The following is a 483,651-nucleotide window of genomic DNA, read 5'->3' on the forward strand; positions in this document are numbered from 1 at the left end:
CTTCCCCCCTTCCCCTTCCCCCCCTTCCCCTTCCCCTCCCCCTTCCCCCTCCCCCCTTCCCCTTCCCCCTCCCCCCTTCCCCTTCCCCTTCTCCCCTTCCCCCCCTTCCCCTTCCCCCCTTCCCCCCCTTCCCCCCCTTCCCCTTTCCCCCCCTTCCCCTTCCCCCCCTTCCCCTTCCCCCCTTCCCCTCCCCCCCCTCCCCCCTTCCCCCCTTCCCCTTCCCCCCTTCCCCCCTTCCCCTTCCCCCCCTTCCCCCCTTACCCTTCCCCCCCTTCCCCCCTTACCCTTCTCCCCCTTCCCCCCTTACCCTTCCCCCCCTTCCCCTTCCCCTTCCTCCTTCCCCCCTTCCCCTTCCCCTTCCCCTTCCCCCCTTCCCCTTCCCCTTCCCCCCCTTCCCCTTCCCCTTCCCCTTCCCCCCCTTCCCCTTCCCCCCTTCCCCTTCCCCCCTTCCCGTTCCCCTCCCCCCCTCCCCCCCTTCCCCTTCCCCCCCTTCCCCCTTCCCCCCTTCCCCTTCCCCCCCTTCCCCCTTCCCCTTCCCCCCCTTCCCCTTCCCCCCCTTCCCCTTCCCCCTTCCCCCCCCTTCCCCCCCCTTCCCCCTTCCCCCCTTCCCCTTCCCCCCTTCCCCCCCTTCCCCTTCCCCCTTCCCCTTCCCCCCTTCCCCTTCCCCTTCCCCCCCTTCCCCTTCCCCTTCCTCCTTCCCCTTCCCCCCTTCCCCTTCCCCCTTCCCCTTCCCCTTCCCCTTCCCCTTCCCCCCCTTCCCCTTCCCCCTTCCCCTTCCCCCTTCCCCCCCCTTCCCCCCCTTCCCCCTTCCCCCCTTCCCCTTCCCCCCCTTCCCCTTCCCCTTCCCCCTTCCCCTTCCCCCCTTCCCCTTCCCCTTCCCCTTCCCCTTCCTCCTTCCCCTTCCCCCCTTCCCCTTCCCCCCTTCCCCTTCCCCTTCCCCTTCCCCTTCCCCCCTTCCCCTTCCCCCCTTCCCCTTCCCCTCCCCCCCTTCCCGTTCCCCTCCCCCCCTCCCCCCTTCCCCTTCCCCCTTCCCCCTCCCCCCTTCCCCTTCCCCCTTCCCCCCCTTCCCCCTTCCCCCCCTTCCCCCTTCCCCCCTTCCCCCCCTTCCCCCCTTCCCCCTTCCCCCCCTTCCCCTTCCCCCTTCCCCTTCCCCCTTCCCCCCTTCCCCCTTCCCCTTCCCCCCTTCCCCTTCCCCCCTTCCCCCTTCCCCCCTTCCCCTTCCCCCTTCCCCCCCTTCCCCTTCCGCGCCCTCTTCCCCTTCCCCCCCCTTCCCCCCCCTTCCCCCCCTTCCCCTCCCCCCCTTCCCCTCCCCCCCTTCCCCTTCCCCCCCTTCCCCTCCCCCCCTTCCCCTTCCCCCCCTTCCCCTCCCCCCCCTCCCCCCTTCCCCTTCCCCCCTTCCCCCCTTCCCCTTCCCCCCCTTCCCCCCTTACCCTTCCCCCCCTTCCCCCCTTACCCTTCTCCCCCTTCCCCCCTTACCCTTCCCCCCCTTCCCCTTCCCCTTCCTCCTTCCCCCCTTCCCCTTCCCCTTCCCCTTCCCCCCTTCCCCTTCCCCTTCCCCCCCTTCCCCTTCCCCTTCCCCTTCCCCCCCTTCCCCTTCCCCCCTTCCCCTTCCCCCCTTCCCGTTCCCCTCCCCCCCTCCCCCCCTTCCCCTTCCCCCCCTTCCCCCTTCCCCCCTTCCCCTTCCCCCCCTTCCCCCTTCCCCTTCCCCCCCTTCCCCTTCCCCCCCTTCCCCTTCCCCCTTCCCCTTCCCCCTTCCCCCCCCCTTCCCCCTTCCCCCCTTCCCCTTCCCCCCCTTCCCCCCCTTCCCCCCCTTCCCCTTCCCCCTTCCCCTTCCCCCCTTCCCCTTCCCCTTCCCCCCCTTCCCCTTCCCCTTCCCCTTCCTCCTTCCCCTTCCCCCCTTCCCCTTCCCCTTCCCCTTCCCCCCCTTCCCCTTCCCCCTTCCCCTTCCCCCTTCCCCCCCCTTCCCCCCCCTTCCCCCTTCCCCCCTTCCCCTTCCCCCCCTTCCCCCCCTTCCCCCCCTTCCCCTTCCCCCTTCCCCTTCCCCCTTCCCCTTCCCCTTCCCCTTCCCCTTCCCCCCTTCCCCTTCCCCCCTTCCCCTTCCCCTTCCCCTTCCCCTTCCCCCCTTCCCCTTCCCCCCTTCCCCTTCCCCTCCCCCCCTTCCCGTTCCCCTCCCCCCCTCCCCCCTTCCCCTTCCCCCTTCCCCCCTCCCCCCTTCCCCTTCCCCCCTTCCCCCCCTTCCCCCTTCCCCCCTCCCCCCTTCCCCTTCCCCCTTCCCCCCCTTCCCCCTTCCCCCCTCCCCCCTTCCCCCCCTTCCCCCCTTCCCCCTTCCCCCCCTTCCCCTTCCCCCCCTTCCCCTTCCCCCTTCCCCTTCCCCCTTCCCCCCTTCCCCCTTCCCCTTCCCCCCTTCCCCTTCCCCCCTTCCCCCTTCCCCCCTTCCCCTTCCCCCTTCCCCCCCTTCCCCTTCCCCCCCCTCTTCCCCTTCCCCCCCCTTCCCCCCCCTTCCCCCCCCTTCCCCCCCCCCCCTTCCCCTCCCCTCCCCCCCTTCCCCTCCCCCCCTTCCCCTCCCCTCCCCCCCCCCTTCCCCTCCCCCCTTCCCCTTCCCCCCCTTCCCCTCCCCCCCTTCCCCTTCCCCCCCTTCCCCTCCCCCCCTTCCCCTCCCCCCCTTCCCCTTCCCCTCCCCCCCTTCCCCTTCCCCCCCTTCCCCTTCCCCCCCTTCCCCTTCCCCCCTTCCCCTTCCCCTCCCCCCCCCTCTTCCCCTTCCCCCCCTCTTCCCCTTCCCCTTCTTCCCCTTCACCCCCCTTCCCCTTCCCCCCCCTTCCCCTTCCCCCCCCTTCCCCTTCCCCCCCCTTCCCCTTCCCCCCCTTCCCCTTCCCCTTCCCCCCCTTCCCCTTTCCCCCCCTTCCCCTTCCCCTTCCCCCCCCTTCCCCTTCCCCTTCCCCTTCCCCCCCTTCCCCTCCCCCCCTTCCCCTTCCCCCCCCTTCCCCTTCCCCCCTTCCCCTTCCCCCCTTCCCCCCCTTCCCCTTCCCCCCCTTCCCCTTCCCCCCTTCCCCTTCCCCCCCTTCCCCCCCTTCCCCTTCCCCTTCCCCCCCCTTCCCCCCCCTTCCCCTTCCCCCCCCTTCCCCCCCCTTCCCCTTCCCCCCCCTTCCCCTTCCCCCCCTTCCCCTTCCCCCTCCCCCCCTTCCCCTTCCCCCTCCCCCCCTTCCCCTTCCCCCTCCCCCCCTTCCCCTTCCCCCTCCCCCCCTTCCCCTTCCCCCTCCCCCCCCGACCTGACAGGCTCCCATCCATCCTGCTGACCAATCCCCACCACTTCCTACCTGAACTCACCTATCACCATCCCCCCACCTGCCCCAGAGACCCCCCCTTTATTTATTTCCCAGCTTCCTTTCCCGCCACCCCTATTTCTGAAGAAGGGTCCTGATCCGAAATAACAACTTTCCTGCTCCTCTGATGCTGGTGACTGCATTGTAGGTGCTGAGAGGGGGGGGAGTCTTTCATTGAGCCAGGGCCCATTTCGACCTTGAGCAAGTCCCATTCGAACGCCGCGCCCCCTCCCTCCAACCGCGTCTCCGGTCTCTGCAAAATGGACAGCGGCCACCAGCTGCTCTGACACTCTTGTTATTTGCCGATGCCAGTTCTGTTCGCACATTAATCCAGTGACAATTAGGTGCCAGCAAACGATGGAGTTCGCCTTGGGCTGTACGCTTGAAGCCCTAATCAGGAGTGTAAACTCTGCTATATTTCAATTTGCAGAAGCGCTCTTCCGCTTAGAGGCCCGCGGCACTGCGATAAATAAATCGCCTATTTACTTCATCGCTACACTTAAACATCCGATGCACTTACCAACATCCCCCTAATCATAGGCAACAGTTAAACCCGGGCATAAATCACCCCTTTCTGTGGAATGATTAGTGAAGCCATTTTCCTAACACTTGACCAGAAAAAGGACTTTGTTAATCCTGTTTTTTCCACATCTACATGAACATCACACACACGGAAACAAAACGCCGCAATATCAATGAAATCAGAAAGTTTAAAAACCTCATGCCTGTCCTCTCCGCCCACACACAGCTAGGGCAACATACAACAAGCTAACATTGGCAATCCAGACAAAATTTAGAGAAGGGGGCAATTTTTAAACAAAAAGAAAATGGACTGGAAGAGAAAGTTAACAGATTATGGAGCAGGTGGAAATAAAAATAGCGAAATAGTTTTAAAAAATCCACGTCACATTTTTATAGGAATATTTTGGGGATTAAATAATTCATGCAAAAGGCACTTGCCAAACCTCGCTGAAGCAAGGAAAGTCAATTTGCGGTCGACAAGTCGTTTATAATCTGTGAATCAATAGAAAACCCTGTGGATGATAACAATGAACGTAAATGACTCCATAAACATCCATTAGGCAGCCCAGTGATAAACAGGCAGAAGTAGTGGAAAGTACACTCTTCTTTGGAGGTGGCTGATATAAAACTGCTCAGGGCAGTCTATGGTGAACATAAATTGCGCAGCCAAGAAAATAGCGGGTTTATGTATTGAAGATGCTATGTTGTTGAACATATATAGTATTTTGAAATCTGTGCGCAAATCTGACTAGTACCCATCTATCAACTCACACATGGTCTTTTTGGAATCCGGATTACATCAGGATCTGCAGGAAACAGATTGACATGAGTGAGGTGACATGTTGGGGAAACTGAGCACTTTGCAATAAAGCCCGTACTATAGCTCAGTAAGTGCCTCAATAATCAAGAGACTAAAATGTGATTTTATTGCTTCAATTTACGGCCATCATAATCTGTAATGCAAGTGCCTCACAAGAGGCTGAGGCTCATTAATGTAAAAGGCTGCATTTTGAAAAATTACAACTCGAAGAAAATAAATGCACGGAACAGTGTTCATGCATTCACGTCCCATGACGGGAAAACAAACATAAAGTTTGAAAACAGCAGCATTATGGTTATAAAGCAGGGGGTTAGTGCGAGGTAATGTTTGATATGTTAATCACCATTCTCCGCTCTCCTGACTGCCAGCGTTGCTTTGGGTAAAAAGCGGTTACTAAACACTCCGATGATGTACGGCATCATTTATTGAAACACAAAATGTGTCCTCATGTTACAAACAGCAGTAAAATCTACACCCATCTATTTTGTCTGAAAGGCGCATTTTAATGACTTTCTTCCAGTGCATCAATAAATTACAATTGGCAGTATCACTCGAGTCTAATATACACGTTATATAATGAATAAAATAGTCAAAGTGGCACGTGGAAGTATAAACAGAAGGATTGTTGTACAATTTCCCCGTTTTTATTCATTCTTTTAGATCGTGTAGACAAGTCAATCATCCAACCCTTGGGTTTCTTGACCTGTCTTCAGTAGTTCTAATCTAAAACGGGGTGGATTTAAGTGAAGTACTGCACATAATCTCTATTGAAACATTTCCTTATGACAACTACTTACAGACCCTGCCAATTAAAGGCGAGTCGGTTTCTATTGCCGGTGTACAAGCAGAACTCACTGGGGACAGCGTGTAAACAAAGAAATGGTTTAACGCGTTTCATTTTCAATGGTGCCAATCGTCCACGATTTCCTTTTAATTCTTAGACAGATCTCAGGTGGAATTACATGGATTAAAGGAGGGAGCAAATGAGGCGAATGTATAAAATGACAGAGAGAGAAGAAAAACCCCTGCATGTTTCGTGCTCTGAAAATGAGATGCACATTTAAATCTCATCCATCCACCGCCTGTGGCCACAACCATGTACCTGCCTGCTTAGCCCAAGGGTTAATTAATTGAGGCTTCAGAGGACTATTGGAAGAGCATTATTGCATTTGATACTCTACATCTGTGATTTAAAGCTCTTTCAGCCCCTGTCCACAAGGGAGAATTCTTAACAAGGAAATTAGCATTCAGCTTAGAGTATGGCACTGAAGCAGTGAAAGGATAGAAATATTAATGATGCTAGTGTACCACCCAGCCTTATAAATCCTGACCCCTTCTCAGCACAGCTACACTAACCAGACAGCCCAGGGGAAATATACACATGGGGCACTTTTTAAATAAATATTCTGATTTAAAAAGGAAACTGAACTTGTGGATAAGCAGGTATATATTTATACATGTTATAGAAGATGCAGAAGGATGCACACCCTGTACAATTTATCCCAAAGGAGACAATGGGAGCATTGGTGTGACACATCAATATTTGCAGCCCTTAAGGAGTGAATTCAATGAGGGTGTCAAATGTCTGCCCAAGAGTTCCCATCAGAAATATCTTTTACACAACCAAACTATTCCAGATGAGAATTGTATGTTTAAATCTCACAACCAAAACACACAAGCACAAAAGTTATGAGCAGGAGTAGGCCACTATGTCTCTTGAATTTGTTTTATCTTTCAAGAAGATCATAGCTGATCTGATTACCCTAAATTCCTACCTACCCCAGAAAGCCTTTCTTCCCTAACAAAAGCAAAATCAAAGAAAAGCAGATGCTGGAAATCAGAAACAAAAACAGAATTTGCTGGGAAAACTCAGCAGGCTGAGCAGCATCTTTGGAAAGAAAGCAGACTTAATGTTTTGGGTCCAGTGGCCCTTCTTCAGAACTATTTGAAAATATTCAAAGACTCTGCTTCCACCAGCTTTTGAGCACGAGTTCCAAAGACACATAATTACTGTGAGAACAAAATCTCTTCATTGCTATATTAAACAATGATTCCCAGTTCTAGATTCTCCCATAAATGGAAACATCCTTTCTACTTCCAGACTGCCAAGATCCCTCAGGATCTTATATGTCTCAATCAAGTCTCCACTTATTGTTTTAAAGTTCAGTAAATGCAAGCCTAGTCTGTTCAACCCTTCCTAGGAACACAACCCAACTGTTCCAGGTTCAAGTCTAATAAATTTTCCCTGAACTAACTCCAATATATTTACATCTTTCCTTAAGTAAGGACCAAGATTGTACACAATACTCTAGAGACAGCAATGTCTGCAAATCTGAACCAAAACCTCCTTATTTTTGTTTTCAATTCACCTTGCATTGAATAGCAACATTCTATTAGCTTTTCTAATTACTTGTTGTACCTGCATATTAACCTTTTATGATTCATATAGTAGGACATCCAGATCCCTCTGTGTCTCAGAGCTATGCAATCTCTTACCATTTAAATAATATGTCTCTTTCTACTCTCCTTGCCAAAATAGATAAGTGCACATTTTCCCATATCATGCTCTATTTTCCAGAACTTTGTCCACTCACTTAACTATTCAATATGCCTTTACTTCAAAGAATCTAGCAAATTAGTTAAACATGACTTTTCTTTCACAAAGCCATGCTGATTCTGCCTTTTTTGACTTTTCTGATTGTCCTGCTATAACTTCTTTAATAAAAACTTTTAACACCTTTCTTATGATAGATGTTAAACTAACTGCCCTGTAGTTTCCTGCTTCCTTTTTCAATTAATGAAATTATCACAGCTATTTCTACATCCAATGGAGCCTTCCCTGAATCTAGAGAATTTTGGAAAATTACTACTAACACAACAGTTATTTCACTAGCCATTTCATTTAAGAACCTGCGACGAAATCCATTAGGACCTAGGCACTTGTCAGTCCGAAAATGCAAGAATTTTCTCAGTCCATAAATAAGGTGAACAGCCAAGTTCTTTTCCCCAGGGTGGGAGAGTCCAAAATTAAATGGCATAGTTTTAAGGTGAGAGGGGAAAGATTTTAAAAGGGACCTGAGACACAACTTTTTTATACCAAGTGGTGCATATATGGAATGAGCTGCCTCAGGAAGTGATAGAGGCAAGTACAATTTCAAAATTTAAAAGAGTTAAAGAGTTTAAAAATTAAGGGTTTAAAATGGGCTAAGTGGTCTGTTTCCATGCTGTACGATTGTGAGTCTGTGGTCGCCTCTCCAACGAGTATTATTTTCTTGAGCTCCCCCACTCTTCCATTTCCTTTTTACAGCTATTTCTGAGTAGTTACCTGTATCTTCTATAGTGAAGACCAGTATACCTGTTTAGTTCATCAGCCATTACCATATTTTCCATTATTATTTTGCCAGAGTCATTTTCTATGAGACCAATGCCCATTTTGTTAATTTTTTTTTAAAAAGCCTGTAAAATTCTTATAATATGGATTTATATTTCTAGCTAGCTTTTTCTTACACTCCAATTTTTCTTGCATTAAGTTTTTTGTGTATTATACAATTTTCTGACTTGCATCTTTGTAGAAATAAAATGTTTTTCTTTAATTTGAAGCTATCTTTAATTTTTAAGTTTAATTTTGGATAATTAGTCTTCTCATTAGAAATACCTTTCTTGGTGGAAAGTATCAACTCTGTGCATTCTGAAGTATCCCCTTACATGTCTGCCATGACATTGCTATAGACTTATCCTTAATCTAATTTGTTAGTTCGCTTTAGTTTTCATGCCCGTATAATTTCACTTTTTCAAGTTAAAAATACTAGTCTCAGACACACTTTTCTCTCCCTTAAACTGAATGTAAAATTCAAAAACATTACAGTCACTGTTACCTATGATGCCTTCAATTCAGGTCATTAAATAATCCTATCTCTTTGCACAATATCAGGTCTAGTACAGCCTGGCCATCTCTAAAACACTAAAGTCTTAAGACACTTTCCCAGAAACATTCTGTGAACTTCTCATCTAAGTTTTCTTTGCCCACCTAATCTTTCCAGTCCACATGTAGATTAAAATTACCCATGACACACCTTCAAATAAGCTTACATTTCTTCTTCTTTTATACTGTATCCCATCAGCTGGTAAGTATTATACAGCCTGTATATCTCCGCCCAAAATGACTTTTTGTCTTTATTATTTCTCAACTGTATTTCAACTAGTTTTATGTTCTGGTTTCCTGAATTTAGACCATTCATCTCTACTATTCTATCAACATAATTAATTAACAGAGCCAGACCTCCACATTTTCCTAGCTTCCTGACTTTAAATGTTATGTACTCCTCAGTATTTAGCTCCTATTCCATGTCTTTCTTCTCTCACCTCAAAAATATACTGCCTATTTTTGAACTCACACACACTAGCAAAAAAGACCCTTGTCGATCACCTTATCTATGCCTCTCATGATTTTACAAACCCCAATAATGTCACCCCTCAACTTCCTGCAATTCAATGAAAGAAAGTCCCAGCCTTTCCAGTCTATTTTTATATCTCAAACTGTCAGTTCCCAGCAACATCCTGGTAAATCCATTCAGAACCCTCTCCAGTTTAATAATATCCTTCCTGTAACAAGGTGACCAAAACTGCACACAGTACTCCAGAAGAGGCCTCACCAATGTCCTGTACAACCTCAACATGTCATCCCAACCCCTATACTCAAAGGTCTGAGCAATGATGTGATCATGCTAAAAGCCTTCTTAGCCAACTTGTCTATCTGTGACACAAATTTCAAAGAATTATGTACCTGAACTCCTAGGTCTCTCTGTTTTACAATACCACCCAGGACTTTACTATTAATTGTATAAGTCTGGGCCTTGTTTGTTTTACTAAAATGCAATACCTCACATTTATCCAAATTAAATTCCATCTGCCATTCCTCACTGCATAGATCCAATTGATCAAGATTTCTTTGTTATCTTATATAACCTTCTCCACTGTCCACTATACCAGCAGTATTGGTGTCATCTGCAAACTTACTAACCAGGCCTCTTATTTTCTCATCCAACTCATTAATATAAATGACAAACTGAAGTGGACCCAGTACAGATCCCTATGGGACACTACTGGTCATAGGCCTCTAGTCAGATAAACAACCCTCCACCACTAACTCCTACCATAAGGCCAATTTTACACGCAATTGGCAAGCTCACTCTGAATCCCATGCAATCTAACTTTACTAATTAATCTACAATGCAGATCACTGTCAGAAGTCACACAACATCAGGTTGGGCTATAACCAACAGGTTTATTTGAAATCACAACCTTTCAGAGTGCTCCTCCTCTGTCAGGTGATGTGAAGACCTTTGTCAGAGGCTTTACTAATGTCTAAGTAAACCATGTCTTCACATTTCTCTAATATTATTTTCCCTTTATCAATTTGCCTAGCTCTTCATATTGGAGCCGAAACCTTGTCATGTCTATCCCACTGGTACCTACGTAAACATCATGACTGGATCCTCTCTCTCCCACTCTGTAAGTTCTTCTCCAGCCCTGAACAATGACCCCAAATCCTAGCACCAGGCCAGCAACACAGCTTAATTAAAACCGAAAGAGCTGCGAATGTTGTAAATCAGGAACAAAAACAAAGTTGCTGGAAAAGCTCAGCAGGTCTGGCAGCATTTGTGAAGGAGAAAACAGAGTTAACATCTCGGGTCTGGTGACCCTTCCTCAGAACTGATGGTGGCTGGGAAAATGCCAGTTTATATGCAGAAAACAGGGAGGTGGATGGGGTAGGGAGTAAATGATAGGATAGAGCCCAAAGAGAGAGAAAAACAGTTGCACAGATAATGGGATAGTAGGAACTGCTGATGTTGGAGAATCTGAGATAACACGGTGTGAAGCTGGATGAACACAGCAGGCCAGGCAGCATCAGAGGAGCAGGAAAGCTTGATGTTTCGGGTCAGGACCCTTCTTCAGAAAAAGGAAGCAGTTTCCTGACCCAAAACATTAAACTTTTCTGCTCCTCTGATGCTGTTTGGCCTGCTATGTTCATCCAGCTTTGCACAGATAAAGGAGTTGCTTACAATCAGGCTGGGAGGGTGAATAGTTGTCAATGGGGACTATTAGTGATTAACAACAGGGGGTGTGTAATGGCAGGCTATGTGGTAACAAGGCCTGGTGTGTGGGGTGGGGGGCAAGGACATGGAAGAGTTTAGTCCCTAAAATTATTGAACTCAATATTGAGACAGGAGGGCTGTCGAGTCCCCAAGCAAAAAATGATATGTTGTTCGTCCAGCTTGTGTTGGGCTTCATTGGAACACTGTAGCAAGCCAGAGACAGAGATGTTGGCCAGGGAGCAGGGTGGTGCTTTGAAGTGGCAGGCAACAGGTAGTTCAGGGTCTTTTTTGCAGGCAGAATGTAGACACGGTCACCAATTCTACACTTCGTTTCCCCAATGTAGAGCAGACCACATTGTGAGCAGTGAATGCAGTAGACTAGATTCTGGGAAGTGCAGGTGAAGTGTTGCAAAACTTCACCTGGAAGGTATATTTGGGCCCTTGGATACTGGGGAGGGAGGAGGTAAATGGACAGGTGTTGCACTTTCACCTGTTACAGGGGAAGGTGCCATAGGGCTGTGGGGAGGTGTTGGGGGTGAAAGAAGTGTGGGCCAGAGTGTCCTGGAGGGAACGGTCCCTGTGGAAGGTGGACAAGGGAGGGGAGGGGAATATGTGTCTGGTGGTGGCATCTTGCTGGAGGTGGCAGAAATGACGTCCGATAATCTTCTGGATGTGGATGCTGGTGGGATGGTAGGTGAGGATAAAGAGAACCCTATCGCTGTTGCTGGAGGGAAGAGAAGGGGTGAGGAAGAGAAGGGGTGAGGCAACACAGCTTTCCGGATTCACAGTGTTTATTGCAGAGAACAGTGTCGATGCCCCTCACTAAACTGTCCCCTATTACCATGACATTCTTTTTCCTTCCCCCACATGTATGGGTACCTGTACTATAGGGCCATAGTCAGTTTGTTCGTGCACTTTGCAGCTTTCACTCTCATCCAAACAAGCTGAAAGGAACTCAAATTTAAGGAACAATTCCAAAGGCGGAGGCTCCTACACTTCTGCTCTCTGAATCCTCTTACCTGAGTTACTTTCAGTCACCACTCCTTTCCCTGACCAGGTTTCTTTTCTAATATTTTAAGTAACCTTTTTTTCCCAAATACTTATCCTTTTATTGCCAAATGGTCATGAAATATGGATGGGTACAAATTGTATGAGGCCTGAAATCATGGAAGGTGTGCAGTATTAGAATTTTTATATTTCTTACTTCTTTATAAATAATTCTGGCGAAAACTATCCTCCGTCCAATTTCTTGCTACATGGTTCAAATTAGTTTTCGTCAACTTCTTCAAATGTGTTGTGATGCACCTTTACAATAGGTAGGATTTGAACCTGGGTCTTCTCACTGCCACACTATCAAAATGCTTTCTCTTTCCACTGCTCAGATAGTTATAATCTGAATACATTTATACTGGTTTTTATTCATTCATGAGAGGTGAGTAATGATAGCTGGGCCAGCATTTATTGCGCATCTCTAGTTACTGTTGAGAAGATAGTAATGAGTAGCCTTCTTGAACCATAGCAGTCCTTGAATTGTAGGTAGGGAATGCTGTTAGGGAATTCAGAATTTTGATCCTGATTTTACTTACAACGTTGTTTGTGACTTATTATTGTCATTTGTGTTAAAAAGAGAGCTACATCTGACTTTTCATTCTCTAATTTATAATTAATTTTACTTATGCCATTGACACATTGAAGTCTGCCTGGATTAATCTTGTTAATCTTCTACAATTTGAACTGAAAGTAAGTCACTTAGGAGTCCTTTTCCATGGAGAAAAGCCCCAGCCCCTTTAGTGGATTATTGTTGACAATTATTTTGCAGCAACATTGCGGTCTGCGTTTCCTTTGGCTTTTCTGTTTTATAAACTCAGTGTGGTTGTTACTATCATTTGCCAAATCCTCTTTCCTATCAAATTTGTTTTATATTATAGAAGTTATGTCTGTTTATTCCTGGCACTTCTTTCATCTCCATTTTTGACCTCATTGTCCCTGATGAGCTTGAATTGGCTTTCAGTCCATGAGTCCTGTTTTCATAGGAGAAAATTCAAATGAAAGTGCAAAAACTCCAAATTAGCCAAAGTAGCAGAAACAAAAATGAGCATTAGTTGGAATTATAGTGAATCTTGCTTTTGTGTTACTGCATTTTCTAAAATGACAACATTCCAGCTGTATCTATGTCATGATTAAATTTTGAAGGACATAAACTTTTTATCATTGACATAAAAGTGGTAACATGTGTCTCCACAATCATACATTTAAAGAAGGGATGCATTATTGTCCATAAATGCCATGTGGAAATATTTTAACTTGCAGCTTCAAGTGTTTCTGAGCTTCTGACTCAATTTTATTGAGGAATGAAGTTGAACAAAATGAAAAAAAATCCTGGAATGACATACAACTGAAATCAGGATTAAGACACAAATCCTAATTAATAAGTTATGATTCTCAGTGCACTGAAGATAACTTCTGTGTATGCAAAGTAGCACAATATAGAATTGTTTTGGATATAGTCCCAGATGGATTAGAGTCAAAATTTTCAGATATGAAATAGGAGCCACAGATAACTATTTTAAAAATACAGAAAAGCTGCAAAGTCTTATTGATAAGATGAAGGTTGGACCAAAAAGTGATAGATAATATACAGTATTAAGAAATATGAATTGATGCATTTTGCTCAAGGTAGGTCATCGCTGAAAAATTATACACTGAATTAAAGTAGGCTTGGTATTGTTGAAGAATAGAGGAATTTACAGGAATAGATTCTTAGGACATGATAGGCAATGGTTTAGCTTAGATTAGAATCCCTGCAATGTGGAAACAGGCCATTTGGCCCATAGAATTGCACTGACCTCCAAAGAGCATCCCACCACAATCCCTAACCCTGCATTTCCTATGGTCAATCCACCTAAACTGCACATCTTTGGACTCTGGGAGGAAACCAGACTACCCAGAGGAAACCCACACATACACAGGGAGAATGTGCAAACTCCACACAGACAGTCTCCCGAGGGTGGGATCGAAGCTGGGTTCCTGGCGCTGTGAGGCAGCAGTGCTAACCATTGAGCCACTGTGCTGCCCCTCAGTTTGCTGAGGTTGTGCAAAAAAATCAATGGAATTCTTGGTATCACTAAAGGAATATAAAATAAACAAAGATGTAATGATAAATTTATGCACAAACTTAAAATGAGGCATTGTCAAAAATCGGAGCCAGGCCTTTCAGGAATAAAATTTGGAAGTGGTTCTTTGCATAAATTACGTAAAAATGTAAGATCTCACCGCTGCAGATCAATTGTTAATTTCCAACTACGATTGATAGATTTTTCACAATAGAAGCAATTAAGGGTTTTGTGGCAAACGTGACTCTATGGAATTAGATCACCAATTAGCCATTGCGTAGCTGAACAGGGTGAAGGGGCCAAATTACCTACTCCTGTCCTTTTGTCTGCAGCTTTGGGTTCCATGCAATGGGATGGATATTGAGACTTCAAAGAACTTACAATGTAAATTCATCAAGATGCTGCCTAGTTTGAATAAAAAAATGAAAGACTTGAAGATCTGGGTCTTTTTAAACAAAATAACGTGGGTTATTGTGCAGTACTGATAGAAAAATACTGTTTCCAGTAGGTGAGTGGGGTGGTGGGCAAGAATGAGGAATCATGGTTACAAAAATATGAGAAATTTAGATCAGAACTGAAACTTATTTACAGAGAGTTGTGAGGCTGCGGAATTCACTTCCAAGATTAATGATTCAGGCTGTGACTTTGTCAACATTCAAGATTAGATTGGATAGTAGATGATGGAAAGCAGTTGCAGGCACTTTGGAATAGGGTTGGTTAACTATGATTAGAAACATTTGCTCACAGAAAGAAAACAAAAAAGCAGTCTGGTTAAGTGATAGTGTAATAACTTATATACATTTTTCTGTATGAAAAATTCTATCATGTGAATTTGACTGGTAACATGAAACTTACACATTTTTGATGAGATAGCAGGAACTGCAGATGCTGGAGCATCTGAGATAACACGGTGTGGAGCTGGATGAACACAGCAGGCCAAGCAGCATCAGAGGAGCAGGAAAGCTGATGTTTTGGGCCTAGACCCTTGACCTGAAATGTCAGCCTTCCTGCTCCTCTGATGCCGCTAGGCCTGCTGTGTTCATCCAGCTCTACACATTTTTGACAATGTTTGTTTCTTTAAACTGACATCCCAAAGAGACCATTATTCCTCCGCATGACATTTTCAATTGTTGTGTTTAGTTGACATCAAAAATTGGAGGCCCTGTGACAAAACATGATGGTTTAAAAATGTTGAAACCTTTTTTCAGTTGTTCTATTTTTTCTACTGAATCTAGTTTGTATTGGATAGATGCAAGTGCAAAGAACCATAATACAGGGCTGAGTTTAACATTCTCCCCAGTTATGATTTAGTGGCAGGAGGGATATGTAATGTGGTGGACGGGGTGTTCCTTCATTCCACGTCCACCATGTGTCCAGGGAGGAAGGTAGTCTCTAAGCAACCTGTTCAGAGATCTTATTACACGCCTCTAGGAATGGCAGTTTTTGAACCCAGGCATCCTTGCTCAGAGGTAGGGACTACCGCTGTGCCACAAGAATCCCTCTGTGGACGGGTTTTTCTGCCCTGCTGTCAACTGAAGCCTTAATAGGGCGATGAATGCCAACTTCAGGGCCCCATCCTGCTGCCGCTGGTGTGACTCCAGCAGCAGACAGGGGCCCACACATAAACAAACCTGAGTGGTTTGCTTGGAGGCTCCCTACTGGGGTAGGCGTGGGCCCCTCTGTCAAAGGCACTCAATGTCTGGTCAATGGACCTAGCATTTAGGAAGTGGACTCCACGGAGAGTCTCACCTACTTCCTCCCTTTCTCTTTCCTTTGCCCCTTGCCTTTTCCCTCCTCCTCCTCCTCAAACTCTCCTCCCACTAATAGTCAGCTGTGGCCTAGCATCCAATGATAATATGGGGCCTTGAGTTGCTCTCAGGTTGGTGGTGCTGCCATTGATAGATTTGTCAGCCTTTGATTGCCTGCCAGCTCTCAGTGAGGTGAGGGAAGGATCTTCCGATAATGTCCCTCTTTCCATTCCGGTTAATTGCCTTTGGCAAATAGTACACTGGATCCTCCTTAGGTAGTGTCACAGGTTCTTTCTGGCTCTGGCCTGTGAGTAAAACTCCTATCGCCTCCATTAAATTTTACATTTAGGGTGATACTCATGATATTTGGTAATGAGCTTCAGTGTGATCAACAGTTGCGCGAAGACTTGACTTAAAAATTCTCTTCCTTTAGGAACTTGTGCTTTCCATCTCTGTAACTCCTCCAACACCACACCCCTTGCTAATTTCTGATAAGGAGGTGGCACGGTGCTCAGTGGTTACCACAGCTGCCTCATAAAGCCGGGGACCCAGGTTGGATTCCAGCCTTGGGCGACTATCTGTGGGGAGTTTGCACAATGTCCCCATGTCTGTGTGGCTTTCCCTGGGTGGTCCAGTTTCCTCCCACAATCCACAAGATATGTAGGTTCAGTGGATTGGCCAGGCGAAATTGCCCTTGGTGTCAGGATGTGCAGGCTGGGTGGATTAGCCATGGGAAATGCATGGCTACAGGGATAGTTTGGAGAGGTAGGTCTGGATAGAATGCTCTTTGGAAGATCAGTGTGGACCTGGTAGGCCGAATTGCCTGCTTCCATGCTGTAGGGATTATATGATTCTAGGATTTATCATTCCTGTATCCTCAGATAAGATACGATCCGTAAAGTACGCAAGACCTGGTCAACATCCAGGCTTCGACTGGGATGTGACAAATAATACTTGTGCCACATGAATACCAGACAATGACTATCTCCAACAACAGAGAATCTAAGAAATTTCCCTTGGCATTCGGTGATATTACCATCCTTGAGCTATCAACATCCTGACAGTTACCAGCCACATTATTACTGTCACTCCAAGAGAAGATGAGAGGCTGGGAAACCTACAGTGAGTAATTCACCTAAAGTTTAACACTATCAGCAAGTCAGGAGTGTGATGGAATATTCTCACTTGCTTAGATGATTGCAGATCCAACAACTTTGAAGAAATTTGCCATGGTCTAGGACAACGCACCAGATTTATTTACGTCCTAGCTACCACTTTAATTATTCATTACAGCCAGCACTGGCAAATAGCTGTAGTGTGTACAATCTGCAAGAAGTACTGCAGAAATTCGCCAAGGTTGCTGAAGCATCACTCTCCAAATCTGAAACTTCTACCAACTAGAAGCACAAAGGCAATACCCACACATGGGAACAATACTAATTCCAAGTTCCCCTCCAATTGTCAGACTGTCCTGACTTAGAAAACATCCTTATTTTTTACTTGGTATTTGGTAAAAATTTGTTTCACACTTCTAAATAGCACCCTGGACGAACGTATATCAGATGAGTTGTAACTTGGTTCAAGAAGTTGACTCATCAACATCAAAGGCAATTAGGAATGGGCAACAAATATTGACTTTGCCAATGACATCCAATCCAATGGGCCACAGGCATCGCTGGCTGGGCTAGCATTTAATTGCGCCTCCCTAGAAGCCTTTGAGAAAGTGGTGGTGAGCTGCCTTTTTGAACCACTGCAGTCCATGTGCTGTATATAGACCTACAGGCTGGGAGTTCTAGGATATTGACTCAATGACTCTGAAGGAACAGTAATATATTTCCAAGTAAGGATGGTAAATGGCTTGGAAGGAAACTTGCAGGTAGTGGTGTTACCACGTATCTGCTATCCTTATCCTTCTAGATGGTAATGATTGTAGGTTTGGAATACACTGACTAAGGATCCTTTGTTATTTTCTGTGGTGTATCTTGTAGATGGTGCACACTGAGCATCGGAGTTAGAGAGAGTTAGCATTTGTGGATTTGGTGCCATTCCAGCAGGCTGCTTTGTCCTGGATGTCTTTGTCCATCACAGTCCTGACTTGTGCCTTTAAGATGGCGGACAGGCTTTGGGAGTCAAGTGAGTTACTCATCACTGTGCTTCTAGCCTCTGACCTGCTCTTATAGTCAGTGCTTATGTGGTGAGTCTACCACAGTTTCCAGTCAGTGGTAGTCTTCAGGATGTTGATAGTGGGGGATTCAGTGATGGTAATGCCATTGAATATCAAGGACCAGTGGTTAGACTAGTATCAGAGATAATGGGAACTGCAGATGCTGGAGATTCCAAGATAATAAAATGTGAGGCTGGATGAACACAGCAGGCCAAGCAGCATCTCAGGAGCACAAAAGCTTCTGGAGATTCCAAGATAATAAAATGTGAGGCTGGATGAACACAGCAGGCCAAGCAGCATCTCAGGAGCACAAAAGCTCTGGAGATTCCAAGATAATAAAATGTGAGGCTGGATGAACACTGTGCTCCTGAGATGCTGCTTGGCCTGCTGTGTTCATCCAGCCTCACATTTTATTACCAGTGGTTAGACTGTTTATTTTGGAGATGAAGTGTAATGAATGGTACTGAACATTGTGCAATTGTTAGTGAACACCTTCACTTCTGCATTTTATTAAAAAATTCATTCATGGGATAAGGGCATCGCTAGCTAGGCCAGCATTTATTACCCATCCCTCTTGGTCTGGAGCCACTTGCAGGCCAGACCAGGTAAGGATGACAGTTTATTTCCTTAAAGGGCATTAGTAAACCACATGGATTTTTCTGACAATCAAATCATGGTCATCATTAAACTCTTAATTCCAGATTTCTATTGAGTCCGAATACCACCATCAGTCATGGTGGGTCTCTGGGTTAACATCACCTCCATGTTAAGTGAATACATAAAAAGCTCAGAGTCAAATTAGATTTGAAAATGGTCTTGGGAAGTGAGGCCTGGGAATGATTTACCATATCGTAGGCATTATAATAAATGTAAATTGTTGTTGTCATCTAAGACATTGGTAGTAACATCAGGTGATTCTAAAATCCTATTAAGTTTATTACATTACCCAATGTATTAATGGGAATATATCTGATAGATGGAAATCGATATTTTCATTTTGCCTTTAAAACTTTCCTCTCATTTCAGTCTCCCTTGGGCTGCTACACAAAGACAGTTCCTTCTGATTATCATTACCCTATGCTGAAGTACCTGCCTCTATGTGGTACATCTATATATAAATGGAATCAAGATCAATATATAAACTGATACCAAAACACTGCATATTGAAGCTCTAATACATAGTGCCACCTTCCGGTCAACAATCTAAAACAACCTGGACAGGCTTGGATTTATCCAATAGGTAGAAAGTTAAGAGTATTTGAACAATTAATTGAGCTATTTAAACAGCTTCCCTGAGCTAGGCCGTAATTCTTGGACACCACTTTCAGAAATGTAGTGACAACTGCAAAAATATAACTGAACTGGTAGGGTTATCATGTCAGTTGCACAGTTGATAATTAATCTAGCCTTCTTATCAAACACAAAACTGTATCCAGTTCAGAATCTGCGAAGTAAATTTCTGTACTGAATATGAACACACTTTATATGGAATATTGGGATCACTCTGAACAGGAGTTTAAAAGTAAGGTTTATTTTGTTAAACAGGGGGAGGCAATGACTTGATAGCAAGAACTACAGATGCTGGAGTCAGAAACAACACATCTGTTCCTCTGATGCTGCCTGGCCTGCTGTGTTCCTCCAGTTCCACTCTGTGTTGTCTAATGTTCTGGGGACCCAGGTATGAATCCTGCTGTGGCAGATGGTGGAATTTGAATTCAATTTTTAAAAAATCTGGAATTAAGAATCCACTGAAGACCCATGAAACCATTGCTGGCTGTTGGGAAAAATCGGTCTAGTTGTTCATGTCCTTCAGGAAAGGAAATCTTCCACCTTCAACTAGTGTGGCTCACCTGTGACTCCAGAGCCACAGCAATATGGTTGATTCTCAACTGTGCTCTAAAATGGCCTAGCAAGCCAATCGGAGCAAAGGCAAGCAGGGACGGGCAATAAATGCTGGCCAGCAGGCAATGCCCACATCCCACAAGTGAATAAAAAATAAAAAAATTGTACCAGTCCATTCAATCCACCATGGAGTGATGGGTCCTTTTCAACCTTTGGGCTGTAGTTGGTGAGCACCTCAGGTAGATCAAAGTGGCAAAAAAGAATATATTAAAATAACAATCCACTGTAGTCAACAAAAGAGCCCAGCTTGGCATGAGTACTGACAACAACTTGAATTTATATAGCTGCTCGACATAGAACATAGTTCCATAGTTACAAAATAATGCATAAACCGATGCTGGACAGATGGAGGAGATACTATGATAGCCAGCCAAGAGCTTGATCGAAGAAGTAGGTCTAAAGGAGGGTAAAAAGGTGGGAGTTTGAGGGAAGTGATTTTGCTGTACATGGCCACATCAGTTGTAAACAAGTCCATCAATAAAAGTGCAAAGTAAGTTGGCATTTACAAGAATACTAAGGGATGCAGAGCTTTTATATGGTTGCAGATCTGAGAAGAACACACAGATAGGGTGAGGCTTTGAAGGTATTTAAAAAATTGTGAGAATTTTAAATCTGTGTTGGGGTCTATAAGATCACTAAAGAAGAGAGAATCAGGAGGCAGTATTTGGTACAGGATAGGATACAGGCAATTTATTTCTTCATGACTCTTCATGAGTTGATTAATGAAGGTTGGAGATAGGAAGTCACTCTGGAGAACCCTGGAATAGCCTGGTCTGGTAGTGATAAATACATGATTGAGAGTTTCAGTAATGTCAGGAGCAGATGGACAGTATTATGGTTGGACATGCATAAAATCTTCACTTTGACTAGGATATTGGTTTGTAGGGACTTAGCCAAAACTGAGATTGCGAAGAATCTGATTCAGAATAGAACAGTGCCCAGAGAGGGAGACAGAATCTGTGGCGAGACAGCAAGATGATGTCCTCAAAATTCCCAATGTTATGTTGGGGGAACTGACAGCTCATTCAGGATTAGATGTCAGACAATCATGGTGGCAGTGGAAGGTGATGGAACCAGTTACCGTCAATCCTAATGCAGAAGCTGATGCCGTGTCTTTAGATGATGCGGCTCATGCCAGCATACACATAAGGAAGAGAAATTTATTAAGAATAAATGCTTGAAGATACCAGAGCTAAGAAGAGGAAGTGTAGTAAGGGTAGAACCAAAGGGCGAAGATGCTCTTGTGACGCTCAAGGAAAGGTTCTCACACTGACCTGCAGATGGGGAAGGAGCATTTGAGTGGAATAGTATGGTCAACCAGGTTAAAGATTGTACAGCGTTGATATGAATGAAGACGGAACAACAACATTATTGCAGTAACAAAAAATATCATTTATTGTGGTTGTTTCATGCTATTTAAGTATTGGGTTAGAGATGGATGTCTGATTGGATTCAAAAGGGTACAAGTTCAAAAACTTTAGACAGGAAAGGAAGATTGGAAATAGATGATAATTTCCACAGACAAAAAGTCAAGGGTGTGTTGTCTGAGCAGTGCAGTTTTGAAAGAGAGGGAGGATAACCACTGAGCAGATGTGTGATTACTAAAGTTTGTGTAATATTTCATAATCAGTTTTACTGTAAATAATTTCATTGTGAAATCTATTAGTACATAATACAGTGCAAAGTTATTTCACAGCTGGGTACCATAATACACAGACATCAAATCACATGGCTAAGGTCTTTGGTTCATTCTGCATAAATAAATGTCCTATCAATGTCAAGGGTTGTACATGGCCAGATGCAGATGGGAATGCTGATCTGAAGGTGCTGGAGGCCATCTATACTATTATAAGAGTATAAAGCCAGTGAAGAACAATTGACAGTTCAATGCAACAATGTCATCCTGATGCCTATGTATATTTTGTTGATTAATGACATCTAATTTTAAGAAGTTGTTTTATTGTAACATTCTATGCATTGTATTTATTTGATGTCTCCTTGCCACCTGAACTGTTTGAACAATGCCTGCCTCTTGAAGCTTTCATTTTTATGCTGTCGTGCTGAAGTTGCTGCAGATGCAACAAAACTGAATGCAAAGGTTTCAAAGATACTAGCTACAGCCTACCAAGTTTTAGAAATAAGAAGGGAAATTTGAACCTAGGAGTGGTGGCGGGGGCCGGGGGGGGGATCATTTTGGCATTGTGGTAATTTTATTGGGCTAATAGTCTAGAGACCCAGGCTAAAGCAGTAGGGACACGGATTCATATTGCAACTTGGCAGCCGGTAGAATTTAAATTAAATTTACAAATCTGGAATATAAAGCTAACCTCAGTAATGGTCACAATGAAATTTATCACCAGTTGTGTTAAAAACCCATCTGATTCGCTAGTGTCCTTAAGGGAAAAAATCTGTCATCCTTACCTTGTCTGGCTGATATATGATTCCAGAGCAATGTGACTGAGTCATAATTTCCCTCTGAAATGGAAGCCACTCAGTTCAAGAAAATTAGGGATGGGCAGCAAATATTGACCTTACTAATAATGCCCAGTCCCCATGAAACACATAAAGAAAATGATTTAAAAAAAACTGTCATCCAGGGATGCAGCCCAGTTTTCTGCCATTAGATCAGCTGACAGGTTAAGCACTGCATATCGTCGTCACTTTTCTCAGTTTAATCCTCAATAGGACAATATGACAAATTGTGCCACTGCTTGTGGTAGGCTACTTCGGAATGCAGTTAAAATAAGGAGCATAGGATGTGCACACCAACAAACACTTCAATATGAACTACAGTCTGCAACAATCACTTTCTTACCAAACATATACTTCAAGTTAGCTATTTGTCTTGTTCTTTTTTTTTCAGAATAGTAACTACCTGAAAGATTTATCTAAAAGAAACCAAAAATGTAAGTGCTGGCAAGAACATGCAAGTTATTTATCTGTTATGCTATATTGCTTTGTGATAAGAGTAAACATTCTGCATTTATTTGGAAATCTTGCTTTCTGGTCACTCTATTTCCCATTTTTATTTTTGGATTAACTAAGAATACAGAAGTCCAGTCATGTTCTTTTTATTTCTAAATTGCAGATTTTTACAATGTAAGGTGGCAGCAGGGGAGGAGAATGTGCAGGATGCTAAAAGTGAAGAAATGTGGTCAAATAGAGTGCGTAGTTAGGTCTGAATAAAACTAACATGCATTTTCAGTTCTTTTAATCATCAAGTGTCATTCATTTTGCTGCTGGAAGTAATTAATTGGGAATTTGAGAGCAGACCAGTACGATAAAATGATCATAGAGTGTTGACAGCATCACATTAGCAACCACCTGTGTGCACTTACCTGCATGTGACATTAAAAAGATGTGTCACTATGGGCAACAGCCTGAGCTGTTCTAGGCTGTTCAAACAGTGACACAAATTTCCAAGATGGGCTGCAGAATGATAAAGTGCTTTTATTACACATTATAAATTATCATGAAGCAATTGTCCAATGAAATTGCTTCATTTACAGTTATGAAGCACCTTATAATTCTGCACACAGTAGCGTGACACAGACTGCTCTAATGTGGAATGCCATTTAGAGAGAAGCCAAGTACATAGAACATTCTTAATATCCTATTTAAAATAGGTTGGCTCTCATTTGCATTGGGGTGCGAATTGGGTTACAGCAAATCTTAAACTGAAATAAAAATTCCCAATTTAATTTATAAAGAACAATTAATTTAAATCTTGACAGTCAATCTTCGTATTTTTTCAGTAATTCAGAATACAGTACATTTATGCAAAGTGTACCTATCATCTCTCTGTACCCGTGAGACAGAGCTTAGAACCACAAAAGCACTTTCTTTCACAAATAAGGAGATAATGGGGTGCATCCTATCAAACCTAGGAACATTACAAATTAGCTTCTGGCTGAACAAGAATCTCTTTTTAAATACAGGCAGAAATTGTAGTTTTTACTTATATGAATATGCATGTTATCAGGTTATTACAACATCATAGCTGAGAAACGGAACGCAAGAATTGGGTTTTTAAAATGCCAGAGAAACAGCATGAAGGATATGTGTGTGTAATTCACCTGTCTAGCCAGTGTGTGAATTTGAAAGAGACAACCATAGGCCAGATATTGCGGGGATGGGACATCTTGCTGCTGGCAATATTAGGTTTTCTCTGAATTCTTCAGCTCAAAGATGGTTTCTCTGCAATTTGTTGGAGGTCCAAACTCATAATGACACAATTCAGTCTGGGCCTATAGTGAGTGGTGGGACCAGGAAGCTATTTCTATAACCAATGAAATTTAAAAAATTGAGGAGGAGAAAGAGAAATGAAGGAAGGTGAATCGTTGTAAAAGCAGGAAGAAAGGAAAAAACATTGGGAGATGAAAGAGGTAAGTAAGAAAAATGTATCAAATTTGACATTTTTAAAAACCTGTAATGATTGATAACTTACTGGAATGGAACTGAAGAATTTGTTACCCTTCTGAGCCAAAGAAATGGATTGTCATTTCATTAACAATTATCATGCTGTTAAAAAGGTACATACGCAACTAAATACCCGCCTTAACTCGCTGCACAGAATTTAATGGGAAATTAATGCATAAATCGAACAAATTCTTAAAAAAATGGACATTTGCAACTCACTCAACTATTTCTTAATCCTCTGGACTTCCTGATGATTTGCACATCAATAACGCCATGAATCGTTAATCAAATGTTAATTTTCCAACAAAATTCAGCTCATTGTTTCCTTCTCAGAAGATCTTTACACCAGTGCTTTATTGCAGATAAAAGTCAACCAACTGGCCATATTTTAAGAAAATATTAATGTGCTTTGATAATTTTCTTTCAGTCCCTTGAAATCTGAGTGTTGTTGAAAAGAGTGACATTTTATAAAAACATTTCACCTTGTACTCATCAGGACAATTGCAAGAATACCAAACTTCAAACAGTCATAATAATTTATACTACAGGAAAAATAAATGTCGTTTTTGAAGGCAAACTGAGTCTCATTGGCTGAGGCATTGCTATAGAGGAAGCAATTGGGCAGTATATAGTCCAAAAACTCCCAGGTAATTCAAAAAAGATGCAAGGCTTGAACACATTCCTTTTGTTTGTAGAGAGCAGTTCCCTGCGTATGGATGCATATTGCTTCTAGCAAGCATAGACTTTACCTTTGCTAAGATAATAAAATGTGAGGCTGGATGAACACAGCAGGCCAAGCAGCATCTCAGGAGCACATGAGCTGACATTTTGGGCCTAGACCCTTCATCAGAGAGGGGGATGGGTTGAGGGTTCTGGAATAAATAGGGAGAGAGGGGGAGGCGGACCGAAGATGGACAGAAAAGGAGATAGGTGGAGAGGAGAGTATAGGTGGGGAGGTAGGGAGGGGATAGGTCAGTCCAGGGAAGACGGACAGGTCAAGGAGGTGGGATGAGGTTAGTAGGTAGGAGATGGAGGTGCGGCTTGGGGTGGGAGGAAGGGATGGGTGAGAGGAAGAACAGGTTAGGGAGGCAGAGACAGGTTGGACTGGTTTTGGGATGCAGTGGGTGGAGGGGAAGAGCTGGGCTGGTTGTGTGGTGCAGTGGGGGGAGGGGATGAACTGGGCTGGTTTAGGGATGCAGTGGGGGAAGGGGAGATTTTGAAACTGGTGAAGTCCACATTGATACCATTAGGCTGCAGGGTTCCCAGGCGGAATATGAGTTGTTGTTCCTGCAAGCTTCGGGTGGCATCATTGTGGCACTGCAGGAGGCCCATGATGGACATATCATCTAAAGAATGGGAGGGGGAGTGGAAATGGTTTGCGACTGGGAGGTGCAGTTGTTTATTGTGAACCGAGCGGAGGTGTTCTGCAAAGCGGTCCCCAAGCCTCCGCTTGGTTACCCCAATGTAGAGGAAGCTACACTGGGTACAGTGGATGCATTAAACGTCAGCTTTTGTGCTCCTGAGATGCTGCTGGGCCTGCTGTGTTCATCCAGCCTCACATTTTATTATCTTGGATTCTCCAGCATCTGCAGTTCCCATTATCACTTTACCTTTGCTGATGGCCACCTGAAGTACTGTGGTTTGCCTGTGGGTGCTTTAGGGTCCAATGCATGATTGATTTGATCGTATTACATTTTTGGAGCTCTTTATCTTCCAAGATGCCTTATTTCTTTAAAACATTTGTTCAAATAATCCCAGTGAGGAAATAATTGATGTAAGAAGATAAAGGTAATCATGATTACTTGCAAATACATGAGGTTAATCATAATATTCCTAAGGACCAAGTAGTCTAGAACCAGGGATCACAATTTCCATGATACAGGGTAGGCCATTTAGGACTGAAATGAGGAGAAATTTCTTCACCCAGAGAGTGGTGAGACTGTGGAATTCTCTGCCTCAGAAAATGTTGAAGTCAAAACTGTGAATGTTTTAAAAATGGATTGAGATGTAGTTCTTAGGGCTAAAGGGATCAAAGGGAGAAAGTGGGAACAGGGTTAATGCTCAGTCATTATCAGCTGGGAATAAATGCGACAGCCAAGAAAGCACAACATTGCCTCTTCTTCCTCAGGCAGCTCAGGAAGTTTGGCATCTCCATGAGGTCCCTCACCAACTTCTACAGATGGACTATTGAACGCTTACGTCTGGGTGCATAACAGCCTGTTATGGCAACTGCTCTGCCCAGGACTGTAAGAAACTACAGAGGGTGGTGTGCACAGCCCAGACCGTCACAGAAGCCAAACTTCCACCCATGGACTATAGTTACATGGCTTGCTGTCGTGAAAAGGTGGTCAACATCATCAAAGACCCATCATACACTGGTAATGACATCCTACAACCCCTTTCATCAGGCAGAAGATACAGAAGCCCGAACACACACACGAGTAGGTTCAGGAACAGCTTCTTTCCGGCTGTTGTCGGACTGATGAATGGACTCTAATCTCAGACAAGGTACCTGCAATGTAACCTGAATGCCTCTAAGTCTTTTTGATATGCCCTTACCTTTCATAAACAAAGCTTTTCAATGTATTTTGGTATATGTGACAATAAAATCAATCAATCAATCTATCTATCACATTGAATGGTGAGGCAGATTTGAAGGGCCAAATGGCTTACTCCTGCTTCTATTTACACTGTTTCTAAATTTCTATAACAGCTTACTGGTTTTACCTCAGTAGAACCAATTCACAAAGTGATTATATTTTCCAAAATTGTTTTGCACCTATGTCAAAATGTGACACATTTAAAATTTCTGACAAATTGATATACTGTAAAGGATACAGATAATAAAAACAGAATAGTGTCACAAAGGTGTAATATGTGGACCATTAATCTTTAGCTGATGTAACACTTAGGACTTTCGTTTGAAAGAAAACACCTTCACATCAACTAAGACACTATGTTGGAAAATGGCCTCAGAGGTCACCTGAGTGATAAGAAAGGCCAAGTTTCTGAAAACACCCTTGACATGGATTAACGGGAAACAAATCCACACAGCCTCTGGCAGAATTTCACGCTTGCCATTGTTAAAAATACGTGGAAAACAGCTTAAGGACCAAAAACAACAGTCCTCACATTTGCAAAAACTTCCAGAGACAGTGAAAATCTATCAAAACCTCTTGTGCAAAAGAATGCAGGAGGCACCTCTATCTTTTCCAAAGGCATTTGACAATGAGAGACCAAAACTCCTCCAAAATATATGGCTAGTTGTCATTGTGTGAAAAAAAGCAGTTTGTCATACAACACCCCACCTCATGGAAAAAGATAACTATAAGTTTTTCTGCTGGGAGTCACAGAGAGTTACTGAGTTTTTACAGCATGGTAAAAGACCCTTCAGCCCAGGATGTCAATTCCAGTTATCAAACATCCATTTACCCCAATCTCATCTTCTAGCATTTGGCCTGTGGCCTTGTCTGCTATGGTATTTCAAATGTTCACCTAAATAATTCTTAAAAGCCATGAGAGTTCCTGCATCTGCCACCCTTTTAGAACAATACAGTGCAGAACAGGCCCTTTGGCCCTCGATGTTTAGACAGTGATACCTTGTGATACTGACCATTGACTTCAGGAAGTGCTGTGGAGGGCACACCCCTGTCTGTATCAGTGGTGCTGAGGTGAAAATGGTCGACAGGCATTAAGTTTCTGGGAGCGATGATCATCAGCAATCTGTCTTGGTCCACCCATGTCAACTCAATGGTCAAGAAAGCACAACAAAACCGCTACTTCCTCAGGAGGCTAAGGAAATTCGCATGTCCACAAAGACACCTAACAATTTTTATAGATGCGCCATAGAAAACATCCTATCTGGATGCATCACACTGTGGTACGGCAACTGCCTTCCCAAGACTACAAAAAACTATAGAGAGTTGTGAATACAGCTCAGTCCATCACACCAACCAGTCTCCCATTCATTGACTCCATCTATACTTCCTACTGCCTCAGGAAAGCAGCCGACATAATCAAAGGCCCCTTCTGCCCCAGTTATAATTCTTCCAGCATCGTCATTGGGCAGAAGATATAAAAGTTTGAATACACATACAAACAGATTCAAGAACAACTTCTTCTTCTCTGTTACTAGATTTTTGAATGGATCCTTCCAAAGTTAATTCTGATTTCTCTTTCTGTGCCTTCTCTGTGGCTGTGACATTGCATTCTGCACTCTGTTCTGCTACCCGGATACAATTTACATGGAACAATCTGCCTGCATTGCACGCAAAACAACACTTTGCACTTTATTTCAGTACATGCAACAACAATAAATTAAACTCAAACTCAAACTTAAACCCAAACCTTTTGGGGGAGATGATGGCCTAGTGGTATTTTTACTGGACTGTTAATCCAGCGACCTAGGTAATGTTCTGGGCACCTGGGTTTGAATCCCACCATGGCAGACGGTAGAATTTGAATCAAACAACAATCTGGAATTGAGTCAAAAGGTGACACCCAAATCCATTGTCATTTGCCAGAAAAATCCATCTGGTTCACTAATATCCTTAAGGGAAGGAAATTGCCATCCTTACCTGGTCTGGTCAATGTGTTTGAATCTTAACTGCCCTCTGGACAATTTAGGATAGGCAATAAATGGCCTAACCAGTGATGCCCGTACCTCATGAATGAATCAAAAAATGGTACTTAGAATCCCATAACCCTCCAGGTGAAAAATGTCCTTAAGCCTACTCTGAATCTCCTGCTCCTTACCATAAAACTGTGCCCCTGGTTATTGACCCCTCTACTAACAGGAAAAGTTTCCCCCATCTACTCTCTCTATGCCTTCCAAAACTTTGTAGACCTCAATCAGATTCATGTCAGCCTTCTCTCTGCTAAGGAAAATAACTCCAGCCTTTCTAGTTTCTCTTCATAGCTGAATCACGCCAGCTCAGGCGACATTTTGGTGATATCATCTCTCTGGTATGATCACATTCTTCCTATAGTGTGGTGGCCAGAACTGCACACAGTTCTCCAGCTGCGGCCTAATTAACATTATATGCAGCTCCATCATAATCTGTTTGTTCTCGTATTCAATGCCCTAACTAATAAAGTTAAGTTTCACATTTGCCTCCTTAGGCACCATATCTACCTGCCCTGCTGCCTTTAAGGATCTACAGGCATGCACACCAACATTCCTCTGATGCTCTGTACTTCTTAGTATCTTAGTAGGTTAGCTCAGTTGGCTACATGGCCAGTCTGTGATGCTAATAGCATGGGTTCATTTCTCATACCAGCTGAGGTTACCATGAAGGATTCTCCGAATCAACCTTTCCCCTCACCTGACACATGGTGACCCTTAAGTTAAGTCAACACTCTCATCTCTCTCTAACAAGAGAGCAGCCTATGGTCTGGTTAAACCGCAGTGACTTTACCTCTTAGGGTCCTACCATTCAATGTATACTCTCTTTCCTGGTTAGTCTTCCATCACGCCAGACATTTAATGCATAACCTTGCTCTTTTTACAGAGGAGAGCCACGCTTGCTGCAGATGAACGTAACATCAAGAAAGCCTGCAGGATATAATAGTGACAGCTCTCTTTAGGGTTTGTTTTCTGTCTCAGATCCTATCTTCGTTTCAAGTTGGAATACATCACAAAGACAGAGAATTTTAAATTAAAAGGAACCTTAAATGCTAAAACATCCATGAGGGAACAACACAAAGTGACAGTTAAAACAGTCTGTCTACAGAAGAATAACCAGCTTGCTTTGGTTACAATCCCACCAGAACTTCAAGACCACCAAAGGAATCTTAGAACTCCTTTGACTTATGGTCGTTAACTTCTTTTCTTATGTTTATTAATTTCTTTGACCTCCCTCACTTTATAACTTGTTTTGCAGTCCAGTGTTGTGTGTATGTTACAGGACTTGGGATAGTTTTAACTTTGTAGTATGATTGATACTTGACTGAGTTTACAATAAAACTAATTCCTTAATTCTGAGAGATAGTAAGAACTGCCAATGCTGGAATCAGAGACAACACAGTGTGGAGCTAGAGGAACACAGCAGGCCAGGCAACATCGGAGGAGCAGAAAAGCTAATGTTTTGCGTCGGGGGATCCATCTTCAGAAATTATTTCTGAAGAAGGATCCCAACCTGAAACGTCAGCTTTACTGTTCCTCTGATGCTGCCTGGCCTGCTGTGTTCCTCCAGCTCCACACTGTATTATCCTTAATTCTGAGAAGGGGCCACCAGGCCCAAAACATTAAATCTGATTTCTCTTCACAAAAGCTGCCAAACCTGTTGAACTTTCCGAGCAACTTCAGTTTTTGTCCTTAACTCTATTATCTGAAGAGATCTGTTTGGCTTATTTCTACACCTACATTCACACACAGTCAAATACATGTTGAATTGAAGAGGCATATCTTGAAAAAAAGAACCTTTGTTACAACTGACCTCAGGACCAAGAAAAGAGAGCTTTATCCAACTTTCATCCAAACCTCTGGACATGATCATTGCAATACAATACAGGAGTCAGAAATGGAAAGGAACACAGGAGAATTGCAGAAGAAATGGTTACTTGGGTAATAAGAAGCCATTATATTGAAAAAAGGCAAATGTTTGTTGTAAGGTTGTGGTGGTTTCTTTAATAAAGAATATAGAGTCTTTTCAGTGCTATGTCCTAAGTGGACTCTCACCTTTCAGATGCTGGAGTATGAGATATAATAAAACAACTGGAAAAACAATCTGGAAAGGGAATGTAAGCAATTTGAAATTGCAGCTCAGATTGTAACAGGAGCCTTAGAGAAGGTTAGGGTGGAGGTACCTGTAATGCAAAGGGAGTTTTGATTTATTAACTTTTTAATTAAAAAGTAGGATCTCAAGGGCAATAATCTCAGGAATATGCCAGGCATGAAGCATTACAACAACTTATTGAGAAACAGATTACTCGAATCAATGTGGAAGCTTAGCAGATGGTGCAAAACAGAAGTGTTCAAATTTTTAGGGCATTGGTCGTCAACATAAAGGAGAAATAGTAATTCAGTATTACATTTTAGTTCTCTAAGTTATAGTATATACCCACAGCCTTTTCCATAATAATAAAGACTGCAAAAACAATAAAAGGATAATACTTAAATGCCTATAGTGTTTGAGAAAAAGGCAAATGAATTAGTTGTACAATTTTAAATAAATATGATCTAGGGGGGCATTGCTGATATGTGGCTGCAGATTGGCCTAAATTGGGACTGAATATTGCAGCTGATACAACATGTAGGAAGATGCAGTATGACTCTATGACAAGAAGCTAAGAAAGGCTGGAGGAGTAACTGCTAATTAAAGGTGATATCAATGCAATAGAGAGAGATGACCTAAATTCAGGAAATCCAGGATAGAGAAGCAGTCTGGGTAGAGATGAGGAAATGGAAAGGCAGGAGGTCACTTGTGGGAATTGTATGCAGGCCTTCTAACAGTAACCAAATGGTAAGCCAGGGAATCAAGGAAGAGATCATGGGAATGTGTCAAGAGGGTACAACAATTATCACAAGGGATTTTAACCTGCATAAAGAATAGTAATTTTGATGAGGAACTGATTGTTTTCAAGACAATTTTGAGTGAAAGCGAGCTGGCCAATAGATTAAGGGGTAGGTCATTTATAGGGATATTGTAGGAAGTGCAAGAGCAGATACATTTTAGCACAAAGAAACATTCTAAAGGATAGATCTGCCAACCATGGTTAACTAAAAATAGTCAAATATGATATCAAACTCAAAGAAAAGACATATAACTCTGCAAACTTATGTGGCAGGTCAGAAGATTGGATAGAATATGAAAGATAGCAAAGCATGACTAAAAGATTAATGAGGAGAGAAAAATTAAAGTACGAGGGAAAATTAGCCAAAAATACAGAAACAGATAAAAAAAAGACTTCTTTAGATATTTAAAAAGGAAGGAGTTAACAACGTAAGTATTGGCCCTATAGAAAACGAGTCTGGGGTAATTAGTAATGGAGGATAAAACAATGGTAGACAAATGAAGAAATATCTTGCACTGGTCTTCATAGAGATGATACAAGTAGCATCCCAGGAATAGCTGTAAATCATGAATTGAAACAGAAGAAGAAACTCAAATAAACTACAATTACCAGGGAAGAAATACTGAGTAAATTGTTGGAACTGCAATTTGGCAAATTCCCAGGTACTGATGGATTTCATCCTAGGGTCTTAAAAGATGTAGCTAGTGAGATAGTTGATACACTGGTTTCAATTTACCAAGAATTATTAAATTCAGGAAAGGTTATTTTTTGGCTGGAAAATAGTTAATGTAATTCCTTTATTCAAAAATTAGGGAGGCAGAAAGCAGGAAACTACAGACCAGTTATCTTAACATCTGTTAAATGTTAAAACCTATTAATAAAAATGTTATAACAGGGCACGTACATAAGATCAAGGAAATCAGGCAGACCCAACATGGTTTTATCAAAGAGAAATCATGTTTCACTAATTTATGCATTTTTTTTGAAGTAGTAACTTGTCCTGTTGATAAAGGGGAATCAGTGGATGCACTATACTTGGGATTTCCAGAAGGCACTTGCTAAGCTGTCACATCAAAAAGTTACAGTGGAAGATAAATGTTCATGGCATTGGGAGGAACGTGTTGTCCTGGATAGAAGATTGGCTGGCAAACAGGAAGTATAGATTGGAATAAATGGGTCTTTTTCAGACTGGCAGGATGTCCACAAGTGGTGTGACACAACGATTGGTTTTGGGATCACAACTCTTTATAAGTTATATTAAAGTTTTGGATGAATGGACTGAGGGTACGGTAGCTAACTTTGCTGACGACACAAAGGTAAATAGCAAACTTTGCTGTGAAGAGGATATAAGGAACCTACTGTTGCAATACAATGGCTTTAAGAGGTGTACTTGTCCTGTTTTTAATGAAGAGAGGTTGAGACAGAGATGCAAACCAATCTGTTTCAAGCCAAAAAAGCAAACAGCTTGTAAGGCCTTGGGCTTTTTTTAAAAGTTGGAACAATAGAAGCAGCCTGAATGGGCATGGTAAAATTCCCACAGAATCAAGATTTTAGTTTAATGTTCAGTAGTTGCTGGGGACTTGAAGCTGAATGTAGAAGCTGTTAATTTTCTTTTTTGCTGCAGCTAAAAGCTGGATTTATCACCCTGCTACTAGAATGGCATGTAAGACAATCTATTTTACTGAATTCAGCTTTTCCAAGTGTGTGTTTATGGGATCTTACTATATTTGGACACTTGCTGTTTAGTAGTTAAATAATTTATTATTCAGTTAAGTTATTAAAAGGAATTAAATTATTACAATTCTTCTTTCTTTTGGTCATATTTTAATTATAGTGTAAGAGCAAAGTGTGTGTTTGCTTTATGCCTGGTAGTTTGACTAACTGAATTGCTTCACCCTACACTCACCTTTAAAAATAAGAAAAAATTGGGGTTTAGGCTATCTTCTTAATATAGTTGATGGGGTTTGGTCTGGTTGATATTACCACAAAGGGAAATTAACAGACTAAGAGAGTGGGCAAAAACTTTGCAAATGGAGTAAAATGTGGGAAAATGTGTAATTGTCTATTTTGGCAGAAAGAATTAACAAGAACAATATTAACTGAGAGTCTGCAAATCTCTGAGATGCAGAGAGTTGTCGATGTCCTGGTACATGAATTGCAGAAGGTTAATCTAGCTATAGCAAGTAATCAGAAAAGTGAATAGGTGTTATAGTTTGTGGCAAGAGGAATTTATTGCAAGTGAAGAGAGGTTATTGTTTAGTTATACAAGGCATTGGTGAGAGAGCACATCTGGAGTGCTGTGTACAGAGTTTGACAGTGCACTTACTGAAGGGTCTTAATACATTAGAAGCAGTTCAGGGAAGGTTTACTAGGCTAATACCTGAAATGAGTGGATTGCCTTATGGGGAGAGACTAGATATGCTCAACCTGTATCCTCTGGGTTTGAGAGGAGTTAAACTTGACTTATTTGAAACATAGAACAACCTGAGGGAACTTGGTTGGGTGGATATAAAAAGGATGCTTCCTCTTCTGGAAAAATCTAGAACTAGAGGTCATAATTTAAAAAATGAGGGTGTTGACTTTCAGGGATTCACAATCACATTTATCGAAAAAACGTCATCAATGATTTATGAGTTTTCTGATGGTTTATTGAGTTTGTTAAGAAGCAGCAGTTCACATATAGAATAGAATCCCTACAGTGTGAAAGCAGTTCATTTGAGTCCACACCAACCCTCCAAAGAGCATCCCACCTTGACCTACACCCCTACCCTATAGCTGTGCATTCCCATGGCTAATCCACCTAACCTACACATCCCGGGATACTAAGGGCAATTTCCCATGGTCAGTCCAACTAACCTGCATATTTTTAGACTGTGGGAGGAAACTGAAGCACCTGGAGGAAACCCATGCAGGCACAGGGAGAATATGCAAACTCCACACAGACAGTCACCCTAGCCTGGTATTGAAGCCAGGTCCCTAAAGCTTCAAGGCAGCTGTGCTAATCACTGAGCCATCATGCTGCCCACAGTTAATCTTCATTAATTAGAGAAAAGAGTGTACAAATGTGACAATTTTGGATGATTCACTGATACCACAAGACAAACAGGCTGTTAGTGCGAAACGTTTTGGTTTTGTTCAAGTGGTGGGGCAGCAACTTGCTGTCTACCCAAGGCATTAGGAAACTTTTCTCTCAGTCTTCCTCCTCAGCTTTTGGTCCTTTTTCCACATGTCTGGCGAAGACTACTTGATAAGGACTGCTCTTTGGGGACTGCCTGATGAGAACCAAGTCTGCTTTTACAGAATTCCCCAAAAACAATCCCCCTCTGCCCCGAGCACTTATTGAAGTATCATATTTTTAGGAATAGGTATCGTATGCTGTGTGTGCGAGATCCTTTTTGAACAATAGCCATGGGACAACTAATCACGATGTCGATGATTATTGGCCCTATGCTTACTTCAACTTAAAGGTTAGTTTACGTTCTTTCTACGAACAAAACCTTCTGATATTGGGTACATTTAGCACCAGATAAATATTGACGCTAGGGTTATGGGGATAAGGCAGGAACAGGATACTGATTTTGGATGATCAGCCATGATCATAATGAATGGTGGTGCTGGCTCAAAGGGCTGAATGGCCTACTCCAGAGCCTATTGTCTATTGTCTACATCGTGATATCTATGTTTCTCATAATTCTTTACTTTGTTTCCCCAAAGTGCGATTTTGGAAAGTTAAATACTGCTGTAATAGTTGTTAATGAAATCTTGTGCTGCACAGTAAATACTGGGGAAATTCATTTTTTAAGGGACCCTAATATCCAATAAAGCAGTCACCCATTTAAGGCAGGGATGAGTAAGTATTTTTTTCTCTGAGGGCTGATAATCTTTTGAAATCCCTTCCTTAAAAGGTAGTGGATGCAGATTCCTTAAATAATTTTACTGCAGGGATAGATAGATATTTGATCATTAAGCAGCTGAAAGATCTTGGGGGTAAGCAAGAGTGTAGAATTGAGGTTAAAGTCAGATCATCCATGATCTTATTGAATGGAGGAGTGAGCTTGGACGGCTGAGTGGCCTGCTTTTTCCTCTCCCTATTTATTTCAGAACAGCCTCCTCCTCCCCCATTTCTGAAGAGTCTAGGCCCAAAATGTCAGCCTTCCTGCTCCTCTGATGCTGCTTGGCCTGCGGTGTTCATCCAGCTCCACACCTTATTATCTCAGATTCTCCAGCATCTGCAGTTCCAACCATCTCTGCTTTTACTCTTTGTTCATTTTTCTGTAACTGAGTTTTAAAAGATCATTTTAGGCTGTCAGGGACAGCTCTGCTTCCTTCAGGTCACGTTGTTTCCAGTGCCATGTCTTAAATGCACTTCTGTGTTCCAAATCCTTATTGACTTTCTTTCAAATTCAATCCCAAGAACAGTCCCCTTCACTGGGCTAACATGTGAGAAATTAAGCCCCCACTATTCATCGAATCAGCGCAAAAGTTAACAATTTTATCAAGATAAGCAACTGTTCCTGAGTTTACCTTTTTGTCTAGGCCCAGGCAAACAGAGAACAGCACTGCAGGCAACAGGCATGCCTACAGTCTAACTTGTGCAAGGATTGTAGCACTTAGATTAGGTTCCCTACAGCATGGAAACAGGCCCTTCAGCCCAACAAGTCCACACCGCCCTTTGGAGCATCCCACCCAGACCCATCCCCCTATAACCCACACACCCCTGAACACTATGGGCAATTTAGCATGGCTGATCCACCTAGCCTGCACATCTTTGGACTGTGGGAGGAAACTGGAGCACCCGGAGGAAACCCATGAAGACACAGGGAGAATGTGTAAACTCCACACAGACAGTTGCCCGAGGTGGGAATCGAACCCGGGTCCCTGGTGCTGTGAGGCTGCTGTGCTAACCACTGAGCCACCATGCCGCCCCTAAAAGGTAGAAGGTAGCTCATCACCAACTTCACCAGCTAGTTAATAATAGGCTGTAAATGCTGATACTGCCAGCGATGCTCACGTTCAAAGAATTGAAATTTTTTAAATGCTGACTGTTTCCAATTCCCTCAAGTTTTTCTAAATGCCCATTTATTTACCTCTCTAATGATTGATTATAACACCTTCTCTACAGCAGACATCAAGCTGAATGGCCTATGGTTTTTTTTTGTTTTCTGCCTCCATATAGTTTTGAATAAGCAAGTTACTTTCTGATGGAAGGTTTTCAGAATCTAGCAAACTTTGGAAAATTAACACTAACTTATCTAGTACCTTCTTCTTATTTATTTCTGGGATGTGGGCTTTGCTGTCTAAGCTAGCAGTTCTTGCCCATGCCTAATTCCCCAGGGGGCAATTAAGAGTCAAACACATTACTGTGGGTCTAGTGTCAATATAGGCCAGAGTTGGTAAAGTTCATTCATGAGCCAGGTGCATTTTTAAAACAACCGAGAGTGGTTAGTTGGTGACCATTTGGCTAGCTTTTTATTCTAAATTTTTATTGAATTCAAGTTTCACCATGGAAAATGGTGAATTCAAACCCATGTCTCTGGAACGTTGGCGTGAGATTTTTGATTACTAGTCCAGTGACATTACTACTATGCCACCAATTCCCCATTTGCCACCTCTTTGGCAACCATAGGATGAGGTCTATTTGGATGTAGGAGGTTCTCATCTCACAGGTCTATCTGTTTGCTCAATACTTTTACACTAGTGATTGTAATTTCAGTAAGTTTCTTACCCTGATTTACAGCTAGTACAGAAAACTTTTATTGTATCTACAGCGAAGACAGAAGCAAAATATTTGTTTATTGCATCTACTATTTGCTTATTTCCTATTATTAAGTTCCCATTCTCACTATTTAAAGGACCAATAGTCATTATATTCACTCTTTTCCTTTTTAAATAACTATAGGAACTCTTATTGTTTTTATATTACTAGTTAGCTTCCTGTCATACTGTAATTTATTTCTCCTGATTAATCTTTTAATTCTCTACTATTTTTACATTCCGTCCAATCATCTAACCCAACATGGAAATTTTCTTTGTAGTAGAATAGGTATATTCTGACTATTTCAAAATGTCTCCTTGAATATCTACCACTGTTTCTCTACTGACCTATCCACTAGCCTTGTATACAAGTCCATGTCAGCTAACACAGATTTCATGCCCTTTTTGAATTTTAACTACTAGTCTTAGACCTAAACTAATTTTGCACAGATTGTGACAATTAAAGCATCAATCCAGGTAAGTGGACTAATCAGGATGATTAATAGACTTAAGTGCAAGTTCCTCTCCAACAGACCGCACACTCTTCTAGATTGGAGCTATACCTCAATTACTTTATGGTCTCTGGTCAAAATGCAAGAATTGCCTTCAGAACAGCACTGTTATGTCTATCTGCACCAAATGGACCACAAGGGTTGAGAAGCTGGCTCACCACTGCTATGTTGTCAATGTTCACATCCCAAGAAAGAACAAACACAGATTAGAAAAGAGCCATTGTGAAGTTAGTAGACACTAAAATATTACTGCAACAGCATTATTTTCTTGATTAGTTTGTCTTTGATTCTGGTATTTTATCAGCCCCTGCAAAATGAGAATGGTACTTTTTTCTGGATTTCTTTCATTGATATAGAAAAATGTGTTAAATTTTGTTTACGGTATTAACTTGCATTTATACAACATTTTAATGTGGCTCAGCACAAAGTTAAAGAGAATAAGTTTTCTCCCACATGGACTTCAGCAGTTCAAGGCAGCTTATTTCCACCTTCTCAACTAGGGCAACTAGAGATCGACAATAAATGATGACCCAACCAGCAACACCCATCTCCCATGAGTGAAGTAAAAAAAAATCCCGTGGTCTTTCACTGACCCAGAGTTACTCAACGGCACAACTTAAGTTGGGCTTTCTCATTAATAATTGAGGCTGGGATTCTTTACACTCTGCAGCCTGGCCATGACACCATTAGTAGCACTCCAACACCTAAACCTGCAAGCTTCCTGGTTAATTTTGCACCATGTGGTGAATTTGCCCACTGAGTCATTGGAAAAGCTCTTGGAGACTACCACTAACATTCAGGTTACCTATCCTTGTTATAAAATGTTATGACGTGCTTTGTCGATTGTATTATGACAACAGTTCTGCAGATAACTGATATAGCAGTTAAAGCTTTTTTCTGTATTTTAGTTCTAGGGAGCTTCAAAGGTCTACCAAGTTCAAGCAGTAAAATATTTGGAAATAAATCATGAATGAGACGGAGGGGGAAAGCTTGTAGATCGTAAACTGAAAATTCTCCTACTAAATTACTACAATGATTGGTATTCCATTCATTTCATTTCACATTGCATTGTTTAGGAACAAGTAGACCACTTATCAAAGCATAGGTGCTGGCTTTGTAGTTGAATCCCTTTTAAGATTCATTTAAGGGATGCACTTAGTGTCCTATTTGAGTTGCTGGTCTTTTCTCCTGCAGTCTAGATGCTGCCACATTGTCCAAGCATTCCTGAGTAATTGATATGAAATTTTAGTGATTAACACTGTTGCCTCAAAGTGCCAAGGACCCAGGTTGAATTCTAGCCTCTAATGGTTCATTATTGTTTACCTGTTGGTAGAATCTCAAAATTGGGGAATTCTGTGTACTTTTAAAATATCTATATCTGTAGTGATGATGTGGAGATCCGGTGTTGGGCTGAGGTGGACAAGGTCAAAAATCACATGACACCAGATTATCGTCCAACGGGTTTATTTGAAAACGCAAGCTTTTGAAAGTGTTGCTCTTTCTTCAGGCTGAGTTCTGAAAGCTTGCATTTTCAAATAAACCTGTTGGACTATAACCTGGTATCATGTGATTTTTTTAAACCTTATCCTTAGTCAGGTTAGGCCATTATTGGAATATTGCGTGCAATTCTGGTCTCCCTGCTATAGGAAGGTTGTTGTGAAACTTGAAAGGGATCAGAAAAGATTTACAAGGATGTTGCCAGGGTTGGAGGGTTTGAGCTATGGGAGAGCTGAATAGGCTAGGGCTATTTTCCCTAGAAATTGGAGGCTGAGGGTGTGTTCTTATAGAGGATCATAAAATCATGATGGGCATGGATAGGATAAATAGACAAGGTATTTTTACCAGGGCAGGGGAGTCTAAATCTAGAGGGCATAGGTTTAAGGTGAAGGGGAAAGATTTAAAGGGGACCTAAGCAGCAAAATTTTCACATAGATGGTGGTGCATGTATGGAAAGAGCTGCCAGAGGAAGTGATGGAGACTGGTACAATTACAACATTTAAAAGGCATCTGGATGGGTACATGAATAGGAAGCGTAGAGATGGATATGGGCCAAATGCTGGCAGATGAGACTAGATTTATTGGAGATATCTGGTCAATATGGACAAGTTGGACCAAATAACCTGTTTCTGTAGTGTATATCTCTATGACTCCTGCATTGTGGAGCTTTATTTCCAAGTGAGGCATAACACCTTCAACAAGCTTGATACAATCCAGGACAAAGAAACTATTCGATTGGCACCCTTATCCACTACCTTCATCATTCACTGTGTTCACTACCAATACCCAGTTGCGACATTGTGTACTGCCTACAAGATGCACTAATGCTCCTTCAGTGGTATTTTGCAAATGCATGACCTCGCACATCTAGAAGGACAAGGGAAGCAAATGCACGGGAACAACTGAATCTGGGCATCTTTGATTTTAATCAATATTATTTTTCTTGAAAGAAGAAAAGAGAAAGCTCAATTTATCAGATCTTTATTGGAACATTTCTACTTTATTAATTGAGCCAGTGATTACAAACGAAAATCAATGATTAGCAACTCCGATAAAGAAATAAAGCAATTAAATGAAGGCACCATACTTCAGACATTCAACTAACCTTTTTTTACCAAGTGCTTTAAGGAACGAGCATTCTACTGAATGGGTTCAATGGGCTGAATGGTCTTCCACTGTGCTCCACTGACTCTTCTGATTCTGTGATTACACAATGGTTCCAAATGCAATAAAACTTGTTCTGTTTTGTAATCTATGCTTGAGAACTGCAGGTTCTCAAAGATTAAAATCAAACATCAAACAACCAACATTTGTATGATTTCTTCTTTAATAGAAAAGAGTTTCTGTTTTTCTGGTACCAACTATATTAGATCACCAGGCCATGGAAAGCGATTAGTAACATTGAAGTAGACCATTACAAATACTATAGAACTTCAGAACTAATATTATTCGAGGGAACCGAAGGATATCTCTACGATACTATGAATTATCCGTAATTCTGAAGTAACAGTATATGCAAAAAAAATAGTAACAACAAATATTTGATATGTGTTTTCTTGTGGATTATGTTCACAACCCTAAATGAACAAAATATACAAATTGTGGTGAGCACTAACATAAAATACAATCATTTACAAAACGGTAGAAGTGAAGGTGGCACTCAGTAAAGTGTACACTATTGCTGTGCTGTGTTAATTATTACAATTGCACAGTTCTTCCTGAGGCCCTCACCCCGATTGCATAATTCTCTGTAACTACAACGTGGAAATAAGAAACTTTTTAATTAAGAGTTTCCATCTTACTGAAGAGACATTAGGCCAAACAACATCCAACAAATTGCTCTGAAAACTCTGCTCACAGTTTGCTATTCATGACAAATTCCATCGCAGCAGCTGAGACAACCCACAATCTTCTAAAATAACCAATAATATTCTTAAGTAACAACTGACACATTCTTTTAAAAAGTTCTATCTTCTGATTTTAATGGAGTTTAAAAACAATTCAGAATTTTGATCAGGATCAGAATTTTCACTAAACATAATCTTTTTGCCCTTGGGCCCTGGGCTTTTGACATTGTTGCTCTGACACAAAATATCTGATAAATTCAAATGTCCAGTACTCTGAAGGTCTTAACGCTAAGGCTCTGTAGTACTGGTAGAAATAAAAAAATGTTTAAAAAGTGGACTGCATATAGCAGCAGGGACATTAAGAAACATTAGTTATGTTATAAGTAGATGATGTGTTAAACTCCAAACAGGCTCTGGAGGGAGACATTGGGAAGCGACATAAAAATATCTGGGATTACAAAATTGGTAAGGCTCTTTATGTAAACCTTCACAGATGAAGACCTTACTCAAGTCTATTTCAGTCATTTTGCTTCAGAATTTCACAACAAAAGTTGTGAAGCATTTCAAGGAATTACATGTCTGTAAGGAGATAACAGAAAAAAATGAGTAAGGTTGTGTTTAATAACTACAGAAACTCCATAACTACATGAACTGCATCTGAGTACACTGATGGATTGGCAATATTATTTTGACATTCAAACAGACTATGACATGAAGCTAACAATTACAGATCACCGTGAGCCCAAGATCTGTAGTAGGGAAACTTCTTGACAACATTATATGGGACCTAGCAATGTATATCCAAAAAGCATACATGCATTATGAGAAGAAAGCATGTATTTATTCCTTAAGAAATATGTCCAACTGATTTCCTCGAATTCTTTGAGGCAGTAACGAAACCAATTAAATGAGAAGTTCTCCTGTAAAAAGAGAAATTAATATCTAATCAGCTGATTGAAAACTACCAAATCAATAGAAATCATAATAAGATGATAGTAGGTGGAAAAGTTTGGTCAGAAGGACAGTAACTGATAAAATTCTGCAGGCACTATGCTGGACACCCTGCTGTTCAACATATTCATACGTTATTTTCAAATTATTTCTTGCAATATATACAATTTCTTGATTATATCTGCTATGTGATCAAAGGACAGATTGCCTATTACAAGCTCAAAGAGATTTGAACAAATAAATAAAGTAGGCTAAGGAACTGCAGATAGATTTCAATGGTTTAAAATTCTCAGGACGAAGATAAGAGAGATCTAGGTATTTTCTGTGGACCCCAGAGGCAGAAATATCCAGGTACGCCTGGAGCTTTCAGAACAGTGGGTACAAGAACTTAAGTGGAAGAGAGGCAAAATTCAGGTTGCCAACAACGAGTTAACATTGTACTGTTCGGTTCTCAGAAACTTTTGACTTTTGTAGTTAGGAACTAGTTTTAAATTCATCAGCATGCAATGAATACTCATTAACACCCCAGCACACTAGAATTTTGTTCACAATGCAATCTTGTCAGCCAAAAAGGGTAATGTGTGTGTTCATAAACCTGACTGTTTGCTTATTCGGATATTTGTGTGTGTCTCTGTGTATGGTGTCTTCTTGGCAATATACTTTGCTTTCTTCAAGGTCTGGTGAATACCATCTTCTTCCATTACTTGGCACTTTCATAAACAAGCTGTTTCTTTGTGTAAACACTTATAGCATAGGCAGTAAAGCCTGACCAGTTTACCCAACTCACAAGAAGTCTCAGCCATTTGCAGTCTTACTTCTAGTCATGAAATGCTTACAGTGTAAGAAGTGAAGGCAGACTGGACCAATTAACTTGCCAAAGGGAGGCAGTCACACTGGCTGATGCCAGCGCATTTGATCAGGGGAGGCAAGCTGTGCTCGACTGAGGAGGGGTCTGAACTGAGGAGGGAGCGAAACCAAATTGAATCGAATTAGGGTCTCAACAGAAAAGTGGGTTCAACAGAAAATATTCACAGAAAGCTGGGCTGGAGGAAAACAGATAAAACAAGACAGAACTTAAAAGGAGTGATGGTTGGAGGCACTATGGGATCCTTGGGAATGAAAGGATCCTGAGACACAAGTGGCAGTATTTGGGGTAAAGGAGACAAGGATGGGTGACAGCTGCAAGTTAAGGTTAGAGAACATGACAGGATAATTAGATGAGTGGGGAGGCAGAATGAATTGAATAAAGGATGCTGTAAAGGCAAGACTGAGCGCGAAGATCTGGATGGATGTGGAATTGTGGGAAAATGGCTATAGATTGAAGGAGAGCAGGGGAGGACAGAAGAGGGCCATCTATAGTTATGGAATAAAGTGTCTTCTGAAGAGGAAAGGGAGGGGCTATGCAACCAAAAGGTGTATAACTACCATCTTTCTTTGAAGTGGTTTTCAAAATAAGACCTTTGGCCAATGTGCAGTCCATGGTCTGTTTGCATGTGTGGCTGCACTGTGCAAAATACCCAATTGATGAAATCCAAACAGAAGCTGAAAAATACTACTCTGTGAACACTCAGTGAAGGGCTTCACACTGAAGGGACGTACTCACTGAAGAATAAAGGTCAATAAGCTCATACAGTTTCATATACCAACATTCCAACCACGTCCCTTCATTCACAAATCTTTGACATAAAAGGCACCTAAGAATCACTTACAGTGGTAATAGTGTTAGGGAGATTACTCCACATTTAGATTTGTGGGGCCACTTACAGGCTCACATATATCAAAAAGTTAAGGATATGAGTGTGAAACTTCATGCAGCTTGTAAAATCCAAAGGTGCAGGATTTTATTGCAGGGGATATTGAAAGTCACCTTGAATCGGATTGTTATAATTGCTTCAGGCATGGAAAACAATGTAAAGATCAAAGCTACAAAGGTCTTGTACATGACAGCATCAGGGAGAGGAAAGCCCATCATGGGTCACAGATGTGATGCACCTCACCAGGTCGTGGTGGCTGTAGGACAGACTTTCACCCGGGACATGAGCAGGCTGATAAGGAAAAGAATAGTCTGTCAATGTCAAGATCTCAAATGGAAAAGATACACCTCATTCCTGCTTCTTTTTTCACAGATTATGTACATCCATACAAAATGTTTGACCAACTTTACCCAGCAGTTGCGATAGAGGGAGTAAGAAGAAGAGAAGAAGGGAGAAATGGTGGAGGAGAAGGAGGAGGAACGGGTGTGGGGGTGGTGATTTTGGTGTAGAAGGAGGTAACACCAGCAGAACCAGTGATATGAGGATCAAGGTCTGCAGGTGTTGGGCTTAGGGGAATCAGGATCATCAGCGACATCAAGAAATTTACCATGAGGGTGTACCAAAAGTGTTGCAGCTACCTGCAGATGAAGGCAGGGCATTGTCAGTGCTGTCTTCACTCGACTAGAGGAGACAACATCTTACAGCTGCCACTTCCTGTAGCAGATCTGCAGCTGTGCAGGTTGGGAGGAAATACTTTTCCTGAGGTGCTGATACTCACATTAGTTAAACTACTGAGGCACCAGCTGTTTGCAAATCTCAACTGGGGACATGTATGGCAGCTTGCAATTGGTGACGTGCATTCAGGAGTTCACAGATGTCCTCAACAGAAATTCAATACAGCACGTCCATTCACCATGGATCTAGAGAACCTGACCTGTTGGGTTTGGAGCCATCGCTGTGTTCCCTCAGGTACAAGGGGCGGTTGCCTGCACACATGTACTCAGAGCTCAATGTCTAGCCAGAGGGCATAGACGGCATAGGCTTAAGGTGAGAGGGGAAAGATTTAAAAAGGACTCGATGGGCAACTTCTTCATGCAGAGAGTGGTGCGTATATGGAATGGACTGCCAGAGAAAGTGGTTCAGGCAGGTACAATAGCAACATTTAGAAAACAGATGGATACATGGAATGGCAAGGGTTTAGAGGGATATGGACAAAACGCAAGCAATTGAAACTAGCCGAGTAGGCACTATGGTCAGCATGGACCAGTTTGGGCCGAAGGGCCTGGTTTTATGCTGTATTACTCTATGACTCAATGACTTATTTGGTATAAATTGTAAATTACAGCCACAAGGTCTCAATATTAAATTGCAAACTTCAGAAATTATGGCTGTTCTCCATTTTTTTCACATTGCCTTCCCACAGCCTAGTCTATTCTGTATTTTGTTTACATTGCACTTTGCATCCCTTCACACTACAATTTACAGCCAGTTTACCTCTCTTTCTCTTTCCTCATCATTAACAATCACATTGTCTTTTGCACTGGGCTGCTGTCTCTGTGATAAGTATTAAAGAAACCGTTTTCCAACACCTTCCCATTCTGAAGATTCATATTGGACTCAAAATGTTAATTCTGTTCCTCTCTCTGTAGAAGCCACCAAACCTGCTGAGTTCCTCCAACATTATCTGCATTTGTTTCAGTTATCCAGCAGCTGTAGTATTTTGCCTTGGTACCTCTGTGGTGTTCGCTCCAATGCCATATTTTGTGGTGATGTCCTTGGCCCATACAAGTTTCAGTGAGAAGTTATTATATGTCTATGTTTCTCCTGATTGCAGTTAAGGTCAGCGAACTGATTGTGAGTGAGCTGCTAAGTGCTGTAGCTCCTTTTAAGGTGTAAATGTGAACCCTGATCGATGTGTAAAAGACTGCAGTGCCAGTAGTGCTAAATTAGCAGCTGCATTGAAATGACATGAAGCATCTGACAGAAGTGTGAATAGCACAAAATGAGGTGGGCAGGCAAATGGTGAGGGTGATACAAAGAGTATGCAGAGAGTTAGAGATAGACTAAGCAAGTGGACAAAAATGTGGCAGATGGAATATAACGTAGGAAAATGTAGATGCAGGAAGGAGAGGACCTGGCTATTGTTTAAATAGAGAAAGACTAAGAGAGCTGCAGCACAGAGAGAAAGGAGGCCCGTGTACGTGAATTGCAAAAGGTAAACAAGGTCAGCATATAAAAGGGAAAGTAATTGGAATATTGTTCTTTATTTCAAAGGGGAATGGGGTTTAAAAAAGGGAAGCTTTGCTGTAACTGTACAAAGCATTAACTGAGTAAAGTTCACCAGACATGAAAGATTAAATCTGATTTCTCTTCACAGATTCTGCCAGACCCGCTAAGCCTTTCTAGCAATTTCAACGCTTGTTATGATTTACAGCATCCTCAGTTCTTTCAGTTTTCAATTAGAATGCTGCAAATAGTTATGGACCCCATATTTAAAGAAAGACAAATTAGCATTGGAGGCAATCGAGAGAAGGTTCACTAGGTTAATCTTGGATATGGAGGGATTTTTTTTATTAGAGGTGATTGAGTAGGTTGGGCCTCTACTCACTGAAGTTTAGAAGAATGACGGGTACCCCTGAAACTTACAATATTCTTAGGGGTTTGATAGGGTGGATGTAGATATCGTAGAGTCCAGGACCAGAGAGCATAATCTCAGAGTATGGGGTCCCTTGCTAAGGTAGAGGTGAGGAGGAATTTTTCGTCAGAGGGAAGCGAATCTCTGGAATTCTTTTACTGCAGAGACCGAGTCGTTAAGTATGTTCAAGGCTGAGATAGAGAGATTTTTAATAAGCAAGGGAATCAAGATTTGTGGGGTAGAGGCAGGAAAGTGGAATCAAGGATTTTCAGATCAGCAGTGATCTCATTGTATGTTAAAGGAGATTCAATGGGCCAAAGAGCCTACTTCTACTCCCACATCTTATGCCTGGCACTTATTCTTGTGTGTATGATAGCCCCGTGCTGTGTCAATCCTACAGTTCTATCAGTTCTTACAGCATAAAGCATTGAGCAGATAGTGGCGCATACCTAGTGTGGCGCTACAGATCAATCATCCTTTTACAACATCAGATTCAGATTCTCTTGAACTACTCATGGGCTGTTTGGTCTGCCTTCCGCAGTTAGAATGATCTTTTGTTACTATCCTTTTGGACAGGATGTTCTTTCCTGGACAGCCATTAGCAACTCTTCTGACGTGCTGCTTTTTGCTAGGTCTCTGACATCGTTGGGTGGGTGAGGGTGATCACCAAAGGCTAAGTGATGCTCCTGGATTGCAGAGGTGTTGTCTCAGTGCCTTTTAAATGCGGCGCTCTAAGGCTGGAGCCTCTAAAGTCCCAGTGAAAGAAGGGGCGGACCATATTGTTCATCTGCCCATAAAATAGTTTGCGACCTGTATTTGAATGTGCAATGAGCTGGGAAGAGTGTAATCACACAAGAAATCCCACATTAGCTCCAAATGGAAGTTCTTCCTACTTTTATACCTGACTCCACACTTTTTTTAAAAAAATTAATCAACCTGTTCAGAGATGTTATTACCCACCTCTGGAACAGGTCAGACTTCAAACCAGGCTTCTGTGGTCCAGGGCAGGACACTACCACTGTGCCACAAGAGGGCCCTTAAACATTGAGATCACTTTGACATCTCTTACTCCTTTAGGTGTTTTCTCACCAAATTGTTCAGGTGTGCTGTGACACATCTCTGGAGCAGATTGGACTTGAACTCAGCACTTTCCACCTAGAGGTATGGACACTACAACTGCACCATGAGGACCCTCCAACTTCATGCCTAGTCTGTACCAAAAACAAGATTCCACTTGTGGTTACACAGTTCCAATTATTTCGAAGTAGCAATCAGTAACACCAAAATTATTGCCAAATTGTATAACTTAGATGAGAGAAGGCACTAATCAAATTACATTAGTTTACTTTCACAGAACAAGGGGCAGTGTATATGAAACAGGCACTAACAGATATGAATAGACAGAGTCAAAGCAGATTAATTACAAGTAGGTTATGTTGACAAATCTGTTAAAATTAGCAGGCCAAGTATGATAAAACCAGTGGATGTAGTGAATTTGGATTTTCAAAGGCTTTTGGTAATGTATATCACAATGAATTTTAATAAATAACTAAGGATTATAGAAGTGGAGGGGTGATACATTAGCATTGATTCAGGATTCATTAATGGACCAACATCAATGAGGAATCAAGCAATTGAAGTAAACCTAAAATTAAGTTAGTGCGTTAAACCAAGTGACAGCAGGGATAAATGGAACAACATTTGGGTTTTTAAGCTGTAACTTGTAGGTTATGGTCAGGATAAGTCCTTAGGCCTCAGCCATTTGTGATCTTTAGGAGTGTTTTAATTGAGGACAGTGAGTGTTCTGTATCCACGTTTGCTGATGATACAAGGTTAGGCTTAAAAGAAAGCCATGAGGAAGACAAAGTTGCTGCAAAGGCATATAGTTAGAGTGAGGGAGTGGGCAAAGGAATATCAGATGGGATGTACTATGGGACAGTTTAACATCTTTACTTTGGAAAGAAAAATAGGAAAACAGAATTATTTTTAGAATGAAAATGTTGGCAATCAGGTCCTGTGTCTTTGAATATGAATCATAGACTCTTAACACTTAGGTAAACAAGCAATTAAGAAAGCAAATTGTATGTTAGCCGTATTCTGAAGGTATTAGAATGAAATGATGAAGATGTTTTGTGCAACTGTAAACAGCCAGTTTGAGACCACAGCTAGATTAATGTATAGTTTTGACCTATTTATTTAAGAAAGGGTATGGAGGATGTGCAACATTTGTTCACTAGACTGACTCCTGGGGTGAACGAATTGACCTATGAACAGATACTGAGTAGAATAGTGCTATATTTCTTGAGAATTTAGAAGAATGAAAAGTAATCCCATTGAAACATATCAATTTTTTTTAAAAGGGCTTGATAGGTATATGCTAGAAAGATATTTCTACCAAGCCTGGGGCATCAAGAAATAGAGCTTACAATTTCAGAGTAAGGGGCCGAACTCTAGAAATTGAGAATGAGGAGGAATTGTTATACGGAAAAAGAGCATGGATCTTTTGAATTCTCAACCCAAGAGAACTGCGGGTATTTGTTTGTTCAACATATCTGACTGTGAAATCGGTAGCTTTTTGGGCCCGTAAGAAATATAGGAAATTGTGACTAATGGGGTAAAGGTAGTATTGAGGTTGAAGATCAGGATGAGCTTAAACAATGGCAGGACACTCTCAAAGAACAGAAAGATTTCGTGCTAGTATTTCCAATGTTCTTGCATTTGTAAATATCAAGTTGATCAAATCCTTAAAATGAAAGTATCTGGTGAGCAGTGAAATTGAAACAAACAAAATTCCCAGTTTGTTAGTGCTGGGAATTGTCTATGAAAGGTAACTGTTCTTGATTGGTTAATGGATCATATATCAGGACATGTGAATATTGTCAAGTTTAATTTCTTAGCCTTCAGGATTCAGGGCTTACGCAGAACAGAAACTAAAGTGGTGAGGCAGAGTCCACATTACATGGTCGTCAAGGTGCAGAATAGCCATTTTCATCCTTCAGGTCTTAATCCTTGCTTTTAGCTTATGATACTCCATTACCTTGATCATATTAAGCAATAAAAAGATATTCATTAAAACACATATTACAAAGAAAGTGGAGAACACAGAACTAGCATTTGGGCTTAAAGCACTAATTGAATCTCAAGTCTACTTGAATTGCTTGATTGAACTGCTGTATTGCTTTATAACATATTGTTAAGCCAACCATTGTTCTGTTTTTTGTTGTATATGGTTAGAAACTTTACTGCTTTGGTGTATAAAAGCTTAGAGAGGATTAGAATGTTACTCTAGGTGACATAAAACACTTCAGCTGAAGCACTTGACTTGTTTTGTGCATGTGCAGCTAAAGCCTTGTCAGTTTCCTTCACTATTTCGGTCATCTCACATGCAACATAGAAATAAAACTCGGACTGTACTGAACCAGAATAGCTGGGCTTTTTGCATCAACAATGCAGGCTTCAAAGAGATCAGATCTGAAGGAGGTCGTTTACCCAAGCGGGGCAATTCCTCATTAAATAATTTACATTGCTAGTCTACCCCAAAATATGGTTCAAATTAAATTTCAGAGTCTGTGAAACTTCAGAACAAAACTGAGTGCAGTCTCTGAAATGCTTGTATTTCAAATCATAGCTCTGATTCCTTCTCATGTATAATGCAACTGCCTAGATTACATTTATTTTATATTTTGTACAAAATATCATTCAAATATGTTGCCGCTTGAGCAAACCAAACACAATTTGCTTTATTTTCCAAATGCTTTATTTGTAAAAGAAACACATTATTTAGACTGGTACTATATTGAATGATTTTTGTAGCCTCTTAAAAGGATTTCCTCAAAGAGTATTCTTTAATAGAATGACAGGCTTATTGTGTTTACCTTAAATAAACTACAGAATAAGCTTAAAGACAGAAAGGAAATAAATGAAAAGATACTTGGCATTGAATTTTCTTTATATCATTCTTTATCTGCTGCACAGAATTCAGCTTCTTTTAAAACCTGCAGTTAATTAATGCAGCATAAGAGTTAGTTAGAAAAGCCAAGTAATGTAGGGCAGGTACTTGAGGGGTTGGTCGCAGCTGGTTGAATGCTCTTAGTCCTGTCTATCATGTGGTGCAAGCTTCAGAAAAGCACGTGTGCTGCATAAAGCAGCTAGAGGAGTGCATTTTACTTCTACTATATGAGCGCTCTCATTGCCAACAGCACATCATATAGTTTATAATATTAATGCTGGTTCTGTAGGCTGTCTTATTAGCAGACAACCTTTTTGAAGAGGTTTTGAAAACTGGTCCCCACTGAAGAAAATTACAAACTATTAAAATATTAACAAAGATACTGTGAGTAAAATTTTACAAACTTTTAAAATCACTGTTACAAAAACTGTCAGCTACTTCTTTGAGTCTTCAAACAGACAAACAATTAATCAGCAGTTCACATTAATCTCAGGATCAGTATCACGTTGCTTAATTCTAGAAATCATGCAATTCTGAATTATCAGCACATTTATATGTCAGTAATGAAATCATGCCGTTGCTAGAACAATTGTATTTGTGTCAAGGAGCAATGCTAGGAAATGAAAGGATTTGAAGAGATAGGACAAAAAAATAAAATTGATGAGACACAGTAAGGGGGGGGGAGATGGGCAGGAAGAATATATAAGGAGGAAGAGGAAAAGACATATTTTTCAGGGGAAAACAGATACTAGTTTGAGAAAGGACCTTGTTTCTGAAAGACAGGAAATGATTTCACTTGGACTTCTAACTGAGACACGGGGCAAGATGTTGGCATTTTGATGATGACATTGGACTAGTCATCCAGAAGCTCAGGCTAATGCTCTGGCGATATGGCTTCAAATCCCACTGTAGCAACTGATGGAATTTAAATTCATTTAATAAATCTGGCATTGAAAGCTAGCCTCAGTGATGGTGATTTTCTGGCTCACTAATGTCTGCTAAAGAAGGAGATCTGCTGTAATTAACTGGTCCAGTCTACACGTGACTCCAAACTCACAGCAATGCAGTATCAGAGATAATGGCAACTGCAGATGCTGGAGAATTCCAAGATAATAAAATGTGAGGCTGGATATGAATTCTCCAGCATCTGCAGTTCCCATTATCTCCTCCTGAGATGCTGCTTGGCCTGCTGTGTTCATCCAGCCTCACATTTTATTATCACAGCAATGCAGTTGACTCTGAGCTGTCCTGTGAAATGGCCTAGCAAGGTAGTTAGGGATGGGCAATAAATGCTGATCTTGTGAGCAACACCCATATCCCACAAAATAAAACAAACTGCAGACACAGAATAGGACAGGACAAAGTTGTTAAATGACTAGAGGGAGAATGGAAATACTGAAGAGTTTTGTAGGTAAATATATATAATATTGTCTAAGTAGGAAGAGCTAATCTAGATTTAACCGGCATAAACCATCTATCCCCTTCTCCCTTGAATATTTATTTCACTTACCCTTAAATTTGTCCCTGATATTGTCTCAACCATTCCCTGCAATAGCAAATGAGACATTCTTAAAACTATTTTGGTGAAGAGGTTTCTTATGACTTTCCTATTGCTGATAATATCAATGGCTTTTCATTATGTTCTTGCCAAGAGGAAACATTCTGTCCGTAGACGCTTCAAGAAAACTTTTCAGGACCTTAAATAACTGTATAAAAACCAAAAGAGCTGCTGATGCTGTAAATCAGGAACAAAAATAAAGTAGCTGGAAAAGCTCAGCAGGTCTAGCAGCATCTGTGAGGGAGAAAACAAAGTTAACATTTCAGGTCCGGTGACCCTTCCTCAGAACCCTCTTTAAATAACTGTATTAGGTCACCTGACATCTATTGTTTTTCCAAATTATAAAATGAGCCAACCTGTTCATCCTTTCCTCACGAAATCCTCCGTGTAAAATGTGTAATCTAACCAAGGTTCAACACAGGTTTGTCATAATTTCCCTACTTTTCAATTCCATCCCTCTAGAAATAAAACATAGTGCATTTAAGTAAGTAAATGTCTTACTGGGTGATGAGTAGTGGTGCAACATTTAGTGGTTGACACATTTGTTTTCAGAGATTCCTTTGTTCCTCTACTGCACTTAGGTTCCTATTACTTGGGAATGTGAGAGTCTGTGTGTTGCTCTTCATCCAGAAACTATCTGTGGAAGCTTAACATCTTCCTCCAGGAGGACATAGAGATCTGCCTCAACTGGCACAACTATCTGAGCAGCAATGCTGTTGACATGTTTCTGAAGCTGATCCTTAGCTAGTAGTCAATGCTGCAGGACATGTCTTCTTTCACCAGTATCTCTGTATTCTTGTGCACCAAACTATCTTTGTCACTAGGGTCACTGCTTTCATCCAATGCTCTAGCCAACCTTGACTAGGTAGACCCCCATGTCCAGGTACAGTCTCAGTCACTACAACATCAGCTGCCAAATTTCTCTTGCACACTGCAGTTGAACAGCGTGGCTCTAAAATAATGAGGATAGATAGGAGGGAGAATTGGAAGGTAAACACATGAGGGAGCAAAAAAAAGATGAGATTGGTCATTACAGAATATGGAAAGTGGAGATAAAGAATAAAACAGGCAAGAATAAGTGAAAGATAAACAGCGGTGGTAACCATTACAGGACACCAGATTCACAGATTTTCCAGGGAGATGTTGAGACAATATAGACATCACTGTGTCAATTTTATTCTATAATGCAAGAATCTCCAAGGGACGTAGAATTACCTGGGATCAAACAAGTCTGTCCTTATTGATTGATCCTGACACACTTTCTTATCAAATTCCATAGGTCCTATTTTACTTCAGCAAGGCACTTAGTTGATTCCTGTAGTTAGTTAGACTACTCAGTTCAGTCCAATGGTATCCCGTGGAAATTCTTTCCACAAGTCTATTACCCTTGCACAAAAATAAAACCTCAACTTATTCTGAGTGCTACAATTTTTAAAAGTCGTGTCCCATGGTATTTGAGCTTGTCACTACAGTGACAATTTGTTTGGATCAACTCTGTCAGTCCATTTTATAATCTTGAAAATTCCATTACAAATCTCTTTCCTAAAGGGAACAGACCCAACATTCTTAACCTTTACTCCAAATTTAAATTCCTGATACTTTGAAACAGACTGGTTGTTCATTCCTTACCCCTTCAAGGGTAATAATCTGTTTTATTCAAAAAGTTGCGGTCTAAGCTTCATTGCTCATAATAGACAAACATTGAAGCGATTATGGGATGTGACAAATCAGTCAGTAGTGATTTAGCAGGTGTCAAGTTTATGTTTTAAATGTAAGCCCAGTATGGGAGAATGGGAAAGCAAAGAAATATTTTTTAAAAAATCAGTTTGAAGTGGTAATAAGTTCCACTCTCTAACCACTCTGAGGAAAGATATTTCACTTGTATTCTGTTTTGGCTGGAAAAGAAAATTGCTGTTGGAGGAGGAAGATTCAGTCATCGTCATCCATGTAGGTACCAATGAGGTAGGCAGGACAAAGCAGAAGGTTCTGTTGAAGATACTGATGGGAGTAGTCTATAGGCCCCTAACTTTGATGGGAGTGACTATGACCCTTGTGAATTGGTCTCTCATGACAGCTCCATGTGGCTGTTTACCTTTGTGACGATTTTTAAGCGTTTTGTCTACCACATTGCAGCTCATGCCTGCCCCCACTGGCCTTGCCAGAAACGGTAGCATTTATTGATGCTGGCTAAATGACATTGAGAAAAGAAACAAAAGAACCATGGGATCCACATGGTGTGAGAGAGTGGCAGAGCTAGGTGTCACCTAAGACAGGGTTGCGAATGGAGGGTTTTAATAACCCACTTCAGTTTGGATGGAATATGCCCTGGAGAAAATAAGCTACCTGCTGGTATGCATGTGGCACTGACCTGGGAAAAGAGTCTTGTCACATAGACCATCAACACTGGTAAGAAATCCATCTCTACTCAGACATGAGACTTGGAAGAGAGACAATGGGATACTTCAATTTATTTCCTATGAGGACCCAGCTGTGTGTATTACCAACATAGAAATGCTGACCTTCTACAACAACAGTGGTTAGAAAGATTCAGGTAGAACTAATTTGACTGAATTGGATAAAGTAATGTCAGAGATGAAATAGCTGATATGGCAGTGCTGATCAAGTCTGTCATAACTGAGCTGACCTACTGTAAGTGAGGTTGTGATAAATTATCCCACTGAAGGGTTATTTTGCACACTCAACAATTCATTCCTTCCAAAAATGGTCACCTTCCACCTATTTTGATAAAGAAACATCAAATTAAGAAAATATCTGATGCAGAAGACCAGCTAAACAACTGCAGTCCTTTGTTTATTTCACATGTGAGTTAATGTCTACAACAAAGACTGGTCTCAGCTGACATGAGCACCATAGACATGCCACGCTGATCAACCAGTTTGGAAATTTTAAAGACAGAGGCAAGACCAGGAAAGAGAGTGTATAAATGGATGCAGGAAAACACACAACTTCTCCAATAATTTGAGGAACATTAGTAAAAATATCTCCAGCATCCTAACTGCAAAGACACCAAGCAAATCTGAGATAAACGTAGAGTGTTGCAGGATACCCACAGTTGCCTACGTGCCGCTGCCTGATGAGATTGGTGAAGATACCTTGGGGGAATGGTCCACAGGATGAAACTGATGCACTGTCACCCAGAAGCAAAAATGACCATTCATCCTCCAGTAAATAAGCCTAAACACCAGGAAATGGAGGACCAGTTATCTCAGGCTGCAGAGCTTTTAAGCAAGAGAGATGATCCGAAGTTCAGAACATTGGGGCTGGGGCTGGTGGAAAGTGTCATGACTTCTTAATAACCAGAGGTGAATCGAGCAAAATTGATCTCAGGCTAATATATCGAAATTTAAGGAAGTCTGAAAGGCATGATAGAAGCGATGGGCCATAAGATAGAAAGGTTCAGAAACTCTCAAATGCTTTGTGAAAGGGATAAACATCAATCAGCCCAGCAGATTATGGGGCACCAGCCACATCTTTATGTCCTCTTTCTAAAGAGGAGGAACTTCAACTTAATTTCACATTTAAACTCCTAGTGCTGAATAATAAGGTGAACATTAGGAAATTTACAAAGAACTTCGGTCAGAGGACAATGGACCATTAATGTGTCCCACAGAGATGGTAGAGGTTAACCTAGCTATGATGGAGACAAACCCAAATGCTGAGGTAGGTCCAGATGGGATGAGAGTAGACCACATTCAAGACATCCCCCCATAATGAGGTTGTCACACATATGCCTTGACTCTACTCTATGGGCTGAGATTGTGCTCCATTACAGACTCCCTCAAGGAGAGGAGTTGAATTTTTGTCTTGATTACTATAACTGAAGACCAGGAACATCCGAGAAATGTAGAGAACTGGAGGCCCATCTCAATGCATGAAGGCTTTTGGTCCCATAGGACATAAACTGTTAATTAAGGCTCTCCAGTGAGTCTATGCACCCAAAGCTTTTGAATTTTATATACATTATTGAAGAGAACCAAAGACTAATTCAATAAAAATTGAAAGGGAATAATTGAGGGGGACTTACTATCTCTAATACTTTTAAATATTGCCCAGAGGTCAAGTCAGGAGTATCAATGATATTAAATGATAGAAGAGTAAACTGCTTTGCCTTGATTTTTGTAGATGACATTGCACTGATAGCTGACTCTGACTCAAGAATGTTGAAAAATGTTAAGATAGTCCACACTTCGTGCTCGAACACCTGCCTTACCATTAACACTTCTAAAACCAAATGCTCCATTTTACTTATATACAATTTTGAAAGTGATGGGCATCTATTGCTTAGGGAGTTAGGTCTTTTAGTCCTCCTGGTATGTCTTTTTACCCCATTCTCTATTACATGAGCAGTTTTTCACTAGAAATATCCACACTTTGACAAGCAACCTGTACAAGATACTCCTTGGAGTGTCCACCAAGATCATTGTAAAATAGACAGTAATACAGAAGACAGTGAGAGCCTGTAAAAAATGAATTATAGGTGACTTAAATCTTCATATAGATTGGGAAAGTTAAATTGACAGAGAATTCTCTGAGTATATACGGAAAAGTATCCTAAACTGAATTGCTGTGGATTGAACCAGGGATCCAAGCTATTTTGGATGATAATGTCCCATGAGGCAGTTCAGAGAAGGTTTACCAGACTAATACCTGTGAGGACGGAGGAAGGAGGCTGTTGTTTTACAAGAAAGGTTAGAGCAACTCGACTTCTATCCACTAGAGTTGAGACCAGCCAGAGAGGTTCCTTGATTGAAATGTACAAGATCCTGTGGATTCCCAACAGCGTCAATGTGGAGACAATATTTTCTCTTGTGGGAGATTCAACAACTAGGTGTTGCTGTTTAAAAATCTGGGCTGTCCATTTTAACAGATATTAGGTATTATTTTCTCTTACAGAGGGTTGTAACAGTTTGAAACTCATGGAAAGATGGTGGAAGCACTGTCTTTGAATATGTTTAAGGCAGTGTTGGACAAATTCTTGTGAAGCGAGGGAATTAAAGGTTATCAGGGATAGACAGAAATGTGGATGAGAGTTTACAATCAGATCAACTGAGATCTTATTGGATGGTGGAGCAGGCTAGAGGAACAGAATAGTCTCCTCCTAAATTGTATACATGTATATGCATTTATTCAGGACCATCATACATTGGCCCCAAGGTTTTGCTCTTCCCACAAAGTGGAATCATCTTTTAATCTTATCAAATCCATTCATACTCTTAAATATCAATACTAGATCATGCCCCTGCCATACGTTGCATTTTTCTCCACAAATTATTGGCAATTTAGAATGGCGCGGATAGCAAGGTTGTTAGCCAGCCCAAATAATAGAGGGAGAGCAGACGGCCAGAGATATAAAGATGGCCCAGTGGAAAGGAAAGGAAAGCGACCTCAAGTTGGTGAAATTGACCTCAGGACAAACAATATTTAAAATTAAACTGATATTAAAAAGTTTAATAGACAACAGATGTAAATCAAAATAACATAGCTAAAACTTTGAAGAACGTGGACAGGAAATTTTGAAAAGTCATTATTTATAATAAAATAACTGATGCACTAACTAGAAGAATTCACCTAGGACATGAAAGTTGAAGGAACAAGTATGGCTCAGATGAAAGTATCAGTGCCCAGCTATTTTCTTTTGCCAAGTTTTCCATCAAGTAGTGACAAGTTGATGTTGTAAATAGACAGTTCATAAAAGCATACAATTTCTTCCAATATTTGATGTGCTCTGCTGAAGTGAGAATTTCATTCACTCAACATGCCCTTTGCAATTTTGGTTGTATTCAAGCAAGTCTTGACTTTAAAGTTCTCTTCTATCTTGATATCCTTTTTTGGCAGGAACCAACACTTTCTCTGTAATCTTCTCCATGCCCACATTCCTCGAGACATTTTGGTTTCTCCAGTTGTGGCCTGTTGTACAATCTAAAATGATAATTGTTCCACCACTGCCAGTCAAGCCTTCAATTGCCCAGGTCCTAATATCTGAAATTCCCTCTTTCTGCTTCACTTTCCGCTTCTCTTTCCTTCTTGGAGGCACTTCTTAAAATCATCTCTTTGACCAACCTTCTGGTCATCTGACTAAATTGGCTTCATAACACACTTTGTTTTATAATGATCCAGAGAAGCACTTTGGGACGTTGCATTCTATTAAAAGCTATATAAATGCTGCAAAGTTGTTGTTCCTAACTGCAGGGTTATTTTATAATTTGGAGATGTGTTGAATTTATTGGCCTCTGCAGGGTATTGCATCAGATGAAAGGGAATTGAGCTTGCCACAACTGGTAAACCGTAACTAAAGAGTTAGCTGGTCACTTTTTAAAAAAGAAATCTTAAGAATGACACAAAATGATTGAGGACTGTACACTGCTATACTTGAAACATTGCTGCTGAGTGTGCAGTGATTTGCTAGTTCGACAAAATAATAAAAGTAGTGTAGTAGTGTTAAGACTGTCATTGTTTGGCCTGCTTCCAGGCTATAACTTGCATCTAAAGGTTTTGAGAAGATTTGTAGCTCAGGTTGCAGATGAGGTTCTAGACTTACTTACTGTATTTGAGGACAGTTGTTTCATCACCCTGCTAGGTAACGTCATCAGTGCACCTCCGGTGAGGTGTTGATATCTGCCCCACTTGTTATTTATATGCTTCAGTTTGCTGTGTTGGTTGGCACCCACCTCCAGTTTGGCTTCTCATTGGTTTGTATATCAGGTCCAGCTCGATGTGTTTGTTGATGGAGTTCTAGTTGGAACGTCAGGCCACCAGAAATTACCTGACATGTCTGTTTGGCTTGTGCTATTATGACTGTGTTGTCCCAGTCAAATTCGTGTCCTTCTTTGTCCGTGTAGTGAGACCAGTGAGAATTGGTTGTCTCTCTTGGTGGTGAGTTGGTGTTCAGGTATCCTTATGGTTAGTTTTCTTCCAGTGTAGCCTATGTAATGTTTTTCACAGTTCTTGCATGGCATTTTGTTCACTATGGTAGTTTTATTGGTTGTGGGTATGGGATACTTTATGTTCGCCTGTAACTGTTGCAAGGTCATTGTTGGTTTGTGGTTGCATCTTGCGTCTATTTCAACACCTACTCTTGTACTCAATTTGCTCTCATTACATTTAGCCAAGAACTTGGTGGTGATGGAGCTCAGTGAAGAATTAATCTCTAATTTCTAGCCCTCATGGCAAGCTTGCTCATTTCTATTTGTCTTCTGCCAAATTTTCCATCTCTCAAGGTGCTAGCCAACACCTTTTTTGATTGCTTCAAAAATTTGACTGTGATTTGAAAACATTCTCAAAAGACGATGGGGTAAGAATCTCCCTGCCCCCAATCCCATTTAGCAGATCAGCATTAATTAGAATAGAATGAAACATTTAAGATCTGCCCTCCCAGAGCTTGTTAAGTACTTTAGAAAAACAGAAAAAGCTACAAACAGAAGAGAAATATGATACTGAATTTTAAAACTGTGCTGACTAAACATGTGTAACTAATCTGATTCTGCATTAGATTGACATAGGGAGTGAGGATGCATTAAAGATTTAAAAATTGACAAACGCACTGGTCAATGCCAGGCTGCTGTGAGAGTCAAGGGAGGAAGTTTCAGAGGCTACGACCTAAATTTTTAATTCCTCTGTTTATACAGGAGGTGCCAGCTGACTTGAAAGACATCTTTCCAGAAATGATGACAGAGCAGTGATTCTCTTAGGGAGGTAGAGAAATTATTGGAGAAAATTTTGAAGCAGAGAATGAATCCCCACTTGGAGAGGCCAGGCTTGATCAGGAACAGGCAGTGTGGCTTTGTCAGAAGGAAGTCATGCCTAACAAAGTTGATATTTTTCAGGGAGGTTAGCAGCTGTTTAGATGACAGTAGTACAGCTGATGCTGTTTATATGGATTGCAGCAAAGCCTTTGACAAGGTCCTAAATAGACTCTGATAAAGAAGGTAAAGATAGTAGGGTAATTTGGCAAAATTGATTCAGAATTAGCTTAGTAGCACAGACAGGGAAGGCTGTTTGTGTAACCAGAGGCATATGACAGGAATCAGTGCCTGGATATTTTATATGTGGCATATATAATGAGTGACAGAACACTAGGAAGCTCAGAGAAAGAGACAAATCTTGTAGCAGTTGCTCACAAATCCTCAAAAGTGGCAGGACAGATTAATAGGGTAGTTATGGTACCATAGAGGCAACTTGCCTTTAATCAGTCATACCATTGATAACAGGAGGGGTGTGATGTGGGAACTTGAGAGAACTTCAGTTAGGCCACAGCTGGAGTAGCATGTGCAGCTCTAGGCAGATTCAATAGGAAGGGTTAGGGTGCCTTTGTACAGGATGCAGATGAGATTCACCAGGATGGTGCCTGGGATGGAGCAGTTTAGCTGTGAGGAGAGGCTGGATAGGCAGGAGGTCTTTTCTTTAGAGGAAAGAAGGCTGAGGGACAAACCTGACGTGGGTGTATAAGGTGACAAGGGGCATGAACAAGGCAGATAGGAAGCAGCTATTCCTTTTAGTTGAAGAATCAATAATAAGGGGCCATAATTTTAAGGTAAAGGACAGGAATGTTTAGGGGGATTTGAGGAAAACTACTTCCACCCAGAGTGTAGTGGGAATCTGGAATACACTGCATGGGACATAGTAGAGGCAGGAAACCTCAATCCATAAACAGTACATGAGCAGCATTGTTTTATGTTGTAACATTCAAAGCTATGAGCCAAAATTTGGAAAGTGGGATTAATGTAGATGGTTCAGCACAGACTCAATGGGCTGAAGGGCCTCTTCTGTGCTGTATACTCTTATTACAGACTCTCAGCCTTGGTAAGGTATAGAGTCAAAGTGAACCTGCAACTAAAAACCTTTACCGGAAGAATTTAAAGCTGAAAAATAATTTTGAAAATGTAACTGGCTTATTTTGGCTTGAAACAATAGTGGAAAAAATAAGTTGTATGCATTTTCTTTCCCTCCACCAAAAAGGATTGAGACAGCAAAAATGTGACACCTATCAGAGGGATAGGTAATTACACCAGGTCTAAAATATATATTTACACGTGAAAATCCTTAGAACACTCAGGTCATCCAGTATCTGTAAACAGAAAGATGAGGTGCAGTGTTGAGCTTGTAACTGATGATGCAGCTGCACTCAAACCTTGTGATTTCAAATAAACCGGTTAAACTATAGCTTGGTGTGTGAGACTTCTCCAATCTGGTCCAACACTGGCACCTCCACATCTGTTTCAACTCAACAAAAATAGGTGACAGTCACTTGCTAGTTCATTTCTCAGGACAATGGCTTGACCAGAATCAACCTACTCAAAACTGTAAACAAAGTCCAGTAGTTAAATGTCAGCCATCATGAACTGCATTCTCATTGGCCTCAGAGCCCATTTGACAATAAATCAGCACTTTCCTCTCATGCAGTGTGACTTGGGTTTTACCCTGAAATTAGTATTTTTGTGAATTTTCCTGATGAGTGCAAGATGAAAAGCTTTGATGAAACAACTTCTTTCGACAAAAGGAGTGCACTTCTGAAATAAAAGAAAGTCAATGCTTGTTCTTAAAATTCTATTTTGAGTGCCACCTAGTGGCAGCACAGATGTTAGCTATAGAGACAATTTTGGAATTTTAACATTTGTGGTTGGCGATATTTGCCTACTACTTTACAAAGTAAAAGTGTAAAACTAGCATTCAGGTTATAAAGGGCAAGTGTTCACAATGTTCATAAGTATTTAATAAAATAATGCATCAGTGTATGATGAGCAAGCATGTTGAGCAGTTGTGGGTAAGAGAGAGAAAGAGAAATAGATTAGAGCTAGTGTGTATTTATGGTCAATACACTAACTTAAAAAGTCCTGCAGAAATGCTGCTTAAATATATTTGTGCACTCAGGTGGGTGTGGTTGACAACAGCTGTATATAATACAGATGCAGAGTATGACCTAAAGGTATGATATGTTTAAAACAAAACCACAATAAGCACTGTGCAAGATTGCTGAAAAGGTTGACAACAGTATAATACAGGTCTGTTTAGAAATCTGATCCAAAGCGTTTAACTGTCATTTTATATATGTCCTGAAGCCTTGACAAATGTCTTATGCGCATAAAAATATCAGTCTGGGTGATATTGTCGGGTACAACAGCCACAATTCTAAGTTTGGGGGGGGGGAGGGAGAGAAGACATCAAAATGACCAAAGATAGCCAGCAGAATGAAAGAGGAAAGCTATTTGAATACTGATGTGTCCCACAACAACTTCCATTTCCATTAATGACATGCTCATCAAGGGCAAACAATGGGACCTGCTGCCGCTGATTTCCCTGTGCTTGTCAGTGTATGTGCTGGTAACGCCATTCTGTCAGTCCCCGGCTGCAGTTAGAGACCTGCACACTAATGAGAAGTGCTCTCTGCCATCAGCGCAGACAGGTGCTTCCGTAGCTGGGACATGCTCCAGTCCCTCTCCCTAAACCGCTCTTTCTCCTTCTGAACACCCTGACAGACACCATGAAATGCAGAAATTAACAGCCCCATCATGTTGTGGTGCTGCTTGCAGAGAAAGCAGAAAATCAAGTTGTCACACCGTGTGCGGTGATAAACCTACAGATCCATTCTCTACTGCTGCCCTATAATAGCAAGAGCCAGACAACTCGATGGATCATGGGCTCCAATATTAGCTTCAGCTGCACTTTACCGTATCATTAACAGAGCATTTTCAGCTTCTTTCAGTGTGGGAATCAGCACTAACTTATAAGCCTCATGTAAACAAGTCAAATAATTGGTATCTCTCATACTGAGCAATCCATGGAGAAGGAATCTTTAAAGCATCAAATTAATTGAAGTACTAATTGCACCAAACAATGCGATTGTATATGAAATCCTGAAGTGATAAATCTATACAAATTAATGCATGAGATTTAAGACAATAATCGCTAAAAATGATAAATTCAGCATAACAGCAGCAGTAGAACACTACGGCATTTATTTCAAGGTTACAAAAGCTGTAGTGATCCATTTATGACAGAGAATTAAGGTATTTCCCTTAAGTAATGTACCATTGGTCATCACTAACATTTTATTCAGTTGCATTTAATGTTTATATTGTACAGACTTTTGCACTTCTATAAGTTATTTTCTCAATCTTCACAGAGCAATCTTTCCCCTTGTCTTGTACAAAGGAGAGAAATTACATTAGCCTGAACACTGCTCCATATCCAACCATCGGGAGATGCACAAATGTAATCCAAGTTGAATTGCACAGTAGATTTGCCATTCCTTCTGTGACAAACTATTCACCCAAGTTCAAAATCTCCCCCAGAGACTGAGTGCAGATCAGGAAGGCTGCACGTAGAGAAATTTAGAAAGTTGCATCATTGCATGGAAGTACGACAGAACATTTAAATTTTTGAAGGTTTCAGAACGAGATTCAGAACTACATACAAACATAATAGGAGCAGAGGTAGACCATTCAGCCCCTCAGTCCTGTTCTCTCACTCAGTACAATCTGTTTGCTTTGAATTGGGCACTCTCATCTAACCTGATAATCTTTGACTCCATGCCTAAAACAAATCTACCTAACTCTACCTGAAAAATACTGAATGATCCCACCTCCAACACTTGCGAAGGCAGTGAGTTTCAAAGTCACACAAACCTCGAGAAAAAGTTCTCATCTCTGTCTTAAAAAGTGACCCTAATTTTAATATGGTGTTCACTTGTTCTCAATTGAACCACAAGAAACATCCTTTCCATGTCCACCTTGTCAACTGTTCATGATGTTATACACTTCAATTGTTATTCCACAATATTAAATTCTAGTGAAAACAAGCCCAGCCTGTCCAACCTATTTTCATTATTCATTCCACATGTTATCACTCCAGTAAATCTATGAACCACCTCTATTTATACCCTCCCTTACATGTTGGGACAAAACTGCACAAAGTCCTCCGATGTGGTCTCACCAATGCCTGGTGTAAAAGAATGTTATGCTTCAGTTCTGTTCAATTTTTCTTGTAATAAATTACTCAAGACCTAAGGAATTTATATTTCGATTGCCCATATTCAAACATAGCGGCAGGATAATAGATAGTTTTGTATGTGTGACATTAGAGCTTTCTTTTCATTAATATTACATTCTACTTTTGTTCCAGATCAATGTCCATTAATTTACCTTAACTGAATTATGCACAGTGAAAGATTTCAGCATGCAATGTCAACAGGAATGTGCACTTTGATGCAGTCATCACTGGACAGCCAAAGAGGAGCTTGATTTGTCCCGTTTCCAGCCAAGAACAATAAGCCCCAAGCACCACAACGTTGGTTTGAGATCAGTGAACTTCAAACAGGCATTTAATCTGGGATCTTCTGATTTCAGGGCTCAGGACCATATCAGGCAGTGTACTTATTCCTTAGTGTGCTACAGCAGAGGCTGAACTTTAAAACTTAGGAGACTAATACCTGGGTTGCCTTAAGAGGAGAGGTTAGACAGGTTAGGCTTGTATTTACTGAAGTTCAAGGGACAGCTTGATTGAAACAAGATCTGAGGGGTCTTCACAAGCTAAACCTAGACAGGATCCTTCCTTTTAAGGGAGAATCCAGAACTAGGGGTCATTGTTTACAATCAGAGTTGCCCATTTAAAATAAAGAAGCAGCAAACTGCTCTCTTCTAGAGGGTTGTCTCTCTTTGGAACCATATTAATGAAAAGGTGGCAGAAGTAGAATCTTTGAATATTTTTCAAGGGAGAGGTATCTAGATTTTTGTAGAGCAAAGGGGTGAAAGCCATCAGGAGTGGGCTGGAACATCAATTTCAATTTACAGCTGGATTATTAAATGATGGAGCTGGCTTAAAGGGGCTGTATTCCTACTCCCAGTTTGTATGTAAAATTCAAACTGAACTTCCATCATATTCATCTAGGAATTGACATAAAGAAAAATGTTCTGATTGCAGAACCATCATAATATAGGCCAGAAAATGCAACCATTTTATATTAGTACATTAAAAGTAGGCTTAGTATCAATTTACAACTGCACTGACAACTCTATAATCACCTTTTCCTTTAGTTAAGGATCAAACACAATTGTTCCAAAGTTAGAAATGGTATTTTTATTCAGAACCAGAGATTTCAGAAAAAAGAAATACGACACAAGGAATATTGTCACACTTTATGGAGGTTCATCAGGCAGCGTATGAATTAGTCATCAGAATAAGGGAAGCACAAGATGGCTGCTGACAAATCTGTGCTGCTACCCAAAGCAAATGCTGAATTCAAATTCAAACACAGCCAGAGAAAATTTAACCAGGCTTTGCAAGAATTAATTTTCAATTGGCTGACAAATCATCCTCTGGCAAGATTGACAAAAGTAGAAAAATAATTTCAATTCAAGATGCACTTAACACAGTTAGTACTTTGATGCAGCTTAATTTTCTGAACTACCTTAAATTTGTAATTAACAAGCCCAGGTATTTATTTTGTACTTTTTTGCTGCACAACACTAAAACCGAAGTAAATATTTAGGAATGACCCTGTCTGACACGTGCCCACCTTCAAATGAGTTCTTTAACCTTTTCCAATTACTGAAGCTACAGCCTGGTTTTAAAAACTGCACACTGTCTTACTTGGGGAAGTGCATATGAATTTCATACTTTAAACCACCAGCTTTTCAAGGGAGATCAAGTAAATATATTTGGTGAGCAATGTGAAAATGGCAGTCAGTCACCATCTAAAAAGATATCCTCAGAAACCTGGTTGACAGGAATGAAAATCAGCCATCTCAACAAACAGCATACACAGGACAATCTGCATCTCTGACATTACAAAACAACCATCTGCTTGCAAAGGCAGTGACGAGATATTCACTTTTTTCACAAATAAATATTTATACTGCATGTGATCAGTAGACTTCATAACTAATCCAATTGATTCAGCCTGGCAGTCAGTTACAAGTTGTCAACATGTTTCACCCAGTAATCCTGTGCTTGTAACATCTTATGCCTTCCTAAAGTAAATATTCTACAGTTCAGTGTCTATGTTACTGATATATATGCATATTGTATTCCTACAGCAGTTATATAAGCAGCTGTCTGCAGTGAAGTGGAGAATATGTTCTCTAGAAATGCAATATTACTACAATTGTGGAATTGCTAGATGAATTGTGTGTGAATCACCAGTGAAATATAGCACATTCACATTGCACCCAGTAAATACTGCTGAATCTGTTCCCATAAATGTTGCTGCCAAATTGGGTATGACAAAGCATTAAACAAATGAGGGAGAAAAAAGGAACAAAGATGGAGAAGCTATTAAAATTGGAGAATATGTAGGAAGATATCACTTTAGAAGTGTTAGAACAAATGACAAGCAGTTAAGAATCACAACTAGGAAATGAAGAGGAGGATGAACAAAAAATGTATATTAAAGATACACAAAAATAACTATAAGCAAAGGTCTGTGCATTATTTTTGAATGAGGCAAGCTTATCTTTTGGTTAAAGTAAGAGATGAATTCCTCTGGAAATGGTGCAGATCACAGACTGGGTATTAGAATATATACACAGGAAAATGTTAAATGTCTAAGATGAGCAGATCATAAAATTAAAAGGTAAAACACAGAGCAGTCTTCACAGTTGAAAAAGGTAAAAATACTAATTAAAAACGGTTTGTTCAACTTGTTTTCTTTTGCAAGTCATTTCAGCAGATATAACAACTTGACTGAATATCAGACAACCACCCTTGGCATTTCTGAATAAATGTGACTTGTTAATGAAGCAGGCTTTGTTAGCAGATTTTCCTTGGTAAACAAAGATGGTTCAATTATCATGTCAGAAATGTTCTTGGAGCTGGATGTTTTTGTGCAGCAGCCTTAATAATCCTCCAGATTTTTAAATCCAATAAAATCAAATGAGTGCGAAAAGCCATCATCCCATTAAAGTCAAAAGACATGCCATCTCATCTACAGAGAAACAGACCATTTCCATGTCTAGGCTGAAGAGCTGTCTGCACTGGGGATAGTACTATTCTATTTGATTTATGATATAATAGTGTGACAAATGATGACAAAAATAAACTTTTACTGCAGTGAACTGCTCCTTTATTTATGAAATTTTGCCAAGTACTGAAATCTTTTATCTGCAAGTTGTACACGAAGTGGAAACGAGTGATTATGGTGCAGTAATAGTAATACAGTGATGGAGGCAGAGTCCGCTGTAAATGGATTGAGGTAAAATAGCTACCGCACCATGATAAATGTGAACTGCGCTTTGCTGACAGATGATCTAACAGGTGTTCATAACAACTATATAAGAGGATTTATTTATGACTGGCCACAGCCACAGTACTGTAAATCAACTGAAGCAGCTGTACACCAGCAAACACAAATCCCCAATGTAACAACTACACAAGAACAAGGGGAAAAATACTGTTTGGAATCCTAATCATTAAATAATTACTGCACAGAGATAGACATCAAATCCAGTTGCAGCACTCAGTGCCCCAGAATTAAGTTCTGAGATGGAATCTGTTTACCCATTTGGAAATTTAATAAGCTCACTTTTGTATTTTACTTCTAAAGCAAGTGAAGTAGGAAGAAAATAAACAGCATTACAAGCATCTCCAAGTACTATAAGCAACTATTCTCTGCAGACTAACAATAGTAATTGGAAAATTGGCACATAATCAAGATAAAGATACAAGCAGGCTGTTCCATAAGCAGCCGTTTCCCCCTTTTACTCTGAACCGGAAAAAGGTCAACAGGATTTTACATTATTTCCCCAATTTACACTAAAATAAGATTATAATGCATTAACAAACTGTAGTTTCCCCAATATTCTTAAGTAATTCTGCTTTGGTCTCCAAGAAATTATAATTTGCAATCATCCAGAAAGATGTAAACAGCATGTCTATTAAACTTGAAGTTCTAAACAATTGGGAAAGTATTTGTAAAATGTCATTTTTTGCAGTGCTTTGCAACTTGTTACCGTGTGGAAGCACAGATTCTGTTCTACTCAAAGCCATCACTAATTTTCAGTCCTTAGGAAAGCCATGATTCACAACCATTACAAAAATGGGTGAGAAAGGAAATTATTTTATCTGTTTCTTTTAGCCCTGCATCACTTCGTGGTTGTGACTCCTTTCTGAGCTAGTGCAAAGTTGCTCGTAAGCCTGCCACTAGGAGGTGTACTAGAATAATGCGAAGCAAGTTCCCTAATGGAGGTGGTTGAATCAGAGGTAAAATGTGCTCCCCCTCCAAATGCTGAAGTGCAGATGTGTAAACAGATCACAAGAATGAGAAAATCCTTAAAATGCACAGGCTGCCAGTTAATGTTTGAATATGGCAGAATGGTGGGGTCATGTTTGAATATGGCAGAATGGTGGGGTCATGTTTGAATATGGCAGAATGGTGGGGTCATGTTTGAATGAATCTTGATAATTAGTCACACCCAAATAATTAATTTATCATCTCTTTTCATTTACTGATCAATTTTGCTAGATTTCAAAGAACTGCTTTAATTTCAGATATCCAATGTTCAGTTTTCTTTATACAATCCCAGAACTGAATGCATCATATTTGATTAAGCTTATGTAAATAGGCTTAACAAAATACTGAGATCAGGGTTCTAAAACATTAATAAGCTAAAATGGCACTGACATATCATAAGAGAAAGCAGCAAACAGGTGAAACTTTTTTTGGCAAAAGATATATTTCTTTGGGTGAATTTTATTCTTAATTTTGGACCACTGCAAGAGACTCCATTTAGGGGAGGGAATAGCACAAGAAAATATTATGCACTATTGTCTTCATCATTTAATAGAGAAGTCTTTTCAAGAGTTCTACAATAAACTCACCACTGGACTATATGGCCTGACATTGATTATTTTGCAACCATGGATCCTTACTTCTCAAATTAATTTCTTGGAAACTATACAAAAAGCTATAGCGGCTAAAAATGCTAAGGTTAGTGGTTCCACACATTCCTGAGGAAAGCTGATGAAAGTGTAAATGCTATAAATGTTAACTTATGTTTAATGTTTGCTCATTCAAAGGAAAAAAAAACCCTCAACACCATACCAAAACAAGATTTGCTGATCTTTTAATCCAGCCACACAATGTTTAATTTGTTACTTGGGGCTGTGCTGCTTTAGTAGCAAGAGAAAGAAAAGGATTGTGCTAAATTATATAATGAATTTCAAAGCAGATTTTAACAAGATTGTAACTGTGTGGTTTACACACTGCTGCCAGATGGAGGGGAATCTATTATAAATGAAAGGCAACAGCAGTGGCTGACTAGCACAATGTTTGCCAGACACTTGCTTGCAGATATATCCTGGTCAGTCTTGAGACAGCACAGACTTCAGCTCCCGCAGCAGCACTGAGCCAATCACAGACTTTTCAGTGTTTATCCTCAGCTGCATTGTTGATCCTTCCTTCACTTCTATTGTGATGAGTACCAAAGATCCACTGTTCACAGTTTTGGCTGCAAACCTGAAAAAACACAAAAAAAAAATCAAGATTTTGTAAATATAAGGCATGCTCATTAAATTAAACCCCCCAACCCCAACAATACATAATGGCAAATACTGAACAGATTTTGCAAGGTGGATTACATTGCACACTGCCAGAGAACAGTGAAATATTCTCTATTCACGTATGGACTAGACAACCCAAGTTTATCAAAGAAGAATCTTAACTGAGGTAAATTCTATTTCAACTATTTGAGGAATCCGTATGTTCAGCACATAGTTAAAATGTCATGATATTACAGATCAGCAGTGCCACAAATGATCATTTATGTTTCTGAGCAATAAAGTTTCAAAACTTGTATCATTGAACTATTTATTGCACAAATTGCCTGGCTCGTCCCCATACCAAAATAGTACACTTCAAAAGTCCTTCATTCACTGTAGAACACTATGAAATGCCAGGTGGTTGTGAAAGATGCAAGTATTTCTTCATAATTTGTTTTAACTCCATACCAAATTAGAGTTGATGGTTGGGCCATTGTAAAAACACAGAATCTTAGATTGCTACACTGCAGGAGGTGACAATTCCACCCAATGTGATCAAACTGGCTCTCTGAGCATTTGATTTTAGTGCCAATCTCCTGCCTTTTCCTTGCAACTGTGTTTCTGTTTAAACAATTAGCAATCATCCAATGCCCTCCACGATTGCCTCAATTGAACCTGCCACTACTCTGTTTCCAGGCAGTACATTCCTGGAAACTACAGCATAAATTCATGGCTTCAACACTCTCCCCATTATCATTAGCTTGTAGATTTTATATTTTAAAACAATCTTCAATCGGCCACACATTGGCCATGCAAATGTTTCAAAATGATATTGCACCTCCTCAGTTATACGCTACTATTCTGTTTAAAAATGCACATTGTATAGTGGGGAGTGTAAGTACACCTTGCAGGCGGCTTTTCACGTTGAATGCTTCTTTCTACTGTAACTTGAGATTTCTTCTGGACTGTATATTTAATGATTCAAAGCCACCTCTGTATTGTTAACCATTCCAGTTTTTAATAATACATTGCAATCTACTACATCAATTTAATACATTGTTGAAGATAATATTACTAGTTATCGTCTTCTGGGTAGTGAGCACGGCTGCTTTTTCATATCTTACACTTAACTGTAGACCTTTTACAGGAAAGACATTGTTAAACTTGAAAGGGTTCAGAAAAGATGTACAAGGACGTTGCCAGGACAGTACGGTTTGAGTTATAGGGAGAGGACGAACAGGCTGGGACTCTTCTCCCTGGAGCATTGGAGGCTGCAGATGACTTTACAGAGGTTTCTAAAATCATCAGGGACATGGATAGGGTGAATAGTCAAGGTGTTTTCCGAGGGTAGGGAGTCCAAAACTAGACGGCATAGGTTTAAGGTGAGACAGGAAAGACTTCTTTGAACAAAAATGGACCTGAGGGGTAACATTTTCACACAGGTGGTGTGTGTATAGAACGACTGCTAGATGAAGTTGTGAACTCGGGTGCAATTACAACATTTAATAGACATCTGGATGGGTAAAAAAGATAACAAGGTGTAGAGCTGGATGAGCACAGCAGGCCAAGCAGTATCTTTGGAGCAGGAAAAGTGACGTTTTGGGCCTAGACCCTTCATTTCTAATGAAGGGTCTAGGCCCGAAACGTCAGCTTTTGTGCTCCTAAGATGCTGCTTGGCCTGCTGTGCTCATCCAGCTCTACACCTTGTTATCTCGGATTCTCCAGCATCTGCAGTTCGTGTTATCTCTGGATGGGCAAAAGACTAGGAAGGGTTTAGAAGGATATGGGCCAAATGCTGGGAAATGGGACTAAATCAGATTTGGATGTCTGGCTGTGGCTGACAAAAGGTCTGTTTCCATGTTGTAAAACTCTATAACGCGATGACTTTTTTTCCCTTTCTGGTGAGGAGAGTGTTGGGATTCAGGTAGGTAATGCAGTGTCTTTAAAGATCAAAAGCCCTAAAGTAAGACAGTTTTCTGCATTCTTTATTTAAGCATTCTCTAACACTGTATGAGAATAAACAAACAAATTAGGAGGAGATGCACCATTCAGCCCCTTGAGCCTACACCACAATTCAATTAGATCATAGCTGATCTTATTGTAATCTCAAATTTTCTTTCATTGGAGGCAGAACAAAGAACATAGAACAGTGCAGCACAGTACAGTACAGGCCCTTCAGCCCACGACGTTGTGCTGAACTTTTACCCTAATCCTGAGGTCTATCTAACCTCCATCCCTACCTTATACTAGCATCCATATGCCTATCTAATAACCGCTTAAAGGCCCATAACGAGGCCAACTCCATTACCCTCTCCAGCAATGCATTCCATCCCTTACCACTCTCGGAGTAAAGAACCTACCTCCAATGGCTCCCCAATATCTACCTCCACTCACTTTAAAACTATGTCCCTTTGTAATTGCTACCTCCACCCTAGGAAAAAGTCTCTGGCTGTCTACTCTATCTATACCTCTGATCATTTTGGACACCTCTATCAAGTCACCTCTCATCATTCAGAAGAAAAAACCCTAGGTTTCTCAACCTTTTCTCGTAAGACCTTCCCTCTATTCTAGGCAACTTCCTGGTAAATCTCCTCTGAAACATTTCCAATGTTTCCACATCTTTTTTGTAATTACGTGACCAGAACTGGATACAATACTCCAGATGCGGCCGAACCAGGCTTTTGTATAGCTGGAACATAACTTCCTGGCTCTTGAACTCAATCCCTCTATTAATGAAAGCTAACACACCATACGCCTTCTTAACAACTCTACCCACGTGGGTGGCAGCTTTCAGGGAACTGTGGACATGAACCCAGAGATACCTCTGCTTCTCCACACTGCCAAGAATCTTTCCATTAACCCTGTATTCCACTTTCAAGTTTGTCCTACCAATGTTTGATTTTCAGTTCAGAGAAGGTTCACTAAGATGATCCCTGATATGGAGCAATTGTCTTACGAGCAAAGGCCAAACAGTACGGGACTCTATTCACTGGAATTCAGAAGAATGAGGGGTGATCTATTTAAAGACACTGGAGTCTTCAGGAGCTTGACAATGTAAACTCTGACAGGATGTTACCTCTCATGTTGGAGGGGAGGGGAGGACCAGGGGCACCATCTCAGAATAAAGTGGCACTAATTTAAGATTGAGATGAGGAAAAATTTAATCTGAGATTGAGAGCCTTTGCAAGTCCTTGCCGCAGAGAGCTGTTGGGACAAAGTCGTTGTATATATTTAAGGCCGAGATAGACAGTTTCTTGATCAGTAGAGGAATCAAAGGCTATAGGGAAAAGGCAGAAGAATGCAATTTAGAATTATCAGATCAACTATGATCACATTGAATAGCAGAGCAGACCCAATGGGCTAAACAGACTATTTATGCTCCTAGGTATTACAGGAGGAGGAGTAATATTGAACGAGGAAGATTAACTATGTTTCACCCTCCACAGATGCTGCCAGACCAGAGTTGTTTCTTTTATTTCAGATCTCCAACATCTGTGTTGTGCTTTTATTTCAGCTGTCAGATAATACGTTGAAAATGCAATTGTGACCTTTCTTTTTGTTTAAGACATGGTTTTAAAAAAAAGACCAATTGTAAATAATACATAACAAAGTGTGGGGCTGGATGAACACAGCAGACCAAGCAGCTTCTTAGGAGCACAAAAGCTGACGTTTCGGGCCTAGACCTAGCAGACAAGGGAGGCGCAGTTGTAGTATGGCACACTGACCTTTACATTGCTGAGGCCAGACGCCAACTTTCCGACACCTTCTCCTACCGCCCCCTTGATCATGACCCCACCCCCGAGCACCAAACCATCATCTCCCAAACCATCCATGGCCTCATCACCTCAGGTGTTCTCCCACCCACTGCCTCCAACCTCACTGTTCCCGCACCGCCCGCTTCTATCTCCTTTGCAAAATCCACAAACCCACCTGCCCTGGTCAACCTATTGTCTCCGCCTGCTCCTGCCCCTCTGATCCCAATTGTAAATAATCATTTCTAATGCAAGAAACATTGTTGAGGTCTACAAAGTATAGGATTTAAATGATGAAACTTACATATTCAATGAATAGAAATGTGTATTGGTTTGTAACTTCAATATAATTTTTAATATCTTGTTCAACTTCCCAGTTACCAACTGAATTTGCCCATTTGTGTTACAACATGACTGAACACATTTTAACCAGAATAAGTCTTTAAATTTTGCAATGTAAGCTTTACTATGATTCCAGCTTCAAGATGTGTTTCATGAATACTGTTAGTACTAATAAAAAAAATTTTAAATTCCACAAAGAAGCATTTCTCCAAGAAACGTGCCATTAATGTTATGTTTACAACTGTTGGGTTGCTCTTCAGATTTCCATTTATTTATTTATTGCAACACAAGTGCAAGAATGTTGCATATATCTGAAGCTTGTTTTGTATATCTAAAACATGTTTGTATGTGGCACATACCAAGACTGATACAAAGCTGTTAAGAAGCTGTGATATCAACTTTTCAGAGCTAGTCGGTTCTTTTGTGAGCTGTTGGATCAGTGTTTACCGGCTTTTTGTTGCTTTAATAGGATCTCCTCTAGGCATTGGAAATGACAACAGCAAAATTGATGGTTAAATTCCAATTTGGTGCCTCATCCTTTGTTTGCTTTGTGTGCTTCCTTGCATGACTGCTGAGGGAATATCTGGCTGGTCAATGAGCATTGCCATATACCCTGTGTAGAACCCTGCTTGCGGTTGTTCCTAAAATTTGTTAGCATAGTTCATTTTATTGAATTTTCTTAGCTTCACCAATATACAGATCCAAATTCAGCCAGAATTAGAGCCTTAGTGTTTGTTCTAGGATGTTTTATTAAAACTACAAATTCTGAGACACAGATTAAAACAGGCAAATTTGCAAACTAGTCTGTTCACTTGCAAACTCTAAACAGAATGATGATCTAAAATCTGCCGACTGCTGAGATGGAAGCTTGGTTTTAATTTCAGCATGGAGAAATGCAATGAGTACAGAACACCTTTATAGTTTGGAAAAAATACAATGATACAAGACCTCGGGTTTAACAGGAGATGGAGCAATACATCTAAAACGTGATGAGTTTTTCATGTGCATAGTAAGCACATGGTTTTCCTACAACCAATCACACTAGCTTTACGCTTTGGTATATGGAGGACGTCCAAAATGAAGAAATTAGGTTCCGGCACAGCATCCCATTTTTCATTCAATACTTTGAACGTAATGGAAAGATGCATTTCATTCTAATATAAACAATTTAGTATGAAGGCCATTTCAATATTGAATGTGATGTCACATGCAAGGCCGAGACGGGGCCTTGTCATCAACACAGGCTAAAGAATTCTTACAAAGCCAATAGTTGTATTACAATAAAACCTAACTATTAGGAACATCTGTTTTTGTTGGGGATGGGGAAGATATCCACTTCCCCCTTTACATCTGTCTTTTGCTATTTCTCAAGTTATATAAATACTTATGAGTACAGTATTTTTAGAAAAACAACTTAAGCCCTTCAATTATCTCTATCATCCTTAAGGATAATTGCTAAATGCCAGACTTTCCAATAAACTTGAGAAAAACATCATAACTTGTAAAAATCACTATTGTGCTGAATTAGACAATCTCAACTGCAATATAAAAGTGTTGGAAATACTTGTCAGGTACGGCATAATATGCAACTGTAACATAAGTGCAAACGTAACGTACCTTTGATTAATCCAAGAGGGGAACAGAAATTTAGATGGGGCTCTGGAAACCTAGCTGCTAACTTGTAATTTTCTACTGAAAGTAACTGCTATGCATGTAAAAATCAAGAACTGGGGATTCTGTAAATGAGGGACAAAAACAGATGCTGCCAGATCTGCTGAGCTTTTCCAGCAACTTCTGTTTTTGTTCCTGATTTACAGCACCCACAGTTCTTTTGGTTTTTTTTTAAGTATTTTACTCACTGCACCACATCTCTTCGAGGCATGCTCACCTTGAAGAAGTTCTGCTCCTCTCTCCGAGGGGATTTCCATTCCAATCTTTCTTCTTGTCCATCAACATTAATTTCACTGTTATGCCTGGCGTTTGACCAGATATTTGCTAAAACTCATTTCCACATTACATGTCACATTCCTCAGTGACAGCCTCTGGGTCAAACTCACCCCACCTGGATTCCAACTGAAATTTCATCCCGGTGCATTGAATCCACCCAGGATCAGCGGTATCTCCGTGATGTTCAACATTCCACAGATAGCTGCTCTCGCTGCATCCTGAGATCCACACTCAGTGCCATACAGTGTCACATGTACATTCTCGACCTCTCTCTCCAACAGCATCGCATCACACTGGCAGAGGGCTGTAACACTCCACAATTCCACTTCATTCTCTAGCTCATTCGCCAGGCTAATCAGAAACTTTTTCCCTTTTCCTTTCAGGTATCAAGGCCCTCAAGATGCAACAACTCAGATACCCACAGCCCCCTGGAAGCTTCTTTCCCTCCCCTTTTCCCCGACTCCATCACCTCCCCCAACCCTGCTACCTGTCAGTATTTGCTAACCCACCAAACCTGCCGCTCTCCACCGCTGAACCTATGCTGGCAAACCCGCTGAGCTTTTCCAGCAACTTCTGTTTTTGTTATGCATGCGTGATGGGACTAGGATCAAGATTAGGATCTAGTGCCATTCATTGTTCAGGCTTACACACGAGGCATGACTGTCTAGGCAAGAAACTGTCTACACCTATCTAGCACAAATCAGAGAGCGCAGAGCTGGACGGAGAGCAGAAAGAAATTCACGACATAATCATTGTGAATGCTGAATAACGATTAAAATACGTTCAGTGTACGGCAGAAAAAATGTCAATGTTGACAAATGAATTTCCATTAATTCTACATTATAGGCAAAGGTACACTAAGTCTTCGAATCCACATGCAAGCTAGGGTAAAGGATTCCAAACATCAACTGCAATATTTAAAAAGTGCAGTTAACTTCTTTTATGTAGAAGTACTATCCTTGTGCAATGTTTAGACTTCTGGCTTAAAGCAGCTCTACAGCCTAGAACTCGAACTACAGCTCTGCTAACTAATATTGCAAGGACAGTAGGGATCCTATTCTAAATTCCAACCAACAATAAGTGTGAAACAACAGTAGGATGGCTACAACAAACAACACATAAAACAAACTAGAAAACATAGCAACTTTCAATGAATGTAACCTATTGCTGAGGGACTTTAAAAGGGAAGCTCAGTTCCTATGCAAACTGTTCTGCCAGAACCAATTGATTGGAAAAGTGAAGCGGAAATCATCAATATCTTTTGAATAGGAAGTAGTGGGTGTGGCCAGGACCCTGAGGTGGGCAGTCAGCATCACCGAAGGGAGTGGCCATACTGAGAACTGCAAGATCAAAGTTTTTTTTTGAAACAAATAACATTTTTGCAATAAAATTCAGCATCACGAAGAGGAGTAGGCTTGATGACAGGCAATCAGAGAGGAACACTGTGGGTTTGGTGAAAGAACAGCTAAGCGTTTTTAAATTTTAAGGATTAATTTTGTATAAAATCTAAGATTGCTTACCTGAAATTTAGCACTTTAAAGTTACTGTTTTAAGTCATTTAACTTCTAGGGGAAAAAGTCAGAATATCAGGGAGCCCTATTCTGAGCTGCTTGGCTGAGTTAGGAAGAATTGAGAGTGGCATCACAGGGAAGTTTTCAGTTGGTTGTTCAACAGCTGCTGTTAGGGTCTGGGTTTCAAATCCAATAACTTTAAAAAAACTTAAATGTTTTAACTAGAAGAGGGAAATAAAGAATTTATAGGCATGGGAACAGAGCTGACTTTATCAATAAGAGTGAAGAATCTCTACTTTCATTATAGGAACACTGGAACATGAATAGTTCATTCAACTCCCTTGAGTTTACATTGATAGTTTAGACTTACAAGAAACTTCAACAATTTTTCTAATTGGCTTAAATGCATAAAACAACATTTTAACAGCCCCCTGTGCTGCACAGCTTGCAATATGTGGGAAGTCTATGACAATCCCAGCAGTGTGGAAGACTACATGTGCAAGAAGTGCCACCAATCTGACCAGCTGAGGTGGGGCTGAGTGTTATGTAGATAGCATGTTTTTAGAGGTGATTACATTAGGGAGGTACAGTCAGGGAAGGCATGGGTGATTGCCAGTCAGAAGAAGGGAGGCAGGTGGTCAGGAAAGCCTTAGAGTGCAGCTCTCACAAGAACTGCTTTCTATAATCGGTAAAGGGTGACAGAAATGGTTCCTCTAGGGAACGTAGATACAACCCAGCTGTACAAGTAGGCAGGAGAAAAAGGGAGCACAATATTGGTTAGGAGGCTCAATAGTGAGCGGTACAGGCCAACCTTTCTTCAGGATGGTGTGCTGCCTCTCCGAGGCCAGGGTCAAGGATGTTACAGAACAGCTGCACAGCATTCTGAAGGATCAGAGGTCACAACTCACACTGATACAAACAAACTGGGTAGCAGGAGGGATGAGAATAAATGAATAGAGTAGATGGATGCATGGCTGAAGAGTTGGTGCAGGAGGTTTAGATTCCTGGATCACTGGGCTCATTTTTGGCCGAAGTGGGATCTATCAGGTCCAATGGGTTGCACCTAAGCTAGACGAGGTTCAACATCCTCGTGGGGATTTTAGTAAAGCTGTTGGAGGCAATTCAAACCAATTTGGCAAGAGGATGCGATACAGAACCAAGGTATGTTAGGGGGTGATGCACAGAGGGAGGAGCAGCATTGGTAAATCAATATTCCAGAGTCAGGAGCAGAACATACCTGACACGCTTGAGTTTTTTTTAAAAAGGTAGTGACTAGGTGCATAAATGAGGATAAAGCAGTTGATGTAGACTCCAGGGACTTCAATAAGGCTTTTAACAGGGTGTCGTATAACAGACAGATCAAGAAAGTAAAAGCCCTTAGGGCAATTTGGCAAATTGGATCCAAAACGAGCTTACTGCAGGAAGCAGAGGGTGACAGGCAAAGCTTGTTTGTGATTAGAAGCCACGTCCAGTGGCACATTGTAGGGTTCAGTGCTGATTCTTTTGTATACAGATACACAATACAAATAACAAATACAAATTTTATCAGTAAGTTTGCAGATAATGTGAGAATAGATGGAATGGTAAATAGCGAGGACAAAAGCTTTAGACTACAAGATGATATAAATGGGCTGGTCAGATGGACAGATCTGCGGCAATTACTATTTAATCCAGAAAAGTGAATAGATGCATTTTTAGGAGGACTAACATGACAAGGGAGTATACGATGAATGGTAGGACCTTAGGAAGTATAGATGTTCAGGAGGACCTTGATGTGCATCTCCATAGATCTTTGAAAGCAATAGAGTAGGTGGAGAGAGTGGGTAAGGTAGCATAGTTGCCTTTATTAGTCAAGGCTTTGAACACAAGAGCAAGGAAGGTAGGATGTTAGATAACGAAAAGTGTGAAGCTGGATGAACACAGCAGGCCAAGCAGCATCTCAGGAGCACAAAGCATTAGCCAGTCACAGTTGGAGTACTGTGCACTGTTCTGTTCACTGCACTATAGGAAGAATGTAATTGTATTGGAGAAGAGATTCACCAGGATGTTGCCAGGACTGGAGCGTTTTAACTATGGAAAGAAACCAGATAGACTGGGATAACACAGCAGGCCAAACAGCATCAGAGGAGCAGGAAAGTTGATGTTTCGGGTCGGGACCCCACGATGATGTTGCCTGGCCTGCTGCGTTCCTCCAGCTCCACACTGTTATCTCTGACTTGAGCATCGGCAGTTCTTACAACTACTAGCTCAGCTGGGGTTCTTTTCCTTGATGCAGAGAAGGCTAAGGCATGGCATAATTGAAGTTTACAAAATTATATGGTAACAGGTAGAAAAAAGCTTTTCAATAACCAGGGGACATAAAGTAATGGGCAAGAGGTCAAGAGGGGATTTAAGGAAAATACTTTTCATCCATAGGGTGGTGAGTATCTGAAAATTCCTGCCACAAAGGGTGATACAGGTAAGAATCATCACAACACTTAGAACTATGAAGCTTGGCCTGCTGTGTTTCTCCAGCTTCACACTGTGTTATCCCAGTCTATCTGGTTTCTTTCCATACCAAAAAGACTCCAGTCCTGGCAACATCCTGGTGAATCTCTTCTCTAATACAATTTCACCCCAGAGTCTGGAACGCCAAAGTACACAAAGCAGCTGGCCAAATTTTGGGCAATAGGAATAGATTAGCCGGGTGCTTGATTGCCAGTGTGGTTACAATAGGCTGAAGGGCCTCTTTCTGTGACATGAAGCTTAAACTAAAGCTGCATATGTCTGCCTGTTTGCCCAGACACCCTCCTGACCCCTCCTTTTCAAACTTATTGCCCGTTTTGTGTGGACACGTTACATGTCATATTTTCTCATCTTCCCTGGTTTGACTGGTACTAAAACTTGCTTTCACTCAAGAAAACCTTGGAATTGGTTCTCCTTTACTTTGACCTGGTTAATGATGGTCAAAGTATGATAGCTACGTGTTAACAAAGAAAAAATACTTGTTGTAACTGGCTGAGTCGGGGTTAAAGAGAAAAGAAAAGCTTATCACCCCTTCCTCACCTGGTCATAACAGCAACAGTGGACAGGAGTTGACCTTCAGAGGTAAGGTGTGACCAGTGATTCTGCTCTTGACATCAAGGCAGCATTTGACAGTGTGCCATTAGTAAGCATTCTGAAAACTGGAAGGAATGAGAAGTGGGGCAAAATTTTCCAATAGTTCAAGTCATAATGCACGAGGGGTGACAATTAAGATTGTTGGAGCCCAATCTGCTCGCTCCCGAACATTGATTAAAAAAGTCCCCTGAGGAACGCCTGCAGCAATCTGTAGGGATATTATTACACACCTCTGGAGCAGGTGGCACTTGAACCCAGGCTTCCTGGCTCAGAGGTAAGGACATTACCACTTAACATAACAGCCCTAGTTCCTCAGGGGATGTTCTTGGCTCAACCATTTTCAGCTGCTTCATCCATGACCATCTCCCCATCACAAAAGTCTGGGATCCCGTTAAGCAGAAACTGAAGTGGACTAGTCAGATAAATACTATGAACAAGTGATCATACATTAAACAAAGCAGCAATGACTCATTAAAACCTGTTGACCATCTATAAGGCATAAGCTAAGGTTAAAATTGCTGTAGTCCTACCGGACCCTAGGGTTGATCACTGATTAGTCAAAGTTGACTGGTGGTGGCTTAACCCAAGGGTGAGCACGCCTTAGGCAAGGGGTAAGGTGAGTTGAGGAGGACAGGCCCTTCATGGTAACCTCAACCAGTGTGGGAACTGAACTCATGCTGTTGGCATCACAAATCCAGTGTCCAGCCAACTAAGTTAACTGACACTCAAGACAGAAGCAGGTCCAGTTCCAGCCCATCCAACCTTTCCTCATATCTGCATTTTTCCAGTTCTAGCATCATCCTTGTAAATCTCCACTTCTAGCTGAAGTGAATGCAAATGAGTTTCAGCCTAGTCTTATAATGCTGGGCTCTTCCATCATTGAGAATGGGGATACTTGTGCAGTTGTCTCCTTTTGTTGGTTATTTGATTATCCATCAGTCATGGCTGGGTGTGGCAGGATAGTAGGGCTCAAACTGATCATTGGTTGTCGTATCACTTAGTCCAGTCTACTGTCTGGGACATGTCGTCCTGTGTTGTACCATATCAGGTTGGCACCTCATTCTTAGGAATGCCTGGTCTTGCTCCTGGCCCATCCTCCTGCACACTTCATCAAACCAGAATTAAGCCCCTACTCGATGGCACACAAGTTTACAGCTCAGAAAAATGGCACTTTGGCCCAGAGTTCGCACCGGTCAAAACCAAACACCAAATTAATCTATTTCCATTTTGGTCCATTGTATTGAATTCACTTGTGATGCGAAGACATACCAGATTCCCAACACCCTCTGGGTGTAAAGATTTTCCCTGGCATTCACCTCCTGCATATCATCTTGAATTTAGGCCTCCAGTCACTGATCCCTGCAGAAAGGGAAGAAGTTTCAGAGGATTTTTATTTGTAATGCTGACTGACAACAATTGCTGAACTAAATGGCATAAAGACTACACAAGGCCATTTCAGCCAGCTGAAAATGTGGAAGTTCTTTTAAGAAGTGCTTTGGTATCACATTATTCCTCATCTGGAGCAGGAACAGGTAAAGCTGTAGTTACCATAAAGAAAAACTTTATTTTGGGTCTAATCCTGCACAATGGAATTCCAAGACACTAGAAATCAACTAATTACATAGAATTAAAAGCTGAACTGTCATCTTCAGCATTGCAATTGACTGAAAAGCTATTTTAGCCACAATAAACTTCTGTCAATCCTGCTAATTCTTCCTACAAAGCAAGTCACCAGGGAGAGAAATGAAAGGCCAGCATAGTACCAACAGCCGCCTATCCTCCATGTCCAGAGAATCTCCTTTTGTTGTTAGTGCAAAACAAAAAGTTGTCGCACATGGCTCTTTTGAAAACACTAACAAATGTAGAGCAGTCCCTGACCTGAAGTGACCCCACTCTGCAGGCCGATCTCATTTTCCTCTTTCTGAATGACACGTGTCTGAATCAGAGCCATCTGCCTCAATTTGCACAACATCTTTAGCCACAATAGGTCCCAGTTAGCCCTGACAACAGCTCACAATGCTCCAACATAAAACACTACTGAGCTGACAGCACGCCATCGGCTATTCAACAGCAAACCAACTGGTCAGTGTCTCACGTCTGACAATTAATGCAGGCCTTCAGCAGAGCTTGTGGGAGTCCACTGGGAGCTGCTTAATTATCATCACCACAAGAGAGGGAGTTTATCAGCAGATAATCAAAAACTTTCTCTTCAGACATAATTAGAATATTAGCCACTTAAGCAGGAAACATTCTTTTAAAATGAACCGCTATTTTCTTTTGGATTTTTTCCTAGCAATTTGGTGTCCTATCAAACCGGGCACTTTTAAAAACTAAACCTTATTATGCAAAAGAAATATTTACCAAAATAATCAAGTGTTCTGAAGGTGTCTTTATAGCTTGATTACATTCTAAAAAGAGGAAATTTCCATAGCTGTTGCTATTTGTTAGATCCTTTAATTGGATTTTAAAAGGTGAGTCACTTGTTATGAATTACATTAAACACCAATAAACCAGATCTAAACCCACTCAATATCCTGCACAAGATCCCATTACCATGCTCAACAACCACTACAATTTTATTTTACCTACTGAAGAAGCAACTAAAACCATGCAATGAACTTGTAATGGCTCAGAAGATGACATTCAATGCTGATCTTTTTTATTCAATTAAAAAGTTATTTTTATTGCAGCCTAAAGCTATATTTTCTTTCGAGAACAACATGATTTGACACATCCATTAGGAATAACAGATCAACAGTCTAATGCCTGCTCTATGGCCATGAAGTTTGTTACAAACACAACGTGTAGCCAAGTATGATGTGAACATTTCATAGTTGTTCACGTTTCACCAACTCATTTGGTCCCCACTCCTTTTAAATTGTTTTCATTACTAACATATAAGAGACAGAGGGAATGACGATGATTTTAGAAATATGATTGACTAGAGTACAATGCAAAGCTCAATAATAATACCAGACAATGCAATCACTGCACAACTTCTGGACTGAACTAACTCTGAATCATTGTTCCACTGATGCTCTCCTGGTCTGCCTTTCTTGAAGCTCTTACCTTACCTTAACAATCTTAATGCACGTTGACCACACAATTCTATTGCACCCTCACCCAATGTAAATAAACAGTTATTATTTTGTTCATTCATAGGCTGTGGGCTTCACTGGCTAAGCCTAATCCCTTGGCCCTTTGCTAATAGGATACTATGACAGTTGACAGTAGGTACATGGTCACCAGTAGACCATGTTTTTATTAGATTATTCATCTGCCATGGTGGCATTTGAACCCTTGTACCCAGAAGCGGGGATCTGGATTGTTCATCCAGTGGCATTACCACTGTGCTACAGCCTCCCTCCAGCTTAAGCGCTGTTAACCAAATTGAAACTGAACACAATGTGTGGATGGCTCAGATGTCCACTCCATTGGCAAACGTTGCATTCGTCCTATTCTGCCCAAACGTTTGGATGACTACCAATTTCTACTGAATTAGGGACAGTTGTCTATAGTAGACCTGTGATAAGAAGCAACTGGATTGAGACTCAGCAAACTAATTTTACAGGAGGCCCCTTACATCCAAATCTAAAGTTTTGCCTCATCAGTCTAGGTTTGGTTTAAAGGAGAGCCACCATGCAATTTTTGGATTTGTTTTTTCAAATACAATTGGAACAATATAATTTGCAAGAAACCATAATAATTACTGGCCTATATTTTGAATTGAAACATCCTGTACAATGTACACTATCAACCAGTCATGCCTAGTAAATACAAAATAGAGCATTTTTCAACCTGATTTATTTGCAGAGGTCCTTTCCAATAAGCCTTTTTTCTTGGTGATGGCATGCTAATTATAGGATTTGGCTCAGGGCAATTGCTTTCCAAACCTTTATTTAGACTTGTTTAAACAACTCAATCCAAGTACTACTTGTCCCAAAGCACTGTAATATTTCTATTGCGCCGCTGCGAGGATCACGAGAAGTGGACAAAGTGTTACAGCACCGAGCATAAAAAACATACATATTAAACATTATAACATTCAAAATTTGAGGTTAACACCACCAAAAAGGCAACACTTTTTCATCTGTCTCATCCAGTCCCATTCAGCTCTCTCACTGTTGCCCTCAGATCCTCCAATTTGGCAAGGTGGTCAAAACTCAGTGGCAGTTACGATCAGCTCAGAGCGTGCTGTACAGCATGCCATTTGACAGACTAATTCAGTACTAAAACACACTAGATAAGACAAAGTCCAAACCTTTTGTTCCTTACCCAAGTGAAAAAAGACCAAGAACTATTTAAATTGAAGGTTTTTAAAAACAAGATGTCCTTCTTACCCAAAAAGTTAAAGATTTATATTAGCTTGCTGAGCAAGACATAAAGGATCCATCAAATGAATCTGACAATCACAAACACAGCATTTATAAAAACTCAATATATCACAAGGTTGACCATTCACCATGAAGTGCTTGATCTCATATTCAACCTCAGTAAAGTTATGCCTGATGATAATAGCAAAACATATATTCCCTATTTATTTTACAATAGTAATGTTAATAAATTTTATTAGCCTCTTCTTTAAAATGAATTCATGTCTATTGAAACATACAGGAACTAATCATTTTTAAAAATAAGTTAATTAATAGTTCACAAAACAAAATAGCTTTTTAGCAATTACATTAAGCAGTGACAAGATTTTTGCCTGAATCCGCATGGTTTCTGCTTTTCCTCTGCTTCTCCTCTCTCCCAATCTATTCTTTGTTGAATATACTCAGTTTTATATTTGTTGGTTACCAGCAGCTGTGACAATGGCCCTCACAGGGTAACATGTTTTTTGACACAAATCCTTCAATTACTGATTGCTGAAGCAGACACAATCCTATTAGCAAGAAAGATGATCGCAGGATGCGTTGCCCTGCCCTAGTTGTACAAAAATAATTAGTCCAAAGTTGACAAATGTTGAATGAAATCATACAAAAGCTACAAACAGGCCAAGACCAATTTGATGAGAAAGGAGGGAGCCTGCGGAAATTTAGGATCAGGCTGTCAGTCATAGCTTTAATTAATCTTAGCTCTAATCAATGCTAAGATGACTTCAGTGAAAACTGAAGACTTAAAATTACAGTATAAATATGTTTTTAAAAAAGGTTATGTAGAGAGGTCTGCAATGTCAAAAGCCGCATAATTTACTCATCTAATGCTATTCAAACAAATATATAAATTTTGTGAACCAAAGTGAATTAAGCCAAAATTTCTAAAACTGAAGTTTTCAAATATGGAAGTTTAAGTTGGAGGAAGAATAGTTTTAACTCTAAATAGTTCCTTATTTTGCTGCAAGAAATATGGACTTGGCAAAGTATGATTTGTTGATTTTAGCAAATATGCAAACATGACGGCACAGCATCAAAAATAATTTTAATAAACTGCCAGCAGAACATTGCTGTATCTGGAAACTCTCATTCTTCCAGTTCCAATATGTAGCCAAATTCTGCACTGGATTCTAAAGCTAACCTGATCCCATCCAGTGCATTCAACACAAATAGAAGCAGTGTTGCCCCCTAATGGTTTAGGTTTGTACATCATTCCATGTTTCAGTAATGTGATGGAATTTCAGTGTTGTTCCGAGCTCAAGACTAACACCTATTAGCAGGCAGGCAGTCAGTCATGGTATTATCAATCACAATTTTAAAAGTGCACAACATGACTACACACGGGGCAATTAATCTAAGCTCACCCATAACTTTCAACCACTTTACCTTTTTATTACATTTCCACATTTTATATAGAAGCAATTATCCCATTTTGGAATTAGAAGCTGCTACTTTGAAGCTACTGAATAAAAATCAGCCAACTAAACTATTAATGCTTTAAAAGGTGATAGGCGAACAGTTTCCTGTCTCAATTGTTTCATTATTGATAGGAAGTAAATTTGATAACTGGTACAGTTTGATCTTACTTTTACAGAGCAGTAGAAATAATAACACTGCACCAAATTTGATTGTTTGGGTTCACATCAGCCATATTAATTGAAGTACAAAGATTCAGACTAAACAGTCTTCTAAATAGGTGATTTACGGCACTTTATATATAATCAGCCTGTCCTTTATATACAGGTGCTACCTTTCAGGTGACAGGAAGCTGTAATAATATTAAGAATAAAGTAGTTTAGACACAAGAAATCCAGGAGGGATTCTAAAACAAGCTCTGACTGGAATTCCTTAATTGTTGCAGTGCTGAACTCATTAGCTACGCTGCAATAGGCTTACACTTTATCAAGTCGTAATAAAATTAGATGGGAGTTTAAGGAGAAGCACTCATCAAACTTAACCTGCACAATTTGTTTTGTCGTAGTTTAACCTTTTCATTCTTCAGATTTGCAGCAGTTTCCACATGAATTGACAGGCAGTTTTAAAGGTTTCCCAGATTCTGTCCTAACTACTTCTAGAGAGTTGTACTGCACCCAGTAGCAATTTAATGAGACCAGGCAAGATCCCAAAGCTGACAACTGGCAAACTTAGACATTTTACTGCTTTGGTAACTTGATGGAATTAGAGTGATTAAATTTAAATGAAACCCCAAATCTCTTCAACACAAGTCTGCATATCTATTTCTAATTTCTCACAGATGTGAAACTGGTCAATCAGGAGTATAGTCTTAATTTTTTTTTAAAACTTTGCTTTCATTGACCACCTTTGCTGAATGAAGCATTTCCTCGAGATTAATATTTCAGCACCCAGGACAAAGCAATTAAATCAACTACTTTTAGATAAAATTCCATGCTTATGAAAATTAAATATACATGGTCTACAAACCAAACACATTTTGTCACTGGTGAAGTAGGCAGAGAACATATAATCTCAAAAGACAGTTGTTAAAAGAACATTGGAGCCAATTCTGAGTTTTAAGTTTATTTACAGAGCGAAACACTAGTATTTACCTCCTAAATCAACCTGAGATAATTTCAGTAATTGTTTCTATGTTCCTGCTTGAGAGAGAATATGTTGTCTCCACCTGCCCCTCAACTCCAAGGTGGTCAGTTGACCTCATATCTATGCTCAACATTGTGCCCTGCCACAATGGCAAAAGATCTGTACAAACAGGGGCTTGATGCTGTCAGCAGAAACTCACAATCAGAACATCTGTTAATACTGGGGACTCCAACACAGGAGTAGCTGCAAGTGATGAGGCATAACCCTGCTGCCTCAGACATGGCCGCCGGGGAAAGATGAATGGACAAAGACTAAAGTTTTGTTCCTACCACAATCTGTGCGTAATGGACATTATCTTTTAGAAGAAACTATATATCAGGTGTCCTAAGACATCAAGGTTCCAGGCAGCAGCACCATCTGGATATGAACATTTACTCTCCAAACAGCATTCTCAACACACGTGGCTACTACATTGCAGTCTGTGATTATAGATCAGTCTCTGGTGAGCTGAGCACTTGGATTTGAATGCGAGCCTAGAGGTCATTTAATTCAAAGCAGAAAGGCCATCCCTGTATCACTGCCAGCCATACTGCATGCCTAGATCGAAGTCAATGTTTCCATGGCTTGATTGAACAAGCACCCCAACCCAGAGTGCAGAAGCATAATGGAATAATTTGAAATATCGAAACAAAATGTATCGCCATTCCTTCCATGTCAGCTCAAAATGTTGGAACATCCTTTCCTCTGGTGTCCTGGGTGTAATGGGCTGCAGTGGTTCGAAATAACTGCTCACTATCATCTTCTCAAAGGCAGCTGGGGATGGGCAATAAATGATGGTCCAGCTACTGGCACCCACATCGCATGAGTGAAAAAGAATTAACGTACCTCGAGACGCCATATACAGTACTGGACTTTCCAGGAACTGAACACATACTTCGGTTCTGGCTTTTCAAAAAAGGACAAAATCAGATACCAGAATTGTTGGATGATGCAAGAATTAGAGAGGGGGAAGAACTGCGAGATCAATATCAGTAAAGAAATAGTGCTGGAAAAACATTGGGGTTGAAGGCAGATAAATCCCCTGGGCTTGAAATCTACATCCCCGAGCACTTAATGGAGTAGCTCTAGAAATAGTGGATGCATTGGTGGTCATCTTCCAGGATTCTATATACTCTGGAACAGTCCCTGCAGATTGGAGGGTAGCTAATGTCACTCTAATATTCAAAAAAGGAGGTAGAGAGAAAACAGGGAATTATGGACCGGTGAGCCTAATATCGGTAACAGGGAAAGTTCTCAAATCCATAGTCAAGAAGTTTTATAGCAAATCATTTAGAAAGCAGTGGCAGGATCAGACGGAGTCAGCATGGATTTATGAAGGGGAAAATCATACTTGACAAATCTGGAGGAATTCGATGAAGATATAACTAGCAAAGTTGACAAGGGAGAGCCAATTAACGTAGTATGTTTAGACTTTCAGAAAACATTTGACAATGTCCCACTTACGAGATTAATGTGCAAGATTAATGCACATGGGAATGGGGGAAGTGTATTGGAGATGGATAGGAAACTGGTTGGCAAAGAAGAAACAAAGAGTAGGGATTAATGGATCCTTTTCAAATTGGCAGGCAGTAATTAGTGGGGTGCTACAGGGATCAGTGCTGGGACCCCAGCTATTCACAACAATGATTTGGATGAGGGAACAAAACGTAACATCTCTAAGTTTGCAGATGCTACTAAGTTGGGCAGGAGGGTGAACTGTGACGAAGATATAGAGATCTTTCAGCATGATATAAACAGGTTGGGTGAGTGGGCAAATCAATGGCAGATGCAGTATAACTTGGATAAATGTAAGGTTATTCACTTTGGAAGGAAAAACAAGGCGGCAGATTACGACCTGAATGACTAAATTGCGAGAGGGCAGTGTGCAGTAGGACCTGGGTGTCCTAGTGCACCAGTCGCTGCAGGTGCAGCAGGCGGTAAAAAAGGCCAATGATATGTTGGCCTTCATTGCGAGAGGTTGAGTACAGGAGCAGGGGTGTGTTGTTACAGTGATACATGGCCTTGGTGAGGCCACACCTAGAATAGGTTGCACAGTTCTGGTCTCCTTTTCTGAGGAAGGATGCTCTTGCTTGAAAGGGAGAAGGTTTACCAGGCTGATTTTGTGGATGGTAGGTCTGACATATGGAGGAAAAGTTGGTTAGGTTGGGATACTTTGCACTAGAGTTCAGACAAATGAGGGCAGAATCTGGATGTGAGAGTTTGCTCGCTGAGCTGGAAGGTTAGTTTTCAGACGTTTCGTCACCATTCTAGGTAACATCATCAGTGAGCCTCCGACGAAGCGCTGGTATTATGTCCCGCTTTCTATTTATCTGGTTAGGTTTCCTTGGGTTGGTGATTTCCTGTTCTTTTTCTCAAGGGATGGTAGATTGGCTCCAAGTCAATGTGTTTGTTGATGGAGTTCCAGTTGGAATGCCATGCTTCTAGGAATTCTCGTGCGTGTCTCTGTTTGGCTTGTCCTAGGATGGATGTGTTGTCCCAATCAAAGCGGTGTCCTTCCTCATCTGTGTGTAAGGATACGAGTGAGAGTGGGTCATGTCGTTTTGTGGCTAGTTGATGTTCGTGTATTCTGGTGGCTAGCCAGTTTGTCCAATGTAGTGTTTGTCACAGTTCTTCATCACCTATACAGCGTATTCAAAAAGAATGGGTACCCTATGAACACAGTCCGCCGATTTCTCAACAAACCCAAACAAACAGACAAAACGGGCTCAGAAACCATAACCACTCTCCCCTACATCAAAGACATTTCCGAAATGACTGCCAGACTACTCGGACCCCTTGGCATCAGGGTAGCCCACAAACCCACCAACACACTAAAACAACAGCTAATGAACTTAAAAGACCCTCTACAGACAACAAATAAAACAAACGTCATCTACAAAATACCTTGCAAGAACTGTGACAAACACTACATTGGACAAACTGGTAGGAAGCTAGCCACCAGGATACATGAACATCAACTAGCCACAAAACGACATGACCCACTATCACTCGTATCCTTATATACAGATAAGGAAGGACACCACTTTGATTGGGACAACACATCCATCCTAGGACAAGCCAAACAGAGACACGCACGAGAATTCCTAGAAGCATGGCATTCCAACTGGAACTCCATCAACAAACACATTGACTTGGAGCCTATCTACCATCCCCTGAGAAAAAAAAACAGGAAATGACATCACTAATGCAGGAAATGACATCACCAACCCAGGGAAACCTAACCAGATAAATAGAAAGCGGGACATAACACCAGCGCTTCGTCGGAGGCTCACTGATGATGTTACCTGAATGGTGACGAAATGTCTGAAAACTAACCTTCCAGCTCAGCGAGCAAACTCACATCCAGAACCTCAACCTGAGCTACAAATATTCTCAAAACTCGCTAGCATCCTGTTGTCGGTGTCTGCCATTTTCATATTTAGATTGTAGGTCCGCTTATTAGAAGTGATATGGATACAAAGGAGGTTGTGACCCATACCCAGTTCACCATACAGAAGATCACCGAGTGTACAGCTGATATCCATGCAGTTAACATAGCATGAGTGAACAGAGGCCATTAGCTTAGTAATGGGTAAATGCTGATGAATTAGAACAGTCCTGGATTTCTGAGTTGCTGAACTTGTCCAGTCTGAGATGTTGAGAGTATTGTTTGAGACTTCACAGTTCAACATTCTCAACCACGTAACTGCTGTTCCAACTTCCTGTTTAGCTTGGACTGAAAACGTCAGCTTTTGGGAGGCATGTTTTGATTTCAGCATGTAGTGAAAGATTGGCAATCGTGAAGCCTACATATGTGATGCCTTCATCAAGTGCCTGCCTCCACATTATTAATGCTGATCGGTGGCTGTATGGAAACATCCTGGACCACGGCTCTAGTCTTCCTAATGCAATAACCAAATCACACTCTATACAAGTGTAAGAAAATCTGTCCTTGCGCCACTGCAGGTATTCTTTGATGTGGAATGTTAATCTAACTCTGCCAGCCAGGTCCTTGCACACCTTTTTGGTTTTGATATCAGCTGAGCAAGGCTGAACAGCTTTCCATCAGGCCTGGTGTGTAAATAGACATTCTCCGTTGACCTGAAGTAATGTGACAACAGTTTTCTTAAAAGAAAAGGATATTCCAAAGAGCATCAGTGCTATAAATTCAACCCTGGTTGACCTCACTACTGATCTCAAAGGGTTCCGATGTTGCCTGTCATAGCTGATTTTACCCATCATGTTCCAACGGAAAGAAATGATCACATTGAGCGGCTTCACCTAGCAGCTTTTTTTCCAGCAGCTCAAATATACTGCCTTGATTCTCACTGATTTGCTTTGGTGAGGTTGATGGAGACAATGTATGGTAGTCTTCCTTGTTCATAGCATTTCTTGTTCAGGTGCAGGACTGAAGATCATGTCATTTGTCGATCTTCCTTTTCTGAAATCACACTGAAATGCTACGCCTGTGTGTCTGGTCAGGATCTGCAGTCCGACAAGGGTTAAATGGGCAAATATGTCTCCCACATTGTTCAGCAGGGAGATGTTTTGGCCGTTGTTGCAATGGTGACTGCTGCCGTTGTTCTTGTACAGAATTAAAATCTTTGCATCATTCCTATTGTGGGGCACTGACCCTCTCTCCAACTGAGAGCAACGTTTGTACAAATGCTGTAGGAGGGCTGATTTCTTCTAGTTGATGAGTTCAAATGAAATGGCACCAAAATTTGCAACTTTGTGCATGGAAAGCAAGTCATCATGGCTGTAACAACTCACTCTGCCTTATTGTCATCGTATTTTATGTCATCTGGAGCTTCTTTGGTGATAGTATTCTCCCTAGAGTACAATTTGTAATGCTCCATGCATTTTAATGGAACACTTTCTTTGATGGACCCATTGCCCTTTTTGATGCCTTCGTGTTTGCCCCGATGGTCCTTGTGGCAAGGGGCATCTGGACATTCTGGTAAATTGTGACCAGTAGTGCACCACCTGTTGCATTTTACTTCGAGCAGCTCTTAGTGGAATGGAATTTCCTTGCTCATATCTCTTCAAATTAATGAAGGCAGATTGTTTGGCTTTGATAATTTCCACACCGTTACGTTAGCATTGAACCAGTCAGCACTTTTAAAATCTTGCTTGCCAGACCATGTGAAGAGTGCATCATTTATTGCAGAAACATAAAAATATAAAAGATAGGAGCAGGAGGTCGTCATTTGGCCCTTCGAGTCTACTCCGCCATTCTTCATGATCATGACTGATTGTCCAACTCAATAGCCTACTCCTGCTTTCTTCCCATAATCTTTGATCCTATTTGTCCCCAAGTGCTATATATGGTCGCCTCTTGAATATATTTAATGTTTTGGCATCAATTACTTCCTGTGCTAATAAATTCCCACAGGCTCACCACTCTTTGGGTGAAGAAATGTCTCATTTACCCCAAATCATCATACTGTGTGACCCCTGGTGCTGAACGAAACCACCATCGGGAACATCCTCCCTGTATCTACCTTGTCTCGTCCTGTTAGAATTTTGTAAGTCTGAGATTCTGCCCTCAGCGAGTTTTGAGAAGATTTGTAGCTCAGGTTGAGGCACTGGATGTGAGTTTGCTCGCTAAGCTGGAAGGTTAGTTTTCAGACGTTTCGTCACCATTCTAGGTAACATCATCAGTGAGCCTCCGACGAAGCGCTGGTGTTATGTCCCGCTTCCTATTTATCTGGTTAGGTTTCCTTGGGTTGGTGATGTCATTTCCTGTTTTTTCTCAGGGGATGGTAGATTGGCTCCAAGTCAATGTGTTTGTTGATGGAATTCCGGTTGGAATGCCATGCTTCTAGGAATTCTCGTGCATGTCTCTGTTTGGCTTGTCCTAGGATGGATGTGTTGTCCCAATCAAAGTGGTGTCCTTCCTTATCTGTATGTAAGGATACGAGTGAGAGTGGGTCATGTCGTTTTGTGGCTAGTTGATGTTCATGTATCCTGGTGGCTAGCTTTCTGCCAGTTTGTCCAATGTAGTGTTTGTCACAGTTCTTCATCACCTATACAGCGTATTCAAAAAGAATGGTTACTCTATGAACACAGTCCGCCGATTTCTCAGCAACAAACCCAAACAAACAGACAAAACGGGCTCAGAAACCATAACCACTCTCCCCTACATCAAAGACATTTCCGAAATGACTGCCAGACTACTCGGACCCCTTGGCATCAGGGTAGCCCACAAACCCACCAACACACTAAAACAACAGCTAATGAACTTAAAAGACCCTATACAGACAACAAATAAAACAAACGTCATCTACAAAATACCTTGCAAGAACTGTGACAAACACTACATTGGACAAACTGGCAGAAAGCTAGCCACCAGGATACATGAACATCAACTAGCCACAAAACGACATGACCCACTATCACTTGTATCCTTACACACAGATGAGGAAGGACACCACTTTGATTGGGACAACACATCCATCCTAGGACAAGCCAAACAGAGACATGCACGAGAATTCCTAGAAGCATGGCATTCCAACTGGAACTCCATCAACAAACACATTGACTTGGAGCCAATCTACCATCCCCTGAGAAAAAACAGGAAATGACATCACCAACCCAAGGAAACCTAACCAGATAAATAGAAAGCGGGACATAACACTAGCGCTTCGTCGGAGGCTCACTGATGATGTTACCTAGAATGGTGACGAAACGTCTGAAAACTAACCTTCCAGCTCAGCGAGGAAACTCACATCCATTGACAACAGCAGACGGTCACTGAGGCCGTGACATCTTAAGGCTTTTTCTGATGAAGGGTCTAGGCCCAAAGCGTCAGCTTTTGTGCTCCTAAGATGCTGCTCGGCCTGCTGTGTTTATTCAGCTCCACACTGTTATCTCGGATTCTCCAGCATCTGCAGTTCCCATTACCTCTGATATCTTAAGGCTGGCTGTTTTGGAAGGGCATTGGTAGGTGGTGAGCAGCGATGAAAAGTTCAGCTCGTTGAGAATTGGACCTAGAGTAAATAGGCTGAATCGTGCACCTTCTCAGATGATGGTTTTCTTCTGCAGTACATGTGGAGACTGCAAAATACCAAATTCCTGAGCCACACCAGGTGATGCTTAACAGAGTTGACCATTATGGTACAAACTGACATATTAGGAGATTGAATGCGGTCATAAAAAATGTGTTTAATAAAACACCAATTAACACCTCCATCTGCAAGTAGTTAAATACAACTGACAAACAAGAAAGAGAAATATTATTTTTATTTAATCTGTTCAGACATGTCAGATTCTCAGGGCAGGTAGTACTTGAACCTAGATAGGCACACTATCACAGGAGAACATTTATATACATCCACCATTTCCATAGTAATTAATATTTGCATTGTTGATATACACCATGTAGCTGGTGTATCTCTCATCAATGTTCTAAGTTCATTAAGTGATAATCAGTGCCCAGAAAAAAAAAGTGGATAACACGCAGGATTTTTTGTTTTTAAAAAAGGCAGGCAGAAGGACAACGTTCCGATGGCAAATAAAACTGCAGAAGTACATTACTTTATGGATGATTTCCATACATGTTCAAAGTCTTTGAAATTCATGCCATCACTATACAGTTGTCAAGTTGATGGGAAATAATTTTCCCATCCTCCACTAAATGGAAAGCTCCCATTATAATGCATTCCCCCATCCTGAAGTGGTATCTGGCAGCACACACAAATGGGCATTTTTATGTGACACAAAAGACAAGCACCAACAGTTTATCTAGTTCCAAAAACCATTATTATATTTCACATTGTCTACATTCAATATCCACACCAGCATAAAGAACAATTCTCAACTCCAGCCAGGTCAACTCCTCAAAAATTTGAGGATGAAGGTGAAAGGTTCAACAAAGGCTGCCTTTGTGCACGCCAACTTACCATATTGCTCCTCTGTAGTTCCAACAATTGTAGGCACAGGCATTAATGAGAAAAAAATAATGCAGAGTTTGACTGGAGGAGTAGTTAGTGTGGCTGACACCAAATCAGTGTGAAGCTACTATTTCCAATCACAGGTTTTGTCTTTCCTATACTAACAGGATCCCAGCCTCCTGCTGTTGCTGCTTTTCTGAAGACAGAATCTATGACGGGAAGAGTGGCATGAGGAGGAGGGAACATCCAGAGGTGATGTCAAGGAAAATACCCCAAGGATCTTAATATTGAGGTTAGTAGCAGAACAAACGTGAAGGGTCGAGGCCCGAAACGTCAGCTTTCGTGCTAAGATGCTGCTTGGCCTGCTGTGGTCATCCAGCTCCACACTTTGTTATCTAAAGTGAGTGTCGGGATCAAGCAATGCTGCAGTAAAATGCTCATGAAATGCCCTGAGAAAAGCAGAGGAGGACCGGTGATTCTGGAAGGAAGGAGAATGTAGGCTTGAACTCAATCAAAAAATAAATATTTGAGGGTGCTAGATTTAAAATTAGAACTGAACATGCTGCCTTTTGCCAGAATCCTGCATTAAATATTGTTAATTGACTAAATCCACGTAAATGAGAATGTCTCTTATTCACATCCATTGAAGATGGATGAAAATTGGATTTTAGGATCCATGGGGAAATTAAAACCCATGAAGTTATAAACACAGAATTCCTACTGTGTGGAAAAATGCCAGCCATTCAAGTCTGCACTGATCCTCTAAACTGCATTCCACTCAGCCCTGGATACTCACGTTATCTCTGTGATTCCACATTTACCATGGCTAATCCACCTAGTCTACACATCCCTGGACACTATGGTACAATTTGGCATTGTCAATCCACCTAACCTGCATATCTTTGGACCGTGGAAGAAAACTCGAGTTGGTTTACCAAAGTTCAGGGCGATGGAAGCCATCAAAAATGTGATGGGTAAACATGGAAATTAATCAAATTATTAATGCAGCATTTTTCTATTTAATATTGCTCTTGTGAATAGAATGATTTCAGTAATATTCCACAAATGCTGGAATAAAATATAATTTGTTTATTGAATGTGTGATACATTCGAAACTGTCTCAGTTGAGCTTAGTATCTTAGTTTTTTTTAAAAAAACGATTCATTACTCATTACACTGCACATATTCCTACATTTGTCACGTCTTGCACATGTCAATTCTTGGAATTCTGCATTACAATGATATACAAATTAAAATTCAGCTTCACAGATTTAATTTGCTCATCCTCTACTCTACATGGACAGGCTTCCTTTAAAACAAACTGTTTTTTTAACTAGTACTAAAACCCGAGTTTGTCGTCTCATTGATGGTTTCCCTGGATCTGGAAACTAAGTCTACCAACTGAAATCTTGAATTACCCATTTCTGTGGTGTTGAACTGTTAATTGTATTTTTGTTTCTCTACTTTTTAGTAAGAATGATTGTACCTTTTAAAAAGTTGTTTTCTTCATTTTTCTGCTTTGTACCAAAATGCCTTTGCACAAAAGGACTGTGGTTGCACTCATTTTTATTTTAGTTGCTTAAGAAACATACCACTTCAATTTAGCAATCTGTTTTGTCAAATTTGAGTTGCAGTTGTAATTGATTTTAATGTAACTGTATATTGCGTCACACCCAGCACATGATTAAATACTTTAGCAACAAGGGATTAGTATCTATGCTGTGATCATCCATCCAGGCTAGTTAAGCTGTCAGATCTCATTGATGATGAGTTAAGAAAAAAAATACAAAAATCTCAAAGATAGGAGTTGGAATCAAATTGAATTTAGGTGTTCACGTGTATAAAATACTTGCAATATACTGCCATAGTTTTCCTCATCAGAATCTTTCAAATGATGCAAGCTGATCTTTATTTACCGTGATGGAAAAAAACTTTTTCTGAAGAGAAAATTCCTCCATATATGCACAGAATGATTAGACCAGGGTTCCCAGAAATCATATTAAAGAGGAAACTGAAACATCTAAGTTACCTGTGAATATTATCTTGGCCAGAAGGCACAACCCCAACATTAGCCATGTTTACCACCTTATGCACAATCGTCTGGCTAGAGGAATTTTGTGGAGAACCTGTGATTGCTGTAGAATTTTCATTCATTCCTGTCAGCTTTCCTGTAAATATACAATTTGTGTGGTTAGATAAATTCTCAGTTCAAACATTGTCAGTGTATTTACATCAATACTACATATAATTATTTTCTAGGAACAAATTTACCAACCACAATGAATTGCACTGAATTTCTAGATCAAATTAAAAATAACAAGATTTCTTCCGTTAATTATTATCATCATTTAGATTTAAACATTGAAAAATACTTAATGAGCCACAAACAGCATAAAACAGCTAGTTCGGAAAAGTTAATGATTATTTATTTATTTATTTACAATCAATACAGGAGTTGTACAGTTCCTGATGCAGAACTTATTTTACATACAAGAGGTCACCAGTAATCAGGGAGACTGACTGGTCATTATACAAGATACAACCAGCACTGTACCACACTGGAACATTATACTTATAACTGCAATCTACATTTGAACAGCTAAAACCAGATACATTATTCCATTGCAAATACATCCTAATTTAACAGAGAAGATTTGAAAACTTACTCAATATGCAAAAATTATTATTTAATATGAATTAATACACTGTATGGGTCTCATTCATTTACCTAGTGCAAAGATATGCCCATCAAATCAACACAGTAAAAAAATTGTGTGCACACCAATGTAGACCTATCACCTTTAGACATCACATATCAAATGGATGTAATAAGTATCAAATGAAGATGGTCGTGTTTTTAGTACTGCTTTCTCATTTGTCCCCACCTCACATTTTTGGGCCAATCAGCAATCTCATTTTATTCTGGCTCCTGTTCCTGATTGTGTGTTTCAGGAGTCACGAATTTTAGACACTAACCACGTTCAGAATGGCATTCTTCAACAGCTTGAAAATAAGCAAGCAGTTGGTGAATAGAAAAGACACTTATAAAATTAAACATGGGAGAAAGAATTCTTATTTAACTGATGCACAAATGTTCACAAAATGCTTCCCATCAAAAGGGATTTAAAATTCCATATTTTATTTTCATGTACACAGCCTTGTGTAATAAAGAGGGTGTCTGAAGTATGTGAACCAATCAGACACCACGGATCATAAATACAGAATACACGATGACTGGCAGTGAAATAGGATTTTTATTTCCATGAGAGAGTTATGGTGCTTCTCATGAGTGGAGATAAAAATCCACATTTCATTGCTCTCCATATATTCCATTTTAAATACTTGTATGATCTTATAACAAATTTTAATGTACGTTAAGTAAGTTTTAATGAGGACCATTACAAGCATGGATGTAAGCTTTGATTTTTCCTATTAGGATATGATGCGACTGGACACCTTGGGCCACCTGCCACCATAATGCTCCTTTGTGTGAATTGTTACAAGTTTATAAAATTATCTTGGCCCAGATACTACACATTCTATCAAGAATTCATGAAGTGAAGTGGAAATAGATAATTTGAACGGATTCTAAAGCATGACACTTAAATTTCTGGATGAATATGAACAACTAAAGGTAAGTATTATGAATCTACTGAGCTCATAGACAGAAAAATATTCACCACAAATAACTGATATGCTTTTAACTATTGTTCTATTGCACGAGTAAGTTATTAAAAAGTAGAGCTCTACACAAGTTGAAGAAGAAATTACTGGATTTAAATTCCACCAGACATTCTCATGGCGTCTCTTACACAAACAAACCTAACAGTTAAGTTAACTTAAGATATTATAGCTGACAGGTTGAGGACAAAATGCCACTGACAACATTTCCAGAGGATTAAAATTTGTATGAAATGGTAGTAAGCTTAATTTAAATCTAAATCCACTGCTACTTACTAAGCATTTTAGAATGCCCATTCAGATACTGCCCACTGAAATTAATGTAACTATTCAGTCTTTTCTGTTAAATGGAGTTCCTATTCTTTCTAGACTGCACATGGGGTCATGTGTTTGTATTAACAGACATAATTGATGGGTTATGGCTCACGAATTAACAAAATTGCAAGGATTTAAAACTAAGTATGATAATAGAAAAGTAAACAATTAAGAATCTCAAGTGCAGTTCATAATATTTTGCTTTGATGGAAACACTCCCCTTTATGTTTGTATCTACCACACCTAGAGGGTCTGATGTTTATGGGTTACTCTCAACATAGCCAACCCATTTTCAACCATTGTTGGCAATTATTGTTAGCACCCTACCCAGCATTTCTTTCTCTCTCAGCTTATCATCATCATTGATGATGATGATGTGTAGAGCTGGATGAACACAGCAGGCCAGGCAGCATCATAGGAGCAGGAAAGCTTGATGTTTCGGGCTTAGACCCTTCTTCAGAAGGGTTGGGTCTAGGCCCGAAACATCAAGCTTTCCTGTTCCTATGATGCTGCTTGGCCTGCTGTATTCGTCCAGTTCCACACCTTGTTATCTCAGATTCTTCAGCATCTGCAGTTCCTACTGTCTCTTATCATCATTAACCTGTTTGCCTACCTCCCCTCTATGTACACTATTCACTTCTTTTCCTCACAACTTCCCCCTGTTATCAGCATAAATGACACCCTTTCCCAGCTATTTTCACTTCTGACAAGGGCCACAGGACTTGAAAGCTTCTCCTTACAGATGCTTCCAGATCTGCTGAGTTTCTACAGCACTTTGTTTTTGTTAGAGATTTCCATTACCCAAAGTTTTTTGGTTTATTATTGCTTTGAATTGTTGAGTAAATACCATTTTTGGAGCATGTTTGGAAACAAGCACTCCATTTACTTTAAAATTATAAGAGTTCAAAATCCTGCGACAATGATTAAAATACTTTGGTTTAACTACATTATGATATTGAGGGAATAGTTACACCTACCCAAAAGTCAACAGGATTTAAGAAAAGGCAGATTATACACCTGCTCAATTCTTAACTGCAGAAAGCGATCACTGAAAACAAAGCTTAAAGTTCAGCTTACATTATAATAAAGCTACATGCTCATGTGACTCATCAGTTTAAAAAAGACGGTTCCTAAGCTGCTTTCAACCATACAAAGCAAACTTCACTAGTTGCAAGCAAGCTAGGCATAAGGTTGTTGCAAAGCTCTGCACTCATTCATGATTTAAACTACCTCCATCAAGCTCTATTCAACAGCAAATGCTGAATAAATTAATGTAACTATGTTTATGTTAAAAGCCTGCTCCCTCAGCATGTAATTAAAGGAAATGTTGCACAAAGCCTGTACTTTTGTCAACCTCCTGTAAATGGAAAGATGGATAGCACTCAGACAAGTGAATGCAATGCTTCATATTTAACCTTAACACTCTTGTCATTAATGGTTTGCCTAACTTGTTCTTTAAAAGACAAGGTACTGCTCCATTGAAGTAAAATTAAAAATCAACTATACCATGCTTTTCAGAACAGAAGATTCATTATCTTCAGCTAATGTATTGGCATAAAACACAGTAACATCCTATCAAGTGAGGCGCACATTCAATCTGCCTTTTACTCGTGCTGTTTTATTGTTATAGGCAATTTGTACCACTCAGCATGACAGTGTAAACTGAATCAAGATTAATTTACATGCAAAAGAACACTTAAGAGGAGCAGCATGGTAAGCAAATGTATTGTCTTGATTGCTGAGGTGGAAAAGAACTTGGGAAAAAAAGTGCACTATAATTAAGGAGCATCAAATGTGACTGCTTGAGAGTAGTTTGGTGCTGTAAAAGGTAACTGTGTGTTGGCTTATTTAGGAGCATAAGAAACAGGAGCAGGAGGCCATTTGGCCATTAGAAGGTGCTCATCTGTTCAGCAAGATGATGGCAAATGCTCTACCTCAATCCCCACATCTCTGCCTTGTCTCCATATTTCTTGAATTTTCATCTAATTCAATAGATTTTTGGACATTATTTTGAACAAATTCTCTGGCTAGAATTTTCTACATCTAAGGGCTGTGGGTGCTCAAAGATGCAAAAAATTTGGATGAAGCAGCTCATGACTCCTAGTTTTAGGCTGTCCAGCCAGGGCAAACATCCTCACTAATACAAAAGCAAAATACTGCAGATACTGGAAGCCCGAAATTAAAAAAAAAAGGAGAAAATGCTCAAAAATCTTCACAGGTTAGACAGCATCCAGGGACAGGGCAACTGAGCAAATAAATAACAAAGTAATCTACCTAAAGACATGACAAAATTTTGCGCAGCCTTAAATTTCAGACTATACCAAAACTGTTTCAAGCAACCGGCTGAACTTAATAGTAGAATAGTTGATGGCCAAATGGCCTCCTACTCCTGTTTCTTATCTTCCTAAATAAGCCAACACATAGTTACCTTTTACAGCACCAAACTACTCTAAATCTACCATACAAGATAATCTTGGCCAAACGCTTTACAGAAGTGATAGTTCTGATACTGTTCTAACTTTTTACTGTCTTTCAAATTCGTGCTAAGTTACTTGAACTTATTTCTCCTCGACTGATGTCACAAACTCGAATTAAAAGCAGACAGTTAAATAGAAACTGGAGGCAAAAAGCAGAAAAGGAAAACTGTAATTAATCAGTCGGGCAGCATCTGGGAGAGAATAACAGAGTTCATGTTTTGGATCATTCACCAGTTGTCAGAACCTGCAAATGTTACAGATGTAACACGGTTTGAGCTGGAAAAAGTAGTGTGGGGTAGTTAGGAGGGAGAAACAACTAAAAGGAAGAGAGGTAAAAATGACAGGAGAAATTAAGTGGCAGGACAAAAGACGTCAGAAAGGAACAAGTAAACAGAGGATGGATCTGTAAATGGAAACAATAGGTACAGATCAAAGTAAACAGAAATGGTTGTGATTTGAAATTTCTAAACTCAATGCTGAATTGTAAAGGCTCAAAATTTGATGATGAGGATGCAGTTCCTTGATCTTCATTCAGAGTGTAGGAAGGAGAAATAAGGTCGTGAGTAAATGAGAATTAAAATAGCAAGTGATTGGATACACAGGGTTATATTTGCAGGCAGAAACAGAGATAATCAGCAAAGTAGTCAACTAATGGATATTTGGTCACCCAAGTGTAGAGAAGGTGGTGCTGCGGACAGTGTTACTTACTGTACTTGACACAGTACAAGTCGCTGTATCACTTTAAGCAGTGTTTGGGGCCCTGGATGGTGGGAATGGAGGTACTGAAGGGTCAAAGATCGTATTTCCTGCAAATGCATTGTGTGGGGGCATTGGGAAAGCAAGTTAGACGCAAGGTCTAGCCACTAGCATGGCTGGGGTGGAGGAGGGGGTGCGGTGGTTATGCATTAGATTAAATCAGGTTTTAAAAACCTAAAGGTTTAATGATTGTATATAATTCAAAATAATACAGACAACATCAGTCTTGAAGAATTGTCATATTCAAATTGAAATATTAATTCTATTCGCATGTCTCTCCCCGCAGGACAATGTGTTCGGTGCGCCAAAAACATCCACATCCCATGAACAAATAAAAGACGTGCTAAGACTTCTGTGTATTGACAGCATGCAAACAAAGTGCTGGAGGAATTCAATGGCTCTGGTAGGATCTGTGATGAAAGAGTTAAGTTTCAAATTCAATATAATTCTTGTTTGAAACTGTATTACCAGCACTTTGTTTTCTTATTATCCTTGGTTTCGTAGTGCTTCAGATTGACCAATTTCTTGTAGCAATATTTCCATTTGAAACAAAATTTTCAAAACAATATTAAACTGGAAACTGTTTAAGGCACTTATTGTGATGCATACAAAATTATAATCTTGTAAATGAATGCAACTTAGAACACATAGTGAATGCCTATTACTGATAACACCTGGCAACACATTTTTAATAGGGCTGCTATGTTATTATGTACAGCACCCAATAGTTGCTACTGCTTTACCTGAAAAGGACAAAATACAGGCAAAGCATTAATCCTTCATCTCCATTCGTTAGCAATTACTGCTCGACTGTTATGGTGTCAACAGAAAGATTAAATGCGTTTAGTATTGTTGACTGCCTGACAGTGCAGCTAACCAATAATTCCTGGACAAGTAGATGACTTTGAGCGTACCAAAGGTCTTACTTTATTCCAAATTTTGCACTCAATATAGGAATTGCATCACCCCTAGCAATTTCAAATATAGACATTCCTAAAGTGCTGTTCACCAAAGCACTCAAACTAATTTTCCAAACCACAGATAAGTTGAGATCTAAATAGTGTGAAGGAGCAGAATTATTTTAGATGACCTGGAATTAAAGGTAGCTGGTATCAATCTCTCAAATAATTCATTTTTCAATATCAAACATATGCACAAATTACAACCGTAAATGATCATCATCCTATCCATAAATGCAATATTCTCCAGTTACCAGTATATTATGAAGAGTAGTATTCAATAGAAAAGTATGCAGTATGAAAACATGTGCCAAAGAATAGCTGTGATTTCCATTTCCTGGATTTAAAAAGTCCACATAATTTAGAAAATTAGCTTTTGGCTTCTGTGTTATGACTTTCCTTATTTACCTGAAACAAATGAAGGAAGTTCACTGGAGCCGTAAGCGTAATGTAGCTGAATCTTGATGAACAAAACTAATTTGCCAATAAATGTTATGGTTGGTTCACAATGTCCAGATGTGTAATGAAAGAGAATGAGAATGGTAAACTTGAATATCCTGTTTCAATCTAGCTTGCATTTATTCAGGGTAACCCTTTATTGTGTGGCATTATTTTAGTACATTTTCTGCTGTGGTGCCAACATTGTATAATTAGACAGGGCACAAATAGAATCAGGGCACAGAAGTGCTAATAGAACAAGTGAAACAATTGCTGAAGGCAATCTTCCAAAAGCAAAAAAGATCAATTTATCAACATGCTTTCATGTCTGAAATCCCGGCGTGCTGCTTTACTGAAAGATTGACTTCTACTCAGTGGAACCTAATGCATTAGGAATATTGCATAAAAACATAACTTTTGAAAAACCCTTATTCAGAGTAACCTTTCTGGTCGATTAAACATAGCGCATAGCTGCCACATTTGCTCACAAAAAGAATCAACAACTATAGAAGGAAAATATCGAAAGAAAAAGGAATTTTGGCAACAACTCCATCGAGGTTCACTCTGATTCCCAGTGAGTGCTTCCCCTACCAACTGATGGATCTGTTTGACTAATCAGCAAAGTGGCTCACTTACAACAAAAGTAAACAAAATGTAACCAAAACCTCAGTGCACACGAAAAGTACACAAACAGGCAAAGCAATCTGCAGCTGTAACATATTCCTGCATTTGTAAAGCGGATGGAAAAAAGCAAACAGATAGTGGTTCAGAATGAACTCTAGCCAGGCATGCACTCACCTGTCATTGCAGAAGGAGTGGAAGACACAGATAGATGCTTTTGTCAGCAGAAGAGGAGCAAGAAACGCAATATTAGTAAGACAGTTTGTTAGGTATCCTCTTCCTAATGTAATTTCATTTCTAGACTTTTACATATTACGTTTTGAACACTTGAAAAAGAATGCACGTGACAGTCCAACCGTCAGAATTTAATGTAAATGGAAACTGTAAATGGTAGAAAATATGCATAATTTGCAGTCAAACCAACATTCTTTGAAAAAATAAACAATTTTTGAACACATTTCAGAATGTAGCTCTTTGACACGTGCTGGAAGAATTAGACTATACTTCTAAAATTTACATATGATTTGTTTTGAATGAGAATTGCAGTGGGATTTCTGGATGAAAATGAATCAAACCAACACACTTACAGCTTTTACGTAAAATCATTTGAAAGGTTGCAGAATAGCCTGAAGCTACATTTATATATTCGGTTACCAAACCAAAGCAGCAAAATAAATCCAGTTTTTCCTCTCCATTTCATTCTGTATTATCCTTCTGAATTCATACCATCTTGCATTCAGGACAGTCTAGTTTGCAGACATCTTTGTGATAGTATCTAATGCTGCTCCTTCATTGTAACAGGCCAACCTAGCCCCCAAGGGAAAAATGTACAAAACACTCAGACGAACTGAATCTATTGCTTTTAGGAGAGAAATCTTGTAGAATTTCAGCTATCAAGCCAACTTACCCACGTGACCTTAGCTGTTCCAAATTGATATGCACCCTTCCTCTCACCGCACCAACTGGATCACAGTGAACCACAATATGAGCTCATTCACAAGGCAAATTAATGCATGAAACCTGGCTCTCATACATCCATATCTGTACATTATTAGCAAGTTTCCAATTCACAATGATTAGTGTACCAAGTGATCTACCATCACACATAAAATAATTTAAAAGGTTATATAGTAACATTTTTCAGTAAAGTCTAAACATTTGTTTACGTGAAATTTCTATATTCTATTTACCACATTTTCTTGAAAACTTGGACAATCAGAAACGCAGTAGGAATCTCAAATATCGGGAAGTTTATGCTTTAACCAGCAAAAGACCGACCATTAGGCTCTCACATTCTTGTCTGACCTCTTAGCTGCACTTGTCCATTATGTCTTATAGTTCCTAGAAGCTTGAGGTAACCCACAGTGTTATGCTTTATTGGGTGTATTCTTACATCTCTCCACATGGATGGTTGATGGCTGACAGATTGATATATTTCAGCACCTGACAGCAGTGCAATTGTAATACAGCACCCTGGATGTGCATCCACATGACATTATTCATGAATAATATAATAAAAGATCATGCCGATATCCTCCTTTCCTCCCTCAGCAAATGAAAGAGACAAACAGCTTATTTGTAAATTCAGTCAAAAAAATAAAAGCCTCACTGGCAACGTCAGACTCCAGGGCACTTTCTCAAAAAGCTAACTTCACCGGACCTCATGTCACATGCCAGATCCTTTTTTATTAACACTCTTCTATGTTTTTTCCGTGGGTTGATCGTTCACTGAAAAAAAAAACACCAACCTGCACATCCAGCCTCACTTTTTACTTCCTCATGTGGGCCTAAATTCTATCACCTCAAACTTCCTTCTTAGTGATCATCATCACACCATATAATGTTACATAATTTTATTTATTAATTCACTCTGTAGTACTGGGGGAGAAATTGAGGGAGATGGTAGTATACTGGTAAAGTCACTGGACTCAGAGCCCAGAGACTCAAGCTAAGAATATGGTTGAAATCCTACCATGGAATTATTTTAGAGAAGGCAATGGCCTAGTGGCATTATCGTTCAACTGTTAATCCAGATAAAGTTCTGGGGACTTGGGTTCGAATTCTGCCACAGCAGATAGCGGAATTTGAATTCAATAAAATATTTGGAATTAAGAATCTAATGATGACCATTAATCCAGTGTCAATTGTTGGAAAAACACATCTGGTTCGCTATTGTCTTTTAGGGAAGGAAACTGTCATCCTTACCTGTTCTGGCCTACATGTGACTCCAGACCCACAGCAATGTGGTTTACTTTGAACTGCCCTGTGGGCAATTAGGGATGGACAATAAATGTTGTCTGGTCAGTGATCACCACATTCTATTAATGATTAAAGGATATGGGTTCCCATTTCACTGAATCCGAGCTCTTATGTAAATGCAAAATTAATTGCTTAATTAAGAGTAGTCTAGTTCTTGTGCTTGTTGGTTTTTTGAATTCTGAAGAAAATACTAAGTCCTTTGAGTTGGGGAAACCAAAACAGGAATTCAATACTACATCAGGAGACAAAATGCAGTGCTGAAATATTTAAAGCTGGTGATCTGAGGAACACTGCCTACCTTCTGGCTCTGATCAATTTATTCCAGAAGCCATGTGTCCTAATCATCAATAAAAAGAAATAAGTACAGTACTATACTCAAGTCATGAACATTCACTGCACCTGCTATGCTATCGTTTGCAAACTTGGTTTCTAAAGTGAATAGCAGGATAAGTTTATTACATACTCAATAAGTATTCAGCTTCAAATTCTATGTTGTGTGGTTAAGGAGGGAAGGAATTAATTATATTTCTTAGTTCTGAGAACATGCACTCAAATGATGCTTTTATACATATCCTTCAGGTGACCAGTTCAGTGTTTTAGAAAGCAGAGTAGAGAATTGAGAAAAAAAGTTAAAACTGTTGTCTGGCAGTATGTATAATATGGCTTATATACCAGCAAGAATACAAAAGCAATCCTTTACAAAGGAAGGAGCATTCAGAAGGTGAGAGAGCGCATGTTCAGATTTCTTCCAGAAAGGAAGAAATAAGGCATTCAGGGAGAAAAAAAACATGTGCAATTTAGCAGCTTCTGGTCAGGGCAGGAGGAATGTAGTTCAGGCTGTTGAAGGAATTACGTAAGAAGTTGAAGGAATCTGTGTTAAAAGAAATAAGTGAACACTTAGCAGTTTAAGGGTTTCAGGAAGGATGATTAGCTAGCACAGAGAATTTAGAAGTTTGTTAGAAAGAAACAAAATACTGCTGCGCCAATTGAAAAACATTAAAGTGGAAACAGATGACTCTCACTGTGGTCTCAGCATTTGTATGGTTGAGAGTAAAAGGGTTCAAACTTGATTTCTGATATTCATAATGAAACTATCCAAAGCCAGTTCTTACACAGGGCAAAAATCGTTTGTGGATAATAAACGTGAATGTTATATTTGAGGCACTTTGGAGCCTTGTCGATATGTTCAGTGATTGGACACCACTGAAGTTATAATCACGAACGTAAAATCTATGGTCCATCAAGCCAGGTTTCACTCTGGGATCTGACTTTTCCAGTAATACTGGAGATGGGATCATAAAACAAGGTACAGGAATTTTCGCTGCCTGACTGCACCCAGTGCTTGAAAATGGCCAACAAGATATGAATGCAGAATTTTGTACTCTACTGCTATATCTGTTGCATATCCAAAAGGTTGATGTGATATGGCTAGTGTCAGTAAAGACAGTTAGAGTATACTTATTGCCTCACATGCTAGTTTGATTCTCATTTTCAACTTGCAGTGCTGAGCATGATAAGGCTAGTAAATCAATTCCACTTGATCACTTTCTCCACAGTCCTTGCAACTAAATTGTTCTTTAAATATTACTGAGTCTGTTGCCACCACTTTTAAGCTAATTTACCCCAGATCACAACCACCTGTGTAAAAAAATGCTTACAGCGTCTCTGGTACATCAGCTAATCATCTTACATTTAAGGTCTTTGGTGATCTCTTCTTTCATATCTATCACTTTTGCCTGTTGTCATGCGATTGAACAGTTGCAGTTCCTCTGCTTTAAATGAAGGCACTTCATCCTTAGCAGCATTCCTATGATTCTTGTTGCCATATTATACAAAACAATTTAAGGCATTGAAAATTGCAAGGATTATACTAACAGGCACCTTTGAAAAGTGGACAGAAAGAATAGTTGCTCTTGTGGGTAACAGGTCATCAATAATTCTTTCAAGTTCTTTCACAGGATATGCGTGTTGCCGAGATAGTAGGAACTGCCGATGCTGGAGAATCTGAGATAACATGGTGTGAAGCTAGATGAACTCAGTGGGCCAAGCAGCATTAGAAGAGCAGGAAAAGCTTGATGTTTCAGGACGGGGAACTTCAGAAAATGTGTGCTGCTGGCTAGGTCACATTTGTTGCCCATCCCTCACCAATTGAGTTGATGGTGGTGAACTGCCTTCCTGAACCAATGTAATGCAAGTACATCGACAATGCCGTTAGGAAGGAGTCCCAGGGGTCTGAGCAAGTGTCAGTAATGGAATGGTGATGTAGTTTTCAATCTAGAAAAGATTGTGGCTTGCAGTGAAACTTACAGGCTTTAGTGTATTCATGTATTTGCAGCCATTGTTCTTCCAGGTGGTAATGGTTGGAAATCTAAGAGTGTAGTCTCAAAAGTTTTAATGAGTTGCTGTAGTGCATCTTATAGATGGTAGACACTGTCACTCTGTACTGGTGAAGGGAATGAATATTTTCACTGCTAATCAAGAGGGATTTAGTGCCATGGATAGTACTGAGCTCAAATATTGTTGGATTTGTACTGTTTGGCAAACGGAAAATATTCCCTCAGACCCATGACTCGTTCCTTGTAATTGGTAGATAATACGGTGTCAGCTTGTTACCCCAGCAGAACTCCCAGCCTCTGATCTGGACTTGCAATTGCAGCATTTATTTGGCTGGTTCAGTTCAATTTCTAGTCAATGGTAATCCTTAGGATGTTGATAGTGGGAGCGTCAGCAAAGGTAATACTATTAAATGTCAAGGAGTGATAGATTCTCTCTTGTTGGAGATGGTTATCGTCCAGCACTTGCATAGCATGAATATTACTTGCCAGCTACCAGCCAAGGCCTCAATGTTTTCCAGGCCTTGCCAAGCATGGTAACAAACCACCTCTGTCTCAGGGCAGTCATGAATAACATTGAAATTGTGTAATCATTAGCAAACTGCCCTACTCTGGCCTTGTGAAGGAGGGAAGATCAATGGTAAAGCAGCTGAAGGTAGCTGGGCGAAGTACACTACTTTGAAAAACTCCTGCAAAGATGTCCAGGATCTGAGATAACTGACCACCAACAACTACAACTTCCACTGTTCTCTGAATAACTCCAACCAATGGAGAGTACTGCCCCCAATTCTCTTCTCGATTCCACACTATGAAATGTTGCCTTGATGCCATTTTCAACTCATCTCCAAATCTGAGCTGTTCTGTCCATGTTTGGACGAGGGTTTTAATGAGATCTGCAGCTAAGTTGCTCTGGTAGAAGTTCAAATGGAGCATAAACACCGAAATGGACAGTTAAGCCAAATGGCCTGTTTCTGGGCCTTATAGCCCATGTGTAAATCCAGGTCAATATTATTTATCAAAAACAGCATAAACCTAACAATGATCCCAGCAAGACACCATTGTACACTTGCCACTGGTACAAAAAGCAACTATTCACTACTGTTTTTTTCTTCCACCCCTAAACCAATTTTGTATCCCATCCTACTACAGTGTTATTAATCCCACAGCCTTCTATTTTGTTAACATATCTATTGTTTCATATTTTATTGAATGATTTTAGAAAGTTCATGTATCAGAGTCCACCATCAACTGCACTAACCTCAAGCATTTGTTATTTCAAAAGAACTGAATTTGGAAATTGAACACAATTTATCTTAAGCAAATTCATTCTGACTTTATTATTAGCCTACAATATTCTAAATGTCAATTTATTTTGTCTCTGGATGCCTCTCGGGGTTCTCTCCAATGGTGATGTTGGACTAGCAGGCTGTTGTTGCCAAGTTTATCCCTCCATCCTTCCTTTAAAAAAAAGGTTCCAATATTTGTTAGTTCCTCTGACACCATTCCTATATCCAAGTTAGATTGAAAGATCATGGCCAGACCCTCCATTATTTGTATCTTCATTTTCTTGAGCAATTTATCCCATTAGACCCAATGAGTTCTCTTTTTGGAGGCCAGCTAACAATATCCTTTATTTTCAACTTACTCAATATTGCTACCACCTCGTCCATTATTACTTCACTTGCAGCATCCTCTTCTCTAATAAAGACGGATGCAAAATACCTCAGCCATATCCTTTGCTTCCACCAGGTTAATGTCTTCAGTACCAACCTGTCCTACTCTTCCTTCAACTATCCTTTTACCACACGCTTATGAAAAGCTTTATGTTCTCTTGTAGGCTTCTCATTAAACTATTCACATATTCTGCTGTATCTCTTTTTCCCCAACTGAAATCTCTGCACTTCCCATATTTAGCTTTGCTAGTGTTTCAGGCAGTACCTCATTATCAGAGCAATGTCAAAAATATTAGTTCAATGGCTTTCCTCAGGGATCTGCCTGATTTGCTCAATGTTTCCACCAATGAACAATTCCAGACATTGTCTCTCACTTCACACCCGCGCCCCAAAATATTTCAGCAATTTACTGCGGCATGATTTCAATGTAGGGAACCAGTTTGGAGAGATATACCAAATTAATACGTGGGCTCTCTGACTGAATCAGAGTAGAACTGCATTTCAAAGTTTCATTTTATCTTCGAAGAGGATGCAGATCTAAAATAATGCAAAACCTAGATTCTTTGAAGATCATAAAATGAAATTGCTCATTCCTCACCTTGCTCTTTCTGGAAATCCTTTTCAGATGTGGTGACTGGCAGAAGCAGCTCTCCCACTGGAGGTTGGATAGTGACACTGAAATGATCGTTGCATGTGCTGCAAAACATTTACGCAATTGAAGACTTATGAATCAAAGTTAAGGTATCAGCATGTTAACAAAGCACATATTAAGTTGGGAATGGCTCAAATTTGTCATAATTTTCATGTTGACTGGAAAAACACACTTGGCTGTGTATTTTTTGGCATTTACATTGAAATATCCAAAACTTTATTTTATATTAATCATATTTTCCATGATATATATTTTTATTTTTCTCTTGGCAATTTTATGCTCCTCCCATGTGAAATGGGTCTATTGCTCAAACACCTTTCCCAAGAAACTACTGACTCTGTCTGATTTTATCACATGCTAGGAATTTGGGAATGGGAGACGATGAAAAGGAAATTTGAATAAAATCACACCTTCAACCAACACTTTTAGTGAGAGTCAATATGAAGCAAGCAACATGGGCACCAGGCAGATTCTTCCTTCTCTGATCAACTGACTCAAGGCATACCAAAAATTGAAGTAGACATATTCCTTAGCTTTATGCATCAGTTACTCATTGGATGAACTCAGTGATCCATTGGTGAGCCTCACCAATGTCAGTCCTGTCGTAACCTCCACTGAATTCTGACAGCATTTATAGATCAATGTTTCATGTGCAATTCTGATTGTAATAAATAACCAATTGTTCCACATTCAGTTAACATTTTCATACCTGTAATATACACAAAATATGCTATAACATTCTGGAGCAACCATAATTTTTTTCCTATCTCTCAACTGTACCACAAAGCTGGAGATCTGCTGCAGTCAGGCAAATTGATTGTCATGCAAAGCCACACACAATGATTGACACCACCGGCCAATTGATCTCACTATAACCTCCATCTCCCTTGCCCCTGCTAGTATTGCTCTAAAACTATTGATCGGAACACACAACCGATCAGTTTCCATTTTCTGATTTCTGGCAGGCCAATTAAGGATGTGAGTAATTGTGATTACACTGCTAAAAGATCAATCGAATTTGCTGAAAGATTCAATACTTCTTTGGAGGGACCAGAAGGCAAACATGATGAGCAGTGGTATTCAGAGATGAGCAACTACTTTAAAATAAAATTAACTTTTATTTCAGCAGTCCTACCCATGTAAGTGGTCTCTCAGTTGCAAATCAATAGCAAAACAAAACTGTTCTCGATAGTTCAGTGTTCTTTTTTTTAAAAATATAAGCCATTATGTTGTGTACGCATTTACATATAGAATAGAGGATGCGTTGAGACACTTAGGTCAAAAATATTTTTTAAAAATGCACATGTTGACACTTTTAACAACTTTTCTTTTGAAATGGCAGCCTTCCCTCATTGCCAACTGAACCACGTTTCAGCCATAGCTCTGCTTGATCATTCAGCTCACAGTTTAAACCATTATAATAAAGACCTCTTTTTGATGTCTGTGCAAAGCCATTTATGAGCACCTTAATCATAGACCAGCATTCTCTATCATTGATCTGGATTTTATCTTACAGAAAAGTAATAAACAATTACTAGGCAACACTTCAGAAACTCATAAATTTTTATTCATTCTGAATACCACAGAACACACTTGTCATAAAACATTGATTTGCATGAAACTCTCAGTAGGTGATGCCAGTTGACCATATCAAAGATACAAGATGACTCAATTCCCCATCCATATCCACCACCCAGGAAAACAACAAAGACTGTACTGTAATATCTAGCAACACATTTGGTAATCCTATCCTAGACATCCCTAATAATACAACTCCGGTATTAATCTGAATACAAATGAGTCAATGAAACCATTAAATTTAAAAATCTGTTTGTCATATTCAGATAAACTAGAATACAGAGACAGTCTACAAAAAAAGATTATCAACTACAACTTTACTTTTCAAATGACGATCATCACAGGACTAGAATCTCAATGACTGGAGTTATACAAATGAAAAATTAATATTCCCAATATAGAAGAACTGAAACACAATATTGCATCATATTGTGTACTTGTAAATTTTGGGAGTTCAGGCTGTTAACATAACTCATCCAAACATGGTTGCTACAGCAGATGAAAAATGTATGCATGCCTCATAATGCAGAGTAAATTTACCGCTTCATGGGTTAGTATATATACTACAAAATATTTGTTCTAATTAGTTCTCTGAAGCATGCTGGAGTGTTATTGCACTCCCACTAAATGAGGAGATGAGCACTTGATTTTAATGCGAAAGCCATAATTTTGAAAGTGCAGTGCAATGATTTTTATTACTGCACCAGAGATACAATGCATTTCTTTCTTGCTCAAGTACCGTCTCATTCACAGCGTCAAAAGTGTATACTTTAACAGGAGGGCAACGCTAATTTGAATTCTTACCATACACAACTGTTTCTTCTAATGAAGAAACTTTGGATGACTGCCAGCTTAGAGAAGATTTAGTTAAGTAACAATTTCATTTTGAAGTTTCATAGTCATTAAATTTGTCGATGGTCTCATCCCTCCCTATCCCTGTACCTTCTCTAGTCCCAGAAACTTCCAAAACATCTGTGTTCATCCAATTCTGGTCCCTTGTGCAATTTTAATACACCAACATAGGTGGCCATTATGGCAACCTGGCGAGGGCAGCTTGGAGTTCAGTCAGCTCCTTTTTTTCTATCCCCATGCTAGCCACAAAGATTTTTATTTTTCTCCTAGCGTGCAGCTATCTCACACTTCAGTTAAAACTTAGCAATCAGATTAGAATTGAAAGGGGCCAACTGCAAGACTTTCTTGAGTGAAGGAAAGAGGTATATTAATTCCTACAATACGGAGAATGATATAAAATGTAACATCCAGCACACACAAACACAAGTGTACAGCTCAAGAAGGGGAGAGTGGCAAATACAAAAAGAAAGATCACAAAGTGGCAGTTTAAATAGTTTTCTTAGAATCCTTGAGTTGTTATAGTTGAACCTGAGTTTGCTGAGTTAATGTAGAATCTGTACAATCCTTGGGCTCTCGAATAGATTTTCCTCCAATCTGTTTCATTACTGGCATTAGCTTTTGAGGTGTTCAGAAGGAAATAGGGAGTGAGAAAGAGAGCCTGCCAGTCCTTACAATGACCAATCATTTCCTTTCTTTCTCTTCCAGGTAATTACTGGAATATAGCTCATTTATACATTCCCAAGTTTGCTCCATTAACTTTCCAAGCTGGATAGTTGCAAACAACTCTTTCAGGAGAAGTGCAGAGTGCCCCCTTGAAAGTGAGGCTGTGTTCCTCAAAATCACAACTTTAAAGTGAAAAGATCTTTGCTTTCCTTATCACAACATTGTACATGTACCCTCCACATTGAAATTAGCATTACCTGTAATGTAAATGACTGAATTCCTACATCGGTAGATGACACTGTTAAAAATGAAACAAGTGTAAAAAAGTAAAATGCAATTTTCTACTTACAGCAGTTCCTTTAGTGGATCCTCCCAGATTGGAGCAGGGTGTTGGGGACCTTAGCTCAGTGAACTTTCAGCCATGTGCCGAGACTGTTGCTTGATGCAAGCTGCACCATGCCCACTTCCTGTTGTCTTTTTTTGGGTATTCATGATGCTGCTTTTTGGTGGCCGTGCCACCACTGAGGGCTGCTCAGGGCATTACTCACTGGGACTGCTCCTCTTGGCTAGCTACTGACCTTAGACTTCCTTCCCTTCCACCCTCCTTTCCACAATCAGCACTGTTTCATTTGTGGCTGGGCTCACTGGTATTTCCTTCCTTCCTCAACTGTCCTCTCTGTGATAATGGCAGGTGCTCCTGGGGTAACTGTAACAGACTGCGGCAGCACAGAGCCTATGCTGGGGTCACAGCCACTCTGGTTTGAAAGATGTCCAGTGGCTCTCTTGTGCTTTTCCAATGGGCGTGGCAGCCACCCTCTTCTAACTCACTTTGCAAGGTGGAAGGGACACACCGCAGTCTGATGACAAGTACTGTAATGTCCTTACCGAGTGGCAACTACTGAGCTGGATCACAGTCTGCATCTCAAATGCTCGGCTGGGGTGTGTAGGGGTAGACACCTGGGAACCTTCCAGCTTCTCCTAGTCTGGTAAGGGTGGTAGGGGGTGGTGGTGAGGATCGGGTGGAAGGTGAGTGTATTTGGACATTCTGTTAGACCAAGGGTGAGCGGTGACAAGTGTGGGGGCTGGTAGGTGGGGTCTGCCATGTCATACCTTGGGCAGTGGTTTGGCACAGGAATAATCCACAAGTGGGAAGGTTGGGAGAGACCCCTAAGTGTGAGGGGTTGGGGGGGGGGGGGGGGGGGGGGTGGGGGGAGAAAGAGGTCATGCCAACACACAGAAAACGGTGGAAAAACTCAGGACAGACAGCAACTGTGGAGCCAGAAACAGGAGTTAACATGTCAGATCTGATATGACTACTTCAGAGCCATTAACTCTTTGTCTCCACAATGCTGACAGATTTGCGGACTTTCTCCACCACTCAGTTTTTGTTTCAGATTTCCAGCATCTGCAGTATTTTGCTTTACTTTTACTTGCATCAAAGTGGTGTCAAATTGGCTCAGGCAATGTACTGCAGTCAATTTGAATTTTGCAACTCACAATGAGATTTTCCATCCTCACAACTCAATGACAGTAAAGCAAAACAATGCTGAAAGGGGAATCATTAACCATCAATTCCCCCAAGTTAAAACTAAAGCAGGAAATAAAACTTCTTGCTGCCCAAGCCAGTTGACTGGTTTCAATTTGCAATAAAATGATAATTTCAGTGAAGACAATTCAGTTTATATTGCACACTCCTTCAACCTATGGTCATGTAACCACTGTAGCCATTTTAGGCCCATGTTGATTCCTTTTTAAAAATCATTTTAGTCAATGAAGCTCTCTGACATTAAATTCAGAAGGTGGAAATTGAAAACTAATAGCCCATATTCTAACATTATTGTGATGTCACATCTTCAGCTGGCTAGGCCTAGAGATTTGGAATTTTCTTCCTATGCCCATCTCGTACGAGCAGACTCCCGATCGGGAGGGAGGCAAGACTCAGGCAAGTGGTAGATTTTATTCAAGCAACGAGGTAATGCAGGGAGAGGGCTAAAGGCCTTCCCTGAATCTCACCATGATGTGGCACCCAGTTGCTCTAATCTATGGTTCAGATTGGAAGAAGATCAACGCTGCACACTGATTTTTAAGGTGAAATACAGCATTTTCATACGTTATGTTACAATAATCACATATCGTGTGGTCCACTGTGTTCTTCCCCTTCTGCCATACACACAGTCCTGCGAAACATCTAATCAATGATGGGTATTCCTATGGACAGCCCCCATTCCCCTTAATCTCATGGTGTTTAACAGACATTGGAATATCCAAGCCTTGGGATCTTTCTGAACAACCTATTAATTCACATTCTAGAGTTACTGGTTATACTCCTTCTGGTCTGTTCCAAACTTGCTCATTTCTAAGGACTGCTTGAATTCTGTTACTCTTTGTATTCTGTGCGCTACTTGTATCAAATGCAGTTAATGGGGAGGCAATTGTGTACTAGTATTATCACTGGACTCTCAACCCAGAGACCCAGTTCTGGGTACCTGGTTTCGAATCCTGCCATGGTGGCATTTGAATGATGATCGAATCTGTTGCCGATTGATGGGAAGAACCCATCTGGTTCACCAATGTCCTCTAGGGAAGGAAACTTCTATCCTTACCTGTTCTGGCCTACATATGACTCCAAGCCCAGAGCAGTGCGGTTGACTCAAGTGTCCTCTAGGCAATTAGGGATGGGCAAAAATGGTGGCTTAGCCAGCGACACCCTTATCCTATGAATGAATAAAGGATTCCTCATATTTTCTACTGTCCTAATTTATGTGCTAACAGTAGACATAGCTGTACTTGACGCTTTATAGCTAACTTTATAACAGAAATGATTAAGAATCTGACAGCTATTAGTTAAAACCAACTGTCTTTTGTTTACATTTATTGGGGTGTGTGATATATATATAAAAAAAACATATCACACACAAAAACAAAAGACAGTTGGTTTTAACTAATAGTTGTAAGATTCTTAATCATTTCTGTTATAAAGTTAGCTATAAAGCGTCAAGTACAGCTATGTCTACTGTTAGCACATTATGTAACAAGTTGTAAACACAATTTATTTCATTCAGGGCAAACCAGGAGATAAGGAAACTGTTTTCTGAGAGTAATTAATTTTCACACCTAGGTATAAATGTTTTCCCCAATGCTGCTATTATATTTAGGTTATATGTATTCCTATACTTATGTTGAAATCTCTGATTATCTGAAGAATTTTAAACTAGAACCTATTTCGTAATGTTGTGAGTGACTTCAAAAAAGCAACTAATTACAACAAAATAATTTTAGCTCTTGTTTTCACAGCTGATTAATGAGTTAGGTTGGCTGGTTCATGGGCTGAGATTTAAACCCCTTCTTTTGACTGGTGCTGTTCACTTAATGGGACAACATCCTTTCATTCATGAGGCTGGAATCAATCACTTGTCTATCCTTAGACAACCTCTTCTCAAACTGTCTTGGATGGTTGCTTGCAGGGTCTCCCTTTCAACCTTGGAGTAGCCCTGTTCACTATGTTTCACTTAAACACTAGAGCAGGCTTTTTTATTCTGTTTCTCTCCTGTCAGCCATTTTGAGTCTTTCAAACATGGACTGCCCTGACACATCTCTACCTCTTTCTTTCTTTAAGCGGCCTTAAACCTAGCTCTTTGACCAAACTTTTGCTCATCTGACCTAATATCATCTTACATGCTCTGCGCTACACTTTTGTTAATATAATGCTTCATTACATTAAAGGTGTTGCAAAATATACAAGCAGTTGTTGTTGTTGCATACTATTAACACAACATGCCGATGAAAACTAACAAGAAACAACACTGCAATCACCTTACATCACATGTATTGTGGCATCGGCTTCAGTTAATTTGTAGCAAGATTGAAAATATTTCAAATATTCTGAACTTCTGAGAATTGGTTCCAGAAAACTTATACTTTAACTTACATTCCAGGATCATCATAATCAACCTAGAAAATTCCTGGACCTTTAAGTCCTCTCATCAATTGTAACAAATATGCAAGTTGGAAAGTTTCCTTTAAAAAAGATTCTCATGAGCTGGCCAAAACTAAGAACCAGTGCAGAGAATTAGATCATCCTTTATTAACCAAGGAAGACAAGAGCAATTGTTAACTTTTCTTTTCAATATCTTTAAAATCAATGCAGTTATGAGGAAGTGATCTTTCTCTGCACCTTCTTTGCAGTTATAACACTATATCATACATTCTGTCCTATTACCCTGATGTAGTAAGATATGATGTGTCAGGTTAGCACGCAAAACAATGTATCTCGGTACATGTGACAATAACAAATCAAACCAAAAAGCTAGGGACTAGAAATCTACAAAATAGCCCCAATGGATTAATATCTACAGCAGAATTCCACAAATGTTCTTTGTCCAGAAAATGTTCGAGTGTTAAGCCTGCTTGTTCAAAATGGAATGCACCTTCTTTGAGTGGATGGCCCACTTAGATCACTAAACACTCCTGTTAATTTTACTTGCTACTTGATTGTGAACTGGCAGGTATATAACCTTATTCAGCAATGTTGTAACAGAAGGCCAGTAATTACATACCGTCCATAAGAGGGATGGTGGCCTACACTTTTAAAAAACTTTGTTGTATGATCAATCATGAAAACAGATCAGTACCAACACCGGTAAGCATTTCAAAAGGTCGACTCTGCTGTGTGCCAAGTCACGTATGGGAACATCTACGATCATGTTCTTTCTAACTGAGCTCCCAAACGTGGAAACAGCACTGTCCACAAATCCGGGTAATGGTCGTGAAATGCTGTATAAAATCAGCACAGGTCAGTTACTCGCAACGATTTATTACCACAGCAGAAAATAAATTAACAAGTCAATGCGTAAAAAAGGCTTAACTTTACACTTAGAGAGTGTGACTGCCCTTAACATCTGAGCTATATTTGGTCAAGTGTGGAATCATTTGAATTCCAGAGTTCCAGCAAAATTGGAGTCAATTCGAATCAGGAGGAAATCTCTCCGCTAGTTGGGAGTCATATCTGGTACAAAGATAGTTATGGATGCAAGTCAGTATTCTTAGCTCTGGGAGATCTCTCCAGTAACTCGGGGAAAGTGTCCCAGAGCCCACCTTCAGCTGCTTCATTAACGACCTTCCCTCTACCATAAAGTCAGGAGGAGATGTTTGCTGATGACTGCGTAGATTTCAGAACCATTCATGACTCCTCAGATACTGAAGCAGTCCTCATCCAAATGCTAAATAAAAACTGAAAGAACTGCTGATGCTGTAAATCAGGAACAAAAAGAAAGTTGCTGGAAAAGCTCAGCAGGTCTGGCAGCATTGGTGAAGAAAAAGAAAACAAATGGGAGGAGGAGTGGTGGGGGAGTGGGGAGAGAGGGAAGATTTGGGAGGAGACGAGACACAGGCTCACATTTCAGAACAACTATTTAGATGATTATACCCAGGCTGGTACAGAAAGCGGCCAACTGTATAAAAGCATGTAAAAACAGGAAATAGGGCCAAAAGGAGAAAATAATGATTAAAAATCACTGCAAAATTAACGCTCTTCACTTAGACAGTATTTGGAGCAATATAAATTAATGAATGATCCAAATATAGGTTAAAGGTTGCGATTTTCAGCCATTTTGGAGGCATGGTTACAAGAAGATCGAAGCTGGGAACTAAATATTCAAGTTATGAGACTTTTGGGAAGGACTTGTAGGAAGGAAAGAGTAGTGGGGCAGCTTAAGTACAAGACAGTATGAGAACAACAAAAACAAATGATCTTGGATTAGATAACACAGATGTAACACATTTGGGGAAGTCAATAAGAAAAGAAAATACACAATAACCAGCAGGATATTGAGAAGTGTCCTGAAACAGCACAACATTGGAACACATATCCAGATCCTTAAAAGGTAGCTGGACAGATAATCAAAGCGGTCAAGGTGACTTACTAAATGTTTGCTTTCATGAGCTGAGGTACAGAACCAGAGAAGTACGCGAGAACGGCACAAAACAGTACTGTATGTAATCTGGTCGTCGTACTTGAGGAAAGGTGTGATTGCATTAGAGAGATTAGTAAGATTTACAAGAATGTTACCTATAGAATACTGGTTTTGGTAAAGGATTGGATAGGCGAGGGCTCCTTTCCTCAGGGCAGTGGACGCGGATTGATGGTTTATGTGAAATGCATTAAATTAAAATGCGGCAAGATAGAATAGATAAGAAGGACCTATTTCCATCGATTGAGAGGCCCACAATCAGGGGTGCAGACACAGGGTAAAAGGTAGGATTTTTTGGTGGATTAAAGCAGGCATTCTTCGCACCCAGAGGGGGTAGAGATTCATAACTGTCAGAAATTGTTAGCAAACCATCATAACATTTAATTACTATTTGGAAGCGCCTCTAAAGTGTTGTAACCTACAAGGCAGTGTGGACTATCTACAAGAAACTGCAAAAATTCAAAGATCCTTAGATGACACCTTTCAAATCCACAAACATTTCCATTTAGATGGACAACAGCAGCACATACATGAGAATGCCACTACTTGCAAGCTCCCCACTATCCTGACTAGGAAATATATTGCCATTCTTTCACTGTTGCTGGGTCAAAACCCTGGAATTCTAACCTTGAGGGTCAACCTTCAGCATATAGATTGCAGCAGCTCAAGAAGGCAGCTCACCACCGTCTCCTCAAGGGTAACTAGGGACCAGCAATAAATGATGGCCAGCCAGCAATATCCACAAGTGCAGCAAAGACAGGCTACGGACCAACAGCTGAACAGGGGGATTAGGCTGGATGCCTTCTTAATGGTTGACATGGACACAATAGGCTGAATTGCTTCCCCAAACCTTAGAGGTAAAGATGTAAAACAGAAGGTACGTTTCATTCTTCAAATAGTTGTGGAACAATGAAAGATGAGACATAAATAGGTCTCAAGAGTAAGCCACTAGGAAAGATCCATGACACTTGAAGGTGATTTAAAAATTACAACTTGGCTGGCAGCAGAGGGTGGATCAATTAAGCACAGACGAACTAGAAATCAGTCTCCAAAGTGACCTTAAGTGAGAAGCTTTATCATTGTAAGAAAGGAATAAAGGAAAACTCAAGATATTTGAAAAGAAACAAAGAAAATTCTCTGCATACATTAAACATAGGGATTAACTTGAACACAGGGGGTGCAACTAAAATGGCAGAGTTTTTATCCTGGGTGTACGTTTGACTGCTGGTGGGAGAAATAGAATAAGGGAACTCTAGAGAACCCAAATAAAGTTCAGTTGTCAATTGATACTTGAAACAAACTATTTGAAGAAAACACAGGACTTGAAAGTACATCTCTCTTATAGGATGCTGGCAAATTCTTTTCTCTCATGTCTTCACAGACACATCCTTTCATTACTCAAAAAAAGGCAATGGCTTCCTAAGAATTCCAGTTTTTAAAAAAACGGATGTATCACATATTGTCTGTGGACAAGTAGCATAACATAAAACTGTCTAAGCTCGCTGTAAAACACACAAGGATAATTCATGCTGGACAATGTTTCTTTCTTCTTTATCGATTTTATCAGTACGCTGCTGCAGAGTGCAGCATGAAAATTCTAACACGTTCTCACATATAGTAGGATAATCATCATAAATTCCATTATAATTTATACAGCCTTGTTGATGTTGCTAGGCTGATGCAATTTTTAAGCTTCACTACAAACAAATTCTGGGTATCTCAGTAAAACATTTAAATCAACTCCACAATAATCAAGAACATACAAAGCTAGTCATCAAACTTCAGCTCCTTTCAGAATTCGATATTTTTCCTAAACTTAATGTGATCAGGAATCTTAAATTTACAAACCAATATATCCTTTGGCTCAACTTGAGAAATCCACTCATCTTTATAAGCACCTGCAGATTTCTGTGAATTCACTTTAGTTACTGCTGTTCTGTTGTGTTCATGAACCTTATTTAAGTGATTTTCCGACAGCAACATTTAATATCAGATCACAGATTGGCCCACTTTACTTTTGTTTGCCTCTTCCAGGTCATTGTGTCGTCATCATGGGGCAGTAGGAAACGTAGTCTATCACATTTCAGCTCTTCAGGCTTCACTTGCAACCAGTGCCATTTAATAACTCACTGCCTTGGGTGAATCAAATGTTGATGCTGTTCTCGAACCCTGCGTATGACCTACATCCCTTTAATTCTGAGCCATTGAAATACCTCCTTTTAAACTTACAAAATTAATTTGGGAACTTCACAACCTATTTGCTGATCACCAACAGACCTTGGAAACTTCTTTGAGCTGGTATGTAAAATATGTTGTGACATTCAATGACATTAAACTTCAATTGAGTTTATCTGAATAGTCGTGTAAATTGAAAAACAGTATTAAAATGGCTTCACAAGAAATTATGTGGAAGTTTGAACATAAACTAATATTAAGTATTCTCGTTCCCAATTTTTGTTTTGCGAACAGTCAATTAAAAAGTGCTTTTTAAAAATCAAAAAAAATCCTAAAAGCAATGAAACTACCCTAATAACCGCATGATGATCTGATGACCCATTTTGCTCTAAGCCCTTTTGGTAATTTATGCAAATGTTTTACCTAGAGTATGGAATTATTTTACTATGGAGTAACATGTGAAAATCACAGGCAAGTACAGGTCAGTTTGTCAATCAAACTTGCCCCATAATCTCAATGTTCACAGGATCATGACATTATACTTCCTATGCCCCCAGTACATAATATAGAGACATGCTGAAGGTGGTTTACTGGGAATAAGAGAAAGAGGCAATTTATAACAAGAATCTGGGACCCAAAAGGGCTTGATTAACTGAATATAATTTGCGTTGTAATTTCTGAGTTGCCGTAACCTTTGGTTGTAGGCACTTTTTTTGAGATGGGTGCACACTCAAGTATATAATTGCAAAATTTAAAATCAATGGCATTCATGGGTAAATCTCTCACCGGTTCGAGTTTCTAACTAACCAAAAGAAAATTTGGTGTCATTATTGGAAGCCAATCATCTTTGGCCTTGGCATTACTGCAGGAGATCTTCAGGATCCTCCTATACCCAGCTATCTTAAGCTGATTTATTAAAGATGTTGCATCGCAATGTTCAATACCACTTGTGGCAGAATCTGGTCAACACTTGGGCTTGGTCCTATCATGAAGTAACAAGCAACATTCACGCTACACAAGTGTGAACAAATGGCCATTTCGAGTAAGAGAAAAACCTCTCTACACTGATATTTTGGAGTTGAGAGTTCATACAGCCATTAAACATCACTAAATGATATTACTCTATGATTCCATGATATTTAATCACAGTACTAACCATTAACAACATATGTTTGGCAACAGGGGCATCCTTGACCAGAAACTTAATTATAATAGCCAGATGAATAAGTTTTCTTGAAGAAAAGTCAGAGTTAGGGCTTTTTGAAAAATACATTTGATCATGAGATTTGAGCATCACCCATCCCAAACTGCCCAGGAGAGGACAACTTGCCTTCTTGAACCACCATACGTAGGCCAGACCAGGTAAAAATACTAGATTTCCTCTCAACACTGGTGAATCAGATGGGTCACTATTAGACCAACTGTTAATTCCAGAAATATTTAAAATTCAAATTTCATCATGTGCCATGGTGGGATTTGAACTCATATTCCTAGAAAATTAACCTAAGTTTCGGGATTATAAATCCAGTGCCATTAGCACTTCCACTGTTTCTGAAGAAGAATTCACATTCCATCTCCATAAAACTTGTTCACTGTCTCCAAGACAGGGATATTTTCATTTTCTTTCACGAGATGGAAGTGCTGCTGACTCAACAAGCACACTGCGAAACTTGAAAGTGTTTTGAAAAGACTTACAATGACATTGCCTGGGTTAGAGGGTTTGAGGTCTCGGGAGAGGATGGGGCTATTACCCCGGAGTATCAGAGGCTGAGGGCTGACCTTGGAGGTTTATAAAATCTTGAGGGGCATGGATAGGGTGAATGGCCAAAGTCTTTTTCCCAAGGTAGGGGAGTCCAAAACTAGAGGGGATAGGTTTAAGGTGAGAGGGGAAAGATTTAAAAGCAACCTAAGGGGCAATCTTTTCACGCAGAGGGTGGTGCATGTACGGGACGAGCTGCTGCAGGAAGCGGAGGAGGCTGGCACAATTACAACATTTAAAAGGCACCTGGCTGGGGACATGAACTTAGAGGGCTAAGGTCCAATAGCTGGCGAATGGGATCAGATTAGTTTAGGATATCTTGTCGTCATGGGCGAGTTGAGCCTAAGGGTCAGATTCTGTGCTATACATCTCTATGACTACGATTATCTTGCCCATCTCCTGATGCCCTGGACATGGTGGTAGTGAGTCATGTACTCAAACTGCTGCAACCCGTTCACAGTAGGTACATCCACAGTGCTATGAGGAAGTGAATTACAGAATTTTGATCCCAAAACAGTTAAAGAATGAAGGAATTATTTGAGGTCAGGATGACAAGCAACTTGAAGGGAAACTTGCAGTGGTGGTTTTCCCATGCATCCACAGCCCTACTCCTCCTGGACTGTAGAGGTCACAGATTTAGAAGGTGTTACTGAAGCAATGATGCTCACATCCCACGAACAACTGGAGAAATCAATTGTACATTAAGTAAGCTATGAATACGTGGTATCAATGTTTCATGAGCCTCACTCATATCAAGGAATAGACAGAAACTTAAATAATTCTTGAAATAGGTGGAGGAGTGAGGAATTCTTCTAAAAAATACGGCTGGCCTGTTTGACTGCACCTGTGCAATCTTCACCTACTTGTTGAAATTTCATTCAACGTCCATAAATGACAAGTTATGTATCTGAAATATTTTAGCAAAACAAAAAATTAATTAATGACAAAGGGTTTACTTACCATAGTAGAAAGTTGGCAGCTTGTGTAGAATCACAGAAGTCAATACCCATTGAAGCAGTGTTTGATGTTCCAGGATGAAGGCACTCTGAAATAAGAAAAAATATTTATGTATTCTGCAAATATGGTAACAGAAGACCATTTCTAATGACTATTCCAATGGCATAGAAATTACAAGTTGAATGGCCTCCCTTTGAGCAGTAATATTCTAAGATTCCAACACAACAATGGCAAAGGCTCAATCTTTTTAGAAAATTAAAGAGTGTACTTTTTTTTTCCGTATGTCAGAGCTTTTTCTGCGTTTCCTGTTCCAATAGAAGTTGATGCGACAGTAGGTCCATCAAGTCTACTCCACTATTCAGAATCATGACTGATCTGATTTTGGCTTCAACTTCACTTTCCTGCCTGGCCCTCAAATCCTTAACACCTAATCAAACAAAAATCTCAACTTTGACTAAATTCAACGACCCATTGGATTTCTGTCGACTATAATTCCAAAAGCAAAAAAAAATTCTCAGAGAAGAAACTCCCCAACTGTCTTAGTTGGGAGATCTATTAATTTTAAATTGTGCTCCTTGTTCAAGATCTCCCACGAGTAGAAACATCCTTTCAACACCTACTGGTGCAGTCCCGTATGTTTCAATAAGAGACAGACTCATTCCTCCAGGCCCAACCTATTCTTCCATTATCGTAAGACAAACCCTTCATTCCAGGAATCAGCATACAAAACCTTCTCTGAATTGTTATCAATGCAAGCAATCCTGTCTTTAACTGAGAATTCCAGAACTGTCCACACGAACTCCAGGTGTGGTCTTATCAATACCCTCTACAGTTGTAGCAAACCCTTCCTATTTCTATAATCCATCTTGCTTGTAATAATTTCAATTCCCTTCTCAATTACTCGCTGCACTTGCATGGTATCTTTCTGATTCACGTACAAGGACGCCTAGATCCCTCTGCACTGCAACATCCTGCAAACTTGCCCCATTTACATAACCTGTATTTTTATTCTTCCTAAAATGGACAAATTCAAACTTTTCCACATTACACACCGGCTGCCCAATTTTCACATCTTCACTTAGAAGTTACCTACATCTCTTCACACTTCTCTGCAATCGTGCTTTCCTCCTTTAGCTTTGCATCATCAGTATTATCCAAGTGATCATTCACATGGCCACAAAGATGCTGAGGTCATTTCAAACATGCCTTCCACTGTCCCCTCTCTCCTCCTTCTCTGCTACGTCCCTATCGACCCAACAACCACAGGACTAGGGTGGCACGGTGGCTCAGTGGTTAGCACTGCAGCCTGTGCCAGGGACCCGGATTCAATTCTGGCCTCGGGCAACTGTCTGTGTTGAGTTTGCACATTCTCCCCGTGTCTGCGTGGGTTTCTTCCAGGTGCTCTGGTTTCCTCCCACAGTCCAAAGATGTGCGGGCTAGGTGGCTTGGCCATGCTAAATTGCCTGTTCAGGGATGTGTGGGTTATAGGGGGATGGGTCTGGGTGGTGTGGACTTGTTGGGCTGAAGGGCCTGTTTCCACACTGTAGGGAATCTAGCCTATATTAGCGCAGGGCAGAAATTGGTGAGCTTTTGGTCTGTTACGTCCCAAGACCGTGTCATCTTAATCAAAGCCCCGAGGGAAATTGTAAATGAAATCTCTTCTTTGCAATTTTTGTTTTTAAATCAAAATGCTGGACTTCTATAACATTACTCACACTTGCTACGCTACAGGATTACGATTAATGCCATTTCTAAAATGTTAACAAAAGAGCTGACTACAGAGCAATTATTTGAACTCTTAAGAAAAACCATGAAGTAGATGACAGATACGACCTTATCAGCAAAGACACGAAATGAGTATTTTGCATAAGTATTTACTGTGGAGAAAGATATAGAAGTTATAGGACATTAGGAAATAAATAGGGAACATTGAAATATGTTCATAATACAGAGGTGGTGGTGCTGGACGTCTTAAAACACAAAAGTAGATAAATGCCCAGGACTTCATCAGGTGTACCCTGGAAATCTGTGGGAAGCTAGGGAAGTGATTGCCAGGCCCCTCGCTGAGGTTTTTTTAAAAAATCATCAATAGCTACAGGTAAAGTGCCAGAAGACTGGGGAGGTTGGCTAATGTGGTGTCACTATTCAAAAACAGTGACAAGGAAAAGCCAGGGAGCTACAGACCGGTGAACCATCAGTGGTGGGCAAGCTGTTGGGGCGAATTCTGAGGGATAGGATTTACATGTATTTGGAAAGACAAGGACTGATTAGGGATAGTCAACATAGCTTTATGCATGTCGCCTTAACTTAATTGAGTTTTTTGAAGCAGTAACTAAGAGGAATGATGAGGGCAGAGTGGTGGATGAGATCAATATGGACTGCAGCAAGGCATTTGACAAGTTTCCTCATGGTAGACTGATTAGCTTGGAATACAAGGAGAACTAGCCATTTGGATACCAAACTGTCTCAAAAGTAGAAGTTAAGCAGTGGTGGTGAAAAACTGTTTTTCAGACTGGACACCTGTGTCACAAGGATCGGTATTGGGTCCACTGCTGCTCATCATTTATATTAATGATTCAGATGTGAACATGGGAGGTACAGCAAGTATGTTTGCAGATAACACCAAAATTGGAGGTGTAGTGGACAGCGAAAGTTACCTCAGAGCACAACAGGGCCTTGATCAGATGGGCCAATGGGCCGAGGAGTGTCAGATGAAGTTTAATTTAAAATAATGTGAGGTGCTGCATATTGGAAAGATAAATCAGTGTAGGATTTATACACTTGACGGTGAGGTCCTGGACAATGCTGCTGAACAAAGAGACCTTGGAGAGCAGATTCATAGTTCCTCGAAAGTGGAGTCATAGTTAGACAGGATAGTTAAGGTGGCGTTTGGTATGCTTGCTTTTAATGATCAGCGCACTGAGTATTGGAATTGGGTGGACATGGCGAGGCTGTACCGGACATTGGTTGGGCCAATTTTGGAACACAGTGCAATTCTGATCCTCCTGCTATAGGAAGGATGTTGTGAAACTAGAAAGGATTCAGAGAAGATTTACAAGGATGTTGCCAGGGTTGGAGGGTTTGAGCTATAGGGAGAGACTGAATGGGCTGGGACTATTTTTCCTGGACCTTTGGAGGCTGAGGGGTGACCTTATAGAGGTTTATAAAATCATGAGGAGCATAAATAGGATAAATAGACAAGGTCTTTTCCTTTGGGTGGGGAGTCCAAAATTAGAGGGCATAGGTTTAAGGTGAGAGGGGGAGGATTTAAAAAGAGACCCAAGGGGCAACTTTTTCACAGAGGGTGGTGCATGCATGGAATCAGCTGCCAGAGGAAATGGTGGAGGCTGCGACAAAGACAACATTTAGAAGGCATCTGGTTTTGAGGGGGATTCAGGCCAAATAATGGTAAATGGGACTAGATTTATTTAGAATATCTGGTTGACATGGGCACGTTGGACTAAAGGACTTGTTTCTGTGCTGTACATCTGACTCGAAAACACAGTAATAAAATGAAGGCACAGAACAAAACTATAGATTTATCACATCACCAATAGTAATCTCAGTTCATTAGAAAAGGCTGCAAGCACAGGTTTAAAGGTTTTACAGTCGTTACAAAAAGTGGACCCCACAACTAGCATCAAGAAAAGATGCAACGTAACCAAATTTAAAGCAGGAATTTGCAATACCAATGTTGTACTTCATTACCTATTTCATAGAAATCATGCATGCGCATGCCTGATGCGAGCTTCTGTTCTCCTATTCGAATGTTCCTGATTTCTTTATCTGAGTTATTGGTTAATATAATCTGAACAGAAACCATTTTTGAATTGTAAATACATGGCTGACGTGGAAAGTGATACTCTGCTCCGAGGCCTTTTCCAGACATCCGATGAAGTAGCGTATATGATTTTGGAGGAACAAACACTGGAGTGGCCACCTAAACAGCAAAAAAGCAGTCATTGAAATAGTTCAAACAATAATGCACAACACCGAAAATTGCATTATTTTGCTTACAATCATTCGGAATTAGAACGGGGTCCAATTTATTGCATTTTCCAAACAGTTAAATTGAAAAGAAAATCTGTTTTCCTGATTGCTCCCATCCCAAACTTAAACTCTGTATCAAGTGTTGAAGAAGTGTGCATGACCTTCCACAAAGTGTTTCATAAAGAGCCACATTACAGATTAGCTGGAAATTCAACTCCAAGGAATTAATGGGAGAGCAGCAGCACCAATACAAAATTGGTTAAGTGGTAGAAAGAAGGTAGTAGTTGGTAGTGAATAATTGTTTTTCAGGTTGCTTGCAAGTATAAATTATGTCTTAAGAGCAGTATTAGGACAACTGTCCTTGTGTATATGTATAAATTGTGTGAATTGGGTCTAGAGACAGCAGTTATAAATCTGCAGATGACACAAGGCTTGGAAAAAAAAAGTAAACCATGAGGGGTATATTAGCAGACCTCAGGAGGACACGTTGGTGAAATGGATAGACAGTGGATAAAATTCAATGCAAGAGGTGTAAAGCAAACTGTGATGCACTGTAAAAGAAATTCAATATAGATAGATGGTATAACTTTAAATGAATTGTAGAAAGAGACATCAAGGGTTTCAAAATGTTCAAAGCTTTGAAGGTGATAGGAGTTGAAAAAATTTGGAAAAATATTTGATTCGTGGCTGTATTAATTGAGGCAGAGTGTTCAAAAAGAAATAAGTTACACCAAACCTTTATCTGAAGCTTAAGCAGTGTTGTGTCCAATTTACAGCACTACAGCTTAAGAAGAAAGTCGAAGACTTAAAGCAGAGTTACCAGAAATATTAAAAATTAATGATTTCAGTTGTGTGGAAAGAATCTGACAACATTTTCCTTAAGGCAAAGATAGCCAAGAGAAAGATTTAAGAGGTATTCAAGGGTTTTGATAGAGAGGATAAGGAACAATGGTTGCCATCAGCCAAAGTCACAGATTTAAGATCATTTGCAAAAAATATTGGCATGCAGCAGGGAAGAAGTCCATGTATTCTTGCTACGCAGTGAGTTATATAGTGGATCAAATTGGACAAGTACTTGTAAAAGAGAAATTGACTAAGTTATGCATAAAGGATTCAAGAGTGGGGTGGCTTGGATGGTTCTTCCAATAATCTATGATTTTCCAAATCCACGATTTGGCAACATGTTTAAATAGCTGTAAACAAACATAGAGACAAAGTGTCATTTTGTTGCAGTTTTAAAAAAAATTTTTGTCATTTCCCAGATGTGGACAGTTTACCCGGTCACCAGACTCTCAAAGCCATTCAGTAGCAAAAGAAACAACTTGAAACAAATTCTGACTGTCCCCTTGTAACAAAAATTCCCCCCTAAAAAAAACACAGCTTACAATCAAAATCCTAGAGATTCTACTGCAGTTTCATCTGAGCAACAGCTCAGTGTGCAGTCATTATTTTTGTGATTGATTACTTCTGCTGTAATACAATACATGCAAATTTGAGGTGTTTTAAAATGACAATGCCTAGTTTACTTTCAAAGAGCAAACTATAATCTTTGTAAAGTATTTTGCAATTCTGTCACGCAAAATCTAACCGCCGAAAGGATAATGCAAGTGCTCTTACTATTCAACTGCTGACCATATCATCATTCCTGGAATGTTTTGCGCAGAATGTTCTATGGAGAAAATCACAGGCTCAAAAGGCTTGATGCACTGAAAGGCCACTACAGACCATTCACATATTTCATCTGTTTATTGCGATAAGCAAATAGCCCGTGGAATGACAGCGCACATAACTGTCAAATGAGTAACACTTAGGTTTAGTGAAACATTTATATGGGCCTTTACCTCTCTTAGAAACAGACAGCATCTCTCAATGTCATCCAAAAGAAAAGTCTTACATTTTTAACACTTCACTAAAAAATAACTGAAGAGTGTAAAATGACAAATACCTTGTGCAGTTAGCTGGTAATGGACCATACTCTCAACTCATTTAGATTTATGCAATATAAACTTGTCACTAATAATTAATTTATGAGACAGCTGTTCCTAGAATCTTCCAAGTCTATCGTTACAAAAGCTCTTAAGCTATACCTTCAAAAACAGGAGGTGGTTTCAAACCTTTTTTTAAAAGAAGTAAATAGACACATTTCTAATAATCTGAAAGCAAAGTAAAATCTTAAAAACAACAGGTAGCTCAATGAACTAAATTAGGTTAACTGGAAATAATAGTACTGAATGCACATCTAAGCATCTCTGCAAATTGAAGGTTTCTTACTGCCTCCACACATGTTTTTAGGTAATGGTAACTTACAGTGCCTCTGTTTGTAAAGCACTTAGTGTCACATGTAGTTACTCCAAGCAATAGTTCAAACAATTTGACTATTTTGTAAGAAATAAAAATCTATTTGCAAGTTGCTGAGTTTTATGAGGTGATGCCATTGCTTCATTAATAATCAACAGTTCATTGTTCCAGTCATTTTTCACAGGGATTATGCCTACAGCCGTCAAATGCAAGTGTTTAAAAGATAGCTCCAAGACAGCTCAAGACATTACCTTGCAAACTTTCCTCACTGATACAAAGATGCCGATTCGCAAAATAACTTGAAATTAAAAGGGAGCAAAAGGGATTCAATACCTAATTTTATGACAGACAATTTTCTCATGCTTTCAAAGCAAATGTCATTGCCCAAATACGCAAAAGACTTACATACATCCCCTAATTAACTCTCAATCTATTTATTTTCTAATTACCAGAAAGTTGCATAAATGCAATTTCTTCTGAAAGCATAAAAATAATACACAGGTGAGCAGATAATAATGCAAGCAAATGGATTTTTAACATTTGTCATTGAAGGAAAGAGTCTAGAAGTAGGAAAATGTTTTAGCAACTTTTATAGGTAGTGAGTACACATCTGGTGTTTTGCATACAATTTTGGCCCCCTTACTGAAAAGGGGTATAGTTACAATGCAGGGAGTTCAGGGGGGAATCACTAGATTGATTCCAGTGATGAGGGGAATGTCCTCTGAAAATAGACTGAGCAGTTTAGGCCCAGGAGTTTAGGAGATTGAGGAGTGATCTAATTGAGGTATGTAAGGTGTTAAGGGGTATTGACAAAGTAGACGTTGACAGGATGTTTCCTCCAATGGAGTACTCTAGAATGAGAAGTCATAGATTTTTGTGAAACTGCTCTCACTTATCCTAAGAGATGAGCAGAAATTACTTTTCTCAGGGTCATCAATCTGTAGAATTCAATAAGCCAGAATGGTGGATGCTGGGACATGGAATAAATTTGTCAGATGGATTTTTAATCAATTTTGGCTTAAGGGGTTATGGATAATGGGCAGGAAAGTACAGTTGAGGTGAGAAGAGATCAGTCACGGGAAGGTTTGAGGAACTAAACTGTCTACCTTTGCTTTTATTTCATATAGTCTTACAGGTGTGTTGTAAACATGTACAGGAAATATGAAAATACCATATTGTATGACTTTAGAATGGGTTCTGAATACAGTTTGTATGTCTTGATTTAAATTTTACCTCACCCTCTAACCTCACTTTCCAAAGATTAACCTTGAAAGGTTAACCACAGAATCAAAACATCAAGTAACAAAACAAAATGACTTCCAGAATGTTGGCCTAAATAGTTTTCATATATGTATATCATGGGGGGAAAAAAACAGGTCAAAGGTCCCCACCGGAGGTCTCATTCTGCTGAAGAGACGTCTAATTGGAACAACATTTCCGACTGTTTCTGTTCAAGAGAGTTCGAAATACACTTAGTAATTGGATCAAAGTTTGTGTTAACAGTCCATATTGTTGGTGTATGCCAGTGACTAAAAATTTGTTCTTTTATTTCCCACTGTAAACCATTGCCATATTTTGTGGCAATAGAAAATGGAAGACTGCTATAAGTGATGGCGTTTAATGGTTGCCACAAAGTGCACAAAAAAGGTATTTAAAGCTAGCAGAAGACTACACAAACCAGCTGAGATACTTAAAAGTAACAACTCAATTTATTCAACTATTCCCTTTGCGCAAAAAGAACAAAAAAAAACTTACATGTAACCAAAAATGATGGTACAAGTTATGTAGGTGTCCAAATGTATGAGCAGAAAGAAAAGGTCATTTATTAATGAACTATGTCAACTCTATTCAGTTCCACTTTTGTCACTCTGCATATGCATGATTTAAACACACTGATGTAAAATATCTTAAAAGGTGCATGTATGTTGTTATTGGCCATTCCTCTGGTGTCTGCTTGTTCCTGCAGTAATATTCTCTCTCCATGGAGTGCCATTCTTATGCTTTTGTGAAAGCAGTGTTGCCATGTAAACTGTCGTTGCTGATGTTGTTGAGCAACAGTGAACTTCTGGGACTGATGTGCACTCTGTGCAGGTGGTGAGCTCACTTCTTCGTGCTGGCTGCCAGCAGTAAAGGCATTGCTTCTCTTGCTGTATTTCGACGTTTGTATGTAGCTGTGGTGGTGCATCTGGTCATTCACATTTAGAATGTATCACTGAGGGGACAACAACTCCACACAGGTACCCAGTTACCATATGGGCTGATCGTTAGAGAATGTTGAACCTTTACATCCTTAACTGGCTTTCCAATGCTCAACTCTGAAAATGACTTAGCAGTTCTATCAAAATCAAATTTAGAAGTTGTTTCACCTTTGCTTTGTTACTCAGACGGCCTTCAGTAGTTCTCTTTGGGCTTCCCTCTCCCCTACCCCCACAACAAAGTTTGGGAGAATAGTTTGAATGCAGCAAAACAAAATTAGGATGGGACCACACAAAGGCCAGAATTGCTGGAGAAACTCAAGGTCTGGCAGCATATGTGGAGAGAAGAGAGTTGATGTTTCAAGCCCAGTGACCCACCTTTTCAGGTCTTCAGGTGGTCCCACTCAAGGACTGCCATGTACAAGTCTGTGCTGTTCTTCATGATCCCTTTGGCAATTTTCACTGCTGCCTCAGCCTTTTCATTTGATAAGCGATAGTGTGAAAATGATTTATTGTGCTGAATTTTCCAAACTTGGAAGAAACAGCCGAATTGTTCACCCAAGAATCAGAGCATTCCACAATCTCAATGGCAGTCACTTAAGTTATCTGGTCAAACACCGAGTCGAAATAACTATTGATGGTGACACGGTAAATAGTTCCTGCGAGGTAATATGTCTGCAGAGGAGCATTTCAGAACTCTTGCTTTAAAAGACAAAATAGAAGAGAGAGCGCGCGCACATGCTGGAAAAATGTGGAATAATCAATAAAGTGACAGCTCCTACTGACTAGATTAGCAGAATTGTAACAATGAAAACAACTGGAATGCAGTGTATGCATGGATCGAAAGGATCTCAGTAGGAGGTTTGAAGAGTTCTACTATCTGATGCTAAGCATTGAAGAAATGTTGCCACAATTTGCCAAGGCAAATCTTCCCTACTTTTTGATGCAATTTCAAGAAAGTGAAGTTGGCTAACGTCATTGTTTCCCCAATTATATTCTGGTCACCATGGAGATAGAGATGGTTGCACATCCTGTTAGACATTTCCACTGCTCCAGGAGCGCATCAATGCGGACAGCATGAGGTGGTCAGTCGCCTCCACAATGTTCAAAAGCCAAAGGCCATTATCAGAATCTCATGTGACTCTTCTCTGGGACACATTTTGTTTTTTGCCAAGTCTGAAAGTCAACAAACTTAGCTGAAATAGCTTTTAACATCTCCATATATGTCCAAATATAAACAATTCATCAAATAAGAACTTAAAGGCAAGTTAAAGATAGTAGATTACAAAGATTACCATGCCGCTGACACTTGCAGACCCAAGTTATTTAGGAAAAGCAGAAGGGTCTCTTCATACATCTTGTAAACAAGTGACTGCCACTGAGTTTAAGCTAGGAGTGGGCAAGGTGGCAAAGATCACTCTGATGTCATCAGTAGTTGGGCTAACAGGATTCAAATGGGTGACCGAGATAGCTAACTGTGGGATATATAAATAAGTGCTTACAGTCAGGGGAATGCCTCGGGTGGCAGCGCTGACCAGACAGCCCCTTCCATAGATGAAATATCGTCCAGACAAGAAGGAACAAGACAACAAGGAACAAGACCCAGGCAAGAGTTCTCTAACATTTTCCTCAAGGTCAACCCTTGTACTTTAATGAGATCAGCACAATATGGAGGCCGAATTGACAGTTGACACAATCAGTAAACCAACTTAAACAGTGCTGGTAGTACGTTTCTTGTCTAATTGACCATCATAGCTGAACTGCTGCCTTAGCAAACTTAGCAAAAATTCTAGAATTTCCTTATAATTGGTCAAATGTCTACATTGGGTAAACATGTTTCCGAATCTCAAAATCTTATCCACAAAAATCTCACCAGACCAAGAAAAGATGCAACGGAAGATGCTTGATGGTAAGACAAAGGTCACATAGTAACAACCAAATGACTATCTGGATACTGGCACAACGAGAGTGTTGGCGATGAAATGACAGATGTGTGAAGGCAGTGTAATGCACTGTTTAATTTGTTAACTAGTTAACAATGTGTTTGGCTAATTTGTCAGAACATGAACCTCTAGGCAAACTCACTGTCAAGAAAACAGTGATACTGTTGTACAGAACGAGACAGTTTTACTAGAATCAAACTAATGGTGACAACACCACCAGTGTTATAGTGGTGTCAATGATGAAGATGCCTTGTCATGTGATGCTGATGAGATAAGACTCAGAGCAACCTTTATGCACACAGGAAAACTAGTTGTCTTTATATTCAAGGCATTAAATGCAAACCGAACAATGCTATTCTGCAACTGAGCAACATTTTTGGTTCCAGTCCTTGCTTGCAAGTATTTTAATCAACAACTGTTTAGCAGAATCAAAGCAACAGTGGACTTTCCACAAACCACTTCAAGCATTTTCCTCCAATCACTTGTATCAACTCCAAAGGATTTGCAAAGAACATTATTTGGTTTGATGAGATATCTTCTGGATGCATTATATAGGGGAAACAGAGATAAACTGCTAACGGTCTGTCACAGGAACACTCCCTATAGAGAAAGCTAAGCTTAAAATGAAACAATACAGATTTCATGAGATGCAAGAGCTTGACATGCACTGGAAAGCATCAATCCAGCAGAGATATTAAATCTCAAAGACAACTGTCTTCCTGAAATCAAGCTAACACAAAAAGATACAACTCTCCATGTACAACAGGAAGTCGTGATGAAAGGAGGACCTGAAACCATCAAGAACACACTTGTTGCTTTCAGTGCTTTTGACATACATAGATGAAATGATAGCCCAAGACAGCAGCTTGTACAAAGGAAATAGCCATTATCCCAAAGGGGATAAATAAAAAGATGCTGAAGTGCATCCAGGCAAACCATTAAGGAATTGCTCAGTATGACAAAGGCAAGAGAAGCACTCTACAGGCCAAGTATGAGCAGAGACATTTAGGGCTACTTCAGCTAACGTAGTTCTATGATTCCAAAGCTTAGCTATGATGCATGCTAATAGACATCCCTATTTTAAAAAAGAAGAGTAATCACTGGGCCAATTAGCCTAACATCTATGTCAGAAAACATTGAAATCAATTAAGGAAGTATTGGCAGGACATTTTGAAAATTATAAGTTGATGAAGAGAAGTCAGCATGGCTAATTTGTTAAGAATTTGAGGAAATCTCACCCAGTGGATAGAGTGGAACAAATGTTGGAACATGTTGTATTTGGAGTTCCAGAAGACATTCAACAAGGCATTCACTAAAGGTCAAGTCATAAGATAAAAGAGCCTATGGTATTCAAAGTAGTACATCAATATGAAGAGAGAATTAGCTAAAGGGCAGGAAACAGTGAGTGGGGATTGGGAATTCTTTTTCAGATTGGTAACTCATGACCGGTGGTATTCCACAGAGATTAATACTGGGACCACAACTATGTACAATATATATTAGTGACTTGGAGTAAGGAAGCGGTTGTAAGGTAGGCAAATTTGTGGACAACGTATAAATAGGTGGTATGACAAGAGGTATTGTGAGAGAGACACAAACAGTTCAGAGACAGATAGTGCTAGATTAAGTAAGTGGACAATAAAGCTGGCAAATTAATTATAATGTGGGGAAATATGAGGTTGTTCATTTTGTAACGAGAACAAAACGATATGCCTTACATGGAGACAGACTGCAGAAAGATGCAACACAAAAGGGCTTGGGGATACTTGTGCACAAAACACAAAGCTAGCAGAGGTGCTGTAGCATTCTCCTCTCAAAGTACTGCCACCGAAAGCTTTTGGAGCATAGTCTTGGTGAATAGATATGTGATAGATAAAAAGAAAGAGATTTGATTGGAAGGAATTGAGGATTATACAGAAAAGTGGTCGGGGAATGTCAGATGAGCCACGATATTGAATAGTGCAGCAGGCTTGAGGGGCCAAATGGCCGATTCCCGCTCTTATTCCTTCTTGTCTTATGACATCCCTGACAGACTATGGTCAAAGCATTTCATGTGCACAAGACCTGGTTATCTTGTCACTGTTGACTTCTAAACTGACTGCTGACTTAGACCAGCAGATGAAAAAAGCTGATGAGTTAAAAACTTGTGCCTTGCTACTTCATTCAGTAGCTGGTTTTCTTAAAACTCTGAAAATCCACACATTTTCAGGTGTGTCTCTAGCAGCTGTCAAAATCTACAGATTTTCTTCTCTGATTCTGTTTTTAACTGCCTTCAGTTCCAAAGAATTCATATTGCAGTGCTTTTCAGCTCTGAAAAAGTGCCATCAGCTTTGAAATGTTGGCTCAGTTTCTCTCTCCAAATGCTGCCTGATCGGTTAGTTTCTCCCAGTGCTGTTTTTATGACAACAAAAAATATCAAATTTGATCCTTCAACTTTTTGTTTTGGTGTCAAAGACTTTGGCGAACATAAGGCGTAACAATACGAATGACACATATTCCTAAACACACACGAACAGCCAAAAACCAATGATCATCTTTAATTAGGGCAGACCATTTAAAGACAGCTCCAGAAACAAAAAAAAAAATCTTGCTTTTTAGTAAACCTTTTCTAGATTCCAAGTTGGACAGTTCAGAATTAGAGGTTTAATAGCTCACAATGGCCATGTTCCATTGAACAACTTTGAGGACTTTTTACTGGGTTTTGGGAGTCAAATTCAGCATTCCTTTATGCATCATTTCTTTAACAGCAATAAATAGTCAGATGACCACTTTCACTTTGGTAAAAATGCTTTAGTCTTTGACTGGAGAATTTAAGTATTTGATGGAGGACAAAAATGACAATAGTTCATACATTGTAGATCAGTTTGCAGACAGAACCTAGCAAAGAGTAGTCATAGCCACCTAATGAGCCAGACAGAGAGGACAGAAAATCAAACAAAGACTAAAATAGTCCTAGAAATTAAAGCACTAAAAGCATTGAGAACAATAAACAGATTGGTTCCACCAAAGGGTGCAGAGTGGTAATGGTGGCATAGGAGGCGTTGATTGATTGGAGATGAGGATCAATGGTGATGACTATTAAAGTGCACCTAGATTCCTGAAATAAGACTGTAAACCAACAAAAATATGAAAATAGAAACTTATAGGGCACATATTCATTGAAAGTAAATCTCATTTTACCTCAATTCTGTCAAGTTACGATGCTCCAAACTGCACCGCCTGAATGGGTGTAGAAGCAGGTTCCTGTCATTTTTAGATATTTATGGGGACTGAACAGCTCTTTCAAGAAGCTGGTATTGGCATGTTGGGCAGAACGGTCTGCTCTGTGCTTTATGATTTGAAATTGTCGAACACGAGGAGGAACAACGTTCAATATCAAAATCAGAAAATGTAGCCTCCACGGCTTCAAACCTAAACAGCACAACTTCAACTAATCATCCCAAAATAAATCTCAAACCTCAAACTGTAAAACAGTCCTGATATTTTAATCAATAGATCTACTATTTCAGGAGCTGTGCCACCTATAAGCAAGGACCGCACAGCTACTTGAAAATGTCGTGTGATAAAGATGAAATACTGAAGGAATGAAAGATGTAAAAGCAGCTGTAATTTAAAGTTGTGTTTATATGTGGTCAACTTATATTTCCTTAAAGATAATGCTATTTACTCTGACCTTGCAGGTTTGAGCTGGGCATTCATCACTGCAGTTTGCCTAACTCAGTTTGTCTGTCAATAAGTGATGTCTTAATCTTTGCTTTATCTTGTCCAGAATCACAGCTCAACAATGCTGTCATTTTTCAAGGTCTGAATTTAGCTTCAACTGCATATCATCACCAGTTGACAAAATGGACATCGAGCAAGACCTTATATTTTATAAACGCTTCCCTTAGTGTAAATGTAACTATAATTCAGAACAAATTACCTAACCTTGACTTAGCAGTCGATCTTTTGATTTTTCAGCCCCCCCCTATTTTTTTAAACGAACAAGTGATAAAGCATTTGGAAATGTTGATTGAGGGGGTCTATTATGCTTCAACTTAAAGCTAAGGTGATTGATGCAAGAAGTAGTCACCTTTGAGTATGTACAAGGCAGATATCCTTTTTGTCAAATGACCTGAAAATCCTGCTGACGTTCTAAAAGTACCCTCAAGGATACCAGGTAGTTTACAGAAGTCCATTAAGACACACACTTTTATGGGATATGTAAAATGTTCTGAGGCATTCTCTAATAATCTTTCCACAATATTCATTTTGAGTCACACAAAAACAAATCAAGCAATCACTCAGGGCTAAACACCGTCTTTGAACAAATTTCACCCACTTCAGGGGAGTTCATTTTGGACAGAAACGAATAGTCGCTTAACAAACAAAAAACTTTTCCACCACAACCTCAGTTTTAGTTGTGTTAAATCACTCTGTTCCAAGGAAACAAAAAGAACAAAAAGAGAAGTACAGCACAGGAACGGGCCCTTCAAGCCTGTGCAAATCATCACACCTTGCCTAAACTAAAAACAAACTTTCTGCCCTTATTTGGCCCATGTCCCTCTATTCCCTCCCTATTCATCTAACCATCCAGATGCCTCTTAAATGTCGCCAACATGCCTGCTTCCACCACCTTCCCTGTCAATGCATTCCACACTTCTGACACACCTCTGCATGACAACCTTTTGTCGCACATCTCCCTTAAACTTTTGCTCTCTCACCTTGAACTTATGACCCCCGGGCCTTGTAACTCAAATTCAACCCTGGAAAAAAGCCTCTGACTATTCACCCTATCTATACATCAATTTTGCAGACCTCTATCAGGTCTCCTCTCGGCCCCAATCTTTCCGGTGAAAACAATCCTAGCCTTTTTAACTTTTCCGGATAGCCAATGCTCTCAAGACTGGGCAACATCTTGGGTAACTTTTCTGCACTCTCTCCAAAGCTTCCACGTCCTTCTGATAATGTGGTGACCAAAACTGCACACAATACTCTAAACATGGCCGAACAAGGGTTTTATATAGCTGCAACATGTTTTGCCAACTCTTTTACTCCACGCCCCGGCCAATGAAGGCAAGCATGCCATGTCTTTGGGCACCCATATTGCCACTTATAGGGAATCATGGATCTGCATGTCCAGATCCATCTGTATGTTAATATTCCAAAAGGTTCTGCCATTAACATTAATTCACACCTAAATTTGACCAGGTGTGAAGCATTAATCTAATTACTGCAAAATAATGGCACATCCAAGGGTTTGCAGCAAAACACTGAAATTTCACTGATACTCAAAAGCATGAAGATAACATTTTGAAAAATATTTGTTTATGGAATGTAGACATCATTGGCTCAGACAGTATTTATTACCTACCACCAGTCCCCTAGAGAAGTATTTCTGAATCACTGTAGCCCATGAAGAGTAGGTGCATCCAAAACTTTACCAAAAAATCTCAGCCACAGAAAACATGTTCAAAAAATGGTTGATGGTAGAGAACTTCCAGCAGCATCCCTATGACTTTGCCCGAGACAGGCAAACACTAAACCCAATTGCTTTACATCAAAATTAGTCCGATCAGAAATTTACTACATAGCAAGTGGCTATTTCGCCCATTGTGTCCATGTCATTCAGCTAAGACCTGACTAAACAAATCCTATTTTCCAGCTTCTGGCTCATAGCCATCAAGGCTATGGCGATGCAGGTGAGTGTCTAAACACTGCTTAAACGTTTCAAGCATTTCTGCCTCAACTGCCCTTTCAAGCAACAAGCTCCAGATGTCCAACAGGGTGACAAAATGGGAATCCTTTTAGCTTTCTACCTCTCAAATCTACACAACCTGCTCGAGTCCTCTACTGCTTTGCTTATCCACCCAACCTAAGGCTGTCAATCTTTCAGGCCACTCTCAACCTTCATTGCTCCAAAGGAAACAACTCCAGTCTACCCAATCTTTCCTCACAGTACAGATGGTCCAGCACAGGCAGCATCCTGGTAAATCTCCTTTGCAACCTCTCCAGTTCAATCGCATCCTTCCTGTAGCATCGTGGTGACCAGTATTGCACGCAGCACTTGAGTTGCAGCCTGTCCAACGTTCTATATTGTCTCCTTTCAGTGATCTATAGATCTGCACACCAAAGTTGTTCAGATCGTCAATACTTGGGAAGACAACAGCCTAGCGGTTTTATTGCTGGACTGTTAATCCAGAGACCCACGTAATGTTCTGGGAATCTGGGTTCAAATCCTACCTCAGCAGATAGAGGACTGACTTGAATTCATAAAAAAAGGGTACTGGATTAAGGAGTCTAACCATGACCATGTATCCATTACTGAGTGTCAGAAAAACCCATCTGGTTCACCATTGGCTTTTAGGGAAGGAAACTGCCAAACTCAGATGGCCTGGCCTACAAGACTCCAGACACACAGCAATAAGGTCAATTTTTTTAACTGCCCTCTGGGTAATTAGGGATGGGCAATAAATGCTACTTAGCCAGTAACATCATATCTCATGAACGACCAAAAAGGGGGGGAAAACTTACTAGGGCCCTACCACCCAAAGTGTAACCTCTTGCTCTGATAGTCCTCTAGAACATTCTCATTTTTCCAGGTTGAATTCCGTTTGCAACTGCTCTGCCCAGCTGACCAGTCCATTAACATCTTCCTGCGGTTTATATTATACGCAATATTTATCACACTATCAATTTTGATGTCATTCTTAAAACTCCTTGACAATGCTCCTACAGTTAAGCCCAAATCAATGATGCACACCAGAAACAATAAAAGCCCCAGCACCAAGACTTGCAGAACACCAAAGAAACATGCTTCTACCATTATTCTCTCTCAGGTGAGGACCTTGAGACTGAGTATCAACAACCCAAGTGGGAAGAAGGATTAAGTTTGAAAGCAAATTTCAGGGAATTAGGAAGGAAATTCAAGTGTAGTGTCTCAACTTTTAAAAATTCTTTCATGGGATGTGAGTGTCAGTGACATTTATTACTCATCTCTAATTGCCCAGACGGCAGTTAAGCATCAACCATACTGTTGTGGGTCTAGAGGCACATGTAGTCCAGACAAGGTAAGAACATCTGTTTCCCTCCCAGAAGGATTTTTTCCAACAACTAATGATGACTTCATAGTCATTAACAGACTCCAAATTCCAGATATTTATTGAATTCAAGTTCCACCACCTGCCATAGCAGGATTTGAACCCAGGTCCCCCCAGAACTGTACCAGTGTTTCTGGATTAATAGTCTAGCAATACCACCACTAGGCCATTACCTGCCTCAAAGCAGTAATCTCAGGATTATTCCCACTCTTAACTACTAAGCACAAGAACAGGAGAACTCGATGATTTATCACGTGACTGGAAAACTGAGGTAGGAGAGGGGGCATCAGATTTCTGAGGATTGATACCCTCTCAGGAAGATTTGCTTGCGCCGTTAGGGTTGGTTTAAACCAATTTGACAGAGGGACGGGACACGTCGGGTAACCCAAATTGGAAAATAGCATTTATAAGCCAAATAATAATATTAGGGCATGGCGTAAATTAGGAGAGGGACTCTTGTGGCACAGGGATAATGCCTTGATCCCTTGGCTGAGGTTCAAGTTCCACCATTTTGATACATCCACAAACTTAATCACCATGTTTCCCAAGTTTTAATATTAATAATTTAATGAGAATTTAAGTTAGGAAAGATACTATTGCCGCAGAGGGAGCGCACAAAGGGTCACCAGACATTCTAAAGATAGCAGGATTACTCCATGGAAGAGACTGGGCAAGTGGATTGGTATTTTCTAGAGTTTCGAAGAATGAGAAGTGATTTCATTGAAATAAAATCCTGAAGAAAAAATATTAAAAGGAATAAACAGGTTTGAAATTTCCTTTGGCTGGGAAGTCCAGAACCAGAGGCACAATTTAAAAATGAAATGGATGCCATTTTGGGACCGAGATGAGTAAAAATTTCTTTCCAAAGTATTGTGAATCTTCAGAATTCTCTACCATAGAGGACTGTGAAGGCTCAGTCTTTGACTATGTTTAAAGTACAGGTTGAAAGATTTCTGATTATCAATGGCAAAGGGCTTATGGGGATAGTGTGGGTAAAAAATATTGAAGTGTTTAATCAGTCAGGATTGTGTTAAATGCTGGAGCGGGTCACAGGCCAAATGCCTATTCCTGTTCCCAAGTCTGATACAGATGTGAAACATTATGGGACTACGTCGTAAACATACAAGGTGTCACATAAATCTAAACTTTGCTAATCACAGCCTCGTAGATCTTTTTAAAAAAAAAGCAATGGTGACAGGATCTTCAGATTTCTAAGTCCTCTGACCTTCACCAATGGCCAGGTTTTCTATTCTGGAGAGTGAAACTTCAGTTGTAAAAATTGGAATACAATCCATGCGAAGTAGACATGGTGGGGAGAAGAGTATAAACATTTTCATATTCCTTTATATTATTGCCTGAAGTCAAGTTGTTTCAAAGGTGTCAATTACAACCTCAGCCATAGATGCTGTATAGTTGTAGACGTATTTTTTTCTTCTTTTACACAACATGCCATTCTCCATGAACCATGTGTTCTTCACACCAGCATCCTGTGGTTTATGTTCAAGATTTTCAATTTGCGTCACATTACAGGCTGTGCTGTGTTGAAAACAAATTGGAACGTTCTGATAATTCTTCTAGGTGTCCTGATGCACTCAATCCAAACATGCCTCTGAACTAATTTACACTAATGAACAGACAAAGGCTCTCAATAGCAGAATCTGAATGCCTGGCCGTCAATCAAAAGTGAACCTGAAAAATCTGATAGCTAGGAGCCTAACTTTTCTTCACAGTTAAATCGGTTGATTCCAATGTCTCTCTCATACTTATTTAATTGATCCACTCCTTCTCCCCCAAAAGCAAAGTGAGATGGTTGATCCAAAGGCTGTAAAGTACAAGTGAACTGCTCCCCTTCAGATGCAATAAACTTGTCCGAATCGAGTTAAGTACAACCATCACGTTTCCTAACGTCATGACATAGGGATAACAATATTGAACAAAATAGCCTTGCAGATCTATCTCTCTGCATTCAATGCATTAGTTTTGTTCTGGAGCACAGAGATGAACAAATGTCTAAGTCAATGCATCAGACAAGGTATGGAATTTGACCAAAAAACACAGATCTTAGAAGAGATTATTGAAGATTACTAAATTCCATTTACTGCACTAATGAAGGTGACTTGCATAAACAAACAATTTTAACTGACCTTTTCTTGTGATCTTAATGAACTGCTTTATCTTCATGACAGAAAAGCAAATGCAGGAACTCAAAACAAGTCTTTATGCAGCAGTTTCAGGGAGTTCACAACTTGACAGTTATTTGGAACTGTGCCGGACACAACACTAGACCAAAGTCTAAACTCTGATCTAGATTCCGACTGAGTGCAGATCCGTGCCGCATATCTCAAATGTTCTCAGGTCCTTTGTACCGGAGGGGTGGAATGCATGGGCAACTGTAGTTGTGCAATGGACATCTATCAGAATCATCTACTCATAAGCTCATAATTGAGGGGTATTTAGGTGCTTTTCTTTTGGAGTAGTATGTAGCATTCAATAAAAGCATTATGACTTGCCCTCCACTGCGAAAATTTGAAGTCAAATCTGTGGAGACGGCAGGCTTATGCAGCAAACTATAATTTAATAAACTAGTTGAACAGCAACATTTAAAAAAGTAATTTTAAATACTTTAAGCTGCAGCAAGCTTTTCAGTCAGACTGAACAAATTTTTCTAACATATTACTGTTGACATTTTGCAAGAAAGCAACAAATATTATTTTATATCATTTATCGTTTGGGCACAAACCTGTTTTTATTTGCCCATGATTTTTTCCTCCTGAGTGATTTTACTCAATAGCATTAAGTAAAAGCTAGGCAAAAATTTAATTTTAAATGTTTATTATAGAAATGTTAAAATGTATTTTGCACAATAATGAAATAATGGTTGTGTGGGGAAAATAATACAAACAACGAGAATCCAATTACTGAGTTTGTGATTAAGTATGGGAACGTTTCCAATGATCTGACAAACAATATTAATGGAAACAGTGCACCATGCCCTTTGGTACAGCTAACAATTCAAAACAATGAAACATAATTGGTATGGTGGAGCCCATTAAAGATCAGTTTTGTTGAGAACAGACCTCTTTGAAATAAGCTTCCACTTTTATGACATGGTATTAAAATATTGCTCATCTGGCCCAGTATCATCTTACATAGCTTGCTAACATATTTTAGTTAATGTAGCTACAGTGAAGTGCATTGAACTGTCCAAGAGGTTAACGATGCTATATGAATACAATATATTAATTTCCTGTTTTTGAAGCAGTGGAAGAGATTAAAGATTTAATTTACATAGCCCAAGTGCAAGTATCAGAAACTCGAAAGATTATTTTCCCCATCATCACTATATACAGGTAACTATTATACCATTATCCAAAAATAGTGCAATGGAAAAGCCAACTAAGAGAGGCTGCTAAATCTGAACTTGGTGGTGAGCATATTAACTGTAATCAATATTAACAGATCGGATTAACTGTTACTTGGACAGGCATGGATTAATCAGTGATAGCACAGTATTGTTAAGGGAAGAGACCGTGGCAACTGGAATTCAATCTAGAGAAATTTATGATTATGCATTTAAGGAGGGCAAACAACATGAAAAGACAATAAACGGGAGCTTATTGAGAGGTGTTGAGGAAGTGTAACACCTTGGAGTGCTTATCAACAGGTCCACCAGGTCCCTGAGGGTGGCAGGACAGGAAGCTAAACTAATAAAGGTGGTATATGGGCTGCTTCCCTTCACTAAGCAAGGGAATTAATACAAAAGGAAGGTGGTTATCCAAGACTCTGGTTTGGCCACAGCTGGACTTCTGTACAGAGTTTTGGTTACCACATTACAAGAAGAACAAAACTTCTTTAAAAGAGCACAGTAAAGATTAATGATAATGTTTGAGCTTTGAAATTTGCAGTTAAGAGGAAAGATTAGATAGACTATGCATGCTTTCCTTAGAACAGAAGAGTTTGAGAGGCAACTTGACGTGTACAAAATAATGGGGGAAGAGACAAGGAAAATCTTTAGCAAATGAGTTCAACTTCTTGGGGCATAGATTTGAAGATAAATGATTAACCTGCAAATTTGTGTACCAGATTGTGGAAAGTGGGATTAGATTGGACAGCTAGTTTATTCAACCCGCGCAGACACTATGGGTTGAATAGCCTGTTTCTGAGCCATAGCCTGTGGTTCTACTCTTAGTTACTGGATTTTGTACGCTATATGTTACATTAGGTAGACTCACAAACTTTGAAAGGAATCTAACTGAATGTGTCATATGATACCAGTTATTGATTTTCCACATTTTAATGATGATTGTTGCAGTTCTTTTAAACCTAGTTATTTCAACTGTTGTAAACTTATCAGGCGATCTGTAAACATTGAAGATCTACTTTCAAAGTAACGTCTCCAATTTTCAGTTTGCTATTCTCCCTGGCATCCATTTAAAACATTCATTTAGGCTCTTTTCCCCCACCCAAGCATGCATATTTTGTTACTTTTGGAGTTTGAAGCTTGTGTTCTTGCCAGTGGTACTGAATTTATGATCAAGTGAGCGCAAAGTGTGCAAATGGGTTGAAATGTCAGACTTCAATATTCATTGTAAATCCTGCAATACTGGCCACAAGATAAAGCAAGTTGGTTGAATGCTGAGCCATTAAAAATAATAAATGAGCTTTCTGACATCCAGCTACGTAGTAAAAGTGAAATATCAAAATATCCGTCCTTGGACATTCATTGAATATGGACTCATACTCATAAGATTATAGAGAATAATATGTACAACATTTTAATCAAAAATACTGCAATTCAGTATTTGAAGCTTTTGTAGTCGAAGTTGTTGGTTTACAGGCTCTTTTTCAAAGAACATTGAAGGGATGCTGCAGTGCACCTTTGTAAATGTACACATCGCAGCTGTTGCATTCTGGTGGAGGGACAAGTACTTAAAACGGTAGATGCCATGTCAACTAAGGGTGTTGTTTTGTCCTAAATTTTATCAAGCTTCCAGTGTGGTTGAAGTTGCACTCATCCAGGCGAGTGGAGAGAATTCCAATATTTTCTCAGTTGTGCCACGTAAATGATAGACAGACTTTTTACTCAAGTTTGATGCATTACTCAAAAAATTTCCAACCTCTGACCTGCCCTCATAGCCAGAGCATTTATATGGCTGATCCAGTTAACATCTAGTTAACAATAATTGCCAGGGTATTGAAAGTGAGGGATCCAGCACAGGTACTGATAGACATCAAGGCAGCTGAGGAAACGGCAGAGGGACTGTTTCCTTATTTTATAGCCACAAATTGCCTGTTCCGACTGCAGTCTAACATTCCTTCAACATAATTATCGTCAGAGATAATGGGAACTGCAGATGCTGGAGAATCCAAGATAACAGCATGAAGCTGGATGAACACAGCAGGCCAAGCAGCATCTCGGGAGCACAAAAGCTGACGTTTCGGGCCTAGACCCTTCACCAAGACCTTGAAGGGGGGGTCTAGGCCCGAAACGTCAGCTTTTGTGCTCCCGAGATGCTGCTTGGCCTGCTGTGTTTATCCAGCTTCACACTTTGTTATCTTAGATAATTATCATGCTTTGTGCCACCAACTAATACATGTGTCCAGGGTTACTTCCATTATGTTGGAGGAAACTAAGTATTTTCAGACGTCAAAGTGACAGAATGGGTTGATGCAATTCGGCGTTTTCATATTCTTAATGCTTCACGTGTTTAGAAACAACAGGAGTGGTGTCACATAACATAGAAAATAGGAATAAGCCATTTGACCCTTTGAGCCTGCTCTGCCATTCATTGTGATCATGGCTGAACATCTAACAATTGTCTGTTGCTGCTTCTTCCCTCATCTCCTTGGATCTCTTTAGCCCCAAAACTATATCAACTCCATTAAATCAGTGTTTTGGCTTCAACTGCTTGCAATGGTAGTGAATTCCGTAGGTTCACAACTAAGTGAAAAAAAATTTGCTCATATCAGTACAATGTGGGCACCAAAATAGCCTTCGAAACTGAATTGCTAACTTAATACTTGTTGTCTATCATTTAACTGACAAGTTTCCAATGGAATCAAGTTTGGGTTTCAAAAATTAAGGTAAATTAGGGTTCAATAATGTAGTTACAAGTTTTAGTAGCATTTTGCCATCAGCCTCAGCTCCTGCCCTCCAAGTAGGGCAAAGGAACAGGGGGGGGGGAAATTGCTGCGTTACTTACAGGGATATCAAGCTACAGGTGGAGAAAACATTTAAAAAAGCAGACTCATTTTTAAAGCAGTCACTTATTTTAAACATTCAAAAGTTTCTTCTAATCTTCAGACTTGCTGTTGGTGTTAGAGAGATCCTTGTCATGCAAATAATTTATTTTCACTTCTGTTGAGTAGGTGCTGCTGTAGGATCACAACAATGAGCCATGTTGCTGACATTTCTCATCCCAGATGAGGTCATCTTCAAGGTCATCTGACCCTCAGGTTAAACCACCACCAGTTGTCTCTCTAACCCTCTGCTCCTCTGGCACTATACTGAGTAGGTAAATGGCTCAGTCCCTACAATCACTCTGTTAGGAGAATGGAACCCATTGCCTGCCCATTTAACTACAACAACAAAGATCAACTGGCATCCACATTGAGTTTCTGATGAAGTGTTATAGAATTGAGAATATATTCACATTCAAGGGACTGGAAGGGCTTCGCGAAGATCTGTGACTCACAAAGGAATCAGCCTATCCAGATTATCTGCCATCTGAAGCAAACTTGCAGCAGGTTAATGCAATGGTAAAGCCATTATCAATTCTTGTAAAACCAGATCTTTTTGTAATATGAAGAGATAGACTGAATTGGGCCATTACTCACTGAAATTTAGAGGAGCAAGTGTGGGTCTCATTGAAACATATAATTCCAACAGGGTTGGACACAAAATGTAGGGACAATAATGCCCTGTGTGGGGGGTATCTAGAACCAAGGGCCACAGTCTTGGATTATGGGGTAGGCTGAAGAGAGAAATTTCTTCACATCGAGGGTGGTGAACTTGTGGAACTCTTTACCACAAAGCAACAAAGCCCAAGGCACTGAGTATATTAAAGGAAGAACTTTTTAAGCTATTAACCAATATGTACCAAGAGCAAGCAGGAATCTGGTATTGAGACAGAAGATCAGCCATAATCATAATGAATGGCAGAGCAGCCTTAACAGGGCCTGCTCCTAGTTTCACTAGATTTCTAATAGCTAAAGGCGTCAGGGATATGGGAAAGAGTGGGAGAATTGTGTTGATGTAAACAAATCAGCCATGGTCAAGTTGAATATTGATGGCTGAAACAGTCAATTCCTCCTCCTGTTTTCTATGTTTTCAGGAAGGGAATCAGCCATCCTATCCTGGTCTGAACTACATGTGACTCCAGAGTCATAAGTGAGGTTAACTCTCAAATATCTTGTGAAATGGCCTAGCAAGCTGCTCAGTTCAACAGTAATTAATGATAGACATAAATGCCGGCTTTGCCCACGATGCATGTGTCATGAAAGATAAAATAAGAATAAAATTACTAAAACTTCACCTCTAATTGTGCAAATTCAATCAAATTCAAAAACCGGCAGCACGGAAAGAGAAAAAGTGTCAAGAGTTGAGGGCAGTGTTGAGAAAATGCTCTTGTTTGGGTAATATGAACTAAAATTAACCAGGGAGCAGTCAAGAATGAAATACTGTACAAGATTTGGGATTTAATGAAGCAGCATCGTTGCTGAGGTATAGGTGCCATAGTTTTATACGTAAATTATAATATGCACACCTACACATTATGCGTAACGTTGAGAGTAGGTTCGCAGTTAAAATAAATGAAGGCTTTTCTTTTAAAAGACCTGCCACCATCAGCATAAAATTAAAGGATTGAGAAAACAGACACACTGTGTGTGCAACATACAGCACTCTGTTTCCTCTGGGCATTTATTACCTGTTAAAAACCAATCTTTTGGTGAGTGGCAGTTCAGGGTTTTCGAGAGCAGGCTGCAATATTTCTTCGGGTCTGCTGAGTCATAATTAAAGCTGAACCAAGCGGAATTGGAGAGGGAAGGTCAGCAAGGTGGCGTATGAGAGATGAGGCTGGGCTGATGGGCACCAAATGAACAAATTATGATGGGCCCCACTCAATGTGATGAGGTCAAATGCTTGTTTCTACCCACTGACAGTTCAATTTCCCTGAAATGTCTCTTGATTCACTATGACCTAATTATGAATGAAAAGTTATCAACTGCCCACACCAAGAGGGGCTTAAATACTATTTTCCTGGAGCTTCTAATGTCAAAATGTTATTAGAAACTGCATGCTGGCCAGGAGTTTTTCAAACGCAATAAGTGGGTTAATCTAAAACACCAGTGATCGCCATGTAATAATTTTCTAAAACAGTGAGCTGTATACCCAACATCATTCCTAACCTTACCTTTTATGAACAAAAACATTCAATTGCAGAACATTTCAGCTCTCTCAAATAAAAATATTTGCAAAGATTCATCTCAAAATCTGTAGCTGCAAAATAGCAGTTTTTACTGAACAGCTTACTGAAGGTTAAATATCTAAATTTTTTTGCTTAATCTAAAAGATTCCCTAATGTGCCACACAGTTTAAATCCAATTTTATTCCAGCTGTGACCCACCCCTTGAGGGTAATTTTTATTTAATAATAAAATTGAGTTAATCTTAAAAGACCTTCCTAGCATTTATCAGCTGCCATCACATGACGAATCACAATTGTAAAAAAATTAAACCGTTCTCATTCTCACAAAAAGAAAAATCTAACGTTAAAAAATCAAGCATTGTTTTCAGAGCAAAATCCACTTGCTTTACTCCAAATTTTGCATGGGCTCATTATTTAACTGTAGGTCCTTAACAAATAACACATTCAATTATTTTCTGCATACGAAAGAGCACATTATAATTAATCACCCAGAAAGTTAAATTAATCATCCAGAACCATGTGACAAAAGTATCCAAGAGATCTATAACCTATTTTTTCAATCTCCTTATTTAACCAACTCACTTTACATATCTAAGCATTTCTTTTCCTCCTCTTAATGCAAAAATCTAAAGGCAAGTAATAAATTACAAAGTTGAAACAGGAAAACTGGCTAACGTGCAACAACTGGTTACAAACAAATGTTTAAATCTAAACATTTCAGAAAAGTTTCCTTCTCATTTTTGTGAATACAAGACAGGCATAAATTCTCAATTCGTCATTTACTGGACAGACCACTGGTAGTTTGACTGGGTGTCTAGTGCACATTTTAGGTCCAAGGTGAAAATTAATGATAGTGTGCATTCTCATTGAAATTAGCTTCTTTATCCTCTTCAAGGGCATTGTGGGATGAGACACTAAAACACATACGGAGAATGAGGAAAGAAGAAGTTCAAGCTTCCCAATTATAGATCTAAACCACAGAACACATGCTATGACTGGCATATGTGCCATAGATGGCTAACCATTTTTATGTAGGGAAGAAGGTGGCTATGATATTTCCTTGCTGATAGTAATGAGTGTTTTGCAAGTCTGTGCATCTCAGGCAACTCACGCCTGCATGCCTGGAGAATGGGTCAGGTGGTGCAGTAAAACCACACATGGTGATAATGCCACCTGGGTGGCTTCCCAAAATGCTCTGATCAGAGACAAGACAAAAGAAAAGTTGAATCTAGCTAATCCTTTCTGGCATTCCTTTGACAGGAAAGCATTGAATCATTGTTGTTTAATGGAAAGTGACACACTTCATGTCTGAATTTCAGTGGCAGTTGAGAGCTTGCGTACCCAGACACACCACCATTCTTTCTCAGTGACTGGTATCAGTATTTCTTCTGACTTCTTGTGCATTGTCAATGTGGAAATGAGTACAATATACAGGGCAGGCCGATTTGTGGATATCTTTGTGACTGAGGAGGAGTACATCCATAAGGTTCAGAACGCTGTTTCTAAGTTATCATCAGACTCCTGTTTTCTTGAGGAATATTCTACTAGTACAGCATAGCCTAGTCTTGGGGTGATCCATCAAAAAGAACCTTGCTGTGTATTGTCAAAGTCATGACTATTGCAGGGAATATCACAATGGTTTGTAAGTAGAACAGGCACGTGAAACAGCTCATCGCCTTAATTTAAGACTGGCCAATTTTAGTAATGGTATTGCCATAAGCTACTTTGTGCTTGATCTCATTGGCTTGCATTCATTGGAATACTGATTTTATTCCTTAAGAAAATTCACAAAGCGGGATCATCATTTGTTAGGCAAGCTTTTACTGCTGATCCCTAACTTGCTTTAAACAAAGTGGTTTTCTATGCCATTTCAGAGTACGATTAAGGATCAACTACACTACAGCAGGTCTGCCATCCTGAAAAGGGGGAAGATTTTCTTCCCTGAATGATAATAAACTTGCTGGGTTTTTATGACAATCTAGTAATTAGATTGTTGCCATTACCAGGGTTTGCATTTTTAGTTCCAGATGTACATATTAATTGAATTTAAACATCACAGCTGCTGTGGTGATTTGAACTCATGTCTCTGGATCATTAACTCAGAACTCTGGAAAACCAAACATTTCTGACAAAGGGTCACTGGACTAGAAATGTTAACTACTTTCTCTCTACAGATGCTGCCAGACCTGCTGTGTTTCTCTAGGAGTCTTTCACATTTCCAGCAACTGGTGTTGTGAATGGTTACTTTCAACGACCAGTACCAGTGAACTACCATTGCCATGATCAATGCTTATGAAAGTTACCAAAAGTTTTATGACTAAATAATTAAGACCAAACAAGTTCACCTAGGAGGTACAATTCAGGGGAAAACACACACTAAGAGCTTATTTTAACATATTGCAAGTAGCATCTGAACCTGTTTGTGTTTGAAAGATTGACATTTAGCATGTAAAGATTCAGAAATCAGATTTCATTCTTCAATTTATTTCGACTTCCATTGAATATTCTAATTCCTCATGAAAGTGGGCACAAAACAGGATGTCCCCTCTTGTCCTCTGCCTGTGTGAGGTTTTTGCAGCCTGTACTACGAAGTAGATTGGTTACATTTACATAGGATGGCGATTTATACAGTATGTAGAGCTACTTTTACCTATATAGTATCAAAAACCCTCATGGACATAGAAAACAAAATTTAAATTGAAGTGCTAAATCATGCTCTGAATCATCAGATCTTATTTTTTATTGCATTATTTAGCAGTCCTCAACATTCTCAGTGCAATTCGATGGCAGTTTCTGGCAGATACATGGCTTGTTTCAATTCCAACAGTTGTAATTAAAGGTTAATTCACTGTCTCAGGATTAACTTAAAAAAGAACTATTGATAGACAAGTTATTGCCTTTTATATAATGGGATTAAAACTATAAAATTACAACAGATATTATAGTTATCAACCTCCAGAAAGGTCCTGGAACTGATTAAATAAATTCTACAGATTGCAAATGGAAAGGAATAATGAACCTTCCAAAATAGCTGAGTGCAATGCCTGCCAAAATATATCAATGTACAGTAGCTGCCCTACATATTACACCGATGTTTATTGATCTCATGACCAATGCTTATTTAACGCTACAATTTGATCTATTTTCAAGAAATAATGAGGAACCTCCAAACAAAATTATCTGGAATCCAACACAAACTAACCCATTATATGTACCAATTCTGCACTAGTTTTCATCTGAAACAATACTAAAATCTGCTAACACAAACACCAGAAAAGCAGATCATAAAATGTGAAAATATTCCACCCTTATGACTGAACATTCAAGAGATAAAATGTTTTTGTTTTTAAAAATTATCCCAACCCAATTAATAAATTCTTACTCTAACAATACTGTATGTATTGTAACTAAGGTGCCATTGCAAAAGCATCAATGGAAAGCAACTAACTATATTTTTCCAAGTTATATTTGAGCACTGAAATCATAAGGGTGAAAAACACAAATATGAAACAGGAAATCAATTTTGCTACAAACCGGCAAATTCTTAGAGTGAACACAGGGCTTGAAATAGGTATAACAGACAGACTTTTTCTGAATTGGTAGCAGCCTTATCGAAGTCTGCATTTTAACCAAGTACATCGATGAGCAATTAATTTTAAATAACCAAGCACATAACATTGGACTGGTCAAAGCAGATTCAGGAAAGAGCCAATGAGCACAGGTGCACTTTTTTAAAAAATGTATGCTGCCTGGAAGTGAAACAGTTAAAGTGTGTGTTACGTATGGCGGCTGTACCCTAGGTGGTGTCTTTAAAACAATTTAGTAAAAATGTTTTGCTGAGATAATCAACACATGGCTGTTCAGCTTCCTCTTCCTCCGGTTGAAACTCATTGAGGTGACAATGACCATTCAATCTTCCTTGACCTTGTTGTTTTGGAAAAGCATCATCACATTTTGAGACACCGACTGCAAGGTTATACTGCAAGACTGACAACGAGTTTGATTGCAAGGGGTCAGAGGTACGGCAAACATTTGCTTCAAAACAAAGGCTGCTTTCTTCCACCTTATTAGCACCACCCAACCTCTGTTCCGTCAAGCTAGTCTTTCTTATGCAGTGGACAGGTTATTTGTAAAATCATGCACAATTAAGAACAAACAGCTCCCATTCCTGGACTTCATGGTGGAATGCAGGACCAATGGGGAATTCTTAACAAAAAGTACATAGGAAAGGCTCACACACTGACCAATTATTGAATTTCAACAGCAACCGGCCTAAAACACACAAAGTTGCCCGAGAACATTATTTAAACAGGTAACAACACACTGCAGCAGCTCAGAGCTGCACCAACAAGAACAGTCTCTCTTTCAGGCATCCAACGACAACAGATACCCGAAATTCTGGGTCAGAAGACGTCTATTACGTAAACAACACCAGGAAGATACTCCATGGCCTGACACACACATCACGCTACCTTACATGAAGAACACATCTGAACTGACCACGTGACTCCTAAAGGTACTGGGCATCAGAGGAGCACATAAACTCACGTCAACTGCTCACCCGGACCAAAGACGCACTACGGACAGGACCAATGTCATATACTAGATTCCCTGCAAAGACTGTGACAAACACTACATTGGACAAACGGAAGGAAATTGATCACAAGAATACACATCAACTGGCAACAAAAAGACATGACCAATACTCACTCATCTCCATTGCATGGATACAGAAAACCACCAACTTGACTGGGACAACACCAGGATCCTGGGACAGGCAAAGCAGAGACAAGCACGGCAATTCCTAGAGGCCTGGTTCTCCACTAAGAAAGCCATTAATAAACACATAGTTCTAGACCCAATATACACTCTATTGCAAAGGAAAACCAGAAGTGAGATAATCCAGCTTGACAGAGTTTAAATGACAGGCAGGAAAATACAACAGTGCTTCATTGGAGGCTGCACTGATGTTACCCAACAAGGTAAGGAAATATCTGCAGAACAACAAACCAGCTCGGCGAGCCAACCAACCACAACATGCCCTCCCTCTAAGATCTCAGTACTTGGGCAAAAGATGAGAAGTGGAATAAATTGTTCTTTTTTAATTAGACTGGCGTGTGCAATGGGTTGAAGGAACTTATTGAGAAGGTGCAATAAATGGCCTCAGCTGAACTGTGTTACTACAGTGAGTGTATTTCAATTGGCACCAGTGTTCCAGGACAAGACGGCAAAAATAATAAAACAAGGGCATCCATAGTATCCATCCATTGTTCCAAGAAATTAAGTTTCCACGGGCTTCAAGGCAGCAAAAGATATAACAGATTGTGCAATGGCCACATTTTATTTTATTCATTCATGGGACATGGGTGTTGTTGGCTCAGCCAGCAATGTATTGCAACTAACAGTCAATGCAATTGCTATGGGTTTGGGGTCACATGTGGATGAGACCAGTTATGAATGGCAGATTTGCTTCTCTAAAACAGATTATCAATTTACTCGGGATTTTACACTAGTGGTTACATTGTTTCCATTAGGCTAGCTTTTCATTCCAGATTCTTCAATTGAATTCAAATTTCACTATCTGCCACATCGGATTCAAATCCTTATTCCCAGACTAATCTGGGGTTTTGGATTATCAGTTTACCGACATTAGAACTTCATCACCAACCTCCCTATTCCAGGAAATCTGCACAGCATACAAGGCATAAAATAGTTGCCACTTCTTTTAGACAAAATATTTGAGAATTCAAATCCATCTTCAATTCAGGTTTGTTGCATTATTCAGTTAACTGTAACTTGCAGCTGAAAATAAAAACACTCAGCCCATCTCAAAACCGTGTTGACAGTTACTGAACGAACCCAGCATTTCTCCAATATCTACCAGGCCACGCCCATCTACCACAACATAAATTCTAGAGTCCATTTGATACTCAATTACAACGAAACAGTGAGGATTTAAAACTGCAACCCCCAAAAGCTGCAGTGCCATATTTTCATGCCGCAAAGTTCCTGGCCCACTGGAACGGAGGCTTGCTTGCAATTCAGATGAAAGTGGAAAAAACATATGAACAGTACCATCCCAATCCATTTTTTACATACACCTCCTGATTGACAAGTAACAAGTCAAGGCATAATTCATCTCATTAAAATGATCTGCTGTTAAATAATCTCCCCCTATTTAGATAAAAGTCCATTTTGAACAAGGTACTTGCAAAACATATTGCAAGATTTTACATTTAACTTATCCTGATATCTCAGCTACATTATGTTGTTAAATGATGAAATTTACAGAAAGAAAGGTTGCACATTATACGTGATCACACACGAGTAATTCCACAAGTATTTGGGACTGAGTAGGGAGGAAAAATCTATCAGATTTCCTGTCTCAATCATTATGAAGTAATGCATGCTGACAATGTGTTGGTAATGATGCTGGGTGAGTACAAGACAACAAGCAGCTACAAACTCATGAAAAAATAGCTTGGTCATAGGCAATGTCAAGATAAAGAACTTTAATAAAGGTCACTCAGCCGAGGTACTGTAGAGTGACTGGTTCCCAAATAATTGTGGCCCAGCAAGGGTTGAATATTTTCAGGAACAGAAATATAGAAACAGAACAGAAGAGAAGTGGATCAATACACAGACAGTTTGACCTTATAAGCCTGCTCCACCGTTCAGTATAGTTGTCAAGCTCAATATCCAAATTCCACCACCCACCATATTACTTCAGCCACAAAAGCTATAAACCACCTTCTTGAAAACACAATATTTTGACCTCAACAACTTTCAGTGGTAGTGGATTCCACAGGATCACCAACCTCTTGAAGAAATTTCTCCTCATCTTAGTCCTCAAAGATTTACCCCTTATCATTAAACTGTGACCCTTGGTTTTGGATTCCCCACAACATCAGGAAAATGCTTTCTACATCTTACCTGTCTAGTCTTATTTGAACTTTTTTTTAAATAGGTTTCTATGAGATACCCCCTCATTCTTTTCAACTCTACTGAACACAATCCTAACTGGCTCAATCTCACCTCATATGTCGTTCCTGCCAATATAGCAAGAGCATCCTCCCTCAGATAAGGCAGCCAAAACCTGTATAATAATTGCAGCAAGACATTGCTGTTGCTGTACTCAAATCCTCTCACTATGAAGGCCAACATACAGTTTTCTTCTTTACTGCTTGCTGCAAGGCTCATTGGCAATTCATACATTATTTTTGATGGAAAGTGTACCAAGTGAACTAAAATACTCTTGCAGAAATCATTTGAGAAACAAGACTATATTTACAAGATATTTTGTTAAAGCTAATAGAAGAATGACAAATTAACAATCTTGTGTGCTAAAACTTATGTATTAGTGCATGCTTTGGTGCTCTTTAATAACTGCCAATTCCATATCTGAGCTGAGTGCTTCTTCTCAGATGGTTTTACTATATTAATCCAAGAGCTTATTTTCATCAATTCATCCAGGAAACAAGCAGCCCCGCTCATGACCTTCAAACATCCCAAAGCAGTTTATAGTCAATAAAATATCTTTTGAAAAAAAGTCACTATTGTAAGGTAGCAAGAACAAATTTGTGCATAGCGAAGTTCTACAAAGAATAACACCACAATGAGCATATCTGCTTTAGTGGTTCCGTTTGCAAAGTTGGTCACAACACTACACAGTGTCATGTTTAGCTCGACAGGGAAATGGGCCTTTGGTTTAACATCTCATCTGAAAGACAGCATTTCCAACAACAAAACAATGGATTGGAACTCAGACACAACTCAGACGAGAATGCTACAATTGTGTACAACATATCTACAACAATAAATTAGAAAATTAGAAGTTAGAAAAGATTAGCACACTTGGCAAAACAAATTACCAAATCAATACCATTTTAATATTATAAATCAACAAAGTCATAACATTTAAATACACTTCAGTCTTATATATTTACTGATTCTGAGCATCATGCTTTCATAATCACAAATTTCTAAAATTTTTGTACTCTTACTTGTTCTGAAAATTTCAAAATGTCTCGGAACATTATTTTTGATAATTAATCCTTGGATGGATTTACAGAAATTTTTTTACTGTGGCCTATTTTAAACTTTAAATTTAAGTTATATTGCCCAGAGATCATCAACGGATTGGAAATCATTGTCAATCCAACCTGCATCTCTTCATTTCCTTGTGATTATTCAAACATATTACTGAAGTCAGAGGTTTCGTTTTTTATTGTAGTGATCACAAATCATTCCCATTGCCTTATAAATTTGAGACTGCAGAAACTCTACACAATAAGAAAACAAACTTTAAAAAAAATACAAGTTAAGCTCTCTATGCTAAAAGAGATAAGATTTAAGAAAGTGTTGGAAGAACTCAGATCCAGCAGCATTCATGGTGAGAGAAACATACTCAGTGACTTCTCTTCAGAGCTGAGGATACAGCTGGAAAAGTAATTGGTTTCATGCTGTACAAAAAAGGTGAGTGGGACAAATGAAACTGAAAGGAAAGTTGTGAAAGGTAGAACAAGGGGATCTCAGTGAGGAGGGAGAAAGTTAAGATCAAATGTTAGACTTCCTATGATTACATAGACAAATGCCATGGGAGAAAGTGAGTTGTGTGGGTTGATCGAGAAGTCGACTAGGGCATTATAGAGGCAATAGTGCCTTCAGTGTGCACCAAAGCACACGGCAAACAGCACGCATGCTAAGGGACCATCCAGACACAAATCTTCGGTTGTGGAAAAAAAGGAAAATATGTTGGAAGCACCATTGTGGAAGGTAACATGGAATAGGTAGAAGAAAGAAAGAGTGTCTCTAGTGGAAGGAGGACATAAGGAAGTGCAATTGAGGTAGCCTAGGGAGTGGGTGAGTTGTAAATGAATATTCCTGGCAGGATTATTAATGGAGACAGGAAAGTCATAGAATTGAAATGTCAGAAATGGACCAGGTTAAAGTAAGAGGTGGTAAAAATTGGAATTTAATTTTTCCACTGGAAAAACCCCCAAACATAACTTCACACCCCAGCAGCATTCTCAAGTGTGCCCACTCCATGACATCCTGGTTCACCCTATCACTTCATAATCTCCTAAGGCAACTTCTCATGCAATCACAGGAAATGCATGTTTACCTTTTACCTCTTCCCTCCTCAACATCCAAGGCCCCAAACATTCCTTCCAAACAAAGCAGCAACTCATTTGGATGTCTTTCAACCTAGTTTATTCCATGCACTGCTCACAATGCTGTCTCCTATACACTGAGGTCAAACACAGACTCGGTGATCATTTCATGTAACGATTCTGCTCTGTCCAGGAGCATGACCTTGACCTTCTAGTCACTTGCCTTTCTAACATACCATCTTGCTCTCAAGATCATATTTCTGTCCTATGTCTGTTGCAGTGTTCCAATCAAGCTCAATGAAAGTTGAAGGTGCAGCATCTCATTTTCAGTTCAGGCACATTACAGTTGCTGCATTCAACATTAGAGTTCAATAATTTCAGACAATGAACTGTGTCCTCTTTTTGAATGTTTCCCCGCTGTCACCACACACATGCATACATAATGTCTGGCTTTGCTTTCAGCACAGGTGACCCACTCATTCTAAATTCATTCAGGGAATGACTGAGTCAATGGCTGGGGAGTATTGACTGCTCAAACCTAACTGTAGTGAGATGGTGAGGAGTTGCCTTTTGAACCACTGCAGTCCACTTAGTGTAGGGAGGGAGATGCCAGATTGCCCAGTGACAATGAAGGAACAACGATATATTCTTAAAACATTTTAGTCAGACCCATTTGGAGTGCTTTGTGCAGTTCTGTTTGCCACACTGTAGGAGTGATGTGGAGGCTTTGGAGAGGGTGCAGAAGAGGTTAGCAGAATGTGGCCTGGATTGGAGTGTATTAGCTACAAGGAGAAGTTGCATGAACTTTGATTGCTTCGATAGAGCAGGGGGTGGATGGCAGGGAGTGGGGCTGAGGAGTGACCAGATTGAAGTGTTGCAAAGTTGGGTACAGTATTTGTGGATTGGGAGGTAGGGTGTGAAAATTTGGTGTTTGCAAATATTGATGTTTGTAAAATGCTGGGAGGATGGCATTGCATGATCTCTTTAAAAGGTTTATTTTTTCTGTGCTTGGAGATGTCCTTTAGCAGCTTGAAAGTGTGCAAGTATGGTGAGCACCCAAATTAAAATGTATGTATCAAAATGCCTGTTAGCAGCCAAAGCAGCATTTTTACGACAAGAACAGGTTTTTGAATTTGGTCAATCAATTTCAACCAGGCACTTAAGATACCAAAAATTTGAATCTGATGGTTTTGATAATCTAGGAACAACCTGATTGTAAGAAACTGATGTGTCATTAGGGTGATAAAAGAGGGGGGCAGGTGGACAAAATTTGGAGAACTGCCATCTGCCAGAATTAACAGCTGTCAACTCGAGAGAATCACTGGTTCTCAGACTCCTGTAAATCTTAGGGAAAGCACCATCTAAATATCAAAGGTACCAATGGCACAACTAGTTAATATTCCTGATAGAAGAATTGATGGAGGAGGCACAGAGCATCCCCATGTAAGACAGAGCAAGACATGTAACCTGGCTGTAATTTTGAGACACTAAATTCTATTTTTTTTAAATTTTAGTTTTATAAGCGTAACTTGTATTTATTGGAACAGCATACTATTAGAATCCTGTTGTATTCCGGAATAGTCAGTCGTTAGGAAGAGTTTATTTGGTTTGTGAATAGTTTAGTTAATTTGATCACTGTTAGAATTACTTGTTGATTGTCAGAGTGTCTGAGATTATTTTATTTCACCACTAGAAGTTGCTGAAAAGCAGGGTTACACCCCTTTCCATAATCCTTTTATGGAATATAGGGTGAGGTGCTCCTCTAAGTGTTTCAGTTTTAGGGAGGTTGGGGGGGGGGGGGGGGGGTCAATCTACACTTTTTTCACCGATATATATCAAATTATAAAAGGCATGGACAAAGTGGAAACTTGGAGCCTTTTTCCCAGGATGAAAATATCAAATACCAAGGAGGAGAACGCATAAGTTTAAGATGAGAGGGCACAAGTTTAAAAAAAGGTGTGCAGGGCAAGGTTTTTATGCAGAGGGTATAGGAGTTTGGAACCGACTATAAGAGGAGGAATTGGTAAAAACAGACACGATCGCAATACTTGAGAGACATTTAGACAGACACACCAACAGGCAGGAAATAGATGAATATAAACCACATGCAGGTCGGTAGGATTAGATTAGAACTGCATCATTGCCAAAGGGGCCATTCATACTATCATGACTTGGAAGCAGAACACACGACTAAGTGGCTTGGAACTTGTAGGTGGTAGCATTCCCATGTATCTCCTTTGTTGGAGGAGATGGTAGCGATTGTGCATTTTGAAGGGGCTGTCTAAGGAGCCTTGATGAATTTTTGTCGAGCATCATGTAGGTGATGCACATTGCTGCTGCTGCACATCAGTGGCGGGAGAGAATGCTTGCGGATGATCGTTCAATTTAGCAGGCTTTGTCCTGGATGACATCAAGCTTTCAGTGTTGTTGGAGTTGCACTCATGCATGCAAATAGGGTGCATTCCAACATACTCTTGACTTGTATCTTGTAGATGGTAGAATGGCTTTCAGGAGTTAAGGAGAAAGTTATGTACACACACGGAATGTAAACACTTGTCTCTCCAGTTCCAAAGAAAGGCAATGTTACATGCAAAATATTACATCTGTTTCTCTCTATTCACAGTTGCCACCAGACTGGCTGAGTTTCTGATTTTATTTGAAGTTTTCTGCACATAATGCACTAGAAAACAATGATTATTTTGTGTCTCGGAACGTATCTCCATTTTGTAAAGCAATATTTGAGAACTAATTTTGCAACCCTATCAATTTTTGGTTGACACTTTGGGATACAAAATATGTAATCAGAATATATGGCATGCTAAGTAAAGCAAACTTGGGAGGGTCGGGTAACTTTGGACTGACAGTTCCTAAAACTCTCCAACAAGGGGCTATTCTTACTGCCTGAATTCACTGAAGATTTACATTGATAGATTATGAGGCACAATTTTATTGTATAACGAATGCCTCAAAAACTAGAAGACCCTAGCTTTTCTTGCCGAGCAATTTCAATATTTCTTGGAGCAAGGACATTGCCTGAAAGCCATTAAATCCATTCAACATTCAGAAAATAGCCACTGGCATATACTCACATCAATGACAGCAGCAGTACTGGAAAGTGATAATCCTTCCAAATCAGCTGCTAATCTTGAAGCCATTACTGGTTTAGGGAGGGCAACTGGTGTTGACACATCAGAAACTGTAAGACAGCAAGATAAAGTCTCAATTAGAAATGCAGAAAGGCATATCATTATTTCCTGACCAAGAAAAAGACAGTTAAACAACATTCATATTAAATGCTGCAGACGGCCTAAAGTTCATATTTCATTTTTGCTCTACCTTTTGTCAATAGGTTAAATTAAATGTCAAAACACAAAATGAAAATTTCAAATCTTACTGAAGTCACCGCTATTGAACCACAAAATTACAAAATGGAATAAACATTTCTATAACTGCCCACCCCAGTCTCCATTCCATCGATTCTACCTGGTTAAGTCAGAGTGATCCAAAAACCTCAATTTCTATGGTAATCAACTGTTTAATAAAATGCCCAGTTTTAACACTTCTTTGCATGTTTTAGTATCCACACTTACGGTCAACCAAATCGAGTAATGAAACTTCCTGTTTGGCAGGAGCCTTAACCACCGATACTTCTTTATTCTTTTCTTTCTGTTGAACAGATAAATTTTCTTATCAACCCAAAATATTACTTAATTTGAGAAAACAATGCAAAATAAAGCAAATGTAAAATAAACAAATCTAAACAGTGTCAAAAGATACTTAGGAATACATTACTCAAAAAATTAATTTCAAAAGCATTTCTGTCATCCAAAACAAAGACTAAAATTGCAGTATCAACATTACCTCAACACTCAACTTTTTTTTAGTGTATCCATAACATTAATAAATGTGCAGTATAATATCAGATCAAGATTGAGCAGATCAGACAGCATTTGTTTTTCTGTAATTCTTAAAAATTAAGACTGCAATTCAGTGTTGGATTAAAAAGTGAACAATTGACTACACTAAGAAGAATCTACCATTTTAAAGAAAGTAATGCAGCAATTTAATAAGGAAAATCAAAACATGTTCTTGGTTACTGCTACATATGTTAGAGGAATTGTTGGCAGACTCTGTTAGAAACATGCACTTCAATCTCTGGAGTTTCAGCTTGAAGCAATTCCAGGCTGATGACATGACAGTCACTTTTTACTGATGCCATAAGAGATCCCAAGAAAAATTAGTTTGGACAGTCTCAATATAGTTTTAAGAGGAGCAAGGTCTGCAGCAAAAAGGAAACAGTCCATCATTTAGCAATCTCAGGTTAGCTTTGTGAGAAATTGAAATGTCACACTAGCGCTTCAGGAAAATTCTTCTGAAGTTGAGTTTAAGGCACAACACTGGGGCAAGTGACAAAAATCTTGTTCTGCATACAACATAAGATGCACCTGACCCGAAAGTACTTGATGCAAGCTCTTCAGCACTGACTTATTTCATTTTTAGCATCAAAGTTCACTGCTTTATGATTGAGTAGCTTACTTTTAAAGGTCAAATGAAAGCTTACATTAGATAGGGAAACCGAAGATTCCTCAGTACTTTAAACCATTTATATATTAAAATGGACATCCACAACAAAGCTCAGATCACACTAATATTGCAAGGAACGTTGACTGTTTCCTGGCCACAATTCCTCTTCTGAAACAACTCAATGAGGTTATGGTATCAGAAAAAGGTTGACTATTATTCTCATTGTACACTTTATCCTCTTCTCTCCTACAACTATTGGAGTCCTTATAAAGGATGGGTTCAAAGCTCAAAAGCATCTTTGATACTTTACACCTCCACTGATGTCTAACCCCATTCTGCATGCATGCACAAAGGTATTGATAGTAGTGACAAGCTGCTGAATTCTGGATGGCTTGACAGCCGAATCAAGTCCTGCTTTCATTCAACATGTGTTTACTTTCAGTCAATCACTGGTTGGCTATCAAGAAAACCATGAATGGAACTTCCAGCTCTTAATCCAAAGATGCCAAATTCAAATTGCTGCATTTCCATTGCTACTGTGCAAGGTGGCTTGATTTATATGATTTAGCTACTCTCTGGGTTAAACATTTAACACAATGGAAAGACCCATTGTGACTCTGAAAATTCATGTGGTCATACTCTACTTGTAAACTCACCCAGTTAAGAGCTAGGTTATTGACAACAACCAAAAAAAACAGCAGCAAATTCTGTCATTGGGTGGAATACAACTTAAATAAAAGTCCTGGCCATATTGGAAGAATATTACAACTTACTAAATTGCTCAGTTTTATGGGCCTTGTACAATTTAGGAAAATGCCCTCAGGAATGACATTGTCAAAAATAGGGGAATAATTTATTTGGCATTCTTCCTATCTTGGTTGGATTCCCAGAAACTGCTACAAGAGTGAAGGATGGAAAGAACTGGAGTGGTGACAAATAAATACAATGATTGATTGTAAATATGCAAGTGCAACATTGGCACTGACGTTAGATGGATTCCAATTTCACACAGAAAAATATCCTTCAGAGGACTGTATCAAACACCATCTGAAGCAGTCACTAATGGTGATATCAGGGCAGATAAAGAGGTAAATTTTAAATAGCATCTTGAAGAGGACAGAAAACTAGAAACAGAGAGACTAAGGAGGCAATACCAGAGTCTTGTTCCTTGGCAGCAGAAGGCTCAGCTGGCAATTGTACAGCAATTTGAATGAGTGATACTTAAGTGGCCAGTAGTGGTGGGCAGAGATAAACTGGGATTACAGACAGAGTGTCACAAGGCCATGAAGGCTGCTGGAAACAAGAATAAGAATCTTATGATGGACTGTGTGAATGGGAGTCAGTGTAAAATAGGATGTGAGCAGCAGGTTTGGGTGAGGGCAAGGTTTTGTAATTTGGAAAATGCAAGGGTGACCAGGAGAGCAGTTGAATAGTCAAAACCAGGAGGTAACAAAAGCATTAAACAGTGTTTCAGCAGATGAGCTGAGACAGATGTAAGATTGTTAATGTTCAATAATTTTGACTTGATCAAGTGGTGAATTAAATTGTACTTGGTTTGACTGGAGTTAGTTCCTGCAAAGAAAATTAGCAATGTGACTCCAGTCAAAAGTAAGGTTTATTGATTTGTGCTCAACTACGCTAAGCATAAACACATGGAGGGAATTAAACACAAGGGTGAGAATTTTTAATCTAACAACAGGGGAAATGTGCAAGTGGGACTTGGTGCAGAATATGATACTGAATGTGAAGTTGTTGATAAGCTTTGGTTACAGAAGGTGGAGAACGGGAAATTTACCAGAGGGCAATTGAATTGCTGAGTCTCAGTAATGGCAAAAGCATGGAAACTGCTTTCAGTAACAAATGCACACAATACTGTGCCATTGGAAGTTAGGGGTGTTCTGGAGAGGACATGGGGTCAGGTGCAATACAATTATTAAACTAATAGAAGGTATCCTGACCATATTTATGGAATCTCACCTCATTTAAGCTCATCATGTTGCCGTAAGCAAGTTATTGATGTGGAAATGAAGGGATCCAAGACTAAAACCACAGGTGTGCTCCAGAAGGTAACTGTGTTCAAATGGGAAGAGAAGTTGGAACTGGAGCTGTCCAGATGACAAATGGATCATAATTTTATTCCAGGATTAAGGAGTGCCACTGAGATGGATAACAGTGAAAGAAGAATAGGATCTTTGACAGCTTTAAAGACTGTAGAGAGACTGAGGGGTGACAACCAATTATGGTCACAGTTATGGAATATTGGCCAATATTCTTCTGGCATCGTAACAGTTTCATAGTACACACTGTTATTAATGTGAATTGTGAAGTAATTTGCAGCAAGCAAGAAATTGCCTGTCAACTTCCTTTGAGATTTGCACTATTCAGGGAAAGCTCACAGAAATGGTGGCTCCTCAGTCACTGAGTTTCCTGATTTGGTGCAACTGCTAATTGAGTCCACAGCTAGAGGTTCAAGTTGCAACTCAACAATGCAAACTACTTAACCTTTCTATTCAGGAAAGGAAAATGTTAAAGTCTACAGTCTTAAATTTTTAATGGCTTCTTTGATTTTCTTCACTTTTCCTTACTCCTTTAGTCAGATCTCTCCCTTGCCCAGTCTCTATCCTTTTCTTAAAATGCTAAACTTGTGTCAAATCACCCTGTCCTCTGTTTCCATCTCAATCTTTGTACCATATTTGTCAAAGGGGTAGACTAGGGAATCTGTCAGTCACTTCCAGCTGTTTGGGCAAAGAAAGACAGAATATTTGATGGTTGAAAGCAAAGTATATAAAGGTAACATTCCACAAGACAGCTCTCTTCAGTAAAACCGGAGCTACACTATTTATGCCTTTAATCTATTAAAATTCAAGGCACATAATCCTTCACTAGGGCAAACATTTCGTTACAAATATGGCATGGAACTTTTAAGAGAAATATATGAAAAGAGAACAAAGTATTCTTCAATTTTTTGAGAATTGCAATTACATTGAGTTCACTTTTGACACAATTATGGATTTTAATAGACCACTCTGAAAATGATGGAACCTTAATAAGCTACCCAATATTCTTGAAAGTTTTAAGTTAGGTGGAAGATTATGAGAGATGTCAATGCATTCAGATATCTGATAATCACTTAAATGCAATCTTACTGCTAAATAAATGAAATTGACAGAGGCAAAATTTTGAAGGTTAAAAGAAGCAAAAACCGCAAAGTCTTGAATACAGACTCTAAAACTGACACACTTTCAGTCAAGTACTCAAGCAACTTGAAACATGAAAATGAAACAAAAGCCATGAATTAATTTCCGATTAACATATGAATTACATGTTTCTCATATAAACACTCAAAACAAAATTCACAGGTCAATCCAGGAAAAGTTTAAAATATGACAAAACAATTTTGAAAATAATCTGCTTTATTCACTCCTAGGAATAAATCATACCATACGTTGAGTCTTAATCCATATACATTTTTTCTGAAGGAGGGTCTAGGCCCGAAACATCAGCCTTCCTGCTCGGCTTGCGGTGTTCATCCAGCTCTACACCTTGTTATCTCAGATGATTCTCCAGCATCTATAGTTCCTACTATCTCAGAAACAGTTCGGTACGACCTCCACTTCTCTCAGACTGGAGGCCACTCCCAGTGTCCAGTTTTGTTATTTGCAGCTGCTGGTCAAGGATTGCATCAGGGAGCCAACACGCACCAGATCCTAGCCTACCCACTGCAGCCACCACCCGACATGAAAAACTCACTCCTCCTGGTCTGCAGGACCTCTCCTGTCTGCTGACCAACAGGATACTGGCCATCACCTAGCTCTGCAAGCTCTTCCCAGGCTGGCAAGGAGATGGCTTGGAAGCCCATTGTGTTCACTTCAATGTAGCAGCCTTAAATGAGGAGAGCACCCAGCAGAACAATGCAGGGTAGCTGCAAAGGGTAAAGCAAGAGAGGTTCCTTAGGAAGGTAACTTTTTTTGTTTTACATTCTTAAATTTATTTTACTTCAACAGCTACTTACAGTGCTGGCTAATACGAAAATACACTTACAGAGTAGGAATTTAACCGTTCAAAGTAATGTTTTTCAGCTTGGAGACTATTTCAATTTTCTTTTTCTGCTAAGGAAGGTCACAGAGAACCTAACCAATGCTTCATTTAAAATTTGAAGACTGCAACCTAAAAGGTATGCAACCAGAATTTTAATTAAATTCTCTGTAGTTTACAGGGTTATGTGGATAGGGTGGGGGTGGGGTGGGTGCCTGGTTGTGGGTGTGATGCTCTTCAGAGTGTCGGTGTACAGTCGATGGACTGAACGGCCTGTTTCTGCACTGTGGGGATTTTACGATTAATTTTGGAAGGGGACACGCTAGGATGAAGTTAGGGTTCCAAGAGCTGAATGTGCTCAAACTTGGCTTGTATTCCCAGAGGTCTGCAGTTCAGATGTGATTTAATCAAGATGCATTTCAATGATACAGCAATGCTTTACAGTTGCTATACAGAAGCTTTATCTTCTGGTTAAAGAATTCAAAACGAAGGGAAACACTCGAAGTTAGATTTAAAATTAAAATGAGGAATGAGTAACTTCTTCAATAAAGTGCTGTGGACATTTGGAATTCCTCCCTTCCCCAAAAGTAAGAGGCAAAGGATGCTGGCTAATATGAAAATTTGATGAAGGAGGTCAGATTATTTTATGAATTGAAACAACCTTCAATAAAATCGATAGAAATATTCGTACTTGTACTGCAATATTCACGACTTGATGTCATAAAGTACTTCACAGCCTATTAAATATTTTCTGAATTATAGTGTCTGTTGGAGTGTCAGAAATGCAGCCATTTTTCACATAGGATCCCACAAATAGCAATGCAATTACCACTTTTGCAATCTGATTTATTGGCGTTAGATATCAAGAGGGACCTCACCATCTGATTGCCATGGCAGGACCTTCTATGAGATTTAAAATGGGATCTTCTATGCCCAGCTTGAAGGGCAGGCAAGGCTTCCAGTACCAGTTCTTCTGACCAGGGTGCTTTTCTAAAACAAAATCATAAGGAGCAGACACTTCAGCCCACCACGTCTATGTTCACCAACAAACACCAAACTACAATAGTGCCATTTCACTGAACTTGGTCCATAGTCTACTCTACCTGGCATTTTGAGCACTAATCCAGATGCTAAATGTTGCAACAGCACCTGTGTCTCCATCACCCTCTCAGGCAGCATCCTCTGGTGAAAAAAATTTCAGATCTCCTTTAAGCCAATTACTCCTCACCTTAAACATATCAAAGACCAGATGGCACATCTGCAATACGGAGAAGATTCTCACGATCCCTCAATTTTCTACACCTCAAATCAGATCCTCCTTCAGCCTTCTCTGCTCCAGACAAAAAAACAAACACAGCCTCTCCAATCTCTCATGACAGATTTTTCATCCCAGGCAGCAGTGCCTCCACACCCTTTCAAGTGAAATCATATCCTTCTGATACTGAGGCCACCAAACCTGCAATGAGTATTCCATCTGTGGCCTAATCAATGTCTTACAAAGTCGCAACTAGAATTCCTTGTGTGACGATACAATGCCTTTAAGAGGCGTATTTTGCCTTTTTTTAAGAAAAACGAAGGAAGGTGGAGAGAGACGTGTTGAGCTTAAACCCAATGAAGTAAACAGCCTCGGATGCGTCAGGTTTTCATTTAGAATAATAGAAGCAGCATGAAGGGATGGGGTCAAGCTTCAAAGAACCAGGATTTTAAGTTTTAGCTTTCAGTATTTGCTGGGGTCTAATAGCTGGATATGAAAGATCTGATTTCTTTCTCTGGTCCAGCTAAAAGCTGGGGTTCTCTACCTGCTGCTAGAATTGCACGTGTGACAATCTGTTTCACTGAATTTGCCTTTGCCAAAGGGGTGTTTATTGGATGGTGCTACATTGGAACAGTTAATTATTAATATATATTATTATGTTAAGCAATTTTTTAGAGTTACAGTTAAGCCTATACTTTTGTTTCCATTTTGTCTGTATTTTAACTGCAGTGTAAAATGTTTCCATTTTGCTTCAAGTCGAGTAGTTTGACCAACTGGTTGCATCTGGAACACATACTGTATACTTAACTTTAAAATAAGGAAAAGGATCTAGGCTATCTTAAATATAACGTAAGGAGGTTCAGTTTGGTCTCTAACTCTTGCGCCTATATTGCATGCGCCACCTAACGAAGGCAAGCATCCCACATGCTTCTTTGCCACCTTGTCTACTTGTGCTGATAACTCTGGGATCTATGGACTTGTACACCAAGGTTCCTTCATTCTTCAGTACTCCGTAGGGACCTACAATTTATGTTGTTGCTATTTCCCTTATTTAACCTCCCAAAATATATCACCACACACTTATCAGGAGTAAATACCATCTGCCATTGCTCTGCCCAATTTACCAGCTGATCAATATCAGACTCTAGCCTGAAACCCTCCTCCTCACTATCAACACCACCAACAATTTTTGGTGTCACCTGCAAACTTGCTAATTGTATATTCTACATTCAGATCCAAATCATTAGTGTACATTAACAGCAAGGCTTCCTGCACTGATCCCTATGGTACACTGCTGGTCACAGGCTTCCAATTATAAAGACAACCTTCCATCCTCACACTGTATTTTTAAGCCAATTTTGGATCCAGTTTGTCATGGATCCCATGGGCACTTACATTTTGAACCAGCTTTCCATGTGGAACCTTGTCAAAGGCCTCAGTGAAGTCCATGTAAACCACATCAAATTCATTACCCTTATCAATATATTTCAGTACATGTTCAAAAGCCTTAATTGAATTAGTCAGACAGGATCTTCATCTAACAAATGTTGACTATCCATGGTCAATTCCTGCCTAAGTATTGATTAGTCCTGCCCTTCAGTTTTTCCCCCAATAATTTCTGTACCACTGACAGACTAACTGGCCTAATTATGTGGCCGATCCCTGTTGCCCTTTTTAACAAAGGAACCTCATTAGCTATCCTACACACACCTGACAGTTCACCTCAAGCCAGCGAAGTAATAAATATTCCGCCAGGGCCCCAGCAATCTCCTCCCTTGCCTTCTGTAGCAACATCTCATCAGGCCCTGGGAAATTATGCACCTTTATGTCCACTAAAACATCTAATACCTATTCCATGTTAAGATAAGCATGTCTAGAAACTCACCATCCCAACTGAAATCCCTGGCTATGATGTCTGCCTCCAGTGGGAATATGGAGGAGAAATATTCATTAAGATTTCACCCACATCCTCTGGGTTGATGCACAGTTTGCCCCTTTGGTCTATAAAAGGCGCAGGCTTTTTCTGGTAATCCTCTTACTCTTAAAAGTACTTTGAGATTTTCCTTAAATCTGTTTGAGGGCTACCTCTGGATCAAACACTATATTTTTGGTTTGCATGTGTTCCTTTTTCATGGGTTCTCACTAAGTATTCTATTAAAGTGATTCAGTCACAATACCTTTGTTTTTATGTTGACGTACAGGATCTACCTTGGACTCTGAAATGCAGAATTAGACGAATTCATCAATATCCTCAATTATCAACATTCAATTAGACTCCAAGCCCCAGGTGTCAACATCACATGATTTCATTTTTCTGATTTATAAAAACTAGGGCTGAAATTAAATAGAATAGTCTTAAACCAGGGATTTACAAGAATGGCTGCATGTTTTGACAGCAAGGAATTTGATATCGAAGCTGAACTGGAGCCTTGGCAGGTGTTCACAAGTGAGGTGGATTGGTTTGTGGACGAGGGTCCAAATATCAATGACAATTTCCACCAAGGGCCAAGAAATTGATTGCCAGTTAGCTGAACAGCTTTGACAGTGAACAAGGTAGAGAGAAATAAGTCAGGCCAGAAGAGAAACCAGATCTGGAGGAGCCAAGCACAGAGTTCTTTGCAGCAAGCCACTTTGAGCCAAAAGAAAACCAACATATTCCTTCAGCAGATGCTGCAAGTTACAACTTTGAAATTGATTAATCAGAGACTTGCGTAAGTGAAAAATACACACTGTGCCTCATACAAATGAGTGGAAGCGTTCAGAAGAAAGGCTGAGGATAAACGTTTCAATCAGCCACAACCAACCCTACAGGTCTTGTGAACAAAGGCTTTGAAACCACGTTCCCTCTGCCCGTGAGTTTTATTCCCTTGTTTGTCTGAACGTGCATAAGGACAAGCTTATAAAGGGTTTAGAGTTATCTAATTTAGTTTAGCTGTGACATCTTCTTCAGTGCAGAAATCGGGTCTGTGTTCATCATCAACCTCGGTCTGAAAATTAGGTAGTTTGGGGCTTTTGCATGTCTGTTTGAACAAAATTCCAATTTCTGCAACAAATCCAGGAATAACAGGGCTTCATTTCCGGTGTGGCTCCACAATACACATGGAAAATATTCACAGAAACCACAGTATTTTAAATTATCATAAGACAGCAAGCTTAAGTTAGGAAGAAAAATTATGTTGGGGGCGGGGGGAGGGGGGGTTAATAACGTGTACATTTCTGCACAAAGAAAAAGCTGCAATCCAAAAACAGCCTTCCGTAAATTGATGCGGTCACAGTGAACACGTTTCTATTGCATGCATAAAAAATTGGAAACCTTAATCAGACAGTTACTGTTCTTTCTGCCTGATCCTCACTCCCCTTGCAGCACTCTTCTTCTCCAACACCCTACCCCACTCCTGAAGCGCTTTTCTTCACTCCCGCTCCCCTGTGAAGCGCCTTTCTTTGCTCTCCAACCCTGCTTCCCTTAGCAATGGTCATCTTCCCCCTCCATTCCCCTCACAGCATCTTTCCTCTCCAAACCCCCAGTTCCCTTCTTCTCCCTCTTGGACTCTACAAACAGTTTCCCTCTGGGTTAGGGCACAAATTCACAACTTCAGATGCGAGTGGTGTTTCTACGGGCCATAGCTGAATTAGAATGAAGTTGAGGTACCAATTCTGTCACAATTAAATGGCATGATTAAACAGGCACAAAGAGATGAATGGCTTACTTCTGGTCCTATGATGCATTCATTTTCTCATTCTCAGCAGCAAGGATTGTCATTGTGCAAGTTACATTTCACAGATGATTTTATAACAATTCTCTTCATTTAATGGATCATTAATCCACATTACGTGAAAAGGAGTAGAATTTGTAAATTTAACAAAAACTAATTCTGAGTTTAAAAAATTCTCAGACATATAGGCATACTCTACCTGTGAGACATAAATACCTCATGTTTGTATGTTTCCAATGCATTTGTCTAAAATGTCAGATATAACAATTTCCATGAATTTGGATAATAAAAGTTCCATTATAAAAGAAAAATGCATGACAATCCAGTCACCAACTACCCAGATCCTCCTGTGACAGACAGACAAATTAACCGTCACAGAAAAGGCTTAATAACAGAAACAAATAACGAAGTTAAAACCATATCCGATCAAATATTCCTGAATCTGAGATTCATCCTAGTAATAGAGATGGAACCCAGATAAATGCATTTTTGTGGCACAAAGCAGGAGATTGAGAATTTCTTAGCTTAATGCATAATTCATAGCCTCAGCCTGCAAACTGTGTAAAATGAAAATTTCACACCACAGCACGAGCAATGGAGCTGCTGAGAAGGTAAATGAAATCGTATTTTACTGTGCAAATTTTATTTCTTACTCTGCCCACATTTATACACAATCATTGACAAACCAAATGCATTGACAGATCTCCCACTGATACCATTTTGTTCACACTTAAAAACAAATCGGGCAGAAAAATATAGACAATTTGTTTCTTTATATTTAAGAAGTGGATCAGTTATTTTTTCAACTCAGTGTCTACATTAGATTTATCCAAGAATCCAACTTGTTCTATTTTTTTCTCACCATCAGACAATCTTCATCACTATCATGGTTTGTTAAATTATGCATTTGATTTTACGTCCTAACAATTTCCTCTTTTTTTCATTTGACACACAGTACACCGTAGCAACATGTCTGAATTTTAAAATCCCAAAACAGTTTTATATTATTTGAGTAATGGCACGACAATGTTCACAACACCTACTGTTATATTCAATACAAACATCATCATTTACAAAATCAAAAAACTGTCATAATCAAACTTCACTCATTAATTTTTGGGGTTTCTGGATATTCCCTTGTTATTTCCAAGTATTATACATCCTACTGATAAATTTTTATCTAATTCCCGGAGTGAATTGACAAAATGTCACCTACAAAATCAGCATAATCCAAAAATTATTGCTATCCCTTACTTTTCCTTGCAATCTATAACGTTATCAGCAGCACAAAACTGAAAGTCCCTTGTACTAACATTTAGCCTGCAAATGTAAATTCGACGTGAAGACCCAAACTGAATCTGAAGCTTCCAGCCGGAGAGGCTGCTTCAAAGTTGATGTGTCAGATTGGGCACCAAATGCACATTTAGTCCATATTTAGAATGGAATTGCATTGTCAACATGAAGCAAAATTAGTCTTCATTTGGATGCTACAGTGATGAAATTCAGCCATAGCTACATGCGTATGATTGACAAACTGAGAATCATATTAGGTCTACATTGATAATATTGCAAAATGTTTACTTTAATCTCATGCTAATTTGGAATATTTCAGGACCAAGCTGCATTTCACGCTATTTGTAAAATATGATGCAACTGTTACATAATTTAGATACCAAAAGAAACTTGAAACAGGCAAACTAGATAAAGCACAGGGCAAGAGTAGGAATAGGTCCCTCAAGCCTGCTTCATCATTTAATAAGATTGATTAACTGGTGATATATGAGCCGAAACAGACTGTTTGGTCCTCCCCAAGCCTGGCCTGCTCTGCCATTCAAAAGAAGGTCATTGCTGATCTATTTGTATTTTGAATTCCATTCTCCCACCCACTCCCAAATTGCTTGGATTCTCATGCCGAACAAAACTCTCTCATTTTGGCCTTAAAAGTATTTGCCTTCTGAGGCGGCATCCAAACATTACACAGCCCTTGGAAAAGAAATTCTTACTACGCTATCCTGAAAGGGCTTTTCCCAACTTTAAAACAGTGCTTTCTGGTTCTGGAGTGAAAGGGAAATGTTCTTTGCACATCCACTTTGTCAAGGTCATTCAGGATCTTAGACACTTTAATCGAGTCACCCCTCACTCTTTCAAACTCCAGTGATAACAAGTCTCTCCCCTATCACAAGGCAAGATGCTTATTCCAGATGTCAACACAAAAACATTTTCTGAACGCATTTATATTCTTCCTTAAATGAGACCAAAACTGCACAACATTTTAGGTGTAATCTCGATGCATGGTATAACTGAAAGACAACATTCTTATTTTTATGCAGTATTCCTTTAAAAATGAAGGATAACATTCCATTAGCTTTCTTGATTATACTCTGCACGTGCATGCAAACTTTTTCCCATTCATGCACTAGAATACATAAATATTGCTGCACCTCAGAAGTATGCATTTGTCCTCCATTTACCTAAGACTCTGCTTTTTGATTCTTCCTTCCAAAGTGACTGAATTCTCATTTCGCCACATTATAGTCTTTGTGCCAGATCTTTGCTCACTCATTCAACGCATCAATATCCATCTGCAGCTGTCCTATATCTACTTCACAACATACTTTCTCACCAATCTCAGTGTTGTCTGTAAATTTAGATACAAGATCTTTGCTCCCCTCATGTTAAGTTATTGGCAGAAATTATAAAAACACTGAGCCCCCGCATAAATCCCTGTAGGACTATACTCAGCATTTTGCGTTTTATGCACAGCGTTTTCTAACAACCAATCTTCTACACTAGTATGGGAGGTGCCACACCGTAGGCTATTATTTTCGATAATACACTTTGTTGTGGCATCAGATATGTAGTACCTGTATAGATCTCTTTATCCACGCCAAAGAACTCTAATTAAATCGGTTAACCACAGCTTCCCTTTGGCCAAACCATGCTGACTCTTCTGGGTTACGTAAACTTATTTTTCCTTTAAGTGCAGAGCTATCATTTCTTCAGGTGATGGATTCTTGCACCTTCCCCACTACAGCAGTCACACTAACTGGCCTATCTTTTCCCATTTTCTGTGTCTCACCCTTTCCAAACAGATGACTTATACTTGCTCCTTTCTAGACCAACGGAACATTTCCTGAATCTTGGAAACTTTGGATGATTAACACCCACTATCTCATTAGCCATATCTATTAAGACCATAGGATGAAGTTCATCTGGATCAGGAGACTCTTGAGCTGACAATTCCATCAGTTTTCTGAGAACCATTTTTGTTATGTTGGCACTTAATTCTTCCCTCCTTCCCATCCCCAGATTTACAGCTATCACTTGAATATTCTTTGCACTCTCTACAGTGAAGAAGCAAAATAACTTCCTTTCAATTTTTAACTCTCTATTCGCGCTCTCTTGAGGTCCAACAATCACTATACTTGGTCTGGGAGCATCTGTGCAGAGAGAGAGCTCTGAAGGAAAGTTATACTGGACCTGCAAATTTGACTGTTGCTCTCTCCACAGATGCTGCCTGATTTGCTGAGTTTCACAAGCATTCTGTGTTTGTTTCTGATTTTGAACATCTGCAGTTTTTTTTCCGCTTTTATCCACTTTTCTTATTTTCCTTTATAAATTTCTGCGCTGTTCTTTATATTTAGGCTAATCATCTGCCTTGTTTTTGACCCTCATGCAGTTAAATGCATTTCCCAATTTACTTAGTTATCTGTAGACAGTGGGATCTGCCTTTAGAATGTTTCTGGCTGATAAAGTGCAGCCTTAATGGTCTGCCTCCATGACCTTAGGTCCCCTGTTGATCCAAGAACTTAATCTTTAATACATTCAGTGATCCTGCCTCCACTGCGTTAAGAGGGCCATTAACCTTCACAATTCTCTACCTCGAGGATAAATTCTTCTCTACCTCGAGAATAAATTCATCTCTACCTCGAGAATAAATTCATCTCTACCTCGAGAATAAATTCATCTCTACCTCGAGAATAAATTCATCTCTACCTCGAGAATAAATTCATCTCTACCTCGAGAATAAATTCATCTCTACCTCGAGAATAAATTCATCTCTACCTCGAGAATAAATTCATCTCTACCTCGAGAATAAATTCATCTCTACCTCGAGAATAAATTCATCTCTGTCTTAATCGGGTAACTTATCGTATGGAAACCACATTCTCTTGTGTTAGATCGCTCCGTAAGACGACGTCCTTTCAGCATCCACTCAAACCTCCATAGAATCTTTTATGTTTCAGTAACATCACTTGTCATTTGTTCAAATTGGCCCCAACGTATTGATCTTTCCCTCGTAAGGGACCTTCATCCGAGGAATCAAGGGAGCAAACACCATCTGAACTGCCTCTAATGCAATTGTATATCTTCCCGGGGACCAAAATTTTACACAGATTCTAACTGTGATCTCATCAATATGTTGCTCATTGTGGAAAGACTTTGCTACTTTTATGCTCCATCCCCTTCCCTTAATCCTAATTGCTTGCTGCAATTCTATGCTAACTTTTCCAGATTGATGTATGAAGACACCTAGATTTGCTGAACTAAAACATCCTGCATTCTAACTCAGATAAATAATATACTAGTCTTCCCAAAATAATGGACCTCATGTTCTTACATTGTACACCATCTGCCAGACTCCTGCTCTCAAACTATTTTGTCCTATTGCACTTTTTGAGTCATCCTCTTATTTTTGTGTAATCACTTCACTGATTATCATGCAGTTATCATCTTTATCCAAGTCATTAATATGGATTGTAAATAGTAAGGCCTCAATGTTCCTGTGGCACTTGTTAGAAATCAGGATCTCTTTAACACTTTTTCTTTTGAGTATTCTCTCTGCAGCACGAGGTCTTATTTAAATGCAGTTGCAACAGGTTATCCTGGAAGGAAACCTCTAGAGTTTGAGCAACACATGAGAAACTAGTTGAAACAAAAGCAGAAATTGCTGGAGAAAATTAGCAGGTCTGGCAACATCAGTGAGAAGCAAGCGGATATTAATTCCACATTCTTCCCGCAGATGCTGCCAGACCTGCTAAGTTTTTCCAAGAATGTGCCTTTATTTCAGATCTCCAGCATCTACAGTTCTTTGATTTGAGATTAAGTTAGCTGTTTTACCCTGCTACTATGAAGTAGCAATAGTGGTGTTTGCCAGTAACAGGGTGTTACCATTAAGCAAAAAAATGTTCTGTTTGTCACAATGTAGCACTTGCTTTGAAAGCTACAGATATTCATGTACAGGTACACAGCAGCCTAGTGGTATTATTGTTGGATTATTAATCCAGAGACTCAAGTAATGACCTAGGGACTTGGGTTTGAATCCTGCCATAGCAGACAGTGGAATTTGAATTCAATGAAAAATGTGGAACTCAAGAGTCCATGACAACCATGAATCCATTGCCGATTGTCATAGAAACATATCTGGTTCACTAATGTCCCTTAGGGAAGGAAACTGCCATCTGACCTGGTCTGGCCTACACCTGACTCCAAATCCACAGCAATGTGGTTGACACTGAACTACCACCTGGGATGGGCAATAAATGCTAGCCTACCCAGTGATACCCTCATCCTGTGAATGCATTAGAAAAAACATGGGGCCCTGTTCTTTATCGACACACACTGCCCCAGTTTCAACTTAAAAATGGCAAAAGCCATTCACGGGTACAGTTATCAAGGCGGCTCCATGACAACCTGTCTGGTTTATAGTTTCTGGGGTTAATACTCAATGGTAATATCTCTACTAATTAGACTTCACTTGCCAAACAATCAGCACTTCTTGTAATTCCTGGTTTTCTCTCTCCTTCCACCTTTAAATAGGCAGGTTCATTTGTCACTTTGTAATCTGCGAAAACTGTTAGAGAAAAGAATTTGGAAGATTGTAACCAATGCATCCACCACTTCCATGGCCACCTTCTTTTCTACCTTGGGATATAAATGATCAGATCCTAGGAATTTATCACCTACAATTCCACTAATTTTCCTTGGCACCATCTGTGGACTAATACTAGCTTCCTTCAATTCCTCAGAGATAGTAGGAACTGCCGATGCTGGAGTCTGAGATAAAGTGTAGAGCTGGATGAACACAGCAGGCCAAACAGCATCGGAGCAGCAGGAAAGCTGATGTTTAGGGTTTGGACCCTGCCGTGTTCATCCAGCGCTACGCCTTGTTATCTGTTCCTTTTATTCCTCCTTGTTTCCCTACCACTTCAGGACAATTCTGTCGTCCTCTTCTGTATGGTTGTTTTCAACTGATCAGCCATTTCTTTGCTCTCCATCATCAATTCCCTGTTTCTCCGATTCCTGATGTTGCTAACACATGACATTGCAGTTAAGGCTGAGATTACAGTCTTTAAGGACCTTCTTGAATTTTATTCCTAATTCTAATATTCTGCTTGCAGGACCCTACTGAATGTTTTACCCACTTGCTAGTACTGACATGGACCATGACCTCTGGTTGTTCTTTCTGTCCAGTCAGCATGTCCTGTAGCCAGTGACTTCCTTGGTCTCGACACTATGGAGACAGCATACCATCCTCGGCTCACACCTGCAACTGCAGAAACATCCGTCCATCCCTGTTATGATAGGCTCCCCTAATACAATCCCACCACACTTAGAATCCCCAAAACCGCCACACCACCCCAACCCCAAAGCTAAGCCACTTTCCCTCAAGAAACCAAACTATAAAGACAGGGGACTCGCCAGAATTTTGTACATTCGTTTTCCTCATACTTTTCTCCAGTGGTAGTATTCCGTTCCAATTTCACATTTACTCCTGATTTTATCCTTGGAATTCTATGTCATTTGAAAAAAGTTCAAAGCCTCTATCCTTTCCTTGTTTCTTCAGTCTGATGTGAATTTTAGCTACTCTCCTCCATTCTGCATAATTTTAGAAGTTTGTACGTCCGTTTTTCATACTTCATGCTAGTTCATGCTTGCATCCTATTTTCTTTTTCAAACTATTGCCTTTTTAGGGTCTAAAACTTCCTTAATTGTGCAGCCTACAACTAATCTTGACAGCAATCCTGTCCTTGCTTTTAATTTGATGCCAAACTTAATTTTCTTAGGGAGCCAGGGATGTGGCATCCTTCTCTCAGTTTCTCTTACCCCCCCACAGGCATAACTGTTAAGTTTTAAAATACTACCTAAAAAAGGTCTGTCATCGTGAAGGAGACACAGAAACCTGTTGTGCTGCCCATTACAGGCAAGTCTGCTTTCACATCTTTGTAATGGTCTTTCTACATTTATTTTAAAGGCACTAGTTTCAGACCCAGATTTATTGCCGTAAAACTGGACATGAAATTCCACCATTGTAGATATTTTCTAAAATCAGCCTGTTTAGACATGACATACCTCTGAAGTAGGCAGGACTTGAGCTAAACCCTTCTTACTCAGAGGTGGTGATATTACAACTGTGCCAGACAGCTCTTCAATTCCACTGTTGTATAATCTCTGCTGCCTAGGGAATCCTTTATTATGAGAACATGAATCTAAGTACAAATACCAGGTTTAAAATGGTGCATTGTCTGGTTCTATGAAAGCATCACAAAAACATTGCATGAACTCATCCTTGAGGTTGACATTTCAATTTGACTTATTCAGTCACTCAACAAGATCAAAATTGTCCACAATTATTGCAAAAACTTTCTTTCAAGCTGCCATAATTTGATAGTTTATACAGCAAAGACGGGAAAAAAGAAAATGGAAATTGAGATAACAGAGTGCAGAGTGCAGAGCTGGATGAGCACAGCAGGCCAAGCAGCAGCACGGCTGACGTTTTGGGTCTGGACCCTTTTTCAGACTCTTTCTGAAGAAGGGTCCAGGCCCGAAATGTCAGCCTTCCTGTTCCTCTGATGCTGCTTGTGTCCTGCTGTCTTTCCAGATCCACACCCTGTTATCTCAAATTCTCCAGCATTGGCAGTTCCTACTGTCTCCAAAATAGAAATTGGTTGTGGCAAGGCAGTTGATAGACTTAATTTGATTGAATTTAATTGAGTAAATTTAAATCTTGAGGTCCGCCTTTGTGATCGAAAAGGATTTATTTTTGCTCTGATTTGATCTATTTGAGATGGTGAACCAGTGGAATGCAGTCAGAAGACTATAGCACAAATGATGTGGGTGGAGCTTGAAGGTACGGGTAATGGGACATAGGACCTAAATTTAGTCGGTTCACTCCGAAAACCACAAATTATTTAATGTCTCAGCTGAGTCATTCAGAGTCAACACTTTCCGTGGAAATCGAGGCTTGGGCAATTACTCTCCTGAATTCGTCCAAATCAAAGCGCATGCACATTTAACAATTTGTATCATGTATTCTGGAAAGGTGGTAAATATTCCTTGTAGTAACTAAAAGGAAACATTGTTAACTCAGCATAATGCCTGGTCAAATCCTATAGCTCCCTTCCTAACAGTATTGTGGGTACCCCTACACCTCAAGGACTTCAGGAAAGCAGCTCACTATCACCTTCTCAATGGCTATTAGCAATGGGCAATAAATGCTTCTTTTCTTAAATTTTTGTAGATATCAATCATTTTTGTCCAAAAATAAAGCAACAAACATAGATGTCACTTTGTGATTATTAGTCACATTTTGCCACATAGGAACCAATCACTTGTATCACATCTTATAAAGAAAATCATGTTCACTTGAGCAACAAAGCGGAGCTTTTAACAACTTACTTTTTGTGCCGGTGTGTTTTTTGGTTCTGAGTCACTCTCAGAATCAGATTCTGAACTGTCTTCAGATGAACTATCCTCTGACTCAGAGGAAGTTTCAGAATTCAGTTTTTTCGCTGTAGTTTTGGTATGAGTATTTTCTGAGTCACTGTTTTCACTGAAGATGAAAAATATTGCAAAGTTGAAAACAACCTGACACAATCTGTCTTTTTTCAATGATCACTAAACAGATGCTTTTATTCTTTAAAGATTTCGATTCACTTTAAATGATTAGCTTCTGTGTCAACATTCTTGAAATATTTGATTATGTGTTACAACTTTATTTGAAATGCATACATGATACAAATACAAATACATAATGTGAAACAGACTTCATGCTTTTCAATAGTTACTTTTAGTTATTTCAACACTTAGACAACAGGCACAGGTTCAGTCATAAGGGTCTAAAAGATTAATCAGAGAACTGAAAATTTTTAAGATTATGATGGGTTCCAATAGAATGAAGGGTAATAGATTCCATTAGTCTACACAGTCAGTGACTCCAGTGCCAATGTTTCAGGTAATCATCAGTGCAATTAAAGACTAGAAGATATATTTTATGGAATAATGATAATTTAGAAAGGCCTATAACACTTCCACTGTTGAAGGGGAATTAAATCATTCTTTAAAACACAGGAATTTTAAAAGGCTGGAAAGACAGCATCCAGCAGAATCAAATTAAACCAGCATTATAAGAATCAATACCACACAAATATGAATTACCTGCTCACTCTAGAGTTGCTACATGAGTGACTCAACGTTACTAGTTTGCTTTTGTTATTAGAATTCTGGTGCAGATATATGGAGTTCTTCAATTTCTGTTTAGCATTAAACCAATTGATTCACTGTGCACAAAATTAAATCCACAGATTTGATTGGTTGAACATAACATTCTATTTTCAAGCAATTTGTAACTTTTTTCCAAATAGAAGAATTAATAAATGCTTTAGAGTTAACTACCAGATTGCCTTTCTATGCCAATGTGTGAACTGAATATTGGATAAATTTCATTGCAAATATTATAATGATTCTTCCTGCAATGTTTCCTTGTTTCTCTTCCCACTGACCCATACCTAGCTCTGTCAACCAGCCTAAAGAAGCCTCTGACCAACATTCCTCTGTAGCAATTCAACACACACGTAGGAACATTTATGCAGACATGGATCACTCACGAAAAGCCAAAGGGTACAACTAAGTGCATTCAGTTTAGTCAGTTTTAGCCATCTTGTCAATCCACCTTAATTACCATTATGGCAATGTCATAAATGCGAGTGTAGATAAAGCACTCAGTGCCTATTTGTGATGAGGTTGTATGGGTACGCAGACAATAGGGGCTTTGCCAATCCTTGGTGTATTCAGAAGGGGACGACAACACATTGAAGTGTGGTGAAATATCAGTCAGAAACACTCTCTGGTAAATGCTGAGAGCCAACACAACGCACACAGTAAATTCTATCACATTCATTTGGACAGATGTGCAAACACTATTAGCTGTTGAACACCAGAAGAAAATACATAATTTTCAAACTTTGGATTCACTAAGGTGGAAAATTGCTACACTTCCTCTGCCCTTTTGAGGATTAATGGATGTTTACCTTCCTACAGATAATTTCCAATGCTAATCTAATGAGCAAAATTTATTGGAACCAGTTTTTTTTTAAACTTTTGCAGAAATTAAAAGCCAGTATTAATTTAAACCAGAGATTTCATTTGTTCTAAACAGGAAAAACAATATAAATCACTTTTAAAAATCATTAAATCCTGACTTAAATTAATAAAGTTATAATTAGGGCATTATGCTGTGTTTGTTATGAAGTGGCAGGGTGAGCTGCCTTAATTACTGTCTATAATAAAAAGAGCAGAGTGCGTGCTATACCACAATCAGTGCTGTCAGCTACAGAAAAGCCAAGCTGCACACTCATCAACGGCATCAGCAGCAAACTACGCATGAAAGGGCAACCATCTCTGCAATCACCGACAGGCAAGAGTGTAACCTGCCAAATAAGATTCTGGATTTTCAAATTAGTAATGTGTACTTTTTATCATGTGCAACAATGACATAATAAATGCGATCAGTATAATCAAAGAAACAGCAAATTCATGCTAATAGAACAAAGATTACATTGTAACAAATTTCAATTCTAATAGCAGCAAAACTGTACAGCACTTAAGGTGCTGCCTTCTATTAAGATGAAACCCGAATCACGGTTCAAGCACCCAGCCTTATTGTATTAGTCAGTCCATACATTACTTTTGTAACTGGTGTTACAACTCAGGCTGGCAACTGTTAAATTTGACAGAGCTTCTTCTGTAACAACAAACTAATCAGGTAGAATAAGGTGACACGGTGTGAAGGTGGATGAACACAGCAGGCCAAGCAGCAGAGGAGCAGGAAAGTTTGACGTGAAATGGGGTAGGGCAAGGGGATTCGGAAATAAACAGGTGGGAGGAGACAGACAGGTCAAGGAGACAGGGTTAGAGCCAGTGAATGTGAATGTAGTTGGGGAATTAGGGAGGGGATAGGTCGGTTGAGGGAGGACAGACAGGTCAAGGAGGCGGGATGAGGTTGGTGGGTACAAGATGGGGGTGGGGCTTGAGGTGGGAGGAATGGTTAGGGAGGCAGAGACTAGATGGGCTGGTGTTGGGATGTGGTCGGGGGAGGGGAGATTTTGAAGCTTGAAGTCCACGTTGATACCCTTGGGCTGCAGGGCTCCCAAGTGAAATATGAGATGTTGTTCCTGCATCTTTCAGGTGGCATATCGTGGTAATGCAGGAGGCTCAGGATGGACATGTTGGCTGAGGAGTTTGGTGGGGGGGGCGGGTGGGTGGTGGGGGGGGCGGGGGGGTGGTGGTGGTGGGGAAGAAGAGTTGAAATGGTTTGTGACTGGGAGGTGGAGTTGATTGTTGCGAACTGAGCGGAGGGGTTCCGCAAAACGGTCCCCAAGCCTCCGCCTGGTTTCCCCGATGTAGAGGAGGCCACGACGGGAACAGCGGATACGGTATATCACATTAGCAGATGTGCAGGTGAACATCTGTTTGGTGTGGAAAGGCTTCTTGGGGCCTGGGATTGGGATGAGGGAGGTGTGGGGGCAGGTGTAGCAGTTGCTCCGGTTGCAGGGCAAAGTGCCGGGGTGTGGTGGGGCTGGAGTGGAGTGTGGAGCGGACAAGGGAGTCACGGACAGACTAGTCCCTCTGGAAAGCATGTAAGGATGGGGACGGAAAAACTCCCCAATCTCCAACACCTCATTTTTACAATGGACGTCCAGTACCTCTACACCTGCATTACCCACGCAGATTGCCTAAAGGCACTCCACCTCTTCCTGTCCCGCAGGCCCGACCAGTCCCCCTCCACTGACACCCTCATTTGCTTATCCGAACTCGTCCTCACCCTCAACAACTTGTCCTTTTATTCCTCCCACTGCCTACTAATAAAAAGGGGTCGCCATGGGTACCCACATGAGCCCAAGCTATGACTGTCTCTTGGTAGGGTACGTGGAACAATCCCTCTTCGAAAGCTACACGGGCCCTATCCCCTATCTCTTCCTCCATTAGTCATTAATGACTGTTTTGGCGCCACCTCATGTGCCCACGAGGAGCTCGAACAGTTCAGCCACTTCAGTAACACCTTCCACCCCAACCTTGAGTTCACCTGGACCATCTCTGACACCTCTCTCCTCTTGTTGGGCCTCTGAAATTAACTTGGAAACTGATATCCGTTTTAAGCCTACCAACTCCCACAACTACCTAGAATATTCCTCTTCTCATGCACCTTCCTCTAAAAAGGCCATCCCCTATTCCCAATTTCGTCACCTTTGCCGCACCTGTTCCTGAGATGAGGCATTCCACTCCCGAACATCCCAGACATCCTCTTTTTTCAAGAACCGCAACTTTCCCTCCAGTGATCAAAAATGCCCTCGACCGAATCTCCTGCATTTCCCGTAACTGTTCCCTCACACCCCCATCTGCAATAACCACCACCAAAACAGAATCCTTTCTGCAGTGGAGAGCGGTGCGAGCCGGGTGGACGTGAGGTCTGGGCAGAGGGGCAGTTGGGAAGCTAAGTGAGTGCTATTTAACTACTTACCTCAAAGCCAGCGGGTCCTTTCTGCAGCGGAGTGCTATTTAAGTAAGTGTGTTCTTAGCCCCAGGTCCTACACGGTAGTTCCTCCCTCCCACCCTCCTCCTCTAACCTAATTAAGAGTCCACAGACTCACAGCAAACACACAAGGGCTGAGGGAAGTGCCTGGTGAGTAAAGTGCGAGTTTTCGGTGAAGACGCTCAGTGAGGAGATTACGCCACTGTTGAAGAGGGTGAAGATATGACTGCCAAGCTGATTCAGTGTGCTGCATGCATGATGTGGGAGGTCAGGGACACTGATGTTGTTTCTGGCTCCTAAAGCTGTGCTAAGTGTGTACACATTCAGCTTCTGAAGGAGGTTGTTGCAGCTCTGAAGAAAGAACTAGAAGACCTCAGGCTCATCCAAGAGAGTGAGAATTTTCTGGACAGGACCTTCAGCAAGGTCACTACACCGAGGATACCTGAAGAGAGAAGGGGGATGTCGATGACAAAGGAAGACATGAATGAAGTACAAGTGACCCCAGGGGAAGCACCTATTGTAAACAGGCTGACTGTCTTGGAAACTGCCGAGACAGACGGCACTGCCAGTCTGAGAGGTGGACAGGTCTGCAAGTCAAAAATTGCTGTAGAGGCAGAGCCGAGAAGTTAGACATCACGGAGAGCTGTGGTAATAGGGGACTCTATTGTGAGAGGGACTGACAGGGGTTTCTGTGGCAACAGGCAAGATTGAGGATGGTGTGTTGCCTTCCTGGAGCTAGGATCCAGGATGCAGGACGTCACTGATAGAGTGCAGACAATCCACGAGGGTGAAGGTGAAGACCCAGAGGTGGTGGCGCATGTCGGCACTAATGATGTCGGGAAGAAAAGGAGGAGCATTCTACAGGGGGACTTCAGAGAACTCGGAAGAAGGCTGAAAAGCAGGACTTCCAGGGTGGTTATCTCTGGTTTGCTTCCAGTTCCTCGGGCTGGAGAGGGCAGGAACAGAGATAATGGACCTGAATGTGTGGCTGAGGGACTGGTGTCGGAAACAAGGATTTAAATTCTTGGATCACTGGACTATGTTTTGGGGTGAGAATAAATTGTACAGGAGGGACGGTTTGCATCTTAATAATCGGGGGACCAGCTTTCTGGCAAGCAGGTTTGCCACTGCAACACAGGTGTGTTTAAACTAAGTAATGGTGGGGGGGTGGGGGGGGGGGGGTGGGGAGGGGAAGAGAGGGGGCCAAACTGGAAATTTAAGAATGAAGTTAAAGGGAAAGTGAGATTAAGAGAGGTTAAGAAGGACAACAGAATCAACAGAGCAGAAAACTCAACAAGGGATCGTACAGTATGACCAAGTGAAATAGGGATTGATAAGAAGGGTGAAGTGGGAAACAAATTAAAAATATTATATATGAATGCACGAAGCATAAGAAATAAGGTGGGTGAGCTGGAGGCTCAGTTGGAAGTTGGCAAGTATGATGTTGTGGGGATAACTGAGACGTGGCTTCAACTGGACAGGGCCTGGGAAATGAATATTCAAGGCTAATACGTGCTATCAAAAGGACAGACTGGTGGGCAGAGTGGGTGGGGTAGTCCTGTTGGTGAGGAATGATATTCGGCCCCTTGCGAGGCGGGACAGAGTCAGGAGATGTAGAGTCAGTATGGATAGAGCTGAGAAATTCTAAGGGTAGAAAGACCCTAATGGGAATTATCTACAGGCCCCCAAACAGTAGTCAGGAGATAGGGTGCAGGTTCAATCAAGAGTTGAAATTGGCCTGTCACAAAGGTATCACTACAGTTGTTATGGGAGATTTCAAAATGCAGAAGACTGGGAGAATCAGGACGGTACTGGGCCCCAAGAAAGGGAGTTTGTAGAGTGCCTCCGAGATGGATTCTTAGAACAGCTTTATTGGAGCCTACCAGGGAGGAGGCAATTCTGGATCTGGTGTTGTGCAATGAACCGGATTTGATCAGGGACCTCAAAGTAAAGGAGTCATTAGGAGGTAGTGACCATAATATGATAAGTTTTAATCTGCAGTTTGAGAGGGAGAAGGGACAATCAGAAGTGTCAGTATTGCAGTTGAATAAAGGGAACTATGGAGCTATGAGGGAGGAGCTGGCCAAAGTTCAGTGGTTCAATACCCTCGCAGGGATGGCAGTGGAACAACAATGGCAGGTATTTCTGGATATAATGCAGAAGGTGCAGGATCAGTTCATTCCAAAGAGGAAGAAAGATCCTCAGGGGAGGGAGGGGCGGCTGTGGCTGACAAGGGAAGTTAAGGACTGCATAAAAATAAAAGAGAAGTATAACATAGCAAAGGTGAGTGGGAAGCCGGAGGACTGGGAAGCTTTTAAGGAGCAACAGCGGATAACTAAAAAGGCAATACACAGAAAAAATGAGGTATGAAGGAAAACTGGCCAAAAATATAAAGGAGGATAGTAAGAGCTTTTTTAGGTATGTGAAAAGAAAAAAATGGTTATGACTAAAATTGGGCCCTTGAAGTCAGAAACAGGTGAATTTATTATGGGGAACAAGGAAATGGCAGATGAGTTGAATAGGAACTTTGGATCTGTCTTCATTAGGGAAGACACAAGCAATCTCCCAGATGCAGTAGTGGCTGAAGGACCGAGGGTAATGGACAAACTGAAGGGTATTTAGGCAGGAAATGGTGTTGGATAGACTGTTAGGTCTGAAGGCTGATAAGTCTCCGGGACCTGATGGTCTGCATCCCAGGGTACTTAAGGAGGTGGCTCTAGAAATTGTGGACACGTTGGTAATTATTTTCCAAGGTTCTATAGATTCAGGATCAGTTCCTACGGCTTGGAGGGTGGCAAATGTTGTCCCACTTTTCAAGAAAGGAGGGAGAGAGAAAACAGGAAATTACAGACCGGTTAGCCTGACGTCAGTGGTGAGAAAGATGCTGGAGTCAATTATAAAAGATGAAATTACGACTCATTTGGATAGCAGTAACAGAATAGGTCAGAGTCAGCATGGATTTACCAAGGGAAAATTGTGCTTGACTAATCTTCTGAAATTTTTTGAGGATGTATCTATGAAGATGGATAAGGGAGAGCCAGTACATGTAGTGTACCTGGACTTTCAGAAAGCCTTTGATAAAGTCCCACATAGGAGATTGGTGAACAAAATTAGGGCACATGGTATTGGGGGCAAAATACTGAGTTGGATTGAAAATTGGCTGGCTGACAGGAAGCAAAGAGTAGTGATAAATGGGTCCCTTTTGGAATGGCAGGCAGTGACCAGTGGAGTACCACAAGGTTCGGTGCTGGGACCGCAGCTGTTTACGATATATATTAACGATATAGATGAAGGCATTTGAAGTAATATTAGCAAATTTGCTGATGACACAAAGTTGGGTGGCAGTGTGAAATGTGAGGAGGATGTTATTAGAATACAGGGTGACTTGGACAGGCTAGGTGAGTGGACAGATGTATGGCAGATGCAGTTGAATGTGGATAAATGTGTGGTTATACACTTTGGTGGCAAGAACAGGAAGGCAGATTACTATCTCAATGGAGTCAAGTTAGGTAAAGGGGAAGCACAACGAAATCTAGGTGTTCTTGTAAAGAAGAAGAAAAAAAACTGGCTTGAAGGGCCAAATGGACTACTCCAGCACCTACTGTCTATTGTCTAATACCCCTCGTCCTCACGTACCACCCCACCAACCTCCAAATCCAAGGCATCACCCTCTGACATTTCCGCCATCTACAATCTGACACCACTACCAAAGACATTTTTCCCTCCCCACCCTTATCTACTTTCTGGAGGGACCACTCTCTCCATGACTCCCTCGTACACTCCACACTCCCCTCCAGCCCCACCACACCCGGCACTTTTCCCTGTAACCGAAGCAACTGCTACACCTGCCCCCACACCTCCTCTCACATCCCAATCCCAGGCCCCAAGAAGCCTTTCCACATCAAACAGATGTTCACCTGCACATCTGCTAATGTGATACACTGTGTCCGTTGATCCCGTCATGGCCTCCTCTACATCAGGGAAACCAAGCGGAGGCTTGGGGACCGCTTTGCGGAACACCTCTGCTCAGTTCGCAACAATCAACTACACCTCCCAGTCACAAACCCTTTCAACTCTTCTTCCCCACCAGCACCCCCCCGCCCACCCCACAAACTCCTCAGCCAACATGTCCATCCTGAGCCTCCTGCATTGTCATGATATGCCGCCCGAAGATTGCAGGAACAGCATCTCATATTTCGCTTGGGAGCCCTGCAGCCCAAGGGTATCAATGTGGACTTCACAAGATTCAAAATCTCCCCTCCCCCAACCACCTCCCAACACCAGCCCAGCTAGTCCCTGCCTCCTTAACCATTCTTCTCACCTCAAGCCCCATCTCCATCTCCTACCCACTAACCTCATCCCACCTCCTTGACCTGTCCATCCTCCCTTGACTGACCTATCCCCTCCCTGACTCCCCACCAACATTCACCTTCACTGGCTCTAACCTGTCTTTTTGACCTGTCTGTCTGGTCTCACCCTATCTTCTCCTTTATCCATCTTCTATCTGCCTTCCTATCCCCCATCTCCTTACTTATTTCAGAATCCCCTTCCCCACCCACATTTCTGAGGAAGAGTCTCGAGCCGAAACGTCAAACTTTCCTGCTCCTCTGATGCTGCTTGGCAGGCTGTGTTCATCCAGCTTCAGACCGTGTTATCCCAGATTCTTCAGCATTGGCAGTTCCTACTACCTCTCTAACAGGTAGAATGAGGTAGACAGGTTTTGATCTCTTCGACCCCAACACCCCCTCCTCACACATTTAATACTTAGAATTTCCATGTTTTTAACAATTAAAGAGTCAAAAGTATCCCTGTAATTTGACTTTCCATTTGCCTCTCATTCATTAACATTAAATGCTATTTTCAGGGGTTTAATCAGCAATTCTATTTTGGCCAGCACTGTCCCTTACCTAAAACATGACACCAAGCAGGCATGACAAAACTACCTCAGGTATGAAAACTTGTATGTTGAAGACATGTTTCCAGAAACTGATATTATGATAGCCATAGGTTCATCCAGTTTATTAGAATAACATTTAGACACTGGACGTAGTCGTTACATCTTCCAAAGTGTCTATTTGACAGACTTATCACGATTATCAAATTATTCATCCAAATTACAGTTGTGTAGAAATTGCTTGTCACAGGACTGAATAAAAATGGAGTCACTAACTAATCATGTCAAACACATTCACAACAGGCTTAAATAGGACAAAAAATTCTGACGTACAAGGTGAGAAACAAGTCTCTACACAAGTAGAAATCCCTTATTTCCACAAAGCATGCTATATAATTCCACCTACATATCATGTCTCAAATTACCCTCACACTACAGCCAACATATCTTTTTGAAATTGTCTTTGATGAAACAAACATCTGCTTTCCCTATTTCTTTTAGGGATTTACTAGTTCACTGAAATATATTTCTGTAGCTTTGTTTTGTATTTACCTTGTTTTAAGCACAGGCCCACCATCTGACTCTGGAACAATTTTAGGGTGTTATATTTACCTTTCTTCATTCCGTTTCTCTTTATCCGATTCACTATCGCTTGACTCTTCACTTGAACTTGAACTGCTGTCTTCATTCTTGCTGTCACTTTCACTCTCACTACTAGATTTACTGCCTGAGATTGAATGGCAAGAGGTTTAAAGTCATTTTATTCCTGTCATTTCAAATTTTAGACTAAGTTCACACTGGTTCCAAGCAATTTAATTGACACAAGCTAAATTAAGGTTTGTTTTAAAAAGAAGTTCACTACAGTAATAAATCCCATTATTCGGAAGCAACCCAAATACAAATACAAATGAAAGTCAAAGGATAGAGGTCAATTTCAGATATTTCATAGAATGGTTATCATTGCACAACTATGAAAATATTTTAAGTAGCTTTTGGAGGAGGGTTTAGGTCTGAAACGTCAGCCTTCCTGCTCCTCTGATGCTGCTTGGCCTGCTGTGTTCATCCAGCTCTACACCTTGTTATCTTAGATTTACCATAGTTTGAAAAAAAGAATAATTTGCTGACTAAAATGGGACTTAAAGCTCACTATAATACTCAGTTCATGTTGTCGTCATAACTAGGTTATAGTTGGACACCAGACTGTTCAGGGCCAAAGATCCAGGAACAACTCAACATCACAGGTACTTAGTCAATGTAATAGAGTCTTTTATTTTTGTTCTCAAGTTTGTTACGAGATTGAATAAAATGTGAAAATAATCTGCTCTTCACATCACTGAAAAAGAAGAAATGGCAAAAGTTGTTATGATCACATATGGGCACTGCTTGACTGTGACAAATATGGACATCCGTTCTCAATTTTGGACTAAAGGTTCCTTGAAAAGCAGCTTCAAAGCATGACCTCGTGGATACAACAGAATCCACATGCCATGAATAAGGCAAGAGACCTGCAACACACGTGAGAAGAGATTTGTTTACATCATAATTCTATTTCTCCAGTTTCTCCCAGTATACTTACCTTGACTGGAGTCTTCCTGCTCCTCAGAATCAGAGTAAAATTTGCCACCCAAATTATCTTTCTTTCCTTTCAATTTGCCTAGTGGCGTCACCACCTCCTTAATCTGTCAGCAAACACAAACAGCTCAGACCAAAAACAGTTTTAAACAAAAAGATATCTGAAATATTACAGCAAAAGTAATTAAAATGACCAAGAGTCAGGCAGAGGGGAAACAGAATGGTAGGAACATTAGTGTGGAAGGAGGCCATTTGGATGGAGTCCACATCTTTCCTCCAAAGAGCAAGCCACCCAGATTCAGCGCCCCTCTATCCCATAATCCCATATCTACCATGGCTATTCCATCTAGCTGACACATCCCTGAAACCTACAGACAATTTCAACATGGCCAATCCACTTAAAATGTACATGTTTGGACTATGGAGAAAACCAGAGCACCTGGAGGAAACCCATGCAGACAGAAGGAAAATGTGCAAACTCCACATCGTTGCTTGAGGCTGGAATCGAATCCAGGTCCCGAACGCAAAGTTAACCACTGCGCCACCTTGTTGCCCTTAATTTTTAAAAAATGGAAAGATAACAGGTGTGAAGGCAAGGAAGGTGAAAGGGTGGCAGATAGACAGGAGGAGAGAAAGGTGATTAAAAAGAGACACTGGCCAATGCAGTCTGTGTCCCTGAAACTTCAAGAAATAAATAAATAAATCTGGGCATTTGATGAGGAGAGGTTCAATTTCTTGATTTCAATAGGCTAACACACACAAAAAAAACAAGCCTTGTAATAATAGTCACTTCAGTAAAGGCTGATGATTGGAACCTCAACAAGGGTTAATGTCATAAAGAAATAAAGAGGAGAAAATGGATTACAAAAAGTGGTTTCAGAACTGGCCATGAGCCAATTCGTCTAAACTGAGGCTGCACATGTCACAAAATTCAGCAGAACTCCACATAATGTGCAAGGTGTTATGCCATTGCAAGTCCCCTTGGTCAAAAAAACACAAATAGATGAGAGAGAGTGAGAACTTTACTAAGCAGTAATAAGCACATAGAATAAAAAATGCTGGTGTTGAGAAATGTTGGACAAGCACTTCTTGTAATATAATAAATGAAAACCTACAGAAATTACGTTTTTTGAGCATATTGGCGTGCAATAAAAACATGAGGCAGAAGATCATACTGAATAGTGGAAAAGAATAAAGAGGCCTACTCTGCTTTTACTACTGCTATTACATGCCTAATCCAGGTGAATCCAATTAATGTGGTACTCTTCGGTCATTACTGTGGACACTACCACTGAACTAGCGCTGGCCCCACAACGGTTTTATTTGATAATCAAACCAAATGTAACTCAAAGAAAGAATGCTCAACAAAAATCATCTTTAGATACATATCAGAAGTTGCACATACAGTATACTGTAACTTAATCTACAGGAAATTGGATCTACAGAAAGGTTGGATTGGATTCATTAAATTATCCAAGATTATTTTGTTGCACCTTTCCAACTTTAATTTCTCTGCTGGTTGGAGCTTGGTGAGACTATGCAAGGAGAGGGATGAAAAGGAAGAGTGGCCAATTTTGGAAAACACTATACGACTTGAAATGTATGGGGTGCTTGATTTTCCTGTTAGATATTGAAAGGCTCATGTAACAATTACTAAGTTGCTTCAGTATTTACGTTAGTGGTATCATATGGCAGCATTTATAGATAGACAGTAGAGAAATAATTGTGCTCACAGCAATCGCTGCCTTAAAATAATTCAAGAATTTTACATAGTAATATGCAAAGTATTACCACAAGAACTGCAGATTGCTAAATAATAAAAAGAATGACATGGTGGCTCAGTGGTTAGCACTGCTGCCTCACAGCGCCAGGGACCTGGGTTCAATTCCATCCTCGGGCGATTGTCTGTGTGGAGTTTGCACATTCTCCCTGCATGCGCTTCGGTTTTCTCTGGGTGCTCCAGTTTCCTCCCACAGTCCAAAGATGAGCAGGCTAAGTGGATTGGCCATGCTAAATTTCCCATAGTGTTCAGGGTTGTGTAAGTTAGGGGATTACAGGGGGTTGGGCATGGGTGGGATGCTCCAAGGGTCAGTGTGGACTGTAGAGATTCTATGATCTTAAAAAAAAGACAAAAACTTTAACTCATTCAAATTGCAGTCCATAAATTGAAAGTCTCAATGCTGACAGACACATTAAATATCAAATCATTACGTTTGGAAAAATAAACTTCAATTCTACACAGTAAAGCATCTGACCAATTTGTAAATTTCTTCACAGTTCACGTCTTTACATAAAGCAGCCTCTCAGGCTAATAATTAAGCGATGGTTCCAAAAGTATGGTAACATAATAAAGAATGTTATCTACTCTAATCCATTTCTTTCCCTCCTTCCCACTTACGAAAAACTGGCCAAAAACAACTGATTAAAATAAAATTTCATACTGGCTGAATGACTTCCACATTTCGGACTGAAGGGTCAGGGGCAGTCTCCGGCCACTCTGGAAGCTCGAGATATCCATTTGCTTTAGTATTAAGTGTATGTGATAACGTGCTTAGTTGAAAGCGATCCCTATCTGTTGAATAAGAAAACAGAAAAAAAAGTAGACTTCATATCACAGAGTCTTAATCAGCACCAACGATAATTGGGAGTGAATTATCCCAAATGTCACAGTATAAATAAAAACGGGAGATGGCTCCTCATAGGTCAGAAAACTGATTTCAGACCATAGATTACAATAATCTCACCTATAATGGTCAATAAAAAAGCTAATCATTCAGTGTATTTGGAGGTGTTGCAGTGAAATGCAGCTCCTGTAAAAATTACTTTAGTGTGAATATTAAGAATGACAGCACAGTTAAACAATCCGTATACATGTCTTGCTACAAAACTCATTCAGAATTTTAATACTGTTTTGCTACCAACTGAACTGTTTCCTTCTACACGTAACAGCAATATAAATGGAAATGCATTGATGCCAAAATGCTACTTTCCAATAGTTTTAAGTTTTTAAATATAGGTACAAAATAAATTTCAAGAACTAAAGGCAAACATGCAATACAAATACAGAATCCTTTTAATTTCACTTTGATAACAGCGCTATGATAAGACTCCAGGAAGATGGCCTAAATCCAGAAGATGCTCATATTTTCACACAAGACAACAATAAGAAAACACAATTAAAGATCAGAAATAGTAGATTTCCTAAGACATCATATAAAATAAATTGGAGCATATGCCATCAGATAGCACATAGCGTACAATCTATGATTAGGTTCATTGATTTACTGTGATTCAAAGTCAAATTGCATTATTACCAAGTACTGTAGGAATGAGAGATATTTGCACTTTAATTTCATAATTATGTGCGTAATTGGGCGGAAATTGTAAATCCGTGGTGTTAATTACAATTAAATATTAACTCAACTATGTTGCCTAGGACAGAGAAGAGGAAGACAGCAAACATATTTCATTAAGATAGGCTACAGGAACTGCAAGTAATTGTACTTGCGAGTGGGATTGGTGTGATGGGAAGCTGCTCCTTGAGCAAGTTGTTCTAGTCAATTCAAGAAGCCGTTGCCTGCTTGTGAAGGCATTGTCCAAGTCCATTTCCCCTAATACCTAGGAGTGCAGCAGACCAAAGGCAACACCACAAATTATACCCACACATCTTTCCAATTTTCAACAGTCGCTATCAGCGATGTTCATGGAAGACTTATCAACATCCTACGAAAGTGTCCAAGTACAGAAATTGTCAGCACTGGCCATCATTTCAACACAGACAGCAACACATGGGCAGTAAAATTTCCAAGATCAGAAGTAGGTAACTCTTTTTCACTTGAGGTATGTTGAAGTTACTGTAGTTGGAAATCAATTAGAAATCTGTGATTTTACTCTCTGTATTAAGTTTGCTGTTAAAACCCTTGCGGAAATTGCACCCTCTTGAATAAGGCTCAACAGGGTTTTGTTTTAAAAAGCTACATTCAAATCATAATGAATTGAAAACAGCCTCTCTGATTTTGAAAAAAAGTGTATCTGCAGAATCTCAAAAACAATCTTTCCCTTAAACATGATTTTTAGCTTCTATCTTTATCCTATGGTGTGCCCCAATTACTACCCTGCTTTCTGTCAAAGTACAGAAGTTGCATTCTTCCTAGATTGTTCAGTGAGCAGTCTTCATCATGAGTGATTACTGACTGATAACCTCAGTGTGACAGAGTCAGGGATACCCTACAGCTGGGGCCAAGATCAAAGTGCCATCAGAAAAGGTTAAATCCGTTAACAGGGAATCACTAGAATTTTGAGATAGCGGTACGTACCATTTCTTTGCCACTGTGGGGAGAATCTAGGTCCGGAGGATATAGTCTCAGGCTAAGGGATTGTTCATTTGAGACATTACTTTCTTTTTGGAAGTGAATCTGTTAAATTCTTTACTGCAGGGGACTGTAGATTCTAGGTCATTAAATATATTCAAGGCCAATAGTGACAGATATTTAAGCAATAAGACAATCAATGGTTATTGGGATAAAGCAGGAAAGTGGAGTGAGGATTATCAGATAGGCCATGATCTCATTTAATAGTGTAGTGACTTGATGGGCCACACAGCCTACTTCTGGCCCCTATATTTTATGGTCTTACAACAACAACAAAATGAGGACCATTAAGCTGCATAAAATTTAGGAAATTATTACACATGACACTTACATCAGGCACTCTGCACCATAATTTCCTCAGATACCTGAGATGTTCCTCACTGTAAATATTCAACTGCTAATAATTTGTGATGTTAATGCAAGCTTAACTAAGATTTCAACAGTTATTGTGGTTGCCAGTCACTTAGCTCTACTGGACTGTTAGGCAGTCACGACAATTGCAGTTTACTATTCAAATCAAGAAAAAGGTTGCTCCCTTTAGATCCATTCCTTTTTATTTAGTGGCACAATTCTGACAGTGTTTAAATTCAGTGGTGCAACATAAAAATCAAAGGTAGACTTTTGGTGTCTTGCTTTCAATTTCCATTCTAACTTCAACACATTTTTTAAAATTTGTTGTGCCTGGACGTTAATAACCATGATATACACATTTACACTTGACTAAAGTTCGAAGATAAATCAGAAGTAACACTGGTAGTATTGACAGCTTAAACAACTGAAAACGGCAAGTCTGCTTGCAGTGTTGTTTACAGAACCTCAAGAGGACAGTGGGTGTACTGCTGTTCCATTTAAATAATTAACAAGACAGATATAAAAACAGCTTAAATGTTTCAGCTATTTACAATCTGAAATTGCATTTTGCTCTGTCCATTAATTTAAGCATCCACTTTAAATACCTCCTAACCAGCATAATACCTCAACACAATAGATTTTTACTCTGTTCACTGGTGCAAAAATTGGGGTTGGGTGCACCATTGGAGACAGCTGCAGCCAATGTCAGATTGCAGGAAACTTCAGGTTGACATCTCAAGTTTCATGATTCAAATACAACCTGAATAATGAAGGAAAATGGTAAGGAAATTGGATACAATATCTTATTCACCGATTTCAAATCTTAAAAAAATTACACTAAAGTTGCATAGAGCTCTGAGTCAGGAGGTCTGGGTTCAAGTTCCACCTACTCCATAGCAACCCTGAACAGGTTGATTAAAAAGGATCTAAAGTTGTGTAGTGGTTTAACCATGTTGCATCGCAGCTCAAGATGATTTAAAAGGAATTTTTCAGAATCTAGAAGACTAGTGCCAAATAAAAGAACAATGACTTGTTAAACTATTCACTAGCGTCATAGGTATGTAATAGTTAATGAGATATAAATAAATCCAAAACAATAGCTCCCAGACAGAGAAGATAATGAACATCCAAAATTGCGAAAGGAAAAAAAATGAAGACAACAGTACTCCTTTAAAGAGAGAATATATATAAGCCGTAGTTAGTTTTGAGGTAGATTGGTTTAAGAAACATCTCAACATTTGCAAAGTGGGTAGAATTGGTGCTCTGGAAAATGTTACATGGGCTGTAGTGGCTTGGTTAATGAAACCACTTTTTTCTTTGTTCTTGCAGGAGATGAGATCACCAGCAAGGCCAGCAATTGTGCGTCTATCCCCGATTGCCCTTGAAAGGGGTAGAAAAGGCAGATAATAGTCAGTCACATTGTAGCACGTCTGAAGTCACACGCAGGCCAGACCAGGTAAGGACAGAAGATTTCCTCCCCTTAAGGAAGCACTTTAGTGAACTAATGGGCTTTTACAACAACAGGTGGCAGAATAATGGTCACTATTACCAAGATTGGCTTTCGATTTCAGATTTTCATCTGATAATTTTACTCACTGAATTTACCTTCCTCCAAATGATATGGTGGAATGTGAGCCCATATTCCCACAGCATCAACATTAGTCTCTGAATCACTAGCCTAATGACATTCCATCACTATCGCACTACAGCAATAATCTTCAGCTTTCATACCCAACGTGAAAGTATACTCAACATTTGCTTTTGTTTTAGAAACAAAAGAGCTCCTGCATCTCTGGCATCTGAATCCACCATGTAAGTTAGCTTTAAGCATCTTAAGGGATACGCTCCTGTTCTCACTGTGGTGAGTCTGGCATTACAACTGTTCTTAAGTGTGCAAGTAAATGGCAATTTGAATAAAGTCGCTAATATGAGAATCTGCACAAAAATACGAAATTGATTAATTATGCTGTCTACCATAGTCAAATAGCTACCAGCTATTTACTCAAGTGAAAAACAGAAATATTTTGGATTTCATTGCATTCTGGAGTAGATTACACAGAATTGGATGCACTCTCCCCACTATGTTGGGAGTAACAACCCTCTTTACAAAACCTTAGCTTGAAATAAAATGATTTACCACAAAAGTACCTTTAAATGGAGATTCGAGGACTGGTGCTGGCTTTTGAACAAGGAATATTTTCTTGGCATACTTGCTTAAAGCTCCACTCTTCTCATTTGGAACTATCAGCTGCTTGATAAATCTTGTACGATCTCTAATGTCATAGTTCTGATCATACTTCGCTACATTTAATATGTACTGCATAAGCAATTTTGTCTGTTGGAAAAACAAAACAAGAAAATAATACATGTTATTTATGATTATTGATAACTCTGAATAAACATATTCAGAGCTGTAATAAAAATGAATGGTCATGACCAACGAATGTGGCTCCTTTGGGAATACGCATTCCAAAGGCAGCAAATGAAATTTTAGCTAAGACACATGTCCTCATCTGTGCTGAGTAGGTGAATGCTGAATCCTGAGAAGAAGCCAGGCGCTAGATTATTAAACTGCTGAAGTGGAAAGAAAGGCATCATTAAAAAATAATCATAAATGGCAAAGCTGGTGAAGAGTCTACGTGAGGATAATGAATGTAGAAATACAACTAAAAACATACCACTCAAAACTTAATCTGAAAAATATGCAAGACATCAACATATCAGATGATATTAGGCTAGGCGCATTTCTACCAAAAGAGGTTAGCTTTATGATGCAACACTGCCCCAAAGCATGTGCAGTGCCCAGAGCTCGAATGCACTTAGCTGCTGCTCACTGAATTATGAACCATTAACTAAGCCATATGAATCAGTGAACTGTATTATTGCAAATTATTTGCAATGTATTTAGCCATTTCTATCCCAGGATAGCTAGCTGATGCCCTCTACAACCAAGATAAGTGACTTCAGTGTCACAGTTTCAGTCAATGATTACCAGCATATCAGATGGAAAATGGCCCTGCTATCATTCCATTCAGATTTCATCCTCCGACTCTACTGTTTGTAACCACAAACAGATTTACCAACAAACCTATTGTACATCTTCTTGATTTAATGTTAAAATTTGGCTGTAATAATCTATGGTGAGTCTTTTTCCAAAGAATCTTTTGTCACTCATTTCTGATGAAAGCAAAGGGTTAACATGAATAAACAAGGTACAGAAAGGTCTAGACTTTGCCAAGATTTTCCAAGTGGACACATTTAGATTTACACTAATGATAGCAACTTTGATTAGAGTGGGTAAAGTTCCAAATAAGCACTGCCAGATATGATTTCATAAAACAAGATCCCCGTCATCCTCAATTTAAAATTAATGTACACGATTTGCTATCAATGACTCAAAAACAGGGTATTAGCATTAAGGAAAAAAAAAAGTTCTTCTGATAGGCTCAAATTAAGCAGCTTCAGATAAAGTACAACTTACATACTGAAGCCTCCTTCCCTCAATTCTCAGACTCCAGCAGGCTTAAAAAATCTATACAACACAGACTATTACTGATCAACTCTACTTAAATCTTGAAAGCAAGTGACAATTGACATCAATTCTGCACTATTTTGTTAAGGGACCTTACACCTACACAGCATTGTTTGATTTTTAGTACTTCAAACTCAAAGATTACCATTTAGATAATCACAATAAGTAGGATTAGATCAATGTTCAAATTTACAGCAAGATTCCAGGAGACAGTAGTGTTCTTTTAATGTCATTTGATGACTAATCTAGGGGTTGAAGCTAATTGGGGGGGGGGGGGGGGGGGGGGAGGAACCGAGAGCAAGACAGAGCCTCAAATACCACCAAGGCAGCTGATGGAAATTAAATTCAAGTATTAAGATCCTAAATTCGATCGAATTTAAAAGAATTAGAAGAGATTTCATTGAAATTTGTGGAATACTGAGAAACTTGGATAGAAAAGGTCCTGGAAAAGATGTTTCCATGAATAGGAGAGGCTAGGACCTGATAGCACTGCTTCAGAATGAAGGAAACCCTAGAACCGAGATAAAGAGGAATTTCTTTAGCCAGAAAGTGATGACTTTGTGGAACTCATTTCCACAGAATGCTGTGGAGGCCAACTCCTTGATTGTCTTTACAACAGAAATAGTTAGGTTCTTGATTAGTAAGGCTGCTGGGAGTAGACAGGAAAATGTAGCCGAGAACGTATCAGCCATGACGAAATAGCGAAGCAGGCTCAATGGGCCAAATGGTCTAATTCTGCTCCTACATCATATGGTCTTTTGAAAGGTAGTCTCATTAACTGTGATAATGAACTAGCAGCAATTGTTGTAAAAACCTATTTGTTTCAGTCTAGGGAAGGAATCTTCCATCCTTACTTGGTCTGGCCTACAAGTGACTCCAGACCCACAGCAGAGGTGCTTGCCACTTAACTGCCCATTGAAATAGCCTAGTAAATCACTTAGTTTAAGAGCAATCAATGTTAGCTTTGCCAGCAATGCCCATATGCTAAGAAAGAATAAATAAAAAGTATCATTTAAACGTACTTAAATGAAGGAAAATATTTCAACAAGAAAAATACTTGGCATAAATTAAAAACTGGTTGAATCTCTTCAGTTGTACATATTTCTTAGTGTTTGGTCAAAGAATCCAATCTAAGTAGATAACTGTGACTTGAAAGAATTGGTACATCTGTGACAATTACCTATGTGTACTCAGGAAACTGGTATCTTCCACCAGACTGCTTTAAAATTACAAACTCTACAATTCACAAAATATCCAAAAACAGCATATTGCTTGTAAAGTGATCTAAGGCATACTTGCATTGCTTTATACAAGTCATTCATTAGTGAAACCTTATCCTTTTGCTCTGTAGCTTGAGATTAGTTTTGTATCACATCACCATAAATGCCATCAACTGAAAGAATGGATACAGAAAACAACACTGCAGCAATCAAGGCCATTCTCCTCACAGATCATATACAGCAACAGACTCTCAGCAACATGTCAAGTACTTGCACATGCCCATTCAAATTCAGAGAGTCAAATAATTGTGCAATTTGACATACAAAGTGGAAAACAACTGGTTGGAGGAAACCCGCCTCGGTCAGAAGTCTAATAATGCAATGCCAACCAGTGGCAAAAGAGATCAACTTAAACTTAAAAATTAGCACTTAACACATGCTACACTTTTGTTCCTTTTAACTATGAATAACTTGTAATCAGATGCCAAATTAATAAAGAAAAGCACATTCAAAATTTTTTAAAATTCTACAGATGCAAAGCTAAGACTTAAACTTTGAATATCTCTGAAGAAAAAATACTATCCTTCGTTGGGGTCTCACCTGTTTAGGATTTGTTAAACAGAGTTTAGCTCCCAGGTTAAGAATTTGTAGTTTCACGATCTCCTCTTCAGTTGTAAAGCTCTTTGCCACTTTCCTCAGAACATCTGGTGCAATCTTTGGGACATGCTCACAGTATTCACCTATCAACCAAAGGATACTTGCTCGAGCCATAGGTACCTTGAGAAAGTGTAGAGGCAAATTAAGTTTGCAACATGATTAAATAGTTCCAAAAAACATTTTTCAATTTGGACAGCATTAAAATTAAATAGGATACACTAGTACTGAACTTTTCAAAAAATGTTCAACATGCAATAATTAACTTGGAAAATATTGAGGAGTTCCTCAAATACATTGAGGAGTCATAAAAATTGTACAACTTTCCAAAGGAATGAGAGACAGCCAGTACAAAAATGTAACTAGAGGAACATTTTCCCCAAAAGAAATTTCAAGTATGAAAGGGTAAACCGCAAATCTTAAAATAAAAACTACAAGAAAAAGTCTAAAATGCACCCATAGTATTAACTAATTTTCACAATAATCCAGATGCCAGACGTAAAGGACCAAGATTTAAACAAAAATGAATGAATTATCTAGGCAGACAATATCATCCACATGTACCAGATGTGATGAGATGGTACAAAGGAGAGCTACCAAAAATCTTATGGGTACCTGGCTATTGCCGAAGTGTTGTTAAGCACTGTTGAATTTCTACCAGACTGAAAGCCAACATATCATTTGTGAAATAAATATGGATTCTGATGTCTAGCACGTGTGATATTCCACAGAATTTTTAGGTTTTAGTATTATGCATACATGCACACTAACAAAACTTGTAAAAAAGAAAGTGCCACACATCCACATTTTCAGTTAGGAGGCACCAAGCTGTACGAGTGAAAGCAGGAAGTTCCAAAGGGGCAGATTAAATGAGGGTTCAAAACTGTTGAAATAAATTTCAAATGTGGGGAAGTGGAAAATCTGAAAAAGGCAAATCAACATATTTTATGAATGTTAAGAGGCTATGACAACCAAATTCCTGGACACAACGTACACAAATGACTATCAAACTCATTCATTGCAAACAGCATTTAGAACAGCAATAGTTCATTTTGTATTTGAAATCAAGGCTATAAAGAAAGATTAGAGAAATTCAAGTCTGCAAGGAATGCAATGTGAAATATAAAATGTTAAGTGATGCAACAGAGTCAAACTTATGACTTAATTTAGCCAGAAAATTAGAAACACAAGGCATAAAATATTCTCTATGCAGGTAAATTTTTAGGTTAAGTTTTGTTTTCATTTTTCTTCACATTTTATCGCTTATTTGAAGATGTGAAATATCTGTTAAGTGGAAGAACACAGACAAAACTAAGAACAGCATTATGAAATGGGATTGGATGTTATAATTGTAAAGTTATAGTCCAACTTGTTATGTGTAGATGATCCAAATAACCGACTGATGTTTTAAATGGAATACATCAAACAGGTTACACCATTCACATGGGGCTGACATAAAGGGAGTAGGTTTAGTGGATGGTTTAATGAAGTTAAAATGTCTTTTGTTTTGTCTGTTGACATATGTAAAACTTAGCCCAAATCTTAGGGCCAATACATTTGCTTCTGTTTCTTGACAAGTATAATGTCTTGTCAGGTTTCCCATTTATAATACTCTTAACTGATTACGAAAGAATACAAGCAAAAAAAAGCCAAATTGTCAATTTTGCATTTGTTCATAATATTTTCAATCTACATTTGCTTCAAACACTATTAAAAAGTTGGATGAAATGGATTGTGAATGAGAAGATCCTCTTACCCTGCTACTCCATGAATCATATGCATTAAGCCAAAAATTCAAAAATCAAAAAAACCACGAATAAAAATCAGAAGCCCTGACAACACCAGGATACACCATACATCTGAAGTAACAGCATATGTTACAGCACATTGAAATTTGTTGAGTTTGAGATCAGGAAAGCATTTCAGATATGTCACCAAATATCAAAGATGCACAAGTAGGGCAATGTATTTGAATAATAGGCCTGTGCTAAAACATCAATATTCATGCGAACACGTGTAAAACAGACTTGATTTCCTTCCACACTTATGTTTTAACAATACTTACTGTAATATTGTCCAAAAGCTTGGCCATATGTTTGATGATTTCACTGTGCTGGGATGGTTGTGTCTGGAGTAGTTTCTTAATGACAACTACACTTTCTGCGACAACATTTTCTGAAAAACATGGAGTAATCTCTGACATAAAACCAGGCTTTAATAAAATTAACAACCAAGTTACTACTTCAGGTCCTCCACAGCTCAAGACGTTTCACATTTTGCTCAAAGAGGTAAAATGCAATGGAAACACCAATAAAACTACAATTTTATAATTCAAAATAATAACATTCATTGTCATGATTTATTTCCAAACTATCTGCTTGTAAATCTTAAATGTGCATATTTAAAATTTAAACAAAGAAAAGAATGAAAGAAAATCAAAAGTCAAATAATCCAAAGATTGAAAGCTACTTTGCTCAAGGGATGAGCAAGGTTGCTCTTTTCATGTTTGATTTTTGGTGTGTCAGTGTAGGAGAACATTGGTATCAGAATGCTTATTCAATTCTTGAACCACAGCAAGTGCATAGTGCAGATTAATAATTCCAATTAAAACAAAGGATTTGCAAATCTGCATTTTCTGCAAACTCTTAAAATGTTGGATGAAAGACATTGTGAATGAGAAGATCCTCTTACCCTGCTACTTCATTAATCATATGCACGAAGCGAAAAATACAAAAATTAAACAAAAACCATGAATAAAATCCACCTCGTTCTTAGCACTATTATGCTGCACGTCAGGTGTAGTCTATGCTAATGCATCCAACCAATCACTTATCCATGGACAAATAAGAGCTTTCATTCACTGGGGTTGTGGGGGTTACTGCCAGGCTAGCATTTATTGCCTATCCCGAGAAGATGAGTGGTAGTGAGTTGCCTTCTTGAACCACTGCGGTCTATTTGCTGTAGGAAGATTTGCAATGCCATGGGAGAGGGCGGTCCAGTGACAAAGGAACAGGTTACATTTCCAAGTCAGGAAGATGAGTTTCTTGGAGGGGAACTTGCAGATGGTGGTGTTCCCATGTATCTACTGCCCTTCTCCTTCTAGGTGTTGGTGTTTGTGCGTTTGGAAGACGACGCCGTTGAAGGAGTGTTGGTGAACTTCTGAATTGCATCTTGTGTACACTGCTGCTATTGAGCACCAGTGATAAGGAATGTGAATAGTTTTGGATATGGTGCCAATCATGTGGCTTCTTTGTCCTTGATACTGTCAAGTTAGACTGGTATTGGAAGTGCAATCATTCAGGCAAGTCAGAGATACACTGGCTTGAGCTTGGCCAATGATTTTCTGGAGTCAGATGATAAATCACACACTGCTTGATTCCTAATCTTGTTCTTGGGACCACAGTATGAAGAGCACATGGCACAGGAGTAATGCAGGCCATTCGATCCATTGGCCATGGGCCTGCTATTCAATGACATCATGGCTAATCTGAATTTTCAATTCCACTTCCCTGTCTTTTACCATAACTCTTCATTAGAAATCTGTCTATGTCAGCCTCATTTGTACTTAATGGCCCAGGCTCAAAAGCACTCTGTAGTAAAGAATTCCACAAACTGAATGGTGAGAGAGAGAAAACTGCAATTTTGACAAGGTCTCTGCTCATTCTTAACTCCAATGAGTACAAGCCCAAACAACTCACTTCTAATCATACCTGGAATCAATCTAGTGAACCGTCTCTGGACTGCCTCCAATGCCAGTATATCATTTCTTAGGTCACGCATAATCTTACATTTCCCCACATTATTTGCTACCTGTCAAGCTTTTGCTCATCACTTCATTTACCTGTCTACCAATGCTGCCATCCTTACAACTTGCCTTCCCAATTATTTTTGTCATCAGCAAACTCATCAATAGTACATTCACTTTCCTCATCCAAGTCATAGAATTACATTGTAAACAACTGCAGTCCCAGCACTGATCCCTTTGACGCTCCACTAGTTCAAGATTGCCATCCTGAAAATTCCCCTGCTTCTCAACTCCCTACTCCCTGTCAGTTAGCCATTATTCTATACATACTAAAATACAATCATTAGCAGCTAAATCTTAACCATCCATATCTATAGCATCTTACCGAATGCTTTTTTGGAAATCCAAATATATTACTACTACAGGTTAACCTTTATCTATTTTGCTCATTACCTCCTCAAACTATAATTTGTCAGACATTACTTCCTCTTCATGAAACCATGCTGACTCTGCTTAATTTTAAGATGCATTTCTAAATACTTTGCTACTGCTCATTTTGTATCAGGTTCTAACATTTCCAAATACAGATGATAGGCCAACTGGTGAACAGTTGCCTATTTTTAAAATCTCCCTTCTTTTTGAGGAAGGACAGATACTATCAGTACATACATGTGAATTAAGTCAAAGTCACCACATCAGGTCATAGCCCAACAGGTTTATTTGAAATAAAGCTTTTGCAGCGCTGCTTCTTCCTCAGCTAACATAACAAAGAAAGCTAATGACTTCAAATAAACCTGTTAGACTATAACCTAGTTAATAAAATGTGAGGCTGGATGAACACAGCAGGCCAAGCAGCATCTCAGGAGCACAAAAGCTGACGTTTCGGGCCTGGACCCTTCATCAGAGAGGGGGATGGGGAGAGGGAACTGGAATAAATAGGGAGAGAGGGGGAGGCGGACCGAAGATGGAGAGTAAAGAAGATAGGTGGAGAGAGTATAGGTGGGGAGGTGGGGAGGTAGGGAGGGGATAGGTCAGTCCAGGGAAGACGGACAGGTCAAGGAGGTGGGATGAGGTTAGTAGGTAGCTGGGGGTGCGGCTTGGGGTGGGAGGAAAGGATGGGTGAGAGGAAGAACCGGTTAGGGAGGCAGAGACAGGTTGGACTGGTTTTGGGATGCAGTGGGTTGGGGGGGAGGGGGAGAAAGAGCTGGGCTGGTTGTGTGGTGCACTATCTATAACCTATAACCTAGTGTTGCGTGACCTCTGCTTTTGTCCATCCCAGTCCAACAACCCATCTCCACATCATGGCTACATTTGAATTAATACAGCATTTGAGGAAGATTAGGATACCAAGTTGAGGAGAATCTATTGCCAAAGTTTTCGCCAAGAGTGATTGGTATATGACCAGTGAGGGTTATGCCACCCAATTAGCATTTCAAGCGATGAAAAATAATGTGCATACAGTATCACACGATCCAGGGAGACACAGACAATTCAAGTGAACATTCTTCAAAAGTGAAATTTCTGATTTTCGTGAAGACCATTTCAATGCTCCTAACAGGGAGTCATGGGAAAAGAAGACAGGGTTTGGAGACATTTTCAGCAATTTTCTTAAAGAAATATCTGCTCAAACATGAAAACAATAAATTTAAAACAATCAATTTATCATGAATCATTAAATGATACAACTGAATGGAATACTGCCCTTAAAGAACAGGAAATGACATCACCAACGCAGGAAATGGCATCACCAACCCAAGGAAACCCAAACAGATAAATAGAACCATTCTAGGTAACATCATCAGTGAGCCTCCGACAAAATGCTGGTGTTATGTCCCACTTTTTATTTATCTGTTTAGGTTTCCTTTGGTTGGTGATGTCATTTCCTGCTGAGGACAGATGAGGAAGGACACCACTTTGATTGGGACAACACATCCATCCTAGGACAAGCCAAACAGAGACACGCACGAGAATTCCTAGAAGCATGGCATATGGCATTCCAACCGGGACTCCATCAACAAACACATTGGCTCCAAATCAATCTACCATCCCCTGAGAAAAAGAACAGGAAATGACATCACCAATGCAGGAAATGACATCACCAATGCAGGAAATGACATCACCAACCCAAGGAAACCTAAACAGATAAATAGAAAGCAGGACGTAACACCAGCGTTTTGTCGGAGGCTCACTGATGATGTTACCTAGAATGGTGACGAAACATCTGAAAACTAACCTTCCAGCTCAGCGAGCAATCTCACATCCAGACTGCCCTTATTTCAAGGGATTTGGAGTATAAGAGTAGGGAAGACTTACTGCAACTGTACAAGATGTTCATGAGACCACATCCGGAGTACTGAGAGAAATTTTGGTCTCTTTGCTAAAGACAAGACATTATTCCATTGGATGCAGTCCAGTGAAGGTACAGTAGGTTGATCCCAGGTATGGAAGGGTTGTCTTTTGGCCAAAGACTAAATAGGTTGGAACACTATACATTGGAATTTAGAAGCATGGAAGTGATCTAGCTGAAAATGTATAAGAATATGGGACTTGACAGACCAACTGCTGAGAGGATGTTTCCCCTCATGAAAGTTTAGAATTGGATGGTTTATTCTTAGAATAAAAGGGTTGCCAATTTAAGATTGAAAGGGGGAGGAATTTCTTCTGAGGTCGAAGTGTCTTTAGAATTCCTTGCCACCGAAAGCTGTGGGGACGGAGTCCTTGTATACACTTAATGTTGAGAAAGATAGATTCTTTCTCAGTCAGGGAATCGAGGGTTATGGGGCAAGATCAGGAAAATGGACGAAAGGAAAGCAAGATCAGCCACGACCCAACTGATTGTGCAGGCTCGAGGGGCCGAATAGCCTACTCTGGTTCCTATTGCATATGGTCTTACTTGGTCTATTAAGTCAGCAGTAGCTTCTTTGCAGAATATTATGAGATTCTCATTTTACCCTCTTGGAGTACATTGTGCTCTCTGCTTATCTGTCAATTTTCCCTACTTAATGGTGAATCTGTATCCACCGTAGAAAACTTCCCAAATTAAAAAAAAGAATAAAAGCATGCTGTGAGCCTTCTCAAGAGCGCTGACACGGATTTGAAGATCTGTCCAAAAATTTAAGCAAAGAGACAGTATTGAAAACCAAAAGTGTGTTTTCTAAGCTTTTTTACTCCTGTGTCATGTATTTCTTTTTATTCATTCATGGGGTGGGGGCATTGCTGGGTAGCCAGTACATATTGTCTATCCCTAATTACCTAGAGTTAAGAGTTAACCACATTGCTATGGGACTGGAGTTGCACAGAGGCCAGACCAGGTAAAGATGGCAGTTTCCTTCCCTAAAAAGGCATTAGTGAACCAGATGGGCTTTTCCGACAATCAACAACGGATTCACGGTCATCATTAGACTCTTAATTCAAGATATTTATTGAATTCAAATTCCACTATCTGCCACGGTGGGATTCGAACCTGGGTCCCCAGATTCAGTGATAATACCACAAGGCCATCGTCTCCCTCATGTTTGATGGTAACAAAGAAAGCCAAAACAACTGATATTTATATAGTGCCTCTAACATAATGAAATGTTACAGGCCCTTCACAAAAAGCTTTCCAAACTAAAATATGACACTGGTCCACATATGGAACAATCAGATGGTCAAAAAAATTAGTGAAACTTGTAGATTTTAAAAGGAGTGTCTTAAGCTAAGAGGAGACAGACTGGTGTAGGGAGGCCATGCCAGCTCTGAGGGGCTAGACACATGAAGGTGCAACTTCATGGTCACAATCTCAGAATTATTACACTGCAGTAAGTCATCATTTCGCCCATCACGTATGCACTGTCACTGAACATCTTAACATTATTTTACTGTTTTCTCCCTGCAACATTGTTTCCATTTAAATTTTCATCCAATGCCCCTTGACGCCTCGATTCAAACCGCCTCCAACATGCATTATTGCATTTACCACAATCGATTCCAGACCTTAACTACTTGCGGTGTGAAATACATTTTTCCCCACCTCACATTTGCCTCTTTCTTAAAACTATAACCTGATTCTTGATTACCAGGAGGCACAGTTTCACTGCATACACTCCATTTACAACATTCACAATTTTCAAAATTTCTAACAAATGATGAACAGGTGAATAGGAAGGGAACAGAAGGATACAGATTTTCGAAACGAAGACAGTTTTAGTATGAAGGGCAAAATGGGTTGGCGCAGGCTTGGCAGGACAAAGCACTGGTTCCTGTGCCGTATTGTTCATTTTTCTTAAATTTCCTCTTAACTTTCCCTTCAAGAATAAACTGTTCCAACTGTAGCAATTTTTCCACGTAACTTAAACATCATCTACTTGGTACAATTCTCATTAAACACTTCGCAGTTTCAGTGCATTGAGTATAGGAGTTGGGAGGTCATATTGCAGCTGCAATGGGAACTGCAGATGCTGGAGAATTCAAGATAATAAAATGTGAGGCTAGATGAACACAGCAGGCCCAGCAGCATCTCAGGAGCACAAAAGCTGATGTATCGGGCCTAGACCCTTCATCAGAGTGGGGGATGGGGTGAGGGTTCTGGAATAAATAGGGAGAGAGGGGGAGGCGGACCGAAGATGGACAGAAAAGAAGATAGGTGGAGAGGAGAATATAGGTGGGGAGGTCGGGTGGGGACAGGTCAGTCCAGGGAAGACGGACAGGTCAAGGAGGTGGGATGAGGTTAGGTAGAAACGAGATGGAGGTGCGGCTTGGGGTGGGAGGAAGGGATGGGTGAGGGGAAGAACAGGTTAGGGAGGCAGAGACAGGTTGGACTGGTTTTGGGATGCAGTGGGTGGAGGGGAAGAGCTGGGCTGGTCGTGTGGTGCAGTGGGGGGAGGGGACGAACTGGGCTGGTTTAGGGAAGCGGTGGGGGAAGGGTTGATTTTGAAGCTGGTGAAGTCCACATTGATACCATTGGGCTGCAGGGTTCCCAAGCGGAATATGAGTTGCTGTTCCTGCAACCTTCAGGTGGCATCATTGTGGCACTGCAGGAGGCCCATGATGGACATGTCATCTAAAGAATGGGAGGGGGAGTGGAAATGGTTCGCAATTGGGAGGTGCAGTTGTTTATTGCGAACCGAGCGGAGGTGTTCTGCAAAGCGGTCCCCAAGCCAAATGTAGAGGATGCCACACCGGGTACAGCGGATGCAGTATACCACATTGGCAGATGTGCAGGTGAACCTCTGCTTAATGTGGAATGTCATCTTGGGGCCTGGGATAGGGGTGAGGGAGGAGGTGTGGGGGCAAGTGTAGCATTTCCTGCGGTTGCAGGGGAAGGTGCCGGGCGTGGTGGGGTTGGAGGGCAGTGTGGAGCGAACAAGGGAGTCACGGAGAGAGTGGTCTCTCTGGAAAACAGACAGGGGTGGGGATGGAAAAATGTCTTGGGTGGTGGGGTCGGATTATAGATGGCTGAAGTGTCGGAGGATGATGCGTTGTATCCGGAGGTTGGTGGGGTGCTGCGTGAGAACGAGGGCGATCCTCTTTGGGCGGTTGTGGCGGGGGCGGAGTGAGAGGCATGTGTTGCGGAAAATGTGGGAGACATTGGTTCAGCCACTTTCAGAGTACTGCATGCAATTCTGGTGTCCCTTCTGTAGTAAGGATGTCATGGAACTAGAAGGGGTTCAGAAAAGATTAACAAGGATGCTGCCAGGATTGGAGAGCTTGAGCTATAGGCAGAGGCTGAACAGGCTGAGGCTATTTTCCCTGGAGCGTCAGCTGCTGAGGGATGATCTTGTAGAGGCTTATAAAATCAAAGGGGGCAAAGATAGAGTAAATAGGCAAGGTCTTTTTCCCAGGGTGGGGGAGTCCAAAACTAGAGGGCATAGGTTTAAGGTGAGAGGGGAAAGATTTAAAAGGGACCTAAGGGGCAACTTTTTCATGCAGAGGGTGGTGCGTATATGGAGTGGGCTGCCACAGAAAGTGGAGGAGGCTGGTACAATGACAACATTTAAAAGACATCTGTATGTATATATGAATCGGAAGGGTTTAAGAGGGATATAGGCCAAATGCTGGCAAATGGGACTAGATTTATAGAAGATATCTGGTCAGCATGGATGAGTCGGAACAAAGGATCCGTTTCCATGCTGTATATTTCTATGAATCTGATTCCAATGTATTCACATCCTTCCTGTAGTTTGACACAGAACAATATTCCAACTAATGTCTAATATCAGTGTCTCACAAGGCAGCACAACGTCACTACTCTCATCCTCTCTGCTCTAGTAAGAAAGCTTGAAATACTATTTTAACAGTATTATGAACAGCCCTTTCTAGCTGTCCTCGCACTTGCATTATATACTCAGGTCTTTCTGCTCCTTTATTCCCTTTGGAATAGTATACAGTTTCACAGTGTCTCTTTATTTTGTTCAAACAAAAGGCATCACCGTACAATTCTCCGCGTTGAGATTCATTTGCCATCTATCCACAAAATCGTCCATGCCCCTTGTAAGTTATACACCATGTTCCTCAGAACTTATAATTCTCCCAAGTTTTGTATCATCTGCAAACTTTGAAAGTATCTTCTGTATACCAAGATCCAGATCATTTATACATTAGAGGAAAAACAAGGGTCCCATCATTAACCCGCCAAGAAACTCCACAAGAAGCCTTCTTCCAGGCTGAAACATATTGAACAACAGTTACTCTGTGTCATATCCTTCACCCATTTGTATCCACGCAGCTGCTGTCCCTTTTAGTCCATGACCTATAACTTCCCTCAACTCGTGTAGCACAGTATGAATTGCCTTTTCTAAGTCCATGTACACACTATCAACACCTTCCCCATATCAATTGTTATCTCTTCATAAAACCCAGCGAGAGAGTTTGGTATGATATTCCCTTAAGTCTAATTGGCCTTTCTAAATCAATCCATCTTTTTACACTAAATTGAAAAAGTCCTTCTGAACTCCCAGAAATGTGCCTTCAAGATCTCATTTGCCTTCTTGCCCATCTATTAGATGCCAGCATGGACTTCAACAATCGTCTGGTTCTTCACCTCCCAACAACATCCTGTAAGCTCCGATGTCCTTGACCCTGGAAAAGCAATGCATCTTTCCAAAATCTGTTCCGGTAATTTAAAGAACTTCCCTCAGTACCACACGACCACTCTTTTCTCCCCCCACCCCTACTCCTGTAAAGATGAGTTACATCCAGTGCAACTGACTTAGCTCTGACTGCATTCTTCTGAGGAACCATCACCCATACCACTATGCAAAGTAGAAAACTGTTTCATGGACAAGACAATCTGCATGAAGATCTCTGCCACTACCCTCATTTGGCATCATACTTCAGCAACCAGACTTAACTGTTTAACCTAATTAACCAAACAACTACTCTCCAAGTAGAGTCTGTTTCTCCTATCTTACCTGATCTTACATTACGTGAACTCTTACAACTGTAAATACCAGTTAAAAGCTAGCTAGTCTCTCTTTTGGAAATATACTGACAATAATTTATCGCTCACCAAACTCAACTTGAAATTTGCATACGCTTCTCAGTTAAGACATGAATAGCGATCTGGATGATACCATACTTATGAAGGTTACGAGGGAGACCAGCCAGAAGTGTATGGATTAGTGAAGACCAGAGGCAAGGAACAAATGCATGAAGTTTTCAGCAGCAAATGACCCAAGAAAGGGACAAGGCCAAACAATGTGATGCAGATAAAAATAGAAAGGTTTTGATGATGATTTTGGAAATAGTGTTGGTCAAGAACAATTTTTAAACAAACAGAAAGGTACTATACATTTGATGTTGCTGAACAGATTTTCAATATTAGTTTCAGTTTGCTCCTGAGGTCTCCAGCATCACAGAAGTCGGTCCTCAGCCAATTTGACTCACTCCAAGACATCCAGTGCCTCCAACAATTTCTTAATAATCTAAAAGCCTTGGGATGTGACAGCACTCCAGCGATACATCTGTAGACTTGTGCTCCACAACATGCTGCACACTGAGCCATGCTGTTCCAGTACTGCTACAACACTGACAATGTGTAAAACTGCCCAGTGTGTCCTATACAAAGAGTGGACACATCCAATACAGCTATATACCACGCAGTCTACTGGATCATCAGTCAAGTGGTGCAACATATCATCAGTGCTATCAGCAAAAATCATGCTCATTGGTACCCAGTGTGTGCTCCACCAGAGCCCCTCAGCTCCTGACCAAATTGCAGCCTTGGTTCAAACATGGTCAAAACAGCTGAATTCCAGGAGGTAATGATGCAAGGTGAGAACGATAGCCATTGACATCAAGCCTGCTTTTGACCAGGGGCAGCAAAAGCCCAGCAGAGCTGAAGTCAATGGAAATCATGGGGGGAAAGCAGTCCACTGGAGGAGTCATACCTGGTACAGGTGGCTGTAACTGTGGAAAGTCAGTCATCTCATCTCCAGGGCATCTCTGTAGGAGGTCAAGGTAGTGTCCTAGATCCAACTGGTTTTAGCTGCTTCATCAGTGACCTTCCCTCTGTCATAAGGTTAGAAGTGGGGATATTTGCCCATGATTGCACAACTTTCTGCAACATTTGAGACTTCAGATACTGAAGCTGTCCACGCCAGGCAAGACCTATGCAATATCCAGGTTTAGGCTTAAAAATTAGCAGTTAACATTCATGCCACAGAAATGCCAGGCATTGACCTTCACTAACAAATAAACAATCTAATCATTTCTCCTTCACAAGCAATTCCAAGTTTCCAACAACCAACATCCCAGAGGTTGCCACTTCGTCCACTATCAATGCACAGTAGCAATAGCATATTCAATCCATAGGATGTACTGCAGCAAATCAAAGATCTACAGACACACTTTCCAGAACCACAACCACTTCCATCTAGAAGGACGAGAGCAGCAGATACATGGGAACACTACCACCTACAAATTGCTCTCCAAGCCACATCCTGTCTTGGAAATACATCACTGTTCCTTCACCGTTGCTGGGTCAAAATCCTGGAATTCCCTCTAAGAGCACTGTGGGTCAACCCACACTAGGTTGGCTGCAGTGGCTCAAGGTAGTTCACCACCTTCTTCTCAAGAGCAACCAGGGACGGACCATAAATGCTGGCCTAGTCAGCAACACCCACCTCCCATGAAAGAATAAGAAAACACACACTACTTAGGAGTATCATCAAATTCTCAGTTGTCTAGGTATGTACAGTTACATCCAGAGGCTCACGTCAACAGAGCAGCGTGTTTCACAGGTACTTTTGCCACAGGACAGATTCACAACAACGTAACAGTTGGAAGGAGGCAGCGGTACAGAATGCAATAGTGAGGAAGGCTATTAGCTCTGAATGGAATCTGTATGTGTAGAGATTAGAATTCACCATAGCAGGTTTCTCACCTGCATTTCCTAAACCTAAGGGGAGGTGTAGCCCAGTGGCATTATTGTTGGACTATTAATCCAGAACCCAAATAATATTCTGGGACCCAGGTTCAAATCCTGATATGGCAAATAAGGGAATTTGTATTCAATAACAAATCTCAAATTAAGAATTTAATGTTGACTATGGCATTGTTTTTGATCGTCTGAACAACACGTCCGATTCAGTAATGCCATTTCAGGAAGGAAACACTGTCCTTAACTGGTCTGATCTATATATGACACCATACCCACAGCAAAGTGGTAAAACTCTGAACTGTTCTGGGAATTTAGGAATGGGCATTAAATGCTGCCCTGGCCAGTGATGCCCACATCCCATGAATAAACTAAAATTAAAAAAAGACATGAGCAGCAGCAGCATGGAGTGAAAAACTGAGTTGGCATTTAGAATCAATGCGACTACTTCAGAACTACTTTATTCTCCACTTTCTCCAAAATTGCTGTGAAAGTGAATTTCTCCACTTTTCTTTGTATTTCAGATTTCTGGCACCCTAGTATTTTGTTTTTGTTGTTTGAACAGAATGTCAGTAATACCTTTACAAAATCCACTCCCCCAAGTCACACAACATTCTGCCTTTTGCTTCTAGTTATCTGCTGCAAATCTGTACTTAATATCATTATGGTGGCATCACAAAGACTACAGCAGTTTTAAAATTGAAAATTTATACCATCCCACAAAAATAGTGACAATAACCAAATAATCTGTCTCTGCGATAATAACTGAGGGTTAAATATTTGCAAATCACATGTTATGGTATAAATAAGGATAATGTCATTTTTGGGGTCAGATGTTTTACAAGCTGTGCATATATATTTGTTCCCTACTTTTTGAGATGGCTATTCTTCCATGTGATCTTTCACACGCACAGAAGAAAGCTGAGGATCTGAAAACTGGCCGCGCCAACAGAACAGTACTCCTTTAGGACTGCACTGAAGTGTCAGCTTTTAAGCCTGTGCTCAGGTTCTGGAGTGGGACTTGAATCCAGAATCTGACTTAGCTGAGCAGGTCTGAGGTGACATGGAGAAAGGGGAGTTATTAAGTAAGCAATGGATAAAAAGGGATTTGACATTTACGCCTATTGCACAAAGGATGTTAAAAATGTTTAAGTACTTGTTAGGTCACTTGCTTTGTGGGTTCAGTGGCACAGCGATACTAGATTAATGATCCAGAAACCTGGAGTAGTGACTGCAGGCTGGTTCAAATTCCACAAGAGAATTTGAATTCAATTTAATAAATCTGTAGTAAAAAGCTAGTAATGAAGAACACGAAATGACCAGGGTGTTACAAAAAACAACTCGTGGTTTACGAATGTCCTTTTGGGAAGATTGCTGTCCTTACCCTACTAGGCTTGACACATTCCAGATCACACCAATGTTGTTGAGTCTTAACTGCCCTCTGAAATTGCCTATCAAGCCACTCAAATGCATCTTAGATGACAGCTCATGACCAACTTCTCATAGATAATTAAGAACAGGCAGTAGTTCCTGTCCTTAGGATCTCGTCTTCCATGAGTGAAAAGGCTTCTTGTCAAAGTCTCAGTTTTTATTCATCAACAACTTTCTGCTGTTAAACCTTGAATGAGAATTTCAGTTTGACTGTTCTGTACCGACTCAACCTATTTTCAGGCTACAGCAGATTTCTTTGCTGGTAAATGATAATGTGAAATATGGTAAATGTCTCACCGATACTCAGCTGAATCAAGGAACATTTAATGATACAAATCATATGGGAAGTTCCTAATTTATTGCAAAAGCAACACTCAAATGCTGACAATATGTTTAAATTCCTACAGTACACCACCCCTATCATTTCAATTAGGACACAGATTGAAAAGTAGCAGTGTTTAGCTGTAGCCTTCATAAAATAGTAGGATGTCATTAAAAAGCACTAATATCACTTTCCAGTGGTGGAATATTGTCTATTCAACCTAGCAGATTTTCTTAGTGACCTTCATAAACTGTAAAAAAAATCACTACCACTAGGGATTGGTACGAAGCTTAGAAAAGACTGAAGTATTAGGGAATATCTAACGGTTTAATTAAGCTTTAGATTAATCCCCAAGACTTGCCTTTGTGATGCAGTCCAAGGAGCAAATGACAAAACTACCCTAGTTTAGTTATCTTGCAGCAGGACTGAATGGTCTCTAATTTTCTGCTCCATCAGACCTGCATTTAAAACAATACATATGGTATAAATAAGGATAATGTCATTTTTGGGGTCAGATGTTTTACAAGCTGTGCATATATATTTGTTTGAATAATTTTATGCTATCCTTCACTGTGCTTTTATATTTTCCTGTAATGTGCATCATTTCTCAATTAAAAAGAAAATGAAAGCTACCTACTTTCACAGCTTAGGTTGTTTGATCTCCACTGCAAGGGCAAAGACATTCGTGCAATAGACTAGTCTTTCAATCCATCCTTCTCAGAAAATTCCTTAAAACCCTGTTCTATAAAGACACCACAAAGGAAACAACATTGTCAGGGGATATACCCCATTGCTCCTTTTACACATTCCACAAAGCTGCTAGATTGGCAGATTACATATTGGAACAGAGACATGTGGAAAACAATAAATTAAGGTTGAATGAGGACAAGGTGTGGCTGCAAATCATTTCCAGGTAGCTTTCTAAGCACTACTACTATACCCAACTCTTTTATATGAACTAGTAAAAACACTGGTTATTCCATATGTTCTTTACCTAAGCGTCTCCAAAATCCAATTCCAGTTTACTCCTGAGAAAAATAGCCTCTATATCGTGAAGATAAATTTCTCACCATCACAATGTAGATTATGTAGGAGAGATATTTTTGTTAAATCATTTGGTTGTGAAAGAATTTGAAAAGGTTCAAATAAAAATAATAACCATCTTAAAACTCCTTCATCACAGATGAGTCTTAAATTATTGCTGAATAAAACCATTGGTAGTCTCAGAGATGATGTTAAAATAAGGAAGGATCAAGATAGTGCTCCTATAGATAGGTCATCTCAATTTAAGTTGTGTAAGGGAGAAGCCATCATCTCATCCCAGAGAATGAATAAGAAACCCTTTTAAAGGGATGGATCAGTTTCTTGATGGGATAGAAATAATGCCATACAAAATGGAAGGTGAATAATAAATCTAAATTGTGAAGAACATAAATCTCAAGATTTACTTTGATAAGTCAATTGAATCAGAAAGCCATTTTCTTGATTTTGTTCAGCTTGAATTGGCTTTACTTTGATTTGCCCCTCCGATGTTATAGTTGAGGTGTGGGTTTTCTGGATCATGACTGCAAGATGACAACTCACTGGATCATTACTATTGCTTCAACATCTGTAAATTCTGATTTTGTTTTAAAGTTCCAAACCTGAATTCAATCAATTCATCTAAAATACAGACTTCTTCTGGCTGTTTTTAAACATTGAAAAATAGTGCAGCAGTCTGGATAAGTGAGCCGGGCACTTTTAAAAGGGCTGTTTAATTAGCAGCCTTCTAATAACTTGGGAAAGTTAAGTTGTTTTAGGCAGCTCCAGTACTCAGTCACATTCTGCATTTCCTCAAACAGTAATAAAGGTTGTCTGGTCACTATGTACTCCAAAGAGGGAGGCAGTTTAATTGTCAGGTCTGTTAGCAAACAGGCAGATCAGAGTGTCAGTGGAAAAACAAACTATCAAAATTTCAGGCCATAGACAACCGATCATCAATTGCAACAAGAATTGCCAAGGTCAAAAGAATTTGGGGTCTGTTGTCCAGGAGGAGGAGGAGGAAGCTAGGGACAATAGCAAACTACAGACAATTAATTCTTCAAGAAACCAAAGAAAGTTGCAAAGCTGTATTGCTTATGATTGGATGGTAGATGAACGTGTTATGATGTGAGCTGGTGCACTATTATAGAAATGTGTTAATTTTTATCTGAATGAATTTGTCAAGTGGATGAGTAGAGATATCTGATATTGCACTTTCTCAAGCCATTCAAAACAAATCAACATGATTATTGTGTTATGAAAGCTAATTTATATACTTTATTTAAAAATCTTAGAATATCTAAGCGAGTAGTAATGACATGTCTGCATAAAGCTTCAGGGAAAATATGAAGGTTTTAATCAGGGTACAACACCACCTAGGAGGAAATGTAATCGAAGGAAGACTTGTTTATTAAATCAAAGCACAATAAGTGTGATATCAGGGACATTTAGAATTCTGAATGAATGGGGCAAGCAGCAAATTATTTTCAAGTATTGGGGGAACAGGGATTGAGAACAAGGGAATGAGGCGGATTTGGAACAGTAAACAGCAAACAGATTTTTACGGAATTGGGAAGCTTTAGAACTCACATCCAAGGTTCAAAGTTATGACGGAAACACTCTCCATATTCAAGATCAAAATGGCACAGATTAGAGGAGGAAAATACAAAAGGAGGACAGCAATCATAACTGGTATTATTAAATGGATTTTTTTTTTATATGAACCCTGCGCCAGCTAAGGATGTCCAAAAGGTTGACAGCCAGTTGAGCACTTTTTCCAAGTTTTACAAACACTATTTAGAGTTAAGAAACAAAGCAGAGCATTTTCACATATAGCTCCACCAACAGCAATGAAATAAATGCCAAGATAATCTCCTTCAGCTACGTTGGTCAATGCAGATACATTCACAAACCACTGGCAAAACAACACTATTGCTCTTCTTCGAATAGTGTAATTGGATTGTTGATGTCCAAGAAATCTGATAGCGCCTTGGTTTAATCTCTCATCTGAACTTTAGCACCTCTGGCAGTACAGTGCTCCCTTAATACTGTACCGAGATGCTTGTTTAGATGTTGACATAATTCAGAGTATGGGACTTAAACTCAACAACGCCCAAGATGAAAATATGACCACCTAGACAAGACAATAACATCTGCGCACAAAGTGAGTATCAAACCACAGATCAACTGGACCAAAAGACCTAATTCAGGTTTGTAACATATTTTAAGGAAAACTCAGTCTGATGCAGAGAAAAGGCTGACCAAAATAGAGTATAATGTAGCCCACCAAACAGCAAAATATTGGGATGATTTACTTCCATTAAATGGTGGCAAGAGCATCTGAGTGAATGTGAAATTTTACTAATGCAGGTGAAACAGCGATTTACCTGCACTCAGTCTAGTCTAGTGCATTCTCACAGTCAGAGGCCTACAGCAAGGAGGCAGGCCCTTTGTCCCAAACTGGTCCATTCTTACCAAAATGTCCATCTAAGCTAACCCCATTTCCCTGCACTTGGATCATATGCTTCTAAAGCTTTCCTAGCCATGTGTTCATCAAAATGCCTTTTAAATGGTGTTAACGTACCTGCCTCAACCACTTCTGCTGGCAGCTCATTCCATATGCGTACCACCCTCTGTTTTAAAAAAAGTTGCCCCTCAGGTTCCAAGTATTCTTTCCCCTCTTAGTTTAATCTGACGCCCTCTAATCCTTGATTCCTCAACCCAGAGAAAAAGACTGAGTGCATTCGCCCTATTCATACCTCTCATTATCTTACACACTTCTCTAAGATTCCCTCCTCAGTCTCCTATGCTCTAAAGAACAAAGTTCCAGCTTGTCCAATCTTTTCATATAACTTAGTCCGTTGAGTCCTGGCAACATCCTTGCAAATTTCTTCTGCACTCTATCCAATTTAATAACATCTTTCCTAAAGCAAGGTGACCAAAAATGAACACAATACTCCAAGTGCAGCCTCCCCAATATCCACAAGACCATATGACATAGGAGTGGAAGGCCATTTGGCCCAATGAGTCCACTGTACAAATGATCCCAACTGATGAAGGCCAGCGTGTCAAAAGCCTTTTTCACTGCCTTGTCTACCTGTGACTCCACTTTCAGAGAAACGTGCACCTGAACGCCAAGGTCCCTCTGTTCCACTACACTCATTAGGGCCCCACCATTCACCATGAAACTACTACGTTGATTTGACCTTCCAAAATGTAATGTCTCACACATTTATCTGTATTAAACTCCATTTGCTATTTATCTGCCCAATTCCCCAGCTGATCAAGAACCTGCTGCAATTTCTGACAACCTTCCTCACTGTCTACCTATTTTATAGTGTCATCCGCAAGCTTATTAATTACGCCTTGTATATTCTCATTTAAATCATTAAAATCATTAACAGCCCCAGCACTGACCCAAGGCACACCATCGATCACAGGCTTCCAGTCCAACAAACATCCTGCCACTATTACTCTCTGCTTCTTACCATCAAAGCCAATTGTGTATCCAATCTGCCAGCTCCTCCTGACTTCCATGCAGTCTAATGTTCCACAGCAGTCTACCATGTGGGACTTTATCAAAAGCCTTACTGAAATCCATATAGTCTACATCTACCAGCCTGCCCTCATCAACTTTCTGGTCACTTCATCCAGAACTCTAACAAACTTATGAGGCATGATCTCCCGAGCAAAGCCAAGCTGACTGTTCCTAATCAAACCCTGTCTCTCCAAATTAATCATCTCAAGTAAGTTACCCATCACAGATGTTAAGCTTACTGGTCTATAATTTCCAAGTATTTCTTTGCAGGCCTTCTTGAATAAGGGCACAACATTTGCTACCCTCCAGCCTTCCGGGATCTCTTCCAGAGCTAACCATGATGCAAATATATCTGCCAGGGCACCCACAATTTCTTCTCCAGAGTCCTTCAGGTTTCTTGGATATACCTGGTCAGGACAAGGAGATTTATCCATCTTCATGCCTTCTAATACTTCCAACACATCCTCTACCATGTTATGGACTGCCCCAAGATGCTACCACTAACCTCCCAAAGTTCGCAAATCTTCATTAAAAACCAAAAGAACTACCGATGCTGTAAATCAGGAACAAAAACATAAGTTGCTGGGAAAGCTCAGTAGGTCTGACAGCACCTATGAAAAATAAAATCAGTTAGCATTTCAGGTCCAGTGACCCCTCCTCTGCTCAGAGGAGAAGAATTCATTGAGGACCACGCCTACCTTTTATCATTCCACACATACATTGGTCCACTTTGGTCTTTGAGGGGTCTTCTTCTCTCTAGTTATTCTTTTTCCTTTAACATATTTAAAGAATCTCTTTGGATTCACCCTAATCTTCTCAGACAAAGCTATCTCATGCCCCCTTTTTACCCTCCTGATTTTCTTCTTCAGTAAACTTTTGTGTCTTCAACATACCTCCGGGAATACCCTTGATCCCAGCTGCCTCTCCTGAGTAACGTTTCTTTTTTCTGGTCACAGCCTCAACATCTATTGTCATCCCGGGTTCCCTGCTCCTGTCAACCTCGCCCTTCACCCTCACAGGAACATAAAGATCTTGAACTCTAGCTGTCACACTTAAAAGCCTCTCACTTCACCAGAGGTCCCTTCGCCTGCAAACAAACTATTCCAATCAACCCTTGTGAGCTCCTGTCTAATTTAGGACATGAAACCGTGGACTACTATTGCCCTTCTTTTAACTATTTTAAAAATCAATAAAACTATGATCATTCGTCCCAAAGTGCTCCCCCACTTTCACCAGTCCTGCCGTATTACCTAAGAATATGTCAGGTTGTGCCCCTTCCTATCACAGGACCCTATATATACTGCTTAAGGAAACTTTCCAGAACACTTAAATTCCACATCTAAACTCTTAACGCTATGGAAGTCCCAGTCCATGTTAGGAAAATTAAAACAACCATATTTCTCCTACATGTATCCACAATCTCCCTGCATATTTGTTCCTCTAATTCCCATTGACTATTTGGGGGCTTACAGTTCAACACCAATGACATCACCATCCCCTTTTTCTTGGCTCCAATCACAAAGCCTCACTTGATGATTCCTCAGTTATTTCAACTCTAACTACGGCTGTGATATCAAAAATGAAAGTCCCCTTCCCCTCTTTGCTCCACCTCTGTTCCGCCTAAAGCGCCTGTAACCCTGGCACATTAAGCTGCCAGTCCTGTCCCTTCCTCAGCCAGTTTCTGTAATGGCTATAATATCCTAGCCCAACAGACCTATCCATGCCCTGGGTTATCAGCCTTGCCTGTCAGCCCTCTTGCATTGAAATAGATGCAACTTATTCTAACAGGCATTCCTCGTTCCCTGTTCTCTTCCAACCTGACTTATCTCTTCAGCTTGCTTTTTCTGATTACTGTACCTTCTTCCAGCCTTACACTTCCCTCCCTGTTCTTGAGGATCCCACTCCGCTGTTAGTCTTGTTTAAACCCTACCTTGCAGCACTAGTAAATCTACCAATGAATACTGGTCCCCAGCTCAGGTGCAACCTGTCTCTCTTGAACAGGTCAGCTCTGCCCCAGAAAAGATCCCAAGTGATCCAGGAATCTGAATCCCTGCCACCTTGCAACAATTCTTTAGCCACGCATTCATCTGTCATTTCCTCCTGTTTTTAACCTCACTGGCACAAGACACTAAGTAATCTGGAGATTACCATCTTCGAGGTCCTGGTTTTTAAACTTTGCTCCTAGCTCTCTATATTCACTCCGCAGGATCTCATCCTTAGTTCTATCTATGCCACTTGTGCCAATGTGCACAACGGCTTCAGGCTGCTCACTCTCCCCTGGAGAATGTTCTGCAGCCGCTTCGAGACATCCTGGACCCTGACATCTGGGAAACAGCACACCATCCTGGATTGCCGTCTGCGGCCACAGAATCTCCTGTCTGTACCACTAACTGTTGAATCTCCTATCACTAAGGTTCTGTTTACCTTTACCCTTTCCCGCAGTATCCCAGAGCCAGCTGTCATGCCACCAACCTGGCTGTTGGTGCTTTCCCCTAATCAGTCAACCACAACTGTATCCAAAGTGGTATATTTGTTTACAAGGGAAATGGCCAGAGGGGATTCCTGTGCTCTACCTACACCCTTTGCTTTTCCTGGTGGTCACCCAACTACTCTCTGCTTGCACCGTAGGTGTGACCACCTCACTAAAGCTCCTATCCATGATGCACTCAGCATCCAAGATGCTCCTGAGTGCATACAGCTCCAACTCCATGACATGGTCTCCCAGGTGCTGCAGCTAAGTGCATTTGCCATAGGTATAGTCATCAGGGATGATGGAAGTCTACCCGAGATCCCACAGCCTGCCATAGGAGCATGCCACTACCCTAACTACCATCTCATATGCTCCAAGACTGAAGACTTTAAGACCCGAGTTTACCTGAATTTTTTGTTGAGCCACTGCTCACCAAAGTCTCTCAAGCCTTACTTTTTGCTCTGGTACCAACCAATTTTCACTAGCATGTGTCGCACCCCTTTTTCTGGCTCGAGGACAAGGGAGAGAAACACCTCAGCGATGTAATGTTTGGGCTCAAGTACACCTTGATACCAGGCCCATGATAATGTGTCCTTCAAAGCAGGTGACTGTTTTCAGGCTGTAACGTATGTGCCCAAGTGATGCTTCTCCCTCTCAGTCACCCGCTGTGGATCACTGCTCACAATGTGGTCTTCTCTCTCGGTGAGATGAAGCACAGGCTGGGCAACCATTCTGCAGAACACAGACATAGTGTGTGCAAAAATAACCCAGAGCTTCTAGTTGCCTACCCTTTCAACATACACACATGGTCCCTAGCCAACATGTAGCAGGTCCGAGACATGCTTTAGTGAAGCTCAGTGCGAGCTGGAAGAACAGCACCTCATTTTCCGCTTGGGAATCCTGCAATCTTCTTGGCTCAATATCAAATGCAATAAATTGTAGGTTTTGAGGACTTCTACAATGTCCTTACCCCAACTCTCTCTCACTCTGCCTTGCCATCACATGGGCTGCTGCTGCACACAGCCCACTGTCAGGTCCTCATGGTCCCAATTAGCAACTATTCCTTCTCCCAGGCTGACCTTTAGCTTTGTCCACTCAAATGTTTCTCTCTCTCTTTTGGCTCCATCTCCACTTATCGTTTATTCCTTTCCCTACCACCCCCCGCCCTTTCACTAACATATTTACCAATCTTTTCCAAGCTACAATCAGTTCTGAAGGATCACCAGATCCAAAATGGTAACTCTGCTTTTTCTCCACAGATGTGGCTACAGCTGATTTTTCCCGCAATTTCTGATGTTGTCAATAACTCATACATCTCACTCAAAAGGTTTATTAGGATGCTTTTCTGTTTTTGGCAATTCTGTCATGGAGGTCTCTGATTTAAACCCAAGAATAATACTAACTTGCATCTAAATGCTGGATCGTAAACTCCTAATCACATGCCATGTATTTCAGCATATGGGAGTCACCAGTTGCTCTAATTGGAGAGAAGAACTAGCTAGCGTTATCTTCTGATGAAAAATCAGTCCGAGTACCATGTCACAGCATGGTTTTGCTTGGACAATGAATTCTTCCAAGGAAATGATACCATTCATTAATTTCAATTAAAAAGCCACTTTTTCTAAAAGCAATTAGAGTTCCTTCAAATTAATGAGCTTTTTTAAAAAATCAACTGCAAACATGCAATAAACAATGTTTTACCATCTCTGTTAGACAGCAGATACACCAATCCATTAAGACACGTATCTGTAACTTCAGAAATATTGGTGGCACATCTTCCAATTGCCTGAATTGTGGCTGCAGCAAATTGCTTGTCCTGACTTTTCACATAGGTCTAAGCATGGAGATATACAGGAAAAGAAAAGTCCAATTATTTGGATTGATGTGTACCTTTATACAACCTATTGCTCAAACAAAAGCAATATTACAAAGAAAGTGTACTGATTTTATTAAGAAAAAGTCATTTTTGATTATTAACTTCACACACTAATTCCAATGCTGTAACTTAGCAATGTGCTAAATGAATGTGAAATACATTCTTAATCAGTTACCCAACTTTAAAGTATGTTTAAAACTGAGATGCATTGACACATTGCCACCAAGTGGCACCATGGAGTGTCACAGCTGTGATTTTCTGTTCTCAGGTAATCTGACTGCAGTAAGCAGTGGTACGTTTAACCCTACCTACCTCATCGAGAGTTACGGGTCTATAAACTTTTGCAAATCATTTCTTGGTGTTTCGACAGCAGTAACAGTAGAATCCTGAGAACAGATCACTTTTTGTCATCCAGTGGGGAATGAATGGGAGATATTAAAGGCAGAAAATACACGTTTATAATGAACTTCTTTACCTGAAACTTTCAGAAGACTACGCTGTTAATTTAAACATTAGGAATTCAAGCAAGTCATACACAAGGCAAGCATCTCACATGTGTTCAAGATCCATATCCTGAACACAACATTTAAAAATTAGGTGAGCAGGATCACATGCAGTCAGTCAAATCAGGCAATAACTGTGACTGTACCCACCTGAAATTCTCGTAGCACTATAGAGATGTTCGTTTCACTGGTCAGGTTTGTTAGAATTTCGAGCTACATAGAACAATAAAATATCTTAATCTCAAGGAATAACAAAGAGAGCTGTGGCCATGCATTAATAAGTACAGGAGAGTAAAATTGATGAATACTCTGCTAGCTGCAAACAAAAGAAAAGAAATTACTGAACATTTACTGCATTTTCTGTAAAGTGGTTACTCTCGTCCTCAGCAGACTAACTGTCAGGAGAGGGAGATGGAAAAATGGTGTTTTTACCAGAGTCCTGAACAGGATTGCACTGATTCACCGCTGTTTAGAATGTAGGTGAGCACTTAAGCACAGACTGACTTTTAGTACAAAACACGCTCATTCTGCTAAACTGAAGGCAGATGGTAAACAGGAAGGAGACAACCAATGTAAAAAAAATTGTCCCAATTAAACAGATTGGCTCAGGTTTTGCAAGTTTTTTTTGTTAGCTAGTTTAGTTCACATTTCAATGGGAGAGGGGAAGAAGTGTCTATATTCTATAGGATTCACAATTAACAAAGAAAAATAATTTGGATAACATTGATTAGAAAATGAGCAATGTAAACCTTTACCAATAAAACTCAATAATTTTCAATGGTAAATGATTTTGAGTTGAAATATTTTACGGAAGCCTTTGCCAGAAGTTACAATAAGAATTTCAAAAGCCATATTAGGCCTACTTTCAAAAATATTGTTGTACTGTCATGAAAATGAAATTGCATGAATATTGTGAGATACGTTGCCTAAGTAGATTTCAGAGCTTTTCCAAAAATCTCCTCAGAAGACAAGGCAGGCTTGTATCCATGATAACAATCGCAAACTTGCTGCTCAAAAACTTTCCCTTTTTTTGTGTTCTTGAATAAATTTAAAGCAAATGAGATTATGTTCAGTAAAACCACTGGACTTTTAATCCAGAACCTTGCATTTACTCAGGGGAAATAGTTTTGAATAGCAATATGGCAGATTATGAAATGTGAATTCAAAAATCTGGAAATAAAAACTAAACTAATGGGGATCATGTGCCTAATGTCGTAAAAACCGATCTGGTTCACCAATGCTGGTCCGGCTAATGGATGACTCCAAACCCAGAACAACCTTGTTGATTCCTAACTGCCTCTTAGCAATTAGGAGTGGGCAACAAATGGTGGCTTAGCCAGTGACACCCACATCCCAAGAATGAATTTTTAAAAACCAGCACTTGGTGTATAAGTCAGTTGCAACAGTTTTCTAAAAACTCTATTTGCAAATGTAAGTACTCTCGTGAACAAAAAGGACCATTAAACTACTTAGTCCCAGCCAGAAAGGAATTTTAAATTGGCACCTTGTCAAATGTGTTACACAAAAACCACAAGAAATGGGACGGAATAGCCGTTTGGCCCCTCAAGCTTGCTCTGCCATTTAAAAATCATTTTGAAGATGTTTGGTGAACGTATTCTTGATATGAAACCTGCACTGCACCCAAAAATATAAATCAACTTAGAAGTTGATTTATATTTTTGGGTGCAGTGCAGGTTTCATATCAAGAATACGTTCACCAAACATCTTCAAAATGATTTTTAAATGGCAGAGCAAGCTTGAGGGGCCAAACGGCCATTCCTGTCCCATTTCTTTTGGTTTTTGTGTAACACATTTGACAAGGTGCCAATCAACTCAATGATAATAAAGTTTTTGTTTTTAGATCAAGTTAAGCAAATCCATCTGTTTAGTGTTCACTTGACTTGAGGTACTACAAAAGCACACAGCAGACTGCTTGATTTATACTTAATATTACATTACTCGTGTCAAATAGTTGTATCTAACCAGCAAGACTTATTTGCAAATCCAAGCAGAAAACTGTTAGAACATTGCTTTCCAGTTGATTAAATTGGCCAGGTGCACCGTGACTCTATTGCAAATATTAACTCTATTCTAATTGTACGTTTTAAGCAAGGTGAAGTAATAGCAGACGTCAAATGACAGGCCGTACCTTCAAAATTTTTATCTGTGTCGGATCAGTGGATCGAACATAAAAACTTTTCAGATATGGCTCGAACATCCCCTGTGGAAAGAGATTATTTGTCCAGTTTCAAAAATCTTTAGAAACAAAAAATCTAAAACTGTTGATCATTTACAACTTGGTATATATCAAAACCAGTTTAAACATACCTTGTTTTGTATAGTCATTGTTGCAATATTCTGCATTACAATGTATTGCACTTCCCTACATATTAAACAGAAACAAGGTCAGCATCAGCAAACAACAAAATTTTCAGGGAATGGCGAGTATAGGCACTTTGGGTAAGCCCAGAGAGGGAGGAAAGCTATTTCTTGCTCAGTGCTCCAATCACTTTCTTCAAATTACAGAGGCAGGTTCACGACCTTCACTTTTTATTGTCACACATCATAGATGCTGATTTGTCCACTCCAATAGCTCCACTCATTTTAAGTGGTAAAACCTACTCAACTCTAAAGTGATCAGTATTGGCTAAGGTTCCCTCTAACTATATCATGGGACATGAGCATGCAGACAAGGCCAGCTTTTATGGTTCATCCCAAACTACTTTCACACAGGTGGTACGGAGTCATCATCTTGATCCCTCCAGTATTTGCGCGCACACAGCAGTGTTAGCAAAGGAGCTCCAGGTGTATGACATGGTAACAGTGGTATAGTATAAAGTCAGGATGGCATGTGATTTGACAGGAAACTTACAGATGGTTGTGTTCTCATGCATGTGCTGCTCTCATTCTTCTAGATGGTACAGGTCACAAGCTATGAGTGGCAGCTCGCTACAGTCAATCTTATACATGGTGTACATAACTACGATTGTTTGTTCAAGTGTAGAAGGAATGAAAAAAAGTTAAGTTTGTCAACAAATGTTGACCAAACAAGCTACTTTTTCGTAGACAGTTTCAAGCTTCTGCGTATTAGTGGAGTGAGCTCATCCAAATAAACGGACAACTTTCCATCCCTCCTAACTTTGCCTTGCAAAAAGTCGAGGGGTGAGTTCCTTGCTACAGAGTTTCCAACCCATGACTGGCCTCTTGCGGTCCTTGTATATAGGGCTAGCACAGTTAAGTTTCAAATCAATGATAATCCTCGGAATGTGAGATGTGCATTAACAGAAGTGGATTTTAAGGATCTGGGTAGTCCCAGCTGACATCCAAGGGTCAGCTCCTTTCAAAGGATTGCTCAAGGGCTCAAGTAAGTGTGCTCATTTATACCAATCTCCAACCCCAATGCTACTCAACTAATACTGGAGAATTTATAATCTAATATGATCTTGTTCTAATCTCCTTGTCCCAATTTCTCCAAATGGGCATTTCTAAATCAAGTCCCTGAACAGCAGAGAAACTTCATCAGATCTATCAAAAAATCCTACCGTCTTAAGAAACTACAGTCAATTCCAGTTCTCTTTCTGCAGCACTGAGCTGAGAAACTTCCCAATGTGTGAAACCTCACCTGTGCAATTGTAAATAGACGACACGAGTCACTTGACCAGGGCTACAGTCAACACTTGAACCAAAATTACAAATCTTGAAAGCTGTGTTTAGTTAAGCATTAAAATCAATCTCCTTTTACAATGAATTGGGTCATCAACTTTGGTCTTTTAGTTTCAAATGAAACTTTTGAAACTGAAGTACAGTACTTCTGAAAACAGACTTAAAAAACTGACCTGTGGCTTCGAAGCAACCGAACCAATGACTTTGCAACAATGTTAGCCTCGGACTTTGGTGCAAGGTGCCAATAAAGCTGAGCAACACCCATTACCACCTGAAAAAAATGAAGAACTTGATAACCCAATTATTAAACATCAAGAACTTTAAAATGCACACCGCCTTATTTGTTGAGGAAGGTATTTGCCTGTTGTGGCATGGCATTAATTATTTTTAGTTGAAATGTGGGTGTCACTAGCTAGTCCAAAATTTATTGCCTATTCCTAATTGGCCAGAGGGCAGTTACAAGTCGACCACATTATTGTGGGTCTGCATATATATGCAGGCCAGACCACGCAAAGATGCTAGATTTCTTTCCCCATAGGGCAATCGTGAACCAAATGGGTTTTTAACACAATCAGCAGTGGTTACACAGTCACTATCAAGCTAATTAAACTACAGTTGTTTCAAAAAAAAAGTTAAATTCCAATTTCAACAACTGTTCAGAATATTAGCCTGGGATTCTAGTCCAGTAACATTACCTCTACGTTCTTGAAATGACTTATGATAAAGCATGAAAACCAGCTATGGTGATCACCTACAATGAAGATGATCCGATCATTTGTAACAGAGGTCAAGGATTTTGAATCAAAGCAATGTTGAAGTTGTCTGAAGGCAAGAGGTGTGGGAATGTGGTGGTGGTGGCAGTGAAAGAGACCAATTTGGCTTGGAGGACATTGCTCCCATGGCGGGGTGGGATTTATGTTTTGTATAGGATGGAGGCCCCTAGTTTGGCCATTAGTGTGATCATATCACGTAACAAGGGAAATTAGAGATAGTAACAAATCCAAGGGTGGGCATATAAATTGGCCAATGAAGAAAGTAGTTGAGAGAATTGGGAGGAGTTTAGATTTGTACAAAGGAGAGTAAGGAATTGATTATGACAGGGGAAACAGTATGAGAGCAAGTTTGTGGGGAGCACATAAACTGATTATAAAAGGTCTATAGGGGTACATTAAGAAATAAAAAATTAATGAAGACAAGTGTAGGACTCAGTCAAAAACAACTTCATAACGAGAATCAAAGATGGCAGACCAGTTAAATACACGCTTTGGCTGTATTCCCAGAATATGACAAATAATGAGCTAAAGATGTTGGGAATTACACAGGCAAGCATAAGGGAGGAACTAAAAATTAGTATTAGTGGGAAATGGTGTTGGGGAAACTGATGGGATTTAAGGCCAATGATTATGCTGGAACTGTATAATAAATGCTGGTTAGGGCATCGCAAAAATATTGTGCGCAGTTCTGGAATCCGTTTTGTTGGAGGGATGCAATTGCACTGAAGATGGCTCAGAGGAGGTTTGAGGATGTGGCCTGGGCTGGAGAGTTCCAGTTATGAGGAAGACTGCTCAGATTGGAGTTGTTTTCCTTGGAGCAGAAGAGACTGGATTATGGATGGGCATAGATAGGATAGACCAGAAGGATTTTTTCCAACTTGGTAGAGGGACCAATAACCACAGGGATACAGATTTAAGTTAAAGGTTGGGAGATTTATTGGAGATGCCGAGTAGTAGTTGTTCATCTGGAAGGTGATGGGAATATCAAACTCACTGTCTCTAACCGTTATATAAGCAAATACCCTAACATTTAAAAAGTGTTCGATGTGCACTTGCATTGCCAATGCACACAAGGTTATGGGCCACGTGATAGAAAACAGAATTACAAAATAGAATAGGTCGATAAATTCTTTTGAAATTTCTACACCCAGCGAGCAGTGAGCCTGTGAAATTCACTGCCACAGAGAAGCCAAACCATTGCGTTTTTAAAGAGAGGTTGATATAACTCTTAGATCTCAAGGGATCAGGAATTTTTTTTGTGGCCAGGGGTGTGGGCGAGGGCATGGGTGGTAGGATTAAAAAAGGTACTGAGCTCAATGATCAAGCACGATCAAACCTTAATGCTGCAGCAGGCTCAATGACCTACTTCTGCTCCTATCTTCTGTGTTTCTATGGAAGGTAGCTAATGTAACAAATGTTTAAAAGAAAAGGAGGTAGACCAAAACGGAGAATTACAGAATAGTGAGCCTGACATCAGTACAGGGGAAAATGTTGGTGTTCATAACAAAAAGATTTAGTAACACAAGATTTGAAAAACAACAGCATGATGAGGCAGACAGTCAGCAAGAAAAAATGAAAGGGAAACCACGCTGGTCAAATTCACAGAAATTTGGGGATGTAACCAGAAGCACTGATAAAGGAGAAGCTAGTGGATGCAATTCATGGGCTTGCAGAAGGCTTTTGATAAGATCCCATGTAATAATTCGAGTGCATGAAGCTGGGGGTACGGTACTGACATGGATAGATAACTGGTTGGCAGATAGGAAGCAGAGGTGGAATAAACAGTTCTTTTTCTGAATGACAGGCAGTAGCTAGCTACAGTACCTTGCTATCAGTGCCCTGACACCAACTGTTCAAAACATAAATGTAAATGTAATATTTCCAAGTTTGCAGATGACACAAAGCTGGGTGGGAGGGTGACCTGTGAGGAAGCTGCAAGATGTTCAAGTATGATTTCAAAAAATTGAGTGGGCAAATGCCTGGCTGATGAAATTTAACGCGGATAAAAGCGAGCATATTCACTTTGGTAGCAAAAACAGGAAAACAGATTATTGTCTGAATGTAGATATATTTGAAAAGGGGTAGCTGCAATGAGACCTGGCTGTCCTTGTACACCAGTCGCTGAAAGTAAGCGTGCAGGCAGTGATGGGTGCAGTCGAATATGGGGTCAGTCATATAGGACTAAGGTGAGGAGAAATTTCTTCAGCCAGAGAGAGTGGTAAGCCTATAGAATCTCCGTCACAGACAGCCATGAAACCCAAAATATTAAAAGATGGCATTATAAAAAATTCCTCAGGCTGGAGGGAACAAAGGGTACTGGGGGAAAGCTGGGATAGGATAGAGTTGGACAACCAGCCACAATAATATTGAATGGCAAGGCAGGTTTGAAGGGCCAAATGGCCTATTCCTGCACCTATTTCCTGTGTTTATGTTTTTGAGAAGTCCAGAGTTCATATAGGACGATGACAAAAGTGCAGGTGAGACTCTCAGTAGCAGCAAAATCAAGGTGAAAGGAAATGTTGCATAAGTGGACAAAACGAAGCACAGCTTAGAATGATTATGTACACAAAGACTCTGCAGCATTGGGTTCAACCTGGAAAGCAACAGACAACAGAATTATGGATAAGAGTATTGGGCTTTTTGCAGGGACCCAGAAGGCTGACTCCCTTCTAGCCAAAACTAAACTGAAGAAAACTACCTTGCCAACTACTGGGATGTCAGACAACCAGACAAGTGGTGGTCATGGAATGGAAGGTAATCACACCAAAGATGCAGCACTCAAAGCAACCAGTCTACTTATACAGATTGAGCCAAATGTACAAGTTACTGAGAAGAATAACATGGGGGGAAAAAAAAGATATGCGTTAAAGAGCAGCTTTAGAATGACATTTCAGGTAGCTGTATAGGCAGACAATGAGTTTTTGTAATTAGTGAGAAAGAACAGTTTATTGCTTTTGTCCTAATTTGTACCTCAGTTGAAACCTTATCCAAGCTTTTGTCACATTTCGTATCTTAAGAAATCTTTCTTGCTCACCCTTCTTTGGTCCATTCTACATGAATTTCTGCTTATGCAAAACCTTACTGCTGCAGCCCTTTGCACTGTCTGGCTGAACCATCACCTCTCTTACTTATTAAAACACAGGCTCATACAGCCCAACATTTTAACTCATTGTATTAACATTTCCACATCATCTTAAAACCCAAATAGACTAACATCTTCCAGATCTATGAATCGCTACGACTCTCTTCAACTTTAGTTTCCATCGACTCCCTCAGTTTAAATTCCCCCACCCCACACCCTCCAACTTCCTATCTAAACTCCTCTAACCCTCTCATCCTTGACAATCACTTAAACGATAATTGACTTGTTGACTATTTTCTCTCCTTCAGTCAAATATCAATTTTTTTTATCTCTGCTTCTCCGTGAAACACTTTGCTACATTAAAATTGTCAAGCATAAATTGTACAAATTAACCTGATTTTGATGGCATTGCTAAAGTATTACAGGATAGTGAAAAGACTAGTTCCTCTTAAAAATGCCACCATTTTAATGAGCATTTGGATTATAAACTAAAGTTAGTGCAATTAACCATGCCCAAGTTTAATCCTTAGAAGCAAAAACAAAATTCAATGAACAGAATGCAGATTTATCTTTCATCCATTTACAAAGTCTTAAAACTGGCACAGCAATAGCCACAAATTGAATCAAAGACAAAATAACATGTTTTTGAATGTCATTTTTAGAAATGTGGAAAGATGGTTTCTGGTCACATGTGCAACCATCCAAGGATGCAGTGTTATGCAGCTTAGTCTTACCTAATAAATTTTAATAGTAAACATTTCACCAACGGTGTTTTGAACAAAGCACGGCAATGTGTGCGGAAGAAACAAGATTAATTGTCTTTGAAATAGCAAGAACTGCGGACGTTGGAGTCAGAGACAACAGTGTGGAGCTGGAGGAACACAGCAGGCCGGACAGCCGAGGTGCAGGAAAGTCGACGTTTCGGATTGGGACCCTTTCCAGAAATGGGGAGGGGGAAGGGAGTCTTGTAAGTTAGTCATCCATCTTCTCTTCTAAATGACCAAAGCAGTTCAGCCATTGTTTTCCAATAGCTTTTCTTTCAATACAAAGCCACACTTCATTAAGTATCATGCTCTTTCAGCAGGCCAAAAGCAAACATCTAAAATTCACAAAACAACTCATGTTCACATCACATCAGGACAGTGTTCGAAATCTGGCAATTTCTGCAGTTTAACAGCATCATTCTGAAAATAATATTGTTTCTGAGAAACCTTTTGGACAAGACGTGATGCATGTACTGCAACCAATTATTTAAACAAAAAAAATCAGGTCTCATGACAGACTCATTTTAATTATTATTTAGAACTGACTATATGCCAACCTGCTTAGTCAAATCAGAGGAGGTGCAAGCTGTTAATAAGAACAGCAAATAGTGTCCATGGTTCTGTCTAGATCCACATGCAATAGCAATACTAACGTAATCACGCTTTCTCCACTGGTTTATCAAATGAAGCAGTGATATGAAGCCACTGGATATCATCTAGAGGCAATCTGGCTGGAAAGAACATATCATTGCCTGTGCTATTTTCCCTTCTATCAGGAATTACATGGAATTACTGATTATAACAATTAAGATAATCAAGACATTGTGATGCATACAGCAGCATTCCTACTCTGTAGTAATGGCCTGGTGTTCCGGAGCAGCAGTCGATGATCTGGGTCCATTATGTATGGTTTTTTAGCAGCAACACCATTTTTATTCTGGTCTTCATCAGAATTGTAGAATGCTTCATTCTTCTCATCGAGCATTGCCTCCTGAAAACAGAAATTGTGCACTGTAAATGAAACAAATCTTAAGATTATTATAAGTTTTATAGGCCCTTCAATATCTCCAACCTGATTGGAAATTGCAGCAATCAAAACCAAGAAAAAATATAATTTGCTGCTTGTATTAGAGCACTGTCGTTGCTTTGTAATGCATATTGAACTAGTGTTATAGCAACTGTAAAAGTGGAAAGGCTCTATTTTTCTGGACCTGTATGCAGAATGGATTGTCTCTGCCAGACAAACTCATGTTTTACCCAAAGTTGGCACACAATGGCTGGAGAGTTTGTGTTGAAAACTTCTGTGGTCTAATTCTAATGACCAGTGTACACACCCCTATCTAAAATAGATACCAGGAAAGAAATTACTTGTGCATAACTGGATAGCATTTTCATTCCCATGTTTCAACATTTGGATTTTCTTTCAATAAAACAGATTATAGTCCACACCAAAAACTGTCTCACCTGTACAATTAAATGCTTTAGGTTATACTCATAATTCACTTCATAGTTAAAATACTTCAGAATTTCTTGACTATATCTTCAACATTTGTAATGAGTGGGAACTTTTCCCCATTGTATGAAAGCAAGCATGAAATCCAGAGCATCCAATAATTTTGGCTTTCTTTATGGACATCAAATGCGTTTTAAAAATGCTTCTAACAGTATGTTTTTTTCCTGTTTTGTCAATAGTCAGGCAAGTTTCAACTCAATTACTCCTTCAGAAATACAGTGGACAATGCACAGTTTGAGGTACAGGTGAATACTAAAACACACTCATCTGAAGCATTTTTTTCAAAAAAGCACTCAAGTCACTGAACCAATTGCCTTTTTGTCAACAGCACAATAAATAAATTGACTCCCACTAAGTGAAAAAAAGCAGGCCTAAATCAGTCCCATCAAGAGCTCCATATAGCCCAGAACCTAAAATTACCCTATTTTCACAACAACAGGCTGTGACAGTGCTGTTAAGTGCATTAGCTGCCCACAGATGACAACATGCCATCAACTCCACCGAGCAAAGCCACTCAACAAGAAGCTGCACTTTATGGCTGCATACAGAAGTAAATAACGTTCAATTAGTGGCAAGATGTGAATTGTGGAAACATTAACTTACTGATGAAATTCTTGAGCTTAGCTATTAGTATTTTCTTTGTAAAAAAGATCTTCAGCGAGAGAAATATACAAACCATGAACAATTCTTCCATATCACAATTTAACATTCAGCATAACATTCGTACATCTTAATTTTCCAGCTCTACAATCCTTTCACTGGTGAGAAGCAGCTGTGTGAAGATGGTTTAACATTGCACCAAAGCAAAATGGACACCAAAATCAGGGATCTGAAATTAGCAGTCCATCTAGAGTAGAGGATTATATTTTCACAGGAAAATTTTAACCTTTTCACAATTGAGGTCACATCCTTAAATTGACCAAATTGCTGCACTAAATGCTATTTATAAAAACGCTGCAGCGAATATGGCCACAGAATTAGCACTACACCAACTTTTGAAACAGTTTAATTACTTGCATCTTAGGATTTTACTTTTCACGATTTTTCTTATGTGAAGAGCAAACAGGAAAAAACTAACTTGTTTGGAAAAAGATGTTCATGGCACACTGGTGTTACTGACAAGACTAGTATTTACTGCTCATATCTAATTGCCCTTGAGGAAGAAATGGTAGGGGGACAGAGGGGGCATTCTCGGATTGCAGCAATCCATGTGAAGAAATCATTTCTAAATACCATGACATAGGAGGTTCCATGGGTTCAACCTAGGGATGCAGAAGGAAAGATGGAGTCAGGATCATAAGGCACCGGGAGGGGAGCCTGCAGGTAGTTGTGCTTCCATGCCATTCCTGGTGCTAGAGTTTGCAGGTTTGGAAGACTTTGGAAGCTTACGTGAAACAGCTTTGGAGAAATGGTGTTATGCATCTTTTAAGATGGAGAGAATGAAAACTTAACATTGAAAATAAAGGTGTCACCAAGTAGGTTGCTCTGCCCTGGACGATTATTGAATTTCAAGCGTTCCTAGATTAATCCAGGCAAGTGGGAAGTATTCCATCTGATTCCCGATTTATGCCTGTTCAGCATCCACAAGGTGATTACTCACTAAAGAAGCCATTGCCCTGACTGGTTCTCAAAGAGAGCATTCCCATCACAGATCATTTTGCCCATCATGTTCCTGCTGGTTGAAAAACATCCAGCCAAAACCTACTTCCAACACGGTATCCGTGGACCAGTCTTGAAGTCTATGGTTTGAACAAGAAGTCCAACTTCTTGATTCATCTGCAAGTTGTGCCTTAAAGCTTCTACCTGTTTCAGTAAAACCGTGCAGCCAAGATTAAATCTTTGGTAAACCTCCTCTGCATTTTCTCCAGCGCTATTACAACTACTGCATCAACTACACACAATGCTCTATTCTGACTGAACCAATATTTTTTTGCAGTTCCATACCCTCCCTGCTCTTAAACTCTGTTCTGGCTAATAAAGGCAGGTATACCACATTGGTGTACAAGAAGCAAGGTCCCTCTGATCTTTAGTATTTCCAAGGGTCTTACCATTCATCATACATTGCCTCACTTTATTTTTCCTGCTGAAGTGCACCACCTCACAGTTATCCAGATTGAATTACATTTGCTACTGATCAGCCTGTCTATACCCTTCTGTGATCTAAGGGTATTTTCCACATTACCCCATGAATTTTTGAAACATCTGTGAATATACTCATCAATCTTCCTACATTCAAGTCTAAATTATTTATATGTACTACAAACAGCAACGATCCCAATACAGATTCCTGCATAATCCCACTGCGCACAGGCTCCCAGTCACAAAAATCACCCCTTGACCATCATACTCAGATTCCTGCCACTCAGCCAAACTTCCTTAGATTCCACAGATAAGGGCCAATCAGTCTCTCACAGAAGACGTTCTCACAAGCCTTGCTCAAATCCAAATCGACCACAGCAAATACACAGCCTTCATTTAAACGCCTCACCACTTCTTCAAAAAATCCAAATTGGTCAGACATGACCATCCTTTAACAAAACCACGCCAACTACTCCAGATTAATTCCTGCCTTTCTACATGCAGATTAATTTTGTCCCTCAGAATCACTTCCAAAAGCTTACCCAGCACCGAGGTGAGACTAACTAGCCCACGGTTTCCTGGTTTATCCTTTACTCCCTTGTTAATAATAACAATAACACTGGCTTTTCTTCAGTGCTCTGGCACCTCTCTTGTGACCACAGAAGAACTGAAAATTATTGCTAACGCCCCTATTATTTCCTCCCTTGCATTTCATCCTGCCTTGGAGATTTATCTACTTTTAAGCCTGCCAGAACACTCAAATTGCTCCCTATGAATTTCTTGAACTGTTTCACAGACTTTATCTCCAATTTCTAAACCCACCTCACCAGTGAACATTTAAAAAAGTTACCTATAACCCTCATCCGACCTAAATCTTCCAAGTCTACAGACAAATTACCACTGTAGTCCTTAATGTGCCACTACCCTTTCCTAGTTAGTTTTGTATACTTAATGAACTTGTAACGTAACTTTGGATTTTCCTTGATTTTACCTATTATTCTTTTACACCCCCTTTCTGTTCCCCTAATTACCTTAAGTCTCCACTTGCACATTCTGTATCCTAAGGTTTCTGCTTTTAAGACCCCTTGGCATCTAGCCTAACCCTTTGTTCTCTTTATCCAATCCCTGTAAGCCTTGATAAGGTTTGCTGGATTTGTTGGTCAAACCCTTCATCTTCATTCATTCAAAGATGTTGGCTCTGTACTCTCCCTACTCCCTTCCTAAATGCAACCCACTGCTCCAACAGAATTACCCAAAAGTATCTGTTCCCAATTCACTGTGGCCAAGACAAATCTGATCTTATTAAAATCTGCCTTTGCAAATTTGGCAATATCGTGAAAGATGGAAGATCCAATGATTGCAGCATTTCAATATCATAGAAAGATGTTGAGCTGCAGCTCGAGTGGCCAGTGTGGTTGGAGTTGCAGATGGACTTTCTATGGAGCACACATGATGTTAATGACATTGTGGGCAATACGTCTATCAAGCTGATCACACTACAAGGGTTACGTACACAGAAAAGTATTGGGCAATCTCAAGGCTAGGCATGGGCAGGCGGTATGGGTGTGGGTTCTTTGGGGAAACCACTAAGCTTGTGCCATCATAGTCAGCTCTGCTGCATAATAGGCATAATATATTACCATTGCACAAGCCATTGTGAGGCTGCACACTGTATTGTGTAAAGTTTTGGACAAAACACAGGCAGATGGAATTTAATCCTGATAAGTGTGAAGTGATGCACTTTGGGAGGTCTCATCAGGTATAGATTTACAATGAATACTAACTAGGGAGTACTGAGGACAAAGGGACCTTTGTGTACAAGTCCATAGGTCCTTGAAGGTGTCAGCACAGGTAAATAGGGTTATAAGACGACATATATACTGGGGTGTAGAAATTCGGAGCAGGGAGATCTTATTGCAACTTTAATAAAGTATTGGTTGGCCACAGATGGAATATTTGTGCAGTTCTGGTCACCATCCTATCAGAGAGACGGGATTGCCCTGGAGAGGGTTTCGAGGAGATTCACCAGGATGTTGCCCAAGATGAAGAATCTCAGTTATGAGAGGAGATTGGACTGGCTGTGTTTGTCTTCATTGGAATGGGTTGAGGAGGATCTGCTTAAGGTATGAGAGGCAGAGATAGAGTAGATTGAGAGAATCTTTCCACATGGAAAATGTGTCAAAGATGAGACAACAAGCTTAAAGTGGAGTAAGTGGTTTAGAGGGTATTGGCAGAAACACATTTTTTCCACCTAGAGAGAGTGGCAGAAATATCGAACACACTGCCTGAGAATGTGGCTGAGCCAAGTATTCTCACAACATTTAACCAGCTTCTGGATGAGCACTTCATAAAAAAAAAACACATGCAATAAGACAAGGAACATGACAAAGCAATATAATAAAATGTGAGGCTGGATGAACACAGCAGGCCAAGCAGCATCTCAGGAGCACAAAAGCTGATGTTTCGGGCCTAGACCCTTCATCAGAGAGGGGGATGGGGTGAGGGTTCTGGAATAAATAGGGAGAGAGGGGGAGGCGGACCGAAGATGGAGAGAAAAGAAGATAGGTGGAGAGAGTATAGGTGGGGAGGTAGGGAGGGGATAGGTCAGTCCAGGGAAGACGAACAGGTCAAGGAGGTGGGATGAGGTTAGTAGGTAGATGGGGGTGCGGCTAGGGGTGGGAGGAAGGGATGGGCGAGAGGACGAACAGGTTTGGGAGGCAGACACAGATTGGACTGGTTTTGGGATGCAGTGGGTGGAGGGGAAGAGCTGGGCTGGTTGTGTGGTGCAGTGGGGGGAGGGGACGAATTGGGCTGGTTTACGGATGCGGTGGGGGGAGGGGAGATTTTGAAACTGGTGAAGTCCACAACACTGCATCAATGTGGACTTCACCAGTTTCAAAGTCTCCCCATCCCCCACCGCATCCCTAAACCAGCCCAGTTCGTCCCCTCCCCCCACTGCACCACACAACCAGCCCAGCTCTTCCCCTCCACCCACTGCATCCCAAAACCAGTCCAACCTGTCTCTGCCTCCCTAACCTGTTCTTCCTCTCACCCATCCCTTCCTCCCACCCCAAGCCACACCCCCATCTACCTACTAACCTCATTCCACCTCCTTGACCTGTCCGTCTTCCCTGGACTGACCTATCCCCTCCCTAACTCCCCACCTATACTCTCTCCACCTATCTTCTTTTCTCTCCATCTTCGGTCCGCCTCTCCCTCTCTCCCTATTTATTCCAGAACCCTCACCCTATCCCCCTCTCTGATGAAGGGTCTAGGCCCGAAACGTCAGCTTTTGTGCTCCTGAGATACTGCTTGGCCTGCTGGGGTCATCCAGCCTCACATTTTATTATTTTGGATTCTCCAGCATCTGCAGTTCCCACTATCTCTGATACATGACAAAGCAGTTTGTTTTTGCAAGTCACTGGATTTACATTTTACTCCATCAAGCCAATGTTGCATTCCTTTAACAAAATCTAGCATCTCTAAACAATGCTGTAGTATTGGAAAAAGGTCAAAAATGAGGGAAAAAAGAAAATTCTCTTAAATTTACATCAAGAATGAGTAAACTTACATTAAAATCCTATAAAAAGCTCCAGGATAATTGATGAGTATAATTAATCCTCATTATCTACAGGCGAATTGGGGCAGGATCTTCCACGATTAACTCAAAGCAGCAGACAGCACTAGAATGGCCTATCTATCGTGATGGAGCTGGAAATACTTCATTGTCCAGTGAGTCGTTAAGATCTGGAATGCATTGCCTGAGTGTACAATGGAGGCAGGTTCAAGTGAAGCATTTGAGATGGAACTCGACTGACATATGAAAAACACTACATGTAGGATTACAGGGAGATGACCACAGAATGGCACTTAGTGCATTGCTTATTAGGAGGGCCAGTGCAGACACGATAAGCCAAGGGGCGTTCCCTTTCATGGTCAAAATTGTGAAATTCTGTTATTTACAAGATATGTTATACACTAATAATTAGGCAATATATAGACTGTCCTCAAAGTTCCCCAACTGACACTTGAACTACTTCATTCTTCAGAATTAATGATTAAAATGAATCTATATTCAATTAATATACAACAGATGCAGTCGAGACAAGTAGAACTTCAGTTGTTCAAAGTGTTAGGCACCATTAATTCAAATCAGCCAATCCTACCAAGCATGCTAAATTTACAATATGTCATAGCACAAATTATGCACTGCAGTATCCAAAAAGATACAGAAGTGTCAGCAATGACAATGTTCAACCAATACCCTAAAGGCCTAGACAAAAAAGATCCCATGATAGTCCTAAAGAAGAGCAGCAGAGCTGGCCCCCATATCTGACCAATATTTATTCTTTAATTAGCATCATATAAACCAGATTATCTGACAGTAGCACTCTTGCCAATAGCACAACTATTTAAGTCCAGGCAACTTTAATTTAAATCGTTAGGGCAGGTTATCAAATTTGGTAACATCTGGTAAATCAAAGTCGAGCTAAAACTCAACATAAAGGTAGTGTGAGAAACAAGAAACAGGTCATATCAAGTAGTTAGAGAACACAAATCTAACAGTCAACCAGCAGATAACACGCGAATTTACAAATAGTAAAATTTTAGTCAAAGAGCAGAGGCTCTATCAAAAAGGATATAGCATGCAAAATAAAAAACAAAACTCAAAGGAAAATGACTACAGACAACTTTGTAGTCATTACAGAGAAATGGCTGAAAGATGACAATAAATTAGAACCTGAATTTAAGACAACAGAGCATTTTGGAATGAATAAAAAACCACAAAAAGATGGGAGCTGTAGCTCTAAGTTAACAATGGTATCAATGCTTTAGAAAGGGATAACCTAAGGTCAGAAAACTAAGATGCAGAAACAGTTTGGTTGGGAATGAAAAATGCTAAATAGTAAAGTGGGAGTGGTGCACAAGCCTCTCAAAGCATCCACACAATACAGCACAAAGAAACAAATAAGACCTTGCCAGAAATACACAGTAATACTAATTTGAGGGATTAATGTACATATAGATGGCAATGGTCAGATAGGCAAAGGCAGCCTAGATGAGGTGGTCACAGATTTTTGAGATAGCTGCTTAGATGATGTTCAGAGCTAAGCAGACATGCTTTATTGGACCTGTTTTGGTCGATGTTTTGGACCTGAGATTCTACACTGTGATAGGATTAATGATCTCATAATCAAGGCAACCCAAGGTAGAAGCGACCAGAAGATGACAATTTTCATTCAGTTCGTGAAAAACAGTAGGCTTGAAACTAGTTTTAAAATTTAAATCAGGACAATTATGATGGTATGAAAGCAAAGCTGCCTAAAGTGAATTTTAAAGTTAAATTAGAAAGGATAGGTTAACAGAGGTATAGACATTTAAGGTAATATATACATTTGAAGAGATAAATACATTTCAACGAGTAAGAAAAAAAACACCAAATGATTGACCCATCATTCTTGGTTAACTAGAAATGTATCCAACTTAATAGAACAAAAAGCATGTCATTGTGCAAAGGCAGATGGCAGGTCAGAAAATGGGATGACTATGAAAACAGCAAAAATGACCAACACCATAGTGAGAGTAAAACAACAGTATGAGAGAAAGCTCGCCAGAAATATAAAAACAGATATCCAGAGTTTCAAAACTATTTCAAGAAGTCAACCGAGTGAGTGCTGGTCTTACTGAAAGTGAGTTTTCAGAATTAATAATGGAAAACTATGTAATGGCTGAAGAATTAGTCAGATATTTTATAAACAGGAACACGAGTAGCCTATTTTGCTCATCGAGTCTGGCCAGTCCAACATTTCAATACCTTTTACTCATTCCTTCCCAATGACCCTATACACAGCTGATGTTTTCATTTTCAAAGATGAGGCTTTCATAGTGCAAGTTAAGACATTCCAAAAGGATCTCAACAATTTAAGTTTAAAAAATCCTCATCTCAGGCCCAAGGATGCCCCCCTTATTTTAGAAGGTGGCTGTGATTCTATACTCCCCAACCAGGAGAAATAGTTTACCCTGTCAAATTAATCCCCAAAAGCTTTTTCTAAATTTCAATGAGAACACCTCTCATTCTGCAATATAATAGAAAATACAGGCCCAATTTGCAGTCTCTTTATTAGAAGCCCCAACATCCTGCAACCAAATCTAGTGAACTTTTGCTACACTCCTTTCATTGCATCATTTCTGATCTATAATACTATTCCCGCGATAAGGGGATAATAACTCATACAATACTCCAGGCTCTGTCTCACTAAGCTGCAAAACAATGAAGGAAAGACTCCTGTTGCAAATCCTCATGATTAATCTTCTGTTAGCCTTCAGTGACTTAACGACAACAACTTCCAAATCCCTTTGTACACCTATATTTTCTTCGCACTGTTTCTCCTACCAGAGAGGGTTAACCTTGCATTGCCTCATACGTAATGTCATATGCCATATTCTTGCCAATTAACTAAACATATCCAAATCCTCCTGAAACAGTTTTACATCCTCTCAACACACATTCCCACTTAGCAATGTATCATTTTCAGGTCTGGAAATATTTCATTTGATCTCCACCTCCAGATCATTGATCCATTCTGTGAATAGCTGAAGCCCAAGCACTCCCTGCAATAGCCCAGTCACAGCCTGCCAACATTAGTATGCACAATTTATCTACTGTTTTCTGTTAGTCAATCCTGTAACCATATGAAAAAAATAAAAGTTTCTGGAGAAACTCAGCAGGTCTGGCAGCTTCTGAAGAGATAGGAGAATCATTTTAAATCCAGTTTTGAAGGATCACTGAACCTAAAACATCAGCTCTGCTTTCTTTCCACTGATGCTGTCAGACCTGCTCAGCTTCTCCAGCACTTTGATTTTGTTTCAGATTTCCAGCATCCACAGTTATTTGTCTGTTGTTTACTGTACCCATGCCAGTACATTTGTGATTTAATCTTTCCAGCCAGCCTTGTGGGAGACTTTATCAAAAACCTTCTTAAAATATAAATGTACCATGTCTATTGGCTCTCCTTTATTATTGCTGTTCGCAACTTCTTAAACAAAAACTCCAAGTTCATCACACATGATTTCCTATTCAAAAATTCACACTGACTGGCATTTTACAAACGTCTTCATTGTAAGGATACAAGTATCATCCCAGAGACAGCTATGAGCCATAAAATAGAAGGAAAAAACAGGAACTCAGTAAAATCAATCACCAGGGAAGAGGAATGAATAATTATTGGAGCTCACTGTGTTTTGGTCTCCCAAAGGCATTTGAGAAGGCTTCATATCAAAGCTTATTTGTGAAAATAAATCTCATGGTTGGGGGGGGGGGGGGGGGGGTGGAAAATAGCAGCATGCTGATATACACAGAAGACTGGTTGACAGCAACCAGCGAGTTGGTATGAATGCAATTTTTTCCCAGAAGGGCAAGATAAAAAAAGTGATGTGCCACAGGGAATTAAAACAGATTAGGAAATTTTCTGTTCAAGTGGGCCAAGAGTCCATGGAACTGTATTCCTGAAAAGGTGGTAGGAGCCAAAATGTTTGAACATTTTTAAGGCTGAGGTAGCTAGATTGTGTGTTAAACAAGAGGGCAAGAGGTCATCAAGGGTAGGTCAGAATGTGGATTTGAGGTTACAATTTAAAGACGCAACAGCTCGAGAAGCTGAATGGTTTATCCTTTTCCCTCATTCATCTGCTCATTATTGCAAAGAGACCACTGAAGAAGGGTCTAGGCCCGAAACGTCAGCTTTTGTGCTCCTGAGATGCTGCTGGGCCTGCTGTGTTCATCCAGCCTCACATTTTATTATCTTGGATTCTCCAGCATCTGCAGTTCCCATTATCACTTCATAGTCTGTTGTCTTCAGTTAAAAATGCCCAGTCACCTGTTATTCAATGTCAAGCGGGTTGCACTTTAAATTCTACTTTTACGTTTTGAAAAAAAGCAATATTGTAGAATATGTCTAAGTACATGTACAATTTGGACAACAGGATCATCTGATACGAACAACAATTCATTGCTTGCAACATGGCTGCAGTTATATCCGTAAACTATAAACTCACGGTACTTCATGTGAAAACAATATAAAATCCCCTTTACAGCATTTGCCATGCATGATTGGAGACAATTTGGATCAATGACGATGTAATCTCTTAGGGATTTTACAGAGGGTTTCCCTGGAGTACTTTCATGCAATAGGATGTATTGAACTACCCATCTAAGAAATTATACTGATCACCAGCACCAATTGGTTAAGTTCCATCAGGGTATTAGTGCTACCTTGCAGCAAAATTAAATTCACAGCCAGAATCTGCTCAAAAAGGAAGATACATCTTACTTCAAATGCTGACATTTGATGCTTTGTAGTACATTAGTATGATGCTTTGCCCTAAACTTTTAAATTTCAATTAATAAGTTTTCTATATAGCAGGTTCAAAATCAATGTAGATGCTTAATTTTAAATGACCTTTCCAATAAAAATCACATAGCACATTTAACTGAGATTCTGACCATCTGATCTCAATCTGGATAAAATTACCCTTTGTTATCATGGAATCCTATGCATGTATGTTGCAAAGTGTGAAGCTGGATGAACACAGCAGGCCAAGCAGCACAAAAGCCGACGTTTCGGGCCTAGACCCTTCATCAGATGGAGGGGGGTCTGGGCCCGAAACGTCGGCTTTTGTGCTCCTGAGATGCTGCTTGGCCTGCTGTGTTCATCCAGCTTCACACTTTATTATCTTGGATTCTCCAGCATCTGCAGTTCCCATTATCTCTGCCTAGGATTCCACTGTCTTTCAAACGTTAACAAATAGCTTTCTATCAATCACATTAACGAGCAAATTTTTTCCAAGTCGCAATTGCTGATTGCATGTCATCAGTCCTGGCTTTTATCTTTCATTATTATGAACCCAAAATGCAGCCAAGTTACAACTTAATTAGTAACTCTCCCAGACTTCCATGCAAATGACTGTCTTCAAGACTGTAGAGCACAAGTTTAATTATCTTCAATTGTAATTAAATATTTACACACTAGGAATCATTCTCACATCTCTTCTTGGAAGCCTTTTCAGGGTTTCAATATTACTTTTTCTCCTCAGTAACTGAAACCAAACTGCACACAAAAGAGCAATTTGACCAAAGCAATGCCTAGTTTCAGCATTACACTTTAGCTTATATTCTACTACTCCACTTGTACAATTCATCATTCTGTTTCCCTAATTGGTTGCTGCTACACAAGTGAACAAATTAAGTGCCAAGTCTATTACCATCTCCAAATCTTTCTTAAGCTTCACCCATGGCTAGTTCAGCAAACACACATGTATTTTCTTCCACTATGCAATACCATATTGTACACTGTGAATTAAACAAGTTATGGTCACCAACTGTGTACACTTTAGGTCTGACTTCACTGACCGCCAGTTTCTTAATCAGTCTCTTACATAGGAGAAAAAAGTCTCAGAGCACTACACAAAAGCATGATCACCAAACAGAAGTTAACTAAACAAGAACGGATGCTGAAGCAAAACCACCATCAGGAGATGCAACCTTCAGCTTGTTGGGCTCTTAAAAGTGAGAATTGTGACTTGTACAGGTAAAACAGCAAACTACTATTCATTGTCATACTGAAGGAAGGTGAAGACACAGAATGGCTAGATGGTATAAAGCATGTTAACAAAATACAGGGCAAATTTTGAGTACTCCATACATTAACATTCAAATTAGGAAAATGAGCATGTCACTCTGCCTCCTAGGCAAGGTCCCAAATTGAGAAAGGGTCACCAGACCTGAAAAGTGAGCTCTGGTTTCTCTTCATGGATGCTGCCAGACCTGCTGACCTTTTCCAGCAATTTCTATTTTGATTCCAAAATTCCATGCAATTCATTTGAAAGTCAGCTTGCCTTGATACTAAATGAATGTGCTTCACTCTCAACATGCCAAGATATTTAAAGGATAGCGAAAATCATTTCTTAAAAACTCAGAAGTATATTTATTGAAATTATATAATGGAGGTAAATCAACTGAAGGCAGTCTTAAAATTGGAATGTCTCAGCCATCTTTTTGGCACATTGCTATTTCATTCAGTCGTCTGCCAATGCCAATGTCAGTAACTCAGAACAGTTAGTTGATCTGGTTTTTAAATAATATTAAGACAATTCCATATTAAAAACAAATTTCTCTTTCTCTTCGTTTTTCTGAAGGACAAAATGAAGGATCTCAGAGTCAGAACACAGGAACAGTATTGAGGCCCATGTACATATTATACTGATTATGTTATTGTAGTACATGATCAGAAAAGAAAATACATTCTACTCAACCAACCATATTCAACGTAGAATTGTCATTCAAAATATTGTTAATTTATTCTTGCAGGTTTATTTGGCACATTCTGGAGGCAGATAACTATGCTACCCATTGAATGTATGCAACTCATGAAATTTCCTTCAAACTTACACTATAAACACTCAGCAAATCAATTTTACATGCTTCTAACCTGCATTACTGATTCCTCTACTTTCTTCACAATCTTAGCTGCTTAGAAGTACCTATTGCAATTGTTTCCAACTGCCCTAATGATCTTTACAATTGGATCGAACCTAATTTTAAGACTTTTCAATTCTAATTCTTAGCCAAAATTGAACAATTTTTGAAACCCAAGATTAAAAATTCACTCTTTGGTCTGAACATTTCCTGGAAAAAGGAAAGCTGCACTGCTGGGATCATGGCAACTGCAAACTCCAGAAGCAACATCATCACACATTTGATGATTAGAATACCCTTGAGTGTCAAAGCGGGTACTGAAAGCTAACATTCCTGAAATGGATCCACTTTCAAATAAATTTTCTTGAATAATTGATTAATAATAGACGGACAAAAACACTTTGTTGCAAGCCTTGAGAGCAAAGCTCAATGAGCTCGTCATCTCAACTGCAGAGTGAGTTAATGGTTTATATTTTAACATTACGCTAGACAAAATCTGGCAACATCATTGTTTAAAAATAAATCAAAAACTGTTTATTTATCACGCAATCCTTATAACCACTTTAAGAAAAAATGTAAATTTCATGTTACGATTTTACTGCATATGGTGTGCAAAAATTCACTTTACCTAGTTTCAAAAATAACACATTGCAAACCTTAAAATTAAGTTAAAAACTCTTTTTACAATTATAAGAGAACTTTAGTTGTTATTTTCACAATGCTCGTATTGTGTTTGCAAAAGTAATGCTACATTCTACCAAAAGCTTAAATATTTTTCACAAACTTAGTCTTAATCCTTCATTGTTAGCACTCAATGTATTTTTAAAGACAAATAGTTATTCAATATTGTAGATTTATGTACCTTTCAACTTGAGGACTTTCTTTAACAGCAGTATTTTTGTAACATTTACGAAATTTGAAAACATTATATTTATTAATCTCCCAAATTTATTAATGTAAAAAGGCTCAATTTCCATTTTCCTGCATCAGCTCCATTTATAAATGTCAGAACTTATAAACATGCCTTTATTTTCTTTTAGTAAAGCACCCCGTTAACAAATCTTCTCATTAATATGTAAATATAAAGTCAATCGGTCTTTGTTTTGACAGCACTATGAATTCAATGTACTGCACTGTGTAATCGCCTTTACTTAGGCTCGAATATTCATCATAAAGGTTGTCATTTAAGAAAAATTACAAAAAATACCATAATTGATATGACTGCTGTCTAGTTAATAGACTTTTAATTGTCACCTAGAACATGGTAGTAGATTTACAGCTTGATGCTGGGAAGTCAAATCTGTAAAGCAATGTTTATGCAAAAACATCAGTTAATTTTTTTTTAAGGTTTGCATAATTTTAATGCAACTTTTTGCCTTGCACATAATCACTTGTTTCAGTGGCTTTTACTGGATACTTTCAATAAAGTTAAGAAACACTTACAATGAAGGTACCAAAATTGAAAAACTACAGCCATTAGGAAAAATTGAGCACGTTGGGAGATTTTGTTTAGAAACATAAATGGAAACTAGACAGAGATTAATATGTACAACAAAAGAAAAATGCAAGTTTGGAGCAAAGTTTGCCATTCTACACAGCAAACCTACTCCAAAAAGAAAAAAACAAAGAACTGCAGATGCTAGAAATCAGAAACAAAGACTGAAATTGCCAGTATAACTCAACAAATCTTGCAGCATTGTGAACAGAAAGGTGAGTTAATGTTTCAGTGACCATTCTTCAGAAGACTAGTCAAATATTCAGTGGTGATCATGGCTGCTTTGATCCACTTTCCTATCTGCTCCCATTAAGCCTCAATTCCCTTCTAAATCAAAAAATCCAATGTGGGATTATAACGTTTTTACTTAAGAAATTACCCAAAAATACAAGACAGTTACTACTAAATTCTGTTTAAAAAAAGCAATTTCTTGAATCAAATTAGCTAAAACGTGCATTTGAATCCATTTCTACCTAGCCCATCATAGTCACTGCAACTAAAGCAATGGCTTCACTTCAAGTTGCACTGTTACTTTCAATGTTCCTAAAGGATCCAGTTGGCCTCATTACTGAAGTTATTTCCTGCCCCTCGCCAAGACCATCCTTAGACATGCAGTCAACTTTCCAACATTGTTTACAAAGTTAAGCAGAGTTGTCCTAATTGCTTAGATACAAAGAATTGCAGATGTTGAAATAAAACCAGAAGAAATTTCTGGAGAAAATCAGCAGGTCTGGCAGCATTTGTGGGAACAGCAGAGTTAACATTTTGAGTCCAGCGCACAACAAAACTCCTGCCTTCTTGTCACAGATGCTGCCAGAACCATTGAGTTTCGCCAACTACTTAATTGATACAAAAACCAAAATACAGAGTTCTATACTTTAAAAAATTTTTAAGGAATAAAAACATTAACTTTGTTTCTCACTACACACTTGCTGCAAGATCTGCCAAGTTTCTCCAGGATTCTGTGTTTGCATTGTTTTGGTTAAATACATGTTGCACAATAGTCCACAATCATGTTTTTTTAAGCGACGTTCATAATCTGGTATCTTAAAAGAAGCAAAATACAGGGAACAGTGAGACAAGTATCAAATCTTTGAACGAAAATCTGAGAATATTTTCATAAGCTGAGGATATGCGTGTTATATACAGATTTAACAGATCAGAAAACAATGCATGAAGGAAAGGTGAAAGATGACTGTAGGGTTCACTAAGCTGGAGGAGGATGTGGAAGGGGAACATTTAACCATCCACTTGGAATTTTCTTCCATGACTCATTTCTGTAGAATACTTGAACGGCTAATTCAGCCTTTAACCAAGAGATATATTTGGTACTTAACACGTTACTAGCCATGAGTTGGATATTTTCATTTCTTCTGAGAATTTCCAAAATATTGGAGGCTGTTCAGCTTACAGGGACAGTTCATTTTTTGTCAATGTAATACAAGGTAGCATTATGTAGAAAATAGTATTTAATAACAGCCAAGTAATTTTCTGATAGCTATAAATTATTAGAACCTAATAGCTACCTATTTGGTGATGGAAGCTCAATAAAACCCTTTTATTAATATTCATAGCCAATTCAAAATATAATCAAGCTTTTTTCTTTTCAATATGCAGACAGTGAGGCTTGCTTCATTTTTAGAAGCCTCTCAAAGCATTGAGAAAATTAATCAACATATAAGCTTGTGAAGCAGTGAGAAGAGAATTCATTCCCCAGCACAAATACTCACCTCTTTCCATGGACTTACAAACTGTGTTCGTGCATAGCGAGTCAGCATGTTGATTATAACAACTTGTCCCCACTCCTCCACATCTACCAACAGGTTACACAGCTTGCGGTAATTCTTGTGAATCAGGTCAATTCTTTCTGGGCAAACCTCTTCAAATGACATTACAACACTTCCGGCTACTAACTGTAACAAAGTAAAACAACATGAGAGAAGTGAAACTCAAATCAGATTACAGAAGTTGATCATTTTCTGAAGCAACATCATTATCATTGGTGTGAACATGTCCTAAGAGGTTTTCTCCAGAGTCTTTTGTTTAATCCACAAACAGAACAACTTAGTACACAAAGTTAAAAAGAGAAATTCATAAATTACTTCGCAAAATAAGCCTCATTATTTTTAACTACAAGAACTGCAAATGCCTTAAATCTGGGACAATAAAGTGGATACTTCTGGGAAAGCTCAGCAGGTCTGGTAGCATCTGTAAAGAAAAAAAAAATCAGAGTTAATGTTGCAGTTCAGGTCCCATCCAGGTTCTGAGGACACTAAGATTGGTGGAGTAGCAGATAGTGAAGGGGACTGTCGGAGAATGCAGCAGAACATAGACAGATTGGAGAGTTGGACAGAAAAATGGCAGATGGAGTTCAATTCAGGCAAACGCGAGGTGTTGCATTTTGGAAGATCCAATTCAAGAGTGAACTAAACGGTAAATGGAAAAGCCCTGGGGAAAATTGATGCACAGAGAGATCTGGTGTTCAGGTCCATTGTACCCTGAAGGTGGCAACGTAGGTCGATACAGTGGTCAAGGCGGCATACGGCATGCTTTCATTCATCAGATGGGGTATTGAGTACGAGAGTTGGCAGGTCATGTCACAGTTGTATAGGACTTTGGTTCAACCACATTTGGAATACTGCATACAGTTCTTGTCGCCACATTACCAGAAGGATGTGGATGCTTTGGAGAGGGTGCAGAGGAGGTTCACCAGGATGTTGCCTGGTATGGAGGGTGCTAGCTATGAAGAGAGGTTGAGTAGATTAGGATTATTTTCATTAGAAAGATGGAGATTGAGGGGGGACCTGATTGAGGTCTACAAAATCATGAGGGGTATAGACAGGATGGATAGCAAGAAGCTTTATTCCCCCCCCCCAAAGTGGGGGAACTCAATTACCAGGGGTCATTATTTCAAGGAGACAGGGGAAAAGTTTACGGGAAATATGCGTGGAAAGTTCTTTCTGCAGAGGGTGGTGGGTGCCTGGAACGCGTTGCCAGTGAAGGTGGTAGAGGTGGGCACGATGGCAACATTTAAGATGTATCTAGACAGATACATGAATGGGGAGGGAGTAGAGGGATATAGATCCTTGGAAAATAGGCAACAGGTTTAGATAGAGGATCTGGATCAGTGCAGGCTTGTAGGGCCAAAGGGCCTGTTCCTGTGCTGTAATTTTCTTTGTTCTTTGAGATGTCACTGGACCTGAAACACGAACACTGATTTCTCTTCACAGATGCTGCCAGACTTGCTGAGCTTTCCAGCAACTTCTGTTTTTGTTCCTCATTATCTCTAAGTTTTCTTTAAACGTATCTATCAAATTTAAACACCAATTGTATTAAGCAATCCAATGCAATGAGGTGATTATAAATAACCAGCATAGATGTTTAAAAGGCACATCACAGTGAACTAAATTAAATGCATGTTTTCATCAAGTAACAAAGTTGATAAAGGGAATACAATGGATGTTGCCTTTGTGAATTTTAAGAAAGCATTTGAAAAAATTTCATGAAAAGCTGTTAAGCAAAACAGGTTGAAGGAACTGAAGTGCAACATCATCTGTGAACTAAGAAAACCAGCTGAGGACACAATACAGAGCATTTTTCAGTTGTGTTCACCGTGGAGCTTTAAATTTCCTTTATAAATAACTTAGAATTACTGAGTATTGTTGCAAACAGCTTAGAATATCAAGTAAATTTTCAAAATTTACTCAGGATACCAAACATTGATGTATGGCAGATAGTGAGCATGATACAAACTGCTTGCCACAGGACAGACAGGCTAGCAGAAAGAGTTCAGCAGGTGTGGTAGCATGTGTGAAGAAAAAAATCCATTAACTTTTCAAAACTATTTTTTCTTCACAGATGCTGCCAGATCTGCTAAGCTTTTCCAACAACTTTTTATTCGTAATTACAGCATCCGCAGTTATTTTGCTTTTTATTAGGCTAGCAGAATAGGTAGACAAGTGGCAGATGGAATTTCATAGGCCATTTGTTTTGGTATGAAAGAGATCGCATTTCTGTGGAAGGACTACTGAAAGGCAACGCAGATTTGAAGGCACGGTCTTAAACAAATGGAGGAATAAAGGAAGCTTGGGGAGTTTTGTGGAGGAGTGCAGGATGGATTTGGGTGAGGTCACATGTATTGAGATTTTGAATTCATCCTCAGAGCCCAATAATCTCTATCCCAAAGGTCTTAATGAAATGGTTCTTGAAAGTGAAAGAAAGACTGGCCATCTTTCAAGATTCTATATTGCTGGGGCAGTTCCTGTGGATTGGGGGGTAGCTAAATGTAACCCCTTCATTTAAACACGTAGGGAGAGAGAAAATTATAGACTGGTTAGCCTGGCATCAGTAAGGACGAAAAAGACAGAGCCCGTAATAAGATATTTACCAGCAGAGAACTGAGAAAACAGTGACAGACTTGGATAGAGTCAGCATTGATTTATGCAAGGGAAATCATGCTTGATAAATCAAATGACACTGAGTGGATGTGTTAGTGGGATTGATAAGGGGAATCCAGCAAAAATTAATTTAATTGGACCTTCAGAAGGCTTTCATTACAGTCCCACACAACAGCTTAGCAAAATTGAAGCACATGGGGTTGGGGGTAGTGTACTGATAGAAATTGAGAATCAGGCAACAGACTGGAAACACAGTAAAAATACACAGACCTTCTTCCATAAAGCAGTCGGTTACTAGAGGGGTCCCATGGGGATGGACCCCAGCTATTCACAGTATGTGTTAATAATTTAGATGAAGGACCTAAAATGTAATATCTCCAAATCTGTAGACAACACAAAGCTGGGTGGAAAGGTGAACTGTGAAGAGGATACAGAGATGCTCTGGCTTGATTTGGACAAGTTAAATAAGTAAATGTAGGGCAGATAAAGTGTTACATGGATAAATGTGTGGTTGTTCACTTGGGTAGCAAAAACAGGAGGATGAATTATCCAAACGGTGATTGGTTGGGAAAGGGGCAGATTCAACAAGACCTGTGTGTCCTTATACACTGGTCACTGAAAGTAAACATATAGGTGCAGCGGACAGACAAGGCAGCAAGTGGTGCGTTCCTGTGCGGAATGGCAGGATTCGAGTACATAAGCAGGGGCGTCTTGCTGCAATTGCATAGCACCTTAAGGCCACACCTGGAATACCAGGTGCAGTTTTGGTCTGCTTAACCAAGGTTGAATGTTCAACAATGGACAAAGTGCAACAAAGGTTTCCCAGGATAATCCCGAGAATGGCAGGACTGACACGAGACATTGGACCAATTAGAACTATATTGCCTGGAACACCAAACAACGAAGGGAATGGAAAATTTGAAAGATTTGCATATTAATCAATTGAAGCCTGCACCTCCATTCTAACTGATTTAAGATTTAACAGCCATCTTAGGTTTGTTCAATGCATTTGCATCAGTTCTATGACCCTTTGATCTTTTGCTAATAAATTTTCTGGTGCTACCTAATACCTCAAGGAGGAGCGAGACTCTGAAAGCTTGTGTTTCAAATAAACCTGTTGGGCTCTAACTTGATGTCATGAGATTTCTGACCTCAAAAGGTGAGCACTTTTTTTTTTGACTGCTTTCTCCACCTGTCCTGCCACATTCAATGATCTGAGCACATTTTGATTCCTGTCTCTATGCTACAGCACCCCATGTAAACTTGTAGTACTTATATTTTTCAGTGTTCTTTCTACTACAGTGCATCACATCACACTTCTCTGCATTGAACCTCATTTGCCACCTAACTGTTCATTCCACTAACTTGTCAATGTTATTTCCACGCTGTTCTCCTCACATAACATGCAATTCTCCAAGATAGTGTCCTCTGCCAACTTTGAAACTATCCTTGCAATTGCTCAAGATCCAGATCATGCATATGTATCAGGAAAAACAGTGCCCTGTGTTAATATATGCAGTTTCCAGTAAATGCAAGTGCCACCCTGCGAACCTAACCAAAAGTACTAAATTGGCTGCTGACTTAATTCTTTGCGTACTCAAGTTTATCCAGTCAATGTTGTCCGATTTCAGAAGCATGCCTAATGATGTATACAGACTTTTGCCTACCTGATCTGTTGGGTGTGGCTAGAGATAATGGGAACTGCAGATGCTGGAGAATCCAAGATAAAGTGTGGGGCTGGATGAACACAGCAGGCCAAGCAGCATCTTAGGAGCACAGAAGCTTCCAGAGGGAGGAGGGTAGCTTCTTCAGGTTATGCATCATACTGCTTGGCCTGCTGTGTTCAACCAGCCCCATGCTTTGTTATCTTGGGTGTGGCTGGTACCTTGTTTGTTGTGAATCATTGTTGTGATTCATACAATCCATCAGACTTCAGGGCATATGGTTCGATATCTAGCATCACACCAACACTCCAATTGTCTCTTACTTTTCTGCAATACCCAACTGCAATCTCCCCATATAACTAAAAATAAATATTTTATTCATTCCTATTCAGTTTCATACAGCGTTTTCCATCTACTTTCTTTGGCAAATTCACCTTTACATCAGTACTTATGAATTACACCCAGCTCACATTCACTTTCAAAATGTTCATTTTCTAACATTTATGTATTTCATTAGATGTTGTGTTCTTTCGTCACAGAATTGTTGAGTAATTTGCAACAAGAAAGGAAGCCAGTCAGCCCATTAAGTCTACGCATGCTCTCTTGTCGAGCAGTCCAATCAATCCTATTCCTCAAATAGGAACAGATTGCTCTCATTTACACATCAAAGTAACTAGGAGCGTCAATACGTGATAACCCATTGAGCCTGCTCCATTTACTAAGCGTGATCACAGCAGATCTCATCTTGGCGTGAATTCCACTTGCCCGCCTATTGTCCGTAACCTTTTAACCCACTGCTAATTAAAAACCTGTCCAATTCAAACACAGTGTCTCGGCATCCAACACACTACAGGCGAATGAATTCCACTGACTGAAGACTTGAGGTCTTATCCTCATTTGTTTTAAATCTACTGCCCCTTAGCGGCAAGCTATGACATTTTGTTTAAGATTGTCCCATAAGGAAGCACACTTGCTTACCTTATCTAAACCTGTCCTAATCTTGTATCTTTTTCTCCCTATCTTCAAACTCTTCTGCTCAAACTTCCAATTTCGATCTGCACCATAAACTTGAAACTAAGAGAAGTCTTCCACTCCTAAAACTCTTCCAGTAAATCTCATCTGCACCCTCAAGGACCATTATCCTTCCTCAGGTGTAGTGACCAGAAGGGTCAACCAGCAAGGTTTAAGAAAAACGTTCAGCCTAAGCCTTGCTCTTGTACTCAATGCATCTGTTTATGAAGACCTAGATCCTACACTAAATAAATTACTCTCCAAAAGGTCAGCCACCTTAGAAACATAGAAAAGGGGCAGGCAGGTGGAGCCAGCCTCCTAAGCACAATATCTAACAGTCCACAGTGAAAACATTGAATGTTTTGGACTCAACTGCTTTCTACAGTCAGAATTTTCTGAGGTTCACCAGGCTCTGGGTAAAGGCATTTCTCCTCCCCTCAGTCTTAAATAGCCTAGCTCTGGATCCCTGGTTCTGGACTCCTCAGTCATCAGGAACATCCTTTCTACATTTACCCTGCCCAGTCCTATTAGAATTTTATAGGTTTCCACGAGTTTCCCCTCAGTGAACATAGTTCTAACTGATCTGGTATCTCATCGTGCATCAGTTCTGCCATCCCAGGAATTATTCTGGTAAACAGTTGCTGTTCTATCTACATAGACAAATTTCCTTTCCCAGTAAAGCACAGAACTCTATCCAATATTCCCGATTTAGTCTCACCAAGCCTTGGGTCAATTTTATGAAGACATGTCTGCTCTTGTACTTGAATCCTCTCACAATTAAGGCGAGTATACAACTTACCTTCTTCACTGCCTGCTGCACCTACATTTTTACTTTTGTGACTGGTGCACAAGGACACGCCGGTCTCGTTGAAAATCGTGGATTAAAAAAAGTGCCATTTTTCAACAATACTTAGCTGTGATTTGAGCAGACCTTTGATATTGCACACTGACAATGGAAAAGTGCAGTGGAAAAACTGACAGAACAGCGCAATGGAACCTTTTAATTATTGAGGCAGAATCTCAATGTGCGCTCATTTAGCAAGATACAATAGAAGGAAGGGGAATAGGAATCTGGGGGACGGACAGACAGACAAGTAGCCAGTCAGAATAATCAATGAAAAACTCATAAGAATTTAAACTAATATAACACTTTCTTGTATATGTTTGTAAAGGCTAAGGTTGAAGGGCTGTGCCATTGACCTAGTCCCACTACTTCACAAGTCACAACAGAAAATGCAAGCATATGCTCCATTTACCACGATGACCAACATAATACTTTATCTCAGCAAGGCTTTAAACGACGAGATCTATCAACCAGGTTTTGTTATAAACCCAATTAAAACGGAATTGATTTATTAAAATCAGCAATATGCAAAAATAAATGCTCACCCTTATAAACATAATCAAAACATGCAAATACAAACACACTTCAAGTAAAGAAAGAAAAAATAACTTCTGCAGAGATGGCATTTAAAAAAACTGATCATTGAGCTATTTTTAAGTCAAAAGATTTAAAAGGTTAACTTGCAGGTAGAGTCCGTAATTAAGAAAGCGAATGTAATGTTGTCATTTATCTCAAGAGGGTTGGAATATAAAAGCAGCGGTGCTTCTAAGGCTTTATAAAGCTCTAGTTAGGCCCCATTTAGAATACTGTGTCCAATTTTGGGCCCCACACCTCAGGAAGGACATACTAGCCCTGAAGCGTGTCCAGCGGAGATTTACATGGATGATCCCTGGAATGGTAGGTTTAATGTATGATGAATGGCTAAGGATCCTGGGATTGTACTCATTAGAGTTTAGAAGGTTGAGGGGAGATCTAATAGAAACTTACAAGATAATGTATGGTTTAGAAGGGGTGGATGCTAGCAAGTTGTTTCCGTTAGGCGGGGAGACTAGGACCCATGAACACAGCCTTAAAATTAGAGGGGGTAAATTTAAAACAGAAATGAGACAACATTTCTTCAGCCACAGAGTGGTGGGCTTGTGGAATTCATTGCCACTGAGTGCAGTAGAGGCCGGGACGTTGGATGCCTTCAAGGCAGAGATCGACAAATTCTTGATCTCACAAGGAATCAAGGGCTACAGGGAGAGTGCAGGGAAGTGGAGTTAAAATGCCCAGCTATGATTTAAATGATGGAGTGGACTTGATGGGCCAAATGGCCTTACTTCCACTCCTATGTCTTACGGTCTTATGGATTTAAGCACAGGATATCTGGGACTCTTATTCTGATGTTCTGAGATATGGTCAAATCACTGGTCATACACAGTTGTATCTGAAGCCCTGCACAGCTTACTCAGGAAATACAGTGTTGAGATGTTTTCAAAAAAAGTTTTGAAAGAATTACTAAGTTTCAACCTGAACTGAAGAAGTTTTGCTTTTAGGGGGTGGGAGTGATCAGAATCAACTTTTGGGGACTCACTAGTGAGAGGGACTGATAGAAGGTTTGCCAGGAACGAAAGAGACTCACGGTTGGTGTGTTGCCTCCCAGGTGCCAGGGTCCGTGATGTCTCGGATCATGTCTTTGGGGTCCTGAAGGGAGACGGTGACCAGCGCGAAGTCATGCTCCCCGCAGGCACCAACGACATACGTAGAAAGAGGGATAAGGATGTCAGGCAGGATTTCAGGGAGCTAGGGTGGAAGCTGACAGCTAGAACAAACAGAGTGGTTATCTCTGGTTTGTTTCCCGTACCACGTGATAGCACAAGAACAAGGAGAGATTTCAGCTGAACACGTGGCTGCAGGGATGGTGCAGGAGGGAGGGCTTCAGGTACATCGACAATTGGGGCTCATTCTGGGGAAGGTGGGACCTCTACAAACAGGACGGTCTCCACTTGAACCAGAGGGGCACTAATATCCTGGGTGGGAAATTTGTTAGCGTTATTTGGGTGGATTTAAACTAGCTCAGAAGGGGGATGGGAAACTGAGCTGTAGTCCTAGTGCACAGGAGGATGTGCGTAGGGAGGACATGGACAGGACCTCACTGTCACAGGAGTGTGCTGGCAAACAGCAAGCTGGGTTGAAACGTGTCTACTTTAACGCCAGGAGTATCCGGAATACGGTAGTTGAGCTCGCAGCTTGGATAGGTACCTGGGACTTCGATGTTGTGGCCATTTCGGAGACGTGGATAGAGCAGGGTCAGGAATGGACGTTGCAGATTCCAGGGTTTAAACCTTTCATTAAGGTCAGGGAAGGTGGTAAAAGAGGGGGAAGTGTAGCTTTGCTAGTCAAGGGCAGTATAACGGTGGCCGAAAGAACTTTTGATGAGGACTCGTCTACTGAAGTGGTATGGGCTGAGGTCAGAAACAGGACAGGAGAGGTAACACTGCTGGGAGTTTTTTTCTTAAATAGGCCCCCGCAAAGTTCCAGGGATGTGGAGGAGAGGATCAGCAAAACTATTCTGGGCAGGAGTGAAAAGAACAGGGTGGTCATTATGGGAGACTTTAACTTCCCTAACACTGACTGGAAATGCTATAACTCTAGTACGTTGGATGGATCAGTTTTTGTCCAATGTATGCAGGAGGGTTTCCTGACTCAGTATGTCGAAGGGCCAACAAGAGGGGAGGCCACACCAGATCTGGTACTTGGTAATGAACCAGGCCAGGTGTTTGATTTAGTGGTAGGTAAGCACTTTGGACTGAGTGACCATAATTCGGTTATGTTTACTTTAGCAATGGAGAGGGATAGGAACATGCCACAGGGCAAGAGTTATAGATGGGGGAAGGGCAATTAGACAAGACTTAGGAGGCATAGAATGGGTTAGCAAAATGCAAGGAATGGGGACAATCGAAATGTGGAGCTGGTTTAGGGAGCAGATATTGCATGTCCTTGATAGGTATGTCCCCATCAGGCAGGGAGGAAGTGATAAAGTAAGGAAACCGTGGTTTACGAAAGAAATTGTATCTCTTGTTAAGTGGAAGAGGGAGGCTATTGTGAAGATGAGACAAGATGGTTCAGATGAGGCAATGGAGAGTTACAGATTAGCCAGGAAGGATTTAAAGAGAGAGTTAAGAAGAGCAAGGAGGAGACATGAGCAGACATTGGCAGGTAGAATAAAGGAGAACCCTAAAGCTTTCTATAGGTATGCGAGGAACAAGAGGATAACTAGGGTAGGAACGGGGCCAGTCAAAGACAGGAGCAGGAAGTTGTGTGTGGACCTTGTGGAGATTGGAGAGGTGCTAAATGATTATTTATCACCTGTTTTCACTGAGGAACAGGAGAATATTGTAGAGGAGATGACTGAGTTACGGGCTACTAGAATTGAAAGAATTAAGGTTAGTCAGGATTGGGGTGTTATCAATTCTAGGTGGTGTGATGGTAGGTAAATCCACTGGGCCAGATGGGATTTTTCCGAGGATTATCTGGGAAGCTAGGGAGGTGGTGGCGGAGCCTTTGGCTTTGATCTTTGAGTCCTCATTGTCTACAGGTTTAGTACCAGAGGACTGGAGGATTGCAAATGGTGTGCCCTTGTTCAAGAAGGGCAGTAGGGATGACCCAGGAAATTATAGACCTATGAGCCTTACGTCTGTTGTAGGAAAAATTTTGGAAAGGATTATAAGAGATAGGATTTATAATCATTTAGCAAGCAACAATTTGATTGGAGATCGTCAGCATGGATTCGTCAAGGGCAGGTCGTGTCTCACAAACCTCTGAATTTTTTCAGAAGGTGGCCAAGCATGTGGATGAGGGTAGGGCAGTTGACGTGGTGTACATGGACTTCAGTAAAGCCTTTGATAAGGTTTCACATGGTAGGCTATTGGAGAAAATACAGAGGCACGGGATTGAGGGAGATTTAGCAGTTTGGATTAGAAACTGGCTTTCTAAGAAGGCAACGAGTGGTGGTTGATGGAAAACATTCAGCCTGGAGTCAGGTCACTAGTGGTGTGCCTCAAGGGTCTGTTTTGGGACCACTGCTATTTGTCATTTTTATAAATGACTTGGACGCAGGCATCGGTGGATGGGTTAGTAAGTTTACAGATGACACTAAAGTCGGTGGAGTGGTGGACCGTGTGGAAGAATGTTGCAGGTTGCATGGAGACTTGGATAAACTGTAGAATTGGGCCGAAAGGTGGCAAATGGAGTTTAATACGGATAAATGTGAGGTGATTCACTTTGGGAGGAATAATAGGAAGGCAGAATACTGGGTCAATGGAAAGATTCTTGGTAGTGTAGATGTGCAGAGGGATCTTGGTGTTCATGTACATAGATCCCTGAAAGTTGCCACCCAGATTGATAGTACTGTTAAGGTGGCTTACAGTGCGTTAGGTTTTATTTGTAGAGGGATTGAGTTCCGGAGCCATGATGTCATGCTGCAATTGTACAAAATGCTAGTGCAGCCTCTTTTAGAATATTACGTGCAGTTCTGATCACCCCATTACAGGAAGGATGTGGGAGCATTGGAAAAGGTGCAAAGGAGATTTACCAGAATGTTGCTTGGTCTGGAGCACAGGCCCTATGAAGAAAGGCTGAGGGACTTGGGTCTGTTCTCATTGGAGAGAAGGAGGCTAAGAGGGGATTTAATAGAGACATACAAGATGATCAGAGGATTAGATAGGGTGGACAGTGAGTCTTTTTTCAAGGAAGATGACTTCAGCTTGTACAAGAGGACATAGCTACAAATTGAAGGGAGATAGGTTTAAGACAGATGTCAGAGGCAAGTTCTTTACTCAGAGTGGTAAGGGCGTGGAACGCCTTGCCTGCCAATGTAGTTAACTCAGCCACATTAGGGGCATTTAAACAGTCCTTGGATAAGCATATGGATAATGATGGGATAGTGTAGGGGGAGGGGCTTAGATTATTTCACAGGTCGGCATGACATCGAGGGCCAAAGGGCCTGTTCTGTGCTGTATTGTTCTATGTTCTATTGTTATCAGCAGGTACCTCACCAACTGAGTGTGAGATAATACGAGAATGCCAGTCACTGTTCAAAACAGTCTCAGCAGGAGTCTACAGCAAAGCAAGCAATTATTAGTTATGCTATTTCTAGGAAGTCTTGTTGAAAGAAAACTCCAGCATCTACAATGAGCTTGCAATTTCCAAAGAGATTACTTCTGGTATGGCCACAAACTTGAAATAAATTTCTTTTCCAACATTCCTTCAAAATGCAAATCCTCCAAGCAATATTAAAAGCAAAGCATCAAGATAATAAGTTCAATTATTTCATTCTAGAAAGAATACTGTGGCCATGTGATTCCCTAGGATGATATCAGAGATGAGAATAGTTATGAGACAATAGGGTAACTTGAACCTAATTCAGGACAATAGAGAAAATAGAAGCATTGGGGTAATCCATTTAGTCTGCTCCTGTATGCTTTAAGAGCCTTAACTATTTATTTCTGTGCTTTTCAAAAGTTGCTGACCAAAATAAGAAAGAAAGCCCCAGACTCCCCTCCAAACCCACCACATTCCCCTGGAACCGCAGGAAGTGCTATACCTGCCCCCACACCTCCTCCCTCACCCCCATCCCAGGCCCCAAGATGACTTTCCAGAAAAAGCAGATGTTCACCTGCACATCTGCCAATGTGGTATACTGCATCCACTGTACCTGTTGTGGCTTCCTCTCTACATTGGGGAAACTGAGCGGAGGCTTGTGAACCACTTTGCAGAACACCTCCACTCAATTCGTAACAAACAACTGCACTTCCCAGTCGCGAACCATTTTAACGCCCCTCCTACTCCTTCGACGACCTGTCCATCATGGGCCTCCTACAGTGCCATAATGATGCCACCCGTAGGTTGCAGGAACAGCAATTCATATTCCGCTTGGGAACCCTGCAGCTCAATGGTATCAATGGGGATTTCACGAGCTTCAAAGTCTCCCCTCCCCCCACTGCAGCCCAAAATCAGCCCAGCTTGTCCCCGCTTGCGTAACCTGTTCTTCCTCTCACCTACCCCTTGCTCCCACCTCAAGCCACACCTCCATTTCCTACCTACTAACCTCATCCCACCCCTTTGGCCTGTCCATGCTCCCCGGACTGACCTATCCGCTCCCTACCTCCCCACCCTTACTCTCCTCTCCACCTATCTTCTCCTCTATCCATCTTCGGTCTGCCTCCCCCTCTCTCCCCATTTATTTCAGAATCCTCTCCCCATCCCCCTTTGCTGAAGAATTGTTTAGGCCCGAAACATCAGCTTTTGTGCTCCTAAGATGCTGCTTGGCCTGCTGTGTTTATCCAAATCCACACTTTGTTATTTAAGAAATATCTTAAAACTGGTTTTGAGAAGATGGCTGCAAGGTTTGAAAACAAATAACCTGTCACCCAGATCAAACATGTGTTTGCATAGCTGTTTGAACAAGCAGTAACTGAAGTGGCTGCAGAAAAACTGGAGCCAAGGGGTTGCGTACAAGTGCAGCAAGGTGGCGAGAAGTTGGATTGTTCTATGAGCTGATGACCAGTTATTGATGACAAAAGCCTTTTGCCTGCTGACAACATATGATTGGCTCTCATGTACCCAAACAGCTTGGGGCTGGGAACAAATTACAGAGAAGGTGTTTAGAACTCTGCCAGTACAGGAACCGTTATTTGTAGTCAAAACCCATCTTAAACCTGAAAAAAACCAGTTCATTTACCCTTGAGCAGGTGCCCCATGATACAACCTAATTGATAAATCAGAGATATTTTACAAGCAAACCAGCCATCCTGTTCTTCTTACAACCCCCTGGAAGCTTTCAAGGAAGAAAAGCCAAGAGGAAACAAACATTCAGATCAGCGGGATCAAACTTAACAGAACGTATACACAAAGACTGCTGTTTCAGGCTTTTCTCCTCTGCCCGTAACACATTTTTCCCCAATGTGATTGTCTGTCTGCCAGCTTGCATGCACCCATGTACATAAAAAGGTGAAGGTTAAAGGGATTAAAATTTTAATCTGCAGTGTCGTACACTTACATTTTTAACCCTTTACCTGTTATTAGAGTTTCATTACTTGTAATAAATAATAGTTCCTGTTAGGTATAAATACCTGGCCCATGCTTTCTATTTAACTTAGGTCTCAAAATTCAGGTAAATTGGGAACTTCATTCATGTTAAAAATCTTTAACTTTTGTGACTACTCTGGGAAAAGCAGTGCTCAGTTTCTAGCATGCTTCCTCAATGACTCATGATGATTCATTATTATCATGGCTTATCATCCACTTCAATGCCTTCTTCCTGTACTATCCCCAGGTCACCAATGTCATTTGTAATCAGAAATTTGACAATGACTACTTTAAATTGACACAATGACTGGGTAAAGAATTCCAGATTCACTACGTTCTGAAAAATGACATCACTTCATCTCAGTCCTCAGTGGCTTCACCCATATTTTAAGATTTTGTCCCCAGATTCTAGCCAAGGATGTGTGTGTCCCCTTAAATATTTTGTAGGCTTCATTGAGATCACATCTTATTCTTTGAAACTCCAAAAAACACAGACTTTACTACTCTTCTAGTCAAATCACCTTGTGAAGAGAAGCATACTATTATGTTCTTAATTGCTTGGAGAGCCAGCATATTAGTCTTCAGTGGCATATTGACAAAGATACAGAGGTACATTTGCATAAACATACTTTTGAATCTCGTATCATTTAAGGAGGAAGCTCACAATCTCAAAATTGTTGTGGCACAAGGTGGGCCCCTCATGTTTGCACCAGTATTTCAAATGACCAAATACCTGATGCCAGCCTTCTGCCTTTGCACATTCTTTTCATCCATATAATCAATGCCTGAAATGAATCTTACCATATTACCAGCCAGCACATTCTATACACTAACTCTTCACTTTGAAAACGTTTCTTCTTCCCTTGCTTTGTTTGCACTTCACTTCAAAATCTACACCCTCCCAATTTTGTTCCTTGTACATATAGGAACAGATCCTCCCTATCTACACTATCCAGCCAACTCATGATTTTGAAAACCTGTAAAGCTCTCCTCTCAGCCTCCTTCATTCCAAGGAGAACAGTTATAGCCTTGCCTCCATATGTAAATCTCCTTTTTGTTCTCTACTTGGTCCTATTTCACCTTTAACCATGCTTTTGTTTTTATATGCCCATGGGAAGCCATTGGAAGTACCCTTATGTTTGTTGCTAATCTTTTCCATAACTCCTCTATTGCCCCTCTCACTTGCTTTTTCACATCTATGGTATTCGTCTTCTCAATTGCATTTTCTGGATTACATCCATCTTCAACACAGTTTCATTCTCAAGTCAATTTTAAGCTCCTTTTTTCTACCAGGGAGCTCTATTTGTCTGCCCTAGCTTTCCCAATTGATGGAAAGTAACTGTGCTTTGAAGGCTCAGTTACTGTTCTTCTTGTCAACCTCTTGGTCCAGTCAATCCTACCTCATTCTATCCTTTTTTTGAAGGCAACTCTCCAGCAATTGATTCTCCTTACTCTGAATTGCTTTAAGTCACTCTCCACCACCATCTCAAGCCATATGATACAACAATCACTACCGCAGACATATTCACCCAATGACACTTGAAAATGAAGTGGGCCAGGTGGATCAAGGTCCAGGTCCAATGTTATATCCTTTGTTCTTTGACTGGACAAGTACTGCTGTAGTAAACTCTCCTGAACACATCTCGAAATACTTGCCCGTCACTGCCCTTTACACTACCTATAACTAAGTCCGTATTTGAAGTTCCCATTATATAATGCTGGTTCCCATTCTGAGGCTGGTATTTTTCCTGAATTTCTCTGTAGATTCGTCCCTCTTCATCCTTTCTACTGGATGGTCGCCTCTGGACTGCACTGGGCCATGCAGCTGTACCCTCCTTCTTCCTTAGCTCTATTTAAACAGAAATCTTCAAAACTTAATTTTTCTCATGGTAAATGAGACACTGAATTTTTTGAAAAAAGTCCTGTCTTTAGGGCAGTTATGAGAGACATAAATCAAAGTGATTTGAGATTCGCCCACCTACCGCATAAAGAATTAAAAAAGAGTGGAGAATGCAGCACAGCAGTTTATTCAAATCAACTGCAACATTTCAGAGGAGTAGGCGATTTTAAAAAAGCTTGAAATATCTGGAGGGGTAACAAAGGCATAGTGTTGTTGCCAAGTGAGTACCTGTGCAGGTAGTGTCGATTGAATGGCCTCCCTCTACATTCAAAAGTACTGTGCTTTATTTCTAGATGGGAATGAATAAAATCATATTTATACAGCTTGAGCTGGTGCACAAAAACTGTCAAGATTCAGTTCATCAAGTATTGAGAAAGCTGGTCAATGTGCTGAAATATTTATCTTTCCCACAGATGTAGATGAAGATAATTCAAATCTGCAAATCATAGAGCAAAGCTTCACATGTGATGTTTCTTTGATTTACTCACTGAAAAATATGTGAAAGGATCCAAATTATTCCCACTTAACCATCCATTTTATAACTGGTTTAAAAGATGTGAATCAATGATTTAAAAAAGCCTCCCTCAGTACAAGCACTAAAAAGTAACATCAGTAATAAATTTTAGCGATTATTAATGGTTTGTGAAATTGCATTTCACATAAACCCAACTTCTGTGATAATGCTGGTAACGGCAATATCAACAGAAGCAGCAGTAACGTGTAGAGTAAAAGGCTAGCTGGCCCAATTTTTAGCTCAGAAAGCTAGACCTGGATGAAGAAACAGCAAAGCAAGTAAGTCAACAAACGATCTCAGCTTTCAATACTGAAGCTCTTCCTGCATTAAGTTACCGACTAACAAGATGGTGTTGGGAAAAGGCCAGGGCAGACATGTTCGGCTTGAATTCAGCTTTCTGTATTAATTACTGTTTGTTTACAATTACAAAAAAATCCTAATTTTGTTGTCCTACTGCTATATCAGTATTCATGCCAGCAAGTCTTCTCCTTGGCTCTTTCACATAGACAGCAGACCGAGCTGACATACAGTTAGCACTGTCTCTTAAGGTCAATTGGCAACATATATTCAGTTAGTTGAACTTTAAATTAGAAATAGAGCAAAACAGCATTACAAATTTCACTGTCTACTAGCTAGCTCAACAGAACCCTAGAGAACAAAGTATTATCAACTTTCCAAATTGGATAAAAATAGGAGGTACAGTTTATCTACAAGCCTCTCTGAGCAAGATTTTGATAATCTTCACTAATACTGCTAATGTAGTTGTAAACCATGTTATTTTTAAGTAAGGCCTGTAAATGTTCTATGATAAAGATGTCATACAGGTATAAGTTTTATTCAAGCAAGTTGTTCAAAAGGCATCGCTCGGATTCAATATCAGGAAGCACGAGGAGGAAATGTGCTTTGGTTTAAAAAAGCGCAGTCAGTACTGTGGAACAGCACAAGAACTGGAGAGGTGGATGTGCACAGAAATAAACATGCACCTCTGATTGACAAGGTAACGATAATAGGTTATCAAATTCTATGTATCAGAGGTATGTAATATAAAAACCTAACAGACAATGATGAACTTCTATATGCCACAAAATCTTTACAGCACTGAAAATCATTCGGCATTTATCTACATCAGCTCTTTGAATGAACAATTCATCAGATCGTCATGTCGACTGGGAAGGGAAACACCTTTGGGTGCCATCATGGCAACAGTCTCCACTACAGTCTCAGGAAAAGGTATCCAGAGCCCAATAAAAGATAGTCACCACAGTCGTAGAAGGTAGCCACAGGGCTGCCTTCTCATTACAGACGGGACTGGTGGTGGGTTAACTATGAGCAAATTGTCCAGCCATCTGAGCTGACCAATCCCCTGTTCCAAATTACTTAATGCATGAAAAAGCTTTCCTCATGTCTCCAATGTTTATTTCACTTATTACCTTAAACTGTGCCATCTCAAACTCAATTTCATCAGAAAGCATAGTAATTTTCTTTCCATCTACATTGTCCAGACTCAAGATTTTCAATATTTCTGTCAAATCTCCTCCTAGCCTTCTAGATTGCAAAAAACTTAGCAACAATATATTTTGATTGGCGAAGGTGTCAAACTTTCACGCTCTCGGAACTATTTCGTGAATCTTTTCTACACTTGCCAAATTTTTAAAAATTCATTAATGAGATGAGGGGATCGCTGGCTATGCAGCATCTATTGCCCATTCTCTAATTGCCCAAAGGGCTGTTCAGAGTCAACCACATTGTTGTGGGTCTGGAGTCATATGTCAGCCAGACCAGGTAAGGTTGGCGGTTTCTCTCCCTAAAAGGACATTAATGAGCCAGATGGGTTTTTCCAACAATCGACAATGCATTTATGGTCATCATTAGATTCTTAATTCCAGTTATTTTACTGAATTCAAACTACATCATCTGCCATGGCAGGATTCGAACCCAAATCCTCAGAACATTATCTGAGTCTCTGGATTAACAATCCAGCAATAATCCCATGAGGTCATTGTCTTCACGCTTCGTAAGCAGCACAAAATTCCAGCTGAGACCAAACTAGCATCCATACATGTTCAACATAACCTCAGTTGTTTTGCACACTATGCCCTTATTGTAAAGCCCAAGTTATCCACGTTTCAGCAACTGCTTTCTCAACTTGTGCTGTCATTTTCAAAGGCTCATGCACAAACAAACCCATGGTTCTGGGCTTCTGAATTCCCTTAAGAATTGTATTATTTGCTTTCTATTGACTCTCCATGTTCTTCTTACCAAAAATTAATCACTTCACACTTCTATGCAATGAATGGAATAGCTTCAAAATCTCCCCCTCCCCCACTGCATCACAAAACCAGACCAGCTCATCCCCTCCTCCCACTGCATCACAAAACCAGTCCAGCTCGTCCCTGCCTCCCTAACTTGTTCTTCCTCTCACCTCAAGCCGCACCTCCATTTCCCAGCTACCAACCTCATCCTGCCTCCTTGACCCGTCCGTCCTCCCTGGACTGACCTATCCCCTCCCCACCTATCATCTTTTCTCTCCATCTTCGATCCGCCTCCCCCTCTCTCCCTATTTATTCCAGAACCCTCTCCCCATCCCCCTCTCTGATGAAGGGTCTAGGCCCGAAACGTCAGCTTTTGTGCTCCTGAGATGCTGCTTAGCCTGCTGTGTTCATCCAGCTTCACACTTTGTTAACTTTGTATTCATGCTGCTACTGTCTCTACTATTCCACGAGCTTAAAAAAGGTCACAACTCTGTTGCATGCTGTATCAAATGCTTTTTGAAAGCCTGCGTACAGCGCATTTATGGCTTTACCCTCGTTAATCTGTGTTGCCTCTTCAAAGATACTCCAGCATGCCGTTAGTGCGGTGTACACAGACTTTCAAAAAGCATTTGATACAGCATGCATGAATTATTAACAAAATTTTATGGATCATATAATACAATAATATATTATTGATTGGGATGGCTATAGGCATTGTTGACCACTTTGCATATTTTGACAGATACAATGCTCAAAATGTCAAAGAGATTCCAGCACAATTAGCAATGCTAATGCAACCTTCCAAAAATGGCTCAACTGGGCTTGAACAAGAGAAGTCTCCATAAGGAGAGCTTGTTGTTGCTACCATCCTCTCCTGTATCAAGGCAGTTTGGATCATCTACCGGAGGAACCTCATAGCACTGGAGAATTTCTACCAGTGGCTCTGCAAGATGTGGAAAAGAAGGCTGAGAAACAGCAGTATCTATCTTATTCCTTCAATATCGCAGCTACAATCAGCAAAATCAATATCACTACTCTGGACGGTACAACTATATGGCAGGTACTTGGCTTTGGATGTAGATTCTCAATCTCAAGGAGGACAAAGAAAATGTTTTACGGATATTTTGAAAGCCTGTCGTGATAACAGCAAAATGACATAGAAGTGTGCAGCTGTCCCTGAACCACACAGTTGCTAAGGTATCACCACACAAGCTGCAATGTAATAAGAAACTGTATAAACTCTGCAGAGAAACAATGAGAGCAGAAGGCTGTAATAGTAGTATTCAGGCTCCTGAACTCCCTTCGTACGGCAACAATTGTTCTCTGTACACAAAGCTCAGTGACTCTCAGACTGATTGTTCAGTCACAGGGCAAATACAAAAATTGAACCTTGCCCTAAGTAATTCTCAGAGGCATTGATGGCAAAGCAGTATAGTTGACATTCTTGGAATTAAAAGCAGACAAAAAAAACTTAAGAACCTGTTTTACATAGTTTCTACTTTATTTCTGTGTCTAAATCAATACTTATGCACTCTCAAGGTTTTGGGATAGTGAAAGACCAGCTGGAGGACTGAGGCACGTGGACTCTCTTGTTCCCTTACTAACCAGCTTGTCTCAACTTAAAGACATTTCAGAATTCACTATTCATTCCTGCATGGCCAGATTTGATCACTAACTTTCCCTTAACTTTTGTACCAACCGAATTAAAAAGCTAAAAATATGTTCAGATGCAATTTAGACACAAGTTACAAATCCAAAGGACTTAATATCACCATAATGGTTCAAATGATATTATGGCACATATCTGTGTGCATGAATTGTTTACAACTTTTCACTGTATAACAACAGTTACACACTACAGGCTAATATTAACTGAAGCTCACTGAGGTCCCCTGAGGTTATTGTATAATGCAAGTTCTTATTCCTACCATAAATAGGTGTCAACTGTAAAATTAAGTTATGACTTCATACTATAGCAATGGTCTGAGAGCTATAGTTCATTTGTGGATTTTCAACCCCACTGTACTCACTTAATAAATGTTCCCACAGCTTTTAAAATTAACATTTTAGTTCCCAATAGCATTAGGGTTTGGTATCAAACCAAGTGATCCCTATAATGAAATTTGTAATAAAACAAGAGAATTTGCAAACCTTCAGATGAGGAAAAGATACATTATCAAAGATTTACAACATCCGCAGTTCTTTTGGTTCTTATGATCAAAAATGATTTTCACTAAAAACTGCAGCTGTCCATTCCATCCTTTGTGTTCAGTATTTTTCCAGAACTGAAAAGATTATGTTTCACCTCAAAACAAAATACACATGTTGAAAATTCCGGTTCAAATGGTGCCTAAATGGGCAACTGTAGTAGAAAATGTGCATTAAAAGGAAGATATTCCTTAATTCAAACAAAAAGAATGAAATATCCTGCAAAATGACAAAGTTTCCCACTAAACTTACACATTCAGTTGAAAATAGCCGATTATCCTGGCTGCGCAATTCAGGTTTCACTGAAGATAGATGGTGTAACAATGGAAAAAGTTTGGAATTATCAGTTTAAAAGCTGCATGCAATTACTCCTTATAACTCAATGCATATCATAACCTGTAACATTTTATTTCATGCTTTCCTTAAGCTTTTTGCATCCACCTAAACCACAAATCCAATTGCTGTAGCTCAAGAGCGCACAGGACTTGTGCACATTCAACATCTGCACTTTGTACTTTGATAACTGGTTTTTCTGAAAGTCAGATCACACTGTGGTATACTTGCATGGCCTGACAGCACATGAGCTCAGAAACTGATCAAATCTGTTCAATTTGTCTATGCTAGTGCTTCTGCTCCATATAAGACTCCATTTCTCAGCAACATTGATAACACTGTTTCATATTTTGATTCAGTACCCCAAAATATTAAGTATTCAGATTGTGAAGATTGCATAAGAGCACAGCAACAATGCTAGCACCAAGTTTGTACAGTTAATTACATCTATTACGTACTTCAGTTTCCAGCTATGCATTACCCATGAAATTGAAATATGAATAATGCCTTGAGCAGACAAACACTTTGCTGACATTTCAGTGGCTTTAACAGGTCTAATCGCATTAATAATTTTAAATGTTTCCAATTTTGAATCTGTACTTAAAAGGTCATTAGTTTTAATGTCATACACAATGCCGGACATTATCAAGAGAAAGCATCCTTGAATACAGTTTTAGTCATTATTCAAAATATTGTTTTGATCATTGAAGGATTTTATGCATTGCCTGTTGAGAATAATCGTGGAGCTGCATTTATTGACTGCAGCTCTCTCAACCTCTCAAACTTCCGGTTTAAATTGTTGTTAAAGTGATTTTCTTGAAAATTCAGAAAGCAAGAAACTTTATTATTATTATTCAGTCCAATTGTTTGTAAGCCAAGTTACAAGTTGCGTACAACATATATTACATCCCTGCATTCCATACAATCCATTATAATCTGATACAATGTAAAATAGTTAACCTATAAACTGACCTCCCATTTTAGAAGGCAATTCGTCACTTAGCAGTTTAAGCACAGACACTCATGGGGTTAGGCTGTTACTGAAGTTGGAATGAAACAACACTGACATGGGCTCCTGCTGCAGATTAGTAGGTAATGCAAATGCTTTAAGTGTTCTAACTTAAATTGAAAAATTAAAGTTCAATTTTTGCTTGTATTTCAGGAAAGATGTTGGACATAGATTCCACGATCGTACATCCTCCCAACAGGATAAAGGATCAAGTTTAGCTTACAACGTAGAGAACATAGAACATTACTGCAAAGGCCCTCAGCCCTCAATGTTGCGCCAACCTATGAAACCAATCTGAAGCCCATCTAACCTACACTATTCCATTATCATCCATATGCTTATCCAATGACCATTTAAATAAAGGATGACATTTCAAATCCAAATACGCTTCTTCAGAACTGAAGAAACATCAGTGAACTCAAAATAAAAACCTGTTTCTCTCCACAGATGCTGCCAGACCTAGAGTTTCTCAAGTCATTTGTTTTTACTGTTGGAATGTACATCACAAATATTTTGCTCATATTAGCTTATTCTATAACTGCAATTCGAATTCAGCTCTTCAGTGGAGACAAGGCAGTTTGGAGCTTGGTTCTGCAATAATCATAGATTATACATACAATTCTGAAGTTGAAAACCTGCTACAGTCTCGCATCTTGCAGCCCTTCATAACACTGACCTCTCACTTCTGTATCTGTTACGAAACAGAGGTCGATGAAACACGGAGGCTCACTTTGCCTCAATCTGTTGAAGGAAGTGTAAAAAGTGATATAACCTGCCTCTCAACCCCACAATCTGTTATAAAGGGGAAATTAAATGAAATGAACTCCTGATAGTCACACTATAATCAACAAGTAACTGCTTATTTATTTAATCCTAACACAGTGAACAAATTAATAGAATTACTAACAAACCGAACAATTCCCCATTAACTACTAACTGTTCCCAACTGTGCCACTGTACCTTTGGTCAGATAATGGTTCTCTTAAGAGGTCAGAGAATTCTGAGAGAGCCAGTGGTTCTCTTTAGGGCTGCTGGTTGTTAACTCTCACTCAAATTTTCATACATCCCCTTCCTTTATGCCCTTGATGACCTGTGAATTTCTTCTAACAAGATGGGTCCTAGGTTGTCAAAACCATCAGATTTAAATTCAATTGTTTTTTTTAATCTCCGAGTGCCTGGTTTAAATTAATTGTCTCAGTTAAACTGTTTGCCTTAATTGCAAAACAAGACTACTGCCTGGGTTTCTAACAGTCAGTCCTTTGATACAAATGTTTCAATTTCAGGAACGCTGTGCCTTCCACTGGCTGCAGACTTTTTAAAAAAACTCCAAGCCTACAAAAAGCATACAGTATAAAAGGGACCATACCCTCTTCACCCGACGTCCCTTCCCACTTATTTTATAAACATCAAATTTTAATATCCTGCCTTCTAATCCACAAGCACTCTCTGACTTTGCAACAACTACCCTAAGTATTACAAAGAAACTAGCTTGTGTTTAAGAATATACTTTGACATACATGCATACATATATATACAGCTCCACATTTGAGTTTTTGATAGCTTCTAACAGTCCCTTATTCAGCAGGCCACATTGCCAGATATGACAGGCTGTAGTAGACAGCAGGCAGCATTTTCACTCAACTTCAACATCAAAATGGCCACACTATTTTAAGACAGTAGAATGGGGGCTAATTCATAAACATGACACCAAATCTACACAGAAGAGTACAGCATAGGAACAGGCCCTCCTGCACCAATCATGATGCCATTGTAAACTCATCCTAGATAACAAATCTGCTTGCACACAGTCCATATCCATGAATTATTTGCCTGTTCATGTGTCTTAATGCTACTTACGCATTGCTATTGCATCTGCTTTAACCACCTTGCCTGGCATGTTCCAGGCACCTACCACTCTCAATGCATAAAACTTGCCTCGCACATCTTTCAACTTTCCCCTTCTCACCTTAAATCCATGCCCCCAGGATGACATTTTCACCGTGGTTAAAACATAGGGTATCGACTATGCCTCTCAATTTACATCTTTCCATCAAGTCACTCCCCAGCCTCCGATGCTCAAGCAAAAGCCATCCAAATTTGTCCAACCTTTTCCCATCACTAGGGCATTCCAATCCCCACATCATTAACCTCTTTCGAACCCTCTCCAAAGCCTCCACATCCTTCCTAAATTGCGGTGACCAGAACTGCACACAATACTTCAAATGTGGCTTGACTTAGAAGTTTTATACAGCTGCAATATAACTTGCCAATTTTTATACTGTGTCCTTACTGATCAACGCATGCATGCCACATGCCTTCCTTATCACCTTATCCAACTCTGTTGCCACATTCAGGGAGCTAAAGACTTTTACTCGAACAGACCTCTGCATATCAATGCTCCCAAGATCCAGCGATTTACTGTACACTTACTGTTTGCATCTGACCTCCCAAAATGCATCAATTCACTTATATGGATTAAGCTCTATTCACCATTTCTCTGCCCAAATTTCCAAATGTTCTATATCATGCTGTAACCTTTGACAAACTTCCCACTGTCTGCAACTCAACCAATTTTCATGTCATTTGAAAAAACCTTACTAATCAGGCCACCTAAATTTTCATCCAGAGGTAATACGAACTGCAGATGCTGGGGAATCCGAGATAACAAGGTGTGGAGCTGGATGAACACAGCAGGCCAAGCAGGATCATAGGAGCAGGAAAGCTTTTGTGCTCCTAAGATGCTGTTTGGCTGCTGTGTTCATCCAGACCCACACCCTGTTATCTTAAATATTCATCCAAATCATTTATATATAATCATAAACAACACAAGTCCCATGGCTGATTCTGTGGAATACCACTGGCCATTGACCTCTGGTCAGAAGAACACCCCTCCACAACTACCCTCTGTCTTCTTTGAAGAAGTTAATTTTATAGCCATCTTACTCACCCACCATAGATCCCATGGGAATTAATCTTCCAGAGCAGCCTATTAGGTTGGATCTTGTCAAATATTTTAATGAATTCCACGTCGATCACATCTACTACCCTAACCTCAATCATCTTCACTTCTCCAAAAACACAAATTTCAGTCAGAACTTCCTCTATATTTTTGAATTTCCCTTAAAGTTTAATGATATTTTCTGTACTTTACAAATCTATTACTACTAGTAATTTCCTTGCTGCTCCCCTGGCTGGAATAGCTTCCAGTTTGACAGTCCCTCACCTCTGAAATTTAGCTCTTTCCTCAATGTTTCAACTAAGGCTGCAATGAGATCTGAAACCAAATGGACCTGGTGGGAATCAGAGCATCAATGTAGTATATTGGCAATCACTGACCTAACAGTCAAATAGTAATGCATTCTTCTCATTATCTAGTGACATCAGTGCTGTGACTTCATTAAAATGGACTTATATTTTCCAAAAAAAGCTAGAGCATGCTTAAATATTTAGCAGTCTACAAACTTAGGAATCATGCACAATAACCAGCTGCAATTCACAGATGGATTGACATATAGAAATAACTGTTTTCAAAATAAATCTATGTACAATGATATAATGTGAAGGATTAATTAACTGGTAGGGTTCCAAACTCTCAGATTTTATCATTAACACAATTAGAACTCAGTGAGCTGGTGCTGGTGCCAAAAGGAAACAAATAAGCCCTCTTTCTACACACTGAGAAAGCACAGCTTTCAATAATCTGATTTATGGTATGACCTCATTCTCCCATGTTCTTAATTAAGAGGTTGAGTTATTCAAAGTTAATCCCATGACTGGAGTACAATGGAACAGTGACTTGCTTCCAATGCTCACTTTTGCAAACTGAATGAGAAATAAAAACTTAACTCCCAAAAGAAGGGAAAACTTGCACAGGATTCCCACACTTCTTCACTCTTGGGAACTTCATTTAAAGTGATCGAACAGCCTTCCTGGGTATTAATAGCCTGCAGCCAAATTCACAACAGAACCAGCAATTCAGAGTGCTAGAGGGGCGAGATAATGCCATGGAAAAGCCTCAGTAAGGAGGAGCCAACACAAAAAGAGAGACATAAAAGAAAAGTTTTGTTTATACTCTCCCATTCATCAGTAACAGAACACCAAACTAAGCTGACTCATTTCAATCCGACCCAACCACCCAAGACATTTTTCCATCCATACCCTTGTCTGCCTTCCGGAGAGACCACTCTCTCCGTGACTCCCTTGTCCGCTCCACACTCCCCACCAACCCCACCACACCGGGCACCTTCCCCTGCAACCACAGAAGTGCTACACTTACCCCCACACCTCATCCCTCACCCCCATCCCAGGCCCCAAGATGACCTTCCATATCAAGCAGATGTTCACCTGCACATCTGCCAATGTGGTATACTGTATCCAGTGTGGCTTCCTCTACATTGGGGAAACCAAGCAGAGGCTTGGGGACCGCTTTGCAGAACACCTCCGCTCGGTTCACAATAAACAACTGCACCTCCCAGTCGCGAACCATTTTAACTCCCCCTCCCATTCCTCAGATGACATGTCCATCATGGACCTCCTGCAGTGCCACAATGATGCCACCTGAAGGTTGCAGGAACAGGAACTCATATTCCGCTTGGGAACCCTGCAGCCTAATGGTATTAACGTGGACTTCACTAGCTTCAAGACTCCCCTTCCCCCACTGCAACACAAAACCAGACCAGCTCATTCCCTCCCTCCACTGCATCCCAAAACCAGTCCAGCCCGACCCGCCTCCCTAACCTGTTCTTCCTCTCACCCATCCCTTCCTCCCACCTCAAGCCACACCTCCATTTCCTACCTACTAACCTCATCCCACCTCCTTGATCTGTCCGTCTTCTCTGGACTGACCTATCCCCTCTCTACCTCCCCACCTATCTTCTTTTCTCTCCATCTTCGGTCCACATCACCCTCTCTCCCTATTTATTCCAGAACCCTCTCCCCATCCCCCTCTCTGATGTAGGGTCTAGGCCTGAAATGTCAGCTTTTGAGCTCCTGAGATGCTGCTTGGCCTGCTGTGTTCATCCAGCTTCACACTTTGTTACCCTGACTCATTACTCATTTTTTATAGCTTGTAGCCCACGTCATCAATTAAAGCACAAAACCCAATTTGTTTTTCAAAAATCAAGATCAAGCAGGGGTTCATCACAGCTAAATGAATGCCCCTAATTTTGGAAAACTAATTAGTCCAGTAGGACAGGTCACAGAGATAATAAGAAACAAAAAATGTCAACAATTCTGAAGATGATGCTCTAAACAAAAGACTTGTGTCAGGTATACCATCAGACAATGCTAGATGACTGAAATGGGGAAAGAACAAAAACTTCACTTCTCAACTCAGAACCTTCACCTTAGCTAGTGCAAGAATTACTCCAAAATAAAAGATAATAGCCAAGGATCAGTAAGCACTGGATAATAAACAAACTTGTTAACTGAGCTAAGAGGGAAATTAGTGCAGAAGGTAACAAACGCCTACAGGGAGAAACCTTTGACTTTGATTTTCAACAAATTCAACAGACAGCCTCAAACTACTTCACAAGACAACATTGGATAAATATAAACTATTTCAAATTGCTTAGTATCCACAAATCGATGACTGGAGGATCATAATAGAAATACCCTCTGTCTGACAAGCACAAAAGGACAGAATGACAACCTTCTCTGGAGTCAAACCACAATATATTAATCAAGCTGAAACAAAAGATGATGACAGTAATTCCTGGCTAGAAACAGCACACTTGAAGGCATTAAAAACACAATCTACTGAACGCTGCAAAATAAATGCACAACCCCAACTAAATCCAACACAATGCACACTTATTCTCATCACATTCATTTTTAATTTATTGTCCATGTTACATTTTCATATTCAAATCTATTTAAACACTAATTGTTCTTGTGCATTACTTGCTCAATTTGAAAAAGAAATAGTAGCTAGGAGACAGGCAAGTTCAACCCCTATGACACCGATTTTCAAACTTAGTTTTGCTGTGCCTAGGGCATGTTCTTGCACTCTAACAGATGAGAAAATTAAAAAATAAATGACTACACTAGATTTCTCTCAATAGCTGTCTGTTCATTTTTTAAACAGAGAAATGCATAATTAACACCCAATTTTTGAATATCTGACAAGTTAAGGATCATATCTCTGCAGGGTGTAAACTGGAGGAAGTTGAATGCGAGAAAAAAGGACCTCAGCACTTTTATTCATGGTTGCTAAGACAGACTGAAAATCAATGGAAAATAGGAGAAAAATTACATATGTGGCTTCAAAATTAGCTGCACAAATAACTCAATTAGCAGTAAGAAAGCAGCCACTATATTTGGCAACAAAAACAGAAGTTTCTGGAAAAGCCCAGCAAGTCTGGCAGCATCTGAAGAGAAATCACAGTTAACATTTTGGGTCCAGTGACCCTTCCTCAGAATAGCATACATGCAATTTGAATGATGCACATGGAACATGACTGTGGAGTTTGTACCTTCTCCCAGTGTCTGCGTGGGTTTCCTATGGGTGCTCCGGTTTCCTCCCACAGTCCAATGGTGTGCAGGTTAGGTGGCCATGCTAAATTGACTGTAGTGTTCAGTGATGCGTAGACTAGATGGGTTATGAGGAATGGGTCTGGGTGGGATGCTCTGAGGGTCAGTGTGGACTTGCTGGGCCAAAGGGCTTGTTTCCACACTGTAGGGATTCTATGATTCTATGATAACTCAATAAAGCTCTTTAGATTACATTTCAACTCATTCAAGTACTGAGAATTATTTTGCAATGTTCATTTTTAAATTGAGCAAGGCACTGTTGGTATTTTAAACAAGTATTTTATTAAGCGCCATTATCATCAGTTAACACACCAATAATTCACAGACTTTTAAGGAGATTTTTTGATAACAAAAATGCATTATTGGATGCAAATTTACATATCCCTAAATGAATTCTTACTGAAGAATACAGAATTTAAATTATAGGAAGCCAAGTCATATCACACATCATCCCCTTATTTTTCCAAAATTAAACTTGGACAACGTTAGTGTGGCTATAGTGAGGTGGTGCCAAGTATTGAAACCTTGTTTTACAAATGAATTGGGACAAGTAGGCCATTAGGCTCCCCAAGCTGTATCACCATTTAGTAATCTAATCTGTTTGCGTTTTGAATTCCACATTGCTGAGCTTCGTATAACTAAATTATGTTTCCTCAGTAAGAATTCATCTAGGGATAACTTTTGATTCCTCTGCCTTAAAACATTCAATGATCCAGCTTCCACCACCTTCTGAAGCAAAGAGTACTAAAGGTGCACAATTGTTAGAAACAGAATTTCTCAACTGTCTAATAAGGCAAACCATTATTTTTAAAACAGTGACTCCTAGTTTAAGATACAATAGAAAACACAATTTCCACATCCATCCTACCAAGCCTTTTCAGAATCTTTGAAGCTTCAATCAAGTCACATCTCACTCTTGTAAACCTCTTGACACAAACTCTGTGTCCAAACTTTAAGACAACCTACTCATTCCAGGCACCAATCCAGTAAACCACCTTTAAACCATCTTGAATATATTCCCATCCTTTCTGAAGGAAGGAAACCAATGCCATATTATTCAATGTGGTCTCACCAATGCCCTGCATAACTGAAGCATAACATCCTTACGTTTGTATGTCAAGGTTATTCTTCCATCTCAAATTTACACAAATTCAATACACAATATTCTGAAACTGCTGAAATTTCAAAACATACACACACAATACTGAACATTTAGTGCTATTTCATCAACATTGCAATGTAAAGAACTGTTAATTGGCTGAGATTGACATTTAACAACAACCTTGCCTAAAGGGGCAACTGTTTCTTTGAAAAGATTCCAATATGGTTCAATTTTAATCTGTCATCTTTTCCTCAGGCAGCAATCATTCACACTAGCAAAACCACAAGCACCACATGGATGCACAGATAAAAAGAATTTTAATTTCAATCTCACTGAGAACACTACTGCTTTTGGAAGGAAGAAAATTCGCTCTCAACAAAATCAGTAGTATGCTTATTAAATTTAAATTGCAATTTTTCATTTATATCTTTTTTACATTAACCCAATAAACACAGTTCATTTTTCTCTCACTGGAGACTGGTGATTTTCTGTGCTGTTGCTAAGAACTTCAGCCATTAGCTGGGTTCCTAGGTAAACTACATGCACCATCAACAAAAGTGACACCCAATCTATGGAGTTCATATTTTCTCCAGATTATCTATGCTGGTTGACAAGCTGGTAATGGAAAAATCACACGAAGCAAATGGTTCCTCTAATAACAATAAATTTCCTATAAAATTATGAAGGGTACAAAACGTTTCCTTGCATCTATTTTGTCATGAATTCTAATTAGCGTTTCGCAAACCTGAGTGTGCTAGGTCATCACGAGAAGAGTGGCAAGATGTGATTGATAATAGAGTACAAGTCAGCCCTTGCTGCCAGCGTTCTTTTCTCTTAAATTAATGGCCATCCCACCTGCCCTAATCATACAGCCCAAATGATATTCCCTTCTTATTTCAATTTTCTGCAGGCATGGAAAACTGGAAAGATCAGTCATTTATCTTGTAATAGCTGGATAATAGATCTATCACAATGAAACATCTGCACAAATTCGTTGGGTTTTTTTTCAAAACAGTGAACAGTTACTATCAAATAATGCTCATGAACTATGACTTAGCATATCTGACTGAATAAGCAGATGTTAACGAACATATTATGCACAAAGACAGACATGCATGTGCACACTCATTAGAGCTAGTACTTCAGTATGCCTTTCGAACTTTACATGTGTTTGCAATTGCCACTTTCAGTTTATTCCACACGACATCACTATACTGTGAGGTACATTATTGATTTTAAAACGATATTAGTGCAAGATTAATTCTCAATTGAAACAATACATAAATCAATTCATTTTAGCCGTTTATTCTAAATAGACTGAATAAAATGGTTAAGATGTGCTCCTGAGATAGGTTATGAACAGAGGTACATGTGCTTGTAATCTAGATTAAATTAACCAGGATTGGAAAGGTAGATATTACAACTGCTAAGTGTCAATTTATTTGCAAATATTATCTCTTCACCTTCACACACAGATCATTTAAGTAGATGGAAGGCAGTGTGTTTTTTTTAAATAAGTTGCACTAATTGGCGTGGTCATGTTCAACCATTAAAAAACTGATATTGGCTAATCTGATGGAAACAAGGATATTTTCTAATCAAACCGTTGAGAGAAATTATAGACATCAAGCAGCTAGGACTTGAACCCAGGCATTCTGCCTCATAGATAGGGACACTGAAATTGCATGGAAATGAAATGTATTTTCAGCAGGCCTTTACTCTTTACATACTGTTTCAACTGGTCATTTTGACGATGTCGTCCAGACGGAAGCAAATAGTTAATCCAAAACACCACTGGTGGAAAATCCACATGCACAAACATGACAAGTGGAGGGAAGAGTTCAGTCAAGTTGCATTCAATGCTGAACAGTCTCTAAATAGCCATAGCCAAGATTTATATGTGGGAAACAACCAGTTAACACAGGAATTAGAAGCCCGTCAGTACCTACAAAATATGCCTCACAAAAAGTTTCAGATAAAAGCTGAAGCCAGAATATTCTCAAGTGTGCTCACTTGTAGAAAATCAAACAAACTCAGTTACAGTGGCACAATGGTAATATCACTGAAGTGGCAAGGCTAACATTCTTAGAACATGGATTCAAATCTGGCCATAGCAAATGGTGAAAGCTGAATTCAGTAAAAATTTAAGAGGGGGAGGGGAAGCTATCCCCTAATGGCAACCATGCAACTACGCAACCACTGTGGATTACTATAGAAGTCCATCTGGCTCACGAACGTCCCTGACGGAAGAAACGTTACAATCCTTCTCTAGTCTAGCATACATGTGACACTAAAACTACTGGGTGACTCTTAACTGTCCTCTGGGCAATTGGAAACAGGCAATAAATTCTAGCCTAGCCAGAAGACCCTCATCCCACCATACACAAGTTGTCAAATCTCTTTACTATTGAGAAACTGTTACTTAAAAGGATAGCTGAAAGATATTTCGTAATTCAACACAAACTTGAACCATAAAGTTAAAGGGATTTTATTTCAATTAACTTGTGGAATTCAGATTTACTGACTTTTTTAAAATTTAAATGGATTTGAAATAAAATTACAACTTCATTACCAATTTAAAGTTAGGTACATTTTAGAACATTTTATTGCAAATTAGGATTTCATTAACATGTGGAACACACTTTGATTTCCCTTACATTAATTAAATAAATAATGAAACAATAAGCCAATACTTCGTACTCCAAGGTTCTAGAAGTGCACAGATCCAACCCTGATTATTCTGCTCAACCAATGCATCTTTAAATTAGTAACGGCAGTCAGTTATTATTTCATTTCAAATTAATTTAAATTTTAAACTGTCAATAAATCTGGTACAGTAATATCGTTACAGAACTTAAAAAAATAAGCAGATCTGTGCATTTGTTTTTAGTTTAATTTTACAAGTACATTTCAAGAAGTAGCAAACTAGATAAATGCAAGTACTGGAAATAGGGTCTGAAAGTAAGGGGTCAGTAAAGGAAATTGGGGGTAATATGCTTACATGGATTGAGAAATAGTTAGTGGATAAAAACTGAAAATAGGAGTTAAAGTCAGAGTTGTACAGCATGGAAACAGACCCTTTGATCCAACCTGCCCATACCAAGCAAGTTATGATCTACCTTGCATCCTTAGTAGTAGTGACACTTAACAAGGAAACCCACCTCCCCACTCCCCAGAGCCTGCTCACTGCATACGAGGCACAAGTCAGGAGCGTGATGGAATATTTCACACTATCCTGGATGAGTGCAACTGCACATCATCCAGGACAAAGCAGCCTGCTTGACTGGAACCTTGGAGACATTCATCCTCTTCACCACCAACAAGGCAGTAGTGTGCACCACTTACAAGATGGGCTGTAACAACTGACTGAGGGTCCCCTGACAGCACTTTTCAAATCTGCGAATGTTACCATCTCGAAGCACAAAGGCATGGAACATGCAAATACCAACGTCTGCAAATTCCCCTCCAAGCCACACACAACCCTAAGTTGGAAACATAAGACACATTCAGTCACTGTTGCTGGGCCAAATTCCTATCCCTAACAGAACTGTGGGCACAGTTTCACCATAATGGAATGCAGCAGTTCAAGATGACCAGGGGCATGCATTGGTGGTGGTGGGGGTGGGGAGGTAGGAAGAGGTCGTGACAGACTGTGGAGGGAAAGCTGAAAGATAAACAGCGACAAGTCTCTTTCTTGAGATAAGGTCATGAATGCCTTTAAAAAAATACTGACCACAACTAAATCTCAAGCACTGAAGATGAAATGAATAACAAACAAAATCTGTTTGCTAGAGGACTGTTGTTACCAGACGCTCCTCTTTATATGTCTGTTGAAGCCAGGCTGATGGAGGCTATGTCAGACAGTGCCACACAGCTACCTTTAACACTGAGCTTCTTACAGATCCCCGATAGTTGGGCCACTCAGTGCCATCAATACCTTTAGAATATGCAATCTCTGGCTCAGCATTTTCTTGCACCAATTTTTTCAACTGTCATTTCCCTGCCACTCCTTTCAGTCTCTTGTTTCTCATCTTGCCAGACTATTCTACGGTTACCCATGAGACAGTGCGCTTGGGCCACAGTTACTCTCAATCTGTAACCAAGGATGTGGACATGGGGACCAATTATATTACCAAGCTTGACGATGACACAAAACTAAATGGGAATGAGATTTCCAAGGAGGATTGAAACAGGTTTCCAGAGATTCAGACAGATTAAGTGAATGGGCAAAACAAAGAGTAAATGTCCTACGTTGAGAAAATGTGAAGGTATTCACTTTGGTAGAAATGAATCACATTGCTCAAGTGGTGAAAGATTAGAAATATTGATGCCCAAAGTGACCTGGGTGTCCTTGCTCAGCAGTCAATAAAGGCCAACATGCAAGCGCAGCATGCAACTATTGCAAGAAGATTTCATTACAGCCTTGGTGAAACAGAGTGTAGAGTACCATATTATTCATTCATATTAGGGATGACGCTTGCTGGGCCAGTATTTATTGTCCATTTCTAGTTACCCTTGAAAAATTTGTACCGAGCAGCCTTCAACTACAGCTGTCAGATTGGTGTAGGAATACTCATGATGCCATTAGGGAGGGAGTTCAAGGATTTTGACCCAGTGACACAGTCATGGTGATATATTTCCAAGACAACACAGTGAACTGCTTTAAAGAAAACTTGCAAGTGATGTTGTTGCCATTAATTTATTGGCCTCATTCTTCAAGATGGTAGAGGTTGGGAGACAGTGCAGTCTAAACAGCCTTGATGAATTTCTGCTATATACTTTGTGTGGCATCCACAATGCTGCTGTACATCAATTATGGAGGGATTGAATGTTTGTGGGTGTGATGCCAATAGAGCAGGTTGTTTTGTCCTGGATGGTGTCAAGCTTCTGGAGCATTATTGGAGCTGCATTCATCCAGACAATTGCTGAGTATTCCTTCAAACTCTTGACTCGTGCTTTATAGATGGTGGGATTCCTGGTCTCTGGACAGTTCATGTCGCCATAAAATTTATATAGCTAATCTAGTATTGTTTCTGGTCAAAAGTCACCCAAGATGATGATAGTGGGGAATTAATGATCGTAATGCCATTGAATATTAAGGGACAACAGTTAGATTCTTCCTTGGTGGAGATGGTTATTGCCTGTGTCTGCATCTTGCAAACGTTACTTGACACTTGTCAGCCCAAACCTGGATATTGTCCAAATCTTGTGTATTTGGACATAGACTTCGTCCGTGCTTGTGGAGACAAATGGTGCTGAATCATATGCAAGCAGCCCCACTTCAGACCTTATGATGTCGGGAAGATCATTGAAGAAGCTGAAGACAGTTGGACTGAAGAAAATACCCTGATGTGGTCATGCGTTTCCTAAGGAACAAAACACTTGACACTAAAGGGAGCTCAAATGAAGGTTCACCAAACTGATTGCTGGGATAGCAGAATTGTCCTATGCAGAGAGATTGAGGAGACTGGGCCTATATTCTCTGGCGTTTCAAAGAATGACAGGTGATCTCATTGAAGAGCACAGAAAGCCTGTTTCTCTTGGCTTTTCTTTGAGTGTGCAAGATCTAGATCCATTGATAGACTTTCAGAACTTGGGGAAGGCAACTTATGACTTACATTTTAAAAATCTGCACCTCGAAGATGCTAAAACTTTGGATTTATTGAGCCCAAGGGGGGTTTGGAAGCTCAGATGATTTTAGATTTCCAAATATTAATGATATCAGAAAACACTGCAATTTTTTTGCACAATTCCCATGGGGTCACAGATCAAACAAACTAGTAGAATAGTGCAGCAAGCTTGACAAGCTGAAGAGCCCATACCTACAATCATGTAACAAGTACTAGACTTAGAAAAAGCTAAGTGAAGCCCAATAATCAAGAGCTTAATACTTTTTTGTCAACACATTACAAATCTGCTATTCGGTAACAGTGTTACTTCTATTATAAAAACAGTGCCAACAATAAAATTTGTGTTTCGCAAGTCTGTAGGACAAAAATGATTGTGAATTTATAGGCCTGTATCCAATGACAGATGACTCAGAGCATGTGTTTTTATTTAGGGAATATATCGCATTGAGGTAAAGGAGGATAGGAAACACAAAGAAACAAATGCAACAATCACTATATCCTCCCTTCTGCATTTGGTTCATTTTGTACACAATAATTGCAGTGACTGATCTCATTCCTCCACCTAAAAATGCTGGTACACTTCAACAACGTCAGTGATCTGCATAGTATCTGATACTTCAACACTGTGCCGGTTAACATAACAGTTTACAAAGACAGACGAAAATTACACTGTCACACAGTTCAAACTAAAGAAAATAGGCTACATTAAACTACTTTCAAATGTCAGGTTAGTTTGGGCTTCCACTGTCAAATCCCGTTAATACAAAAATAACACTAACACTGCTAAATGGCTTTGTCTGGTTTGTCAGGGTTCAAGGAAAAAAAATTTGATTCTCATAATTAAGGACTTGAGTTTATTTCACTGGTTTAGCTTCAGAACTTCAACCAACAGATTATCATCAGCAACCAAATAGCACAGAAGGTGCAGGGATAATCCGTAGCAATTTTAAATGTTTGTCAAACACTTCTCAACTTAATGCCTCCTACTAAAACAGACTCATACTCCAAAAATACTGATACCAAAAGGAACTTAATTTCAAAGTTACTTTGAAAAAGAAAGATTATATATAGTACTGGGATAGCACGGTCACAGCACAGCCAAGCAGCAGAGGAGCAGGAAAGCAACATTTTGGGTCTGGGCACAGTACTGGCAACTGGACTGAAGAGTGTCTCCCCTATTTCTTCTTCTACATCACTGCTCCTCCCCATGATCATCCACCATCAGGTTGGTGTTTGCTAAGAATTCAACTACCAGTGCTAGCATATACAGCAAGAAAATATAATTTTACTAAGTTACCACACACAGTTTAAAATTAAGAGAACTGACGACAACCATTCAAACAATTATCCCCATCACATCAGCAAGGCTTATTCAGCAATATGGTCACGACCTGGAGATACTATCTATTTGAATACCAGAAAACATCTCTGCAAGTGACATCAACTTAAAGTCAAAAGGTGATAAGCAGATGACAAGCAAAACAAAGATGCTGCCATCATCAGGATAAAGCAGCCCCCCTTGATTGTCATTACACCCACAACATTCGCTCCCTCGACCACTGACACTCAATAACAGCAGTGTGCATTGCAGAAACTCAAAAGATCCTCAGATAGCACCTTCCAAATACACAACCACTTCTTTCTAGAAGGAAAAGGGCAGCAGACAAATAGGAACACCACCACCTCCTCGCTCCCTTCCAAGTCACTCACCATTCTGACTTGGAAATATATCACCAGTCACTTGCTGTCGCTGGGTCAAAATCCTGGAATTTCCTTCCCAATGGCAACATAGGCCAACCTATAGCAGGAGAACTGCAGCAGTTCAAGAAGGCAGCCCACCACAATCTTCATGGGCAACTAGGGATAAGCAACAAATGCTGACCAACCAGCGATGCCCAAATCCCACAAATGAATACAAAAAAAGTGTTTTGAGATATGAATAGTATTGAAATTTACACTTTATAGAGAAGAGTTTAAGAATGATCTCACTGTCTTACGTATTATATAATGTGGCATTGGTCACACTTGTAAATTTACACCATAACTATAATATAAATCAGACAACGACAGGAGTACAATGTCAATAGTTAACAATTGAACAGAAGCTGAACTTTGGGGGGAAAAAAGGGTAACATGGTGATATTTCAAGTGATTCACCAAGCAAGGTCATGACAAAGGAATTTCACAATGCAACTGAATGCTAGACTGAGTATATTAAAATACTAGAGGGACAAATCCAACAGACCAAACAACTTTTCTCATCCTTCATTTTCTCCCACATTCATGCTGATAGTATCCAACTGCTATTTTTAACTTTACTTTGCACTCACCAGTGATCATAAACAGGGATCAGTACAGTGGTCGAGGGAGCGAATGTTGTGGGTGTAATGCCAATCAAGGGGGGTTGCTTTATCCTGGATGGTGTCACAGAACATGAATGAGTGCACAATGATATCTTCCTTTAAAAGGAACCTGACAAGTGAAATGAACAAAGCAATATCCATGGAAAATAATGGAAATCAAATTTTCCTCAGTGCATGTGCAGAATCAAAAGAGAAGAAATCACCAGAGAGTTTAAACACAATGAAGAATTCGCACAGCAGATTGGAGAACATGTGGATTAGTTTTATGCCATAGCTGGAAAAACATCTGAGCAGCTTTTCAGTGGCCACCGGAAAATCACGGGTGCAAGGAAAAACAAAACTGTTTTCTGGCAAAGTAATGGTTGTAACAGCTGGTAGAATAAATCACAAAAACTCTTAAGTATTATGTGTTTTTTAAAAAGAAAATGGACATTGTGGATTTCTTAAAATAACTGGTGCAGATCACCTAACTTTCCCAGCATTAGGTTTGTCAACTTCCCTAAGTGTCTGCAAGTGAATTGCAAGGGACATGCCGATACACAGCACCCATATGTAAATTCACGTCTGCCATTGTCAGGACTCACTGCAAAAACAAGATGAAATTTCTTGTCTTCATCTAGTCTCAATAACATGATAGACCTAGAAAAACTCTATGTCCAAAGATATACTTAAAACAACTATAGCTTTCATTGGTTTGATGATGGAACTAGAGACTACATTGTTAACACAACCAGACCAGTGTGCAAAGGAATGCAATCACTGATCATCACATGATCAAAACTCTGAATTTTCAAAGTGTTTCATTAAAAGCCTTGTTTGCTTTTGGGCAGTTTGCATGAATTAAGACCAGTAATGGTGAAATTAGGGTTACGATGTCTAGCCTTTCACTAAATCATAAGAGTTTAAGTTTTTAAAGCCTCCTCAAAACCAATTGCCAAAAGATTCTGAATTCACTTGGAAAAGCAAACTGGTGACTGATTACATGCATCAGTAAGACTGCCTTTGCAATTGACTATTTGTTAGAATTTTGTGAAATTTCTGTCTTCGCTACCTGAACTTTAGCTTATGTGTGAAAGAACACCTCCCGTTGGACTTAAAAAAAAATGATGTTAAATATGTTGTTTGGTTTCAACGTTCAGAGAAGTGAAACTTCTTTCTCTTACTGTATTGGTCTTTTATGTAAGGTGTTTATGTGGTAGTGACAAGCTTTCCCAGTTGAGATGTGAACAAATAATCCCATTGGTTTAAAACAAAATCAGAAAAGCTGCTGTTGATTACTTTGTCATTTAAAAAAAATTAACAGATGAGGTTTGGAGAAACTTCAATCTCATCAGAATTAAGCCACTCTGATTAAAGAAAGGAGAATGAACGTGAGCGTTCAGTTTGTTTCTCTCACACCCATAACAAAGACAAACCTTAAAACAGCAGAATAAAGATGTGGCAGGGTTGCTCCAAATTTGGATGGTTTGGACAGTCATGAGAAACATTTGCAAGTATCTACAGAGCAACTGAGAACATAGCAACATTGAAACAAAATGCTGGAGAAACTCAGGAGGTCTGGCAGCATGAGGAGAAAGCAGAGTTAACGTTTCAAGTTCATTTCAATGTTCTAGCATTAGCTGTATTCCTCAATATTTTCAGTTTCACAGACAAGATATTTGAGACTTAGGTGAAAACAACACTTTTCTGTTAACTGCTATTTATTCTAATGTACAAGATAAAGTCCTTGCATTTTAAAAAAAATCAATCTAATAATCTAGAAACTAATCCTCAAATGGTATAATAGTTAAAAAAGTGACGTTCATAATTGATTTGAAATTCAGTTGCCATCCAGCAATACTGAAACAAATTGGGGGGGCGGGGGGCGGCGGAGAGAGAGAGAGAAAAAGCAAACAAATTCGGAAAAAAGAAGTTAACAAATTGTTCACTAAAAACTTCAAATCAGAATACAGTTTTGGGGACAATTTGGATTTGACATGAGTAAATTTCTAAATCCATATGAACATCCACCTGGGATTGCAATGAGGCAGACAGTTTTAGTTGATTTCATAAGCAATAATCATTTTAAGATTTCATTTCTGATTCTTTTTATTCAAATTAAAGGAAATTATGCAAACTGCACGAACATACTCAGACACTCAGGGAGCAGATAAACACAGTCTCGGTGAAAACGCAATATGGGTGAACCAGCATTAACCCTGAAGCCTTATTTGGAAATGAAATGTCAAACTGATCCCAAACCATGCTAAGACAGACAAAAGAATGGGGCTTAGACAAGGTGGGAAAGCACAGGCTTCGGACAGGAGCTAGGTTGGCATCTGGGAAGCTGTGAAGTGGTGAGATCAGAGACAATAGGCATCTTTTAGAGTATGTCTAAAACAAACCATTTCAGAACTCAAATGATATACTGTCTACATGACTCGCTTTCTATAAATGTGTGATAAATCCTCATTGAGTTAGAATGCAGCCTCAGAATCCTTTCCTGGGGTGGACTCTGCAAACGTTAGCTCAATAAGTGATGGTGGACTGTTTCAAGGCTCCCGAGATTCTTTTGTAATCTTCCACATAACAGCTATGTACTGAAACACTGACACAGCTTAATATTGAAAAGAGTACTTATGCAAGTTAATTGTATCCAATAGATGAAATCTAAAAATATCTACATGTATTATGATATGCTTCAAAGTAGCTAGGTTCATTGACTACACATGGAATAATCTGGGTTTGTGAATAGTTTAAATGATATTAACAAATTCTACATACAGCAAGTAGCAGTTATAAATTAAACATTTAACTCAGAAAATTCATACTTTTTGATATTCAGATATTTGAAATGTTTACTGATTCCTTGAAAGACAAGGCCGCAGACAGAAGGTACCAAGACCAAAGTTCAACAATACAGCTAACTCCAATCGGAAGTACTAAAGTTAACCTTGACATCTCCAGGAAGTAATTGGGTTGGGTTGGGCTGTGGGGGGCAGGGCGCGGGGGAAAGACGGGCTGACTGCAAAATAGAAGACAATGAACAGAATCAGTTTGATGAGATGTCAAAAAACTACAAGTATCCAATTAAGTCAATCAATAAGATAATGAAATGTGAGGCTGGATGAACACAGCACAGCATCTTAGGAGCACAAAAGCTGACGTTTCGGGCCTAGACACTTCATCAGAGAGGGGGATGGGGTGAGGGTTCTGGAATAAATAGGGAGAGACGGGGAGGTGGACCGAAGATGGAGAGAAAAGATGATAGGTGGAGAGGAGAGTACAGGTGGGGAGGTAGGGAGGGGATAGGTCAGTCCAGGGAAGACGGACAGGTCAAGGAGGTGGGATGAGGTTAGTAGGTAGGAGATGGAGGTGCGGCTTGGGGTGGGAGGAAGGGATGGGTGAGAGGAAGATCAGGTTAGCGAGGCAGAGACAGGTTGGACTGGTTTTGAGATGCAGCGGGTGGAGGGAAAGAGCCAGGCTGGTTGTGTGGTGCAGTGGGGGGAGGGGACGAACTGGGTTGGTTTTGGGATGCGGTGGGGGAAGGGGAGATTTTGAAGCTGGTGAAGTCCACATTGACACCATTGGGCTGCAGGGTTCCCAAGCGGAATACGAGTTGCTGTTCCTGCAACCTTCAGGTCGCATCATTGTAGCACTGCAGGAGGCCCATGATGGACAGGTCATCTAAAGAATGGGAGGGGGAGTGGGAATGGTTTGCGACTGGGAGGTGCAGTTGTTTATTGCGAACTGAGCGGAGGTGTTCTGCAAAGCGGTCCCCAAGCCTCCGCTTGGTTTCCCCAATGTAGAGGAAGCCACAACAGGTACAGTGGATGCAGTATACCACATTAAGCAGAGGTTCACCTGCACATCTGCCAATGTGGAAAGTCATCTTGGGGCCTGGGATAGGGGTGAGGGAGGTGGTGTGGGGGCAAGTGTAGCATTTCCTGCGGTTGCAGGGGAAGGTGCTGGGTGTGGTGGGGTTGGAGGGCAGTGTGGAGCGAACAAGGGAGTCACGGAGAGAGTGGTCTCTCCGGAAAGCAGGCAGGGGTGGGGATGGAAAAATGTCTTGGGTGGCGGGGTCGGATTGTAGATGGCGGAAGTGTCGGAGGATGATGCGTTGTATCCGGGGGTTGGTGGGGTGGTGTGTGAGAACGAGGGGGATCCTCTTTGGGGGGTTGTGGTGGGGGCAGGGTGTGAGGGATGTGTTGCGGGAAATGCAGGAGGGATCCCCCTCGTTCTCACACACCACCCCACCAACCTCCGGATACAACGCATCATCCTCCGACACTTCCGCCATCTACAGTCCGACCCCACCACCCAAGACAATTTTCCATCCCCACCCCTGTCTGCTTTCCGGAGAGACCACTCTCTCCGTGACTCCCTTGTTCGCTCCACACTGCCCACCAACCCCACCACACCACACCCGACACCTTCCCCTGCAACTGCAGGAAATGCTACACTTGCCCCCACACCACCTCCCTCACCCCTATCCCAGGCCCCAAGATGACTTTCCACATTAAGCAGAGGTTCACCTGCACATCTGCCAATGTGGTATACTGCATCCACTGTACCCGGTGTGGCTTCCTCTACATTGGGGAAACCAAGCGGAGGCTTGGGGACCGCTTTGCAGAACACCTCCGCTCAGTTCGCAATAAACAACTGCACCTCCCAGTCGCAAACCATTCCTACTCCCCCTCCCATTCTTTAGATGACATGTCAATCATGGGCCTCCTGCAGTGCTACAATGATGCGACCTGAAGGTTGCAGGAACAGCAACTCGTATTCCGCTTGGGAACCCTGCAGCCCAATGGTGTCAATGTGGACTTCACCAGCTTCAAAATCTCCCCTTCCCCCACCGCATCCCAAAACCAACCCAGTTCGTCCCCTCCCCCCACTGCACCACACAACCAGCCTGGCTCCTCTCCTCCACCCACTGCATCTCAAAACCAGACCAACCTGTCTCTGCCTCGCTAACCTGTTCTTCCTCTCACCCATCCCTTCCTCCCACACCAAGCCGCACCTCCATCTCCTACCTACTAACCTCATCCCACCTCCTTGACCTGTCCATCTTCCCTGGACTGACCTATCCCCTCCCCACCTATACTCTCCTCTCCACCTATCTTCTTTTCTCTCCATCTTCGGTCCACCTCCCCATTTATTCCAGAGCCCTCACCCCATCCCCCCTCTCTGATGAAGGGTCTCGGCCTGAAACGTCAGCTTTTGTGCTCCTGAGATGCTGCTTGGCCTGCTGTGTTCATCCAGCCTCACATTTCATTATCTTGGATTCTCCAGCATCTGCAGTTCCCATTATCACCAAGTCAATCAATTACTGCTTTAGAATAAAAGAAAACAATGATATAGAACATAGAACATAGAACAGTACAATGATATGTTCCTATAAATCACAATTTCCATATTTTGAAGTTTTCTAAATCATTTATTTGAAGTGTACACCACTCAAGGCCAATATTTACTGCTCACCATTAATAAGCCTTGGAAACATGTGGCGTACCCCTCCTTTGAATGACGGAAGTCTTCAGAGATGTTGAGAGGGCAATTCTCCAGGACATTAAGCCAGTGATAAAGAAGAAATTGGGATATACGTCTTAGTCGAGACAAACTCAGATGTTTACAGCACAAAAAGTGGTCTTGGCACATAGCCCTGGAAGCCATGCCAACACAAATGATTATTTAAATACTACTTAAATATAATGTGAGTTTCTAACCCAACCACTAATTCAAGCAATGATTCGAGTCTACCCTCATCCTCAGTGAAAATATCTCTCAATTAGAACATAGAACAATACAGCACAGAACGGGCCCTTCAGCCCTCGATGTTGTGCCGACCTGTGAACTAATCTAAGCCCCTCCCCCTACACTATCCCATCATTAACCATATGCTTATCCAAGGAATTCTCCTCAATCGTCTCCCTCTTAAAGCTACATCTCTTGATTATTGACCTAATAATGGACAAAGTACCTTCCCATTCGCTGTCTATGGCCAGCATAATTTTATACATCTTGATCAAATCACCTCTCAAACATCACTAATCCAAAGGAATCAACCCCAGCCTAAATCGATTTTCCCTCATAACTTAGATCTTCCAAGCTGGGCAGCATCCTGATAAATCTCAACTGCAACCTTGAGTCCAATCTCATCTCACCTGATGACCAGAACCACATACAATATTCCAGTTGTGGCACTACCCAATGTTAGCATGGTTTCAGCTGGAGGAAAATTTGTAGGTGTTCAAAGCTTGTTGCCATTTTTTCTGACAGGTCATTATTATCCAAGAAGCTTTCAAGAGTTGTTGCAGTGCTTAGATTTGAGTTCAAGTGTGTGGATATTTGAGAGGTGGGTGGGGTGTTGGTCAACTAGCCTGGGTTCTCTTGGAAGGTCAAATTTCTCAAATGGTCTCATTGAAGCTGCACACCCAGGAAAATAAAAAGTATTAAGGCATAGTTCAGGGTAGTAATTTAAGAGATGGCAGAGGCGCTTTGGGGAATCAGGTAGTCATTCATTCAGTCACTGACCTGCTGTAATAGCTGGATCTAGCATTGATAATACTGTTCTGTGTCAAGAGAAGAGAGATTCTCTTGTCGCAGACCATTGTCATCTAGCATTAGTGGCATAAACATTACTTTGGGTTTGTGATGCAGTTCTGCAAATTACAACTGAAGTATATAACAATTAGTTCTATCCTTTACTGTCTGGCTTTCTGCAATACAGCACAGAAGGGAACATTGATGAAGCAATCAAAGATGGTTGGGCCTGAGATATTACTCTCAGGAATGTCTGCTATGATGTCCTAGGGCTGAGGTGATTGGCTTCCATCAACCACAACTATTTTCCTTTATTTTTGGTACAACTCCAGGTTCTCATTGACTTAACTTTCCTGGGGTTCCTTACTGCCACACTCAACCATAGGCTGCCTTAATATCAAGGAAAACTATTCACTTTACCTTTGTTGCCTTGGTTTGGAGCAGGATCATAGGGAGTTTTTGACCCAAGTATTCCTGTAGGATGCAACTTGTGCATTGGTGAGCTGACTACTGATAATATACATACAGGTGGTATGTAGTTAAAACCACAGGCAGTGGCCAGACTGGATTAGTTTTGCAGACAGTTCATACCTTGAGAATTTTCTACTTTGTCAGGATAATGATAACTGAACTGGCAAGAGAAACAGCTAGTTCTGGAGCACAAACCTTCAGCATCACAACCCAAATAATTCTGGTGCAGATAGCCTCTTCTGGAATGGTGTGCTAGCTGTTTCTTAAAAATCAAATTAAGTATCTCCATTTGGCTTCCAATATAGTGAGCCCCCAGGAATGTGGCAGATTTGAATTTCTACACTGCTGTTTAGAATTTACTTCTATCATTTTAGCATTGTCTTACAGAATTGTGCCATCAAGGATGGGAGTTTTCATGGGGTCTCTTACACCAATTAAATTGTTTAATGCCTCATTACCTTGCACAGCCGGTTGTGGAAGAATTAGACTTTTAATTTCATCCATTGGTTATGGGATAATTTACTGGTTTCACTGTTTGGCATGTATACAATCCAGTGTTGTAGTTTAACCAGCTGTCACCTCATTTTTAGGTGTGCCTGATGCTACTTCTGTTCTATACTTGTCGTTAAACCAAGGTTGGTATTTTGCGCTGATAATAATGCTATACTTAGCAATGAGCTGGGCTGTGATGTTGACTATTGAGATGAAATACTCTGTTGCTGCAAATGGCTTTAAGCTCCTCATGAATAATCAGTTTTTAGCTGCTGGATACCTTCTGAATCCCATTTAACATGGTTTCGGTGCTATAAATCAGGAGAGAGGGTGGCTTAAACAAAGTGGGACTGTACTGATCAGTCCTACCTATCTAATAATAGACAGACGCATCATGACAGATATTGGGGAATTATTTTCTTCCCCCATTTCACCACCTGCTACAAAAGCATTCTGATAGACAGTATTCTGGACTTGACCAGCAATTGGAAGTGGTGGCACTCAGTCAAGCTTGGCGATGGATATTGAAGTTCCCTACTGAAGATGACATTTTCTACTCAATCTGGTAGAAGGAATTGAAGGTAATATCAGGAGAAGAGTATGAACTTCTCAGATGAGGGAAGGCAGAAGGCCACGATTTCCTGTTTCACCTAATGCAATGGACTTCATGAGATCTAAAGTCAATATTATTTGCATCCAAGACCATTCTTTCTTGGTGTATACCCCTGTTATCACTTCTCGTGGTAAAACAGGGAATGCAATGAATTATGATTGTCAAATCTCACACAAGATTAAAATATTGGGTTGTCACTCAACTAAGTGATAGGGCAGCCTGCCAAATCTCCAAAATATCAGTGAACAGGACTTTACTGGATTTATTCAGTTTGTGAACCTCTCCCATACATTTGAAAGATACTGTCAGATGGGATAACTGGTTAAATACAGTGAGCTTGGTTCAATTGAGTGGCTTACTGAATCATTTTAGGGACAGTTTGAAGAAATGCGGAGATAGCAAGAATTGTAGATGCTGGAGTCAGACAACAGCATTTTTGGGAAGGAGGTAGAAACAGGCAGTGTGGAGTTGGGAATGATGAAGTTGGAGGCTGAAGGTGGGAAGTCACCAAATTTTTTTGGCAAGAGAAATCTACAAACCTGGCTGCCCTGGCCAAACCATTGTCTCTGCCTGCTCCTACCTCACAGAACTCATCTCCACTCACACAGAACATAGAACAGTACAGGTCCTTCAGTCCATGATGTTGTGCCAACCCATCATCCTACACTAAGATCAAAATACCCTGCAGACCCCACATTTAACTATTATCCATGCGCTAATCCAAGAGTCGCTAGAGTGTCCCTAATGTATCAGACTCCACTACCAGTGGCAGCACATTCCATGCACCCACCACACTCTGAAGAACCTACTTTTGACATCTCCCCTAAACCTTCCTCCAGTCACCTTAAAATTATGTCCCCTTGTAATAATCATTTCCACCCTGGGAAAGAGACTCTGGCTATCCACTCTATCCTTCTTCACTCCAATGAAAAAAGCCCTACCTCCCTCAACTTTTCCTCATAAGGCCTGCCCTCCAGTCGAGGCAGCATCCTGTTAAATCATCTCTGCACCCTCTCTACGGGAAGGATGTGGAAGCTTTAATGAGGTGACCAGAATTGAACACAATATTCCAAATGTGCTGTAACCAGGGTTTCATAGAGCTGCAGCATAACCTCATGGCTCTTTAACTCAATTCCCCTGCCAATGAAAGACAACACACCATATGCCTTCTCCACAACCCCAGCAACTTGGGTAGCAATCTTGAGCGATCTATGGACGTGGACACCAAGATACCTCTGTTCCTCCACACTGCCGAGAATCGTGTCATTAACCCTGTATTCTGAATTCAAATTTAACCTTCCAAAATGAATCACTTCACACATATCTATTTCAAGTCCACTGGCTCCCAAAGCTATCTGGACTGTACCTCCTCTCACCCACCCTCCTGCAAGAATGCACTCTTTCTCTCCCAATTCCTCCTCCTTCACCTCCGCCACATCTGCTCCCAAGATGGAGCTTTCTACTCCCAAACATCCTCCAATTTCAAGGGCTGCAACTTCCCCCATTTGGTCATCAAAAATACACAACTGCATTTCTCGCATTTCCACACTTTTGCCCTCAAACCCCCTTACCCCCAAAAGTCAGACAAAATCCCCCAGGTCCTTACATACCACATGAGCAACCTCTGCATCCAGCATATCAATCTCCACCACTTCTACCAGCTACAACCCAACTCCATGACCCAAGAGATAATTCCCTCCCCACCCTTATCTTCCTTTGGAAGGAACCACTCTCTCCACAACTCCCTCATTTGCTCTTCACTCCCCATTAACCCCAACACACCTGGCACCATTCCCCGCAAACACAGCAAGTGTTATACCTGCCCCTACAGCTCCCCCTCAACTCCATTCAAGGCCCAAAACAAACCTTTCACATCTGACAGGGGTTCACCTGTACATCCTCCAAATTGGTCTACTGTATCCGTTGCTCCTGATGTGGCCTCCTCTACATCGGTGAGACCAAGCATAGACTCAGGGGCTGTTTCATGGAGCATCTGCGCTCTGTATGTGATAAACACCACCACCTTCTGGACGCCAACCATTTTAACTGTCCCTCCTTCTCCCTGGGTCTCCACCGGTGCCACAATGACACTACCTGAAAACTGGAGGAGCAGCACCTTATATTCCACCTTGGGAGCCTACAGCCCGATGGCCTAAACATTGAATTCACCAGTTTTAAAATCTCCCCACCCCTAACCTCGTCCCATGTCCAAACATCCCTCTCATCCCTACCTCCTTGACCTGACACAACCTGTTCTTCACCTTCCCCACCTACCCACCCTACCTTTCCAGCCAATCAATCCCCACTACCCCATACCTGCATCCAACCTAAGATCCCATCAACTTTTCTCCAGTCCCATCCCTCCTATTTTCCAGCTCCCTTCCCCATCCCCATTTCTGATAAAGGGTCCTGATCCAAGTGTCAACTTTCCTGCTCCTCTGATGCTGCCTAGCCTGTTGTGCTTCTCCAGCTCCACACTGTGTTGTCTCAATTTAAAGAAACCATATTTTACAGGGCTAGACCCATGTAGGGCGGACAAAGCAACGACAGCAGAATATTTTCCTCATCTGCAAATGACATGACTTTTTAAACAATCATCTCACAGCTTTGTGATCACCAGACAGTACTTTATTTTCTAGATTCCACACCTTTCATGGTGGAATTTTAACCCAAATGGTGCCTAGGATGATAAAACAAGGCAAAATGGACAATTTATGCCTCTAATGAACCAAATAGCACAGGTGCATTACACAAACTACTTGATACTCCGAATTCAAAATTAAAGATACAGACAAGAAAATAGAAACTAACTGTAGAATATTGCAGTCTCCCACAGGTGCACGCAGGTTATTCCTGGAAGACATTAGGAATTTATTCGTGAAATGGTCATCGCTTTTACTTCAGCTTAAACACATGGAACTCAATTTTGTCTTCAGCTAGAAATAAAAGTTTAAAGATTGTCTTAAACATAACAGTCTCAAATTTGTGATAAAAGGTGTAAAATGTGTATTATTACAAACAATTTTGAGAGACTTTGGATTTTAAAACAGTGGAATATGGGTGTTAGCTACTTTTGTGAATGGATTTTCAAAAAAAAAGTCAGAAATTCATTCTGGAACAGTAGTCTAGTTCATTGTGTCACAGCAGAGAGGCCTGGAACATTAGGAGAACAGTTTTTGCTGGTGCAGTTTATGACAGGAATAATGAAACCTGAAGGACATTAGTTTGTTTTCAACTGAGAATAATCAAGGACTGAGTTTTTGTTTTAGAAAGCCAGAGATTGAAAGCTTTTAGGTATTTTGGAGGAAAGCTGATTGGGGTCAGAAGCAAGAGTACTCTAGCTTTATCTACTATAGCAATTAAGAAACTAAGCCACCTTCACAGAAGAGCTTAGTTGGTGCAGATTCTAGAGTAGGAGCATTTGGTTTGAAATTTACAGGTTATTAGAAACTAAGGAAATCTGTGTTCCTGGCTTTGAGTGTATTTGTGCAAGACGATTCCAAAGTTCAAAGGTCAGAATCAGTTAAAGATTTGCTAAAGCTTTGATAGATGTCTTTTTTTCCAGATTTGAAGAGCTGTAATGTGATGTAGGACATTAGCTTGAAACAGTTCTAAATTGTGTTCTTTATTTGGATAGTTTGGTTTGTCTTTTAGGTAACAAACTTCTGTTCTTCAAGAAACTGTGCCAACTCATGGGACTATCTTTCAGCAAATGACCATGGTGTTAACTAGTTTTATCTTTAAATCTATCAGGCCAGATTAAATTCTGCGATATGACTTGCCCAGTAGTACCATTAACCAAACACAAAGCTAAAATGGAGAAAAGCACATCATGCTCTGCATGATTTGATTGTTAAAGACAATTGTAAGACTAGTCATACTGATAACAAGACAATTGGTCTCCAATTTTCTCAGGCTGCTGTGTGGAACACTAGTTAGTGCCTGATTGATTCCAAGATACAACAGTGATAAGTATAATGGAGAGGTAATGAACATTTTTACCCAGATACAAGGATATACACTGTAGAAGGAGCTGTGGTTTGCTACAACGCATCACGTAGACAGTACACACTGATTCTACTGTGCATCAGTGGCAGAATTAATGAATGTTGGTGGATGGGGCATCAATGAAGTTGGATGGTGTCAAGCTTCTTGAACATGTTGGAGCTGCACCCATCCCAGGATATGGTGAGTGTTTTTTTTTTAAATTCATTCACGGGATGAGGGCATTGCTGGCTAAGCCAGCATTTACTGCCCTTCCCAAATTGCCCAGAGTAGTTGTTAAGAGTAAACCACATTGCTGTGGGTCTGGAGTCACGTGTTAGTCAGACCAGGTAAGGATGGCAGTTTCCCTCAAAGTACTGAGTGAACCAGATGGATATTCCTGACAATCAACAATGGAGTCATGGTCATCATTTGGTTCTGAACTCTAGATATTTATTGAATTAAAATTCCACATCTGTCATGGCCAGATTCAAACCCAGGTCCCCACAGCATTAACTGGATCAACAGTCTAACAGTATTACCACTAGGCCATTGCCCCCCACTAGAATTACATCATAATCCTTACTTGTGCCTTTTAGGTGGTAGACAGGCTTTGGGGAGTCAGAGGAGAGTTATTTGTTAGTTCCTCACTTCTGACTATCTCTTTTCACCACAGTATTTATTCAACTAGTCCAGTTCCCTTTCTCGTCAATGATAACATCCAGAATGTTGATAGTGGGGAATGGGCAACAGTATGTTACGGGATGTTCAAAAAGAATTTGAACACAACCTACTGTCTACAAGAAAAATGATTCAGTCTGTTGTTGAGTGAGTGAAATACATTATTAGCTTGACTACATTAACTTCTTTGCCAGCATACTAATTAGTGCATTCAGGACTGTTCAGCATGTGCTGCGCAGTTGTGGAACTGCACCTAACAGCAGATGTATATTTTGAGGTTTACAAGCATAGGCTGCATTTATACACTTCACTTTCTGCCTACTACAAACCAAAAAGGAACACAGCATTTGATTCAATCAATCGGCTGTTCACTGAAGTATTACCTATCCATCTGGTGTCACAGGAGCACAGAAATTTACACAAGACAACAGTGTGAAGCTGGAGGAACACAGCAGGCCAGACAGAGGAGCAGGCAAGTTGATGTTTCAGGTCAGGATCCTCCTTCAGAGCTTTCCTGCTCCTTTGATACAGCCTGGCCTTCTCTGTTCCTCCAGCTCTACACTTATCTCTGACTTCAGCATTGGCAGTTCTGACTATTTCTGAAATTTACAGAAGTCTTGTTCAAGTGTTGAAAGCAGAACATATTTTTGGCCTGATGGCAGTACCCAGTTAGTGGAAAATACCGGAGTTGTAGTCGTTGCACTCTGGACTTGTGAAACATTACATAATCTGTTGTTTAAATTTTTAAGCTACTTGCCATTCCAAGGTAACCAAGTAGACAGGCACTACTCAGGTCTGAAAATGTCAGTCTTTGGCCCATTTGAGCATTCTTTTTCCTGGAGTATAAATTGTTGTGATCTTTTGAAATGTTATTCTTGCATTTGTCCTGATGAGTGCACCATTTTTTTTCATAAGAAGTTTTGTTCTGACTGTTCATTCTATACTTTGGAGTTCAAGTTGCCTTTAAAAGCATTCAGCAAATGTCACTTAGTTCATAATTTTATTTTATGTTATATTAGAAGTCTTAAAATTTGCAATCTTGCCAAGTGACCTTTCTACTGGTCACTGGAAAACCAAATATCTTTTAATAAGTTGTTAGCCTCTGAAGATGGCATACCAGTTTCAGTTGCAAAAGTGGTTTATCAAAAATGTGCAAAATATACTGTTATAATATAGGTAATTTAGTGATAGATAATTAGTCCATCAACTGGTTTAAGTTGAATGCAAAGACGACTTGCGATGAATCAATTTTATATATGTCTCAGTTGGTTCAGGCAAAACTTAAATTCTGTTTATCAGTATAATTAAGTTCAAAACCTGGTTTGTGATGGTTGACCTTAAACTGGTGGTATCAAGGTAATGTGTTTGACAGCAGCAATCTACCTTAGAAACAGAAGCTGCCCAAGGTCTTTGTCCTCAACTGCTATCTTGGTGATCACACACTGGAAATTCACATCAGGATACAGCAGGACAAGATCAGACACCGCTGTAATGCCTTTGAACACTGGAAATGAAGCATTTTGGAACAAACATCCCAACTCCCAAATTTATTCAGTTAACCTTCAATTTATCCTAAATTGTCTGCAACGAAATCGCAATGTGTCAAAGTCAGTGCATCGTACCAACAGAATATCAAATCCCACTGAGCAATGCCTAAGATAAGACTAACTTTCACAGACTACTCCAAATCGTTGAACTTGGAAAAGGGTTTTATTGGATCAGCTGCCTTGTGAAACAACTTGCAATTACATGGTACAAACACTAGGTGCCTAAAATGGAAAAGCTTATACAGATAAAGTTTGAAAGAATGAGGCAGAAAGATTGGAGATATTTCCCAACGAGACTCCGATAACCTTCTAGATGCATAATCTGCCCAAGTTATGATCTGGCTTCGGTCAGCACAGGTGATGTTTGACAAATGCACAACAACAGGGTCTCTTTAGAAAATCCTGAATTTTATTCCTTTTCTTTTAAAAAGCTTGTTATCTGTCCAAAAGACACTCAGAATTTTCATATAACAGGCTGATACTATAATTGCCCATTCAGTTTATCTCCGTCAGTTGCAATGCCACATGCCATCATGCAAATCGCTAAGCTCCATTTGACTCAAATTTTGAGTTTCAAATGATTGAATTTAAGAGATTTTGCTGTTTCTTGACAACTTGTTTTTTTGCCATCATCACCCGTGATTCAAGAAAATATGGTGACCAGCATCAGGTCCACATTATCAGTTCCAAAGTGAAGTGCACCCATACGACCTGTACTCTGGTATGAAGCAAATGTATTCAACAGGCTGAGTAAATATGTGAAGTGTTATTGATAATTGAGTGATTCAGGGCCTGAGAAACCTAAGGTCAAAAACAAAGATTGCTAACCTTTTCGTCAGGAACATTGTCTAAACATATTCTTTCATACAAAAAGCAATTTAGTTTAAGATTTGTAAAATCTTGCACTATTTCTCACAGTACACTACACAACTCCTTTAACCAGCAAAAAAAAAAGGCAAGCTATTTCAAGGGGTTTCAGTAAGAGGTAAAGCCAGCTATACCATCTGCCACTACACTGTAGCAATATTAGTGATGCTAACAAGGTTCTTCCCTCAAGCTAAAAAGGCATTCTGCCGATCAGACAGACAAGTAATGAATATCAGCACAGACATAATGTTAGTTATGTAAGCCACACATCCAAATGGCTGGCAGAACAAATTAAATAGCACAGCCCTTTGGCTCTTTGCACAGGCAAAAGCACCAACCATATCCAACTAATCTGTAAATCTGAAAGAACTGCAAATGTGTAAATCAGGAGCAAAAGCAAAGTTTCTGGAAAAGGTCAGCGGGTCTGGCATCGCTTTCTTTCCTTCACGGATGTTAACGTTTCAGGTCCAGTGACCCAAATAAAACGAACGTCATCTACAAAATACCTTGCAAGAACTGTGACAAACACTACATTGGACAAACTGGCAGAAAGCTAGACAGGATACATGAACATCAACTAGCCACAAAACGACATGACCCACTAATCACTTGTATCCTAACATATAGATGAGGAAGGACACCACATCCATCCGAGGACAAGCCAAACAGAGACACACACGAGAATTCCTAGAAGCATGGCATTCCAACTGGAACTCCATCAACAAACACACTGACTTGGAGCCAATCTACCATTCCCTGAGACAAAGAACAGGAAATGACATCAACACAGGAAATGACATCACCAACCCAAGGAAACCTAACCAGATAAATAGAAAGCGGGACATAACACCAGCACTTCGTCGGAGGCTCACTGATGATGTTACCTAGTATGGTGACGAAACATCTGAAAACGAACCTTCCAGCTCAGCAAGCAAACTCACATCCAGAACCAGTGACCCTTCCTCAGAACAGGTGGTGGCTGAGAAAAGGTCAGTTTATACAGTTGTATAAATGACTGACGCAGGATTGCCCTCTGTAATGGTTGGTTGAGCATTGGATCAAGGGCATTTCAAGATGGGCAGCAAATGTTAACATTGCCAGCAATACCCATATCTCAAAAAAAAAACAAAACTGAATCAAAACATATGCTTCTGAACTAAAAAGAACAAAGAAAGTTACAGCACAGGAACAGTCCCTTCAGCCTGCACTGATCCAGATCCTCTGTCTAAACCTGTTGCCTATTTTCCAAGGATCTCCTCTACTATTCATGTATCTGTCTAGATACATCATAAATGATGCCATCGTGCCCACCTCTACCATCTCCACTGGCAATGCATTCCAGACACCCACCACCCCCTGCATAAAGAACTTTCCACTAGTTTAACTTGAATGCAATGAAGACTTGTGATGAATTAATTTTATACATGTCTCAGTTGGTGCAGGCAAAAAAAAATTATACTGATAAATAGAATTCAAGTTCAAAGGCATATCTCCCTTAAACTTTTCCCCTCTCACCTTGAAATCATGGCCCCTAGTAACTGAGATCCCCCCCATCTTTTTTTTTGGGGGGGGGGGGAAGCTTCTTGCTATCCACTTTGTCTACACCTCTCGTGATTTTGTAGACCGCAATCAGGTCCCCCCTCAATCTCCATCTTTCTAACATAAATAATCCTAATCTACTCAACCTCTCTTCATAGCTAGCACCCTCCATACCAGGCAATATCCTGAGGAACCTCCTCTGCACCCTCTCCAAAGCATCCAAATCCTTTTGGTAATGTGGTGACCAGAACTGTACACAGTTTTCCAAATGTGGTCGAACCAAAGTCCTAGACAACTAACATGACCTGCCGACTCTTGTACTCAATATCCCATCTGATGAATGAAAGCACGCCGTACGCCTTCTTGACCACTGTACCGACCTGCGTTGCCACCTTCAGGGTACAATGGAACTGAACACCCAGGTCTCTCTATGCAACAATTTTCCTCAGGGCTTTTCTATTTACTGTTTAGTTCGCTCTTGAATTGGATCTTCCAAAATGCATCACCTCGCATTTGCCTGGATTGAACTGTCTGCCATTTCTCTGCCCAACTCTCTAATCTACCTATATTCTGCAGCAGTCCACTTCATTATCTGCTACTCCAATCCTCACATCATCTGCAAACTTGCTAATCAGACCATCCATACCTTCCCTCTAGATCATTTATGTATATCACAAACAACAGTGGTCCCAACACGGATCCCTGCGGAACACCACTGGTCACAGTTCTCCTTTTTGAGAAACTCCTTTCTACTACAACTCTCTCCTGCTGCCCAGCAAGTTCACTATCCAGCTAGCTAGTACACCCTGGACCCCATGCAACTTCACTATCTCCATCACCCTACCATGGGGAACTTTAACAAACACCTTACTGAAGTCCATGAATATGACATCCACAGCCGTTCCCTCATCTATCAACTTTGTCAGTTTCTCAAAGAATTCTATCAAGTTGTTAAGACGTGGCCTTCCCTGCACAAAACCATGCTGCCTATCACAAAAAAGCCCATTTTCTTCCAAATGGGAATAGATCCTATCCTTCAGTATCTTCTCTTGCAGCTTCCCCACCACGTCAGGCTCACTGTCCATCATGAGGTGGTGCTGGCTCGAAGGGTTGAATGGCCTACTCCTGCACCTATTGTCTATAATTACCTGGAGTATCCTTACTACCCTTCTTAAACAATTAGCAATTCTCTCGTCCTGCGGAGCCTCACCCGTACTCAAGGATGCTGCAAAGATATCTGTTAAGGCCTCAGCTGCTCCCCTCTCACTTCAGTCAGCAACCTGGGATAGATCCAATCTGGACCTGGGGACTTGTCCACCCTGATGCCTTTTAGAATACCCAACATTTCCCCGCCCCTTTATGTTGACTTGACCTCGAGTAATCAAACATCTATCCCTAATCTAAATCCTAAGTCGATAAGAATTGATTAACTTTACACATATGTTGACATTCTAAAGCTTAAAGTGAAGGAAACTAGTAAGATTTACGAGGGGTGGGGCCAGTGACATATTTATTAAAAACTGAAAAACCGTCTAAAACCTGCATAAAACTATGAATAGCAATTGGGACACATTCAAAAGTTTTTTCTGAATTTGTCACGCACAGCCTAAATACCTGGCAGTAACATTTCTCAACATTTTATAACTTTGAAAGAATGGGACAATGTAAACTGCATGACTCACCGTACTTTTATCTTTTAGTAGTTTTTCTATGATCTCGATCAATGGTTCTTTTTGCTCTGCATCTAGACTTTGGTTGAAACAAAAATAAAAATTAGCTTCAAATAATAAACTTGATTTTTAAAAGGGTTTGATGAGTGTGGTAATCTGAAGCACTCAATTTAAGAACAAATATTCCTTTAATTTCACTTGAGAGGGGTCAACATCACAGGCAAGGCCAGCATTTATTACACAATACAATTACTCATCTCAATGGTGGGGAGATGCCACCACCTTCAGCTGCTTCAAAGCAGGTGACTAAAGTACACCTACAGCGCTATTAAAGAGGTAATTCCATGATTTTTTTCCTACATACACAGTGAAGGAAAGGCAACATCATTTCAAATCAAGGTTGAGAGAGACCAAAAGAATTTTACATGGGTCTGTTCTTGTACTTCCAGGTGGTCAAAGTTTTGGGGATTCAAGTTGCAGGTTGTGGCCTGGGAGAGTTGCAGCAGTGCATTTGAGAGCTTATATACACACATTTCTGCTATGATAGCAGAGATGGAGGAAATGTTTAAGTTGGTGGATGGGGTGTTGATCAAGCAAGCTGCTTTAGTCTGAACAACATCAAGTTTCTTAAATGTTGTTAAAAAGTGTTGTCTCATTCAGGCAACTGGACAGTAATCCGTTACATTCCAGATGAGCTTTGTAGATGTTGGACAGGTTTTCAGAAGTCAAGAGTCATCACCATAGAATTCCTTGCCCCTAACCTGCACCTACGGCCATGACATTTCTACAGCTTATTCGGTCAAGCTCGAGATCAATGGTGACCTACAGGATGTTGAGATGGATTTACATTATCTGAAGCTTTCCACATGTCTCCAAGTGCTTTAACACCAATTAAGAATTTTTGTACGTTGAGTCTGATGACTCTTCACTTGTGACTCTTCTTCAGAATGCATTTCCAGACTTGAAACATTAACTGTACTGTCTTGTCAGGTGCTGCCAGACCTGCGGAATTTCTCCAGTAATTCGTATTTGTTTCAGATCTCCAGCATCCGTGGTTCTTGTTTTAGTTCAGAATCGTTAACATTTAACTACTCTTAAGATATGAAATGCAGTAGCCAACCCGCACAAGTTCCATCACTCAATGGTGTCATAGAATGTAGAGATTGCAGATAGCAAAAAATATTAAAACAGTGAAATTTTCCTAAATGGTATCTCATTTACCACAAAATGACTCACCTATAAAGTTTCTGAATGGCATGGGCAGCAGTTTTCCGGACATATGGAGACAGGTCACTGGCAGCTTCCTTAATAGACAGCATCATTATTGGAACTATGATTGACACTCTAATACTGGAAAGAACTCGCAACGCACTTGCCCGAATCAACTGATTGGGATCCTAGAATGAATCCAAGAATAAACAATAAAGCAAATTACTTACAGCCTTTTCTCTCCCTTGTAACCACATCTCACATTTCATTCATTCAGGGGAATGGAGGATGTTGCCGGCCTGGTCTGCATTTATTGCCCATCTCTAATTGCCCAGAGGGCAGTTAAGAGTCACCCAAATAACTGTGGGTCTGGAATCACATGCCGGTTTAAATAGGTCATGATGGCAGTTTCGTTCCCTAAAGGACATTAGTGAACCAGATGTGTGTTACTGACAATTAACAATGGATTCATGGTCAACATTAAGCTCTTGATTCAAGATTTTTCTTCAGGTTAAATATCATTTGCTGTGGCAGGATTCAGAACCAAATCCTCAGAACGTTACTTGGATTTCTGGATTAATAGTCCAGTAATACCACCACCAGACTGTTGCCCAAGGTTCTCAAAAGGTTCACCTGACAATAAAACTTGAAGCATCACAGCATTGATAAACCTGCAAATGAAGTGTCCATCTAAATAAAAACCCAAAGAACTGCGGATGCTGTAAATCAGGAACCAAAAAAAAAAGTTGCTGCAAAAACTCAGCAGCTCTGGCATCATCTGTGGAGGAGAAAACAGAGTTCACGTTTTGGGTCCGGTGACCCTTCCACAGAACTGACGGTAGCTGTGAAAATGTCAGCTTATATGCAGAAAATAGGCAGGCGAAAGGGGTAGGGAGTAAATGATAGGATAGAGCCCAAAGAGAGAGAAAGACTGTTGCACAGATAAAGGAGTTGCTAACTATCAGGCTGAGAAGGTGAATAGTTGTCAATGAGGACTGTTAGTGACTAACAACAGGGAGTGTGTACTGGCAGGCTATGTGGTCACAAGGCCTGGTGAGAGGGGAGGGGGACTGGGACAGGGGAGAGTTTACTCCTTAAAATTATGGAACTCAATATTGAGTCCAGAGGGCTGTAGGGTCCCCAAGTGGAAAATGAGGTATTGTTCCTCCAGCTTGGGTTAGGCTTCACTGGAACACTGCAGCAAGCCAGAGACAGATGTTGGCCAGGGAGCAGGGCGGTGCATTGAAGTGGCAGGCAATAGGTAGTTCAGGGTCTTTCTTCCAAACTGAACATAGATGTCCTGTGAAGTGGTTGCCAAGTCTACGCTTCATTTCGTCAATGTAGAGGAGACCACTTTGTGAGCAGCAAATGCAGTAGGCTAGATTCTGGGAAGTGCAGATGAAGTGCTGCTTCACCTGGGAGGTATGCTTGGGCCCTTGGATAGTGAGAAGGGAGCAGGTAAATGGGCAGGTGTTGCACCTTCGCCGGTTACAAGGGAAGGTGCCGTAGGGCTGTGGGAAGGTGTTGGAGGTGAAGGAATTGTGGGTCAGGTCATCCTGGAGGGAACAGTACCTGCAGAAGGCAGACAAGGGAGTGGAGGGGAATGTGTGTTGGAAATGGTGTCTGATGATCTTCTGGATGTGGATGCTGGAGGGATGGTAGGTGAGGATAAGGGTAACCCTATTGCTGTTGTGGGAGGGAAGAGAAGGGGTGAGGGTGGAAGTGTGGGACATGGGTCGGACCCGGATGGGGGGCCCTGTTGACAACAGAGCCGGGGATTCTTCAGTTGAAGAATAAGGTGGACATTTTGGACATTGTCAAAGTTGGCCTCATGTGAACATATGTGACAGTGACTGAGATGGAGAAACTCAGAATGGGATGGAGTCTTTACAGTAAGTGAGGTGTGAGAATGTATAGTCCCGATGGCTGTGGGAGTCGGTGGGTTTGTAATGGATATTAGCGGCCAGTCTATCCCCAGAAATGGAAACAAATGTCAAGGAAGGGAAGGGAAGAGTCAGAGATAGACCAGGTGAAAGCGAGAGCAGGGTGGAAGCTGGAGGTGAAATTGGTGAAGTTTTCCAATTCCAGGCAAGACAGAGGGTAGCAACATCGAAGATATCGTCGATGTATTGGAGAAAGTGTTGTGGGTGGGGGCCAGAATAGGAGTGGAACAAGAAATATTCCACGTACCCCAAGAAGGCACAGGAAAAACTAAGGCCCATGCAGGTACTCACAGCAACTCTTCACCTCAAGAAAATGAGAGGAGTTGAAGGAGAAGTTGGTGAAGGTGGGGCCAAGTTTGGCCAAGTGGAGGAGGGCGGTGGTGGGTGGGGGTGGGGGTGGTTCAGGTCTTTGCTCCAGGAAGAAGCGGTGAGCTCCAAGACCCTCCTGGTAAGGAATGGACGTGTAAATGGATTGCACATCCCTGGTAAAGAGATGGTGGCTGGAGGCAGTAAACTGGAAGTTTTGAAACCGGCGTAAGGCGTCAGATGAATCATGGATGTATTTGTAGGGATTTGACCAGGAGGGAGAAGACTGAGTCAAGGTAGGAAGAGATGAGTTCCGTGGGGCAGAAGCAGGCTGAAATAATGGGTCCGCCTGGACAGTCCTGTTTGGGGATTTTTGGCAGGAGGTAGAAACGACCTGTGCGGGGCTTGGGGACTATGAGCTTGGAAGCTGAGGGCAGGACATCACTTGATGAAATGAGATCTATACCTGTTGTGGATACAATGGCCTGATGTGCCATGGCGGGGTCATGGTCCAGTGGAAGGTACGTGGTGATAGCTGAGAGCTGTTGCTCAGCCTCTGCAATGTAGAAGTCAACATGCCTTACAACAACAGCACTACCCTTATTGGCAGGCTTCATGACAAAGCGAGGATTAGATCTGAGTGCAGTCAGTTCAGAGGGAGATAAGTTGGATTTGTTGAGAGGACAGTGAAATTGAGGTGACTAACGTCACATCAACAGTTCTCAATGAAAAGATCAAGTGCCGGTTAAAAAAAATACGAGAGGGAGGAGTCCAGGCGGAGGGAGAACATTGGAGTGGGGCAAAGGGGTCTGTGGAACAGGGAGAGGACTCCTGTCCAAAGAAATGAGGATGGAGGCAAAGACAGTGGAAGAAGAGTTCAGCGTCACGTCATGCCCGAAATTCATTAAGGTAGGGATGCAGAGGGATAAAGCTAAGGCCTTTGGCAAGTACAGAGCATTCAGCATCGGAGAGTGGAAGGTTAGGAGGGATGGTGAATATCCGACAGGAGGTGGGGTGATTTGGGGAGGGAAGAGTGTCAGAAGGGAAAAAGTGACAAGAGCAAGGTTCCAGAGGGATATGGGTATTTTTGAGTTGTTGCATCTTGTGTGCCTTGATGCCTGAAAGGGAAAAAACAGAGCTAGTTAGCACGTCGAATGAGCCAGAGGATGAACTGGATCGGCAAAGTGGTGCAGCTGTGAGCCAGCACATGGCGATGCTGTTGGAGAGAAATGCTGTGTGTGTTTGCACCTGGCGCCGCATGGCACCACATGAAGTGTCCATCATTCTTGTGTATCATCTTTAAAAAAAAGACAAAGGACTTGGTTAACAAATTTCAGGATAGTCAAACTCACAGGTGTTGTCAGGACAATGGTTAATCACCACGAGCTAACTTATTTCCATTTTCCCTTCTGTACTGGACTTCCGAGTCTTAACAATCAACTAAGATTTAGTCATCAGAGGGGTTTCTGGAAAAGGCATGCAAGAGTGGAAAGAAGGGTGTACCTGAATATCTGAAGTATGGGTTGCAATGAGTAATTTGTAAAAAGGAGACAATATTGCACTATACTGAAAATGAGTGTATTGTGGGTGGAATTCTTTTTAATAGGGCTGCATGACATTCATGCAGTCACCACGAGAGCACCAAAGTGGTTTTCTTGCTGGAATGCCTTAGGAAGATGACTTTTACTAGAGTATGACGGGTAGATCTTCTTTAGTGAAACATTTTTGGTAGAAAATAGAAATGGAGGAGGAAATATTTCAATAATATTATTGAAAAAATTGACAGAATTGAAGGGAAACAACTAAAACAAAATAGCTGTTGTTATCACAAACTGAGAAGTACATTATTCTATGATTCTATATATAGAAATCAAATTACTGGGGTAGTTATGATGAATTATCCACGAATTGCATGAATGTTTAGCAGTACTAACCTTCAGCGCACGCTGAAATGTGCTGATTGATAATAAGGCCAAATCTTGCTGCTCTTCTGCATAGCGAACAAGGTAAACATATACCAGCTTCTTCAACTGTAAAAGGGAAGGAGCAAAATCAAACAGTTACTGAATGATGTGTTCAAATAAATTGGGAGCTGTTCATACGGCAGAGCAGATTAATAGCAAGGCTTCTTTTTTTTTAAAAAAAGCAAACAACCAGGGAAACTTGCTAATGACAATTAAACCTCTTTTCCCCATGCAGTGCATGTCTACAAGTTTGGATTTATTAATTGGTCTCTCAGCATCACTTAAAAACCTTGGAAAATGTACACATTCACCTTGTGCCACACTCACCACTTCCAGTCAGACCCCAATTGAGTGAAACATCTATTCCTCAGCCACAAACTTGTCATACCCAAAAATTTAGATATCTGGGCACAGAAAAGCTGAAGACTGGATGTGGTAAAACACAAAATCAAGTCATCCTCAACACTTGCGCAGCAGTCACACTCTCTCCTTCACCAGCTCAATTAATTGTCATGGCACGGTTCCACTTTTGTCCATCCAGGCACATTCAAAAGCTATTCCTCTTGCATCATCTCTAACATCTCTCACAGACAGAGCTTTGGCCATTTGGCAGCATCCCCAAAGACAGAGACTCAGCCCTATTCTCCAGAATCTGTCAGACCATTTACAACATCCAGTCTTCACAGAAATGTTACCTGTCCAATGGGAAAACTCTCTCTCCTCCACCCCACTGACCAGGCTTGCAAGTGTACACATGCATATTCTATATATTTACCTTCTCAACAATCTCATTTCATGAACTTCAACTAGAACACCTATCCAAAACAAGTGTTATGGACCAGACCAGACTGCCTCAAATATATGAAGGAGATAGCCTAAATCCTTACTTTTTCTTATTTCAAACATGAATGTGAGGTACTGTCTTCCAGATGCAATTCAATGGGTCAAACTACTTGACAGTAAGCAAAACAATTTAATCAAACATTACAGTAAAAATACAACAAAAGAGAGGGGAACTTGGAATGACTTAACTCTGTTGGAAAGCTTAACAGAATATTAGATCATTTTACCACTAAATATTAACTGTTCCAATACAGTAACATCCCATATGGACACCCACGGCAAAAAACCAAATTCAGCAAATCCACTGCATTCAGGTGGAAGAAAAACATGAAAAGATAATTCCGAGAGAAAACTCGAGAGTAGCAGCCAGTATGATACACTGCCTTCCAATCCTGCTGAGACCCCAGCAATAACTGCTGAAAGTTAATATCCTGGCTCTGAGAGCTTGACCACACCCACTCAGACTACTACCATTGTTCCAACTTTAAATAAAACCCCAAAGCCTCAACTTGTTCTAGCTCATTCACTCGCCAAGCTAGTTCAATAGCTTGCAGACATTTTACTAGCTTGCTGGGTAACATCATTTGTGCAGCTTCCGATGAAGCACGGTTTTATTTTCCCAGATGCTATTTAAACTCTGAGGTCTGTTGGAGTGGATTACCTCATTTCTGATTTTTCTTTGCAGTGAAGTGTATCTAGGGTCTAATTCTATGTGGTAACTGATGGCCTTCTTGAAGAACTAGGCCTCCAGAAATTCCTGTGCCTGTCTCTACTTGGCTTGTCCCAGGATCGTGACATTGTCCCAATGAAACTGGTGGTCCTCCTTATCCGTATGCACGGAGATGAGTGTGCATTGGTCGTGTCTTTTTGTTGCTAGTTGGTATTCATGTATTCTTGCAGCCAGTTTTCTTCCCGTCTGTCCAATGTAATGTTTGTCACAGTTCTTGCATGGAATCTTGTATAATACGTTGGTTCTGTCCATAATGGGTGAGGGGTTCTTGGTTCTTGTTAGCAGTTGGCTTAGGGTTGATGTAGGTTTGTGTGCCACTTTGATGCCCAGTGGCCACAGGATTCTGGTGGTCAGTTGAGATAAGTTTTTCATGTATGGTTACGTGACTAGTGTGTGAGGGAGTACTGTATCTTCCCATTGTCGTTTGTGTGACAGGCAGTGTTGAACCCCGCTGTTCAGGTATCCCTGGTCTCTAAATATTGTTGGAGGTATTATTCTTCATTTTAGCCTAGTTCTGGGCTGCTGCAGTGTTTTGTGCCTTGTTTGAATAGTGTTTTCAACTTCATTTGTGGGTGCTGGGGTGGTTACTGCTGAAACTTAGGATTTGATCCACATGTGGGACCCTTCAGTATACCTTGGTCAGAAACGCCTCGTTGACTTTGTTCTACCATCACGCCCAGGAACGGGAGCGGTTTGTTCTTTTCTTCTTTGGTGCATTAACCAGCAGGGTAATGAAACATCTGCAAACTAATGAACCAGGTCGGCAAGCAAACCATCCACAGCATCCAAAACCCGAACTACAAATGTACTCAAAAATATTAGACTTCAAGTTGTTTATCTTCTCAGACTGCTGGGCACTTGTCCCCCAATCTCTCTCTCTAAACAAAACAGGGCAAAACAGACCTCAAAACCACAGCAACGTCACACAAGTTTGCTTGGCTGTCATCAGCCTTGCTAAACCATATTGTCGCCAGCTTGCTGCTAACTCCTATTTAGAGTAACCGTATTCAAAGCCCTCTCCCATTGAATCACCAAACTCAGGAATGTTGCTTCAATCCCAACTGATAATGAACACGCAATCCAATATCAGCCTCTTGTATGTCATACTTCATAAAGCTGTCTGAGGTCTACTCTGCAGAATTCCCTCCAACTCTACATCAAGCACTCCTCACAAATCCCTCCTTCAAACTCTCTTCCACTTAGTTCTTGATCTCCACTGTAAACATGTCTTCCTTCAATTGACTTTTTTGCATTTATCCTTTTGATGCCTTTTCTGTTATTTAATTGTGCACTTTCTGAAAGTAAAATGTTGCCACTAACACTTCAAAAGGATTAATTACAAATGCCTCAGAACAGGCCAAAACTATAGCTCAAATGTTAAAACACAAGGAGGCTCTTCCAAAATGGAAATGCAAAACCAAGTCGGAATCGGCTTCAAATGGCAAGACTGTACCAATTTCTCTCAGCATTACAGTCAATGGTTGTACTGGTATAGGCTGGGAGGCAACTAGTTTGATTCATAAAAGCAGGGTGGGGTGAAGGTTGATGAAAATGCAATGCCACAATAAGAAATTAAAAATACAGTATGAAAAATTAGAATAATAAAATTCAAAATAGCTCCACTGAATTCTCAAAATTCAGGTTATATTGCATGATAATGCCCTTATTGCAAGATATAAATATATAATTATTTATAAATCCAGAAACCGTGATAAAAGTTGGACAAAAACCTTTTTTAAAAAATTGCATCAGCTTTTATTTCACATTCTAATATTCCTCTGCACAGCTACCAATATTAAATCAATGAAGGTTGCAAAACAGCTGATTTGCTCTTACCCAGGTTTAGATTAGATAAAATCAATGCTAGCCACAAGAAACAACACAAATAATCTGACTGCAAATCCACAGTAAAAGACTTCTTCCCCAAAAAAACAATGTGACCAGAAACAGGAGCACACAGATGACGTGACTCTGCTCCCAGATGAAATGTTATTTCTCTCAGTGCTACAATGCTACCTGATGTGATGCTAATCATAACAGTTACCCTGTCCAGCTTTAAGAACTCAAGCAGATCTTCCTAAGCAAGCAATTTAATTAATCCATCAATTCTAGTGTAGCAAACTCCGTGACATGCTGGTCAAATCTTCGATTTTTTTAAAACTATACCAGTGATTCATTAGTTACTTTTGTATCACCTTCCAGGCTATCAAAACGCTCAAGCTATGAGTCAAGCTCACATATGCAAAGCAATAATCTACATAATTTCATCCACAATCATAAAAAGGGCAAGAAATCAAATTCTGATTTCATAAAATGAAAACTTTATTACTAAAGAAAGTGGGGATAGAACATCAAATGCAAGCATGATCTAAATAAATCTCGGGGTCTGCTTTGATGGTAATGTGGAAAATTCAGTAGGAAAAGATTGTTTTTTTTGGGTTAAGTGTAGAATTCAAGTAGACTAGGTAAAAGGTATCATATTTTTCAATGGGAACGTTAGCTACAGAAAGTGTCCACAATATTATAGAAATAAAAACAGCACTTTGCAGTAAATGGAACATACCTCTATGTTTTTACTGGCGACGTTCTTCACAACAGCAGGAAATAACTCCGAAGCATTTTTTCCTTTAGCAATCATCTGTAACATGAATTATAGTCTCAATTATAGACTCAGATTGGTTAACAGATATTCTTTTGTTAATTATGCAATGACTAATGCCTTGGTAATCCATTTAAATTTGTAAATGGGTTTTGTACCATTATTACAAAAACGTAAGCTTTCAACAACAGCATAAACACAACTGATTTGTGATGATTTGAAAGGAGATGGGAGGACGATAATACTGACAATTTATAATTATGTAGTAAATAATAGATAATACTAGCTTTAAATGCTCCAACTTGTATTGCCTATAAAAAAGGCTTTTTGTCTGCATCCACAACTACCAATATGGTGCAGCATTGCTGGTCTCCCCACCAGTCTTGCAAGGCAGCACAAGATAGAAATTCAATACAAATTCTTTTATGGTTCAGTGTAGCAAGATCAATCATATCAATAGGAAACCAGCAAATAGTGCATATAAAGCACTTGAGAAAAGGCAATGTTATGAAAGCACTTCTTTTAGAAAGATTGAGAAGAGGCACTATTTTGATATTGAAAAGAAAGGTCACAGATTAGGATTGTGGGACACCTTTCTTGCAAAACCACTTGTTAGACATTATTGCATGGTGGTGCAGAACCTAAAACATTTCTAAAAGGAGACAAGAAGCTAAAGCTTATCAACTTGTATTCTTCAGAACGAAGGCACAAGAAATAGACTTGAACAAGGACACCATTTTGTACAGCATAAGAAGGACGGACCATTATTGACAGAGAGATCACAGGAAGTGAACTTAACTGTTGATCTTAACTCTCACGTCAGGCAGACAAATTCTAAATGGTCAGTGCGTAGCTATAGGGATACAGAGAGATTGGCTGTCTCCATGCACCATTTTTTGTTTTGAAAAGATGCAATGCTAATCCCTTCTCCCCCACATAAAACATAGCCCTGTGCATTCACAAATGGATTTCTATTGCACACAAATGCTTCACACCACAATTCCAAATGATTCTCGGCAATTGGGTTCTGGTCAAACTCTTAGCACAGTCCAGTTTATTTAGCACGTGATTCTCAACAGCAAAATCACTTCTGGTAATGAATATGCCTTTGAGACTCGCAAGCACGGGCTGGTTCAGCACAAAAGGCATGCTGCCTGCTCCAACTTGTCAATGGGAAATGATTGATACCACTAAAATTTCTGGCATCACGCTAGCACAAACTCATTTTACTACTCATTTGTGTGGTAGGCAGGGTGATGAGCACATGGCTGGAGTGCTAGGGGGCAATGGGTGTTGATAAGCACAACCGCTTGTGGATTCACTGCATTGTACATGTAGCTGAAGGTGACAACTGATTTCACCTGTAATTGAGACATATTCCCCTTACACAGTAATATGCAGTAGACTGGGCACCACACGACATGGGGAGGGAGGGAGCTGTTCTCACAAAGCCTCTTGATTGCATAAATCAGGTCATGGCTAGGGCTTTAGTTGGGGGTAGAAGTGGCGCAGTTGCATGGAAAATTACAGAAATGTGAAGCGGGTGGCGGGCGAAGGGCTCAGCTGAGGTTAATAGTTTCCACAACAAGGAAGAGGACAGTGTATATGGAAAGGCTTCAGAATCTAACCTCAGGCACAGGAGATAAGTGAACAACTACTGTAAGGGGCAGACAGAGCTGAAACCCTCCATTGTCAGCGACATCCAGGTAAGTCTCTTCCGGCCCACAGGGAACCGCACGCGATAAAAGACCCTGCTGGAAATTATGTACAGGTCTCCTGCAGAGTGTGGGGAAGAAAATAAAGCAGGACACAGAAAATGTAAGAAAGAAAGACACAAAGTGCAACAACCATGAGGGGCTTCAACATGCAGGTAGACTGGGAAAATCAGGTTGGTAGCAGATCCCAAGAAAAGGAATTAGTGGATTGTTTACAAAATGGTGTTTGGAGCTGCTGTGGCAGAGTCCAACAGGGAACAGGCAATGCTGAATTTGAAGTGTAATGAGAGTGTTGATTAGGAAGCTTAAGGTGAAGGGAGCATTGCTGCTGATGCAATAGACTTCATTCTGCAGTTTGAGGGGGCGTCAGGTGTAATGACATCACAATTGAGCAAAGGTAAATACAAGCAATAAGGAGAACCTAGCAGGGAAGATGGTTGAGCAGCAATGGTGAGAGTTTGAGAGGGTAATTCAAAGGGCACAGCAGAAATTCATCTCAAGGAAGAAACATGCTAAGAGAGGATGAGACAACAATGGCTGATTAAAGGAAGACAGGGACGGCAGTAAGAAAAAAAATGTGCTTCAGCCTTTGAAAGTCAGCAGAGAACAACTGAGAAAGCACTAAGGGAGATGATTAAATGAGGGTAAATTAGCTAATAAGAGATTGCAAGAGTTTTTTTTAAAAGAATATCAAATAGTTAAGAGACACAACAGCAGACGCTGGATGACTGGAAAATGAGGCTGGAGAAGTAGTAACAAGGTACAAAATGGCAGAGGAACTGAATAATTATTTGCAGTCTTCATGGTGGAAGACACCAATAGCGTAGTTAAACTTAAATAGAGTCAAAGGCCAGAGGTGAATGCAGTGGCCATTATTAAGATGAAAGTGCTGGGGAAGCTGAAAAGACTAAAAAGGTGGCTAAATCTCCCAGACCAAATGAACTACACCCCAGAGTTCTGAAGGAAATAGGGGAGGAGATTGTGGAGGTACTGGTGGTTATCTTTTAGGAATCACTGGAATTAGAGATGGTGCCAGAGAACTGGAAAATGGTTCATGTAATATCCCTGTTTAACAAGGGAGGTAGACAGAACTAGGGAAATTGTACCCTGGTTGGCCTGACTTCAGTCATTGGCAAGATCTCAGAGTCCATCATTAGGATGGCGTTGTGGAGTACTTGGAAGTGCATGGTGAAATAGGGTTGAGTCAGAACTGTGTCAAGTGGAGGGCATGCCTGACAAGCAAAGTAGAATACCTTGAAGTAACAAACAAGTTATACAAAAGGAGAGTACATTGACGTGATCCACTTGGATTTCCAGGCAGGTTTTCACAAGGTGCCACACAGGAGGCTAACAGCCCATGGTATTAGGGACAAGGATTGAAAACAAAAATGTTGGACAGTCAATATTCAAGAGAGACAGCACAAGTCTGTATGACTCCTAGTGTTGGGGCAAGACACTGACATCTAAGAGGACTGGCTGACTGGCAGAAAGCAGTGGCAGAGAGTGAGGACGAAGTGATGTTTTTCAGGGTGGCAGCCAGTGACTAGTGAAGTTCCAGAGGGGTTAGCGTTAGGACATCTATTCATTTATACATTAAACGATCTCAATGAAGGAATGGATGGCACTGTTGCTAAGTTTGCAGATGACAAAAATAGTTGGAGGGATAGATACTATTGAGGAGGTGAGGAGCCTCAAGGAGGACTTGGACAGGATAGGAAAGTGGGCAAATAGGTGACAGGTGGGATATAACATGGGAGAGAGTAAAGGTTGTGCGCTTTGGCAGTAAGAATAAAATGGGGAAGGACTTCAGAAATCTGAAACACAAGGGGGACTTGGAAGTTAATTCAGGATTCTCAAGATTAATTTTGCAGGATCAGTTAGCAGTTAGGAAGGCAAATGCAATATTAGTATTTGCTTCAAGGAACAGAACACAACAGAAGAGATGTACTGCTGAGGCTGTAAAAGGCTCTGGTCGGACCGTATTTGGAAATACCGTGGCCAGTTTTGGAAGCTGTATCAAATGGTGCAATGCGTTGGCCTTAGATGTAGCCCAGAGGGGAGGATTATATTGATGATCCTGGGGACAAAGGACTGGTCATAGAAGGAGCAGCTAAGGGCTCTGGGTCTGTGCTCAGTGGAGTTTAAAACACATGGAGGATTCCATTGAAACCTAGAGAATAATCAGGGGCCTGGATAGACTGAACCTGGAGATTATGTTTTCACTAACAGGAAAGACTAGGACCAGAGGGCACAGCCTTCATAAACATGGCAGTTACTCTGTAGAAGACAGATCTGCAGAAGGCTGTGGAGACCAAGTCATCAAGTGTATTTAAGTCAGTAGTAGATAGGTTCTTGATTAGTAAGGAGGCCAAAGGCAATGGGGGAAACAGGAGAATAGCTCTGAGAATTTTATCAGCCATGATCAGAAGGCAGAGCAAACTTGATGAGCTGAACGGCCTGAATCTGCTCCTACTTTTAATGGTCTTATGGAAGGTGGTGGAACTAAGCCCTTTTTGGAATCATGATGTACAAGTGATTTCTTTTTCACATGGTATCCATCAACATGCAGGATAGTTATGGCATGTGCTCTCACAGCACCAAGCCTACTTGATGAGCAGGTTGCTAGGGCCTCAGTCAGTAGAGTGCCAACATGACAGACCTTGCAGGACATATACTGACCAACAAACCGCAGCTATCGGTATAATGGGAAGATCAGTAACGCCCTTCAGTATTCCAGTCCTGCACAAGTCTATGCGCTCCATTTCAATGCCCCACCCCCACTGCCTCAATCAATTTTTCTTCTGTCAGCACCTTCAAGTGCCTTATCCAATCTTATTTCCAGCATCATCTGCACCTTTCATGCTTCAACTTTCAACCTCCAATACTTCACTTAACTATTTTTACAATGTAATAAAATGTGAGGCTAGATGAAGACAGCAGGCCAAGCAGCATCTCAGGAGCGCAAAAGCTGACGTTTCGGGCCTAGACCCTTCATCGGTCTAGGCCCAAAACGTCAGCTTTTGTGCTCCTGAGATGCTGCTTGGCCTGCTGTGTTCATCCAGCCTCACATTTTATTATCTTGGAATCTCCAGCATCTGCAGTTCCCATTATCTCTCACATTTTATTATCTTGGTTTCTCCAGCATCTGCAGTTCCCATTATCTCTCACATTTTATTATCTTGGTTTCTCCAGCATCTGCAGTTCCCATTATCTCTGATATATTTTTACAATGTCTCTCCTTTTTCCAGCTTCGCGGTCCTGTCACATTTCAACCTACTCGAAGTGTAACCTGCACATTTCTAGCTTCAGACAATCAGCTATCGTGTGGTTGCTATCACAAATTCCCAGAAGCCATCGTTTTCACCTATACTCCACCATTGTGATACCAGTCAAGTTCAATCAGAATACCTTCCACAGGAAGGTCACAAACAAACTGTCAACTGTAACTCTCCACTTCTTGCTCCTTACTATAAGGCTGCTTGATTGCCTTCTAGCCTACACAGTTAGAGACTTTCAATCCAACAATGGGAAATCAATCGCTTTCACAAGTTCATCTCTTTTAGAAGGCATTATATTGGACTAGAGACCCAAGCTCTTAATTGCTCCATAGATTCTGCCAGTCTCAGAGTTTATTCAGCAATTTCAGATTCCATTTCAGATTTCCAGCACCAGTACTATTTTGCTTTTCTTACATTTTCTGTTTTGGATTCTATTTGCGCTTATGCTTAAAAGGATGAATAACAAATGGAGCCAAAACAGTTGGTTGAAGATAGACCAGTGTTTACCCCCAATGAATAGCAACAAAAGGCACATGGAGCTGAGGAGGCCAATTCCTCTACTATTAACTTCCAACTTAGAATGCCACAAGCCAAGTGAATGAATTAACTCTTTGTTACAAATTAAAATCAGGCAACTGTCATGCACCAACAACTGTTTATTAAGCTTGGCATCATTGTTAGCAGTACTGAAACTTAAACATGAAATATTAAACTAATTGGGAGATGGAGTTAATTGACAAAATAAATAGAGGTTACAAAAAAACAGTAATGTTACAGTAATTAAGCATCAGCTATTTGATTACAAATTTACTGCAGAGATCAGTGTCTGAGATTGATATAAATTGCAAAGATTAATTTAGGATTAGCTTGTTAAATAGCTTACAAATTAACTTCATTCAACGGAAAGTCAATTGAACAGATAAAAGTCTTTTTTGTAGCTAGCAATGCTTCTAGAATTTTGCCTCTTCTAAACTCTGATCAAAACAGTACTTGTTAGAACCTTGTTGGTTCCGAGGTCAGTGATCAAGTACTGTTATGAACCCACCTGATATTACTACTGGACAAAATCAGATCCCAGTCTGAAATCTGGCTTGGATGATTTTTTATTTCATTTTAATAAGGCAGTCTTTCATTGAAACACACTTTAAAAGACTCAGATGCAGGTTTAATAATAAGTCACAGAAAGGACATTAAGATAAAACAGAATAACCCAATTATTTATATGTGGCATGTTTAAAGATTCAGAAACACATGGTAAAAAACACAATCCCACTAAACCCACCAGCACTGCATAGTAGTACTCAAAGCAAAAATACCCTTTTCTCCCCGCACACAAGATTTCTTTTGGTTGTGGCTTCAATTCCCAAAGCAGAATTAGACAGGCTCTTCCTGAAGCCTTAAAGTCTTAATTTAGAATTGCTCAGCTTCAAATACTACCCTTCAGGATTTTACTCAAATAGTTCTGGTTTGGAATTCAAGCGAAGCTTCTTAGACTAATATAACTTGTTTCTTAACAGTACTAAACTACATTCCTTTCTGAGGGATGACTGTTTTACACAAACAGCTTCAACTAAAAGTTCCGTATAAAACCCCAAAGTTAAAACTAAAACCTTTTCTTTCCAAGCTACGTGTTCCCCCTCAAAGAGAACAAGATGATCCCAGATAACAAGGTGTAGAGGTGGATGAACACAGCAGGCCAAACAACAGAGGAGCAGGGAAGTTGACATTTCGTGTCTAGACCCTTCTTCAGAAATGGGAAAGGGGAAGGGGATTCTGAAATAAATAGGGAGAGAGGGGGAGGTGGATGGAAGATGGATTAAGGAGCAGATAGGTGGAGAGGAGACAGACAAATCGAGGAGGTGGGGATGGAGCCAGTAAAGGTGAGTGTAGGTGGGGAATTACGGTGGGGATAGGTCAGCCCAGGGAGGTCAGGTCGAGGCGGCAGGATGAGACTGGTAGGTAGGAGGCGGGGGTGGGACATGAGTTAGGAGGAATGGAGTGGAAAGGTGGGAGGACAGACCGACAGGTTAGGGAGGCGGGGACGAGCTGGGCTGGTTTTGGGATGTGGTTGGGGGAGGGGAGATTTTGAAGCTTGTGAAGTCCACACTGGGAACCCTGCAGCCCAATGGTCTCAAACGAAATTGAGGTGCTGTTCCTGCAACCTTCGGGTGGTATCGTTGTGATGCTGGAGGAGTCCCAGAATGGGCATGTCATCCAAGGAAACAAAGTGTGGAGCTGGATGAACACAGCAGGCCAAGCAGCATCTCAGGAGCACAAAAGCTGACGTTTTGGGCCTAGACCCTTCATCAGAGAGCTTGAAGGGTCTAGGCCCGAAACGTCAGCTTTTGTGCTCCTGAGATGCTGCTTGGCCTGCTGTGTTCATCCAGCTCCACACTTGGTTATCTTGGATTCTCCAGTTCCCATTATCACTCATCCATGTCATCCAAGGAGTTGTACAGGGAGTTGAAATGGTTCACGACTGGGAGGTGCAGTCGTTTGTCGCAAACCTAGTGTAGGTCTCCCACAAAGCAGTCTCCAAGCCTCCGCCTGGTTTCCCCTGATGTAGAGACGGCCACTTCGGGAACAGCGGATACAGTGTACCACATTAGCACATAGCTTGGGAACCGTGCAGTCCAAATGGAATCAATGTGGACTTCACAAGCTTCAAAATCTCCACTCCCCCGACCACCTCCCTAAGCTGTCCTTCCTCCCACCTCAAGCCCCAACCCCACCTGCCAACCAGCCTCATCCCGCCTCCTTGACCTGTCCGTCCTCCCTGGACTGACTTTTCCACACCCTCACTCCCCACCAACACACCTTTACTGGCTCCATCCCCACTTCCTTGAACTGTATCTCTTCTCCACCTATCTGCTCCTTTATCCATCTTCCACCCACCTCCTCTCCTCCCTTTATTTCAGAATCCCCTTCCCCTCCCCCGTTTCTGAAAAAGGGTCCAGACCCAAAAATGACAGCTTTCCTGCTCCTCTGATGCTGCTTGGCCTGCTGTGTTCATCCAGCTCTACACTTTGTTACCTCTACTGTACAACTGTCGACTTTGTTCAATTTAAAAAACCTCCCAATGGAGACAAAACCCCATTACTCTCCAGGACATCCAATACTATGTTTTAAAATAAATGACCACAGATACAGAAATACTTGCAGATTCATCATTAAGCTCATTCTAAAAATGGACAGAAGACCCACATGCCATTAGATCAAATTCAAAAATCTTAAATTATATTAACGTATATATAAATCACAAATCTTTTACCACATTATCACTTGTCAATGTGGCGGCTGATCTCCTGCTCCTCAATGCATTTATCCCTTACACTGATGGCTATATCTAAATTATCAGGCTCGCGTCTCACCTCCTTTCATCTCATGATTTATACACCCACGTGTCATATTTCCAAATTACCTACAACTTACTGGTAGAACTGTCCAATCTCAGGTGGGGAGTTTTCAAAGAAATTTGTGCATGGGGTGTGGGCATTGCTAGCTGAGCCAGCATCTGTTCCTATCCCTAGCCACCTTTGCTTACAAGGCCATTTCAGAGGCTAGTTGAGCCAGTGACAGAAGTCACATTTTGGCCAGATAAGGCAAGTACAGCAGTTCTCCTCCCCAAAATACATCAGTGAACTAGCTGGGTTTTTACAAGAATTATCAATGGTTCTCAGACTTTTTATTAAATTCAAATTCCACCATCTACTTTGGTGGGTTCAAGCTGGGACTCTAGAGCATGACCTGGTTCTCTGGACCACTGTAATAATACCACTACACCAGTGCCTCCTCGTAACTTTTCCCAGCAGAGACAGTGTCCAATTTTATTTCCTTGCAAATGGGTAGATTTTGCATGGCCTAAACATTGGTACTAATACAATCCAATTATTTCAACAAAAACATTCCCTTCAATGCAATTTGGGCAAAGAATTACTCCGCCACTAGCTCCAAGTGCTATTGCAAGAACTAGGAAAACAACTGAACCAAACAGGATTGAGAATCAAAACAAACAGAACATACCACTGAATGCTTACCATGCAGTGGCAAGACATTTGGCCCAGAGTCTACATGGACCTTCCAAAGAGCATCCCATCCAGATCCACCGCCCTACCCTATCCCTGCAACCCTGCATTTTCCCTGGCTAACCTACCTAATCTGGATACTAACTGCAATTTAGCATGGTCAATCCACCTATCCAGCACATCTTTGGAGTGTGGGAGGAAACCTACACAGATGCAGCGAGAAGGTGCAAGCTCCTCACAGTCACTCAAGGCTGGAATCAACCCTGGGTCCCTGGCTCTGTGAGGCAGCAGTGCTAACCACTGAGCCATCAGGCCACCCTAAAATACTGAACATCCCGTCAGGGAATTGAACCCCAGTCTCCCGTGTGACAGGCGGGGATACTAAGAACTACACTAACCAGAATGCTGGAAAATTCAGCATCTGCTGAGAGAATGTGCCCCAAAGAATCAGACTGGACTCAAAATGTTCACTCTTTTCTCTTTTGTTTTGAGCCACGACATTAATCTCCAAGGTACATGCACAATAGTAACTTCTGTACACATCAATGCACCAGCACACCAAACAGCCTGCATAGTCTTGCAGCTTAGAGGGAACATTGCTGGTCTTGTCTTATGTTTAAATAGTTTTGGTTGGTGCTATTTTATCCTTTTCTTGTCAAATAAACTCATGTTATATTATTAAAACAAAATCTGCAACATTGAGTGTTTATACTTCAGTGAGAGTTCAGTGGCTGAGATGAAACCAAACCATGATCCATCATGCCAAATTTCTGACCAAGATCTCATCTGTCCATTAATAACACGAACTGCGATCATAAAACAGAGGATCACTGTCTTCCACTTTGGAAATACAGATCCTGATTTGACTATACAGACCAATTCTGAAGCCACACACTTTGCCATGGTAGGGGAGATGGCGTTTGAAGAGGCAAACAGAAGGTTTGGGTTTTAGCATACTGGTCTGCTGTTTAGGGCTTACGTCGCACCTAGGCTTGTTGGAGGTGGTTTGGACTTTGGCAAGTGCTTCTTCACTTTGTGCAGTCTCAAGCAAGAGATTGCCTAGATTCAGCGAAGACTTTGTATTTTTTTAGGGAAGCTCTAAGGATGTGCTCAACGCCTGTACTGTGGCAAGGTAGAGCTGGAGTACAGTGCTGTTTCTGGGCACTAGACAGGATTGTATTATTTTTCAATAAAAAAAAGGCAAAAACATGCGACAATATCAAATGTGAAGGCATTTGTTTACTTTTTTTAAAAAAGGTGAAAACAAATAAACTTGGGTTCACTGGTATTCGGAAAAAGGGTCACCAGACCTGAAACACTAACTTCGATTTTTTTCTTCATAGATGCTGCCAGACTCGCTGAGCTTTTCCAGCAACTTTGTTTTTGTTCACTGGGTATAAACGCAGAGATGAAACAGGTTTTACTCAGCAACAGAGCCAGATTTAAATGACAACTTAATATGCAATAGGTCCACATGCGTCAGTTTGTACAGTTACTTTGAACTCAATTTGTTCAAGTAATCAAGAGTTATTGTGGAGTCATGTATTCTCCTTGTGGTTAAAGGCAAGATGGCATGTTGGATCTGAAACTGTCCGAAAGGCAGGAAGCACAGCATAATGGTGGAAGGTTGCTTCTGTAACAGGAATACTGTTCCACTGGTCTTCTGCAGGGGTCAGTGCTGGAACTCTTGACATTTGTTTTTGCACATTAGTGATTTGGAAGTAAAATGTAGGGGATATAACCAAGTCATATGTGAACAATACAAAAAAAAATGGGTGAGTGGTAACTGGCAAGGAAGGTAGCCACAAACTGCAGAAGGCTATTAATAGAGTGGTCACCTGGACAGAGCACTGGCAAGTGGAATGCAAAGTTGGAGGTGGTGCATTTAGGAAGGGGCTACACTGGGAATGGTAAAACCATCGAAAATGTTAATAAGCTTAATCACAGACCATGGAAGGCAGCAGGGCAGGTAGTTAAGGTGGATAAATCAGCATATGGAATATTTGCTTTTCTTAACTAAGGCAGAACCTTCTTGTATTTCGAGATAGAACTGTTTAAAAAAGTTGGTTAAGCCCACGAACTGACTGCGCACTTATCATGAGAAAAACAAGGTGATTGCACTGGAGACAGTGCAGAGGAAATTTACCTGAATGCCCTCTGGGCTGGACAGTTTCAGATATGAAGACAAGACCGGATAGATTTGGTTTGTTCTCCTTGGAGCAGAGGAGACTGAGGGGCAACACAATTGAGATGTATAAAATTATGGGGGCATGGATAGGATAGACTGAAAGAAAGTTTTCCCCTCGATGGATTTAAGTCTGCACTCCTGGTCATTGAACAATGTTAAAAGGCAAGGGGTTTAAGAGGGGATGAGGGGGAAAAGATTTTTCAGCAAGGCTCATAGGATTCTGGAACTACGTACCTCAAAAGGACAGTACAGGGACACAGAAACCCTCTTAACATTTTAGTCTTTAGATGTACACTTGCTATGCCAAGGCATACAAGGCTATGGGCCAACTGCTAGAAAATGGAATTGGAATAACTATATTCTTGTTTTTGACTAGCACAGCCTTGATGGAACAAAGGGCCTTTTTCTATGCTGTAGATTTCCAAGACTATGACATTCTTACCTGGAAAAAGACCAAGACAATAACATATGAAAGCAAAACTAGGCCAGTTAGCTCATCGAGCCTGCTCCACCATTCAATCATGGCTGATATGTTTCTGAACCACATTTTCCTGCCTTCTCCTGTCACATACCCTTAGTAATTAAGGACTTCTCTGTGCCTTAAGTACACTCATTAACTAGGCCTCCACAGCCTAAGGCAACGAATTCCACTAATTCATCACCCTTGGACTGAAGAAATTCCTCATCTCAGTTCAGGTTTCTGACTAATCAGGATTAGTAATACTTTAATTGCAGGACCTATATTAACCTTTATAAAATGACTTAAAGAGATCCAGCCTATAGTTTATTCCACTGCAAAATCTTAGAATCTTCTATCAGACAGGCAGATGATGGAACTGGTGCCTTGATGCTGGCGATGTTGATCTGGGAGTTTAGATTTGCAGGATTTGGCACAGGCATGGCTGCTATTTTGCTAATGATTTGAGATATCTGCTATACATTAGCAAAGTTTCTGAAACATACAAAACTGGCTGCAAAATGCTTAGGGGTGATTAGATTATGCAGAATGGCCCTCTGAGTAACACAGAGGCAGACACCACTCTTAAACCCACCAATGAGCTCATTACACCTGCCAGAGACAATCATCCCTTAACATTCGATTGTGTTGCCACCACTGAATCCCCCCATTAAGAACATCAGAGTCACTCATGACCAAATGCTAAACTGGAGTAGCCTACGAAAAGGGCAGTTCCAAAAGCAGGCAAGAGGCTTGGAATACTGAAGCAGGTAACTCAGCTCCTGACTCCCTTAAGTCTGTCCACCATCTACAAGGCACAAGTCAGAAGTGTGACAGCACAGATCAAAACACAGAACACGCCCTTCGGCCAAGAATGTTGTGCTGAACTTTTACACTAAACCCGAGGTCTGTCTAACCTCCACCCCTACCTTATACTATCATCCAAATGCCTATTTAATAGCCACTTAAATGCCCCTAATGAGGCCGATTCCACTACCGTCTCTGGTAATGCATTCCATGTCCCAGCCACTTTGAGTAAAGAATCAACCTCTGACGTCTCCCCTACATCTACCTCCACTCACTTTAAAACTATGTCCCCTCGTAATAGCTACCTCCACCCTAGGAAAAAGTCTCTTGCTATCCACTCTACCTACACCTCTGATCGTTTTGTACACATCTAGCAAGTCATCTGTTACCCTTTGTCGTTCTAAAGAGAAAAGCCTTAGCTCTCTCTCTCAACCTTTCCTCATAAGACCTTCCCTCCATTCCAGGCAACATCCTGGTAAATCTCATCTGCACCTTTTCCAATGCTTCCACATCTTTCCTGTAATGAGGTGACCAGAACAGGACACAATACTCCAGATGTGGCCAAACCAGGCTTTTGGATAGATGGAGCATAACTTCACGGCTCTTGAACTCAATCCCTCTATTAATGAAATCTAACACACCATATGCCTTCTTAACAGCTCTACCCACTCAGGGTACAGTGAACATGAACCTCAACTTCCCTCTGCTCCTCCACATTGCCAAGAATCTTTCCGTTAACCCTGTATTCTGCTTTCAAGTTTGCCCTTCCAAAATGAAAAACACACTTTTCAGGGTTAAACTCCATCTGCCACTTCTCAGCCCAGCCCAGCATCCTATCAATGTCCCTTTGTAACCTAGAACAGCACTCTGCACTATGCACAACTTGACCCACCTTCATATCATCTGCGAACTTGCTAATCCCCTTGCCACTCCTACATCCATATCATTTACAAAAAGCACAAAAGAGGACCCAGAACAGATCCTTGTGGTACACCACTTGTAACTGAGCACTATTTGAATATTTTCCATCCACTACCACCCTTTGTCTTCTAAGGATCAGCCAATTCTGAATCCCATCTGCCACATTTCCCTCTATCCCACACCTCCTTACTTTCTGCATGAGCCTAACATAGGGAACCTTATCAAACGCCTAACTTAAATCCATGTATATCACATCCACTGCTCTACGTTCATGTATGTGTTTGTTTACCTCTTCAAAGAATTCAATAAGGTTTGTGAGGTATGATCTGCTCCTCAAATCCATGCCAACAGGCACAGTTTGATTCGTGATAATCTAAGTGATCATAAATCCTATTTCAGAACCCTTTCCAATAATTTATATTTGCCCACCACTGAAGAAAGACTAACTGGCCTGTAATTTCCGGGGTTATCCCTTTTCCCTTTTTTGAACAAGGGAATGACGTTCGCCTCTCTCCAATCTCCCGGCGCTATACCCATGGACAGCGAGGACGAAAAGATAATCACCAAAGGCCCTGCTATTTCTTCCCTCACTTCCCATAGAATCGTAGGATAAATCCCATCAGGCCCAGGGGACTTATCTATCTTCAACTTCCTCAAAATTCCTAGTTTATCTTCCTTACTAACATCCACCTCCTTTAGCCTGATTCACACTGTCCTTCTCTACAACTAGGTCCCTCTCAGTTGTGAATACCAAAGAAAAGTATTCATTAAGGACCTCTCCTACCTCTTTAGGCTCTGTGCACAAATTCCCTTTACAATCCTTGATCAGCTCTACCCTTTCTCTGGTCATTCTCTTATTCCTCACATACGTGTAAAAAGCCTTGGAGTTTCCCTGGATTCTATCTGCCATGGTTTTCTCATGACCCCTTATAGCTCCAAGCCCTTTCTTCCACTCCTTCCTGGCTAACGTGTATCCCTCTAGAGCCTTTTACGTTCCTTGTTTCCTAAACCTCTCATAAGCATCCTTCTTCCCCTTAACCAGTCGTTCGAACTCTTGAGAGCCAAGGCTCCCTCACTCAACCGCATCTTCCCTGCCTGCTAGGGACAAACATAATCGGGCACACGCAGTATGCATTCCTTTTCCACGACTATTGTAAAAGTAACAGAGTTATGATCACTACCGCCAAAATGCTCTCCTACCAACAGGTTGAACACTTGGCCCGGTTCATTGCCAAGCACCAAATCCAAAGTGGCCTCTTCTCATGTTGGTCTATGAACAAACTGTGTCAGGAATCCTCCTGAACACTGGACAAAATCTGCTCCATCTAAACTATTACAAATAAAATGTATACAATCAATATTTAGAAAGTTGAAGTCACCCATGACTACAACCCTGCGACTTCTGCACCTTTCTAGTATCTGCCTCCCAATCCACTTCTCTGCAATTGTTAGGGGGTCTGAAATAAAAACAAAATGGCTGCTCCTTTCTTGTTCCTGATCTCAACCCAAAACTGACCCTGTAGACATATTCTCAAAACGCTTTTCAGTAACTGCTATACTAGCCCTGACAAGCAATGCCATTCCCCCGCCTCTATTACCATCCTCCCCATTTCTTTTAAGGCATCTAAACCGAGAACTTCCAACGACCATTGCTCTCCCTGAGTTACCCAAGTTTCTGTTATGGCCACAATATTGTAGTTCCAAGTACTGACCCATGCTCCAAGTTCATCCACCTTATTTCTGATATTTCTAGCATTGAAGCATATACACTTCAAACCATCCTTGTGTCCACAATTACACTCCATCAACCGCATTTCTTTATTAACCACCTCACTCCCTGCTGTATCGGTTGGAAGGCTGAATACCTCCTCCTCTGAATTACAAATCCAGATCCCCACCCCCTGCCAATCTAGTTTAAACCATCCCGTATAGCTTGAGCAAACCTCCCTCCCAGGATATTTGTGCCCTTCCGGTTCAGATGCAACCCTTCCATACTGTACAGGTCCCATCTTCCCCAGAATATGCTCAAGTTATCCACATAATGGAAGCCCTCCCTCCTACACCAGCCCTGTAGGTGTGCACTCTCCCTATTTCTTACCTCATCACGAGGCACTGGTAATAATCCAGAGATAGCTATCCTGTTTGTCCTGGACTTCAGCATCCAACCTAACTCCTTGTACTCATTTTTCACATTCTCAGTCCTTTATCTACGTGCATCATTGGTACAGATGCATGCCATAACTGCTGGTTGCTCACCCTTCCCCTTAAGGATCTTGAACTCACGATCTCAGATATCACGGACCCTGGCAACCGGAAGGCAACATACTATCTGCTCAGTGATAATGGGAGATGCTGGAGAATCCAAGATAATAAGATGTGAGGCTGGATGAACACAGCAGGCCCAGCAGCTGCTGTGCCTGCTGTGTTCATCCAGCCTCACATATACTATCTGCTCATCTCATTTGCATTCACAGGACCACCTGTCTGTGCCTCTTGCGATTGAATCCCCTACTACAATTGCTCTCCTATTTCCCCCCTTCCCTTCTGTGCCACAGGACCAGGCTCAGTGCCAGAGACCTGTCTGTACGGCCTTTCCCTGGTCAGTCATTCCCCCCCACCAACAGTATCCAAAACGGTGTACTTATCGAGGGGATCCCTGCAATGTCTGCTCCCTTTCCCCGTCCTGGCAGTCACCCATCTACCTTTTTATTGTACCTTGGGTGTGACCACCTCCTTTTAACTCCTCTCTATCACCCCCTCAGCCTCCCAAATGATCCGGAGTTCATCCAGTTCCAGTTCCCTAATGCAGTTTGAGAGGAGCTGGAGTTGGGTGCAGTTCTTGCAGGTGAAGTCAGAGGAACACTAGCAGTGACCCTTACCTCCCACATCCTGCAAGAGGAGTATGCAACCGTCCTAGCTTCCATTCCCTCTACTCTACATTTCCTGAAGAATAAAAAAAGCCTTCCTTACCGACCCTCCACACAGTCTTATTTGGCTAGAGGAGGATAGGTGGGAGACACTACACGCGTAGTGTTTCAGGTTTAGCCAATGCCCAAATATATCAGTTCCTTCCTGGCTTGCATTCCCTCCACACACCCACTGCTGAAAGCAAGGCAGCTGCTGCTGCACAAAATAAGTTTTTAATAGGGAAAAGCCTTAACTTCCTGACTGCACCCTGGCTCGTGTTCTCTCCACCTACCTGCCACTAAAAGCAAGAAAGCAATACTCCCCGCCTGCATGGCTGAGCATAGCTTAAACACTCAAGAAGCTTCACCTCATCCAAGAGGAAGCAGCTTTTCTTGATTGGCATCACATGCACATACATCCATTTCTTTCACTGTTGCTCAGTAGCAGTGTTCTGTAGAAATTCACCAAAACTCCTGTGACAGCACCTTCCAAAACCACAACTTGCACCTCCAAAAGACAAGGGCAGCAGACACACCAGATGCAAGTTCCACTCCAAGCCACTCACCATCCCATCTTGCAAAAAGGAAAAGTGGTGGTGTCATGGGATTAATAATCCAGAACCCCAGCCTAATATGCTGGGGACAGGAGTTCGAATCTGGCTATGACATAGAAGGATATTCAAATTCAATAAAATCTAGGATAGGACATTAGCATACTGGCAACTAAATAACCATTGCTGTTTGTCATAAAAACCCCCGTTTATTTCACAAAAGTCCTTCTGGGAAGGAAATCTGCCATCATTAGCTGGTCTGATCTGTACGTGACTTTAGATTCACTGACTGGACTCCTAGCTGCCCTCCAGGATATTAATGGTGGGCAATAAATGCTGACACAGCCAGTGATGTCAACACACACACACACAGAGTAGGTCTTTCAGGAGCATCGAGTCAGAATCCTGGAATCCCCTCCCAAACAGCATTATGGGTCCACTGACAATACATGGACTGCAGTGGCTCAAGGAAACAGTTCACCACCACCTTCTCAAGGGCAATTAGGGAGAAGCACCAAGTGCTGGCCCAGTCAGCAAAACCACATCCCACGAGGGAGTTTTTAAAAAAAAGCCTCTCTGCCATCAGAGTACTCTCCTCCCAAAATAGAGTGAAGTGGAAGTGACAGACCTGCAAGGAATTGCTCCTCTAACAGTAGCCCATTTCACTGCTTTTGCTATTTTTGGCTGTAGATTAAGTATGTTTGGGGGGGGGGGGGGTGCGGGCGCATGCTGGACACATGCATATTAACCCTTCTCCCTCACCAAAACCCCATTCACATATCAGGTCTTGGAGGGGAGAAAAGCCAGCCTAGGTGAGCTCTAAACAGACACTGAGATCGATGTTGGTTAAACCCAACTTCTTAGCTTAGCCCCAATGCCCACCCCTTCCACAGTGATTAATAATTGGCACTGCATCCGTTTCTTGGTTCATAAACAAAATCACTTGATTTTATACTAGACAGCTCTACTAAGCACATTTTAATGCTCATTCTTTTTCCTAAAAATAGTCAAATCATTGTTTTGACATTTTCTTCTGCTCAAGATTTTATTTTCTTCATATATTAACTTTTATCTTGAAATTTGCACACCCAAACAGACTCACTGGCCCTTTGAGTGGGGTTCAGTATTGGTGGGGGAAGGGCTTAACAGGATTGTCTAACCTTTCCACTTCAGAAGCCACCTGTCAATTTTTCCTCTCATTCAGCCGAAATCTAGAAATTGCATTTACAACCTGATTAGGTCAAAAAAATCCTTATATTGAGAAGAACTCTCCCTGCCGACATCTATGCCAGGTACCTTCTCAGTTGAAGGAGTGGAGCGTAGGATAGGAATCCACACCACTGAAACCGTGCTTCTTTTTCACAACAATTCATGCCATAAAAACCCTTGTACTACATAAACAGCACTGAGACACAGTTAGGAAGATGGTAGTTAAAGTAGCCATAATTCTTCAACTTGTTACCAAATAATTAAGCCAAATTCAAGTGAAACTCAGTTCTGAAACTCCCTGATACTAACTCAGAGTTAAGGAATTCAGGGTTCCAGACACTGGTATTTGCCCAGAAATTTCAACTTCATTGGTTCCAATGCACAATGCCTACTCAATGTTGCTGCAACAACAAAACACCCTATCAGGATGAAATATTAAGTTCATCACAATGACTGCAAAATTTAAAAGAAAGGCAAGGATTGATGTATTCAGTTGAATTAAAACGTAATTGAATTTAAATTCCCCATTTACAGTAACCTTAGAATACATCTCCCCAAAGCATTAATTCAGGTCTTTGGGATTGCTAGTTCAGTAACATAACCACAAAAAGTACTCTACTTCAAATGAAAGTTACCTCATTCTAATTAAAATCTATATACATACATATTCGCACTCAATCACTGAAGCCAGTAATCAGAATGAAGAGATAAAAATTCCAGGTAACACCAGTATTTTTCAGAATGGTATTCAGTACCATGACATGGCTGAGTAATAGAAAAGCAGATTTCAGCAGGACCCAGAAGGACCATTCAGCCCATTGAATGCTGGTTCAGATTCAATGAGATCACACTGATCTAATTAATCATAAATTGCACTTGCCTGCCTTTTGTCCAGGACTCTTGACTACCTTAATGATTTAAGATTTGCCTATTCAAACTCAAATACATTTAGTGACCTAGCCTCCCCAAACCTTTGTATTAAATAAGTTCCAGATTCATAACTTTCAGAAGAAATTCCTCATCTGTCCTTACTGGATAGCACCTTACTGAGATTAGGTCCTCTGGTCCTAGACTCTCCCACAAGTTGAAACAGCCTAGAAAAAAACACAAGTTTTATGGTGCAGGAGGCCATTCAGCCCATCATATCTGGACTGACTCATTAAAAGAGCATTACCCAGCGCTAATCACCATACATTTGAACATTTCTATAAAGCAATAATGCAATACCATCTTGGATGCAACTGAACTTGCCTCCACCACACTTCCAGGTAGTATATCCCTTACCATGACCATTCACTGATTGAAACTACATTTCCTCACTTCACTCCTGTTCCTTTTGAAAAATCACTTTCAATCTATAGATTCAAATTCTTGCTTCTTTTACTAGTGGGAACAGTTTCTCCTCATCTATTTTATCCAGCCTCCCCTCATCATTTTGAAAACCTTCATCAAATCTCTTTTTTAGCCTTTTTCTCACCAAGGAGAAGGTTCCCAACTTCTGCAATCTATCCTCAAAAACAAAGTTCCTCATCCCTGGAAATATTCTTGTAGATATTTCTGCACTCTCCAATGCATTCACAGCCTTCCGATAATGGGACCTAGAAATTTTTGTCATTTTGCTTCCTTCTGTGCGGCCCAATTAGTAAATGCCTACTCAAAACCTGAATTCAGAAGCTTAGTATATTCATGTATCAACAAACTAAAAATGCTTCCATTATTCTTGATCTGATTATTATTTATTCCATATTAAAATATTATTCACCCCAACAATCCTCTTCATCGCCTCCAATTTTAGTGAATCCTTGTTGCTCTCCAGCATTTGATGAAGGTCTTCATTCCTGAAAATAAAAAAAAGTTTCAAAAAAATGAGCAAAGGCAGCAAAGCAAAAAAAAAGACGATGAACAAAGGTAAAACTAGGGGGCAACCACTACCCCTGGGCTATATCACATTTGCAAATACACACATCTGGAGCACAGTTACCCAGAAACCCTGAATGATGCAAATTAAACACAGGAAATGTGCATTAATCAAACTCAGCAATATCAGCATCTGTGGAAGGTTTGGTGTTTATTTTATTGACTAATGTAATGTGCAGAAAAAAATTCAATTTTACACCGTGGGATCATATTCTTTTAATTACAAACTGAAATTTTTTATTTCCTCTAAATAAATTGCTGACTCTACAAAGATCGTAACATGTGCCACTTAGGCTTCAGCACAATCTAGGCCACTTCTCCACTGCCATTCTGAAGAGACTATCATGAGATGTCTTCCAGAAAAGGTATTAAACACACAGTCTCTCTACACTTTCAGATGGAGGTTAAAAAAAATCCTGTGGCGCTGTTGTGAACACCAGGAAAGTTATTGCCAATGTTCCAGCCAATATTTAGCCCTCAAATCAACACAAAACAGATTAGCTGGTCATCATCACATTGTTATTTCCTAGAATCTGCTACGTCAAAACTGGCAGAGAACGCAACATTTCCTGCAAGTGACACCATCTTTACAAAGTAAAAGGTAAAGTCACTATATTCCCACAGACTTGCTCTCCTGAGATGTCAAGTTTAAGCCAAGGGTCACCACAACTCAGGCAAGGAGCCAAGTTGAAAAGGCAGGACCTTCATGGTGACCTCAGCCAGAGCCATACATGAACATTTTACTGTTGGCACCAATTTGCATCACAAACTGGCCATCCAGCCAACTGAATTAACTGATACCCACACCTCTTGAAAAAGTACCACCCCAGCAGTAAAACATTTGCTTTCCTTTTGTTTATATTTAAGCAAAAGAAGAAAAGGCTCTATAAGAATCTCCATTCCATTTCCACAAAACATTCCAATGAACAAGAGTATCCGCTCACTCATGCTCTGTTGGATTAGGAGCTGAGTGGCCCAACACAATCTCATGGCAGCCTTCGTTCAAAACATGAACAAAAGATCTAAACTCCAGAGGTCAGGTTCAAGTGACAGCCTTTGATATCCAGATCACACAAAGTACGGGACTAACTCTTTGCTGGTTGGAATCTAACCGGCACAACGGAACACAGCTGTGGCTGTTGGAGATCAGACATCTCAGCTCCAGGAAATCTCAGATTCCTTCAGTATTGTTGGGTCAAAATCCTGAAACTTCCTCCCCAATGACTTAATGGGTATGCCTACAGCACATCGACCGCAACAGTTGAAGGTACCTCACCACCACCTCAAGGGCAACTAGGAACAGGCTATAAAATGCTGGCAACTCTCATACCCGCTAACTAAATAAAAACAAAGAAAGCTATATTTGTGAGACAAAACAAGTTTAGTATAACATTGTTTTTCTACTAAAACTGCTGGTAAGTTTAAAAGAACTAAACAAGCTTAGGTGGTTGGAAATTATTTTACTCAGGTGATTGTGAACCTTCTGTACTCTCTGCCACAGAAGGTTGTAGAAGCTCAGTCGTTAATTATGTCCCAGGTAGATATTGATAGATATTGATAGATTTCTGTTTAACAGTAGCACACTAGGTTACTGGGCTAGGATGAGTAAATGGAATTGAAATATGCGATGAACTGTATTGATTGATGGGTTGAATGGCCAAATGGTCTTCCTGTATTTCTAAAGGAATATTATACAATGCTATAACACTATACAACACAAATTCATCAGTAACTAAGTCAGCAACTAAACATCTTGAAAGAGTCAAAGTCAACTGCATAGAAATGGATCCTTTGGTGAAACTTGTCTCTGCTGACAAAATTTCCCCATATCCAAATGTAGCTATCCAAATGTCTTCTAAACGTTATAAGCGTACCTGCATCTACCACTTCCTCTGGCAGTTCATTCTATACATGAAACATCCTGTGGAAAAAGTTGCCCCTTGAATTTAAAAAAGGCTTGCTCCTTTCACCTTAAAAATATGGCCTCTAGTTTTGAACTCCCCCGCTTAAAGGAAAAGGCCTTTACTACTCACTTTGTGACCCTCATTATTTTATAAACCTCTAAGGCCAACCCTCAACTTCCTTTACTCCAATAAGGAAACATCCAGGCCTAAACACCCTATCCATCCACCTGGCGATCTGAAGATGAATAACGTTAGGTTTATGGAACAAAACATCTGTTGGTTTTAATGAACAAAAGTAGTATTAACAAGTTTCTTAAACTTACCAAGCCTCGTACTAGGCATTCATGAAATCAGTTGGACATTTCTCACTAGTTACTCAGGAAAAACTAGGCATTCGTGAAGGCTTTTCTATCCCTTGAGTTCCTACTCAAACTGAATTCAGAGTCATGAATCAACTCAATTGGGCAGAGTTAAGTATTAGTGACAACCTGAATTTGATTACCAGTTGAAAATGGTTTCATCACAACAGAAGCATTTTGAATAGTGTCAATCCATCACTTGAGAACAATCATTTTGTTCAGTAACTTTCAATCTTACACAATGAAAGTTTGCTTGAAACTGCACTTTTCACGAGCACCAGATGTCTCAAGGTGCTTTCCCAACAATGAAGTACTTTTGATGTGTAGGCAGTGTTGCGACAGAGGAAATTCAGTCAATTCTGTCAGAAAAATTCTCACAAATAACAATGTGATCATGACCAGATTATTTGTTCTTATGCTGTTAAGGCGGCATACAGTGTTTTAGCTTATAATAATAGTGGGATCGAGTTCCGGAACCAAGAGGTTATGCTGCAGCTGTACAAAACTGGTGCGGCTGCATTGTGTATTGCGGAGTATTGTGTACAGTTCTGGTCACCGCATTATAAGGAGGATGTGGAAGCTTTGGAAAGGGTGCAGAGAAGATTTACTACGATGTTGCCTGGTATGGAGGGAAGGTCTTATGAGGAAAGGCTGAGGGACTTGAGGCTGTTTTCATTAGAGAGAAGAAGGTTGAGGGGTGACTTAATTGAAACATATAAAATAATCAGAGGGTTAGATAGGGTGGCTAGGGAGAGCCTTTTTCCTAGAATGGTGAGACGGCGATCACGTTGGGGCATAGCTTTAAATTGAGGGGTGAAAGATATAGGACAGATGTCAGAGGTAGTTTCTTTACTCAGAGTAGTATGGGAATGGAACGCTTTGCCTGCAACGGTAGTAGATTCGCCTACTTTAGGTACATTTAAGTCATCATTGGACAAGCATATGGACGTACATGGAATAGTGTAGGTTAGATGGGCTTCAGATCGGTATGACAGGTCGGCACAACATCGAGGGCCAAAAAGGGCCTGTACTGTGCTGTAACGTTCTATGTTCTAAGTCCTATTTCTTCACCAAAGCAGCACCACGGGATGTTTTACATCCACTCTATCAAGTCAATGGGATCTTGAGTGAGAAGGCAAATGGTTTACATCTCTTTTGTAAACTTCAGAGTTTAGCATTTTATCCAAAAGACAACACTTATTTATACTGCAACACTCCAGCTCAATGCAGCTGTGTCAACCTTGAAGTTTGTGCTCAAATCCCAAGTGAGACTGGAGAACACAAACCATTTAGTACAGAAGTGAGCATGCCACCAAACAGATAAAAAATATTTCTTAGTTACACCGGCGTTTAGGTGGTTTTGATAGTTTTTTTTACAAATTGTATTAAAACGTTTTGAATACTGTATTGTTAGCAGTAAAAATGTACCCAAAAGAACTAGTTCAATTTTGCAGGCTTTTGTAATACCCACAAACATAATCAGTGGAAACTGCCAATGAAGGGTGGAGATAGTTTTGTGGGTATATGCTGAAATTTCCAAGTTCTTAAGTCGGTTGCACTGAGAAAACCCACGCTCCAAGCTGAAACCCCAGGCCATTAACTTTAATGTTATAATACGAACATTCAAGTGTCGGACATACCCAATCAATTGCTGTTCACTTCCATTGTTAAGTTCAGTCAGACCCTGCTCCTCCGAAGTCTGCTCCAAACTCAGTGATAGCTGAAGACTATCTGCAACTACCAACACGTTCTTCACTGTAGCCATTGGATCCAGTCTCTAGCTTGTAATAAACCTCCCAGTTACAAGTTTGTGCTGGGATATAACCAAGCCTGTAAAAAGTTAGTCACCTGACAAACAAACCCATGAAGAAATAAACATTCCCAATGGATTACTTCACCAGTTCATTAAAACATTTAACCATATCTAGGAAATATTTCCCTTTGCAAACATTCTGTGCCTATCAACAAGGTGCAGCAGTACTTAAGTTGGAAGTCCAGTCAATTCCTCTTCCCGTCCTTATTGTTGACTTTAAAGCTTGACTGTTTCAAATACATGGAAATCTTAAGTGATATATTTCTCATCTTACTGTCTAAAAAACCCCTTGTAAAAATGAAGTGATTAATACATAATTAAAAACTAAAAACACGAATGAAAACAAATCCAATCAACTGCCACAAGAAAATAAGTACATCGTGCCAGAGAATAAAAACAACGTGTCAAAAACTGCCAGCTTAAATGTAGCAGCCCGAGAAATATCCATTGGATGACATCATTTTATGATTCAGATATATGGGCATGTCAGCAAATCTTGCTCAAGAGAAATAAACTTATCAATAAGATTAATTTGGTCAAGGTTACCAAACTAAATACATAACCTTTTCAAATCTGAAATAATTTCCAATTCAGTATCTTTTATCATTGCTCTCAACCTAATGAATACCTACTTCCTGAGATATTACCTACAACCATGTTCCTTGCTTATCCTCGAGGATGGATTTATCAGCTAACAAGGTCAAAAGTGACAGCAACTATGCCTTCAGTAACACACACATGGAAATCTTCTAGACCCAGTACTGTATTTACGCTTCTGTAACAGACTAACCCACTGTTTGCGAGGTGAACAAATTTGAACCAACTCAAAATGCTACTCCTTTAGTTGCAGATCAAACAACTAATCCCAGTGGACTGCGTATACTCAGTCTAGAGAATGATTGATTTTAAAAGAATAGGAATTAAGATAATCATTAACTTCCTTCCACCCCATATTACTCAATTTGGTACTGCAAAAATGATTATTTGCCACCTTGCCACTCAACAATGATCATACCTTGCCATGAATTTCAACTATATTTTTCAAGGCTTAAGAAATTTCTCCAAGTGATTTTCCTTTCAAGATATCCTGAAAGCAGACGTTCTAGCCTTTTTTTAAAAAAATGAATAACGGGTTAAATGAAACAGAATTCAACCTTTGCCGGTCATACTGTGGTACCTACTACACTAGGTCACACTTAATTATTACTAAAAATGATAAAAACTGTGTAAACAGAATTATCAGGGACTCTAAGTGGATGAATATTTAAGTTATACATTGGCTCAAAATTTCAGCTTCACAAAAATCACTTTACAGGCGCAAACCTGAGTACAGTGGATGGGAGACATCATTTTTTGATTAAAATTTTGAATGAAGTACCACCTATAAACAGTAACAAATGAAACTACAGTCTATGCTCACATGAATGTATGATATCATTTGGTAAACTAATCAAATCCAACTCTAGTTGCACCTTCAATTGGTTACATGGTACAGTTTCTGGATATAGGAATTTTGGAAGATGAGAACCAACCTGCTCGGGGTCCTGACACCCTTTCAATTCCACTCACTCAAAATTGAACAACCGAGAATTTCAATGTTTTGGTGTGCATGGTTCAGCTATGCACCTAATAAACTGGATGAAGTTTAAATTATCTAAACCTGTTTTGGCTCGATCTTGCACTCTTTGAAAAAGGTATTGTTGCCTTGCTGAGCTGTGAATACCTACAACTCTGATTTAGCGCGCTGAGGCAGAAATGTAACGGCTTTTAAGTGCTTCGAATGAGTGTACAAATGCTGTTAGAATGATATAAACAAGACATTGTTACTATTCAAGTATTCGTTAAGGTCATTTCCAGGGAAAGATGCGCCTGTTTTTCAATACAGAGGTATAAAAAAGGAGAAGCTAGACATCACATAACATTTTAAAAGAGTCAATTTCACACAGTTTTTCCTCTTCCAGTTCCTTAAGCTTTGCAGACGACAAAAATCACTATACCGCAAACCAAGTCTACGTTCCTGCTTCTAAATTAGTCTCAGGCATGAAATTAATGAGTGTATGCTTTTGAAATGGGTACTAAATTAGCTTTGCGACAAACAGAGTGAATTACAATTTCCAGATACAAATAATTGATCATCCTGTCTTAGTTAGTGGTCAAGTTTATTCAGCGCTTCAAGAACAGGGAACACCTCTAAACCTCTAGCTGGAGCTGGAGGAACACAGCAGGTCAGGCAGTATCAGAGGAGGAAAGTCAATGTTTCAGTTTACACTCTTCATCAGGATTAGGGAGGGGGAGGAAGGGAGCTCAGAAGTAAACGGAGGGATGGGGCAGGGGTAAGGTCGACGTCTACCTTCCCCTTGCCCCATTCCTCCATTTATTTCTGAGCTCCCCTCCCACTCACCATTGCTGAAGGGCATAAAGGCGAAAATGTCGACTTTCCTTCTCCTCTGATGCTGCCTGAGCTGCTGTGTTCCTCCAGCTCCATCGTACCGACTATGTCAGGTTCGATTCTCAGACACCCTCATGGACTTGGTGCAAGAGCAAGACACCGATCTGGTTACAAAAATACAATTCTTTATTATTTAGCATGTACAAGCTGCAGAGGATCGCTACATGCAACCCGGCACAGAGTGCTGAGTATCGTGAGCAATTCTTCCTGAACAGGGGACAGTCCCCGCTTTTACACCCTTGGAATTGGCAGATACATAAAAGCAATTACTACATCTCAGAACAGAATATAGCTTTGATCGTTGAAGTGTATGACAACGACAGGATGCGATTTCATGTGACGACAACTGCCTGGCTTGATCAAAGGTCACTGACCTGGCCATTTCAGCAGAAACAGGGGTAGGTGGCAGTGTGGGGGGTAGAGCCATAAAGATTACAAAGCTTAATGCTTTTTGTGTTTACTGATGCATTACACCCAATCCTACTAGGGCAGGAAGTTGAGACAGTGTTCACATACCCCAGGAGGAGAGATGGAGCATAAAAATTCATGGGCTGTTAACCCACTAACATCTCAACTGACTCCAGCATCTGCAGTTCTTGCTATCTCCTAACCACTGAACTTTTAGTAGTTTTATCTAACTAGTAGTAAATCAATTGAAAAAGGCAATTTATCTAGTATCACACAACAACTTCCAGTCAGGTTTAACACCCATAACAAATTTGACAGTTAATTTATTTCATTAAACTGATCTACTTACACATACTAACGCTAGACAAGCCTCCATTTTTATTGCAGCTAAGGTGTTAAAGTGCAGGAAATGCTCAGATCAGGCAGCATCTGTGAAAAGAAATAGAACTGAAGTTGCAGATCAGGATTACTTTGAATTTCAAGCACAAACTTCAACTTCCAAACCTCAATATCTACCATCTAGAAAGACAAGAACAGCTGATCCAAGGAACATTTCCACCTGCAAGTAGCCCTTCAAGGCTTACACCACGATCACACAGTCACTCAATCAAAATTGTGGAGCTCCCTTCCCACCAGGGCAGTGACTATTCACAACAAACTGCAGTGGTTCAAGACAAGAGCTTACCACTACATTCCCAAGGAGGATTAGGAATGGGTAGTAACAGTTCGCAAAGCCAGTGGTACCCACATCCTGTGGGCATGAGTTTTGCTGTTTCAAAGAAAGACTGTACAAAAATTGTACACTGCTGTTCAACAGCACTGGTTTGGGGAGCAGATTTATAGCTCCCCTTTAGCACTTTGAAAGATGACTAATAATTCCTCGCAGCACCTCAATCCTTAAAAAAAACTATAAAACCGGAATTTACAACTGACTTCTCCTCTTCCATCTTTAGGCGAATTTTTGTTGTTTTCATTCATGGGAGGGGGCATTGCTGGCTGTGCCAACATTTATTACCTGTTATGATTGAGAAAGCGATGGTGACATGCTGCCTTGAACCTCTTGCAGTCCACATACTGTAGGTAAAGCCACAATGCTAGTACAGAAGGAATTCCAGGACTTTGACCCAATAAACTTAAAATGTCATATTTCCAACTCATGGAGGCGAATGGCTCGGAGGAAAACTTGCAGGTGGTGGTGGTGTTCCCGTGAATCTGCTGACCTTGTCCTGCTCAAAAGGTAGCTGGCCATGGGTTTGGGAAGTGTTGTCTAAAACATCTTTGGCAAGTTTCTGCAGTGCACATCGCTGATGCTACACATGACTGCTACTGAGCATCAGCAGCAGTGCACATGAGGCTGCTAATGAAGAGCCCATGGTGTTACAGGCAAGGTACTGGCATGGATAGGAATTGGCTGACTGGCAGAAGGCACACAAAAAGGATAAGCTATGTTCCCCCTGGTAAGGCAGCTAATGACTACTGGAGTTCTGCAGGGGTCAGTGTCAGGCTCACAACTATTCATGCTGTACGTTAACAATCTGGATGAAGGAACTGCGGACATTGTCTCATCTGCAAACTTAGCGAAAAAGATAATTGGAGGGACAGGTCATGTTGAGAAAGCAGAAGGTCTTGGATGGGTTGGGAAAGTGGGCAAAAAGAGGCAACAAACACAGTACCATGGGGGGAAAGTGCGAGGTTATGCACTTTGGTAGGAAGAGGCATAGCTACTTTCTCAACAGGCAAAGGCTTTGGAAGTCTGAAGCACAAAGGAATTTACGAGTCAGTTCAGGACTCTCTTGACATTAACATGCAGATTTAGTTGGCAGTAAGTAAGGTAAATGCAATGCTAGCATTCACTTCAAAAGGACTGGAATACAAGATCAGAGTTGTACTGCTAAAGCTGTTCAAGGCTCTGATCTGACTGCCATTGGAATATTGGACCCCTTACATAAGGAAAGATGCGCTAACCTTGGATGGGCTTGAGGGGAGGTTTACAATAACGACACCAGGTTAGAGGGGTCGGCATATGAGCAGCGGTTGAGGGCTCTGGGTATGTATTTGGAGCTCAGAAGGATGAGAGGGACATCACATTGAAACTCAGAGTACGAAGAGGCCTGGATAGAGTAGATGTAGTATGAGACTGGGACCTGAGGGCACAGCTTCAGAGTAAAAGGGTCAACCCTTTAGAACCAAGATGAGGAGTTTATTGACCATGATGGTGAATCTATGGGACTCACTTCCATAGAAGACTGTGGAGAGAAGTCACTGAATGCATTTAAAGGTGGAGATATTTAGGTTCTTGATTAGTAAAGGAATCATGGTTATGGAATGGTGGCGGGGGGGGGGCAATGAGAGGTGTAGAAAGCAGGCAAGTGTGGTTAAGAAACAAAAAAAAACAGCCCTTCAGCCCTCCAAGCCTGAGCCGCCACATATTGCCCTTCCATATTAAAGCTGCCTTCACTTACAGGATCCGTATCACTCTGTTCCCTTTCTATTCGTGTATTTGTCCAGGTGCTTCTTAAATGCTGCTATTGTGTCTGCCTCCACTACCTCCTCTGGCAACACCATGATCAAATGGTGAAGCAGATTCAATGCACAAAGTGGCCTAATTCTGCTCCTATATCTTCTGATGAAGGGCCTCACTGTTGGAAGATGTGCTGAGGTAATCAAGTGGAATTATCACCAGGTCTGGCTTACATGTGACTTCACACCCACAGCTATGCACGTGACTCTGAATTGCCTACTTGGGATGGGCAATGAAAATGCTGGCATAGTCAGTGACACCTCATCCTGTGAATAATTAAAAGAAAAAGTTGCTTTGCTCTGAATGGTAGAGCTTTGCGTGCTTATGAAGCTGCACTCATCCAAGCAAGTGGGGAGTATTCCATCACACTTCTGACTTGTGCCTAGCAGATGCTGGACAAACTTTGGGGAGACAGGAGTTGAGTTACTGACTGCAGTATTGTTAATTTCTGACCTGCTCGGGTAGTCACTGTATTAATATGGTGAGTCCAGTTCAGTTTCTGATCAATAGTTACCGCCAGGATGATGATAGTGGGGAATTCAGTGATAGTAACACCAATAAGTGTCAAGGGGTGATGGTTAGATTAATCAGAAATGGTCACTGTCTGGCACATACAGCTCACGTTATTTACCATATTCAGGCCAAACCTGGGTATTGTCCAAGACTGGCTGCATTTGGACACAGACCACTTTTGTATCAAAGTCACTGCAAACAGTGTTGAGCAATGTACCGTCAGAACATAACAAAATCTGATGTTTTGATGCTGCAAAGATCGTAGATTAAGCAACTGAAGATGTTTGAGCTTAAGACACTACCCTTTTTGATACCAGATTTGGTAAAATGTGGCTTTGATGTCAATGGCACTCTCACCTCACCTTTTCACTTTACTCACTAAGAATGTTGCCCATTCCTGGAAGTTTTTGCATATTTTAACATCCTTCCACTTACTCAATAATTCTCTTCATCTGATATTGATAGCCTGCATTGTCATTAAAACCCTTTAAAAGGTTTAACCATGCCACTCCCTTAAACTGCTTCTCTTTCACAATTTCAATCACTATAACTTGGCACACCCAATGCTTGGGGACCGCTTTGTAGAACACCTCCGCTGGGTTCGCAATAAACAACTGCACCTCCCAGTTGCGAACCATTTCCACTCCCCCTCCCATTCTTTAGACGACATGTCCATCATGGGCCTCTTGCAGTGCCACAACGATGCCACCCGAAGGTTGCAGGAACAGCAACTCATATTCCGCTTGGGAACCCTACAGCCTAATGGTATCAACGTGGACTTCACCAGCTTCAAAATCACCCCTTCCCCCACCGCATCCCAAAACCAGCCCAGCTCTTCCCCCTCCACCCACTGCATCCCAAAACCAGTCCAGCCTGTCTCTGCCTCCCTAACCTGTTCTTCCTCTCACCCATCCCTTCCTCCCACCCCAAGCTGCACCTCCATCTCCTACCTACTAACCTCATCCCACTTCCTTGACCTGTCCATCTTCCCTGGACTGACCTATCCCCTCCCTACCTCCCCACCTATCTTCTTTTCTCTCCATCTTCCGTCTGCCTCCCCCTCTCCCCATCCCCCTCTCTGATGAAGGGTCTAGGCCCGAGACGTCAGCTTTTGTGCTCCTGCTATGTTCTTCCAGCCTCACATTTTATTATCTTGGATTCTCCAGCATCTGCAGTTCCCATTATCACTCACACCCAATGTTTGCTGTTTTATAATTCCTACTGCTTTTCACCTATGTTAGTGGCATTAGTGTATCTGAGGTGTTCAGTTTCTTCATAATCAGACATGGTTCATTACCAAGTTGCTTTATTTGGTGCCATATGTACAAAAGTTGAATAAACAATTAAAGGGGGAGACCTTGTAATTATATTTTAGTTCCTTGTCAACAGTTTGTTGCTCCACATAATTCTAAATCTCTGCCAGGGGTTAAGCAGCAGATCTCCCATTTAGCCAGAGTCTGGAATTGTCCCAAAACTTATCTGCACCTCTACATGTTTCTCTCCTCCGTCAAAAGAGCTATTTCTGTCCAAGCTGTTAATCATCCACCCAAACATGTCATGTATTCTGGTGCCAATTCTTTTTTGACAATGTCTGTGAAGCAGTTTGAAAGTTTTACTAAGTTAAATGGTACTACTACCATGTTCAGGTTAAGACACAAAAGTGTTCATCACAGCCAAAGTTGGGTAAAAGCCCTAACTTTTCTTTATGGAATTGATTTAGGTTGAACAGTTTCTGAAATTTTGTCGGTTGTGATGCACCAAAGGAGCCAGTAAACACTAAGCAACGGAATCATAGTAATAACCTAAACAATGAGGATATTGGAGAAAATTACCACAGATGCTGAAACCTGTACTGAAAACAAATGCTGCGATTACAACCAGTCAGACAGCATCCATGGAGACAGTGCAAGCCAACATTGAGTTCGCTCACTTGCTCTTCAAAATCAGTCACAAACTTATAAAGTTATTCAGTGATCATTTATTTCATGGGAATATGTTTACAAGTACTTATATTTCTAAAAGATAAAGAGAAATAAGTCAAGGGGGCAAAACCTCTGCAAGGTTGGTCATCAGCAACATATAATTTACTCACTGTGTAAACCCTAACCAAGGTTACGCTATTGCAGGGGGTCAACCAAAGAAAGCGACGGGCCCGGACGGTGTCCTTGGCCTAGCACTCAGACCCTGTGTGGACCAACTGGAGGAGTTATTCACCGACATCTTCGACCTCTCCCTCTTATAGGCCGAGCCCCCATCTGCTTCAAGATGACCACCATTATCCCCATACCCAAGAAATCGTATGCAGTGTGCCTAAATGACTACTGCCCAATAGGTCCGACTTTAATAATCATGAAATGCTTTGAGGGGCTGGTTCTGACCCCTATCAACTCCAGTCTCCCAGCCTGCCTTGATCCCCCATAGTTTGCCTACCAACGTCTGCACAGGATGCCATATCCCTAGCCCTGCACTCAATCCTGAAACATCTAGACAAAAAAAGAAGACCCCTACATCAGACTCCTGCTCATTGAAGACAGAGCTGTAGACAACACCATTATCCCCTCTAGACTGATCTCAATACTGCATGACCTTGGTCTCAGTTTTGCCCTTTGCAACTGGATCGTCAGTTTTCTGACCCATTGGCCACAGTGAAGATAGGTAACTGCAGCTCCTCCACAATAACACAACACTAGAACCCCCACCCACCAACGACCCCCCCCCCCCCCAAGCCAGCATCCTCAGGCCCCTACTGTACCCCCTGTACATCCACAATTGTGCTGCCAAATTCTGAATGAATGGAATCTACAAGTTTGCTGACAAAGCCACCATAGTGCAATGGATATCTAAACAATGGCAAGTCAAAATACGGTAGAGAGAGAGCTTGGTGATGTGGTGCAATGAAAAACAAACGTCAGCAAAACTAAAGAACTGATGACTTCAGAAAATGAGGTGAACATATCTTCATCTACAGAGGTTGACAGAGTGAACAGTCCAAGTCATATTCCTTGGACTGACAACAACTGATGGCCTGTCTCGGATTTGCCACGTAAATGCGACTGTCAAGGCGGCACAACAATCCCATTTCCTCAAGCAGCTCAGGAAATTCGGTATGTCCATAAGATTCCTCACCAACCTCTACAGATGCACCATAGAAAGCACACTCTGAGTGCATAACAGTTTGGTTATGGAAAATACTCTGGCCAGGACCAAAAGCAGCTACAGAAGGTGGTGTGTACAGCCCAGACCATCACAGAAGCCAACCTTCCACCCATGGGTTATTTACAAAAATAACTCACTGCCACAGAAAGGCAGCCAACAAAGACTCATCACACCCTGGTGATGCGGTGATGCTCTCTTACAACCTCTTCCAATAAGAAGGGACAGAAGCCTGAACACACACATGAGCAGGTTCAGGATCAGCTTCTTTCCAGCTGTTATCAGAACGGTGAATGGACTCTTAGCCTCAATTAATGTAACATGCATGCCTTGAAGTCTTCTTGATCTGTACATCCTTTGGTTGCTGTGATCTGCCTGTACTGCTTGAAAACAAAATTTGTCACTGTATATCAGTACATGAGACAAAACAGTTTTTTAGCTCTAAACTATAACATGAAGTCACGATATGCAAATATTCATGTTTATCATTCATAGCATTGTATGAAATACATTTCAAATAGAGGAAGGTACTTAAATGCGTGCCAAAAAACTAAAGTGGTTTTATCAAGAGGTTTTAGTCATACAAGTACAATGATTTACATTCCAGCTCTTTTACCCTGACTCACGGAAAAAACTAAGATGAACATGAATTTGGTAACTTCAGCTAAATTATTGGCACAGGGTTTTATGAAACATTGATATTTCTTGAAACTCCAACAGTTCAATTTGTAGATCTACAGGAAAGCAAAAGATTTTGATCAAAACCTGTCAATCACCTACCAAATGAAAGAGCAATCCACTAAAACAATTTCAACGTATCCATGACACTAATAGTTTTTGTGGATTCCTCATTCATTAGCTGTTTGTACATTGATGTTCATTTTCAAAAATAAAGTGCAACAAATTGTAATACCAAATCAATTTAAAGGCTTTGTGTACAGAACCAAGTTAGCCTGGTTAAAAAGAAACTAGCCTATGCTGATTAATGTTAAACCATAGTAAAGTATATGCCAAATAGTTGGTAGAAAGGTTACTGTTCTACTTACAATAGGTACACAAAGCACAAGTTTAAAGGGGGGGGGGGGGCAAAAGAAAGATAATTTTGTGTATTTATTTATTTTGCTCAATCTTGAACAATACTTATTTGCATTTTGATCAGGGCATTGCAAATAATAAAGATACCTGAATGAAAGACATGTCCACATTATTGTTTTTAAATGCAGTGTAGCTCTAAAATCATTTACTGCATTCCATATTAACTTTACTTGGCTGTTGAGTATTAACCAATTCCAGAAAATTAACACAACTGAACAATCATTGCATTCACCAACTGACTTGCTCCTTAGCTCAAGACTCTGGACACTGAATACTTCATACTTCACGAGGCAAGAATCAAAAAAACAGTAAATTAAGAGGTACAAGGCACTGCAGAGTTTGCACGTTCGCCACATTAGATATTGGGGTTTCACAATCATTGTGCATCAACACATGTTGGAGAAGTAAACAAAAGTTAGTCAAAGGATGAATATAGACTACAAACGTAACTATGGCCAGCCAATGTCACTGTGCTCAAGCGAGAAGAATGATAATAGCTATTAACTGCTAAATCATATTCCAATACAAATCAAGATCAAGTTAAGGACAAAGAGGAAAGAAACTCAAGAGACAGTGGGTGTCAAATACTGGGAGAAGACAATAGGATTCCCAATTAAGAACAAAGTTTTTTGTTTTATAGGATATCTGTGCTGAAACATGGCATGACAAATTTTCCTAACCACGTTCATCATCCATAAGCCCTGTACTATAGATAGCAATTCATAAAGTTACCAATTTATTAAATAATAAAAGGAGGAGATCAAATAAAGAGAATAACTATGACTAGAGGGGTTAAAAAAAGTGCTCAGGGAACTAATGGGGCTAAAAACTGATCAGTTACTTGGAACTGTTGGGGCATCCTAGACTATTAAGAGGAAGAAGCTACACAGAGACAGTCAATGTATTGATAGTAAGCCTTAGATTCTGGAAGTGCCCCGGGAGCTGGAAAATTGCAGATATAATAATTATTTTAAAAAAAGATGGAGACAAAGCAGGTACCCATGTGCCATGTGCCAGTTAGCTTAAGATCGGTTGTTGGGAAAATCTGAAGTCTATCACACAATGATGTAATTGCTGAACATTTGGAGATACACAACACGATCAAACAGTCAGCAGAGGGGAAAATCATGTCTGACAAATTTATAATCATTCTTTAAGGAGGGACAAGCAAGATACATAAAAGGGGAGCAAATGGATGTAATACATTTGGATTTTCACAAAGTATTTAAGGTACCAAATATTAGACTGCTTAATAACAGGCCACGGTATTGCAGCTAGTAAATTTGCACAGATGGAGAATTTGCCAATTAATCGGCTAAACACAACAGGGGTCAGTGGTGCAGCCACAATTATTTACAATATATACTCATGAAAAGACAATACACTGTATCAAAGTCTGCAAATGACACAAAAATAGATGGGACGACAAGTGGTGAAGACATCAAAGTCTGCAGAGGCATAGAGACAGGCTAAGCATTTGAACAAAAACTTGATACATTATACTCAATGGGGAAAATGAGAAGTTATGCACACAAAGAATGTAGGAGCTTAATGTTGTTTAATTGGACAGCAGACAGCTCTAGACGACCTTTAAAAAGGAGGGCAAATGGAATATTGGCCTTCATTGCAAATGGAATTAAGTATTAAAATTTAGGAAGACCTAGAACTATACAAGGCACTAGTCAGACTTCAGTTGGAATACTGTGGACAGTTTTGAGCCCCTTATCTGCGCAATGACATACTGGCATTGGAGGCAGTCCAAAAAAGACTGAGACCAGGTACGGAGGGACTCGCCTTGTGAGAGCTTGAACTGGTCAGGCCTGTACTCATTGGCATTTAGAAGAACAAAAGGCAACCTTGACAAAACACAAGCTTCTAGGAGACTAGGCAGGATAGATACAGAGACGTGGTTTCTCTTTGTGGGAGAGTCTAAAGCCAGAGGGCATAATCTCAGTATAGGGGTCACACATATAAGACAGATAAGGACAACGTCTTCTCTCAGAGTGAATCTCTGGAATTCTTTACCACAGAAGACTGACAAGGCTGAGATAGACAGGTTTTATATCAGTGAGAGAATCAAAAGATAGTGGGAAAAGAGGCAGAACAGAGTTAAGGGTTATCAAATTAGTTAGGATCTCATTGAAAGGCAAAGCTTGATAGGCTGAGCAGGCTACTTCTAATATCTTATGGCTTTATTCATTTATAGATACAGAAGCAGGTTCCTGCTTTAACTAAATATTCACTGCATGATACCCTGCTGCCAGAACAGATCTTGAAAAATTCATCTCTGGAAAATTCTGCAATGAAGTGTCACCATCTAGTGGCTTAATTGAAATTTACAGTTAATCTTATTAACTACATTACACAACTACTGCTAAGTTATCAAAGCTATTATGAGATGGTTTTTCCAAAGCCAGTAATATTCAAAAACAAAACCACCCACATTCACAAAATAAGAGCTATTAACTACATCAGTCATTATAATAAGCCTAATGAAATCATAGTTCAATTGCACACATAGCCACTAAGTCCTACCATCCCACCAGCAAATAAAACAGTGCAAGAAATTACCCACCGTTAAAATGGAAACACGATCTAAGTTTACTGGCATTAGAAGTGAGATTGAGCAGTGACTTAACAGCAATACTTAAATGTATGAAGGCACAGAACATGGTGGATAGGAAGATAGAAAATAAGGAGACAAAACAGGTATTAAAAAGTTACATACAATAAATTTGGAACAGAAGTCTTCTTTACCAGAAATTTGAGACACTTTGGTACTTGCCTCCAGAGTTAAATGTTGGTCAAAACCAGGCTAACATTTAAGAAGAGATAGTAGGAACTGCCGATGCTGGAGAATCTGAGATAACACGGTGTGAAGCTGGATGACCACAGCAGGCAAGTTTGACTTTTCTTAGAAGGGTCTCGACCTGAAACATCAAACTTTCCTGCTTGGCCTCCTGTGTTCATCCAGCTTAACATTTAAGAATACATTGGAAGGTCATTTAAACCAGGGGAAGATGGTTAGGATTGGGAAAAAGAACAAATGAGCCACACAGGGTTAGGACAATCACTCATATGAAAGTGAAGCAATAATATCAATTAGTTGCACCAAAACAGCCTCACTGTGCATGATCTAGGTCAAGTGATATCTTTGCTGGTCTTCAATAGACTTCAGTCGTAGGATATTGTCAATTGTATGATAAAGGAGAGATTACAAACTGTAAAAATATAGTCTTGACTTGTTGATAGGTTTAAAAAGTTACTGGAAATAAAAAAAACATTGGACTCAGTTTCATACGATTTCCTGGTGGTGACCATTTTAATAGTCTAGTTTGTGCATTATTTAAAGTATTTATATATCTGCATAAATATATCACCAAGTGGGCCGATTTTCTTCAAAGCTGGAATCTCAAACAAAATAGGAGTAATACAATCATGGATAATAAAATGTGAGGCTGGATGAACACAGCAGGCCCAGCAGCATCTCAGGAACACAAAAGCTGACGTTTCGGGCCTAGACCCTTCATCAGAGAGGGGGATGGGGTGAGAGTTCTGGAATAAATAGGGAGAGAGGGGGAGGCGGACCGAAGATGGAGAGAAAAGATGATAGGTGGAGAGGAGAGTATAGTTGGGGAGGTAGGGAGGGGATAGGTCAGTCCAGGGAAGACGGACAGGTCAAGGAGGTGGGATGAGGTTGGTAGGTAGGAGATGGAGGTGCGGCTTGGGGTGGGAGGAAGGGATGGGTGAGAGGAAGAACAGGTTAGGGAGGCAGAGACAGGATGGACTGGTTTTGGGATACAGTGGGGGGAGGGGACGAGCTGAGCTGGTTTTGGGATGCGGTGGGGGAAGGGGAGATTTTGAAGCTGGTGAGGTCCACATTGATACCATTGGGCTGCAGGGTTCCCAAGCGGAATGAGTTGCTGTTCCTGCAACCTTCGGGTGGCATCACTGTGGCACTGCAGGAGGCCCATGATGGACATGTCATCTAAAGAATGGGAGGGGGAGTGGAAATGGTTTGCGACTGGGACGTGCAGTTGTTTATTGCGAACCGAGCGGAGGTGTTCTGCAAAGCGGTCCCCAAGCCTCCCAACCGTTTCCACTCCCCCTCCCATTCTTTAGATGACATGTCCATCATGGGCCTCCTGCAGTGCCACAATGATGCCACCCGAAGGCTGCATGAACGGCAACTCATTCCGCTTGGGAACCCTGCAGCCCAATGGTATCAATGTGGACCTCACCAGCTTCAAAATCTCCCCTTCCCCCACCGCATCCCAAAACCAGCCCAGTTCGTCCCCTCCCCCCACTGCACCACACAACCAGCCCAGCTCTTCCCCTCCACCCACTGCATCCCAAAACCAGTCCAACCTGTCTCTGCCTCCCTAACCTGTTCTTCCTCTCACCCATCCCCTCCTCCCACCCCAAGCCGCACCTCCATCTCCTACCTACCAACCTCATCCCACCTCCTTGACCTGTCCGTCTTCCCTGGACTGACCTGTCCCCTCCCCACCTATACTCTCCTCTCCACCTTCGGTCCGCCTCCCCCTCTCTCCCTATTTATTCCAGAACCCTCACCCCATTCCCCTCTCTGATGAAGGGTCTAGGCCCGAAACGTCAGCTTTTGTGCTCCTGAGATGCTGCTGGGCCTGCTGTGTTCATCTAGCCTCACATTTTATTATCTTGGCTTCTCCAGCATCTGCAGTTCCCATTATCACGGAATACAATCATGACCTGAAACTGGATGAAACATCTGTGGCAATAAGAACAGGTCAGAGAAAGAATTCTGCAGCAAGTAACTCACTTCCTACGTCACAAAAGCCTATCCACGTACAAAGCATAAAAGTTTACATTGTAATGGAATATTCCCAAGTGCACGAATGGGTGCTGCTCCAACAATACTTGAAGCTTGACGCCATCCACGACAAAGTAGCCCATCTGACTAAATACTTCATCCATCAATATCCTTTCACCACCAGTATAGTGGCAGTGTGTATAATCAACAAGATGCACAGCAGTAACTTGCCAAAGTTCCTTGATTTCAGCTTCCAAACTGATGATCTCTACCATCCAGAGGACCTAGGCAATGTCTGTTTGGGAACACTACAAATGTGTAAATTTAAGATCAAAATCCATCCTGACTTGGAATTATCATTGCTGCTCCTTTGCCTAGGCAGTAATTGCCAGTTGGATTTGTCCTACTTGTGCATGTACGGGTCATACCTGGGCAATTTTCCACATGACAGTCATGTAGGGAACAGCTTGGCTAGGGATGAGCAATGTTCCAGAGGATAGTCTTCAGTACAATTGGCAGAAAGTTGTCAGGACCCACATCATTTGCACAATCCAGTGCCTCCAGCCTCAATTGGCTGAAGACTATTATGTAAGAGATGCTGGGGACCCCTGGAAATGGCTGAGATGGATTATCCACCCAGCATTCAACTTAAGACTGCTGCAAATGTTATGGCCTCATCTTTTGCACTGATGTGTTGGGCTTACCCAATAAGAACTGGGTACTCGCGTCACTGCTCCTCATCGAGTTGTTTAATTGTCCACTACCATTCATAACTGGATGTGGCCAGGCTGCAGAGTTTACTGATTCAAGTGCTTACCTCTGTCAGTCACCTGGTGCTCCTACTGGTTGGTAGAGTGCTTTGTAGGTATGATTGTATGTCCCTGGCATGCCCTCCTGCATTCCTCAGAGCCAGGCATGAAGTCCTGGCTTGATGATAATGGTACAGTGGGCATATGCTGTACCGAGGTTACAAATTGTGCATTTGATTGATAATGATTCTGATGCTGCTATAGACCCCAGTGCTTCATGGATGTCCAATGAGTTTGCCAAAATGTCAAATAGTCAAAACGCCTCACATTAATTTAAGTGCCATACAATGACATGTAAATCCTGTATATGCACTGTCAATACATCTTGTTATACATGACTGGGGTAATGCACTAGATATCAAATCTTGCAATGCCCACAGACATCTCAAAGGTAAAGATTTTTAAGATCACACAAGGATTCTCCAATTTACCCAACTTTCAGACCCAGGTTGACCAAGCACGGTCCAGGCTTCTGTTCTGAACAAAAATTACGCTTCACTACAAGTAATCAGACTCCAACAGAATAACAAATAGGTGTCAACTTGCCTCAAATTAAAACTCTAATCAGTTTGTAAATTCCACTTATTCCCCAAAACAGGAAAGAAATGCTATGGATGGAGGGAAAGATCGAGAAAGCCATTGAGTGGCTCCTGTTCACAAAGGTTGCTGATATTCTTGTGCTGGTTAGAAAGCTGCTTCTCAGTCTTCCTTCTCCAGAGGCTTTCGCTGGTTTGTAGGAGGCATCATGGCCGGATCATGCAAGGACTTTGACTTTTCAATAATTAAAAAAAGCTTACAGCAACTGGAGGGTAAAAAAATCTACTTTTCTTCATGCTTAAAGCAGCATGTTCTGCAAACAGAAAGACAGCACCTGAGCTGGTGGAAGTCAGATATCTTCTGGATCTTGTTCGCAGCCCCAAATTGTTCAATTACCACACACCTAATTGCAGTTGCTGGCAAGAAGGCCTTTGTCATCGATAGCTGGTTACCAATTCACATACCAATCAGCTGTTTGTACCAAACCAAGCTCCATCTGTGCACAATTCCTCAGCGTGGTTATTTTTGATACGATTAGATTGATTTATTGTCACATGTGCCAAAACACAGTGGGGGGAACAAATAAGAAAAGAACTTTGTTTCCAAGCAGTACAGGCATATCACAGCAACCAAAGGATGGACAGATCAAAGAGATTTCATGGCATGTACATTACATTGAGGCTAGAGACCATTCAAACGTTCTGATAACAGATAGAAAGCAGCTGTTGCTGAACCTGTTGTACATGTGTTCAGCCTTCTGTATCTTCTGCCTGATGGAAGAAGTTATAGGAGGTCATTACTGGGATATGATGGGTCTCTGATGATATCGACCACCTTACCGCAAGCAGCAGGACATGTTAATAGAGTCCACGGATGGTAGGTTGGCTTCTAAGACAGGAGGAGGTGTGCACAGCCCAGGCTGTTGTTTATGGACTTGGGCAGAGCAGCTGCTATACCAGGCTGTTATGCACTCAGACAGTGTGCTTTCTGTGGTGCATCTGTAGATTTTGGTGAGGGATCTTATGGACATGCCAAATTTCCTGAGCTGCTCAAAAGAAATGGGATTGTTGTGCCTTCTTGACCAGCACATTTACGTGGCAAGTCCAGGACAGGTCAGTTATTGTCAGTCCAAGGAATACGATGCTGTTCGCTCTCTCGACCTCTGTCCTGTTGATGTAGATAGGATGTGTTCTTCTCCTTTCTTTCAGAAGTCGATGACCAGTTCTTTTGTTTTACCAAGTTTATTGACAACCAGACTTCAACAACTTCCCAAACAAGCAGCTGTGTATATGGTATACAGAGAGTGTTTTCAAAACGTTCAGCAATCCTTGGTTTTAAACCACTTTTCTCATTCGCATTCCAAAGTTAAGAATAGAAAGAAGCTGTCTTTACAGATTCCACAGTGACTATGCAGTGGTCACTCTTTTGGTCATGGACAGATATATTTGCAGCAGGCAGTTGGTGATGAGGCCAAGGTTTCCCCTCTTGTTGGCTCTTCACAACCTACCACAGACCCCAAACTGAGAGCTCTATCCTGTACGTGTGTTGAAATATCTTGGCTCAGAGCACATGCCGGTTTTGGAGCACTATTGCTGAAGTGTTCTCTGGGCACATTGCATCTCTAACATTGCCAAATTTTTCCCCACTACACTAAGTTTGCTGCTGCCTCATCCAGGCCATTGCTATCTCCAGAGACCCCCTGGCCAGCTTTCCACATTGCCCTCTGTAAATCAGAGGTCGAACATAAGTATCCTACATCAACGCATTGCATTAAGTCCTGGATTCCATAACTCAATGTTCAAAACCCTACATTAGCTTCCAGTTAGATCTCAAATTTTCATTCGTTTTCAGACCCCTCTGCAATATCATTCCCTATCAGTGCAATCTCCTCTGATCCCACAAACCTGTGGGATAACATAATTCCAGGCTGGTAACCATTCTGATTTCAATCTCTCATTTTTGAATCAATGCAACTTCAGTTGTCTTGACCCATCAGCTCACATTCCCTTCCAGAATATCTCAGTCTCTCTTTCTTCCTTCAACTCCTGTTAAAAATCTAACTTTTACCCCAAACTACTGGTTACCTACCCTAATATTGCTTTATAACTTGGTGCTGAATTTTGCTCCACGATCCCGAAGGACCTTGAAACATTTTATTACACTACAAGGGTAAAACTTGATAACAATGGATAAGTGTAATTTGTTGCCCAAATGAGGATTTCAGCATTATAAGGAATTTGGATCAACCTAAGATGATACAGGCAACCTTTTGTGGTATGAAAAACATGAGGCTTGGTTATCAACTTGGTCAATAAAAACATCAAGGTTGGAAGCAGGAGTCCCAGAACAGTAAGAAACTAATTACTGAGGGAACAGAATTTGCGCTGATGCCGAAGACAATGGCTTTGACCTTTTCACAGGGGAACTGGAGGAAACTGGAACTAAACTGGAATTAGCTATCAAACACCAAATCAGCAAGGGGCACAGACATAGTTCGTCAGCAAAACCATGAGACCTGATGTCGTAGAACCTGGCCTAGTGCATCAAGCAAATGAAAAGGATTAAGGATAGAGCATTGCTAGGCTCCAGGGGATCATAGCATATACACAAAACAATGTTCTTAAGGAATTACACAGAAGAAAACTCAAACTTGGTGAAGATTAGATGCAAAAAAATTTCCAAATTAACAATCTGATCTATCAAAATAGAAATGCACATACTGACGCAGCTGCATTTGGAACATTTGCACAAGTTTTACGTACCTTGCACCAAAAAAATGAACATGCTGAATAACTATTACTGCATTGAGTAACTACTGACATCTGAGCTGGTTTCCACTTGAGAAAATACTAAACAAAACGATCCTGGAATTCAAAGCTCCAAGTGATATGAATGACAGAGTTGTCAAGACTTTTAGCCGTCAGTTTAAAGTTACTACATCTCAATTGTACAGGCTTAATCTCAATTTATCCTTAATCATGGCATTCCACAAAAGTAATGCCTATGCCCACAAAAAACTTAAAGCGAATGCTCAATGATTAAATGGGAACAAACAGGTGTGTTGGCATTTGAAGCAACATCACGGAACAGATCAGCTGTAATCCTTCTAATCGTTCTGAAGGGTCACAACTAAAACATTAAGTTTCTCTTAGTTATGACCCACATACAATGCACAGCTGCAGTACTTTCTGTTTTCATTTCAAACTTGATGAAGATCAAGACCTAACTTACAACAAACCAAAGGTTCAATTGAAATTATCTGGTCAGCAAAACCAGGGATAGAGGGAAATCTTGTAGCTCAGTAGATAGTGTCCCTGCCTTTAAGCTAGAAACTTCAGGATTTGATGATAACTGAAAGTGGGTCCAAAATGTAGCCAAACAGATTAATTATCACTATGTGCATACATACAATACACATACAGCAAGCACTTCACTTCTGCTGAGAGTGCCCAGCAGCTTCAGTGGCAGCTACATTGCCAAGATCAGCCCAACGCAGTCTCATGATGAGATCGTTGGTAGAGGTAAGATGGCATCTGAAAATGGTGACAGTTCTGCAGCAGAGGTGCAGCGAGGGGGCTCATGCAGTTTATAGTCTCCGCATCCAGGTGGAACAACCCAAATCCAGGCCCATAGCTAAACACTAAAGGACTATAATGCTAAACGTAACTTTTTTTAAACTCTATACCCAAGAATTTGTACCTAAGGTGGCACTGGAGAATGGTGACTTTGCACATTTTTCACTGTACTCCTACATCCCTTTGCTTCAGTATGTGACAATAAAACCCAACTCTAATTCTAAAAGTGGACAATCTCCTGGTCAGCAGAGCCAAGCCCCTCAAGTTACACGGACTCTTACAACAAGCCACAAAAACTTATCCCAGGAAAACTTTAACTATGGAAACAGACATGCTTTATCAGTCTTGCACACAAGGCCGTGGAAGCGAAAACACAGTTACCAAGAAAGAATTGTGAACCTGAGGCAGAATATTATAAATTGCTATCTTAAGTCAGAAATATTTTTAGATGCAGTAGAATTCACATCAGGATACACTACAGATTAACTATGAAAAGAATAGGTTTGATCAAAGAGCCACTTCCCCTTCCATATTAATTCGGCCAATGCCCCCTTAAATCAGTGTTCACGTGTGATTGCGACTAAGCATGATTTTCTTTCGCCCACATGCACTTGAAATTCTTGGACTTGACGCTTTTTCCTCGTGGCAGTACAGCAGAAACACTAGGAATTCAGTGTAGAGAACAATACAAGTTTACGTTTTCATACGTCATTGGCAGACAGACTAAAACTGGACCACGAATCAAACAAGTACCAGCAGTCAATTTAATTTGTCAGCTTTATAGCATTTTTAAAATCAATAGTCAAGCAAGGAGAATGAGGTTTTGCCACCCAACTTGGGCACATACATAGAATGAGATGAGATAAGATTTGAAAAAAATTTTTGTATTTACATAGCCCCAACAAATACGAATGCTTTCAAATCACAATTCATGAGAACCAACAAGTCAAATATTTTTGCAAAACAAAATCAGTGTTATCATTAACATGACAAGCATTCAGAAGGTTACCTAAACAGCTAAGAAGTCAGCAATTCAACTGTTACATCAAGAACCTCATTAAATCACTCTTCAGTAAAGACATAATGCCCAAGAGGCAGAAGCAGAAAATATCATGAAACACCCTAAAGTCACTAGGTTCCAATATCTTCCCAAAGACCTGGACTGAGCTGTTTTCATCTGAACCAAGGAATGAAACAACGTACAGGTCTGCTGTAAAGTGCCAATTGTTAAAAATATTCTGTCACTTTCCACTGCTTTCTGTCAAAACAGTTTTCCAGACATCTGACAAGGAACACTGCACAACGTCTACTGTACATAATCTGGGGCAGACAAATCAATAGAGAATGCCACAGAATTCAATGTGAAAAAGCAATCTGGAATGGTACAGAGAAAAGTGCAGTGTCCCAACAAAGCAGCAATGCAACTTCATTCATTTAAGGAAAGTTGTAACTATCTTTGTCTGATCAGTCATCACAAAATACCTTTCTTCTTTTTTGCAACTGTGGACCCAAAATGACAGATTGGAGCAGGGTGGGTACAAGTGAAGGAGATGACATGATATTTGTGAAATGACAAGTCAGAAAAATAGAGCGTTATTTTTGCTATCTTCCAACTTTCACTCAGAACCATGTCCATGCATGAAGCAACCACTGGAAAGAACTTCACAAGATCCACAAGGGTAGGAAAAGGCTTTCCACGTAATTCCCAAAAATTTTAAGAGTTGGCTTTCTAATAAAAACACTAAAATGCTTTCACCTCCACTACCTGGAAAAAACCAACTATAGATTCTAACTACTAATAGTTAGCAACTTCTTGGCATCAATCCCAAACATTTCTTTTAACTGGTATGGCCTTGTTCTGTCACATTTATGCTTAAAATGTCTCCAGTTTTGTTTTTCCATAAATCTAATGATTATTGGTGAAGCCTTCTTTTAGTTGAAAGTTTACTTGGTGTAGTCTTTTAAATGTCTGGAGAATTTATTGAAAGAGAGTTACAATTCCACTGTGGTCTGCCTCCAAAACCTGAATGTCTTCCGTATTGTGCTCCTGAGATGCTGCTTGGCCTGCTGTGTTCATCCAGCCTCACATTTTATTGTCTTGGAATTCTCCAGCATCTGCAGTTCCCATTATCTCTGTCTTCCATAAGCAATGAGTAGTACATGTGATTTTGATCAAAGTGAAGCCTGATCATAACATGTCATTAAACAGTACTATTTCGCTGTATTGTGCTATATTTATTCTGTAGTTTGCATGCTTTAGTATGCAGCAGCTGACACAAGTCTCCAAAGAAAATGAAATGCCACAATGTAACCATACCAGCAACATTCAAGAATTCATTATCCATCACTGTCTAGCAACGATCCATCCTTTTAATATTAAGCTAAAGTCACTCCTGCGTGTAATCTTCAGATTCAACCTTAGCTTCAATTCTTTTTTCAATTTTGGTTATTTATCACATTTAAAATACAGTACATTTCTTTACTAATAAAGACAGTACAGCATTCTAGCAAGTCAATAGGTTGCATTTTTCATATACTTAAAATTAATAATTTTACACCACCTCCTGTTTTGTGTGTAGAATAGTGTGGGATCTTTTCTCCAGCAAGCCCATTTCTGACTTCCTAATGTACATTTAATGCCCAAAGCCATGCAAGGAGACATTCCCCCCAATACCAATGTCCCCAATAACAGAACTCTGACAGCCATCACCATAACTTTGTTAGAACAAACTGCCCGATTCCTGCCAAGCTGATGCATTTGCCCAATGAACATGAATGATTCATTGTATCCTTTACTATGTGGAGACTGCAATAACTTCATTTGCCTTATTTTATTTTAACTAAAGGGATAGAATACCAAATGCCATGCAGCATAGCACCATTATGTTCTTCTTTGGTCAAGATCACTCAGAAAATAATTGCATGAGATTGCTGTTGCACAAATTCGCTTCATAACAACATTTGTCCATGACCTACATTGGTGGCCCAATCCCAAACCTTAAACAATCAAGGAAAATGAGATCCTCAATACAGCCTTGAAGGTGAAAAAGCTACCTGGGGCGGATAATTGCATCACAGGAGTGGTTGCAGAGTCAGCACAACAGAAGAGCAGTAACCAAGAAATGCTGAGCTTAATCCTGATGAGTCACCAGATGACTTTACTTTGGGTTTGAATTGCTTTCTTTCACCAACTGAACAACTCCAACTTCATATTATTTGTAATTTTTAAAAATGTTGATTAAAGGACAAAGTGAAGAATGAATGTTGAGATGCCTATAAGCAAGTATTAAAGTACTGTAAATAGTATCGTTAGTAAGCTTCCAGACATTTGTCTCAATAAGAACCCTGTCTTTATGGTATATGTCACAAGTTAATATGTAGGGCAGCATGCAAACCATAACATACTGACAGTAGTATTTCACCTTACGAATTGTGTCAGTGTGCTGAAATGTTGAACTCTTGCATGTTGTCAACTGTTATATGAGCAGATAAAACAAATCCAGACTGCTGGGTATTTTGTTGGATTGAAGTAAGAATTCACTATGATGTAGGTTGCTGCCACCACTCTTCACTTCTAGGAAATTATGGGATGTGCTTCGGCAAGTTTGATAGAGGAAGACCACGTAGTTGTCTAACTAGACAAGGGCCCTGTAGTTAACAATGTGGAGCTTATGGCATGTTAACAACTGGTTAACAACAGGTAGATGAGTGTAAACCGGTAGATGTGGTGTATATGGATTTCAGCAAGGCGTTCGATAAGATTCCCCACAATATTACAGCAAGGCGTTCGATAAGATTCCCCACAATATTTCAGCAAGGCGTTCGATAAGGTTCCCCACAGTGGGCTATTGTACAAAATGCAGAGGAATGGAATTGTGGGAGATATAGCAGTTTGGATCGGAAATTGGCTTGCTGAAAGAAGACAGAGGGTGGTAGTTGATGGGAAATGTTCATCCTGGAGACCAGTTACTAGTGGTGTACCGCAAGGGTCAGCGTTGGGTCCACTGCTCTTTGTCATTTTTATAAATGACCTGGATGAGGGCGTAGAAGGATGGGTTAGTAAATTTGCAGACGACACTAAGATCGGTGGAGTTGTGGATAGTGACGAAGGATGCTGTAGGTTGCAGAGAGACATAGATAAGCTGCAGAGCTGGGCTGAGAGGTGGCAAATGAAGTATAATGCAGACAAGTGTGAGATGATGCACTTTGGTAGGAGTAACCGGAAGGCAAAGTACTGGGTTAATGGTAAGATTCTTAGTATAAGTGTAGATGAACAGAGAGATCTCGGTGTCCATGTACACAGATCCTTGAAAGTTGCCACTCAGGTTGACAGGGCTGTTAAGAAGGCATACAGTGTTTTAGCTTTTATTAATAGAGGGATCGAGTTCTGGAACCAAGAGGTTATACTGCAGCTGTACAAAACTCTAGTGCAGCCGGACTTAGAGTATTGTGTACAGTTCTGGTCACAGCATTATAAGAAGGATGTGGAAGCTCTGGAAAGGGTGCAGAGGAGATTTACTAGGATGTTGCCTGGTATGGAGGGAAGATCTTACGAGGAAAGGCTGAGGGACTTGAGGCTGTTTTCATTAGACAGAAGGTTGAGAGGCGACTTAATTGAAACATATAAAATAATCAGAGGGTTAGATAGGGTGGATAGGAAGAGCCTTTTTCCTAGGATGATGACAGCGAGCACAAGGGGGCATGGCTTTAAATTGAGGGGTGAAAGATATAGGACAGATGTCAGAGGTGGTTTCTTTACTCAGAGAGTAGTAAGGGAATGGAACACTTAGCCTGCAACGGTAGTAGACTTGCCAACTTTAGGTACATTTAAGTCGTCATTGGACAAGCATATGGACGTACGTGGAATAGCGTAGGTTAGATGGGCGTGAGATCGGTATGACAGGTCGGCACAACATCGAGGGCCGAAGGGCCTGTACTGTGCTGTAATGTTCTATGTTCTATGTGATTTGACTTATACTGAGTTGTGGTAGATGGTGGAATTAACAAAGTTAGACTTCCAATTAGATAGTAACGCTAATTTTTTTCAAATTATTATCATAAACTACTTTAAATCACATGCAATATTTGAAGCAACAGCAATCTTTTCAGGAACAAGACAGCTTTCAATATCATATGGGGGGGGGGGGGTTAACATGAGTGCATGCACAAGTAACTGCACTCCAAGCTTCGAAAAAAGATGCGCTGTTCAACTGACCAAACAGAGCCTTTAAAAAAAAATCCACTAACCACTTTCGAAACACAAATTCAAAGACATGAACACCCCCTAACAGGACTGGTGATGTTGAACAATAAAACTAAAATTGATAAGGCATCATGACTCATCCAAAGAAACAGACAGTGAATGCTGCTGATGCACTGGCCATATTTTTCCAGACTTCCTTAGAATCAATGGTAGTACCCTGTGACGAGAAGACTAAGTCAATTTAACTTTAGTAGTGGAGAACCTTCAGAAAAAATAATTCAAGAAACAATTAATCATCACTAGGGCACGTACCAGTTGATTAAGAAAACTAGCACGGATTTGTTAACGGCTAATCATGTTACACTATCTTGGGAGTTTTCTTGAATGCTTAACATAAATTGTTGAGATAATGCTGTTTGTGGTGTTCACTGATTTCATAGAAATACAGACTCCCTGCAGCAGCATGCAGGCATTTCAGCTCACCGAGTTCACACTGATCCTCCACACAGCAGCCCACCCAGACCCACCCCCATTCTTGTAACATCCATTTCCCACAGCAAACCCACTTATTCTGCAAGCCTTTGAACTGAGAGAAAAAACCCAAGCATGCGGTGGAAACCTACGCAGCCACGAAGACAATGTGCAAGCTCCACACAGTCGCCCATGGGTGGAATTGAATCTGGCTTAAGCAGGTCTTTTGTTAAAAAGGCTATATATTAAATTCTCAGAACTGAGTTTTTGAAGGATTGTGGAAATTTTATTCCACATAGCCAGACAGCTGAATTTTATTTTTAAAACAAAAAAGGTAAATTAAACCACACAAATTAACAAAACACTTCTTGGAAACTCCAACTTCAGCTAATTCACAGAATTGTTACTGTATAGGAAGCCATTTGGCCCATCCTGCTTGCACTGCTGGATTTACTTGGATTCACTTCTGAGAAGCTATATGTCGGAATTTGATTTGGATGTCTGTTGGGGAAAAGCATATTTGAAAAGAAAGGTCATTCAGATCAAGTGTGTTTCCATGACACCCTTGTGAGCTAGTGGGAAAACTGCAGCTGGGAGACTTCTCAATACGGTTTCCTGAAAAACCTGTCTGCTGAAACACCAGACTATAGCACATGACGACTAACTGCTGCATGTGCTAGAATTTACAGCGAGTAGTCCATAAAATTTATTTTTCCCTTAAAGAATAACCATCAATAGTCAACGGTGTTTTCTCCCATGGTGAGTCGCTGTACAGTCAATTAGTTTTTGATTCTTGCATTGCACGTCTAGTGCTTTGCATTATATAATGTGAACAAATATGTATACTTTCACACTATAAACTGTGTTAACAGTTTTGTAACTTGATGGAATAAGCTGTTTCACAATAAATCAATAATTCTCTTTATCAAAGAAATCTGGATGATGGCTCTTTTTATTCCAGGTCTAATAGTAGACAGAGCATTAAATTGGCCACGTCAGTAACTGGGTAAAAAACTGAAGTTATTGTTATAACCCATACATTAGTTAAACAGACAATACATTAGACAAACAGTACTCAACACTCCAATCTCTGTCATAATTTAATGAAGTGACACACAACAGACTCATGAAATAATAGGGACAGTAGGAACATGGATATGAAACTGGCTGAATGGCAAGAGATGAAGGAATGCTTGCAGTTAAGTTTCCCCAGGGGTGGGTTTTGAGACCTTCACTCTTGCTGATATTTATAATTTAATAACCTAGATCTTGGTGCAATGGATGAAACTGGCATGCCTGAATGATATAAATCTCTGAAAATTTTGAACTGAGAAGCATTATGTAGAAATTCAGAAGGGTTACAGTTCGAGAAATAGGCTGATGTTCAACACTGAAGAGTGTGAAATGACTCATTTTTGAAAGAGCAGGCAATACTAAAGAAAGCACAAGTTATTGAAGGTGGTAGTACAGATTTAAACAGTAGCTAATAAAGCATACACTAACCTAGTCTTTATTAATCAGGAACAAGAATAAGAAAGTAAGGAAGTTATCAAAGAAAAAAGAATTGCAGCTACTAGAAATCTAAAACAAAAACAGAAATTAATTTGATTTTGTTTTGCTTTCTTATTGTCACATGCACCCAAGTAAAGTGAAAAGTTGTGTGCCATACATGCAGATCATAACATATAAAGATCGTAGCATGACTGAACACAGCAAGGATACAAAATCACGATTGTAAAGATGGTGCACAAAAAGCAAAATCAACATCAGATCTGAAATTTGAGCAGTCCATTCAGAAGACGAGTAACAGCAGTGAAGAAGCTTTTCTTGAACCTAGTGTCTAAGTGCATTTAAGCTTTTGTGTTTTCTGCCTGAAGGAAGAAGTTGGAAGAGGTTATAACTGGGGTGGGAGGGTCTTTTCAAAGCAAAGAAGGGAAGATGGAGTCAATGGATGGAAAGCTGGCTTGTGTGGTGATCTGAGGTGTGTGTTGGAAAATCTCAGCAAGTTTGGCAGCATCTGTGGAAAGAAAGCAGAGTTACGGACTTTAAACGTTAATGCTGCCTTCTCTCCACAGATGTTAAACTTGTATATCCTCAACCTGAGCATCACACGTCACCCCATACTATTTTTTTTCAATTCACTCGTGGGACATGGGCATTGCTGGCTGGGCCAGCATTTGTTACCTGCCTTAAATGTCTTTGGAGAAAATGGTGTTGACTGCATTCTTGAATCACTGCAGTCCATATACTGTAGGTTGACCCACAATGCCCTTAAGGCAGGGAATTCCATGATTTTGACCCGGTGAGAGTAAAGGGATGGCAATATATTTCCAAGTCAGGATGGTGGCTGGCTTAGAGGTGAACTTGCAAGTGACAGTGTTCCCATGTATCTGCTGCCCTTGGCCTTCCAGATGGAAATGGTCATGAGTTTGGAAAGTGTTTTCAAGAATCCTTGTAATATCCACAAGCTGCAGTTCAAAAATTCACCAAACTGGTCCTACTGAGCATTGGAGGAGGGGTTGTGGTGTAAGTCAAGTGGGCCACTTTGTTCCTGGACGGAGTCAAGCTTCTTGAGCATTGTTGGAGCTGCTCAAGTGGGCAGTATTCCGTCACATTCCTGACATGTCAAGTAGGTGGTGGGCAGACTTCAGGCAGTCAGATGGAGAGTTACTCGCTGCAGTACTCCTAGCTTATGAACTGCTGTTGCAGTCACTGCGCTTCTGTGCAAAGCCCAGTCTTTGTCAATGCCAACCCCCAGGATGTTCGAAGTGGGACATTCAGTGATGGAAACACCGTTAAATGTCAAGGGGGCAATAGATTGTCTTCAACTGAAGATGGTCACTACCTGGCATTTCTCTGACACAAGTTTTGATCACTACCCTGAACAACTCCAGCAGAGGTGCCCTACAGCTGAGATGACTGGCTTCCAACAATAACAACCACTTTCCTATGACTCCAACTAGCACGGAGTTTGCCCCCCATTCCCATTGATTACAGTTTCCCTAAGGCAACTTGGTCCCATTTGGAGTCAAATGTGGCCATTATGTCAAGGACTTTCACTCTCCCCTCTGGAATTCAGCACTTCTGTCCATATTAAACCAAAACTGTAATAGGGTCAGGAGCTGAGAGCCCTAACAGAGCCAAACTGGGTGTCAATGACCAGGTTATCGCTGAGCAAGTGCTGTTTGACAGCACTGCTGAAGACATTTCAACACTAACACTACAATGGCTTTAACAGGTGTATTTAGTGCTTCGTTTTGAAGAAAGGTTGAGACAGAAGTATGAGCAATCTGCTTCAAAGCCCATAAACCCCAAAGTGGCTTTGGACTTTTTTTCCTAAATTTGGAAAAGCAGTAGCCTGAATGAGTCATGTCAAGCTCCCACAGAACTAAGATTTTTAGTTTTAGTTTTTCAGTGGCAGTTGCTGGGGTCTTGAAGCTGGATGTGGAAGCTGTTTTTTCTCTCTCTGTTACAGCTAAAAGCTGGGGATTCTCTTCCTGCTGCTAGAATTGCATGTGAGACACTATTTTATTGAATTTGCCTTTGCCAAGGGTGTATTTAAGAGTTAACTAGGTGTAGAGCTGGATGAACACAGCAGGCCGGCTGATGTTTCGGGCCTAAACCCTTCTGCAGAAATTGTGCTCTGATGCTGCTTAGCTTGCTTTGTTCATCCAGCTCTACGCCTTGTTATCTCAGATTCTCCAGCATCCGCAGTTCCTGCTATCTCTGTGTTTAAGAGTTAATGTTTAGCAGTTAGTCTGTTATTGTTAAGTATTCCAGCAGTTAGGTTATTTGAATTTTTATTGTGTTTTAACTAAATGTGCAAATAGTGGTATTTTTTGCTTCAAGACTGGTAGTTGACAAATCAAATTGTATCTGGAACACCACACCTGACCTAGGCTGTCATAATGATGGGGTGTGCGCACACTTGGTGGTTAGTCTAGTCTGGTCTGGTCTGGTCTAGTCTAAAAGGATAGGAAGTAACTGGAAAAAACACACAAAACAATGAGTGTGGTTCCAGGGATAAGGAACTTCAATTACATGGGTAAACTGGAGAAGTTTGGGCTACTTATTTTGTAGAAGTTTAAACAAGATTCAATGGAGATATCCAACATCTCACAGGCCTCTCGACACGGTAGAATACTGAACTAAAACCCCACTGTTAGAAGGCTCAAGAACAAGATGCTGCTGTTGGAGTGGACAAGGTCAAAAATCATATTACACCAAGTTTAATCCAACAGGCTTATTTGCAGACAGAAGCTTTCAGAGTCTCATCTGAAGCCAGAGCGGAACTCCCAGAAGTTGTCTTCGAATAAAGCTGTTGGACTATCGCCTGGGGCTGCAATTTTTGACAGAGAACAACACTGCACAGATTGAAACTAAATGGCAAAAGAAGCAATGGTGAGTGGATGAAAGAGAGTTTTGGAACACATCAACAACCTGGAACAAATAGTCTTAAGGTATAGTTTAATTGTAACATCTAAAAGTGAAGTAGATTATCATTTGAAAGGGGACACTACACAGTCTTAGTGAGATAGCAATAAATAGTTTTAAGTAAATTGCTCATTCAGAAAATGATGCAAACATGACAGGCCAAATAGCCCTTTTCAAAGCTGTCACAACTAAGTCTCTCATCACGTGACGTTTGTAAAGTGGCCATACTCAATAATTTACAGCACTTCAATCTAAAACGAAAGCTGGGGAAAAAAAGCACCGATGTAATGGACTAAGTACTTGCTCACAGTAAAGTGTTTAGTCGCCTTGGGACATGGATCAGCACGAAAAAACAAGTTTGCCAAAGGCCTTTCACGAAAACTATATTTCACAACAAGGACTAGTAGCACGAAAGAGTTCCTGTATCAGAGAACGGAGCAGAAGGAGTGTGTAAAATCCGGCATTCAGGCGCTCTTTAACCTACTTCTTGTAGTCTACGCTGAAGAGCCGGAACCCAGCTGCTGCCCCTCCTCCTGAAGTCACTGCCGAGGCTTCTTGGCCCAACTCGGTCGATTCACTTCCCAGAGCCTGATCATTGTAGGACGTGCTGTTGGTCGCCATGCTCGCCCCGTGTCCCGGGCACCAGCTGCCAAAGTGGTGTGAACAGTTAGTTTAATCTGGGTAATGTCGAAAAGTCCCCGCCGCCTGCCAGCCGGTCCCAACTCGAGCGACACCGGAAATCTGCCGGGGGAGGAGGTCAGCTGACACCGAGGTCACATGACCCGGCGATACCATGGAAACGCCCCTTGCACATAACCGTCGTGACGCCGCCCTGCTCAACTGGAGGGGAAAGAGTTGCTGTTTTCTTCTTTAAAAACACTCAATGCAAATTCGTGGTAAGGACGTAAGAGACGGAGTAGGTCACATTTATAATCACACGTCCCTTTCCAAAACGACGATGCCAAATTCAGGGAGTCGTCGTACAAGAGGAAATTGGCTCAGAAATATAAGTAAGAAACGTCTCAGGTTTGTTTGTTGGATGGAGTCAAACTCCTAATGTGTGTGTAGTTATCCATATGCTACTGTACAGAAACGACTGTATGTACATAAAGATATGTCTATGAATAAAATATGTTTTTAAAGTTACGGAAAAGTTGGCCCACAAATGAGCCAAATGAAATGAATGAGATGAACAGTGGTAAATGAAAGGTAATTGAAACTCAGTGTCAAAGCCCATGTAATGTAAGAAGGAACATGCTCTCAGAGCATCACCACTCTAATTATTACAAAGGGTTACACTCTAATAATGTTACTACTATGCACCCAGAGAGAAAAAGGGAAAAAAAAACTTGGAAATGTACTGGTCATATTAGAGCACTATTGATACTACAGACAGGTTGGACTAGTATGCATCATTTGTAATTTTTACTGGTATTTCATCAGGATTTTGAAAATATTTAGCAAATCTTTTAGATTTCTTCTGCACTGTCTAAAATGAACACAAAACAGAACAAGCTCTTTGGACCACCTTGAAAAGCATTAACATCCTTCTTGTACACATACTCCAGCTGCTATATAATTTCATTGTAACCTCCCTGCTCCTATTAATGAAATGTAGAATACTGAATATGCTTTATTGACAAAGAACAAAGAAAATTACAGCACAGGAACAGGCCCTTCGGCCCTCCAAGCCTGCACTGATCCAGATCCTCTCTCTAAACTGTTGCCTATTTTCCAAGGATCTGTGTCCCTCTGCTCCCTGCCCATTCATGTATCTGTCTAGATACATCTTAAATGATGCTATCATGCCCACCTCTACCACCTCTGCTGGCAATGCGTTCCAGGCACCCACCACCCTCTGCGTAAAGAACTTTCCACGCATATCTCCCTCAAACTTTTCCCCAGTCACCTTGAAATCGTAGTAATTGAGTCCCCCACTCTGGGGAAAAAGCTTCTCGCTATCCACCCTGTCTATACCTCTCATGATTTTGTGGACCTCAGTCAGGTCCCCTCCTCAACCTCCGTCTTTCTAATGTAAATTACCCTAATCCACTCAACCTGTCTTCATACCTAGAAGAGACAGTTCTCTCTTTGTCTTGCCACTTTAAATGACTTATGTATAAATACCCAGACCTTATTCTCTGACACACCCTTTGGAAAAGTGTAGTTTCTTTTATTCTGTCTCTACACATGTTTGTACCAAAATGTATCTCCTCATACTTCACACTGAACTTTATCGACCCACTCAACAAAAGTGCCAATGTTCCTTTGAAGTTCTGTGTTGTCCTCTTCAAACTTCCAATTCTCCTGAGATTTCTGTCATCCACAAGGTTGAAAATTGCACCTAGCACATAAGATCTCAATCATTTATTCCTATGTTAGGAAAAGCAAGGATTCCAAAAGTGAACCCTGGGGGACTTCACTACAAACCTGGCAGCACAAAAAGTATCCATTATCTATTAAGCTCTGTTTCCTATCTCAGTCAATTTTGTATCCACATTGCTACTGTCCCTTTTATTCCATACGTGATAACTTTCTTAATAAGTCTGGTTTTTGTGTGGCACTGTATTGAATGCCTTTTGGAAATCCATGTGCACCATATAACAGCTTTGTCCTCACAACAACAATACAAAAGGTCGAGCAAATCAGTTAGACAAGATTTTCCCTTAGTACGTCCAGACTGACTCTTCTGAATCAACTGATATTTTTTCATATGTTATTACCTCTATTCTGAAAAATTGTTGGCATAGTTAACACCAAGAAGGAAAGCCTTAGTCTATAGGGCTATATAGACAGACTGGCCTGGTGGGCTGAACAGTGCAAATGCAATTTAATCCTGAAATGTGTGAGGTCATGCATTTTGGGAGAATTAACAAGGCAAGGGAGTACCCCTTGAATGGTAGGACTCTAGGGAGCGCAGTGGTTCAAAGAGACCTTTGTGTGCATGTCCATAGATCCTTGAAGGCATCAGGACAGATAGATAAGGTCATGAAGATAAGGTCATAAGGAATACCTACCTTGAATAGTCAAGACATTGAATACACAAGCAAAGAATTGATGATTGAGCTGTCTATAAAATTGGTTCGGCCAAAGCTGTAGCACTGTATGGAGCTCTTATTGTCACTATAGGAAAATGTGATTGCATTAGAGTCAATGCAGAAGAAATTTACCATGATGTTGCCTGGACTGGAGTTAATCAGCTATGAAGAAAAACTAAATAGAAAAGAAGAAGAATTGGCTGACAAGGAATCTGATTAAAGTATACAAGGTTAAATAGATAGAGAGAAACTTTTTCCCTTAGCAGAGGGGTCAAAAACCATCTACAAGATGCACTGCAACAACTCACCAAGGTTCCTTAGATAGCACCTTACAAACCAGTTCTCTCTAGAACATTAAAGGAAAAGGACATCAGGTACATGAGAACAGCACCACCAGCAAGTTCCCCTCCAAACCACACACCATCCTGACTTGGAACAACATCGCCATTCCTTCACTGTCTCTAGGGCAAAATCCTGGAACTCATGGATTGTAGCAGTTCAAGAAGGCAACTCACTACCATCTTCTCAGCACCAATTAGGCATGTGTAATAAATGCTAGGCTAGCCAATGTTGCCCACATCCCATTAATTCATAAATAAATTTCAAAACACACCAACATGTTTAGGTTTAAAATTAGGCCTTGCAGATGATGAATTCAGAAGGCAACAAGAAGGGAGAGGAAGAGTATTAAAGAAGGAAAAGTAAAGTATACAAATAGAGGCCACCAAATTCAGGAATTTTTATTAGAGTGCGGGTGAGAAGATGAGTCTATTGTGAAACACCTTGAGAACTATTGAATTTGATTTTGTTTGTATTGTCAATCATGAGATGTTGTATTAGCAGTAGATGAGACAATATTGCTCAAAAAGTAAGAATATCAATAAAAAACAGTCCCCCTACACAACATCTGTGTTCTACTTCAACATTTTTTCTTTATCTCTTTATTTGTATCTAAGATTTGTACCTAGGTATTTTGTATCTGAAATGACACCAAGTGGGGCAACATTGTAAACTTTTCACTGTACTCCTGTACTTGAGTACTAATGACAGTAAACCTACAGGGCATTCTGCTATAATGCGCATTCCAGCAACACGAATTGAGAATGATGCAATTGACAAATCAGTGAATGGTATTTCCACAGTGCGAACTTTGTGTTGGCTGTAACATGATTCCGTTGAGTCCACTGGACCTGATGTTATTGAATGTTTTTCTTTGATTCACAATACTCAAGGTGAAACCTAACCATTGATTCATAAGGTTTTAGCACAACTTCCTTTTTGTTAACTATGCATCTATTTATATCCATAGTCTAACACCTGCCTTTCTCACCAAAACCTCAGTTACATACTTCCAAGCTGAATTATTTTCAACAGCTGCGTATCTTTGACTTAACTACAAATCCTAATCCCTCCTTTTGCTCCGACACGAAATAAATGTGGAACATTCAAAGGTTGATGAGGTTTGCGTGCAAGATTTCATGGCTGCCGTCAAAGCTACCCTAAAGAATTTGTATAAAAATAGTCAACATACCAGTTCTTGAAATATCAGTTCCCTCTTCTGGAACCTGTTACTGTATAACAGTGAGGAAAATTTCGGGTTTGCTTGGCTGTGGAGCAGGTAGTTTACCAACATTCACCGTCGAGTTCTGTATGGAGAACAGTCACTTGAGCAAGATTGAGAAAGGCCAGTGGCTCCTGTAGAACAGGTCCGTCCAACAGGTGGACCAGGCACTGGACTGTGAATATTCACTTCCCAGCCATGGTCATACTGCAGCCACATTTCCGTAATGACAATTAGATCATATCAGTTCACTTCAGTTAATGCTGTCTTTTCATCTGCTTTGTTGCAAATGCAGGGAGTGTTTTAGTGATAGTGGAGTTTAAAGGGATGGATAGAGGTTATAGAGATAGGTTGGGAGGTTTATACCAGCTGCGGAAAGCTACATGGATACTGGGAATTGAAGGAACGGATAGATTTGGTCTTACGAAGGTTGACAGGTAATCAAGAATGTTACAGTTTCGGAGTTACGGAAAATTGCAGATGCAGGAGGTACGGGGGCTGGATTAGATTCCAGAGATAGGCATAGATGCAGGGAGCAAGAGACACACACAAACACACGGAGCTTGAGTGTTGAGTGATATTTTTTGGTGCTCTGCTCCTAACCTTGCTTTTCCTATCGGCCCTTTATCTCAAAAGCGCGATTTTGTATAACACGATGTTACGCTGGAACTCAAGTATCGCATTAAAGCAGAACTCTAATTCTAACATACGAAATGCATCCATTCCAAGGGCTTTTCACAGAGTGTGTAAGAAACGTACACAAACTTACATACTGACTGAAAATTGATGAATTCAGTGGAGCTAAAATCTTCAGACAGAAATCATTTGGTCTGTATTATACAGCACTTTTCATACCTAAGGATACCCTAACCAGGCATATCTCATTTGAAATAGTACCCATCTTTTAGTCTACTGGAGAGGTAGCTGGATCCTGAGGTTAACTCCTTTGCTGAAAGGCAGCATTTCTGTCAATGTAACACTTCCTTCATGTCAGCACATATTTTTGTATTTAAGACTTAAGAGTGGGACTCGAAACTACAAATTTCTCATTCAACTCACCAACCAAGTTTCAGCAGACAAATGGGAGGCATTTCACACTCAAGTCTCCATTGCCACGACTAAAAATATTTGGAACCCTTTATAAGGAGTGATTATAGTCATTAGAACATATAGTTCATTTGTAGGAATTCATCCATCAGTGTAGGGACCTGGATAACATGCTGCCATTTGAACAAGCCAGGGAAGTGATGGCCTACTGGTATTATCACTGGACTTTTAACCTAGTGACACAGATAATGTTCTGGGATCATGGATTCAAATCCCACCATGGAAGATGGTGGAATTTGAATTTAAATGAATATCTGGAATCAACAGTCCATTACTGTTTGTCAGGGGAAAATAAGCATCTGGTTTACTAATGTCCTTTAGGGAAGGAAGCTGCTGTCCTAACCTGGTCTGGCCTACATGTGACTCCAGACCCACAGTAATGTAGTTGACTCTTAACTGCCCTCTGGTAATTAGGAATGAGCAATAAATGCTGCCTGGACAGCTATGCCCTCATCCTGTGAATGAATAAAAGGAACTGCAGCCACAAGATAAAAGAGAATTTTGGTCTGAGACTGTGACAGCACAGTTAATCCAAGGTTTTCTCTTTTTTTCCAGACCTTCTGTCAGAGTTACAGGTAATATGTACAGAAAAGATCACCCAGATGTGAACTTGTCTGTGAAACTTCCCATGATAGAATATTTGTGACATTTTCAGTATGAATATAAAACACGACTTTTAAATAAAGGCACCAGTTGAATAACTAAGGAAGTTATGCCAACTTTTCTAAGTTACTGGTTAGGCTTCAACAAGATGAGAATATCTAATTCTTGACACAACATTGGAGAAAGGACATCAAGACCTTGAAGAGAAGATTCACAAGGATCTACTGGAACAGTATTAGAATGAGATACTTCAATTATTTTGAGCGATGGAAGAAACTGGGATTATTCTTACAGCAGAGATTTTGGGAAAATGTAGTAGAAGTGTTCAGTTTTATGAGGGGTTTGATACAGGATGAAATCATTTTCACTTGTTGGAGATTCAGTAGCCTCTAGACAAAGATTTAAGGGTCAAAGAACTTCTTTTGTAGTTGTTGTTATGGTCTGTAATGTGGTGTCTCAAAGCAACATGATTCTCAGGCATAGTGCCATAGAAGTTACATTACAAGAAGGGACAGCTTTGATCACCTCTGTCAAGACGCAACATATCCTTGCCATTCTCTCTCCACCTTTAATCATTTTCCACATTGTATAAAATTAATAAGTTCATTTACATACAACAAGCAAGGATTTGCAGGGCCTTCTGTTGCCAAAGAGTGATAAATCAAAAGGCATTAAAAACTATTGGCAACATTTTGGTGCCAGAACATGCTGGTCTAAAAAATTGTTCTGAAAACATTTGTTAGGAGGAAACTTGGGTATGACCTGTAAATCCATGTGAATTTCCAGCTGACATTGAATAAGATGGAGAATTTTAGTTAACTTTATAAGCAATAATCTTATAAATCATTTAAGATGCATTTTCAGTTATTCTTATTCAAGAGAGATGCAGTGCCAAATATTTAAGGGAATGTTCGGGAAAGTGCAGAATGGATACATTCTAACAAATAAGAAACTTTCTAAGGGATGGAGCCTCTATCCATGGCACAGTAAAAAAGCCAAAGATGGAATCAAACTGAAAGAAAAGACATAATTTTGGAAAGATAGGCAAAATGATTACAAAAAAAATTAATGAGAGAAATATTAGTAAAACAAGAGAAAGTTAGCCAAAAACATAACACAAATAGGAACTGTTACTTCAGATATTTGAAAGAAAGAAAAGTTAGTCCTGTAGTCTATTAGTCTAGGGAATTAGTAATGGAGGATAAAGAGAAGGCAGATGAATTGAAAAGATATTTTGCATCAGTCTTCACAAAAGAGGATACAAGTAGAATCCCAGAAATATTGGTAAATCAGTATTTGCAAAGGAGTGACATATTTAAGAAAAATTACAATTACCACAGAAATAGTACTGAGTAAATTGTTGGAACTGCAAGTTGGTGAGTCCTCAGGTACTAATGGACTTCATCTGAGCGTCTTAAAAAAATTAGTTGGTGGTATAGTTGATGCCTTAGTTTCAATTTTCCAAAACTCAGTAGATTTGAGGAAGGTTCTTTATATTGGAAAATGGCTTATGTACCTCCATTATCCAAGAAGGGAGAGAGTCAGAAAGCCAAAAGCCACAGGCCAACTATATTTGTGATTCAAAAATCATGTTAAACTGACTTATTGGAATTCTTTGAAGAAGGAACTTGTGCTTTTGATAAAGGGGAACCAGTGGATTTATTGCATTTAGATTTCCAGAAGGCATTTCATAAGGTACCACATCAAAAGTTATTGCGGAAATTAAAAGCTCTGTATGGGCTAAATATTGCCAACGGGAGGCAGAAAGTAGGAATAAAGACAAGGTTAAGACAACTTCAACACAAGAATGCTTCCTCCTCCACCTGAACACTTTGAACCCTGTTCCAGATCTTTCCTGCTTCAGAATGTAACTCCACCCATCTCCCAATGTGATATCAAAAGTCAAACAATTTATTAAGCTGCAGCTCCTGAGAAAACAACATTAATGTAATGGCCATAACCTAATGGGAACCATGACTTATCCCACTACCTTAATCCTAATGCAAGATAAGATAAATAGTACAACTAGAATAGATAGGGTGAACCACAAAGACATTGTGGGTTCAAGTGTAGTAGACACCACAACGATAAACGAGAATATAAATGCAAGAAAGATCCATTACCCTTTAGATTAATCTTGTTGCTTGCAGTGGTAAGCAGAAATGCTCATAAACGAGGGAATCTGACACCTGGGCAGAGATTTCTAGGTGGGGTTTTGGTTAAACATTCCTGGAGTTCTCTTACATTCCTCTTTCCCCATTATTTCATACCGACAACTGAGTATTAGATGAGTTGCTGGCTTATGTTTTCTCAATGCTTTCATGAAATGTATACTCACGATTGAAAAATCATCCTGATGTCAAGTTGTCTGTAGAAGTTGTCCGTTGCCTGTAGAAAATTCACACCCTTCCTTGTCTGTCAAATAAATCTGCTTATGCCATTTCTATTAATTAGCATTACTGCATGAAATATTATGTTTTAATTAGATTCAAACTGACATTTCACCTGGAAAATAACTAATGCTTGCAGTTCTTTTCCTAACAGATGATTTGCCAATCTTTATTTAGCCTTTTGGATAGAGAAAGAAAAGTAGAATGGACTGGGATCACTGGGATTTGTGGGTCACCAAAGATTAATTCCATCTGGTTCATCAAGACACAAAACTTATAATACCAGAAAACTGAGATACAGACACGTTCTCCAGATCAAAGTGCCAACATCTGGATAGTCAGCTAGGCAGGACAGAAAATGAAGATGGAATTAAATACAAAATTGAAGTATATTGATGTAATGAATGCAGTAATGTATAACATAGCATGTCTAAATTTCATGAATATGTTGCTCCGCATTCCTTTCCAATAGTTGTCTTATTACAGAAACATATAATTTAAATGGAAAATCATTTGTCTGTAAAATTATAGTCTTGGCAACTAATTGAAATAGAATGCTTGACTTGGTTTCTAATTTGGATGAAATATACAATTTTTAAAACATTATGTCTCCATAGAAAACCGCAACCACATTTTTAGTCCAATCTAGACAGCTATAAAATCAGACAAGTTACCTGTCTTAGCTAATACTTTTTTAAAAATAATGAATGCCCAGAACATCCTTAGTACAGTAATTGTTTGAAGATCTACATTGACCCAGATTTTACTGTGCTAATGACAGCACAGATGTCAGCATATGCCATCATTGCATAAGTGAGAGAGCCAAAACTGTATAGAGTGAGAACTGTAGCATGGTAAATCTGGAAGCTGTTATGATCTGTTCTTCATCACAGTGGACTCTTTGCTACTGCAATCGCCAAATTCAGGATTAAAACGATAGAAATGTCACTGTTAAGAATTTGAACTGACTGCATGCAAATACTGAAGTATTTTTGCTACAATAAAGGCTGATGTTTCCAGACAGGACATGCCGATAGAATCACTTCACAGTAAACAAGAATTCATCGAGGCCAAGGGAAACTGAAAAGCATTTCAATGTTCAAAACAGTTGTGAAAGGGATCTCTCTTACTTTATGATGCAGCTTACTTATTTAGACACAATTTATATGACTTTTTACAAAATAGACATTTATGATTTTTCAAAACAACTGATATCACTCGTCTGACTTTTTAAAAAGTTGAATTTTTAACTTTCTTTTTAAAAAGATCTGAAATTTATTCTTTTATTTTTGTTGCTTTCTGGCAGATAGACTAATACCTAACTAACTCTCTGCTAATAAGAGCAGTTCTTCTCTCAAGTCTATCAGCTGTGGTATTCCCCATGAGCATATTTTGTACACCAAAGTTGTCCAGTGGCATTCACCTTAGGAAGGTCAAGTGAAGGAGATCAGTCCAGTTACACTTGTGATCAGAGATAATGGGAACTGCAGATGATGGAGAATCCAAGATAACAGGGGTTGGATGAACACAGCAGGCCAAGCAGCATCTTAGGAGCACAAAAGCTGATGTTTCGGGCCTCGACCCCTCATCAGAATTTTTTCAAAAGTTTTCAGAACTTTGTTATCTTCAGTCCAGTCACACATTGTTTTGAAGGGACGTAGAGAAGAACTATCTAACTCATAAATAAATTGACTTACTTACAAAAGGGTGTTAGAAGTCAGTGTGTCAAAATTCTCTAGTTATGTTTATAGGGTCCCTGCACAGCATCAGGCAAGCAACTCCTATCAGTGTATGTACCACTATGGTGTACAATCCTGAAGAAGCCAAGGAAAATTTTTCTGAAAATCTCTGTTTTTTTATTGTTATTGTGCCAAATTTAGACAAGCTAATCATTTTTGGTGGCTTCAACGCAACAGTTGGTGCTGATCAATAGATGTGGGAAGGGTTATTTGAATAATTGGAATTGAAAGGTGTAAAGAAATTATCTCTTCTTGCTGAAGATATGTTAAGGATATGAGCACTGAATCATCAACAAAGTTTTTTGACTTCCTAATAGCAACGCAATGTCTTGGATGCATTGGCAATTAATTATCCATGTGATCACCAGCCAGAGAGACAGGCAGGATGTGCATATGATGAAAACCATGTGTATTGTTGACTGCTGTACTAACAGGCATCTTATCACTTCAAAGCTAATCATCAAGATGTAAACCCCTTGGTACACCAAGGGTATGAAGATCCAGAAGAATCTCACCGTCTTAAGACATATTTCAGGCTTCCGTGGGGGTCAAGGAAGAACATTGAAGGGGGCCTGACATTAATTTTCAAATCCTGTCTGGCCACAGAAGAGCTGCAAGAAGACTGGAGAACAGCTAATGTGATGTCATTATTGAAAAGGGTGGTAGGGATACACCAGGGAACTATGGGGTTAACATTAGTGGTTTAGAAACTTGTGGAAACACATCTGAAGGATAGAATTGATTTCTACTTGGAGAGGCAAATGTTAATCAATGATAGTCAATATAACTTTGTCTGAGAGAGATCATGTGTGACAAATTTAGGTTTTCTGTGGAGTTGTGTACGTGAGGGTAGTGCACTGGTCTACTTGGACTCGAGTAAGTCTTTTGAGAAAGTATTGCATGGGACACTGATCAAGAAGGTAAGAAATCATTGGATTCAGGGCAATTTAGAAAGCTTGATCTAAAATTATATCAGTGGCAGAAAGCAGAGTCTGATGGTTAAAGGTTGATTTTGTGACTGAATACTTCTCCATCAGCGTACTGCAGGATTTGGTGCTGAGTTCTTTGCTGTTTGTAGTGTATGTTAATCATCTCAACATGAAGAAAGGACATTAATCAGTAAATTTTCAAATGTAATCAAGTTGATGGTGTGAAGATAGAATACATGATGATCAAATTGGGTTAGTCAGATAGGTAGGGCAGTGGCAAATAGAATTTAACCCGGATAAGTGTGAGGTGATACAATTTGGAAGGACTAACAATGCAAGGGAGTACATGATGAATAGTAGGATCCTAGAGAATTCAAAGGATTAGAGAGACAAGAGTGTGCATTTCCATAAACCCTAGAAGGCAAAAAAATGTGGAAAAGGTATTTAAGAAGGCACATGGGATACTTGCCTTTATTTGTCAATGCATTGAATATAAGAGAATGGGCGTTATGAAGGGAGGTTATGATGGAGCTCTGCATCAATCAAAGACATTAGTGGCTATAAGAAGGATATGATTCCTCTCGAGATAATGAAGAGGAGTTTCGCTACTATCGGCTGAATTTGATTTTCTTAGTGCAGAGATGGCTAAGTGAGGGGCCTGATTAGAATTCAAAATTATGATGGGCATAGATCAAGTTGATAGGAAGAAAATAACCAAAGGTCATACATTTAAGGTAAGAGGCAAGAGGTTTAGAGGAATTGAAGGATTTTTTTTAACCCAGTGGATGGTGGCTAGCTGGAATCACTGCATGAAAGGGTGATAGAGGGAAAGCCATCACAACATTTAAGACATATTTAGATGTACTGGAAATGCTATGGCACAAGTCTGCAAGCCATGTGCTGACAAACGTTGGAGTAGATAGGTGTTTGATGACTGGCACAGACATAATGGGCTGAAGAGTTTCTTTCTGTTTATCAAAATCTAGGACTATGACCCAGTCATGTGAGGATCTCACTCAGAAACTTAAAAATTTCCTGCATACCACAACAGTCAACAGTCCTGAGATCAACCAGGCAACTTTTAGGGATATGGAGTACCCCACTGCTCAAGTGGACATTGGCCCTCTCATAAGCAGCAAAATTGATTTGATGAAAATAGTGAGTTAATTCAGAAATTACTAGAGAACAAGCATTATCTCTACAGCAGAGATAATGGGAACTGCAGATGTTGGAGAATCCAAGATAACAAAGTGTGAAGCTGGATGAACACAGCAGGCCAAGCAGCATCTCAGGAGCACAAAAGATTATGTTTCGGGCCTAGACCCTTCATCAGAGAGGGGGTTAGGGACAGGGTTCTGGAATAAATAGAGAGAGAGGAGGAGGCGGACCGGAAATGGAGAGAAAAGAAGATAGGTGGGGAGGTAGGGAGGGGATAGGTCAGTCCAGGGAAGACGGACAGGTTAAGGAGGTGGGATGAGGTTAATAGGTAAGAAATGAAGGTGCAGCTTGAGGTGGGAGGAAGGGATGGGTGAGAGGAAGAACAGGTTAGCGAGGCGGAGACAGGCTGGGCTGGTTTTCGGATGCAGTGGGGGGAGGGGACAAGCTGGGGCTGGTTTTGTGATGCAGTGGGGGGAGAGCCGAACTGGGCTGGTTTTGGGATGTGGTGGGGAAAGGGGAGATTTTGAAACTTGTGAAGTCCACATTGATACCATTGGGCTGCAGGGTTCCCAAGCAGAATATGAGTTGCTGTTCTTGCAACCTTCGGGTGGCATCATTGTGGCACTGCAGGCGGCCCATGATGGACATGTCGTCTAAAGAATGGGAGGGGGAGTGGAAATGGTTTGCAACTGGGAGGTGCAGTTGTTTATTGTGAACCGAGCAGAGGTGTTCTGCAAAGCGGTCCCCAAGCCTCCGCTTGGTTTCCCCAATGTAGAGGAAGCCACACCGGGTACAATGGATACAACATATCATATTGGCAGATGTGCAGGTGAACATCTGCTTAATATAGAAAGTCATCTTGGGGCCTGGGATGGGGGTGAGGAAGGAGGTGTGGGGACAAGTGTAGCACTTCCTGCGGTTGCAGGGGAAGGTGCCGCGGAGTGTGGAGCAAACAAGGGAGTCACGGAGAGAGTGACCTCTCCGGAAGGCAGACAAGGGTGGGGATGGAAAAATGTCTTGGGTGGTGGGGTCGGATTGTAGATGGCGGAAGTGTCGGAGGATGATGCGTTGTGTCCGGAGGTTGGTGGGGTGGTGTGTGAGAACGAGGGGGATCCTCTTGGGGCGGTTCTGACGCAGGCAGGGTGTGAGGAATGTGTTGCGGGAAATGCGGGAGACGCGGTCAAGGGCGTTCTCAACTACTGCGGGGGAAAAGTTGCGGTCCTTGAAGAACTGGAACATCTGGGATGTGTGGGAGTGGAATGTCTCATCCTGGGAGCAGATGCGGCGGAGGCGGAGGAATTGGGAATAGGGGATGGAATTTTTTGCAGGAGGGTGGGTGGGAGGAGGTGTATTCTAGGCAGCTGTGGGGGTCAGTGGGCTTGAAATGGACATCAGTTTCTAGCTGGCTACCTGAGATGGAGACTGAGAGGTCCAGGAAGGTGAAGGATGTGTTGGAGATGGCCCAGGTGAACTTGCGGTTGGGGTGGAAGGTGTTGGTGAAGTGGATGAACTGTTCAAGCTCCTCTGGGGAGCAAGAGGCGGCGCCGATACAGTCATCAATGTAACGGAGGAAGAGGTGGGGTTTGGGGCCTGTGTAGGTGCAGAAGAGGGACTGTTCCACATAAACCTACAAAGTGGCAGGCATAGCTTGGGCCCATGCAGGTACCCATGGCCACCCCCTTTGTCTGTAGGAAGTGGGAGGAATCGAAAGAGAAGTTGTTGAGGGTAAGGACGAGCGCGACTAGGCGGATGAGGTAACCAGCTAGAAACTGATGTCCATTTCAAGCCCACCGACTCCCTCAGCTACCTAGAATACACCTCCTCCCACCCACCCTCCTGCAAAAATTCCATCCCCTATTCCCAATTCCTCCGCCTCCACCGCATCTGCTCCCAGGATGAGGCATTCCACTCCCGCACATCCCAGATGTCCCAGTTCTTCAAGTTCCGCAACTTTCCCCCCACAGTGGTCGAGGACGCCCTTGACCACGTCTCCCGCATTTCCCACAACACATCCCTCACACCCCGCCCACACCACAGCTGCACCAAGAGGATCCCCCTCATTCTCACACACCACCCCACCAACCTCCGGATACAACGCATCATCCTCCGACACTTCCGCCATCTACAATCCGACCCCACCACCCAAGACATTTTTCCATCCCCACCCTTGTCTGCCTTCCGGAGAGACGACTCTCTCTGTGACTCCCTTGTTCGCTCCACACTCCCCTCCAACCCCACCACACCCGTCCCCTTCCCCTGCAACCGCAGGAAATGCTACACTTGCCGGCACACCTCCTCCCTCACCCCCATCCCAGGCCCCAAGATGACTTTCCATATTAAGCAGGTGTTCACCTGCACATCTGCCAATGTGATATATTGTATCCATTGTACCTGGTGTGGCTTCCTCTACATTGGGGAAACCAAGCGGAGGCTTGGGGACCGCTTTGCAGAACACCTCCGTCGGTTCGCAATAAACAACTGCACCTCCCAGTCGCGAACCATTTTAACTCCTCCTCCCATTCTTTAGACGACATGTCCATCATGGGCCTCCTGCAGTGCCACAATGATGCCACCCGAAGGTTGCAGAAACAGCAACTCATTCCGCTTGGGAACCATGCAGCCCAATGGTATCAATGTGGACTTCACAAGCTTCAAAATCTCCCCTTCCCCCACCACATCCCAAAACCAACCCAGTTTGTCCCCTCCCTCCACTGCATCACACTACCAGCCCAGCTCGTCCCCTCCCCCATTGCATCCCAAAACCAGCCCAGCCTGTCTCTGCCTCGCTAACCTGTTCTTCCTCTCACCCATCTTTTCCTCCCATCTCAAGCCACACCTCCATTTCTTACCTACTTACCTCATCCCACCTCCTTGACCTGTCCGTCTTCCCTGATCTGACCTATCCCCTCCCTACCTCCCCACCTATACTCTCCTCTCCACCTATCTTCTTTTCTCTCCATTTCCGGTCTGCCTCCCCCTCTCTCCCTATTTATTCCAGAACCCTCTCCCCATCCCCCTCTCTGATGAAGGGTCTAGGCTCGAAACGTCAGCTTTTGTGCTCCTGAGATGCTGCTTGGCCTGCTGTGTTCATCCAGCTTCATGCGTTGTTATGTCTACAGCACTTACCTCAAAAACATTTGTCACGTTCCGTGCACGATGCCAAACAAAACATCAATATGGCTGCTCAATGCATGTTAAGAGGAATGCAAGATTCTTGGTTGAATCAGAAAACACAGAATCCCAGTCCTGTGCAGATCATAAAGGCTTGGACACATTCTACTAAGTGCTGAAATCTCTCTGCAGTCCCCAGTTTGTAGTTTCATCACTAATCCTTGGTGACGGTGAGTCAACAGTACTCACCGAAAAACCCAAAGTCTAGAAAGATGGGCAGAATACTTAACACATCCTCAAATGGCCTTCAGCCATAATAAAGAACCAATCAACAGTGCAGTGTTAAGCTTAAAAATGTATCAGTAACCCAGATTGTTAATGATTAATTGTTAAAGATCCATTGGATATGGCAATAAGAAATTGAAGGAAAAAACATAAAAAACAAGCTTGGTGTAACTGTTAACTTAGTCTGCTGAACACAAAATATTAACTCTGCTTTGTCTCCATAGATGCTGCCAGACCCATTGAGTTTTTTTCCAGCAATTTCTGCTTTTGTTTGTGATTTCCAGCATCTGCAGTTGCTTGGATTTTTTTAAAGTGTAAAAACAGCCAGTTTTGGATGGAAGGTAATGTAATAACCTTGGCTAGGATGGGAAACAGATTATTGTGCAAAGACACAGAGACACCTACACCCATTTTCACACAAATGAATGCTAGGGAAAAGTACTCATAGATGGCAATAGAGCATGTAATATCAGATTCTGAATTATAGAGTCAGAAAATCATATAGCACAGAAACAGACCCTTGTAGTCCAATTCATCCTTGCTGACCAGGTCTCTCAAAATAAGCTTGCCCACTTGTCGACATTTGGACCGAAACCCTCTCAATTTTTCCTCTTCATTTTCCTATCCACCCTAATAAAAGCACCTTTGCTGTTCACCTTATCTATGCCCCTCATCATTTTATGAACTTCTATAAGGTCACCCCTCAATCTCATACATTCCAGTGAAAAAAGTACCAGCCTATCCAGCCTGTCCTTATAACTCAAATCCCCCAGTCCCAATAAGTCTTTTCTGCACCCTTTCCAATTTAATATATTAATACTGGGGATCCTTTTCAGCTCAGAAGGACCTTTCCCTTTCGGTCAGGGATTTGTGAGACCGGGGTCATGGACTTCCACTATTGGGCTGTGGTTTGGCAGACCAGTGCAGTGGAAACTGAAATAGAGCTTTAAGTGCGAGCCATCACCCAGGAGTCTTTAACGGGAGAAAGCAGCGAGACCCACTCATTGAATATGTCTAAAGTCGTTTAATCTAACAGATTCACTCAATAATTTGCATATATTTAAATTAGACAGTGTCTTCTTGTATTTATTTTGACCAGACCTTAAAGAACCCGTTAGGCATTTTCAGCCTAACAATACACACAGGACACTATCAGTTGCTTTGTGATGAGCATTTCACTTGGTTAGAAATGACAAACATAATCAAAATCCTGTCTTGCAGCAAAGTTCTGAAATCTGATGTGTTCCTGCCGTGGTATATAAGGTTGAATGTCAATGCCTGTTCAAGAGGCTCACTGAGCTTTTTCTGTCTATGTGGCTGCTAGAAATCAAACAAAAGAAATAGAAAGAACCCTCATAATCATGGTATGACTCCAGGTTCTGGAGCAGCTTAGTTTTGACAGATACTGTGGCCATGTCTGCTCTTCACAGCCTTGCATGAAGTGCCACATTTGCCCTCAGTAAGGAATGCTGCAAAGGCACATTGAAATTGTTAACATGAAGGGATCCTCACTTCTTTCAAGCAGAATTCTCACCCCCAACATGATAGAGTTATAGAGATGTACAGCACAGAAACTGACCCTTCTGTCCAACTCGAGTATGCCGACCAGATATCCTAAATAAATCTAGTCCCATTTGCCAGCATTTGGCGCATATCCCTTGAAACCCTTCCTAATCAAACACCCATCCATGTGCCTTTTAAGTGATGTAATTGTCCCAGCATCCACCACTTCCTCTGGCAGCTCATTCCATAGATGCACTGCCTGCAACATGAAAAAGTTGCCCCTTAGGTCCTTCTTCAATCTTTCCCTCCTCACCTTAAACCTATGCTCTCTATTTTTGGACTCCCCCACCCCTGTGAAAAGACCTTGTCTGTTTACCCTATCAGTGCCCCCCATGATTTTATATACCTCTATAAGGTCACCCTTCAGCCTCCGATGATCTAGGAAAAATGGCCCCAGCCTATTCAGCCTCTCCTTATAGTTCAAACTCTCCAACCCTGGCAACGTCCTTGTAAATCTTTCCAGAACCCTTTCAAGATTCACAAAATTCTTCTGATAGCAGGGAGACTAGAATTGCATGCAGTGTTCCAAAAGCGGCCTAACCAATGTCCTGTACAGCCACAACATGACCTCCCAATTCCCATACTCAATGGACTGACCAATAAAGGCAAACATGTCAAATGCCTTCTTCACTAGCCTATCTACCTGTGACTCTAATTTCAAGAAACTATGAACCTGCATTCCAAAGTCTATTTGTTCGGCAGCACTCCACAGGCTCCTACTATTAAGTGTACAAGTCCTGCCCTCATTTGCCTTTCCAAAATGCAGCACCTTGCATTTATCTAAATTAAACTCCATCGGCCAGTCCTTGGCCCATTGGCCCATCTGAAGAAGATCCTGTTGTACTCTGAGGTATCTTTCTTTGCTGTCCACTATACCTCCTATTTTGGTGTAATTTGCAAATTTACTAGCCATATCTCCTAAGTTTACATCTGAATCATTTATATAAATGGCGAAAAGCAGTGGACGCATCACCAATCCTTGTGGTATGCCACTGCTCACAAGCCTCCAGTCTGAAAAGCAATGCTCTACCACCTTCTGTCTCCTACCTTGAGCCAGTTCAGGATCCAAATGATTAGTTTAGACTAGATTCCTTACAGTGTGGAAACAAGCCCTTTGGCCCAACAAGTCCACACCACCCCTTGCAGCATCCCAACCAGACCCATGCCCCATAACCCACACACCTCTGAACACTACAGGCAATTTAGCATGGTCAACCCACCTACCCAGCACATCTTTGAACTGTGGGAGGAAACCGGAGCACCCGGAGGAAACCCACGCAGACACAGGGAGAATGTGCAAACTCCGCAAAGACAGTTGCCCAAGGCTGGAATCCAGGTCCCTGGTGCTGTGAGGCTGCAATGCTAACCACTGAGCCACTGTGCCACCCCTAGTTCTCTCTGTATTCCATGCTAACCAGTCTATTAGAGGAAACCTTGTCGAACGTCTTTACTAAAGTGCCTATATATCACATTCACTGATCTGCCCTCATCAATCCTCTTCAGTACTTCTTCAGAAAAACTCAGTTAAGTTACTGAGACACAATTTCCCATGCTCCAAGTCATCTTCAGTAATTTTTCACATTACAGTAAGGTTTCACCCTGACAATACATTAATAAATATTCAAAACTGACATAAGTCTCAGGTAAGGATAAAGGGTAACTTTTCTTTTACTTCTAATGTAGTTAGAATCTGTGGGAATGTTGTTTAAATAATCAACAGGACTTAACACCTTGAATGGATCTACAAGGACTTAAAGATTTACAAGAATCACACTTGTTAAAACATGAGATAATGGGAACTGCAGATGCTGGAGATTCCAAGATAATAAAATGTGAGGCTGGATGAACACAGCAGGCCAAGCAGCATCCCAGGAGCACAAAAGCTGACGTTTCGAGCCTAGACCCTTCATCAGAGAGGGGGATGGGGGGAGGGAACTGGAATAAATAGGGAGAGAGGGGGAGGCGGACCGAAGATGGAGAGTAAAGAAGATAGGTGGAGAGAGTGTAGGTGGGGAGGTAGGGAGGGGATAGGTCAGTCCAGGGAAGACGGACAGGTCAAGGAGGTGGGATGAGGTTAGTAGGTAGCTGGGGGTGTGGCTTGGGGTGGGAGGAGTACAACGGATACAACGCATTATCCTCCGACACTTCCGCCATTTACAATCCGACCCCACCACCCAAGACATTTTTCCATCCCCTCCCCTGTCTGCTTTCCGGAGAGACCACTCTCTCCGTGACTCCCTTGTTCGCTCCACACTGCCCTCCAACCCCACCACACCCGGCACCTTCCCCTGCAACCGCAGGAAATGCTACACTTGTCCCCACACCTCCTCCCTCACCCCCATCCCAGGCCCCAAGATGACATTCCACATCAAGCAGAGGTTCACCTGCACATCTGCCAATGTGGTATACTGCATCCACTGTACCCGGTGCAGCTTCCTCTACATTGGGGAAACCAAGCGGAGGCTTGGGGACCGCTTTGCAGAACACCTCCGCTCAGTTCGCAACAAACAACTGCACCTCCCAGTCGCAAACCATTTCCACTCCCCCTCCCATTCTCTTGATGACATGTCCATCATGGGCCTCCTGCACTGCCACAATGATGCCACCCGAAGGTTGCAGGAACAGCAACTCATATTCCGCCTGGGAACCCTGCAGCCATATGGTATCAATGTGGACTTCACCAGTTTCAAAATCTCCCCTTCCCCTACTGCATCCCTAAACCAGCCCAGTTCATCCCCTCTCCCCACTGCACCACACAACCAGCCCAGCTCTTGCCCCCCACCCACTGCATCCCAAAACCAGTCCAACCTGTCTCTGCCTCCCTAACCGGTTCTTCCTCTCACCCATCCCTTCCTCCCACCCCAAGCCGCACCCCCAGCTACCTACTAACCTCATCCCACCTCCTTGACCTGTCCGTCTTCCCTGGACTGACCTATCCCCTCCCTACCTCCCCACCTACACTCTCTCCACCTATCTTCTTTACTCTCCATTTTCGGTCCGCCTCCCCCTCTCTCCCTATTTATTCCAGTTCCCTCCCCCCATCCCCCTCTCTGATGAAGGGTCTAGGCCCGAAACGTCAGCTTTTGTGCTCCTGGGATGCTGCTTGGCCTGCTGTGTTCATCCAGCCTCACATTTTATTATCTTGTTAAAACATGTCCTGATTTTCTATTCTTCCTACTAAAATGAGTGTTCTGATATTATGTACGTTACATATCTATATATATTCTGACCCTTTATTAAATTATACCTTCCGGGACAGCGTGGCCCACACTTCCTTTGCTCCCCACTGCGCTATGGCACCTTCCGCTGTAACTGGTGAAGGTGCAACACTTGCCCAAGAATACTTCCTCCCTTCCCAGTATCCAAGGGCCCAAATATACCTTCCAGGTGAAGCAGCACTTCCCAGAATCTAGTCTACTGCATTCTCTGCTCACAATATGGTCTCCTTTATATTGGGGAAACGAAGTGTAGACTTGGCAACCACTTCGCAGAACATCTCTGTTCTTTTTGCAAAAAAGACCCTGAACTACCCGCCGCCTGCCACATCAATGCACCGCCCTGCTCCCTGGCCAACATCTGTCTCTGGCTTGCTGCAGTGTTCCAGTGAAGCCCAATGCAAGTTGGAAGAACAACAGCCCAGCCCCTCACCCCACACACAAGCCCTTGTTACCACATAGCCTGCCATTACACACCCTCTGTTGTTAGTCACTAACAGTCCCCATTAACAACTATTCACCTTCCCAGCCTGATCGTTAGCAACTCCTTTGTCTGTCCAACAGTCTTTCTCTCTCTTTGGGCTCTGTCCTATCGTTTGCTCCCTACCCCACCTGCCCCCCCTATTTTCTGCATTTAAACTGACATTTTTCTAGCCACCATCAGTTCTGAGGAAGGGTCACCAGAGCTGAAACGTTAACTCTGTTTTCTCCTTCACAGATGCTGCCAGACCTGCTGAGCTTTTCCAGCAACTTTGTTTTTATACTTCATTTGCTACCCTGTTGCCCACACCATATTTCATTGTAGACTTTTTTGTATCTTCCTCACAGTTTGCATTCTACCTAGCTTTGTTTCATAAGCAAACTAAGATACATTATCCTCTGCCTCTTCATCAGAATCATGAATATATAATTCATAAGTAGCTGAGGCCCGAACACTGATCCTTGCAGTATTCCATTCGTCAGAGCTTGTTTGTTACTACTCACTGCCTCCTGTCCATTCAGCAATCCTTAATCAATTTAATATATAATCCTTGACTCTATGAGCCCTTATTTTGTACATTAGCCATTAGTGAGGCATCTTATCAAAGTGTATTGTATCCACAGTTCCAGTTTATCTGTCCTACTCTTTATTTCCTGACAAAAAAATGAAGTAAAATTAGTCAAACACAATTTCTGTTTTGTAACTCCATGTTGACTTTGACTACCCTGATGTTCTCTTTTTTTTTCAACAATTTTTAATATTCTAAGTTCATTGTTAAAACATTTTCAATCATAGTATCTCAACAAAGGGTATCGTCCTAAAATGTCTGTAGTTATCCACTTCCCTTATCTCTGTTACATTGCAAACTTCCAGTCCGCTGCAATCTAAGTAATTTTGGAAAATCATTAAGATTACATCCACTATCTATGTGGAATCCTCTTTTAGAACCCTATGATCTAGGCTGTCATGCCCTGGAAATATGTTTTAGCCCCTTAATTTTCTTCACTACATTTTATTTGCTGATGTCGATTAATTTAAATTCCACGCTTTTGTCACTACCTTCTATGTCTGATATATAATTTGTGTCTTCAACATTGGAGACAGAAACAAAATACTCATTCAACATCTCCATCATTCCCTCTTTACCCATTTTTTTCTGCTTCTATAGGGACCACTATATTCTTCAGCTATTGCCTTTACCTGCCTAGCTAGCTCAATCTGCAGAGCATCAGATTTGGAAGGCTGAATATTGTGCTTTTTTTGGCTGTGCAAATTATGTCAATTGTTTTGGTGGGATTGTTGCCACGCAGCCCAGTCAGATTTTTCGCTGTACCATCTCATCATGTGCGGATCTTGGAACAACTTGTCACTCACTGGATATCCCCCAAAAGGTCAGTAACTCTCATGCCCATGTTATTGTTAAAATATTGTTCTACACCAAAACAAGCACTGTTCATCCAAACAAAAACAAAGTTGCTGGAAAAGCTCAGCAAGTCTGGTAGCATCTGTGAAATTAAAAACAGAATTAAAGTTTTGGGTCCGGTGACCATTCCTCAGAGATTTACAAAATTCCTATTTACTGCATCCACAGTTCTTTGGTTTTTATCGACTGTTAGTCTAAAGCTGCCCTATGTGGTTCTTAGTATTTGGGCATGGCAGATGGTGGAAATTTGCACCCTGCTTTAAGCACAGGGATCTAGAGATCTTGCTGGATGGGGTGGTGATACAATACATCATCTATTCCAAGGAACAGCAGTGAATATCACTGGTCATCCGAAGGAAACCCAGCACTGTAGGAAGAAAGTTAGTGGCCTTCTCCACTCTGCCAGCGTAAATGTCACCATTTCTCTCCAATTCTTCATAGTATTCTACCTCTGATACTGTACCCATTTTCCACCAAGGCTTAAGTTCTATCCTTGCCCACTTGGTGTCACCTATCCCAGACCCTCCCACCATTAACCCTGCAAATTGTCTGGCACGCCAAATCATTTGCTAAGAACACATACCACCTACATCAAAATAACAGCTTTGCCTACCACCTTTCATCTCCCTTATTACCACTCTCTCTGCTAATCCAGCAGGGAAAAAAGCCCACAATTAGGCCAGAAGTGTCAAAACAGGCAATGAGCTGCATTACATTCCTAGTGAGGAGAAGGCACTGACTGTGAATGCTCTGAATAGCTGACTGACCATGTCCAGAACCCTACACTGGTACTCAGGGCTCACCTTGATTTCCATGTCCAGACCCCTTGAGTGAAGATTATCTCCCCTCACATTACTATGGACTGCTGAAAGCCATGACAATCTTTGTGTTTGAGCTAAATGACACAGCAATACTGCAGTACTGTGAGACTTTCTGGCTGAGGGGGAAAATTACAAAAAGGCAAAGCAAGACCATGAAATGCATTGAGCCTTCTGGTAGGTGTAACTGAGTGCTCAGAGAACAAGTGAACAGCGTAGAGATGCAATCTGGTGCAATTTGTGAACTGGGTGCATGTGCCTGACCATTCAGTGTCCTTGTGGTAGTATTACAGTGATAGATGCTAGTACTGCCTGAGGTGCAGCATGGCACACGTCACATGCCAATGACTGTGCATTAGCATGTGTCTAGGGAGTGTGGCCTGAGATATTGGTCCAACCTGGAGCTCTTTAGGAGCAATTGGTGAGCTGAAGTTGCCAGGTACTCGCTTTGACCTCTATACAAAGAATTCTCAATCTCTAGCTTGTTGAACACATTTGGTAAGATAGGAAGCTGAGTACAAATATGGCAAGTTTGGCCGTTAATTAGGCCTTTGAAAAGATATAAATCCTCTTCTAGGCAACTCATTCCTACCTGGTGAGAAATTTGCCTTGCCACTTGGCAAAAGTAAAGGTTACAACAAGATGCTCATGATGAGGTAGATCTCACTGGGCATCCCACCCGATTCTGCCACACATCTTGCAATTGCTCAGTGTTTAAAAGTTTCTACCCAAGTTGAGAGTTTGACCTCCACATTCAGTGTTATTGTTCAGAGCAGGCTCAAGGATCCAAATGGCCAAATTCTGTTCCTTCATATGTACTGTTGCATATGTACTCTCCTTTTTATATACTTGTATAAGTTCCTACAGCCTTTTTTTTAATGTTTTCAGCTAGTCTGCTATCATACCTTATACTTTCCCTTTTTATCAGTTGTTTTAGTGGCTGTTTGGTAGTTGCTAAACAGCTGTCAATCCTTGGTTTATTACAATTCTTTGAATCTATTACTATTTCTAACCTCCTTGGAATGTCAGGATAGATCTTTCTTGCATTTTTTTTCAATGAAATGTAATTTCTGTTGAAAACTGAATATTTTCTTTAAAGATTTCCCATGGTTTATCCAGCCTCTACCTTTCAGTCTCATTACAAATTTACTGGTTAGATCTTCCCTCTTACCTCTGTAATTTGGTTTTCTTTAAGCTCAGGATTCTCTTTTGGAACCAGAGTATATCATTCCCAAACTTTATTTCAGTCCATATGAAGATTAAAGTCATCCACAATGATTGCATTGTTATTATTACAAGCATTAATAGCATTTTTTTATGCTTAGTTCAATGGAATAGATACTGACTGAGATCCTAGTACCAGCGCATTCCCAAAGGTGGTGTTGCCTGTCCAGTGCCAAGATTAAAGATATCTTCGCAGTACAATGGAGAATAGGAGTCGGTGGTGAGGGATCCATTTGTTGTCGTCCGTATCAGTATAAACAACATTAATAGGACCAAAAAAGATGGTCTGCTGAAAGATATTGACAGTTAGGAGCTAAGTTACAAAGCAGAACTGCCATAGTAATAATCTGGGCATACCACCTGAAACAGTGGCAAACTGGCATAAGGTAAATAAAGTCAAGACGTTAAGTGTGTGGCTGAAAGAATGGTGGGGGAATGAGTTTCAGTTCATGGAGGACTGGCACCAAAACTGGGGTAGGAGGAGCCATTCCTGTGGACAAGAGTCATTTGAACCATACTGGAACCAGCATCCTGGCAAATTGAACAACTATAAGACCATAAGACCATAAGACATAGGAGTGGAAGTAAGGCCATTCGGCCGATCGAGTCCACTCTGCCATTTAAATCATGGCTGATGGACATTTCAATTCCACTTCCCTGCACTCTCCCCATAGCCCTTGATTCCTTGAGAGATCAAGAATTTATCAATCTCTGCCTTGAAGGCATTGAACGTCCCGGCCTCCATTGCAAAAATTTACCCCATCTAATTGGCTGGCCAACAGAAGACAGCGAGTGGTAGTAGAAGGAAAATATTCTGCCTGGAAGTTAGTGGTGAGTGGAGTTCCACAGGGCTCTGTCCTTGGGCCTCTACTGTTTGTAATTTTTATTAATGACTTGGACGAGGGGATTGAAGGATGGGTCAGCAAGTTTGCAGACGACACAAAGGTCGGAGGTGTCGTTGACAGTGTAGAGGGCTGTTGTAGGCTGCAGCAGGACATTGACAGGATGCAGAGATGGGCTGAGAGGTGGCAGATGGAGTTCAACCTGGATAAATGCGAGGTGATGCATTTTGGAAGGTCGAATTTGAAAGCTGAGTACAGGATTAAGGATAGGATTCTTGGCCGTGTGGAGGAACAGAGGGATCTTGGTGTGCAGATACATAGATCCCTTAAAATGGCCACCCAAGTGGACAGGGTTGTTAAGAAAGCATATGGTGTTTTGGCTTTCATTAACAGGGGGATTGAGTTTAAGAGTCGTGAGATCTTGTTGCAGCTCTATAAAACTTTGGTTAGACCGCACTTGGAATACTGCGTCCAGTTCTGGGCGCCCTATTATCGGAAAGATGTGGATGCTTTGGAGAGGGTTCAGAGGAGGTTTACCAGGATGCTGCCTGGACTGGAGGGCTTATCTTATGAAGAGAGGTTGACTGAGCTCGTTCTCTTTTCATTGGAGAAAAGGAGGAGGAGAGGGGACCTAATTGAGGTATACAAGATAATGAGAGGCATAGATAGAGTTGATAGCCAGAGACTATTTCCCAGGGCAGAAATGGCTAGCACGAGGGGTCATAGTTTTAAGCTGGTTGGTGGAAAGTATAGAGGGGATGTCAGAGGCAGGTTCTTTACGCAGAGAGTTGTGAGAGCATGGAATGCGTTGCCAGCAGTAGTTGTGGAAGCAAGGTTATTGGGGTCATTTAAGAGACTGCTGGACATGTATATGGTCACAGAAATTTGAGGATGCATACATGAGGATCAATGGTCGGCACAACATTGTGGGCTGAAGGGCCTGTTCTGTGCTGTACTGTTCTATGTTCTATGTTCTAATTCTAAGGCTGTGCCCATGGGTCCTCGTCTCCCTGCCTAACGGAAACAACTTCCCAGTGTCCACCCCTTCTAAGCCATACATTATCTTGTAAGTTTCTATTAGATCTCCCCTCAACCTTCTAAACTCCAATGAATACAATCCCAGGATCCTCAGCCGTTCACCGTACGTTAAGCCTACCATTCAAGGGATCATCCGTGTGAATCTCCACTGGACACGCTCCAGCGCCAGTATGTCCTTCCTGAGGTGTCCTCTAAATAGGTGTGTAGTTAAAAAGCAAATGTATTTTAGAGTATTGCAGAGCAGCAGTTAGGTAAGGATACTCAAAGTGGAACAGGAAAGTGCAGAATGAAGCAACATAAAAAAACAAAAAATATGGTCAAAGGCAGAGGAGGGAGGGGATTGTCAAAACACAGAAATGATGACTTTTTACTGAAATATGCATAGTATTTGCAACAAAATAAATGAATTAATTACTTAAATAAATGTTATTGGGTCTTATCTGATAGCCTCATGGTGACATCATTACAAGGTAACTTGATTGACTTTTTTGATAAAGTGACAAAAAAGATTAATGAACGTAATGCGGTAAATTTGGACAATGCGGACTTCAGCAGGGTGTTTGACAAGGTTCCACATGGTAGACTGATCAGCAAGGTTGGATCACATGGAATACAGGGAGGATAAGCCATTTGGATACAGAACTGGTTCGAAAGTAGAATATAGAGGGTGGTGGTGGTTGTTGTGTTTTAGACTGGAAACCTATACCCAGCAGCACACCACAAGAATCGGTGCTGGATCCACTGCTTTCCATCATTTATATAAATGATTTGGATGTGAATATCGGCGGTATGGTTAGTAAGTTTGCAAATGACACCAAAATTGGTGGTGTAATAGACAGGAAAGAAGATTACTTTAGAATACAACAGGACCTTGATCAGATGGACCAATGGGCCGAGGAGTGGCAGATGGAATTTAATTTAGATAAACATGAGGTGTTGTATTTTAATAAGGCAAATCAGCACAGGACTTATACAGTTAATGGTAAGGGCCTGGGGAGTGTTGCCGAACAAAGAGACCTAGGGTTGCCTGTGCATTGTTCCTTAAAAGGTGAAGAAGGCATTTGGCACACTTCCCTTCATTGGTAATTGCACTGAGTTTAGGAATTGGGATGTCATATTACGGCCACTTTTCAAATACTGTGTTCAAAAATCTGGACTCCCTGCTATAGGAAAGATGTTGTTAAACATGAGAAGGTTCGGACAAGATTTACAAGGATGTTTCCTAGATTGGACGGTTTGAGCAATAGGGAGAGGCTAGATAGGCTGGGTTTATTTTTCCTGGAGCATCTGAGGCTGAGAGGTGACCTTACAGAGGTTTGTTAAATCACAAGGAGCATGGATTGGGTGAATAATGAAGGTCGTTTCACAGGAATCCAAAATTACAGGGAATGGGTTTAAGGTGAGAGAGGAAAGATTTAGAAGGGGCCTGAGGGGAAACTTTTTCACTTCAATGATGGTGTCTGTATGGAACAAACTACCAGAAGAAGTGGTGGAGGCAAGTACAATTAAAACATTTAAAAAGTATCTGGATGGGTATATGAATAGGAAGACTTTAGAAGGATTTGAGCCTCATGCTGGCAAATGGGACTAAATCAGTTTTGTGTATCTGGTCAGCATGGACCGAAGAGACTCCTTCCGTGTTGCTTAACTCTATGAAATCACAGCTCGTGACTAAGTATTCAGGGGTTTGGGAGTGATTTTTCAAAAGGACAGGCAGGAATAAAAAGGTGGTGAGGTGACTTTGTTAGTACAGGATGGAATAAGTAGAAAAGCAAGAAATTATCTTGGATCAGAAGATGTCAGTCAAGTTGCCATCATCTCATTAGAGCATAGGGTTGCTCCCTCATTAGAGAGAGATGACTGATGGTGATTCAACCTGAAGGTTGCCATACCTCAGGTGAGGGGAGAGGTCGAGAAAGAGTCCTTGATGGTAATCTCAGCCATTGCAGGGATTGAATCCATGCTGTTGGCATCCGGCTTCTTTGCAAACCAACTGTCCAACCAACTGAGCTAAACTGAAGCATTCCAGAAGAGGACTCCCCAACATTCTGTACAATTTCAACATGATGTCCCAATTCCTATACTCAAAGGTTTGAGCAATGCAGGCATATGTGTTAATATGGGTGGAGGTGTAAAATATTGCAAGGAATATGACGCAGATGGGAGTGGCCACTAAGCCTAATAATAGCTATACTGTTGTACACAGAATGAATCAAGAGCTAATGAGGGCACGTGAAAAGGCAGTGCACTAATCATGAGTGATTTGAACCTTCATATAGATTGAGAAAATCAAACTGGGAGAGGTAGCTACAAGAAAGAATTCATACAGTGTTTTCAGCAGTTTTATGTAACAATAGGTTATGGGTCCAACCAGGAATGTGGTAATGTTAATGAGGCAGTTTCAATAAATTATCGTAGAACAAATAATCCTCTTGGAGATTGTGACCAAAACATGGTAGAATTTAGTTTGGGCGTGAAAAAATTGGTTTGGAAATAACTGCTGAGTTTAAACAAGGGCACTTACAAAGAAGTAAGGGTAGAGTTGGCTGGAGAGGTCTGGGTAAAGAGTTTAGCAGAAAAGACAGTTGATGAACAATGGAAAATATTTAAGAACATCATTCATAACTGACAACAAAGATATATCCCAGTGAAGAAGAACTAGTGAAGAAATGGGATAAGTCAACCATGGTTAACCAAGGAATTTAAGGATAGCATAAAATTGGAAAAAAAAGCATACAATGTGGCAAATGTTTGTGGTAAGCCAGACAATTAGGAAAATTTTAAAAACTAACAAAAGATGACTAAAGTAATAACAAAATTGAAGGAAATAAACTTAGAGGGTAAACTAGCAAGTAACATGAAAATAGACAGGAAGAGTTTCTTTAAGGTCTTTGAATAGATATCTAGCTCGGAGTGTAGATGTTGTGGTTGGTTGGCTTGCTGAGCTGGTTCGCTGTTCTGCAGATGTTTCTTTACCCTGCTGGGTAACATTATCAGTGGTATTGTGTTTTCCTGCCTGGTATTTTAACGCTGGTGTCCGCTGAGCTGTGTTACCTCACTTCTGGTTTTCCTTCGCCGTGGAATAGAAATAGGATCTAGCTCTGTGTGTGTGTGTTGATAGCCTTCTTAGTGAAGAACCAGGCCTCTAGGAATTACTGTGCTTGTCTCTGCTTCACCTGTCCCAGAATCCTGGTGTTGTCCCAATCAAACTGGTGGTTTTCTTTATCCATGTGGATGGAGATGAATGAATATTCCTCTTTTTGTTTCTCGTTGATGTTCGTGTACTCTTGTGGCTAATTTTCTCCCTGTCTGTCCAATGTAATGTTTGTCATAGTCTTTGCAGGGAATCTTATATTTGACATTGGTCCTGTCCACAGTGAGGAATGGGTCTTTGGCTCGGGTTAGCAGTTGGCGTAGAGTTGATGTGGGTTTGTGTGCTACAGTGATGCCCAGTGGTTGTGGGAGTCATGTGGTCAGTTCAGATGTGTTCTTGATGTGAGGTAGCGTGATGAGTGTGTCGGGGTGTGTAGCATCTTCCTGGTGTTGTTCGTGTAATATGCATCTTTTGACCCAGTTGTTAGGGTTTCCGGTGTCCTTGAATACTTTGAGGAGGTACTCATCTTCTTTTTGGCGTAGTTCTGTGTTGATGCAGTGTGTTGTTGCCCGTTTAAATAGTGGGTGTTAGGGTGGTTGTTGTTGAAATTCAGTACTTGGTCTGTGTGTGTAGCTTTCTTGTGTGCTTTTGTAAGGAATTCCCCTAACAAAAGTAAAAAAAAAAGAACAAAAAATAAAGAAGCGTATCTCATCCAAGTATTTAAGGGCAACAGATACCCGAACAACTGGATCAGAAGATGCCTATTACACAAACTACAATAGGAAGCTACTGCACGCCCCGACACACTCATCACGCTCAACCTCCACAGCCTGCAACCCCAGAGGAGACAGCCACACTGAGCCCTGCCGCATCTTCACCATCCCCCCAGACCTCCCACTGACTGAGGACGAACGGTCAGTCCTTAGCAAGGGGCTCACCTTTGTCCCCCTACAACCACACTTCAACGAATACCAGTCACGGTCGGACATAGAGCAGTTTTTCCGCCGTCTTCGCCTCCATGCCTACTTCTTCAACCGGGAACCTAACCCTCCTTCCATTGACCCCTTCACCCGCTTCCAACACAAGTCCTCCTCCTGGACACCACCCCCAGGCCTCCTACCCTCCCTCGACCTCTTCATCTCCAACTGCCGTCGAGACATTAACCGCCTCAACCTCTCCACCCCTCTCACCCACTCCAACCTCTCCCCCACAGAACGGCAGCCCTCCGCTCCCACCGCTCCAACCCCAACCTCACCATCAAACCCGCAGACAAGGGTGGCGCAGTGGTAGTATGGCGCACTGACCTCTACATCGCCGAGGCCAGATGCCAACTCTCCGACACCACCTCCTACCGCCTCCTCGATCATGACCCCACACCCGAGCACCAAACCATCATCTCCAACACCATTCACGACCTCATCACCTCAGGGGACCTCCCACCCACAGCCTCCAACCTCATTGTTCCCCAACCCCGCACGGCCCATTTCTATCTCCTTCCCAAAATCCACAAACCTGCCTGCCCTGGTCGACCCATCGTCTCAGCCTGCTCCTGCCCCACCGAACTCATCTCCACCTATCTGGACTCCATTTTCTCCCCTTTGGTCCAGGAACTCCCCACCTACGTCCGTGACACCACCCACGCCCTCCACCTCCTCCAGGACTTCCAATTCCCTGGCCCCCAACACCTCATATTCACCATGGACGTCCAGTCCCTGTACACCTGCATTCCGCATGGAGATGGCCTCAAGGCCCTCCGCTTCTTCCTGTCCCGCAGGCCCGACCAGGCCCCCTCCACCGACACTCTCATCCGCCTAGCTAAACTCGTCCTCACACTCAACAACTTCTCTTTTGACTCCTCCCACTTCCTACAGACTAAGGGGGTGGCCATGGGCACCCGCATGGGCCCCAGCTATGCCTGCCTCTTTGTAGGTTACGTGGAACAGTCCTTCTTCCGCACCTACACAGGCCCCAAACCCCACCTCTTCCTCCGGTACATTGATGACTGTATCGGCGCTGCCTCTTGCTCCCCAGAGGAGCTCGAACAGTTCATCCACTTCACCAACACCTTCCACCCCAACCTTCAGTTCACCTGGGCCATCTCCAGCACATCCCTCACCTTCCTGGACCTCTCAGTCTCCATCTCAGGCAACCAGCTTGTAACTGATGTCCATTTCAAGCCCACCGACTCCCACAGCTACCTAGAATACACCTCCTCCCACCCACCCTCCTGCAAAAATTCCATCCCCTATTCCCAATTCCTCCGCCTCCGCCGCATCTGCTCCCACGATAAGACATTCCACTCCCGCACATCCCAGATGTCCAAGTTCTTTAAGGACCGCAACTTTCCCCCCCCAGTGATCGAGAACGCCCTTGACCGCGTCTCCCATATTTCCCGCGACACATCCCTCACACCCCGCCCCCGCCACAACCGCCCCAAGAGGATCCCCCTCGTTCTCACACACCACCCCACCAACCTCCAGATACAACGCATTATCCTCCGACACTTCCGCCATTTACAATCCGACCCCACCACCCAAGACATTTTTCCATCCCCTCCCCTGTCTGCTTTCCGGAGAGACCACTCTCTCCGTGACTCCCTTGTTCGCTCCACACTGCCCTCCAACCCCACCACACCCGGCACCTTCCCCTGCAACCGCAGGAAATGCTACACTTGTCCCCACACCTCCTCCCTCACCCCCATCCCAGGCCCCAAGATGACATTCCACATTAAGCAGAGGTTCACCTGCACATCTGCCAATGTGGTATACTGCATCCACTGTACCCGGTGCGGCTTCCTCTACATTGGGGAAACCAAGCGGAGGCTTGGGGACCGCTTTGCAGAACACCTCCGCTCAGTTCGCAACAAACAACTGCACCTCCCAGTCGCAAACCATTTCCACTCCCCCTCCCATTCTCTTGATGACATGTCCATCATGGGCCTCCTGCACTGCCACAATGATGCCACCCGAAGGTTGCAGGAACAGCAACTCATATTCCGCCTGGGAACCCTGCAGCCATATGGTATCAATGTGGACTTCACCAGTTTCAAAATCTCCCCTTCCCCTACTGCATCCCTAAACCAGCCCAGTTCGTCCCCTCCCCCCACTGCACCACACAACCAGCCCAGCTCTTGCCCCCCACCCACTGCATCCCAAAACCAGTCCAACCTGTCTCTGCCTCCCTAACCGGTTCTTCCTCTCACCCATCCCTTCCTCCCACCCCAAGCCGCACCCCCAGCTACCTACTAACCTCATCCCACCTCCTTGACCTGTCCGTCTTCCCTGGACTGACCTATCCCCTCCCTACCTCCCCACCTACACTCTCTCCACCTATCTTCTTTACTCTCCATCTTCGGTCCGCCTCCCCCTCTCTCCCTATTTATTCCAGTTCCCTCTCCCCATCCCCCTCTCTGATGAAGGGTCTCGGCCCGAAACGTCAGCTTTTGTGCTCCTGAGATGCTGCTTGGCCTGCTGTGTTCATCCAGCCTCACATTTTATTAGCTTTTCAACATAGAAAGTTTGCGTCCGTCTCTCTCTACATCCCTGCCCCACCCCCCGACGTTTTGTTGATATCAGCATTGCCCTTAACTTGCTTTGCTTGTAAATATTCAGTTGGTCACATGGGTGTTTTCCTGAGGTGGTAGAGACGAGGAAATTTAAAGAATATCTATTCACAATGGTGTCTTTACTTTTTCTGTCTCATATATACAAATACAAAATCACAGATGATTTGAGGTAAAATATAAGAAAAAATAAGCATTATTGCTGGGCCTTCTTGTGGCACAGAAAAAAGAAAAAAAACCAGTAGCCCTCTTGTGGTCCAGTGCCAGTGTCCCTACCCCTGGACCTACAGATCTGAGTTCTAAGCCCCTCCTCCTCCAGAGTTGTGTAATAATATCTGAAAAAAAACGTAGAAAGCATATACGAAAGTGGACGTAATTTGATAACATTTTAAAATGTGCAATGCGTGGCTGAGTTTTCTGCTGTGTTCACCATTTAAAATGTACCACTTTCTGAGGATCAAGCAAACAACTCTGCACTACTTTTGCACACCTTTTGTGGAAGCATGCAATTTAATAACAATGTTTTAAAACATTCTTTAAAAATTTCATAGCATGTGTATGTTTTTGAAAGCGGGGCGCTGAGCTGCTTTCTTGAACTGCTGCAGTCCATATGCTGTGGGTAGATCCACAATGACACTTACTAAAAACTTATTGTGGAAGTAGGGTTGGCAGTTGCACCTCCAACGCAAAAGGAAATGTACTTCTTCAGGTGGAATTCGCAAACCATGTTGCTGCAGAAAGCAAAAGCCCTCAATGCTCTCCCTGTCACTTTCTACATTGTCCTCCTGGTAGCACGCGCTCGACCGCACAGCCCGGTGACGTAATGTTTAAACCCCAGGACCGAAATCGTCACTTCCGGCGGGGCCATTTTCTTTCGGATGTGAGCTGAGTGCGGATTAAAGGCGGTGGGTGGAGAAAACCCTTTAATAGACGCCTTGGAATATATACGGAGTGCAGGAAAGGTGTCGAAACGCGTGGAGATGGCGGACTTCGATAGTAATCCCTTTGCCGATCCTGAGTTTAATAATCCCTTCAAGGTAAATGACGTTGGAGTCGCCATGTCGTTACTTTAACAGTGTCTGGGGCCCTGGGAACCGCGGCGGATGTAGCTGGGCAAGGTGGTCGTGGGAGATGGGGAATGGAAGCGAGGATGGTGTGAGTGGGACGGAGAGGAGAGGAGGGGAGGGAAGAGAGACCTGGGTGGGGGAACTAAAGAAGATTTGAGTGTCTCGGGTGCGGGAGGTTTGGAGGAAGCCAATATTTCTCGCCTACTGAGAAGATGCAGGCATGGAGCTGATGCATCATCTCGTTTACTTCTGTCAGTGGAGCGCAGTTGTTTGAAAGAACACAGCTGATGGGGGTGCCGGATCGCTGTACTGTCAAAACTGGTGAAGATGATTGTTGTGTAGAAGTAGATCCTGACCGGATAGTAAGTGCTGCCGGGTTCTTTCAGCTCTTGGAGATTCCAGAGGTGCTAGGTACTAGATGCTGATGGAGAGATGAACAAAGATTGTGTGTGACTGTTGGACTTGCTAGTTTCACTTTGCACCCTCAGTGTCAAAAGCAATCTTTGTGCGTCTCGTAGCCAAGTAACATGAATTTTGTCAAATCATACATAGTCAAGTTTATTTTTCGTCTGAGCAAGTAAAGGATATGTTTGTCGATGGTATGTAAATATTTATTTCTGGGATGGTAACTTTTATTTTGGGCATTTACTAAAACAAGTTTTTCTTTTTTCCAACATGAGGTGACTGGGTACTAATACAATTTAATTAATTTTTTTTATGTGTGCAAGCTTATAAAAACAATATGCTTAAATTATTTGAGGGAAAAAATACTGTGGGAACATTTCCAGGAACAGTCAAGTGATAATTGAGGGTAAGCCAAAACCCCTGTCCCTGAAGAATTCCAATTTGTCTTGTTAATATGTATTATTATGTCATATGTGGAAAATTGTGTCAATTTGCTGAAACTCAGTAGGTCTCATAGCATTTTTGGCAGAGAAAGCAGAGTTAATGTTTTGAGTCCAGTGATTCTTCTTTCTGCTTTCTCCACCACAGATGCTGCCAGACCTACTGAATTTTTCCAGATGTCTGTTTTTGTTTCAGATCTCCAGTATCTGCAATTTGTTTGTTTTATTATATTTTTGTCATTTGGTGTTTGTTCTTAGTGTGAAACATTGGATACTTTTGTTTGGAAGAGCTGTTACTGTTTTGAAGTTTGTTGTACAAGCAACTGTCACTGAACTGACCAATATTAGGAAACTTGAATAATAACTTTTGGAGGGCTTTGTTTTGTGTAGTGTGTTAACACCCATGTTCTGAAATGTCAATTCAGTACAGTAGGAAAATGTTGCAACGAGTTTGTGCACAGCAATGCCCTGCAAACAGCAATGGGTTAAGTAACTAGATTTTGCTTTGGATGAGAGATAATGGGAACTGCAGATGCTAGAGAATTCCAAGATAATGAAATGTGAGGCTGGATGAACACAGCAGGCCAAGCAGCATCTCAGGAGCACAAAAGCTGACGTTTCGGGCCTGGACCCTTCATCAGAGAGGGGGATGGGGAGAGGGTTCTGGAATAAATAGGAAGAGAGGGGGAGGCGGACCGAAGATGGAGAGTAAAGAAGATAGGTGGAGACAGTATAGGTAGGGAGGGGATAGGTCAGTCCAGGGAAGACGGACAGGTCAAGGTTTGGATGTCTTGGTTAAGGGATAAACGTTAGCCAGGAATCTCATTGAAACATATAATAGTCTGACAGACTGTGTATTCAAGAATGATGTTTGGTCTGCCTATGGGGAGTTTCCATATCAAAGCGTCGTACTGACAAGGCATCCATTAGGTGATTTTTGGACTGAGATAAATGGAAAATTTCTTCACTCGGGTGCATTTGTGGAATTGTCCACCATATTAAGTGTGGAAACCATCATGCTGACTGTTTAAGCAAGAAAAATTTTATTTTTTGACACTAAATAGTGCAAGCTTTTGCAACAATGTGCATTAAGTATATGAAAAATATTTTAATGTGGGAACATTTCCAGGAGCAGTGATGTGCAAGGGGTGAGGATAAGCTTCACTGTGGGCAAATCCTCACTCTCTCTCTTCTAAGCTACAGTGAATAGATGCCCAGTCAGCCTAATCTCTCCTTGCATGACAAACCTGCTATTCTCAGGAATCAAATCCTCCCAACAAATTCTATCAATAATAAACTCCTCTTTTTAAACTTAGAGCTGTCCAACCTGTCCTTAAAATATCCATTCTCGGCATCAGTTGAGTCAATCTCTGAACTGCTGTAACGTACTTAGACCTCTCTTTTGAAATAAGGTTTGACAATGTCTTAACTAATATTTATCCCTTAACCAATGTTTCTTGCTCTTGGGAAGATGAGAACTACAAGACACAATTTCAAGATTGGGATCTTGCATTTTAATATAGAGAATAAGACCTCATTTTCTGACGTGAGAGTCTTTGGAGTCGTTTTTTACCCCAGTATGATGGAAGTGGGAGAATTGATACTTTTTAAGGCCAAGAGGAAATAAAATTTGGTTTCCTGGTTAGGGAAAAATCTTTCGGAGATGGTTTGGAAAGTGGAATTCGAGTCATGGTTGGATCAGGCATAATCTTATTGAATGACAGAACTAGCTCAAGGGGCTAAATGGCTCCAGCTCCAAATTTGTGTACAATTGGAGGATAATCTGAACTTCTCCATTCTGAGATTTTATTTGTCAGAAATATGGGTTTGTATTGTTTATCAAGAATGTAGATTTAAATTGCAGGGATTGGGGTAGTATATTGAGATGGTTAGCAGACATGAAGCAATAGGAATAAATGACTTTTTCTGAGCGTAGACATTGACAGGTGAGGTACTGGGGGGTCTGTCGTAGCATCTTAGCTAATCACAGTGATTCACATGAGGGAACTAAACTTAATATCTCAACTTGCAGATGAGCCAAAGCTGGGTGGAAGGGTGAGATGTGAGTATAATGTGGTTAAACGTAAATTTGTCCATTATATTAGTAAAAATATGAAAGCAGATTATTACCTGGCTGTACATTGAGCGAGGGCACTAGTCCAGAAGACCTGGGTGTCCTAGCACACCAAACACAAAGTAAAGGTGATAATGGAAACTGCAGATGCTGGAGAATCCAAGATAATAAAGTGTGAAGCTCGATGAACACAGCAGGCCAAGCAGCATCTCAGGAGCACGTCCTCTGAAGGGTCTAGGCCTGAAACGTCAGCCAAAAGGCTTACTGGCGATTTTCTTCAGCTGGTTGAATTTAATTTAGTTGATGCTTTTAGCATTTTATTTCTAAAAGTATCTGACGTTAAAATTTGTGGGGTATGCATCATCCATAGCTTAGAAGTAAGAATTCCAATTTTTTTCAATTAAATCAGTGTGCAAAATACTTTCTTAGTTTTTAAACTTTTGTGCCCTCATTTAATGACTGAAAACATCCAATTGTTTATCATACCATAGCCCTTCATAGTACCTAAAATGATTTTTTTAAACCAGATATTTCCCAAATTTTTCAGTTACTCTTCAGTCAAAAGCCCCTCATACCCCAAAAACAACATATTAAATTTATTGCACTTTTATATGCTTTTTATGACAACTAAAAGTGTATACCATATTGTAACTGAGACTTAACTGAAGTCTGTTACATGTTCAACATTCCGTCCATTTTAGTTTGTAATATTAAAGTTGAAACTAAGAGTTGTCCTATTGATTTTATTACTTGTATTTACTCATGCAGAGTTGTATCTGTGCAGACATTCTATTTCAAGAATTATCAGTTATGTTTATTTCGTGCTCTATGACTTCAAATGTTTTATTGGTGAGCATTTTCTGTATTTGCCACCATCACATTTCTTACTATCTTATATTTCTTGTCAAAGTATCTTTCCTCAGTATACTTCTCTACCCCCACTATTCATGTGGAAAGACATGTGGTTTCCTATATTCTTAAGCTGTAGTGGTGAAGGGAGAATTATCCACCTCAAATGTATTATTAAAGCCAAGGTTAGTACAGAAGCCTCCAATAAGCATTCTTTAAATCATTTGCTGATTGCTGCTTAATTCAGTGTGAATCCCAGCAATACAGAGGATAATATCTTTGGATTTGGTAATCAGGAGTGAGTCATAGTTGCTAGGTTACCTATGAGTGGGGGAGTACCTCGTATGCCAATGTAATGTGCACTGCTAACTCCCTGTTAATTCAAGTCAAGGAGAAATGTTTTGCGTTTGCTTATCTGGCATTTTCATAAGACCTGGATTTTTTTGGAAACCTATTGATAATTAAATGGCAGCAAACTCCATGATGATGATTTGGATCTTTAATGTAATTTTCAATTAGCTTTTGAAAGCTGTCAAGCCCCTTATCACAAAGTTCTTGGGCTTATTTAGACAATTAGACTTGAATGGGCATCCTGCAGCAAAAAGGAAGGATAACTTAGGACATCTTGTGATTTCCAACATCTCTAATAATAAGAAAGTTAGCATTAAGGCACTTTACCTAAATACTCGTAGTATTCGTAACAAAGTGGATGAATTAATGGCACAAATCGTCTTGAATGATTATGATGTTGTAGGCATTAGAGACGTGGTTGGAGGGGGCTCAGGACTGGCAGTTAAACATCCAAGGATTTACAACATATCGAAAAGACAGGGAGGTGGGCAGAGGGGGTGGTGTTGCCCTGTTAGTTAAGAATGTCATTGTCATAGATTTAATTTCATAGGGTCAGATGATGTGGAGTCTATGGGTGGAGTTGAGGAGGGACAAAGGCAGAAAAACCATAATGGGAGTTATTTACAGACCTAACAGTGGTCAGGACTGGTGGCACAAGCTGCATCGGGAAATAGAACGGGCATGTCAGAAAGGCAAGGTCACGGTGATCATGGGGGACTTCAATATGCAAGTGGACTGGGTGAATAATGTTGCCAGTGGATCCAAAGAAAGGGAATTTGTGGAATGCTTACAGGATGGCTTTTTGGAACCACTCGTGATGGAGCCCAAAGCGGAGCAGGCTATTCTGGACTTAGTGCTATGTAATGAGCCAGACTTTATAAAAAATCTTAAAGTAAGGGAACACTTAGAAGGTAGCGATCATAATATGGTAGAGTTCAGTCTGCAGTTTGAAAGAGAGAAGGCAAAATCGGATGTAATGGTGTTACAGTTAAATAAAGGTAATTACAGGGGCATGAGAGAGGAACTGACGAAAATCAACTGGAAGCAGAGCCTGGTGGGGAAGACAGTAGAGCAACAATGGCAGGAGTTTCTGGGTGTAATTGGGGACACAGTACAGACATTCATCCCAAAGAAAAGAAAGATTATCTGGGGGTGGGGGGGATTAGACAGCCATTGCTGACAAAGGACATCAGGAAATGTATCAAATAAAAAGAGGCAGCCTATAAAGTGGCCAAGAACACTGGGAAATCAGAAGATTGGGAAGGCTACAAAAACAAACCAAGGATAACAAAGAGAAAAGTAAGGAAGGAGAGAATCGAGTATGAAGGTAGGCTAGCCAGTAATATTAGAAATGATAGTAAAAGTTTCTTTCAATACATAAGAAACAAACGAGAGGCAAAAGTAGGCATTGGGCTGTTCCAAATTGATGCTGGAAGGCTAGTGATGGGAGGTAAGGAAATAGCTGAAGAAGTTAATAAGTACTTTGTGTCAGACAGTGGAAGACATGAGTAGTACCCCAACAATTAAGGAGAGCTGGGGGGGGGGGGGCAGAGTTGAGTGTGGTAGGCATTACAAAAGAGAAGGTGCTAGAAAAGCTAAAAGGTCTGAAAATTGATAAATCTCCTGGCCCCGATGGGCTACATCCTCATTCTGAGGGAGGTGACTGAGGAAATGGCAGAGGCATTGGATGTGATCTTTCAAAAGTCACGAGTCAGGGAAAGTCCCAGATGATTGGTTTGTAACTTCCTTGTTTAAGAAAGGATCAAGACAAAAGATGGAAAATTTATAGGCCGATTTAGCCTAACCTCGGTTGTTGGTAAAATTCTAGAATCCATTGTTAAGGATTATATTTCTAAATTCTTGGAAGTGCATGGTCGGATTAGAACAAGTCAGCATGGATTTAGTAAAGGGAGGTTGTGCCTGACAAACCTGTTAGAATTTGATAAAGAGGTAACAAGTAGGGTAGAGCAGGGAAACCCAGTGGATGCTATCTATCTAGACTTCCAAAAGGCCTTTGATAAGGTGCCTCACAGGAGGTTGCTGAGTAAGGTGAGGGCCCATGGTGTTCGAGGTGAGCTACTGGCACGGATTGAGGATTGGCTGTCTGATAGAAGGCACCGAGTTGGGATAAAAGGCTCTTTGTCGGAATGGCAACTGGTGTCCTGCAGGGTTCCATGTTGGGGCCGCAGCTGTTCACTTCATGTATTAATAATCTGGAGGAAGAGACTGGGGGCATTCTGGCGAAGTTTGCTGATTTGATACGAAGTTAGGTGGACTGGCAGGTAGTACTGAGGAGATGGAGAGACTGCAGAAAGATTTAGACAATTTAGGAGAGTGGCCCAGGATTCTCTAAAGGTTAACTTACAGGTTGAGTCTGTGATTTAAGAAAGCGAATATAATGTTGTTGTTTTATCTCAAGAGGGTTGGAATATAAAAGCAGTGCTGTGCTTCTGAGACTTTATAAAGCTCTAGTTCGGCCCCATTTAGAATATTGTGTCCAATTTTGGTCCCCACACCTCAGGAAGGACATACTGGCACTGGAGCGTATCCAGCGGAGATTCTTATGGATGATCCCTGGAATGGTAGGCCTAACGTAAGATGAATGGCTGAGGATCCTGGGATTGTATTCATTAGAGTTTAGAAGGTTGAGGGGAGATAGTGTGTGGCTTAGAAAGGATGGACGCTGGGAAGTTGTTTCCGTTAGACGGGGACATTAGGACCCATGGGCACAGCCTTAGAATTAGAGGGGGTAAATTTAAAATGGAAATAAGGAGACATTTCTTCAGCCAGAGAGTGGTGGGGGGGGCGGCTGTGGAATTCATTGCCATGGAGCGCAGTGGAGGCCGGGGACGTTAAATGTCTTCAAGGCAGAAATTGATAATTCCTTGCGAGATCAAGAAATTAAGGGCTGTGGGGAGAGTGTGGGTAAGTGGAGTTGAAATGCCCATCGGCCATGATTAAATGATGGAGTGGACTTGGTGGGCCGAATGGCGTTACCTCCACTCCTTGATCTTATGGTCTGTTTATGTTTAGCTGAAATATATTGGTGAACAAATGAGAGGCTGAATTGGTAACAAGGCCACAGTGACAAATTTGATCAGATTTTGTATTTTTATTTAAACCTGGGACTGGTGCTGGATCTATTAAATTTTCAGTTCATAAAAATTCAATCTGATTGTTTACATATGTTAGCTAATAGCATGGGACTAAATGTAAAGAAGGTTTAAGCTAAAAGAGGCACTGGAGCATTTCAGAAGAAGGTTCCAGAACTGAAGCATGCTCCTGAGATGCTGCTTGGCCTGCTGTGTTCATCCAGTTCCACACCTTGTTATCTCAGACTCCAGCATCAGCAGTTCCTACTTTTACTGGAGCTTCTTGGTGTGTAAATTTGGACAGAGGGTATAACATGTACACTGAAGTGATGTAGGTGATCCGGGAGAGATGGTACAACAGTAATGTCACTACATGAGTAATTCAGAGGCCCAGTCTAATGCTTTGAGATCAAATGCTGCAGAGTAGCTAATGGAATTCACATTCAAGTAGTAAAAAATGGAATTGAAAGCCAGCCTGTTGTAGTGACTGAGGTAAAAATCATTCATTCTGGTTTGCTAATGCCCTTTTTTTTAAGTAGGAAATCTGACTGTGTAATCTATTGTTGATCCTCAATAGCCCATAGGGCTTGCTGAAAGAAGACAGAAGGTGGTAGTTAATAAAATGTGAGGCTGGATGAACACAGCAGGCCAAGCAGCATCTCAGGAGCACAAAAGCTGACGTTTCGGGCCTAGACCCTTCATCATAGATGAGAACAGTGCCGCTGGGCCAGACGGCCTGAAATTGCAGGACATAAGAACACTCCATGAGGAGGAGGAAACTCGTCTACCCTGCCTCTTCTCCCTATGGCTAAAGTCAAGTACGATCCCTGATTCACTAAAAAAGAGTCGAACAGTCCTGATTCCTAAGTGCGAGGATAAGGAACGCCTGAAAAACATTCACAACTGGCGACCAATAACCATCGGTCCAATGCTGCTCCGGCTGTTCACGAAAATAATGGCAAAACGCCTAAGTGAAACAGTCGAAATAAACCCCAGGCAAAAAGGGTTTCTAGCAGCCATTCCCGGATGCAATGAGAACATTGTTATCCTCGAAAATATCATCAAGGGAGCAAAACACAATCGTAAGGACCTCGCAGTTGTCTTTGTTGATCTAGCGAAAGCGTTCAACTCGGTTGGGCACAAATTATTAATCAAATCTCTGCAAAGAATGCAACTACTGAAAGCCTTTGTAAGTCTCATTAGAGACCTATACACTGGCAACACAACAGTGGTGGAAGGGAACGGTAACTTGACCACCCCAATAACCATAGAGAGGGGCGTGAAGCAGGGCGACCCACTCTCTCCAATTCTATTTAACATTGCTCTGGATCCGTTGGTGTGCTCTCTGGAGAAGGCCAACTCGGGGGTCTCCATGCCCCTGGGCGGCAGAAGAGTCAACTGCTCGACCTTGGCCTTCGCGGATGACATCGCCCTTCTAAGTGACTCACACACTGGTATGGCTAGGAACCTGAAGCTGCTCCAGGCATACTGTGACCATACAGGCCTCAGAATTAACATAGCGAAAACGAAGGGATTCCACTTCACCTTTAAAAGGAAAACCTTCATGTACAACCATTTCGCAAACTGGAAGCTACGGGACGAATCCATAGCCTACATACCCCCAGGTGACACAGAGAAATACCTGGGTGCCCGCATCGATCCATGGGCAGGTGTGGCAGAAGGGGAGCGGGAGGAGAAGCTTAAGTCCTGGGTTAAAGGAATATAGGCAGCACCTCTCTGACCACGCTAATGGTTGGAAATCCTGAAGGTACATGTCATCCCCAGATTGTACTTCCATCTGATCCTAACAGAAGCATCACAAACTACTCTTGTAAAGCTGGACCAAATCATCCGTAACGCCACAAAAGAATTCCTACACCTACCACCTCATACCGCAGACGGAATGCTATATTCAAGCAACAGGAATGGTGGTCTAGGCGTCCCAAAACTCGAAGTGCAAATACCATCCGCGATTATCCGCAAGCGCGAAGCACTAGACATGTCCGGTGATGTAGTCATTCGGGCCTCCTTTCAATATAAAGGAGAGAGCAACACCGAGACAGTTGTGGGACTGCGTGAACTCAAAGTCCTAAAGGAAGTTGAAAATTTCCAACCCTACAGCCGCGGCAACGGTGAGGGGGAAATAGACCTGATGACTGACATCCAGGACATGATGCCGGTACTGCAGAAGGCAAATGCGGGGCGACCGAAACCACCCAATAGGTATGCAGGCTGGAGGGAGTGGGAATTTGAAAAGTGGCAAAAGCTGGAATGTCAGGGAACGGGCATCCAGTACTTTAGAGATGACAAGATCTCTAATTCTTGGACTAAGGCTGGAGTACAACAAAAATCCTCTACATTCATTAACAGCGTGCTCTTGCGGTGTAATCTATACCCGACGAGAACCACATTATCTAGAGGTAGGCCGAACAGAAACAAACAATGCCGTAGATGTGAGATGGCAAATGAGACCCTACCACACATCTCAGGATACTGCCCATTCGTTAAAAACGCTCGAATCAAACGCCGTAACACGATCGCTGACCAGTTGCAGAAACACGTCAGTAAGTACGGCTGGACATCGTACGTGGAGCCCAGACTATTCGACAGACACGGCTCCCTATGGAAACCCGATCTCATATTTAAGAAAGACAAGAAGATCGCGGTCGTAGATGTCACAGTGCGGTACGAAAATGACAATAAAGCACTGGAAACAGCATGGCGCGAAAAAGTGGAAAAATATAAACACCTGAATGCCGAGATCACGGAATTGACAGGAGGCGCGGTGCCCAGCTACTTTGGCTTCGTGATGGGCGCACGAGGCAAGTGGTCGGAAATGAATCACCGCCTCATGACATTCCTTGGCATCGAGAGATATGACACGTTCGCCCAAAAGACCTCGAGACTCACTTTGTCACTGACACTCGAACTTCTGCAACTCTTCAGTGACAAGTGAGCAAAAACCACAAATGGTGAGATAAGATCCTTCACCGAGACACAAGACCATCAAAGCTGCACGTAACATCAGTCTCCGTTAATGACAATAACAACCTGCCTCATATAACACCAGTATCACCTGGGCCCTTGGTCTGTGGTGGTGCTAGAGAGTACAAAAACATCGACGAGCGATGTAAAGACTCGGAAAAGGCACTTGGAGACCAGTTACTAGTGGTGTACCGCAAGGGTCGGTGTTGGGTCCACTGCTGTTTGTCATTTTTATAAATGACCTGGATGAGGGCGTAGAAGGATGGGTTAGTCAATTTGCAGACGACACTAAGGTCGGTGGAGTTGTGGATAGTGACAAAGGATGCTGTAGGTTGCAGAGAGACATAGATAAGCTGCAGAGCTGGGCTGAGAGGAGGCAAATGGAGTTTAATGCAGACAAGTGTGAGGTGATGCACTTTGGTAGGAGTAACCGGAAGGCAAAGTACAGGGCTAAGGGTAAGATTCTTAGTAGTGTAGATGACCAGAGAGATCTCAGTGTCCATGTACACATATCCTTGAAAGTTGCCACCCAGGTTGACAGGGCTGTTAAGAAGGCATACAGTGTTTTAGCTTTTATTAATAGAGGGATCGAGTTCCGGAACCAAGAGGTTATGCTGCAGCTGTACAAAACTCTGGTGCGGCCGCACTTGGGAGTATTGCATACAGTTCTGGTCACAGCATTATAAGAAGGATGTGGAAGCTTTGGACAGGGTGCAGAGGAGATTTACTAAGATGTTGCCTGGTATGGAGGGAAGGTCTTACGAGGAAAGGTTGAGGGACTTGAGGCTGTTTTCATTAGAGAGAAGAAGGTTGAGAGGTGACCTAATTGAAACATATAAGATAATCAGAGGGTTAGATAGGGTGGATAGGGAGAGCCTTTTTCCTAGCATGGTGACGGCGAGCACGAAGGGGCATAGCTTTAAATTGAGAGGTGAAAGATAGAGGACAGATGTCAGAGCTAGTTTCTTTACTCGGAGAGTAGTAAAGGAATGGAGCGCTTTGCCTGCAACGGTAGTAGATTTGCCAACTTTAGGTACATTTAAGTCGTCATTGGACAAGCATATGGACGTACATGGAATAGTGTAGGTTAGATGGGCGTGAGATCGGTATGACAGGTTGGCACAACATTGAGGGCCGAAGGGCCTGTACTGTGCTGTAATGTTCTATCTATGTACCCTCGATTAATCACTAAAGATGCAAATATTATTTCTGTGGTTAAAACAAATTGAATTTGGGGTTCTGGTCAGTCATTATATTCTGTTTTGCATCTTGAGACCCCTTTCAAAATTCAACCTCTATTTGGAGTATTTTAGTATCTTGTGCCCGGATTGCTTGCCTACGAACACAAATTAGGAATGGGTCACTTGGTCCTTTTTGAACCTGCTCTGTCCTTCAAACCTGATCTGACCATGGCCTCAATTCTACTTTCCAGTCTATCCCAATGCCTCTTGACTCTCTTGATGGTCAAGAATTGACCCATCTCTGCCTTTTAAAAATATTCACTTACCTTGTCACCCCTGCTGTTTGGAGAAGAAAATCCACAGACTCAGTGAACTATTATTTTTTTTAAATCCCCATTTCTCCATGTTTGCCTACTTGATGCATTTAGGCAGTATAACATCAGCACTTTGTATGTTTCCTATGAAATAAATTTTAGAAACAACTTTAAGTTCTTCCACTAACTGTTTGTTTCCCAGCTGTTCCATGACAGACAGTCTGTTTGTGATGTCTGGAACTTTCTCAGTGATTTTTGTCTGGAGTATACACTACAAAATTGCAGTCAACCCATCTGTTGCACCTGTTTCTGCACCTGCTTTTGATTCAATGCATCTATTTTTTTTCTTTTGATCTGTTGCCTTTCTGATGCTAGAATTTGTGCATCTCACATTTCTAGTTCTGAAGTGCATTGCGTAGCAATCTGTTGGATTTCAGTTTGATCATCAGTGGGTGTATTCAAAGTCCTGGTTACATCTTTGTTGTAATTGATTTCAAACAGATTGTTTGTTTGACTTCAGTGACAGATTCCATCACAATGACTTTGGCCTCTAACCAGATGGTGGTTTCCAATTCTGCTTTCCCATGTGTTGTGTGGTAATGCAGGTAGTACCTCTAGATAGGTTCCATTTCACTTCAGTGCGCTGAAAACACTGGAGAGCATCTGTTCAGTCATGGAAACAGACCCTTTGGTCCAACTCAACCATGCTGACCAGATATCCTAAATTAATCTAATCTTATTTGTCCTAAATTTCTCTAAACCATTCATATTCACGTACACATTGTTTTAAATGTTGTAATTGTACCAGCCTCCTCCACTTCCTCTGGCAGCTCATTCCATGCACACATTGCCCTCAATATGAAAAACTAACCCCTCAGGACTCTTTTAAATCTTTCCCCTCTCAGCTTAAACCTATGCCCTCTAGTATTGGATTTGTTTATCCCAAATAAAAGACCTTGGCTAATCACCTGATTCATGCCCCTCATGATTTTATAAACCTGTATAAGTTCACCCCCCAGCTCCTGCTTCAGGGAAGAAAAGTCCCTGCCTATTTAGCCTATCCCATGGATGACACACTTTGTAATAATCAAACGCACAAAAGTAGAAGAAACCTACCAACTTGTTAACAACATCTTCACAAGCATAAAATTCACTAGAGAGGAAGAAAACAACAAACAGGTCCCGTTCTTAGATGTAATGAGACTGACTGACTAACAGTGAATTCCAGACCTGAGCATACAACAAGGTCACACGCACAAACCAAATCCTGAACTTCAATAGTGTCCACCCCACCATACACAAACAAAGTTGCATTCTGACACTATTTAAGCAAGCCGTGTCACACTGCAACATCCCAGAACTCCAGAGAATGGAGGCAGAAAACTTGCACAAAGTATTTACTGAAAACGGATACCCAAGAAGTTACATGTGTTGATGCCTACAAAACAGACGGTGAGAGGACGAGATACAACAGAAAACTCTATCCTACATTAAAAATATATCGAAAGACAACCAGATGTCTTCGACCATATAGGATCATGATTGCACACATACCTATGTCAATACAGTGTCAAATGCTATCAAAGACGAAAGACCCCGCAATGACCATCAACAGAACTAATGTGATATGTAGAATCCCATGCAGCGAGTGCAGTAGATGTTACATTGGACAAGTGGGGAGGAAACTGACGACCAGCTGGCAGTGAAAAGATACAGCCAATATTCAGAGATAGTAGGAACTGCTGATGCTGGAGAATCTGAGTTAACAAGGTGTAGAACAGGATGACCAAAGCAGGCCAGGCAGCATCAGAGGAGCAGGAAAGCTGCGGTTTCAGGTCCAGACACCTTGTTATTTCACAGCCAATATTCACTTGTTTCAATACACACAGACAAGGAAGACCACTGTTCAACTAGGACAAGTGAAGAACAGATATACAAGAGAATTTCTGGAGGCCTGGTACTCAACTCAGGACTACATTAACAAACATGTAGAAATAGACCCCATATACAGACTGCTGCTGAAAAACTGAACTGCAAGTGATGAGGCCCACCACGACAGAGGATTGTATAAATTTGGAACAGAGCAAAACACCGACTCTTCAGCTGAAGGCTGCAGTTATGACGTTGTCTAGAATGGTAATGAAACATCTCCACACCACAGAACAACCGGCTTGGCGAGCAAACAAACAACTGCATCCACAACCCGAGCTACAAATTTTTGCTAAGGCCTTTTAAAAAGCCTCTCCCCATAGCTGAAATCCTCCAATCCTGGCGACATCTATTAAAATGTTTTCAAATTTCACAAAATCTTTCCTATAACAGGGAGACCAGAACTGAATACAGTATTCCACAACTGGCCTAACTAATGTCGTGTACAGCTGCAAATGACCTCCCAACTCCTATACTGAAGGCAAGCATACTCAATGTCGCCTTCACTAACCTGTCTACCTGCAACTCTGCTTTAAAGTTAAAGGAACTGATGAGCTTGCACCCCAAGGTCTCTTTGTTTGTCAACTCTTGCCTTGCTTTTTAGTGTATAAATCCTGCTGTGATTTGCCTTGCCAAAATCAGCGCCTCCTATTGATCTAAATTAAACTCCATCCGCTACTCCTCGGCCTATTGGTCCATCCGAACGAAGCCCCATTGTACTCTAAGGTAACCTTCACTGTGCACTACATCTCCAATTTTGGTGTCATCTGCACACTTATTAAGAGTACCTCCCATGTTCATATCCAAATCACTTATATAAAAAATGAAAAGCAGTGGACCCAGCACTGATCCTTGTGGCACACTGCTAGTCACAGGCCTCCAATGTATAATGCATCCCTTCACCACAATCCTCTTGTCCCCTACCTTATTTCATGTGATCTAACCATGTGGAACTTTGTCGAAAGCCTTTCTGAAGTTTGTATGCACTACATCCACTGCCCTACCTTTCTCAATCTACCCTGTCACATTTTCAAAAGAAAACTCAATCAAGTTAGTGAGACATGATTTCTCACATCTGGTAGACAATGTGGGTGATGTTCAAACCAGGATGGCATGTTCTAATTTGAATGCAAAGGTTTCAAAGTTTGCATCCTCAAATCACACCAAAGTGATCTTTATCATACTTGGCATGGGGCTAACTGTGCAAATTCAGTGCTGATAACTGAGTCATGCTTGATGATCAGATCCATCTAGTGCCAGCGCTCTGATCTTGGGATTCCCTAGGGCACTGTGTGGCTTGCTATGAAAGAAAATTAGTTGCACACAGTCTGTGTTTGCACCAAATCCACCATGTTATCTCTTACTATCACGAAAGTGGCCTGACATTTCATTGTAACCTTTTCCATTGGGTGAGTGCCCAGAGTTGAAGTTGCAAGTAGGTAAAAATGTTCTGTTTTGCGGATTCTGATCAACTAAGGTCCTCCAAAAGTAGTCTTTCACCTGTGCTGTGGAGAACATCATTAACTATTCATGAGCTTATCTGACCATGTTTGAGTTTGAGGCACACGTAATATTCATGGGGGATTTTCTAGTTGAGCATCATTTCTTAATGACTGCCGTGCTAATGTTTTTTCTGAACCATTCTCTGCCACATGACCATGTTGTGTATTTCTTCTGGTGATCCATTTACTTGGAGCCTTGTTTCTGTACAAAAGCAATACCAGGATAAGTGTTGAACATGGAGCAATTCCTGTAGCACATGCTCAAACATCTGTCTGTGCACTAGGGATGCCTCAGAATATGCGTAATGCAAAGATTATGACTCTGTAAAAGCATCTCCACTGAGCAACATGGGAGAAGTGTTTACCTTGTCAAATTGGCATCTTCTTGAAAATTGCTGATTGTGATCACCTCTTTCCATGCCTGCTTAGGGGTAAGGTAGTGATGACGGGACAGTATTAATCTTTTGAGGTGTGCAGTAGGGTTAGACAGCATTGCATTCTAGTACTGACATCTGGCGTAATTTTGCCCGTCGTGTGCTTTCAGTTCAGCTACAGAGAATGTTGTCTTCGGTATCAGAACAGGCACAGCTTTTCAGACTTGCATAAAACTAGCTGATGAGGCCACAGTGGCATTCCATACCAGAGCACTATCAGCACCAAATGGGCAGACTTGCTAATGCCTGTGAAGTTTGATTTCACCAGCATACAGAAGAACAGACAGACAGTGGCAGCATCCTAAACCATCTACATGATGCTGGAAGTTCTTGCTAACTTCACATTTTGAGCTCCTCAATTGCCAGCATCTGTAACCTGCTTCACAAAAGCTTCAGCTGTTTAAATCCAATAAGAGTGGAGCAGTAACAACGAAATTGAGAACAACCTACTGCAAGCCGACCAAACCTGCATCCTGTGCAAACTGTACAGGGTGAGACTGGGACAGTATATAACGGGCAGCAGACAGGGTTGAACGGTTCAACAAATGGGGTAGATTTCTGTCATTACCTAGTCTTTAAATCTACTTTTTAATATGTAATGGGATTGACTTCATGAGAGATCTCATTAATGATTCTCCGAGGGTTGTGATCTCAGCAAAGTAGAATTTCAAATGCATGTTGAGGCAATGCAACTTCAATCTTGTACAAATGCTTTCAACTTAAGGCCAGTTACAGAGATATAAAGAAACGGTTGCCAAAAGTGAGCTGGTAAAGTGAACTAAGAGGGAGGTTAGCTTTATGAGCAATGGCAGACGTTTTAAACAGATATTTCATAATGCTCAAGAAGAAACACTTGCAGTCATAAAGGATTTTGTGAAAGATTAAACCACATTTTGCTAACACAGTTGGTCAAGGAAACTCACCAAAGTGGTGTGAGGACAAAGGATTGTGAATATTTTAGGAACAAGCAGCGGATGACAAAAAAGCTAATCGTGGGGGTGGAGGGATGCAGGCAATTTGAGCATATCCCGGGAATTTGAGGTACTTTATTAAAATTGTAAATCCCAAATTCTTTGTTTCTCAATCGTCAAAAACATTGCATCCTCACTTCTCATTCATATTCTTCCCTTTTTAATGTGATTTTTGGCTGCAACATGCGTCTAAATTTACTCACGTCCATTAACGTTGTCCTCTGTTTTCTGATTTTTGCCCCGTACATGCCATGTATCCTGTTAGAAAGGAATATTCTGGTGCTTCCAACAAATGTCTAGCCTTGCGCATTTTATCTGTGGAATTTGTGAAATCTAATGGTCTGTCCCAAATTCAGTACCCTGCCATATCGTTTATTAGGTTGCACCACAGATTGGGGAATTCCTGCAGTCTTGCGTAAAGCCTATTCCTATTAAATACTCTTCAATGGAACTTTATCTTCTCTTTCCGAATTTGTAGAAATCTGACTATACCTCCCATAGGCAGTCAGCAAATCATTTGGTAATAGTAAATCTTTGAAAGTTTAATTTGATCAAATCTTAAGTGTCCACTTCTGAAAACATTTTTGCTGCTCTTATTTCTATCATACAAAGGCAGAATGAGGCAAGGCTATACCTCGTACACTGTTTAGAAATGAGTAACCTAGGCTATTTCGTTCTTCTACTGGTTGTAAAGTATGCATTCAGAAAACAGGTGGGTAATCATTGCCTATTAGTTTAATTTTGATTCTAATTCAGCCATCTTTCTTTGAATCCAATTACCCTTTGTTAGAATAATACTTAGTTCTAAATCATTGACTAAAATCAATTAACTATTCTGTGCTACCTTGCAAAATGCTAGAAGTTAAATGTTGGTTGGAGTCAAGGCAAATGCTTTCCTTTTAGTGTTTTCATTCTAACTTCCAACACCACTAATTGCTAATTACTAATCTTTCTCAATTACCTTGCATTCACAGACAAGCATCACCTGCTCCCTCATTCCATTTGGCCTCCAACATCTCTGCTATTCAATAAGGTTATAGCTGATCTGTTATGTTTTGAATTCCACATTGCTATCTACCCCCGATAGCCCTAGTTAAATATTGGGCAATGAAATCAAACACCAGTGCCTTTAAAAATACTCAATGACTCTGCCCCCTCTGCCTTTTTATTTAAAATTGAGACCCAAAGTCAATCACATTCAAGATTTTGGGTCTCTTCAATTCCAAAGTTTGTGCATCCTGATTTTCCACTCCTGCACATCCCAGATGTCATCTTCTTCCTTTCTCCAGGACCGTAACTCTTTCTTTCTCCTCTTCTCCCCCACCAGCCCCGCCCGCCACCCCCCATTTCCCCGCAATGATTGAAAATGTTCAACTGCATCTCTTGCATTTTCTGCACTCCTGTCCTTACATCCCCTCAACAAAAATCAAGACCAACACCTCCCCTGCTGCACCTTGTCCTCATATATCACCCCATCGACTTCCATGTCTAACATATCATACTCCGCCACCTACCATCTACCCCAACAACCAAAGAAATATTTACCTCCCTGCCCTTCTCTGCCTTTGCATAGGGACCGCTTTCTCCATCACCTGCTCGTCTGCTCCACACGCCCACTGCCCTCAGTACCTTTCCCTGCAACAACAAGAAATGTTACGCCTGCCCCTATACCTTCCCCCTCACCTCCATTCAAGGCAAAAATCAAACTTAATTTTTCAGACAGGGATTCACCTGCATGCCTGTCATCTTGGTCTGTTGTATCTGCTGCTCCTGATGTGACCTGCTGTCCATCGGTGAGATGAGCATAGACTGAGACCGTTCTGCAGAGCATCTGTGCTCCCTATTTGACAAAAAGTCGCCGCCATTTTGACTACCCTCTCCCCACTCCCTCGGTGACATGTCCATCCTGGGCCGCCTCCAGTGTCCCAATGGCACCACATGCAAACTAGAAGAGCAACACTTAATATCCCAACTTGGGAGCCTGCAGCCTGATGACCTAAGCATGGAATTCACCAGCTTTAAAATGTCCCCACTCTGGCCTCATCCCACGTTCAGCATCCCCTCTCATGCCCATCTCCTTGACCTGACACCACCTGCCCATCTTCTCTCCCCTTATCCAGCTCACCAATCCCTTCCTGCATCTGTCTATCACCATCCCACCTACCTTCCCCAGCTCCACCCCTCATCCCTATTTATTTCCCAGCTCCCTTCTTCCACCCCGCTCCCCCCAATTTCTGAGGAAGGGTCCCGACTCACACCACCTACTTTCCTGCTCCTCCTAATGCTACCTGGCCTGCTGTGTTCCTCCAGCTTCATACTGTGTTGTCTCTGACTCCAACATCTGCAGTTCTTGCTGTCTCATTTGAGGTACAAATGTTTCCACGCATTTTACAAAAAATATTACATTTATCATAAGACATAATTGACAAAAGGAGTGGATTTCAGTTGATCTACTTCAGGGTGCCAGTTTACTACAGCAGTTGCCTGGACATTGATTTCTTGTTTTGTTGACAGAAATTCTCTTGCCTTTGGGCTTTCTCCTTGTACGCTAAATCATCACTTATTAACCTGTGTTAACTTCCTGTGCATGATCAGAGACATCTTGAACTTTGCGTGAACAGGTCATCATCAGTCTTGAATTGGCTAGGTAGATCATGATGCCTCTTGATTGGCTTCTTTAAATATAATTGTTTTGGTGATGTCATTAATCACTGTACCTGAGACACACTTTGACATGACCAATCATTCATCTAAGCTTGTGCCTTTCTTATACAATTGACAGGTTTTTTTTTGGTGGAGGAAATCTCCTGCCTTTCCCTGTAAAAGGACAAGCCCTGATTTTTTTTTTCAACCGTTGGCTCTGGCAGGCTTTCTGCATTTTTTTTTTGGGCTGTGGGAAGACACAATATTTAAACATATAATCGACAAAGCCCACACTTGTCCAAACCGCTGAGTCTGCAACACTTGCATTTGTGGGCATCCAAGATGTGAGAAACATCCAGAAGTTCCCATATGGAACAGGATACGTTCCTTGGGCTACAGTTGCTGTGCTGTTGCTCTGTATGTCAGTAACAGTCAACAGCTCATGAAATACGAAAGGATAGTAGCAAGGCGAATGTCAAATTGACTGACAGGAAAAACTAGATGGGTTTTTCTGGACTGTTTAAAATGTTCCGGACTTGGAGCAATGCATGATTTCAACCTTTTTCTAAAGGTCAAAAACTTTGGAACTATTGTGAAATGACAAGTTGGTGAATGATGGACAAGTTTCAGAACAGGAATGGTAAAAATAAGTGTACCATTTAAATGACATGAAACAGTAAAGGCAGCTGGAGCTATACATATAAGCAAATCACTGCAAGTGACAGGGTGGACTGAGAGCAATCATGAAGAACATGAAATCACTGACTTTCTAAATAGGGGCATAGAATACAAAACCAACTTGTATGAAAGAAGTGCAAAAGAAAATTTTGTTAGAGGAGTTCCAGGGATGAGGACCTTCACTTATCTAGATTGGAGAAGCTGAGGTGGTGTATGGTTAGTAAAACAGGTTTAATAATAGTATGCAAAATCATGAGGGGCCTGGAAAAATTAAATGGGCAAAATCTGCTCTTAAAGGTGAAGGTATGTCTTTTGCACAATATAAGTACGAGTGGTCTGTGGCAACCCCCAGAATGTTACAGTCCTTTCTGCTATTATGTGTGTTGTGCCAACACAAATTGGCTGTAATGCAATTTGTGGAGTAGGTGAGCACTTTTTTTTGTAAAACGTGATCTTTCACGTACATGTGTTGGCTATTGTGATTCCATCCCCCAGCGCTAAGTGTCGCAATGCACTGAGGAATACAGCATCTCTGTGTCGATGTCACACGTCAAGAGTGAGGATTTTGAAACGCAGCTTGAGTCCTATTGTGAAGATCTCTCTCTGCAGCTCATCTACAACAGGTTGTTGCTGAGGCCGCAATGGAAGCTGGAGATGAAGTCCAGGATGCAACACCATGAGAACTTTGCACTTTTACTCTTCCATCCTGAGGGAATTCGAGAAGCAGGTGCAGCTCTTAGACAGAGCAGGATAGAAGTTTGTGGAATAAAGTCTTAGTTGGCATCCTGTGACCAGCTTCTTTTTGAAGAAAAATGGCAAAGCAGCAAACAGTAGATGTCTCTTATTTTAAGCCAGCACCCAAAAAACAGTCAGACGGTGAAGCACAGCCATCCACCTTTTTTGAGATTAACAATTTTTCAACCTAACCCTGCAACCACACCTGCACCTGAAGGTCGTCATGATGATGATGATGATGATGACAACCCTCAGTCCTCATCCTAATAACAACATAGCAAGCTCAAAACCACTGTCCTGTCCCATCAGGTTATCTTCAAACTTTTTCAAGGTAAAGTATTGAATTTACTGTATTATTTCATTATTAGATATGAATTTAATGTTTATTTAAACTGTACTAGCTTTTTGTTAGGCTAACTACTATATTTGTCTTGATTTTGCATAATATTTTTGGTGCTCTGGCCCAACTCTCTCTCTCTCTCTCTCTCTTTTTTCCATAAACCCTGTGTTTTTGTGCAATTTTCTATAGCGCAAGGTGGCACAAGAACGCAACTATCACAGTAATCACAAAGGACTGTTATTCAGCAATGATAATACCATTGAACAACGAGGTAATGGTTAGATCCTCTCGTGTTGAAGGTTGGCTGCAAATATTACTTTGCACCTGTCAGTCCAAGCCTGGATGTTGTTAAGGTTTTGCTACATAAATTGTATGTATTTTATTGTTTACCTTTTTTCAAATCCAAGATGCCATTATAAGTCTTGAAAGCTCTGCAAATTTGCCAAGAGAAAGCAAAAGTGCAATTGTCTATAACGGCTAACCTTTGTAGCTATTTCTAATTTTTTTTGTTTCCTGCCTGTTACTCATGATAAAGGATATGAGTGTGCCTCATGTAATCTCTGCTTCGATTCTCTTACCTGCAGATCCCATCTTTTCTATTTTGAAAACTAATATCATGACTTGATTTGTCTTTTAGCTTACAGGCTTAAAGTCTCATGAATCAGAAATACAGCAGTACCATTAAATTATTTCTATTCTTCTAGTAATGGTAATATCCTTAATTTGCTTCCCGTTCTCTGAATTATTTTGGACTTCGCAGTATGCTTCATATCCAAGCTGCAGAATCTCACAGTTTCTGTAGTTCAGGAATTTATTTTGTCTTTGCACTTGTCTTGTATGGCTTGATTAGACTTGTGGCTTTGTTTCATCTAACTTCTATTTTCAAATTATGTAATCTGACCCTCTGCCTATTTTCATCTACTCACCTCCGGGCTTCTTTTGAAATTTAAAACAAGGTTATCCACGGGCACCTGAATAACCCTTCATGATCCCAAATATTGTTTTTCATGTGTTCTTTCATAGCAAGACAGCACATCATTAATTGTGCTATGAGAGGTACTGCCTTTTCTTGTTACAGACCTTAGTCCATGGAAATTGCATTTTTTTTTCAAGAACTCAGTTTGGGTATTAGTGAATTAACAAAGATGTGTTTAATGCCAGTTGCAACATTGTAAATGGAACATATATGTTATAAATTGGCAATGGACAGAAGAAACGATACTTAACTATTATCCTCACAAACTAAATTTTCAGTATTAGGAGCTTATCACAAATTTTGTTTTTTGCCTCTCTTCCCTTCTCCCTCATTCCCCCTCTCAAAGATATTTAAATGATCAAATCCAGTGAATAATGCTGCTTATGGCAGTGGAGATTGGGGTAACGCACATAAAATTTTACATTTGGAAATAGAGTTGTGCTTCCTGCCCAATGCTGACCTGCCTTGTACAGCTTCAGCAGCTAATTTGCATGTGGCAGGGAGGTTCCAGCAACAATGAGCTATCATTTGGGTAAGGACACAGGAGCGCCAGTCTCTTCAGGGCACACATCTGCTGTGTGTTTTTTGTCTAAAATTCTGGATCTACCTCTGAGTCTGGGCTCAGTCACTCTGTCACTCTCTCCTTCCTTGCAGAATGGCTGCTGTTGCATCCTGGTGGTGCTGACAGATTGTTCTATCCAGAGAGCTTTTGGCCATTCTCCCAGATGGGAATGGTCCCTCTTTGGCTATTTTTTTTTTTGAACCAATTAGGGCTGTTCATAACATACCATAATTATGGGGTAGCTCTCTTCTGTGCTGATGGGCTCAAGACTGACTTTTACATTGGGGATCAGGAATGCATCTCTCCGTACAATCCAACTCCTGGATCTGTTCTAATAAGCTAAGGTTGGACTATGTCTAAATTTTATCTTCCTATGAAAAGCAAAAGACTATAAATCTACACTTTTTAGTATAGAACTAATGTAATGCTGAAGACAGACATTTTGAAGTTTTTCATATTCCAATCATCAAGACAACTAACAAGAAATACCAAAGTAAATCTTCTGGTTGAAACCATGGACATATACACTGTAGTGCTATCTTCTGGTAATGTAGGCCCACTACTGTTTTGTATGAATCAATACTTGTTGAACTTACAGAAACTTGTGCAGTTTCCATAAGTTCTAAGACCATGAGTGCCAACTAAATGGAACCTCTGCTAGGCCCTGTCCTTTCAATATTTTTAGTAAAACTGAACTATGGACACTGGAATAAAAACCAAGTTGCTGGAAAAGTGATAATGGGAACTGCAGATGCTGGAGAAACCAAGGTAATAAAATGTGAGGCTGGATGAACACAGCAGGCCCAGCAGCATCTCGGGAGCACAAAAGCTGACGTTTCGGGCCTAGACCCTTCATGAGAGGGGGATGGGGAGAGGGTTCTGGGATAAATAGAGAGAGAGGCGGAGGTGGACTGAAAGAAGGAGAGAAAAGAAGATAGGTGGAGAGGAGAGTGGAGGTGGGGAGGGCATAGGTCAGTCCAGGGAAGATGGACAGGTCAAGGAGGTGGGATGAGGTTAGTAGGTAGGAGATGGAGGTGCAGTTTGGGGTGGGAGGAAGGTATGGGTGAGAGGCAGAGACAGGTTGGACTGGTTTTGGGATGCAGTGGGTGGAGGGGAAGAGCTGGGCTGGTTGAGTGGTGCAGTGGGGACAAACTGGGCTGGTTTTGGGATGCGGTGGGGGAAGGGGAGATTTTGAAGCTGGTGAAGTCCACATTGATACCATTGGGCTGCAGGGTTCCCAAGCGGAATATGAGTTGCTGTTCCTGCAATCTTTGGGTGGCATCATTGTGGCACTGCAGGAGGCCCATGATGGACATGTCATCTAAAGAATGGGAGGGGGAGTGGAAATGGTTCGCGACTGGGAGGTGCGGTTGTTTATTGCGAACCGAGCAGAGGTGTTCTGCAAAGCGGTCCCCAAGCCTCCGCTTGGTTTCCCCAATGTAGAGGAAGCCACACCGGGTACAATGGACACAGTATACCACATTGGCAGATGTGCAGGTGAACCTCTGCTTAATATGGAAAGTCATCTTGGGGCCTGGGATGGGGGTGAGGGAGGAGGTGTGGGGGCAAGCGTAGCATTTCCTGCGGTTGCAGGGGAAGGTGCCGGGTGTGGTGGGCTTGGAGGGCAGTGTGGAGCGAACAAGGGAGTCACGGAGAGAGTGGTCTCTCTGGAAAGCAGACAAGGGTGTGGATGGAAAAAGTGTCTTGGGTGGTGGGGTCGGATTGTAGATGGTGGAAGTGTCGGAGGATGATGCGTTGTATCCAGAGGTGGTTGGGGTGGTGTGTGAGAACGAGGGGGTTCCTCTTTGGGCAGTTGTGGCGGGGGCGGGGTGTGAGGGATGTGTTGTGGGAGACGCGGTCAAGGGCGTTCTTGACCACTGTGGGGGGGTTGCAGTCCTTGAAGAACTTGGACATCTGGGATGTGCGGGAGTGGAATGCCTCATCATGGGAGCGGAGACGGAGGAATTGGGAATGGGGATGGAATTTTTGCAGGAGGGTGGGTGGGAAGAAGTGTATTCTAGCTAGCTGTGTGAGTCGGTGGGCTTGAAATGGACGTCAGTTATAAGCTGGTTGCCTGAGATGGAGACTGAGGGGTCCAGGAAGGTGAGGGATGTGCTGGAGATGGCCCAGGTGAACTTGAGGTTGGGGTGGAAGGTGTTGGTGAAGCGGATGAACTGTTCAAGCTCCTCTGGGGAGCAAGACGTGGCGCCGATACAGTCATCAATGTAATGGAGGAAGAGGTGGGGTTTGGGGCCTGTGTAGGTGCAGAAGAGGGACTGTTCCACGTAACCTACAAAGAGGCAGGCATAGCTGGGGTTCATGCAGGTGCCCATGGCCACCCCCTTTGTCCGTAGGAAGTGGGAGGAATCGAAAGAGAAGTTGTTGAGGGTGAGGACGAGTTTGGCTAGGCGGATGAGGGTGTCAGTGGAGGGGGACCGGTTGGGCCTGCGGGACAGGAAGAAGCGGAGGGCCTTGAGGCCATCTGCATGCGGAATACAGGTGTATGGGGACTGCACGTCCATGCTGAAAATGAGGTGTTGGGGTCCAGGGAATTGGACGTTCTGGAGGAGGTGGAGGGTGTGGGTGGTGTCACGGACATAGGTGGGGACTTCCTGGACCAAAGGGGAGAAAATGGAGTCCAGATAGGTGGAGATGAGTTCGGTTGTGCAGGAACGGGAAAAGCTCAGCTTCTGAGGAAATGTCATCAGACCCCATACATTAACTTCATTTTTTCCTTCGCACATGCTGCCAGACCTGCTGAGCTTTTCCAGCAACTTTGTTTAGCTTCCTGATTTACAACATCTGCATTTCTTTTGGTTTTTATTATGGGTGCTGGAAATCTGAAACAAAACCAAACAAATTGCTGGAGAACCTTGAATCTGGCAGCATCTCAGAAAGAACAGTTGATGTTTCAAGCCCTCTGACCCTTCAGTGATCTCCAGCCTCTGTTCTGTTCTGTTTTTATTTTCGCATTTAATTCACTGTAACATGATCTAGATACTCCACCTTGAAGTTCTGCTGCTGCCTTTCTAAGGTTCTGAAGAAGAGTCACTGAACTTGAAATGTTAACCCTGTTTTCTATCCACAGATGCTGCCAGATCTGCTGAGTTTCTCCAACATTCTTTCGTTTGTTCTAAACATTTTTTTCATTTCTGAGAAGCATTTATTTGGAAAGGCACTTAATCTCCTACCACTTGCATATTTCTATTGTTATGTTGACAGCATTTCATATGACAATTTGAGAATTTGTAATCCATTTTTAACAACCTCCGCTATTGTGAATTTTGTTATTCGCGGGTGTTCTCAGAAACGGAACTCTCAAGAATATGGAGAAATGATTGTACTTGATTCTACCCAAAAGTTAAAGTTAGAGTTTAAATGTGAATTAATAAAGTGAAACGAAGTTCATGAGTTGAAGTTAAATTGGATGAAGTAAGAAGTTAAATGTTGCAATGAATATATGTTTTATATTGAAGTTCTGAGTTGGTTCCCTGCCCTCTTTTTGTCACATTGGAGGAAGAATTGGGTAAAAGGTTTGAGTCCTCCCTTTTGGGCATCAAGGGAATTCACTGCTCCCACTTGCTACATATCTATTTTGCTAGTCAATATACAGATTGTGATGCCTAAACTTGCATACACTGTAAAAGTGACTTTTATCAGCAAACTTGCAAATAGAATATGAATCGTTTTCTGCAAGAAAGTGGTAACCAGCCATCAATGGCTATTTGAGAACCTTGTGGTTGGGAAACTTAATATTACAATGCTTCCAAAAAGGAAAGGTTAAAATTTCGGACAATTCAAAAAAAGTGTCCAATTGTTTTAAATTGCACTTCCCTAATAAAATTGGCAGCAGAATGTCTGCTGATGACCTTTTTTAATTCCCTTTTTAAAACGTACCCATTCCAGTTTTCAAAACTGTTACCGGTCCTTTTTCTTGCTACTGCTATTAAGTTTATTACATGAATAATGCTGCCTTAGGAAATCTATGAACTTGGTTGTAGCCAGTTGGCTCATCTTTTAACAGTACTTTGCAAGTCTTGCTATAACAAAAATAAGGGTAACAAACAGCCACATGCCATCTTGACTTGATATTGCCATCCTTTTCAGTGTCACTGGGTCAAAATCTTGCAATTCCCACTCTTAACAGCGTAGTAAGTCTGCTCACACCACGTGGACTACAACGGTTAAACAATGCACCTCGCCATCACCTTCTCAAGGGTAAATAGGGATGGACAATAAATGTTGGTCAAGCGATTGCCACATCCCAGATGATTTCTAATGTTATGGATTAACAATTTAATATTACCAGGGCCACTGAACTTTGCCCTGCTGTTATTCAAATGGTGCTAATAATCTGTTAACTAATACCTGAAAGAACATCCTAAAGAAGGCAGTGCTGTCTCTCTGTCTCGCATTTTCTTAGTACTGGGGTATTAGCCTAGAGTACTTGTGTTCAAGTTTCTGGAATGGAACTTGGAGTCAAAACTTTTATGGGTTCAAGGACAAAACCCGAAACGTCAGCTTTTGTGCTCCTGAGATGCTGCTTGGCCTGCTGTGTTCATCCAGCCTCACATTTTATTATCTTGCAGTCAACACCAGGTTGGTCACCCCTGCTTGGCAGACAATTTTCCTGCTAAGTTGCAATTTGACAATAAAATTTTTTTCCTCCTTTTTTTAATAACTACTATCAAGAATCTGTAAACTCACTAATTTTTCTGACAAGCTTAAAACCTGTTGGCCTAATAATCTTTGAACTAAATGTTAACTTTGATTCTTATGTTAGATGTTCATTATTGTAGTACTTTGGCTTTCTAGAAGTATTAAAAAACAATTATATTTTGGTTAGTTTCAAATTTGTTATTTGGGCAGTAATATCCCTTTTTAATAAGTACAGAACATGGGGAGTAGGCAAGTCAGCCTGTTGCCTACTCTGACATACAGTGATCTATGGCTGATCTCCTCATGGTCTCCATTCTACTTTCCTGTCTGCTCTTCAAAACACTTCAACCTGTCCCTAATTTAAGAATCTATCTCCTTTTTAAATTTACTGAGTATCGCATCGTCTACTAAACTCCATGTACTGAATTCTGCAGTTCATGGCCCTTGGGTAACAGATTTACTTTTTTCAATCATCTTACCTAAAATCTGTGACTCCTTATTCGTGATTGCTCTGCATTGAGGCGGGGTTCTTTTTTGTTTATTCTTTCATGGGAGAAGGCCATCGCTGGCTAGGTAGCATTTATAGCCCATTTCTAACTTGTGTAGAGGGCAGTTCAGAGTCAAACACATTGCTGTGGGTCTGGAGTCACATGTCGGCCAGACCAGGTCGTGATGGCAGTTTCCTTCCCTATAGGACATTAGTGATCCACATGGGATTTTCTGGTAAATGACAATGGATTAATGGCCATTATTAGATCTTCAATAAATATTTGGAATTAAATTCAAATTCCACCATCTGCCATGATGGGATTTGAACCCAGGTTCCCAGAACATTATTTAGGTCTGTGGATTAACAGTCCAGTAATAATACCACTAAACCATTGCCTCCCCTGTGGATGAGGGTCTACTTTGTCAATCCCCTATAGCATCTTGTATACCTCCAATTTGATTTCCTCTCATTCATTCTCCTAAATTCCAGTGTTGAGCTTCTACAGATCAATACTGGATTTTAATTTGTCATGATGCTTGCAACCGCAGAATTCACAGGCTGGATTTTTCAGTTCATTTTATAATGAACGTTGGCAGGAATTATTTTAACGTGAACACATCTAATGTTGCCATCATAATTTGAGAGACTGATTCTACGTTTATAGTCATGGGACTAAAACTTTTATGATGGGTAAAACAAAGGAGCAGAACAGTCTTGCAGTCAACAAATGGAGAAGTGACCAAATATGTTTTGATACAGTGTAACATTGCCAATTATCAATAAAGTAAAATTCATAGGATGCCATCCCTTCATCTATATGAAAAAAATTGACCAGTTTAGTTATAAACTTTGTTTTATGGGGTGAGAGCTCTACTGCTCTTTTTTCTGTGAACTTTTTTAAACAGTAACCAAAGATGAACATTTTGAAATGTGTAATTAGTAAGCCTTTCGTTGAGATGCCAGATCCAGAAAAAGGAAATTACACTTTCACTCATGATCACAAATCTATTTCGACAATTTAAATGATCATCATTCCCTGTTTCAGGGGATTGGAATAACTCCTGAGAGGCCAGTATCCCCTCACCAAGTCACTCTCTTTACAAGTGCATAGCGCTTGACACTGGTCTTGCATCCTCCAGAGCCAGCTGTGAATGAACAGAACCTCTGACTCCTGTTTATATCTGTCAACCCCAAATGGGTGAACAGCCCAATCAGGAAACTTATTCTCTGAGGTCCACCTGGCTGATCTACATTACAATCACTACAGGGATAAATTATTGTGAAGTATTAATTGACGAGGCAGATCTAGCAACTCGTTTTAAGACAGAAGATTACAATCCAAATAGCTTTTTGTGAAGAATGACTGAAAGTGAATGTAAATTGTCAGGATATGATTAGCATCTAATGTTGTCAGAGTATGACCTTGATGACTAATGGAAGAACCAAGTGGACACTGGCTACATACCGAAGAGGCAGCAATATTTTATTTTAATGTTTGTTCGTGGGACGTGGATGTCACTAAGTAGTCAAGCATTTATTACCCATCATCAATTGCCCAGAGGGCAGTTGAGAATCAACGATGTTGGGGGCTGAGTCATGTGCCAGCCAAACCAGGTAAGGGGGTAGATTTCCTTCCCTGAAGGATATTGGTGAACCAGCTGGGTTTTACAACAATTGACTATGGTTGCATGATCGCCATTACCCGAGCTATTCTAGTTATTTCATCTTCTGCCAAATTTAAAAATGTGAATACCATGTGGGATTCGAACCCACATACCCAGGACATTAGCCAAGGTTTCTAGATTACTAACCTAGTGACATTACTATTCCAGCCTTGGCATTGCCACTTCACTTTAAATTTGACTTTTGTTATGAAGTGTTTTTGTGAGCGGGACAACTAACATTTGGAATCGAAGGAAGATTGAGTTTCATGAGTAAGATTTACCAAAAGTATAATCTGTTGGATGCCTACAAGTCATGGTTCATGATTAGATTTTGACAAATGGAAGAGGAAATCTATCATGGACTTCACTAGACTGTGCATGTACGAAATTAAAGTGGAAATTTGATCCAAACATCTTTGTTCAGTGTTCATATTTAATTGTGTTCAATTATATTTTTTTTAGAAGTGAGACGGATGATGAGCATTTTTCCCTTGTCCCATTACTCCACAAGTTGCACATATTTTAATTATTTTACCCAGTTCCTGATGTGGTCAGTCACTTATGCATTTTGTTATTATTGGGTTGAAGAAAAAGTTCCATTAACCAGGCTTCTTTAGTAAACACCATTATCAATTGATTAATTTATAGAAACAGCAATAGGCCAATAAGCCCCACAAACATGCTCCACTGTTCAGTAAGACCATTGAATGATCAAAGTCCAGGAGTGTTGAAGTCCTGTTTGCCTTGTCTTCTGGAATGACCACATGTTAGAGGTCATGTTGTAGTAATTCCAAGCAAAAAATAAATGTGAAATCATACTTTTTTTTTATTAGTGCTGACTGTAGTCTACTGAGCTACCTTTGCTCTTAAATTAGCTTTCACAGAGAGGGTTCTACTAATGGACACGCATATGATTCATGCATGAGAACTTTCAGAATTCTTAGTGCAAGAGATCTTATCAGTAGTCGTATGCAAGTTAAAGCTACAGCTGGAATAAATTACACTGAAAGGTGTATGACAAAACATTCTCAATTTAGGACTAGAGATAGAAGTCTTCTTTTATCGTCCTTATTCAGATTTGGGCACCCTGGAAGGGTTAGCATTTATTGATCATCCTTAGTTGCTCTTGAATGTAGTGATGAGCTGCATTGAACTGCTATAGGTAGACCCACCATGGATCCTCTGGGTGAGGGAAAGGAAAATTTTTAAGAGTAATGTAGAATCTTGACGTTGTAAGCCTGGATTCAGGAGGGTTTAAATTCGTGTTGTGTGGCACTACACAGTGCTAAGTGGGACAGACTTTGCACAGATCTAGCAACTCCAGACTGGGCATCCGTGAGGTGCTGTGGGCCATCAGTAACAGCAGAACTGTCCTCTGCAATCTCCAACCTCCTAGCCTGGCATATCTCCACCTTCTTAACCATTGCCATTTTTAAGACAGATGGGTACTGAGAAATCATGAGGTCTAACTTATGGAACCAAACTATAATTTAATGTGATCTTTGTGTGATCCAAAGAACGTTGGTTATTTTGGTGTTTTTGCATACTAGTTTCCCTGATCTGTATTAAGTGTGGCATTTTTCATAATATTTTTGGGTAAAAATGGAAATTATTGTCCTATGGTACTAGACATTGTGTAATCATTGCGATTGTATCCTCTCTGGAGAAAAAGTTATTGATGACGAAGCTGAAAATGGCCTAGTGATATTATCACTGGACTGTTTAATCCAGAAACCCAGCTAATGTTCTGGGGACCAGTTGAATCCCACCACTGCAGATGGTAGAACTTGAATTCAATAAATAAAATCTGGAATTAAGAATCTACTGATGACCATGAAGTCATTGCCAATTGTCGGAAAAACCCATCTGATTCACGAATGTCCTTCAGGAAAGGAAATCTGCCACCCTCACCTAGCCTACATGTGAGTCCAGACCCACAGCTTGCAGTTGACTCTCAATTGCCCACTGAAGTGGCCCAGCAAGCCACACAGTTGTACCAGTTGCTGCAAAGCCTCAAAGAAATAAAACTGGAATAATCACCTGGCATCGACCTAGGCACCAGAAAAGACAAAGGCAGAAACAGCCCTGTCAATCCTACAAAATCCTCTTCGCTGACCTCCTTGAGGTTAGTGCCAAAATTGGAAGAGAAGTCTGACTAGTTAAGCAACGGCCTAACCTTATCTGTAAGATATGACTGAGTACCAGTATGTGCCAGATTGCCACTGCCACCATACTTGGATATTCCCTGTCCCACTGGCATGACAGACCCAGCAGAGGTGGTGGCACAGTTGTATACAGATGGTTGGGTGTTGCTATAGGAGCCCTCAGCATTGACTCCAGACCCCATGAAGTCTTATGGCTTCCTGCTAAACATGAGGAAGGAGATCTCCTGCTGATTACCACATACCATTGTCCCTCAGCTGATGAACCAGTACTCCTCAATGTTGAACAATACTTAGAAAATAATATTCTGAATGGCAAGGGCATGAAATCCCCCACCCAGAGTACATTTTAATGCCCACCACCAAGAGTGTTTTGGCAGCAATTCTACTGATCGAGCTGGTCAGGTCCTGAAGGACATAGCTGCTGGACTGGATCTGAGGCAGGTGGTGAGGGAACCAATGAGAGAAAAATGTACTTGACCTTTTTCCTTGGTCATCTGCCAGTTGCAGTTGCATCTGTCCATGACAGTATCGGTAAGAGTGACCGTCGCATTGACCTTGTGGAGACAAAGTCCTGTCTTCACATTGAGAACAGTCTCCATCGTGTTGTGTGGCACTACACAGTGCTAAGTGGGACAGACTTTGCACAGATCTAGCAACTCCAGACTGGGCATCCGTGAGGTGCTGTGGGCCATCAGTAACAGCAGAACTGTCCTCTGCAATCTCCAACCTCCTAGCCTGGCATATCTCCACCTTCTTAACCATTGCCATTGAGCCAGGGGAAGTCAGCTGGTTCAATGCAGGAAGGCAAGCCAGGAGCAGCACTAGCATACCTGAGGATGAGGTATCAACCTGGTGAAGCCACAAAACAGGACTACTTGTATGCCGAACTGCGGAAGCAGCATGTGACGCAGAGCTAAGCAATCCCACAACTAGTTCAGCTCTGCAGTCCTGCCACATCCAGTTGTGAATGGTGGCGGACAATTAAACTTCTCACTGGAGGAGGAGGCTCCACAAATATCCCCAATTTCAATGATGGAGGCCAGCACATAGTGCAAAAGATCAGGCTGAAGCATTCATAACAATCTTCAGCCAGCAGTGCCTAGTGGATGATCGAACCCTGCCTCCTTCAGTGGTCCCTAGCATTACATATATCAGTCTTAGCCAATTCGATTCACTCTGTGTGATTTCAAGAAACTGTTTGGAGACACTGGATAGTACAAAGGCTTATGGGGCTTGACAACATTCCAGCAATAGTACTGAGGATTTGTGCCAGTGTGCTCCAGTACAGTTACAACATCTACCCGACAATGTGGAAAATTGCCCAAGTATGTCCTGTACTCCCCCCCCCCCCCCCCCAAAAAAAAAAGCAGGACAAATCCAACCCGGCCAATTACCTCCCCATCCATCGAGTCTCAATTATCAGTAAAGCAATGGAAGATGGTGTCATCATCGTCAATGCTATCTATCAGCACCTAATCAGTGATGCTCAGTTTGAGTTCTGCCAGGGCCACTCAGTTCTTGACCTTTTATTATAGCCTTAGTTCAAACATGGACAAAAGAGCTCAATTCCAGAGGTAAGGGGAGAGTGACAGTCCTTGATGTCAAGGCTGCATTTCACACAAAAGTGTTGCATCAAGTACCCGTAGCAAAACTGGAATCAGTGGGTAACAGTGCAAACTTTTCTGTGTTGGCATCATACCTGACACATAGGAAGATGGTCATGTTTGGAGGTCAATCATCTTGGCTCCAGGACATCTCTGCAGGAGTTCCTCAGTGTATTGTCTTAGGCCCAACCATCTTCAGCTGCTTCATCAATGACTTTGCCTCCATCATAAGATCAGAAGTGGGGATGTTCGCCCACAATTGCGCAATGTTCAGCACCATTCGTGACTCCTCAGATACTGAAGCAGTCCATGCTTAAATGCAATAATATCTAGACAATATCCGAGCTTGGGCTAGCAAGTGGAAATTGACATTTGTGCCACACATGCCAGGTATGACCACCACCCCTTGGCATTCAATAGTGTTACCATCACTGGATCCCCCACTACCAACATTCTGGGGGTTAGCATTGACCAGAAACTTGACTGGACTCACCACATAAACATAGTGGCTACAAGAGCTGGCCAGAACCTGGGAATGTTGCAAGAAGTAACTCACCTCCTGACGACTCAGACTGTCCGTTATCTACAAGGCACAAGTCAGGACTGTGATGGAAAACTCTTCACTTGCTTGGATGAGTGCAACCCCAACAACACTGAAGAAGCTTGACACCATCCTGGACAAAGCAGCCCACTTGATTTGGCACTGCACGCACTCCCTCCACCACTGATGCTCAGTAGCAGCAGTGTGCACTACGCACAGCAGAAATTCACCAAAGATCCTCAGACAGTACCTTTACAAACACATGGCCACCTCCGTCTGGAAGGATGAGAGCAGCTGACATATGGGAGCACCACCACCTCCAAGTTCCCCTCCTAGTCTATCTTTGTCCTGACCTGGAAATATATTGCCATTCCTTCCTTCACTGCTGGGTCAAAATCCTAGAATTCCCTCCCTAATAGCATCGTGGGTCAACCCATGCAGGAGGACGGTAGCGGTTCTCAAGGGCAACTGGGGGTGGGCAAGATGTGCTGGCCAGCCACCAACGCTCACATCCCATGAATGAATGGAAGAAACAGTAATGGGACATGATCCTGAGGAATTTCGGCAGACATGTATTAGCACTAAGATAACGAAATGCGAGGCTGGATGAACACAGCAGGCCCAGCAGCATCTCAGGAACACAAAAGCTGATGTTTCGGGCCTAGACCCTTCATCTGATGAAGGGTCTAGGTCCAAAACATCAGCTTTTGTGCTCCTGAGATGCTGCTGGGCCTGCTGTGTTCATCCAGCCTCGCATTTCGTTATCTTGGATTCTCCAGCATCTGCAGTTCCCACTATCACATGTATTAGCACTACTTCTGATACTGAAAAAATGAATGGGACTAAGTGATGACAAATCTCCTGGAACTGATGACCTGCATCCCGAGTTTATTAAATCATGAGAGGCCTTGAAAAGGCCCTTGTTATTTACCTTATCCCTTGGGTGGTTGAGTTCAAAATTAGGGGATATATTTTAAGGTGAGAGGAGAAAATTTTAAAGACACAAGGGGCATCTTTTTAGAGCAGTTTGTGTGTGGAATGAGCTGCTGGATGCAGGTACGATCACAGCATTTTTAAGACATTTGGATAAGTGCGTGAATAGGAAGGATTTGGACAGCTATGGGCCAAATGCAGAGCAGTGGGACTAGTTGAATTCGAGGAAATCATTTTGATTATAAGTTATTTGCACCAAAGGGTTTGTTTCCATGCTGTATGACTCTGATTCCATGTCATTAATTATCCAATTGTCCATTAAAAGTGTGACAAAAGATTATTGGCAGTCATTGTGGAAAAGCATAAAAATCGTTTGTTTTGAAATATTTTTTGAATATAACTTTTTTTTACATTGCTGGTTTGTTTTTCTTTTTTAAAAAAATCCATTAATTGTATGCAAGAAAGCATGTATCCAATACTCAGGCTGCTCATTAGTGTCAATAATTGTCTTGAAATGAGTAAATGTAAAATTGAGAAAGGACTGACTCCTGATATTTTCTGCTTTGCAAACTTCTTTCTGTTAGGTGAATAGCATTGATTGGCAGTTATATTTTCATAACACAATGACACTTCTCGTGTTGATTCTTATTGTTTTCTTTCCCAGGATCCATCAGTTACACAAGTAACGAGAAATCCTCCACCAGCATTAGAGGAATACAATCCTTTTACAGATGGACGGACGGTAAGAGAATTTCACCTTTGCTGTTTGGTCCTAAATTTGGTGTGGCAATTGCTTTGAACAATCAGACAAAGAACTTAAATTGAAAAGAGAATGAAATTAGAAAGGCCAGTTGTAAGTAACAGCATTTGAATACAGAATTGAGTCTTATTGTCCTGAATTGTATAATGGCATCACCACTTCCTCTTTTTAAACTAGAGAAGGCAAGTGATGCTTATAAAGGAGATACACACATACACATACACATACACATACACACACCAATTTATAAGTTTTCTACATTTTTGAAGATCCCAGTTCCTGAAACTCCCCATTTACCAAGTTAATCATGTCATCATTAAATTTACTTCTTCCCAAAATAGTCTTTGTGTGCTTAGATATTAAAGTTGCCGTTTTTGTCCCTGCATGAAACGGCAATCCTGTCAAGCATGATTTGCCTGTGGTAAGTTTATGCTGAATTTGTCCAGCTCTGTTAATGCTTCCCAAATATTGTTATCAATCTTTTCTAAATAGACTCCTGCATTTTCCCTCCTCCTGATGTAAGTCTGACTGGTCTGTCATACTAGCATTTTCTGTCCCTCCCTTTTCAAAATAGTGGGGTTACATTTGCTACCGACTGGTCTCTAGAAACTGCTGTAAAGCTGTGTAATTTTGGAAGATGACCACAACCGTGTCTGGTATTTCCATAACTACTTTCCATGACAACTCTTGGGTTGATTTCCTCCCATTCTGGCTGAAGTAGAGTTTAGCCTTCTTGCCCTACCCATTGTATAGATTTTTTTAAAAAAAAATTGTGGTACTTTGCCCATGTTTGATAAGTAACTGCCACCTCTAGGCAGAGATCTCAAAGAAATACTGACATGTGGTGAGCACATTTCTGCCAGTCCTAGTTCACAGTTCAGTTGAGATTTGTGGAGCAGAGCTAATACTACTTTTTATATTCATGTGACATTCCATGATGTTGCTGCTGATTTATTTTGTATAAAAATGTGAATTTTTTTTCTCCCCCGATTTTTGCTCAGGCACCACCAGGAAATGCTGAAAAGCGTCCTTTGCCTAGTACACAACCCGCTATTATGAAGCCTACAGAGGAACCACCCACGTATGCACCCCGTACACAGGCATGTTTAAAATTCATTAATGTTGTTTCCTTTGCATGGGAGTTTGTTTAAAAAATCAGAGGACATCTATTTAAAACAGATGTGGTTTTTTTTGTTGTTGATTTTAGATGTGAATATAGGTATCGTTGGTAAGTTTGCTGATGACCTCAATATTAGTGTACTGGACATCCAAGAATGTGATCTCAGAGTACAACAGCACCTTGATCAGATGGGCCAATTGGCAGAGGAGTTTAATTTTAGATAAATGTGAGGGGTTGCATTTTTGCTAAGGCAAATCAGGGCAGGAGGTATACACTTCATGAAAAGGTTGTAGAAAATGTTGCCGAACAAAAAGACCTTGGAATGCAGATTCCTAGTTCTCTGAAAGTGGAGCTGCAGGTAGATAAGATAGTGAAGGTGGTGTTTGGTATACCTGCCTGTTTGTTTGTTTGTTTGTTTTGTTTTTGGTCAGTGCATTCAGTATAGCAGTTGGGAGGTCATGTTGTGGCTGTATAGGACATTTGTTCAACCCCTTTTGGAATACTGTGTTCAATTCTGATCTCCTCCCCTAGCTATCGGAAGAATCTTGTGAAACTTGAAAGTGCTCATCAAAGATTTGCAAGTATGTTGCCAAGGTTGGATTTTTGAGCTATAGGGAGAGGCTGAAAAGGCAGGGGCTACTTTCCCTGGAGGATTGGATGCTGAGGGGTGACCTGTATAGAAGTTTATAAAATCATGAGGGGCATGGATAGAATGAATAGTCAAGGCCTTTTCTCCAGACTGTGAGTCCATGATCTCCGTGGATGGCAGAATAGACTCTGGGTTGAATGGCCCACTCCTGATTCCTCCTGCAATAGTCTATATCTACTTCAAACACACAACCCTCCTCCTTTCTCCAGGCCAGTGAAACAATATGCATTAATAAGTCATCTATTGTTACAAATTGGAGAAAACGCAACCTTGTATATTGGTGAGGAGAAATACTGCTGAACCTTTTTTATGTTGCACTTATCAGGGCAATTGTCAGATTTCAAATGATTTCAACAATTTGAGAGGCATGTGTCAACGGACAAAGGAACTGTTGTCTCCCCAAACTCCCAACTATTTCAAAAAGTGCTAAGATTTGAGCAAAGAACAGGTTCCTATGAGTCATGTTATGGGGTCTGCTGATTATATCAAATTTATTATTCTTGCTGCATTATTCAAGTGCTGTCCAATCATGTATGCACATCTAACAGAAGGTGTTGAAGTAGATATTCAACTTTCATCTAGAATGACAGGTTCAAGGGGCTGATTGACCTATGCTGTGTTCCTTACTTTTTTTTTCAAAACTCTTAACTCCATTGCCTGCCTATTGTTTTTAACGTTGTGATAGTACAGAAATTGTAACATAACCTATGATGCAGCCTATCCCTGCCTGCTCTTAGTTTCCAGTTCAATGGTAACCCTTAATTTGTCAGACTTGTACATAGATTTGCTGCTGTTATCGTGGAGGCCATCAATTCAAGTTTTTGGAGCACAATCACCCTTGAAGCAATTTGGAAGTGACAGTGCCGGCCTTCTAATAGATTTTCAGTGTATTGCAAAGTATTGAACTTGTGTATATAAATGGGTTTGAATTATGTCTTTTAGGAAACTGCTGCAGCCCAGGCTGAGCTCCTGAGACGCCAGGAAGAACTAGAGCAAAAAGCAGCAGAGCTTGATCGGCGGGAACGTGAAATGAAAAATCTCAGCTATGATCGTATGTAGTCACGTTCTTGCTGAAGTCTGTCCTTGCATTTGCACTCGTACACAAATTTCCTGTGTTAGTAGAATGTGCCATTTGTACCTTGTGGTTTACTACTCGGTATAGTTAGCAAATATTTTGGGTAAAGATTACGCAAGTTCATACATCCAACTTTGCCGATTACTCTGCAGTATTTTGTACAGCAGGGCTATGTGTCATTGAACCATAATTCAAATTATTGCCCAATTAATAACTGACTTTTTAAAATTTAATTATTGCAGTGCATGTGATTGATATATTGATTATTGACGTACAGAAAGTTGAGAACCATTTTCAGTCTATAATTTAAAATATTATCATAGCATCCCACTTACGCTGACATTCGATTTTATGCAAATGTCTCAAAACAAAATTAATGATGTGTTTTATTTCGGAATGATTTTTTTGTTCTTTCTGAGCATGGAGAAAATTGAGTTTATTATCTGTTACCTAAAGAAATGTACATGTTTATTTTCTTTTCAGCTCGGAAGAACAATTGGCCTCCCCTTCCTGAACGATGCCCTGTGGGACCATGTTTCTATCAGGACCTCTCCGTAGATATCCCTGTTGAATTTCAAAAAACAGTCAAGATGCTCTACTACTTATGGATGTGTATGTAAATTCCACCACCTTTTTTATTGAACTTTCAATGTTGATAATCTGTTTGACACAAAACATTTAGATTTTCACAGTCATTATTTTTGTCAGGTGTGTTAAGTATTTGTCTTGTTGAAAATGCTTGCCATTGATTCACAGTAAATATTGTAGGGATTACAACCTGATGCATATTTGTAAGCATTTTCGGCATGGAAAAAGATCAACCTGTCGAAAATCCATATTGTATGAAGGCTGAATTTAAAGAACAAGGCAGCAACTTAGCATTTTATTTTTCCAGAAAGAAATGCTTTTAGAAATGTTTTCTGAAACTCTAGATAAACCCTACCCCTCCTCACATTTATTATGTCTTTCAATGGATTTGAACGTTTGGTTACACTAACTTCAAATCACCAACTGGGTCAATGCCCATCAATTCGAGAACATTGAAATAATTAAATAGGCAGACTCTTGACTGTTGGTTGCTGTTAATCTTCCAATTCATATGTAATTTCCTTAAGATACCATGGCATCTTGTTATAAACTGACAGCTTATTCACTAGTGCAAGTTTTTTATTTTTGGTGATATTTAATAAACATAAGCAATTTGCAGTCTAGTGTTTAAGGAAATGTCTGATCACTATTGACCAAAGTGTTTTTAGTTTCAACTGCAGTTATGTTCTTGCACCTCCTAAAATGTGCTTTCAACAGTATGTTTTTTGACTTAGTTTCTATTTTGTTCCCCTCCACAGTCCATGCAGTAACACTTCTGGTAAATATTATTGGATGCCTTGCCTGGTTCTGTGTTGATAGCTACCGAGGTGTGGACTTTGGCCTGGCCATTCTATGGTTCTTGCTTTTTACCCCCTGTTCTTTTATTTGTTGGTACAGACCACTCTACAAAGCCTTCAGGTTTGTAAACGAATCCTTTTGAAATGCTGTATTTGTTATGATGGGAGAGTGAAATAAATGTTATATGTGACCTAAAATCGGGCTTTGTTTTTTTAACTTGACGAAACTGCACATCCACAAGAATTTTAAAAATTGCTCTTGGAAGTTTTTTGGAAGAATTGTTGTGTTGTTGATATTCTACTTGCCAAAGTGGAATTTGCAGTGATCAATTTACTGTACGAAACTATGTATTAAAAGAAAAGTCTTTTTTAATTGAACTGAATAAGGCCTGCTATAATGTGCCAAAAGTCTTTGGCACCTTTTGTGGATAAACAAAATATAGTCAACATTTTAACACCCATATCCCCCTATGGTAGAGGATTTCATAGATTCTTAACTCTTTGTCTACATCTTGAATTACTTTGCTCAAAGAGAAACTAGCATCCAATTATCGTATGACCATCATTTGTGCTTTGCTTCTAATCATTGGGGAATTTCATCTCTGCGTTTTCTATCTTACTAACCCCTTCCGAATCTTGTATGTCTTGTGGGGCTGCTTCTCGTTCCTCTAAATGCCAAAGATTACAAACATACAAATTTAGGAGCAGGAATAGGCCAGGAATATAGACCCAGTTTACTTGTCCTCCTATTACAGGACAAGCCTTTATCCCAGGAACTAATTGGTGAACCTTCACTGTACTACCTCCCAATGTGAGTATCTCCCTATTTAAACCTTGTCTTTTTATGTTTGAGGTGTCTAGACTTCAGCTTGTGGATATGGGGTTTTGTTGTACATAGTTCAGACTGGGATTCTCTGTTCAGTTTTGCGAAAGCTTTTTGACCTTTTGACATGATGCAGTGCAATTTCACCAAATGATACCTAGTTAAGAAAAGTAAATTTATGACAATCGGTTGCGTTTGTGTAGAAGGTTGAGAGGTGACCTTCTTGAAAGGTGTTAAAATTTATTCTGATTTGCCAAGTTACTTACAAAGATATCTGGTGTTGGAATCTAAACCAGGGATTTTAATCCTGAAAATAAGCACAAAGAATAACACAGGTCAGAAGGATGAGGTTTCTTGCATCTAATGAAGAGTTTATAAGGCTTTGAAACAAGTTCGGTGAGTCGGCAAAGATGTGCCAAATAGAGTATATTGCTAAAAAATGTGAAAATGTCCATTTGAAAAGGAAAATAAAAGCATGTTATCTAGATCTGAGATTTGATGAGCTCTCATATTTGCAGAGTGACCTGGGTTTCCTATTGCACCAATCACAATTGTTATGCAGAAACAAGAAGCCATTAGGAATGTTATCATTTATCATAAGGGCAAGTGAATACAATAATAGGTAATGCTTCAGTTATACAAGGCAGCGATGGGGCCACATGTGTACAATGTATAATGTTAATCTACTGATTTTAAGGGAGTAGTAAATTTATTGAAAACAGTTCAGGGAAAGTTTTACCACACTTGAATGTAGAATGGGTGGATTGCTTTGTAAGGATGTTTATGGTTCAGGAGGCCATTGAGTCCACATTGGACAAGCTTGGCTTGTATCCCTGGAGTTAAGGAGCAAGAGGTGACTTGATTATGACCTAATTGAATCTTGAAGGGTCTTGACGAGGTAGATGAGCAGAGTATGTTTCCTCATGGAAAAAATTTACATCTAGAGATCATGGTTCAAAAATTACGGGTCAACCACTTTAAACACATGAGGTGAATATCATTTTAGTGTTGAGTGTCTTTGGAACTCTCTTCCTAAATAGATGATGGGAGTAGAATCCTTGAATATTTTGAAGGCAGTGGTAGATGAACTCTTAATAAGCAGGGGGTTGAAGGACTATTGGTGTAGGCAGGAATGTGAATTTGAGGTTTCAATCAGAGAATCATACAGAGCAGAAGAGACCCATCAAGTCTGTACCACAAAAATACACCACTACCTACACTAGTTCTAATTTCCCCCCCACCCCCATTGACAGTTGACACTTGACATTCAACATTTCAAGAGCTTTCTGAAAATTGAGGTTTCCCACTTTAACCATCCTCCAACGCAGTGCATTCCAGATCCCAAAAAGCCTCTGGGTGAATATAACTTTTCCTCAAATCACACTGCAGCTCCTTCCCTTCACTTTAAAATGATGCCCCATTGTTAATGACCCTTCGACTAAGGGGAACAGCTATTTTCTGTTCACCTTGTTAACACCACTTGTATCAGGTTCCCTCTCAAATTTCTCAGCTCCAAAGAAAACAATCCGAGTTTGTCGAGCCTCTCTTCATATTTGAAATGCTCCATCCCAGGCGACATTCTTTCTCTTTAATGTCCTTTGTGATTGCACTGGAGAGGTTGCGATCACACTCTTTCGAGTGGTGACCAGAACTGCACACACTACTCTACCTGTGCCCTAACCAAAGTTCACTACAGCACCAACATGACCTCCCTGCTTTATAGTCTATGCAACAACTGATAAAGGCAAGTACACCGTATTCTGCCTGAACTACCCTGTTAAGCTGTTCTGCTGCCTTCAGGGATCTGTGGACAAAGATCCCAAGATCTTTATGTTCTTTTGAAGTTCCTAGTGTCCTGCCATTCACTGTGTACTCCCTTGTCTTGATACTTCTTCCAAAATGTATCATCTTTTTTTTCAAGAGGCAAATCCCATTTGCCACAACTTTTTTTTTCTCATCTGACTAATCCATTTATTATACCCTCTAACACCTTCCTCCTCACTGTCAATGACACAAAAAAATTGGTCGTGTGGTTGACAAACTTAATTCTTCTCTTTCCTTTATATATACAAACACGATATCACGAAGGCACTTGCCATTAATTCTTGTGGTATGCTGCTGCACACGGCTAGTCATATAAACGGTTTTCTACCAGCACCCTCTGTCTCCTCCCACTAAACTGATTTTTGGATCCAACTTGCCAAGCTATGGATCCCATTACCTTCATCAGTTTGCCATAAGGAACCCTGCCATAAGCCTTGCTGGAATTCACAAACTACACCTCCTGCCCCACCTCAGCTATACACTTGATCGTCTCTAAAAATTCCACCAGATTTGTAAGGCGTGACCTCCCTCTGTCAAAGCAATGCTGATGATCCTTGATCAAATCATGTCTCTCTAAATGGAGATTTTAATTTTCTGCATCACTATTTTCTCCAATAGTTTCCCCGCCACTGATGTGAGACTCATTGGTCTATAGTTTGCAGCCTATCTCTACTACACTTGTAAAGTGGAACCACGTTAGCTAGCTGGCCTCTGGCATCTTCCTTGTGATCAGAGATTATTTTGGAAATTTTGGGTCTGGGCCGCTGTCCTCATCTCCCACAGCAATCTCGTCCAGAATTGGGGACTTGTTCACTTTTAAATCTATCAAAACCTCTCTTACCTCATTGCTGCTTATATCAATCTGCTCAAGAGCTTCACAGTCCATGGTCTTGATTTTCTGTACTTCTTTTCTCCCTCTCTTGAGTGAAAACAGATGTGAAATACTCTTAACACTTTACCGATGTTCTCTGGTTCATTCTCTGATTGCTCCCTTGGTCCTTAATAATAGGTTCTGCTCTTTTTCCCTGGTTATCCTCTTCCCCCTTGACATACTTGTAGAAAAGTACTACCCAGGTGGATAAGGTTGTTAAGAAAGCATATGGTGTTTTGGCTTTCATTAACAGGGGGATCGAGTTTAAGAGCTGCGAGGTTATGCTGCAACTCTACAAAACCCTGGTGAGACCACACTTGGAATATTGTGTCCAGTTCTGGTCGCCCTATTATAGGAAAGATGTGGAGGCTTTGGAGAGGGTACAAAGGAGGTTTACCAGGATGCTGCCTGGACTGGAGGGCTTGTCTTACAAGGAGAGGTTGATTGAGCTTGGGCTTTTCTCTCTGGAGGGAAGGAGGAAGAGAGGTGACCTGATCGAGGTGTACAAGGTAGTGAGAGGCATGGATAGAGTCGATAGCCAGAGACTTTTCCCCAGGGCAGGATTGACTGCCACGAGGGGTCATAGTTTTAAGGTGTTAGGAGGAAGGTATAGAGGAGACGTCAGAGGAGGTTCTTCACCCAGAGAGTTGTGAGCGCATGGAATAGTTTACCAGTGGTAGTCGTGGAAGCGGAGTCATTAGTGCCATTTAAGCGACTGCTGGACATGCACGTGGACAGCAATGAATTGAGGGGAATGTAGGTTAGGTTGTTTTATTTTTGGATTAGGATTATTCCACGGCACAATATCATGGGCTGAAGGGCCTGTACTGTGCTGTACTCTTCTATGTTCTATGTTCTAAAATTTTGGGATTCTCTGTAATCTTGCCTCCCAGAGTTTCCTTTTCATGCCCCCATTTGCACTCCTAATTGCTTTCTTGGGTCTTCCCCCACCCCTAGCTTGAATTTCTAAATTTTTTTTTTACTAATTCATGGCACCATTCTCACTGCTACCACCACTTCCTTCCCCCAACAACTCTGATATCTAATCCACTGTTCATTCAAATGATTTTTGTTTTGTACTACTATTGGCAACAATAAGCTTTTTTTAAAATTTCTCACTTTCGCTGGATTTGAATGGAACAACATCTTGTACGTGATCTTGATCCTTTTTAGCCCAAAACACAGGGAGGTAGGGTGCAGGATTTATGGAAGTGAATTAACTCTGAATGAAATTGATGAAGATGCATTGTTTTCCAGGAGTGACAGTTCCTTCAGCTTCTTTCTATTCTTCTTCGTATTTATCTGTCAATTTGCTGTCCATGTATTGCAATCAGTAGGAATTCCACAGTGGGGCAACTGGTGAGTATTAATTCCTAGATTTCAGATTCATTGTAACAAGAACCATAGGATGACAATTAAAATTGTTCCAGTGACTTGTTTTTTTCCCAAGCAAATTACCTTAAGTGAAGCTTTTGATCTTTAATGTTTTAAATGAAGTTGACTAGATCTTTTTGAGGGTCCATGTCAAATTTTTGTGTTTATTTTCCCCCTCTTCCTTTGGGGATTATTGTAACCATTATAGCCAGGACTGGTTCATCTGTCAGTCAGCATGCACACAAACTGTGGGAACAAGCATCAGCAGACAATGATAAAGTTAGAATTTGGCACTTTTATCCTCCCTCTTACACTCTTAAACCCCAACACCCACCCGCATCACACCACTCAAGCACTCTTGCATGCACCGGCTAAAGAGCATTCCTGCCAATACAATCTCCGTTTGCGTGGCTAGGCTTGGCCAATGATTGAAGAATTTGTTTTTTCTTGGTTTGCTAAATAAGACCCAAAATTTGAGCCAATATAGCACTGAAAGAGACCATATAGCCCATCAAGTCTGTGTAGACTTTGCATACAGCAATCTCTGAAGTTCAGTTCTCAACTCAATCCCAGTGGTCCTGCTGTATTTCTTTCAAGAGTCCATCCAATTTCCTTTTCTAGTTAGAAAGGTCCATATCGTTATGTTCTTCCTTGTATCCTCCTCCACGTCAACTAAAGGGGGCAACATTTCTTTAGCCAACTAATCCAAGCTGGCCCTAATCTTAGATTCAGAAACATACTGCACAGAAACAGACCTTTGGGTCTGATTCGTTCGTGCCAACCAGACATTCCAATCTGACCTAGTCCCATTCGCCAGCTTTGGTCCATACCCTCTTAAACCCTTCCTATTCATATTATCCAGATGCCTTTTAAATGTTGTAATTGTAATTGTATTCTCCTCCATCACTTTCTCTGGCAGCTCATTCCTTACATGCATGCACCACCCTCTGCATGAAGAAGTTACCCTTCCCAGGTCCTTTTTTTTTTAATCCTTCCTTAAACCTATGCCCTCTAGTTTTGAACTCGCCCAACCCTAGGAATAAGACCTCGGCTATTCACCCTACCCATGCCCCCATACTTTTTTAAACCTCAAGAAGGTCATCCCTCAACATCCAATGCTCCGGGCCAGGGTGGGGGGTGCGGAGAGCGGGTGTGTGTGAATGAGGAACTTCAGCCTCTCCCTATAGCTCAAATCCTGTAGTCCTGGTAACATCTTATCAGGGATTTTTAACCTTGTATCTAGTTTAACAACGATCCTTCCTGTTGATCATTGTGTACATTTGTTAAATCTCCCCACAACCTGTTTTGTTGGAAGGAAAACAACCTGAGCTTGTCCAATTAGATACAAGGTTAAAAATCCCTCCTGCCTGGAGCTATTGTAATAAATCTCCACTGCATCCTGTCAAGGATCCTGGCATCATTCCTCCAGTGTTCAGAACTGGGCACGATACTCGAGTTTTGCAGTCACCCAGAGTTTTACAAAGATCCACCATATCCTACTTTTTGCATTCTCCTTCCACTCAAAGCCAAGTTACCATTTTTTTGGAATAGATTTGTTTTACTTTTTAACTGCGATATTTGAGATTAGATGCAAATGTTTCATTCTGTTTGACGAATGTGTATAGAACGCTCTTGTTTTGTAATGTGGGAAGAAAAGCTTTACCTTTTTTAATTTTGTAACTTAATTTTAAGAAATTTTGTATTTGGCTGCGGTTTTGTAGGGACAATCTGCTTCTAAATCAATACCCTTCTGAAATTGATCTCAACTTCAGGATTTTCTTGTTAATCTGAAATTATAAGTTATCATTCATTGCTCTGCCATAAGTTCTTGCTGACAGTTATTGAAATCAAAACATTTGCTTAGGAGCATACTCTCTAACCACTCTGCCATTTTTTTCTGAAGTTGCACTTTCGGGTGTAGCTTGGTTATTAATGGTAATTTCAGTAAAAACTATTGCTGAACAAAATATGTGGTCTTGAGGTGTTTTATTTGGGGACTGTTGTTAAATCTAACTGGATTTTAATTGTCAGATTCTGTCATGATCCAGCAGCTTTCTTCTTCATAGGTATATGTTCCAATTTTGAATTTACTGTGGTTTTAAAAATAATGGCTTGCAGTTGGTGTTTATAATTTCTTAGTGGCCATCTGTAAGGATTTGATTTGGTTGTTTATCTGTAGTTGTAGCTCCATGTTCAGAATCCCCACTAAAGAATCTAACAATACTGCACAACAAGAGGAGTTGTTTTATTTTGTCACTGTGTTTTAAGAGGTCTAGCAAGACTTGCTTTCTTTGAGGCCAGCAGCAAGTATCCTTGTTTTACTCACTATTGCAAGATCTAGCCCATTGAAATGTGAAAATTTGTGCAATTTTTAACTTCCATTTTGAATAGTAGATCTGTAATCATTTCTGTGTATTTCAGTGGCTGGATTTCAGCACTTACAGCTCTTAATAGGAGTATTCCTGTTGGAGTTCTAATGATGATTGTTGCAGCAGCTTTTACTGGCTCAGCTGTTGTCTCACTAATTATGTTCAAAAAGGTAAGCAACTTCTATAATATACACATTGTGTGATCTACTTTGTGTACTCATTAGTTTCCACACTCTCTTCGGTCTGTATTCCTCTGTAACCTTTTTATTTTAAAGTTGGTTTTAGAAGAATGTGAAGATGTGTATTGATTTGAAAGTGGCATTTATGGGAGTTATCAATATTTTGCTACCAAATGTAAATATTTAGAAAGAAACTATCTTTAAGTTTCTAGATGTAAATAAGATTGTGAATAAAGTTCATCATGATCATCTGAACACTTGAACTAAACCAAATGTTACTAGGTAGATAGCAGGTCTGCAGGGATCATCTGAGGAGAGATTGTGTATGCTGTGTCTGTACTCTATTGGAGTTGGGAAGAATGAGGGGCACCCTTATTACAATACACAAAATCTCTTAAAGGACTTGCTGCAGGAAGGTTGTTTTCCCCTTGAGGGATTCTGGGACCAGGGAGCATAATCTCAGAATACGAGGTTTCACATTTTGAGGTTGATGCACCTGTGGACTTCTTTCCCAGTGGGATTGGGTGTCGAAGCTTTTGTGGAAAAGGAAAGAAGGTGGAGTTGAGGGTTAGCTGTGATCTCAGAGTCTGCTCAGCCATTCAGTGGCCTACTTCTGCTGTTTCAACTTACGGTTTATATCTTCTGACAAGCTACTTCATAGGTTCTTAAATTGTGGATCTTAACAATTTCTTTTTTATGTTCAGTCAGCTTTCACCATTTCATTCATTCTATCCATTAGAACCTGCAGATCTTTTGCTGTGGCAGACGACAGGGCCTTGTCGTCTGCCAACTTCACTATTTGAAATCTACTTTGTCATCCTTCCTTCTGTACTTTGTGCAGTTTTTCATTTATCATTGCTTCTGCATGGATCTTAAAGGAAAATATTATGGCCCAAGATTAAATGCTGATCATACTGGCAGCATACATTCTATGATTATATTAAAAGAAAAGCCCAGCTGAAGCACTCATTCACTTTTTTTCTGCATGTCGCTTGTCTTGCACCTTCTAAATCTCCAACACAACCTCAAACTGTACTTGCTGTGTCAAACCCTGTGCCCAGGTTCTGCTCACCTGTCAATGTTTTCACTGTCTTGCATTAGTTAAGTGCCCTCCACCTGTTCTTGTTGTTTTGTCCCTCCCTATGATTGTAACTTTCCACAGTCCTAATGGCTTGCTTCCCTTCAATTCTGTAGCTACTTTTTTAATCCCTACTTCTATTTGTATGTTCTCACTATATTGCACATGCCCAGTTCTCTCTCTGCTGCACCAGAGATAAAATTTAAACTGTAAGATTGAGTCTCTGGAAAGGGACTTGAACTCGTAGCTTTTTGACTGGTACAAGAGTTAAGCCAGTGTGAATATAACTATAATATTTATAGGATTAAGCCAGCTGTACAGTGAGGAAGAGGCAAATTGCCCATATTTGAAGCTCTTATTTGCTGTCCAGATCAGATGGACACTGTGAAGTCCAGTAACTATTTAGCTTAAGCTCTGATTTTAATGTCTTGTGCAGTTGATTTAACTTTACCAACATGTGCTGTTGTCAAAATAGTTATCATAGTTAAGGTCAAAGGCTCCTTTGTCAAAAAAATTGTTGATTCCGTCGGCAAAGATAAGAAGACAGTAAACAAATGGTATAAAAATCTCTTAAATATTACTGTCCCTGTTTTGAGGTTTTTGTGAATAGAAAATTTGGCTTCAGAAATGTATTTTTTGACATTGAGAAGGTTATGCATAGCTCTGAAGTGTTTTGAATAGTTGCAGTTATAGTTTAAGATTGTTTAATTTGTTGTACTAGTGTTGGCTGTGGCAAATTGTTTTGCTTGGTTTTTCCAGCAGGTGGCAGTCTGAGCATTGTTACAGGGAGAGGTGACCTGAATTTTGTTCCTTGAAAATAAGTATTATGCAGTGCTATACTTCTAAAGTTAAAATGTTTTGTTGTTTGTACTTTCTTTTTGACCCCTGTCGCTTGCCACCACAACTCCAACTCTCCTTCCTCCCTCCCACAGCTCCCCCTTTCGCATCAATCCATCAATGTGCTAGCTAAAGCTTTCAATGTTTCAAGAAGATAGCTCATCACTAACACCACCCAAATCACTTGAGATTTAGGAATGAGTGATGCTGGGGTGAGTGATGCCCACGTAGTGTAATTGGATTTAAAACAATAAGTTTTGAAGCATGCTCCAAGAAATACTTGGGCTTTTGATACATTTTGGCTATCTGAAAGCTGAAAAGCTGTTCCTATATGTATACTAATTATCTTCAAAAGACATATAAAAGATAGAGGTTGCTCAATTCATTTGGAACAGCTGTCAATTTTTGTGACCATTGACTAGCAGGTGTTTTAATGATGGTTAGTGGGGAGGCGGCTAATGAAGTAAACGGTTGTGTGTAATAAACTGCTCTCTGATCTATCCAGTAAGTATCACAATTGCAGTATACTTTAGCAGTGGACTTCTAAGTTATTAAAGCCTTCAGGAGCCTTTTTTATTTTTAAAGAAATGTAAAGGTAAGCAAGCAATAGTTTTAAAAGCCCAGTGAAATCTAGTGTTACCAAGTGAAGAGTATGACCATTATTTAACATGCAGTCAGTTTGTAAATGAAAAGAAAATTTAAAGGTCATTGGGTTTTTCAAAAGAATATTGACGAACGTAATACCTTGACTATATTCTAATGCAGCTAACGTGGGCAAGCCTTTTTTCACCTCATTATTGAGGCTGTGGGGGATTCTCTGCACATCAGGCTTGCCCTCGCTCCCTTACTTTTGTGCTCGCTTAATTCTGTACTTGCGTACCTACCTACACCAATGCCCCATGCCCTCCACCCCTGGGGTGTCTTTTTTTGTTTTCTCTCCCCCCTTCACCCCCCCCAACACTAAATGCCAGAGAATTCGTTTTTCTTATTCTGCAGTCATAGCTCTCCTTCGTGCTCTTGCTCGCACTTGTGGTAGTGGTGCCTATACTGAGCTCCGATGTTATCAGGACTGCTAGAGCTGCTAGCCGGTCAGATTCACAATAGTACTTGACTGCCAGACCACCTCCCACTTGAAGTCATACAGATCGAGAGTGCAGAGAAAGGCCCTCTGACCCATCACGTCTGCATTGGTCAAGAACAACCACCTATTTTAGTCCCATTTTCTAGCACTTGGCCCATAGCCTTATGTATTTGCAAGACATATATTTAAAATGTTGAGGGTTTCTGCCTCTATTGCCCTTACTTGTAGTGAGTTCTGGATTTGCACCATCTTTTTAGGTGAAAAAGCCTTTTCTACCATGGTTGAACCTTCTCCAACGAACATAGAACATTACAGCACAGTACAGGCCCTTCGGCCCTTGATGTTGTGCCGACCTGTCATACCGATCTCAAGCCCATCTAAGCAACATTATTCCATGTACGTCCATATGCTTATCCATATGCTTAACCTTGAACCTTTGCCCCAGTCATTGATCCCTCCAACAGGGGAAAGTTTCTTGTGTCATCTATGCCCCTGATAATTTTATACATCTCAATGATGTCCGTTCTCAATCTCCTGTGTCTAAGGAAAACAACCCCAGTCTGTCCAATCCATTTTCATAACTGAAACTTTCCAGCCCAGGCAACATTCCAGCAGATCTTCTCTGCGCCCCTCCAGTGTTATCATATCATTGCTATAATGTGGATTCTAGAACTGCATACAGCACTGTAGCTGCAGCCTAGCCAATATTTTATACAATTCTAGCATAACCTCCCCTGCTTTTAGACTCTATGCCTCCAATAATAAAGGCAAGTATACCATATGCCGCCTTAATTATTTTATCCACCTGTCCTGATCCTTTTAAGAACCTGGTGGACATGCATAACAATTCCCTCTAATCCATAGTGCTTCCTAGGGCCCTACAGTTAATCATACATTCCTTTGTCTTGTTGGCTGTGCCCAAGTGCATCACCACCCGTTTGTCCAGACTGAATTCCATTTGTCACCGTTCAGTGCATCTGACCAGCTCTTTACTGTCCTCCTCACTATTTCATACCTTACCAATTTTCGTATTGCCTATGAACTTACTGATCAACACTTCCACATTCAAATCGAAATCACTTCTATAAATCACACATCAAGTGTTTTGTCACTGTCCCTGTGGGACTCCACTGGACACAGACTTCCATTTGGAAAAAACATCTCTGCTTCCGGCCACTCAACCAATTGTAGACTCAATTTGCCAAATTTTCTTGGATCCCATGGCTCTCAGCTTTTGCAATCAGCATCCTTTGTGGAACCTTAAAAGCAATGCCGAAGTCCAAGTAGACGACATGAAAAGCATTGCCCTCATTTACACTTATGGATGGAAATTCTTCTGCAACCTTTTGATGCCTGCAAGGTGTAGGTATCACATGTTTCAGGGGCAAAGTATTCATTAGCACTTCAGCTATGCCTCTTATTGATGAAACAGTACTCCTCCATGCTGAATATCACTTGGAGGAAGCCGTATGAGTGGTAAGGGCATAGATGTACTCTGGGTAGTGGACTACACTATCCAGCAAGAGTGGCTCAGTAGCATTACTGCTGGCTGAGTGTTGAAGCATGTAGTTGCTTTTCTGAGTCACCGGTTAGTGAGGGATCTAACGGGGTGGGGGGGGGGGGGGGGAACCTACTTGGTTTTATCCTCCATAATCCACTAATTACAGATGCATCTGTCCATGACAACAGCAGTAGAATTGACCATGCAGTCACATTGGAGACCATGTCCTGTCTTCACCATTGCAATACTCTCCATTATGTTTGTGCCACTGCTGTTATGTTAACTGGGGCAGAATTGAACAGACCTAGCAATTCACGTAGGCAGCCGTGAGGTCCTGTGGGTTATCAACCACACAGTGGTATTAAACCACAGTTGTAACTTGTGCATATCATCCACTGTACCAGGAAATTGAGTCTGGTTCAATGAAGAATGCATGAAGGTCACACAGTTTGGAGTCTTGCTGCAGCCTCAAACCTCTCAGTCCCAGAATATTATTGCAGAAGTTCTTTTGTTTAGTGGCGTGGGCTCAGCCACCTTCAGCTTTTTCCTCAATGACCTGGCCTCTGTCCTAAGATCAGAAATGGGGCTGTTCCCTAATGATTGCTTGTTGTGTCATGGTTCACCGGGTTAGTGTGCTGGTAATGAAGCTCCATTACTCCAGGAGTCTTCACAAATGCGAAAAGTTAACTTAAAATTGCCCAGTTCTACATTGTTCATGTTAAGAGTATGGACTCCAGTTTTTCTTCCATTGCAATTAATAGATGATTTCTGGTTAATCAAACATATTTTTTTAAAATAATGGTAAAAGTGGACAATTTGAATTGCTAATCTGTAACACTAATGCCTTAAACTCTGCCCCTTTCTTAAAATTCCAACGTCCCCTCAGTAGACACAGACAACACTAGGCACGAATATAATTTGGAGTGGAGGGAAATCAGTCAGAAGCACAGTTCTGGTACCATTCTGCACAGCAGATGTAACAAGTTCTTTTTCAGGCCTTTTGAATTCCTCCCTAATCTTTGATATGAGATTTTGGTTGCACTAATTTTATGCCCACCTTTTGCTTTCAACAGGGTCAAGCGGCACAGTGGCTCAGTAGGTTAGCACTGTTGCCTGAGCGCAAGTGACCCAGGTTCACTTCCACCCTCTGGTGACTGTCTGTCTGTGTGGAGTTTGCGTGTTCTCCCCATGTCTGTGTGGGTTTCCTCCGGGTGCTCTGGTTTCCTCCCACAGTTCAAAGATGCACAGGCAAGGCAGATTGACAGTGCTAAATTGCCCATAGTGCCCACCGATGTTTGGGTTAGACATGGGGAAATGCAGGGGGAGGGCAATGAATCAGGGTGGGATGCTCTTTGGAGGGGGAGGTGTGGAGTTGCTGGGCTGAATGGCCTGTTTCCACACTGTAGGGATTGTGTGATTCTAGAAAACGGGCTTGGCAGAGAACAGTTTACAGAGAATGGTGATGGAGAGCAGCTAGCTACTAGAAATTTTCCTTTAACGCAAGGGGGAGCGAGATGGATGCTTTAAGTTTGCAGGCTAAGTGGTTTGATGTATTGTCCAAATAGCAATCTGCAGCCCAACTGTCCAGGAACCAATCAAGTTGGTGTTAATATACTGAGTCTTACTGAGCCCACAACAACTGGTGCTGATTTGAAAAACCAACCTAAAGACTGTCTTTAGACAAAATTAAGCTGAGCATAAAGAAGCTGTGCTGATTTTTGTCTAGAATTTATCTTCAATGTGTGAATTAAGCAGCATTGAATATACATTCATCATGTTCTCTGGTAGCTTATTTTTAACTGCAAGCATCTTACACACTTTCCTCAGATTCAACACCGTATCACCTTGCACGTTTTGAAAAAAATCTACAAATGTTAAGCGTAACTCATGGCTCCTTTTGAAGGCTGAAGTAGTCTGTGTCTATATGCAGCATGGTTGAGGCTTGATGTTAGTGCCATCTCTAACAAGTGATTATCTGACAGTCGCCGCCGAGACATTCAATAGCATTACTGTTGCTGAGTTCTTCCACTATCCGTATGCAGGAGGCATAGCATTGACCAGAAAATGAACTGGGCTGACCATATAAATGTTGTGGTGATAAGGTCAGAAATTCTGACCTTGTTCATCCCACTGCAACACTGGCACCTCCATATCATGATGATGAGCAAGTCATTGGTTAAGAATTCTCTGGCAAATAACTAACTCCCTGTATCCCCAATGCCTGTCCAACATCTACAAAGCACAGGTCAGGAGTGTGGTGGAAAACTCCATTTGCCTGGATGGATGCAGCTCTGACTGTACTGAAAATCTTTGCCACCAAGCACAAAGAAGTCTGCTTGATTGGCACTTCATCTATCACCTTCATTATTCACTCACTTCACCACCAGCACTTAGTGACAGTAGTGTGTACTATCCGAAGATGCACTGCAGGAATTCACCACGGCTCTTTCAAAAGTACCTTCCCAACCTGTGAACTCTATTACCTAAAAGAGCAAGGGCAGCAGATGCTTGGAAACATCAACATCTGCAAGTTTTCCTTCAGATATTGCTCCATCCTGGCTTAGAACTGTTATTGCTGGGTCAAAATCCTTGATCTCCCTTCCTAATAGTACAGTGGGTGGTCTGTGCACCCCAAGGTGCAAAGCTATACAAGAATGAAGATGGTTGATGTATTCCTTCTCCAGACCATTTGGGGATGATAAACAAATACTGTCATGATATGTGCAAGTTACAGTTTTGATCAATATAATGCTGGTAGCTTGGACGTGCTTTCTGAAATCTTTGTTTCCCCTCCTCCTCAACCCCCACCCCCCGCCAAGCCGATCCTTACATGTCTTTATTTCCCACATCTAGTCTGTTGGAGAGAAGGACTTACTAACCAGATGTTTTTCTTCTTTTTTAGGTACATGGAATGTATCGCACTACAGGAGCTAGCTTTGAGAAAGCTCAACAAGAGTTTGCAACAGGAGTCATGTCAAACAAAACTGTTCAGACAGCTGCGGCAAATGCAGCTTCTACTGCGGCTCGTGGTGCTTTCAAAGGCAACCAAATTTAAGGGAGAAATCACCATCTCCCAAACATCCTCCATCTAATCCATGTCCCACTCCAGTCATTGCATACACACAGATCCAATGAACATAATCTCACCATCGCTGCAGCATGACCCTTTATTTTAAGAAAAGCTCCATGTGGCCCTTGAATTAGGTTTATGCATGGGCTAAAAACTTACAAACAGTAGTATTCTTGCTTGAAGAAAATCTTGTTTATTGAATTGCTTTTTGTTTTTCATAACCCTTTTGAATTGTCATACTACCCTTTTTTAAGTTTGTAATTTGCATGTTGTCATTGTTTCTTTAATATTGTACTCGAGTTACTGAAGAATCTTGTCTTCTGTATGACACTGGACTGCTGACTGATTTGCACGCAACTTAGTGATCTTGGAGAATTGCTTGTACTGCCAAAAGTACGTTGGATTGGAAACTTCTTTTTCTGTAAAAAGTTTGTAACTGCCTTCATAACAAGCACTTACAAGTTAATGTCAAAGTAACTTGGTTGTACATAATTGTTTGGATTTTTCTCATGGTTCTCCTGAATTAACTGAAAATGACTGACATTACCCTTGTAATTTTCAGTGGTATAATCTTCATGGTTAATGTACTGTTTGTGTAGCCACAATGATTGAGAAGCCTCATTTGTTCAAGTACAAACTGGGGTACAGAGTAACAAATACCAATTACAGGTGGCATGAACTGTTTGGAGCCTTTTGGAAAATTGAACTGCAGAAGTGCATGTTGTGCCTTCCTACTATTTGTATAAATTGAGTATAAACAAATTTCCACCTATCGTAGACGGCTCTTGAGAAATGCACATCCTTCAAGTGCAAACATTAGGGTATACCCATTTTAACTGAAATTTATATTTTAGAACGGTCTAGTTATTTCCACACTGACTTCCACTGTAGCATTTCGGATGAGAAGTGGAAAATTTAGTTTTGTTTTGGATCATGACTTCATTTCCAGGAATGTTCATATTTGTTTCTAAGTGAAATATTGCTTTAGTTAGACTTCAAAAGGCTGTAGGAATAGACCTGAGTAAAGAATGGTTGAATTGACTAATTTTAATGACTAATGTCGATGAGTACAACATCTAATCGTACAGCTGCTAAACCTTTCAGTCTGGTTGGTCATTGAGCTCTTTTCATTTTGTGATGGGAGTTATTTTTGCTTGTTGTTTTTGTGTATAAATCTGTTTCACAGTCTAGGTACAACTACTTCTCTTTAGTTTTGTAATCCTTTTGCATCTCTACCACCTCCTTGACAGCTGCAACTTAAAAGAAAACAGACCCGTGATAGTCCTGAACTAAAGTTCTTGTTGCTCCTATGATAGGCCTGAATAAAGAATTGGCTTTAATTTTGCAAATATTTTTGGACCTGATTTGGTACAGTTAACATACTTCTAGAGAAGGGAATTGCGTAAAGTTATTTTTCTATACATTGTTCTCCAACGCTTTTTTAAAGTTTGAATCTAAATGTCCTCATTGGCTGCAGATGTTTTCGAAAAGAAAGTTTTTCAAATTTATTTAATCCTTGTTTCACACTAGTGTGTGGATCATGAACAGTTTTTTGAGACTGTTTTCTGTAATGCTGGTGGTTAGTGCACAAAGGAGTATTTGCTAGGTGCACATGTGTTGGAGATTTCTGTGGACTTCTGAACTGGTCTAATTTGGATCCTTTCTATTCATTTTGTTTCCTTTTCCCCTCTCATTTAGAAGAGGTTGAGTTTGTGTAATGCCTCCACACATTCACATGTTAGCTTGACTTGCAGTAACAATGGATGGTGCACCAATTTAGTCAGGAGATAAACTTCTGAAATTTTTGTCCTGTTTGTACATGCATTAAATGTTTCTGTAAACTTGTATAACTGTACTGTGTACTGTGTTTTTGGGGACAATGTATCCAGTACTTTTATTTTGAAGGCAGTTGTAGTGTTTTGCTGAAGGCCTAGGCATGATGTATTTGGATGTTGGAATGAACATTGTCTGAAATACTAGGACTTAAATCAATTGTAATTAGTAAGTTGTTGATGTTTCTAAGTTGTGTAAATAGACATCCATAAAATTTCCACTGTTGTTCCATACCTATAAATAATACTGGTTGGGAGAAAACTGTAGATTTTTAGCTTAAAGAAATAGCTGTGACAATTTATACAGCTGGAATCCACAATAGGACTTCAAGTTTGGAGTTGTCCATTTTTCCCGGAACTACCAGGGCATGATCAAATATCTTGATTTTAGTGGTGAATGGGCCAAGATCAACTTGGTTGGCAGGCAGAAATTTCAATAATGTAAAATTCATATCTCCAAGCATTGAGCAATTCTGAATTTTTTTCAATCATAATGAATAAGATGCGTTTTCTTGCTGGCATGTTTGGAATCAACTTTGAATTAAATATATTTTTTAAATAACTAGTGAATGAAATCTTGATTTATACATCATTTGAAAAACTAGTTAGGAATTTGTAAATGGAGTCCTGTTCTAAGATTTGTGATGTGACCAGATACGAAGGTGAATCAAAGAGCTTCAAATGGTAAGTGACGAATTGCTCTGTTACGTATACTTTTATGGTGGTAAATATATCAATGTTACAAAAGACCATGAGGACACTTCACTAGTTAATGTAGTTAGCAATGTTGCTGTTTTCTACTTTTTAAAAAAAATTAGTTATGTCTCACAGTTGAGGTACTGTGATTATATTTTAACTACATTGTGACATGAAGTACATTAGTATTATGTCAGCTGAAACAGCAATCTTTTTATACTGCTTTTCGTTTTAACATGGGTATGTAGGACTCAAACTTCAACAATGATTCTTTCCTTGAAGTAAATGGATAAGAGTAACTTGAACAAGTCTTGCTTTGTTATTCCACATCTCTGCAAATGTTTAGGAAGTGTATGTTAAATGCAGATGAAGAATTCTTTTTAGAACAGAATTAAGTGGTGTAAAGATGCTGGCGTACTTGTCCTTGGGATTTGTGCAGTGATGAATACATTTGGTGTTGAAGGATGTTTATTAGCCGGTGGATTATGTAAATGTCCTATGAAGTTAGTGGCAGAGGTTCTGAATTTGCAGCCAGATAATTTTTAAACTTCAAATATTGCGTTTCTTTTAGGTGTTTGATTGTTCTGCCTATTTATATTTGTAGCTTTGCATTTTTTTTGTTTGAACTATATAGAGATAAAGTAAGAAACTTGATTGTTCTCAACTTACAATTAAACATTTCTTCTATTTTTCTTAAAGGTTAAATTAAATGTTTTTGTAAAAAAAATTGATTGAAACAAGCTTCTGTAAGGAGGGTGAAATGGAGGAATATAACAAATAAAACTTTCTGCATGCTTGTAAAAGGAGAAACAAAACTCCAGTGGGAGGGACGTTTATTTGGATTTACAGTAGGTCCATGTTATAAACTACATGGGGCCTATTTGTGTAAGTGATTACATCTAAAATGTAATTGAGCTTAACAGACCAGAAAGATTGTAGGTTTTTATCCTAGACCCAAGGAATTAGGTAAAGCATCCAGATAGAATCCTGTAGTAATGAAGAAAAAAAATTAGATACTTTTTTGGAGAAGCGTACTAGTGAAGACTAGATCAGACTTAATTTTTGTTCTGTGCTTACTAATACCACTTAAATAAACCATGAAGAGTAATCATATGGGCAAGAAGCTAGCGTTCCTGGGAAGCACCACTTTGGCATGATTTGTGCTTTTCCGGGAGAAACTATGATCTGAAATCTAAAAGTGCAAAGCAGAAACTTGAGCACTCATAATCCAGTTGAAATTTTAGCATTTATAATTAACAGAATTTCTATCTGTAATAGAAATTAAATTCAGAAACATTCAGCATTGAGCAGCAACTTTGCTTGATTTCTTTGGTAAATGTCAATTAAAGTATAAGTTTTATTTTAGTACTTAACTTATGTTAGTGTAGATATTGTTTAATGCTGTTGAGCAATACGCTAGCTTTACACACTTTTATATTGTAATTCTTCTAATAGCTGTCTTAATTGATAATTCCTAAATTGATCTATCGCAACAGGAGTATATTTAAAAGGAAATGTTTTTTAGAATGAGTCAAATGATTAAAAAAAAACCTAAATTTATTCCTTAATCTTACCCAAAATTTTTTTCTTTGAATGAAGCATTCTAAAAATACACACTTGCCAAAGAAATTATTTGCATCCCACAATCAGCAAAACACCTAGATGTTGGATATTTAAGTGTGAACTTTTTTTCAGTTCATTTTAAATGTTCAGAGTTTGATTTTCTGTCCACATCTCTTGTATGCTATCCAACTGATGTCCCAATTACAATTCTTTTGACAATAGTAGCTCTGCTTCCTCTTGGGTTGTGCAAATTACCAGTTTGTCATGTGAGGAACTTGCAATGTGATGCACTGGCATTTGCATTCAGCAGAGAATCAGTGGTGTTCATTGCTGACCTCTCCTGGCAGTATAGAGATCTATTGCCAAATGGAGATCTCCAAGAAGCTGATCACATTAAAGTGTTCTCACAAACAAAATAAATCAGGAAGGTAAAATCTCCACATCCCATCACTATTAATTTAAATTTTAGATAGTAATATAATATTGTTTATTATACTAGCTTCTGTCTTAATCCGAACTCAATGTGGAGAAATTTGACATTGCAAAAGCAAGTTGCTATTCTGAAGAAATGAGTATTCAGCATTAATTATAAATTTTAATACTGTCTAAAAAAAAGTTACCCCTTAAGGGAAGACTGAGGTATTGTGATATCATCACTTGAGTAGTAATCCAGAATTAATATTGGGTTAATATTCTTGAAACCATGGGTTTGAATTCCACCATAGTCAAATTTGAATTCAATAAAAAGCAGGCCTAATGGTGACCATGTAATCATTGTCAACAGTCAGCAAAATCATTCATGCCCCTTAGGGAAGATAATCTTTACCTGCTTTGGGGGTGGGGGTGTGAGAGAGCAGGGAGGTGTGTACATATCACTCCAGGCTCAGTAATCAGTTGGCTCTTACCTAACCTCTGCGCAGTTAGGGATGGGCAATAAGTGCTGGCCTAGCCAGCAATGCCCAAGTCTGAAGAAAGACCTTGTTTTTTTTAAATTCATTTTCATTTTGATCAAAACTGATTTGTATGAAAGCATAATGTTTAATCAGGACCCACAACTAGTCTGTTTCCATTCTGTGTGACTCAAGAATAAAATCAATGGCAATACCTTCCGGATTGTGTGCACAGATTCCAAAAGTAGTTAGTTTCTGCAGAGTGATGAGAATTTTGCCATTATTGCCACCATAAACCCCAAGCTGATATCTTAATTGAAAAGGAAAATTAACAGAATGATATTCCAAATTACCCACATTTTGTTTTGAAAAAAGGAAACTTCTCAACCTTCAAACCTTTATTCTTAGATGCATTGTTGCCAACCTGATTTATCTTTTTTTTGTAATGTAGCAGAAAGGACCTTTCTTCTAAACTAGCAACTGGATTCCCTTGAAACATTCACTTTTGGATTTCATTCTTGTTGCTGGCTTTTTTTTAAAATATCATTTGATAGGTTATGTTCTGAAATGACAAATTAGAAATTTCCAAAAACAATTGCTTTTTTAAAAAAAAAGTTTGAAAATTTAGTACTGCAATATGATAATCCACTTGGGTTGTTTCAAGATTAGAAACACAAGCAGCAACATTTGAAGAGTAATTTTTAGTGAGGCAGTATCCATTAATGCACTTTGCATTGTGAAACACGTATGGTCTAATTGGGTAGAATGTATAAAAAGATTAATTTTATACAGATACTTTACTCTTCAGAGAATATTGTTTCACCTGATTTTTGAACTATCTGTTAGCCTTACAATTTGTATTAGACCATATTAGCATTCGTAGAGTTTGATTTTTATGAACAAAACTTATACAACACAATGCTACAATGTCTCACACTCATCTATGTATTGTTCTTTTTATCTAAAAGCCATGAAAGGTTTTGTTCTTGTACTAAGTATTTAATTCAAACTCTACTTGAAGATGTGGATTTCCATGTTTGCCTTGCAATTGTTAGCTTTTGATTTATTAAAATCTGATATTTATTTGTATATTTTGTAAATTGCATTCTGCCATTGTTTTGAGTTGCAGTACACTGTACAAAATGCTCTCTCCATTCTATAATAAAAACTACAACCCCACTGAATAATTTTAAGCATTTTTTTTTGGTCACCTGATTGTATTAGCATGGAGAGTGTGACAGGTGGCCTCTTGTCAAAATTGGTTGCATACATGAGATGAAGTGTTTGATATCGTTTTAATTTTACTGATACCTCTGATTTCATTGGGAATTCATTTCATGGCATTTTCTTTAATGTGCAACAGTATGCCTCGTTTCAGCTGGGAGAAACGGAAAATAATGTTAACTTGCAGTAATTAGTTGAACTCTCTTCAGAAATGTTATAGTGCACACATGGTGTAATTACTATTGGATATTTCTAATTTACAAATTTAAGCATCAAATGCTCATGCTTCTTGGCCTGAAGATGGCGTCAGAACCAAACTTTGTCTTCTGAGAACATGTTGGAATTTCAACTAATTTCATTTTGCTCTTCCATTCCTTGATTTGCTGTACCCTGTTCTAGCTGAGTTGAACAACAGATTAAAACCGTGTGTGCGTGGCTAATGACTGCGTCATGTTGTACGTTGACCCACAGAAATGGATTCTATTGCTAAACCATTTCAATTCAATTTTTGAACTCTGCTCAATCAAGTCCCAAGCTAAAGTAATGAGAACTGTCCCTTATTGGACAGTCTTCCAAAGTAATTTTTTAAGTATTTTGAAGCACTCTAGTTCTCAAAGTTTTTTTAATTATGCATGCATCCATTGGGTGCAATGGTGTCCCTCTTTAGTCCTTAATAAGCAAGGATTCAACTGTCATTCAGTTGGCAGTATTCTGCCTGTTCTTCTGTCTCAATTTCCAGTTTCACATCCCACTTGAGACCAGACCACAAATGTTTATGTTGACACTCTAGTCCTGTACTGAGGAAGTGCTGCAGTATTGGATGCAGATTTTTCTTTATACATGGCATTTAATAGAGGCCCTACCCATACTGAGTTTTTTTTTAAAAATCCATGGCACTATTTTAGAGAAACACAGAATAATTATCTGTGATCATCCTCGATTAGAGTGAGGGGCCAATCAGTTAAGGGTCTGAGAACTTGCGTCATTCAAAGTATCTTGGTGAAACCTGCCTGTTCTCCTTAACTTTGCTCATGGTGGAACATAATTGGAACAGTGAAGAATTCTCAAAAGGTAGTAAGGCTGCAGATGGTTGGAGATTTAAGAGACGAGATGATTTAGGCTTTTGAAAATGAGGATTAGAATTTTATAAATATTTATGACTGAGAAAATCCAGTACTGAATGTTTGTTTGTTTTTTTAAAAATTAATTCACAGGATGCGGGCATTGCTGGCAAGGCAGCATTTATTGCCCAGAGAGCAGCTCGGTGTCAAACACATTTGTTGTGGTCTGGAGTCACATGTAAGCCAAACCAGGAAAGGATGGCAGTTTCCTTCCCTAAAGGATAGTGAAGTAGATGGTGTTTTTTTTCCAACAATCGACAAGGATTCATGGTCGTCATTTAGATTCTTAATTCCGGATATTTATTGAGTTCAAATTCCACCATCTGCCGTGCGGGATTCAAACCAGAGTCCCCAGAACACTGTCTGGGTGTCTGGATTAACAGTCCAGCAATAATACCACTAGGCCATCATCTCAATAAGTCTGAGTGCTGAAAGCCTGAGTGAAGGATAGGACTGGAGGTTGCAATTTCTGCTCCTGGCTGTGAATGGGAGCTCGGTAATTTAGATCTAGTGTTCATTAGGAAATGGACAACAGAGGTTTGGGTGATCTCAAGTTTTTTTTTTGGAAGAAGTCTAAACAGGTTTGTAGATTATTAGAATAATTGAGCCCAGAGGTGACAAATGACCAGATGACAGCTTCAGGGTAGATCAGGATTAGAAATGGGCAATGCTACAGAAGAGGAATATCGATCTAATGATGGCGTGGGTTGAAAACTCAACTGGAGGTCTGATATGGAGCTAACGCAAAAATTTGCCTTGATCTAAAGGCTAGAAACAGGCATAGGCATAGGCTTAGTTGTGGTGGCAGAAAGGATTTGGTCAATGGACCAGGAGCAGTGGGAACTGATAACAATGATTTGACACAAACTGAAATTGCTGGAGAAACTCAGCAGGTCTAGCAGCATCTGTGGAGAGAAATCCATTATTGGGTCCAACGACTTTTTCAGAACCATTCTGAAGGGTCGCTGGATCCAAAACACTAACTCTTGGGAGGGAGGAAAGGTGGTTTTTTTTTAGAAGGGAGAAAGAGAAACAAAAAGACTTGAATTAGAGAATTGGAAAGTGACAAAAAATACAAAACTGAGGGAGATGGGATATTAACAGAAACTTGAATTACAAATCAATAGGGAACTTAGAGAATGAACAGATCAAAGAAAAGCTTAGAGAAAAGACTAAAAGAGGAAGAAGTCACTTGAAGGATGATTTTGATTCCAATGAAGAAATTTAAACCAAGAGTCTATGGTTAGTGCTAAATTTACTGAGGATGGAGTCAAAATATATAATTTGAGAAGATAGCCAGACAGGTGGAGTTGTCAATACAAATTTGTACTTGAATAAGCTTTGCGGAACACCTCCGCTCAGTCCGCAACAAACAACTGCACCTCCCAGTCGCAAACCATTTCCACTCCCCCTCCCATTCTTTAGATGACATGTCCATCATGGGCCTCCTGCAGTGCCACAATGATGCCACCCGAAGGTTGCAGGAACAGCAACTCATATTCCGCCTGGGAACCCTGCAGCCTAATGGTATCAATGTGGACTTCACCAGTTTCAAAATCTCCCCTTCCCCCACCGCATCCCTAAACCAGCCCAGTTCGTCCCCTCCCCCCACTGCACCACACAACCAGCCCAGCTCTTCCCCTCCACCCACTGCATCCCAAAACCAATCCAACCTGTCTCTGCCTCCCTAACCTGTTCTTCCTCTCACCCATCCCTTCTTCCCACCCCAAGCCGCACCCCCAGCTACCTACTAACCTCATCCCACCTCCTTGACCTGTCCGTCTTCCCTGGACTGACCTATCCCCTCCCTACCTCCCCACCTATACTCTCCTCTCCACCTATCTTTTCTCTCCATTTCCGGTCTGCCTCCCCCTCTCTCCCTATTTATTCCAGAACCCTCTCCCCATCCCCCTCTCTGAAGGGTCTAGGCCCGAAACGTCAGCTTTTGTGCTCCTGAGATGCTGCTTGGCCTGCTGTGTTCATCCAGCCTCACATTTTATTATCTTGGATTCTCCAGCATCTGCAGTTCCCATTATCTCTTTGTACTTGAATAATCCTGTTTTGACAGGCACATCTATGATCACACATACCAGTTTGTCTGAAGAACCATCTGCATAGTACAAAATTGTCAGAGACGATACTCAATACTCATGAGCTTAACCTGAAAGTTATTCAGTAAAATTTAGGGCAGCAAAAAAAGCTAAGTGGAAGTTGTAGAATTTGCAAGGGAAAATGTTTCTCAAGGTTCACTAGTTTACCTCCTTCATTCAAAGCACAAGTAATATCTCCCTAATTGAGAGAAATCACATCCAGCAGTCAGATTTTCAAGACTTGGAGCCGTATCTCCCCGTTAGTACATTCTAAGGAAGCATGTTCTGTGTACATCCTATCTACCCCAAAATGTCAGCTTTCTTGCTCCTATGATGCTGCTTGGCCTGCTGTGTCCATCCAGCTCTACACCTTGTTATCTCTATCTACCTGTGACTTCACATTCAAGGAACTAAGAAACCTGCACTCTGTGATCTGTTGTTCAGTCACACTTCCCAGGACCTTAGCATTAAATGCAAGAGTCCTGCCCTGATTTGCCTTCCCAAAATGCAGCCCCTCACAATCTTTTGAACTAAATTCCTCAGCCATTCCTCACTCCATTAGCCCATCTGAAGAAGATCTCGTACTTTAAGGTAACCCTCTTTGCTGTCCACTACACCTCCAATTTTGGAGTTATTTGCAAACTTACTGAGCATACCTCTTATGTTCGTACCAAATCATTTATATAAATGATGAAGATCCGTGGACCCAGCACCAATCCTTGTGGCACACTACTGGCCACAGGCCTCCAGTCTGAAAAGAAATCCTCCACCACCACCACCCTCTATCTCTATCTCTATCTCTATCTCTACCTTTTGATCCAGCTCTCTATCCAAATGCTAGTTCTACCTATATTCTATGCTAACCAGTTTACCATGAGAAACCTTTCAAACACCTTTTATTGAAGTCCATATTGATCACATCCAGTGCACTGCCCTCATCGATCCTCATCATTACTAACTTGATTGAGTTTTGTTGAAGAAGTGAGACATGATTTCCTATGCACAAAACAATGTTGAACATCCCTAATAAGTCCTTGCTTTTCCAAATACATGTAGATACTGTTCCTCAGGATTCTCTCCAACAACTTGCGCACCACCGATATGCAGTTCACAGGTCTGTAGTTCCCTGGCTTTTCCTTTTCCACCAGTCTTAAAAAGTGGCACCACATCAGACAATCTGTAGTCTTCTTGCACCTTGATACACATATATCAGCAAGGGGCCCAGCAATCACTTGCCTCGCTTTCCATAGAGTTCTAGGGTACACCTGATCAGGGTCCTGGGGATTTATTCACCTTTGTGTTTTAAGAGGTCTGGCACCACCACCTCTATTTATGGATGTTTTTTCAAGATGTTGCTATTTATTTCCCTACATTCTCTATCTTCCATTTCCTTCTCCACAGTGAACACTGTGGTATCTCTCCCATCTCCTCTGGTTCCACGTGCAGGCAGCCTTGCTGATCTTTAAGGGGCCCTGTTCTCTCCCTAGTTAGCCTTTTTTGTCTTAATGTATTTGTAGAATCCCTTTTGGATCCTCCTTAACCCTATTTGCCAAAGTTATCTCACGTCCTGTTTTTGCCCTCCATGTTTTCTTGTGTGTACCTTTTTATTACTTTCTAGGGATTCACTCGATCTCTGACTCTACCTAACAACATATGCTTCCTTCTTTTTCTTTCTAGTCATCTAACATTCCCTATACCTACCAGCCTTGCCTTTCACTCTTACAGGAATGGACTGTTTCTGGACACTTGTTATCTCGTTTTGAAGGCTTCCCATTTTCCAGCTGTCCCTTTACCTCAAATATCCCTAGCAATTTTTGGAAGTTCTTACTTAATACCACCAAGATTTGCCTTCCTCGAATTGACACCTTTTTAAACTTTTAGATCTGAAGTATCCTTTTCCATTAGTATTTTAAAACTAATAACTATGGACACTGACACCACAGTTACTGGCCCTGCCCTATTTCCCAAAAGTATATCAAGTTTTGCATCTTCTCGAGTAGGTACATCTACATACTGAATTTTGACACATTCCTCTCCATCCAAACCTTTAACACTATGGTAGTCCCAGGCTATGTCTGAAAAGTTAAAATTCCCTACCATTACCACCGTACTACTCCTGCAGATATTTGAGATCTTCTTATACATTCATTTCTCAATTTCGTGCTGATTGTTTGGGGATCTATAGCACAATCCCAGTAAGGTGATTATCCGCTCCTTATTTCTCAGTTTGACCTAAACCTTGCCTGGATGTAATCCCAGGCATGTCCTTCCTTAGAACAGCCATATTATCATCTCTTAAACAAAAGTGCCACTTCTCCTTCCTACACTGGAACATTAAACTACCAGCCCTGTCCATCCCTGGGCAACATTTCCTGTAATTGCTATGATATCCCAGTCTCATGTTTAAATCCTCCTGAGCAACTCAGCAAATCTTCCTGCCAGTATGTTAGTTGTTTAGTCCCCATCCAATTCAGATGCAATCTGTCTGTCTTTTTACGGTTGTTCCTACCCCGGAAGGGATTTCAATGATCCAATAATGTGAATCCTTCCTTCTCTCACCAGCTCCTCAGCAATGCATTCATCTGCCTTATCCTCCTATTCTTAACCTCACTGGGAGTAATCCAGATATTACTAACCTTGAGGACCTCCTTTTTTTAAATTCTTGCCAAACTTCTTATTTTTTTCCTCCCCTTGCTCTCTCCCTCTTTCCCCATTCTCCACCCCCCCCCTCCCCAACCCCACTTTCCCACTGCTCTGGATCAGAAAAGGACGAGATTTCTGTGTCAATAGTTCCAATGTGTACAACACCATCCTGCTGGTTCTGCTCCCGTTTGAGAATATTCTGCACCCTCGACGAGATATCCTTGATCCTAGCACTGGGGAGGCAACCCCCTACATTCTGATGTCTTGCTGTTGGCTGCAGAAATGTCTTTCTGTGCCTCTGACTAAAGAGTCCCTGATCACAAGTGATCACTGGAAGCCTGACACATCCCTTGTTACATCAGAGCCAGTCCTGGTACCAGAAACCTGGCTGAGGTATTAACTATATAATTCACATCATTGAGCTTAGTTTTGATTTGCTAAGCTCCAGTGAACATTGTTGCTAGAAAGAAGGTGACACTATTATCTGTCTCTGGGGAATCATTGAAAACAAAAGTTTTGAACTAGTCCTTTTTTTTATCAGCTACAGTTTTCAGTTTTGTTGAGCACCCTGCAACTTTTTTTTTCAGTCAACTTTCAGGCTGTGGTCAATTTTTGTAAAAGTCAACAACAAAACTACCCCATTAATAGATTAGACATTTCTACCTGAAGTCAGTTATGGTTGGGATCGGTCTATGTTCCACTTGTACTTTCATCTGTGGTTGCCTATTGTGTTAATGAATGGGAATTAACATGTATTCCTTTTCTCATGGTGTTCTATTATATCAAACTTTGCATAGAATTATAAATCTCCTAAACCCATGCTGAATCTCTGCCTTTGCAATCTAGATAGTGACCAACCACCGTATAATTTCCTTTCTCCCCAACCACATTTTTCCTCACACCCCTGATATTATTATTTTTGCTTTCAAGTAATTCCCTTCTGAAAACTGTAATTGAGTCTGCCCTCATTATCTCATGTGGAAAACATTCTCATTTATGACCACTGACTGCATAAGGAAATTTTCCCTCACGTCACCTTTTTTTGTTTTGCAAATTGCATTTTGAAGCTGTTCTGATGAAAGATAATTGACAGCAAATAATGCCCCTCCACTGATTTCTGAATATTTCAAACTTTTGTTTTCTACCTCATGTTTCCAACATCTGCAGTATTTTTGCTGCTTTTTCACCTCAAATTGATGTCTTGGATTTTTGATTCTTCCACCAATTGAACGTATTTCTCTCTGCTTGAATCCACTAGATGCCTAATGATTATGAATGTCAAATACTCTCACTTCTATACAACTGATATTACCCACCTCCTTGGAACCATTCTAATATTGTAATTTTTTTTCTAAATTCTCTTGCAATATTCCTTGAAGACGGTGCTCAAGTTTAGAAAATAATACCGTAGTTGTGACCAAGTCCCAGTGATTTATTGGGGTCAATCATAACATCCTTGTTTTTGTGCTCCATGCCTTTTAGTCTACCTTCTCAAACTGTTCTTCCAAATTTAAAGATGTGTAAAGATATACACCACCCCCCCCCCCCATTTCCTTGTTTTTAACATCCTTTTATAAATTATGCCCATTATATCTCCTTTCTTCATTATTTCAATCAACATGTATCACTTTGCATTTCTCTAAATTAAATTCCATATACCACACGTCAATCCATTCTACCAACTTATGTCCTGTCAAATTCTATCTCTATACTCAGCATTGCCATTACACTTCCAAATTTTGTCATTTGCAAATTTTCAAATGATCATTTCTACTGAAGACCAATTCATTACTAAATATCACACATAAACAATGGTTTGAATGCCAGTTTTTGAATAAAAACCACTGCATATATTCCTCCACTCTGAAAAACAATTGCTTATCATTGCCCTGTTTCTAGACATTCAACCAGTTGCATTTCCATGCAACCACTGCCCCTTTTATTTCATAAATTTCAATTTTGTTCATGGTAATTACTTGACACTTGTCTCTTGAACACCTTTTGGAAGTCCTTACAGACCACATTATTTGCATGACCCTTATCAAACATCTCTCTTATCCCATCAAAAATACAAAATAAAATAGTTGATCGTTATTTGCTTTTAATACATCCATTATTGGTTTCCCTTAAGTCTTTGTCCACTCAACTGTCAGTTCAGGATAAAATTACCTAACAAACATTCCTTGGAGTTACACTGACTGGCCTCACTGTTTGCATAGTTTATTCCTGTACCCTTTAGTCATGATATTTTTCAATTTCCAGTCTTCCCATTTTCATCTCAGGAGTATTTGAAAATTATGGGCATGAGTTCCACCATTTCCAGCCTTGCTTCCATCAACAGCTTCAAATGCATCCCTTCAGACTTGGGTGACTTAGTTCCTTTCATCCCTAAGAACCTTTCCAATATTTCTACTTTATCATTTATTAGCCAATCCTGTACTTCAACTGTAACTTTTGTGGCCGCATTCTGCTTGGTTAAAAAACAATACTTGTTCAGTGCTTTACCCCTGCTGTCTTCTTCCATGTCTAAGTTTTTTGTTTTTGGTTCCTAATTGGCATGCTCCCTTCCTTTTACTATACAGCTATTGCCTGTGGATTCAGTCTTATGTGTACTGCAGGCCCTATTTGGCCCTTTCTTTTCCCTTTTTAACTGTCCCTTTTGCACTTGCTATATTCAGCTGAGTGCCATATATAATGCTTTTCTTCAGTTTTTTTTTTGATCTGTTTTCAGACATAAAAGGTTACGATGTGATTGGAGCCAAACATTTTGAAATCTATCATGTTAAGCTACGACCTGTTGCTTATTCCTTCACATTACTATTTTTAAACACTTATTTGAAAACCTTCCTAGTTGAAATCAAAAATAAACTTCTTTTGTTTACAATTTCACAGCTTATCCCACTTATCTTTGACTAACCAGGGTACTACTTTATTTTTTGGTTGTTGTTCGTACAGAGGACTGTCAAATACTGATAACTAGGCTGTCGGATAAGTTGGTCAGCTCTCCTATTCTTGGTTTCCTAATAGGACAGCCCATCCTTGGACACCAGTGACTCCAGATGTTCGTTATCTTTCCAGAAACATGTTAGATTTTCAGTGGCCTTGACAACTGTATTTATAGTAATCTTCAGTCATTAATTTGGAAATAACTACAAATTACAGAAGTTCCAGCCCCTACTATTACTTCCGTCCCAATCTTCCCCTTGCTGCTGCCACAATCTTTAGTCTGTGTATTGATTGCATGGGACTCGGCCTTTTTAATTTTTAACTTCACCTTGTGCAAGGAAGTTGACATGAATGCCACTGGCTTTACAGAATCCCAGAAGTGTTACAGCACAGAATGAGGCCAGTCAGCCCATCAAATGAGCATCACAATTTAGTGCCATGCTCTTGTCCTTTCATCACATCCTTGCATAATTGCCCATACAAGAAACTCAATCCTGTTCAGAGTTTTGTGAAATTCATACATTTTGTGAAGAATGTAAGCTAAAATCTCACATGGGGACTGATGAAGACCTGATTGAACACAACATTTGAAAACGTTGTCCACTTCTGTCCTATTTTAGGCAATCTCATTAAATTCCAAGTGGGTCATATCACATCTATTCTATGTTTGAAGCCAATATCAACTTTTGCTGATTCTACTCTAGGATATGCAATAGAACATGGGGGAAGTTAAATTGAATATTGTTTAATAATCTGCCCTTCTCAGTTTTGAAGGTCAATGTTCTGAGGTTATGCAGAAATTAATTATGATATCCAACTGTGGAGATGAAGGCTTTCAGTAACCAGAGTAACAATTTACTTTTGCCCTCTGTTAATCATAAAGGTTTCTCTCTACTGGATGATGTTTTGCGCTTTTTTTTTGGGGTTCACTACCCAGGCAAGTGGAGAGCATTCATTCTCATTCCTGAAGCGTCTTGCAGATGGTGAACAAACTTTGGGGAATAAGGATACATATTAATTGTTGCACAATTCCCAGCCTCCAGTTTGATCTTGAAGCAACAGTATTTTTGACTGATTCGGTTAACTTGTTACTCGGTGGTAAATTCAAGTTATTGACATTTAGTGATTCATTGAAGATAGTGCTGTTTCGGAGCAAAGGTTGGTGATGTGAATCTCCCTCTTTTTGGATATGGTCATTGCCTGGCAATTGTGTGATGCAAATATTACTTGTGGCTTAGCAACCCAAGCCAGACTGATGTCTGTTTCATGCTGCATATGGATACGGGCTGCTTCAGTATCTGAGGAGTCACAAATGGCACTGAACAGCAAAAAACCCAACCCTATGATGACCTTATGAGGGCAAGATCTTTGAAGCGGCTGAAATTGGTTGGGCCTAAGTCACTACCCTGAAGAAGGTGTCCTGGAATTGTAGTAAATGTCCTGCAAGGTATAACTCAAATGGACAGCTTCTTTTCACTTTTTAACTTTGCGAGGGCAAGTTGATGCCATACTTGTTTGAATGCTGTCTAGATGTTGAGACTTCCATGACCAAACTGCTGCAGGCTTCATTCCTACAGCTGTAAACTTTACCAGCCAACATTAAACTTTGCATTTTCTAACTCTAGTAATTAATCTATCCCAAAATCCTGTTGGCTACTGTACCCTTTTACATCCTAGGTTCTGGAGTCCATACCCTTAAAACCAATCTCTAACAGGGCTTTTAATGAGGCTTCCTAAGTTCTGCTTCTGTGGCTATGTTGATTTGTGTCTGATTGTATCTGTGATGATCCTTGAGCTGTTTTATTTGATGTTAAAGGCACTATATGAGCGTATGTTACTGTTGCTAATTAAGCACCTAACAAAGAAACTATTATGAATGAGGCTTGTAAAACAAAAAAAATCACTGAAATATAATACAGAAATCAGAGCCGCGCCCCCCCCCCCCCCCCCCCCCCACCTTCACTATATCCCTCCAGCTAATTTAATGACCTAAGTGTCTGGAAAATGAATCCCACAGCCTGTGTGTGTCAGTAGTCAAATATCATGTGTCCAAAGTAACCAGCCATCTGTATTCAGCATTACGATACTCTCCTGGCTGTCTGATAAAACTCCAAATTATAGCATTGGTCCACAGTGATAGTGCTACAGTTTTTGCCCTGACCCAAACTTTGTCATTTGCTGAATTAGATCATGAAAAGCTTATGGCACAGAAAGAGGATCTTTGGTCCACTGTGTTGGCACCAGCCTAGAAACTCACCATCCAGCCTTTTCCCACTTTCCAGCATTTGGCTTTTAGCCCTACAGGTTATGGCATCCTTTCTATTCATTCCTGGGATGCGGGTGTCACCAACAGTGCCAGTATTTGTTGCCGATCTATAATTACTCTTGAACTGAGTGGCTTTCTAGACTCAGAGAGTAATGACGAGGTAAATACATTACTATGGGTCTGGAATAAGATGTAAGCCAGACTGAAGAAAGATGTCTGATTTTATTCCCTAATGAATGACAAGTGCACTAGTTGTGTTTTTCTGACAATCAGTAGTCCCCATAATTGAGACTAGGTTTGCATTCCTGACTTCAATAATGGCATTCAAAATCCATCAGCTATCATTGGAGCATTTGAGCCCAATTAGTCTGGGTCACTGGATGACTGGTCTTGAGACCTTATCAGAATGTCACCATCTTTCTGAGTGATGTACATGTTCAGGCACCTTTTCAAAACAAAAAAAAAATTTTTACCTTATCCACCCTTCCAGGCAGTGAAATCCTAATCCCTACTACTCGACAACTTTTTTTTAAAACTTTTTTTCCTCTCTAATCCTTTTTATCAATTTAAATCCATGTCCCTGAGTCACTGACCTCTCTGCTGAGGGAAACTGGCCCCCCACAATTTTGTTCACGTCAATCAAATCTCAACGAATTCTGCTCTGTTCAGATGAGAACAAGCCCCAAACTCAGTTCTGAGGCAGAGTCACTGGACCCAAAATGTTAACTTTGAATTCTGTCCATGGATGCTCCCAGACTTGCTAAGACTTGCCAGCAATTTCTATTTTTGTCCCAGCTTAGCTAATTGTTCATCATATCTGTTTTTTCCCAGTCCCGACAGTATCCTAGTAAATCTCCTCTGTACCCCCTCTCGTGAAATTACATCCTCTCTGGAAAGAGGTGGCCAGCAGTTGGTAAAGTGTGGCCTTACTAATGAGCCTAGGGGACAGTCAAGAGTCTAACACAGTGCTGTGGATTGCAAGTTACGGGAGGCCAATCAAATGATGGCTTTGTCCGAGATGATGTAAATGTTCTTTTGAGTGTTGTTGGGGAGTCAGGAAATGTGTTGCACTTTTTAAGTCATGATCTTAAGAAACACAACTATAATCTTAAAGAAAATCCAGAAGGAGGAGGGTAACTTCTTCAAGGTAGGTGTTGTTAGATGATGCTGCTTCGCAGTGGGGTTAAAATCAATTCAGAGGTAGTGGGAACCGCCAATGCTGGAGATCTGAGATAACAAGATGTAAAGGGCTCACCTTTATCCCCCTCCACCCTAACAAAAACAAATACGGCGCACACTAGGATGTTGAACAGTTTTTTCTGCCACTGCCGTCTCCCCCTCTATAATCATGAGTCCAACCCTCCCTCTACTGACCTCTTCCCCAACCTCCAACACACCCCCTCCTCCTAGACACCACCCCAAGGCTTCCTACCCTCCCTCGACCTCTTCATCTCCAAATGCCACTGAGACATCAATCGCCTCAACCTCGCCACCCCTCTCACCTACTCCAACCTCCTCCCCTGCAGAACGGGCAGCCCTCCATTCTAATCCCAACCTCACCATAAAACCCGCGGTCAAAGGAGGTGCAGTTGTAGTATGGTGTATTGACCTCTACATCGCCAAGGCCAGATGCCAGCTCTGACACCACCTCTTGCCCCCTTGATCATGACTCCGCCCTTGACCACCAAAACATCATCTCCCAGACCATCCATAGCCTCATCACTTCAGGTGACCTCCCACCCAAAGCCTCCAACCTCATTGTTCCCCAACCCCACACCGCTCGCTTCTTGTCTCCTTCCCGAAATCCACAAACCTGATTGCCCTGGTTAACCCATTGTCTCTGCCTGCTCCTGCCCCACCAAACCTAACTCCATTTTCTCCCCCTTGGTCCACCTACGTCTGTGACACCACCCACACCCTCCTCCAAAACTTCCCATTCTCTGGTCCCCAACACTTCATCTTCACCATGGACGGCCAATCCCTATACACTTGCATTTCCCATGCAGATGGCCTAAAGGCCCTCCGCCTCTTCCTGTCCAACAGGCCCAACCAGTTCCCCCTCCACTGACACCCTCATCCGCCTAGCCGAACTAGTGTTCACCCTTAACTTCCTCTTCAATTCCTCCCACTTCCCACAGACAAAGGTGGCTATGGGTACCTGCATGGGCCCAAGCTATGCCTGCCTCTTTGTAGGATACATGAAACTATCCCCCATCTCTTCCTCCATTATATCAATGACTGACTGTCGGCGCCACCTTGTGCTCCCATAAGGAGCTCAAACAGTTCAACCACTTCACTAACACCTTCCCCCCCCCCCCTCAACCTTAAGTTCACCATCTCTGATACCTCTCTCTCCTTCCTGGACCTCTTTGATTCCATCTCTGGCAACCACCTGGAAACAGATTATCCACTTCAAGCCCACCGACTCCCACAGCTACCTAGAATACATGTCCTCCCACCCACCTTCCTGCAAAAAATGCCATCCCCATGCCCAATTCCTTTGCCTCTGCCACGTCGGCTCCCGAGAAAGGCATTCCACTCCCGGAGATCCCAGATGTTCTTGTTTTTCAAGGTCCGCAACGTCCCCTCCACAGTGGTCAAACATCCTCTGTGTGTCTTTTGCATTTCCCACAACTCATCCCTCACACCCCCTCCCCCCAACAACCGCCAGAACAGAATCCCCCTCATCCTCACATACCCCCCCACCAACCTCCGGATCCAATGCATCATCCTCTGCCACTTCCACAATCTGCAATCTGACCTGACTATTAAAGACAGTTTTCCCTCCTCACCCTTTATCTGCATTCCTGAGGGATCACTCTCTCTGTGACACTCTTGACCACTCCACACTCCCCACCAACCCCACCACTTCTCCCTGCAACCACAGGAAGTGCTACACCTGTCCCTACACCTCCCCACCTCACCCCATCCTAGGCCCCAAGAAGAAATTCCACATCAAACAGATGTTCACCTGCACATCTGCTAATGTGGTAATACTGTGTCCACTGTTCCCGATGTGGCCCCCTCTACATCGGGGAAACCAAGCAGAGACTTGGAGACTGCTTTGTGGAACACCTACGCTTGGTTTGCGACAAACTACTGAACCTCCCAGTCGCGAGCCATTTCAACTCCCCCTCCCACTCCTTTAGACAATATGTCTATCCTGGGCCGCTTCCAGTGCCACAGCGATGCCACCACAAGGTTACAGGAACACCACCCCATATTTTGCTTAGGAAACCTGCAGCCCAATGGTATCAACATGGACTTCACAAGCTTCAAGCTCTCCTCCCCTAACGCATCCCAAAACCAGCCCAGCTCAACCCCCCCACCTAACATTTCCGTCCTACCTTCTACTTAGCCACTCCTCCCACCTCAAACCCCACCTCTATCTTCTACTGACCAGCCTCATCCTGTCTCCTTGACCTGTCCGTCCTCCCTGGACTGATCTACCCTCTCCCTAACTCCTCACCTACACTTGCCTTTACTGGCTCTATCCCCGTCTCTTCAACCGGTCTGTCTCCTCTCCACCTATCTGCTCCTTTTATCCTTCTTCCATCTGCCTCCCCTCCCCCTCCCCCATTTCTGAAGAAGGGTCCAGACCCAAAACATCAGCTTTCCTGCTGCTTGGCCTGCTGCGTTTATGCAGCTCTACACCTTGTTATCTATAAATCTTAAATGTGGAGTTATTGTTTCAGGCTTTGAGTAAGTGGAAAGGGCTGTGGGCCAAGGAAGAGAAAAGGAAAAGCAGAAAGAAATAAAAGGACAAAAGACAAATGGAATGGTATTTAGTTGTTGTAAAGAAACAAAAGATTTGCCTGAAGGGAGTGTGCATGGCTGAATAATGAACAGTCCACCACTGAAAGCATTAGACAGTATCTTGATTAAGTACTCTATTTATCACAGTCCATTTTCAGTCAGCTGGATATTAAATAAACATATGTAAGGAGTTAATATGCTGCCACACTTGGTTGAAGAGCCTATCGATAACTGATGCCTCCATCTCTTGTCTTGCCAAACTTGTAACAGGCTCAAACTTGATACTTCAAATATTCTCGTTGGCAACACATCTACTGTCGTATTAGTTAGTTCTTTGCCGTCAGCTTTTTTTTAAAAAAGAAGGGCTTGTTTGAAGGCAAGCACAAGAAAAATAAATCTGTTATCAGTTTTTAAATCAGTAATATGAACTTGAGTGAACACCAATGGGAAGCCATTTGTTGGGACTGCAAAAAGCCAGTAACAGCATTACTCAGTCAGATCTGTGGCTTGAAATTACCAGCTCTGAGGTGGTGGTAAAAGAACAGAGGGAGGTGTCTGAATAGAACCTCCAATGTATTTCAGCCAGAGGCCAACTTTTCTGGAGGTAGTTTGACAACAAGTTCAAGAATACACATGTAGGGTGCATGTTGGTAATTAACTGTTTAAAAAGACCTGGCACTTAGAGGTGCTTTTTTAAAAAAAGTTGCATGGAACCATACAGCCTATAAAAGGAGAAGTTGTAGACCATTTGCCCTTTCAAACCCGCCCCACCATTCAATAAAGTGATGCCTGATCTATTTGTATTCTAAATTCCATGCTCCCATCTACACTTTTGCTTTCCATGCCTCTCAAGAATCTGTCCACCTCTGTGGTAAAACAGAGAATTCTCTTCCATAGAAGGTGGAATAATTAAAAGGCCACATGACCTCCCCATCTGTCTTGTAAGGGCAACACCTAATTTTAAGGCCATCACTGTAGTTCTGGATGGCCACAAGGCCACCACTGCAAGATCGTTCAGGATATTTGACCTTTACTGCTGGGGATTGGATTTTAAAAGTAAGAGTCTCATTACAACTGTACACACAGTGGTGAGGGCAACATTATTGAAATATACAAGATTCTTTGCCAGAGATAAAAAGGGGTTCTTTAAAAAAAAAGTCGCGAGTTTCCACAGACGAGAATTACAAAGGTTATCAAGTCAACAACCTTTTTCATCCCTACTCCAATTTCTTAGGCAGTGTGTATCATTACTTCATTCCTTTTCCTCTATCTTCATCTCATTTCTGCTACAGATTCATCCACAATAGCTAAAAAGGATCGAGGAATATCCTCCCATAACTTGCTAGGTAATTAGCATTCACCTGAGGAAATACTTAGAACATTGCTGAATTCTCTCACTAAAAATGAATGGCGAGTTGAGACCATCCCCTGGGTGTCATCTCCATCACCTTCACTTGATAGCAACATGATTCCATCAATGAACAAATTTTGATCTTTCATAAAAGGATATGACTATTTACTTCATCATTTTATTATTCTTTCACAAGCCTCATTTCAGCTAAAAATAAAAGCAAAATACTGTGGAAATGTGAAATGTACGCAGAAAATCCAAGAGAAGCTTAACACATTTGGCAGTATCTATGGAGAGTGTTAACATTTTAAGTCTAGTCTGTCTCCTCAATTTCAACTGCGCTTTCTTGCTGTCTTCACTTGCACAGAAGCGTCAAGTTGAAGTTGAAATGTTAACTCTGTTTCTCTCCCA

General features: G+C 40.8%; 2 protein-coding genes across 5 annotated transcripts; one reads left to right on the forward strand and one right to left on the reverse strand.

Annotated features, from left to right (window-relative positions):
• Positions 1–64,489: 64,489 nt before the first annotated feature.
• ap3b1a (adaptor related protein complex 3 subunit beta 1a) lies at positions 64,490–372,872 on the reverse strand. 4 transcript variants are annotated; one of them, XR_007247173.2, is made up of 28 exons: positions 372,586–372,872; positions 337,911–337,986; positions 318,056–318,130; positions 313,890–313,985; positions 309,734–309,894; positions 308,510–308,576; positions 253,010–253,192; positions 236,557–236,712; positions 231,276–231,373; positions 229,768–229,822; positions 229,589–229,660; positions 227,590–227,652; positions 226,762–226,894; positions 205,242–205,351; positions 203,123–203,299; positions 199,919–200,105; positions 195,491–195,621; positions 193,054–193,156; positions 192,090–192,204; positions 182,452–182,605; positions 163,836–163,911; positions 163,335–163,441; positions 128,908–129,139; positions 125,203–125,287; positions 111,193–111,290; positions 97,112–97,250; positions 81,486–81,575; positions 69,428–69,542 (listed from the first exon to the last, which is right to left on the reverse strand). XR_007247173.2 is itself a non-coding variant. In XM_048527277.2 (27 exons), the coding sequence occupies exons 1-27, from the start codon at positions 342,091–342,093 to the stop codon at positions 69,389–69,391; spliced, it is 3,228 nt and encodes a 1,075-aa protein (XP_048383234.1). In that variant the 5' UTR covers positions 342,094–342,139; the 3' UTR covers positions 64,490–69,388. The 4 variants fall into 4 exon arrangements, 3 of the variants coding, with proteins under 3 accessions (XP_048383234.1, XP_048383233.1, XP_048383235.1); XM_048527277.2 differs by lacking the exons at positions 81,486–81,575; positions 372,586–372,872 and adding an exon at positions 341,969–342,139 and having other exon boundaries at positions 64,490–69,542; XM_048527276.2 differs by lacking the exon at positions 81,486–81,575 and having other exon boundaries at positions 64,494–69,542.
• Positions 372,873–406,139: 33,267 nt separating this feature from the next.
• On the forward strand, positions 406,140–467,017 carry scamp1 (secretory carrier membrane protein 1). Its single transcript, XM_048527250.2, has 9 exons — positions 406,140–406,319; positions 441,531–441,608; positions 442,628–442,726; positions 444,338–444,446; positions 444,954–445,082; positions 445,817–445,976; positions 450,631–450,732; positions 453,169–453,286; positions 460,695–467,017. Exons 1-9 carry the CDS (start codon positions 406,263–406,265, stop codon positions 460,845–460,847), a joined length of 1,005 nt encoding a protein of 334 aa, XP_048383207.1. The 5' UTR covers positions 406,140–406,262; the 3' UTR covers positions 460,848–467,017.
• Positions 467,018–483,651: the final 16,634 nt, after the last annotated feature.

The sequence above is a fragment of the Stegostoma tigrinum genome, chromosome 3 (assembly GCF_030684315.1).
Source record: "Stegostoma tigrinum isolate sSteTig4 chromosome 3, sSteTig4.hap1, whole genome shotgun sequence".
Lineage (NCBI taxonomy): Eukaryota > Metazoa > Chordata > Chondrichthyes > Orectolobiformes > Stegostomatidae > Stegostoma > Stegostoma tigrinum.

Coding starts and splice junctions, on each gene's coding strand:
- scamp1 (XM_048527250.2), top strand. CDS start 406,263: ATGGCGGACTTCGATAGTAATCCCTTTGCCGATCCTGAGTTTAATAAT. Junction 442,727..444,337: donor CGTATGCACCCCGTACACAG/GCATGTTTAAAA, acceptor TATGTCTTTTAG/GAAACTGCTGCAGCCCAGGC. Junction 445,977..450,630: donor CCACTCTACAAAGCCTTCAG/GTTTGTAAACGA, acceptor ATTGTTTTCCAG/GAGTGACAGTTCCTTCAGCT.
- ap3b1a (XM_048527276.2), bottom strand. CDS start 372,722: ATGGCGACCAACAGCACGTCCTACAATGATCAGGCTCTGGGAAGTGAA. Junction 236,713..253,009: donor TTGTAAGTCCATGGAAAGAG/GTGAGTATTTGT, acceptor TTCTGTTTTCAG/GAGGCAATGCTCGATGAGAA. Junction 203,300..205,241: donor AGCTTTTGGACAATATTACA/GTAAGTATTGTT, acceptor CACTTTCTCAAG/GTACCTATGGCTCGAGCAAG.